The 569,589-nt window shown below is 51.3% G+C and overlaps 5 protein-coding genes and 4 long non-coding RNA genes across 21 annotated transcripts in view; 5 read left to right on the forward strand and 4 right to left on the reverse strand.

The window, feature by feature from the left end:
• Positions 1–1,518: 1,518 nt before the first annotated feature.
• On the reverse strand, positions 1,519–4,680 carry LOC139177776 (uncharacterized). Its single transcript, XR_011562261.1, has 4 exons — positions 3,827–4,680; positions 3,422–3,643; positions 2,751–2,797; positions 1,519–1,750 (listed from the first exon to the last, which is right to left on the reverse strand). It is a non-coding gene; the product is annotated as an uncharacterized lncRNA (long non-coding RNA).
• Positions 4,681–5,005: 325 nt separating this feature from the next.
• Positions 5,006–308,142, forward strand: PRKCA (protein kinase C alpha). 3 transcript variants are annotated; one of them, XM_019980528.2, is made up of 18 exons: positions 5,006–5,294; positions 7,611–7,642; positions 138,900–138,982; positions 220,727–220,838; positions 224,987–225,115; positions 246,689–246,845; positions 247,884–248,018; positions 248,265–248,361; positions 264,444–264,581; positions 265,760–265,933; positions 267,871–267,962; positions 269,855–269,917; positions 270,965–271,103; positions 285,973–286,053; positions 288,413–288,520; positions 289,120–289,260; positions 299,313–299,360; positions 301,939–308,142. In XM_019980528.2, exons 1-18 carry the CDS (start codon positions 5,122–5,124, stop codon positions 302,101–302,103), a joined length of 2,067 nt encoding a protein of 688 aa, XP_019836087.2. In that variant the 5' UTR covers positions 5,006–5,121; the 3' UTR covers positions 302,104–308,142. The 3 variants fall into 3 exon arrangements, with proteins under 3 accessions (XP_019836087.2, XP_070630341.1, XP_070630340.1); XM_070774240.1 differs by lacking the exons at positions 299,313–299,360; positions 301,939–308,142 and adding an exon at positions 289,702–290,128 and having other exon boundaries at positions 5,007–5,294; XM_070774239.1 differs by lacking the exon at positions 299,313–299,360 and having other exon boundaries at positions 5,008–5,294.
• A 12,526-nt stretch (positions 308,143–320,668) lies between these two features.
• CACNG5 (calcium voltage-gated channel auxiliary subunit gamma 5) lies at positions 320,669–349,219 on the forward strand. 3 transcript variants are annotated; one of them, XM_070774241.1, is made up of 7 exons: positions 320,997–321,112; positions 324,511–324,654; positions 341,610–341,876; positions 343,204–343,290; positions 344,727–344,867; positions 346,842–346,987; positions 347,217–349,219. In XM_070774241.1, the coding sequence occupies exons 2-7, from the start codon at positions 324,576–324,578 to the stop codon at positions 347,472–347,474; spliced, it is 978 nt and encodes a 325-aa protein (XP_070630342.1). In that variant the 5' UTR covers positions 320,997–321,112; positions 324,511–324,575; the 3' UTR covers positions 347,475–349,219. The 3 variants fall into 3 exon arrangements, with proteins under 3 accessions (XP_070630343.1, XP_070630342.1, XP_019837662.1); XM_070774242.1 differs by lacking the exons at positions 320,997–321,112; positions 324,511–324,654 and adding an exon at positions 320,669–320,738; XM_019982103.2 differs by lacking the exon at positions 324,511–324,654.
• A 47,475-nt stretch (positions 349,220–396,694) lies between these two features.
• Positions 396,695–448,142, forward strand: CACNG4 (calcium voltage-gated channel auxiliary subunit gamma 4). The gene is made up of 4 exons (XM_070774243.1): positions 396,695–396,973; positions 438,636–438,719; positions 442,720–442,860; positions 445,508–448,142. Exons 1-4 carry the CDS (start codon positions 396,754–396,756, stop codon positions 446,026–446,028), a joined length of 966 nt encoding a protein of 321 aa, XP_070630344.1. The 5' UTR covers positions 396,695–396,753; the 3' UTR covers positions 446,029–448,142.
• Positions 424,964–426,158, reverse strand: LOC139177672 (uncharacterized). Its single transcript, XR_011562216.1, has 2 exons — positions 426,024–426,158; positions 424,964–425,923 (listed from the first exon to the last, which is right to left on the reverse strand). It is a non-coding gene; the product is annotated as an uncharacterized lncRNA (long non-coding RNA).
• On the forward strand, positions 426,261–436,703 carry LOC139177673 (uncharacterized). Its single transcript, XR_011562217.1, has 2 exons — positions 426,261–426,396; positions 436,252–436,703. It is a non-coding gene; the product is annotated as an uncharacterized lncRNA (long non-coding RNA).
• LOC139177671 (uncharacterized) lies at positions 445,596–449,339 on the reverse strand. The gene is made up of 2 exons (XR_011562215.1): positions 448,682–449,339; positions 445,596–448,542 (listed from the first exon to the last, which is right to left on the reverse strand). It is a non-coding gene; the product is annotated as an uncharacterized lncRNA (long non-coding RNA).
• Positions 449,340–458,859: 9,520 nt separating this feature from the next.
• On the forward strand, positions 458,860–466,435 carry CACNG1 (calcium voltage-gated channel auxiliary subunit gamma 1). Its single transcript, XM_070774244.1, has 4 exons — positions 458,860–459,239; positions 464,550–464,624; positions 465,426–465,563; positions 465,812–466,435. The coding sequence occupies exons 1-4, from the start codon at positions 459,008–459,010 to the stop codon at positions 466,036–466,038; spliced, it is 672 nt and encodes a 223-aa protein (XP_070630345.1). The 5' UTR covers positions 458,860–459,007; the 3' UTR covers positions 466,039–466,435.
• Positions 466,436–473,672: 7,237 nt separating this feature from the next.
• The window catches only part of HELZ (helicase with zinc finger), a 152,316-nt gene continuing 56,399 nt past the window's right edge, over positions 473,673–569,589 (reverse strand). For 8 of the 9 annotated variants that reach the window (XM_070774251.1, XM_070774245.1, XM_070774248.1 and 5 more), the window contains 21 exons: positions 568,179–568,446; positions 559,896–560,229; positions 558,923–559,053; positions 553,649–553,828; positions 553,002–553,106; positions 545,328–545,506; positions 542,056–542,174; positions 540,779–540,924; positions 539,250–539,397; positions 534,991–535,174; positions 533,610–533,838; positions 525,347–525,551; positions 518,800–518,851; positions 517,649–517,839; positions 515,752–515,959; positions 506,357–506,436; positions 503,794–504,343; positions 503,163–503,403; positions 501,862–502,375; positions 486,268–486,520; positions 473,673–481,582 (listed from right to left, as the gene is read on the reverse strand). In XM_070774251.1, the coding sequence (XP_070630352.1) occupies positions 481,248–481,582; positions 486,268–486,520; positions 501,862–502,375; positions 503,163–503,403; positions 503,794–504,343; positions 506,357–506,436; positions 515,752–515,959; positions 517,649–517,839; positions 518,800–518,851; positions 525,347–525,551; positions 533,610–533,838; positions 534,991–535,174; positions 539,250–539,397; positions 540,779–540,924; positions 542,056–542,174; positions 545,328–545,506; positions 553,002–553,106; positions 553,649–553,828; positions 558,923–559,053; positions 559,896–560,229; positions 568,179–568,446 (4,652 nt within the window). In that variant the 3' untranslated portion in view covers positions 473,673–481,247. The remainder of the gene's footprint in view (positions 481,583–486,267; positions 486,521–501,861; positions 502,376–503,162; positions 503,404–503,793; positions 504,344–506,356; positions 506,437–515,751; positions 515,960–517,648; positions 517,840–518,799; positions 518,852–525,346; positions 525,552–533,609; positions 533,839–534,990; positions 535,175–539,249; positions 539,398–540,778; positions 540,925–542,055; positions 542,175–545,327; positions 545,507–553,001; positions 553,107–553,648; positions 553,829–558,922; positions 559,054–559,895; positions 560,230–568,178; positions 568,447–569,589) is intronic. The other variant, XM_070774252.1, reaches the window with a different exon arrangement.

Below are 569,589 nucleotides of genomic sequence, written 5' to 3' on the forward strand. Positions count from 1 at the left end.
GCATACAGACGTGGTGCCCTGTATACATCTGTGTGTACACATACAAGCATATTTAGAGCATACAGACGTGGTGCCCTGTATACATCGGTGTGTACACATACAAGCATATTTAGAGCATACAGACGTGGTGCCCCTGTACACACCTGTGTGTACACATACAAGCATATTTAGAGCATACAGACGTGGTGCCCTGTATACATCGGTGTGTACACATACAAGCATATTTAGAGCATACAGACGTGGTGCCCCTGTACACACCTGTGTGTACACATACAAGCATATTTAGAGCATACAGACGTGGTGCCCCTGTATACATCTGTGTGTACACATACAAGCATATTTAGAGCATACAGACGTGGTGCCCTGTATACATCGGTGTGTACACATACAAGCATATTTAGAGCATACAGATGTGGTGCCCCTGTATACATCTGTGTGTACACATACAAGCATATTTAGAGCATACAGATGTGGTGCCCTGTATACACCTGTGTGTACACGCACAAGCATATTTAGAGCATACAGATGTGGTGCCCTGTATACATCTGTGTGTACACGCACAAGCATATTTAGAGCATACAGACGTGGCTGTGCATGTGTGCTCAGTCACTTAGTCATGCCTGACTCTTTTGCAACCCCATGTACTGTGGCCCACCAGGCTCCTCTGTCCATGGAATTCCTCAGGCAAGAATACTGGAGTGGGTTCCCATTTCCTACTCCAGGGAATTTTCCTGTCTCAGGGATAGAACCCACATCTCCTGCATTGGCATGTAGATTCTTTACCACTGAGCCACCCAGGAAGCCCAGATATGGGCATACAGTACTTTGGCCACCTCATGCGAAGAGTTGACTTATTGGAAAAGACTCTGATGCTGGGAGGGATTGGGGGCAAGAGGAGAAGGAGACGACAGAGGATGAGATGGCTGGATGGCATCACTGACTTGATGGACGTGAGTTTGAGTGAACTCCGGGAGTTGGTGATGGACAGGGAGGCCTGGTGTGCTGCGATTCATGGGGTCGCAAAGAGTTGGACACAACTGAGTGACTGATCTGATCTGATCTGACATCTAAAAAATGGCATCTCCAAATACTGTTTTACATCCTGCTTCCTTCACTTACCAGGGAATTACGGACTTCTTAAGATGCAGTATATTCACTTGGGGCTTCATGATATTTTTCTTTGACGCTTTCCAAAAGTCTGGTCCAGGCAGCATCTCTGCAAAGAGTGTCAAGCTTACTCCTCAGAGTCAGGGACCACAGAGGAGAGTTCTCACAAACCTCACATTCAGTTTACCATTTCTGCTCTCCTGCGCCTTCCCCAGGAAACAGCAGACTCTAAAATCATCACTACCACCACGTCTCACTAACCCTCCCCCTGCACAGGGGTCTCTCTTTCTGGAAATCCCTCCCTTTTAGTGACCCCATGGAGACCCTGCCAGGTGGGCTGCAGGGGCTGAAGCTGAATCTGGTCCCTGTACCAGCCACGGAATTAAATCTCAGAGACAGAGTCTGGGGTGATGTACAGTAGTTTTATTGCTTTGCCAGGCAGAGGGTGCCACAGTGGCCTCATGCCCTCAGAACTGGTGTAAGACCTGGAAGGGGCGGTGGGGAGCTTTATAGTAATGGTTCACAGAAGGCGTGATCAGCCGTGCACGTCCTTCTGATGGACTGGTGCTGTGGTGACGGCGAGTCGGGACCGTTGTTGCAGTGACGGAGTAAAGAGAGGAATGAGTGTTTTACTTTCCCAATCCTGAGAACAAAGAAGATAAAGAGAAGAGGCCTGAACATTCCTAGTTTTTTTCTTTTTACTTGAACTGCTCCTAATTCTGCATGTCTGTATCTGTTTACTTTCCTGCATTCCTAGTGTTTATGCTTACAACACCCTTCCGCTTGTAGTTACACGTGAGAAAGAAGGCCACAGAGCCACCGAACAGCCAGGCTCAATTACCGGGTTACTGACGCCAGCCTGTGACTGTCTTTGAAGCAACGCAACACGAAGACAGCAAGAGCCGAACACCTTTACTCCCCCTCACCAGCTGCTGCGAGCCCTGTTCTCATGGAAGCCCCTGGGCTCCTCACGGCGGGCACAGCTCTTGAGCCATGAGCCCACCGTGTTCGCCTCTCTGTGGCTGAGGATTGAAGCCACCTTTCTATTTCCTCCAAACTTTGTCTCCATATTTTTTCATTCAGCTTTGTTGGGCAGAGAAAGCCAAGATTTGGGCCAGCAATGCCATCAACATTCTGGTTCTAACCTGTCTGGGGTCTAAGTGCTTGCAGGCAGCATACCGTTAACTTATCCCACCTGGTGGGGGTTTCTGCACCTTCAAACCAGCTCAAAGGTAGTGTTCTGGGTAACCCTTGGGGGTGGGGTGGACAGAGACCCTGCCCCACAGCTGCTCTGCTTCTGCATGGTTCCTCCCTTGTTTTCACATCCCCTCCCTTCCCTGCTGCTGCTAAGTCACTCAGTTGTGTCCGACTCTGTGCGACCCCAGAGACGGCAGCCCGCCAGGCTCCCCCGTCCCTAGGATTCTCCAGGCAAGAACACTGGAGTGGGTTGCCATTTCCTTCTCCAATGCATGAAGGTGAAAAGTGAAAGGGGAGTCGCTCAGTCGTGTCCAACTCTTAGCGACCCCATGGACTGCAGCCCACCAGACTTCTCCATCCATGGGATTTTCCAGGCAAGAGTACCGGAGTGGGGTGCCATTGCCTTCTCCGCCTCCCTTCCCTAGTCAGCATTTATTTGAACTTACCTGTTGGAACTCAGGTAAGGTCATTCGGGCTGAATGAAGCCTCTTTCCTTTAACCAAGAAATGGGGACACAGAAGGGCTTAAGCGCCCAGGAGCCCCGCAGGGCCCGGCTGGGTTTCAGGGCCTTGTGTGGCCCACGCCCCACCCCACCCCCCACACCCCGCCTTGCTGGGGCGGTGCTCCACAGCTCGAGGACCACCCCCACCCCAGGTGCATCCCCACGCTGCCCCTCAACTGAGCTCAGCTGTAGGCAACTGAGCACGTGTGCTCAGTCATCACTCAAGAAACTTCCAGTTAGTTTTCTCCCTACTCACAGGGCACAACAGTAATAATGGAGGCAAGAGAACAAAACCACAGCCCAAAAGAAATGAGAGATTGTCTCTGGTCTCTCCACCCCCTGAGAGCGGGCTCCTCTCTCTGCAAGGCCCACTCAGTTCTTAGCTCACCTCCCGGTCCCTCTGTTCAGACGTCACTCTCACCTACTACCCCTCCTCCAAGCTCCCATCTTTTTCTTCCACCTTTACCTCAGAACTTCAGGGAACCAGAAAGAAGCTTGTCTATACAAGGGGTGATGCCCTGTCTTAGATCCAGGTGGTTTTGAAGCAAGAATGTGTTTCTTTCTATCGTCAATTACAAGTATTTACAAGTACCGTGATTTTTCCATGTAACTTACAAGTATTAAGCAATACACGACTGTGCTTGAGATGGTAATAGTGTTTTGTTGAGAGCTTGTTCTATTTTCCTACATCCCCTGCTTTTCATTCCTTTCCTTGCATCTTCCTTTTTTTGCTTCCTTGAACTAGCGCTGGCGTGCACGCTACTTCACTTCAGTCGTGTTCGACTCTTTGCGACCCCATGGACAGTAGCCTGCCAGGATCCTGTCCCTGAGATTCTCCTGGCAAGAACATTGGAGTGGGTTGCCATGCCTCCCTCCAGGGGGCTCTTCCTGACCCAGGGATGGAACCCGCGTCTCTTGCATCTCCTGCATTGGCAGGTGGATTCTTTACCACTAGTCCCACCTGGGAAGCCCCGCCGCCCTTGGACTCGGGGCCCCACCAAAAGTGGAGAAGTTTCTGACCAGAATAGCCGGCAGGTGTAGTGTTCTTAAGCTCCAAGAACATTGGCCGGAAAGATTGTGAGTGAGCGCTGGAAGTACACGCCCCATTAAGGGCGGGTCAATCGCTTACCCCTGTCAAAACAAAAGACATTCCTACCAACAGGCGTTCAGTTGAGCAATCTTAAAAGAAATGGTAGCCCTACTTGGCCTACGTACTCTAAGATAGTATAGATCTTAGCAAAGATTTCCTTCCTTCCTTCTCTATTTCTTTTCCTAACTTCTTGAAGAATTAAACATACTCCTTTCAACACATGCGTTAATTTCTGATCTGAGTGAATCTGACAATGAAATAAAACAATAATGGAACGTTTCCCTCACGTATTTTAGCATCCTCGGGGCAGAGTTAACGAGTATTCAGCAAGTGACTAGTCGGTACGGCCCCACGTGCGTGCTTCGCCGGTCCGTGCCAGCCACGCTTTCACGGGGCAGTTTCACTCGGTAGTTTACAAACGAACTGGCTGTGCTCGGCACCTGCCGGTAGGGCAGTCATCAGCTTTAGGCTGCAAAACCGCGTCTAAATGAAGGCTCTGGGCTGGTAAAGAAGACCTGATCACCCACTCTGTAAGCGTGGTACCCAACGGGTAACGGGGTGAACAGCCAGGACAGGTCCTCTAGCCGTCCCGACACATCAGACGTGTGTACCCGGCGCGGGGCCGCCCGGCTCCGGGGCCGCAGGCGGCACAGCGTGCAGGCCCCGGAGGGGCTGAGGCTCAGAGCGGCGCGGGCGTCCGTCCCGGGACTGCGCTGGGTCCTGGAAGGGGGCGCGGCCAGGAGCCGGCCCGGGACGCGGGGCTGCGCCTGGGGCGGGAGGAGCGGAGCGCGGGAGGGAGGAGCCCGGCAAACCCGGGAGAACGGGAAAGGGCGCTTCCTGGGCGGCTCGGGGGCCGCGGGGCAGCCGGCTCCCTCCGCGCGCGCCCCCGCCCTCCCGTGCGTCCCCGCCCCCTGCGCGCCCCCGCCCCGGCCCTCCCGCGCGCCCCCGGCCCGCGCGCTCCCGTCACCCTCCGCGCGCCCCCGGCCCGCCCCGCGCGCGCCCGGCCCTCCCCGCGCGCCCCCGCCCCGTCTGCCGGGCCGCGCTCGGGCATGCGCGGTGGGCGGGCCGCCCCCGCCGCCCGACTAGGAAGCGCGAGCGCCGGCGCCGCCGTCAGAGCCGAGCGGCCACAGCGAGCCCGCGGCTCCGCTTCGCTCCGCGCCCGCCCGGCTCCCGGCCGCCCTCGGCCGCCGCCCGCGCCCCCCGCGGCAGGAGGCGGCGAGGGACCATGGCTGACGTCTTCCCGGCCGCCGAGCCGGCGGCGCCGCAGGACGTGGCCAACCGCTTCGCCCGCAAAGGGGCGCTGAGGCAGAAGAACGTGCACGAGGTGAAGAACCACCGCTTCATCGCGCGCTTCTTCAAGCAGCCCACCTTCTGCAGCCACTGCACCGACTTCATCTGGTGGGTGTGCGCCGCCCCTGGACCCGCCCGGCGCCTCGCTCGGCGCCGCGGAGAGTCCGCTCCCGGCGGGACCCCCGGGCGGGGCGCGGCCGTCTCCCCGGGCCGGAGGCTCGGAGCGCGGCCCCGGGAGGCTGCCCGGGCCCCGCCGCGCGCGCGGACCTCTCCCCGGGCCGGGCCCGCGAGCCGGGAGGAGCGGCGGCAAACTGTTGAGGCGGGCGCGGGGAGGGCGGCGGCCGGCCGGCCGGCGGGGCGGGGGCGCGGGCGGCCTCTGGAGCGGACCCGGGCCGCGCGGGGCCGGGAGGACACAGGCCTGCCCGGGGCTGCCAGCGGGCTGCGGCCGCCGAGCCCAGGTAACTTCCAGGCAGCGGTGTCACCCGGGCCGCGCTTTACGCGCCGCAGCTGCCGGACAGGCTGCAGGGTCTCCGATCCCGCCAAGTTTCCTGGGGAGACGATGATGACTTTGACTGACTTTCAAAAGATTGATGACCCCTCTCCTCCAGTTGTTTTAAGAAAGCTAAAACTAAAGGCAGTACAGATGCCTCACTTGGAGAAGCATTCGTTTTTTCCCTCTTACGTTGCCAGACAACCTCCATCCATTCTGTCACTTGCTGCTGTATGTAGGAAGCCCCCGGCGCCCCAAGCCAGAGCCGTCTGGGCCTCCTTAACTCCCCTACCCCGGGGGGAGCGGCGCCGGTGACTGCCCAGCCGCTGTGTGGCTCCTGGGTCTTGTGGGGCTCTTGGGAGAACGAACGCTGCTTGAATGCATCGCACAGGGAAACCGTCTCCAAGGGCGAGTCCCGCAAACGTGCTAATTAATAGGTGCTTAACTTCTCCCTTAAGGATGGCTCTATCTGAACCCGTCACACCTGGGGGAATCTTTAAGGGAAAGCCCCACAAATGTGCTAATAAGGTGCTTAATGTCTTCGTTTCTTTTTAGAAATCCACTCCAAAGCACACTTATGTATAAAGCACAGCCACCTCTCCGAATGATTTCCGAGGTGAAGTCAGCGCCTGGAGCGGTTGAGCTCCTAGGTCAATGTAGACAAGACTGCTTAACGTCAGTTCTTGGAGCCTCAAGGCAGAGAGATTGCATTTAGTTAAGGGGAGGTGTTGGGCCTCACGTGTCAGCTGTGAAATTCCATTAAAACGTTCTGTTTAGTCTGTTCTAGACTGCCGATTACTTTCGCAGGACGAGGGTAAGGTAGAAAGAGACATATACATCCAGGCTCCCTGAAGACTTTCCAGGGTCGTTGTTAGCCCCTGTGAACCGATGTGGCCTGTTGGGTCACCAGGTGTAGCATGAAGTGGAAATGAAGATCTCCTTGTCCTCTTCTTCCCCATAGTCAATACTCCTCTTCTCCACTTAGCTGCAGAGCAACCCCTCGGAAGTTCCAGGAAAATATTCCCCAGCACGGTCTAGCCGTGGTTTTAATTTTTGAATTTTCTTCTCTTCTCTGTTTCCCTGGTTTACAACTCAAATATTAAAGCACTGATATTTTAAAACTGTTTGCATTTAAATTTTTTTGGGGGGTGGGGAGTGACTAAGTTAATTATAAAGATATGTGAAGTGCTTTGTAAATTTAAAATGCTATGTAAAGCAAGAGATTATGACTCATAACCTTCTGAGAATTTTAATGTAGTTCATCCTAGTTGAAATGGTGTTTGCAATTTAATGTCCATGTCGGAGTTCTCTGCTTAGAGAGTAAATTCTCTAAAGTAATTTACAAGAGCAATATAGCTTCTGAATGTGCTTTGAATGCTGTTGGTTCACAGTAAAATCAGGTCATAATCTCACATGCAAACAGTAGTGATGACACTAATATCTGGCTCCTTTAAGCCAAAACGTAGTGTTAAGAGTGGTGCTACGCGGTCATTTCTAGGTAAGTAATACTTCATAACAAATGATGAAGCCACTTGTTTGTTTTTAGGGCGGAAAGATTTTCAGTTGGTCTTTAGGGACCAAATTCAGCCATCTTTATAGATTTGGTTTTTTAACCATAAAGTTCTTCTTGTTGCTTGAATATTGTAGCCAACAACTTTATAGTCATGTTTTTCAATTAAGTACTGATAAAATGTTAGGGGAAAAAAAAAACTGGCAAGAACCTTGAATATGTTGAAATGAGTTCAGTGAGATTTGGAGGCCAGATCTTTTCAAAGTTGACTTGACTCTGCACTCTGAGCTGTTTAGGCATGTTTTCCTGTCAAATCATTGGGTTTCATGTGCAAACCTTTACCTCTGTAGAATGCTTTGTCATATAACTGGCTTAAGATGTGGTGTCAACAGAAAATAAGAAATTTTTCTTGTTTGTTTTTCAGGGGGTTTGGGAAACAAGGCTTCCAGTGCCAAGGTAAGCTGCCATGTTGCATTTTATTTTCAAGTACAACAAGAAATAAGCATTCCAGACAAGAACAGTGTTTCCAGTCATCTTTTATCTGATACAAAAACAAAAATACATTTAGATGTTTTCAAAACGTGAAGGCTGTAAACTTGGGCCTGGGGGAAGAACACCATTTGGTATTTTCTGGTACTCTGCGTAGAGACCTGCCTTTTTCTTCAAGGGAATAAAACCTTCCTGTAACTTTTTTTTTTTTTGCCAAGAACGTTCTTGTCAGAAACTGCTGTCTTTGTGTGGGTGTTCAGAAAAAAATGGAATCGCTTAGTGTTTGTGTGACTTCTCTTCCTGTTTTGGTTCATCTTTTACCTGGGAACTGGGTTGGACTTCTCCCTGTGGGCCATACAGCACCCTAGTAGGATGCCTGGGGGTTTTGACGACGGATTGTCAGCCAGAATCAAGTCTGCATGTTCTAAAGGCTGCTGCATGAGGCACGTCTCTCCCTCACGTCAGCTTTGTGACAGCTTCTGACACTCTTGGCTGCATCCACAGAAACGCATTTCCTCTCTGAAGGTGCGTTTATTTCACACACTCCAAATGCCCAGCTTTTGAACTCTCTGTTTGTTGAAACTTTTTTTTTTTTGAATGCTTTATTGCTCGTGAAGGCATCCTAGGTCATTAGCTCTCCTCACTGTCTATATTATGTTTACTTAGTCCTGGTTACATTTCCCATCTGGGCTTCGGTTTATTAGGGCAAGTGGAAAGTACATTCTAGCCTGGAAAATATTATCCTAACACTGTTTAATATTAAGCGCATGAGAGATACGCAGGGTGTACTCTTTATGACTTTAAAATTGTGCTAGCAAGTTGGTCACCTTTCAAAACCTTCCACACACTGGTGAATGTGTTTCTTATGTATGTTTTATAGACATTTTTAGGTGCAGCTGTTTTATGGCATTACCCATCAGCATTCCACTTCTCTTCACACTGTGCTTAACACCCCTGTTGAATAAACTTATTTGGAGAGTGGCATTGAGTAATCCAGAGAGTCCTTTGAAAAAGAATGAGCGTGTGTCTCAGAGGTAGAAGGAAATGTGACTCTCTGCGGTTCTCAGAGTTGTGGACATGAGCTTCGGAGACAGCATTTGAAGTCTTTGAACGTGGAGTTTAAGGATGTAACCTTGTGATTCTGGGCTAATGTGATTTCTTTCTGCTCTCATTTTTGGTAATGTACTTGGGCGGAGACCTATGGAAACTCATGAGGAAAAGTATTTATTAAATGTCCTAAATAATGTACAAGAGGAAGTGGGTATATGTTATTTAAAAAATGATCATTTTCTACAGACAAAAAATCCTGGATAATAAAGCTGACCCCTTTCAGACCTGCAGGTTTTGTTGTTGAAACTGGAGAGCAGGTGTGTTGACCACGGCAGGACCCGAGTGGGCTCCCAGGAGCATCGGTGGGGCTTTTAGGAGATTAACAGGTCACTGGCCTCATGTCAGCATCGCCCCCTTTTACCTCAGTTATAAAAGTGATGCTCGTAAATTGTACGAATACTGTATAAAAATGAAATTGGATCCTTGTTTTCTTTTCCCTCAGGCATAACTTCAGACATCCATGCATTCACTAAATTACACATACTTTTTAAAAAGATCTGAATTTTCAATCACTTACGCATTTTTCCAGCAGCAGGCAGTGGGTGTGGGGAAACGCTTCTCTCTCACAACATCGGTTCTGCCTTATTTAGTTGCGTGTGTGGAAGCATCAGACTGACTCACCTGTCTCTACTGAGGGACGTTTTAATTGTTTCTAAGTTCTTAGCAAACGAGGCTGTCAGTATCCTTGGGCTCTAGTATAGGCCTGTCTGCAATAGATACTTAGAAGTGTGTGGATACATTTTAAACTTTAATAAGCACAGCTAAGTTGCTCTCCAGAAAGGTTCCAATTGTATTTCAGTATCAATGTGAGAGTACCACTTTCTCTTCACTCTTAACCAGTGTTGGATAATACAAATAAATCCTCTGCACTTTTGCTCTGATAGATGAAAGGGGCTTCTTTCAAGTTCCATCTCCTTTGTGAGGTTAAGCACTTTTCCCAACACATTTTAGCCATTTTTTTAATCTGTCCTGTGAATTTCCTTAACATTTGAAATTGAGGATTTACAAACCAGATTATAGTAGTGAACGTGTGGTATTCTGGTTTTTTTTGACTGTGCCACTGAGCTTGCAGGATCTTAGTTCCCTGACCAAGGATGGGACCTGTGCCCCCCGCAGTGTGGAAGCTGGGACTCCCACCCACTGGACTACCAGGGAAGTCCCTGTGCTCTTCTTTGCTTTGAAGAGTTAAACCAGATGCCTTTAGTGAATTCCCCTATTATATTTACACTTTAATTCACAAAAGCCATTTCAAATATAAGTGTATCTGCAGTGAGCTAACTGCTTGTTACAATTGTTACGTGTCATCTGTATTTGACTCCGGCAGGCCTATACTAACCTGATATCTTATTGTTGGTTGTAACTTAGATAATACTAGCTCAGGACAGTGGTGTTTTTCAGGTTTTAATTTTAATTTATTTTTAATTGGAGGGTAATTGCTTTGCCATGTTGGATTGGTTTCTGCCGTGCGTATGTACATCTCCCCCCGGAACCTCCCTCCCACCTCATCCCGCCCTAGGTTTTCACCGTTGTTTAATCGCCCAGTGGTTACCCAGCGTTTTCCTATTTTGGTGCTTGCCACACTCTCTTTTTTAAAGCATTTTTTTTGGCCACACCTCGAAGCTCACAGGATCTTAGCTCCCCGACCAGGGATCAGCCCTGTGCCCCCTGCAGTGGAAGCGTGGAACCCTGACCAGTGGACCGCCAGGGACATTTCTCTTGCCTCAGTCTTAACATTCGGTCATTTTAGAATATGTTTATGTTTTCTCTCAGTGTTCCCTAAGTTAACTTCCTGTTGTCTCAGTTTGACAGACTCCTTCTTATTCAGAAGACAGACTGTTCTCGTCCGTGCCTGGCAGCACACGCCCTGGGGATGGCAGCTGGAGTCTGGGGCTGGCTTGGTACTCCTTCCCTGTCACTGAAGGAGGGGCAGTGTCTCTAGCTGCTGGTGTGCAGCCTGTTGCTTTGCTCAGTAGATGACATATTTGCAGCCAAGTTGGCTTCAGCTTGAGAGGGGCAGGCACTCCAACTGAGTCATGTTCATGGAGTAAGATAGCCTGAAATGCACGTGCCATCTTCCTAGTGAATGTTAAGTAAGAATTGGAAAACAAAAGAAATAAGTGAGTTTTAATCCTCCAATACCTTGGCCACCTCACGCGAAGAGTTGACTCGTTGGAAAAGACCCTGATGCTGGGAGGGATTGGGGGCTGGAGGAGAAGGGGACGGCAGAGGATGAGATGGCTGGATGGCATCACTGACTCGATGGACGTGAGTCTGAGTGAACTCCGGGAGTTGGTGATGGATGGGGAGGCCTGGCGTGCTGCGATTCATGGGGTTGCAAAGAGTCAGACACGACTGAGCGACTGAACTGAGCTGAACTGAAATCCTTACAACTGGATTTGTTACCTATGCCATTTAGAAATGGAGAAGGAGACGGCAACCCACTCCAGTGTTCTTGCCCAGGAAAGCCCATGGACAGAGAATCCTGGCAGGCTACAGTCCATGGGGCCGCAAAGAGTCGGACACAACTGAGCATGGACATGCTATCTAAAAAGCATGTTTTGTAAGGATGTTCAAAAAAAGGAAGATTTCCCGCTTCTTTCCTTTCCCCAAGATATTGACGGAAGCAGGGACTTTCTGCAGGTCTGCTGGGTCATGCCCACTTTTCCTTGCTGGACTCTCCTGTCTTTCTGTCGTGGTGCCGGGGAGAACCCTGAACATGTGTCCCCACACGTGACACAGGAGGCTCCCGTGCTGAGGTTGTGCTGCCTGACGTGGTGGAGCCAGGGCCTGGAGCACGGAGGGGGACGTGGTAGATCTGGAAGCCACGGGACTTTCTGAAGGTTCTCAGAGATGAAGACAAGTGTGCTCCTTTGTAGATCCGAGATGGCAGCACTCGAATTTGCCTTTTTTGTTTGTTCGGCTTACTGCTCTGTAGGTTGGCTCAATCTGTTCGGTGCTCATTTCATGTCTGTGAGGCTAGCAGAGAGCTGGTCCTTGCCTGCTTTTTTAAGAAAAAAAAGGATGAGAAGGACGCTTGTCTGGCCCTGGCCATTCCTGAAGCTGCGCTTGAAGCCCGGAAGGCCTGTCCCCGGCTGGGAGCCGGTCCTGCTCGGCCTTCGTCCCTTAGCAGGGTCCGGGAGCGGGGCTGCAGATGCACTTCTTCTGGGGCCTCGGAGCTACAGCGGCATGTCTCCCGCCCTCTCTGCTGGAAGCGGGAAGGAGCCAGCCCTACCTTTCTTTGCCTCCGAGTTAGGGAGGCCTGTGCACTTCTCTAACTACAGTGACAGAAGCTACTTCTCACACTTGCGTAGTCAGTCTGTTACATCTGGTTAACCTGCCTCTCCTGTCTTCCCTGCACTTTGCATTCCTTCCCTCGTGGTGAATGTCACCAGGTAAACTGTCCTGTCGCCCAGGCTCTGAACACGCCATAGAGTGCGTGCTGATTCACTGCAGTCATGTTCAACTCGGCAGCCCGCCAGGCTCCTCTGTCCATGGGATTCTCCAGGCAAGAATACTGGACTGGGTTGCCGTTTCCTCCTACAGGATGTTCCGCACCCGACCCAGGGATCTAACCTGTGTCTTGCATCCCCTGCATTGGCGGGTGGGTTCTTTACCACTAGTACCACCTGAGAAGCCCACGCTCCAGAATGGCATCAGAATGAATCCCTGCATATGAGCAGAATGTGTGGGGTCATCCTCAGGGACTTCATTCACTTTCTAGGGCCTGCAATATGGCTCTGAGTCAGTGTGCAATCTCGAGCCACTTCCTGCTAAGCACACCAAATATTGAACTTGACATGTGACCCTGTGAAGCTCTGTATTTCTCCATCATTGAGGGTTAAAAGTCAGCTTTCCCTGTACCTTTCCTGATGACATTCCTTCTTAAAGGCCTGTCTCTGGATCGATATTTCAGCTCACCTGAACAGGATGGTGTCTGATCAATATTCTCTGAGAATGAAAGGTAATGTTTTGAATGAAGGAAAAAGAAAAGTGGTTCCCCTTTTAGCTGTAGGAGCTGAGGAATTCCAAAAAACCAGGTCTCTCTAAGGGAGGGTGACCTTTAACAGAGAGGGGGGTTGAGTTGGCAACTCTTTAGAAAAGGATGTCTAGTCATTCTCACACAGGCCTCAGAGTTCCGAGAGCCACGCAGCATGGTCAGCAGTGCTGGCAGGGGCTGGGGGCTGAGACCACGTAGGGGCTGTACCACAAGCCTGGCCTCCTTTGATAGTCCCTGTCCTTCCCACATGCTGGCTTGACTGCCCCTAGACTCTTGGACAGACCACTGGTTTTCAAAGTGGAAGCCAGGATTTTCCATTTCAGAACAGGTCAACATCTCAGGAGCCCCCGCCCCGCTTCTCATCGGGTTTGTTGTTGTTTAATTGCTAAGTTGTGTCCGGTTCACTGTGACCCCATAAACTGTAGCCCACCAGGCTCCTCTGTCCATGTTTTTTTCCAGGCAAGAACACTGGAGTGGGTTGCCATTTCCTCCTCCAGGAGATCTTCCTGGCCCAGGGGTGGAACCTGCATCTCCTGCATTGTCCAGCAGATTCTTTACCTCTGAGCCACCAGGGAGGCCCTCCCAATTAGCAGCTGGTGAACTATAGATGAACTCTTGGTTATCTGAGTTCCAAAAAGACCAGTCCAAGTAAGAGCGAGTCTAATTTGAAACTCTGGAGGTTTTTCACTGAGGTAGACTAAAGCCTTATTTCAGCTTCAAAGATGAAATTGCCTGTAATCCCCAAAATGCAGGAAAGTGTGATTGAGGTGGGCAGTTGGAAGGGTTAACAGTTTTTACTCGTTAGAAGCAGAGACGCAGGGAAGAAATTGGTGTTGGGGATTCCCGTTTGGTGCAAACTGATTATGAAATGATTTCTGGTTAATGGCTTTCTGAATCGCTGCTCTTCTTCTCAGTATATTAAGTGAAAGTGCTTTTCTTCACACCACACCCCCAAGCCGATGCTGAGGCGTGTGGCGTGGTTATTCCTCCTCCTCGGCAGTAGAAACCTCAAATGTTTATTTGACACGTCCATTTCCTTTAATGTGACTTACTGTCCTGAGTGTTTCACTCTCCTGGATGACTCTCAAATTTAAGTTTTCAGGCACATTAACACTTAGCGCGCTCATTTGTTTTTCCCTCCAGAGTGTTTTTTCACTCATCGCCTGCAGAGCTTCCCTGTCGGTGTGAGCCCGGCTCCTCGCCAGGACGTGGCGTCTCCTCAGTCCTTGCTTTCTCAGGCTCGCCTAAGGCTGCTCTTCTTCCTCCTGGCACCCGAGATAAGTGCTTGAGATGTACTTTCCCAGGAAGTGTTTTCTCTTGATTCCTCTCCTCTCCCGCCTGAACTGGCCCAGATGGTTCGCCTCACCTGCGAGTCTTCCCCTGAAGTGCCTCCCAGGCCTTTCCACCCTCCCTGCCGTGGGACCCTCCTCCTGGAGCTCGGCTTGTCTGTTTCCTCTGTCTGCCTCAAGGGCAAGGACTGAGTCTTCCTTCTCTGTCTCCAGTGTTTAATGCGGTGCCTGGCGCTCAGTGGACATGACGTAAATATTTGCTGAGTGTGAGATTATATAAATATTAAACGGTATGAAGGATCAGGGTGACTTCTGCCTGCCTGCTATGTTTTAAAGTCTAGTTTATAATCCAAAGTCATGTCAGCTGGGAGGAGATCTTGAGATGACTGAGAAAAGCACTTTCTCAAGCTCAGTGGTGGTGTCTGCTTGCTCAGTTGTGTCCGGCGCTGTGCGACTGCGTGAATGGCAGCGCGCCAGGCTCCCTGTCCTGCATGCTCTCCTGGAGTCTGCTGAGACTCAACGCCCATCGAGTTGGTGAGGCCATCCAGCCATCTCATCCTCTGCCGTCCCCTTCTCCTCCTGCCCTCCATCTTCCCCTGCACCAGGGTCTTTTCCAATGAGTCAGCTCTTTGCATCGGGTGGCCAAAGGACTGGAGCTTCAGCGTCAGTCCTTCCAATGAATATTCAGGGTTGATTTCCTTTAGGATTGACTGGATTGATCTTTCAGTCCAGGGGATTCTCAAGATTCTCCTCCACCACCACAGTTCAACAGCACGCATTCTCTGGTGGCCACCCTTCTTTGTGGTCCAACTCTCACATCCATACGTGACTGCTGGAAAAACCGTAGCTTTGACTAGATAGACCTTTGTTGGCAAATTGATGTCTCTGCTTTTTAATATGCTGTGTAGGCTTGTCATAGCTAAGGGTGCTTAATCAAGATATAGAATGGAGAATTCCAGTCTGTCCCTGTAAGTTCTGTGTAATGTTAAACCTACTGAGTTTAGAATGATAGGAATAAACCACGCAGCGCGTCTGCCTTCTGACTGAGAAGTGTCCAGGCGTCCGTGAATCCCCCGCACAAGTTAAACAAGAGCCTCTGGTGGGCCGCAGCAGCGTCCAGCCTCGGGTGCAGGGCGAGAAGCTCGACCGGCACCCGTGTGTGTCTGGCAGTCACTGGGATGGTCCTTTGCTTGGGGATTGCTAGTAGCTGCAGCCAGATTGTCATGTTCCAAAGGGTGCAGACACTCGGCTCGACGCTGGTCGTTTTAAACTTCTTGTGCCTGGAAGGATTCTGTGCCCTGGCACGAGGCAGGGCGGGTGGAGCTGCGGGTGCCAGGGGAGCCGCTGCCACTGAGTCCCGAGCCCTCGGCAGGCGTCAGTCAGTTGAGAGATACACTCGCGTTAAATGCAGCCACTTGCTGGACACGCACAAGTTCTCGTCTTAGATCCGTTTGTTCAAAAGCCCCCCGTAAGCACAGGCTGTGATCATTTTGAAATGAGTCCTGATGAATCTGCCAGGCCGGTGGTGGGGTGGAGCTCGGGTGTAGACTCTAACAGTTCTGCAGAGAACACTTTTCAGAGCCAAACGGAAACTTTTTGGTGCCTACAGAGCCTGAATTTATGTGAGGGGAGGAAAGAATGACGCCATGAAGGGAAACACTGAAACACGCCTGGGTGACATAGAATTAAGACCTGACTGTCCTCCTCTGTCTGTCAGAATTTCCATGACAAACCCTTCATTTCGAGTCTCTTCCCACCCAGCAAACCTCTTGTTAGACTTTAACCTGAGACATGAACATTTCAGGGTTGGCATGGCCCTAGCAGTCAGATCTGGTTGAAATTACTACAGCTACATTAAAAGAAACCCTCTATTAAATTATACAAAGAGGGAAATGGTTTCTGGAAATAGTTTTTACCAGGAATGGAATAGAGGGGAATGATGTGATAAATTGTCAGCACGAGTTAGGAATCATTTAAGACTAAGTTCAGCGAGTAAGATTACATGAGGGCAGTTCATCTTGGATGGCTTCAGTTGCTGTGTTTCTCCCCTTATGCCTACACATCTCTAGTTTTGGCATTTTGGGAAATACAAGATTATTTATTATCTGGGATAAGTAGGTAGGTAAGAGATAAGGGTGAAAGCCCAGGACCTGAAGATGTACTATAAATAAGTTTAGATCCAACTTGTGTAAGAAATGGGATAAGAGAAAGATCTGATCAACAGCTGAATTCTGAGCAAAATTTTATTCTAGAGATCTGATACCTAAGTGCCAACTATCCTGTTAGTGAAACTGCTTCTTGGAGTGATGCGTCTCGTCTCTCACCCAGCACTTCTGAAACGGCCAAGGGTTAGTCCCACTTCACAGAAGAGGCACGGGGGTTTGCTGACTTGCCCGAGGTCACCTAGCTGGGAAGCGGCGGAGCTGGACTCACGCCGGGCAGTGCGGGTTTGCAGCCCGAGCTGTTAGCCCAGTGCCCTGCTGCCCTCAGGTCCCCCTGCTCTGTCAGACTGCAGTTACAGCCCTCAGTGGACAGTGGAGGTGCGGAAGGATGTGTCTTGATCTGTCGCTGTTGAGTTACTAAGTCCTGTCTGAGTCTTGGCAACCCCGTGCACTGCAGCACGCCAGCCTTCCCTGTCCTTCAGTATCTCCTGGAGTTTGCTCAGATTCCTGTCCAGCCAGTCAGTGATGCTGTTGAGCCATCTCATCGTCTGTCGCCCCCTTCTTTTGCCTGCAGTCCTTCCTAGCATCAGGGTCTTTTCCAGTGAGTCAGCATCTCTATTCCCGCCTGGCACATAGCTTCAGCAGTACCATTTTTCTAGATTCCATATTTATGCATTAATACACTATACTTGTTTTTCTCTTCTGAGGCTGGTACTGTCGGTAACAGTTGGAAGCACAGGGTTTTGCAGCCTTGAGATTAGGACTGGAGGCGATACACTGAGTTATAATAGACGTATACACATTAGTAAGGGAAATAATACAGAGAAGGCAACGGCAACCCACTCCAGTACTCTTGCCTGGAAATCCCATGGACGGAGGAGTCTGGTGGGCTGCAGTCCATGGGGTCGCTAGAGTCGGGCCCGACTGAGCGACTTCACTTTCACTTTTCACTTTCATGAAGGAAATGGCAACCCACTCCAGTGTTCTCGCCTGGAGAATCCCAGGGACGGGGGAGCCTGGTGGGCTGCCCTGTGGGATCGCAGAGTCGGACACGACTGAGCGACTCAGCAGCAGCAGCAGCCGGTTTAGAGTGTTGTGATAGTTGACGGTTTCTGGTCGGCAGCGAGGGATCTTAGCCGTAGGTATACGTGTGTCCATTCTCCCCCAAGCGCCCCTCCCCTCCAGGCCGCAGCATAACAGAGAGCAGAGTCCCCTGTGCGGGACAGAAGGTCCTTGTTGGTCATCCATGTAAAATACAGCAGGTCATACACCTAATTCTGAAATCTTCTGAGGAAATCTAATTTTTTCCCATGCTGATCACTAAATGACTAAAATGTCTAAAGTCACTTTTGATCACTAAAGTGATTTTTGTTGCTTTAGTTTGACATTAGTTTCTGCAGATTAGCTTCTGAGTGACTTATTAACATGGGAACCTCTGTCACTCTTCTGCTTAATTTCCGGATGGCAGTTCAGAAGCAGGCAGGACTGATATTTATTCTCTAGGTCCAAGGTCAGGTTTGGCTTAAGGGCTGATATTTTCCCTTTGTTCATCTGTGCCACCAGGCATCACAGCACCTGATGGCTGAGTGGAGTCTGTGCTCATGTGATGCCAATTAACTTGCAAGACTAGTTGTTGGGTAGGAGCTGGAGCACTTCATGTTTGAGACTTCCATGGTTGTCTAAAATGAGTAATGCTGTGGAGTAATTGAGATAAACGGCAGAGGCACTGGAGATCAGAGGCCGACTTGCTGGGCAAGGTTCTGGGCTTACCGGATTCAGTTAACAGGATGGCGAGAGGTGTAACACACTCTTCATGATCAATGAAAGCATAAACTCAGGATTCATGACATTAACTTTGATAGGCTCATTCTGAGCAGGGTGCTTGGGTAACTCGCTTAATGGTGGAGGATTAATTGAAGTCCCAAGTTTTATCCCCAATTCTGAAGATGTGTCCACTTCTAGCTTTGGTTTTCCTGTGTGTCCCTGTCACGTCAGGCTTTATTTGACGTTCTGTGTACTTTGTCTGAAACTATGTGGAGAATTAGAATTTAAAAAAAAATGGCAGTAGATTCGTATCAGATGGGCGAGATTTTAGTCACTAAGAAGGTGGATAGCACTCCTAACCATTAGATTTAATATTATGTATCTGCAATTAAAAACAGGCTTCTATTTAAATGTAGGTTAATCATTTGATTATGCCAAAGCCTTTGACTGTGTGGATCACAATAAACTGTGGAAAATTCTGAAAGAGATGGGAATACCAGACCACCTGACCTGCCTCTTAAGAAACCTATATGCAGGTCAGGAAGCAACAGTTAGAACTGGTCATGGAACAACAGACTGGTTCCAAATAGGAAAAGGAATACGTCAAGGCTGTATATTGTCACCCTGCTTATTTAACTTATATGCAGAGCACATCATGAGAAATGCTGGGCTGGAAGAAGCACAAGCTGGAATCAAGATTTCCGGGAGAAATATCAAGAACCTCAGATATGCAGATGATACCACCCTTATGGCAGAAAGTGAAGAGGAACCAAAAAGCCTCTTGATGAAAGTGAAGGAGGAGAGTGAAAAAGTTGGCTTAAAGCTCAACATTCAGAAAACGAAGATCATGGCATCTGGTCCCATCACTTCGTGGGAAATAGATGGGGAAACAGTGGAAACAGTGTCAGACTTTATTTTTCTGGGCTCCAAAATCACTGCAGATGGTGATTGCAGCCATGAAATTAAAAGATGCTTACTCCCTGGAAGGAAAGTTATGACCAACCTAGATAGCATATTGAAAAGCAGAGACATTACTTTGCCAACAAAGGTTCGTCTAGTCAAGGCTATGGTTTTTCCTGTGGTCATGTATGGATGTGAGAGTTGGACTGTGAAGAAGGCTGAGCGCCGAAGAATTGATGCTTTTGAACTGTGGTGTTGGAGAAGACTCTTGAGAGTCCCTTGGACTGCAAGGAGGTCCAACCAGTCCATTTTAAAGGAGATCAGTCCTGGGTGTTCTTTGGAAAGAATGATGCTAAAGCTGAAACTCCAGTACTTTGGCCACCTCATGTGAAGAGTTGACTCATTGGAGAAGACTCTGATGCTGGGAGGGATTGGGGGCAGGAGGAGAAGGGGACGACAGAGGATGAGATGGCTGGGTGGCATCACTGACTCAATGGATGTGAGTCTGAGTGAACTCCAGGAGATGGTGATGGATAGGGAGGCCTGGCGTGCTTCAATTCATGGGGTCGCAAAGAGTCGGACACAACTGAGTAACTGAACTGAACTGAACTAATCATCTGAATCCACGTGCATTTATATACTGACCTTGACCTCCTTGGTGAATTCTGTAGTTATAAGACCAAGAAGAGCCTTGGTCTTGGAATTCAAAGTGGGGAGGGATTGTGGAGGCTGTGTGACTAAGGTCCCTCAACTTAACGGTGGTGGAACTGGCTGCGAGCGTGCCACGCTGCGTGTAAACCCAGCCACAGAACTGGTCTCCATTCCCAGCTTGTGCAGGGATGGTGTGCCCACGGCCGCTTCCTGCTTCCTGGTGGCTCATAAACCTTTGTACTCTGTGTCCTCTGCAGTCTGAAACCTTAAGTTCTACGACCAGCGAGTCTCGGTGCTTGTCCAGGAATTTCTGTATTAAAGCATCAGGAAATCTGCAAACAAAGCTGGCAATGGATTGCTTTGGGCATTGTGCTCTGAAGCCTGGGAGTTTTATTGAGTAAAGATTGTACATTTATCTTTCATAATTTAGATTGCTAGTCTGGTAATAACGTAAGGACCTGGAGTAGGAAATGGTATTCCGCTCCAGTACTCCTGCCTGGAGAATCCCATGGACAGAGGAACGTGGCGGGCTGCAGTCCATGGGGCAGCAGAGAGTCCGACCCAGCTGAGCATACACACGATAACAAAGACCTGTTTAAAGCATCGAGAATGCATAAGGCTCTGTATCGAAGGAGAATTCACAGGCAGGGAAAACTGCTCTACTTGAAATCACACATTTTTTGACTTTTGTCTTTTTGATTTTAGTTGCCCTTGGTGCTTTGGAAGCAGGCTGCACCCTGAGCTGCTTAGTCTGCTCTTGGTCATTGTTGTTGTTCGCTCGTTAAGTCGTGTCCAACTCCTGGCACCACCGTGGACCGCAGCTCGCCAGGCTTCCCTGTCCTTCACTGTCCTGAGATTTGCTCAAACTCATGTCCATCTCGTCAGGGATGCCATCCAACTGTCACCCCCTCTGCCTCCCCTTCTCCTGCCCCCAGCTTTTAGTCTTACACTGAGATGTTACAGCAGAGCTGACTTTACACTTGAAGTATGCATGTGCAAACGCAATAGTATTAATCTATAACTGTACAGATCTTAGTAGCCTCCCCAAGCAAGAAGGTGACTGAATCTAACCTTAGAGTTTGTTATTTAGTGGTTTTGTTTTCTGTAGTACAAGTAACTCCGTTGTTAGAATTGAAATTATTTCTCAACAGTGGTACACATACGGAAGTCAGATCTTAGTTTCAGTGTTGACTTGAGGTTCTTATTTTTTTTTCTTTTTAAAAAATTGCTTATTTGGCTATGAGGGTCTTTTAGTTGCAGATGTAGGATCTATTTCCCTGACCAGGGATGGGCCCCGGGCCCCCTGCCCTGGGAGCATGGAGTCTCAGCCCCTGGGCCATCGGGGGAGTCCTGACTTGAGGTTCTGATCTTAGAAATACATAAATTCGGAAAATACACAGAATGATGAAACGGAAATGAAGCATGGGCCTTATGCATACCTTTTTCAGCATTTTCTAAATCCAGATACAACATAAGTCTTGTAAATGCTCCATGGAAAATTTTCTTTATGTCCTAGATTTCTAAGTTGCTTTAAAAATGAGCCCAAAATGTTGGTTTCTCCGCCCAACACCCCATCTTGGTCAGTTTCCCTATCATAGTCTTAGACATCTTTCTTGCTCCAAGAGTCTTTGAGCTGGATTTAAAGTTAGGAAATGCTAAGTACATTATCACTGCTGATTTGATATATATATATGAATAATTTTGAAGATCTGCTAGGACTTGCGAGTGGGGAATTTCTGGGCCATCTTTTTTATCCTTTGTGCCTGCTGTTAGATGGGAGTTGTTGCCTGATTTGAGTAATAGCCTTCCTTTTCAAATTCAGCTCACTTTTCTGAGAAAGTCTTGGACTCTGCAGTGGGGCAGTGAGTCGGACAGTCAGTTCTGCAAGAGTCTCGTCCTCCAAAGTGACTGCTTGTGTGACCTTCAGATCCGTCACGTCTGGGCACCTTTTCTGGTTCTGCCACGGGGCTGTCCACAGCCCCTCTAGTTTGACCTTGCACATGTCAAGTAACTGGAAATGTCCTTACGTCTCTCTTAATCTCCAGCTTCCTCTTTCATCGCTGTTTCCTTATCTGGGAGCGTCCTTGGGCTTTGAGACCTGTAGACCTTACTTCACCCTCAAGTGACTGAACTACACTTGGCTCTGATGGGAGCTTTTTATCATCCAGATCCTTAAATCTTTGGAAGAAACGGTTTTCTTTCAAACTTTTGAACTAATTCTAGACACTGGAAAGTTGATAATGGTACAGGGAGTATCTCTATGTTATCTTGCTTCCCCCAACATTCAGTTCAGTTCAGTTGCTCAGTCGTGTCCGACTCTTTGCGACCTCACGGACTGCAGCACGCCAGGCTTCCCTGTCCATCACCAACTCCTGGAGCTTGCTCAAACTCCTCCAATATTAACACCTCACATAACCGTAGTATGATTATGAAGAACAGGAAATTCACATTGGCACAATATTAACTGTAGATCTCATCTGAATTTTCACCAGTTCTTCCACTAATGCCCTCTTTCTGTTGTAAGGCCCTATATAGCAGTGGTCCCCATCCTTGGCACCAGGGCCTGGTTTCACGGAAGCCAGTTTCCCGTGGATGGGAGTTGGGGTGGTTTCAGGATGATTCAGGTGCATCACAGTTATTGTGTGCTCTATCTCTGTTGTTGTTACATCAGCTCCACTCAGATCAGCAGGCATTAGATCCTGCTGTGTACGATCCCACAGTGCATCTAGTTTTAGCCTCGGAGGTCAGTCGCTCTTTGTTCAGGTTGTGGGGTGTGTTGTGTCTGGTCACACGTCGGTGCAGTCAGGTGTCTTCCTTGATAACAAGTCGACCACTCCTCTTTCGTTACTCTTGGTTGCACTGGGGCAGTAACAAGCAGGATGGGGTCTGCTCGTGGTCACTGTGGTTGCTAAGTGGTTGTCATTGAGTTCATATGGTTCTTTTTCGCCAGGAATCTTACCTACAAGCAGAAGCGTAAGAATGGAAGCCCCTGGAGGCCAAGGGGAGATGAACTGGGAATCAGCTTGACCTGAAAGCCGACTTGCTCTCTGGGCCATCGTCAGTACTTTGTGTGACGCTGGGAACGCTCTGTAATCAGCATTGTCTCCTTGTGTCGTTATCAGCAACATCTGTCTGTCGGGCCCTTGAAATGTGGAACCGAATTTTTTGTTGCAACTTGTTTTTAAAGTTGAATATTGTTGTTCAGTTGCTAAGTCTTGTCTGACTCTTTTTCACCCCATGGACTGTAGCACGTCAGGCTTCCCTCTCCTTCACCATCTCCCAGAGTTTTCTCAAACTCATGTCCATTGAGTCAGTGATGCCATCCAGTCATCTCATCTTCTGTTCACCCCCTTCTTCTCCTGCTCTCAATCTCTCCCAGCATCAGGGTCTTTTCCAATGAGTTGGCTCTTTGCATCAGGTGGCCAAAGTATTGGAGCTTCAGCATCTGTCCTTGCAATGAATATTCAGAGTTGATTTCCTTTAGGGCTGACTGGTTTGATCTCCTTGCTGTTGTTAGTGGCTATGGTAGCAGCGTTCAGCTTTAGAGAATCCAGAGGGAGTAAATCAGATCATACCCTTTTAAGCCTTTCATTGTAGAATAAGATGCAGATGCATTAAACCCCACAGAAAATGCGTGCTCTAGGGGATCGCCATACAGCCCGCATTGCTGCAGCCACCCCCAGGTCAAGCAGATGAGCTCGCTAGTCCTCCCCTTGCCTTGTTTCTTCCCCCAAAGGAACTACTGCTGTGGCTTTTAGATCATCACTTCTGTGCATTTCTTTTAGTTTTGCTACATGGCTATCCACAGACAGACACTGCAGTTTCATCTTGCACACTTAAAATAACTGGAAATGTCCTTACGTCTCTTTTAATCTACGACTTCCTCTTTCATACCCCTTTCACTGTCTGGGGGCGTCCCTGGACTTCGGGACCTGTAGACTTTCCCACAGTCAGAATCCTTCACTGCATGCTCGTAGTACATCATATGCCTCTGTGCCTTCTGCAAACTGGCACCTGCATCCAGAGGCTCTGTTGGATTTAAGTTCAGTTTGGGTCTATAGTTTCAGATGCCTTTTTAAGGTCACATGCATGTTACTCACACATATATTAACGTGGAAAGACCTTAAATGAGGTTTTTCTATCAAAGTATCCAAAGCTGAGAAATGAACATAATAAGCCAGTTGAACTAGTGAAGTTTTACGGGGTGTGGTACACAACCTGGAAACAGGGACTGTGTGATGCTTGTGGAAAACTAGGTTGTCAGGGGCTTTTTCTTAAGTGTACAGTGTTCATTACACCTCTATGCAAATTTTAGTTTTCCTCAGTACTTCTATGGGCAAGAGGTGTGTGTGTGGGTGTGTCTGTCTGTGGGCGGTGGAAATAATTACTAATTGAATTGTCATATAGTCATTTTCTTGTCTAAACCTCCCCCACACAACTATATACGTGGCCTGTTTGTTCCTGATCTCAGTATCCAACACAGGATCAAAATTGGGTTTTATAGTTATTTTTGTGCACGGGAGCATGTGGGGGCACAGAGAATAAGCGTCAGAAGCGAATTCGGTGTCTTCCTCTTTGGAGAAGACTGTCAGCTCCCAGGTCCGCTGTGAACAGACCCACGTACGAGCTGCTGGTACAGACAAGGGTTTTCCTAAGAGTGAACAGACCTTCTGAGTCTTATCAGGGAGTTTATAGTATAACTGGATAATATGACTTACACACAGAGCACTAAAGAGTATATAAAAAGTCAGCATGTATGAGTTAAAGTGTAAAAATTAAGAGCCCTTCCTGTGATAAATGAGCACTAGACTGGAGGTTAGGTAACCTAGGTTTAGATCCCTCTTTGCAGTTGACGGTGGGGGCTTCCCTAGTGGCTCAGAATCTGCCTGCAATGCAGGAGACCCGGGTTCGATCCCTAGGTCAGGAAGATCCCCTGGGGAGGGCATGGCAACCCCCTCCAGTGTTCTGGCCTGGAGAATCGCATGGACAGAGGAGCCTGGTGGCCTACAGTCCGTGCGGTCCCAAAGAGTCAGACACGCCTGAGCGACTGACCCTTTTCTTTCACTGCACCGGGGGCGTTGGATTCTGTTGAGGGGTAGCAAGCATGCGGCATCCCTGCCAGCTGCTGTCAGATAATACTGGTCTCTTTTGAGGTCCTCTTTCAGCGTCAGAATCCTCAGCCCAGGCTCCGAGTGGCGGCTGTGCAGTGGTGACTGGAGTGGATGGGGAGCCGAGCCCCGTGCCAGGCTGCCTGCCTCCTAGCGTCCCGCCAGCTGTTGACCTGCTGTGGCACCGCCTCCAGCCCAGTGTTTGTATGTCCCCTCCTTTAATTATTCCCTGGAAGCACAATATCTCGGGAAAATAATCTACAGTGCTGAATTTTTTTTCTAAAAATATTATCATTGAAATGCTGAAAGTTTCATGCAAAACAAACCACTGGTTGCTGGGGACTGGCCTTCAGCCAGGAATTGAATTGATTTAGGATTAAAAACAAAAATCTCCTGATACTTCCTTGATGTTTTTCTTGATTGGCATCATGTAAACTGTTAATTTTCTGGCTTCTGTTGGGTCCAAGTAATTTTTTCTTTTTTTGGCCTGTCTAACTTATGTGAATGCCTTACAGTTGAAATCTGGCATTTGAGTTGTGTTTTGGCTCTGTGGCATTTTACAGAGTTCTGTGACCCAAATAATGACTCTGGAGTCCCTTTCTAATCTGGAGAAAAAATAAAAATACTGGGAGAAGAACTTTGCACTTTATCTTGTAGGAGCCATAGGCTGAAATAATGGTACCCTGACCCCATTGATCTGCGTGAAGATCCAACCAGTCCATCCTAAAGGAGATCAGTCCTGGGTGTTCAGTGGAAGGACTGATGCTGAAGCTCCAATACTTTGGCCACCTGATGTGAAAAGCTGACTCACTGGAAAAGACCATGATGCTGGGAAAGATTGAAGGTGGGAGGAGAAGGGGACGACAGACGATGAGATGGCTCATGGTATCACTGACTCAATGGACATGAGTTCGAGCAAGCTCTGGGAGTTGGTGATGGACAGGGAGGCCTGGCATGCTGCAGTCCATGGGGTCACAAAGAGTCAGACGTGACTGAGCGACTGAACTGACCCCAGTGATGCTTGATGCCAGTGGGATTCAGACTCGTGTAGGAGAGGAGATCTTGATGGACAAAAGTCAGGGTGCTGTATTCCTAAAACTGTTCAGAGCAGCTGAGGGAGAGGAGAGAAGAGCCCTAAAGGGCGGGTAGTTGTGATTTATTATTCTTTTTTGGAAAGCTTGCTTACAATCCTTTGAGCTAGATAGAGCCCTAGGATTACTTTGAGTTTATAGGACTGCATGCCTTTGCATGCACAAATCCTGTCTGTGCAAATTTGACCTTTAAAATTTCCATTACTTTCCCCATTCTGTCTCTCTGCCCCCGCCCCTAAAGAAGCTGACCTTTGTGAAGTTTTACATCTTATGGTTGATGTTAAGGCCCTGAGACTTACATCTGTGCTGGCTACCGTCCATCTACTTGTCTAATTATGTATTCCGTACATATTCTCCCCAGGTACTGAGCTAGTTTGCTGGGTGATAGTAACTATGATGACACTTACTGAGCACGGCCTGCATATGGCCCAGCGCTGAGCAGTTGGCAGAGAACACTTTTCTTTGGTAACTTTCACAGCCACTGAGGACAGGTGGTTTTCTCAGGTTAGATCAGATGAAATCAGTCACTCAGTCGTGTCTGACTCTTTGCGACTCCATGAATCACGGCACGCCAGGCCTCTCTGTCCATCACCAACTCCCAGAGCTTGCTCAAACTCACATCCATCGAGTCCGTGATGCCATCCAGCCATCTCATCCTCTGTCGTCCCCTTCTCCTCCTGCCCTCAATCCCTCCCAGCATCAGAGTCTTTTCCAATGAGTCAACTCTTCGCATGAGGTGGCCAAAGTACTGGAGTTTCAGCTTTAGCATCATTCCTTCCAAAGAAATCCCAGGGCTGATCTCCTTCAGAATGGACTGGTTGGATCTCCTTGCAGTCCAAGGGACTCCCAAGAGTCTTCTCCAACACCACAGTTCAAAAGCATCAATTCTTCGGTGCTCAGCCTTCTTCACAGTCCAACTCTCACATCCATACATGACCACTGGAAAAATCATAGCCTTGACTAGACGAACCTTTGTTGGCAAAGTAATGTCTCTGCTTTTCAATATGCTATCTAGGTTGGTCATAACTTTCCTTCCAAGGAGTAAGCGTCTTTTAATTTCATGGCTGCAGTCACCATCTGTAGTGATTTTGGAGCCCAGAAAAATAAAGTCTGACACTGTTTCCACTGTTTCCCCATCTATTTCCCATGAAGTGGTGGGACCGGATGCCATGATCTTCATTTTCTGAATGTTGAGCTTTAAGCCAACTTTTTCACTCTCCACTTTCACTTTCATCAAGAGACTTTTGAGTTCCTCTTCACTTTCTGCCATAGGGGTGGTGTCATCTGCGTATCTGAGGTTCTTGATATTTCTCCTGGCAATCTTGATTCCAGCTTGTGTTTCTTCCAGTCCAGCGTTTCTCATGATGTACTCTGCATATAAGTTAAATAAACAGGATGACAATATACAGCCTTGACGCATTCCTTTTCCTATTTGGAACCAGTCTGTTGTTCCATGTCCAGTTCTAACTGTTGCTTCCTGACCTGGATACACATTTCTCAAGAGTCATATCAGGTGGTCTGGTATTCCCTTCTCTTGAAGAATTTCCCACAGTTTATTGTGATCCACACAGTCAAAGGCTTTGGCATAGTCAATAAAGCAGAAATAGATGTTTTTCTGGAACTCTCTTGCTTTTTCCATGATCCAGCGGATGTTGGCAATTTGATCTCTGGTTCCTCTGCCTTTTCTAAAACCAGCTTGAACATGAGGAAGTTCACGGTTCACATATTGCTAAAGCCTGGCTTGGAGAATTTTGAGTATTACTTTACTAGCGTGTGAGATGAGTGCAATTGTGCAGTAGTTTGAGCATTCTTTGGAATTGCCTTTCTTTGAGATTGGAATGAAAACTGACCTTTTCCAGTCCTGTGGCCACTGCTGGTTTTCCAAATTTGCTGGCATATTGAGTGCAGCACTTTCACAGCATCATCTTTTAGGATTTGGAAGAGCTCAACTGGAATTCTATCACCTCCACTAGCTTTGTTCGTAGTGATGCTTTCTAAGGCCCACTTGACTTCACATTCCAGGATGTCTGGCTGTAGGTCAGTGATCACACCATCATGATTATCTGGGTCGTGAAGATCTTTTTTGTACAGTTCTCAGGTTAAGTATTGCCTGAATCTTACAACTAAGTGACTGGGATTAGGTTTATATTTGTTTCTTTCTTTTGAAATATTATTTAACAAAAATTTTAATTGAATTATTGTTGACTTATAGTCTTAATACTGCTGTACAGCAAAGTGACTCAGTTATACATATGTACACACATATATGTACACACAAAATGATTCAGTTATATATACGTACACATATATACACAAAATGACGCAGTTATACATGTGTACATATATATACACACACAAATGACTCAGTTATGCATACGTACACTATATATATTCACAAATGACTCAGTTATGCATACATACACTATACACAAAATGACTCAGTTATACATACATACATATATATATACACAAAATGATTCAGTTATACATAATACGTGTGTGTGTGTGTGTGTGTGTGTATATATTACATACACATTCTTTTTTGGGGGTGTTATTCACTTTATTCTTTCTATCACATGGATTTTTGTGATATTTCATCCAAAATGTTTTTGAAAGGTAAATTCTTCATGGGTTTGTTTTTTTTTTTTTAAAGCCATTTTTACAGCTTGGATCCAGATGTTCTTCCCTCCACAGGGCCCCCCTCCTGAATCCATCATAATAAAACATAGACAGATATCTGTAAGAACGTGCTCTTTTAATTTCCTGTCTTACATCCTGGGGGTTGTATAAAGATGCTGTAAAGCAAGTGCAGTCAAGCCTCGCACACATTCAGAGGAGGTTTCAAAGGTACATGGAGTAGATTTGTATTTAAAACAGCAGTCCAGGCATTTTACTTTCTTGGAGTGTCCTTTCTCCTGCCCTGACCTGGGCTGGCAGGCAGGTGTGTGATTCTCTGTGTGCTGTAGTGCCTGAGCTGCTGGATCGGTTCTGCGGGACTTGCCCAGAGCTCGGCGGTCTCTGCGCAGCACAGATTCGGCTTCTCTTGGCCTTGGTGTGTGCCCTTGTATCTGTTCACCAGACTTAGATTTGGGATGTTACTTAAGCGGGCCTCTAATTTCAGTATTTGTAGATTTTTTGATAACATTTGAAGGGGAGGTTTGGGTGAAAGTGATATCAGATGGTTTGTTTTCTCTACTTCTGATCATCAGCTTATTGAAAACTGTCCCTATATTCTTGTGTCCAGATTCTTGACACCTGCTCTAAAGCTGCGTGTCCTCCATGCAGATATCTTAATTCTTTATTTTAGTTCCTTTCTGCTCTGTCCTTAGGCTACCTCTTACCTCATGTTTTCGAAATGTGAACTCATCAGATAGCTATTTGAATATTAGTACGACAAGTTTTGGAGAAGGCAATGGCACCCCACTCCAGTACTCTTGCCTGGAAAATCCCATGGACGGAGGAGCCTGGTAGGCTGCAGTCCATGGGGTCGCTAGAGTCGGGCCCGACTGAGCGACTTCACTTTCACTTTTCACTTTCATGCATTGGAGAAGGAAATGGCAACCCACTCCAGTGTTCTTGCCTAGAGAATCCCAGGGACGGGGGAGCCTGGTGGGCCGCCGTCTATGGGGTCGCACAGAGTCAGACCCAACTGAAGCGACTTAGCAGCAGCAGCAGCAGCAGCATGACAAGTTTGGGGGGTTTCTCTTAGGATAGGGTCTAAAATTTTAGATGACCGTCTACTCCGTGGATACTTACTGTCACCCCATCCACCAGACACATCTCTGAGACTCTGTTCTCATCCCTCTGGTGATGGGCCCATCATCATGTGGGTGCACAGAGAGGCCATGGGGCTCTGACCGCGGGTGACGAGGGGCTAACTGAGTCTGGGGTCATGAAAATCTCACCCAGGGAAACGTTTGAGCTCTAGAGGGTGTGGGCTATCTAGGTGAAAAAAGAAGGAAGAGCCTTCTGGGTAAGAAGCCAGCGTGGACACAGCCCTGGGGAGGGACCCCTGCGTGTCGTGGGCCCAGAAGGGCCTTCGGGCTCTGCAGGGTCTGCACGGGGCAGAGGAGGCAGGCGGGGTCAGCATGGCTGCTGGGCAGGTCTTGGACCAGGTTGAAGATCTCCATTCCTGAGCCTGAAAGCTGTGGCCCAGGAACCAACACAGATTCTCAGGAGGGAGCTGGCCTCATCAGAGTTTCCATGGAAAGGACCACACAGCTGCTGCTGTGTGGAGAACTAAACTGAAGTGGGCAGGAGTGGGCTGGGCAGCCTGCCGGGAGGCCCCTCCTCACCTGGACAGAGTTTGGGGTCCTGCAGCTGGATGGGTGGTGGAGAGATGTTTCCAGACCTGGGGTGTGTCCGGGAGGTGGCCGCCACTGGACGTGGGGTGAGGTGGCGGTAGGGGGAGGAGCAGGCTGTAATAGGGGCAGTGGTGACGGTCACTGTTGGTGATGAGTTGGAAGGCTCAGCTTTGGGGAAGGTCTCATGGCCTTGAACCTGCTGAGTGAGCAGGGCTGTTGAGGTTTCCAGAGCGGGGAGAGGGCAGTCAGGGTGGTAGCTGGATCCCAGGCCCGGCATGGAGGGGCAGCCAGAGTGGGAGCAGGGGTGTGAACTGGACAAGTTGGGGGCAGGGTAGCGTGCCTGGGGCGGGGGCACTGGGCTTGGAGCAGGACAAGGGCCCACGCTGCAGCGGACTGAGCTCAGCCGTGGGGGGTGAGGGGGTGAGGGGCAGGAGCTCACAGGGCTGGGGCAGGAGCTGCCGCACTGGGGTCTTCCTGTCGCGGCCCGGGGGTGAAGGAAGGGGGGCGGATGCTGGGCAGCAGCCCTGGACAGTTCCCGAGGGTCGTTCAGTTTAAACCCCTCCCCTTGGCCTTTCCATGCATTGTCTTTGAGGTTATGGTTCCCGAGGAGTGTCTCAACCACTAAGCGTTAAAAAATAGTAATAAAAGTTACCCTGCTTTCAGTCCTTAGAAAGATGGGTTAGATGAATTTAAGTTTTAAACTGTTACTCATCCAGCACCCGATCTTTGCTGATCACTGAGCTGGTTCTCATTGGACCCTTTCTCTCTCTGTCTCTCTTGGGTATTCCTACGGGAGGGGGCATCTGGGGAGCTGAGCTGTTCTCAGAGATGAAAACCAACCTGTGCGTGACTCGGAGAGGGCACCCTGGCCATCACCCCTCTGTCTGTATTACTCAGCCAGGACATTTGTATTTATCAGTGAAAGCACTTAATTTTTTTTTTTTTTTTAGTCATAGGGCTGTAATATCTACTCATCCTATCAAAGAGATAAAACGGATCAGTAGGCAAGCAAGCATTTGTCAGTGTTTGAGGGAGATTTCATTAAGCTAGAATATTCTATTAGAGACCGAACTCCATTTCCGTGTCTTTTGTTAAGAGGATATCAGTGTGATGGCAGGAACAGGGGTATTTGGAGGGGCACGTGCTCCAGCGTTAACTAGATTACAGAGTTTCATAAATACGTTAAGACGGAATTTAAAACAGCAACAGGAAAAATGACTTGGGGCTCATCTGTGCGTGGGATTGGAGGCCTCTGGCTCTGGGGGGCGCGGTCCTGCCTCGGCTTCACTCCTGGTCCTCTGAGATGGCTGCTGTCTGTCAGTAATGGCTTCATATTTTTCACCCATGGGACAGCCGTTCTGTGAATCAACAAGGGGGCATGCCTGCGATGCTGCTGATAGAGGCAGCCCTGGAGGCAGGTTGTGGTTGAGTGCCTTGCCGGTGACAGTCGGAACCTTAGCTCGCTGCTAATGTGGACTCATCCGGGAAGAGGGTTTGGGTGTGTGGCTCTTAGTTGTGTTTTAGCCTCGGTCGTTTTGGCTGAGACATCCTGTTCTGTGCTTTCCGCTTTCCTTTGACTCATTCTCCTAAGTTCAAGCATCGGTTGGACCCGTTTGTGTCTCCCCTCTCCCACCTCTGAAGACGCCCACGTTTATTCTCCCGCGCGTGGCCGGGGCCACGTTCTGAACTCAGACACTGATTGCTTGGGGTCCGTGAGGTCTCATGCCTCAGCAGCACACTGTTCCCCAAACCTGTGGCTTTACAGATTTGCGGCTCCCTCGCTGCACCCGGCAACGAAGGGGCTCCGCCTCACAGTCTTGCAGGATCTGGGCATCTAGACCCCGAGGCTGCCTCCTTCAGAAGGCAAGACAGCATCACCCAGGGTCCTCTGCTTCTGGGCCCGCGATCATTGGCCAGAGCGAGTCACGTGACCCTCCCCAGTGTGGAGGGACCTGGGTGATTCTGACACGTGTGTGTTGTCTGAGTTCCTTCATGGGAGTAGAAACTGTTAGAACCTCCCACCTGGTAGATGCGCCGCTTACAGCCTTTCCTTAATGGAAACTGTCTTAAAGACAATGTGAAGGCCGCACAATCTGTCTTGTTAAGCAGCTTATTTTTAGAGTTTTTTTCCTTTTATTTGATTAGTACTTTCCTTTTGAATCCAATGTAGCAAACCAGTTAGATTTTATTCAGAACATACTAGATGGAACAAGACAACTTTGGCTCCATTTACGAGAGGATGACTGCATGCAACACATCTTGCAGTAGATCATCGGGGTTCTGGTGACTCCCAGGGTGGTCAGTCCAAGTGTTGGTAGTTTTAGAACCTTTGCTGTGAGGTTGAGGAGGGGTGAGTCTGGGGGGCGGACAACATTAGCATCCAACAGTCATCCGGGCTGAAGCTCTTCCAGTTTCTTGAGGTCTGAAATGGGTCCGTTTTTAAAGTTTATTTTTGTTTTTATTATTTTAAATTTTTAATTTTTTTTTTACTTTAAAACGGTTTATTTTTGAATTTTTACCTTTTTATTTAAAATTTTCAATTTTTTAAAATTAAAAACTGTTTTTTTTTTACCCTGGCATTTTAAAAAAGATCTTTCTGATTTGGGAGTCTGGTCCTTTCAAGGAGACTCAGTTTAGATAAAATAAAAACTCTCCCTTTCCCTCCTCCAGACCTTCTTACCCAGCACCTCTGTCCCCGGTGTGGAGTTAGCTCTGCCAGAGACGCTGGCGTGGAGGAACCAGGCATGAGTCACAAGTAGCTAACAGCCGAGTGGAGAATCTCACAGGCTGTGACAAGCGAGGGGCGTTAGACGGGATGGGCTCCCCGAGTGCTGGGAGTCCTGTATTCCCAGGAGCCCCACCTGTCCTCCAGGTGGATGGCCAGCCTGTTTTCTGTGAATGCCAGGGATGTGACAGTGCTGGCTGGTGGCACTGGCAGGGCGCCTGGCGTGACGTGGCCTGGTCGTCTTTCCTGTGATGACTGTCTGTCATCTGGGCCCCCTCGTCTGAGCCAGTTTCTTTCACATGATGATGTTCTTCGTCATTCGGGCACCTTTCTCAGGTGGTGGGGAGCGGGGGCATTTGTTCCTGTTCCCAGCACCCTGTGGGAGCTTGTGGGTGGACAGGAAGGAGCATGGACTCTGGAAGCGGAGGGAGTGACGGGGATCGAGGTCCGGCCAGTGCAGGCGTCTCTGGGGTCAGCATCGCCTGGAGGCTGCATGGCCCCCAGTGGGCATCCCCTCCACACCCCCACAGGGCAGATAGAAGCAGGTGGTCTTTCTTCCTCCTGGAGGCCGACTCCAGAAACTCCGAGGACGATGCTCTTAATTAAAACCTCGACTTGGTGGCTGGGTGCAGGTTTTCAACAACGCTGGTGCCCGCTTTGCCCACAGGGTGGGATGGAGCCAGTGTGAGGGCAGCCACGGCCCAGCCTGTGCTGTGCCTGGTCACCCAGCGTCACCCTGTCCTCCGGCTTCCTGCCCCTCTCGTCTGCTCTGCCCTGGGTGTGTCTGCGTTGTGGGAAAGCGCAAGGCCCCTTGGACCACGGCTGGAGCCTGTGTGGAGCCAGAGGTCTGGGCGTTTGTGTTCAGTGTCCTTCTGTCTGAGTTTGACTCTGGGTAGGTCTCCTTTTTTGTTTGTAAGAATCTAACCAGATCTTCATTTTCACTTCCCCTCCAGAGTCAAACTCAGGATTCCTGGAGGGAGGGAGAGAGACTGGGGGCAGGGGGCTAGAGGAGTTGAGGGGGGCGGACAGGATGTCTGAGGGCCCGGGAGGCGTGCAGGACAAGGGCACCGGGAGAGGAGTATGAGCCATCAGTGCCCCCAGAGACCACGTGCCCTCTCATGTAATGGCAAGCCTCAGTCTTGATTTTTGCACACTTTACAAACTGGGAAGCCACCCCTGTATGTGGAGGGGCCAAGAAGCTTGTCCAAACTCAAAGTGCAACCGTGTGAACCGAAGCTTTACACCTGTGTGAACAGGTGGTGACGCCCGATCTCTTCCTAAGATGCCGTGATGTTCTTTGTTAAGGGGAAGTACCAGAAAAGTTGGCATTGGCCTTTTGACTTGGAGTGTTAGGAGCTTGATTCAGTGGAATTCTGGACGAAATCCTGACTGTGAAGCTGTAGCCCATGATTAATGAGTCTTTTGCTTTTACTTGAACCCAGAAGCCAAATTTTTAACTTCTGTTGCTACACTGTGCCAATACCGTGAAGTGAAGTGAGGTCGCTCAATCGTGTCCGACTCTTTGCGATCCCATGGACTGTAGCCTACCAGGCTCCTCTGTCCATGGGATTTTCCAGGCAATAGTACTGGAGTGGATTGCCATTTCCTTCTCCAGCAGATCTTCCCAACCCAGGGATCGAACCCGGGTCTCCCACATTGTAGACAGACGCTTTAGCATCTGAGCCACCAGCCAATACCGTAGATACTTGTTATTATTATAATTTTTGTTTACCTCGAAGTCTTTTTCCTTAGTCCCAATTGTGACAGGTGGTATGTTCCTGGAGAGGCAGTTCTGACCGTGTGAGTCCCTCTGGCAGGCTGGTTCTTCTTGAGTGAGTCCCCAGGGCACTTGTACGACGCTCTGGGTACTGCGTTTACCTGCTCAGGGTGCGTTCTGGACGTGACACCCCCCGGGCCGCCAGGTCTCGGTTGCCGTCACCAGAAAACACCGGTTTTCCTTGGTCACTGACCAAGCTTGTCGCTCTTCATTTCCGCCTGGCTCCACACTGAAGACTTCGGTCCAGTTTTCAGAACTGGCTGTTTTGGCTTACAGTGCAAAAACCCCTTTGGCAGCAAACGCCACTCTGGCTGCAAACCACGGTCGGTGCTTTGGCGTAACCACCTGACATGGCTGCACTGAATCGCTTTCCTCCAGAGGACGGCAGAGGCCGGCCCGGGAGCGCCGGCCGGGCTGTGCTCTTCCTTGTATTGGCTTCCTCACTTCTAGGGTTAGTCTCGTGATGTGGTAGTTTAGTCACTAAGCCATGTCTGGCTCTTCTGACCCCATGGACTATAGCTGGCCACCTCCTCGGTTCATGGGATTTTCCAGGCAGGAATACTGGAGTGGGTTGCCATTTCCTTTCCCAGGGGATCTTCCCCAATGCAGGGATTGAACCCAGGTCTCCTGCATTGCCGGCAGATTCTGTACCAGCTGAGCCCCCGGGGAAGCCCATTCTGGTGATGCATCTGCTCAGTAAGTAAACTCAGTTTGCTGAGGATGTACCTACCCCACTCATCTTAAACTGCTGGGTGTGGAGTTGTCCAGAGCTGTCCTCTAGATTTTTAAAATAGACATGAACCAAGATTCTACAGTTGCATCTGGACTTGGACAGCCTTCTGAGGAGGTTATAGTGGGAAGAAGGGAGAAACATTTTGGGAGACTGGACCCTAACCAATAAGGAAGATGTTTTTGTAAATTTAACCGGCTCTTCCTGGCAGAGGTTTCATACAGCTGTTTCTCAGATCCAGCTATTTATGGGGAGCAGCTGTAGATAGAATTCACCAGGCCATTGTTCTGCTGTGTCTGGAAACGTGCTTCCTGACCACAAGGTGGTTTGTTTCGTCGCTAAGTCCTGTCCAACCCTTTGTGACCCCATGGACTGCAGCGCGCCAGGCTCCTCTGTCCTCCACTCTCTCCTGGAGTTTGCTCCAACTCATGTCCATGGAGTCAGTGATGCCATCCAGCCATCTCATCTGTCACCCCTTTCTCTTCCTGCCTTCAGTCTTTCCCAGCATCAGGTTCTTTTCCAAGGAGTCAGTTCTTCACATCAGGTGGCCACAGTATTGGAGTTTCAGTTTCAGCATCAGTCCTTCCAATGAATATTCAGGGCTGATTTCCTTTAGGATGGACTGATTTGATCTCCTTGCAGTCCAAGGGGCTCTCAAGAGTCTTCTCCAGCACCACAGTTCGAGAGCAACAGCTCTTCACAGCGTAGCAGAAGGAAATGAAGAGGGTGTGCTTGCGGCCACCATCCGAGGCCTCTGGTCCAGCCGCGTTTCAGTCTTAGCTTTCTGACGTGTTGACTCCTGCAGTGCTGGATCAGGCTCGTCTCTGTCTCACTGGCCTTCCTTAGACACGTACTGAAGAGTGTGTGCCCGTGTGTTGGAAAGAAAGTAGATGGACTGGGGGTAGGTGATCATTTTGATCCTGATAACTCCTGTGCTAACGGGGATGGAATAGGTACAGGATTTCAGACGGCTGCTGTTATAGTGTCAGCTGAGAGGGAATGCGATTCTGACTGGAGTGTTTGAAGCTGACTTTGCAACACTTGCTTCTGGAGTCCTAACCTTCCAGAGAGTTCCAGTCTCCTGGTGGACTTTCCCTCATGTCTGCCTCAGCGAGCCTGCCCTGGGGCCCTGCTGTCTGTTTGCCCCTGTTGTTGTTCAGTTACTCAGTCGTGTCCGACTCTTTTTGACCCCATGGACTGTAGCCCGCCAGGCTCCTCTGTCCGTGGAACTTCCCAGGCAAGAATACTGCAGTGGGTTGCCATTTCCTTTTCCAGAGGATCTTCCCGACCCAGGGATCAAACCCATGTCTCTGGTGTCTCCTGCTTGACAGGCAGATTCATTACCACTGAGCCGTTACTCTGGTATTTAATTCATCTTTTAAAATCGGGCCTTCTGAGGACAGAGTGGCTGAAAAGGAAAATGGATTCTTTTGTAAAACCCAAGTTGCTTAAGCTTCCACTTGGACTAAAATCCCTTTCATTAACTCAAGGATTTTTTTTTTTCTCTTTGCAAACCAAGTTGAAGCTAACTTAAATTTAACTTTAGGTTATGCTAAAAATATTTTCTTATGTGTTTTCTTAGAGGTATTGGAAAACTGTTTCTGTAAACGAACTTTGGTTCTATTCTAAAACCCAATATTGTTTAGTCATTTACTACTTAAGGGGAGCTTAGAAAGAAATGTAACAGCTGCTTGGAGTCCATTTAAAGAATTGTCAGCTCCAGGATCTTTTTTCCCTTGACACCTTCCTCTTTCCCCTGAAAACCTTTAAATAGAGACTGTTTCCTTTTACTGCATTTAAAACCCTAAACTCTATTCAGTTTCTTCTGGTTGTTGAGGGTGGTGGCCTGTCTCTGAAGGCCCGCAGAAGGGACAGAAATGCACTGTGGGAGTATGCTGGTGTTAGTGTAGGTCCTCAAACACGGAAAGCCCCCCAGAGCAGTAGAATCCCCCCAAAATTAAGACTCCATCTTGAAATCCGCCCATAGCTCTATGAATGCAAGCTCAGTCAGATTTTCAAATGCCTTTATAAAATTATATAACAGAGGTGAAAGAGAGAGATCTGAATTATAACTTCATTGCATGAGCTAAACATGTAAGCCTTAACATTTGATGTCATTTTAATTCTAGGCTTAACAGGAAGGACTGTTTTGGGGTAAAAGTGTGGATTAGTTGGTGTGGATTAGTTCTGTGCCAAACATGCATACTTTCCTCTTTTTGTGAATTGCGTTAAACTCTTCAGGAGGAACAGAAAAAGGATACTTAAGCCTTACAAACAAGCCGTGCACCATAATATGTTTGTATCAGACAAAAAGCTGTGGACTTTTGCTTAAGATAATCTCAGTGACGGAAAATAATGACCAGGTCCTCAGGGGAGTGGGTGCAGGTGGGTGATTTGGCCTTCAGCAGGAGTTTGGCGTTAGTGGTAAAGAAACCCACCTGCTAATGCAGGAGATGTAAGAGGCTTGGGTTTGATCCCTGGGTTGGGAAGATCCCCTGGAGCGGGGCATGGCAGCCCCTCCAGTATTCTTGCCTGCAAAATCCCATGAACAGAGGAACCCGGCAGGCCACAGTCCACGGGGTCGCAAAGAGCTGGACACGCCTGAGCACCGAGCACAGCAAAGGGGCTGGGGGCGTCCTGGCCTCAGCAGCGGCAGATACAGCTCATCAGCACGAGGCCCCTGGTCGGTTTAGGTTGTCAGGTTGGGAACGTTCCAGAAGCTCTTGAGGCAGGCAGGTCAGCAGAGACTTGCTGTGTCGGCTACACAAACACCGCTCGTCCAGAAGATGAATTTGGACTAAGTATAACCACGGCTTCTTAGCTTCTTTAGGATGGGAGAACAATTAGAACATAAACAGGAGGATGTTTAGAACGTTCCATGGAGGGTGAAGAAAAAGCATCCCCATCGGGTGCTTGTGTCTGTCTGGAACAGGTGGAGCCCGTCTGAACCTGGGCCCCTCAGAAGCCCTTCATTTAAGGCTCATTTGTCTCCATCACTGAGGAAGCCACTGTGTGCGGTTAGGCCAGAGGCCAGAATTCGGCTCCAGTAACTTGGCAGTTAAGGTACGGGCTCCGGTCATGGTCCCGAGGCTCAGGGGGAGCGTGACAGCTCCGTCACAGGGAAGCACCTGAGGCAGGCAGTCCACGGCCGGCTCTGCGGGCGTTGGGAGGGCGGGGCGCCCGCCTGCAAGAAGGGGGGTGAGTGGTTATTGATTTGAACAAGCCCTCGCATGGGTCTCTGCAATTCTTGACTTTTTTTTTTTTTGGGAAGACAAAAACCGCAAACCTCACAACACCTACTGCATCTCTCCTGTTTGTCGGGGGTCCCAGATCCTCAGGAGGCTTGCCAGCTTCCTGTTCCTGGAGGCAGAAGTTCGGGGCTGGCTTCTTCGTGTTACGGGCTTGCTGGCAGTGGGCAGTAAACGTTCAGTAGGCTCTGCAGACTGTTTCAGTCCGTCGGATCCATCACATTTTCTCCTGCGTTTAGTGTCAGAGGTGCAGGTTCTGATGGCAGTTGGCAGTTTCTGAGAACTTGACGTCTGTTTCGTGTGAATCACCCTTTCAGAGGCACAGAGAGAAGCGAGGCCTGTTTTGAAATGTGTGCCTGTGGTTCTTGCAACGTGGCGAGGAGACGTGGCTTACATCGTGAGTGCTTAATTCTGTCTCCTGGAAAGTTTTGCAGAAGGATATAAATTTAAACGAGTTAAAGTTTTGGATTTTTGAAAAGTGCTTACCAGGAAGGAGCTGTTCTGGTGACATGAGTTAATGGTAATCAAACACAAATGATTAACCAGATGCTTGATTGTGCCAGTGTGATCCTAGCACGACATAATAACGGCTTGGAATTTGAAACTGAACTTGACCTGGTTATCTTCTGAGTATTTATGTGAATGAACGTCTTTTTGAATGTTGCCCTAAACATTCATATAGCTTTAAAAAGCCACCTTACATGTGACTACGATTAAGAAAGTGTCTCAGACAGGAAGGCAGCTTGTAAACCTGTGACAGATAGTCTAGTGAATGACTACAGTTCCTGAACAAGGAATTCATGATTTCAGGTTGTCTTATGTGGGCCACAGATACAATAGAAGTGGCTTAATAGGCTGTAAGCTGTTGTCAGGGTTTTGCAGTTACAGATTTCAGCATTAGACAGATATTTTCTGGACCACCTGTTGTACGTGGTGTCCTGTGGGTGTAGCATTGACTAAATCAGATGTGGCCCTACTTGTAAAGAAGTTCTGAAATCCATCCAGTTAAAAGCTGAATCAAACCAAGTTAAAAAAAAAAAAAACAAAAACAAATTCAGAGCTGGAGGTACTGGGGAGGCGGGTGAGCATCTGAACCCATTTATGTGTTGGTAGAACTAGTGACAGGCGATTAAGAGAGTTATGAGAACAGGATGGGATGTAAAAGCTATAAACCAAGATACTATCTTCCTGATGGCTCAGTGGGTAAGGAATCCGCCTGCAGTGCACAAGACCCAGGAGATGCAGGTTCGATCTCTGGGTCAGGAAGATCCCCTGGAGGAGGAAGTGGGAGCTCCAGTGTTCTTGCCTGGAGAATCCCATGGACAGAGGAGCCTGGTGGGCTACAGTCCAAAGGGTCGCAGAGAGTCGGACACGACTGAGCAGGCAGGCAGGGCACACATACAAATAATGTAAAGGAAGATCTGAACGCACAGATGACAACGAGAGGAAGTATCAGCGTGCTGGCATCTGCGTCTTTCAAAGTCGAGTCCACCAGTCCTGCCCCAAACGGAAGCGGTTCCTTTAGAAGGCTTCGGTTTCTCAACAGACTTCACCATCTCACACAGTCACAAGCTTTTGTTTTGCTGTAGGCAAGCAAGTTTAACGTCAATAAGAATGAATTCTCATGTGGAATATCATTTTCCTAAAATTATTTCTGTTTGTCTATGTCTGCATCTGTCCATCCATGTACAGAGATACCAAGAATGGTTTTTGTCTAGTGTTAATGACAAATCAACTCAAACAGCAACACGTATATTTTTGCATTTGTCCTTCTCTGCACTGCATACCTTCTTAAATACTTTTTTACTGCCAAAATTTTAAAAGTAGATAGTCCGGATGTTAGGAATATGAATTTTTTTCAAATTTTAATTTCTAAATTAAATACTTTTAATTTAATTTAAATTAAATTAATGTAATTTTATTTATTATTATTATTATTATTTTTAGAAATTTATCACCACTCTGTGGCCAAATCACTTTTATTTTCAAGTCACGCAAACTTCATAGTTAGTAGTTAATACTACCTTGAAACTTTGGTATGAATGATGACTTCCATTTTCTTAATAATTTCTTTTTTTTTTCTTTTTTTAAAATTTAAATTTATTTATTTTAATAGGAGGCTAATTACTTTACAATATTGTATTGGTTTTGTCATACATCAACATGAATCCAGCATGGGTATACATGTGTTTCCCATCCTGAACCCTCCTCCCACCTCCCTCCCTGTACCATCCCTCTGGGTCATCCCAGTGCACCAGCCCCAAGCATCCTGTATCCTGCATCAAACCTGGACTGGTGATTCGTTTCTTATATGATATTATACATGTTTCAATGCTATTCTCCCAAATCATCCCACCCTCTCCCTCTCCCACAGAGTCCAAAAGACTGTTCTATACATCTGTGTCTCTTTTGCTGTCTTGCATACAGGGTTATCATTACCATCTTTCTAAATTCCATATATATGCGTTAGTATACTGTATTGGTGTTTTTCTTTCTGGCTTACTTCACTCTGTATAATAGGCTCCAGTTTCATCCACCTCATTAGAACTGATTCAAATGTATTCTTTTTAATGGCTGAGTAATACTCCATTGTGTATATGTACCACAGCTTTCTTATCCATTTGTCTGCTGATGGACATCTAGGTTGCTTCCATGTCCTGGCTATTATAAACTGTGCTGCAATGAACATTGGGGTACACGTGCCTCTTTCGATTCTGGTTTCCTCAGCATGTATGCCCAGCAGTGGGATTGCTGGGTCATGAGGCAGTTCTATTTCCAGTTTTTTAAGGAATCTCCACACTGTTCTCCATAGTGGCTGTACTAGTTTGCATTCCCACCAACATTGTAAGAGAGTTCCCTTTTCTTCACACCCTCTGCAGCATTTATTGCTTGTAGACTTTTGGAGAGCAGCCATTCTGACTGGCGTGAAATGGTACCTCATTGTGGTTTTGATTTGCATTTCTCTGATAATGAGTGATGTTGAGCATCTTTTCATGTGTTTGTTAGCCATCTGTATGTCTTCTTTGGAGAAATGTCTATTTAGTTCTTTGGCCCATTTTTTGATTGGGTCATTTATTTTTCTGGAATTGAGCTGCAGGAGTTGCTTGTATATTTTTGAGATTAGTTGTTTGTCAGTTGCTTCATTTGCTATCATTTTCTCCCATTCTGAAGGCTGTCTTTTCACCTTGCTTATAGTTTCCTTTGTTGTGCAGAAGCTTTTAATTTTAATTAGGTCCCATTTGTTTATTTTTGCTTTTATTTCCAATATTCTGGGAGGTGGGTCATAGAGGATCCTGCTGTGATTTATGTTGGAGAGTGTTTTGCCTATGTTCTCCTCTAGGAGTTTTATAGTTTCTGGTCTTAACGTTTAGATCTTTAATCCATTTTGAGTTTATTTTTGTGTATGGTGTTAGAAAGTGTTCTAGTTTCATTCTTTTACATGTGGTTGACCAGTTTTCCCAGCACCACTTGTTAAAGAGATTGTTTTTTCTCCATTGTATATTCTTGCCTCCTTTGTCAAAGATAGGTGCATGGGTTTATCTCTGGGCTTTTTATTTTGTTCCATTGATCTATATTTCTGTCTTTGTGCCAGTACCATACTGTCTTGATGACTGTGGCTTTGTAGTAGAGCCTGAAGTCAGGCAGGTTGATTTCTCCAGTTCCATTCTTCTTTCTCAAGATTGCTTTGGCTGTTCGAGGTTTTTTGTATTTCCATACAAATTGTGAAATTATTTGTTCTAGCTCTGTGAAAAATACCGTTGGTAGCTTGATAGGGATTACATTGAATCTATAGATTGCTTATTGGAGAAGGAAATGGCAACCCACTCCAGTGTTCTTGCCTGGAGAATCCCAGGGACGGGGGAGCCTGGTGGGCTGCCGTCTGTGCGGTCTCACAGAGTCAGACATGACTGAAGCGACTTAGCAGCCCCAGCATAGATTGCTTTGAGTAGTATACTCATTTTCACTATATTGATTCTTCTGATCCATGAACATCGTATATTTCTCCATCTACCAGTGTCCTCTTTGATTTCTTTCACCAGTGTTTTATAGTTTTCTATATATAGGTCTTTAGTTTCTTTAGGTAGATACATTCCTAAATTTTCATATTTTCAGTTTACTCTCCCGCTGTGTGGAGGTCAGACTGTGGGGGGCCTGGTCACCACACTGCTGAGGCTGTCCTGCTGAAGGGTGGTGGCTGGGATGGAGGGGGGGGCGGCGGGGGTGAGAGTGAGAGCCGGGCTTCAGAGACCATGGGACTCAGGGAGGGTCAGAAGGATGGGACTCAGGGAGGGTTAGATGGACAGAGGAGGGGAGTGAGAGCTCCGCTTCAGAGACTACAAGGCTCAGTGAGGGTTAGAGGACGGGACTCAGTGAGGGTGAGACGGGCAGGGCTCAGTGAGGGTCAGATGGGCTGGAGTTGGGGAGTGAGAGCCTGGCTTCAGAGACGATGGGCCGCAGTGAGGAGGGAGCGTCCATGGCCCGCTGGGCGCCCAGCTGGCTTGCAGGAGGCTGGCTTGCCCTTCCTGGAGACAAGGCGTGTTGGGAAATGAGCCAGGCTCATGTCTGGTTTCTGACGCTGGACCAGGTGGCATTGGCCTTCAGTTTAGATCAATAACCTCAGAACGTCTGAGACATTATCTTCAGCTTGGCCTTTGAATGCGTCCTGGGGAGCCTGTCCCTCCCTAAGTTAAAAATTGTCAGCGTCTTCTGAGAAGAGGCTCCTTCTGTAACTTAGACTCAGGGAGGGCTGTGACTCACACAGGTTAGGGACCTCCAGGTGTGTTTCATCTGAGAAGAGGCTCCCTCTGTACCTTAGACTCAGCGGGGGCTGTGACTCATACAGGGTGGGAACCACTAAGTATGTTTCATCACTGAGGCCGCTCAGTAGTTGCTTGTTGCAGCCTTACGAAGCACAAGAATATGAAGGGATGGAAATTTCCTGCTCAGCTTTATAGTAGGGAGTTTAAGCTTCTCCGAAAAGCACTTTCTCAGGATGTCTTCATTGACTTGTGTCTGAAAGCTGCTTTGGCACACTGCTTTGCCTTTTCAGTGGTCACACCTGGTAATCACTAGCATATCCCTGTGCTAGTAACTTATGTAACTATGCTGTGAGATTGGAATTCGCTTTCCCATTTTACAGATGGGAAGCTGAAGCTTAGAAAAGGCAGGTTAGTCGTAGGTAGTGATCGAGCGTCAGGGAGCGTCTGCAGTCTGAGCCAACCTCTTCTGTGGAATGCCCCTGCACAGGCTCGTCGTAAGGCTCCCCCTCTTATTCTTCCGATTTGTGTCCTGTCTTCTCTGTAGACAAGATGCCTTTTATCCTCCACAGCAGGACTCCATCAGGAAAGCTCATACCTCATCTTGTTTTGGAGACGGTGGAATGCTCAGATGCACAGAGCGTCGTTGCTCCGTGTGGCGCCCTGGCCTCCCACTCCAGCTTTCCTAGTCAGCTCTGAGTTTGTGGTGGCGCTGCTGGTTTTTTGTTTTGTTTTGTTTTTAGGTTGTGATTGCATTACACCTTGTTAGCATGTTGACTTTTTGAAGTGGTCACTTAGGCTCAGCCGGTATGACGAATGGGCAGTTATCTGCAGCTTGCTCTGGACTCTTGCTTTAATGACTGAGAGCACCGTCTGTTTATGTACCATCACTTGCCTGATCAGCTTTACGAGGAAACGCATACGGCCTCGGATCATCTGCCAGTGGGGGCACCTCTGCCTCCCTCAGCGCAGACTGTGGTCTCCCGGTCCCCTTCCTGATGCTGTCTTCCTACAGCTCCTGGTCAGGGACTGCTCCTTCATCACCAGAAAGAGGAGGCGGTGTCAGAGGGGGTCCCAGAGTCCTTCTGGTAGCCAATACAGCTCCTCCTCTTATGAAATTTTATTTTTATCATGAAATTATAGACAGAAAAATGAATGTAACAATAGCCTTCAGATGTAGGATGAAATATCTCAACTCCAAAAAAAAAAAATAAATAAAAAGGGAAATAAACAAAAATCAAATGTTTGAAAAGAATTCATAGCACTCCTAAAAATGCAGTTAAGTACATCAGTGTTGTGGTGTTGCGACGGCCAAGAATGGGGCTTGGCATCGAACAGATGGTGAATTTTATTGAATGAATGTTCAGGGAGGCAGGCAGATGAATGCTGTTGAGTGTAAGCTGTATTTCTAGCATCATCTAGCAGGGACTTGATCACTGCATTGTGAGTAGACACCTAACGACAAGTCGTAGGATTCGTTTCAGTACCAAAATGACAGACCCTGAGAGAAGAGTGAAGTGTATATTGAAAAGTCAAGCTTTCAAGATCATGTTATGTCTTATTTTTTTTGGAAATATTAAATAGGAGCTGACATTTTGAATTAATATAAGTTGTATCATGGTCATAGTTCTTAAACTCTTAGGTCTCGGGACTCCTTTACACTAAATTATTGGAAATTCCAAACGGCTTTTGTTTATCTGGATTTTATCTACCAATATTCACCTTATTACAGATTAAAAATGGGAAGTTTTTAATTGATAAGAAAATAGCAATGATAAACCCTTCACATGCGAACACGAGTTACATAATTTTGTGATAAAGAAGTGTATTTTTCAAAACAAAATTGAGTGTTACCTACTAGAAATTTAACATCTGGTTAATGAAACATGCTTGGACTCTCGGCTCCTTTTGCTTTCAACCTGTTGATGCCTTTGAAGTATATGTTGAACATATAATAGTACAAAGGGGGAGTATCCACCTTCTCAGGTGATTGGAGCTGTCCTTCATTGACAGTAGGCAGGTCAGGTGATTGGAGCTGTCCTTCATTGACAGTAGGCAGGTCAGGTGATTGGAGCTGTCCTTCATTGACAGTAGGCAGGTCAGGTGATTGGAGCTGTCCTTCATTGACAGTAGGCAGGTCAGGTGATTGGAGCTGTCCTTCATTGACAGTAGGCAGGTCAGGTGATTGGAGCTGTCCTTCATTGACAGTAGGCAGGTCAGGTGATTGGAGCTGTCCTTCATTGACACTAGGCAGGTCAGGTGATTGGAGCTATCCTTCATTGACACTAGGCAGGTCAGGTGATTGGAGCTATCCTTCATTGACAGTAGGCAGGTCAGGTGATTGGAGCTGTCCTTCATTGACAGTAGGCAGGTCAGGTGATTGGAGCTATCCTTCATTGACACTAGGCAGGTCAGGTGATTGGAGCTGTCCTTCATTGACAGTAGGCAGGTCAGGTGATTGGAGCTATCCTTCATTGACAGTAGGCAGGTCAGGTGATTGGAGCTGTCCTTCATTGACAGTAGGCAGGTCAGGTGATTGGAGCTGTCCTTCATTGACAGTAGGCAGGTCAGGTGATTGGAGCTGTCCTTCATTGACAGTAGGCAGGTCAGGTGATTGGAGCTGTCCTTCATTGACAGTAGGCAGGTCAGGTGATTGGAGCTGTCCTTCATTGACAGTAGGCAGGTCAGGTGATTGGAGCTGTCCTTCATTGACAGTAGGCAGGTCAGGTGATTGGAGCTGTCCTTCATTGACAGTAGGCAGGTCAGGTGATTGGAGCTGTCCTTCATTGACAGTAGGCAGGTCAGGTGATTGGAGCTGTCCTTCATTGACACTAGGCAGGTCAGGTGATTGGAGCTATCCTTCATTGACACTAGGCAGGTCAGGTGATTGGAGCTATCCTTCATTGACAGTAGGCAGGTCAGGTGATTGGAGCTGTCCTTCATTGACAGTAGGCAGGTCAGGTGATTGGAGCTATCCTTCATTGACACTAGGCAGGTCAGGTGATTGGAGCTGTCCTTCATTGACAGTAGGCAGGTCAGGTGATTGGAGCTATCCTTCATTGACAGTAGGCAGGTCAGGTGATTGGAGCTGTCCTTCATTGACAGTAGGCAGGTCAGGTGATTGGAGCTGTCCTTCATTGACAGTAGGCAGGTCAGGTGATTGGAGCTGTCCTTCATTGACAGTAGGCAGGTCAGGTGATTGGAGCTGTCCTTCATTGACAGTAGGCAGGTCAGGTGATTGGAGCTGTCCTTCATTGACAGTAGGCAGGTCAGGTGATTGGAGCTGTCCTTCATTGACACTAGGCAGGTCAGGTGATTGGAGCTATCCTTCATTGACACTAGGCAGGTCAGGTGATTGGAGCTATCCTTCATTGACAGTAGGCAGGTCAGGTGATTGGAGCTGTCCTTCATTGACAGTAGGCAGGTCAGGTGATTGGAGCTGTCCTTCATTGACAGTAGGCAGGTCAGGTGATTGGAGCTGTCCTTCATTGACAGTAGGCAGGTCAGGTGATTGGAGCTGTCCTTCATTGACAGTAGGCAGGTCAGGTGATTGGAGCTGTCCTTCATTGACAGTAGGCAGGTCAGGTGATTGGAGCTGTCCTTCATTGACAGTAGGCAGGTCAGGTGATTGGAGCTATCCTTCATTGACAGTAGGCAGGTCAGGTGATTGGAGCTGTCCTTCATTGACAGTAGGCAGGTCAGGTGATTGGAGCTGTCCTTCATTGACAGTAGGCAGGTCAGGTGATTGGAGCTGTCCTTCATTGACACTAGGCAGGTCAGGTGATTGGAGCTATCCTTCATTGACACTAGGCAGGTCAGGTGATTGGAGCTATCCTTCATTGACAGTAGGCAGGTCAGGTGATTGGAGCTGTCCTTCATTGACAGTAGGCAGGTCAGGTGATTGGAGCTGTCCTTCATTGACAGTAGGCAGGTCAGGTGATTGGAGCTGTCCTTCATTGACAGTAGGCAGGTCAGGTGATTGGAGCTGTCCTTCATTGACAGTAGGCAGGTCAGGTGATTGGAGCTGTCCTTCATTGACAGTAGGCAGGTCAGGTGATTGGAGCTGTCCTTCATTGACAGTAGGCAGGTCAGGTGATTGGAGCTGTCCTTCATTGACAGTAGGCAGGTCAGGTGATTGGAGCTGTCCTTCATTGACAGTAGGCAGGTCAGGTGATTGGAGCTGTCCTTCATTGACAGTAGGCAGGTCAGGTGATTGGAGCTGTCCTTCATTGACAGTAGGCAGGTCAGGTGATTGGAGCTGTCCTTCATTGACAGTAGGCAGGTCAGGTGATTGGAGCTGTCCTTCATTGACAGTAGGCAGGTCAGGTGATTGGAGCTGTCCTTCATTGACAGTAGGCAGGTGAATCTCGCAGGTGGCTTGCAGCATAGACCGTGAGGCTGTATCTGTGTCCGTGGTCTTGGGTATTGAGCAGTTCTTCTAAGTGCTTGTGATCTTCTTTAGTTTGGCCGATACTAACTTCATTTAGTCCTGTGGGTCTTTTAAGTGTTGACACATCATTATAAAACATCAAAAAGTTACAGTTAATACCACTGTCCATCTCATCACAAACCTTTTGGGTCTTAGGAAGCTGTCAAGCTCATGGCAGATGGAAGCCTTCGAAAGTCCTATTTTTCACTTGCAAGCTTGATTTTATCACTGGCGATAAACACTGTCAGTTATTTTCCACGAAGTGACAGCTCACTTCATTTTCATGCAAGTATCTGCCAGATCTCCAAGTCTGAATACCCATAGTTTGGTAGCTCTTTCAAGTGAGAACAGCACTCCATAGAAAGAGTGGAATGTGACAACCGTCACCCGTGGAGAGCAGCCAAAGCGCTTTAATGCAAGTAGAATGTGAACATGGGCTTCAAGTGCATCATCAAGGCTTTCTTAAATATGGAACTGGCTTTACAGAGGCTCAGCTTCCCTGGTGGCTCAGATGGTAAAAAATCTGCCTGCCAATGCAGGAGACATGAGTTTGATCCCTGGGTCAGGAAGATGCCCTGGAGAAGGAAATGGCAACCTGCTCCAGTGCGCTTGCCTGGAGAATCCCACGGACAGAGGAGCCTGGCGGGCTACAGTCCGTGGTGTAGAAAAGACCTGGGAGCTGGTGGTGGGATGAGTGTCTTGCCTGTCCATCCGCCTGGTGATTCCTGCTAAGGCACGGGCTGTCTTGTTACCACAAATGCTTTTTCACCATCAGGGCTGATGTCAACACAGGGAAGTAGGAAAATATGACTTTACTCTCATCAGGAAAAGTTTTGTTCACTTGGACCCTTGGAGGTCAGTGGCCCACACTTTAAGGCTTTGGAGAAGCCACAGTAAGATCCCCACGTCATAGACACTGTAGCGGTGGTCTAGGACATCCACCACTGAGGCTTCCTGTTTCCTTTAGAAATGCACGCAGGTCCAGAACATCACCACCATTCTGCTTCTGGTGTCCTAACGGCGGTCTGCATCCACGGCCTGTAGCAGCAGACGGCTGACAGCTCCCTGGGGCAGGTTGGATGGCAGAGGGCTGGGAAGCCTCACAGTGGGATAATCCCACGAGTGAGTCGCCCACGGGCGCATAACCAGATTGTAAAGTGGATCTCCCTTTAGTCAGCGGCTTAGTTGAAAAACAGAACGACACAGTTAAAAATTACAGTTCTCCAAAATAGACACTTTGTGCAAACTTCTAACTAGCATTTAGTTGAGGGTGTATCTGGGGCTGCCTTGAGGATTTTCATAAAGCCTTTGTCTTTGGAATGTAACATTGTTATTAAGGGTGTCAGTAATTTCTCTTCGGAAGTGTTCACAGTGCACCAGACCCTGAAAAAGGCGAAGAGCCAAGGTTGCCTCTCTCAGGAGCATCCGTCCAGCGAACAGTTCCCCTCTTCCTGTGTGCCATTCCAGAGCCCCTTTAACTCCTCGTGGGCGGTCACCTAATCAGCTGTGAAGATACCTGTGGCAGGATGTGTGGAGCAGCTGCTCAATGCTGCCTCCCATTTAAAGTTTGATGACGGTTTTCCTCACAAGTCCTTTATTTTTGTTTTTATTGGAGTATACTTGCTTTGCTGCTGCTGCTGCTGCTGCTGCTCCGTGCGACCCCACGGACAGCAGCCCCCCAGGCTCCCCCGTCCCTGGGACTCTCCAGGCAAGAGCACTGGAGTGGGTCGCCATTTCCTTCTCCAGTGCATGAAAGTGAAAAGGGAAAGTGAAGTCGCTCAGCCATGTCCGACTCTTAGCGACCCCATGGACTGTAGCCCACCAGGCTCCCCCATCCATGGGATTCTCCAGGCAAGAGCACTGGAGTGGGGTGCCACTGCCTTCTCCGGTACTTGCTTTACAATGGTGTTAGTTTCTGCTGAACAGCACAGTTATCTATCGTTGTTTAGTCACCCAGTCGTATTCGACTCTTTGTGACCCCATGGACTGCAGTATGCCAGGCCTCCCTGTCCTTCACCATTTCCCGGAGTCTGCCACCAAGTTCATGTCCATTGAGTCAGTGGTGCCATCCAACCATCTCATCCTCTGTTACCCCTCTTCCTCCTGCCCTCAATCTTTCCCAGCATCAGGGACTTTTATAATGAGTCAGCTGTTCTCATCAGGTGACCAAAATACTGGGACTTCAGTTTCAGCATCAGTCCTTCCAATGATATTAAGGGTTGATTTCCTTTAGGATTGACTGGTTTGATCTTGCCGTCCAAGGGACTCTCAGGAGTCTTCTCCAGCACCACAGTTTGAAGGCTTCGGGTCTTCGTTGCCCTGCCGTCTTTACAGTCCAGCCCTCATAACTGCCTGACCGTTGGGAAGACCTTAGTCTTGACTATTAGAATCCGCTGTATGTGCACACACCCCCCTTTGGGGACTTCCTTCCCGCAGGTCACCACAGAGCCCTGAGTGGAGCCCCAGGTTCTCATTAGTTACCTGTTTTATGTATGGTGTCAGTAGTGTACATGCAGCAATCCCAGTGCTTTAAAAAGGAAGTGAGTTAACGTGCTTCAGGGCGCTGGGTCTCTGCTGCTCTCCCTGGGTGGTGAGAGCTCTGCGCCCAGGCGGGCGGCCCGGCGGCCCAGGGCTTGCGCATCCCCCGGGGCGGGGGGTTCCGGCTGCATGCCCTCGCCCCCTCTCCTGCTCTGTTGGCCTTTCTGGCCTGCTGGGCGGGGGAGGAGTCACCCTCTGCTCCCAGCGGAGCGGTGGAGCGTCTGCGCACGTGGCGGCCACCGGCCGCGGGGAGGGTTTCCGGGCCCCCCTGCCCGCCAACTCTTGTGTTCTCGCACCTTCCGCCGGCTGCTGCTGTGCATGGGCCCTGGACGTGCTCTCCACAAAGAAGACTGCCTGGCCCCACTCCCGAAGCCTGCCAGCCCTCCTCGCCCACGGCTCTGATTGGTGTTGGGTGTCCCTCCTGCCGCCCGCAGCCCTTATTTTTAGGGCCGTGGTTAATGTCTCCCGTGTGTGAAATGGGAAAGGTGAGCCGCGGCCACTGGAACTGGAGACGCGGGGTTTTTAGGCCACTCTTCTCCCGTCACGTGGCCCCGTCGGTCTCTTGGGTTACAGAGGTTACAGAAAAAGTGCCCCCCGGGGGCCGGGAGGGGCGGAGCAGCCCCCGGCGCCGGAGCGGATCGGTAACTGGAGCCGGGGCGCACCCCTGGGGCCAGGACTCCGCTTACAGCCCCTCCGGGGCCTCCTCTCTGCTCGGGAACCGGCTCCCTGTCGAGGTGGTCCTGGGGGAGCGTGCACGCCCAGCAAGCGACGTGCCTGTCTGGTCCCAGGGTGGGCTCAGGGGAGGCTGGTGTGCCTTGGGTGATCTGGCCCAGGCACTGCAACAGGCAGCGGGGCTCCTTCTCAGGTGGGTGTCAGTGGACCTTTAAGATAAAGTCAAGGGAGAGTGGTTTCCTGAAATAAATAAAATGAACCGTGGTGATAGTGGTTAGAACTGTTTTCCCCCTTAGGGAGGCCGAGCAGCTGTGTGGGGACCCGAGGTCCCTCTGGTTGGTGAGCACCACGGTTTGTGTCCTGGGGCTGGGGTCCCTGCAGTTGGTGAGCACCAAGGTTTGTGTCCTGGGGCTGGGGTCCCTGCGTTTTTGAGCACCAGGGTTCTGTGTCCTGGGCCCTCCTCCCCAGCCTGTGGAGCTGACAGCTCATCCTCTGCAGTCCTTCAGGAGACCCCCTTCTCCTCCTGCCTCAGCATACACTGCAGCCCCTGTAGCTCTGGTAGCAGTTCTTTTACTCAAGTGTGAATGTTTGATGGCAGGAGCCCTGTGGGAGGAGTCTGTGCTGATGGCCCCTGTGCCCCCAGCACGTGCACGGAGCCCAGGGCTTGGCGGGACCAGGCGCCGGTCATCTGCCCAGCGGGCGGCTCAGCACTGTCCCGCCCCGATGTGCCGGGGGTGCGGCCAGCTCACGGGGGGCCCGGGGGCCAGGTGGTGCCAGACTCCTGCCTGAGCCGGGATGAGCTTTCTCCCCGCCGTATCCGACCCGTGCTCTATGCTTCAGACCCCTGAAACTCTTCCTGAACTTGAAGATTTGAAAGTAAAAACATTCACTGAAGGTTTTTAGTGTTTTTTTTTTAAATATATTTTTAATCGCTTTATAATGCTGTGTTGGTTTCTGCCATTCACTGAAGGTTTTTATTTTTTTATTTTTTTTTAATATATTTTTAATCGCTTTGTAACGCTGTGTTGGTTTCTGCCGTACATCAGCATGAGTCAGTCTTAGGTCTGCCCCTGCCCCTCCTCCTGGAACCTCCTTCCCACCCCGAGGTCGTCACAGAGGTGGTCACAGAGCACCGAGCTCAGCTCCCTGTGTCAGTCGGCAGCTGCCCACCGGCTCCTGTTTTGCACGTGGGAGTGTGTGCACGTCAGGGCTACTCTCTCAAGTTGCCCCGCCCTCTCCTTTCCCCGCTCTGTCCACACGGCTGCTCTCTGTGTCTGCATCTCTATTCCTGCTCTGGAAATAGGTTCATCAGCACCATTTTCCTGGATTCCGTATATATGTGTGAGAGCTTTTAGTGTCTTAACAGGTCATCACTTAGGGCCTGGACAGTGAGTCAGTACTAATCTAAGCTTTCTCCTGTGCATGGGACCACATTTTAGAAAAGGCTTTGCTGCTGCTGCTAAGTCACTTCAGTCGTGTCTGACTCTGTGCAACCCCATAGACGGCAGCCCACCAGGCTCCCCTGTCCCTGGGATTCTCCAGGCAAGAACGCTGGAGTAGGTTGCCATTTCCTTCTCCAATGCATGAAAGTGAAAAGTGAAAGTGAAGTCACTCAGTCGTGTCCGACTCATAGCGACCCCATGGACTGCAGCCTACCAGGCTCCTCCATCCATGGGATTGTCCAGGCAAGAGTACTGGAGTGGGGTGCCATTGCCTTCTCCCAGAAAGGGCTTTGGGGAACTACAAAATTGTTTTGAAACTGAAAACGAATATATTCTAGTACACATTGCTGAAAAGTTTCCTCAGCTCTTCTCCTGGGGTTATAAATCATCAGATGCTGGCTTTTAAATGATTAAGCATATGACTGTCATATTAGTTACAAAAAGCGAATGCCTACTCAAACCAGTTGAAGTCATCACGGTGGACTGTGTGTATAAGAACACGCAGGGCACTTTGGGGCAGGGGCTGCAAGAGGGTGAACTGGATCTGGCTGTTCAGGACCAAGCATGAGGCCCCCGGGGCTCACTCCCTCCCTGAACTGGCTCATTCTCTGCGTAGCAGTGAGGCTTTCTGCACGTCCCTGCTCACAGGTTCTAAAGCAGCCCTGTCAGGTCCTGAGAGTGCCAACACCCAAGTTTAAGCGGTGGCAGGCAGGTGTGGGCTTACATTCCCAGCAGAGAGAGTTTGGTTGGTTGGTCCAGCCTGGTCACTGCCCACCGTGATCCAGTGAGGAAGGAGTCCGGGAACCCACAGCTGGGGGGCTGTCCTGAGACCCCAGGGTCTGGGAGCCGCCTCGATCCTGGGACAGCCTGGAGGCAAGGCTGCACGGCTCAGAGCGCCCGGGGCTGGTCCCGCCTCAGCTCCGCATCTCCCCCTTGCTCTCCTCTCCGTGTGCTGGGGCCGGGGGCTCCTCGTGTTCTCCCAGGGCCTGGAGGACCATGCTTGAGTGTGAGATGGGATTTCCTGGAGCGAGGGTGTGGGTCATGCAGACAGCCCAGATGGTCTCTGTCACAGGCTGCTGAAACTGTAATTTGGTCCAAGTCGCAGAGTGTCCGTGGACAGCTCTAGAGCAAACGACAGGAAAGGAGTGTCAGGAGCAGGAAACACATCTGGGGCTTGGTGTGTTTTTGAGTTTGCGGGAGTTTGGGGAGGAGGTGGGTGGTGGAGGGATGAGGTATGAGGGATGCTCTTCTCCCAGAGGGCATAGTTTTTTCCAGCCATTTTGTATTTCAAAAATATTCCTTCGATAGGGCCCTTTGGTAATGTGGTCTTAATGCCAGGTTTAAGTCTGGCAGATTGTGGCTGGCCGTTGGCTGGCTTTACCCAGTTGCACCAAGGATAGTTCCAATTTCATGCTGTGCCGTCCAGAGACCTGTTTAACAGGTGGGTACCTGTGATTGCATTAAACTGATCGGGTAAAGGGTCATGTCCTAGATCTAACATTTGAAATCCTCTCCATTAGGCTAGCACACGCAGATCTTCATGTTTTGCTGAAGCTTAACCATTTTTGATGACTCACTCTGACCCTAATCTCTATTTTAATTTTTATAATTGCTCTCAGTAACCACCTCTCCGGGCTGTCTGCTGAATGTTAGGACCGGTGTCCCTTTCTTTCATGACAGACAGAATCGGGTCATTTGATTCAGAAAGGGAGTTTGTTTTCCCTCTGACTTCTATTATGAAAGCACTGAGGAATTCCCCAGTAGGAACATTGTGGAAAATATTTGGAAATGAAGGAATTAAAGTGGTGTCAGGTCCCTGTGGCTCTGGGATTCTGTTACCCTGGTTGACTGTTTCCAGAATCTCAAAATGAATACTGGGCTCTCACTTCAGGCCTTTGCTCCACAATTGCCGGGAACTGTTCTGTCCACGAGACGGGGCCTGTCACTGTCCTGAGTTAGAAAGTCCAGCACAGACAGGCTCCTTCTTTGTCAGTATCACCATCAAACTCGACATTAGTCGATCTTGAAAATTTCTGTTTTGGGCAAATTTCTTTAAAATTTGTTGTGCAGAACGAGCTCATGGCTGGCACGGCAGACATGATCATGGCCTCTTTCATGTCGTATCACTTGATACACACCTCTGGACTCCAGGGGTCTTTTGCAGAATGAAAGTCCACAGTTACCTATAAGGTAACTTCCCACTCAGCACATCAGAGTCCAGGTCTGAGAGACTCAGTTTTGTCCTTTCAGGGTCTTAACAGGTAGAATGTAAGTTACATTATCTCTGTCCCCAGCATGCACGCGCTAATGCCTAAGATGGTAGTTGCTTAATAAGTACTATTGAATAAAAGAAAAGGAAAAAATGAATAGATGCATGGTGACTATTCTGAAAATCTTGTAAGATGAAATTGTGTTTGGAGCCAGCCAGAGTCTGACCTGTGTCACCTGGGGTCTGTTTTGAAGATGGAGGATTAGAGCTTCTCGTGTTAATTGTAATCTGAAGTCCAGGTTTCTTCTCTGCAGGACACTTAGCCACAGAAGGCTGGCCTCTTTCTTTTCCCTGCTCATTTGGCCCAGGACCGCCTACTTGCCTAATCAGTTTAAGCGCTTCCCTCTTAGGCCACTAATCCTATTTCTCCAGCTGAGAAGCGGCAGAGTGATAGCAATGTGTCCCATAGCTATTAAGAGATGATACTGCCTTGCACATAAAGTACTTTTTTTTTTTTCCTTTGCAAAAGGATGATTAAGCAGAAATTTAATTTTCATCTGTGCCTTGGCTTTTTTGTGATGTTTCCTTATCTTCTGGTGAGGTCGGGGGAGGAGCATCGTTCTTACCGTGGTGATGATATGATTTTCAGCATCTTAACAGGATGCTTTTTCTCCTCCGTGCTTGCACTTCATCAACCCGTCATGAATTCTGGTTGCCACAGAGAGAGGAGACAGCATGAACCGAAGCTGTCTTTGGCTTGTAGTCTTTTCTGAAAGATTAATTGGAAATAAGCGCATTTTATGGTATTTGCTAACAATAGGCTCCAAATTCCTACATGTCAGATTTTCTCATTGAATGCCCCCCTCCCCCCGCTCCTGTTTATATATGCAGAGAAAGCTTCATTAAAGCTGAGACCATTCTAATTCAGTTACAAGCAGGCAGTCAACCCCTGCTGAACGTGCTGGTGAAAATCCAGATAAGTGCCGATGAGACGGAGGTGGTGAGACGCCCCTTGCTGCTTGTAGTTTAACCAGTAAATACTTAGGATTTTTCAAATTAGTTATTGCAACTGCTTACCCAGTGGTGATGGGGTTCCTTGAGGTATGAGTACTTTTGCTTCTGGATCTTGAATTCCTACCATTACATTTCCGTCTGTGGGACGCACGGGTGTTGTTATCATTCTCTGAGCTTTTGTGTGTCTACAGTATTTGCCATCACCATAATCGTGGCTGTCTTCATCATGTTGAGTCATTCTGTCCTCTGATCCAGCTTCTGAGATTCATTCCTTAAGTTATCTTAAATATGGAAGACTTTTGCACAATAAGTTTGTCCATTGCTGATTTACTTAAAACAGCAAGGAATTGGACGCATCCTTTATATTCAGCTTTAAGGGAAATGATTTAGTGATAATCAGTACTGAATAGTCAATCCTAAAGAAAGTAACCCTGAATATTCATTGGAAGGACTGATGCTGAAGCTCCAATACTTTGGCCACCTGATGCAAAGAACCGACTCATTAGAGAAGACCCTGATGCTGGAAAGATTGAGGGCAGGAGGAGAAGGGGGTGACAGAGGATGAGATGGCTGGATGTCCACTGACTCGATGGACGTGAATCTGGCAAACTCCAGGAGCAGTGAAGGATGGAAGCCTGGTGTGCTGCAGTCCGTGGGGTCGCACAGAGCTGGGCACGACTGAGGGACTGAACAACAGCAGTGCCAAGCACTGCAGGAGACTGAATTTCCTTTCAGATCCCTGTTAGGATGAACAGGAAAAAGTGCTCACGGAGGTAGACCCTGCTGCTTGTGACAAACTATATTCACAGTATGGTTAGTGATTAAACACAAATCTCCAGGTAAAACCTGAACGGTGACGGTGGTAACTGATGAGATGATAGTTAACTGATTTTCTGCATTTTTCGTTTTTTTTTTTTTAAAGGAATCACATTGTATAAAGAAACAGCATGTATATACTTTAAAGTGAACAAGACTTAGCTAGAAATGAATGCTTTGGTAATAAAAGTAACTCTTCAAAGGCATCCTCTTGGGTGTGGAAGTCTCTTCTCCACATTTGGGGGCAGGGCTGCCAGGAGGTGAAAGAGGTCCCGGGTGACAGCCCACTGGTGCCCCAGTTCCTGAGTGAGGGGGTTGGTGGCCACAGAGGGAGGCTTCCCGAGTGGGTGGGAGCCCCCCACCCCGCCGAGGCGCCTGCGCTCCTGCTCCTGGGCCAGCTCACTGGTATTTAGCTTGATTCTGTTACCCTTATACTTAATGCTGTGAGCTGTGGATGCAGTCAGGCTTGGCTAGAATAGCAAGGTCTGTCCTGATGGTAGAGACAGCAGAGGCAAAAACAAATACCAATAAGCAATAACAAAGCCTTAGATTTAGAATGCAGTGTGGTCTTTCTAAAACATGTATATCCCTGATTCTTTCTGATAAAGGAAGGCGGGATGGCTGTAGGCCTGTGGGACCAGAGCCAGGCTGAGTACTCGTCCCGCTCGTGCGTCCTCTCACCATAAGGTGGGGACAGTGTGACGTGCCTGGTGGGCCCTGTGCGTGTTAAGCGAGACGGGGCTCTCGAGCTGTCGGTGCAGTGCGCTCGTAGAGCGTGCTCGGTGGTTGATGGTCGTGACCTAACGAGGGAATCGTGCTCAAGACCCGGAGCATGCCGTGTCACGGGGCGCGTCTGTTACACTGGCTTGGAGTAGAAGTCCTTGTCCATGGTTCCGTGGAAGCACAGGTGAACAGCAGCATGATGGCAAATAAGCTCCATGGAGGGAGACTTTTTTTCCTCATGAACTTGGTAGCAGAGAAAATGGTAACACAAGCTTGCAGTGTAATGATATTACTTTAAATTAATATGACAACGAGAACCTAATTATCTTGTTTTGCTCTCTACTTCATATAATATAATTTTGTAATCCAATCTCTTGAGTGTTTTGAAGGGAAGAAATTTGTAAAATGCACTTGTTTGTATCAGTGGAGTTCTGTTATTTAAGGACTGAACTTAAATATGCGGGCTTCCCAGGTGGTGCTAGTGGTAAACAATCTGCCTGCCAGTGAGGAAACGAAGAGACTTGGGTTCCGTCCCTGGGTCGGGAAGATCTCCTGGAGGAGGGCAGAGCGACCCACCCCAGTATTCTTGCCCGGAGAACCCCATGGCCAGGGGACCCTGGTGGGCTACAGTCCATGGGGTCGCAGAGTCGGGCACGACTGAAGCGACTGAGCGCATGCACTGCAGCGCTGTTCTAGGAAGGCAGAGGCGCGCTCAGCAGGGACTGCAGGAGCCGTGTCAGTGCAGGCTTTGGGACGCTGTGTGTCAGTGGCTGCAGAGCATGTCGGCTCCTTGGGCTAGGCACCACTGCCTTTGCAGAGCCTGGAATGTTCTTTGCACGTCGTGGTGAGTAACTGGTAAACTACTTGTCTGTCCAGTTCCTTAAAGAGTCGAGCCTAAAACTACCCTGATGAGAAAAGAAAAGAAAAGAACACAACCACTTCATTCTTTACAGTGGGATGGGTTTAAGAATTTGTGGGAACGAGTGGTCTTCACTCCTCAACGTTCGTAACGCGCACCAGCACCTTCTTGTCCCTCTTCCCTTTTTGTTTCTGCTCCTCTCCAGGGGTTGCACCTTTGCTCTGCTCACACAAATCCAACGTCTCCTGGCTGGCTTACTGACTGAGTGCGGTCTCTGGTCCCACTCACACAAAGAGCTGTATGTTTTCATGCAACAGTCATGTTCTTTTTCTTGGTTTTCATGGTTGCATATATTACGTCAGTCTGGGGAGCTGGAAGGAAATCGAACAGGGTGTTGGAATGAGAGTCCCTTTGTGAAAAGTGAAAGTGTTACTTGCTCAGTTGTGTCCGACTCATTGAGACCCCATGGCCTGTACCCCCCCAGGCTCCTCTGTCCATGGCATTCTCCCTCCAGGCAAGAATACTGGAGTGGGTCATCCTGCCCTTCTCCAGGGGATCTTCCCAACCAGTCTGAGCCACCAGGGAAGCCTGAGAGTACTTTTAGCTCTGTTTAAGGAAAGGTTTCACCTTGAGTAGTGAAATGAACCTAAAAATTTGCCATGAAATGACTGGCCAAACAGTCTTGGTCCTCACTGTGCCTAGGTTGATGGCCTTTTTTCTCAGCTGAGCTCACCTGAAAATGGAAAGCTGTTCGGAAATTTAGTCTGAAAAATTCTTCAATACTTTCCATTCCCAGAACGTGTCCTCTGAGAGCCAGGTAAGTTTTACAGCAGGAATTTAGAAGTTATGGAACTTGAGGTGGCCCCCGATAAAGAGAGCTTCCCAGACTCTTAATCACAAGCAGTCCACGGACACACCTCACTTTAATTCTTTGAAAATCTGCACTCATCAGAAATGATAAACGTTGGCGATTTTTTTAATCTGCCTCACAGATCTTTCTTTAAAAAAACCCCGTGGTTTCTCAGTATATTTAGAGCTGGCTTTGATCCCCACAAGCCTGGCTCCCCACACCACATAGAGATACCAGCCTCCCGGCAGCGGCAGCACTGACAGGACTGAGGCCTTGGCTCACCCCTGGAAGAAGCTCTGCCTGGCCTACAGGTCCTGGCTCTCGTTCTCGGCTCAGAGTCATCCAACGGGAAGGCCTGGGTTTATTCCACAGGACACCTCGGAGCACTTGAGCACAGGAGGTGCAAGGGCCGGCTTGAAGGCTGCTAAGGAACAGCTCAGTTTTGTCCCAAATACTAATAACAATTCATTCTACGCCAACAGCAAACATACTTCAGATTTTTAAGCTTCTCTCATGGAGTTGGGAGCAGAGAAGCTTTATAGAAGTATTTATAGTCGGCACAAACTTGCACATAAACTCAAAGGGTTTTAAGCAAGCATGTTGAAATATTTTCAGAGAAGCTGGAGTAAGTACTTATTTCTGATCGGAGACCGTGCACACTGTCTAAATGTCTCTTATTCAGCCCTATTTTTTCACCCTTAAATTTAATGTTCCCTAGACCCATATCCGAGCAGTGATGGTCAGGGTGTCTCTGAAGACATTCAGTTTTGAGGGGACAATTCATGTTTTTACTGTTTTTTAGTTATGAAAGTACAGGAAACTTGGAAAATACAGAACAAAGTTTCATATTAGTTCCACTATATATTACAACTTTTTTTAAAGTGGATGAATCAAGAGTTTTCGTTGGAGTTTCCGGTTAACGTTCCTGTGTGGCCCTGGGACTGCTCCGTCATCCCTGTGGCAGCAGCTGGAACAGCCCTGAAGCCCCTCTTTCAGTGTAACTATTCCACCCAGGTGTTGCTGGGCTTGGTTTCCAAGACCCTAAATGGATTTGGCCTCTTTGGTAATATTTGAGGTTGGAGGGACAGCATCCATAGCTTTCCAGTTCAGCAAACCTTGAGAGCCTGTCACCTGCTGTGTGGGCGGGTATTGGGTTTGGGGTGGGGCCGGGGCTCGCCCAGTGAGCCCCCCAGTGGTGTGGGAGCCTCGCCAACAGTTGGGCTGCAGAGACTGACAGCCTCACCCCCATACGAGTTGTTACTGCTCATAAGAGAAATGCCTGCTGTCTGCTTGCAGGTCTCGCCAGAATCTTCTGTGTCTACAGTGGGCGTGGCTGGTCTGGGCCTTTCTCTCAGCTCTGCTCAGAAGTTGGGGGTGGGACACAGTCGGAAGAAACCCCAAGGTGGTTGGCGGCAGGCGGGCAGGAGTGAGCGTCTGCTTCTGCAGGAGCCCCCAGCAGGGTGGCGGAGGTCCACGCACCCGTCTGCAGCCTCTCTTCTGTGCATTGCGTGCTGAGTCACTTACTTGTGTCCACTCTCCGTGACCCCATGGACTGGCCAGGCTCCTCTGTCCACTCTCTCCTGGAGCTTGCTCAAATTCATGTCCATCGAGTCGGTGATGCCATCCAACCATCTCATCCTCTGTCACCCCCTTCTCCTCCCACCCTCAATCTTTCCCAGCATCAGGGTCTTCTCCAATGAGTCAGCTCTTTGCATCAGGTGGCCAAAGTATTGGAGGTTCAGGATCAGTCCTTCCAGTGAATATTCAAGGTTGATTTTCTTTAGTATTGACTGGTTTGATCTCCTTGCGTCCAAGGACGTTAGCTTGCCCTTAAGAAGTGGGGTCAGGCAGCCGTCCTGTGTAAACACAGCAATCCGGAGGGAGGGTGGGTGGCCGGGCCTCTGAGTCGTCACCCAGGCCCGTGGGGCCCGGCTCTCGGGACAGTAAGTGAGGTCCCCCCTCCTGCAGTGCCCAGCTGCTCTAGGAGGAGAGGGGCGGTCTCCCCTCTCTGCCGCTCCAGCTGCTGCTTCTGAGTGGAATCACCACCCCCAGCCCAGCCTGGCTGACGCCTCTTGGTCTTTGGGTCGGGGTTTCCTTCCCTCCTCTGCCCAGTGGCCCGTGACCTTCAGGGCTTCAGCTGCTCCTCCGTGTTGGGATTGTCTGGCGTGTGCCTTCGCTGGATGCTGAGGGCAGAGAGCGAGCCGGCCCCCGAGCCTGGGGGTCTGTTGCCTGATGGGGGCGTGTCTCTCTGACCCCTGCAGCCAGTGGCGCCTTTCAGGTGTGTAGGGTCCTCACGCAGGTTGTCTTGTTCCTCACAATCGCGTCCTAGACCCTGGATCTCTTGGAGACGGTCGGGATGCGCCCAGCAGTCGTGTGTTCTTCCAGTCACACCTTGCTCGTCGTGTTTTGCTTCTGCAGATGCGTACATTTCAGCTGAAAAGACACGGCAGGGCTGGCACCAGCCGGTCCCGGGCGCGAGGTCAGCACTGCCTGATGCTCTCGTGTGTTTTTCTCCATCCTGGTATTTCACCAGTTTTCACTACGTAGGGCAGTCTTTTCCCATGGCGATGGCATGGAACCAATCTTTGAGGAAACGGTCAATAATGATGGTGTGAAATCAAAAAAAGGAAGCAACTGCTTGCCCTTCATTGGTTAAAAAAAAAAAAAACAAACTAGCTGTCTGAATGTAAAAACATCTCCTTACATTCCACAAGTAATAAGTCATGACTTAATGAGGCAAACTGTCTACAATTTAGTAATTTGTAGCATTTGCTACAAGTAAATTCGTTAAGAAGGAGCACTGCTTGAATAAAGCCAATTCAATTCCACAGAAAATTAAGGAGCAGCTTCCATGTGCTTTGAGCTGTGCCAGGCACATGGAGACATGGCCATGGACAGGCCAGGGACAGGCTCTAAAAATGATGCTGGGCCCTTGGGAGGAGCAGTTAAGGGTCCGAACAGGGCCAGGTTCACAAACACCACCAGAGAGGTGACCCCAGGGGCTCTGGAGCCAGAGGGTTGGACGTGAGGGGGTGCTGTTGGAGCGTGGTCTTGAAGACCTTGAGTGTGGTCTCAAGAAGCACTTGAGAAGGAGGAGCGCTGGGCAGGGGGTTGCAGCAGAGGGGCCAGTGTGAGGAGATCTCAGAGGCAGGTCTGCGGGGTAGGATGGGGGGCAGGGGGAGGGCCGTGCCTGCTGGGAGACCTGGCTGCGTGGCGGGCAGAGGTTTCTCCTGGATCCGGGGTCGCTGCCTCTCCCGACTGCTGGTGCTCTCCCTGCACACCCAGTGCCTCTCGTGTTCTCTCCTGCCTGCCTTTCCATCCATCGTGGCCTTCTGCAGACCTTGTCTTATTTTAGACCAACCAACGTGACGTTTTTTTTCTTCCTGCTTGCGTGGCTCAGCAGACCCTTTAAAGTAATAATTTCTTACTTGCAGTTTATTTCAGAACTGAGGGATAGAAAAACTGAAGCACAGCGGGTGTTGTGATTATGGTGGTTTCCATCATGCATGTGTTGCTGACTCTCTGAAGTTCGGTCTGTGAGGCTTGTGCAAGAGGGGAGGAGGGGCTCGGCATTTTAAAAGTGGTGTTTATCTTTGCATCTGGATCTTCCCAGAATAGACTTGCCTTCACAGATCAGTTTTCTCGAGGCTTCATGGAGTTAGGGCAGACTTTCTGGAAAGACCTCATGTCTAGCATCCTGTTGGGCGTGAGGTGTCTGTTGAATGAGACAGCTGGGTTAACAGGTCGTGGCGTTAAATAGCCCCATGGGAAGGGGAGAGGAGAAGGAGGGCTTGGAGCCTTGCTGGCTCCTTATAGCCTACAGAACCCGGTGGGAGCAGGTGGCCCAGGCCGGGACTGAGCGCCTTACGTGCGTGATCCCATTTAATCCCATTTCATCAGAGACACTGTGTGGGTGTGTTTGCTTGGGGGTTCACGCTCTTAACCATGATTCTGCTCTGCCCTCACGTCACTGTTACCCTCTGTGCCCAGCGGATTAGCTCCTGATATCCTTCACGGTACCTCGAGTAAGTCTCGTATAATCCTCGATGCCCAATAAATTCTAGAAGGAAGACGATTCTTCTTGACAGAAAATCGATTTTACTCAGTGTATGTCCACCGAGCAGAGTTATGAATGGTTAATATGCCTTGATCATCTTACACTTATTTAAGCAGAAGTCTAAAACTCATGCCAAAGTTTCGCATCAATGATAGATGACATGCTGTTTAATAGGATCTGAGCCGTGGCTTTTCTTTTGTGAACTGAGCATTGACCGTCACGCAGCCTCCATGCCCCTTCTGTTTCTACGTGGATGCATTTGAAGTGGCTAACTCCCCTCTCCTGAGTGCCCAGAGGACTGTGAAGGGGACGTTTGTTACACGTGTCTGTATCATGGCTGGAGTATTGTGCACTTTTAAGTCGGCTTTATAATTAAGACCGTGGTGGCTATACATTTGCCTCTGAAACCCCCTTCACCGATTGTCATTGTCTTCCTACCTATGAAGAGCTCTTCATTTCTTGATTTCGAGTATTAAGGGCAACTCTCTTAAAGACGGCCTTTTAGATGTTAACCCAGAGGGTCATTTTCGTTCATAATGCAGCTGGACCGTCCTTCTGAAGCCAAAAGTTTTACAAGGTCTTCAAAGCCTGAAACCTGGATGGCTGTTGGTAGAAAATGTACAGTTGTTTCTGGGTAACCTTCCCTGCTATGCTTTTCACAGTGACATGCACCTGCCTAGCTTATTAAAAATAAATCGCCTCTGTGTTCTCATCTTCAGGGCCTGGGCTGAGGGTAGACGCTGATGCTGCGGTTTCTTTCCTCCAGGGCTAACACCGGCGGGGACTCTGGAAAAGACTCACTGACCCACTGACTGCAATGAGAGTGTGCGTTAGTTGTAGGGAGTTTGTCACAGTAAGCAGTAGCCGTGGGTTTGAGGGGTGAAGGAGCAGGACCGGAAGAGAAGGGGAAGTGTGGTGAGCGTCTGGTGGGCCGGCTGCTCTGAGGAGCAAGTGCAAACCACCAGCCGGCCGGCCCGTGAGCCAGCTTCCTTGAGGGGAGGGGAGGCAGCAGACTCCGTAGCTCTCGTGGGCATCTCTGGGAGAGTCTAGAAATTACTGTTTGGGGTTAAGATCAAGTGCCCTGTGGGGGCTTCCCTGGTGGCTCAGTGGTAGAGAACCCGCCTGCCAATGCAGGAGACACAGGTTCAATCCCTGGGTTGGGAAGATGCCCTGGAGAAGGGATAGGCCACCCACTCCAGTATTACTGCTTGGGGGGCTACATGAACCCCATGGACAGGGGGGCCTGGGGTCTACAGTCCATGGACAGGGGGCCCTGGAGGGTTCACATGAGCCACATGGATGGAGGCCTGGGGTCTACAGTCCGTGGACCAGGGGCCTGGGGTCTACAGTCCGTGGACAGGGGGCCCTGGAGGGTTCACATGAGCCCCATGGATGGGGGGGGCCTGGGGGCCTACGTGAACCCCATGGACAGGGGGGCCTGGGGTCTACAGTCCATGGACAGGGGGCCCTGGAGGGTTCACATGAGCCCCATGGATGGGGGGGCCTGGGGGCCTACGTGAACCCCATGGACAGGGGGGCCTGGGGTCTGCAGTCCGTGGACAGGGGGCCTGGGGCGCTTCGTGGAGTTGCAGAGAGTCAGACATGACTGAGCACAGTGATTGAAGAGACTCCTGCACAGCATCCAATGTCAGTGCTGAAGAAACGGTTCACATCAGAAATTTTAATTAAACCTTTACCTAAATTATTCAATGATTGGAGAAGTACATTTGGGATTTTCATTCCATGTCGGCCTTTACAGAGCAGTGAATGTCATGTCAGAGTGATCTGTTCAGGGTGCCCTCCGCCCCTACCCTCCAAAACTAAACTTCTGAAACATTGCTTTCAGGGTGCCAAAAATTAAAGCGTGTACAACAAACCTCAATTTGCAGACAATTAGGAAGCCTTATGTTTTTACAGGACCATACTGAGTTCACAGCATCTGATTTCTTTAAAGGAAGCAGAGGGTCCCAGTGTTCTTTGTGGAAGTCGATGTCAGGGGAGCAGGAAGAAAGAAACCCACTGTTCACAAGCGCCAGGCCCTCGGCCAGGAACTCCTCGGCCTGGAACGTGAGCTGGAAAGAGAGTGGCCTGTCACACTGGTAGAGACGGGACTTCACGGAGACTTGGAGCGCAGGTGAAAAATGACCGTCTGGATGCCAGAGCCGCTCAGGAGAAACAAGGATGTCGAAGGCATCCATACCCACACAGCAGTGAAGGCTTAGAACTTGGGGTTTTGCTGTGTCAATGCCTTTCTGAACTCTGCTCTCAGTCCTATAGAATCTGTCAGTGAAAGTGTTAGGTGCTTAGTCGTGTCTAACTCTTTGTGAACCCATGGAACCCCACGAACCTCCTCTATCTGTGGAATTCTCCAGGGAGGAATGCTGCAGTGGGTCGCCAGTCCATCTCCAGTAGATTCTGTTAAGCTTCGTCATTCTAAGGGAGTCTGGACAGGGGAGGGGGAATGGTGTCCAGCTCTGTGTTTCTCCCCTGGGTAAGGGACTTACTTGGATGACGTAAAAAACGAGTTCTCGGTTTCTCCAGACCAGGTCGGGGCCTGAGCCACATCTTCCGTGGCCGCCCGTCGCAGCATGAGGCGAGGCTGGAACAGCCTCCCGGGTCAGCGCTGTGAGCTTAGCACTCCAGCCGCGGCACCCACTGTCCGTCCCAGGCCTTTCTGCCAGAGCCTGTGTGGACGGTGGTGAAGCCCGTTTGGGTGATTCTTACCTTGTACTGAATCCCAGGACTTTGATTTTTGTAGCTGATGCAGCGTTTTGAAAATTCAGATTCAGTTCTTAACTATTCCAGGGACTTCTGGCATATTTCGTGGTTCTCATTCGTAATAAAGGGATAGAAAGCCTTCTTTATCTCAGGGGAGACACACGTAAACACAGCTTTTTAAAAATAGTAGGTTCTGGGTAAATGCAAAATACGGTCGTCATCTTGAGCCTCCCGGGCAGTTCGTTGGTTTTAGAGTAAAGGGGATAAGCGGAGGGCTGGGCCCTGCTCCCTGGGAAAGACCCTGACCTGTCTAACTTGGGAAAGACCCACAGTCTGCAGGTTCCAGTTGCCTCATCTGTCGATTGGGAGAGTTTGTGCAGCTTGGCTTCGAGCCCTCCCTTCTCAGACATCCTTTCTGGTCTATCCTGGGACCACTGACTGGCACCTTTTCTGCGAGAGGCTGTGGGAGCGTGGCTGGCAGGCGTTGGGTCAGGGCTGTATTTTTTTTTATAATTTAGATTTATTTATTTGTGGATGTGCTGGGTCTTTGTAGCTGTGTGGGCTTTTCTCCAGCTGTGGTGAGCAGGGGTTGCTCTCCAGGTTTGTGGGCTTCTCATTGCGGTGGCTTCTCTGGTTGTGGGGCACGGACTCTAAGGTGTGGGGGCCTCAGTGGTCTCGGCTCCCGAGCTCCGGGGGGCAGGCTCAATAGTGGGTCCCACGGGCTTAGTTGTTTCGTGGTCTGTGGGATCTTCCAGGACTAGGGATTGAACTTGTGTCTCCTGCATTGACTGGCAGATTCTTTACCACCAAGCCACCAGGAAAGCCCTATAAATCAGCAAATAGTTGATAATCTAGCTTTCACAATTGATCAGAAACTCTGCCCAGGGAAGGTTGAGGTGAATATGAACTGCTGGGGCTTCATCCCAGACTTGCTCCTTGAGGTTCTGCCTCTTCAAGAGTCGCTGTGACGAGACCCCTGTGACAAGGCGTGGGTGGTCTTGTACGTAGGTAGGAAACCTGTGGGGAGGTGGTCCTCTGGTCCCCAGATTCCTGTGCTGTCTGGGGAGGTGGGACGACCCGTGGGGGACTGACACCCATGCAGGTGGCCCCTCCCCTCCTCTCCCCTTCCTCTTCAAGTCCTGAAGGCTGGCTGCAGCTGGGTGTCAATCGGATGAAAAGCCACGGATGCCGAGATGAGTGATTAATAAACTTGGACGTCTTGAACTCGGGGACCTTGCAGTGCCCACTTAGTCTCTGAGTATTTCCCACCTCCACCCTGTCAGCCCAGGGTAACTTAACCATGCCTCGGGTACCTCCCCTCCCTCCTGGGGCCCCACCCAGCCTCCTGGGCCCATCTGCTCCCATCCCCCCAGGACCAGGCAGCTTGTAGGCATCCGTGCCTGGCTTTGTTCTTCTCTGCTTTGTTATTGTCTTATCACCAGTGCGCACATGTAATTCATCACCCAGACCAGGGCCCTGGGGACAGTGAAGGGCAGCGCCGTTAGTGACTGAGCTGGCACAGCAGGCGTGAACGGGACTGTCCAGGACACGCGGTCGCCCCGCTTGTCACCTGCCCCGGTCAGAGCGCCGGGATGGTGGGGACAGTCTTATCCTCCTCCTCCGTCGGCGCGACAGTTTCTGAAACACTGAGACTGTTGGGTGCACGTGGGGCAGGCGTGGTGAATCCTGAGGGGCTGAGCTTCCGGGCTTCCCAGGTGTGCCTGTGAGGTTGGCGCTTTGGAGACTCACTGAATCCTCCTCATGATTCCAGGGACCCTTCCTTGTTCACAGGGGAGGATGTGCTGTGTAGAGAAGCTGAGCGTTTGCCTGGAAGTGAATCATAAGCAGCTGGAGGTGGGGTTCAAACCCAGAGTGAACTCGTCAGGGCGGGGTGAGGGACAGAGAGCACGGCTGTCTGTCACCCTGAGCGCTTTCCTAAATCTCAGGATCTCGGGCTTCCCTGGTGGCTCAACTGGTAAAGAATCCGCCTGCAATGCAGGAGACGCCAGTTCGATTCCTGGGTCTGGAAGAAAGGATAGGCTACCCACTCCAGTACTTTTGCCTGGAGGATTCCATGGACAGAGGAGCCTGGTACAGTTCATGGGGTCACAAAGAGTCGGACATGACAGAGCGACTTTCACTTCACACTTGCACTTTCAGTTAGAATCTCAGCTAGAAACAAGTTATTTTCTGTTTATTGCCAACAAAGGAAGATGAATTTGATTATAAGGTTATAGAAGATTATATTATTATATAAGGTTATTATAAAAGGTACAATTATGCATTTATTCTCTCCAAGTCCCACCATCTTTGAAAATAATCACATTTTAATCCCATTAAGAGGTGATCCTTTAGCATCAACGATGAAGTCAGAATACTCATCTCCTGATCACACTGCCTGCCCTGCCCTGTAGTCACCAACAAGGTTAGGACTGGAGGGTGAAGATGATCAACTCCACGTGAGACCATTTTTGAAAGATCTTCCTCTGTGGGAGCTGGTGCTGGGCTTTGAGCCTGGGAGACACAGACTCGCCTGGTGGTGAGGGTGCAGCTCTGGACTCAGACTGGGCAGGTTCACATCCTAGCTCTTCCACCCCTGACCTGGGTCTCAGGCAGATCAAGCTGCCCTCTCTTCCTCTGCTGCTGCTTCTGTGAGGTATAGATAATACCACAAAGCATGCTGATTGGAAGCAAGTAAATCAGTATATGGAGCTCTTAGAATAGGCTCTGGCCATAGAGCAGCACACTAACCCCTTTATCTGTGGTTCGTATGTTGCCTTTTAAGAGGCCGCTAGATGGTTCAGTAGAACAAAGTTACCGGCTAGTGGTCCTGGCCTTTGGGACCCAGGGCAGTGCTGCCTAAAATCCAGAGGGTGGGTTTTCTCCTTACAGGTGCTTCTGGGGGCCCGAGGCAGTCTCTTGAAACTGCCTGCCTGAGGCCGGGCACATAGCAGGCAGCTAATACTTTTTGTCAAATTCAGCTGACCTTTAAAATGTGTAGTCAGTTGTGTCTGACTCTTGCAACCCCATGGACTGTATTAGCCCACCAGGCTCCTCTGACCATGGGATTCTCCAGGCAAAAATACTGGAGTGGGTTGCCATTTCCTTCTCCAGGAGATCTTCCCGACTCAGGGCTCGGACTCACACCCCCTGCGTTGGCAGATGGGTTCTTTTCCACTGAGCCACCGGGAAGCCCTTCAGAATGCCCAGTGTGTCAACGCAGGAGAGAAAGAAGTCGCACCCGGAGGCTGAAGCTGAAGAGATGAGAATGTGGACGGAGGCTGGGCGTTGGGACTCGCTTGTGCATCATTTGAAGGTCCCACCCACGGGGCCCTGCTGTGTCTGAGGATCTCCCGAGTCTCACTTAGAAGCGCAGCCCCAGCCTGAGGTTCTGACCCGGTGGGGCTTGGGGGTGCGCTTTGAGGCAGGTGCTCTGTGGACCTGCCTCGGAGAAGAGCTTTATTTAAATCGTCCTGGAGTGTGGTTCACAGTGTTGTTTCTGCTGCAGCGAAGTGAGGCAGCCGTGAGTAGACACAGAGCCCCTTCCGTGGACCTTCTTCTGTGAGGTCACCAGAGCGCCGAGTGGAGTTCCCGGGCTCTGCAGTGGGTTCTCATCAGTCGCTCTATCCAGAGTCGTGTGTGTGTGTTGATCCCATCTCCCAGATCATCCTCCCCTCTCTCCGCCTCGGTGTCCACAACGTTCGTTCTCTACATTTGTGTCTTTTTTACAGATAAACTCATCTGTACTGTTTTTCTAGACCCCACATTTGTGTGTTAACATACGATATTTGTTTTCCTCTTTCTGGCTTACTTCAGTCTGTGCGACAGTCTCTAGGCCCTTCCACATCTCTACAAGTGACCCAGCTTTGGTCCTTTTTATGGCTGAGCACTGGTGAATTCTTTAAAACAGAAGCAGTGGTACATTTACAAACAGTTTGAAAGGTGGTAATTTTGGTTATGAAGAATTTAAGAAATTTTTAGCTGGATCTTTATGTTAGGTATATTTATTAAGACATTCTGAAATCACTAAATTTTGCTCTAAAAAACCCTCACAGCCCACGTAACTTTAGCAGTTGTCTGGACAGGTTCCCTAGGAAGTGAGTTGGGTGGGTGAGCAGCCGTGGCGAAGGGCAGGAAGGGGGATGGATCAGTTCATGGCTCACGCAGAGAAGACACAGAGCTACTGATGTAGACCCTGAAAAGGGAGAAGTCTGTCTGCAGTCATGGGAAGATAATCGACACGTGGGCGAAGGAGGAGGCAGGTGAAGGAACGTCACGATGATCACGATAGCGCTGATGCTCCCTGAAAACCCACCGCCGGGCAGACACTCAGCACGGACCATCTCCTTCGTCCTCACGCTGAACCTGTAGTTTGCCGTCATCCCTGTTTGCTGATGAATGCGTGGCCCAGCGGGGACCCAGCTCAGCGAGGTCACACGCCTGACAGTGGCCCCCATGGCTCGTGTGTCTGAACTGGCGTTGTGATTCTGACTCTACGCTGACTCTACGCTAGGTGCTTTTAAAGGATCTGTGAGGATATACCCCAAAATGTCCAGGATACCAAGTGGTGAGAATATGATTTTATTTTCCGGCTTCTCTATGCTTTATATTGTTTCTGGCTGTGCTGTGAGGCTTGTGGGATCTTAGTTCCCCAACCAGGGCCCCCTGCAGTGGAAACTCGGAGTCCTGACCACTGGACGGCCCAGGAATTCCTTCTCTGCTTCTCTTCATCTCTTGTCCTTTTTTTCCCCCAGCCACTAGTTTAATAACAACACTGACGTAAACCAGCAGCCTCCTAATGATTTTCTAAATGTGTAGAGTTGGTTATTGGTTATTGCGTTTCCCCTTCGGGAGTTTACATGGCAGCCATCACAGAAGGGAAACTCAGTTCCTGCTGAAGCTGCAGAGAAGGCGCCTTGGAAGTATTTTCCTCCTGTCCCCCTGGTTTGTAGCATCAAGTGTTTGAGGCCTGAACGTAGGTGAGAAGCTAGATGAAATGGTCCTCAGGTTTGTAGCATCTAATCGGTCAACCAGCCCTTGGTTCAAGGAGAGCAGGGTCACCGGTTGGTCGGTGCTTCACCTGCAGAGACGGGTGTGGGCGGGGCTCCGCCTCCCCTCCCGCTGGCACGTCCGTCGGCTTCGTGCCTTCGACCTTCCTGGGCGGGCTGCTCTGGCCATCTCGGGGTGGGTGGGGGCTTTGCCCCTCGCGTGCTGCCTGGGGAGCCTTCTGGGCTTTCCCACGCAACCCACCTCCACCAGGCCCTGCAGCGCTCAGCGCTGGACCAGCTTCCTTGCCCCGCGGTCTGTGCCACGTGGTGCCGAGGGTGGCTTCAGTGTCCTGTCATGGGGGCCCATGGGCTGCTTCTCTGTCCTGGCCTGTTGCTCTGAGGGTCGTGCAGATGTGGCCTCGGCTCCCCCATGGTTTCTGTGGGATAAGCCCAGCCTCGGGGACCCCTGCTGTCTGATTTCCTCCTTCCTCCTCCAGCCCCCTCTGCCCTGCAGCCGCCGCACTAATCAGTTAACAGACGAGTCTCGGTTTAGCCCCTGGGAACCAGATCTCAGGGTCTGTGGGTGGTGGGGTGGACCCCCGCGAGGACATCACAGCCCTGCGTCTTCCTGAGCATCCCACCCCCGTGACTCTCACCCTTTCTGGGTTGAACCTCCGTTCCTTGGCACAGCCTCCAGGTGGGCCCCGGCCTTGTGGAGGCGACTGCCCTCGGGTTGAGGTGTCTGTGGGGTTCTGTTTCTCCTCTTGCTCTCTGTGCCTCTCAGGAGGCTGAGGCTGAGGAGCAGGAATTGTCCCAGGCCCACCAGCGTGCGGGCTGGTGTGTGTCGAACCCAGGGACACAGGTTCCATTATTACCACTGTCACTGATCACTGTGAATGGATAAGAGGGAAAGTTGAGAATTGTTGATGGACACACAGGAGTTTTACCCAACATGTTTTAACGTGTAAGTTCTCTTTTTCCTTTTTTCTCTGCCACACATGCTGTTTTTAGATAACAGATATTCAGTTCAGTTCAGTTCAGACACTCAGTCGTGTCCGACTCTTTGCAACCCCATGAATCGCAGCACGCCAGGCCTCCCTGTCCATCACCAACTCCTGGAGTTTACCCAAACTCATGTCCATTGAGTCAGTAATGCCATCCAGCCATCTCATCCTCTGTCGTCCCCTTCTCCTCCTGCCCCCAATCCCTCCCAGCATCAGAGTCTTTACCAATAAGTCAACTCTTTATGTGAGGTGGCCAAAGTATTGGAGTTTCAGCTTCAGCATCAATCCTTCCAATGAACACCCAGGACTGATCTCCTTTAGGATGGACTGGTTGGATCTCCTTGCAGTCCAAGGAACTCTCAAGAGTCTTCTCCAACACCACAGTTCAAAAGCATCAATTTTTCGGCATTATTGGGATATAATTTGTATGCTGCGGTGCTTCCCTGGTGGCTCAGTGGTAAAGAACCTGCCTGCCAATGTATGTTTGATCCCTGGGTCGGGAAGATCCCTTGGAGGAGGAACTGGCTACCCACTCCAGTCTTCTTGCCTGGGAAATCCCATGAACAGAGGAGCCTGGCGGGGGTCGGGGGGGAGGGGTGCTACAATCCATGGGGTCGAAAAGAGTCCGACATGACTTAGGGACTAAACAATTTGTATGCCATAGAATTTACTCCTTTGAAGCGTCCAGTCTGCTGGTTCTTGGCATACTCACAGAGTTGTGCCGCTCTCCACTGCAAATCTTAGAGTGTTTTCGTCGTGCTCATGCCTGGCCAGGTCCCTCCAGTCCCTGGTGACCAGGAGTCTGCTTTCTCTTTGGATCTGCCTGCTCTGGACACTTGATATAAATGAAGTTATGCAATAGGTGACCTTTTGGGTCTGGCATCTTTCACTCAGCGTGATGTTGTCAAGGGTCATCCCCATATCGGTGACAAGTGTCAGTTCTTCATTCCTTTTAATTTCTTCAGTTGCTCAGTCGTGTCTGACTCTTTATCACCCCATGACCACAGCACACCAGCTTCCCTGTCCTTCACCATCTCCATGAGCTCGCTCAAACTCATGTCCATGGAGTCAGTGATGCCATCCCACCATCTCATCCTCTGTCGTCCCCTTCTCCTCCTGCCTTCAGTCTTTCCCAGCATCAGGCTCTTTTCCAGTGAGTTGGCTCTTTACATCAGGTGGCCAAAGTATTGGCACTTCAGCATCAGTCCCTCCAGTGAATATTCAGGGTTGATTTCCTTTAGGACTGACTGGTTTGATCTCCTTGCAGTCCAAGGGACTCTTCAGAGTCTTCTCCAGCACCACAGTTCAAAATTTCTTTACTGCTAGTGCCACGTGGAAAGCCCCATTCCTTTTTATGGCTCAGAAGTATTCCACTGTATGAATGACACCGCATTTCGTTCACCGTCCATCAGTTGGCAGACTCTTGATGGTTTCTGCTGTTTCACTCTTAGGAGCAACGCTGCTCTGGACGCTCACGCCCCAGCCTCTGTGCAGATGTCTTTTTCACTCTCCTGGGTATATGCCTGTGAGACTGGGTAAATTCACTGGGTCATGTTAATTCTACGGGTAACACTTCCCGAAACTGCCAAAAAAGCTTCCCAAGGAGATGCCCATTTTACAGCCCCACCAGCAACCCGGGAAGAGTCATAGCTCCTCCCGAATGCTTGCTGCTTGTTGCTCGGCTCCCTGGAGGGTGGAGCAGCTTCTCATCAGGCGCTGATCTTCGTTTTCCTAATGACTAACGACGTTGAGCATCTTTTCACGTGTTTACTGGCTGTGTCTTTGGAGAAATGTCTCTTCCAACTCTTAGGTTATTTGTTCTTCCACTTTTGAGAGTTCTGAAGTGAAAGGTGGAGGTCTTCTATTCGACATGTGACTTGCAAACGTGTACGGCTTGTCTTCCCACTTCCTTAGTGGTGACCTTTGCAGCGCAGACCTTCACAGTCTTGGTGTCCAGCCCACGCGTGATTTCCTTGGTGCTTAGCCCTCGGTGTCATATCTAGGCTGCTGCTGCTGCTGCTGCTGAGTCGCTTCAGTAGTGTCCGACTCTGTGCGACCCCATAGACGGCAGCCCACCAGGCAACTATTGCCAAGTCTAAAGTTGGGAAGATTTATTCCTTTAGCTATACTTAGGCCTTATGCTCCATTTAAGTTCTGATTTTGTTATTAAAGGTAATTTTGGGTTAGCATTTTTGAGATCTTGTGGATTAAAAAATCGCTTTTACTTTTTTTTTCTAAAAAGGATAAGGATGCTCAGCTGTCCTGTTGTTGAGATTACAAGTCACAGGAAAAGAAAATTGTAGGTCCAGTGTTTTGAAGGAAGAAGTAAATGCCCCAGTTAGTCTCAAATCATTTTTTTCTAAAGTCAAGCTGACTACTAAGACAGGATCCGTTTTAGGAAGTGTTCTGACACTGACCCCAGTGAGCAGTTCAGGAAGCACACACAACAGAAATGAGGGTGTAACCAGTCCTGTGGTGGGTGGCTTTCTGGGGACTTATGAGAATGGTTCTCTGTGCGGGAAAACCCGAAAGCATGTGGCTTGGTGGTTTGCCCATCTGTCTTTGCTGGGCTCAGTCGCTCAGTCGTGTCCAGCGCTTTGCGACCTCATGGACTGTAGCCTACCAGGCTCCTCTGTTCATGGGGTTCTCCAGGCAAGAACACTGGAGTGGGTTGCCATTCCCTTCTCCAGAGGATCTTCCCAACCCAGGGATTGAACCTAGGTCTCCCGCATTGCAGGCGGATTCTTTACCATCTAAGCCACCAGGGAAGCCCAAGAATACTGGAGTGGGTAGCCTATCCCTTCTCCAGCAGATCTTTCTGGCTCAGGGTCAAACCGGGGTCTCCCGTGTTGCAGACGATTCTTTACCACCTGCGCCACCTAGGTACATGCAGTCAGGTGTGTGAGTGGACCATTGTTTTAATCAGAGAGCAGATTAAAACTCCCGTTCAGATCTGCTCCGGTTCCTCGTAATTGCCTTTTTTTTAAAATGAGGAAATTAATAGTATGCACCTCATGGGCTTGTTGTGAGGATCAGATGAGTTGATAAATTAAAAGGCTTAGAACAGAGCCTGATGGTTAGTGAAGGCTCATTAAATGCTTCTTAAATATCCCATTTGTTTTTACTATTTTCAGCATAGTTGGCCGTCAGTATAACCTATAGTTCTCGCTTGAATGTTAAATGCTCTAACATCTTTGAATTACTGTGTAAATGTATGTTAATTCCTCTTGCCCACAGTAAGGAGTAATGAATGTGCTTATGGAGCTTAATGAGGAGCCTAGTGTTCCCACTGTTTCACATCTAGCTTTTTCTCTTGGTTATAATAACTTGGGCTTCCCTTGTAGCTCAGTTAGTAAAGAATCTGCCTGCAGTACAGGAGACCCGGGTTCGATCCCTGGGTTGGGAAGATCCCCTGGAGAAGGAAATGGCAACCCGCTCCAGTATCCTTGGCTGGAAAATCTCATGGACACAGGAGCCTGGTGGGCGTCGATGGGGTCGCAGAGAGTCGGGCACGACTGAGCGACTAACGCTTACTTACTTACTTACAATAAGCCACACTCAGAGCAGCAGCTGCGGACCCAGGCGGCAGGGCGGGTGGGTGCCCGGCCACCTGTCCCCGAGTCAGCCTGAGCGATGCTGCGCTCCTCAGCACCAGCAACGGTCAAAAGCAGAACAGGCAAGGAGCCCTCTGGTGTGGAATTGATGATTGTTCCTTAATTAAAAAGCAAAAATCTCAATTCTCTACCTAGGTGTTCTTTCTCTTCCAGCCCAGACAAGAAAAGTTGTAACTCTTTTAGGGGGACTGTGGGGCTTTTGGAGATGACTTTAGGCGATTAACAGCCATCACACACAGCGTGGTGTGGGGGGAGCGTCTACCCTCCAGGATCTCCTGCTGTACAGGAGCGGGCGGGGGGGGTTCTGGTGGGTGCCCGTGGAGGGAGGCAGGTGCCAGTGGCACTGAGGCGAGGAACCCCTGTGACCCCACTCGAGCACAGTGGCCATCCCTCCTCCATGTGCCATGCCGGTTTATTTCCTTTCATTGTTACATGCACATTATTCATAATTATGTGCAGTTGATTTGAACTTCATGGTCCACTCATACATGACTTTTTAAAATAGTAAATATTGCAGTCTACGTGATATGCCGTTGGTTAAATCCTTGGATATGGAGGAGCCTGGTAAATGGAAGGCCGTCTAAGTTATTCTCGGATTTTCAACTGCAGAGAGGGTTGGCAGCTCCCCCACTCGGCGCTGTTGCAGGTCAGCTGTACGTAGTCCACAGGGTACCTTATGCAGCGTCTGCCCTCAAGGCCAGCTCCGGGTAGTGTGCGTCATGCATAGCGTCCGCCTTCAGGGTTAGCTGCACACAACGCGTGGTGTGTGTTCTACGTAATATCTGCCTTCAGGTCAGCCCTGGGTAGTGTGCATTACACGGGGCCTGCCTTCAAGGCCAGCGGTACACAGTGCATGGTTGTACGTGGTGTGCAGATCTTCACACATTACATCCCGATTAGAATGGTCACCACAGGCCTCCAGATTTTACACCCCATGTCTGTAGCCATGGCTTTTGTGGTCGCTGTGTCGCGTCCCGCTCCGGGGTTGTGCTGCTTTTGTGCTCGCTCTGTCGCGTCCCGCTCCGGGGTTGTGCTGTGATTTACTTGCACCCCATGTCTGTAGACGTGGCTTCTGTAGTGGCTCTGTAGTGTCTGCTCATGGTTGTCTGTGATTGACTCGGTTTCTGTGAGTGAGCATTTCAGTTCCATGTGTGTTGCCTTTTGAAATAATCTTTATTTAAGAGATTAAAAAAATGGGGGGGCTGTGCCACATAGCGTGTGGGGTCTTAGCCCCCCACCAGGGATGGAGCCCACACCCCTGAAACGTGACGTCTGAACCTCTGGACCGCCAGGGGAGTCCCTGTGTTGCGTTTCTCAGCAGAGCTGCGGGGACCTCCTTGCAACAGCAGGCCTGAGTCCTGCTCCTGCAGCTGCTGGCTCTGTGACTTTGAGCAGGTTGCTCTGCCTTTCTGGTTCTCGGGTGGCCCCTTTGATAAGGTAGGAGTGGTAACAGGGCCACCTCGTAAGATAGCTGTTGGCCACGAGGCCCTCAGCTCAGCCCTGGGACCTGCAGGGTCCCCGCCAAGTCGCCCCTCCGCCTGGGGCTGTGAGCGCGTCCGTGGAGTAGATTCTTCAAGGCAGGCTTGCTGGATTGCTGGTTACGCACATGTGCAGCTCAGGTTTCGAGGTCGTGTCCCAGGTGTCTGCACAAATGTTGCACTGAGTTACTCTCCCACCTTCTGCTGTTTAAAAGCCAGAGTTTTTGTTTTTTAAACAGAAGACTTGAGAGCAAGTTAGTTGCTTCGTTGATCCTACTCACGGGTCTCTAGTTTTGACTCAGGAGTGACACGTCTTGTAGATGTTGGGGTGGTGACCACTGCGTCGTGAGGCTCTTCTGTGGAAGCGTTGGTGGTGACGAACCCTGGTGGTCTTGGGGGTGAAATTTTCTCCCTCGTCGTTTCAGTACAACGTGCTTGCCTGGGAGCGAAGACTCCTCCATTCCCCGCTCCCTGACGTTCGCAGACGAGCGGGTCCACCTGCTGGATCACCTTCGTGGGCGGCTGAGGTCTGCTCGTGGTGAGAGAGGAAAGCAGTCCTGGTGGATGTTCCTCCTCCTGGGCAGGTCAGATGCTGGCCGATGCAGCGGGGAGAGGCGCCGCCTCGCTGGTGAAGCAGCGTGGGAAGAGAAATGGAAGTTTCCACGGGCTGCAGCCCCGTGGCAGGCCTCATTAGCTGTCCGGGGCAGCTTGGGTCTGGCAGCTGACCAGCCCTGCTCTGGGGAGAGGGCGGGACCACGAGCCTGGGAAGCTCCGGCCTCCTTGAGAGGATGGTACCCTTCTTTTTAAAGAGACTCCTGACCATCCAAGCAAAGGGCCCTTCACTTTGACCTTCCTGCCGGGCTCAGGGGTGGGGTGGGGGCAGTCACTGGGAGTGGCTTCCAGCCGGGAGAGCAGAGGCTGCCGTCTGGACCCTCCCTGGCGTTTCAGCTTCTTACTTTGTAACCGCGTGGTTGGGGCAGTGTCTCAGCTCTGCTCTCTGGCCTCTACCTCCATCCCCGGCTGCAGGAGGGCACTTTTGTGGGGTTACTGTAAGGACTGGAGAGCGTATATGTTAAAAACAAAACAGGGCGGTGTCTGGGTCCTCGTGAGCCCTCAGGAAACCCACATCGTCTCTTACTGTCCCACCGAGGTCGCTGCCATCCTGAGTGAGGACGGCCTGGCGCTGCCCACGGGCGCTGGTCCTGCTCTGGCCCCGCTTGACATGTGCGACCCTCCTCCGTAGATCCCGACCAAGGAGCAAGGCGATTCCGCACCCCACCTTCCGGGCCAGGTGGACACATAGGAAGGTGGTCGTCTGAATATTTGACACTAGACCCCAAATTTTCATTTTTAGGCACAGTCTTCACATTGTTTTGTAAAAGTCAGATGTAAGGAATGACTCGTGGGCTTGTATAATCCAAGTGAAAGTGAGTTGCTTGGCACGGTGCCAGGGCACGAGGGCAGGCCATTTTGCAAGAGGTATTTCCTGTCTTCTGGGAGTTTGTAACCATGATAAATGGTCCTGTTAATAGTTTTGCATTCCTAGCCTCCTTGGCTACAACGGCCAAGATCGGGTTATGAAATTCTTTTCAAAAGAAAGAGCCTGACCCGACAGAGAGCCAGATGGGAGGAGAAGGGAGCACAGTGACACCCACTCAGCTTTTTGTTTTTCAAGAACGCTGCTTTTTATCTTGAGAGAGAAAAGGGCTGCACTGTTTCCACAGATGTTTCTGTGAGTTGTCAACTGAGCCTGCAGAAACTCTGTGGAGGGAGGAAGGCAGATGCTGTGAGGTTCGTTTCCCGCATCTCCGTGTGGTCATGTCGACACGCTCGGTGGCTGATCTCACGGAGGCATAATCCCACAGAGGTTATGCCTGAGCTGCCGCTTGTTCACGTGACCCGAGTAGAAGCTTCCACGGGCTTCTCCGCTGTTGGAAACTGCCAGCACGACTTGCAAAGCCTTCGGGAGCTTGTTCCCTTGGGGATGAGCAGTCCCAAGTCCCCAAGCAGAGGGAGGGTGTGGGGCGTCAGGAAGGCAGGCCGGGCGCACCTCCATCCTGAGTCGAGGACCCAGGTCCGCTTGGCACAGAGGCCTCTGTGGAGTCTGGGAGCTTCTGAGATGAGAGCAGCCCCGGGACTCTGTGCCGGGGAGGGAGGGATTTCCTCCTTGCCAGATCAGATGGGCAGTCTCCTGCCAGCCCCTGTCAGCAGGGCTTAGAAGCACCGACGACAGCCTGCAGGTGTCCCTGGCTCCCCGGCCCGCGGCCCACGTCCTGGGCTGCTCGTGGCTCCGTGTCCATCTCCTGCAGGTGGTTCTGGGGTGGGGTTTGGGGGTAGCAGGTGGGGGAATGTCAGTGTCCGTCTGGTCTTGCTGAGCCCTCACCATCCTCGCGTGGACGAATTCTGGATGCTTAGGACACGCTCCACTTCCACAAGCTTCCAGGTTCATCCCGGCTTGCTGCACAGGTGTGCCTGGTGGTGACGCACCCGGGATGCTCCCCCTTCCTCCTCCCAGTGCTCCCTGGGGTCGGGGACCGGCTGGTTCACGGTTCCGTCCCCTGCGTCTGCCATGGTGCCTGCTGGAGGGGCTTCTGTGCTCATGGGATGAACGACTTCCAGAGCTCTGACTCAGTCACTAAATGGCATCGGTTAGTCAAATACAACAGTCCTTCATTTGGCAGTCAGTGACTAAACTCCCATTGTCATTGGTTAGTTGCTATGTTGTGTCCGACTCTTAGCGACCCCATGCTACGAGTGGCCCCATGCTAAGCATGTAGCCCGCCCTGCTCCTCTGTGCATGGGATTTCCAGGCAAGAATACTGGAGTGGGTAGCCATTCCCTTCGCCAGGGGATCTTCCCCACCCAGGGAGCAAAACCGAGTCTCCTGCCTTGGCAGGCAGATTCTTTAGCACTGAGCCACCAGGGAAGCCCCATTCCTATTGTTATTTCACCATAAATTTTAAATTTTATTCTTAAATGCCAAGTGTTCAGTTGACATGTGGGCTTGCAACATGGACGGGACGGGCCTGCAGGGGCGGTAGCCTGGGTCCACCTGGCATCAGGTGGCATCTTTTGAACAGCATCCCATGCCCTGAGGATGAGTAACGCTTCCTGCAACAGACCTGGTTTGTCTGCTGCTGCTGTAGCCCACGCTTCGTGCTCAATCGCTTCCCTCACTTCAGCTGACTCAGACAGCTGACTTCACTCCGATGGTCCTGTCTGGGGTCCTGTCCCGGCCCTGGGATGCTCTGGGGACATGCAGCAAGAGTCCCTCCATGTTCCAGGAGGTGACAGTGGAGAAGAGAGCTCAGCGACCTTCCTGAGAAAGTGCGCAGATCCTGTGTTTTCCCCTGCTTTCCTTAAGGATGAGGAATTTCTCCAGCCTTCAGTTTAACCTGGAAAGTCTCACACTGGGGAAAGTCAGTGGCACTGGCAGCCTATTTTTAGTATCTTTTTGGTACAGGTTTAAACAGTTACTTTATTGAATATTGTAGCTATTAATTTCAAACTTAAGCAAGAACGTGATTACTCAGTATAGTTTTCGTGCCACCTACTCAGAGCCTTTGGACTGGGTGAAATCCTGCTTGTTGAATGGGATTAAAATAATTTCCATCTCACTTTTTTCTGGTTCAGCTGCAAATCAAGGCCTTGGTTCAGAGTTGGTTTATAAAGGCAGTGCTGGAAAGCAGTGGGGAGAGCTGTGAGCGCACTGGGAGAGGAAGGAGGCAGACAGGCAAGACCTGCTTGCAGACACGAGCAGAGAGTCGACAAGTCGCCCCCCCCCCGCCCCCTGCCTGCTGGGTTGTATATAAAGACAATATGATCTTTAGAGCTAATCTGAAAAAAGAAACAAGAGCGTAAACAGTTCATAATCCCCTATCTTTTTTCCCTTCCTCCCTAAATCTATTTTACCATGCTGTTTCATGCAATTCTTTCTTATATTTAGCATGTATTTTCTCGTTCTTAAATGACTTTCAGGAATATGTGACTGCATAGTCTACCTTATGGGCGTTCTGTCACTGATTTAACTTTGATTGACCTGCTTGTTATTTTTCATTATAAGTAATGCTGGGATGAACATCTTTCTACATATTTATATGGAAATTAAATATTGTAGTATAAGTTGCTAAAAGTGAAACTCCTAGGTGAAATAGGCATTTTTAGGAGTTTTCTGGGGGCTGCTGGATCACCTTCTGGAAACACCACCTGAGGTCGCAGTGTTACCTACTGCGTGGCTGTCTCCCCCTCCCTGTGCAGCCCAGCCTGTGCTGGGGATTACAGTTTTCAAGGGGTTTATTAACTCGATGATAGGTATGCCATTTTGAAGCACATTTTTAAAATAAGAAAGAAAGTACACGTAAAGACACTTTTTCTGTTTTTAGCCTTTCTTTCCGAGCCCTCATCCTTGACTGGTAAGGAACAGATGTTTTGCTGAGGCGTGCTGGGTGCATGGCTCACAGGTGGTCATCCTTGCTTTTTTTCTTAAATAAGGTCTGCTCAGCATGAGAGGGCTTGCACGTGTCCAGATGCTCTGGAGCTTTGTGGTAACCTCAGCAGCTGTCACGGGGGTCCGGCTGTGACCCCTCGGGGGATTATTCCTAGAGGTTATCGTCCCGCTGCAGGGTCACTGGTCTGGTCAGACTCCTCAGTTCTGCAACCTTCTCCATGCTCTCTGCACAACACAGGAGCTCAGGAAAACACAGTGATGTTGTCTAGACCCCAGAGGCACGTACCTTCCCTCCCCTGGAGCACCTGGTCCCTAGAGCACCTTTTCCAGTGACTGTACCAGGCCGTGAAGCCCAGGACCTTCTTTCTGTGATTAATCCTTATGACAGCACACGAGTACTGTTTGCTTCAGCTTACCGATGGTACAACTGAAGCTCAGTGTTCGGATGGTTTTGCTGGACTCACCCAGCTGTGAGTGGGCATCTAGGAATGGGATTGCATTGACTCCAAAGTGCAGGCCCGGCATCCTTAAGCTGGGAGGTGAGCGAAGCAGAGATGACGCCAGGGTGACTCTCAGAGCCGTGGAGACGGCGGCTCGGACAACTGACTGCCGCCTGTGGTGGTCTCACCCACGGCGGGCGGGCTCACGGCAGTCTGGTGACCCCGTCAGGTCTCTTCCCTGAACAGGGACTCAGGTTGTCTTTGAGATGTCTTAGGGGAAACAGAGTTGATGTGGGCTGTTTGGGCAGATAAAATGAGAAGTGGATGACAGGGTTTGCACAAGGAAGGCACTGCAGTGTGGAGAGACGCCAGGCGGGGCGGGGCAACGCCCGAGGAACGCAGGAGCTCGGACGAGACTGCGTTGCTTCAAGCAACACGGGGAGCCTTCCACCGTTCGGGGAGATGCATGTCAGTGTCTGGGGGCAACCGGAGAGGAAGAACCACGGGCGTCTGTAGTTACAGAACAGGAAAGGCGGGTGGGTGATGTGAACCACGGGCGTCTAGTTACAGAACAGGAAAGGCGGGTGGGTGATGTGGACCACGGGCGTCTAGTTACAGAACAGGAAAGGCGGGTGGGTGATGTGGAGGGGGCTGGCGTTATGCTGCTCGAATGTTCCTTTAACCTGTAAAATCACAGCATAATCTCATGCACTCGTTTAAAACAAGCTTGTGTCTTGCTGCTGTTAAAAGCATCCAGAGATTTCAGTGCAGGAAGCAGGCAGCCATTATGTCTGCTTTACAAATCAAACTTGTGCTTTTTCCAAAGACTTAATTTTGTCTGCTCAATTTTTGTGTGTTCTGGTTCTGCATTTTCTCATGTAGATTCAGATCCAATTTAGAGGTGAAACACCCAGGCCGTTTGGCTGTGGAAAGCATCAAGGAGCAATGCCATGAGCATGACCTGCTGGTTGGACACTGTGTTCATACGATCAAGTGGAATTTTCTTATGGCTTTTTAAAGAAAACGATAGTTTTATCACAAATCCTAAAAAACCCTCATCATTTCTTTAAAGCAGTAAATGAGATTTGGGGTGTTTGCTTTAAAGTTTATCAAATTTTCAACGAGTTCAGTTCAGTTCAGTCGCTCAGTTGTGTCTGACTCTTTGTGACCCCATGAACCGCAGCACACCAGGCCTCCCTGTCCATCACCAACTCCCGGAGTTTACCCAGACCCATGTCCATCGAGTCATTGATGCCATCCAACCATCTCGTCCTCTGTCATCCCCTTCTCGTCCTGCCCTCAATCTTTCCCAGCATCAGGGTCTTTTCCAATGAGTCAGTTCTTTGTATCAGGTGGCCATAGAATTGGAGTTTCAGCTTTAGCATCAGGCCTTCCAATGAATACCCAGGACTGATCTCCTTTAGGATGGACTGGTTGGATATCCTTGCAGTCCAAGGAACTCTCAAGAGTTTTCTCCAACACCACAGTTCAAAAGCATTAATTCTTCAGTGCTCAGCTTTCTTTATAGTCAAACTCTCACATCCATACATGACCACTGGAAAAACCATAGCCAGCCTTGACTAGACGAACCTTTGTTGACAAAGTAATGTCTCTGCTTTTTAATATGCTGTCTAGGTTGGTCATAACTTTCCTTCCAAGGAGTGAGTGTCCAGTAGTTCCTTTTTTAATGATAACATAAAGGTGGTTAAGATGGTAAATTTTATATTATATATTTAATATTAAGTGTAGAGTTTAGTGGGGCTTCCCTGGTGGTGCAGTGGTAAAGAACTTGGCTGCCAGTGCAGGAGACATAAGAGACATGGGTTCAATCCCTGGGTCGGGAAGATCCCCTGGAGAAGGAAATGGCAACCCACTCCAGTAGTCTTGCTTGGGAAACGCCGTGGACAGAGGAGCCTGGTGGGTACAGTCCATGGCATTGCAGAGTCAGACACGACTGAAGCAACTGAGCGCTCAGCTCTACAGTTCATTAATACTGAGTCCAGCAGATCTTCACAACTTTTCTGTCTTGGGAAAAGGAAACTCTATACCCATTGAGTAATGCCCCCAGCCCCATGTAGCTCTGATTCCACATGGTTTCTGTGGGTCTGTTTGCTGTAGATACTCAAAAGTGGAGTCAATATTTCTTTCTGACTCGTGTGTTTCATTTAGGATAATGTCCTCGAGGTGTATCCATGTTAGATACATCAAACTTTAAGTCAAAATCAGTCACTTATTCGTGTTCGACTTTGCGACCCTGTGGACTGTAGTTAAATACTGTTCCTGTGTGTGTATGTACCACATTTTGTTAATCCGTCGTCCGTGGATGGAACAGCTGGGTGACTTTCGCATCCTGGCTGTCGTGAATGGTGTTACTCTGAACATAAATGTGCAAATGTGCAGATGCTTCTCTGAGACTCTGTTTTCAGTTCTTTTGCACATATATCCAGAAGAGGAGCTGCTGGATGAGGGGCAGTTCTGTCTTCTGCCGGAGGAGACTCGTACCGCTTCCCACAGCAGTTGCGCATCCTGCAGCCCCACCAGCGGGGCACACGGGTTGCAGATTCTCTGTCCTAACACTGTGGGCCGTGGTTTCCTTGATAACCATCCTGATGGCCGTGAGGTCAATCTGATCTATTACATCAGACTTTGCCTCACAGGTGTAAACAAATCAAGTACCGTTTGAGAGTTATCCACATTTGCCCCATTTCACTACTCAGAAGGAGAATGTTTAAAACATCTTTGTCTCTTGAGTACTGACTGCAGAAGAATATTCCAGGCTTTGATACCCTGTCAATGTTTAAATGGAGTTATTCAGTCCCATAAACGTTGAATCCTGCTGAGTACCAGCTGAGAAGACAAAGATGACCAGGACCCAGACCCTCAAGAGGGCGATGAGAGGCAGGCAGGTTGTAGGGGGGTGGTGATTGGGGCGGGTACAGGCTGTAGCAGGAGCCCAGGTGAGGAGGGGAAGGGGGGAGTAGGAGGGCTCCTTGCAGATGAGATGGGAGTTGACGTTTGGAGAGTCAGTGGTTCCCTTGCTGGTTGGGGATGTGCGTGGAGTCCATGTGGTCGGGCCCACGTGAGTGGAGGGCAGCTCCCCCGGGCACTGGGCGTCGGTGGAAGGCGGGGGAGACTGCAGAGCTGGCCTGGTGTGTGTCCACAGCTGGGGTTTGACCTGGTCAGAGATGGGAGCCAGGGAAGCTTCCTGGTGTGTGAGCCCCGCTCTGCCAGCAATGAGATCTGTGACAGTTCAGATGAGAGGAGGGCTAACTAGGGCCGTGGTTGTAGGACGATGAGAGACGAGGGGGCTTACGTAGCACTGTGCACAGCAGCAGCCGTTCGCCGTCTGCGTGTAGCTGGTGAGGAGGAAGGGCCCCTGCAGGCCACGCCCAGGCCTTGTTCTCCGAACACATCTAGAGGCTGACGTGCTCCAGGGACCCTTTCAGATGCCGACGGTGGTAAAAACTATCAAAGTGGACGAGGGGCCTCAAGTCAGGTTACAAGGTGGAGCAGTAGGCCACACCCTCTGAGGGAGCTAGAGAAGGAACCCTTGGTTAGGGGTGGGCCAAGAGGGATGGTGGGGTCACGGGGCAAAGAAAGTAGGGCTGCCCTCCCAGAAGGAGTGGTCAGCTCCTGCAGATGCAGGCGCGTCAGTGGGATTCCGTCTCTGTGGCCGGTGGCTGTGAGACGCTCACTTCAGTTGATGTTTAGGGAGGTGGTGGAGACCTTGAATGTGAAGTATTCTTTAAAGAAGCTCAAGAGGAAAGAGAAGCGGAAAAGTGGGAAAAGAGGTCGGGAGGCACTTTTCTGAAAAGAGGAAAGGACTCTAGTGTGTTTTAGTGGAAGGGACGAGGTCAGCGACCCTTAGGTTGGCTCACGTGGTGGGGGCTGCATGTCCGCCGCATTGCACGGCTGTCCGCAAGTGAGCCCACTGGTCCCCACCGCAGCCCAGTTTACAGATGAGGAGACCAAAGCACTGGATTAAGTGGCTCCAGGTGGCAAAGGCAACGGGGGAGCCCCATCTTATAGCTGCATACATCTCGGTCTTGACCACAGCCCCGAGGGTCTCCTGGTTTTGAGGGAGAAGTCAAAGACGAGACAAAGAAGGAATGATTAATAGAGCTGGGGTATAGGAGACCCCAGACAGGGTGGGCTTCGATCTTTGTGGAGTCAGTTTTTTTTTTTTTTTTTGAAGAGAGAAATTAAAGATGAAACATTTAATACATGAGAAAGTCATTCAGGGAAAATGTTGAAAATCAGTTAGAGGAGATTTCCTACATTTGACGGGCTTGGTGCTGAAGGAAGACACTTGAAGGATCATTTTTGTGATGACTTTTGCGTACAACTTTCTTTTCATCATCAGTAATGTCACTGGCCCCTGTATCGACCTGAAACCCACCGCCCGCCCGCCCTGTCACGTCCTCTGCAGGAGCGGTGGTCTTGATTTCTCCCAGCACGCACAGTGGTATTTATGGATCGACGGACTTCACAGGATTCGATCTGTGGTCAAGTCCATGGTGCTGTTGTGCTTTTAAACGCTTGTTCATGTTGGAGTGTGGCTGATGGACAGTGTCGCCAGCTTCGGGTGCCCAGTAGAGTGCGGCAGTGACTTCAGCAGCTTCGTGTCAGGACCCACCGGGGCTTTCTGACGTCTTGTCATGGTGGTTGAGTGCTTCCCAACTAGTGGTAAAGAGCCTGCCCGCCAGTGTAGGGGATGCAAGAGAGGTCCCCTGGAGGAGGAAACAGCAGCCCACTCCAGCATTCCTGCCTGGAGAATCCCACGGACAGGGGAGCCTGGCGGGCTACAGTCCATGGGGTTGCAGAGAGGCGGACACACATGATGCTTGTGAATGACACTTGCTGAGAAATCTTATTCTGGGAATACCTGAGCCGCTGTGACCTGGTTTAACACGCCACATTCTAAACACTGAGACTAACCACTCTGAAGCACTTCTGCACTCTAGGTGAGCCTGCAGAGGCGTTATTCCCGACCCTGACCTGGGGAGGAGGAGAAGGAGGTGCTTTATTAGTTATTATTTATTTATAATAATAAAGGATTTATTATCCTACACACCTGCAAACCTGCCTGTGGGATGCTCACCGTAGTAGCGAGTCCGTGACGGACGAGCAGAAATCGCAGATTCCGTGCTGCATTATCGCTCCCAACCAAGATACTAGCACCGTTTATTTATGCGTTTATCCTGTGAGTTGTAATTCATGTCCTTGGCCAATCCAATGGAAAAATGAATCACTGAGCTGTGTTTTACTCAGAAACCATTAAAGCAATGTAAGTGAACAGTTTTCCAGGTATAAACACCCGGCGCTCTGTAGGAAGGCGAGTGCAGGTGTAGGGGTGCCTTTATGAGCGCTCTCAGCGAGACAGTGCATACAATAGTCTTTCAGAGAGCTCAGCGGCAGCCGTAAATCCATTTGTGAACCGTGCAAAGGATAGAACTTTGCAGCATAATGCTAGTTCTCCACAATGATGTTATTAAAAGAAATCGCAGGTTGAAATGGAATGCAGGGAGCAACGGAGCTGTGTGAGTCTGAATGAGCACTGATCTGCAGTGGACCCAGGAGACTCCCTCGTGGTGTTCTTTGTGCAGGCTGTTGGATTTTGGTTCCTTGGCAGGGAAGGGGGTGTGTTCCAGAGAAGAGCCCTTCACTTGTGCTGTGTGATTGAGGGCTTCTGTGGTCTTCCCGGGGTGGCTGCGTGCGCTGTGCTGGAGGAATCGTGTAAAGTCAGCTGGCTGTGCGTGCTGCATTTTAAGAAGCAGGGCTGTAGGCACGCCCCCCACTTGCTGTTCCCCATGAACTCAGACCCTTAGCCTCTGTCCTTCCATTCCTTCCATGTGCTCGCCTGCTGGAAGGAGAGGGACGGGTGTTAACTGACTTGGCTACAGTGTCCGGCGTCGGACTTTGCAGTGAGATGCCCAGGAACTGTGTATCGGGAGCTTCCGCTTGGTCCTGCTAGGAAAGCCTCTGCAGAAACTCTCTGGCCTGTACAACACCAGCTTCAAACAACCCTTCCAAGGCAGCTGCTTCCTCTCCTCGACTCCTCCAGCCAAGACTGAAATCCCGAAGAGCTGCCTCTGATGATGTGTTGCGGCCCTCCACTCCTGGCCGTGCCAAGGGCGATTGTGTATTCGTCTTGCTGTGTTTGTGTCTTCAAGTCCTTGTTCATCTTTTACTTACTTTGGGAAAGTCACCGTCCCCAGGCTGCTGGAGGTCAGCTGCAGCTCGGCCCTTGCAGCGCTGACGCTGGAGAACTGAGCCCTGCCCTCTGTCACTGCCCCTGTGTCAGCAAGCCGGCAGGCCTGCGTCAGGCAGTGGAGACCCCTCCTCCTGGAATTTCAGTCTGTCCGCTTCTCTCCCATCAGGCCGCAGGGGAGGCGGAGAAGCGCGATCGTCCCTGTGATGGTCTTTGGCTACTTTGCCAAAAGGTATCGACGCACAGTCTTCAGGGATTTGTGGGAGGCAGCTGTGAGGTGAGGAGTGCCGTGCTCCGCGCGGCAGCCCCCAGCCCCCGAGCCGCCCTCACTGAAGGGCCCGGTCTGGCTGCTCACTCCCGGCTCTCCCGAGTGGACAGCGCCGAGTATGGGCGCTGTCGTCCGTAGGTGTCAGCCCCGGGCCACCCGTCTCTGCGCGCTTCTCTCTGGATCAGGTCCGGTTGTCCTTTCACAGGGAAACATCTGCCTGTATTTCAGTGTCTTCACGAGATCCTCCAGCATTCACATTCTGCCTCCACATATTTAGTAATAACGGGAGAAAAACAACCTCTGTAATTGCTATTTGCATTCCACAGTTCGAGCAGACATTTAACGATGTAGTTGACTTTAAGATGTAAATTTAGAAGTTCCTAGTAGGCGGAGCCTATTTCTCTCAGTATTTGTAATCCAGTAATTGAACCTCTGCTCCTTTGCAGGTAAAATTAGTACCCCCGTAGGTCCTACAGCCCGAATGGGAGGAAGTTGACAGCTCCTGGCAGACGGCTGTTCGTTGGCAACTTTTGTTGTAGCAAAGTCTAGCATCCTGCTGAGAGTCTCTGCATTGCTGGGCCCTGCCAGGGCTTCTGAGGCCGTGTGCCTCCTACAGGGTTTAGGGCTTCCTGCAGACAATTGTGGTTTGTACGCAGGAAGACTGGCATGCATTATTCTCACCTCTTAACCGGGGCGGGGGGGGGGGGGGGGGCGGGGGGGGGGCGGGGAAATAGTGGCTTCCTTCCCTTCTCTCCAGCCAGCTGTCAGATTTGAAAGCCTGCCCCAGTTTACGCTGTCATACACTGAGTTAGTGGGTTGGGTGATGAGAGCTGGCAGAAACCCATTAGTGATTGCCAATTGCCAAACAACCCCCCAGAACCTCGCCACAGATACCTGAGAAAGCCAGGATAACAAAGGCTTGCCTCTACGTTTCAGTACATTGGTTTTTTTTTTTTTGCTCATTCTGACTACAGATCTCCCATTAAAAAAGAAAAGCAACATTGAATTAAAAATGATTTTTTTATGGGGTATAATCTCTTAACTAGAATGACTTGCTCAGAAAACCTTGCGTCAGTTACTTTCAGATACTTTATAAAAATGTCAGCATCTGTACAATGGGGATAGCACTCCTGAACAAAAGACTTGTCTGGGTCCCCTCAGGCTGTGGCTGGAATCCCAAATGAAACTGGCTTCCAGGTGGCTAATTACCACTCTCTCCATCCTGCCAGGAGTCTCTGGCGGGGCTGAGGACAATGTCCAGGCAGCCTTGTGGAGCTTTGTAGAGCTTTTCTGGGGTTTTCAGTGTCCTAGAAAAGATGTTGGTGGATCTGAATCTGTTGTACTGAAGTTGGATGTGAATCTGGCAGTTAAAACGTCAAGTGTGAAAAACAGGTTCGACCCTTTGGATTTTGGTCATTGGTGAAAGTGTTAGTCACTCAGTCGTGTCCGACTCTTTGTGACCCCATGGGCTGTAGCCCACCAGGCTCGTCTGTCCATGGAATTCTCCAGGCAAGAATACGAGAGTGGGTTGCCATTCCCTTCTCCATGGGATTTTCCCAACCCAGGGATTGAACCTGAGTCTCCTGCATTGCAGGCAGATTCTTTACTGCCTGAGCCACCAGGGAAGCCCCGAGCCTGATGCCAAAGGGATCCAAATAAAGACCCTCTGCCTTCACTCTCACGAGATTCTCAGCCTGCTGGGTGAGGGGGGCTGAGCTCCGCGAGTGTTTGTCTCGCGTGTGCTTCTGACTGAATTCTTGGCAGCTTCATCTGTAGAAGACACTTCATTTCCAGGAAATCTAATTTCAAGACTAAAAGCCTTTCCCAGGTGACCTCTGGACCGTCTTCCTGGCTTTGAAAATGAAAGCCTGGTTGTTAATATTTACACTGCTGTGTGGATCCAGTGACACTCATCTTGTGCTTGTCCAGCAGGCGTCCTGTTGAGGTTTCAGTTAAATGTATTGATATGACTCTCGATCTTAGGTCATCTCTCTTCATTTGTACCCCGCCCCTCACCTATTCATTTGAACCCAGACGTGTCCCAGGCATGGTCAGACTGGAAATCAGTACAGTTTCCATGCATGCATTTAAGGTGCTGTGATTCCGATACTGAGAATATTTTGCATTTCTTGTTAAAAAAAGAAAAAAGTCCTTCGTTGCAGTTAAGTGAGCACATTATCGGAACTGTTGCAGTTTACCATGCATTAACAGAATTTCACTATCAACAGGCCAGTGATTGCGGTGTTCCTTCTTGAACATCACAAGCAGCCTTTGAAGACTGTCTTGAACACGGATGTACATTTGAGTGTGTTTCTTGGGAATTGGTAATGTGTAAGCAGCTCAAAATCATTAAAAACTGAAATTCATTTTGAAATGGGCTGGACGAGGGTTTAAGCATTTATCTAATTTGCTGTTAGAACCACCCATAACACGAAGAAGGTTACTCTCAATTATGCATTATGAAAATTGGCATTGACATTAATTCACTTTCTGTACCTCTTTTGGGTAGATGGATGATATACAGAATAAGGAAGATTTACTGGAAAACATGGTCTAATCAAAATAGACTGTCAAAGTCAACTATAGGTTGATAATACATTATTTGCAGATAAAATTGAAATTATGCAAAAAGAAAAATATTGAGAAGGAAAAAATTTAACCTTTATTGTTCAGTGTTTCAAAGACCTTCTAGCTATGAGGTTGTGTTGACTGCCTTCCAGTGATTGTTAATTAGTACCTTTGTAATGGTATAATTTATTGAAAGCACTGCATTTTAGGGCAGCATTTTAGACTGAAGGTTGTCAAACATTTTAACATTATAAGTTACACATTGAAAAGTAGCTTGTGAAAATGAGAAAATACTTATTCTCTGCCAGCTAATTGTTTGAATCAATGATTTAAAGTGCAGCTTGGGTGTTACAGCACCAGGTGTGTGTTGGAATGGACCCAACCAAACGAGAATGTTTTCACCTGTAACTTGTTATCTGATTATGCGTGTCTTGGTTTATCTGGTTTCTTAAAAAAAAAGAAAAAGGTTTTAGACTCTTGCATCCACGTTTAGCATGAATACTCATTTTACCCTCACTGTGATCAGGGTTGAGAAAACGTCAGATACAAAGCAGTTTGTTTGCTTCTTGTTAGTTGGTTTGACGTGGGGGAAGTCTAGCACTTTTGAGATAGTATTCGGCAGAAAACCTTAATTTTTGGCAAGTTTTTGACTTACTACTAAAGTGATGGCTGGAGGAAATTTGGTAGCATTTTTGAGGTCTGTTTGTGAAACATGGAACACTCATGAAATATGGGGGAGAGGGAGTTACAGCGGCTCCCCTTCAGTGGTCAGAAATCCTACTCTGGGTCTCAGGGTACCATGTGGGAATGCTACATTCAGGCAGGTAACACCTTCATGTTGACATCCTGTGTACAGAGTTCTGTTGATGAACGAGCATTTTTAATAAGGATTAGTCCTCTTTCTGGGGAAGGAAAAACTTTGGAAATGTTTCATGCCTGCTTAAGTGTATCCAGTAGCCCTAGATGGTATATCCTCTCTCTCTCTCAGAAATTATTTACATCTCACAAAGTTAAATATTTGAGAATAGGTTCATATTTAGATGTTTGTTCTAGTGTTCTTTCTATTTTTTAAGTTTTGTATTGGAGTATAATTGAATAGGGCTTCCCTTGTGGCTCAGCTGGTAAAGAATCCGCCTGCAATGCGGGAGACCTGGATTGGGAAGATCCCCTGGAGAAGGGAAAGGCTGCCCACTCCAGTATTCTGGCCTGGAGAATCCCATGGATTGTATAGTCCATGGGGTCGCAGAGAGTCGGACACAGCTGAGTCACTTTCACTTTCATAGTTGAATAATAATGCTAGTTTCAGGTTTATAGCCAAGTGATTCAGTTAAACATGTATCTATAATTTTTCAAATTCTTTTCCCGCTTAGGTTATTACAGAACACTGAGCAGAATAACCCTAGCCCTAAATAGAGGAAATGAGAGTTCCAGATGGAAATCAGAGCCAGTCAGCACGTCCTACCGGTCGGTCAGTCCACCGTCTCCTGTGTTGGCTCATTTGTGTCCTGCATCCCTTCATGTGAGCCCTGGCACCAGCTGGGTGTCCTCCCTGATGCCGTGCCAGCCTGCCAGGACGTGAGGGCTGCTCTGCGTCTCCTTGGGCCCCTCCACAAAGGCCCACGGTGGACGTGTGAATGCACTTCTGCCTTGGGAGTCTCTTAATTTTGTAGGAGATATCAAGAGAAATTCTTTTTTAAAAAGAATCACCGAATCGTGTACATTGCTACTGCTGGAGGGTGACTTTTCTTGGTTTGAGGACTCATCGTTTAGTCGCTCAGTCGTGTCCGACTCTCGCGACCCTGTGCGCTGTGGTCCTCCAGGCCCCTCTGTCCATGGGATTCTCCAGGCAAGAACACTGGCTTGTCTTTCTGTGTATGTTGTGAGTCTTGCCAAAAGACCTCCCAGCATCATTTAACAACCTGTAAGTGAATCCACAGTGGGGACTTGGAAGTGACTGCTCTGTGACTTTGTCACTGAAACCTCTCGTAAGTTTTCCACTGGCCTGGTTTGCAGGATGGTTTGCAGTGACTGAAACCGCGAAGTGTCCCAGTGCCTGGGCGCAGCGTCTCCCCCTTCTCAGAAAGCTGGTGCATTGATATTCTTGGTTTCTGAGAGCAGTTGTATAAACTTCGTTCCAATTCATTGACGTTCTTGAGTAGCTGAACTCTTGAACTTGAGCAGCAAATGACTTCCTCAGATGTGCGTTTGCCTCTGGACTGAGAGTTTTCTGTCTTTTTGGCTTAGAGATGCTGGTCTGTGTGTAGAGTTAGCATTTTCTGTGTTTGACTGTTGTTGGTCATTTGAGAATCCTGAAATCCTTAAAAACAAGCAAGATTGTTCTTTCAGATACACTTCGACATTTAAGGGTGATTATGTCCTTACTGCGGAGAAGGAAATGGCAACCCACTCCAGTGTTCTTGCCTGGAGAATCCCAGGGACGGGGGGCAGCCTGGTGGGCTGCCGTCTATGGGGTCGCGCAGAGTCAGACACGACTGAAGTGACTTAGCAGCAGCAGCAGCAGCAGCAGCATGTCCTCACTGTAAAAATAGAAAGTGAGAAACCGTCTTGAAGTCCCTTTCGTTTCCTCGCCCACTGGGGCCAGTCATCCTCAAAGCATGGTCTGTGGCTCCCTGGGGGTCTTAGCTTTTCAGAGGCTCTTCAGGGTCAGGCTTGTCTTCTTGGTAATGCTAAGCGTTTCTTGCTGTTCAGCAGAGTCAGTATTTACCTTGGGGGTGAGCCCGCAGTGGGTGGTGGGAGAGGCTGCCCTGGAACACCACCATAGGTTTGTGATGGTAACAGGGCACTTTACCTGAAGGATGTCCTCCATGAGGGACTTCCTGGTGGTCCGGTGGTTAAGATGCCACATTGCCAATATAGGGGGTTCGAGTTTGATCCCTGGTCCAGGAACTAAGATTCCACATGCCACATGGTGTGGCAAAAAAGAATATCTCAGTGAAGCAGTGCCCGCACGCTCAGTCGCGCATGACCCTTTGTGACCCCATGGACTGTAGCCCACCAGGCTCTTCAGTCCGTGGGATTTTCCAGGCAAGAACACTGGAGTGAGTGGCCATTCCCTCCTCCAGAGGATCTTCCCCACCCAGGGATCGGAGCTGAGTCTCCTGCATCCCCTTGCACTGACAGGTGGATTCTTTACCATTCAGCCAGGTGTGAAGCCCCTGTATCTTGTAGTGAAGTCCATATAGTCTCTGCTGACTTTAGATTCGGCAATATTTGTGTTTAACCATGACTGAGAAAAGATGCTGTCACTTAAATTTTGGTGCCGTTTTCCTTTACAAAACAGCACGGTGGAGCTGCACCTCCTGCGGGTTTTCTTTCTCCAGGAGCTGGGCGTCAGATCAGCGCCAGGTGGACTCTGTTGGCTCACACTTGAAGAGCGCGCCCTTTGTAATTCTCTGTGATCCACCAGAGGTTAGAAGCTTGCTGTAAAGTGGCGGGTTACCTATACTTTCTCAGCTGTAAATTATTAACTTCTGGCCCAAAGGTATTCCTGAGACTCCTAAGCAGTTCATTCAGGAATACCTTTGTCAGAGCTTTTTAAACCAAACCACCTAATTTTCTAAGAGTGCATACTCTTAAAGCATACTCTTTGGTTTCCATAAAGACCAAATGTTTTCGTAAACTTCCTGCAACATGAGCTTATCTTCAAAGGAGCAAGACGGCTTTGTGGCCCCACTTCCACCCGCCCCAAGTGGCAGATGGTCTCAATGTAGGCCAGGCTGCTATACGTGACGGGCCACCAGCACCATCAGACTGTGTGTGATTCTCTGGGACCAGGGACACAGCGGGCATCCCCTCGATGTTGAAGACGTGAATGGGCGGGTGGTGAGACGCCTCCGTGGTTGTGGCCTTTTCTTAATCACCTGTGAGTATTTGCAAGAACTCGTCCTGACGGAGTCTGCACCCCGGTTAACTGCTCTTATGAGGGCAGGTGACTGAGGATGCAGGCTGCAGGGTCACCGCCTCTTGGGCGGCGGCATCCTCCAGCTTGCAGGATGGGCAGCCACTGTGCGGCCCGGCTGCGAGTGGGCCCAGAAGAGAGGGGCGAGGGTCAGGGCTGAGCAGAGCGTGGGACAGAACAGCATCACGTAGCCCCAGGTGTTCTTGGTGGGTTGGCAGGGGGCAAGGGCAGGAGAGATGGGGCAAGTGAGTGGTGGGGAGTTCAGACTGCAGGGGTGGGCTGCGGGACGCTGGAGGAGGGGGCTGGAGGGTGTGGCTGCCCGCTGTGGGTGGGCGTGCAGAGCCAGGTACAACAGTCTATCACCCTGTCCAAAGTGGCCGCGGAGGCTTTTCAGGACTGACCCTAATAGTATCAATGGCTGCTGAGTGCCCATCACGTGCGAGGCATCATACAGAGATCAGTCTGTTCGGTCCACCAGACAGTTCTGAGCAGGTGCTGTGATTACACTCCTCTTACAGGTGCGGAGAAGTGTAGTCGTTCAGTCGTGTCCGACTCTTTGCAACCCCATGGACTGTAGCCTCCAGGCTCCTCTGTCCATGGGATTCTCCAGGCAAGAATACTGGAGTGGGTAGCCATGCCCTCCTCCAGGAGGTCTTCCCAACCTAGGGATTGAACCTGAGTCTCCCGCATTGCAGGCAAATTCTTTACTATCTGAGCCACCAGTGAAGCCCATACAGGTGAGGGAGAGTGTGACAGAACTGTTAAACAAGCCGTGTCCTTCCTGGGGATGGAGGGCGGGGCCCTGGCCCCGGCTGTGGACCCGGAGCCTGCCTGTCCTCTTCCTTCTGCTGGGCAGGGTCCCCAGCCCCCACACAGGGCAGCTGCTTTGGGTGCCAGAATCTTTGCTGTGCTTTGTTCGCTTGGGGTCACCTTTGTCACAGAACCTGAAGAGATCCTGGAACTCTGGCCTTTTGTTCCTTTTAAAACAAAGAAAATTAAAAAACTATTTAAAAAACTGCTAAATCCACAGTGGAATTTACAGTATTATTACCTGTCAAGGTAATTATAGAGGCCCAGATGCCCCTGTGCCGCACAGCAGCCTGGCTCATGTGCTGACTTGGGCCCCGTCCTGGAGTCCCCCGCCTGGTGGCACCCCTGCCTGGTGGCCAGGTGCGAGGTTTTCATGGTGGCTCCAGTCCTGCTTTGCCCAGTGGCTGCCTCTGTGGCTCATCCTTTTCTGACCTGAGAGGATTGCTTCTGGCCATCCTCGCTCGTGGAGTCTTGGCGGTCTCTAACTGCTCAGAGCTCGGGTCTTAAGTCTAACAAGCGGGCTCGCAGAGAGCACCCGGCCCTGGTGAGGAGGGCCCCCTGCCTCCAGCATGGCCATGGGATGACAGCTACCTGTTTCCTTGCTGCCCAGGCACGAGTGCTGTCTCTCCTGGCTGCCTCTTGGGCAGAGGGTGAACAACTTGACTTGCTAGAAAAATAGTGACCTGAGCACGCTACTGAATTCCCATTTTAAGTTTTTATTTTTTTGCTGTGCTGAGCCTTGGTTGCTGTGTGGGCTCTCCTCTAGTTGCAGCGAGTGGGGCTGCTCTCCGTCGCCGCACACCTGCTTCTCAGCGCAGCGGCTTCTCTTGTGGAGCACGCAGTCTAGGGCACTCGGGCTCGGGACTTGTGGCCCACGGCCTTCGCTGCTCCATGGCACCTGGGATCCTCCTGGACCAGGGATGGAAACTTTGTCTTCTGTATTGCAGGTGGATTCTTAACGACGGAAGCACCAGGGAAGCCCCATGAATTCCCACATTAAAACAGTTGCTCTCTCCATGGCAGAAAGAGATGTGGGTTAGTTTTTCATCTCAGTTCCCTGGATGCACGCTGAGCTGTTGTCTCCATTGCTAATTCTCACACTGGAATATGGACGGTGCGGGTTAGTTCTTCATCTCGGCTCCCCGGATGCGTGCTGAGCTGTTGTTTCCATTGCTAATTCTCACACTAGAATATGGACGGTGCGGGTTAGTTTTTCATCTCAGCTGCCCGGATGCATGCTGAGCTGTTGTTTCCATTGCTAATTCTCACACTGGAATATGGATGGTGCTGACCTGCAGAGGTACTGCTCACCTTTCTCTTCCCAAATCATCCACAGCGGAGTGTGGCCCCCTTCCTGGGGGTGCAGACAGCTCAGTACAGCCCCTGTGGGCTTCAGCAAGCTTGCATTTTACCGTCTTCTATGGAAGCAGCGCCCTCTCCTTTGGAAGGAAGAACTGGAGTGAAGGAAGGGTGAGGCTTGTTGGAGAAGATGGGGGTGGCTTGCAGGTTTCTGTGGGATAAGTTCTAAAAGCCTCCCTACTTGCAAATGAGCCTAGTTTAATCATCCTGGGAGGTGATGGGAGAGTCTTCAAGGCACGTGTCCGCCTGCCCGCTCCTGGTTCCCAGTACTTCCTGAGCCAGAGGCTCCCAGTAGCCATGTCTCCGGTGCTGGCTAATGAGTGAACTGCCCCAATGTCAGGGACTCTCCCCAAAACCTGTAAAGACCTGCTTTGTCTAAACTTCACCGGGAGTGAGAATTGGCTACACGGAAAGGGAAGAGAACGTGTTTGGAGGGTTCCTGACGGGTTGTTGTGACAGTCTTTGAAATTTGAGACCAGGTTTTGATCAAGTAGACGTGGTCTCTCTTGGCCTGAAGCCCTGGAATTCAGAGATGTCGCTGTGCCCTCCCTTCTTGCCTTTCCTGGTACTTCAGAATTCTACACAGAATTTCTGAATTCTTCTCTCAAGGAAAATTAACCCTGAAAGAAGGAAGGGCTGGAATGTCTACTGGCTCTTTGATAACATGTTTATTTTGTACCAAAATGGAACTATTCTTAGGTCCTGAACTAGTAGGTGAATGTCTGATGGTCTCCATCAAAACTTGACATGATGAATTTCTCCACAGGATCCAAAAGAACTTGTTACATGGCTTTTCTGCTCTCAGCCCACCTACAGACCATCTTCTGCTTTTACTCAGAAGGGAAGTGAAACCCAAAGGATATGGTTAACCAAAGCAGATGGGGAGAGAAAGTCAAGTGTAACTCCGTCTGGGGCGGGGTTGGGGGTTGTCACAAGTTCACAGGCTTTTCTAAGGAAGCACTTCGTTAGAAAGTGTCAAGCTTTCTCCCTCATGAAGGAGCTGCCTTTCTCTCTCTCAGCTCTGCTGCTGGTTTGCACACAGGTGTCAGAACGTGGCTGGAGCAAACACTGGTAGATGTGCTGAGTGTCTTTCAGCCTCACAAGGGCGGGCTACGGAACTCCTTTTCCTTCTCTCTCCCACTTTTTACTCTCGCGCTTTCTGCATTGTTACGCTGTAGTTCTGGGTTCCTGAAGTTGGCTTCTGTTTCTGAGCTCAGGGCATTCTACTTGTGGTCGTGAGACAGAATGTACACAGTGCGAGTTTTCTGTTTTCTTCATACCAGGGCATTCCACCACTGAGCATGGAGCGAGCCCTCAGATACTGCAGGTTGCTGCAAACACGCATGTCGGACGTGTGAGAAAGCCACAGGCGTACCTCGAAGGCATGCTTATCTCAGGTTAGGGTTAGGGAAAAAGACTAAAAGCCAGCGATTCTTGTCAACTTCAGGGCTTGATGCAAAAGCCCCAAGGCAGCGAGCAGACAGGCTCAGCCCAGCCTGTCTCAGCTTGACCGCATGGTCTTGAGATCCAGGAGCTGTAGGAGCCTCTTGTCAGGTCACTGTTACATACCATGATTCTGTAGTCTTAAACCGGTGGCTGGATTATTTATAACCATTTTAAAATTCACCAGACACAGGTGACATAGTGCTCTGACCTCGTTGGTTTGAAGTGATGCTGCAGAGAAAGAGGTGCTGTTGGAACCCTGGGGTCTGTGAGCAACGGCTGGGCATTTATCATGACGTTTCCCTTCACTCATCTTGCCGAGACAGTGGTGCCTGCCTGAGAGCAGCGAGGGTGTGTCACTGTAGTTACCCAGCTGTTTTGTGTTTTTTTGCCCAGATTCCTGCCTGATGCAGATTTCACGCACCATAATCAATAGCTGTGCCTGACACGATTGGGATTTCACACTTAGAGATCTTTGATTTATTTGAAATTTACACGTTTGAAATTTTGATTACTTTTAGTCTTATTTTCTGAATAATCTAGAAACAATAGATTTACTGATCAAATGAAGAATGAGGAATGAGGATTAAGAAAGGCTCCGATTTCTTCCAGGCATCTTTAGAAGCATCATTTACATTCCGTAATTGCTAACCCAACCCAAGATGGTCCCCCGAGGGCTGCCGCCTGCGAGTCCCGGTCACCCCCCGACCCAGGCCCCTCCAGCAGACTGTTAGGGAGGCTTTTAACGTCTCCTGGTTTTCTTCCCAGGTAATCTGCAATAATAATTACGGTTTGCTTGAATAGCCTACCCCCAGCTGAGAAACACAATCATATTATGCAGTAAGAAATATTTAAAGCACATTTAGACTTGCAGAGCCTTACACAGATAGCTCTAATTAGGCCGGGAGCACTTCTCTGGGGTGGAATGTGTTTAAGAATTCAATCTTAAGGGCAGGTGATGTCCCGTTTTTGAAACACAGCGCGCTGTTCCCTTCCTCTGTGAGCACTTCTCCAGCTGCAGTGCACTTTAGCTAATAGAATCAAGTGCTCTGGTTCAAGTTTAAGAGCATAAAACCCTGTTTATGAACAGTTTTCTTTGACACCTTGTAGCATTATGATACGGAGAAGGCAATGGCACCCCACTCCAGTACTCTTGCCTGGAAAATCCATGGGCAGAGGAGCCTGGTAGGCTGCAGTCCATGGGGTCGCTAAGAGTTGGGCACGACTGAGCGAGTTCACTTTCACTTTTTACTTTCATGCATTGGAGAAGGCAATGGCACCCCACTCCAGTACTCTTGCCTGGAGAATCCCAGGATCCCAGGGACAGAGGAGCCTAATGGGCTGCCGTCTATGGGGTCGCACAGAGTCGGACACAACTGAAGCGATTTAGCAGCAGCAGCAGCATTATGATAACGCAGGAGTGGAGGAGGGCTGGGACCTCCTGTGGGGAGACCAGTGTATCCTCCTCCTTGGCCCCCCTCCAGTGTCCTTGAGAGGAGCATCCTTGTTTGGTCCAGGCCTGTCTCTCTGTTTGCCCTGTGCACCTTCAGCATCTTTTCGATAGGAAGAAACTGCAGGTATTCTCAACATTAGGTGTGATTTTTTGCTTATATAATACGGACTCTCTATATTATATAGTCTTCTAGAAATTCACTGGTTTATAAAATAATATTTGGAGTAAGAGCTTGTGATAGAAAAGTCTTCTGAATCTCAGAAAGTCCATCTGTGGAAGATCCGTAATGTCTGAATTTGTCTATTCTTCCTGCGTGTTTCTGTGCTATTTCTACGTGAGAGTCAAGTGAAATGCCTTTCGCGTATGAACATCCAAATAACGAGTGTGGCTCCCCCAGCTCGTGAAAACCACGCGAACCGTGTGGTTTTGAGTTAAAGCTGGCTGCGGCTCGATGATCAGCGAGGGCCACTGGGTTCCTCTTCCCTTTCTTGACTAATTTGGGGAAGTGGCTCCTCTGAGCTGCCTCCCCCTCTGCCAGCATCCAGACACGTTGCTTCTTGAGTCAGAGCCGTGGCCATCGAGCCTGCTCTCCGCTGTCACCCCGTGGCCCGGGCTGGCTGTGTCCACTTTTTCCCGAGTGTGGTGGTGGTTTTGCCGTCCTGCCCGCCCAGGCCAGCACTTCCATCGGGCTGTGTCAGGAGAATTGCTCTTTGCTTTTCATTACATGAATGAAATTTGTCAGCTCCCTGTCAGACCATTATTTGAGGACTTTTGTTTTCATTGTCAAAGGTGCCAGGGATGCTACTGGTGTCTCACTGCAGAATCACTTGAAGGCTTATTCACAGTACCGTCCAGGATGAGAAAAAGAGTGGGGTTTCCGTGACTTGATGGCTTGATCCTGAAACTGAACAGTGTTGATGGGGGCTGGGGTGCGGGGCACGAGAGGATGAGGTGGTCGGATGGCATCACTGAGTTTGAGCAAACTCCAGGAGATAGTGAAAGACGGAAGCCTGGCGGGCTGCAGTCCAGGGCCCACAGAGAGCTGGACACAGCTAAGCAAATGGACAGACAACAGCAGTGTTGATGGAGAGGGACTGCCTGGAGCTCAGGAAGAAGGTCTCGTAGTTTCAAACCCCGTGCTTCCCAGCAGCGTCTTGCGGGTGTGTTTGCTTGTCACGTGTGCTTTGGAAAGCCCTGAGGTTGCGCCCATGTGAACAGGGCTAACTTGCAGGGGCAGGATGGTCTTCTGAGAAGGACTCTGCGAGGTGCTGTGACTCAGGAGGGAGGGACGCGTGCAGGCCAGGCCTGGTGTCGCTGAGGCGGGTTTTGTCCTTTGGTGCCTCTGAAGCACCTGCCGTGGCCAAGGCGTCACGGGTGCCGTTTCTGCTGCTGCTGGTTGTTGCCTTGTGTGTATATCTGGAGTCGTGTCAGCCGTTTTGTGACCACGAGGACAGCTGCAGATGGCAGAGGGTAGGTGGTTTGAGTGGCTAAATCAGTCAGCCCTGGGATTTTCCTGCCACAGGCTTTCGTTGTTTTATAAGATCAATACCCTTTACTGTTTAAGGCAGGCAGGCGCTGGCAAGCTATGGCCCGTGGGCCGCCCACAGCCTGTTCTTCCTCAGGCTTCACAGGAGCACAGCAGTACGCATGCTGGTCCCTCCTGTCTCTGGCTGCTTTTGCCTTGTAACTGCAGAGTTGACTAGATGTGAAAAAGGCTTGAGCCGTATGTTTTAAATGTTTACTGTCCAGCCCTTCAGAGAAAACGTTTGCTGACTCCTGGTTCAAGCCCGTTTAAGTTATATTTTCTATTTATCTGAGCCTTTCCTATAAAGATGTCACCTCGTTTTGTGCCTGTGGGCTGGAGATCGTTGTGCAGACCAGGGCTTGGTAGGTCAGAAGTGGAGTCCAGACTGCAGATGCGCATTTAGGAGTTAGGAGAGCCTCCGAGAACCAAGGAGAAAGGAGTTTCCAAGAATGGGGTCATAGGTCATGTCCTGTTCAGATGGGCTGCAGTGTCAGTACAGTGGTGGCAGCTGCTTAGAAAGAGGAAGTGAGCGAGAAGGAAAAGCTGGCTGGGAGACCACTTTCTTAGAAGTGAACGAGAAGGAAAAGCCGGCTGGGAGACCACTGTCTTAGAAATGAACGAGAAGGAAAAGCCAGCTGGGAGACCACTGTCTTAGAAATGAACGAGAAGGAAAAACCGGCTGGGAGACCACTGTCTTAGAAATGAACGAGAAGGAAAAGCCGGCTGGGAGACCACTGTCTTAGAAATGAACGAGAAGGAAAAGCTGGCTGGGAGACCACTGTCTTAGAAATGAACGAGAAGGAAAAGCTGGCTGGGAGACCACTGTCTTAGAAGTGAACGAGAAGGAAAAGCCGGCTGGGGAGACCACTGTCTTAGCTTCAGAGAGCTGGTCTTTGAAGTGAGGTGTATCTTGAGGGTCTCAGATATTGGGTTGGCTGGACAGTTCACTTGGGTTTTTCCATAACATCTTACGGAGGAACCCAGATGAACTTTCTCCCCAACCCAGTACAAGCAATCGTGTTTAATCTGATGGTCCCAGACAAGGAAGGAGCTGAGTGCAGCTCTTACAGCTTCTGCGATGCCTGCTCTGTGGTGCTGTGCCCAGAGTGAAGGAGAGAGACCCTCGGCTTGTGACTGGCCAATGCCCCTTTGCTTTGGTGAATAAGCCCACCTCTCCTTCCCGTGGTCAAGGCCGAACTGCTGTTATGGCTTCAGCCCCACGTGCTGGCAGCCGCTGCTCTGAGCTTGATGGTTCTGGTGCCTGAGTGAACACGGCTCAGGGAAGCTGATGGATGGATTTGATGGCGACCATGTGTGGTCAGCAGTGAACCCACAAGCCTTTGCATGAAGCAGAGACTGAAGCAGAGGCGTTGAGCTGTCCTCAGAGTGAACAGGTGAGAAGAGGTATCAGGGAGCCAGCCGGAGCCGGGCGTGATTGATTGGAGCAGTTTTGGGGAGAAAGTGGTCGGCACCACACCAGCCGCATTCATGGGGGAAACTGCACAAGGCATTTTTTTTGTTTTTAAGTCTATTCCAGAAAAGTTAAGTTGAAAGCTTCAGAGAGGATGGCTCCTCCTCACAACAGGTATTTAATTTTGATGAAACGGAGTGAGGGATTCTTAAAGACGTGATGGTAAAATTAGACATCTGCTGAAGCTTGGACCACCTGAAGATGGGGTGCATGAGGTGGGTTCCTGCAGGAGCTGGGTCGGAGCCTGGTTTCCTGGATGCCAGACTGCAGCCCCCCAAGCATGTCTGCAGGTGATGGAGCTGGTCTTATTTGTGCTGGAGTCTTGAGGCTCTGAGGCAGGGCGGGAGGCTGATCCTTCATCTGCACCACGGCTTTGCTTTCCCCATGGGTGGTAGCTGTGTTGTCCCGTCTCATCCTCAAGGGGCCTCTGGAGGGGTGAGCTGCAGGTGGGAGTGGGGACCAGGCTTGGGGGGCGGTGCTTCCTATCGCAGTCCGTACGGGCCTCACAGTGTGAGGGGACCCAAATAAAAGGAACCTGGGGGCTTGAAGCGACGAGTGAAGGGCAGGGGCAGCAGGGATCTGGTCTTGAGGGCCCGCCCTTCAGCCACTGCTGGGGACGCCGTCGTGGTCTGCAGGGTGTCCGGGCCCCTTTGCTCTGGTGAAAGGCAGGACCAGGTGTGTGGCTGCACGTTGTTCACAGGCGGTGTCCCTGCCCCGCCGCCCCCCACGCCCAGCCTGTGACTTTGGAGTCAGACTCGGGCTCCGTGAGGCCCGGCACGGGCGGCCTTGGTGGAAATCACGGCACCTGCTCGTCACAGAACAATCCCTTAGTTACGGGAATGCTCCTACCTCATGGGGTTGTTGCAGAGATTGAAATGCAGTCACTGGAGCCTCCTGGGCCTTCAGGCCTCCCAAGAACACGGCACTTGTTCAGTTGACATTGGCCAAGCGGTAAGGTCATCAGGTAGGAGTCGGTGAGAAGTGACTGTGGTGATGCCCGAGGAGATTGCTGGCCAGACTGTGACGCTGGCAGGGAAACATGGGCTCGTCGTCAGGCAGTAGCGGGGAAAGCATCAGGGTATGTGTAAACATTGAATCGTAAAAGAAGAGAGGGGAGAGAGGTAGCTGCAGGGCTGCAGGGCTGGAGGGCTGAAACGGCCGTGGCGCCTGTGTTGGGTGGCGCTCAGGTGGAAGCCGGAGACTGACCCTTAGGGGCTCCCTGGCTGCTCTCAGGAGAGGAGAGGATGCGCTGGTTCAAAGCCCGGCTCCACCTGCGGTCAGTGGGCAGTGTGGGCTGACTGCACTTCTTCCTTTCCTCATTTGCAACTCGGAGCTGACGCGGCGTTTGCCTCATCAGGATCCTGACGACTGACGGAGACGACACAGGAAAGGCGTGGAGCTGCCAGGCGTGTGGCGAGTGGTCAGTGACTGTGGCGCTGTCCGTGTTCAGCGCTCGCCACACCGGAAGTCAGGCCCGTGTGCAGGGCGGCAGATCCAAGGACGCCGTCTAGACTCGGGAGGTGCAGACAGAAGGGTCTCGTGGGTGGATGGACTCGGGGGTTGCTAAGTGGCCGCAGGGGGATGGCCATGGCGCTGTGGGGACCCCCTGGATCAGCGGGCGGACCGTGGGACACCAGAGGCACCAGCGAGCCAGTGGGGAGTAGAAGGCAGAGCAAGAGACTGTTGTCATGGAAACCGAGGAAGGCAGTAGGGTTTTGTGTGTTTTTTTTAATGTAAAGTCATGCAAGTCAGAGTCCATTGAGAGCTGACTGAGAGTTGAGGGGAGAATACACCACTGATAGGGCCTGGCTGTTAAAGATGCTGGAGTCGTTCGCTCGTGGGATAGTTTAGAAGCCGGGTTCAGGGACACAGGAAGCTGAATGAAAGCCCCGCCTCCCCAGGGGAGCAGCAAGTGGCTTAAAGCACAACCAGGAGAGGCAAGAAATGAGAAATGGGAGTGAAGGAGGGCTCGCTGCGGGATGCGGGGCGGGAAGGCGCATAGGCGAGGAGGAAGGAGGTGGCGGGGAAGGGGCTTCCGCCCACGTGGAGCCGGGGCCGTGGAGCCAGCACTGGGCTGGAGTGCAGGCCTTGCACACAGGTGTCCCAGCAGGAGGAGAAACCTGCTTTACAGTCCACAGTTTTCTCATTCATCAGGCTTCTGAGCCCTGAGAAAGCAGCAGCCCCGAGTCTGAAACCTTGTATTCTGAGGTGGTGATCTCCCCTAGGAAACCTGAGTTTGGAGACATTGCACAGACGGGTTTGCTTGTCCCCCTGGGGATGCCGTGTCCTGGCTGGTGCAGCGCTGAGCAGGAGGAGAAATTCAGGAGAGGAAACCCCAGGGCCGCGGGTCAGGATGCCATGGATCCTAGAAGCAGACAAGCAGTTCCCTTTATGTTTTCCTCTGTCAACTGCTAACGCTTAGGCAAGAGCAGGGCATCTCCTTGGCTGACCCGAACCCACACAGATGAACGGGTCTCCCTCCCTGACCCTGTTTAGTTTTCTGAAATCCTTTATCTGTTGGCTCTTTCTGAGAACTGACCCACCGTCCATAAATGTCTTTTAACAGGTGCTATTCCTGTTTGGACACCATGAATAAATAAATCAGGCGACTTTACCATACAGCCGGCTTCTCATGGGCTGCTATGGTGTCGTTCTGATGGGCTGTCGGGGGTGAGAGGAGTGGAAACAAATTCCTAAACCCCCGGAGGTGACTGGGAGCAGTGTCCTAAGCAAATGGCTTCCATGGCCACGAGCCGTGGCTCCTCTCCTCTCCGGGTTTGGAGGATCTGGGGGCCTGTGGGTCCCGGCCCCCGCAGCCAGGAGCCCGATGGCCTGCATTCCTCCAGTCTCTCCATCAGCAAAGCAGCTCTGTGGGCAGAGGGTAAATCTGAGCATTTCAGAGCCCCCGACCACCGGTGGCTCCAGCATCTCCAGTGGACACTGCCTGGACACAGGTCCAAGTGCGATCAGGAGCCCACGCCTGTCACTGTCCAAGTGGTCTCTCTCTTTGGCCACAAAAACCTCAAAAAAGGGAGCATTTTAGAAAGGAAACAGGCTGTCTGGAAAACTTGATCATTCATGGGGAGTCTTTCTGAGAACCATGTTACTTCATTTAAACCAAGCCAAGAAGGTGGGGTTTCTAGGGGAACAAAGCCAAGCATTCCATCTCAGTAGTGATGAGAACAGTTACTGGCGGCGGTGAGGGGCATTAGGGAGGACCTCAGTGCAGGAAGGCGCCCCAGGTGGCTCAGTGAGAGAATCTGCCTGCCAGTGCAGGAGGCACATTGGCAGGTGGGTTAATTTTTAAAAGGTTTTGTCAATGTATTTGCTTTTGACTAACTTAGACAACACGTGCTTGTCAGACACCCTTCTCTCGAGCTCCTGGTGGATGTGGAGGATGGAGAAGGGGCTTCCGCCCCCACAGAATGTAGGGTCTAGCAGGGAGATGGGCCTTCGGTCATAAACCTCAGTATTAGGCGATCCTTACAGTGGTGAGTGATGCGAAGATGCCCGGGCTCAAGGTGTTTCCAGTCCATGGGGGGCTGGTGATGGGAGGTGGCAGTCAGGGATGGGGGTGGTGAGAGCTGTTGAGGGGCCACTGGGGGAGGAGGGACGTGGCGGCCCCTCCCTGAGGACACCCCCAGGCGCCAGACTCCCTGACCCGTGTGCTCTGAAGTCCAGAGTGGCAGCCGCTGCTCCGGACTGGGGCCCGACTTCCTCTTTCTCTTCCAAAGTCTGTTTCTGTGTCTATAAAGGATCTGAAACCCCATCTGTCTGGTGATTTTTTCCTTAAACCCTTGAAAATGTTTATTTTTATACAGCTTCATGTGGTGTGTTTCTCATCTAGCCAGGATGCTTCTGTTCCGGTGGGTGGCTGGGTCACCCACCTGCACCCCCTGGGGAAGTGGAGGTGAGAGTCCGGGAAGGGCCTCCAGAGGCCGAGGCCTCGCTCCTGGGTTGTGCTTTCGCTCAGAGCCTGTTGTCTTTGTTCTCAATGAGTGTTGTTCAGGTGAAGACAGAACACCGAGCTCACAAGGAAGCAATCTGGCCCCTGTTACTAAGGGGTGTGCATATTTACACCAAAACAGATGCTAACAGTGTGACCACTGGGCGACAGTTTTCTTAGAAGGACCCTGGGCTAACCGTGAACTTCTTGTGGCTTTATTTTATGGCACACACTGCACCTCACACTTGCAAGTGTAGTTCAGTTCAGTTCAGTTGCTCAGTCGTGTCCAACTCTTTGCGACCCAATGAATCACAGCGCGCCAGGCCTCCCTGTCCATCACCAACTCCCGGAGTTCACTCAGACTCACGTCCATCCAGTCAGTGATGCCATCCAGCCATCTCATCCTCTGTCATCCCCTTCTCCTCCTGCCCCCAATCCCTCCCAGCATCAGAGTCTTTTCCAATGAGTCAACTCTTCGCATGAGGTGGCCAAAGTACTGGAGTTTTCAGCTTTAGCATCAGTCCTTCCAAAGAAATCCCAGGGCTGATCTCCTTCAGAATGGACTGGTTGGATCTCCTTGCAGTCCAAGGGACTCTCAAGAGTCTTCTCCAACACCACAGTTCAAAAGCATCAATTCTTCAGCGCTCAGCCTTCTTCACAGTCCAACTCTCACATCCATACATGACCACAGGAAAAACCATAGCCTTGACTAGATGCAAGTGTAGTAGCCTTTGGTAAATGCTGAGTGGCTAGATGGACAGACAGACCAATGGACAGGAACATCGTGGAGTATTGTACCGCCCGGTTCCAACGAGTTTACCTGTGTGGCCTCAGCTCTGCCAAGGGATGTCTTTCATGGGACAGCACTAGGTCGGTCTCTCTTGCTTCTGGGTCTCATCCTTCAGCCTGCATCCCTGGCCCTGGTCCCCCCTCTCAGTCTCTTTCCTCTCCGAGTGATGTTTAAGACTCCCAGTTCCATTCCACGCTTAGTTGTTGAGAGGTTTCCCATTGCTTCTGGGACAAACCCCCAGTTCTCTGCATGGGCTACGGGGCCCTGCGTCTTCTGCCCCCGCACCCTCTCTGAGCCTTTTCTCACCTTCCGGGGCCCCGGCTGTGCCCTGCGCCGCCTCCTGCTCTTCCCCACTGCTCTCCTGCTCGTGGCCTCGTGTCTCCTGGCTTCCAGCCAAGACATTAGTGTTCTCTGAATACTCTCCTTGGAGCCCAGACCATCTCAGACCCCCGATTTGCTCTCATATCGCACATGTTCTTTCTTCCTAGAGTTCATCGCAGGTGTGATGTTTTCAGAATTACAGTTGTTCGTATCTGTCCTGTTAATCTGTAAGCTTGGCCGTCTTTTAACGGCTGGACCCCAACATCTAGCATATAACTACCCAGTAATGTTCACTTTTCACATGTGTTTTTACTTTTCTTATGCACACACACATGTTCACACACACTCTTTCCTTGGGGATGACTCTTCTGAAACAAGGTAGTTACGGGCAGCCCCTGGATCCCTGCTCGTCTGAGACCAGTGACTGCTCGCGTGTGGGGAAATGTGGCATCGCAGGTGCTGACGTGGTCTGGCTCAGCTGTGCCCCTGTCTCTGGGGTCATCACTCATCCGCGTGCCACCTTCCCAGGGCCGGTCCACGGGGCCTCTCCATGGCTCACGTGGTGACCGTGGACCAGCAGCCCGGTCTCAGGTCGTGACTCACCCCGTCGTCGCAGGTGGAGGGTGGGGGCGTAGAACCCTGGATTCATGCCCCCAGCGGGGCGCCTGGGCCGCGCCTTCTGAGCCATGTCCGTGTGGGTCTGCCCGACGCTATCGTGATGCTGGGGTGGGCCACTTGCCAAGTGCCCTTTGACCCGAGTCCCAAAAGTAGTGCATGAGAAGTAACCTGGGGGATGGCTGTGATGAAGTGAGGGGCCCCTGTGAGCCCTGCAGAGAGCCCAGCCTTGGTTTTGGAGACTGACAGAGTCAGACTGCTGGGAAGTAGAGATGGAGGAAGCACACCTGTTTGCTCTGCGGCAGAGAATTCCCACGTGGGTGGGAAGGAGACTGCAGCTCGCCAGACAGCTTCTGCCTTTACCCTCAGCTGCTCTGAAGTGGCAGGCTGGGGCGTGTGGGGATCCGGGAAACACAGTGAGGGCCGAGGTGCCGGGTCGTAGAGGCGCTGCGGGGCTTCCTGTTTCCGGGGCCCGGGGCTGCTGACGGGAGCTGGGGCTGCCCTCGCATCTTTCACCTTCCAGTCCTGCCTCGCTTTTCACCTGCCTCACGGTGGGCGGCCTCTAGCGGTGTGACCGGGGGTGTTCTGTCCTTCTGACGGTGGGTGGCGGCGGTGGTCTCATTCGCTGGAGGGTTTCTGAGAGGCTGACTGCCCGGTGAGCAAGGCCGGGGCTCAGCCCTCCTCCTGTGACCTGCAGGGAACACCTTTCGGAAGATTCAGGACCCCATGCTGGTCAACTGGCCGGTTCAGTGGGTCCCTGGCCGGGGGCGGGTCTCTGGGAGGAGAGGCTCGCCTTGGGGGCGGGGCTCCACGTGGAGGGCTGGACTCGCCTTGGGGGCGGGCTCCGCGGCTTCTCTGCAGAGCTGGGCTCAGGCTGCACTTCAGGAGGGTTCCCCTGCCGCCTGAGTAGGAGTTCGGCTTTGGCGCTCGAGCTGTGAGTTATTTGTTGAAGGTGTTCCCGCCTCTGAAGCCCTTATATGCACCTGGTGGAGAGAATAAAGCTTTTGACAGCAAAACATAATTTCCTTCCCTCCGTGTTTCTTTTCTTAGCGGTTTGGAAAAATCCCACTCAGTTTCTGACGTCTTTGAGCACCTTCCCCTCCACCCGGAACGCACAGAACGCACAGAACACATCGTGCGTGCCACGTCCCGGGCACACGTGCAGTGCACATGGCGTACGCCACGTCCTGGGCACACGGGGCACGTGAAGTACACACAGCCCGCTCCATGGGGCCCTGAGGTTGTGACACGAGCTGCCCCTGAATTCGCCACCTGGACTGTGACGTTCCCAGGGTGGGGGGCAGGGCTCCGAATAAAGCCCTTGCCCCCGTGATTCCCTGCAAAGTGAGCTCCCTGGGGTCCAGTCCCCACCTGTCCAGGTGCCTCCAGGCCTGAACCCTGACCAGGAAGAGACAGGAGATGCAGAGCCCTGTGCAAGCGCGTCCGACACCTACGTCTCCAGGCTGTCCCAGGGGCAGCGGGTCTATGCTGATGACCCTGGAGCCCGAGCGTCTGGGGTGTTGGCCATGTAGAACAGTGACCCCAAGTGGAAGCTGTCTGGTGGTCTGGGGGAGAGGACGCCCCTCACCCAGGCGCAGGCCTGGCTGAAGCCGTCCTGGGGGAGGGTCTCTAACTGCGATGCCTCAGAGGACTTCAGCTTCCACCTGTAGACAGACTCATTCTGTTGTCACTAACTCGTGTCCGACTCTCTGCGACCCCATAGACTGCAGCATGCCAGGCTTCCCTGCCCTCCAGCCTTCACTGTGTCCCAGAGCTTGTGGCCTTGCAGAGTCCTGCGGTAGCAATGTTTAACTTGAAGCTCTGCCAAACATAACGTCGAAGCCCACAGCCATGAGCGTTCCAGTCTCTCCACAGTTACGCCAGCACTTGCTGTCGTCTTGGCTGAGTGTGGTGTCTCATTGTGGCTTGAGTTTCCCTAATGACTTGCATTTATCATCTTTTTATACATTTATTGGCCATTTGTATATTTTCTTTGGAGAAAATGTCTATTTAAATCCTTTACCCATTTTAAAATTGGTTTCTTGCTGCAGGATAAGAGGTTTTCTATATATTCTGAATATAAGTCCCTTATTTGATGTGTTACTTGCAATGATTTCCATTCTGTGAGCCGTGTTTTCACTTTACTGATGTCCTTTGAAGGATAAAACTTTTGATGTGATTCTTGTTTTTCCTTCTGTCACTTGGTGTTATATCTGAGAAACCCCTGCCTAATCCAAGATGATGAAAGTTTAATGTTTTCTTAGAGTTTTGCAGTTTTGGCTTTTGACACCTAGCTAAACGGGTGATCCATTTGGACTTGGGTTTTGTATAAACTGTGGGTGGGGTTGCAGTGACATTCCTTTTGCAGGTGGATAGCCAGACGTCCAGCACTGTTTGTTGAAAAGACTGTTCTTTTATTTATTGAACTTATTTAAACAAACAACATTCACCCATTTCTCCCACCCCCCACCTTCTGCTCTGGCAGCCACCAATCTGTTGTTCAAATCTGTGAGGTTGGTGTTTTCATGTCGATTCCACAGATAAGAGAGCATACGGTGCTTATTTCTCTGTGGACTTGTTTCACTTAACAAAGGTTGTTCAGTCACTCAGTCATGTCCAAATCTTTACAACCCCACAGACTGCAGCTCGCCAGGCTTCCTTGTCCTCCACTGTCTCCTGGAGTTTGCTCAAATGTGTCCATTGAGTTGGTAATGCCATCCAACCATCTCATCCTCTGCCTCTCTCTTCTCCTCTTGCTTACAAACTTTCCCAGCATCAGGGTCTTTTCCAGTGAGTTGGCTCTTTGCATCAGGTGGCCAAAGTATTGGAGCTTCAGCTCCAATAACAACAAATGACTCCCTTTTAATTTAAGAGAGTTTGTCATAGAAGTAAGTTCCAGAATTGCTTCAATATCAAGCCATCAAAAGACAGGCTAATAAGTCATTAAGAGTATATTTGGAGGACTAGCTCCCTGAGGAAGTCCTGGTGGGACCCTGAAGATGGTACTGTTTTCCTGTGATTCCTCAGCCACTTTTGAAAAGCAAACGTATGTCAAGCAGCAAACAGACCCAGCCCCGACCTCCTTCAAGGTCTCTGAATCCAGTTTGCCCCGCCCTTCTTCTTCCCCCAGAGCTCCCGTCTTCGTCCCTGACACCAGGCTGAAGGCAGCAGTGTGTCCATCATTCACATTCAGTTCAGCTCAGAGAAGAGGCACGTGGACACGAAGCTGTGGCCTCTGTAAGCAGGACAGCAGGTGTTGAGAGAGGGCGCGGGGTAAAAATAGGCCGGGATGGGGGCGTCCAGGCTTAGGGTGGTGGCTCTTAACTGCCGAGGATGCGTTCCTGTAGCCCGCTGTGGGTCTAGAGGGCCCGCCGCCCTGCCTGTCCGCCTCACTCCAGCATGAGGCCCTGACTCCATTGTCCCTTGTCTTAGGGAGTGTCCTGCATGCCCCCGACTGGTCAGCTCCTGTGAGTGTGGAGCTCTGCAAACAGGATGGATTTACATAAACATGTCACTCTGATGGGGATGTATTGATTAGCTGCACATGAAATGGGAGTTAAATTCAAAAACTCGAATGAATTGTAAAGACCTAATGATTTGTATTGTGTGATGAGCTAAAACCTCTGTAATTTTGTGCTACACTTGTCTTTCCATCATATGACCAGCAGCCTCTAAATAAAACCAGATGATTTCCTGCCTAAAAAAAATAGGCTCAGATGCCCACTGCCCACTGCCCAGTCTGCCGTGTGAGTGCTGGGTGCTGCCCATGGTCCTGGGGGCTGGAAGCGAGGGGGCTGTGTCTGCGAGAAGGCCTGGGACGGGGCAGGGGGGGCAGGCTGACCCTGGGAGGGGGAGGCCACAAAGGGGATGGGGAGCTTGGCATTGGGGAGAGGCCCCGCCGGGGCGTTTCCTCTGGTGCCCTCATTGTCACTGAGATGGCCCTCAGCCACACACTTCCTGGGAGCTCTGGCGGGGCGGTGGGGCAGGGCGCCTGCTGTCCCCAGCGATGGGGACCTCGGGCCTGGGGGCCGTGAGCTGTGCGCCCAGCCCTGTGCTCCTGCCCCGGACTGTGTGTGTCTCAGTGAACTGTGCTGCGGTGTTTGTGACGACCCCCGGCTCACGCCACTAGCAAGACATTTTGACTTTTTTACTTGAGCTTTTGAAGAAGACGGTACTGTTTGGAACTGTGACGTGGAGGTTGCCTGCCGAGGGAGACCTCAGAGCTTTGCTGAAGGCAAAGCAGAATGTGACCCACTCGCTGGCTCTCTTCTCACCTTAGAAAGAGAACGGGTCTGGTGGTGAGAGGGGAGCTGGGGGAGGTGCCCAGCTGACTCAGAAGGAGCCACACGGTGACTCTGTGTCTCTGTCTGGTCTTCTGTCTTGGATTCCTCACTCCATTAACCAAGTGGTGTATTGATTCAAAATGATGAGATTTAGAAAATTAGCCGCAGGTATTCATCTTTAGAAGGAAATAGAAGGGGTACATGCCTGGCTGGCAAAGCCACATATTAAATTGTAGAACTTGAGCTCTGCATGTTGGTGTCTTGCAGATTTGGTCTCTCGGTGGAGAGTCTAATGACAGAACATGATAGGAGTTAATATCAGGGAGCAAGGTTTAATTTACAAAGATTTTAAAGTACAGAATTAGAAATACTTCCCCCCCCCCAACCTTGGAACAATATCTGTAAAAGGTGCTTTTGTTCATTTGGGCTTGTGTGTTAACATGCATATCGTATATATTTAAAATTCTGTTGTTTCCTAGAATAACACAATACACTTTTTTTCCTAATTAGAATATGTCCACAGAAGAAAGATGCTTTTGCTTGTCATGTTCTGGCAGCGATAGAGGTTGGAGCAGGTATTCTGCAGGAGTGGTACTTCTGCTCCCTGTGGGGCCTGGGTGGTGGTGCCTGATGGGGAGGGGAGCGGCGGGTGAGGGGGTGAGTGGGGCCTGGAGGGATGGCAGCCCCCGCCCCCAGGACACAGTCCCCTGTGAACACACACCCCCGTCCCTGGGCACGACCCACTCCGACCTGGACACGTTCCCCCACCCCACCCGGATTCCTGAGCCTCGGACCCCTCAGCCCCGCCAAGGGCGGGCTCTCACGGGGGCCAGGACACAGGAAGGCCATGCTGTGGCTCCTGGCAAATACGACTCTGATTCTGCCTCAGCCTCACCATCCAGGAAGCGGGATGAGAGGATGTCGCTGGGAAGCAGAGCTGACAAGGGCCTCCCGCCTCATCCCCCATTTATATGAAGTCACGGCCCCTCTGTGGGGCCAGCACCCCGCTTCACCACCCCTCCATTAACATAAAGTCACTTACGGCCCCTCCGCGGGGCCAGCAGCCCGCTTCATCGCCCCCTCCCATAATATAAAGTCACTTACGGCCCCTCCGCGGGGCCAGCAGCCCGTTTCATCGCCCCCTCCCGTAACATAAAGTCACTTACGTCCCCTCCGCGGGGCCAGCAGCCCGCCTAGCGTAAAGCCGCTTGCAGCCCCTCCGTGGGCCCGGCGCGTCTCACACTGGGGGATGGGGCACCAGGCGGCCTCTGTGCCCTCGGGCCTGGCTGCTCTGACTTGCTGGACACAGCAGAGCTCAGCCTGTCTGAAGAGCCTCCGCCTTCCTGCTCTGGCACCTCCAGCACCTAGTGGGGCTTCACCCGCCTCCCAGCCCGGGCACAGCCGGTCTCCAGGCACTGCCCTTTGGTTTGGGTGCCTCTGGGCAGGCTGCTGTGTCTTTGCAAGGGTCGTGGGGGGTGGGGGGGTGGGGAGTTGGGGGGTGGAGGAGGCCAGGCAAGGAGGGAGCACAGCAGAGGTCATGGGGTGAGGAGGGCTCGCCTGCTGTCTGAGCGCCCCCTGGCTCCTCCAGGAACCTCAGTGTCCCCCGTCAGCTGTGGACACCCCTGCCCATTCCTATGCCTTTGAGGCCTGCAGGAGGGCTGGGGCAGGCCTGGGGCAGGCCTGGCTGAAGCAGTGTGCCTGAAACTCCCAAGGGGGCCCCAGACTTGGTCTCTGCTGTGACTGAACCACACACGTGGCTGGGCTCCCTGAGCAGGGGGCCCCTGACACCCCACTGAACCTGGACGGTGGAGTCCTGTCCCCACCACGTCCAGCCACCTTTGTGTGCAGGGAGGCGCGGGGGGCGGGGGCCGAGGATGCCTTCCCCATCACTGCCCCGGAGACGGAGCCAAAATTTCTTCGACCCCTCACTCCCCATTGGCTGGGGGTCATGGAGGTGGAAACACCCGAAGTTAGAAACCCCCATGCATCCTGTGGCTCAGGGCAGGGGCTCTGGGGTTGGGGGGGTGGGGCGCTTCAGGGCCCCAGGAGGAGACTGGGGATCCCCCACCCTCCACCCAGTTCTGCGTCCCTCCCCTCTTCTGTGTGCGATGTCGAGACACCCCCAAGGCCCCCCTCTACGGCCGTCGTCTGTTCTGGGTTGAACGGGGTTGAAAGCGGGCCCTTACTGGGAAGGAGACCCAGTTACACTTCTTCCCACATGTCTGGGCTTTTCTCTACTCAGACCTAATGTTGGTCTCAGTTTTGCCCTAACACACTCAGGTGTAAACACACATGATTCTGAGGTTTCCAGTAGGACCCCTTTAGCCTCAATGGGAGTCAGAATACTTGAGTGTTTTTTTCCCCCTAAGTCCACAGCAGTGGCATTGGGTTTTGTTTCTTTAAAAAAAAAAAATGGTGGGATGTGATCTCTGAGTTATTTATCAGCCCCAGTTATGGTGCGTATTCCTGTGTTGGGCATGAACCCAGTACTTAGGGGCTTCGGTTTCTTTCTGAAAACAGTCTGCCCCACGCTGTAGTTTCATGATGTGGTTTTAGCAGAATTAATCTGAAACTGGTTTATACAATTTTATTCAGCTGCAAATTGGTCTGTGCCAGACAAGCCAGGCCGACCATCCGCAGACCCCTCACCCACCTGGACTGTCTCTTGCACACAGCAGCCACGGCATGTGCTAAGGCCCGGGGACGACTCCGTCAGTGTTCCAGCTCCCTAGGGAAGGCCTCTCAGGGAGGGGGGGGGGTCAGTGTTCGAGCTCCCTAGGGAAGGCCTCTCGGGGGGTCAGTGTTCGAGCTCCCTAGGGAAGGCCTCTTGGGGGGTCAGTGTTCCAGCTCCCTAGGGAAGGCCTCTCGGGGTGGGGTGGGCAGTGTTCCAGCTCCCTAGGGAAGGCCTCTCGGGGTTCAGTGTTCCAGTTCCCTAGGGAAGGCCTCTCGGGGGGGTCAGTGTTCCAGCTCCCTAGGGAAGGCCTCTTGGGGGGTCAGTGTTCCAGCTCTCTAGGGAAGGCCTCTCGGGCGGGGGTGGGGGGTCAGTGTTCCAGCTCCCTAGGGAAGGCCTCTCGGGGGGTCAGTGTTCCACCTCCCTAGGGAAGGCCTCTTGAGGGGTCAGTGTTCCAGCTCCTTAGGGAAGGCATCTTGGGGGGTCAGCCTCAGGGGTGAGGCCCCGGTGCCAGGTGGTGAGTGCATGGACTCTGGGGTGAAAGAAGCCAGGCGGCGCTAGTGGTGAAGAGCCCGCCTGCTGTGCAGGAGACCTGAGAGAGGCGGGCCAATCCCTGGGAGATCCCCTGCAGGAGGGCATGGCAACCCACTCCAGTATTCTTGCCTGGAGAATCCCAAGGACAGAGGAGCCTGGCGGGCTGCAGTCCTTGGGGTTGCAAAGAGTCAGACAGGACTGAAGCGACTTATACGCATGCACGGATTTTGGTAGTTGGGTTTGGAGATCATAGGGTCTGGTCAGGCTTAAGGTTTGGGAGATGGTCAAGCCCTGAGGCACAGAGGAGCTGGGTGGGGAAGCCCCCCTGCATCCCTGTCAGTGGTGCCCGTGACCCCGGGCTGACCCTGCCAGGAACAGAGGAGTGGGAGTGGGGAGGGCTCCCAGCAGCAGTGGGGTTTGCAAAGGGAGGCAGGGTTGGAGGTGGGCAGCAGAGGCCACGGAGCAGCCCCTGGGGGCGGCTCTGGACTGGCTGCGGGTGGGACCGCCTGTTCTCAGAGGAGGAATGTTCTCAGCACAGACGATTCAGGGACCGCCTGTTTTCAGCTGCTCCTCTGGAATGTTCTTATTTTTTACCTTCGCAAACTGACTTCATTCACACTATTTGGCAACAGAAGACCGATTTTGGAGCCTTGTTCTCTTTGGCAGGAAAAGTTCATTAATTTTAGTCGGCTCCCCACACATTTCACAAATGAGCTTGAAGAAATGAAGTGCCTGTCATTGCCACACAGACACCAGCCTTGCCAGGAGTGCGGCGTTTTCGGGGAGGGAGTTTGTTGGTACTGGGAGGGGAGTGAGTTCCCAGGGCACTCAGAGCTGCCAGGGCGATGCTGAACACAGGCGCCTGCGGGCCGTGGGTCTGATCACCCCTGGAGATGCCCTCCTCTCCTCGGTTCTGGAAACGTACAGGCTTGGCATGGTGATGGCCGTCAGGCTTACTGGATGGCATCCGTGCCCGTGCGGGAAGAGCCTCCGGGGCCTGTGGTTCACTGTGGTCTGACCTGCACGGGGTTTTCCTCCACTCGACCCACAGAGTCCCAGGTGGGCAGAGCGAGTGCCTCCCGCTCCCCGCTCCTCTGTCCTCTGAGTTGGGGGTGGGGAGGGCACACACCTCTTACTCCCGGGCCCCCTGCACGTCAGTCCCCTCCGGCTCTCTCTCTCTTTGCCCCTCTGCTGGGTTTGGGTACTGTCCCCTCAAAATTCACGTCCACTTGGGATCTCACCGGGCGACCTTGTTTGGAAATAGGGGCTTGGCGGATGTGGTAGCAGAGGAGGTCACGCTGGCCCGAGGCGGGTCCGGGGCTGCTGTCCTCGTGAGAAGGCTGGGTGGCCCTGGGCAGGAGCTGCTGTGAGCGCACCCTCTGCCTCCGGAAGGCACCGCCCTGCCGGCCCCGGGTGCAGGATTCCGGGCCCCTGGGGGCCTGAGGATGCGTGCCTGCGTGTGGAGCCCCCCAGCGCCTGCTGCCCTGTCGGGGCATCCGGGAGGCCCACGCCCCCACCCCCGGTCTGCGGCTGCCGTTCACGCCGGACTTCCTCCTGTCCCGCCTGGCATGGACACCAGCGGCTTCTCCTGTCCAAGGCTCTGAAGAGGCTGGGGTGCCAGACCCTGAAGTGCTGCCCACGGGCATCGGAGGAGGGGGCCCTCGGCCTAAGACCCCAGGTTGTCAACCCGCAGGCAGCCCCCTCCTCTGCCGTCTTGGGTGACGGGGGTGGCTGTCGGGGTCACCGTCATTGTCAGAGGAGAAGGTGAAGGCCAGGAAACCCCTCTCCCTCCCCCCCACCCCCAGCCCTGGCTTCCGAGAGAAGAGACAGGCGGCGACTTGGCCTGAGTGGAACGCACCCCCTCCACCCCAGGCTCTGCTGCCAGGACGGATGCCCGCCCGCCTGCTGAGGAGGAGGCATCACACGGGGTGACAGCAACGGGGCGTGGTCCCAGGGGTGCCATGGACACCCGCAGCTTTCAGAGTGGGGCTGGGGGAGCAGCTGGGTGACCTGATGGAAGGCGTTTCCTGTCTGGGGTGATGCTGGCGGAGCAGCTTCCGGTTTCACCGAGAACTTAAGCAGGAAGGTCACCTTGGGGTCCTCTCCACGGCTTACAATCTCACCACTGCTTCAGGCACTTGTCCAGGAGAAGAGCTCTTAGCCGTGTGTTCCGGGGCTGTGTGGACCCAGCAGTCCTGTGTGCCCTCTGCTGGGGTTAGGACCTTTGTGCTTAGGGTGCAGAATCGGGTTTCTTAGTGGGGGCTTTGTGACCGTGCCCACATGGGAGTCTCAGGCTTTGCTTCTGACGCGTTGGGTCTTGGAGAAACTACCTCAAGCTGGTGGAGAGTACGATGCCATCCCCGGGGGCTGGTGATGCTACAAGGTGGGTCCCCAGCACAGCACCGGGCTGGCCTCGAGCGCTCAGCGGGAGTGAGCCGTCGTCACTGACCGGCTGAGTCACCTCCTGGGCCCTTCTGGACCTCAGTCTCCTCAAAGTCAAAGACTGGGGCCTGGTGATTTCACGGATTCCTACTGAACATGAGAACCTCTGTCGCCTCGTATCCACCAGGCTGGTTTGGAGAAGCCGCCCAGCATAAACAAGACAACCTTTAGAAACTCACGAAGGTAGTGATTTCCACACCCAGGAGGCCCGAGAGCAGTGCCCCCAGCTGCTCCGTCGGTGGGGGTGTGCCGATTTCAATATTTTTAATTTGAGATATTTTTGAGCCATAAAAGAACCTGTCTCACAGAGTCACATAGTGAGGTGTGTGTTCTTCTCTTAGGATCTTTGTCTGAATGAATCTGCCTTCTGTTTAGGCCACTGGAGTCAAGTTACATCTAAGACATTAAGGCTCAAAGAAATCTACAACTTTCTGGAACAGAGCCTGGACTCTGGAATTAAGCAGAGTACTAGAAACAGCCTTGGACAGCAAGGAGATCGAAACAGTCCATCCGAAAGGAAATCAACCCTGAATAGTCATTGGAAGGTCTGATGCTGAAGCTCCGTCACTTTGGCTACCTGATGTGAAGAGCTGACTCACTGGAAAAGACCCTCATGCAGGGAAAGATTGACAGGAGGAGAAGTGGGCAACAGAGGATGAGATGGTTGGATGGCATCACTGGCTCAATGGGCGTGAGTTTGAGCAGCTCTGGGAGATAGTGAAGGACGGGGAAGCCTGGTGCGCTGCAGTCTGGGGGGTCACAAAGAGACGGGATTCAGCAATTGAACAGTGAGTAACTGGAAACAGCCACTGTGAAAACCCCTAGGGGGACATTCTGATGCTGCTACTGGGCTTCTTTTTCAGGACCCTTTCAGAATCTTCTGAAAATTTACTGTAAGTTTTCTTAGGTTACTGACTTCCCCAGTTTCTATCAGATTAGAGAAAGCAAGGGGAGAAGGAGGGAAGGAATCTTTGTGAAAAGCCTGTTGTGTGCCTGCTGGGCACGCCGCGCGGGTTCCCATGTCCCGGTTTCACAGATGGGGAAGCAGAGGCTCTGAGGGGCAAGATTGAAGTGTGCCCAGCCCCGAGGTAGTGGAATTGGGATCTGAGCCCGTTTCCTTGTCTGCAAGGCGTTCTGCTCTTGGGGTAGACACCTGCATGGTGACAAAGGCAGGGCGGCTTCAGGGGATGCCGCAGTGCCCACTGGGGCCTGGAACCTAAGTGGCATGTGGGCCCTCACTGGACGACCAGCCTTGTCCTGTGCCTCCTGTTTGAGGAGCAATGGCCCTGCAGCATCTGCGGGATTGCTTCCAGGGCCCCGTCAGGCGCCAGTGCACATGGCTTCCCCGGGCGCTGAGCCCTGTGTCAGCGGGTCCACGCTTGCGGACGCATGGCAGCCGCGTGCACGGAACAGGGGATATGCGGCCCTGGCGGTGTGGGCTGCAACACTCGTTAGAAATGGTGGTGGTTCCAAGTGATAACTTTTGGAAGTTGCAGAAAGTTTCTGTTTTCTGGAAAATTCCTCTGGTGGAACACCTTGTCTTCTGGTGGTGCTGGGTGAATGGGGTTTGACCGTGTTTCATTTTGGTCCTGAGACCATCTCTGCATCCAGTTCTTTCTCAGGGACATTAAGAGGCCAGGAGGGAAGTGTGGGCATAGGCTGGGGGTGTTTCTGCTCAATTTTATGGTACATACTGATCTGATTCTCTTGGGGGTGATTTTAAGCAGACCAGTATTTGGGCCATTGCTGTTTTTTCCTTTGGGTATGTGAGGACCGCTCCCTGCCTGATCTCTGGCTTGCTTTCTTGCGCTGCAGCTGAGCATGTGCGCACAGCCTGCCGGGCACTGGTGGTCAGTGTGCCAGGGCCCCGTGCCAGAGGGGCAGCTTTGCGGCTTTGAGTAATCCATCCGCAGTCTCTACAGATGAATCATTCATGAAAGCAGGTTTCCATCCTGCTCACTGGACGCGAGCTTTTCTGGCAACAGTGAGGTTGGGGAGACTAAAGGCTTCAAGTGTCTTAGCCCCTCCCTGGGTTTATCCCAGTAACAGGTTTATGAAATAGAAACACGGATGTACAGTCTTCTCCAAGATTGCCTCAATATGTCTGTCCTTTAGAAAAGCACATCCAAATACTTCTGGAGGACATGAAGTAAAAAACTCAACATCTCATCTGTATATAAAAAATATTTCCCCAACCAGATTTCCTCCTGAGTGGTTTTGATCAACCTCTGCAGGCGTGTATTATCTTGCACATGTAAGTGTAAGCTGACAACCACCAAGTAACAGTGAAACATTCCAGCAGGGAGATACCAGTGTGTCCTGAGCTGTGACGGACATGTTCAGAAAGCCTTCATTCTCTGGTGTTCACAATGGAGACTGGCCTCATATTCCAGTGCAGCAATCGCCCTAACTGTTTTTTATGCTCATTTCATGCTGCAGTAATTGAGGTTCTGAGAGCTCACGTGTCAGGCAGCCAGTGAGCGGCAGCAGTGATGTGAAACTATCCGGAGAAATGTATGGCAGATCGACCAGGTGCCCCGAGTGCCTAGGCTTACGTTATGACGCGTGTGCTTCTACTCAGTTGTGTCCAACTCCCTTCTACCCCGTGGACTGAAGCCCTCCAGGCTCCTCTGTCCATGGGGTTTCTCCGGTAAGAATACTGGAGTGGGTTGCCATTTCCTTCTCCAGGGGGTCTTCTTGACCCAGGGATCGAGCCTGCATCTCTTGCATTAGCAGGCGGGTTCTTTACCACTGAGCCACCAGGGAGGCCCTTATACTGGGAGTGTAGATGCTAAAGCATATTGACCTGAGAACCTGTCTGCTCAATGTAGAAGCATTTTGTGGGCATTGTGGGAGCTTGTGAATTAATTGGCAGCCAGAGAGTTAAGAATTGACACCTGCTTAATCTCCAATATGTATCAATACAAACAGCTCCTACAATTCAGCAACCAAAGAACAAACAACCCAATTGAAAAATGGGCAAAAGACCATAATAGACATTTCTCTAAAGAAGACACACAGATGACTAGTAGGCACATGAAAAGATGCTCCACGTTGCTAATTGTTAGAGAAATTCAAAACTACAGTGAGCTGTCACCTCATATCGGTCAGACTGGCCACCATCAAAAAAAATCTATGAACAGTAAATCCTGGAGAGAGTGTGGGGAAAAGGGAAAACTAAAAATAGAACGACCTATGACCCAGCAGTTCCGCTCCTGGGCACGTATTCAGACACGCATTCTGGAAGATGCCTGCACTCCGTGTTCACAGCAGCGGTGTTCACAGCCTCAGTGTCCATCGACAGACAGGGGATAGAGATGTGGTACACGCATGTGATAGAATCCTACTCAGCCATAGAGAAGAACAGAGTTTGCCATTTGTAGCAACGTAGATGCAACTAGAGATTGTCATAGTGAGTCAGAGAGAGACAAATATATCGCTTATAAGTGGAGTCTAAAAGAGGCACGGATGAACTTATCTACAAGAACAGACTCAGGTGTAGAGAACAGACCTGTGTTGCCAAGGGGGAGAGGTGGGGTGGGAAGAGCTGGGAGTTCGGGGTTAGCAGATACAAACTCTTAAATACAGAACAGGTAATACAACGGATAAGCAACAGGTCCTACCATACAGCACAGGGAGCTGTATCTAATGTGGGATAAACCATAATGGAGAAGAGTATCTATTAAAATGCACATGTGTGTGAGACTGAGTCCCTTTGCTGTACAGCAGAGACTGGCACAACATTGTAAATCAACTTCAATTTAAAAAAAAAAAGCCGTCTCCTGGCGAGAGCGGGCATGGGGTAAGGGCTCCCAGACGACGGAGGCTGCTTTGTGGGCCATCACCGAGGCGTTGTTCATGAACAGTTCTCAGTATTTTTTAACTCTCATTCCTTCACTTTTGAAGTGAACCCCTGGCTGTGGAGCACGGGTGGCTCCCGTCGAGGTCGCCCGCTCTGGACTTGGGAGGCTGGCTGGTGGTGCTGGTGGAGGCTGAGCGGTCCTTGCAGTTTCTGGGACAGGCCCCTGCGAGCAAGGCTGGCTGGCTTTCTCGTGAAGCAGCTTCTCCCTGAAAGGACGCAGGGGAGGACATGGGAGGCTGGAGAGCAGCAGCCAGTGTCCCCTGAAGCCGCGTGCTGCCGCCTGCTGAGGCCACAGGAAGGCCCAGGCCGCCGGCGTCCACCTCCAGGGATGGGTCGTCTCAGCGGAGCAGCTCCATCTGCCTGATACTGGAATATCATTACACTGCGACACGGAGTGTCTTATTTCTTACAGCCTCACCTGTAGCATCTACAAATGTCTTCATGATTGCGAGTTTGTCCCTTTCTCCAAATAAGACACTCATCAACTGTTTACTAAAGCATTTAAACAGTTTTTATGTCCTTTTAAGGAAGCTTCTAAGCCACGATGTAGGTCTTCATTACCAATGATGGCAGCTTTCTTAGAATCAGTTTACGAAAACATGAACATCTATGCCTACCACCTCCAGTTTTTGCTTTCTGTGTTTCATAGCTTAATTAGGGGAATAAAATGTCATCTTTAAGAAGAAAAATCTCTTACTGAAAGCAGCTCATAGACTGTTGGTACAGCCTAGATAAGCATAGCGTGTAAAGGAAGAACTGCACGTATGTTCATACACATGTACATACACCTGTGTATATACACATGTACACAGGTGTTCACCTTTTTAATGAGTCACTGGCAATTGGGAGCAATCATTTTCACAATGTCAGTTTTGACCTGCAGACCCGAGCACGGCATCCACCTGGAGTGCTGAGGGTGTGCTGGCCGAGTGGTCACCATCCCCCTGGCTCCCCCGGAGACCTTGGTCCCCTAGTCCCTGTGGCTCCTATCGCATCCGCGTCTCAGGCTGAGGAGCAGCTTGGGTGGGTCTCCCAGCCCACGAGCACGGGTCCTCATGGTTCTTTAGGAAAGAGACGTTGGAAGGGGCGGAATGTGCCAAGGCCTTAGGGCTGGGGTCTGGGAAAAGGCGGCCCCAGGATCTGTTAGTTTCCGTGAACTTGGGGGCCTGAGAAGAAGGTGTGGGTGCAGCTTTCCATCAGGAGGTTAAAGACGGTTTGGAAGGCCCTGCCCCTGCTGGCGGTGGCTCGTTGGTCACAGGTTTGGGAGTGGGCTCTCTTCTTGGTGCTGGGGGGCGGGGTTCAGGAGGCCTGGGGAGAGCATAACAAGGTCTGGCTGCCCGCCCCAGGATGAAGAGAGAAACGAAACCTTGGGGTCACGTGCCAAGGAGGAAGTTCCCTTGACACGCATGAAGGTGCTGGTGCTGGGGGTGAGGACTTGCTTTCAAGGGTTAGTTACTAGGGTGACCAGGAAAGACAGCGAGACGTGGAAACCCACCTGCAGCTGCTTGGGTGAGAGAGGAAGCGGGTGATTCCACGTGGACGGCGGCCCTCTGCTCAGTCCCCTCCGAGCCCAGGAAGTCCCTCAAACCTCTGCGTGTCCACCTAGTGAGTCCCGTCGGCTCTGTTTCCAGTGAGACAGAAACACAACCTTTTCTAAGCCCTTCATTACGTTTGACTTATATTTGGTTATCTTTATTTTCGGGGGTGGTGTTTTATCATGTTTGCATAAAGTGTTGCCTGAGTTCTAGAGCCTGAGGACATACTGAATGAGTGAACTTGAGCCTTATCTTGGACGTGGCCCCTGATTCCTGCCCCGTCGGTCTCCCTTTACCACTGCGGGTCTAATGTTTCATTTCCCTGGTGCTTCTGTGCCACGAGCCGCGCTCCCCAGAGCAGAGTTCGTCTTACGCGGGCGGCACCTGTATGCCTCACAGGGAGCGGCCGACGCCCTCCCTACCAGACAGGCTCTGCGCCCCATCCTGGGGCCACATGCGCGTGTGCACAGCCGTCATCGTGGCTGCCCGTGTGCTGCCCGCACGACGCACTCGTGTCCCGGGCTCGTCACGTCACGCGGGCCCGTGTCTGCACATGACAGGTGCGCAGCAACGAGGTGCTGAGTGGAGCTGGGTTGCAATGGTGTGTCACCGACAGGACAGTCACGGGAAAATATGGTCATCACAGAGCAAAACCGGGCTTCTCAGCTCCCCGTGGCTTTAGGGGAGAACAAATGTGAAACCCATTTTCGGTCTAGTGAATCCAAATGAGTCTCAAATACTGAGTAGACTGTTTTCTAAGCTTTATGGAACTGGTACACAAAACAGTGAAAACCATTTTTTTAAAAATTATTTTGGGGGCTGCTGTGCAAGATTCTAGTTTCCCGACCAGAGATCGAATCCTTGCCCCCTGCAGTGGAAGCGTGGACTGCCAGGGAAGTCCCAAAAGTCACTTTCTAAAATGGGGTGAAGAGCTGGAAATTGTGTCAGATTTCTTTCCATACGTCCTTTCATGAAAAGCTCTGGCAAAGTTGGCTTGACCTTCGGGGAGAGGAGGGCTTACCTTCAAGGTCATCTAACAGCTCAGGGGCGAGGGTGTGGAGCAAACTCAGATTGTTTCTTTGGAGGATTTGGACAGGGGAGATGAAGAAGCAGAAGACTCAGAACTGGCCCCATCAGTTTGGTCAATAAAGCTTCGCGTGTTTACAGCCGCTGAGCAACCTCTCGGGAGCCCAGGCTGGAGGCGGAAGCTCCTCGAGGACCCAGGCTTCTCCTCGGTGCGCCGTGCTGTGGTCACAGCCCCCAGGCTTGCACAGATGTCCCACTGCAGGCACCAGGGTGGAGATATCTGAGTCATTATTTATAGCCCAGGAACCTTATCAGCATTTCTCCAATTTTCTCTTTGTCAAGGGAGCAGAAATCCATGACAGGTGTTTCCACAGAATTGACCTCATCTTTCCTTCCTGGGTTTAGCACTCAGTTGCCAAAAAGAAGTGCAGAGTGAGCAGACTTCAGGGCCGAGGTGGGGAGGGACGGTCCAGTCTGTCTGCAGACACCCTCCCACCAGGCTCCTTCCTGCGAAGGAGCTTCTGGGCAGAGCGGCCCAGCTCCTTGGGGTTCCTCTGTGGACCCCAGACCGTAGAGTCAGTGAGAGCCACAGGCTCACAGGCTCCACATGCAATGACTGAGTCAGTTTTCAGAGACACTAGTGCCTTATGGAGAGGCAGCACCTCCTCTGCCACCATCCCCAGACCCCGACCGCAGACTGGCCTGGTGGGTGGGAGTGGGTGGTGCCCTCGCAGAGGCCTGACCCGGGAGCACTCTCGGTCTCCTCTTTCTCCCCGCGGAGGCAGAGGGTCAGAGCTGGGGGAGTGCCTGCATCTCCTCCCGGACCCCTGTCCTCTCTCCTGGCATCAGACGTCCCCGATTGCACGGGGGGCCCCTCCCCTCCACTGCATCCTGAGACCTGGACGAGGATCAGTGCAGCTCCGGGGCCCGCTCCCGCTCTGTCTGCCTGCGGCTGGGGCTCTGACAGGCCTCCAACCTGGTCTCCTTGCGGACTTGCTCCATCACCCCCACGCACGTCCTGGCCTCACTCAGGTTTACTTGCCTGGAGCGCGGACAACCCCCTGCCCTTCCGCTGGGCTGCTCGGCTGGCTCAGGCCCGACTTCTCACCTGGGCCCCGCACATCCCTGCCACCCCCGACCTTTCAGCAAGGAGACACCTTGGGCTCAGACCCGCGGTAAGCACGGGCCCCTCTGTGCAGCTGATCTTCACTGGTCTTGCCAATAAAATCCAAGTGCGATAGTCAGAAAATCAGAGCCTTAGCGTGGCCATAGCCGCACCCACACTGAGCACCCAGGAGCTCCGGTTGTGGGAAGATGATCAGCTTCCAAGGGTGCTGTCCTGGTGGACGCTCTGACCCTTGGACCAGCCCCCGGGTTGGAACTCTGCCTCCCCGAGGATTGGCTGGTGACTCAGCCCTTCCCTTCTTCCTGTGCTGTTTCCTCATCTGTGATAAAGGCACTGAGCTGGAGCTTCCTGAAGACTGTTCCTGCTCCTTATCTCCCTCGGGCAACCCCGTTCAAGTGTAAACCCCGTGGTCGAGCCGGGAGACCCTTCTGCAGCCTCGGATGACTTGTCTCTTGTTTTCAGGTGTGCCTGTGTGCGCACACGGATGGAGACCCTGGACCGCTGGCCGTGTGGCTCTTGGGCCCTCTGCCCGGGGAGCCTGCCTCCTGCGGGCGTGGTTGGTGGAGGAGGTGGTCTAGCTGAGGGTCTGATGATGCTGAGGGAAGCGGGGCTCCAGGGGACCGTGTGCTTATGCAGCGAATCCGACTGGAAAGGACCAAGTTCACGCTCCACCTTTAGCTTTAAAATGTGCCCTTGAAATTGTCACATGCCAAAAGTAAGATCCCCCACCCCCACCAAAGAACCCCCCATTGATATGTTGATTGTGCCAGTCCATTTCCTTCAGCCTAGGTGGTTAATAGTGACATAGGGTTATAGCAGGAGACGGCTTTGGTGGAACTTGGCGGGTTTCGGATTTCAGGCGGATTCGCAGACTGTAAAATTGCTGTGGAATCTGGGCGGAGGACGCTGCCCAATGGTGCTGGGGTTGGAGAAGCCCGTGTGCTGGACGACAACGCACCAGAAACCGCCGGAGAACATATTTCAGGCATCCCCAGACAGACCATCTCAAGATAACTCAGAACAAAATCTCAATCCAGAAAATCTAGGGGGAAAGCATCTCAAAAGAGCAAAAACATGAGAAAACTATTTTAAATTTGGAAATAAGACATAATGGGACGCGTGGCCTTTCAGTGTTGTTTGGGGTGCTGCTGAACCAGGCCAGCCAAGGATTCAGGGCTTTCCTGGTGGGTCAGTGGTAAAGAACCTGCCTGCAATGCAGGAGACATGGGTTTGATCCCTGGGTCAGGAAGGTCCCCTAGGGAAGGAAATGGCCACCAGTGTTCTTGTCTGGAAAATCCCATGAACAGAGGACCGTGGTGGGCTGCAGTCCATGAGGTTGCAAAGAGTCAGCTATGACTGAGCGACTAAACATTAGCTTTTTAAAATAACAGTTCTCATCACATGGTAAAGTTCTTTTGTATTTATGTGAGATGAAGAACGTTAATTAATTGTGTCAATCCTTATGTTGTATGCCTTAAACATATATGATATTCTATATCAATTGTCTTGCAATAAAACTGAAAGAAAAATAGTTTTAAACAGCAAACAAACAAAAAAAAGATAATTCACGATACACAGTCATTTGAATTCACGTGACACGCAGTCACTTGGATAGCCTGCGAGGCCTGCAGCACAGTGGCTCCTACTGTCTCAGACTTGTGCAAACGCCGACACAGTCTAGTGTACATTTTCACTCCTCCCCAAAGCCTGTGAACATGACTCCCTCCCATTCTCTAAGACAGCGGTGCCTTTCTTGTTTTGTTCAGTCATTCAGGTGTGTCCAATTCTTTACAACCTTGTGGATTGCAGCACGCCAGGCTATCTCCCCAAGTGGTCAGACTCATGTCCATTGAGTTGGTGATGCCATCCAACCATCCTCTGTTACCCCCTTCTCTTGCATTCAGTGTTTGCCAGCATCAGGGGCTTTTCCAATGAGTCGGCTCTTTGCATCAGATAGCCAAAGTATTGGAGCTTCAGTTTCAGCATCAGTCCTTCCAGTGAATATTCAGGGTGGATTTCCTTTAGGATGGACCGGTTGATCACCTTGGTGCCTTTCTTGGTGGGCTGTGATCCTTGTTGGAGCGGCTCCACGGCCCCTCAGTGGGGAGCTGAGTGGTGCACAGATGCTGAGATGTATTCCGCTCTCGTTTGCAGCCAGCTTTCCTTCTGCCTCTCACTGTGTTTGGATGTCTACCCGTTTATAAGGCTCTGGAGCGCGGTAGCAAGTGGGCACCTGGTAACCACTGTTGCACTCTTAGCTTGGTCCCAATTTTAAACTCTTACAGACAATGCTGTTATAAACCCCTCTGTGCCACGCATTTTTGTGTGTATCTTATGTGTGCATTTTTAAAAAGGGAATTGCTGAGTGTGGAATTGCTGGTGTATAAAACCGAAGGGCTCTAAGCCGATGACATTGATCTGGTTGTTCCTGCTTTCTTGGTCTTTGGATTCTTGTTTCTGCTTCTGTCCTTGAGCATTTCAGAGTTGGGTTTTCTCATTTCCATATAGACCCATGAGGTTGAGCACCCAGCACCATAACTCAGAGAACTGTGTTAAATACCTGCTAGGCTCACATTGTAACAAAGCAAGTTTGATTCTAAATACACGCTTCCTAGTTTTCTCTTAACAATGATTCAAAAAGCACTTCAGAATCTTGTACCTTGTTACTCTGAATATCATCTTTAAAGTCATATTTTTATAAATTTAGTTAATGGTTGAAGAATTAGGAAAAATGTACATGAACAGAAGGGGGGAAAGTGGTGTAAAGTCTCCCCGAGCACCGCCGTCCACTGGTTTCCCTGTGTCCTTGTAGACTCTCCTGCCTGCAGACGCGTGTACAGCGTTTAAAATCCACAAGTAGCTCTACGTCACAAGTAATTCTGGATAACAACTTATTGTGTTTTAAAACTTATTTTGCCTTATATTTTCTGGCATCCAATTTAGAAATGTAATACTCATTTTGTAAGGTTGACTTTTTTTTTTTAATTTTCTTGTTCTTTCTCTGCCCAACATCCTTATTTACATGAAAACTTTCCTGGTTCCTTTGTGGCAAGTCCTTCCCTTGAGCTCTGTCACCGCTACCCATGGGCTTAGGAGCCCCTCAGACGCCTTCACGTCTCCTTTTTGGACTCTTCTGGCCTCATTGCTTAGTAATTAATGTCATGTTCCGTATCTCTGATGCTTTATTTATTCCCAACATACTTGATAAAAGAGAGGTAATTAATGTATTACGGCTCCTTGTGAATTGTTGTCCAAGATAAACCAAGGGAAACACTTGGGTAGAAATTTACATATTAATGTGGACTGACTTTGTCACATAAGCTCCATGTAATCTCGAGAAAATGAAAGCGTTTTATTTAGGGAAACTTTCCACATGTGTTTACCTCTAAGAATTGAACACTGCCGCTGCCTGTGGGCACCTTCTAGTTTCAGAAGTGGCAACACTGTGCTTGCCTCTGTTACGGCCTCTGCCTTTCTAACTAAACTGTAATATCCTCCTTTCGTTCGGAGGCAGTTCTTACCCCATTTCCAACATTGATTGAAATCAAAGCCAAACCAGACATTAAATATGAAACACTTTTTCCCTAACTTTACCCACAGGAGCTTTGTAATTACATGTCATGCCTAAATCAAATTTTTAAAAAAAGCACTGAATTCCAAAATTAGAGTATTTACTAAGGGATTTGGAACAACTTCATAATTTCTTTCTGTGAACCATGACCAAAAGTAGTTATTTTCTTGGTTGATATGAATCACGTTCCTTTCCATCAGGACTTGAGTTTTCCTCTGACCACCGACCTGCCTCCAAGGTTTACGCGAAGCAGCCCAGGCCTGTTTTTATCATTTCATGTGGATTTAACTGTCGGCTCCGCCGCTCACTCAGTTGGGGGAAGTCCCCTGGCCTTTTGTCTTCCCTGAACGTGACCTTGCATCAGAGCCTTTCTGCAGGTGCTCACAGACCACGCTGGGAAGACTTGACTTCACCTACTTCCTGATCTTAAAGTTACCTGTTTATGACTCTCTTTTCCAAACCAGGCTAGAAGCTCTTGAAGCGACCTGAGTCTCATTGATCTTTCCCATCACCAGGGCCCACACCCGCCCTGGGATGTAGCTGCTGCTCAGCAAATCGTTGACCAGAATTTAACTAAACTGAAAGCGTCTGTCCACTGCCTCTGTTTCTTTATACCCTGCTCTCCTGCTAATTCCTCTATTTTATTTTTTAAGTTTAATTTTTTAAAAAAAATTTATTGAAGTATAGTTGATTTACAATATGCTGTGCTGTGCTCTGTCGTGTCCGACTCTGCAACCCCCATGGACTGCAGCACGCCAGGCTTCCCTGTCCTTCACCATCTCCTGGAGTTTTCAAAAACTCATGTCCATTGAGTTGGTGGTGCCATCCAACCATCTCATCCTCTGTCGTCCCCTTCTCCTGCCTTCAGTCTTTCCCAGCATCAGGGTCTTTTCTAATGAGTCAGCTCTTCGCATTAGGTGGTCAAAATATTAGCACATCAGCATCAGTCCTTCCAGTGAATATTCAGGGTTGGTTTCCTTTAGGAGTGACTGGTTGGATCTCCTTGCGTCCAAGGGACTCTCATCTTCTCCTGCACCACGGTTTGAAAGCATCAGTTCTTTGGCGCTCAGCCTTCTTTACGATCCAGCTCTCACACTGTTGAAAGCTCCCTTTGTGAGGCGCTCCCACCTCACAGATTTTAGGCTCCAGTCTCTGCTGGCTTCTCTCCGGAGCTCATCTCGTCTTCCGCTGAGTCCTCTTCCCAGCACTCCAGCACATCATCTTCTTGAAACTGCATTCAGGACTTTCACCGTCTCTTCTCAGGTGGCTTTTGGCATCCCATGCAGACAGAGGTCTGTGAAGAACTGTGCTTTATTAAACCCCACGTCCTTCCGTGCCTGCCAGCCGTCCTGGCTTTTTCCTCGGAACTTCACGGGTATTTGTGGAAGGTGTGGCCACATGAACAAACATGCAACTTTATTTTGAAAGTCAGTGGATATAGATTATGAAATGTACGAACTCCAGAAAGATAGACACAGCTCTTGGCTTTACCCTGACCTTCAGCTTGTAACCAAGTGGCTTGTTTACTGAACAAATATGTGCTGAAGATGTTGACTCTTCGTGAGGCTGCTAGGATAGCAGGACTTGGACTTGAGGCTTAGTCTGTAGCCTTGGATTAAAGGAGAGACAAGTTGAGGCTGGGGGGAGTATAACTTCATCACTCACCTCCCCGACTCTGCCCAGAAAAAGCTCCCAGGGGGCACAGTTTGGAAACTACAGCAGTGGAGTCTTTCTGAGCTCTCCCCAGGGCTGTTATTCTCAGATACCCAGTGATGTTTACAGCCTTTTAAATTGGTAATAATCTTCATGGAGGTGAATGTAAAGGTGACTTCCCTGAACTCTGGGTCCCTTGAGGAAGACAACTGTTTGTTTTCTGAGTGGCTTAATATTTGTGTAGGAACATGTGTTATATCATCAATAAAGATTGAGAAAGTGCTTTACAGAATCAGCAAGCATCAAGCAAATAGAGTCATTGTTATGCTTTTGATTGCAAACACTAGCTAATACATAAAGCAGGACATATAAAAAAAGTCCATGATTTTTACGTTGGGACTCCTGATAACCCTTCTCTACTGAACCCTTTAAGAATTCTGACTTTATTAAACCCATTGATAGCTGTGAGAAGATGAGTCTGTACCAATGCCCCTGATATTTTTAAATCGCACCCTTTCCATTTCACATCAGCAATTTAGGTTTGAAATAACTTTTTTTGCCTACAGTCACCTGTGATCTTTGTGGGCCTTTAGTTTTCCCCATGGAAGTGTGTGCAGAACCTAATTCACATGTTTGTTTATTGCTCACTGCTGCTTTGGACTTAAAGCTGAGCTCACTGTTCACTGGTGATGCAGGGAGTTTTCAGACACGAACATGCTGTCCCATGGAGCTCCCGGCGATGATCGCCCCCAAAGCCCTTCCAGCCTGTTCCTGTTCATCCCCGTGGGTGAAATCTGAAGTTGACTTTCGTACGAAGCTTTGCCTGGATGCTGCAGACTTATCTGCTCTTAGCAACTGGGATCCATTTGAGAACCAGGGTGTTGCTCTGCTCTTAAGCACACATATGCCGTTTGAGTATCATTTTTATTTATTGAATTATTAACTTTCTAGATACTGCCTTGGTTTTTGTGTATATATGTATGTGTGTGGGTGTATATATATATTATGTATATGAGTGTATGTATGTATATTGTTGTAGTTTAGTTGCTAAGTTGTGTCTGACTTTTTGTGACCCCATGGACTATAGCCTGCCAGGCTCCTCTGTCCTTGGGATTCTCCAGGCAAGAATACTGGAGTGGGCTGCCATTTCCTCCTCCAGAGGATCTTCCCAACCCAGGGATTGAACCTGAGTCTCTGGCATCTGCATTGGCTTTGAAAATGGTCTACATCAAAAATAAATAAATAAAGACAAAGGTAAAAGCTGTTCAATAACATAAAATATACCTTGGTCTTTGCATTATAATTGAAGGAGAGAGAAAAGTGGGAGATAAAGGCAGGAAGAGGTGGGGACAGAGAAATGACAGATGCCTCTTCCTTTACATGTCCTTCTTCTTAACTGGCCTCCGCGCTCCTGAAAGGCAAACGCTCTGTGTCTTGTCCATCTGGGGGAGCAGGGGTGGGCGGTAGGTGCTTTATAAATGTTTGCTGAGGAATGGAATGAATGAGTGAAGTTATTATACGTTTGTAAGTTATTATAAGGCTGACTAAGCCTTGCACAGACACACTGAGAAAAACACATTATTTGGCCAAACGGAGAAAAGGCGAGATCCGTGGGTTACACTTCCTGACGCTCAGTCCCCCTGGAGCGAGAGTCAGGCTCGTCCCTGCTGGTGCTCCAGGCAGGTGGAATGCACTTGTGAGCTGGAGGTTTCGTCGTCACTGAGAATTGAAGCCTGATTCCTGCGTGTTTTTACTGCCTTCCATCCTTCCAGAATCCTGGACCTGCAGCTTCTTTTCCTGCCTTTCTTGGGAAGATTTGGGGCGGCCTTACGCAAGTGGCATGAGCTTTGCCTCTTAGAGCCTCGCGTCGTCATTACAGCAGGCAGGCCCCCGGCCTGCGCCACTCATTTCCACCACCTTCTGGTCTTTTTTGTCATTTAGGACTCTTTCAGCTGCTCGGTTCCAGTGGGCATTAGCAGTAAAAAGCATGTACTTAGGAGCTGCTGTGTTCAGGTGCATTAAATTAGATCATATGTATGAAGGGCAGCTGTATATGAAGAAAATGAAAAATTTAGAGTATATGTCATTATTTTTTAAAATCTTTATTTGGCTGCACCAGGTCTTCACCGCAGGTGGCCTCTCAGTTGTGGTGCCTGGGTTCTAGTTCTCTGACTGGGGTGGAACCCGGGGCCCCTGACTGGCAGCACAGTCTTAGCCACCCAACCACCAGGGAAATCTCAAGAGAATGAAAAATTTAAAGGGTATTTGATGGATCATTTGTTGTTGTTGTTGAGATGCTAAGTCTTATCTGACTCTTTGCAACCCCGTGGACTGCAGCACGACAGTCTCCTCTGTCCTTCACTGTCTCCTGGAGCTTGCTCAAACTCATGTCCATTGAGTCGATGATACCATCCAGCCATCTCATCCTCTGTCGTCCCCTTCTCCTGCCCTCAGTTTTTCCCAGCATCATAGTCTTTTCCAGTGAGTTGGCTCTTCACATCAGGTGACCAAGGTATTGTGGGCAAGAATCTCTTAGAAGAAATGGAGTAGCCCTCCTAGTCAGCAGAAGAGTCCGAAATGCAGGGCTTGGGTGCAGTCTGAAAAGCAGCAGAGTGATCTCCGTTGATGGATCATAGACATGCATAATATGGAAGCTGAATGCCAACCTGACACAGACCTGCTTCTCTGTCTGCCTGTCTGTCTCTCCCTCCTGGTCTTCTCTGCTCTGTTTCACCCCAGGGCTCTCCTCTTGGCTTCACCGTGGCCACACTGTTGGCCTAGATTCTCTGGCCAGGAACACGAGGGCCACCTCTGGTCTCTCCACTTCACACCTCACGTTCAGTCCCTCAGCTCTTTCTTCAAAATACATCTCAGCTCCAAGCAGGGAGTGACACAAAGGAGGCAGCATGTGTGGGACTTGGTGATAGAAAGCTGAGGAGGGGGTCATAGGCGATTCCTCTGGGGAAGGGGGAAATGTTGAATATTGGGGGTTTTGACACGGTTTACTCGGGAGAATGTGCACAGAGGCTTGGGCAGAGTCAGCGTGCTGGCTGCAGAATGGCAGATCGCACGGTGTGACAGAGTGCATTGATTCGGCTTGTTTTCACACAACTTTAACATGCATCACACAAGAAGACCGTTTTTATTGTTACAAACCTAAACCAGTAATTTTCTTTTAATATGAGAATGGAATATAGGCTCAGGTTTTCGTTACTTTCCCCGCAAAGCTGAAAGCAGTTCGCTCGCCTTAGAGGTTTTCCTTTCACTGTTCTGATGTGACGTTACCTTTCATTAATCCCTTCCAGCTAAGCAAGATTTAATTAAAACCATCTCACGTGATGGCAGCCATTTATGTATTTAAAAAAGGAGCTCTCAGAAGCTTGGCTGCCTGTCTTCCGCTCTAAATGAAGTCAAACTATTAAATTTAGTAGGCTCCTTTTTTGAATTGCAGGTTTGTTACGTAATGGCTTTTACCCCATTAATTTTGGACAACAGGACTTGTATGCACATGTTCCATTTTACATGACTATGAGCTGAATTTGAAATGATATGGACTTAAGACTTGAGGGTGAAAGGAAATTATTGTTTAAGCAAAATGGAAGGTGATACCTAAGTATGTACTTTCTCCCCTCAGCAAGCCTGTGATCTGTGTGGTGTGTGAACAGGGATGACCCTGTTTTACACGTAGAGGTGACAGCCGGTCCCGAGGATGGGGTGGAGAGCCGGGCTCTGGGGGTGAGGCCCTGGTTTCCATCCCTGGTGCTGATGCTGACCCTTTGCACAGAGACGTGAAGGTCGGAGGAGCCCATTTCTAATCCTCTGAGATCATGTGAGTCCTTGGCTCTGAAAACTCATTTTTTCCCGCGTCTCCCCTCTAATCTGGCATGGACTTTATGTAGAACCTAATGAAATGGAAGTAAATACTTCCTTGGTTTTGCAGCCAGGTCCACTGGGAACAAAAAAAGCCGTAAATCTACGTAAGCAAGACTCCATGTCTGTGCATCTATTTATAACTTCATAAATCTCACTCCAGGTTGATGCATAATTTAAATTATATCATGGTGAGCCTGGGATGCTACAGTCCATGGGGTCGCAAAGAGTCAGACATGACTTAGCGACTCAACAACAACAAAGTGTGTGTAACTTAGAACTTGAGATTTTAACCGTGTTTACACGCACAGCTCGGGGGACTTAGTGCACACAGATGGTACAACTGTCACCACCAAGCACTTCCAAAACCTTTTATCTTTCCAAGCAAACTCTGTGGGCTTGAATGGAGAGGGTCTCCCTGCTCCCTCTTCGTAATCAGCAACCCCCCGCCCCCGGGGCGGGGGTGGGGGGAGCAGGTTCCTTTTCTTTATCTCATCTCTGAGTCCTTGAACCCACCTGGATCACTCAGGGGGGAGCAGCTCTCTGGGGGCTTTTGCTGCCCCTTCAGATTATATTGTTCAGTGCGGGCCTGATTGCAGGATATGACTGGACTGGGGATTCCAGGTGTACAGTCTATGCAGTTCCTGCTGGAGAGCTGAGCGCACTGGCAGGCACAGACACCAGCCTGATCTGTAGGGGTTTATCAGCTGTAGCCTGGACTAGAGAAAGCGCTCGAAGGCTGGCGCGCTGAGCAGGGACTCAGCATGCACCGTGTCCGCTCCACATAGAGTCTCTGTAATGAACCGTGGAGAGGAAACGGGCCCTGTGGCCCTTGTCTTCCTCATTCCGCGAGTGGAGCCGAGTCCGTGTCGGGGAGAGTGGCTGATGGGCCTGGTCTGAACGTCCGCGCTGCTGTCCGTCAGTCCTCAGGAGCCTGCGATGGGGCCGGACACGGCCGGGAGGCCGCGGCGCTGGGGCGGTGAGGGCCGGGGGCGCCTCTGTGGGGTCTCGCCCCGGGAGGCCCGCAGCCAGCACCTCACCCAGGCTTCCCTGTCCTGAAGGGAGGCCTTCGCTAACCGTCCACCTGCCAGGGGGCGGCTCCCTAAGTGCCCCGTTCTGCCTGCTCGTGCCCAGCCTGAGGGTTTTGTTTTTAAAGATACGCTTTTGCATTGATGTTGTATTATGACTATCTTAAAGCTGTTTAAAAAGAAAGCAGTCATCCTTTATCCTGCTTCCCTGACACGTACACCCAGAGCTTCACGCTCTGGGTTTCTCACACACACACACGCAGTGGGCTGGACAAAAGGTAGCATCATAACATCACAGAAAAACCTGGAGGAACCTTCTGCCCAGCCCGCGCTGTGTATTCACTTTTATATGCTTACTAACTAGACTTGGAGCCATTTTTCCAGGCAGGCATGTCCCTGGCACCATGTGCAGACCCTGCGGCTCCTTCATCACCTTTTCCTCTCCCGTCCACCAGCGTGAGGTGGGCGGGGGCGTGGGGCCCAGCAAACCTTAGTTTGGCTCCTGGCTCCTCTGCACGGAGAGGTGACTGTCCAGAAGACCCGTGTCCATCTGCCCTGTTCATCGCTCCGTCTGTCCGTCTCTCCCACCCCCTCTCCTGTCTGCAAACATCACGAGCTTATACAGACTAGACACCAGAGATGGGTGCAATGCTTTCCCATCCATAAGACACAGATGTCGGAGTGTATTAAGTAGCGCTGTGAGGATTCAGTGAGATGCGTGACCCGCGGAGTAGCCCTTGGCAGGAGGCTGACAGGCAGTGTCTGTGGTCAGCCGGCAGGTCCTCCTCGGGGTCCCTGGCATCTCACGCCTCCGTCTCTCACGGGTCGAACAGTGATGGCCATCACTTTCAATCCTAGACTACGGAGGACGCCCCCCTCCCCGGTCCTTAGGGCCCTGACCTGTCCCAGCGAACCCTTCCCGTCACCACCATCGGCCCGTCAGAAGCCGAGGAAGGGCTTTCGTCACTCAGGTTCAGACCCTTCGGTGGCTGCTCGTGCTGCACACAAACGCCCTGAATGGCCCCACCAGGCCTCTAAGTGCCCCCTCCATCTTGGGGTCTCGGCTCGCAGAAGAACTACCACCCTCTCCTGCCCTCTTCAGTGGGCCCTGCCTCCTGACGTGTGTGCAGGAAGGTGAAGCATCCTCAGCAGCAGCAGAAGAGAGCCAGGGCCTGGGGAGGTCTCACTTGCCTTCTATGTAGGACTCACCCAGAATTTCTGAACGAATGTTGTTTTTTTAGCTGAAAGTGAAAGTGTTAGTCGCTCAGTCATGTCCAACGCTTTGCGACCCTATGGACTATAGCCCTCCAGCCTCCTCTGTCTACGGAATTCTCCAGGCAGAAATACTGGAGTGGCAGCCACTATGGAGAACAGTGTGGAGATTCCTTAAAAAACTGGAAATAGAAAAGCTGTACAACCCCACTGCTAGGTATACACACCGAGGAAACCAGAATTGAAAGAGACACGTGTACCCCAGTGTTCATCACAGCATTGTTTACAATAGTCAGGACATGGAAGCAACCTAGATGTCCATCAGCAGATGAATGGATAAGAAAGCTGTGGTACATATACACAATGGAATATTACTCAGCCATTAAAAAATGTATTTGAATCAGTTCTAATGAGGTGGATGAAACTGGAGCCTATTATACAGAGTGAAGTAAGTCAGAAAGAAAAACACCAATACAGTATATTAATGCATATATATGGAATTTAGAAAGATGGTAAAGATGACCCTATATGCGAGACAGCAAAAGAGACACAGATGTAAAGAACAGACTTTTGGACTCTGTGGGAGAAGGCGAGAGTGGGATGATTTGAGAGAATAGCATTGAAACATGTATATTACCAAATGTGAAACAGATCGCCAGTCTAGGTTTGATGCACGAAACAGGACACTCAAAGCCGGTGCTCTGGAACAACCCAAAGGGTTGGGATGGGGAGGGAGGTGGGAGGGGGTTCAGGATGGGGAACACATGTACACTCATAGATGATTCATATCAATGTATGGCAAAACCAGTACAATATTGTAAAGTAATTAGCCTCAAAGGAAAAAAAAAAGAATAAAGGGTTACCATTCCCTTCTCCAGGAGATCTTCCCGAGCCAGGGTTGGAACCCAGGTCTCCTGCACTGCAGTGGGGGGTGGGGGGGGCTTTACTGTCTGAGCCACCAGGGAAGCCCAACTTACTGTTCAGCAGAAAACAAGGGAGCCATAGGCTGTGCGCCTCGGAGCTGGTGCTGCACGTTTAGCGGGAGGGTGGCCTAGGACATTTATTTATATTTTCTGTGTCCTCCATGTTATACTTTTCATAAAAACCTGACTTACTAGTTTCTGTAACTCGTGATTTTTTTATTGATTCATCTTCAGGAAGACTTATGAAAGCCCTATATTGTTTGGAAAATGCTTGCTGCGTAGTGGTTTGGTATATCTGTGGGTGACGCCCCCCAGCTGGTAGATTCAAGAGAGACGGTGCTTTCCAGCTTTTCACCACTTCAAAGGGCTATTTTCCGTAGATCTGGTTTGTGTCTTAAGGAGTTCTTGAAGCTCAGAATTCTGTTAAGGAAGTTCTTGGTGATACTCACGTATTATTTGTAATAAGTTATTCTCCTTATATCTTACAGGGTCTAACGTTTATCCACGTTTACACACCTGTGTGTGTCAGTGGAGGGGAGGGGGGAGCGCAGGGTGCTTTACATGTAGCTTCCTGGTTTATGCCTCGGGAGGAGGGTCTTAGCAGCCCTGGTCCTCTTCCCGCAGCGTTAGAGGACACAGGGAAGCTTTCGGTCTCCTGTGCCGTGTCCGTGCTGGCATTTTGTGGTTCTGTTATCTGGGAATCCAAGCAATGCCAAGCGAGGCCCAGTCTCCAGTGAAATGCTGTCTGATCGCCGTTTATGAGATTCTGTCTGTGGTGAGATTACTTTGGCTTCTGACAGCAGGTGGGCCTTTCTGGAGGACACAGCTTTGTGTGTTCAGTGCACTCTTCTAACTTTAGTTTCTTTTCTCTCCACCAGTTTGCTGTTTTGTGGTTCACAAGAGGTGCCATGAATTTGTTACTTTTTCTTGTCCGGGGGCGGATAAAGGACCCGACACAGATGTAAGTAGCCTGGAGACTTATTTTATTTTGATGAATGTTTCTGAATGGAGTGTTTTTAACTGTTACTTTGTGTGGACGAGTGTCTCTGAGCTGAGTATTTTTAATGCTTGCACTTCTGTTGTTTGGGCACACACGATTAATGGGAAAACTAACCAGTTCATTTTGTGTGACTTAGGGCTTAGTCCTGTGAGCCCTGGCAGGATTACCCGGGGCTCGGAGAATTTCCCGTTATGTTGTTTGTTCTCTTTGGCTCTGGGTGGCCACGTGGGCTAAATCCAGCAAATTTATCGCTGTGGCTTTCACACACACAGGGCAGGTCTTTTTGGAAAGTGAACTTTGCTGAACATGAACTTCATTTGCTCCTGATGGTCGGTAAACCGGCTGGGCTATCACTGCTCTTGGCCAGCATCATAGGCGGCTCCCACCGGCTGGGCTGTCGCTGCTCTCGGCCAGCGTCACAGGCGGTTCCTTCTTGGCCTCATGGGCTTCGTGCTGCCTTTTCATCAGGAGTTGCAGATGCTCTTGTTGGCTTGAATAATCCAACATCCATTTCACTGGACAGATGACCCCTGAAGCTGCCCAGCTGTGAACATCTGTGAACTCGTGGGCCTGGGCCCTAGCTCTGGCCATGGCCTCCCTGAAAAGCTGGATCAGTGGAGGGGAGGGGGAGTTTGGAGGCAGGGGAATTACCCAGTGCTGAAAATACATCGTGTGGAGCAGAATCTGAGCTGTGACAGGCAAAGTCATAACTGTAACCGAGAAAGGAATTATGGGGAGGTGGGGGACAGTGGGCATATCTGGATGGCATGTGCCAGACGGCGGGGGACAGTGGGCACATCTGGATGGCATGTGCCAGACGGCGGGGGACACTGGGCACATCTGGATGGCATGTGCCAGGCCTCTGTGGCCACCATCGCTTAAATCGTGTGCTCCAGGCACTTGCTCCAGTTGTTCTGGGTTTTTTGTTTGTTTGTTTCTTGTGTTAGAAGTGGGTTATTTTGCTGGAGAGAGACTATAGAGGGGAAGAAGAGAAGTTAGAGGCCAGGAGAGAACTCTGAGGATGTCCATCCCACAGACGGGACGAGAGAGGAAGGTTGGGTGGGAACCAAGAGGGTGAGAGGCCGGGTGCAGGGTTCCCTAAAGGAGCCTCCCTGGTGACTCAGACAGTAAAGAATCTGCCTGCAATGCAGGAGACCCGGGTTCAGTCCCTGGGTCGGGAAGATCCCCTGGAGAAGGGCATGGCAACCCACTCCGGTGTTCTTGCTTGGAAAATCCCATGGACAGAGGAGCCAGGCAGGCTACAGTCTATAGAGTCACAAAGAATCAGACATGGCTGAGCTACTAACAGAGAGGCTGTCAGCCGACTCTGGTCCCGTCTGTGATTCTGTTTTGAGTCCTCTGTTGGCCTTAGATGGTAACACGCACAGGCTTGCCCAGGACAGACTCTAATACCTGAGAAAGCCTCGGCTGTTGCTGGGGTTGCCTGTGAATTGTCTTCAGCAGCTCATTTCATGCTTAGAATTTTGTTCTGTTTTGGCTGATCTCAGGCCACCCCCTCCAAGCTTGGAGCCAGGTGCCGAGCGTGAGCGGAAGGCTTTCCGCCATGGGGATGTAACGGCAGGCGCGCCGGCCATCTGACCCGCCAAGCTCCGCTGCTCCTCATCTTTGTGTGTGTTGAGTTGACTCATGTTTTAATAGCCTCAAAATTTAAGCTATGAGTTGTTTTTTTTTTTTTAATCCGAGAGAAAAAGAAGTGTGAGAGCTATTAAAAAGGTGCAAAAGGAATTGGCCCATCCTGCCTGTCCAGTCAAGAAGGTTTGCAAGTTCTTTTCTGATGGGCAGTGTTGCCTTCGGTCCTTGACATTCAGAGACCTGTGACTGGGGCTTCCTGTCTGCATGCAGGATGGTTTATTTATCATGCCGATCTCCAAACTGCCCAGACTGAACTCACTAGAGAAGTACCTGGAAGCACATGAAGGTGTCAGGACACACAGCTGAGCTAAGGATGGAGGATATGTTTTAAGATCATGGGATTATAGAGCTGGAAGGGGTGAGGAATCTACACCTGCAGTGCAGGAGACACGGGTTCAATCCCTGGGTCAGGAAGATCCCCTGGAGGAGGGCATGGCAACCCGCTCCAGTATTCTTGCCTGGAGAAGCAGAGGAGCCTGGTGGACCACAGTCCCCAGAGTTGGACACGACTGAATGCAAGCCACGCAAGGGGTGTTAGAGATTTTTCTAGATTAACCTTATTTTATCCATGTGGAGACTGAGGAATATTGAGGAAAGAAAATGAAATGACCTGGAGCGGCATCCTGTTGTCCCTGGAACACAGGTGGGTTAGTGGCGATTCTTTTCAGGGTCATGGAGGGAAGGAGAGGGGACCCTGGCCTGTCGTCCTGTGGTCAGTGAGCACACAGAGCCTGCTGCCTGGTGTGGTCACTGAAAGTTTGCTCCAGTGTTTAGAAAGGCACAGAAGGGCGTAAAAAAGACCAGATCAGAGGATGGAAGCACTGGCAACAGTGAAATTTAATTTGAGAGCTGCTGCTGCCGCTGCTGGGTCGCTTCAGTCGTGTCTGACTCTGTGGGACCCCATAGATAGCCTTCCACCAGGCGCCCCCGTCCCTGGGATTCTCCAGGCAAGAATACTGGAGTGGGTTGCCATTTCCTTCTCCAATGCATGAAGGTGAAAAGTGAAAGTGAAGTCGCTCAGTCATGTCTGACTCATAGCGACCCCATGAACTGTAGCCTACCAGGCTCCTCCAAACATTTTTCCCCCCAGAAATTTTTTAAAAATTAGTTTTTTTTTCATACCACAGTGAATGCTTAAGACACCCAGTGTCTATGGGTTTGTGGTTTGAGCTCAGCAGACCCCAGAGCATTTGGAGAGGAGGAAAAAGAAGTCACAGATCCTGTGGAACCCCCAGATGCTGTACCTCCTCTGCTGCCTTCCAGATGAAAGGAGCAGAAAAGTGCTGAAAAATAACCTAACGCTACCCGGATCACCAGAACCAGATGGGAAGGGAGACTGACGTTCGTTTTTTAAAATTTTTTATGTATTTGTGTGTTTATTTGTTTTTGGCTGTGCCGGGCCTTCAGTGCTGCACAGGCTTTCCCCTTGGTGCTGGGTAGGGGGGGGCGGTCCTCTCTAGCTGCGGCTCTCGGGCTTCTCACTGCGGCGGCTTCTCTTGCTGCAGAGTGCGGGCTCCTGGGTGTGCAGACTTTAGGAGTTGCTGCATGTGGGCTCAGTACTGGTGGCTCCTGGGCTCTTCAGCACAGGCTCAGTAGTCATGGAACATGGGCTTAGTTGCTCTGAGGTATGTTGAATCTTCCTGGATCAGGGATCAAACCTGTGTCTCCTACACTGGCAGGCAGATTCTTTACTACTGAGCCACCAGGGCAGCCCCAATATTCTTTTGAGCACAAATAATCCTCAAGTCCGAAGGAGCAGCCTGGTTGAAAGGCTGCAGAGCTGCCAGGAACCCTGAGGAGAAAAGGTTTCTGGGTTCAGTGGAGGGACCCCCTGGAAACCCTCAGGCCAGTCTCCCAGCTTCCCCAACCCCTGTGGATAGGCAGCATTCTCTGGTCAGAAATTCCCTCCCATCTTATTTATAAAGAAAAGTCATGATTTCTGAGACTTTAAGCACAAGCCTCTGCAGCCCGAGGAGAGATGAAAAGGAAAGACTTTCAAAGACCCTGATGCTGGAGGGTAACCTGGTCACTGATGCTGCTGGGGGTCCGGCCTCGCGGCTGGACGTGGGGACGCGGGCTCTCATCCGGGCCTCCGAGCGAGCAGAGTGCCCCTATCTGGTGCCGCAGGGGCGTGTGGAGCTGCTGCAGAGTTTGGGTTTGCAGGTGTGCGCTCACAGTGCCCAGCACCCCTGCCCCGTGTCCAGGGTTTTATAAGAGGATGAAGAAATAAGGCAAAACGGGTCCATGTTCAGAAATAGCTCTTTACCCACTCTGGACCCAAGTTAAGACTGGAGCCCAGCCTTGGGCAGGTGGCGGGGGGACTGTCACCTCCTTCGGCTTTGGGGAGCGAGCACTGTGGTACTGTTCTGAAGGGACCCGGGTACCCTAGTTTCTTCAGCTGCCCCGGCCGCCCGCCCTGCTGGGTCTCCCGTCTTCCCTCTGCCCGGGAAGGGGTGAGGCCCACCAGGCCGGCCGGCACCTCCTCAGACCCCTCCCCTCCACCCGCGGCCCTCTGTGCTTCCGTCTGGAGCCCCTCTGCTCCTCCTGACTGTCTGCTTCTGAAGCCCCTCGTTGTGCGAGGTTCTGGGGCTTCAGGGGTGTGTGCACGCGCGTGAATGTTAGCACACCGAATCCTGCTTTTCCTCACGTTGCTTTCTCTGTGCCTCCAGTGAGGAAAGCTGCAAAGCGTCCCTGTCAGAGGCTCACACCGATCTCAGCCCTTCAGGAAAGGTCACGTCCAGACTCACCCCTTCAGTCTGGAAAGAGCAGGGAGAGGAAAATCTTATGTGATGAGATTAAAACAATACAGATGCTCAGAGCTCTTAGACAAGCCTTGGAAGGCTTCCTGTGGGTTAGGTATGTGGACACTGGAGAAGCGTGTGTGGGGGTGGGGAGTGGCCTGCTGAAGGTTTCCAGCCCTGGAGGTCACTGGCTTCCCGGGCTGCTGCTGGCGCTTCTGCTTAGCGTCCGTTTTTACTCACCTGGTGCATTCTCACCAGCGCCCGAGCCTGTCCAGGGAGAAAGGATTCCTGTGGGGCTTCACACTTCTTATATCTGAGCCCAACAACTGAGTCGGATTCAGGGGATTTAAAAATAGTATCCTGGGTTTTTCCTGAAGTTCCCCTGGGGGAGCCCCCAGCAGGCAGGCGGCCTCGGGGGTCAACCAGGCCCTAGGATGTTTGCCAAGGTACCTGAGAGGAAATGAACGACCTTGTTAAAAGGCGGCAAACTTCTGATCTGGGTGGCCCTGCAAGTCTGAAGACGGTCAACCAAGCCATTTGAAGAAGCCAAGAGCATCGACTGTAAATGACTGACTCAGAACCAAACGTGGGACCCAGTTCAGTTCAGTTCAGTTGCTCAGTCATGTCGGACTCTTTGCAACCCCGTGGACTGCAGCATGCCAGGTCTCCCTGTGCATCACCAATCCCAGAGTTTACCCAAACTCATGTCCGTGATGCCATCCAATCATCTCATCCTCTGTTGTCCCCTTCTCCTCCTGCCCTCAATCTTTGCCAGCATCACGGTCTTTTCAAATGAGTCAGTTCTTCGCATCAGGAGGCCAAAGTATTGGAGTTTCAGCTTCAGCATCAATCCTTCCAGTGAACATTCAGGACTGATTTCCTTTAGGATGGACTGGTTGGATCTCCTTGCAGTCCAAGGGACTCTCAAGAGTCTTCTCCAACACCACAGTTCAAAAGCATCAATTCTTTGGCACTCAGCTTTCTTCACAGTCCAACTCTCACCATCCATACATGACTACTGGAAAATCCATAGCTTTGACTAGACGGATCTTTGTTGGCAAAGTAATGTCTCTACTTTTTAATATGCTATCTAGGTTGGTCATAACTTTTCTTCCAAGGAGCAAGCGTCTTTTAATTTCATGGCTGCAGTCACCATCTGCAGTGATTTTGAAGCCCCAAAAAATAAAGTCTGTCACTGTTTCCATTGTTTCCCCATCTATTTGCCATGAAGTGATGGGACCAGATGCCATGATCTTCGTTTTCTGAATGTTGAGCTTTAAGCCAACTTTTTCACTCTCCTCTTTGACGTTCATCAAGAGGCTTTTTAGTTCCTCTTCACTTTCTGCCATAAGGCTGGTGTCATCTGCATATCTGAGGTTATTGGTATTTCTCCCCGAAACCATGATTCCAGCTTGTGCTTCTTCCAGCCCAGCGTTTCTCATGATGTACTCTGCATATAAGTTAAATAAGCAGGGTGACAATATACAGCCTTGACGTACCCCTTTTCCTGCTTGGAACCGGTCTGGTGTTCCCTGTCCAGTTCTCACTGTTGCTGGAGCCACAGGTGTCCATGCATCCAGAGCAGGAAACCACCTGCTGTACCTTCTGACAGCCACGTGCGTTCTCTTGCTCTCAGGCTCTCCTCTGTGTCTGAGAAACCGAGCAAAGGAAAAAAGGCCACTAAATTGTTTAAACTTCAACCTTTCAAAGCTGCATTTATAACAAACTCAAAACATGTAAAATAAATCTAGAAATAAATTCAATTAGCAGATGTATTTTCTCAGAGTGTGCTTTTACATTTAATAGGGAAAAAAGACAATTGTATGGGCAAAACCCTGTTACAACCCAAACATTTTTTGTATTCCTGAACTGACAAAGTGTAATGTGTAAAAGGCGGGAGTGCTGAAAAGTGGCATTTAAAATTCAGCAGAGTGAGGTAAGAGAGTCTAGGAGTGGAAATGGGGACCCTGGCCCTGCCAAGTCAACCTTTGTGAAGAAGACTATGGTTTTCTTAGTCATCTATATGGAGTTTGAACTTGGTTATCTTTAAAATTGTTTTCAGTCCTAAGTAATATTCGGTCACTAAATGTTTATTGATGGTTCAATGGTAAAGAATTTACCTGCCAATGCAGGATGTGGGTTTGATCCCTGATCCTGGAAGATCCTCTTGAGAAGGAAATGGGAACCCACTCTAGTTTTTTTTTTGCCTGGGAAATCCCATGGACAGAAGAGCCTGGCATGCTGCAGTCCATGGGATCACAAAGAATTGGACATGACTTATCAGCTAGAGAACAGCAAATGTCTACGGAGGGCTTCAAGCTTTGCAGATAGAAAGGTGACGGACAGGTCCCACCATCCTGCTCATCCTCTCTGGTGGAAAGGATGTGGATCCTTGGGCTCTAAGGTTGCCTGTGACGCCGCTGGCAGTGGGAGACATAAGATACTGTTGAGGGTGAGTGGAGGGGAATGCGCGTCTAATGAGGGGAGGCTTTCTGAAGTGGGTGACATTTCTAAGATTTATTTCAATTGTTTTCAAAATGTTCTTTTAAAAACAAATATACCAGTATTTTCCAGTGTCTCCTGCTGGCTTCAGGGAGTTGCGTGCATGCTCAATTGCGTCTGACTCTTTGTGACCCCACGGGCTGCACTCCACCAGGCTCCTCTGTCCGAGGGATTCTCTAAGCAGAAATATTGGAGCGGATCGCCAGGCCCTTCTCCAGGGGATCCTCCTGACTCAGGGATCAAATGCACGTCTCCTGTGTCTCCTGCATTGGCAGGCAGATTCTTTATCCACTGCGTCATCTGGGAAGCCAAGGGAGCTGCATGTCTCGCCCATTGCGACTGCGTGTAAATTGAGGTGACATGTCCTTGCAAGAAAACTGGAAAGAAGAGCACACGTCAGGGAGCCCCGTGTGTTTTGCGGGTCCTGGTGGGTCCCTCAGGGGACCTGTGGGCAAGGCCTCAATAGTCCTGCGACCACACTCCGTGCTCGCCCGCGGGTCCCGCGGGTCCTGCCCCTCACGCTCCGCCCCTCACACCGGGTCCCGCCCCTCATGCTCTGCCCCTCACGCTCCGCCCCTCACACCGGGCCCCGCCCCTCACGCTCCGCCCCTCATTCCCAGGTCCCCCCTTCACGGTCCACGCCCCTCATACCGGGCTCCGCCCCTCACGCTCCGCCCCTCACACCGGGTCCCGCCCATCACACTGGGTCCTGCCCCTCACGCTCCGCCCCTCACACCCAGGTCCCGCCCCTCACACCGGGCCCCGCCCCTCACGCTCCGCCCCTCACACCCGGGTCCCGCCCTTCACAGTCCACGCCCCTCATACCGGGCCCCGCCCCTCACGGTCCGCGCCCCTCACACCTGGTCCTACCCCTCACGCTCCACGCTCACACCTGGATCCAGCACCTCAGGTGCCGCGCTGCAACCGGAAACCTGGAAGAGGACTATTCAGAGTTGCAAGCTCTGCCCGAGCTCCTGTGCTAATTTTGCTGCTCAGTGGGTGGATTTTATGAACCAGACGCCCAGCAGCAGAAGCATTTCCTGCAAGGGAAGGGACTCCTGCTACTTTTGCGCCAAATTAATTGAGTTAAGGAGTAAAAATAGCCTCCGAGACTTGCTTCTCCAGCTGCAGTTCCGATGCGCTGAAGGGGCAGCGGGTGGGGGGACGTCCGTTCTCTGGACTCACCCGTGAAAAGAGTGTGTGCGTGGTGACAACGAAGTGCCTCATGGGGAAGTCAGGGGACCAGGAGGCCTGTTCTTGAGGGGGTCACCAGGAGGGCTTGTCGACTCAGTCTAGTGGCTGAAGCTGCCTCTGCTCAAACACCTCTGGGAACCTCTGGGACTCCACTCTCAGAATGACACACATGGCCAGTAGCTCATCACTCCCTGCCTGACCCCTGTCAGCCTTTGAGAGTGTGGTGTGATTGTTTAGGGGCTGCAGCAAAAAGACACAGATGTAGAGAATAGAAAATGGGCTTCCCTGGCGGCTAAGACAGTAAAGAATCCGCCTGCAATGTGGGAGAGCCTGGTTTGATTTCTGGGTTGGGAAGATCCCCAGGAGAAGGGAATGGCAACCACTCCAGTATTCTTGCCTGGAGAATGCCATGGACAGAGGAGACTGGCGGGCTACAGTCCATGGGGTCGCAAGAGTCAGACAAGAGTGACCGACTAACACACGCCCCTCAGATGCTGACAGTAAAAGCCGTCACCAGGGAGGCCCGCAGTGCCCACGAGTGACCGACTAACACACGCCCCTCAGATGCTGACAGTAAAAGCAGTCACCAGGGAGGCCCGCAGTGCCCACGAGTGAGCAGCAGAGTCTGTGGTGGGAACGCGTGAGCCTGCAGCCGTTTGGAGCTTGGTTCGGGTTCTCCTCAAAAAGCTGAAGGTGGGGCTTCCAGGACACTGGGTTTCTGGCAGCTTCATCACAGTTGGCTCTCCCTGAGCTGAACGCCTGCCCCGAGAGCTCTCTGGCTCACACCAGAGCTGGTTCCTGGGTTTTAATGAGTCACTCTCAGAAGCTGAAGTAGGAGTCCCATTCAGTTAGCTAATCCCTTCCTCACCTTGGCTCTGCTTTCTGTTTTTGCTGTTTAATGAATTTCCAGCGGGAGATTCAGTTCAGTTCAATTCAGTCGCTCAGCCGTGTCCGACTCTTGGCGACCCCAAGGACTGCCGCACGCCAGGCTTCCCCCTGTCCATCACCGAGTCCCAGAGCTTGCTCAAACTCATGTCCATCGAGTCAGTGATGCCATGCAACCATCTCATCCTCTGTCGTCCCCTTCTCCTGGCGAGAGATTCGGGAAGCGTCTGTGGACAGAAAGAAGTGCATTTTCTCAGGACAGGAGAGGAGGGAAGATTACTGAGGATTCTCTAGGCATTGTCACTGTGACATTTCTTTATTGACAGTGAGAGCAAGGGTCCAAAGCAATATCAGTCATTGGACTGACTTTTAGTAGGAATTCTGTCCAGACCTTCGATGGTGGTGCACAGGGGCATGAGTGTGTATGTATGTGTGCACGCATGCACAGGTGTATGTGTGTGTTTCACACAGAGATTTCTTCTGTAGAACTAGGTCATGCAGCTGTGGAGGCTGGCAGCCATTTAAATGTTAATCTCATCCCAGACACCCTCCCAGGACACCAGGGTAAGGTCTGACCACATATCTGGGCAGCCCACGGTCCTGTGAAGTTGGCACCCAGAATGAACCATCGCAGGGGCAGGGAGAAGAGCACGGGTCCTGGGAGGGGTGAGTCACGTCGGCCAGCGCTTCAGCAGTTTACCACAGGAAGACTTCTTGTGCTCACACTGGAGTATTTTCTTCCCCTAATCCTTATCCATTTCTGTATCCTTATGTCTCATATGATTTCTGACTCACAGGTGATCATGAACATGTGTTGAGTGAATGGAAGAACAAATGAAGTCTCTGATCCCAAAATAGAAAAGAATTTTTTCAGCTCAAGTAAGATATCTGTAAAATGTTTCATGAGATTCTCTCAGAATCAGTACCAGCCATTTCTTGACTTTAGTCTTTAGGAAGTGAATTTCCTTCAAAACACATTGTTTTTTTAATGTATGAAGGGACTCTTCCATTTTTGAGGGAATTATGCCCACTGCACTATGCTTGCTAACTGTGTGAGCAGAATTTTGTTTTATCTATCTATTTTTAATTTTTTGGCCATGCCAAGTAGCATGCGGGATCTTAGTTCCCCAGCCAGGGATTGAAACCGGGCTCACCGCAGTGGAAGCACAGAGTCTTAACCACTGGACCACCAGGAAGTCCCTGTGACTAGAATTTTTTAACTTAATGAACTTTTTTTTTTTTTTGGCTAAACATTGGTGGGGCAAACACCCTGTTAAAAGGAAATGCTTGTTTTGTCAGCTGCATGTTTCAGATTTATGTTCCTTGAAGTATTTTCTAATTCTGCAGTTAATCTGGAGAGGTTTATAAGCTCACAGTTCAAGAGGAAGAGAAATGAGGAGCTAAGGACACCAGCTGAGGAGTCAGGAACCTTTGATTTCTTTCCAGTTTGAAATCAGTTATGTGTCTATGACATGCTTTGCCACGCCAGGATAAATATCCATGCAGAAGTCAGAGAGGCTGCTCTTCATACTTAGAAGAAAGCTATATTGTTGTGATGTGGCTGCTGAAAGAATGTTTTGAATTGCACAGGCTATAAATTGTTTTATAGCAGTTGAGGGTTTTTTCCCCCCATGTCATAAACCTGCCTAAGACAGATACCATTCCAAAGGCAGTGCACACCTTGCTTGCTGCCTGCGACCTCAAGTTCCTACCCTGGTCCTCCCCACCTCTTTTTCAGGGCAGGAAGCTTTGTGGAGTTAACATGGGGTAGAAATTTTATACTTAAAAATGATATTTTCCGGGCAGGAGGGTGATTTTCGGTTTTTAGGTGTGAACCTGCATCATGACTCATTTGTTCTAAAGCAGGTCGTTCTCCCGTTACTAAAATTAATCACAAAAGACCAGGGAGGCTTGAACACGCAGAGTTCACACAGTGGGTCTTAAAATTAGAAAGGAAGGCTCTTTTCATCTGCATTTGCCGAGTGTGGATGATGTACCAGGGGTTAGGTAATTCACAGGAATCAGGTTTTTTTCATTACAAATCTGTAATTTAGAGTAACCTAAGGCACGGAGCCGGAAGTGAGGAGGAAAGGTAGCAAGTAGAAAACGTAAAGAGGGGTCACGCCCACGTCTGCGGCCGACCTTCCTGCAGGCCCCCGCGCCCGCCGGCTGCTTGTAGCTCTGTGCTTTGGTTTTAGTATATTCCTAGATACCAAACGCCCGGTCATCCAGGAGCCCAGCGACAGGAGAGTCCAGGGACACAGCCTCTGAAAGGCGTGCACTTGGCCTAGGGGCATCTTGTTTGGCCCCTCGTTTCTGCCCATCTCCTGTGCTTTGTCACCTACACAGCAGCCCCGCTGGGGTTTTGCGTGTATCAGGCGGATCCCATCCTTCCGTTGCCCTGTCCACTCCCTGCAATGGACTTCCGTGACCATTACCGAGAAATAGAAATGAGATACAGACTTCTGACTTTGGACACCGAGGCCCATGGTGGGTGTGGCCTGCTTCCTGGCCCGCTGTCGGACAGGACAGGCTGACACGCTCGTTTGCACCTGAGGGCTTTGCTGCTGATGGATTCTTGTGGGAGCAGCTCACGCCTGGGTCGTCACCAGGCTCGTTGGTATCGTTCAGGCCTCTGCTCCGGTGGCACGTGGAGGGGCATCTTCAGATCCCACCCTGCCCTCGTCATTTCCGCTCATCTGTCCTCCTTAGTCCTTCTGATAGTCCTTGTCACCCCTGATGGTTTTGCTCAGTCGAGAAGTCGTGTCCAGCTCTTTGCGGCCCTGTGGACTACAGCACCCCAGGCTTCCTTGTCCTTCACTGTCTCCCAGAGTTTGCTCAGATCCATGTCCATTGAGTTGGCGATGCCATCCAAGCATCTCGTCCTCTGCCGCCTCCTTCTCTTCTTGCTTTGATTCTTTTCCAATGAGTCACCTCTTCGCATCAGGTGGCCAGAGTATTGGAGCTTCAACTTTAGCATCCGTCCTTCCAATGAACACCCAGGACTGATCTCCTTTAGGATGGACTGGTTGGATCTCCCTACTGTCCAAGGGACTCTCAAGAGTCTTCTCCAGCACCACAGTCCAAAAGCATCAGTTCCTCGGCGCTCAGCCTTCTTTGTGTCACCCTGGACACCATGTTATTTTACTTGTCGTTCGATCGTTGTGTCTCTTGCACCAGCGTGGATGTTGTATCGCTCACTCTTGTACTTGACCTAGAACAGCACCTGGCAGGCAGCAAGTCCTCAGTTAATGTTTCTTGCTCAGGACACGACCAAATCTTACAGGTTTGTTTTTTTTTTTTTTTGCTTCCTCCACTGAACGGAAATGTCCTAGGGTCAATGGAGGTTTTTCCTTGTCTATGGGTATGAAAGTCAAAGTGTTCGTCACTCGGTGGTGTTCGAATCTTTGCGTCCTCGTGAACCGTAGTCTGTCAGGCTCCTCTGTTCATGGAATTCTCCAGGCAAGAATAATGGAGTGGGTAACCATTCCCTTCTCTAGAGGATCTTCCCAACTCAGGGATCGAACCCAGGGTATTGCAGGCAGATTCTTTACCATCTGAGCCACCAGGGGAACTCTTTCTAAGACTATAATGCCATCCATATGGTGATCAACTGGCTATGCTAGGTGAACCTAAAGATTGCTGTGTGGATGGATGTCTGCATGCCCGCCCCCCAGCCAAAAAAGCATGTTCTCCATAATGCTCACATTAAGACTAGTCTGAAAATTCATTAGAAAATAAAATGTAAAGTCAGTCTTATTGAAGCAGAATACCTGTTTAACCACCAGACTCTGAATGTCAGCCATTCTAGGTAAGTGCAGTAGGTATGGGATTTAAAGCCTTGAGAATGATTTATATCTAAGGGGATCATTTTTTTGTTTTTTGGGTTTTTTGATGTGGACCATTTATTAAAGCTTTTATTGAATTTGTTACAGTATTGCTTCTGTTTTATAGTTTGTTTTTTTTTTTTTGGTTCTGAGACACGTGGGACCTTCGTTCCCTGACCTCACCTGGGCGCCTCCTGCCCACACCTCCTGCCACCTGGACATCTCCTGGGACCTGAGGGCATCTCTTAGGGTCTGAGCACCACACTGGGCATCTCTTCGCTCAGAAGATTTCCCCGACCACGCCTTCTCGCTCCGTGGCCTGCCCCCTTGCCCCAGGCAGCGGCTCCTCTGGTTCCCCGCCCCTGCACAGTCCCCGCTGGGGACGTTCATGACCCTGCGCGGTCAGCCAGTGTCTCCACCGCTGCTGTCCCTTGAAGCCAAAGCCCACCATCTGGCTCCCTGTTCTCGGCGCTTACCCAGAACGCCGCGGTTTAGCTGGCTCTCAGATGTGTTAATTAGCAAGTCAGTGAGCAGAGGTTCCTGAGATTCTGCTCGAGTCGGCCTTGACTTCACGGACAATTGCTGTTTGACTCTGTTGACACCGATACTGTCCTCACAGGCGTGGGCCAGCCGGGTAGCATCATGGATGGTCACTGAGGATGGCGGGGGACGCACGGTTCTTTGTGCGGGTGCCGCCTGGTTTAGCGGTCTGACTTGCGTGCCTGTGGCGAGGCTGAGTTGTCTGCGAGCTGTGTTCGCAGAGCACGTGGTGTGTTCAGGCTCGGGGGTGTGGGTTCCGCTGTCCATCTCTGCTGACGATCACAGGGTGGACCGCACAGCAGCTGGGGTGCTTAGAGTTAGCTCAGAGGCTGCCAGGTCCCCTCTTGTGTATTGAAATAGAATAACCAGAGGAGAAGGAGGTAGGTTTTAAAAATAACTTAGTACACATGTGGGTGAAATAACCTTATCTCCCAGTAGGTGAGGAAAAAAATAGGTCCCAATTCTGGCTGTTCTGGGATATTTTTAGTATGAGAGGACTCTTTCTTTGATCAATGAAGGAAAAATCATGGTAGGAAAAGAAATTAGGTGGGGAGAAAGCTGCTGAAGCTGTGTTATTTTATTTCTACGTCATCCATGAAAGAAAAGCAGACACGAGCAGAGGCTGATCTTAAGAACAATAGAAAAATGCACTTTTCTTCTCACATATCTGCTTATAATATGGTTTAGTAGAATACACATCACTGTGAGTTATTTTCTGTGTGCGGCTTGATCAGTTATCTGAAGGTCCTACTAAAACTCATATCTTGTAAAACACTTCCCATTTTAATTTTGGGAGAAATTATAGGGTTGGGGAGTTTATTAATTTTTAGCTTTTAAATGAATGCAATTTGTTTTTCCTAGCATTTGGATTATCAGCATCTCCCTGTTATTGCCACCAGAAAGGTTTGATCTCTCCCTACTAGAATCTTCTAAGGGAAATTGATGAACCTAGTAACCTAATTTTAGACCTCCTGAAATTTGGCAGATGGATGGTATTTATAGTGTTCTGAATCTTCCTATTGGACATTTAAAAATAGTCACATCAGTAGAGAATATGTTCAAGAAGGAAAAGACTTTAACCCCAAATCTCATGCCCAGATTATTGTCTTCAGTCTCAAGCTGGATATGCATTTGGTAGCAATTTCTAAAGAGCCTCTGTATCCTCTTCCTTCTCTTTCCTGTGTGATGCTGCTGTTGTCATGGAAACAGACCTTGGAGTCGCTTTGTTATACAGTGTAAGGGACTCCCTGATACAGCGAGTTACTGCAGGTCATATTGTCAACACAGAGCCTTTATTAAATGGTGTGCTACGATGCGTATTGTAGAAACCATGGAGCTCTGTGTTTTTGGAGCTTACCCTAAAGAAGACATAACTGTGCCACTGACCAGACACAAACCCCAGCGTCCGGAGCCTCAGGAGCCTTGGAGAAGCGGCAGGCACCCGTGATTTCTGTTACGGGCGTGCATTGTGTCTGGTTCAGGCCAGTCATGACTGAACCTTCAGTTAGGTGTCTCTTGTTGAGAAAAGAGGATTTGGGAGGTTTGAGTGGTCCAGGAAATGAGCAAGCCAAATGTTAAAAGGATTGTTGGAAAGTCCTAAATTCCCAACAGAAATTCCCCAAACCGATTAGAGGTAGAAATTGGCCCCTGAGATGAGAATCGACTGTGCCTGATTGAATGCTTGGCGGCTCCCAGGCTGCGAGGGAGCCCAGCTGGGTGTCAGGAGGTGGTGTGTTCACACTGCACGTGGCTGTGTGGATGGCGGGGGTGGGGGTGAAGCGCTTGACGGACCGCGGACCACCACGCGCGGGGAGTTTGTGTCTTGCCTTCTCACTCACCAGCGAATACCACCGCCTCCCTGGGCCTGAGGGTCCCCCTCACCTTCCATCCATGATGCCGCCATCAGAGGCCCCGCGGTTGCGCTGGGGTCTGATGACAGAGGCCCCTGTGCGTGGTACCCGCTCGTCCGCCACGCCGTTCACCGTTTCCCAGGGCGGAGCTTCTGCAAGTGGACTCCCACCTGTCTCTCAGCATCACCTGGGAACTTGTTAGAAATACAAGTCAGACGCAGTCGTCCGTCCCTGCCCCCACCACCCGCAGATGCTCCCGTGTGTAAAATGGCACAGTGTCTGCATGTAAGCTATGCACGTGTTCCCCCTCACTTTAAATCATCTCTGGATCACTCGTCATACCTGATTCAATGTAGATGCTATGTAAATAGTTGTAAATACAATGTAAATGTTGTGTAAATAGTTGCCCTTGCATGGCGAATTCAAGTTTTACCCTATGGAAGTCACTGGAAATTTTGTTTCCCTATTATTTTCGATCCATGGTTGCTTAACTCCGTGGACACAGAGCCTGCAGGTGAGGCAGGCTGACACGGCTCAGGTGCCGAAGGTGCGCTGAATCGGCAGGTCGGGGAAAGGAGCCCAGAGATCTGTGTGTATATAGCAGGCTGTCCAGTGACGTGCTCTGCCTGAGAGGCACCCAGCCTAGGACATGTTTCTGGGGATGAGTTTACTGTGGACGTGATTCAGGACAGTTCATGTTGCCATGAAGGCTTCTTGGTCACAGAGCTCGCCCACACCACTATTTAAAGAAGGGCAGTGAATAAGGTGGCTCTGCATTTCTGAGCTCTTGGAAGGACAGGATAACAGAATGAAAAAAAAAGTCGTTATGTGTTTATCTCACTGTCAAAGAGTAGGTCGGATTCAACTTGTCAAAGTTCATGCCACTAGCAAGCATGCTCCTTGTAAGCTTCAGGTGTCCGGATTTACGTTTATAAACGTACTTTTTGCCTGGGCTTTGGAAACAATGGGCCACACCTGAGTGCTAGCACCCTGCTTTCTTATTCCCGACTGACTGTTGGTTTCCCGTGCGTCTCCCTGCAGCGTAGCAGGACAAGTCAAACAATCCCAGTCCCCCTTGCGGTTCTGTTTTGGACGCAGCGCAGCGCTCCTGGTCTGTCATTCCCAATTTTGCTGCTTTTAAAAGACCTGCTACAGAGTTTGTCTTCTTTTTAACAGCAATGATTTAAAAGTCTCAACCCAGGGCATCACTGGTGTGGTGGGAAGCCAGGGCTGGGGGTGGGGAGCTTAACTTATAAGATGCTTCAGGCACCATGTGACATGAAGCAGTGTCCTTTGGGGACCTGCCCACCCCATACAAACCAAATTGTAGCTTCAGCTTATTTTGATTGAAAAATTGCCCCTTTCCAAAGAAAAGTCCTAAAAATGTTTGACATTTGCAGGGTTTCTGCAGCAGTCGGCAGTTTCTCTAGCAAGTGTATTCACAGACATTGAAAGAATTTGTCAACTGCTAACTCATGTTTTTATATAGTGTGGGAATAATGGCATATTGTAGTGATGGGTACAGAGAGTGGAATGATGATCAAGTTAGAATTCTCATTTTTTAGTCTTTAAACATATTTCCAGCTTTCAGATATAAAGTCATCTATAAGGATAATAGGTGTGTGCGACCACAGAATTTTTTTTCTCTAATTTCTCGATTGCTTTACACTTACTTTTCTTGATAAGTACTGTCTCTAGGATCTCAAAATATAGTATCAATGGCAAGATGAGGTTCAACTTCTTTTCCCCCCTCAGGAAAACTGAAATGTGATTTTCCCCTCTTTTTCGGTTAATTGGGACAGCTAAAAGTAAACTTCCAATTATGCAGTGATGAGTCTAATCTGGCTCAATCTGCATCCTTTAGGAAGTCCTAAATTAGAAAAGTGCTGAAAAGAAGGACAGTCTGAGACCGATTTAGATTTCTTGCAGAGAATGAAGCCCTCTCAGCTTTACAGACTGATACTATGTGCGCAAGAAAAGAAACAGGGTCAAGAATTGTTTCAGTCCTTTACTCTGTGAAAGACGAGAATGTGGCTCCCTTAGGAGACAGGGAGACCTGGTTTCTGCTTTTAGATCAGTCGTGAAAATACTGGATGTTCTTTGAAATAAGATATTCAAGTGAAAAAGAATTGAGGAACTCAAATTTAGCTCAGAAAGAACCCTTCTTTCCACCCATGGCCCCTTTAGCTCCTGTTCAGTCTCTTGTTCCTCCCTGGCCCACGTTTCAGTCCCATCCTGCATGCCTGGGACACGGGGTCTTTCGCTTGGTCTGGACCAGGAAGTCCTCACGGTGTCCACGGGGTCCCCAGGAGGGCATCCTCCAGGCGGAGGCAGACCGGAGCCCCAGGGGGGAGCCTGGGCCCCGAGCCTGGGGGTGCTGGCGCCGGGACAGCGTGGCGCGGGCCGAGCCCGTGAGCCAGGTGTGCAGGACGGGAGCCGGCACTCAGTCCCCGCCCTCCCGGCTTTGTTTTTTTTTTGACTGCTTGCAATTTCTGTGCTTATTTCCTTTCAGTACTCTTTAGTAGTGTCTCTGAGTTTGTCTCAACTCTGCTGGGCAGAAAGGAGTTCCTGCTGTTAGCGGAGCCAGAGCAAGAGAGTAGCGAAGGGGGAACAGGGCCAGCTGAGCAGGAGAGAGGGGAGCCCTGAGCACGGTGGAGCACGAGGCTGATTGAGAGCTGATGCCTGTGACCGACCTCCTGGAGAGTCTCAGTCCTGTTGTTGGTCGCTCAGTTGTGTCTCACTCTTTGTGACCCCATGGACGGCAGCATGCCAGGCTTCCCTGTCCTTCACTGTCTCCCAGAGTTTGCTCAGACTCCTGTCCATTGACTTGATGATGTCATCCAACCATCTCACTCTCTGCCGCCCCCTTCTCCTCCTGTCCTCAACCTTTCCCAACATCAGGGTCTTTTCCAGTGAGTTGGCTCTTTGCATCAGGTGGCCAAACTATTGCAGCTCAGCTTCAGAATCAGTCTACCCCAGGTGTTATGTTTTTCTCTTACAGAGAGGCTGAATTAGTCCCCTGCAGGTGGTTTGTGCTGAACCCCGTCTTTGTAGAGAGAGGAGGGGCCAGCTGCTCATGGTGAACTGGCAGGGTGCTGAGGGTGTTTTCCCATGCCCGGTTTACTGGTTGCAGCAGTGAAAGGCATGACGTCTCTCCTGAGCTTGGGCAAAGTGGAGTGAGACCGTGTTGGTTGGTCTGTCGTTGGCTGACATGTGCCGTGTGTGGGTGACTCCCTGAGGAAAACAGGCCTGAGAGCTAGAACGATGTTCATCCTGAGACCTGCCAGGAACGTGGTAGAGCCTCGAGCCCTGCTCCCTCCCAGGCCATGCCGCCAGCGTATGTGGGCGACTCCCTGAAGAAGACAGTCAGGCCTCCAGAGCAGGGCTAGAACGACAACGTTCACCCCGAGACCCGCCGGGAACGTGCTCCCTCCTCCCAGGGCGTGCCGCCAGCACTGCCTCCGCTCCCCTGGGAGAGCGGTCGGGTGTGCTCTGGTTTCCACCAGCACCCAGAGACGGGTGAGGAGTCCAGTGGGAGGGGCCGAGTCCAGGCGAGAGGCAGCCCCGCCGCGCGCACCGCCCGAGTCCCCGCTGTCGCTCTGGTTTCTCTCTGTCTCTGTCGGTCTGCGGAGTGTCGGGCAGAGGCCCCGAGTCTGGATGCACGCCTGGACCGCAGGGCTGCTCCTGGCCCCACTCCAGACCCAGGCAGGTCTTCGCTGGGAAGGACCAGCTCTAAGGAAGCATAAACTTGAGAGTCTAACACTCCTGGTGTTGAACCTCAGCTCCACACACCATTCCTAGTTGTGTGACCTTGAGCAGGTCAATGAACGTCTCCAAACCACTGTTACTTTATCTGTGTGCAGAGGGTAAGGAATCGTCCTTACGTGTGGAGTTCCAGGATGAACTCACTGAAATAACGCATGTAAGAGGCTTACTAGCTCATCTCCCGTCACGTAGTAATGATTCAGTAAATATTAGCTGTTATGGTGTTAACCAAAACGTGTGTCAATGCTCAGGCCTGTGGAGTGTGCAAAGGAATTAGGGAGAACACACTCCCTCCTCTGACAAATATTTGATGCACACGGATGAGAAAAGCAAATGTGCTTGTGTTCGGGTGAGCTTTGGATGAAGGGGGGGACGCGGGATGAAGTTCAGGCTGCTGGAAGATGCTGGAAGGAGAGAGTCTGGACCAGGGTGGGGTCTGGGGGGGTGGCAGGGACTTGGGTGACATTTCATAGTGAGTGTGGCAGGGGCTCGTAACCAACAGAACTGCCTTCTGATGACGTCAACGTATCTAATACAAGACTCTGACTAATTGCTATTTTTAGTTGCGTATATTCAAAAGCTTGTTTACACCGCTGAAAACTGTCAGCTGGGTGTAGTGAAGGAGCTTAAAGCTCAGTGAACTCTGAGTTCTCGTCCTCTGTCTGCCCCCAGCTAGCTTCTGAAGCCCCAGCTTCCTGGGTTGTAGGGAAGGGGGCAGGGGTGGCCGGAGGACCAGGCAGCCCTCAGGGGTCTTGCAGCTCCAACTTGAGCCATCTTTCAACAAAGGTGTTTGCCGCACTTCCTCTCTAAGGCGATTATTGTGCGTCGTTGCTTTCTTTCCTGGCACTACGGACCATCCATTGCGCGGCGGATGCAGCTCCCGAGTTCCACCAGCTCCCTCCAAACGCTCACTGTCAGCATCCATGCAAATTGCTTTTGCTGTCAAAACGGAGAGTTGTAAACGTGTGTGTTTTATTAATATAGACACTAGTATATCTGCCGTTTGTGTGAATGACACAGTCTGTGGAAGGTTGGCTTTGGGAAATGACTGTGTGTTTGAAATCATCCACTTGGAGAGGAGCTTTTGAGCAGAACCACCTGAGCTGTGGCGGCCAGGTGAGCAGGTGTGTGTGTGGTGAGGAGAGACGAGCACGGTGAGTGTGATGCTCGGGTTTGGGCGGGAGGAGGCGCCTGGGCCTGGGGCCCTGCTTCGTGTGGGTGCAGACGCCGAGGTGGGGTCTGAGGCAACCTGCTCGGAGTTTGGACAAACGTGATCTCAGTGACTGGAGACTTGTCTCTGCCTGGGGCGCTGACGACAGGGGTGACCCGGAAACGTCCATGCGCACTGGGAACCAGGCGCTCGTCTCCATCGGTTAAGAGGAAAACGGCAGTGCCGTGCCACACACTTCCCGCTTTTCCACAAAACAAAGTGTGTTCTGTTTTGTCTTCTCGTTTAATGCAGAAGAACGTCTGGGCATATTTTGTTCAGAATTGCTTTATAGGTACCATTTTATTTAATGCCCTTGTTAATCATACTTCCTGTATATAAACAGTTGAAGTCAGGTGGTTCCATATTGCTTCAGCAATGATGACAAGCTCTGTGTTTTATGAAGTGGCCTGAAAATGATATACCACTCGGACTGAAAAATTTTGGAAATTGCCTGTGTTAACTATATTGCTGTGTAGATATCTATTCTGATTTATAGATGAAAGCAGCTATGCACTACTCTAAGGAAATACCTAGAACATTTACTAATAATGAAATTAGTTGAGCAAGTTTTAAAGTAAACATATATCTGAGATATATAAGTATATACCTGAACTGTATGTATATATATATGCTGCTGCTGCTAAGTCACTTCAGTCGTGTCCGACTCCGTGCGACCCCATAGACGGCAGCCCACCAGGCTCCCCCATTCCTGGGATTCTCCAGGCAAGAACACTGGAGTGGGTTGCCATTTCCTTCTCCAATGCATGAAAGTGAAAAGTGAAAGTGAAGTTACTCAGTCGAGTCCAACCCTCAGCGACCCCATGGACTGCAGCCCACCAGGCTCCTCCATACATGGGATTGTCCAGGCAAGAGTACTGGAGTGGGGTGCCATTACCTTCTCCGTATATAGATATAGATAGATATACACACACACACATACATACCCTAATGCTGGAAAAAGATTGAAGGCCAAAGGAGAAGGGGTGGCAGAGGATGAGATGGTTAGATAGCATTACGGACTCAATGGACATGAGTTTGAGCAAACTCTGGAAGAGAGTGAAGGACAGAGGAGCCTGGCTTGCTGCAGTCCATGGGGTCACAGAGAGTCGGACATGACTTAATGATTGAACAATAGCATACAGACACACACACACACATATAAATATACACATAGTATGTGTGTGTTTCAAGCAGCAAATTGTTCCAAGACTTTATATGGAGGTGATTTCTGTGGCAGTGATTAGTGGGTTTGAAGTAAAGTGGTCGTTTGCTTTCTGATTGGTATACTATCCATATCAATTTGCTGGGTCACCTAACAAACCTCAGATGTCAGTGGCTCTCACACCACCCTGGTGTTACCGTTTAGGTAACCTGCAGGTCACAAGAGATCTGGTGAGGTCCCCAGGCTCAGCTGGCACCCTGCCTTCTCGTGCTGTGGCCACGGTCCAGGCGGTGCACACGCCTCTCATCCTCCTCCCACCGGGGTGTCACCCCAGGGCTGGCAGAAGCCCGAGAAGAACACCTCCATTTGCTTTCTGTGACGTGAAGCAGGGTGCACACGCCTCGCATCCTGCTCCCACCGGGGTGTCGCCCCAGGGCTGGCAGAAGCCCGAGAAGAACACCCCGTTTGCTCTCTGTGGCGTGCAGCAGGGTGCACACGCTGGCATCTGTGCCTCACTCGGTTGGACCAGACCTCCCTGTGCTCAGCTGCTGAAGACTCCGCCTGCCACGCGGGAGACCAGGGTTCAGTCCCTCGGTTGAGAAGATCCCCTGGAGAAGGGAAAGGCTGCCCACTGCAGTGTTCTGGCCTGGAGAATTCCATGGAGGCTATAGTCCGTGGGGTAGCGAAGAGTCGGACACGACTGAGCGACTTTCACTTTCTGTTGGACCAAGCAAGTCACTCGCCCGAGCCCAAAGTCAGGAGGCCAGGAAACACACTCGGCCTTTATGGGAGGGATTCCAGAGTTGCGTGAGAAAGGGCAGAGACACAGGAGGATGGAGAGCGGGTCGGTAACAAAGTCCACCGCCTCGTGCGCTTAGTCGAGAGCGGGTCGGTAACAAAGTCCACCGCCTCGTGCGCTTAGTCGCTCAGTCGTGTCTCACTCTTCGCCACCCCGTGGACTGTAGCCACCAGGCTCCTCTGTCCACGGGGATTCTCCAGGCAAGAACACTGGAGTGGGTTGCCATGCCCTTCTCAGAGGATCTTCCCAACCCAGGGATCGAACCAGGGTCTCCTGCATTGTAGGTAATTCTTTACCACCGAGCCACCAGGGAAGCCCATACTACTTCATCTGATGGTTAAAAACAGCCAGGACTTGGGACTTCCCTGATTGGTGGTCCAGTGGCTAAGACTGGACCCAGTGCAGGGGACTTCGGTTTGATACCTGGTCTGGGGACTAGATCTCACGTTCTGCAGTGAAGACTCGGCACAACCAAGTAAATAAATGCCTTTAAAAAACCACAGCCTCAGCTTGCTAAAGACGAGGACGAAGGTGGATGAGGTCAGTGAGGGTGAGGAAGCAACTTGGGGAGAGTCATCTTTGCGTGAAGACTCCTGTCCTCCTCCTGCACCGCGGCTTGCAGACCACAGCTGGACGGGCCGGATCCCAGCCTGTGCTCAGAACGTCTCACGGGCACACAGCTGTGCCATGCGTGGCTTGTGTGTGGCTGCCCTGGCCCTCTAGCAAGAGTCGACTGAGTGATCGTGACACGTGAAGGGCCCGCAGAGCTGAAAGTCCTCGCTGTCTGTCCCTTTACAAAGAGCAAGCCTGCTGACCGCATCCTGTGCATGACTGGACAGTTGGTGTGAGCAGATTCACTTGTAGCCTCCGTCTCCCCAGCGTCCCCCCACGCCCCCTCCCTGGCCCCCAGCATCTTTTAGGATTTTTTAGTGTGTGTTGCACTCTGATTCCTGTGTGTTTCTGTAAAGCAGGGACATCAGGTAATCCTGGCTGTGGAGTCCAATACAATTTGCATCCGCAAGCTCTAATCCTTTCCCTGGAGCTCACGAGCGGCCACATTGAGACCAGAGGGCTCTAATGAGGGAGTGTGGCTGCTCCTGCCTTTCCTGTCCCTGCTTTGTGGCTCTGGAGGTCATTCATGGGGCTGGACAATAGGGTGATTGTGCCTGTTCTGCTGAAAGACAGTCCGATTGTCTTTTGTGTGGAATGCGGTGCAGACTGGAGCACCCTCTTCCTGGGGGATACTGCAGACCTCTGTCCACCAGGCCCCCCGCCATCACCTGGGCGCTGGTCCCACCCCCGCCCCCCGGGTCAGCGTCTCTGCATGCTGCTTTCTATTTTCCTCACTCCTTTTTCTGAAAATTAATAAAATTATTTTTTGTAAAATATTACAAAGAACATTTAAAAGGAAAAACTATTCATGATGTTAAACCCATCACCCCTCACCATGGGCTTCCCTCATAGCTCTGTCAGTAAAGAATCTGCCAGCAATGCAGGAGACCTGGGTTCGATCCCTGGGTCAGGAAGACCCCCTGGAGAAGGAAATGGCAGCCCACTCCAGTACTCTTGCCTGGAGAATCCCATGGACTAGGAGCCTGGCGGGCTGCAGACCATGGGGTCACCAGAGCTGGACACAACTTAGCGACTAAACCGCCACTGCCACCCTTACCGTGTATTTATAGTGGGTTTTCTCGGCTAGGTGAGACTTCACATGGTTTAAAAACAATCTTGATGACCACATGGCTACGTGGGAATGTTTGTAATACAGCGTGTCGTACAAGAAGATACACTGGGACGTCCCTGGTGGTCCACTGGAAGGAGACCGTCCAAGCAGGGGACACAGATGCAGTCCGTGCTTGGGGACTAAGACCCCAAACGCCCCAGGGCAGCCAGGTCTGTGCACTGCACAAACACCCAGCCCCACAGATGCAGTCCGTGCCTGGGACTAAGACCCCAAACGCCCCGGGGCAGCCAGGCCTGTGCACTGCACAAACACCCAGCCCCCGAAGGATGATGTAACGTCGCTGCAGATGCCTCGCTGGACCTGTGTGATAAACGTGTGTCTCTGTGCAGTAGACAGTGATGACCCCCGAAAGGTATCCGCATCCTCATACCCAGGACCTGCGAATGATGCCTTACCTGTGCAGGGAAGTCTGCAGAATGTGCTCTGCAGATGTGGTTGAGACGTGGTTACGATCTTGAGATGGAGAGATGGTCCTGCAGGCCAGTTATCCAGGAGGCTGATTATCTAGGCAGATAATTATAAGAGTGAAACAAGAGAGCCAAAGTCAGAAAAGGATAATGAAGCAGAGGGAGGATTTTCTGCTTTGAGAGCGAGGAGGGGCCGTGAGCCATGGAGGATGTGTGGCCTCTCAAGGCTGGAAAGAGCAAGGACACAGCGGCCCCCAGAAGGCGCACGGCCCTGCCCCCACCTAAGTTACAGCCCTGGAGGACTCACTCTGGACCACTGACCTCCCGGCTGCAGCATAACAAAGCTGTGTTTCCTGGGGCCCCTAACCTCTGGGATCTGCTGCCTGATTGTCGAGGTGGCACTGGTGTAATAATAATAGAGACAAAGTGCCCGATACTGTGATGCACTTCCACTCCCACAAGCCCTGTTCGTGGAAGAGCTGTCTTCCACCACACTGGCCCCGGTGCCAGCGAGGTTGGGGCCCGCTGGCTGTTCTACTGGCCCTGGTGCCAGCGAGGTGGGGCCCGCTGGCTGTTCTACTGGCCCTGGTGCCAGCGAGGTGGGGCCCGCTGGCTGTTCTACTGGCCCTGGTGCCAGCGAGGTGGGGCCCGCTGGCTGTTCTACTGGCCCTGGTGCCAGCGAGGTGGGGCCCGCTGGCTGTTCTACTGGCCCCGGTGCCAGCGAGGTTGGGGCCCGCTGGCTGTTCTACTGGCCCCGGTGCCAGCGAGGTGGGGCCCGCTGGCTGTTCTGAGGCAAGTCTTTGGTGCTTGTGTTACAGCAGGGGTGGAAAACCGACGCAGCAAACCCAACTGCAGAGGAGCTGCTCCCACAGTGACAAAGGTGCGCTGTTTTCACGGCTAGTGCATTTTGATTCAGCTTTTGGCGGGTTTGTTTTGGTTGTGTGGCTAAGACTAAGAGGCGGCAAGTGATTTCTAAATGTTAGAGGAGGGTAAGTGGTAGAATTTGAAGTTCAAAATCAGATTATATCCAAACCTAGGAAGATTGGTACCTCATTTGGGTTTTGCTGTCTCAGGGTGGGAGAGACTCCAGCCTTCACGGGGAAGCCCCTCTCTTTCATTTTTGTGAGCCTCCATCTGGTTTTCAGCAGACGTTTTTGAGCTGGAATGTTACCTTTGATAACCATGGGCATCCTTGTAATTGGACTTAACCGATGGTGTGGTGGTACAGAACCTGCCTCCCAATGCAGGAGATGAGGGTTTCATCCCTGGATCAGGAAGATCCCCTGGAGAAGGAAATGACAACCCACTCCAGCATTCTTGCCTGGAGAATCCCATGGACAGAGGAGCCTGGTGGGCTACAGTCCATGGGGCACAAAAAGTCAGAAATGACTGACCACACACACAGGCACACCACACTTCACCACCCGTCTCTCCGGCCGCTTACGCGGGACTCGCACTTTGCCTGATGGACAGAGCTCACCAGGGATCAGGTTTGCTGACACTGTCTTTGAGCATAAAGAGGCATCTGTTGACTCTGGGGCCGTCAGGCCAGGGACTCTACCTCCTGCCAGCCCCTGGCAGAGCCAGCAGCGTATGGCGGCTGGAGGGCCAGGTGATAGCACCTGCAGGCCGGCGGGCGGGCGGCTGCTGCAGCCTGCCTCCTCGGGGCCCGGAGCCGCCACTGCCCCAGCCTGGGCCCCTGACAGGCGGGAGGCGCCCGGCCCGGCCTCCGGGGTGGCTGCCCCGCCAGCCACTCCGTCCCTGCTGGCTCATTCCTGGGGCCCTTGCTGCTCCCGCTTCTGCTTGTTCTCTCAACAAGAAAGACAGAGTCCCGGGATCTCGGGCGTTGTGAGACCACAGGGCCCTCTGGTCCGTCCCCTTGGTGGAAGAGGGCCCGCATGGCGGGGCGGCAGTCACCCAGGCCAGGTCCCCGGGTCCTGACCCGCCCTCTGCTCTGTAACCCGCCAACGCTGAGATCAAAGGGAAGACTTGTGTCTGGAATAATGTCCTTCCCAGAAGGTGCTGGGGGTCCGGCACCCGGGTCTTCTGCCCCTCCCCGCCACTGCTGCTCATCATCTGTCCAGTCCTCCTGGATGGCCGTTGTCGCTGTCTCTGCATTCATATAGGCTCCTAATTCCCATTTCCTACCTGGGTTTGGCTCCTTGCCTTTAGAGACATCTCTTTTAAAATTCTTGTTTTTAAAGTTTGCCTGTGTCCCACTTCCCAAATCCTGGCATTTCTTTCCTGCAGTCCCCTCGGCCAGTCACGTGTCACAGCCCTGGATGCGGTGCCGTGTCGTGGTCTCGAGAGAGTGATGTCTGAGAGACACGAGCTCTTCCTCCAGCGGCTGGAACCTTCTTGGCCATCTCCGACTAATTCGTCCATTGTGTGTGTGGCTGGGCCCTCCCCATCAAGGAAGGCGCATTCACAGAAGACCCACAGGGAGATGCATGGATTGGAAAATGAAACCCCTAAGGAGGTGCTTTATGAGGTTGCAGTGTGTATTAGATTATACCGTCTGGGCAGAGGAGGATGATGCAAATTGAGATATCTGGATGCTGTCAGGACGGCCTTTGACGTGGTTAACTTCAGCGTCGGGAGACCTGGGCTGCAGTGGCTCCTCCACTTCCTGGTTCTGTGACCTCGAGCTGGCTGCTTGGCCCCGTGAGCTGTAGGCTGGGGGTGCAGCCACTATCACCCCCACCCCCCAGCACAGAGCTCAGGGGCTGCTGCGCTCACGTCCAGGTACAGGACCTTCAGAGGGCTGTCATGGAGTTCAAAGGGCAGACACGCGTGTACCGGCATGGGCTTGCCCGCAGCAACGCTTCAGAGTCCGGTAAAGAGGGCGTTCAGTGCGATCAAGTGCTTTCTCTACCAGGCTCCCTGCTGGTCTCGAGGAGCTGGTGTCACTATGAAGGGAGTTGGTGCTTTTCTAGACATGAGGCCACGCAAGGATGGGGATCATGGAACCAGGTCCTGAAAAGATCTTAACTGTCGGAAACCTGTTACCCCAGTTTCCCTGGGGCTCAGAGAGCCTTACGCTCCACCCCGAATGCCCCAGGGCACGTCAGAGGGCAGCAGCTACAGCGGCACAGGCGATGGCAAATGCCCCTGGTGAGTGCCAGACTTGCAGCTGACCGTATACCTGTGTCCATTCTTCCCAAACTCCCCTCCCATCCATGACACTGGGCAGTTTCCTGCACACAGGAGGTCCTTGTTAGTTACCCATTTTAAATGTAGCAGTGTGTACGATCCCTTCTAGAAAAACTGCTGCCAGATGCGAGCCAGTGCAGCTTTGCAGTGTGGAAGCTATGCCCCTTAACTTCCTGGAAAAATTACTGAAAAGGCGCACACCTCCTTGTCTGGGAGTTAGGCAGGCTTCACCTTCCCATCAGCTAGTCCATGACTATGCACATGAGCCACATTTCCAGGTGGAGAAGGAATCTGGTGCTGCATCGTTTTTGTGTTGTTTTGTCGGGCGTGGGAGTGGGGTCGTCTTGCCAGGGTTTCCTTGTCACTCGCGCTTGGTCAGTGTGGGTGCTGCCTGCTAACTTCAAATACTATAGGCACTATTGGTGTGTGTTGTTCAGTCGCTAAGTCATGTTTGACTCTCTGCAAACCCATGGACTGCAGCACACCGGGCTTCCCTGTCTTCCACTGTCTTCCGGAGGTTGCTCAAATTCATGTCCTTTGAGTCGGTGATGCCATCCAGCCATCTCATCCTCTGTTGCCCCCTTTTCGTCCCGCCTTCAATCTTTCCCAGCATCAGGGTCTTTTCTAATGAGTTGGCTCTTCTCATCAGGTGGCCAGAGTATTGGAGCTTCACCATCAGTCCTTCCAGTGAATATTCAGGGTTGACTTCCTTTAGGATTGACCAGTTTGATCCCCTTGCTGTCCAGGGGACTCTCAAGAGTCTTGTCCAGCACCGCAGTGTGAAAGCATCAGGTCAGTGCTCACCCTTCTCCGTTGGGATGTACACTCCTAGTTTTTGTCTCCCCATTTCCCTGTGACTCAGGCAAGACTGCCTGTTTTCACCCTGGTCTTATGGATGGGAAATGAGTTAAGAAATGCTCATTACCTTGGAGGAGTTGAGAGAGAACTGGGAGGGTTCGATCCCTGGATTGGAAGATCCCTTGGAGGAGGAAATGGCAACCTACTCTAGAATTCCTGCTTGGGAAATCCCATGGACAGAGGAGGCTGGTGGGCTACAGCCCTAGGGTCACAAAGAGTCGGGCATGGCTGAAGTTAAGTAACAAATAGGCCCAAAGCATCTGGTAGAATGTCCAGCAAGATAGTAAGTAGTTGTGATTATTTTTATTTTTCACTCTCATCCTCGTTGACAATACTTTCTGGTTCAATAATGGTAATCGACATTTGGGGCTTGAGCATGACCTTTCATAGGTTGGGATGGAAACCCCAGCAAAGCAGAATTCTCCGTTTTGCCAGAAAGCATTCAAGTTAGCAAATTACTGGATGGGGTGGTGCGCCTGAGGGACCCCAGGAGGCCAGGTCTAGGGGGGAGCAGGGCAGCCATTTCTGCCCCCGGTGTTCTTGTTCCGGGTCCTGAGTCCGAGGCCTCGTTGCAGGCCCAGCCGCATCAGAGGTCAGACTTTATCCTTATCATCCAAGGACCACGACGAGCCCACCCCCTCCTGGTCTTCTCAATACCCAGCTGATTCACGCACAGGTAAATGTGCTAAAATAATTTTTATTGGAGGCGGTTTTGTGTTTTGACATCATGTGTTTCTGCCCAGCAGCCTCAGAGTTTCACTGTTGGCTTTTGGTTTTTTCCCTTAACGCTCTCTGCCTTCTTTTAAAAATCTCCTTTGCTCTCTTCAGAGCATCAGGCTGGGTGTGGGGTGTGGGGCGTGGGCTGTGTGTGTATAAATAATTGCTGTAAGTGGAGAATATCTTTCTGTCCTGTGAGTAAGAGTCAAATGGCGCAGCAAGAAAGACTGAATATTTAATTTGCGAATTAATCCTACATTTCCCCTTCTCAAGCCTGATAACTGTGTAATTGAGTTTAGGTTTTAATCTCAGTAAGAATGGCTCACCTTCCATGAGGGCTTTCCATCAGCCTCATGCCCTCTGATGGGTCTTTAATTCAGAGAGTATGTGTCCCCCTGTCCTGGGGCCACCAAGTCACTCAGATGCACCAAATAGATGCAACGTGTGGTCTTCAGTCACGCCATTAGAGGAGAGTGAAAAGCATGACACAGTTTTAGAAAAGGCCACCCCCTTAGAAATAGGAGTCCTCACAACCTGAGGGAAGTGAAAATAATTTTTCAAAATCAAGTTAAACGTATCTGCCCCTGGCCGGGTCTCAGAGAGCCTCAGCCAATGCTGCTCCTGTGTTGCTGAGAAGGCTAAGTTCTCCCCACTGGCTGCCCCGGGCCAGCAAACTTCTGCAAGTGTCTGTAGCAGCTTGAATGCTGCTATTTAAGAGCTGATGAAGAGGCAGCTTGGAGGAAACCTCAAAAATAAATACTCTGATTCATCACTGTTGTTCAGGCTTTCCAGCCGTCAGAGCCAGCCCAGGGCTTCTGAGACAAAGGGTGACATTCAGCCCAAGTTAGGAGCCCCGACGTGGCAAGGGGGCGGGAGGGGGCAGCTGGGAGGACGGGGCGTGCTGGCTCTGCTTCCTGGGGGGATGAGTAAGCTACAGACTGGAGATGCTGTCTGCCCGGAGCAGGGCTTGGCTCAGGACCAGCCCAGAGCAATGGGTTGGGAGCTGCTGGGTGGAGGCTTCGGAGAGAGGCAGAGTCCGGCAGGTCCTTTATTGGGGGGAGGGTCTTGCAGACCTGGGGGCTCCAGCACTTTGCTAGGACAGCCAGGGTGGCAGGGACGCCAGCTGACCCAGAGAGAACTCAGGCTGTAGGGTCACCTCGGTCCTGCCTCCATCACCTGGCTCCTGCATCTCTGCCTGCATCTCCTCTCTGTCTGGAAGGGAGGAGTGGCGAGCCTCCCTGTGGAGATGAAGATGAGGCCCTGGACCAGTGCAGGGACCACATGGCGGTCACGAGTGCAGTGTCTGATGCTGAGGCGTGTGCACCCTTGTATGTCTCTGAGCCTCCGTCCCCCAGCCCCCACCCCGAGGTGAATAACCAGATAAGACCAGTGTAGGAAAACTCCACAGAGGTAGGAAGTGGCTGTGTCTTGTTGAGCCTCGTGTGTCTGTACGTGTGCGTGTGTGTGTGCGTGTGTGTGTGTGTGTGCGCGCTTCCTCTGACCATCGCAGGGCTGGGCAGGGACTCTGGTCACAGGGAAGGCAAAGTTCTCAACCGACTCTCATAGAGGCCCGGCTTGCTCCTTGCAACAGCTCTGATAAGGTTCAATGAACCAAGATGGGGAAGTAAGGTTTATTTTTTTAAGCAGATTTTAATCTGCCGTTGCTGTCGTTGCAGAGATAAGCCAGAGTCTAGCGCGTATGACAGTTCAGTGAGATGGCTCAGCACACAGTGCTTCTGCCAACCCTCCCCCACCGATCCGATGGGGCTCCTATCTCCCCGGCTCTGAAAAAGCACTGGTGACCCTCCACACAGGCAAGGAAAACAAAGGATTCTGCAGGCTCAGCTCCCTCATAAGTACTCCCCCAACACCCGCTCTGTGGCTTAAATTTATTTCTACAACAAAGAGCAGTTAACTGGGAATCCAAGGCAGTTTTCCCTCCTGGACTTGGATGTAGGAGGAAAGGTCGTCCCCACCCTCCCAACAGAGGCAGGCACAGAGGCCGCTGCGCTCCTGAGGCTGGAGCTCCTTGTGCAAAGCGGGGCACTTCCCCCACCACTTGGCGCCTCAGCCGCATGGGTCCCCACCAGCCTGTGGCAGACAAGAGCCACACAAGGAGGGAAGCAGTTATGCTGAAAGTCAGGTAAAAACATCACCCCTTTGTACCACGGCTGCTGTTTTGGGGGTCACGGAACAAACACATACAAAGATGTGTAATCACCTGGTTTATGATCAGTCCTGGGTGTTCATTGGGTGTTCATGTTGAAGCTGAAACTCCAATACTTTGGCCCCCTGATGTGAAGAACCCACTCATTTGAAAAGACCCTGATGCTGGGAAAGATTGAGGGCAGGAGGAGAAGGGGAGTACAGAGGGTGAGATGGTCGGATGGCATCAGTGACTCAGTGGACATGAGTTTGGGTCAACTCTGGGAGTTGGTGATGGTCAGAGAGGCCTGGCGTGCTGCAGTTCATGGGGTCACAAAGACTCAGACACAACTGAGCGACTGAACTGAACGGATGATTCTTTTTGAGCCTTAAGATTCCCATCTGTGTGTGCTCCTCAGTTATCAATTAAAAGTCAGCATCCTAAGTCTGCATGAGCCTCAGACACACTGTTGGGTCACACAGCAGATTTTTACAGATAGTTTGACCACATTTGTTCTGCGTGAGGCTGATAACCTGCCAATGGGAGCCCCATGGGGGGAGTTCAGTGTCAGGCATTGACAGAGGCCTTCAGCTCTTGCTGCAGTTACTTTGGGGACTATATGAAGACATGGAGGGGAAAGTTATTTCATGCTTTTGAAACTTACAAGTTCATGTTTAAAGATGTTACATGGAGTGGACCAAACCAAAGAACTTCCTAGGTGGCCTTTTGGTAAAGAGCCCGCCTGCCAACACAGGCGACGTGAGAAACCTGGGTCTGATCCCTGGATCAGGAAGATCCCCTGGAAGAAGACATGGCAATCCACTCCAGTACTCTTGGGAAATCCCACGGACAGAGGAGCCTGGCGGGCTACAGCCCATGGGGTTGCAAAGAGTCAGACACAACGGAGCACAGCAGAGGACCGAGCCAAACATTTTTTTTTTTTTTCCTAACCTTAAAATCATAGAGAGATTATGAGATTGTTCTGGGTCAGCATGAAAAACGGGCTCTTTTGTTTCTCTCTTCGTCTGCGGGGGATTTCCACACTGTGTTTTGCAGTCAGTTCACTGAGGTCGTGGATGTCAGCTTCAGACTGGCAGGAGTTCTGCGCCAGTTTCTATTGACACCCATGGATGGTCCTTGGCCTGAAGAGTTTTCTGTGTGTGGATGAGAGATGGACAACTGGTAAACCTCAGGCAGGCCAGTAATAAAGCCAGAGCATGGAAATCCCCAATGAACATTACTGAGCACATGAAGGGGAGAGCAGGGGGGTTATTTATGCCCAAAGGAAACTTCTTGGGAAAATGCTCCAGTTAAACTCCCAGGGGCAGGGCGGAGCACTCACAGCACAGCATGCTTGCGTGCTCAGTGGTGTCCAGCATTGACCCCATGGACTGTAGCCCGCCAGACTCCTCTGTCCATGGGGTTCTCCAGGCAAAAACACTGAAGCGGGTTGTCATTCCCTTCTCCAGGGGATCTTCCCAACCCAGGGATCGGACCGAACTCAGGTTTCCTACTGCTCCTGCATTGCAGGCAAATTCTTTACCCACTGAGCCACCTGGCAGAGCCTTAGAAATTTTGGAGACTATTCAGAAACCGCAAGCTGGGGGGGGGGGGGGGGGTGCTGTTCTCCTGAAGAGGCCTATGGTCAGAGATGAAAGCTGGAAAAATAAGTGGGAGCAGACTGCAGAGAGCTGATCCTCACCTGCTGTTGTGTTAAGTGTTGTGTTTGTTTGCCTTGAAAAAAATACCAGCATGCTATTAAATGATAAAGTACTGATTAACATACATTTTTGTTTTCTCAAATTAAAATTGCATCTTATCTGGCAGGCCATTTCATTCTAGAGCGTGCATCTAATTTTCTCAGGATGGGGGTAGCATTTTAAAGACAGAATTTGATGAGTCAATGAGGCCTTTTCAAATAAATTACTGTACTTGGAAAATGTGATCTTTATGAGATATAATATCTTGGAGTTACAGCTAAAGAGTCGATTATTGTTTCGTGTCCAGGCATCCAATTAAAGTTGAATTGGACTGTCATTTCCATGCGCTTTCTGAAGCTGTGCACTTGCGTACTTCCTACTCTTGTTTATAGTCAGTAAAGTATTTAACACAGTATGGCTGAGTTAGCAGCTTCCCGGCGTAGCTGAGTTCTCCTGACGTATCATAAACTTTGCCTCCTAAACGGTCATCTGCTTCTTTCCTGTGACGGCAGATGTCTTTGGTGAATGAAGCCGAAGATATTTATGTAAAATATAACTGGGGGAGGGAGCTTCCTTACAGCAGTTCACAGGTACCAGTTGAAAGCTCACTGGAAAGACCCTGATGCTGGGAAAGAGTGCGGGCAGGAGGAGAAGCGGGTGACAGAGGCTGAGACAGAGACCCTGATGCTGGGGAAGAGTGCGGGCAGGAGGAGAGGCGGGTGACAGAGGCTGAGACGGCTGGGTGGCATCACTGACACACTGCGTGTGAGTCTGAGCAAGCTCCGGGAGATGGTGAAGGACAGGGAGGCCTGGCGAGCTGCAGTCCACGGGGTCGCATAACTTAGTGGCTGAACAACAACAGTCCGATTTTAACCAGGCAGGGAGCAGAAACCACAGATCTCATACAAATCATATGTAGCGTTCATGTGGGCTCTTCTGGTGGTGGTTCTGACCCGAATTATCTCAAGTGGCAGGAATGCAGACCACTTGCCAATGAGAGAGAGATGCGGATTTTCCACTCCAAAGTTTTGTTCCTTAACTACAAGAAAGAAATACTCAATTGTCTCCTGTGTTGCCGTTTCCCGCACCGCCTCTCAGTGGCAGTGAGCAGGGTCTGTTCCTTCTTGGTGGCGATACAGATAGAATTCATTCTGAGCACAAACAAAAAGCCAAAGGGGGTTGTGAAATCCAGAACGAAGGATGTTCACGGCAGCGAACGCCCGCTCTCCTGACCCACCACCATCCTCTCCCCAAATTAAACTCCTCTGAAACCCCCTCCACGTTTCTCTTTAGAGAGACTCTTTGGACCTCGGGTCTCCACTGGAACAGCCTGGAAGGTTACCCCAGCTTCCCTTTGGGGTATTTTCAGCGTCTCGGATGCGCTTCTGACCTGCACTGGGTTTCTGCCCTTTCTTCCTGGGGAGAGTAGCAGCCAAGAGGGGAGAAGAGGTCACGGGGGGTCATGGGGTTGAAACTGCAGCCTGAGACCACCATCTGGTCCTGACCTGAGAGTCTCCTGGGAGGCTGATATTCTTGGATGTAGACTGTTGATTCTCCTGACAAGTGAAAATTCCGTCTCGGCCTAAGGAAGCCTCTAGGAACAGGAGCGGGAGGAGGGAGAGGTTCGTGCGGGGGCTGGGGAGGGGCGGCCCTCAGCTCTCGTCAGCCTGCAGGGTGCAGGCGCAGGGACCCGGGACGCCAGCCGCTCGCACAAGGGCAGACAGTCCTGGCGGTGGTGGTGTTTTGTTTCGTCTTTGTTGTTCGGTTTTTTTTTCTTTGCATCAGTTTTTATTTATTTTTTGCTCACACGCTGTAGCAAGTAGGATCTTAGTTCCCTGACCAGGGATCAAAACTGCACCCTCAGAACTTTTTCCTTTTTTCCTTTATTGAAATGTATCTTCCACGTTATAAAATGCACAGACCTTAAGTGTAAAGTGTGATGAGTTCTGAAAAGTATATAAGAGTTAAAAAATTGTAATAACGTGGGCCATGGGGTTCTTTAAATGCCAAATGCTGTAGATTTGTGTCAACACTGATGTATTCGTCATCTTTGCTGCCTAACAAATCACCCCAAGGCTTAGTGGCTTCCAGTAACAGTGTTTGTGACCTCAGGGGTTCACAGGGCAGGAGGGCAGGTGCCTCTCAGGGTCTCTCAAGGACCATGGTTCCAGAGTTGGCTAGGGTCTCCTCATCCCAGGGCTTGACTGGGTGAGGGTCTGAGTCCACGCTGGCTCCCGTGACTGCTGGCAGGGTCGCTTCTCACGGCTGTTGGACAGAGAAGCTCAGTCCCTCACCTCATGGGCTTTGCGCTTGTTTCCCCAAATCGTGCCGTGTCAGGAGAGAAATGCCAACGAAAGCAGGAAACGCCAGCAAGATTTCGGTCCGTCTCCTGTAAGCCAGTCACAGGCGACAGCCCAATACTTGGCCTCGTTCCACTAATGAGTAACCGTCACCGAGTCCAGCCCCGCTCACCCTCGAGGAGGGGAGTCCAAGGACAGCGTGGCCGCCAGGAGCGGACAGCTCCCCAGGGCTGGGTCGGAAGCCGCCCGTCACCGGGCAGAAGAAAACGTGTCCCTCAGGTCTCTGATCCCAGGTGCGTCTTTTTAGTGGGACATCTGAACATAGAGAGATATAGAAAAAGCCCAAATTCCATAAAAATCTGATGAGTGATTTTAAATCATGAACTACCCTACCCTCAGATGTGGTTCCATCAAAGAATTGTTGTCTGAGAACAATACATGAAATACTCATGGAGCATTGATGGCAGTTGGCAGAGTCATCTGTCGCCTCCTGGCTCCTCCCCTTCCTCAATGTGTCTCCTGGGCTCCCCACTTGATTTACAAGTTTTTTCTAAATCCTCTGGAGGGAGCTGGGAAGAGCGTGCTTGACTGGGTCTCCCTGTGACATCTTACGGAAAAGCCTGAGCCCCATGATTTTAGACTGTCCTTAGGGGAAGGGTGTCCCCCTCCAGATGCTATTTAAATTAAAAAATATGTGAAATCCAAGAAGAATTCATCAAGTATTTCGTTTGTCAGACCTTGGCAGTGAACGCTACTAATTATTTTTTTGTTCCCATCGTTAAATACAGAGCCTTCCCGTTCATTTTGCCAAATGAATTTTCAGTTCTCCACCACCTTCTCCTAAAAGAAAGCGTTCAGTGAGAAGGCAGGCTCAGCTCAGCTCCTCCCAGGCCAGCCGTCCAAGGCGAGGCCCGCTTTGGGGCTGGGCTGTTGCTCCAAGGCCACCTCCAGGCGTTGAGTTTCTGTTTACTGCCTGGAAGCATTCCGTTTTGAACACATTTCAGTCTTTCGCTGAAGGCCCTTTAAAAATTCAAGATTTAGTTTTTATCACCAGAAAACATTGATTAAATATGCATCTGCACCGGGAGCCATGTACAGTGAGTTTAACATCTGTGCTCCGAGGTCTGGGGAGGATCCCTTAAATTTTTTTTTTGTCACAGCGACAGTGTCTGTGGGCGTCGGGTGGCAGGAGCTATCCAGTTGCGTTTAGCCCATAATACATTATTTAAAGAGACGGTTGAAGAGTCAACTCCTGGAGCCACAGAAATGGAAATATTTAACCCAAGGAAGAGGGTGTGACGGTTTCAAAGCTGTCTTTGTGTGAGTGTCCTCAGTCATGTCCGACTCTTTGTGACCCCGTGGACTGGGGCCCACCAGGCTCCTCTGTCCAGGGAATTTTCCCGGCAACAATACTGGAGCAGGCTGCCGTCGCCTACTCCAGGTTTATTCCTGACGCAGGGGTCAGACCTGTGTGTCTCTTGAGCCTCCTGCAATGGCAGGCAGATTCTTTACCACTAGCGCTACCTGCTAAGTCACTTCAGTCGTGTCCGACTCTGTGCGACCCCATAGACGGCGCCCACCAGGCTCCCCCGTCCCTGGGATTCTCCAGGCAAGAACACTGGAGTGGGTTGCCATTTCCTTCTCCAGTGCATGAAAGTGAAAAGTGAAAGTGAAGTCGCTCAGTCGTGCCCAACTCTTCACGACCCCATGGACTGCAGCCCACCAGGCTCCTCCGTCATAGGGTTTTCCAGGCGAGAGGACTGGAGTGGGTGCCATCGCCTCCTCCAAGCACCACCTGGGATGCCCCAAAGCTCTCTTTAGACCTTTGAGCTGCGATGGGTGAGGACAGGGTTCTGAGCCGCGATGGGTGAGGACAGGGCTCTGAGCCACGATGGGTAAGGACAGGGCTCTGAGCCGCGATGGGTGAGGACAGGGTTCTGAGCCGCGATGGTCGAGGACAGGGTCTGAGCCGCGATGGGTAAGGACAGGGCTCTGAGCCGCGATGGGTGAGGACAGGGTTCTGAGCCGCGATGGGTGAGGACAGGGTTCTGAGCCACGATGGGTGAGGACAGGGTCTGAGCCGCGATGGGTAAGGACAGGGCTCTGAGCCGCGATGGGTGAGGACAGGGCTCTGAGCCGCGATGGGTGAGGACAGGGTCTGCCTGGCTGCTCCCTGGGGAAGCACCACATGTGACCAGGGTGGGGACACGGAGACCAGTCTGAGTGACCACAGGACCATCCCTGCCAGCAGCCTGGAAGGTGGACTTGGCCATCTCTCAAGGTTGTCAGCCTCTGGTCTCCAGGAACACTCAGCTGAGTGGTTTCCTTCCCACTCTGCTGCAGGGGCTTGGCTCGCTGGCTGGAAATGGATCAGGGAGAACCCTTAGTGCCAGTCCCTCGGTCGTGTCCGACTCTGTGCGACCCCATGGACTGTAGCCCACCAGGCTCCCCCATCCCTGGGATTCCCAGGCAAGAAACTGGAGTGGCTTGCCATGACCCCTCCAGGGGATCTTCCCAACCCAGGATCCAACCTGGGTTTCCACATTGTGGGCAGATTCTTTAATGTCTGAGCCACCAGGGAACGGGTAGAATATTAGCTACAGGATTTCCAATATTTTTCAAGAGACTTGGGTGAGGATGTAATGAATTATTCAGAGATTCCTCTCTGTGAAGCAAGTTGCATAAAGACAGACAACTTGGTACAAATTGTAATTCTAAACTTATTAGTAATATATTTTATTCATGCACTCTACTTACAAGTGCCGATCACTGCTTGACACTTCTGAGCTCACTGATGGTCCCGCAGTTACTCTTTGAAATGGGTGCAAACTCCGACACAAAAAAACCCCAAAAAACAGAGTGATGTACCTGGTCTAATGGATTATTTAAGCCTTAAAAGTGAGAGGGGTGCATAAGGATTTTCAAATGCACAATTTCAATATAATTGTTGAGCTGACTGCTCTCTCAGATACTGAAGTGTAGCTCCTGTTTTACACGGGGCTGGGGTTTTCTGACCCGTTTTAACAAAGGGCCAGGGTCTCTTTTGGGGTCTTTTGGAGCAGAGCCTGCAGAGTTCTTCAGCAGACACAGTGGTGCTTCTCCCCAGACTGTCAGAATGTGGAGAACTGTTTTCCCAGTGTTTTTCCACTGCTTTCCCTAATGGATGGAGGGAGACCCACCCACCTCGGTAGATTTTCTGCAGGCCTATGAGGTGGGAGTTAGCCAAGGAACGGCATTTGAGTTCATGTTCAAACAGATGCCGTAAGAGGCCAGTCTGGGGACTTCCCGGCAGTCCCGTGGGCATGACGACTCATTCCTGGGGAAGGGGTGGTGGGGAGGATTGGGAGGCTGGGACTGACACTCAGACACTATTGATCCTGCGCATAAGACAGAGTGCTAGTGAGAAACTCGGAGAGCACGGGAAACTCCGCTCAGTACTCTGGTGACCCAAATGGGAAGGAAATTCAAAAGTAGAGGGGATACATGTATACGTGTGGCTGGTTCATGCTGCTGTACACTAGAAACTAACACAGCAAAAGTAGAGGCTATATATGTATCAGTTCAGTTCAGTTCAGTCGCTCAGTCGTGTCCGACTCTTTGTAACCCCATGCATTGCAGCACGCCAGGCCTCCCTGTCCATCACCAACTCCCAGAGCTTACCCAAACTCATGTCTATTGAGTTGGTGATGCCATCCAACCATCTCATCCTCTGTCGTCCCCTTCTCCTCCTGTCTTCAATTTTGCCCAGCATCAGGGTCTTTCCAAATGAGTCAGCTCTTTGCATCAGGTGGCCAAATTATTGGAGTTTCAGCTTTAACATCAGTCCTTCCAATGAACATTCAGGACTGATTTCCTTTAGGATGGACTGGTTGGATCTCCTTGCAGTCCAAGGGACTCTCAAGAGTCTTCTCCAACACCATAGTTCTAAAGCATCAATTCTTCAGTGCTCAGCTTTCTTTATAGTCCAACTCTCACATCCATACATGACCACTGGAAAAACCGTAGCTTTGACTAGACGGACCTGTGTTGGCAAAGTAACATCTCTGCTTTTTAATAATGCTATCTAGGTTGGTCATAACTTTTCTTCCAAGGAGCAAGCGTCTTTTAATTTCATGGCTGCAGTCACCATCTGCAGTGATTTTGGAGCCCCCCAAAATAAAGTCTGTCACTGTTTCCACTGTTTCCCCATCTATTTCCCATGAAGTGATGGGGCCAGATGCCATGATCTTAGTTTTCTGAATGTTGAGTTTTAAGCTAACTTTTTCACTCTCCTCTTTCACTTTCATCAAGAGGCTCTTTAGTTCATCTTCGCTTTCTGTCATAAGGGTGGTGTCATCTGCATATCTGAGGTTATTAATATTTCTCCCGGCAATTTTGATGCCAGCTTGTGCTTCATCCAGCCCGGCATTTCTTATGGTGTACTCTGAATGTAAGTTAAATAATCAGGGTGACAATATACAGCCTTGACATACTCCTTTTCCTATTTGGAACCAGTCTGTTGTTCCATGTCCAGTTCTAACTGTTGCTTCCTGACCTGCGTACAGATTTCTCAAGAGGCAGGTCAGGTGGTCCAGTATTCCTATCTCTTCACGAATTTTCCAGGGTTTGTTGTGATCCACACAGTCAAAGGCTTTGGCATAGTCAATAAAGCAGTAGTTTTTCTGGAACTCTCTAGCTTTTTTGATTGTCCAACGGATGTTGGCAATTTGATCTCTGGTTCCTCCGCCTTTTCTAAATCCAGCCTGAACATCTAGAAGTTCACGGTTCATGTACTATTGAAGCCTGGCTTGGAGAATTTTGAGCATTACTTTAGTAGCATGTGAGATGAGTATAATTTGTGTGGTAGTTTGAGCATTCTTTGGCATTGCCTTTCTTTAGGAATATATGTATACGTATGGCTGATTCATTCTGCTGTACAGTAGAAACTAACACATTGTCAGACTCCAAGCTCCCAGTGCAGGGGGCACAGGTTTGATCCCTGGTCAGGGAACTAAGATCCTGAGTACTCGAGATGTGGCCAGAAAAAACAGAACACAGTCTGGATGCTCGTTTGTGCACCTATGATAGGCCAGACCATTTCACTCCATTGTTCCTACGGTCCCACCACCTGCGTTTTGTGGGTGTTTTATCTTTCTCACTTGCAGTCAGAAGGATGGGATCCCGTGGCCCATCTGAGCAGGCGAGGCCACCGCCCCATGTGGTCGGAGTGTCTCGGCGGGCACGCACATCCTCCAGTGTCTGGGGCCTCAGGGTGCAGCTACCGACTCTGCATAAAGCCGCTGGCTGCCAGACCCTGAGATGTTCAGGGACTTCGCAGCCCTCGCCCAGGACAGCTGTGCACCCAGTGTCCCCGGAACGTGGCGGGGCCCTCCCCGCTGGCTTCAGAGCCCAGGCGCACGGTTGTGGGTTTGGTTGGTGCTGCGTTCAGGCCCCGGGTGTTTTATCTGACAGCAGCTGTGCGTCGGGCACCATGAAGATGGTGAAGGGCATGAGCAGACATTCCCTTCCTGAGGCCATGGTCCAGGTCAGGGGTCCCCAGTCTCCGGGATCTGAGGTCTGACGGTCTGAGGTGGCACAGATGTAGCAATCACAGAGATAGAGTGCACAGTAAAGCCAGTACGCTTGATCCGTCCCAAACCACCCTCCACGCCCACTGTCTGTGGACGAGTCGTCGTCCACACCACCGGGCCTGGTGCCACAGGGCTGGGTACGGTTGGACCGTGGCGAGACGCTGCAGGGAGTCGTGCCGCCGGCGCTGGTGGGAGGCAAGAGGGCCTTTGTCCTGGGGCGGGGGCACAGCTCTGCTGGGGTCGGGCCTCACTCCCACTTGGGTGCGGGTGGGGGTGGGACGTGAGAGGAGCAGTGGGGTGATGGCAGCAGAGTTCCAGGTGGTCCCTTGGAGGTCATGACAGGGGTGGCTCCGGCTGGACCCACTCTCTGTCGATGTCCAAAGCTTCTTACTAGAGGCAGATGGACGGGTCCCTGCAGACGGGCAAGGCGGGGCAGTGCCGGGAAGCCGGGCACCGGGACGGACTCGGTCCTGGAGCGGCTCCCTGCTCCCTTAATCTCACCCTTGAACTGCGCCATCCCTCTGGGTTCTGGGGGACCAGCTCGCTGACCCTCACCTCTGGACCCATTATAACTCTTGTACTGGGAGCCTTGGGCAAAGGAGCCCTGGAGTCAGACTGTCTGTGGGGGCGGATCCTTAACAGCCCTGCCTTAGAGCCAAGGAAGCTGAGTTCAGAGAGGTGGGGGTGATTCAGCCCAGATCCGTGGGCAGATTCAGGCACAGCTGCAGAGAAGCCCTGGGCAGAAGCGCCCTTACCTTCTTTTCCTGAGAATTTTGTGTTGATGCTTTTGGAAATCTTCGTGAACTCCTTCTCGCATCTAATATTTTAAAAATCCTTTTGGAATTAATTTGGTTAAGGATTAAGCCAGTTAGAACCCCAGGACTGTTTCAAGTAAACAGCTCAAAAGTGAAATGTTGGTGGAACCCGGCTCATTCCCCTGTGTGCCGGCGCGGTAATTGGGCTCCGGTCTCTCCATGAGAAGCCAAGCAGCTTCAGGTCTAATGAGTCCTGGCCGCCGGGCCAGAGATATTTGGGGATTCACGGTGGACAGCGATTCTGTGTCGTTCCCCTGCTTTTCCTTTAATAATCCCTAGACTGTAGGACGGCCCGAGGAGCCCGGGGGCGCGGAGCTGGGGGCTCTGACAGAGGGCGGTGGGGGTGTCACAGTGAATGACCCCCGTTCAGATCGGGACGGAAGGTTTAATTTAGGGCGTTGTTCTTCTTCGAGGAGGATGTGACCCCAAACACAGCAAATCAGTCGTTTGCGCTTGAAGAGCCAGAAGGCAGGCGCGGGCAGGGCTGCTTCCGCCTCCGGAGATGCAAAGCGCACAGGCGCATTTTGAATGCCCAGGAGAGGTGTGTGGTGGTAAATCCAGGATGTAGAGAAAGGGTCAGGAGACCTTGGCTGGGCCCGGAGGCAATCAAGAAAACGAGCAAATGAGAATGCAATTTAAAATATAAAATCCAAACGGAAATTGATGCCATTTCTGTGAAACATTGGGAACATTCCATAGTCATTGCTCGTCAGGCTCAGGGAAATATAAACGGTTGTCTGTGTTTCAGGCCCGTCGGAGTATTCTTTTTTTTTTTTTTTTGAGGCGTATTTGGTGTCTGCAGAAGCTTCCCCAAGTTGTGAAGCAGCTCAGTGTAGTGGGGAGCCCTGGGCTGGGGGTCTGCAACCCCGAGTGCCCTGTGTGACCCTCGGCATGTCACCCGACCTCCCAGAATCCTTGTTTACGCATCTGTGAAATAGGAGCAACAGCGTGAGTCCATCTGCTGCTTGGAAATGCTGAAAGTCCGAGGAGATGCTGTACAGAACAGTGGTTTGCAGGCTGTGTACCCCCATTCAGAGGAAGTCCGAACCTCCTCCCAGCTCTGGTTTTTAAGTTCAGGCTGCACATTCAAATCACTTTGTAGGATTTAAAAATATGCTGGGCCCACCTCTGGTGTTTTTCTTTCATGTGGTCTGGGTTGGTGCCAGGCCTTGGAGCTTTCAAAGCACGTAGGTAATTCTTCTGTGCAGCTTGGCTGAGAAGCTGGGGCCTGACAGGAGGCGGGTTTGGGGGCCGGGTGGCCTGGGCCTTTGAGGGGGTCCGTCATAGGTCCAGAGAGATTGTCGGCTGTCACCCCACAGGATTCTGCCTTCTCCTCTGCTCAGCTCCACCCCTTTCAGATCTTCCCTGCAGGTTATCTCATTGAAATATGGATTCAGGACTTTCCTGGTAGTCAAGCAGTTAAAAATCTGTCTACCAGTGTAGGGAACCCGGGTTCAGTCCCTGGTCTGGGAGGATCCCACGTGCTGTGGAGCAGCTGAGCCCGGGAGCCACACCTGCTGAACCCAAGCCCTCGAGTCTGTGCTCTTCAGCCAGAGAAGAGCCCCCGGGAGAAGCCCGCCCACAGCTGGGGAGCAGCCCCTGTTCACCACAGAGCAGAAAGCCTGTGTGCACCAGCGAAGACCCAACACAGCGGAGATTTTTTTTGAAAAAAGAAACTATGGATTCAGCCAAAGCCTTAGGGCTTCAAAGTCCTAACAAGGCAACTGCCTGAGAAGTGGGCCTGTGGAGAACAAGAGCTACTGTTTCCCTCAAAATGTATCATTTTAAACTATTCTGAAGCCTGTTAAATTAGTCTGGTGAGATTAGTCTGATGGAGCAGGAGCAGGGTAGCTGTTCACAGAGGATCATTTTCACATGCTTTTTAATTCAGTCAAAAGATCTCATGTTTACCAACTGAGTCGGAGTTTAAATTCTTGAGTACAGAATTCATTCGCCCGTTTTAATGAAGAAATCCAGCTTCCTTGTCGGTGTGTTGGCTGGACTCAAAGAGCTCAATGCTGCTTTGACTTGTAAACATCACTTCAACAGGCAGAGGAGAGCCACATGTCACCCTTGAGGCAGGGTAACAGCTTTAATTGTGTGACCGAGAATGTACGTTCTCTAATCAGAAGAGAGGGAATCCTCGAATTTGTAGTATCACTCAGGGTGTGTCATTTCCATACCCAGGGATGATGCCTCTCTCAAAAATAAGGTGTGTGAGCCAGCAACTCCATATCTGAGTGTATAGCCAAAAGAAGAGAATCGTACTGAGTGAAGTAAGACAGAGAAGGAGAAATATCACATGACATCCTTTATATGTGGAATCTAAAAAGAAATAATGCAAATGTGTTGATAAACTGATATTTATATTGCAAAACGAAAAAGAACCAGGGTCTTGAAAAGATCTTTGCACACCCGTGTCCTTGGCAGCATCAGTGACAGCAGACACGAGGTGGGAGCAGCCCCAGTGTCCACCAGCAGACGGACAGACAGATGAGATGTGGTCCGTCCACGTGGTACAGTAGTGTTTAGCCTTAAAAAGGAAGCGAATTCTGGGACCTCCCTGGTGGCTCAGTGGTGAGCAGCCCAAGTGTCCACCAGCAGACGGACGGAGAGATGAGATGTGGTCCATGCACACGGTGCAGTAGTAGTCAGCCTTAAAAAGGAAGTGAATTCTGGGACCTCCCTGGTGGCTCAGTGGTTAAGGCTCTGAGCGCCCATTGCAGGGGCCTGGGTTTGATCCCTCGCTGAGGAACTAAGAGCCCATATGTCGCAGGTGCAGCCAAAAAACGGGCAAATTTGACACATGCTGTAACACAGAGGAACCTTGAAGATGTCGTGCTAAGTGAAAAGCCAGTCACAAAAGGACAAATAGTGTATGATTTCATTTCCCTGAGGTCCCCGGAGCAGTCAGATGCATAGACACAAAGTGGAGCAGTGAGGCCTGGGGGCCTGGGGGAGAGGGTCGTGAAGACTTCACGTGAACTTGTTGTTAGTTCCAGTTGGGGGTGATGACAACGTTCTGGGAGTGGATGGAAGCGATGGTTGCACAGCATACTTAATGCTGTGCAAGCTGAAGGTCCTTAACACCACTGTGCTGATCACTTTAAAATGGTTTCAATGGTTATATGTTTTACCACAGTAAAAAAAAAAAAAAAAATCACCAGGAAAACAACGGTGAAAGAGCAGGTGTATCTTCAGGTCTTCTCTGCCTGGTTCGGGAAGGCTCCACCCTGGAGCTGTTGGCAAACCCTGCAGTGTTTTTGGCAGCCTGGCAGCCTGGTGCTGCCTCTTGCTTAAAGGTGTACGAGAGAAGTAGCCATTTCTCAGATGCATCAGGGCAACCTGGGAGGCACCCAGCACGTGATGGAGACAAACAGAAGGAAAGCCGCCACTGGCCCAGGTCACGCCTCCCCAGCGAGGCACCCAGGACTCTTCTGGGCCCGCGAGTCTTTTGTGTCCACCAGCTGGTGTTCTCAGTACTCCAGTGTATGCGAAATATATTTTTAAAACTTAGTGTATGTTCCGTCCTGTGAGAAATGCTCTAAATGGAACAACTTAAGAGGTTTATTGCACGCTAAGTCACTTCAGTTGTGTCTGATTCTTTGTGACCCCATGGACTGTAGCCCTCCGGGCTCCTCTGTCCATGGGATTCTCCAGGCAAGAACACTGGAGTGGGTTGCCATGCCCTCCTCCAGGGGATCTTCCCAACCCTGGGGTTCAACCCGCATCTCTTTTGTCTCCTGCATGAGCAGGACTGAACCACCTGGGAAGCCCCAGCATTAGCCCTGTTTTGGGGGTGACCAAAATGAGGGCAGAGAACAGTTAGTTGTCCACAGCACATGGCTGGGAACAAACCAGGGAGGCAGGACTCACCTGGGATTCAGCTGTCTGCAAGCCAGGTGGGCAGTGCTTTGTCTGTCCTGGACGCATGGTCTCTGGGGCAGAGCGAGTGTCCACGAGTCAGCTCAGGGAGGCTTTGACAGAGGGACTTTTTTTTTCTTTGATTCAGGATGGAATGATGATTTCCCCATGGTTTCTGGGGAGTCCACCAGCTGTTGTAGCTTCTTCATACTGTACGCGTGTTGAAAGCTGATTGGCTATTGTAGGGGCAGCGTTCTCGGATTTACAGAGAATTGGGAGGCGGTTTCCATGTCACCACCCCTCGCACTGTTTGCTCCATTCCTCACACCCTGCGTTGCCTGGTGTCTCTGTTATAATTGAGCCAGTGTTGATACGTTGTTATTACGTTGACTGAAGTTCGAGAGTACATTAGGCTCCCCTCCTTGTGTTGTATCTATCAGTCTTATCTATCAGTCTGTGGGTTGTGACCAAGGCGGCTCAAGTGTGTCCATCATCACTGTCCTACAGAGTGCTTTCGCTGCCCTGGAGGTCCTCCGTGCGCCTGCTCCTCTCTCTTCCCTTAACTCCTGGAAGTCACTGCTCTTTTTATTGTCTCCATAGTTTTGCCTCTTCTGGAAAGTCTCATAGTTGCAATCAGACAGTCGTTAGCCTTTTCACATTGGCTTCTTTCACCGTTTTGGTGTTCAGTCACTAAGTCATGTCCAACTCTTTGAGGCCCCATGGACTGCAGCACACCAGGGTTCCCTGTCCTTCACCATCTCCCGGAGTTTGCTTAAACTCACATCCATTGAGTTGATGATGTCATCCAACCATCTCATCCTCTGTTGCCACTTCTTCTGTACTCAGTCTTTCCCAGCATCAGGGTCTTTTCCAATGAATTTGCTCTACACATCGGGTGGGCAGAGTATTGGAGCTTCAGCATCAGTCCTTCCAGTGAATATTCAGGGTTGATTTCCTTTAGGATTGACTGGTTTGACCTCCTTGCAGTCCAAGGGGCTTGACTTGACATTCTTGAATTCAATTATATTCAAACTTAAATGTGCTAAAACCCACGAAGTCGTGGGTCTTTGTTTCTTTAAGTCACTAACTTATCTCAAGTATTTGAACAGTGCGTGGCTTGAAGGAGTGTGGTAGACAAGCATTATTTTTCTAGCAGACCTGCTCAGTGCAATGTAACATGAGCCACGTAGGTAAGTTAAATTATTCTAGTAGGCACATTTCAAAAATAAGAAACTGGTACAATGTTAATATGGAGAAGGCAGTGGCACCCCACTCCAGTACTCTTGCCTGGAGAATCCCATGGACGGAGGAGCCTGGTGGGCTGCCGTCTGTGGGGTCACACAGAGTTGGACACGACTGAAGCGACTTCACTTTCATTTTTCACTCTCATGCATTGGAGAAGGAAATGGCAACCCACTCCAGTGTTCTTGCCTGGAGAATCCCAGGGACGGAGGAGCCTGGTGGGCTGCCGTCTCTGGGGTCACACAGAGTCGGACACGACTGAAGTGACTCAGTAGGAGCAGCACAATGTCAATATACTTCATTTAATCCAGTGTATTTAAAAACCTGTCATTTCCTCAATAATCACTGTTAAGCTATTAATGATACTTCACGTTCTTGTTTACAGGATGTCTTTGAAATCTGATGTGTATTTTTCACAGACATCACACGCAACTCCTTTCAGACCACCCACACTGCAAGTGCCCCAGCATCACAGGACCCGCAGCTCCCAAACTGGCTGGCACAGCCCCAGAGTCTGGATTCTTCAGACCCAAGTCAACAGGGCAAATAGAATGGTATTTTTCATGGCCCTTCTTAGCTCAGGACATCAAGAGTGAAATCTGTAGGAAACCAAAAAAAAATTTTTTTTTTTAACTTGAAAGCAACCAAAATGTCCTTCAGTGGGTGGCTGGATAAACTGTGACCCATCCAGACGTGGATTATTATTGAGTGATAAAAAGAAAGAGCTCTCAAGTGATGCTAGAAAGAGCTGTCAGCCATGAAAAGACAGGGAGGAACCTACAGATGCGAGAGTCAGACCACAGAGAAGGCTGAGCACCGAGGAACTGCTGCTTTCCAATTGTGGTGCTGGAGAGGGCTCTTGAGCCCCTCGGCCGACAACCGTCTTCTCTTGTGAGTGGGAGTCCACACTGTACCTGGCGTGTAACACGTGCAAAAGGCAAGCCTTTCTTCTGTTGTAGGTCAGTGTCAAAGAGTAAGGAGGCTGCGTGGGTGACATTGAACTCCTGTCCTCATCCCCTCTGTGCAGTGTGAAAAATTCAGGATGCATGTAGGCAGCTCCTTTCTCAGAATATGAAATGTCAGTTTTGAGCACACAGGAGAGGGCGCTGTGGTGACTGAATGAAAAGACCAGGAGAGGGCGCTGTGGCGACTAAAAGACCAGGTGGGCAGGACCTGGTGCGGCCTCAGGACAACTTCCAGAAAGGTCCCGAGTGGCTGTGGCTGGGATGGCGCAGGAGACTGACCCCTGCTGGTGAGTTACCAGATTGACGACGTGAAGAAAGGCTGTTGCTGGTCCCGAAGAGGGCAAAGGTCCTCCCAGGCCACCTGCAGCTCTGCCCCCAGGCTACGCCTCGCACCCACTCCCTCCACACAGCTGCCACCTCCGTGCAGCGGCCAGGATGCTCTGGGGGATTGTGTGCTTAGTCACTCGGTCGTGGCCGACTGCAACCCCATGGACTGTAGCCCGCCAGGCTCCTCTGTCTGTGGGATTTTCCAGGCAAGAATACCAGAGTGGGTTCCCATGCCCTCCTCCAGGGGATCTTCCTGACCCAGGGATTGAACCCAGGTCTCCCACATTACTGGCGGATTCTTTACCAGCTGAGCCACCAGTTGGACCTGGCAGTTGGTAGATTTTTGGTTCCTCCCCTTCCCCAACCCAGGACCTGACTGCCCCCTCTCCCTGCCCTGCCCTCTGTTCCTCACGGTTTCAGGGAAATGGAAAGTGGCTCCTCCATAACAGCACATAAAGGGTGGGGTCAAAGGTTACCCCAGAACTAGACACGTGATAACTTGATGCCAAGGTACTCCGTGATTTGGAAGGTTTCAGTGTGATGTTCATCTCAGAAATATTTGAAACTCTTCATATCTAAGAAATGAGCATCAGATGGGAGGAAGTCCAAAAATCTGAGTTCACGCCTTAACGGTGAGATAGCAGAGTCTTAGTGAGCCAGTGGATGAGGAAGGTAAAAAGCGATGAGTCACCGAGGACTGTTGTCTGTGTGTTCACTGGAAAAAGTCACCAATAGAACATACAAAAGCACTAAACGTAAAGGAAAAGGTTAACATCCTGGGTGGTATGTGAAAATAGAAGGGCTTTCCTGGTGGCTCAGAGGGTAAAGAACCCGCCTGCAACACAGGAGACCCGGGTTCGATCCCTGGGTCAGGAAGATCCCCTGAAGAAGGAAATGGCAATCAGCTCCAGTATTCTTACCTGGGAAATCCATAGAGACAGGAGTCCATGGGGTCGCTAAGAGTCAGTCACGACGGGGTGACTAACGCTTTCACTCACTTTCAAAAACTAGAAATGCAGTCTCCTTTTCCACAGAGGTCAGCGTTTTCCCCTCTGGGTCCTGAGCTTGTTCTGGGCGGTGCTGTTGGGTGTCGCAGGTGAGAAAGGAGCCTGTGGATTAAGGAAGGGAGTCTGGCTCTCACTCAGAAATGCACGTTTTATGTGAGGGCCTCAGAGACCAGGAAGGCTTGCCTTGCAGAAGTCTGATCATCTTTAACTTAGACAGCCAGTCACTGCTCCCCGAGACGCAAGGCTTTTTGGAATAGCTTTTGGGAAGTTAATGAAGTAGGGATGTTTTTTAAATGAAATTTAAGAAATGGACTTTGAGATACACAAGGAGTTCCTTGTGGTACAAAATGACATTATAATCTCTTCATTTTGAGATTATTTAAAAGTCATTTCCTCATGTTCTATTGTCTAAACTTACCAGCCAGGGAAATGAACACCTTTGTATGAAGCGGCAGAATTGAGAACAAAGCTTTTCTTCCATCTTTGGGCTTCTGCTTTCATGTTGCAACAGGACTTGTGCAAGGATATTTAGGTGAAAACTTGGGGTCTTTGAGAGTTTTTTCTGTGTATGCTTAAGGTCAGCATGTTCATGGCTGTGTCTTCAACTGCTGAGCAGGGTGAGAGGGGAGGTGGATAGTCTTTTTATTAATTGAGGCTGGGACAATGTAAAATCCATGTATAAAAAGTATCCTGGCCCACTGAGTCCCACTGAACACAAAACCCAATTCCAGATAGATGGTAAGTCTAATTTTAAAACTGAAGGTTCTAGAAAATCAAATGGCAGAGAAGAATACGTGTTTAAACAGGAGGAAAAGCACCAACCACAAAAAGGAGAAGATGAACACATTGGAGCACGATAAGATTGAGAGCTTCTCTTCATTAAGACATTGAGAGAGGGAACGGCAAGGGAGGGGTGAGGGAAGATGTTGCACGTGCTGAAGTGCTTGCGTCCAGAATAAAAGAACTCCTACAGAACAGTCACGGAAAAACAGTCTCTGGAAGACAGGAAGTGAACCTGCATACTTTGTACAGGAAGGTGCAAAATTGCACAATAAATGGGGAAATGTGGGACCTCAGTAATCATCTGCTGCTGCTGCTGCTAAGTCGCTTCAGTCGTGTCCGACTCTGTGCAACCCCATAGACGGCAGCCCACCAGGCCGCCCGTCTCTGGGATTCTCCAGGCAAGAACACTGGAGTGGGTTGCCATTTCCGTCTCCAATGCATGAACGGGAAAAGTGAAAGTGAAGTCACTCAGTCATGTCCGACTCTTCACGACCCCATGGACTGCAGCCTACCAGGCTCCTCCGTCCATGGGATTTTCCAGGCAAGAGTACTGGAGTGGGCTGCCATTGCCTTCTCCATCAGTAACCACCAGGGGATTGCAAATCTGAAGCTGTAACAAGATAGCTGTACCTCTCATAAGAAAGAAAATAAAAAACACCCAGTCCTGGACTAGGGCAGCCGCTATGGAAACCCGTCAGTAACAACCCTGGGACCCAGCAGTTCTGCTCCGAGAGGCCTGCCCAGAAGAAACAGGCGCCCACCTGTCCCAAAAGCCAGGTGTTGGACACAGTGTCCTGAGCCGGAAACAGCCCAGCTGCTCCCCCCGGGCAGTGCCCCGTGTCTGCGTTGCCCTGTGGTGCAGCCGTGTGTCACGTTGCGTGAAAGTCCTGCTACGTGGGACAGAAACATGGTCTTGTGACTCCATATATGTAGAGCTTCCCTGGTCACTCAATGGAAAAGAACCTGCCTGGAATGCTGGAGACCTGGGTTCCATCCCTGGGTTGGGAAGATCCCCTGGAGGAGAGCATGGCAACCCCCTCCAGTATTCTTACCTGGAAAATCTCGTGGAGAGAGGAACCTGACGAGCTATAGTCCATGGGGTCCCAAAGAGCGACTAACACTTTCACTTTCACACGTTGGGTTGGCTTGAAAGTTTGTTCGGGATTTTCAATAATAGCTTACGAAAAACCAGAACAAATTTTTTGGCCAGCTCAATGTATAAAGTTGAATAAAAGTCAAAACTCGTCAATACTGCTTTCAGGGGACGGTGGCTGCCTGGAAGAGGCCCTGGGGTTCTGACTGTTGGTCGAGCTGTGGACACACCAGGAGGGGCTCACGGGACAGGGCGGGGTGTGCACACACCAGGAGGGGCTCACAGGACAGGGCGGGGTGTGGGCACACCAGGAGGGGCTCACGGGACAGGGTGTCGGGCTGTGCGTACACCAGGAGGGGCTCACGGGACAGGGTGTCAGGGTGTGCGCACACCAGGAGGGGCTCATGGGATGGGGCGGGGTGTGCGCACACCAGGAGAGGCTCACACGACAGGGTGTTGGGGTGTGCGCACACCAGGAGAGGCTCACACGACAGGGTGTTGGGGTGTGCACACACCAGGAGGGGCTCACGTGACAGGGTGGGTTGTGCACACACCAGGAGGGGCTCACGGGACAGGGCAGGGTGTGCACACACCAGGAGGGGCTCACGGGACAGGGCGGGGTGTGCACACACCAGGAGGGGCTCACAGGACAGGGCGGGGTGTGGGCACACCAGGAGGGGCTCACGGGACAGGGTGTTGGGGTGTGCGCACACCAGGAGAGGCTCACACGACAGGGTGTTGGGGTGTGCACACACCAGGAGGGGCTCACGGGACAGGGCAGGGTGTGCACACACCAGGAGGGGCTCACGGGACAGGGCGGGGTGTGCACACACCAGGAGGGGCTCACGCGACAGGGCGGGGTGTGCACACACCAGGAGGGGCTCACGGGACAGGGCGGGGTGTGCACACACCAGGAGGGGCTCACAGGACAGGGCGGGGTGTGGGCACACCAGGAGGGGCTCACGGGACAGGGTGTTGGGGTGTGCGCACACCAGGAGAGGCTCACACAACAGGGTGTTGGGGTGTGCACACACCAGGAGGGGCTCACGTGACAGGGTGGGTTGTGCACACACCAGGAGGGGCTCACGGGACAGGGCAGGGTGTGCACACACCAGGAGGGGCTCACGGGACAGGGCGGGGTGTGCACACACCAGGAGGGGCTCACGGGACAGGGCGGGGTGTGCACACACCAGGAGGGGCTCACGGGACAGGGCGGGGTGTGCACACACCAGGAGGGGCTCACGCGACAGGGTGGGGTGTGGACACACCAGGAGGGGCTCACGGGACAGGGCAGGGTGTGCACACACCAGGAGGGGCTCACGGGACAGGGTGTCGGGGTGTGCACACACCAGGAGGAGCTCATGGGACAGGGTGTCGGGGTGTGCACACACCAGGAGGGGCTCACGGGACAGGGCGGGGTGTGCACACACCAGGAGGGGCTCACGCGACAGGGTGGGGTGTGGACACACCAGGAGGGGCTCACGGGACAGGGCAGGGTGTGCACACACCAGGAGGGGCTCACGGGACAGGGTGTCGGGGTGTGCACACACCAGGAGGAGCTCATGGGACAGGGTGTCGGGGTGTGCACACACCAGGAGGGGCTCACGGGACAGGGCGGGGTGTGCACACACCAGGAGGGGCTCACGCGACAGGGCGGGGTGTGGGCACACCAGGAGGGGCTCACGGGACAGGGCGGGGTGTGCACACACCAGGAGGGGCTCACAGGACAGGGCGGGGTGTGGGCACACCAGGAGGGGCTCACGGGACAGGGTGTTGGGGTGTGCGCACACCAGGAGAGGCTCACACGACAGGGTGTTGGGGTGTGCACACACCAGGAGGGGCTCACGTGACAGGGTGGGTTGTGCACACACCAGGAGGGGCTCACGGGACAGGGCAGGGTGTGCACACACCAGGAGGGGCTCACGGGACAGGGCGGGGTGTGCACACACCAGGAGGGGCTCACGCGACAGGGCGGGGTGTGCACACACCAGGAGGGGCTCACGGGACAGGGCGGGGTGTGCACACACCAGGAGGGGCTCACGCGACAGGGTGGGGTGTGGACACACCAGGAGGGGCTCACGGGACAGGGCAGGGTGTGCACACACCAGGAGGGGCTCACGGGACAGGGTGTCGGGGTGTGCACACACCAGGAGGAGCTCATGGGACAGGGTGTCGGGGTGTGCACACACCAGGAGGAGCTCATGGGATGGGGTGGGGTGTGCACACACCAGGAGGGGCTCATGGGACAGGGTGTCGGGGTGTGCACACACCAGGAGGAGCTCATGGGATGGGGTGGGGTGTGGACACACCAGGAGGAGCTCACGGGACGGGGCGGGGTGTGGGTTGTGACCTGTGCGTGTGGTGAATGTGTTGTTGGTGTTAACGGAGGTTTGTTTTAGCAACGCCCTCACACTGGGGGCCTTGGGTTTGCTTCTGTTGTTGTTGGGTTGCTCGGTCATGTCTGACTCTGACTGGAGGCCCCTCTGTCCATGGACGTCTCCAGGCAGGAACACTGGAGTCGGTTGCCATTTTCCACGCCGGGGATCTTCCCGACCCAGACTCCGTTAGTGTCTCAGGAAAGAGAGCTCGATTATGGCATTGCTGAAACGCTTGGTCGAGAAAGACTTTCAGTTCTTTCAGGCTTCCCCGCCATCCTTTTCAGTTTTGGCGCATTTCTTCTTGTTAATAAAATTATACGCATGTCTTAATAGAGCCACTTGGTTGGAGCTGAGGACTTAGTTATAAACTTTCCCACCCGAATGGTGGGAACCGAATTTTCGCCACGATTGACATCGCGCTGAATCCAGCGGGACGGGCTCTGGGCTGGAAGCCGGGAGCCCTGGTCCTGTTTCAGCCTCCAGTCCTGATGGGGCTGGGGGGAGGCGCTCTCCCAGGTGCCCGCCCCCCATCTCAGACAGTGGTCAAGCTGCCCGTGGACGTCGCTCCCCGTGTCTGAGGCTGCGGGGCGTGAAGCGAGGTGAACCGCGCGCGGTTTGTAAACTGTGACAGTGGAGTCGTACGTCTGCAGCATGGTTCACACGTCCCAGTGAGCTGCTAATCACACACACGTGTCCTAAATTTCCTTATTAAAGGCTCAGACACATGAGGTGTGAAAACCAAAGCACAGTCAAAAGCAGTCCGTGCAGTGGAGGAATTTTGGAGAAATTTTAATGTGTAGAATTCTCTTGTCCCGGTCACATTGCAGATCACGTGCACTTATTTCTGCGTTTTCATGTTATTGGCCGGCCACGCGGGATGGCTGGGTATACAGGAGAGGAGCTACTTCAGGGAATTTTGGGGCTCTGTTATATTTCTTTTCCTTCTTTTGGCCACACCTCACAGCTTACGGGATCTCACTTCCTTTCCTGTGTGCCCGCTCAGTCACTTCAGTCGTGTCTGACTCTGCGACCCCATGGACTGCAGCCCACCAGGCTCCTCTGTCCATGGGATTCTCCAGGCAAGAACACTGGTGTGGATTACCATACTCTCGCCAGTGGAAGACCCAGGGATTGAACCTGTGTCTCTTGCATCTCCTGCATTGCAGATGGATTCTTTACTGCTGCACCTCCCGGGGAGCCCCGCACTTCCTTGACCAGAGGTCAAACTTGGCCCTTGGCAGTGACTGTACAGAGTCCTGGGCCACCAGGGAATTCCCTTTCTCTAAAGTAATTTTTGTCAGTATATACAGATATGTTTAGGACTTCCCAAGTTTGGGTAAACTCCAGGAGTTGTTGATGGACAGGGAGGCCTGGTGTGCTGCGGTTCATGGAGTCGCAAAGAGTCAGACACGACCGAGCGACTGAACTGAACTGAAGGACTTCCCGGGTGGCTCAGTAGTGAAGAATCCCCCTGCAGTGCAGGAGACGCAGAAGACTCTGGTTCAGTCCTGGGTCAGGAAGATCCCCTGGAGGAGAGCATGGCAACCCACTCCAGTATTCTTGCCTGGAGACTCCCATGGACAGAGGAGCCTGGCGGGCTACAGTCCATGGAGTCACAAAGAGTCAGACACGACTGAAGCAGCTAAGTAACTGAAGTGACGGGACACACACACACACACTCACGTTTAAATTTAATTATTTGCCTGTTAACAAATCATTATGCCCCATTAGGAGTGAAGTTTCACACTGCGTAATCAGTTTAACTCTTATCACCGATGCTTGGAATGTTCTTTTTGATGGAAGAAAAAGCTAATTTGGAACCTTTAGTCAAATGAATTGATCAGAAGAAATATATCTAACTGAGGAGAAGAAAACCCACAGCTTAATTGTTCATTTTAATTGAACAACCTTCCTGAGTGAATTCTTTGAAGATGGTTGCTCTCAGAAAATAGACTATTGATCCAGGCCAGGGGGGTTAGAATTGTTGTTCAGCAGCAGACATATATTCCTGCAAATACACCCTTCCGCTGAACCTTTATATATATGATAGATAAAGGGAGGTCGCTGTGTTTGACGCAGGGAGTCGGCGGGTAGGTCTGTTTGACTGAGTGGAAAGCTGGGGTAGCCGTTTCTCCGTGTTACAGCGTGGGGCCCGTTCATTCCGTGTGCTGGGGCTTGGCGTCCGTGTCCGTGGGGAGTGGGCTCTTTAGCACTGATGGGGATGCAAGCTGAAGGAAGTCAGGGCCTGTGGTCCAGCCTTCTGGGATCTTGGACTCAGCCAAACCTCTAATACCTCTCGGTGTGATAGATTAACCTCCAGTTGAATTTATAGTTTTCAGAACAAACATTGTGCTTTGAGTACCTTTGAAAAATACAAATAACGACTTTAGGAAAACCCCCAGCATGAAGCAAGTTTCTCGAAATTCTGACCTGAAGTGTAGCATTTCCTCCTTGCCACGCTGGAAGAGCTTTCGAGGACTGCTGGCTTTAAAAAGGACACAGTTGTTTTTATGAGTTTGGGGGAAAACCTGTTCTGTCTGCAGAGGAACTTTTCCATGAATCTCTCAAGACGTTTTTTGAGAAACACTTGGCTTAAGAGTTGAACCAGTGGTGTAACTGGGAAATGAGAAGGTCATTACAGCGCGCGCCAGCCTTCTTCCAAGGCGAGCTCACCAGTCAGGAGGTGGTGTCACGGCCCTGCCCTCGGCAGACGAGCCCGTGCTTCTGAAATGCCCTGGCGTTATACGAGTGGAAGATGAGGCATTTTGAACCAGTAAAGAGAGAACAACCTTGGAATCTCAGACTGTATCTCTAATACCCCCAAGAACTCCTGATCTGTTGCCCTCCTGCTGAAATTGGAGACACTTAGGTTATCAATCTGTTAGAACAGAAAGAAAAAAAGGAGTATCTAAATTCAACCTTCTTTTCTCCCCCTCAGTCTGAAAGTGTCTTTTCTTTTTTTTTTAAATGGTGCTCAGTACAGAAAATTCTGACAATGTCAAATGTGAAGAATAAATAAAAAGTAACTCAAACTTCAGGGGATGGGTTATTAGAAAAATGTTTATGAGCATTTATAACAAAACATAACTCTCCTCTTTGACTTTGTGCTTTGCTAATATTAGCCTCCTAGGTAGTATTTTTCATTTAAAAGGACCATGGCCGCCCACCAGCACATACACCCTGCTCACAGAAGTATTCCACCTTCTCAGAAGATGAAATACTGCTTGTAAATAAACATCTAGAGAAACAGACTTGAGGGTAGGAAAGCATGTAAAATAAGACCCTCCTTATTAAACTAATGAAATCACAGTGCCCTGGGTCGATAAGGGAGATGAAATACACCTTGCCTCTTGTCTGTGGCCTGTGAGTTCACAATGCCTTTTTGGAGATGAATCTGGCAAAATGTAGGGGCTTCCCCGGTGGCTGTGATGGTAAAGAGTGTGCCTGCAATGCAGAAGATAGGAGTTTGATCCCTGGTTTGGGAAGATCCCCTGGAGAAGGGAATGGCTACCCTACTGCCATATTCTCGCCTACGGAATCCTATGGACCGAGGAGCCTGGCGGGCCACAGTGCATAGGGTTGCAAAGAGTCAGCCACAACTTTGTGCCCACAACATCATCCAGTAGCTGAAAGTGAAAGTTGCTCAGTCGTGTCCAACTCTTTGTAACCCCATGGACTGCAGCATGCCAGGCTTCCCTGTCCATCACCAACTCCTGGAGCTTGCTCAAACTCATGTCCATCGAGTCGGTGATGCCATCCAACCATCTCATCCTCTGTTGTTCCCTTCTCCTCCTGCCTTCAATCTTTTCCAGCATCAGGGTCTTTTCCAATGAGTCGGCTCTTTGCATCAGGTGGCCAAAGTATTGGAGTTTCAGCTTCAGCATCAGTCCTTCCAATGAATATTCAGGACTGGATTCCTTTAGGATGGACTGGTCTGATCTCCTTGCAGTCCAAGGAATCTCAAGAGTCTTCTCCAACACCACAGTTCAAAAGCATCAATTCTTCAGCACTCAGCTTTCTTTATGGTCCAACTCTCACATCCGTGCATGACCACTGGAACAACCATAGCTTTGTCTAGACGGACCTTTATGCAAAGGTGGCTAGGAAGACTGTGTCACAGCACGGAAAACCACTCACAGCCCAGTGTTAACACTAGGATGCCGGTCTCACGTGTGTCATTGCTGTACCTTGATGAAGGATGTTTGCATCGAGGAATGAACCAATATTCCTTTTCAGTCACAGCACCAGCTTCTGTGGTGACTGACAAGGCGCAAAGCAGCTTGGATTCCAGCCTCATGAAGTTAATTTCAAGCATGAGAAAGACTTAAGCCCCTACTTACAGATATCATTACGATGAAGGGAGAGCTGGAGTGGTTCGGGGCCACTGTCTAATTTGAAGTAAAGGCCTTTTGAAGCGCCAAAGTCTGTGGCCCTTCACTCCTCCTGTAATTTTCTCCCTACTGATTTTTGCAGGGTGCTTGAGGACCTTTTTCACGCTGAAATTTCATTTCTGCTGTTCACAGGACAAGGGAAATTTGATATCCATGTACAACTTGACCAGACTCGAAATCTCATTTGATTGCCGAGCTTGTCGTGTACAAATGAGCAGATTGGGGCCTCAGGAGGGTAGGCAGGGGGGCTGGGCTGGGTTCCGGGGCCTGGAGGTGGTCACGAAGTGGGGGTGCTTCCTGCTCTCATTTCTGTCCCCGCACAGCTGGGGACTGTTCCTCCGCAGAGAGCAGTGGCTCGTGGTCTCAGCAGTCTGCAGTCAGAGGGTTTAAAGGACGGTGAAAGACCCTTGGGCCCAGAGCACCCGGGCGTCAACGTCCCAGAGACCAGGGTGACCAGGGTGGGGGCAGTCGCTTTTGCATTCTTGGCGCCATCATCAGGGCCTTTGTTGAATCCGGCTGAGTCAGCTTCACCAGAGTCTGAGCGCCCTCGAGGGCTGATGGAGACCCCATCCCCACCACCCCCGTGATGTCCTGGCCTGCCTTCCGCGAGCATCCTATTAGGTGGGTTCAGCCAAGCCCCACTCCCTCCTGCGTGATGGTCCTTTTTGGAAGTTTTCCGTCCGTGACCCCCGCCTGCTCTTCGGCTGAGTCCCCACTCCCCCTTGTTGTTCAGAGTTGACCCCTCCCCACCCTCCCCCACAGCAGTGGCCCCCCGCCCACTGCCACGGCCCCGGGCGCCCGCGGTGCCAGTTCAAGCATCATGAATGACTCTGAGCTTAGACCCTGAATGAAATCAATTCCTTGTGGGGAACCCCAGTCTGTGATTAAAGCTAAAATTTCCATTTCCTTAATAGACGATGGAGCAGCCTCACATCCTTGAGGAGCCAGGAGGTTTCCTGACGGTCGGCCGGTCCACCCCAGCCGTGTTCCCACTCTGATCGCTGGGACCCCAGGGCTCTGCTGTGCTCGGGGAGCCAGCAGGGTGGGGTGGACAGGGGCTGGCCCTCCTGTCTCTCCCCTGTGGGCCTTCGTACCCCGGTTGTGCGCGGAGACCACGGGGCAGTGTGTGGGCTGGGACCCCCAGGGCTCCCTGCCTTCTTGACCCCTCAGAGGCCTGAGAACAAACACATCAGCTTCTGCAGAGCCAAGTGTGCGATGCCAGCCACTTACATATATTTATATGAGCGTCTCCTGATCTTCGGGACTTCCCTGGTAGCTCAGCTGGTGAAGAATCCTCCCACAGCGCAGGAGACCTGGTTCCATTCCTGGTTCGGGAAGACCCGATGGAGAAGGGATAGGCTACCCACTGCAGTATTCTTGGGCTTCCCTGGTGGCTCAGCTGGTAAAGAATCCACCTGCAATGCAGGAGACCTGGGTTCGATCCCTGGGTTGGGAAGATCCCCTGGAGAAGATAAAGGCTTCCCACTCCAGTATTCTGGCCTGGAGATTTCCATGGACTCTATAGTCCACGGGGTCGCAAAGAGTCGGACACGCCTGAGCGACTTTCACTCCCACTGACCTTCAGAACCAAGCGTTTCACATGCGTGCAGCTCAGTGGGTTTTCAGCAGCGGAACCGCCCGTGCCACCTGCGCCAGCCCTCCTCTCTGTGCCCCCGCAGGAAGGTGATGGCGCTCCTCACCCACGGGCTGGATTAGCTCTGCCTGTGTTTGAACTTCATACGGATGGACTCACACGGTCTGCAGGACAACGTACATCTTGGGTGAAATTTGGGGTGTTGATTTTTTCTGTAATTCTCAGCTTATCACGTGTTCCTAGAAGTAAGTGGAACGTTTGTCTCTGCCGCATCCTCTAAACTCTATGGCCCAGGGCGGATGCGGCCGTAGGCGAGGCCCAGAGCCCAGGGGCTCCAATCAGAGAGGCTTATGGGCCCTGAACTGTAACACTCACATGATGTTCTCTTTTCACAACATGTTATTCCGCCTTTTTTTCCCTGTTAACCATACGTGAGAGGGAATCGCTCTATAACTTTTTTTTCAATTTATTTATTTCTAACTGGAGGATATTGCTTTACAGTATTGTGTTGGTTTCTGCCGTACATCAACTTGACTCAGCCGAGGTTTTAAGTGCTTACGTGTGTTCTGGGCGTGAGCTGATCGCGTCCATTTGGATGGCTCAGGCGGCGTGTCGGAGCCCTGGCCCCGACCTCTGTGTCTCTGGGTGAGCTGTGTTCCTGGGTCTGCTTCATCTTCTGTGAGATGGAGATGGCGATAGTCAGGAAGGGTGCCCAAAGACAGCTGACGCGCTCAGATGTCGGACACTGGGTGAGCTACGTGTTAGATGAGAGATCTGGGGGGAAATACCTCATGAGTATTGCTACATGATTTGACAATTTCCTGTCCTATCTCATTGTTCTACTTATTTTTTTTACCTTGATAAATAAAAACAGGAATTTAATGTGTAAATGTACTGTTTAAGCCTTTGCTCTCAGTTGTAATACATGAATTTGTATTAGTTAGAGTCAGTTGCTCAGTTGTATCCAACTCTTTGTGACCCCATGGACTGTAGCCCACCAGGCTTTGTTCATGGAATTCACCAGGCAAGAATACTCAAAAAACCTACAGCTAACATCATACATGATGGTGAGAAACTTGAAACTTTCCTATTAAGATCAGGAACAAGACAAGATCATGATGTTCCTTTTCACCACTGTTTCTCAACATCATCTTGAACGTCCTAACTAGTGCAATAACACAAGAAGAGGAAATAAATCTGGAAGGCAAGGCAACCCCCTCTACTTATTTTTATTATTTTTAAAATTGTATTGGAGTCTATTTGACCTAAAATGTTGTGTTAGTTTCAGGTATACAGCAAAGGGATTCAGTCACATGTAAAACTGGAGGTGAGGATTCAGACCGATCTCTGAAAGACGCATGAGAGCTGGTTTTCCCATTTCATGTGTGTGGGCTCTTCTGCCCATGGGAGTCTCCAGGCAAGAATCCTGGAGTGGTTGCCGTTTCCTTCTCCGCATCCGCAGGCGCGTTCCTCACCACGGAAGCCCGTGCACAGTCTCCATCCTTTTCCGGGCTGTTTTCCCATAGAGGTCATCACAGAGGACTGCATACAGCTCCCTTGCGCAGCAGGTCCTCGCTGGTTATCTGTTTCCATGTAGTGGTGAGTCTGTGTTCACCCCAAGCTCGTAATTTATCCCCCCACCACCCTTACTGTTTGCTAACCATAAGTTTGTTTTTGATATCTGTAAGTCTACTTCTGTTTTGTAAGTAAGTTCATTTATATCATTTTTAAAAAGTAGATTCCACATGTGAGTGACACTTTTATGTTTAATGGCTCCAGACTCTGAATCCTGATCTTTTTCTGTCTTGGGGACTCATAAACACAGCAAGTTGCTTGGGATGAGGGTGGATGAGAAGGTGTTGAGTCTCTGCAGAATGAACGCATTCCCCTGAGCCTCAAGGTGACACCCAGAAGGAAGTCACAGTCAATGGTTAGTTTCCTTCAGGAAAACATTCTTACAGAATTATAGTGCTGGTCTTGCATATCCTTGATGGAAATCAAACAATTCCTGGGTTAATGTTTAGTTAAATGAGCCCCCATCCCCCCCACCAAAAAAAAAAAAAAATCACTTTGCCTGGTTAGGAGCAGAGGAAATTATTTTAATTGAGAGGTAGTTTTTTTCAATGAGAAATAATTCTATTAAGGCGGTAGGGTTCTAGGTGATGAGTATTTTTCATTCTTTTTTTAAAAAATGGATTTGCCTTTTTAAAAGGGAAAGGAAAAAAAAAAAGCCCAGTGCTATTATAGTCTCTCCTCCAAAATAAGTTATTGTAACTCTGAGATTGCAGAGGTATGCGTCATCAAATTAAGACCAACAGCCTAAAGCCTCGAGTTAGGTAAGCATATTCTAAGAAGCTGGTGATACATATTCTAAGCGTGCTGGCATTTCATGCTGCTAACCTCTATGGCTGGTTTTGGGTTGAGTTCAAAGCAGAAGTCTGTGGGTGGGCAGAAGGGAAAAAACAGTACGTTTGGGCCCCAGTCTCCCGCCACGTCTTCCTGCCTGCTTCGTTCTGGCCTGGCGTCAAGCAGATCTGCCAGGTGAATTGGTCATTGGTTTCCTAGGACGGCTGTAAAACATCACTGCCAACCACGCGGCTTAGAAAGGAACAGAACCGCATTCTCTTTCAGCTCTGGAGGCCGGGGGTCCGGAATCAAGGCGTCAGCTGGGCCGGGCCCCCTGCAGAGGCTGTGTGGGGTTGGGGGGGATGGAGGCATGGGGGGACGGTGGGGGGATGGGGGCGTGGGGGGGATGGGGGCGTGGGGGGGTGGGCAGCAGGGGGACGGGGTGCGGGGGGCTTCCTTCCTCCCCTGGCTTAACTCCTGGTGTTTCTGTGCTGTGGAGCATCACCCCGGTCTCTGCCTCTGTCCTCACACCTCCTTCTCCCCTGGGGCCCTGTCAGAGCCTCCTCTTCTTTCCGAGAACACCCTGCATTGGGTTTAGGGCCCCTGTGAGGTCCTTAAGCTCGCCTGCAGAGACCTTATTCCACAGCAGGTCACGGTTCCCAGTGCTGGAGGTGAGGGTTCAGACTGGTCTCTGAAAAAGTGTGAGAGCCTTGAGGGGGGGGATGCACCCTACCCTTGGCCCTCTTCTGTGAAATGGAGGATGTGCTTACCTCCTGGGTTTCGAGCAGCTCATGGGGGCTCAGTGTGGAACTTACAGCAGAGCTCGCGCTGGAGTCTGGACTCAGTATCTCCTGAACCTCAGCGTGAGCTCTCTCGTCCTTGGACAGATTACGTTTGACTCCTGATCTGTTGGGTGAATCCAGACAAATGGGCTGGCCAACCTTTCTAGGGGACACAGGTTGTTTGTTGGTAGGATCCAGTAAATTAATGCAGGGTTTCAGCCGGCACCTGCCACATACTTCTGGTTGCCGTGGTGTGCTTGCTGTGGCTCTAACCCTGAGATAGAGTCGGCAGAGGAGACTCCAGGAGCCACCAGATATCAACCGCAGGCCCACCGTAGGGTCCGTAGTAGACGTGGCCTCTGCTGGCCCGTCCCCGCTGCCTTTGTGCCTGAAGTGTGGGAGTGCCAACCAACAGGCACGCGGAGCTGTCTCCATCAACGGCTTTCTCACCAGAGACGGTTCTCAGTGGACCGACGAGTCCCCAGAGGCCATTGGAGTAAATGTGGGTTTTCACAGATGGGAACGGCAGTGCCGTTCGAGTGCATTTTAAGAGGAGACTCCCTGGGCATCTTTTCAGGACTGACTTCCTTCATGTAACAGACGCCAGGTGCCCTCTGGGTCCTGGGTGGAGGTTGAGGTCGTGGTGCCTGTGCGTGGACCCTGGCAGCAGAGGGTAAAACAGCTGCACAGATGCCCCAGGAGCTGTGGTGTGCCTGGCAGGGCCACAGAGCGGGGGCGGCGTCCCTGTGCGGGGAGGTGGCTGGCGAAGCTTCCCTCTCTGGGCCCACCTCCCCTCCCCGCTGAGGTCCAGGGACACTCAGCTGCTGCTTGCGGTCTCCAGGTCCACCTCGATGCTCCCCGTCACCCTCTGTGACACCGTCTTGTTTCAGGGCGTTGGGGAGGGGGTGGGGCAGGTCCACCTCGATGCTCCACGTCACCCTCTGTGACACCGTCTTGTTTCAGGGCGTTGGGGAGGGGGTGGGGGGTCACCATCCACATGAGAGTGTGATGAGACCGTGGTTATTGGTGGGCTTGTTGCTGCAGCATTTGTCACTGTTCCTGGCACATTGTAAGCAGTCAACCAGCACTGAGTCAGCCAGCGAGCGAGTGTCACAGCTGTAGCAGCCCCTGTAGTGAAGAGGAGACAAGAGGGCACAAGAGCAGCAGGGAAGCTTGACATCTAGGGCGTCAAGCCGGCTATCCACGGCAGATGGCTGACAGATATGAACGAGCGCGGTGGAGGTGCTGGAGCAGAGGGCTGTGTCTCCATCTCAGCACCGGTTTGCTTTAACTGTGTTGATCAGACCCAGACCGAGCCTGGTGTTCCAGCGCCAGCACCGCTGTCCAGCTTACTTGTTCTCAAAATACCCCCTTCTCCTTAGCAGCTGTATATGCGTCCGTGTATAGAGACATACGTGTGCACATGTGTGCACGTCAGCGTGTGAGCACAGTCGTCAGTTTGTGAGATCAGTTAACAGTAATGAGGTTCTGGTCTCTTCTTTCTATGCCACCCAGATTTTTCCAAGCATGTACTGGCCTTAGTTGAAAAAAAGAAAAAAACAAAGATGCTGAATTTAACTGTTGTTGTTTAATCTGCTACTTATCAATGATAAGTGAAAGATTGCTCAATAAATCATTTGGAATAAACTCATTAGTAATTTGGGAGAAAAGTGAATTTAGACACTCATTGTATACCATGCATGAAAATAAACTTAAGAGAGATGGAAGGTTAAATATAATAAAGCCGAACCAAGGAAAAACCAGGAAACAGTAGAATGAAGAAGGCTAGTGAAGACCTCATGCAAATTTAAGGACTCCAGGAGACAAATTGGCAAAAGAATTCAAAAACAAAGCCCACAATAGAGGGAATATAATTAAAAACAAACAGAAAATGTTCTGACAAAGATAGTAAAGTTAAAAACAGGAAATGTCATTACTCGCATATTTAATTAGCAAAAAGCTCTTTTAAAAAGGCAACTTATCAGTTGCTGGTGGTGCATCAGCAGTATTTCTCCATGTTTAAGACTGCATCGTAAACTCTTAGCTAGCACAGGGCAATATATATCAAGAACTCTGGAAATCTTGTGGCTTTACTACTTCTAGAAATCTAAGACCAGAAATACAGGGTTTCATATGCATGAATATGTCCATGCATGAATTCATGTATGCATTCACTTGAAATTTATTCTAAAGTCATGGTAACATGTCTAAATTCATCTAATATTAAATGAAAAGTAAGATTTTAACATATGTATAACTTAAAGAGAGACACATTTTAAACTGTCAAATAAGAAATACACTGGAGTGATGCATGATCGAGTGGTGGTGGTTGGGATTCTTGGAAATTTTTTTCTTCATTTTCTTACTCTGTAACGCAGTTTTTAAGAAGCATTTAAAACCAGTTTTATAAACAGACTCTGAGTCCCTAAGAGTGTGTTCCTGAGAACAGCAGTCCCCACTGTTCTTGGCACCAGGGATACTTGTGTGGACGGCAGTTTCTCCCGTGGACAGGGTTGCCGGGGTGGTTTTTGATGATTCAAGTGCATTACTCTTACTGTGCACTTTATTTCTCTGATCACCACATCAGCTCCGCCTCAGATCACCAGGCGTTAGATCCCGGTTGGCTGAGGGTTTTGACCATTTTCATGTGTTCATCGGTCACTATATGGCTCCTGGAGGAACGTCTGTTCAGAGCCGCAGCTCATGCTATACTTGGGGTGTTTATCTTTTCATTGTGGAGTTGAAAGAGTACAGTACTTATTTTGTTTTAAGCACCTGTCTCCATGTGAATAGAAAATGGATGAATAAATAGCAAATGTTTTAAACACCAAAGAGACACAAGAACAGAGCGATTGCCCTGTGGTTCTGTGTACTGGAGTTTTAGGAGCGTTTGGTGGTTGGAGAAATCTGATATTGATTGTGTCAATATAGTAAATATAACATATAGGATTCTGAATCCTTTTATAGCCTATTAGGGTAGGTACTGAGTTACTGAAGGGAATGCTGAGTTAGTGGGGTAACCGATTTACTTTGAGAACATTTTAAGATTTGTGAATTTTTCATAAAAGTGTTATATAAATTTGAAACTCACACGTGCAGTTGAGACTATTTCACTGATTCTGTTAAGGGTTTTGGGAAACTAAGTTATATGGAAGCTCAAGAGATAAGTGTCTCATTTGTGGTATTGTGAATTTTTCCAGGGGAAGAAAACACTTTTTTTTCTTACAAACAGTTGCAGGAAATTGTTGTTTCTGTCTTTAAATTATCATAATTGCGTTTCTTCATCACAGGCTTGTAAAACTATAGAGGATGTATGAAGTCATGTTTATTCATTTGGTATTTTGAACATAAGTATCCTAAACTTGATTATGTTAATTTCAGAAGACTAGAACATAAAGTTTAGAATTAGGCAAATATACATAAGTTTCAATTGTGTACGAGGATTGTTTATAGTCCAGGATAAAATCGAATCTTGTCCCCAAATCTAATTAGTGGCTGTTTGTTGGTATATTTGATGTACGCATTTTCTCACCTCAGTAACAGATGAAATTCAGCCTTGGTTCCTGGAGTTCTCAGCCAGTGTCCTGGAATCTGGTACAGTCTCAAGAGTTGAGTCCAGTGGTCAGGGGCAGAACTAGAGGTCAGCTGCATAGCAGTCTACAGGAGAGAGAGAGATGGAGCAGGGAGAGGGAAGGAGGGGGAAAAGAGAGGGGAGAGAGAGAGAGGGAATGGAAGAGGGAGGGAGGGGGGAGGGAGGGGGGAGGGGGAGAGAGAGGGAGGGGCGAGGGGGGAAGGGGAGAGAGGGAGGGAGGGGGAGAGGGAAGGGGAGAGAGGGAGGGAGGGGGAAAGACGGGAAGGAGAGAGGGGGGAGATGGGGAGGGGGAGAGGGAGGGGGAAAGAGAGGGGAGAGGTGGGGGAGAGAGGGAAGGAGTGGGAAAGACAGGAGAGAGAGGTGCCGGGGTCCAGCCCCGGCTGATCGAAGGAGAGACGGCATAGGCGAGGATCAGGAAACAACTGCTTAATTAAACGTTAATTAAGGATATAAAGAGTAATAGAATAAGGATAGCTCAGTGAAGAAATTCAGTGGAGAAAAGAGGCTGAAATAAGGATAGCTCAGTAGGAAAATTCAGTGAAGAGGCTGAATAATTCAGCCAGAAGGTAAGATAAAGAACAACATGGGGAGACCAAGTTTCGGTGAACAAGGCCCACACTTTATTTTCCAAAGTAGTTTTTATACCTTAAGTTATGCATAGAGGATAATGGGGGAAGGGGTAGAGTCATGCAGCAAGCCAGGCTTTCTTCTTGCAAACTTATCATATGCAAAAGCTTAGGTGATTTGCATCATCTTCTGGCCCGGAGGCCTGTTAACATTTTAAGACCCTTTCTTCAGAAAATGTATTTTTCTCTAAAGGTGATAAGTCAAGCGCCACCCTCCAAAAGCATTAGATAAAGTTGCATTCCTACAGAGCAAAGGTGTGGTGGGCTATAACAAGAAAAAGAATTAACTCAAGGGTCCCAGGTTACAAACATTAAAGCTACTACTTACACCAATTATATTAATCAATACACTGCCAGGGACACAGCAGGTAAGGGATATGGAGACTTAGCAGCAAACACTGGCCCGACAAGTGAAAATCCCTTCACCAATACAATTTCTAATCAATCTTTTAACTGCTCAAAGGAATCTGTATTTAGACAGTTTAGAACATCTCCTGCCTCTCACAGTTGGGAGGCTCTGAGCAATCACATGTGGCCGGAAAAACCTATTCAGGCAGGCTAGAGGACTTCCAAAGGAGTTTGTAGGTTGAAACACTGTCACACCCAGGAATTATTAACTGGAGCTGTAAGTTAACTCTTTTTTCAGAGAGAGGTAGTGGGGGACAGCCCCCCGTAAAGTCAGAGGTGTAGGTGAAAGCACAAAGCAGAAAGTAGGCAGACTCTGGTTTTGGGGGTAGATGCTTGAGAATTTCCAGGGAGACTCCTGAGGCTTGATCCCGCCTTTGCGTATGCCGAGCCTCCTTCCTCTTGACCTTTGCCAGAGGGGGAGCTCGCTCCCCGAAGAGAGGGAGGGGGAAGAGAGGGAAGGGAGAGGGGGGACAGAGAGGGGAAGGAGGAGGGAGAGAGGGGGAGAGAGGGAGGGAGAGAGGTGGGAGAGAGGGAGGGAGAGTGGGGAGGGGAGAGAGAGGGAAGGGGAGAGACAGGAGGGAGAGAGGGGGGGAGGGGGAGAGAGGGGAAGGAGATGGGGGGAGGAGAGGGGAGGGGGAGAGGGGAAGGAGAGAGGCAGGGAGGAGAGGCGAGAGGGGACGGGGAGAGGGTGGGCGGGCTGTCTTCCACACACACAGGCGTGGACCTCAGCGTCCTCCTCCCGTCAGTCAGTCAGTGCACCCTGGCGCCCTGAGTCTGTCTGCAGGCCCCTTGTCTCCGGGGGCGCTGCAGCGCATCACCACAGACTGCTATCTTAAAACAATCTGGGTGTGCTTCCACGGCCCTGAGGTTGGCAGTCCACGTCGAAGGCGCTCCCTGCGAAGGCTCTCCCTCGTCTGTCCGGTTTCAAGGACCCCGGCCGTCCTTGGCGTGTGGCTGCGCCGCTGTCTCTTGTCTCCGTCCTCCTGTGGCTGCCTCCTGACTGTGGTGCCCGCCTGTCTCTCCTCTTCTTGTAAGGACAGCAGTCATTGGCTGTAGGTCCTGCCCTAGCCCAGGCTGACCTCACCTTAACTAATGACATTTGCAAACACCCTGTTTCCCATCAGGCCTCATTCTGAGGATCTGGGTAGAATGTCATTGGGTTGCTGTATTCAACCTAGAACACAAACCTAGCCACTTTGTTACGTAGGTACGACTCTAAATTAACTGATTGCAGGTTTCCATGTATGTTACCTCCCAAACAAAATAATCTGGTAAGATATATTTTAGATATTTCTAAGATTATCTTAGAAACTGGGGTGGCAGTGGTGGTAGGTGTTTGTGCATTTCAGGAAGAGCTTTTAAGAAATTCAGATGGGGACTTAGGAGTATTTACTGCTTCGTAGGCATCTTCACCTGTGTTATCTCATTTAATTAGGTCAGCGTGAAGTGAAACTCGCTCAGTTGTGTCCGACTCTTTGCGACCCCATGGACTATACAGTCCATGGAATTCTCCAGGCCAGAGTACTGGAATGGGTAGCCTTTTCCTTCTCCAGAGGATCTTCCCAACCCAGGGACTGAATCCAGGTCTCCCACATTGCAAGCAGATTCCTTACCAGCACCTTCTTTTTATTCCAGCTTCTCATATAATTTCAATTTACTAAATTTGTTGGCAGGATCTTAAAAACGTTACCATGTCTTACTTGTTGCCGTATCTATGTCTATCTCATGCCACATACTAGCTCTTACTTGGTTATTTAAGAGCTGGTTTGGCACAGTTTTAAGCTACTTGAACCTAAGTTTCCTCGTCTGTAAAAAGGAAGCAGTAATTCATAGTTACTTTGTGCGACATTGTGAAAGTGAAAGGTGCTCAGTCGTGTCTGACTCTTTGCAACCAGAATACTGGGGTGGGTTGTCATGCCGTCCTCCAGGGGATCTTCCCAACCCAGGGATTCTTTACCAGCTGAGCCACCAGGGAACCCCAAGAACACTGGACTGGGTAGCCTGTCCCTTCTCCAGCGGATCTTCCCAACCCAGGAGTCGAACTGGGGTCTCCTGCGTTGCAGGCAGATTCTTTACCAACTAAGCTAGCATTGAGTGGCTAAGAAACACCATGTTTGTCAAATATGAAGTGCCCTACAATGTCGATTCCTTTTATTGTGCTTTTTCTTTTCTGGCTGTTTTGGAGGTATGTGCATGTTCTTTTTCTCATTATTGCCAGAGAGGCTTTAGGGGTCGATGTATAGCAGATGTCCCGTCTTCGCATAAAGATATTGTTATTCATGGGTGTACCATTAAGAATTGCATGCAGCTGTATACAATAGAAAATCTCAAATAACAGCAGATTAAATAAGAGCATTTGTTTCCTTTCCATGTGACCAGAATACAGAGGGAGTAGGCAGGGTTTATGGAGCATTTCTATAGAACAAGGATTTCAGGAGCAAGGTCTCTCTGCTATACTGTCCGAGTCCATGGCTTCCATGCATAGTCCCCTCTGCCCCAGAATGGCTGCTGAAGCTCCAGCCCTCGGGTTGGTGTTTCATGCCACCCAAAGGGCAAAAAGGGCACCTCTCTTTAAGCAGCTTTTCAGGAAGTCCATGTCACCCTTCCCTTGTATCTCATTTATCTCATGACCACACTTAAATGCTGGAGAAATGTTTTCCTTCAGTATGGATTTCAGTGTGCCCAGCTAAAATGGGGAATCTGTGACCAAGGTGAGAAGCAGCTGGTGTTCAGGTGGTAACCGGCATTGTCTGGTTTATGTAATCATGGGGTTATAGTCTGCAGGGCTCTCAAGGTAGCACTGGGGTCAGAGGGTCTGATCTGGGAAGTGAGCCATGTGAGGAGCCCTGCTTCCAGGGTATGAACATCCTGCTTTAGAACAACAGCCTTGCTGATTTTCCAAACAGCCCGTTCTTAAGTAGAGAGCCGCCTGTGAATAAGGCGCAGTGGCCGCTTCCGTCCACCTCTGTGACTCACACCCAGGCTGGGCCGGGAGCCGCTGCGCGCACAGCACCTCTGTCCCCAGCCACCAGAGCCCGTCCGCACGTTGATGGAAACCACTGGCTGGAGGGTGCACGTTAATGAGGCACATTTGCTCTTAGCCATCGTCACACAGTTAATTAACTAGTTAGTTGCAACTGTGGTAAAACCCTGATGCTGGGAAGATTGAAGGCAAGAGAAGGGGACAGCAGAGGATGAGATGGTTGGATGGCATCATTGACTCAATGGACATGAATTTGAGCAAGCTCCGGGAGACAGTGAGGGACAGGGAAGCCTGGTGTGCTGCAGTCCACGGGGTCACAAAGAGTCGGACGTGACTTAGCGAGTGAGCAACAATGACGACGAATGATATAAGCTTGTATTCCAGAGAGATCGATCTGGAGAAGAGCCAAGTGCCTGGTAGTTCAGGCAGGAGCGGGGCGGGGGTTCCAGAGAGATCGATCTGGAGAAGAGCCAAGTGCCTGGTAGTTCAGGCAGGAGCAGGGCGGGGGTTAGGGGTTGTGAAGGGTCTCTTGGGGCCCAAGAAAGTGACCAGGGGCTTTGAAGGGAGGACGACGGTCAGCCTCAGTCCAGAAGCAGGAATTCCAGCCTCCCTGCAGCTGGCTGGGAGCTCGAGTGAGACGGGGACACAGGCCTGGACAGCTTATGATACAAAACATTTTTTGAATTATGTTCCCTCATTTATCATTCTGATTAACACAGAACATTTATAAACCACAGCCTCTGGAAAAGTGGCACAAAATGCATTACACAGTATTCTCCTCGGCCTCTTCCTGATGAAATATACGAGGAGCCCGAGATCAAAGGCACAGATGTCGGGCGCCGTCTCATCTCAGGGCCTGATGCGGCAGGGGGTGGCCTGGGGCAGCCCGCGCCCTCCCATGCCTCTCGTGCCTGGTGTGGGCTTGCTTCTTCCTGTGCGCATCTGGTCCTCGGGTCTGTTCCTCTCCTGGCTCCTTGGCTGGCTCCGAGGCCCGTCTTTGTTCTTCAGAAGGGCTCGGTCCATCTGTCACCAGAAGCCTCACGTCATTATCTGACTTACACCAGCGTCGCCGATGTCCTGGGTCGGGAGTTACAGGACCATCTTGATTAGACAGCAGATTTGATGGTGAACCGGGGGACAGGCCAAGGTGTGTCCCTAAGGCGCCTGTTGCCTCCGTTTGGGTGACTTACGTGTGGACTGGCCTGGAGCTGCCAGCACAGGCCGTCTGCCTCTAGCTTCCAAAACGTGAAGTGGGGGTGTTAGTCACTCAGTCTTGCAACCCTTTGGACTGTAGCCAGGTTCTTCTGTCCATGGACTTCTCTAGGCAAGAATACTGGAGTGGGTAGCCATTTCCTTCTCTGGGGGATCTTCGTGATTCAAGGATCGAACCTGCATCTCCTGCATTGGCAGGTAGATAGATTCTTTACCATCCAAGCCACAGGGAAGCTCACTTTCTGGACACTGCGTGTCCGCTTTCCTTGAGGACATGGGCTGAGCTAGTGACAGAATCCCTACCGAAGAGCTCGAGAGAGGTCACGGCTGGAGAGACCAGACCCCCACACTGCAGGTGCGAACACTTCCTGCCTCTCCCCTGCGCCCCTTCTGTCCATCTGTCCGTCATCTTGATTCTCTCTTATTTCTAGAACCTTATTTCTAGACTCTCCCTCAGAAATGGGCAAGGAAGGGAAGCCATATGAGTGAAGCTGATCCCGTTGAGCACAATTAGCCCCCAATATCACACACCCTTCCCTCGGGAGCTGAGAAAGGAAGGCTTTATGGGTTTAAAAGGCCCTCCAGACTCGGCAGTTTTCCAGGACATGTATTCTGAGTCGGTCGGAGGACGGAGGGTGGGGAGAGTGACTTTGCAGAATGGCTGACGTTGTGCTTCTCAGCAAGGTGGCTGCAGCCGGGCGCCTCTGATGAAGGCTGCGCTGTGGACGCCAGACAGGGTGATGCAAAGAAACAGACAGCGCTCCCTCCGTCCCGGCCGCGCCCCAGCCCGCCGGCCCTCGACTCCTCGGGCAGCACCCCTCCCCGGGACCGCAGGCCTGAGGGTGCCAGCTGTGGGAGAAGCGTTGGTGCTTCTAACCTGAGCGGCAGCTGGCGCCGGGGGCAGGCCTGTGGGTTCTCCCTTTCCCGGGAGGAAGTGACAGGTGAATGCTGGCACTTTCACAGGGCCTATTTTCCCCGTGGGAAATTTTTTAAATACCCATTAAGGCTGGTTTGTATATGCAACACAGGGCATAAGGCAGCCCTCAAATGAGTATCATTATCTTCATCTGTGAACTGAGAGTCCTCTGGGGATGGCCGGCCGGCCAGGTCCTCCAGCCTCGGGCGTGGGCAGAGCCCAGCCCTCCTCTCCCTGCTCGGCCTCTCCCGGCAAAACCTCACCGAGCAGAGGTTCTAAGATGTGTTCAGAGTCCCTGTGAAACCTTGAGAAGGGAAGGAAGGAACTCGGGGGTGAAGCCGCCCGTAGGATGCCTAGGATTCTGAGGTTATAACGTGAGGGAGGCGGCCACATGCAGATGTGGGTAGTTGTTCCTTAGAGACAGCCCAAAATATTGACGAAAACAGCCTTGTTTTTTGGTAATTAAAAAAATTTTCAAGTCAGCCAGACCGTCACACGCTCCCTTCAGTGGCCACAGAGGTTGTTGAGAACAGGCTCATGAACTGATATCTCCCAGAGCAGAGTGTGTAGCCTCCCGGGAGCGCCAAGTCACCCCGTCCCGGGACGGCAGCAGGAGAGACAAGACATCACCCGTCCTGCTTGCCCCTGACTCTCGAAAACTTGGTGAAACAGGGAGAAGCTGGAGAGCCGCTTGTCCAGTCTCCGGACGGCCCCTCTTCACTGCGGCCTGGCTTCGTGAGACAATGAAAAACCCCGCTCCCTTGTAAGAGAGTTTCCAGTGTGCTCTGCCTTCGGAGGGAACCGCATCGTCTGGTTGTGAGGTCGCTGTCCCACCTCCAGGCAGGAAGTAACAGTCCGTCCAGGAACTGGAAGTTCCATAGAGAAAACTCAGGCCGATCTTGCTGTTCAAGAAAGGTGGCTTCTTCTTCCCTGAAATTTTAGATGAATTGAACTGTCCAGTCAATGAAATCTTGGGGCTGCAGTCTTCAGACCTAACAGAGCCGACTCAAGAAATACCTGAGTGCTTGAGGCCCATGAGCTGGCTTTTTCTTGGTAATGACTTTGCGGTTCAGGTGTGTCTTTAAACTGCTGATCCTCAGCTGTGTTCCCTGAATTAAAATTTGGCAAAGATTTGAAACTAAGTTCAGAGTCCACATCAAGAAAAAGTTCTCTAAAAATACGCTCAATGACAGTCATGACAATACATCCGCTTGTTGCTGTTGCTCAGTCGGTCAGTATATCGGCAGCGTGAGTACTGAGTGGATGTGGACGGAAGCCCCTGAGACCTGATGTGGGACAGAAAGCCTGGCGTCGGGCAGTGGCGTGAGGCAAGTGTCCAAGGGCCAGCTCAAGGGCGGTGTCCAGCCCCTGAGTCACGGGCCAGCTTGTCAGGCTGCCCTCGGAAGGTCTGAAAGCCCCCCCTGGTGACTCTGCCCTCGTGATGCTTTGGAGGAGGAGCAGGAGAAAGGATGTTAATTGGAAGGACTGAAGCTGATGCTCCAATATCGTGACCACCTGATGCAAAGAGCTGACTCATTGGAAAAGGCCCTGATGCTGGGAAAGACTGAGGCAGAAGGAAAAGGTGGTGACAGAGGGCGAAATGGTCAGATGGCATCACCGACTCAATGGACATGAGTATGGGCAGACTCTGGGAGACGGTGGGGGTCAGGGAAGCCTGGCGTGCCGCAGCCCATGGGCTCACAAAGAGTCAGACATGACTGAGCGACTGGACAACGAGGAGAAAGGAGCGTGTGCTTGAACTCAGCGTCTCTAGGAAGGTGTTCTCTGAGTCCTGGCCCCCTGTGGCTGTTTAAATCTAAATGGATTAAAATAAACAAAAACTCAGGTCCTCAGTAGAAGTCACCGCATTTCAAGCGCTCCGCACATAGCTGGCAGTTAGTTCAGTGGGCGCTGCGCTGGGTGCCCTGGGCTGATGGACAAACCCGTCTTCTTGTCCATCATGAGAAAATCTCCTGGGGTGAGGGGTGTGCTTCCTGTAGAAATGTCTCTGTGTACAGAACATGCTGTCTTCTGAGCACCAATTAGATTCTTTGTGAAATGGCATCAGTTTGGCTGTCGAATGCCGTGGGCTTGATCAAGAATAACAGAAAAATCGCCTTCCGGAACGAACGGAATGTTCGAATTGCATGTGTCGCTGAGGCTGAATAAAATCCAAGCCTGATTTAACTTCTCCGGAGTAGCTGATGGTGAGGATGAGGGCCCCACCAGCTCTGAAACGCGGCTTTGTGGGAACCGCATCGGCAGGCTTTCCGTCTGCTCCCACAGTGACGACGGGGACAGCCGTCAGATCTCCTCCGACCTCCCTTCCCTGATGTCACGCTGTTCCCTCTCGTGGAGTTTAGGGGTATCTGCCTACTACTCCAGGAATGGAAAAGGGACTCGGGAGCGGTTAAAGATGGGCGGGGTCACTGCCGTGCCTTGTGCTGCGTGTTCACAGGCACCGGTGGCAGTGCGGTTTATGGCAGTGAAACTGGAAATACTCTACCTGAGCAGGAGCTGGGGATTGGCTAGATCAGAAGTGGTTCAGCCTCATGATGAAATACCACGCAGTGTAATGTGATATTGCTTTGTAGTTAACAACATCGAAAAATGTTTGATAGGAACTGATTAAAAAAACTAAAAAAAAAAAAAGACCAATCTGTTTATATGATTCTTAAGAAAACACGCAAATCCACACACTGTCTTTTTTGAGTGAAGCATACCCCAAGTATATAATTTTCCTTTCTATTTTCTAATTTTATTTTAACTAATGATTTTATTTACATAAGTGAACATATAAATAAACAATTGAAAATTAATAACAGTGACTAATAATATTTTACAATAAGCTGCACATTAAGAAAAAAATAAGGTTGTAAGCAGAGAGATTGCCAGACGTCAGGAAGTGAACATGGAACATCGCTTGGAGAGGACGGCCTCTCGGGAGGTGACCGTTGGGAGCACCGAGCAGCGTGGGCGAGGAGGTCGAGGCTGTGGGGCAAGGACACGTCCTGCCTGCCCCCTGTGGACTCCGCAGGCAGGAAAGAGGCAGGAATGCAGTTTCTGCCTCCTCTGCTGTGTTTAATCAGTCGAACAAACACCAGCTGCTTGCGAATCTTCCAGTCTGAAAGGGAGGTCCGAAACCCAGCCTTCTTGCAAGTAACGCTGTGCCTTTTGGAGTCCCTGACAAAAATCCTTGCAGTGTCCCTCCCCGCCCACTGTCCATCTCCGCCACATCCTGCGTGTAGGAGCGTCCCACCCCATCTCGAGCGTCGGCCGGGGCTCCTCGTGTGAACATCAACCCGCTTCTGTCTTTGCTAAATGAAACAAGACTCTGAAATCAAATGTGTCTCTGTGTGTCTCTGATTTGGTCTCAGATAGTCCTCTAAACTTGGCCATGAATTTTTTTTTTAGGAGACAGCCGTTGAGAACTGGCAAGGGTTCACATAATTAAGATGCTTCTTGGGTTCCTAGTCTGTTTTCCTCTCAGACTGAGGCACTGGAGCTAACCAAATCCTTCATCAGAACAAATATTATTTGGTGCTTTCAAAAATGCTGTAAAAGTTGATCTCATAGAGAATAGACGGGTGCTTGCCAGTGGTTAAGGTCGGGGAGGGTTGGCTCTCGGGGCAGACGGTGCCGGGGCTTCTTTGTGGGGCTAGAGTCCTTTGATGTCGTGAGCGTGAATGTGATCACAGAACTACACACACACGAGTGAGTCCGTGTAAATACTGGTGAAATCCATACAGTAGCATTGTACCAGCACCGGCTCCTAGATTTTGATCCTGTTCCTGCAGTTTTGTAAGGACCCCATCATTGGAGGCAGGCTTCCCAGGTGGCGAGTGGCAAAGAACCCACCACCCAGTGGCGGAGACACAGGAGACGTGGGTTGTGAGACAGACAAATAGTCGATTTTTTTCCTTAGGGAGTCAGGTTGACTTTAGGAAAGGAAAACGAATGCTATATCCTTGGAGAAACACCCATGAGCTCCCGTGCACAGAGTATCAATCCAGAGGTTCAGGAATATGTGGGGGGGTTGTGTTCTTGCCCCCACCGCTTGCTCTGTCCTGTAGGAGGATGAGGGACCCACCAGCCTTGCTGACTGTGTCCTGCTCTAAAATAGAACTAAGGATCTTCTATCTCTGGTGATGGTTAATTTTTTATCTTAATGAAACCCCGGGCTTCTCAGGTGGCCCTAGTGGTAAAGAACCCACCTGCCAGTGCAGGAGACGTAAGAGATGCAGGTTCGATCCCTGGGATGGGAAGATCCCCTGGAGGAGGGCATGGCAACCCACTCTAGTATTCTTGCCTGGAGAATCCCACGGACAGAGGAGCCTGGAGGGTATAGTCCGTGGCGTCACAGAGAGTCAGACACGACGGAAGTGACTGAGCACACACGCTCGAAGCCCCATTTTATTCTGATGAATAACATTTACATCTGCAGTTGGACCACTTTGTCAAACTCAGCTTGTCTGGCAGAAAGATTCTTGTGGGTTCTTTGCCCAGCTATGCAAGATGCTGTCATCATTAAATGTGAAGAGGCAGACTCTTTAAAAAAATTCTATAAAAATCTCTAGCAGCAAGGCTAAATAAGCCATAATTTACTTATATTAGGGAATACTTAAATCAAATGAGTTAGGTCTCTCTGTAACGACGCGGACAGGTCTCCAAGATGTATTGTCTGAGGAAAAGAGCAAGCCACCGAGGGAAACATAAAACATAATGACGTCCACGTAAAAACCGGGTAACAAATGAGCCTCAGAGAGAAAACAGTCAAACCGATCTCCTCTCGATAGATACACAAGTAGCTTGCCTCTGGGGAAGTGAGGAGACAGACTAGCTTCGGTGGTAACAGTGAGAGGAGCCTTTAAACACTGTCTACAAGATTTGAGTTATAAAAGTGAACTCATACATTATCTGCGTCATCCAAATTGCCACGGATCCCAGCTGAATTTATTTCGCGATAGTTCAGCCGGTTCACGAGCCCATTTGAGGAAGAGCTGTTGTGTCTGGTGATGAAGGGGCTTGTCTGCAGCATCTCCAGTCCAGCAGCCTGCTGGGAAGGCATCCACACGGGATCGCTGTGCGGCACGGGGTCCTCCAGCCGCCAGCAAAACAGAAGTCTTAATTAAAAGCTATAATATAACCAGCATCTCCTTACTTTGTAATAGCCTCTATGCATCGCCATCATCTCAGGAAAACCTGACATATAGAAACATTTATTAATTACAGTTTTCAAATTCCAAAAGAATCCTTGATGGTTTAGTTTGAAATTCTGACATTAAAATAAGATGCTTAAAATATGCAAGTATTCAAACCACAAAAGTGAAAGTGTTAGTCGCTCAGTCACGTCCGACTCTACAATCCACGTCCATGGATTGTAGCCCCCAAGGTTCCTCTGTCCATGGGATTCTCCAGGCAAGAATACTGGAGTGGGTTGCCATGCCCTTCTCCAAGGGCTCTTTCCTGACCCAGGGATCAAACCTGGGTCTCCTGCATTACAGGCAGATTCTTTACCGTCTGAGCCACCAGGGAAGCCCTCAAACCACAAAGTCTAAATATTATTCATCAAAAAGATAAGGAATATCCTAATTAGCTTGGAGAAGGAAATGGCAGCCCACAGCAGCATTCTTGTCTGGAAGATTTCATGGACAGTGGAGTCTGGCAGGCTGTAGTCCGTGGGGTTGCAAAGAATCAGACACAACTGAGACACACACACACACACCCACACACACACACACCCACACACCCTAATTAGTTATCAGTTTCTTCATTTCACCTCAAAGACTGCTTATTGTACACCTACTGTGTGCAAGGGTGTGTGAGCAGGCTGGTCCTGGAGCCTGAGAAGGGCCATCAGAGGCTTGCTTGCCCAACACGCAATGTCCAACGTAATGGTTAGAATCATACCCTGGTTACGTAAAATCCCCTTCATCTGATGATCTGGTTTTGATAATACTCTCAGATTAACAAAAAGTTTTAAATAGGAATTTTTTGAGTCATAGAGTTTTTGTTTTTTTAAAAAACAAAAAACCTGCTTCCCAAGAAATGTAAGATCACAAAACAATGCTAGGCCTTGGAGCAGAGTTTTTGGCGCTGCTTGCGTGGGTGACATTTAGACCCAAGCCTAGCTCACAAGTGTGACTCATGAGAACACATCAGATGGTGAGAGCAGGGACCTTCCTGGTGCTTAGAGGGAGCGGCTTGAAGGAGCCTCGCTGCTCTGGGCGGCTGAGCAAGGCCCACCCCAGGGCTTCACTGAACGACAGTCTTTTCCAGAAGCTCCTACGCCCTGAACTGCAGCCCTCAGTGAGGGCCGCTTCCGTCCTCTGAGAAAGCTGTGGGGCATTCACGCCAGGGTGACCTCCTGCCAAAAGCCTGCCATCATTTCACTCACCAAATTAAAAGGGCTTTTGAAGGGATGTCCATTCGAATATAAACATCTTCATCAGAAAGCATCATTGATTGCCTTCCTCCTGGGGAAGGAAGGCTTCTAACTCCTCTAGAGGTTTCACATTGCATGTTGCCAGATGAGTCCCCATCCCAGAAGCCTGCAATTTAGAACTCATCTAGAATACGCCTTCTGGATGCTTACAGATAATTCAAGAAGATGTCCTGGAAATGCAAGGCACATCAGCCTCAAAATACTGTGCACTGGAGACCCACGGGTTTACTTTGGGTGTATTACAGTGTGATGGTGATGACTTTGATGGTCCTGGTAGAAATGCTGAGAAATTTTCCAACGATGTTGCTACATTATAAAACTAAGATGGAAAAGCAGGCTAGTAGATGCTTCCAGCAGAACTTGAAATTCTCCTGTGTTATTTTTTCCTAAGAGGTCTAGATTTAGACTTCTAGGTTAGGCTTCGTCAGTGCCTATGAAAATCGGTTTAGTCAAAAACGTTTCTTCTCCCCCAAAGGTGTAGACGACAGAGCATCTGAGCGGAGCGTTTCCCACATTCATTATAATATAATGTCAGGCTTGTGACATATGACAGCGGGTTTCACACTCCACTTAATGAGAGGTTGCCAGTGCCTGGAGAAATAAAAAGCAAGATTTGCACGTATTGCACGAAATGAAGAAAGTGGTGCCAGCCTGGGGGTAGTGCAGCTTTGGTGTGTAGACCAGCCGCGTGTCTGTGGCACCGAGCGTGGCCGGACTTCCCATCACTTCTGTGCGGGTAACTGTGGGGTGTCCCCAGTGAGCAGGGCGGGAAGTGCTCTGTTCAAGACCTGCAGGCTCCTCTCACACGCGTGTGTTGGCGGCTCACTGCATGCGAGATGAGAGATGACTTTAGAGGATGCTGAGACAGGTTTCTGCACACAGACGGCCTTGCCATCCCAGGAGAACCTACTGTGCTTGTCTGTTTTCTCCTCTTGCTTTGGTTTCCAGGAAGCCTGGAGACAAAGTTAATACTTAATTGCCAGCCTTGTTCTGGTCCAGCGGCAAATTCAGCCCTGTGCTTCAGGAAACCCCTTTTATGACTGATGAGCACGTTACGGTTGGAAGTCGTCTTCCCTTGTATCCGTCCCGACATTTCTCAGGCTGCAAAGCCCTTCTCGTTTGTTCCCTAAGTCCCACTCCCCGTCTAGGACGGTGGCTTTATTTCTGCCTCGTGAATAAATGCCATGACTTTCCAAGGCTGCTGAGCTTGTGTCAAGGCTGGATTCAGACCGAAGGTCTCCAGAACCCTGTAAAGGCTCTTACAGGAGAGATGTCGGTTGTGAGGAAGCTCCCGCATACAGGGGTGGTCGCCAGGCAGGACGCGGTGTTGGTGTCACTGTCACTGCCATCGTAGGCACGGTCCTCGGCTGCGCGTGGATTTTAGGGTGTGAGGACTCCTGGTCTCCTCCCGCTGTGTTCAGGAAGGCAGCCCGCCTCCTGCACCTTCCCAGGTGAGAGCCTGGAGGAGGAAGCCCAGGTCTTCCTGAAAAGTGAAGTGAGTCCCCGTGCGCCACGCCGACAGAGATCGATGTGATGGCTGGCTGGCAGGACAGCTGCCTGAGGCCGCCGTGCGCCTGGGCTTGGGGCCCGCGTGGGAGCTGCCAGGCTGGATTTATCTCTTGCCGACGGTTGACGCCGTCCTTCTGCGGGGACGACGGGCTGTCCTTCCCCCTGGCCTCCACGCTGCCCTCCACGTGGTCGGACACAGGCTGTACTGTCCGTCCTGGGAACTTTGGATTAGCGCTGATGCCAGCCTGTGCCCGTGATATTCTGTCCAGCGTCCTGGGATGTTGGGAGAACTGGTAAGAGGTGAAGCCCCCGCTTCAGACCACGTTCACAGCTGCCACTGGCCACGAAAGTAACCGCCCAAGGAAGGTGTTGATTTCTCTGACCCCGAGAGACATTTCCGAATAAACTAGTGCCCTGCCGCAGGCACAGACGCACACATGTGCCTGGAGCGTCTTAGGCACTCGCTCAGTATTTGTGGGGAAACCGTGTAAAACAGGAGCTCCCCGCCTTCATGTCCCTGCCAGCCTCAGGCTCACCCGCAGGGCGTGGTGAAGCCTGTCCCTGGAGTTTAATTCAGCTGGTCTCGGGAGGGGCTCCATGATTTAATTTCTAACAAGTTTCGGGTCATGATGATGCCACATAGAGACCATTCTTTAGACAGCACCATCCTAAAGCAGAGATTGGCAGACTTGTTCTGTAAGGGCCAATTAGTGTTTAGCCTTTGTGAGTCATTAGGGTTCTGTCACTCAACTTGGCCATTGTAACTACAGAGAAGATGTCAAGGAATGAGCACAGCTGTGTTCCAGTAAAACTTTATTTATAAAATCAGTGGTGCTCTTGCTTCGAAAAATATGTGTTGCGAATATTTAAAAAAAAATTTTTTTTTTAATGTTAGGAGCCAGAGCCTCATTCTGAGTGAATTTCTGAAAGCTCTCAGATGAGAACCAGTGTTAAAGTCTTGGCGGCTGGTAAAATCTCGAGACTTTGAAGATCACTAGCGTCTCTGTGTGTGTGTGTGTGTATGTGTGAGTCCTTCAGTCGTGTCCAGCTCTTTGCGACGCTATGGACTGTAGCCCGCCAGGCTCCTCTGTCCATGGGATTTTCCAGGCAAGAAGACTGGAGTGACTTGCCATTCCCTTCTCCAGGGGATCTTCCCTGACCCAGGGGTCGAACCCAGGTCTCCTGCATTGCAGGCAGATTCTTTACCGTCTGGGATGCATATGGTGCTTGGGAAATGGTGCTGGTTTGGGTGCCTGTCTGGTCTTACATGGATTTCTGGAAACCTTGTCCAAAAGGAAGTGGCGCAAACTCTGCTGACTGAGTGCAGGGTCACTCGGTTCAGCCTCATGAACACACCCTGACTCTGGGCCCGCTCTGCTTCCACCCACGCTGGGCCCCGGGGACACGCACGACCATGTGGTCTGAACTGCTCTGCTCGCCTGGGGCACCTTGATCCCCTTGGAGGCTCTGGCTCCAGATGCGGTGGTTCTGGTGGAAAGCCCGACATGTGCAGGTCACACCTGGAAAGAGAGGAGGTGCAGGTGTCTGGTGCCCAGCCCAGAGCAGGAGCCCCGCCGTCATAGGATGCCAGAGGACGGGGCCCAGGCGGGCGGCCTGGACCGTTGCCGTGGGGACGGGAGGGGCAGGCCTGAGCTTGGCTGGTCTTCTCGTGATTGACCGTCTGTGTACCGCTTCTCCCTGCAGGACCCGAGGAGCAAGCACAAGTTCAAGATCCACACGTATGGCAGCCCCACCTTCTGTGATCACTGCGGCTCCCTGCTCTACGGACTCATCCACCAGGGGATGAAATGTGACAGTGAGTATGTTTTCTGTTATTGCAGCATGCCCGGGGCCAGCAGGGCCCTGTGATGCTCAGGAACCTTTCAGAAAATCAGTAGATTTCATTCAGATATGGGCTCAATTACAAAAGTATAGAATCCCCCCACTGGCGAGGTTCTAATTTATTATATGACTTCCTTGCCTAATTATGAACCCAAAAAAGCCCCCGATTTCATGCAGTTGGTGCTGTCCCCAGTTTTCATGGTAGGAATCTCCAATCCCTGTTAAATGCAGGCTGGTCGAACCCCCAAGCAAATGCCACGTGTTGAAAGAAGACATCCCACCCCCAGATTCCACATTTGGTTCAGCTTCAAGATAAGCTGAGCATCCACAGTCATTATCCGCCCGTGTCTCCAATTAGTGGGTGGACTGTGGAAAAATCCAGTGGGCTCTCCTTGGAGCCAAAACCACAGTGAAAATAAGAACAGGAGCTTGCTTTAAGTTCCCTCGTCTTGCATAATTATGGGCAGATCAGATCCTGCCAGGCCAGTGAGAGATGAAATCCCGGAAGACACCCACCCTCTCCCCTTCTCCCTTCTTGTTCGGTGTGTATTAGCACCAACTGCAGGAGGAGAGAAAGACATCTATTTTTTTCATGGAAATTCTTTGCTTCGATTAATCTCATGTAATGAGATCCCCCCAGGCTATTTATTTGTTTCAATAAAATTGTATGTTTAGGGCAGGAGAAGGTAATTAGAGAAGGTAATGACGAGCCTGTTTTTCTAGCAGACGAGGAAGAGTTTGGGTACAATCAGCATGTTGTCACTCGATAATGCTGCTGTTGTGGGCCACAGCCTCATCTGTCCCCACATGGAGCAAAGACACGCGCCTGCATCGTCTTCCCTCGGTATCCGTGGTAACCTCCGCGGATATGGGGGGCCAACCGTGTAATTCTCGGGAAGGGATCCATGTCTAAGAGGACCTGTGCAGTTGAAACCCATGTCGCTCAGGGTCAGCTGTACATAGAAGGCAGACTGTGTGAACTTTACAAAGGAGGCAGGTAGCTTCTCAGAATGCAGGCTTCACCTTCCTGAGCCCTGGACCCTAATAGCCTCGAGAAACCTCTGTGGTCATCAGGGCTGGTGGTTTCCTGTGCATCCAGAGATTGTCAGATTCCCAAGAGACTGCTTTCCGGGTTAGTGTGGATTCTAAGTGCGTTTGTAAATACACTTTTGACTGTTGTAAAACTTGGAGCAAAAGTGAATACTCGGCTCTGTTAGGCACTCGACCGTAACAAGTTGAAGGTAACCTGAGACTGATGCCCACTGACTCAGGGGGCAGAACAAGCCACATGTTTCCTGCTGCATCCTCGTCCATGTTGGCCAGGACTGTGACCCGTGCCCTTAAACAGGGGTGCCAGCTGTACCCTTCTGCTCTTCTGGGTGGACCAGGATTGGGGGCGCTGCCAACTGTAACACAGGCCAGGAATGCATGCACCCTCGAGGCTGAGCTGAGTCTCCACCGAGCGTCCCCAGCAGCTCGGTTCACAGTTGTGTTAGGATCAGAGGACGTTACTGGTCACCCAGGAATGTCCTGATAGTAAATAAATGGTATAGATTTGAATTTATTAGCCAAATGTATTCTAATAAAAGGGCTTCCCCGGTGGCTCAGTGATAAAGAATCCACCCGCCTGCCCGTGCAGGAGATGTAAGGTGTGGGTTCAGTCCCTGGGTCGGGAAGACCCCCTGGAGGAGGAAGTAACAGTCCCCTCCAGCATTCTTGCCTGGAGGATCCCATGGATGGAGGAGCCTGGCGGGCTGCATCCTTGGGGTCACAGAGTCAGACACCACTAAAGTGACTTAGCATGCACGCACGCTAATAAAATAACACGCCCCTGGTTTATATGCCAGGATTCTGCTTCAGATTCTGTTTATGGACTGTGCTCCCACTCGAGCAGCATGTTACCTTGTGTCTTTATTCTTTTCCTCAGAGTCCGAGGGGCTCTGGGCTGCTGTCTGTGTCTCTGGGCTGCTGCGAGGGGCTCTGGGCTGCTGTGAGGGGCTCTGAGCTACTGTCTGTGTCTCTGGGCTGCTGTTTGTGTCTCTGGGCTGCTATCTGTGTCTCTGGGCTGCTTTGAGGGCCTCTGGGCTGCTGTCTGTGTCTCTGGGCTGCTGTGAGGGCCTCTGGGCTGCTGTCTGCGTCTCTGGGCTGCTGTGAGGGGCTCTGGGCTACTGTCTGTGTCTCTGGGCTGCTGTGAGGGGTTCTGGGCTGCTGTCTGTGTCTCTGGGCTGCTTTGAGGGCCTCTGGGCTGCTCTCTGTGTCTCTGGGCTGCTGTGAGGGGTTCTGGGCTGCTGTGAGGGGCTCTGGGCTGCTGTGAGGGGCTCTGGGCTGCTGTGAGGGACTCTGGGCTGCTGTCTGTGTCTCTGGGCTGCTGTTTGTGTCTCTGGGCTGCTGTCTCTGTCTCTGGGCTGCTGTGAGGGGCTCTGGGCTGCTGTGAGGGGCTCTGGGCTGCTGTGAGGGACTCTGGGCTGCTGTCTGTGTCTCTGGGCTGCTGTCTGTGTCTCTGGGCTGCTGTGAGGGGCTCTGGGCTGCTGTCTGTGCTCCGTGCTGGAGCAGGAGGAGCATGAGCTGGTGGTCGGGGGCCAGACCCCTCCCCTGACTTGCGCGGCGGAGACTCCCTCTCCCCACGCTCCTACACCCTGTAACGTGATGGTGCTGTGAGCATCCCTGCTTGGTGGGGAGTCAGCTGCCCCCTGCAGGCTCACCTCGCAGTGGGCAGAGCAGGAGCAGACGTTTCCCAGGACGCACCAGCTCCAAGTGTTGCAGCTGACACAGGACGCAGCCTGGGTCCTTTCTCCACTGCCTTTCTGGGCCCATGGCTGTCCCAGAGGTGCTGGCCTTTACTCCTTCAAGTTCTGCCCAAGTGTGGTCGCCAGTGCAGGTCACAGCACAGCTCTTGAGAGCCCTGTGTAACTGAGACCTCTGCTTCACAATGCTTCTTGCTATTTAGCTCATCGTGTTAAAGTTAAATGGGCTTCCCTGGAGGCCCAGCTGGTAAAGAACCCACCTGCCAGTGCAGAAGATGCAAGAGCTGAGGGTTCAGTTCTGGGGTCGGGAAGATCCCCTGGAGGAAGAAATGGCAACCCACTCTAGTATTCTTGCCTGGAGAGTCCCACGGACCGAGGAGTTAAACACTCAAAACTAGAGTACCAAGAAGGCTCCACCTTGAAGTATCAGAAGAGCCTTGTGGTGCCCCCGGGGGATTCTTGAGGGTTCCAGGGGCCACCTGCTCCTTCTGGAAGCCTGAGGTACAGGATCAGTGGAGCAGGAATGCCTACATAGCGTCTTATGTTTGAGCTCCGTGCACAGGACTCTTTTCAGGGTGTCTTTGCTGCTGCTGCTGCTAAGTCGCTTCAGTCATGTCTGACTCTGTGTGGCCCCATAGACGGCAGCCCACCAGGCTCCTCCGTCCCTGGGACTCTCCAGACAAGAACACTGGAGTGGGTCGCCAGCGCCTTCTCCCGCGGTGTCTTTAGTTCTCCGCAATAAGACTGACCTTTAGTCCTCTCCCTGTCTTGCCCATGTAATGTCAGCTGGTGAGGAATGCCTTACCAAGCCAGGCGTATATTTGTTTTACGCAGAATAATATTTAAATATTTGAGGATAGGTTTAAAATATCAATCACAGGTTCTTTTAAAAACAACAACAAACAAAAGCAATGCACGTAAGCCTCCTTGGAGATAAAGAGTTCGCTGAGGAAAAGAACATTTTCTGAATATCATAAACTCAGCCCCACAAATTCTCAGGAAGGCATAAGAAATTCTTTGGCAGAAAGAATCCCAATTAAAATGTGTATATTGCTTGCCTCCGTGTACATAAAGTATTAATTAGTCCCTGGATTTTGTTTGCTGTTAACATTGTAGGCACGTTCGGGAGACCAGGCGGGGGTGGTCTGCCTCAGTTGCGGCTGGACAGACATGGATGGAGTATTTTAGGGATGTGTCACTCACGGGAGCCTGTGCTGTGAGGGACATCTGCTAGCAGTTCTTTATGTCACCGACGCTCGATAGCAGAGCATCGAGTTAGAGGGTGGCTCAGTTCCGCTTCTGTTCACGCAACCAAAACACAGAGCGGGGGTGGCTCCGGGCCACGCGCAGCCTCACCCTTTGCCTTCTCGACTTGCAGCCTGTGATATGAACGTGCACAAGCAGTGCGTGATCAACGTGCCCAGCCTCTGCGGGATGGACCACACGGAGAAGAGGGGCCGCATCTACCTGAAGGCCGAGGTCACGGATGAAAAGCTGCACGTCACAGGTGAGGCGCTCCCCGCGGTGTGGCTGGGCCGCCCGCAGCCTTCAGACCAGGAGAGGCCGGCCCCGAGGCCGGGATGGACGCGGAGCCGCTGGCTCTCGTGCAGCCGTCTCCCGGGTTCACAGACACTCGGCGTCCAGCGAGTCATGAGCGCCGTGTGGAGAAGGGCTCTGAGAGCATGGCTGTCCCCCTGGGGATGGGCCACCAGAAGCCGTGGCACACGGTGCCCTGGGGAAGGTGCAGCCTGGGTGGGGACAGGTGAGGGGTGGTCAGGTGTTTCGGGGCGTCGGGCTGTGATGACCTGATGAGGCGGCCGTGATGGTAACAGCAGCGCTTTGGGGCATCTACACTTCTCTGCAGTGCGTGGGGTGCTGAGAAATGCACACAGATTAATTTATTACATTTCACAACTGCCCGATCACTAGCGTCATTTTCCAGAAGAGGAAACCGAGGCCCCGGGAGATGGGGTCCTGCAGAGTCACAGCGTGAGTGGGGAGCCCAGGCCCTGTGCCATCACCCCGCAGCGCTTACCCACGAGGACCCGGCCGCGGTGGCTCCACATCCGTGTCCCCGGCCGGGCGCCCCCCTCGGGCCGTGTCTGGGTGGGCACTGTCGCAGCACGGCTTCTCCTCTGGGCTCCCACGAAATCCACGCTCAGCCGCGGGGCCTCAGGGTGACCAGACGTGTCTGCTGCGGTGCCCACTGAGCTGAGTCAGGGTGGAAGCCGCTGTCCTCCTTGTTCTGGGCCCACCGTGTCCCACCCGACGGACACGCCCTCCTCCTGGACAAGGACATCCACTCTCATGAGATGAGCACACAGACTGTGTTCCCATTTGTATTTAGGAATTCTAGGCTATCACAGAAACGGAAAAGCCGACTGACTCTTACTGTAAATAACAGAAGATCTTATAGAAAAATAAAAGACTCGGAGGGTCTGTTGAAGGAAAGAGTTGGGGTGGGGGAGGCTGTCCCAGAGAGAGCTTACTTTGGGGAACTTGCTCACATTTTTTCTTTGAAAACTAATCAAGTTTTCTACCCCGTGCTGTCCTGTCAGATAAGAATTCAGGGAGAATCAGAGGGTCTCAAGGCATTGCAAGGGAAGGGTCCCTCACTTTGCCACTGGGTGACCTCATGACATGAACCACATGCAGCTGAGGACCAGCATGGGGTCGTGTGTAAAGTCCCCACGGCAGACATGGGCTCCCTGTGACTGTGTCTCGGAGAAGTTGCTTTATTTTCTCAGAACCTCCTGACCTGCATCCTTGCGCATGGGGGTGCGATTCTCACCTGCGTTCCCTCTGGTTGGACTGATGCTGCGGGGTTTGGGGGGCCCACTCTGACTGATGGCCGGGCCCCTGGGCGCAGAGCAGGCGGACCCTGGGGGTTGGTGCACGAGCCCGTCCACACCGTTGCAGCCCCTCACTGACCTCTCTCTCTCTTCTACTAAGGTTCCTCCATTGTCAGAGTCACATAGGGAGGCAGGGAGCATACCGCTTCAGAGAAAATCACCATAAAACGGAGACGCACTGAGCGGTAAGGGATGGAGTGGAGTAAGGCAGAGCGCCTGTCCTTTGTCCTGAAAGCCCTGTGGTGGCCCCTGCCCCGCAGGTGGGCAGGCAGACCTCAGCCGGGAGGGTCTCGGCCCCGCCTCAGTCAGGACCACCTGGCCATGGGTTGCTCCCAGTCCTGGTGCTTCTGAACACAGACCCCAGGCCGTGTGCGCTAGACTGGCCACATCATTCCCAGGCTGCTGCCCGAGGGGCCTGGCTCCGCCGAGCCTCAGGAGTGGCACCGGGGCCCCACTGGGGCGGCTCACAATACCCGGTGCAGGAGAAAGACCCAGCTCACGGGGACAGCAAGGCGAGCCTCCTGGGGCTCGGGGGCTGATCACACCGTCGTCGCCAGGAGTTGAACTTGACTGTGGAATCGTCTCGGGGGAGACACCCGCGCTGAATCAGAGACTTTTCACGCACGAAAGCCAACCAGTGGCGTCTCTGGCTGTAGTCCGGCCATGTCACTCGAGAATTGGTCTGCTGGTTCGTGCAGAGAAGTGCTCAGCTCCAGGACCACGAGCTCAGCGGCCCTTAGTACTAACAGCAGCAGCAGCTCAGTGACCGGTGCTTCCCACCACGGGGCGCCTATGAGCACTTTACCTGATTGACCTGTTTAAACCTGCGCAGAAATTTATTATCTTTGTAGAGGATGAAACTGAGACACAAAGAATTTAACTTGCCCAAGTCACACAGATCGTCAGTTTAATGGAAACCTGTTTAATGGATAGAAGTAGAGATATTTTAATGACGGTACCAGGAAGAATTGGAATCTCATCTTAGCTAAGACTGCTGTAATAATACCATGGACTGAATTTCTTTTGGTTCTGGAGGACAGGTAAGACAAGATCAAGGTGTCTGTTGACCGTTTCTGGACAGAACCGTCTTCCTGGCGTGGAGCAGCTGCCTCCTGGCTGTGTCTTCACTTAGGGAACAGGGGAGAGAGAAGAGGTTGAGAGTGGGCAGCGGGCGGCAGAGGAGGGCGCCGTGCTGTGCAGCCTTCAGGGCACCGTTCCCACCCTGAGGGCTCCTCACGACCTCGTCACCCCAAGGCCCCGTCCCTACACCATCCCCAGGGGGTCAGGGCCTCGGCGTACAAACGTGGGGGCACAAACATTCCGTCCACAGCAAATCTGATTGAAAAACACAGTAGTTATTTGTGTGCAGGAAATTCAGGCCTAAATATAGAATGCCAAACTAAGGGAAATAACTAATTAGTAATCATTTCTTTAAAATTTGTAAAGTAATTTTAGATGTTCAGAATCAGAATTAGCCTGGCTTCAAGGAGAACGGAAGTATAAATAATAAATGGTGACTAGCAGCGCTTGCGGTACCAAAAAAAAGTCACAAAAGCAAATAGCACAGAGTTCCCCACATCCTTCACCCAGCAGCTCCCAACCCAGAGTCCAAGTATCACAGCCGTCACATTTTTAATAGTTCCTGATAAATGTGTGAACCACAGGTTAGTCAATGGAAATGTTTTAAAGAGTCAAGGAGTGAAATCAGATATTGTGTATAACACATACGTGTATGAAACCTGGAAAAATGGTGTTGAGGGACCTATTTGTAAGGTAGGACTAGGCACACAGACATAGCGGCGAGAGTTGTGGGCGCAGCGGGGGGAGGAGAGGGTGGGGCGAAGGGCGAGAGTAGCCCTGAAGCACACACATCGCCACGTGCAAGATAGCCCGCCAGCGGGGAGCTGCTGTACGCACGGGGAGCTCGGCGCGGTGCTCTGCATAGGGTTAGGTAGGGGCAGGACGCGGGTGGAGGGACGCCCAGGAGGGCGGGGGTAGATGTGCTCCGACAACGGGCTCACGTTGTTGTACGGCGGAGACCAGCACAACGCCGTAAGCAGCTACACGCCAGTAAGAAAACGAGAGCCAAGAGAAGCGGTCCGGCTTCCCGTCCAGGACAGAAGCCGCCCAGACGGGCCGCTTCCGGGGTGCCCGCCTCTCGCCTCACCTGCCCGGACCCCCCCCACCCAGCAGATCAGGCCCCACGGTCGTGACAGGCGGTCTCACTCAGCTGCGTCCTGCGTCCTGCCTGGGTGCCCACTGTCCACAGGACTGGGTCTTTCTCCATGCTGAGCCTTACAGCCCCCGCTTCACGGACACCCACAGCACGGAGCCACCGAGCTCTGTTCTCTGAGCTCAGAGGGGCAGGAAGCCGCAGGACGAGGCGGGAAGTGGCGGTGCTGGAGCCTGAGCCCAGGTCTGACTCCCGAACCCAAAGGCCGAGGCCCTCCCACGTCTCTCGTCAATTAAAGAGTCTCTTTGGGATAAACAGCAAGCCATGAATGTTTGCTCAACCCACATCAGCACCCCGCAGGTTCTCTGAGGCAATGGAAGCTCTAAACGTGGGACTGACGTCCCTGGAGGAGGCCGAAGGACGGGGGTGTTTGAGAGGCCAGAGGGAAGAGCGCAGGAGCGGGCGAGGGGAGGTGACGGGATTAGCCAGCCTTGGCTTTTCCAGGGGTCATGTATGGATGTGAGAGCTGGACCATCAAGAAGACTGAGCACTGAAAAATTGATGTTTTTAAACTGTGGTGTTGGAGAAGACTCTTGAGAGTCCCTTGGACTGCAAGGAGATCCAACCAGTCCATCCTAAAGGAAGTCAACCTTAAATATTCATTGGAAGGACTGATGCTGAAGCTGAAGCTCCAGTTCTTTGGTCACCTGATATGAAGAGCTGACTCATTGGAAAAGACCCTGATGCTGGGAAAGATTGAAGGCAGGAGGGGAAGGGGACAACAGAGGATGAGATGGTTGGATGGCATCATCGACTCAATGGACATGAGTTTGAGCAAACTTCGGGAGATGGTGAAGGACAGGGAAGCCTGGTGTGCTGCAGTCCGTGGGGTCGCAAAGGGTCAGACACGACTGAGCACGCACACACAGCACACACACAGTGAGAACACAGATATCAGCGATGACCCACGACGAGCCGAGCTCATGGTGCACACACGGGTGGCTTCTGGGGCCATGTTCTTAGACCGTAAGCACTCGTGTTAATGATTAGATTAGCTCCATTTGACCTGTGCAGACTCACCCAGTTTGAAAATCATTCCCAAAGTAAAATAGAAACTCCCAAGGGACTAGTGGGATGGAAATTGCCCTTTGGAAATCAGAGATCAGGGTCCTTTAGAGATTGGTGCAGTATTTATGGGAAAGGCGTCCACTTCCTGGTGTATTTTTACTTCTTGCCTTTGGGCAGTGGTGCGATGTTATCTGAACAGTGTCATTTTTTTCTTTTAATATGTGATTTTAATAGGTTTCCTACATTCCTTTGTGCTTTTTATTTGGTTTGGAGGAGTGGTAAAGAAAAAACAAATCCCTCATGGGGACGAATTTTCAATTTAATGTTGTAAATAAATGGAAAAAACATCGCAGGCTTTACAGCTGTTTCAGGAACACATCTCCCCGAATAGACTGTCCTGCAGAAGAGTCTGATTTTCTCAGATACTTCGTTTGTTAGTTCCGCGTGGAGATGGAGGTTCTAATCGGGCTCCAGGGGAGGGGGAGAGCTTCCTGCAAGCGTGAGAATGTGAGGCTGCTGGCGGCTGCAAGGTTGCATCCTCCAAGAACCTTCTAGAACTGTGTGGGGACCTGCCATCAGGTTGTTGATTTAAATAACAACATTCTACATACGCTCTGTGTCCTTCCACCTTTTAATGGGGCGGTCGGGGCAGTCGGAGCAGCGAGACTCAGCTTTGCGTAATAATCACTCTGATCCACCGTCTGTCACCCGTTTATGAGCCGGCGTCAGGCTCTCTTCCAGGCCCCCGGGGATGCTGAGATGAGGAGGATGTAGAGCTTATCGTGGGGTGTGTGGTCTTGGGGGGGTGCATTAAGGCAAGGAAGAGAATGAAAGGGACGTGCCTGTAAGCACAGAGGCCCTTAGGGCGGCCCCTCCCCCGCTCCCAGGAAGCTACAGGTGGCTTCCTAGAGGCCCCGGGAGGACAGGTGGGAGAGGCTGCCACGTGAGGATGCGGGCTGTGATTGGCTCAGGGTGTGCAGGGCTCGACCCCGGCCCAGGTGTCAGGGAGTCCAACGTGCTCGGCCTTGAGGGGAATTATTTTCTGTATTCATGGACTTAGGGCTACAGTCACTACCATTTCGCGTGCCCGGGTCTTAGGCGTCACAGATCAAGAGCTCCGAGTTAAATGCTTCTTTCTCAAACAGGAACGTTTACGGTCCGAGTGGCTCGTTTTTTCACAAGGACAGAGCATCAGTCTCCTCCCCTGAACTCCAGGGGTGACCCCGAGGTTCACGGTGACCCTTGAATTTTTGTGGATGCCGGGGGCGGGGACGGGTGGGCAGCCCCTCTGTCGCCTGGAGGCTCTGTGCGGGAGCTTTCCACAGCGCCCGGAAGGCCTGTGCGGTGGGACTGCCGTCTGGGGCTGCCAGCGGGGAGGAGCTGCACCCAGCCGCTTGCTGAAAGGAAAAGGCATTAGCTGGAGGTCATTTCTCTTAAATAAAAGCTTGGCTGTGGGATTAAATGCAGCTCAGGGGCGCAGGAGGGGACAGAGCCCGTGTGCTGGTCCTGGTTTGGGCTGCGGAGGGCAGGCTCAGGCAGCTGCTTATTCGGGTGCGTCCAGATTGACCGTCATCAGTGAGCTATAACACCTTTGATCACCCAGTTTCCGTGTTCCCATCAGATCCCTCCACTTCTCAGTAACTCTCAACATTTGCGATAAACAAGGCATCTGGGTGTTGTGTTTGGAGACCAGCAGCCTTTCACCGATGGTTTTAGCATCGAGGGCGAACTTGATCAGTTTTCGTGTTGGTTGAGAGGATGCTGACGTGTTCTCGAGTGAGTCTCAATCTTGGAAGAACCCACCTCAGGCTGGGCCAGTGCTTGACGTCTAGCGCCCCTCTGCGAAGGCAGACGGGAACGGCCTTGAAGCTGAAAACACCTCGGCCTGCGTGTCCGGAAGATGCTCGCATGTTGGCCGGTTCAGACGCGTTGCTTCCGGGAGACGGCCGGCATCTTTTCAGTGACTCCTTTATCCTCTGTTCTTCCCCGACTGGACATTCCCACGTCCCGGTGCCCACGCCTGTGTGACCCCGTCGGCAGCTGGTAGCTCCCCTCCCCAGGCATGTCCCTTCCGCCCCCGCCACCCCTGACACTCAGAGTTCTCACTGAGGAGAAGAGCTCTGTGCCCTTCCCAGGGGCAGGCTGGTTCCACCCGCTCACCTCTGTTGTGCTGTTCATGGGCTGCTCCAAGTGGCTCAGTCGTAAAGAACCCGCCCGCCAGTGCAGGGCACTCTAGAGACGTGGGTTCCATCCCTGGACCGGGAAGATCCGCTGGAGGAGGAGATGGCAACCACTCCAGTTTTCTGGGAAACCCCGTGGACAGAGGGGCCTGGCAGGCTACAGTCCACAGGGTCACAGAGAGTTCCAGGACTGAGCCCACACAGGTGGGGCAGTGCACCCCGCTCCGTCAGGAGCATCACCCACACTCCGCGCGGTTGTCTCTGTGAGGCCCCTCCGAACGCTTCATGCTCTGCCTAAGATGGGCTGCTTTCTCCTCACGCCCTTGACACCATCTGCCACGTGGCTGTGCGTTTATTACTACTTATGTGCTCATCTCCCCCGGCCAGACCATTAGCCCTTTGAGGTCAGAGATGGCATCTTATCTCCCGTTCCCAATGCCTTGAATCTGTGCCTGAGATGTGTTGAGTAAATGCTGATGGTGATGGAAGGTCCCAGTGGGCACAGCATTGAGAAGAACGACTCTGCTCTTCTCTGGTTGTGCTGGGTCTCCGCTGTGGTGCACAGGCTTCTCTGTTGTGGCCTTAGCTGCCCTGCGGCCCAAGAGAGCTGAGTTCCCCAACCACAGCCCCTGCATTGGAAGATGGCTTCTTTATCCCTGAACCAGCAGGCAAGTCCCAGAGAGGACTCAGCGTTACACTGTGCTCCTGCATCCCAAATCTGAGCGAGTCTTGCCATCTTAGCCTTCCGTCTGAATCACACAGAAGGGATCCCATTTTAGCCTATTTCATAAAGCCACGTGACTTCTGGGATCCTTCAGAGAAACATACATCCACCAAGAAGTGGTCGCATCTTCTCCAAGAGACGCGTCATTGCTTACAGCCTGACCGTGGTCCTCGTCCTGACCTCCCACAGTGGCAGAGCTAACCATCCAGTGTCCACCGGCTGCTGGGTGCTTCCTGTGGACGGTCACTCCTGCAGGGCTCTGTGGGCAGTGACGCAGACCCAGCTTTCCACGCTGAGCACTCTGGGTGCTTGTGGGCAGCACCACGGCCAGGCTGGGGCAAGGGTCGCCAGTGTCATTTCCTTAAGGCACCGTTTGCCTCTGTTGTAAACACCCCAGTCTCCAAGCTCAGAGTGACACGGCTTCTTTCTCCTGCTCGACACGACCTCCAGTCCCTTTATAGAATTCTTTGTAGGAGCCTCAGCCCTCCTTCCGCTTTGACTTCAGTGACTCCTGCCACAAAGAAGCATTTTTAAAGATGGGCTTTGAACGCCTGCGTCCCCAGGAAGAGGAGAAACAAATTATTTGTGGGGCCTCTTTCAAGGCCAGCCCTGTAGCATACAGGGGACGTTGACCCTGACTGAGCCGATCATTCTTGTGCCGGATTTTAATTGCTTTTAATTATAGGATTATCATTTAAGCACAAGATTAATTGCCATGAAATTATTGCGAGCAACTTGATCATCTTCTAGAAAATAAATGCCTTAGCCAAGTGAGGAGTCTCTTAGAGGCTTGAAAGTGATGTCGTTTTAATCACTTCCACTGAAACGTTCTTTTAACTCTTTAATGGGCAGAGATGTTATGAGGATCAGGATGGGAGAGGAATGTCCCTTCTGGTTCTGCACCGGAAGGTTGGGAAAATTCAGTACCCCGTACTGAGGAGTCATTTGGCTCCCCTCTGGAAATGTCCCCAAATGTGGAGACTTCTCCTCTCTTGATTCAGTGAATCTTCATGAGTGGGTGGTGGGAATGCTCCACCAAGAAGCTCGAGAAGCAGATCCTGTCTTTGGTCCAATCTTAGCCTATTCTGATGAGCCCACGTTTCCCCACGTGTGATGGACTCTGCAGCCAGTGGTGTGCGCGTGCTCCAGGCATCGGCATCAAAATGGGGCTGAGAAACCTGAGTGTGTTCAGCTCAACTTCCAGGCACCTCCCTCCGCTGTGAAAGAACACAGATTTCCTGAGAAGGCCGAGATTTGGCTCCTGGGGCTGTCCTAAAACATCCTAGTAGAATAGCGAGGGGCAGGGCCACCTGCGGGAAGCTCGCTCCCAGGCACCCGGGGACCCGCCTTCCCGAGGAGAACAGCCCCTGTAGCTGCCACCCACCCTCCTGGGTAATTAGCGCAGGGTTTGTGGTTAATTAAAGACAGTCAGGGTCCCTTTTAAAATCAAAGCAGGCATTCTTTCCCCATAATAATGAAGTGAGAACAGATGCAAGGCAAAGTTCCTATAAAAGTTTTCGAGGTGGGCTGCTGTGGGGAAAGTCATGGAGAGGAAGTGTGGGTTTGCCAGCTTAGACCTGCTGGGCCGGGGATGTCATGGAAGGAAATGCAGGCTTTGCTCAACAGCCGGGGTGGGGTGGGGGTGGGGGGGTCGGGGGTCTCTTGTTCTGGAAAACTCGCCCACTGGCAGCTCTTCCCCTTGGGGAAGTCTCTCTGCAGCTGGGCGTCCACGGCTGGGACTAGGGCTGCAGGACACGGGGATTGTTTTGGCTGTCCCTCACATCTCATGGGTGGTCTGGGCGATCACACGCAGAGGAGCCCAGAAGCCCAGAGGGAGCATGTGCTGGTGGGTTCCTGTCAGCCCTGTGCAGCCTCACGACCTCCCACTCACACGCCACCATCCCGCCCGACCCCAGACGCCCTCTCAGCCCCCGCCCCGAGAGACAGGGACCCTTGATGACGCTCAGAACCTCAAGCTCCTGAAGGATGCCAGTTTATTTTTGAAAAAAGAAAAATTCCTTGGCATACATCAAATGAGTAACACTCCATTAAGGAAGGATACAGGAACTTATGTTTATAGGATCATAAAAGTGATCTGATACAAAGAGCTGACTCACTGGTAAAGACCCTGATGCTGGGAAAGATTGAGGGCGGGAGGCGAAGGGGAAGACAGAGAATGGGATGGTTGGATGGCATCACTGACTCAACAGACGTGAGTGTGAGCAAGCTCAAGGAGATAGTGAAGGCCTGGGAAGCCTGGTGTGCTGCAGTCCCCGGGGTTGCAAAGTATTGGATCCGACCTAGTGGCTGAACAACAGCAGGAACAGTTTCAGCCAAGTCTGAACAGCAGATGCCTTCAAGGGACGTCTTGTTTGCCGTGGTGGACGTTCCCACTAACAGAAGTGCTTGGGTCAAAGGAGAGGAGGGCCCCCATCCACCCCCATGGCCCAGGCAGAGGCTCCGAGGAGCAGAGTTTGAAAGGCACGGCTGTGGTCCAGCCTTTTATGTTATGTCTATAAAAACCAAGGCTTAGAGAGGGAGTGGGACTATTCGGTCGGGTTTTGGGTTGTGAAGGACAAAACTCAATTCCAACCCACTCTTAGAAAGGAGAGATTCCCCCCGAGAAATTGGGTCTCTTGCGTAGCTCGTGGGCGGGGGCGCCCTGGGGCCCCGGGGACGCCGGAGGTAGGGGCGGGCCCTGCTCACCTGTCCTTCTCCAGCTGCTGCTTTTGTCTTTTTCACGGCAAGCTAGGCTGCCTCCGCTCTGCGGGAAGCACGGCCCACGTCTGCCTCTGACAGCTCCGTCTCTCCTGCAGCGTCAGGTGTGAATCCGTGGCCCCAGGGAAGGCTGTGTTGGCTCGTGTTGGGTTAAGCGCCCCCTCTGCGCCCTGGACCCTGGCTGCCGGGCGGGGCTTATCGGAGGGCAGTCGATGTGTGCGGGAACAGGGCTGATGCTGAGCAAACAGAACGCCACACTTCATCAGCCAGGGTCGTGCAGAAAGGTGGTCAGGGGTGGGATGGGGGTGAGAACAGGGTCTTCGGCTTTGAGGCCTTTTCCTTTGACTTTGTTGCCTGTGTGTGAAATCACTGAAGAGCAGAGACGATGTCTAGGCTTCGGTTTGAAACTTGTTCATGACTCACAAGTCCCTTTGGAACAGATGAACGTATTCCCAGCCTGGCTGGTCTCCAGGGACAGGCAAGGATAAAGAAAATGTCTGGACTCAGCCGTGTTTGTCCAACCCCGCCAGCCCAGACGTTATTCACCCCTTTTATTCGGAAGCCGTAGAGCAGCGCTCCGGGCGGTGTGTCCGCAGTCCTGATGGACAGGAGATCCTGTGACGCTGGTACCCTCTGAATGGGCCCCCTCAGGATGTAGGACGAGTGGCCCAGGAAGCATAGAGACCTGTGCTTGGGGCTGGAGACCCAGATGGAGCTCCCTCGCCCGCACTGTGGGCTGCTTGGCAGCACGGTCTGGAGGCCGAGCGGCTCTCTGGGTCCTGGCAGCTCTGCCCCTCTCACCCCCACGGCTTTGCTTTCAGGAAGAGTTCCAGCTGCGAGAGCGAACAGCTGGGGACGCGCTAATAATGCCTCCGAGTCTTAGCTTCTCTCTGAGAAATACCAAGCTACCTGGCTTCCCTCCAGCCGAGGAAAGAAAAACAAGGTACATTTTCCCTGCGAGTCAGCCCATCAGGCTCCCCCCACGGTCAGGAAAATAACATGTCTCCTGCTTGGTATGTAAACCGTGGCAACTTCCCTCGGGCAGCAGGTGCCCTCACCTGGCCCTCTCCGAGCCCTTAGACCCCAGATGCCCGCCTCCTAGAGCCCCATGGGGCGCAGACCCTTCCCGCCTGCATCTCTGGACTGAGGGCGCTGCCTCTCTGGCCTCCCTCCCATTTAACCTCCGCCTACCTCACTGCTGTGCCAAGATGGTGGTGGTAGAGGCGCCATGGCTCAGGGGTGTATGAAGAGCTTGATTATTTTGCCGGATTAAAAGTTTTTCATCCAAGATCCTTGGCCCCTAGTCTTGCCTTTTTTTCGGAATTAATTTAGCCTCAAGTAGGCTCGATGCATGTGGTCGCCTTGGGAAGTTCCAAAGTGTTGACAGATGGGCTCAGTTGGAGAATGATCCCAAAGGTAGTGAGAGCATCGAGGTTTGTTTTTTCAACTGTGGCGGAGACGACCGGAGGGTCTGACAGCTGAAAAGCTCATACCCCTGACCTGGGCAGTCTAGCTAATGTTTATCTTCAGCTTCATATTCTCAGATTAAAGACCGTGGTGGTAGCACAGATGGAAGGGCCTCGGGGAGATGGCTTGTTACTAAGGCCTTTGTCTCCTAAGGCTCTTGTGTTCCAGAAACAAATACTGACCTGAGCCCCCCAGTAGCCCCTGAGGGACACGTCCCTGAGAGCATCATTTTGAGACCACTTCTAGGGACCAGGACTGTGTGGGTGCATCGCTGATCCCTCCGGTGACGGGACCACCCTGTGGACGGCAGGGCCCTCTCCTGCTGGCACGTGCAGGACCGATGCTGGCCAAGCAGGCGTCATGGGTGATGCTCAGCATTGAATTCCTGATCGGGGAGCCCTGCAAAGGCCTCCTGAACACAGGGCTTCCCCGGACGAGCCAGCAAGAGCAAATCCTGCTCAAAGCCTTGGGTAAAGGTGACGGCGAGGAGGCTGGTTTCACTGGGCCTGGTCTCTCGAGGGTTCAGCTGCTTCCGGGTGAAGAGAGAGAGGAGCAGTAAACACCTCCATCTCTGCCGCGCTGATGTGGCTGCTTATGGTTTTATTAGCAGCTGCCTGGGAGCCAGGCCCGACTTAATTTAATTTAATCTCCTTGGTTATTTTCAGCTCAGCTCAGTCTATTTTCAGCCCAGATGGAGGGGAAGTCATCAGATGGAGGGGGTGGCTGGGGAAGGGGCGGGGGGCTGCCTTCCGTGCCCCCCAACCCAGTGACTCAGGCTTGACCCCTCCTTTCGAGGAGCCGGGTCCCCAGACCAAGTTCTGGCTCTCATCGAGTTCCTCTCTGGGCCATCACCTTGTTGCTCTGAGTAACCGTGAACACTGAGAACAAGAAGGGACGGAAGTTTACCCGGTGAACAGGAAAAGGGCAGCTGAAGAGGACTCGCCCTCAGTCAGGACACCGTGCCCCTAGATGCCCAAGGCTGTGTCACAACAGGTTAAGTGCAGGCATGGGCTCCTCTGGCAGCCCAGTGGTTACGACTCTGGGCTCCCAGTGCAGGGGGCTCTGGTTCAATCCCTGGTCAGGGAACTAGACGCCACATGGCAAAAAAAAAAAAAAAAAAGTACAGGCTTTTTGCAAGAATTAGCAGAGTCGAATATGACAAGAGAAACGGCCTCTGATCAACAGAGCAGAAGCCACGTGACTGAATGGAGAAAAGATGGCTCATTTCAGAATGTTGTTCAGAGAGTTGTCTAAACATTTGGAAGAAAAAAATAAGGAAAACTCACACTGTATACCAAAATAAATTTCCAATGGATTTAAAAGTTAAATATATTAAAAAAAAAAAAGACAGAATAATTGAAGAAAACTTAAGTGAATATTTGGCTAATCTCGGGAAAGGCAAGGATTTTCTGAATGTAAAAGAAATAGAAGAAGTAAAAAAGGAAATGCTTGACAGACTTAGCTGTATAAAGACTTGAGCTGCTGTGTTGCTGGAAGCATGGGGAGTGAAATCTAAATGAAGTTTGCAGCATACGAGACAAAGGGCCTTTGTCGTTCCTTTACATCTAAAGAGGGAGAAGGCAGTGGCACCCCACTCCAGCACTCTTGCCTGGCAAATCCCATGGTTGGAGGAGCCTCGTAGGATGCAGTCCATGGGGTCGCTAAGAGTCAGACACGACTGAGCGACTTCACTTTCACTTGTCACTTTCATGCATTGGAAGAGGAAATGACAACCCACTCCAGTGTTCTTGCCTGGAGAATCCCAGGGACGGGGGAGCCTGGTGGGCTGCCCTCTGTGAGGTCGCACAGAGTCGGACACGACTGAAGCGACTTAGCAGTAGCAGCAGTACATCTAAAGAGCTCTTGTGACCTGGTAGGAAAATGCTTTACCACCCTATAGGGAACTTGGACAAGGACGAAATCAAAGAAAAAGAAACACTAACATAGCAGGGGGGAAATAGTTAAGCCTCAAAAATAATCAAGGAAGCCACAAATACAAGGTTATTTTTAAGTTTTATCCCCACACCCTTCATAAAACTTTGATATGACTTCTGGGGGAGTTATTTGGCAATGCACATCAGAGTCGTGAATGATTTTACCCGCTCCGGTCCACTTCTAATAATAATGTGTATCCTGAGGCAAAACAGAATTTCAGATGGATGTTGACACGGGAAGATGACCCGTTGCCATGTGATTACACAAAGGGGAAGAATTTTAATCTACATAGATGGCTGAGACAGGGAATGGATAAACTAGATCATGAGATAGCTAAAAAATGGGACGAGAGCCTTTCAAAATGCTTTCAAAACATACCTTGTTGTGTCATAAAGGCGGGTTCCTACGCTGTGTTCTTAGGGAGTTCCCTGGCCGTCCCGCGGGTAGGACTCCGTGCTTTCTCTGCCGAGGGCCCAGGTTCAATCCCCAGTCAGGGAACTAAGATCCTATAAGCCATGTGGTGTGGCCAAAAGAAATTTAAAAACCGGAACAAAACCAACAAAAAGCTCCTCTGTTCCTAGACATAGACTCTATAAGAATAAATGTTTCGGTGCAGATAAGCGCAGAGCAAAGAGCCCGGTGGTAAGAGCAGTTCTCTTACAGCAGGAGCTTAGGTGGTTTTCCTTTTCTTCTTAATGCTTTTATGTGTTTTAGTTTTTGAATGACGAGTATATCCATTCCTCTCATAATAAGAAAAAGAAGTCTTTCTTAAGAGTTTCTTGTTGTTTATACAGAATCATCTGGGCTCCCATAACCTGGAAAATATCATTTCTCCAACAACCAGATTCCATTTCCTCTTGCAACTTTAAGGTCATAGAAGTTTAATAAAAATTGTTATTTTCCACTAACTGGAAGAGAAAAAGTAGTGAAACATTTATGATTCTTGTTCAAGGACCAAAAGTTGCCTTTTCTCATCTCAGACCAAATTCTCGTAAGTTCTCTTTCATTCGTTCATGGGATTTTGGTGGTAGAGTTGCTGACTCGGGTTTTTTCTGGTCTGTGGATGGCACTGGATTTCCTGGGACAGAAATTACATTCTTATCATCAAAGCATGGGCCTCGCCAGCGAGACAGAGCGTTAAGTGAATCGGCCCCAGCTCTGGGGTGGGGCGGGGGGGTGCTGAGCAGGTGGACGTTCCTCTTGCTTACATTCCTCACCTGTGTCTTTGGCCATAAAGGAAGCAAAGATGATGAAATGTATGGGCCACATATTCTTAACATGTGCATGTGACTAAGTGGCTTCAGTTGTGTCCGACTCTTTGCAAGTCCATGGATGGTAGCCCACCAGGATCCTCTGTCCATAGGATTCTGAGGCAAGAATACTGGAGTGGGTTGCCATTTCTTCCTCCAAGAGATCTTTCCAACCCAGAGATCAAACCCAGGTATCCTGTGGCTCCTGCCTTGCAGGCGGGTTCTTTTACCACTGAGCCACAGGACATGGAGCAGATCAAATCCAGAATTCTGGAGGTTTCAATACAGACAGTGCAAGCAGACAACACGTGCAATCAGATCAGATGGAGCAGAGAGACAGCGCCAGGGGCCCAGGCTGTTCTCCGAGTCCTGGTCCATCGTTACTCAGTCAAAATCGCTCCTGTGGCCAATGCCGCCTTGCATTTTATTCCCGAAATCCAGAGGAGTTCCGTATGGGACTTCCCTTCCCCAAGTGAGAGGGGTCCTTTCCGGCTTGTTTCCCCTGAAAGCTGGGGCCGCGTCGTGTCCTTTAAACCTCTGTGGGCCCAGTGACCCTTCCTTCTGAGCAGTTAACATTTTCCAAAACATACCGCCTGCTCTGGACCCGACTTTATTCTCCACTGAGAATGCCTGTGAGGCTTTTCCTTGTCCGAGAGTCCCTCCGAATGGACGCTTTATGAACTGCAGCTGGAGACACGGTGTTCACCACCTCTCCAGTCAGCTGTAGCGTCTCAGCCCAGAGAATCTCTGGATCTCTCATAGGTCTGGACCAGGTGCGGGGAGACGCCCCACCAGGTGGGGCCTGGAGCTGCCCCTGCTCTCAAGTTGCTCTGAGTCTCTAGACTTGAAGCTCCAGTGGGCCAGGCAAGCGCGGAGGGGAGGTTGGAGACGATGGGTCTGGCACCAAGGTCCAGGCTGAAGCCCCGGGAGGGCTGGGGAAGGGGCAGGTCCCCGCTGGCCAAGGACGGGACAGGGTGCCAGATAGGTGGAGGGGCGTGGAGGTTCAGGGGTCAGGATGCAGCTCCCAAGCTTGTGTCATGAGCTGCATTCGGCAGCAGGGATTCAGTCATCAGCATCAGAGCGGGGGCTCCCCGGTGGGGGCTGAGTGTTGGGACCAGGCAAGTACCGAGCACGCTGTGTAGGGTGTGGTTAACTGTTTGACACGTTCAGTAATCAGCCCATCGGGGCCAGGCCGCATCCCTGGGTGCGTGTGGAACCGGGCGTGGAGCATCCCCAGAACCAAGACAGAACGTTTCAGTAGCAGAGCACACAGGCTGTTGCCCTCGTTTCTAGGTTGGGTGCCTCCAAGACATAATGTCACTCAAGCCTCAGAAATTCTCTCTGTTCTAAAGCGTCTCCTCGGTCACCTACTGGTGACCAGGCCTGTGAGCCCCCATCCTCGGCTCCCCACCACCTCTGGCTCCATCGCTCCTTCCGCCAGATCGAGCTTGGCCCCTTGGGGTGCCCACATGCTCATGGAGAACTGGGGGCCCAGTGGGCAGCCCTCCCCTCAAAGGCCTCCCATCTAGGAGCTGCCCTGGCCAGTCCTCACTGCCTATCGCGGGGGCCGCCCTAGACCCCTGCCCACCTGCAGGGGGATGCTCCCTCCTGTGTAGACACTGGTCCTGAAGGGCGTGGAGAAAGGAGGGTCCCTCCGTCCTTGAGAGCCAGGCGCTGAAGGCACACAGCCCGGGGCCTGCAGGCGCCCAAAGGTTGTCATAGAAACCGTAGGCCAGTGCTCCAGGAGTTCATGGCTTAAAAGAGGAGGAGGACTCTGCCCAGAGCGCCCTCAGGGGCCCTGTCGCCCGGCAGTGTGGACACCTGTGGGCGCTGGGAGGGGACCCGGGCGCTTTGCCCTCTGTGCCCGGCCCTGGTGCCAGTCAAGGCAGCCCGGGCCCTGCCTACCAGGTGACCTGAGCCGCCCGCCGGCCTGGGACCTGGCTGGTTCTGACCTTTCCCGGGCCCGAGCTTGCCCGTCGACCCCTCCCGCGACCCCCATGCTGGCCAGGGCTCGTCTCTCTGATGGCTGGAGAGGCTTGACTCAGAACCGCCCCACCCCGGGCGCCGCGCCCACTGCTAGACAGCTTGGCCGCCCCCTCAGCGTCTCGTGCCAGGGATGCTGGGTGAACCCTCCTGTTCCAGAAGCAGCCCGCGTCCCCCACCGGCTGCGTTTGTGGGAGTCCTGGCTCCTGGAGCCAAACCCCCTCCCCTAAGACACGGCTCCTCCTCTCGCAGCATCGTCAGAGGAGCTAAAGGCGCGGCAGGGACAGGCCTTGGGGACATGGCGTCCTCCTGGCCCGCGCGGGGAGGCCCATTTGGGGCAGTGAGGGCCGAGCCCCGGGGGCTCTGAGAGTCATCTTGTTTGACCCAAGGGTCTTGGCCGACGTGCTGAAGGGACGAATCCAGAGGAGGGCGGACGTTCCCGGTTAACACCAGGTGGACCCTCAGTCCCGTCACCAGCGTCCTGATGAGAGAGGTGTGGTGGGGGCTCTGACACACAGGAGGGGCGGCCTGGGGGCTGAGCAGAGGCCGGAGCGACGTGGCCGCCAGCCTGGTGAGGCTGCGAGACGCAGGGGCAGCTTCTTCCCTGGAGCCTCCGGCCAGAACGTGGTCCTGCCAGCACCTTGAGTTTGTTTTTTTTTTTTTTCCAATTTTAGTTTTATTTCTTTAACACCAAAACCGTTCTGTATTGAGATTTGGCTGATTAACAATGTGATGCTTCAGATGCACAGTGCAGGGACTCAGCCATCCATATATATGTGTCCATTCTCCCCCAAACTCCCTCCCATCCAGGCTGGCACACAGCGTGGAGCAGAGTTCCCTCTGCTGTACAGCAGGTTTCCAACACCTTGGTTTTATCCCGGTGATTCTGACATTGGCCTCCAGACCTGTGGGAATAAATCTCTGTTATTTTAAGCCACCGAGTTTGTAGTCACGTGTCCCAGCAGCCACGGGAAGCTGATCCTGCTGGACCCACAGGACAAGGATGCCTGCGTCCTGATGGTGGGAGCAGGGAAAGCTGGAGGTCATCCCTGCCCTCCTCCAAGGCAGGACGTTCTTCCCCGCACCCCACTCACTGTGGGGGGGGGCGGGGTTGGAGGAGCCTGCCTCGCCACCAGACCTCAACATCTTATGGACCAAAGCTCCCCTCTCACTCCATTCACTGTGCTTCTCCAGCATGAGACTAGTGGGTGCTTATTGGGCAAATAAAATAAAATGAAAATACAGCCCACCCACCAGGCTCTCGTGGTGCACACAAGGGATCTTTCAGGGGTTATCGGCGGGGCGGGGCAGGGGGGACCGAACCGGTTTGGACGCACATCATGCTATTTTGTCGAATGTCATTTACCCCCGTTCCAGGATTTGTTTTTGTGATCTTAAAAAAATCCCTGCCTTCGAGCACAATTACCCCGCTCACGGTGCACCCACGGCAGCTGTCTCTTCTCCCTGTGTTTTCCCGGCGCCGTTTGTCTTAGAATTAGCGTCGCACACAAAGCATCGCTCCTACGCGTGCGTGGGCACAGTGCCCGTGGCCTCCTGGGCCAGGAGCACCGGATGCTCTCGGGCCCGAGTCTCGGTGACATGTCGTCTCACGGGGTCCAGGCACCAGCCTGTCGCTTCTTAGGCTGATGTCAGCTGGTCCCTGAGGCCCTGCTGTAGAGATTACTTGGCAACCAGAACACCCCAACCACTGAATGATTTTAGAATCGCACCCCCGAGAATGAAGGCTGAGTGCTGAATAACTGATGCTTTTGAACTGTGGTGTTGGAGAAGACTCTTGAGAGTCCCTTGGACTGCAAGGAGATCCAACCAGTCCATCCTAAAGGAGACCAGTCCTGGGTGTTCATTGGAGGGACTGATGTTGAAGCTGAAACTCCAATACTTTGGCCACCTGATGCAAAGAGCTGACTCGTTTGAAAGACCCTGATGCTGGGAAAGATTGAGGGTAGGAGGAGAAGGGGAAGACAGGATGAGATGGTTGGATGGCATCACCTACTCAATGGATATGGGTTTGGGTGGACTCTGGGGGAGTTGGTGATGGACAGGGAGGCCTGGCATGCTGCGGTCCATGGGGTCATAAAGAGTCGGACACGACTGAGCGACTAAGCGGAACTGGACTGAACTGACCACCACACTCACACCTCTCAGTCGGGTGGAGTGAGCCCTTCGGCCCCTCCCGTTCTCCAAGGGAGAGCTTCATTTTTCAGCCCAAATTTGTCATCTCTTGTGATACTCAGGTTGCTTTTTTAGGGGAGTAGACCTTCTGTGTTGTGCTTAAAAACCTGGGTCACACTTCTCCAGTGGTCAGGGCCCCTGGAACCTCCTGTCTCAGTGAAGACCGTGGAGCTTGGGCGGTGGGATGAGGCTGGGACTCTGCAACCAGGGTGTCATGCGTGCTTATGTCCTGCTGTCTTTTCTTCTCTGCTGCTTCCAAGCCGCCAACAGCAGAAGGCACTGTGTCTACCTGACAACATTTCCTTCTCCAGCCCTTCTGTGCCGCAGGAAATGTGCCTCTGCTGGCTGATCTAGAGGAAGCAGCAGCGGCTCATGAACTGCTGTTCCCAGCACGTGGGGTAACAGGACGGAGGTCTGTCTGGGAAGCGGGTCATGGGGCAGCCGAGCCGGGCACCTGCTTCTGTCCTGTCCGCTCTCGGCTGCATGAGGTTAGGTACTGTTTTACGGGAAAGTCGCTGGAGGGAGTCAGCGGTGTATGAGGAACACACGGCGGGCTGCTCTGTGGCAGGTCACCCTGGGCCGGCCTTCCGCCCCTCAGACGCTAGAGCAGGTCACCCTGGGCCGGCCTTCCGCCCCTCGGACACTAGAGCAGGTCACCCTGGGCCGGCCTTCCGCCCCTCAGACGCTAGAGCAGGTCACCCTGGGCCGGCCTTCCGCCCCTCGGACGCTAGAGCAGGTCACCCTGGGCCGGCCTTCCGCCCCTCGGACACTAGAGCAGGTCTCCCTGGGCCGGCCTTCCGCCCCTCGGACGCTGGAGCAGGTCTCCCTGGGCCGGCCTTCCGCCCCTCTGACGCTGGAGCAGGTCTCCCTGGGCCGGCCTTCCGCCCCTCTGACGCTGGAGCAGGTCACCCTGGGCCGGCCTTCCGCCCCTCGGACGCTGGAGCAGGTCTCCCTGGGCCGGCCTTCCGCCCCTCTGACGCTGGAGCAGGTCACCCTGGGCCGGCCTTCCGCCCCTCGGACGCTGGAGCAGGTCAGCCTGGGCCGGCCTTCCGCCCCTCGGACGCTGGAACAGGTCAGCCTGGGCCGGCCTTCCGCCCCTCGGACGCTGGAGCAGGTCACCCTGGGCCGGCCTTCCGCCCCTCGGACGCTGGAACAGGTCAGCCTGGGTCATCCCACCGCCCCTCGGACGCTGGAGCAGGTCACCCTGGGTCATCCCGCCACCCCTCGGACACTGGAGCAGGTCACCCTGGGTCATCCCGCCGCCCCTCGGACACTAGAGCAGGTCACCCTGGGCCGGCCCACTGCCCCTCGGACACTGGAGCAGGTCACCCTGGGTCATCTCGCCACCCCTCAGACACTGGAGCAGGTTACTAGAACATGGCTACACTGTCACCTTCCCGTGCTAAGGCTTCCGGGCAAGGATGGTGCCAGCCCTTGGTGGGTCTCCAGGCGCCCAAGCAGCGCTCGTCTCTGACCTCTGCCCTTAGGGCTCCACCTGAACACCCAGTGTGTTTAGCCCCTTTCACCTGTCCCCCGCCCCCACCGCCCACCACCAACACTGGCACCGTCTTCTGAAATTCTTCTAAATTCCTCCTTTGACAATCACACTAAGCTGACAGTCTGTTGATGGGCTGGAGCAGTGGATCTTGCCAGCTTCCCCACAGAACCACCTGGAAGCCCCCTGCCTCCACCCAGTTCTGACTCGGTTGGTGAAGCTGAGGCTGCCGTCCAGGGGCCACGCTGTGAGAGCCGCTGGGCTGAGAGTCTGGGCCCAGGGAGATGTGTTCCCGTGGTGTCCAGCTGACTGGGGGCCCCAGAGCTTTTAGCTGCGCTGGGGGGTAGAGTGAGGAAGGCCCCTGGCTGCGGTCCCTTCTCGTCAGACCGACGGGTGATTGACAGGTGTTGGCATCAGCCCTCCCGCACAGGAGCCTCCATCAGCTGCTCCGCGGAGCTGCCCCTCTGCAGGCGACATGGCCTTGTCTCCATTTAGTTTCCATTTGCTTCTCCATCTCGAATGGGCACTGGGGCCACCCAGGGTCTTGGGAAAGGCTCCTGAGTCTTCCCCCTGGGTCAGCCCCCCTCCCGTGCAGTCCTCATGCACAGCGGGCTAGAAGCCACCAGCTCTACAAAGGAAAGAGACGACTCTTGTGGGGGTTCCAGTGGCGCCGTGTGCGGGCTAGCCTGCTGGCTGCTTAGGCGGGAGGCGGACCAGCTCTCCTGGCTGGGGTGGTGGTGGGGAGGGTGTTAGGATGCAGGTTCTGCTTCCCCAGGTTTGGGCAGCAACCCCGGTGCCACCGATGCTGCCAGACCGGGCCAGTGCTGAGTCTCCAGGCTTGGCCGCTGGGTCCCCCAGGCCCACTGCCTGTGGTGGGCAGTGGCAGCGGGCAGCTTCTCTCGTGGTGAGGGTCAGAGCCACAGCCCCCGCTTCAACACCGTCATGATGCCTCTCGATCGGCCGGGTCCTGATGCAGGACGCTCAGCAGTGTAGGTCTGTCCTCCTTTTGTAACCTGGGATCTTTCTTCTTCTCTCTTCACAGTACGAGATGCGAAAAACCTAATCCCTATGGATCCAAATGGGCTTTCAGATCCTTACGTGAAGCTGAAGCTTATTCCTGACCCCAAGAACGAGAGCAAACAGAAAACCAAGACCATCCGCTCGACGCTGAACCCCCGGTGGGACGAGTCCTTCACGTTGTGAGCTGAACCCCCTCCTCCTCCATGTTCTGAGCAGCGATGAGCTGGGCTTGTCATAAACGTCTTTAGACATCTATTCATCCCTAGGCTCTCCTCCCACAGCTGCTAGAGACGGATAGAAACTGGTCGCTGGATAGAAACTCAGTTTACCAAGACTTATACACGATACCCCAAGTGACCATCAGTAACTCCTGTATAAAAAATTCTCTCACATTTCAGATGTAGAATCAAGTCCTCCCTCTTGGCGGACTTCGGTTTTTTGAGGGGGGGCGGTTAGAGGAGGCTGTAGGTAAGAGGTAGGTAAGGCTGTAGGTAAGAGTTTAAACAATAGTTTTTAAAACATGGAATAAGTGAGTAACCATCGAAGCCGATGTTGCCACTGAAATGGGAAGGTTATCTTTCCATCTAAGCAGGGAAGACTTTCTGGGGAAGGCGACATTTAATGTGGGCCTGAAAGGAGTGAAAAGATTTTGGAGACAGAGATGGGAGAGGGGAAAGAAGGGAGGAAAGGTTGGGGAGTGGAGGCCTGAGTAAGTCAAGAGCAAGAAAGCTCTGAGCACAGCTGAGCATAAGCAAGGGGCCCTCTCTGCGAATGAGAATGCAGGAAGCAGCTTGTCTGTCACACCCAGACGTAGCTGTCTAGGGTATAGACCAGAGGCTGTCCAGCCTTGCTCTGGGAAGGGCTGGACAGTAAATGGTTTAGGCCTTATGGGTCATCCAGTCTCTGTTGCAGGTACTGTTCTAGATTCAGAGCTGCCATAGCCAAATGTGTCCAGACAAACAGCCGTGACTGTTTCAATAAAACTTTATTTACACACACAAGCAGTGGGCCTGACTTGCCCATGGCTCATGGTTTGCTAACCTCTTGTCTAGAGCTTTGGTTACCGAAGGGCTGGCACTTTGTTGATGATGGAGAACCACAGGAAGAGAATTGAATATACTATTTTTTTAATCTCAAGTTCAGATCTCGAGCATGTGGTATCATCCCTTAAACCACAGTAAAGATAACCCTGTATCTGTGTATGTGTTCTTTGGTAGCAAATTAAAACCTTCTGATAAAGACCGGCGACTGTCCGTGGAAATCTGGGACTGGGATCGAACCACACGGAACGACTTCATGGGGTCCCTTTCCTTTGGGGTCTCGGAGCTGATGAAGATGCCGGCCAGCGGATGGTGAGGAAGGCTGAGTGTGTCTGTGTGAGCCAAAAGTGAATTGTCTGAAAACATTAGCACTTTCAGAGATTCAGGAGACGAGCTGGCTTAAGTCCAGAGTGACCACTGCGTGTGAAGTTTCCTGGGTCCTGGCTCCCCAGTGAACGCATTTCAGAACCAGCTGGACTGGAGCCTGGGGGTGGGGGGACTTGTTGAACCCAGTGGTGCCAGCATGGTCTCACCCTCCTCTGCCCCGTGTCTCTGAAGGTACAAGCTGCTGAACCAAGAGGAGGGCGAGTACTACAACGTGCCGATCCCCGAAGGCGACGAGGAAGGCAACGTGGAGCTCAGGCAGAAATTCGAGGTGAGACCAGAGCATGAGTGAACCATCTTTCTATTCAGAAAGTTTCACTCCAGGAAGGGCCAGATTTTTGTGGTCATTGGGCTGGAAGGCAAAAGTCACGTAAATGTTAATCTTTGTCCTTATCTAAAGGCGTGGATGTTGCGTCATCGCCTTGCTTTGCAGGCTGTTATCCGTAGAGCATGGAGATTGGGAACAGCCCTGCAGAGAGGGGGCTGGTTCCTGCGTGGGGAGTCAGTCTGGCATCAGGGGGAGATGGGCAGGTCCTAGGCTTCTCCAGGCGGCAGCGTCCTTGGGTGTGACTGTTGGGCCAGCATCTCCCTTTTCTCTGCATATCTCTAGGAATGGGAGCTCCCTGTCCACACCCGGGTGCGCACAGCCTTCTGCCCCAGTGGTGTCACCTCTTCCTCCCCCCTTCACCCCTGCTTCTCTCTCCTCACCTGACGTCTCAGCTCTTAATGCAGTTTCTGCTCCAAGCACCTGCCTTACGCTCCAAGTCACAGCTTTCCATTTCTTGCCATTTCTCCAATCACCTGTGTGTTGGTTGTTCAAAGAACCCATGTAGTAGCTGATTGTGTCTCTGCACCAGTCTCATGGGGGCTTCCCTGGGGGCTCAGATGGTAAAGAATCTGCCTGCAGTGCAGGAGACAGGGGTTCAATCCCTGGGTCAGGAAGATTCCTGGAGGAGGGCATGGCAGCCCACTTCAGTATTCTTGGGCTTCCCTGGTGGCTCAGACAGAAAGATACGCCTGCAGTACAGGAGACTCAGGTGTGATCCCTGGGTCAGGAAGACCCCCTGGAGGAGGGCATGGCAGCCCACTCCAGTATTCTTGCCTGGAGAATCCCGTGGACAGAGGAGTCTGGCAGGCTACAGTCCGCGGGGTTGCAAAGAGTCAGACACAGTTGAGTGACCGAGCACTCACACACGTACCTGATTCATGACCTTGTGAAGCTTCCCCTTCCTCGGGCAATTCCCAAGCCCTAAAGAAATTCCGAGGTGCACACACATGCGGCACAGAGACCCTGCACGGCTGGCGCCCTTGGGTCCCTCCTCCCGCTGTTGTTTCTTCTCCCAAATGTATTCCGTCCCGAAGAAGCGCACAGGTCGTACCTGCCAGTTAGAAGGTTCTGAAGGGTATGAAACACAAACATTCACAGTGCTCCGTCACTAATGTTGTTTTCAGTTGCTCAGTCGTGTCCGGCTCTTTGCGACCCCATGGACCGTAGCACGCCAGGCTCCTCTGTCCTTCACCATCTCCAGGAGCTTGCTCAAATTCAGGTCCATTGAGTCGGTGATGCCATCCAACCGTCTCATCCTCTGTCGTCCCCTTCTCCTCCCGCCCTCAATCTTCCCCAGCATCAGGGCCTTTTCCAGTGAGTCAGCTCTTCGCATCAGGTGGCCAACATATTGCAGCTTTAGCTGTAGCCTCAGTCCTTCCAATGAATATTCAGGGTTGATTTACTTTAAGATGGACTGGTTGGATCTCCTTGCTGTCCAGGTGACTCTCAAGAGTCTTCTCCAGCACCACAGTTTTAAAGCATCAATTCTGCTGGGTTCAGCCTTCTTTATGTCACTGGTCACTGATCACTGACATTTGGTTAAGAGGCTGCTGATGGCAGACACTTGCAGGTAGGGCCTGGGTGCCCTCAGGAGCATGGAGGACTGGGCCGGGAGGGCGCCCTGCAGGTCTGTAGTAGAGGCCGACACACCACTTGCAGGATCACCCCAGAGACTGCAGACGCCTGAGGATCACAGGTGTGTCGGCTTTTATTTATCCTGGGGAAACATTTTGAGATTATCTTTGTTACTGATTAACAGAATGTGATCCAGTTATGATGAGAGTTAAGACGTTTAAATCACTGCACTTGAGACTCAGTTGCTAGATTGTCTGTGGAAAGAAAGCAGGCATTCTTCTGTTTACTGCTGTTGAAACTGGATTTTCCAAAAGCCTCCATCGTCTTTGAGGACTTTAGCTAATTCAGGATATTCTTCAGATGGGGGGAAAAATGGTTCATTGGAGACCCCCAACAAAGTGTAGCTGTGTGTTGATTTGATCAGGCCTGCCAGTGTTACCATGGAAACCTGAGTACTTCAGATGACCTTTTGGACACAAAACAGAAAATCTATGGGCCTCATTATGGACTCTGCTTTTTTCCCCCAAATGGCTTCCTTAATTACTTTCTGAACTGTGTGATGTTAACAGTGGGGTAAATCTATAAAATGCACATCAGTAAAAAGAGATTTTGTTTTCCTCTTTGCACGTCAGCTCTTAGAGGCAGAGCCTGAAATTGAAATGGGATGAGGTTCGGTGTTGGAAATCATTTTCTCACCTCTGTTTGAGCATCATCAACAGAGATTAACACTGCTCCTCAGCAGAGCAGACTCTGAAGGACGCTGCACAGGATTTCTAGTACTCTGGGTGGGGGGAGGGCATGCAGTTATGTGACTGTACCGCAGCCTGTTTTCAGGAGTGCGCCATGGGCTACACCCGCCTCAGAACTTGCCTGTGCTCTGTGGTAAAGGCCCTCCCCTGTGTCTCGGGCTCGTCAACCCCCGCCCCTACCTTACATCGCCCTCCAGCCCTTTAAACTGCCCCGGCGTTCCCCCGGCTCCCTTGCTCCCTTGCTGGGCACAGCTGTCTGTGTGTCATCTCCACGTAGATCCAGAGAGGAGCCTCGGGTCCTGCCGTGAAGGCTTTGGAATCTAAACTTCAGGCCCCACAAGGAATCCATGTCTCCTGGTCACTTGCCCACATCCAGGGAGGGTGCCTGAGCTCGTGTCTGATGAGGGAAGCTGTCAGAGCCAAGTCTGCTCTGTAGCCCAGGGTCTGCCTCCGTTTACACAGCCAGGCGCCTCGAGCACTTGGGTGAACAAACTGACTCGTGCGATGAGCGTGGTCATGCCTGGGGATGGACCAGCTCCTTTCTTAGAAAGGGGGAATTCTGGAAATTTCTATCCAGTGAATGCTGCATCTCCTTAGTGCCAAGTACCACCTGGGGGGATCGAGGCTTCAGACGGGGGCTCCCCTGGTGGCCCAGTGGCTAAGAATCCGCCTGCCAGTGCGGGGAGGATTCCTGCTCTGGGAGGATCCCATGAGCTGTGGAGCAGCTAAGCCCGGGAGCCACACCTGCTGAGCCTGAGCCCCCGCCCACAGCTGGGGAGCAGCCCCCGCTCGCTGGAACCAGAGAAAGTTCTCAAGCAAAGACCCAGCACAGAGAAAAATAAATGAAATTTCTTTTTTAAAAAAGACAGACTTCAGATGGGACCCTGGCTCCCGAGGACACCGCGAGCATGAACAGGGGTGGGAACCTGCCCCTGACTCCCCAGCATGCGGGTAACGTCCTGACCTCACGGAAGGCAAGCAGCCTGCTCCCAGCCCCCACCCCGCAGCTGACCCAGCTGGGCAGGGCTGACTGTGGCCATGGCAGGGTTCTTCCTCCAGCCCTGGGGAGGCCGACCCGGCCTCACTGCTGAGGCGGCGTGGCTCGCTCGGCAGGGGCGGGGCCTCAGGGCTGCAGGCCCAAGACGGGCCCAGGAGCCTGCGGCCAGGAGCTTGGGGCTTGGCTTCACTTGCAGCGATGGCTTTTGTTTCCACGGATGAGACCTCCTTTCCACTGAAGACCTGGGCCTCGGTGGTGCCCCTTCCCCGGGCATCAGACCAACAGATGCGGCCGCAAAGCCTCAGACCAGGAGCTCAGCAAGTTCAGCAGCTGGCGTGCCTTCAGCGGTCATTGAAAACCAGCTCACTGGCGTTTGGGCTCCTACACTGACCTTCTCCACCTTGAGCAGGGGATGTGCGTCCTCCCAATCCCCACCCCAATCTGGGCTGCGGCCCAGGCAGGTTCCCTCCAACTCTGGAACTGGCTGAGTCACTGCATAAGCCTTTCCTTTGATTTTTTTTTAAAGCAATTTGGGCTGTTTTGTTATATCCAAGCTTGAAACAGCTTAGAGTTCTTTCCGGGTCCATTTAAGTCTAAGAATAACTGCCCAGTGACTGCATGGCAACTGTATAGAAGCGTCTCTGCTGGAGGATTTTCGCCTCCTATTCCAGGTGGAGGCAGGAGGTTCAGTTCAGTTCAGGTTAGTTGCTCAGTCCTGTCCGACTATTTGCAACCCCATGGACCACAGCATGCCAGGCCTCCCTGTCCATCACCAACTCCCAGAGTTCACCCAGATTCATGCCCATAGAGTCGGTGATGCCATCCAGCCATCTCATCCTCTGTCATCCCCTTCTCCTTCTGCCTTCAATCTTTCCCAGCATCAGGGTCTTTTCAAATGAGTCAGCTCTTTGCATCAGGTGGCCAAAGCACTGGAGCTTCAGCCTCAACATCAGGCCTTCCAATGAACACCCAGGACTGATCCCCTTTAGGATGGACTGACTGGATCTCCTTGCAGTCCAAGGGACTCTCAAGAGTCTTCTCCAACACCACAGTTTAAAAGCATCAATTCTTCGGCACTCAGCTTTCTTTGTAGTCCAACTCTCACATCCATACATGACCACTGGAAAAACCATAGCCTTGACTAGACAGACCTTTGTTGGCAAAGTAATGTCTCTGCTTTTGAATATGCTGTCTGAGTTGGTCATAACTTTCCTTCCAAGGGGTAAGGGTCTTTTAATTTCATAGCTGCAATCACCATCTGCAGTGATTTTGAAGCCCCCCAAAATAAAGTCAGCCACTATTTCCACCGTTTCCCCATCTATTTCCCATGAAGTGATGGGACCAGATGCCATGATCTTAGTTTTCTGAATGTTGAGTTTTAAGCCAACTTTTTCACTCTCTACTTTCACTTTCATCAAGAGGCTTTTGAGTTCCTCTTCACTTTCTGCCATAAGGGTGGTGTCATCTGCATATCTGAGGTTCTTGATATTTCTCCCAGCAATCTTGATTCCAGCTTGTGCTTCTTCCAGCCCAGCGTTTCTCATGATGTACTCTGCATAGAAGTTAAATAAGCAGGGTGACAATATACAGCCTTGATGTACTCCTTTTCCTATTTGGAACCAGTCTGTTGTTCCATGTCCAGTTCTAACTGTTGCTTCCTGACGTGCATACAGATTTCTCAAGAGGCAAGTCAGATGGTCTGGTATTCCCATCTCTTTCAGAATTTTCCACAGTTTATCGTGATCCACACAGTCAAAGGCTTTGGCATAGTCAATAAAGCAGAAATAGATGTTTTTCTGGAACTCTCTTGCTTTTTCAATGATCCAGCAGATGTTGGCAATTTGATCTCTGGTTCCTCTGCCTTTTCTAAAACCAGCTTGAACATCAGGAAGTTCACGGTTCACGTATTGCTAAAGCCTGGTTTGGAGAATTTTGAGCATTACTTTACTAGTGTGTGAGATGAGTGCAGTTGTGTGGTAGTTTGAGCATTCTTTGGCATTGCTTTTCTTTGGGATTGGAATGAAAACTGACCTTTTCCAGTCCTGTGGCCACTGCTGAGTTTTCCAAATTTGCTGGCATATTGAGTGCAGCACTTTCACAGCATCATCTTTCAGGATTTGAAATAGCTCCACTGGAATTGCATCACCTCCACTGGCTTTGTTTGTAGTGATGCTTTCTAAGGCCCACTTCACTTCACATTCCGGGATGTCTATCTCTAGGTGAGTGATCAAAGTATCGTGATTATCTGGGTCATGCAGATCTTTTTTGTACCGTTCTTTGTACAGTTCTTCTGTGTATTCTTGCCACTTCTTCTTAATATCTTCTGCTTCTGTTAGGGCCATACCATTTCTGTCCTTTATTGTGCCCATCTTGGCATGAAACATTCCCTTGGTATCTGTAATCATCTTGAAGACACCTCTAGTCTTTCCCATTGTATTATTTTGCTCTATTTCTTTGCACTGATCGCTAAGGAAGGCTTTCTTATCTCTCCTTGCTATTCTTTGGAACTCTGCATTCAGATGCTTATATCTTTCCTTTTCTCCTTTGCTTTTTGCTTCTCTTCTTTTCACAGCTAAATAGGCCTCCCCAGACAGCCATTTTTCTTTTTTGCATTTCTTTTCCATGGGGATGGTCTTGATCCCTGTCTCCTGTACAATGTCACAAACCTCAGTCCATAGTTCATCAGGCACTCTATCAGATCTAGTCCCTTAAATCTATTTCTCACTTCCACTGTATAATCATAAGGGATTTGATTTAGGTCATACCTGAATGATCTAGTGGTCTTCCCCACTTTCTTCAATTTAAGTCTGAATTTGTCAATAAGGAGTTCATGATCTGAGCCACAGTCAGGCCTGGTCAGTTTTTTTTTTTTTTGCTGACTATATAGAGCTTCTCCATCTTTGGCTGCAAAGAATATAATCAGTCTGATTTCAGTGTTGGCCATCTGGTGATTCCATGTGTAGAGTCTTCTCTTGTGTTGTTGGAAGAGGGTGTTTGCTATGACCAGTGCATTCTCTTGGAAAAACTCTATTAGCCTTTGCCCTGCTTCATTCTGTACTCCAAGGCCAAATTTGCCTGTTACTCCAGGTGTTTCTTGACTTCCTACTTTTGCATTCCAGTCCCCTATAATGAGAAGAACATCTTTTCTGGGTGTTAGTTCTAAAAGGTCTTGTTGGTCTTCATAGAACCATTCAACTTCAGCTTCTTCAGCGTTCCTGGTTGGGGCATAGACTTGGATTACTGTGATATTGAATGGTTTGCCTTGGAAATGAACAGAGAGGTCAGTCAGTCAGTTCAGTCACTCAGTCATGTACGACTCTTTGCGACCCCATGAATCGCAGCATGCCAGGCCTCCCTGTCCATCACCAACTCCCGGAGTTCACCCAAACTCACGTCCATCGAGTTGGTGATGCCATCCAGCCACTCATCCTCTGTCGTCCCCTTCTCCTCCTGCTCCCAATCCCTCCCAGCATCAGAGTCTTTTCCAATAAGTCAGCTCTTCGTATGAGGTGGCCAAAGTATTGGAGTTTCAGCCTCAGTATCCGTCCTTCCAAAGAACACCCAGGGCTGATCTCCTTTAGGATGGACTGGTTGGATCTCCTTGCAGTCCAAGGAACTCTCAAGCATCTTCTCCAACACCACAGTTTAAAAGCATCAATTCTTCAGCGCTCAGCTTTCTTTGCAGTCCAACTTTCACATCCATACATGACTACTGGAAAAACCATAGCCTTGACTAGACAGACCTTTGTTGGCAAAGTAATGCCTCTGCTTTTGAATATGCTGTCTGAGTTGGTCATAACTTTCCTTCCAAGGAGTAAGCATCTTTTAATTTCATGGCTGCAATCACCATCGGCAGTGATTTTGGAGCCCAGAAAAATAAAGTCTGATACTGTTTCCACTGTTTCTCCATCTTTTTCCCATGAAGTGATGGGACTAGATGCCATGATCTTAGTTTTCTGAATGCTGACCTTTAAGCCAACTTTTTCACTCTCCTCTTTCACTTTCATCAAGAGGCCTTTGAGTTCTTCTTCACTTTCTGCCATAAGGGTGGTGTCATCTGCATATCTGAGGTTATTGATATTTCTCCCAGCAGTCTTGATTCCAGCTTGTGCTTCATCCAGCCCAGCGTTTGTCATGATGTACTCTGCATATAAGTTAAATAAGCAGGGTGACAATATACAGCCTTGACGTACTCCTTTTCCTATTTGGAACCAGTCTGTTGTTCCATGTCCAGTTCTCACTGTTGCTTCCTGACCTGCATATAGGTTTCTCAAGAGGCAGGTCAGTGGTCTGGTATTCCCATCTCTTTCAGAATTTTCCACAGTTTATTGTGATCCACACAGTCAAAGGCTTTGGCATAGTCAATAAAGCAGAAATAGATGTTTTTCTGGAACTCTCTTGCTTTTTCGATGATTCAGCGGATGTTAGGACCCTTCTAAAGCCATGCCATGTTCGTTTCAAGGCATCTCAGCCAATCTGGAGACCTTGGTGCCTCAAGGACTCAAGCAGAGACATGCTGCTCCATCAGGAAAGTGCAGGAGACACTCAGGCTTACATTTCCTCCACGGTTATTCCAACACCAGGATCTCAGTAAGGACAGTTTTGTTTCTCTTGTTCCCTTCAACCTGGATGTGGATTAAGATCTCTAGTCTAAAATAGAGCTTTTGGGGATTGGAGTAAAATGGCCTGTTTTGAGAATGACTATAAGGAGATCTTTAATTACAGATGTACAGGGCCATGATTATAAGATGTATAGACGACAGTCAGTCCAGACCTGTGAAAGTGATGTGACATTCACACGCTGCCCAGTATCCTGTCTAGTAGGCAAAGCCTTCTGAACACACAGCCTCATCCTTTTGTCTCTGCTGTCCTCTCTGCCCAGGGGCAGGGCTGTTGTGACCCTTGCAGGCTGTGGACTTCCGGCTCAGAGAAGCACCCCCTCACATTTTCTCCCAGCAGCTGACCACCCCCCACCACCACCCCGTGTGAACTTGAAGAATTAATCCCATGGCTGCCTGCATAGAATTCTCTGACAAGATGGTCTCACTTGTTTTGCTCACACTAGTACTTGAAAAAGTCAAGTTATCCAATCATGATGGGTTATTTTAGGGAGAAGTTCAAGGTGAACAGAAGTACTGGTTAGCTGGCATTCGGTCAGCAGGAACTCGGCTAATCAGCTGCTTGACAGGTTTGTTTCTTGCCAGTAACCTTGGGCTCTTCAAGATACTGAGGAGCCTTCTGGATCATCAAGAAGTACATTTTGTTACACATAGTTTTGGTGGTAAGTGGGTTTGGTTTTATTTTCTTTTACAAATAGCAGGTATCTGTGTATAAAGCGACTGGTAACTGGCTATTAGGGCTTCTGTTAGGGCTTTCCAGGTGGTTCAGTGGTAAAGAATCTGCCTGCCCATGCAACACAGGAGACCCAAGTTCGATCCCTGGGTCGTGAAGATCCCCTGGTGGAGGAAATGGCAGCCCACTCCAGTGTTCTCACCTAGAGAATCCCATGGGCAGAGGAGCCTGGTGGGCTACAGTCCATGAGGTCACACAGAGTCAGACGCGAGTTAGCAACTAAACAGCAACTGGCTGTTGGTTCAAAGTCACTCAGTTAACCAGGGCTCCTCCCTGCCAGCACCCGCCCTGTGGGTCGGGGAAGGCAGAAGGAACCATGAATGTCTGAGTGTCACGGAGCTGTTGCCTTGAGCCATGTCCGGCCACACAGACGCCAGAGGAGGAAGAGAGAGGGTCTTGGCCCCTGGTGTGACACAGTTCTTCAGGGGAAGGGCTGGTCCCCAGGCCTGCAGCCGGGAGCCCTGAGCGCTGCCCCAGTCCCCCACACACACCCCACCCCCGTCTGGCCCCATCTGTGAGTCCCGTGCCCTGTTCCCTGCCTCGCCTCATCTGTGACCCCCCGCCCCCCCATCCCCCCCACCCCTGCCACCTCGTCTGTGCCCATGACCCCCCGCCCCCCCCGTCCCCCCCACCCCTGCCACCTCGTCTGTGCCCATGACCCCTTCCCCCATCCCACGCCCCCCCCGCCTCGTCTGTGCCCATGACCCCTTCCCCATCCCACCACCCCCCCATCCCCCCCACCCCTGCCACCTCGTCTGTGCCCATGACCCCTTCCCCCATCCCACGCCCCCCCTGCCTCGTCTGTGCCCATGACCCCCTCCCCCATCGCCCCCCCCCGCCCCCTCTGTGACCCCCGTCCCCCCGTTCCCCCCGCCCCCCGTCTGTGCCCCTGACCCCTCCCCCATCTCCCCCACCCCCCGCCCCGTCTGTGGCCGTGACCCCCCTCCCGGTGCTGCCCCCTGGGCGCCTGGCCCTGCTCTTCCTCACCTCGCAGCTCTCCCTCCCCGTCCCCCAGGGGTGTCGTGACACTCCGTAGAGGCAGTGGGTCCTCCGCCCTGTCCTTCCGCCGTGCCCTCTACAAGAGCCGTCACCCGGGCTCCTGTGCCCTCCACACCGAGGCCCTGCCGCACCCCTGCTCTGAGGGATGCGCGGTGTGTCCTGTCCAAGCGGCCATGGTGTCCCAGCGAGGACACGCTCATGTGTGACCCAGCGCACGCCCGCCATCCCCATTGCCGATCAGGTGCCTTTAGGATTCCACCCGGGAGACCGCGGCCTCGCCTGTGAGTGATTCCAGACGAGTTCCGGCCAGGCTGGAAGGCCGCGCGGCGGAAGGAGTGCGTCTTTAAGCCGACGGCGCGTTTTCCTTCGTTTCTGTTCATGTGTGTCTCTGATCACACCTCCAGACCCAGTTCACCCTGGTTGAGGCACACACCTCTGTCAGCAGGCAGTCGGCGTGGTGTGCGCCGATCAGGAAGACTGCTGGAAATGTGTCACAGGCCGGAGTCGTCCCGTTGCGATCTTAAGTGAAGTCGTTCAGTCATGTCCGACCCCGTGGACTGTAGCTTACCAGGCTCCTCCGTCCGTGGGATTCTCCAAGCAAGAATACTGGAGTGGGTTGCCATATCCTTCTCCAGGGGATCTTCCCGACCCAGGGATTGAACCCGGGTCTCCCACATCGCAAGCAGATGCTTTAACCTCTGAGCCTCCAGGGAAGCCACACCCGGCTTTATTAATACCACTGCTCTGTTTCATTTTTTGCCGCATTTCTTCCCAAGTCACTTCATTGTTGTAGCCTCATCAGCCATTCTGTTACCGAAGGATCCAAGGGAACTTTGCAACTTGAATGTAAATTATTTTAAAAATCTGGTCTATTGTCATTTCTGAGAACACCGCTGTCTTTGGGAGGAGCTGTTTAGGGGCCAGCTGTGTTCCCAGTGGATTGCTCTCGTTAATAATTAAACTCAGCCCGAGATGGTTACAGCATATTCATATCTGAAGCGAGTGGAAAATGTAAACGCTCAGACACCCAGGAACAAAATTTGCAAGGAAAGCCCTCACTCCCTGCACTAAGCTAGAATCCGCAGATAGTCTTTCAGACACGCCACTCGAAGAAAACATCCCACAGATGGCCCTGCTCATTTTCTCATCCAGAACGCGTCCCTGGCACTACAGGTGCGCCCCTGAAAGCGCTTCAAGAGATTAGTGACCCGGGTGACTGGAAATGGGGAAGGGAAAGTACTCTTTGAGGTTTCAGAAGCCTGAAGGGTGTGGCGATGGGCAGGTCCTCGGTGTCAGCACACCCCCTGCGGGCGGGGCGGCTGGGGACCTGCTGTCCCCGGGGTCCCCGCGTCCCCCTACTCCCCTCTGCAGCCCCTGAGGAGGGCCCTTCGGGTGCTGCAGCCGTGCAGCAGCTACTGAGCAAACAAGGCGGGGGGAGTTCCCCGAGTACGAGGCGGTGGGCATTTGAGTCCATTTGACAGATGAAGAAACTGAGGCCTGGGAGGGGTCTGCAGTGCTGGAGCTGGTCCTCCCGGCCACATTTCCCCCAAGTCCCGTCAGCCTGTTAGTACGGGGCAAGGCGGGGAGCGGGGGGCGCACAGAAAACTGCCCAGAACAGCGCAGCTGAGCCGGGCTTGAAAGCAGGTGTCCCAGCTGAGCTATAATTAGATCCCTCCTTTTTGAAAACTGGTGCAATTTAAAAAACGCTCAGTGAAGATAGGGTGAAATCAACGATTATGGAAATTTTGTGCTAAATTTAATTGCAGTCAGCCCCGCTTTCAGAATGCTTGCTGCTGTCAATTAGAGGCATTTTAGAAAAAATTTAAATTGAGTAATTGAGCAAACATATTCAGCCTTTTGGGGGAAGGATCATATTTTTCTTGTCTTTCCCTCCATGCCTGTCAGGTTTCAAACCTCTGCCCAGGTTCCTCAGGGCGCGGGAGGCGCAGGGATGACCCTCACCCACCCACCTGTCCTGCAGCCGCTGACGAGGGCGAGAAGTGCCTGGAACTTTCCCAGGGGTCTGAGCTTTATTGCCAGCCACGGTTTGGGTTTTCATTGTTTGTTTTTCAGGAGCTCCCACCCTGTGATCACTTAGCACACGTTGAATTTCCCTGGGGGTGGCCGTTTCGCTGAATTCTGCCCTCACGTGACTCATCGTTCCATTATTTCCCGGACACAGTGCGTCTCAGGGGCTGCACCTGGCCCCCTCGGCCCTCCCTGGCATCCGTGGTTTGCAGAGTCTGGGCCCAGTCAGAGGTCTGGGGAGTCAGGACACAGAGACAGCTAGCAGTGGTTGGGGCTTGTCTCCTGAAATCACGCCCTTGGCGATTCTAGGACACGTTCCCGTGTCTGCCCACCTCCTGCAGGCGCTGTGCCAGGCTGTGCCAGGTGTGAGGCCAGGCTCTCACACGAGAGACGAGTCACCTTCTGTGAAGGCAGAGCTGGGAAGGCAGCGTTTCCGTCTTGTTTGTGCCATTTTGCAGTATTTACGGGAACTTCCCTTCTGTGGGCCATTCTAGTAAACTTGGGCGTATTTCTAAACTCGGCTAAGAGTCCAGTCAGAATGCGGTCAGTCATTGTCACACTGAGTAAAGTAAGTCAGACAAAGGAGGGATAGCATATGACATCCCTTATATGCAGAATCTAAGAAGAAATTCTATAAATGAACTTATTTACAAAACAGATACAGACACACAGACCTAGAGACCGAACTTCTGGTTGCTGGTGGGAAGGATGGGGAAGGACGGCTGGGGAGTTTGGGGTGGGGGTATGTGTGTGTGTTAGTTGCTCAGTTGTGTCCACCTCTTTTTTGACTCCATGGACCATAGCCCACCAGGCTCCTCTGTCCATGGGATTCTCCAGGCAAGAATACTGGAGTGGGTTGCCATTTCCTCCTCCAGGGGATCTTCCCAACTCAGGGATCAAACCCACTTCTCCTGTGTCTCCTCTGTTAGTAGGCGGGTTCTTTACCCACTTCTCCTGTGTCTCCTCTGTTAGTAGGCGGGTTCTTTACCCACTTCTCCTGTGTCTCCTCTGTTAGTAGGCGGGTTCTTTACCACTAGCACCACCTGGGAAACGCCTTTGTCATTGTTCAGTCGCTCAGTCGTGTCTGACTCTTGGCGACCCCGTGAATGGCAGCACGCCAGGCTTCCCTGTCCTTCAGTGTCTCCTGGAGCTTGCTCAAACTCATGTCCATTGAGTCGGTGATGCCATCTGACCGTCCCATCCTCTGTGGCCCCTGCCCTAAGCTGTGTTTTTAAAGGATAGCTAACAAGGACCTGCTGTACAGCACGCAGAACAGTTTTACAGAGAGCCTGGCTGCGAGGGGCAGAACGGGTGTGTGTGTGGCTGAGTCCCTTTGCCGTCCCCCCGAAACCATCACAACACTGTTCAGCACCTACACTCCAATACAAAACAAAAGGTTATTTTAAATAACATAAAAAAGAGAGAAAAATTGCAATCGGTCCAGAAAATAAGTACCACAAGAGGGCAGTGAAGACTTGCAAGTAAAAGATTTCCCCAAACACTGCCCCAGAAGAGAGCCAGGGCTCCACTGCGCCTCTGCCCTTCCTGCTGGGCGTGAGGACGGGCTTCCCGCTTGATGCTCCCGAGTGTCCTTTGTCTGGCGGGACTTGTCTTGGTCCTGGGAAAGATGCCCGTGGTCCAGTGGTTCCCACACTCGCCTCTGGCAGGAGCCCAGCTCACTTCATACCTATTCTGCTTTCTTAGGACAGAGAACTCCCCGCTTCTGGGCAATATTGCCAGCAGTCTGGAAGTTCATTTCCTTTGTTGACATTGAGTTCATTTGGCTCTGACCCTGCCAGCACCGACTCACAAAGCCAGCACCATGGCCAGCCCAACGGGGAGCGTTTTAGCAGGAAAAGGGTTTGCTGTTTAGTTGCTGAGTCATGTCAGACTCTTGTGACCCCATGGACTGCAGCCCGCAGGCTCCTCTGTCCTTGGGATTCTCCAGGCAAGAACACTGGAGTGGGTTGCCATGCCCTCCTCTAGGGGATCTTCCCGACCCAGGGATCGAACTGCATCTCTTGCATTGGCAGGTGGATTCTTTACCACTGAGCCTCTAGAAGAGGATACAGGTTTCAAAAAATTACCAAGTGCCCCAAATCCTCTTCCAATGACGTTCGGTGGCCTTGAGCTCCCATTAGGTGGGCATCAGGCAGATGTGTGCCCTCAGCTCCCTGGTGAGAGAAAGACGGGCTCTCTCCAGACGGAAAAACTTGACAGGGTGAAGTTTCTGGTCCCGGAAGCTCGCACACGGAAGTCTGGACTCTCGGCCACTGGGTGGGACAGACCCAGCGGCCGTTCCGGGACCTCTGGAGCGGTGGGACCAGCGGGCTCTTAGCACCGGACTGAGCCAGCCTTCGGCGGGTGTCGGCTGTCAGCGTGTGGATCTGGGAGACGGGCAAGCAGGTTGCCTGCAGGAAAGCATCACAGCTAGTACTAAGGTAGGGACACTTGGGTCCAGAAGAACCAGGGACTTCATATTTTCCACAGTGGTCCGACTGCTAATGCGTCACGGGTCCGCGTGTCTCCCGAGAGAGTGGCTGAGTTGCCATGACAACAGAGGCCTGCCAGCGGCCGGCGAATCCGGCAGCAGCGACAGCCGGTGTGGACGTGTCCGTAAAAACATTTCTCATCAAGATGACCTCACGTGCTTTCCCGTAAATTTTTGCTCTCCCGAATAAGTTCTTCACTCACCACACCGTTTGGCTGCCGAACAGCTTTCTCCTGTGCTGGTCATGAAAGAGACTCGGTAGGGACTTAATTCAGGGGCATCTGAGGCTCTTAACTGTCGCCATTCTGCCAGCGTGGCGAGGACAGAGGCAGGCTGTCTTTAAATCCAGCTGCAAATGAGGAATGATTTCAGAACCTGCGTGATGTGGGGCGAAAGGAGGCAGACAAGAACCCCCAGGCCAGATTCTGGCTGCTGTCTGTTTTTGTAAATAAAGTTTTACTGGAGCACAGCCACGCAAGTTCACCTGTTCATTCACAAAGTTCTTATGCTACCTATGCGTGCTAAGTCACTTCAGCCGTCTCTGACTCTTTGCGACCCCAGGGTCTGTAGCCAGCCAGGCTCCTCTGTCCATGGGATCCTCCAGGCAAGAATACTAGAGTGGGTTGCCATTTCCTCTTCCAGGGCATCTTTCTGACCCAGGGATCACACCCACATCTCTTGTGTCTCCTCTGTTGGTAGGCGGATTCTTTACCATTAGCACCACCTGGGATCTCCTGCATCAGCAGGCAGGTTCTTTTACTGATCACACCACCTGAGAAGCCCACGATCCCTGTGAAAGGTTGTTTTGATCAGAGAAAAGCGTCACCTCATAGCCCAGCATGTGATGAGCATGGTCAGGCTTCGCTTCATTCTTCCTTTAACCAAAATGCTAGTGCAGACCTCACGCCGAGTGCAGCACTGGGGCTGGGTCTGCAGGGACAGGGGTGGAGGCTCGTCCTGTGAAGGCACAGCCGCCCCGCAGAGCCAGGCACGAGCAGCCCACCGAGTGGGCATGGACGAAGGAGGCTTCTGCTCAGAGAGGGGGCATGGACGATTCCTTGAGAGCCTTCTCAGCCACTAAAGCAAACACGTCAGATCCCACATTCCCCTGAAGAGCAGAGCACCGACGTCCTGGTGGTCTGGTCATGCCCAAAATCTCCCGAAAGCTTCTTCACCTCCTGCCATCTCCCTGGGAGCCGTTAACTTGAGGGGTGTTAACCGAGTGACCAGTGGGTAAAACCCCTCTGGGGAACTCACAGGTCACGACCCAGGATCTGTCGGGCGCGGAGAGCACCGCGGGATCCATGGGAAACCAGATGCTCTTACAGGTCACCATTTTTCAGGAGTCCAACTCTTTACCTGAAAAAGAAACCTCTGTTCTCCTTCCTGTGCCTTTTAACACAGCAGTGAGTCACCCCACAGTCTGCCATGAAAGCGTTTTCCTCCAGGGAACACACTCTCCCTCTTCTTGCGGCTACAAGTTTCCTTTCTGCAAATCTTAGATTGGAAAATCTACAAATAAGGGAAGAATCGGTACACAGTTAATTACGTTTATTTCTTTTATTACATTAGATACAAAGTTATCTAACGCAGTTAAAGATACAAAGAGTTTCTTGTATGGGTGAGGGCAGCTTCTCATTCCTTTGTAAATGTCGGCCTTGGGGTGAGTGCGGCGATGACGGTAGGAATAGACATCTCGAGGCCCCGCTTCCTTTCCTCACCCATCTCCCCTCCCACCGCCCCCCCAGCACCGGCATCCAGCTTAGTCAGAGTTTCCTGTCACTTTGTCCCTGAGGAAATGGCTGACTGTTTTCACGTGTGTGTTATTGTTTAGAAAGCCAAGCTTGGCCCTGCCGGCAACAAAGTCATCAGTCCCTCCGAGGACAGGAGACAGCCTTCCAACAACCTGGACAGAGTGAAGCTCACGGACTTCAACTTCCTCATGGTGCTGGGCAAAGGCAGCTTTGGGAAGGTGAGCGGGCCACGTCCGAGCCGGGGGGGGCTTCCGTGGAGGACGTGGGGCCGGTCGGTCCAAGTCTCCCCGAGGACTCCGGGGCAGCCCTCTAGATGCCCCCTGGTTCCGCCACATTTTCAGGGGCTTCCCACTTCAGCGCATTAAAAACGACTTATCCAAAAGCCAGACAGGGCCCCCTGTGCCACCATTTCAGGGTTCAGGATGGAGTCGGCGCCCCACAATGGTGGCTGAATAATTTTCAAAACTGAAAATTAAATGTTGGCTTGTAGTAAATGAACATAATAGTTAAGAGATACCAGACCGGGTTTCCTCCGTGTCCAGTCTGCATATCTGCGTCTGCCTCTCTGGGTCCAAATCTCACGGTGGAGCCAGGGGCTGGCTTCAATCCTCCTGCTTTCTTTTGGATTTGGGTCCCGACTTCCTGGCTTGTGAGGAGCGTGTAAAGGTCAGTCAGGTGTCTGCTCTGAGGGTGCTCCAGAGATGACGGTACTCCTGAGATGACGGTGCTGCTGAGGTGAAGATGCTCCTGAAGTACCTGCTGATGCAGAGGAGGATGTCAAGCATCATTTTCAGCGGCCGCAATGGCGCCCTCGTGTGGTTATGGCCCACACAGCATGTACATCTTGGTGGCCTAGAAGCTATCAGTCCAGTCCGGTCACTCAGTTGTGTCCAACTCCTTGCGACCCCGTGGACTGCAGCACGCCAGGCTTCCCTGTCCATCACCATCTCCCAGAGCTTTCTCAAACTGTATGCTGGAGGAGTTTAATGTGCAGCAGTCTATGGCGCTGCAAAGATCTGGACACAACCGACAACTAACACACACACAAAACGCAGTGTTTGAGAACGGCACCTCCTGAAGTGGAGCTTTCTTGATGTCGGTGAATCTGCTGGGACTTGCCTGGTGCTCAGTGGCTAAGACTTCAGCTTCCGGTGCAGGGGCTGCAGGCTCAGTCCTTGGTCGGGGAACTAAGATCCCACATGCCTCTTGGCCAAAAACCCAAAAGCAGAAAATAGAAGCAATATTGTAACAGATTCAATAAAGACTTTAAAAATGAGCCACATCAAAAAAAATCTTAAAAAAAAATTGACAGGTCTGTACACACATTTCCCGCACCCGCCCCCCCACCCCCGTGCCGTGTGCCCCGATGTTCAGGTTGCCCTCCGTCTGCCTGCAGGTGATGCTGGCCGACCGGAAGGGGACAGAGGAGCTGTACGCCATCAAGATCCTGAAGAAGGACGTGGTCATCCAGGACGACGACGTGGAGTGCACCATGGTGGAGAAGCGGGTCCTGGCGCTGCTCGACAAGCCGCCGTTCCTGACGCAGCTGCACTCCTGCTTCCAGACGGTGGTGAGGGTCCCGGGACTGCCCCCGCCCCCCACAGGGTCATCGCGCCGCACCCCCAGCCTTCCTCCCGGGAGAAGACAGCAGCCCACATCCTCCTCTCCCAGGCAGACTGGGTACCACTGGGGAATTCAGGGCATCCCCTGCTTACAGACTTGGCATTCATCCCATTTGATTCTGTGAATGCTTCTGTCAAAGGTTTTCTTAACACACACCGGGCAATGTGTTAAGGCTTAGAGATACAAAACGGTAGCTCACAGTCCCGGCTCGTTAAATCCTGGTACAGCTGCCAAATTGGCATCAGAGCATCAGGAGACCCATGTCCTAGAAGAGGATGTTCTTGGGTAATGCACACGCAGGGGTGGTAGTCTGGCCTGTTTTGTGTGGATGGTCCCTGAGCTCTAAGAGAGGCTTTATAAAAAGAATATTATTTTGTAACACAAGAAAATTAGATGATTTCAAGGTCCATAAATGGTTTTCTCGGGACATAGCCTGGCGCCTTCACTAACCTGGCATCAAGGGCTTTCTGACTACAAAGGCACAGCTGAGTAGTTGCAAGACACACACAAAGCCTAAAATATTTCCTGTCTGGCCCTTTACAGAAAAGGTTTGCAGAGCCCTGTCACACAGGTTAACTTAAGAGAGGACAAAATAATTTCCACTAATCAGCCAAGTCTGGGGCATGGTGCTTGCAGGTAACCTACAAGAAATACAAACACTTAGATGTTTATATGTATATGTGTGTGTACTATACGCCGCACCGTAGTGAGGCGTTCCCAAAGGCAAGCTCTCCACGCCTCAACGGCTGTCCTGAACATGTGGCTCGGTGATCGGCAGCCGTGACTGTAGTGACGGGGCCGCAGCCTGCAGTCCGGAGTGGATGGGGGGCCGCAGAGCCAGTCTCGGCCACCAGGGGGCAGCCAGGCGCGGGCAGCCGAGTAATGGTCCGTCTCCCAGCCCCTCCCGGTAGCGTCCAAATGAGAATCTAGCAATAGGCAAAGGAGAGGGAAAAGCCCCAGCCGGGATCCTGTTACCCAGGTTACACTGATTAAGCTCTGGAAAGCTACAAAGCAGAGAAATAAAATTGAAATTAAAGTTCATAACAGGAAAGCGAGGGATTGAGGCTCCCAGCGCCCTTTCCTGGCTGTTGGCTCCAGTTCTGTCCTTTTTTCCTCCCTGCGCACCACTTTAATGTTTAATAACCTCTGTGAAATGGAGGTGTTTTCTGGAAGAGAGCAGAGGCCAGCGTTTACCTTGTGCTGCGCTGTTATCTCCCTCCTAAGCCCCCTCCACCTCCCATCTGTCCCAGTGTAATGTCCTTATAAATGCGCAGACTCACGGAGTTCTATGACATGTGCTTCGCGGGCCGACACGTAGCGTGTCAGCCAGAGAGAAAGTCAGAAACAGCATTTGGGCGAACGTGGATGCAGAGCACCGATCGGCCTCCCCACACGCAGCCCCACCCACGGCAGACGACCCTGAGGTCTACGGGGTACAAGCCCCCTGACCCATGAGGTCTGCTCTCAGACACGTCTGGGCAAACACATCAGCGTCCATCACTGCACTGCCAACCACTGGTTAAAGGATTGGCCCGTGTGGACTCTTCACGCCAGCCCCAACTTAGAAATGAATTCTGTGTGTAGGAGAAAAGGGAGGAAGGTTCGAGGCCGTTTCCATCATTGGGAGCATCTGTAACCAGAGGAGTGGACAGGGCAACCGAGAGCTGAAGTTTCAGGGCTATGTCGTGACTTTATGTTTCCTGAGGTCCTCACACAGCGGGGCTTTTTACTAATTCTTTCTTGGGGGGAGAAAACTGTGACGGGCTCCGCCGGGCAGACGTGCCAGCGCGGCCCACGTTTCCCCAACGAGAAAGCAGACCGCGGGCTGGAGCGGGGCCCCCAGTCGCGGAGGAGCCCGCTCACCGGTCGAACCTCGGCCCTCAGGACCGGCTGTACTTTGTCATGGAGTACGTCAACGGCGGGGACCTCATGTACCACATCCAGCAGGTCGGGAAGTTCAAGGAGCCGCAAGCAGTGTGAGTAGCTTGTTAGGTGCTCTCAGCGCGGCCGGGGGTCTGGAAGTGGGGCTCCACCCAGCTTGGGGTGAAGCGCTGTTACCTCCCCGGGGCAGGACGGTCGGCAGGGTCCACCTGCGCGCATCCCACGGAGACCTTCATTCTTCCTGTAGCTGGGAGCTGCGGGGAGCGGGGGCGGGGGTGGAGGCGGGCCCGGGGGGCCTGACAGCATCGGGGGGCTCCCGGCCAGAGGAGATGGGAGGGTGGGGGGCTGGTGTAGGGGGTGCGGACAGTCTGCAGAAAAGGAGCGGAGCGACCTTGGAGCCCCGGGGGCATCAGGAGAGGCGTCGCGCGGGAAGGGAACCGGGCCTGGGTGCCGGGCTGACGCCCCCGTAGGCTTGGGAGGGGCCCCCGTCCAGGAGGAGGTCGGGGGAGGTTTCAGTGGGGTGCCTGCACCTCCAGGCCCGCAGGCAGGAATCCACGCGGTCAGAGAGACGCGGGCTCCAGGGAAGACCGAGAATCTAGAGGCGGGAGCGTGACGACCTGGAGAATCAGCCCGTATTCCAGGGCCAGGAGGTCATGGGTAACTCAGAGAGGCAAAGCTCTTTCACCCCCAGTGGAGATGTGTAGTGCCAGGAACCCCAGTTAATCACCTGATCAAACGTCCATCGGGCTCCAGCGGACGTTCAGTCTAAACAATAAACCCTAGCCGCCCTGGCCCACGTGGGGTGAGCCGGCCTGGGGAGACCCACCAGAGGCAGAGCAGGGCGTTCTTGGGGGCTCGCTCAAAACAAGGGCAGGGCTGCTGGTTTCTGCTTTTATTTTTCCTTTCCGTTTTCAGAAAGCCCTCCCCTGACCCGGTCTCTTATGTTGTCAGTTACAAAGCATTAAAGCAAGTGAGTGGCAGAGCTGAGCCTGAGCGCTCAGAGCTGTCGCAGCCGAGGGCAGAACAGCCTCCCTCCATCGAGAGGAAACCCGCGGGCGTCCCACTTAGGACCTTCAACTGCATCTGTGTTGCTGGAAGGTTTTATATTTTAAAAATACAGAAAAACGAGAAAGCCACAGGAAAGTCACCTGTGACCCCTTCTCTCCTCCCCACCTCCCGCCGGCACTCAGAGACGGCCCCCTGCTGAGAGTGTGGTCCTTGTCTTCAGGGGTTCTTCCTCCGCTCCTGTAAACACACTCATGTAAACACGTGTGCTTACTGAAGCCTCGCGAGAGTGCTGTTTGCACAGGCAGAATCTTGTGGCTTCTCGGGCTTCAGGAACTAAACACAAAGCAGATTTTAAAACCTCCTTCAGTGTTTATTTGGAGTTTCAGAGATTGATCCATTAACAACTCTGAAGCCATGGCTGTAACTCCTTCCTATCATGAATTATTTAAAGGGTGCGCCAGGTATGAACTGTGGCCTGGGTCCCACTCCCCCAGCGCCCGGGGTGAGGGTGTGGGGCTGAGTAAACCAGCCCCAGAGTTCCGCTCACACTGACCTTTCTCTTCCAGGGCAGACGTGTGTTTTCACACACTACCGTATTCTGTCCTTAAGGGGGAAAATGGAGATTTGCTCAGTCTACTGTAGCCCTGACACAGGACAGCCTGGCAGACAGCCACTCTTTAAAAGATTGTGCTCGAAATTTCTTTTAAGCAGTAAATTACCTGTCCACCTGCCCCAGACAAGAAGGGCTTGTTTTCAGGCAGGTAATAAACCTGCTTCACTGATTTTATCAGCTGTGTCATCCCTTGGGGAACTGGGGTCATAAAACCGCAGAAGGTTGGAGCTGCCTGTAGGGCAGTGCTGGTCTCTGGCGGTCAGGGTCTCCCTTCCTGTGCCATTTTGATGCCTGATCTTGAGGCAGAAAGTATCCAGGAGGCCAGAGGGAACAAGCCGGACTCCTGACAGACATTTTCTGTTGCAGGTTCTATGCAGCAGAGATTTCCATCGGGCTGTTCTTTCTTCATAAAAGAGGAATCATTTATCGGTGTGTATCGAGGCCCTGCTGCCCGCAGCACAGAGGCTTTGCTGGCCCTCTGGACTCCATGGGTGTGTGCTTCTGTTGTGGGGAGAGGGGCTGTCAACATGGAGAGGACAATCCCCCCTACCCCGTCGTGGAGACCTGCTGGGACCCACAGTTCTCTGCAGCCTCTGGGCAAATGTGGACCAGCTTCTGGTTTCTGGATCTCAGAGACAGCATATCTCATTTCTGCTTCTGCAAGAAAATGAGCTTTTCTTTCCCCTGCCAGCTCCCTCCTCTGCCTTTCATGTAGCGTGAGGGTCGGGGACCTGTGAGGGCTGAGTTTCTGCTAGTGATGCTCAGCAGAGGAGCGCAGGTGCTGGGGCGGGCGGGGAGAGGGGGGCCGCCGGATCCGGTTCCTGCCGTTGCTGGTTACAGTGAAGGCAGGACGTCGGCCGGCACTAACCGGAGAGTGACCAGGACACGGTGCAAAATGGGGGGCCGAGTGCACTCTGCGGTGGGTCTCAGCCTGCAGTTTGCACCCCGGTGGGGGAGCCTGAGCCCTCTGGGTGGGACACTAACAAACCAGGGAGTGCGGGGCCCTCGGAGCTGCTCAGCTGCGTCTCCGGAGATTCACCTGCAGTCAAGGTGGGAATCACTGTCTCCATCACTCGGTCTGATTTATTAAGTATCTGCTGTACCCTAGGTGGGCTTCACAGGTGGCACTAGTGGTAAAGAACCCGCCTGCCAACGCAGGAGACTTAAGAGACACCGGTTTGATCCCTGGGTTGGGAAGATCCCCTGGAGGACAGCATGGAACCCACTCCAGTATTCCTGCCTGGAGAAGCCCATGGACAGAGGAGCCTGGTGGGCTGCAGTCAGTGGGGTCACACAGAGTTGGACAGGACAGAGGCGCCTTGGCATGCACACCGGTACCCTAGGCACAGCGCTGCCTCCAGAGATGGAAAATCGCTAAGTGGCAGGCCCCGCCCCAGCTCCCCCAGGCCTGTAGGCACGAGGCAGAGCGAAGCGGTTTCGTGCAGAGGGACGCTGATGGCGCCTGCTTCCTTGCAGGGACCTGAAGTTAGACAACGTCATGCTGGACTCGGAAGGACACATTAAGATCGCGGACTTCGGGATGTGCAAGGAGCACATGATGGACGGCGTCACGACCAGGACCTTCTGCGGGACCCCTGACTACATCGCCCCAGAGGTAGGCCCCTCGCTGCCGTGAAGCACGACCGCTTGTGGGGTGTGGATGGGATCCAGCATCACCCGTCAGTGTGTGCGGAGCAAATACAGAAGCACAAAGCACGAGAGCCCCGTGCACACGGCAAGGACACGTCCTGCTTCACGGAACTTTTGTTTCTGTTACGCGTATGTGTGAGGTGGGTGTGTGGTAAATGCATTTCTTACAGTCACAGGCAAAGGAGTGTAAGAACCACCATGGGGTGGAGAAGGAGGGACCTTGCTTGGAGGGGCTCCGTGTGGAAACACAGGCTCAGGGGTGGTTCCAATGATGGGATTTTAGCAAAATCAGGGTGATTTAATGTTTTGCTTTGTTTTTTATTGAAGTATAGTTGATTTATAATTTCATGTTAGTTTCAGGGGTACAACAAAGTGATTCGGTTATTTTAAGAATATATTCATGTTCTTTCCCATTGTGGGTTATTGTAAGACACTGAATGTGGCTCCCTTGCTGATTATCTGTTGTGTATAGAATGGTGTGTATCCGTTAATCCTGAGCTTCTAATTCGTCCCTGCCCCTCTTTCCCTTTTGGTGACCACCAGTTTGTTGTCTGTGTCAGAAAACCAGAGTGATTAGCCCACCAGACACCATGCTGTTTTATAGGTAGTACTTGGTTCTCCAAAGGTGACCCCGTGTTAAAGAACCCGCCTGCCTATGCAGGAGATGCAGGTTCCATCCCTGGGTCAGAAGATCTCCTGGAGAAGGGAATGGCAACCCACTCCAGTATTCTTGCCTGCAGAATCCCATGGACAGAGGAGCCTGGCGAGCTGCAGCCCATGGGGTCGCACAGAGTCAGACACGACTGAGCGACTAAACAGCAGCAAGTGCCCTCAGCAGCACCCGGGTGTGGGTGCTGGAGTCTCGGCCGGGACGAGCACACCCACGAGGCCCGGCGGAGCGGCTGCAGGACTGTGTGTTGCTGGCAGGGGCCGTGCTGCTCTGGCTTTGTTATTACACACGTGGAACGGTTTTCTTCCTATATTATGAAGCTTCCTGCATGCCAGTGACTGGGTGGGTTACCACCCTGGGTCGCTGTGTAGCCCACTTTCTGCCCTGTGGACGGCACAGTCCCTTCCCCACTGAGCTCCGGCACGGGGCAGGTGATAAATTCCAAGTTAGGCCAACCTTCAGCTCTTTGTAGAGCTCTCATGTTAGCTGTTGGTGACGTTGTGGTATTTATTCAACATGCTGCCTTACGTATTTATCTTTCAGGCAGTAGCGAGGGCAAGACATGAGCTTGGAGATCTGACCAATGTGAGCGCCAGTCCAGACTTTATTATTTATAGGCTATGGGAGCTCAAGCAAGTGACCTAACCGCTCCGAGCCTCTGTTTCTGCAGTGGCAAGTCAGGGACAATACTGTGTTCCCTGCAGAGCTGCTCTGAGAACTACAGGCGCCTGGTACAGTGTTTGTACCCGGAACCCTCTGTCACAGCCATTATTCCCAAACGGAAGCCAACTTTTATTCCTTTGTCAAGGCTTTTTTTTTTTTTGGCTTGTTATATTCCTAGTTAGAAACATAGGCTTAGAATATTTACCTAAAAACTTAAATTCTGAATTACATGTCCAATTATTCTCTTGATCCTTAATCTGCCTAACCTCTTTACCTGCAAAGAACCACACTTTAGTTTCTCCAGGTATATCGTGAGTTTAAATATTTTTCAAATATGAAGGATAAAGAAATGGTACAGAAAAAATACGCCCGCTGGATGCAGTATTTATTCTGGAGGCTTCTCCTAGCTGACATGGATTAAACAGGCTGTTATTGTGAGCTGTGCCAGCTCCAAGTACCACCCACCAGATGCTGCCAAAGCTTGATGGCAGGGAACGGCAGCAGTTTGAAGAATCAAGGTGGCTTTGAGCTTCCTCTCCATCAAGACCAGGTCTCTGCTGATGAAACAGCCAGCTTCTCATGTTCAGTAATGCCTCGGCCATCTGATATCACCAGGGATGAGAGCATTCCACTTAAATGAAATTTCCCAAATAATTGAAGTTTGTTGCCTTTTTCCCCAAGGTTCCTCGTTGTATTAATTTCATATAGCTGCTATATCACTACCAGCTTAGAGGATTACAGCAGTACAAATCTATTCTCTTATAGCTCTGGAGGTCAGGAGTCAAAATTCAGTCTCATTGGGTTACTGTGGAATTGCTGACAGGGTGACCGTCCCTGCAGCAGCTCCAGGGTGACTGTCTCCTTTTCTAGCCTCTGGAGCTGGTCCTCAGCTTGTGGTTCCCTCCTCCACCGTCTATGCTGACAGCATCACATCTCGGAATCTCTGTCTCTTCCAGCCCCAGCCCTCCAGCCTCCCTCTCATCGGGACCGTTGGGGTTGCATGGGCTTCACCCAGATACTCCAGAGTCATCTTCCCATCTCAGAATCTATAACTTATCCACAGCTGCAAAATTTCGTTTACTAAGTGGAAGTAGCATGTTTACAGATTCTGGGGGTAAGGATCTCTGAGGGAAGGGAGTGTGGTTCAGCCCACCGCCTCTCACTAAGTGATACCTCCTTCCCCCACCCGAGTGTACCGCTAATGTATCGCGGTGACGCTGAGCTTCTGTAAGCCTGTGCTCTTCGGTGTGTATGTTTTTTTAGTGCTGTGCAGCGTGACCACGTGTCAGCTGACGTCTCCAGCACCCTGTCCAGGTACAGATCGGCTGGCCGCCACAGCAGCTCCCCTGTCGTCCTTTCATAACCACACCCACCCGCTTCCTGCACCCCACCCATCCCTGACCCCTGGCAACCACTCTTCTCTCTTCTGTTGCATAATATTGTCATTTCAAGAATGTTATAGGATGCAGTCATATAGTATCACCTTTTCAGATTGGCTTTTTCCTCTAAGCACCTTCTAGAACCACAGTCATTATTTTGGAACACTGCTTGTACCACTTGGTCAAGTTACTTAAACACCCGAGGCTTTAGTCTTCACCTGTGAAGGGGTGTGATAATGTCCACCTCATGAGGTTGTCTGTAACTGGAAAGTTGTTGCTCCTGGCATTGATTTTCTTCACTTAACTCACATTGGATTGTAAGCCTCCTGCTGTCTTCCTGCTCACTTACTTGGGACAGTATAGACTAGGTTGACTTGGAAAAGACACTTTTGAACTGAGCTTGATTGCCATTTAAGAGATCGTACCTGTATGGTGCTGGCCATGTCATGCTCAGAACTTGAGGATGTGCTGTCAGAAGGAGGGATGCTAGGAACATCCCTCAGAGAGAGGGATGCTGGGAATATCCTTCTGATATACTCCCAGGAATTCTGGGAGTATCCATCAAAGAGAGAGAAGCTGGGAACATCCATCTGAGAGAGGAATTCTGGGAATGTGACATCAGAGAGAGGGATGCTGGGAACATCCTTGAGAGAAGGGAATTCTGGGAATACTTTCAGTGGGAGGGATGCTTGTAACAAGGTGTCAGAGAGGGACTCTGGGAACATGATTTAAGAGATACAGGCTGGGAACACCCATTGAAGAAAAGGATGCTGGCAACAAGCTGTCAGAGAGGGATTTGTGGAAAACTAACTCGGGGCCCTTACTACACCCAGGATCACATGTCTGGCCCCAGATTCCCTCAGGTCCTGTCACCCTTCATGCCTCTCCTTGTTCCCACTGTGGAAGCGACGATAAAGGGGCGCCCACCATTTCTCCAGTGTCCCCTGTGTGCTGGGCCCTTCTTTCTTCTCCTCGTGACAAACCCCAAAGAGAAACAGAACCACAGGCCCGTATTTCAGACAAGGTGACTGAGGTGGTAAATGATGGTCTGAGGTGACATTACTACAAACTCCAGAGTCCAGCTGCTGCCCCTGGCTCCAGCCATCTCCACCATGGGAAACCGCTCGAACCCGGGCCGTTTGCACATCCAGAGAGCATCCTGCAGGCCTGCTGTGGGCCTTCCCCAGGAAGTGCTCCCCACTTGCGGTGGAAGAGGTGACACAGATGGAACTGGATCTACACCCAGTTTCCACCTGACTCTCTTTGAGGAGTAAGCCGCACTCCTTGGGCAGCTCTGTCAGGAATGACTGCCTGTTGTTATGCCTTTTACCAGCATTTTCTTTCTGTGTGTCCAGGAATTGGAATATTTCGCTCAAGGAATCAGTGCAGGGTATAGAAAAGACCATCTAGGTTCACAGTCTGTGAATTGCTCAGAGGTGAAAATAATCCTGTCCTCTGTGTAAACCTTCCTGTCAGGCAAAGACCACGTGATTATCTTAGGTGGCATTTTCCTTAACAGGCAAAGCGGAGGCTTAAATGTTTGTGACTGTTTGTTCAGAAGCCTTGAAATGGTTTTTGTAACATCTCCTGAACCAGTGAAGATGAGGAGAGGCAGAAAATGTCACTAACACACGTTTGCAGCCGAGATGGACACCCACGAAAGGGGCCCACATCAGCAACTAGCTCCTGAAGCTGATGTTACTGCGACTCTCTGCTCTGCCATAGAAAGAACCCTTCGAGGTCAGCTAGAGAGTCCCCCGAGGCTTCATCTGGACCTCATCCCCCACCTGAAATTCAGCTATCCTGGCCGGCGAGATCCAGTCAGAGTCAGGGGCCTGCCGGCGCCGACTGGACCCGAGCCCCGTCGGCTCTGGCCTAGGCAAGAGCCAGGCAGTGTCTGCGGGCCCCGGCTGCAGTGGGGGCGAAGCCTCTGGAAGGTGCACAGCGCAGAACCCTTCCTCACAGCCTGGTGGGGCAGGGACATGTAGCCCCACCTCAGAGGGCATCACCCACGACGCAGGGACCCTCTTCTCCGGACCAAGCCCTGGGAACACAGCTTCTGCCTGTCACACTTGAAACACGACTTGGGGGAGGCAGTGGTGGGGTTTGGAGCCGAGATACTGAGCACAAAGCCTGTGTGTCCTCTGCACGAACTGCATCTCCAGAGAGAGGAGGAAACGCCCCGAGGGAAAGAGCCGCGAGGTGATACGGACCACGTCTTCTGGAATGTCTGAGGGGCTCAGTCACGACCAGACCCTTTCGTTTCTAAGGCAGTGAGTCAGGATGGTGCCCAGCTGCAGACCCGGGCAGACCCCCGTCCCCCGCCAGAAGCCAGGCTGAGCCTGCAGCTCGGAGCCCCTCCCCTCGGGCATTCTCCCCGCTACGGCCCCGTGGGGGCGGGGCTGCCCGAGGGTCTGACGCGGAAGCCGTTCCAAGTGGGCCGCTGCCGCCTGGAGAGCTCAGAGCCGCGGAGGAGCCCGTGTTCCCCTGGGCACGACAGAGGGGTGTTCCCCTGGGCACGACAGAGGGGCCTGCAGCCCGGGTCACTCCTGGGAGGAGAAGCTTGCAAGCCCACCCCACCCCCCTCCCCCGGCCCGCCAGCTGCCCAGAAGCGCATGTGCACGCCCATCCGCTGGCGACAGGGGCCGGATGGATTCCCTCCTGGGGCCTGGACTCTCCTTTCAGCCCTGCACTGCCCGAGAGCTGCCGGAAGTCTCCGTTTTTATGTAAAGTACGTCTGATTCTCCTTTCCCTTCCTCCACCTGGGCCGGCCTTCCCCTCCTGAAGCCTTAGCTGAGATGTCACCTGTGGGAGGTCGCCTTTCCTGGCCACCCTGGTCCAGGTGGCAAACCTCCTGCCTTGCCACCACCCCCGCATCCCTGGTCCCTTTGGTGGCACAGGTCACCCTCTGATGGACCATATCACGTGCTCCCATATTTGCTTATTTCTTTGTCTCCGACTGAGCTCCATGCGGCAGGACCCTTGGCTGCTGTTCAATGAGGAGTCCCTACCCGTACCTGGGAGTCTGGAGCTGCCGTGGCCAGCAGGAGGGTGTGGGGTGATCACGGGAACAGAGTAGGGACGGTGGCCTCGCGGCTCCCCTCATCCATGACTGGGGACCCCCGAGGGTCTGAAGGTGGACGGGAAGTCAGCCCAGGAACCCAGATGGCCCAAGAGGCCAGAATACCCTCCTCCCTGGAGATGCCTCCTGGTCTCTGGGAAAAAGTCGTAGAGTGAGGGAGTGAAAACAAGAGCATCTGAAAGGCAAATGAACAAGGACCTCGTTTGGTGCGCCCAGGCGGGCAGCCAGGCAGTAAATTAGCGCCTGCCAGACGGAAGAAACGGGAGACGAGATAGAAGCCAGTGAGGGGTGCAAGGCTCCTCTGAGGTCGGGCTTGTGAGCGCAGACCCCACACCAACCAGGGAGCACGGCCTCGGAGAAAGCCCTTGATTAAGAAAGAGAAGGATAAACCGGAAGGCGCTTCTTCCCATCAAAGGCCGATTTCCCTCCGTGTCAGATCACGGTCCAGCGACTCCAGCCTCACCGGAGACGATGAACCACCTGCCTGCCTCCTGAGGAGAGGCTGAAGAGCCCCGGCCAGGCGCTTTGGAAGGGACGGGGTCTTCCTTAAACTGCACGGCTTGTCTCAGATCTTTAGAGGAGTGATGTTGCTTGTATTACCTCATACTTTGTCTCATAGTTTTCCTGGCATCAGAGCTGAATGGGTTTACCAGTTCTCTGGAGCCTTGGGCCCCTCCTGTGATGTTGTCCCTGAGAGAGTTCAGCCCGTTCGTCCCTCCCGTCTCCCTCCCCTCCCCCACGCTCCCCCCTCCCCTCCCACACTCCCCCTCCTCTCTTCCGGCCCTCCTCTCCCCCTCCCTCTCCTCTCTCCCTCACTCCCCTCTCCCTCGGCCTCCCCTACCCCGCCCATGCTCCCTCCCCCTCTCTTTCCCCTCGTCTCCCCCAGAGAAGACCAGCTCCTTGTGCATCAGCCATCCCTGGATGGATGACCTGCTGAGTGGAGACGCATTGACCTCCTTGCTGCTACTGCTGCTGCTGCTAAGTCACTTCAGTCGTGTCCGACTCTGTGCGACCCCAGAGACGGCAGCCCACCAGGCTCCCCCGTCCCTGGGATTCTCCACGCAAGAGCACTGGAGTGGGTGCCGTTTCTCCGTTGACCTTGATGTCGGTCTAATCTGCAGACTCGGTGCTGTTGGCCCTGTTTTCCAGATGATGAACCAGAGGGGCAGAGGTCTGTTTATTTCCCCGTGGCCTCAAGTCCTCCGCTGGCCGAACTGGGCTCTGCACTAGGGCTCCTCAGTCCCCCCACAGCGGCTGCGGTCCCAGCCGGAGGCCACCCGGGGATGGACACCTTCCCCCGTCCAGACCTGGCTGTGTCCTCCGAGCCGGATGCACCGACGCATCGTGACTCTGGAATTCTGTGGCTGCGCTCGTTGGCCCTTCCATTGAAGATGTGTTTAAATCTTTTAAAAATGGGGCCAAGATCACTGAATTCCTTTTCACCTTTTACGTGGCAAAACTGCCCTGGGCTGTGGGGAGGAGCAGGCAGGCATCTGGGCAGAGACGGCGCGCAGTGTTCCCGCTGTGGGGCCTGGACTGCGCTCCTGAACCCGTCCCCTCGTTCGTTCTGACGACAGTCCTGGGGGTGAGAGGCACAGTGCCTGTTCTGCAGACAAGGAAAAGGAGAGCTGCACTGTGGGGGCTCGCAGACCACAGGCGGCCGGGCAGGCTCCAGGGTGCCCGCCCCGAAGGGCTGGCCTGTGGCACTCACACCTCAGTGTACCCTTGCTCTGAGGGCACCACACACGTCTGTGAAGACTCACTGGACTGTGAGACTCTGAAAAAGCCTCTATCTGGCTGATAAAGGTCTTACAGGCACATAATGTGTTCCTCATGCCTACTGTGTTCTGTCGCTGCACGAGTGATCGTCTTGTTCAGACGTGCCAGGAGCATTGTGAACCGCTCCGTGCTCGGCAGAGGAGGCCTGAGATAATGGGGGTTGGGGGCCAACGGGAGCACCGAGCAGGGAGTTGGGCCCCCCACCTGCTGCCCCGGGGAGACCAGTGACCAGGCCACGGTGGCCGAGCTCTAGAGCCCCTCGTGAGGCCAGAGGCTGACGGCCACGCGTTGATTCTGGATTGATTCAGCTTGGCTGTCTCGTAGCCCCACGCAGACAGGATGTCTCCGAGAAGGGAAGAGTTCTGTTTGATTTTGTGACTTTTTCTTTATCGTCGTTGAGTCAACTCTGGCTATAGCTCTGCTCTTTTAAAAACTCAGGGTGACGTCTGTAAAGTGGGAATCGTCACAGTGCCATTTCAAAGCTCCACTTGGAGGACTAGGTTTTGCCCATAATAAGCTTGGGCTTCATATAGTTGTATCTCTTATTTGACAGTTGTTTCAATGATCTGCTGCTGTGTAACCACCCCAAGACTTAAGGGCTTAAAACTACAACTGAGTTAGCACTGGGATTCTTCGAGTCAGGACTCAGCAGGGACGTGCCAGCCGGCGCAGCCCGCTGGGCTCTGGAGGGTCCAGGGGGCCCTGGGCTCTGGCTCTTGGCTACGGCCCCCCGGGTCCACCTCTGTGTGGTCTGCCCTGCGTGAGATTTCTCCTCCTTCAGTGGCTTATTCAGAGCTTCAGAGGACCTCACTGAGGCTCCTTAAGCTGCACCTAGAACTTAGTTGCTGTGCCATGCCCACCACATTCTCGAGGTCAGAGCATGTTCACAGGCAGCTCTGTATCCAGGGGAGGCACGTAAGTGCTAGATCCTGGTAGAGGTGAGGCCTGTCCCCGCACAGAGGCCGTCCAGGGTCATGGAGGGAGTCCCCTGTACTTCTGGCCTTGAGCTCCGTGTTGGAGAACCCTCAGCACACTCCCTGAAGGGGCAGGTCTCAAAGGCGCCCAGGACCCAGGCAGGAGGGCCCCACTCTGGTTACCCACCTGGGATCAGCAAGTGTTTTCTGCTAAGCGCTAGAGAGAAAATGTTTTGGGTTTTGCCTTCATCTAAATTTTAGATTTCGCCAATTTGAGCAACTGTTCCTGCCAAAAGGCTCAAAGACTGATCATCTTTTTAACATTTTTCCATTTGCATTTAAACAATTTAAAACCATGCTCGGCTCCCAGGCTGCACACGGAGGGCTCGCTGGATGTGGGCTGCGTGCAGGCCAAGGTAGACGTCCCCTCCCTTACAGCGCCCTCTTCGGCCTCCTCAGTTGGAGTCCCTCCCTACAGCTCTGGGGTCCACAGGGCCAGAGGGACCCGCCACCCGCTCTGAGAATCCCTTCCAGGGTGGAGCCCTGGGTCTCCCCCACCCCCTGCATGTCCCTACTTAGGAGCTCGCCAGGCCCTGGCCGCCCCCGTGGATACAGGAGATGCGTCCGGTGCAAGGTGGCTTGATTAAAACTCAGCCTCTGTTACTGTATCATATTCTTAGTGCATCTCGCTGTGAGAAGTTTCTTGAAAATTTCGTGTTGGGAGAAGAGAAAGAATCTGAAGCTGTCCCGTTCTTTTGATGCAACAGGAAACGTGAAAGTTAGTTTGGCATGGGGCTAAAGAGGCTGTGGGGCCCAGGGCAACTGGGATGGTGTTTCTCCAGCCCTGGTTGTTCCACAGTCAGCTTCCCGCCTTATCCCTTGACGAGTAAATGTTACAGAGAAGCTGGAGAGAGATTGGCCAAAGTACGAGCTTAGAGCTTTACCAGAGAGCCTTGAAATGGGGGTGCTTTCTCCCTGGGTAACTGTGTGCTTGGCGCCTCATCCGAGGACCGCTGACGGCCCGCTAGAGCACACTCCAGAGCCAGACGCACCAGGTGTGTGGGCGCGGGGTCTTCCCACCAGATCAGAAGTCTGGCGGTTTATTCAGAGTTTTACGTGTGCCTCCTTCAGAATCAGCACAGCCCCTGTGGAAGACAGTTTGCAGTTTCTTACAAAGCTAAACAGTCTTCACCGTACGGTCCTGCCTTCTTGCGCCTAAGTGTTTACCCAGACGAACTGAGAACGTGCGTCTGCCAGAAGCCTGCACACGCGTGTTTACAGCAGCTTTAGTCGTGGTGACCAAAGCCTGGGTGCTGGCGAGACGCCCTCCCGCAGGTGAGCGAGTAAATAAACTGCGACACGTCTGGACGGTGGAACATTATTCAACACTAAAGAGAGGAGCTCTCGAGGCCTGAAAAACCTGGGAGAGCCTCATACGACCAAGTGAAAGAAGCCAGCCCGAAAACGCTGCTCGCTGTGTGCGCTCAGCTCTCGGCGTCTGGAAGAGGCAAAACTAGGAAGACCGTGAAAAAGATGAGTCATTGCCGTGGTCCGGGGAGGGGGGACAGGGCACAGAGGGGTCTGAGGACGCGGAGACTCTCGAGTACGGTAATGGCACACGTCATGGTACATTTTCAAAAACCCGTAGGACACACAGGCCAAGAGCGAGCCCTGATGTAAACCTGGGTTCAGGGGACAACGAGGTGCGGCTGCAGGTCCGTCGGCTCTAACAAAGGAGCACCGTGGTCCAGACGTCCCGGGTTCAAGTCCCAGCTTTGCGCCTGACTGGCTGTTCAGCCTGAGGCTGAACTAAGCTACTTAACCTATCTGTACCTCCTTCTTCATCTTTGAAATGGGCTGCTCCTACTGCCGGCGTCTCATGAGGGCTCCATGTGCCGACAGAGAGGAGACCCCAGCCCTTGGTCAAATTCCTGATGGTTGCTGCTCTCAACTGCATCTGAAGCTGCACACGCTGCCCCCGATTCCATGAAGGCCCGTCTGCTTCGGGCAGGTTGTGTGGCCCCAGCCCAGGACGCTGGGGGCGGGGGTGGTCCCGGAGCGACATCCTTCCAGCTGCCACCAGCCTGTGGCCTCCTAAGAGGCCAGGGCTGCCCCCTGCCCCTGCCCCTTCCTCCCACGTCCTGAGCCCAGGCTGGCAGAAAGCCGTTCATACTCTGCTTACAAGACAGGCAACATCCCGACACCCCCGAACACGTGGCTTGAGGGGCTGTAGTAACCGTCACAATGACAGACAGCCGTGGGGCTGGTGTCCGGGCCCCAGGGCCGCCTCTGCCTCCTGTGTGCCGCTGGGAGGCTGCCGGCTCCAGCCTTCCTGCGAGCCTGCCTTTCCTGTCGTGAGTTTCCTGCGACGGGAACCATATCGCCAGGGCAGTCCCTCACTGGGGTCTGCAGGGCACCAGGCATCTCCCGGGCTGGGCTGTGCTCCCAGTGCCAGAGACCCTGCACCCGTCCCCTTGGGGACAGACCCAAGACAGCCTCCCGTCCACGCTGTGGTCCCTGAGCAACGGCCTCAGCCCAGAGCTGGCTTCCTGGGTGGGTGGGAGCAGGGGCACCGGACTGGACGGTGGGAGCTGGTAGGACTCAGAGTCTGGGCCAGCCCCGCCAGGAGGAATAAAATGCAAGCCAGAACTGCCTTCAAGTAGCCATGTGTCTGAAAAAAGAGGGGAAGTTAGTTCTAATATATCTTATTGAACCCAGCATGTCCAAAGTGAACGATTCTCCACGGGCTAGTCTGCATTTGGGGGTTTTGCACCCAGAGCGCATCTCCGTTTGCACAGCTGCTTCTCAGAGGCTCAGAGCCGCACATGGCTGAGCGGCTGCTCAGGGGGGCAGTGCGGGTCTCCTGGCTCACAGGGCTGGGAACCTGTGCCCTAGGCCTGTGCTTCTGGGTGCTCGGCTGTTTCGTGGGCTCCTTCTCTAGCCGGTTCCCCTTTGCAGAGAGGTAGAGATGTTTTTAATAGCAGCTCACTGGGGGCAAAGTCTGCTTCTTGCTAAACGAGGGTGTGTGGCGCTGAGGTCACCACCTCCCTGGCAGCTCAGATCTTAGAGCCGTCTCATCCCATCCAGGGCGAAGCCGGGGTGATCAACTCTCAGGGTCCCCAGGAGGAAATGCTCCCGCTAACCCCTAAGGCCATCCTGTTACTAACACCCGCAGGTGCTGTGGGGTTCAGAGCAGCCTCGGGCGCTCCGAGCAGGGCTGGCTGGCCGGCACCAGGGGCTGACCAAGGCCGTCGCCTCGGAGGACGCAGCAGGGTTCTCAGCACCAGTCAGGAGACCTTAACTCTGTGGACGTGGACTGCAAGGAGCAAGTCAGTACAAGAGTCAGAACAAACAGCACTGAAAGCTTCAGGTGGCCTTAGGGTGTGTGGATCATTCTGGCCAGAGTCAGAGTTCCACACCCTGGACTTCTGACAATTCCCCGAACTTGGGGGCACCTTCCAGGCCCCGGAGCAGGCAGGCCTGGTGGTGAGAGGCTCGGATGTGTGTGGAAGTGGAGTCCGAGGTAAAGCTGGTTCCCTGCCCAGGCCACACTTCGGCCTTGTGGGTCACACAGCAGCACAGCCTGTGTTCAAAATAAACAAAAACCGAAAGAGATAAACAGCAGTTTTCCGATACAGCTCGGAGAGCTATATTCAACATTCTATAATAACCTAAATGGAAAGGAATTTAAAAAAACGTAGATATACACGTGTGTGTGTGTGTGTGTGTGTGTGCGCGCGCGCGCGCACGCACGTGTGGTCTCCCCTGGTGGCTCAGATGGTTAAAAACCCGCCATTTGATATCTGGGCCAGGAAGATCCCCGGAGCAGGGCATGGCAACCCACTCCAGTATTCTTGCCTGGAGAATCCCATGGACCGAGGAACCTGGTGCGCTACAGTCCGTGGGGTCACAAAAGAGTCAGACGTGACTGAAGTGACTTAGCACAAATGCACACATATATATGTAACAGAATCACTTTGCTGTATACCTGGAGCTAACACAATATTGTAAATCAACTACCCTTCTATTACAAATTCTTTAAAAAAAAAAAAACAAACACTAAAACACTGATTAATGAGAACAGATTGCAGGGCCTCACTTTAATATAGTTACAAGAGCAAATTTTACTCAAGGGCTTTTGAAATATAGTTACGACAACTGGAATGATGATTTTGAATCTCGTTAAACTAATCCTCAGAGCCCTTTGATTCATATTTTATTAATCCCAGTGCGAGTGGTTCCATGTATTTGAAAGCCATAAATAGTAGTTTTAAAACAAATATGTCAATATTCAGAGCACCACTCATTATCTGTTTGGTTTCAGGCATCTCGCTTCTATCCCCTAAAATCTGAGCCAGCAATCGTTGCTGGCTCCCTGGGCACACAGTGGGCAGTGTGTCTCACACACTGGGAGCCGGGCAAGTGAGCCCTCCTCTCCCAGCCAGGATCTGTGGTTCCTCTACTCGCCCAGGTCAGGCCATCGGGGACTGGTAGGACTCCAGCATTTCATGTCATTAGGGAATAAACTAGGGACACATTTTGGTAGGGTTTTTTGTGCTTTTCATGTTTGTACTTTCTGAGTTTTCAGAGAAGAACAGTCTTCAAGAGAAACTAAGGCTTCTCTGCAGGTCCCTCTGGCTCTCCTTGTCTTACTGAGGAAACGAGCTCTGAAGCTACCGCATCCGAACATGCGCCCCCTATTCCCACCCACACGGAGCCAGGAACATGTCCTCCTCACGCCCCAGCGAGAAATAGTAACTATTTAAAGGAATAGGGTGGGCCGATACGCAGGAAGTTAGCTGATGTCCCAGGACTTTTGCTTAGACATAGGGGAAACATAGCCTAGGGCACCCCAGAGTCCACTGGAACACCGCAGAGTCCACTGGGACACCCCAGAGTCCTCTAGGGCACCCTGGAGTCCTCTAGGGCACCCCGGAGTCCTCTAGGGCAACCCCAGAGTGCTCTAGGGCATCCCAGGGTCCTCTAGGGCATTCCAGGGTCCTCTAGGACACCCCGTGGTCCTCTAGGGCACCCCGGAGTCCTCTAGAGCACCCTGGAGTCCTCTAGGGCATCACAGGGTCCTCTAGGGCATCCCAGAATCCTCTAGAGCACCCTGGAGTCCTCTAGGGCATCCCAGGGTCCTCTAGGGCACCCCAGAGTCCTCTAGAGCACCCTGGAGTCCTCTAGGGCATCCCAGGGTCCTCTAGGGCATCCCAGAATCCTCTAGGGCACCCCAGGGTCCTCTAGGGCACCCCAGAATCCTCTAGGGCATCCCAGGGTCCCCTAGGGCACCCCAGAATCCTCTAGGGCATCCCAGAATCCTGTAGGGCACCCCCAGAATCCTCTAGGGGATCCCAGGGTCCCCTAGGGCACCCCAGAATCCTCTAGGGCATCCCAGAATCCTGTAGGGCACCCCGGAATCCTCTAGGGCACCCCAGGGTCCTCTAGGGCACCCCAGAGTCCAGTTTGTCTGCAGAGCTGCAGGTGTTCGTGCTGAGCACCTGTTGGAACCCTCCACCCGAGTCCTGGGGCGTGACCACGGTCAGCAACATGTGTGCTTAGGCCTGCAGCCTACCTGCGAGGCAGCGTCTTAGAAATCCGAGTCAGTACTACCCCCTTTCCCAGGGTGGGGCAGGGGGCCTAGAGCCGCCTGCACGTCCAAGAGTCTCCAGCGGGTAGAGGGGTGGGCAGGGGACAAGGTCTCCGGGCCCATCACCAGCTGCGACCAGTCGTTTCATTTTACTCAAGTATCTAACCCAAATCTAAGAGGTCACGTGTCATGTTGCACCCACAGACACATCTCTGAGGCACATGGCCGTGCACACACTCACTTCTAACTGAAGGACACTTTGTAACTAACCCTCAGACCTTGTAGGCCAGGGAACAATGTTAGCAACAGTCCTCTAACATCATCCAACCTCAAGACTGTATTTTAGTTTTACTAACTTTTTTTTACAGTTGGTTTGAATCAAGATTCAGACAAGGTCCAGCTCATACATTTGATTATATTTTGCGTCTCTCTTCAAGACACTTCGAAATGTCAGTCCTTCTGCAGGTGCCCTCAGGCCTGTTGTGCAGCACAAGGAAACTGGAATTCCTCTTTATCCTTCTCCTCCTCCTCGTCACCATCTTTATTATTTTCAGCAAAGTTCTGTGACACAGTTAGTCTCCAGGTGGGTTCGGAAGAAGAGTCCAACGGGTCCAGAGCTCTCGTGGGGCAAAAGGGTCCCTTCAAACCCAGCGGCAAGCATCGTCGCCACCTCGTGTGGAGAACAGAGTGTGAACGCCTGCACGCTTGCCTTCCCTGTCGCTCACCAAATGCGGTCGATGTGTTTGCCTTCTCACAGATAATCGCCTATCAGCCGTACGGGAAGTCCGTGGACTGGTGGGCCTACGGCGTCCTGTTGTACGAGATGTTGGCCGGGCAGGTGAGTTTCGCGTGTCTCACGCTCATGTGAGGCCGCGTGGCGTGACGGCTGCAGGTCTGTTGGGCCAAGGTCATGGGACGCGGCCGATTCCAGTCGGACTTCCCTGATCCTGGCCAGAGCGGGAGAAATGGTGCCAAGCTCATCTTCTGATCATAAAAACCCAATTCGCGGGGTGCAGACAGGGCAGCTTTCTCGTCACCCACTGAAGCCCCTGCACGGTGAGAACAGCAGCCGCCTGCTGCGCTTCCGCGTCTCAGCCAGGGCCGGGTGAGGTGCACAGCTTGGTTCTCCAGAAACCACGAGCTGCTGCATGTGCGGAGACAGAGTCGCTGTCAAAGGAAGATGTTAGTTAGGCCTGAAGAGGTGTTTCAATAGCTTCTCCGTCTGCCCTTATCTCTCCCTGGGCAATTCATTGTAATTTTCATAGAAGTCAGCGAGGCTGAACCTCCAGTTGAGAAAAGGAAGACTAGGCTCCTCTTGGCCGCGTGACCCAGGTCAGATCACCAAGGGCACCGCTGCCCAAGTCCCTCTTTCTAAGGTGTGGCTTCCTGTCCGTGTCACTAGGCTCAGGACACAAGCCGCCATTGGCAGACGACCCCCGCAAGCCGCAAGTGGGTTAGCAGCAACAGGGGCACGTCCGTCTCAGGGTCTTGGGGCAGGCCTGTGGGCAGGGAGCTCAGCCCGCGGTCGTCCACGGACCACGCTACTCCCGGCTGTGGCTCCACCGTCTAGGGCCTCGGGTTCCACCGCTGCATCCTCCTTACTCAACTGGCTGGTGGAGAGAGGGGGACAGAGTGTTGAGGGGCCAGCCTGGAGCCCACATGCATCTCTCCTGCCTGCACTGTGCCAGCCACAGGCCCCCAAGAGCCAGAGGGCTGGCAGAGGGCTGGCCACGAGCTCGGCGTGGGGCTGCGGGGCTGGGGAGCCCCAGGCACGTCTCAGCCGTTTCTACCCATGATTCTGTCCCGGGCAGCTTCCGATGACTTCTCAGCCCTCCAGGGGCTTCCCTGGTGGCTCAGCTGGTAAAGAATCCACCTGCAATGTGGGAGACCTGGGTTTGATCCCTGGGTTGGGAAGATCCCCTGGAGAAGGGAAAGGCTTCCCACCCAGTAGTCTGGCCTGGAGAATTCCATGGACTCTATAGTCCACGGGGTCACAAAGAGTCAGACACGACTGAGCGACTTTCTCTTTCCTGTCAGCCTCCGAGTGTGCTGAGGAGCTTGCCCTCCGTAGCTAAGAGCCTTCGTAGGAGAAAATGTAAATAAATACCCCCAAAGAAGTCTCTGAATCTTTGTTCTTGGGAAAGAGTCACCCTTTCTGACAAGTCACTTCCATCAATTCACTTAGTATCCATTCAATGCGGATGTATTAAATGTGCCTGGTGAAGGTTCTGAGAAGCACACAGACCTGACCTTCAGGAAGCCTGCAATCTAGAGAGACCATAGATGAGGAGCGTTTGCCGCTTGGCATCGGCAGGGACTGGTTCCCGGACCCCGACCGCCGGGTCCCTGGTGGGGACTGGCTCCCGGACCCCACAGACCACTGGGTTCCTGGGGGGGACTAGTTCACGGACCCCACAGACAGCCAGGTTCCTGGGGGGGACTGGCTCCCGCTGGGTCCCTGGGAGGCGCAAGTCCCGGTGTAGACCGTGCGGTGTCTGCGCAGGCCGCGCGTGTCCTTCCGTGTTACTCAGTACACCCGACACGGTGCAAGTGCTACATGCGTGGTTGTGAATACCGTATCAACGGTCTGTGTTTGCTGAAAGCCTAAAGCGCTGTAAGTGCTATGTATGTAGCTGTAAATACAGGATCGATGCTCTGTGTTTGCCAGTGTGGCAGTTGCAGGTTTTCCTTTTCCTGTATTCGTTTATTTTTGGCCATCCTGCCTGGCTTGTGGGATATTAGTGTCCCAGCAGGGATCAAACCCGGGTGCTGGTGGTGAAAGCACCACGTCCTAACCACTGGATGGCCAGAGAATCCTGAGTTTTGCTTTTTAAAATGTTTTGGACTTTTGTTTCACTTTCGATCTGCGGTTGGTTGACTGTAATAGCAATAAACTCAGAAGAGATTAAGAACAGGTTAATGGATTAATTATAATTTATTTGCAAATTGTTACAAGCATTACTCAAAAGCATTTTCCCTAAAGATTTTTGGGGTTGCCCAGGGCAAGATAATTAAAGGGACAGAGGAAAAAATGGAAAACACACTCAACCACCAACCTAATTAAAAGTAATCAGCCCACGAGTGTGCAGCCCGTGTGTGCAAGGAGCCGGCTGTTCCCTGGCACTGAGCGGCATCTGTGGGCCCGAGGGGTGAGCCTCTCAGCCTAAGTCGTCCCCTCCCCCTCTTTTCCGCACCAGCCTCCGTTCGACGGCGAGGACGAGGACGAGCTGTTCCAGTCCATCATGGAGCACAACGTCTCGTACCCCAAGTCCTTGTCCAAGGAGGCCGTGTCCATCTGCAAAGGGGTGAGTCACAGGCCGGAGATGCCTCCTAGCACGTCTCAGAGGCATCCTGGGGGGCCACGTGCCCACGCCCCCAGGTTTCAGGTGGCGCCTTTCTTGTGACAGCGTGTGCTTTTGTGAACCATGAGTCTTGGGTTCAGAGCATTTTGGTCCAGGCAGCAAGCAGGCATGTGATGCTGGCCTGCAACGCCTCGAGCACACACCAGGTGCAGCGACTGTGCCTTTAACAAGCTTGTTATTTGGCTGTGCCGGGTCTTAGTTGCGGCCCAGGGGCTCTCGATCTGGGGATCTGGGCGCAGAGCAGCCAGAGGGCGCCCACCCACCCCAGCGTTGTTCCAGTGGACCTGTTTGCTCCTGTCTTTTTTCCGTTGTACTGATCGTAGCGCGTGTTTCAGGCCTCAGTGTGCTGGTCTGACCATTGCACAGTGTGAAAGGGCTCCCGCAGCCGACGTCGCTCAGCCGTCACCTCGCATCACCTTTTTTACTTTGGTGAGAGCGCTCCGGCTCGGCTGTCAGCGGGGATCGGTACACAGTCCGGGACTGCACGGCAGCCCCCGTGTTGCCCTGTCCCACGCGGGAGCCTCTTTCTCCCCCGCCTCTAGCTGATGACCAAGCACCCCGGGAAGCGGCTGGGCTGCGGGCCCGAGGGCGAGCGCGACGTGCGGGAGCATGCCTTCTTCCGGAGGATCGACTGGGAGAAGCTGGAGAACCGTGAGATCCAGCCACCCTTCAAGCCCAAAGTGGTGAGTTGGTGCCCGGCCCTTCTTCCTGGGGTCCCGGGGCTTTCTTCTGGAGGGAGGGGGCTGGTGACCCCCCGGCCTCTGCAGTTCCCAGTGGGCCTCAGTCGTGTGGCCCCCATGCCCTCCGTAGGCAGCAGAGCTGCCCCCATGAGATGTGAGAACCAGGGCAGGACCTCCTGTCTTGGCCTCACAGGACCCCTTGGGTGCATGCAGCTCTCCTGGCCTGGCCTCGGCCAACAGGGGCCCGAAAGCATAAGGAGGCCTCAGCCGGCCCACCGGCGGGCCTGGGGACGGTCCGCACCCTGGCCAGGCCCCTGCCCCAAGGACTGTGTCCGCCCCTCTCCAGCATGGTGCCTTGGCTTCCATTCTTACTGTATGACCTCCCCTCGGCCCTGTTCCTTGTTCGTTTACAAATTCGTCCGTTTAACCCTCACAACAACCCAGCGAGGTGGCGATCATGGTCCCCAGTTTACAGTCCAGAACACTGAGGCACAGAGAGGCTGACTCACTTGCTCGAGGACACACAGCTGCTAGGTGGTGGAACCAGGACGCAGCTCCGGTGTTCTGGCCCCAGGATCTTTCCCCATTGCACATGGCTGCATCTTCACACCCCATCTCAGCCGGGAGAGGGGCTCCCAGAGCGCCGGGGAGCAGCGCTGCTCACAGGCGGCATCAGGAGCGTCCACGGGGCTGGTTCAGCCCGAATCTGTCTCCTCCGACAGGGGCCGCCTGAGCCTGCACAGGGACCCTCCTGGGGCGCTAAGGTAGCCCCTGGGGGGCTTGTGGCTTTCTCAGAGCAGCAGCTTTCTCATCCAATCTGCTTATGTGTCCTCTCCTCCAAGAATAAAACTGCTGCTGGTGAGCCCACGGATTTTATTTTTCCAAGATATTTTTAGCACAAACTAAAGAAAAGCTGAAATTAATCGGGTCAGTTGACTTCCTCCTGAGTCATCATTTCAAGTAGGGCCCTCGTGTCTCTGCCACCCAGCTTCTCTGTAGCCGGTCCCGGCTCTGAGTCAGGAAGCTCCCGTGGGAGCAGATCCGCCTCCAGGTTGCAGAACCTGGTGTAGGAGGACGTTGGATAAAGACAGTGATGAGGGGTGCTGCAGGCGGGCTCAGTGGAGTATTCTGTCAGGGATTTTCTCTCTCCCCTTTCACATCTATGTAGGCTTCTTAAGTTAAATACGAGAGGAATTCAACAGTACACAACCTAGACGGCATATTCAAAAGCAGAGACGTTACCTTGCCAACAAAGGTCCGTCTAGTCAAAGCTATGGTTTTTCCAGTTATCATGTATGGATGTGAGAGTGGGAACACAGAGAAAGCTGAGCACCGAAGAATTGATGCTTTTGGACTGTGGTGTTGTAGAAGACTCTTGAGAGTCCATTGGACTGCAAGGATATCCAACAAGTCCATCCTAAAGGAAATCAGTCCTGAATATTCATTGGAAGGACTGAGGCTGAAGCTGAAACTCCAATAATTTGGCCACCTGATGCGAAGAACTGACTCACTGGAAAAGACGCTGATGCTGGGAAAGATTGAAGGCGGGAGGAGAAGGAGGTGACAGAGGATAAGATGGTTGGATGGCATCACTGACTCAATGGACATGAGTTTGAGTGAACTCCGGGAGTTGCTGATTGACAGGGAGGCCTGGCGTGCTGCAGTCCATGGGGTCGAAAAGAGTCGGACACAACTGAGCGACTGAACTGACTGATACAACAGTATCCTGTGCATGCGTCCTAAGTTGCTTCAGTCGTGTCCGACTCTTTGCAACCCCATGGACTGCAGCCCGCCAGGCTCCTCTGTCCATGGGATTCTCCAGGCAAGAACACTGGAGTGGGTTGCCATGCCCTCCTCCAGGGGATCCTCCCGACCCAGGGACTGAGCCGCCTCACTTGCGTCCCCCGCACTGGCGGGCAGGTTCTTCACCACGGGTGCCGCCTGGGAAACCAAGGGTAGCGTCCCACTCACAGCATGGTTTCTGAGCAGCAGCAGCGTAGAGACACGGGCTGACCCTGCTCGTGTGTTGAGCAAAGTGCAATTACTTGTCAGTCACACTCCAGAAAGAGAGGACATGCAGCCAAGTCAACCAGAATATCCATCTTCTTCTTCTCTCTGTTCTCACTTCATCTTCAGAAGAAATCATTTCTTGGCACAGCCTCCCACGCGTGGCTCTGGTGGCCCTGAACTCAGACGTGGGGGGAAACATGAAGTCCTTGCTCTGGCAGCCTAGAAGGCAGGTCGCTCCCCAGGCCCACAGAACTCCCCAGAAGGGAGTTAGGCAGTTGAGCCATGATCAGTTCAGTTCAGTCGCTCAGTCGTGTCCGACTCTTTGCAACCCCATGAATCGCAGCACACCAGGCCTCCCTGTCCATCACCAACTCCCGGAGTTCACCCAGACTCAGGTCCATCGAGTCAGCGATGCCATCCAGCCATCTCATCCTTTGTCGTCCCCTTCTCCTCCTGCCCCCAATCCCTCCCAGCATCAGGGTCTTTTCCAATGAGTCAACTCTTCCATGAGGTGGCCAAAGTACTGGAATTTCAGCTTTAGCATCATTCCTTCCAAAGAAATCCCAGGGCTGATCTCCTTCAGAATGGACTGGTTGGATCTCCTTGCAGTCCACGGGACTCTCAAGAGTCTTCTCCAACACCACAGTTCAAAAGCATCAATTCTTCAGCACTCAGCCTTCTTCACAGTCCAACTCTCACATCCATACATGACCACAGGAAAAACCATGGCCTTGACTAGATGGACTTTGTTGGCAAAGTAATGTCTCTGCTTTTGAATATGCTATCTAGGTTGGTCATAACTTTCCTTCCAAGGAGTAAGCGTCTTTTAATTTCATGGCTGCAGTCACCATCTGCAGTGATTTTGGAGCCCAGAAAAATAAAGTCTGACACTTTTTCCACTGTTTCCCCATCTATTTCCCATGAAGTGATGGGACCGGATGCCATGATCTTCGTTTTCCGAATGTTGAGCTTTAAGCCAACTTTTTCACTCTCCACTTTCACTTTCATCAAGAGGCTTTTGAGTTCCTCTTCACTTTCTGCCATAAGGGTGGTGTCATCTGCATATCTGAGGTTATTGATATTTCTCCCGGCAATCTTGATTCCAGCTTGTGTTTCTTCCAGTCCAGCGTTCCTCATGATATATTCTGCAAAGAAGTTAAATAAGCAGGGTGACAATATACAGCCTTGACGTACTCCTTTTCCTATTTGGAACCAGTCTGTTGTTCCATGTCCAGTTCTATCTGTTGCTTCCTGACCTGCATACAGATTTCTCAAGAGGCAGATCAGGTGGTCTGGTATTCCCATCTCTTTCAGAATTTTCCACAGTTTATCGTGATCCACACAGTCAAAGGCTTTGGTATAGTCAATACAGCAGAAATAGATGTTTTTCTGGAACTCTCTTGCTTTTTCCATGATCCAGCGGATGTTGGCAATTTGATCTCTGGTTCCTCTGCCTTTTCTAAAACCAGCTTGAACATCAGGAAGTTCACGGTTCACATATTGCTGAAGCCTGGCTTGGAGAATTTTGAGCATTACTTTACTAGCGTGTGAGATGAGTGTAATTGTGCGGTAGTTTGAGCATTCTTTGGCATTGCCTTTCTTTGGGATTGGAATGAAAACTCACCTTTTCCTGTCCTGTGGCCACTGCTAAGTTTTCCAAATTTGCTGGCATATTGAGTGCAGCACTTTCACAGCATCATCTTTCAGGATTTGGAAGAGCTCAACTGGAATTCCATCACCTCCACTAGCTTTGTTCGTAGTGATGCTTTCTACGGCCCACTTGACTTCACATTCCAGGATGTCTGGCTCTAGGTGAGTGATCACACCATCGTGATTATCTGGGTCATGAAGATCTTTTTTGTACAGTTCTTCTGTGTATTCTTGCCATCTCTTCTTAATATCTTCTGCTTCTGTTAGGTCCATAACATTTCTGTCCTTTATCGAGCCCATCTTTGCATGATATGTTCCCTTGGTATCTCTAATTTTCTTCAAGAGATCTCTAGTCTTTCCCATTCTGTTGTTTTCCTCTATTTCTTTGCATTGATTGCTAAAGAAGGCTTTCTTGTCTCTTCTTGCTATTCTTTGGAACTCTGCATTCAGATGCTTATATCTTTCCTTTTCTCCTTTGCTTTTCGCTTCTCTTCTTTTCACAGCTATTTGTAAGACCTCCCCAGACAGCCATTTTGCTTTTTTGCATTTCTTTTCCATGGGGATGGTCTTGATCCCTGTCTCCTGTACAGTGTCACGAACCTCAGTCCATAGTTCATCAGGCACTCTATCTATCAGATCTAGGCCCTTAAATCTATTTCTCAGTTCCACTGTATAATCATAAGGGATTTGATTTAGGTCATACCTGAATGGTCTAGTGGTTTTCCCTACTTTCTTCAGTTTAAGTCTGCATTTGGCAATAAGGAGTTCATGATCTGAGCCACAGTCAGCTCCTGGTCTTGTTTTTGCTAACTGTATAGAGCTTCTCCATCTTTGGCTGCAAAGAATATAATCAATCTGATTTCGGTGTTGACCATCTGGTGATGTCCATGTATAGAGTCTTCTCTTGTGTTGTTGGAAGAGGGTGTTTGCTATGACCAGTGCATTTTCTTGGCAAAACTCTATTAGTCTTTGCCCTGCTTCATTCCGTATTCCAAGGCCAAATTTGCCTGTTACTCCAGGTGTTTCTTGACTTCCTACTTTTGCATTCCAGTCCCCTATAATGAAAAGGACATCTTTTTGGGGTGTTAGTTCTAAAAGGTCTTGTAGGTCTTCATAGAACCGTTCAACTTCAGCTTCTTCAGCGTTCCTGGTTGGGGCATAGACTTGGATTACTGTGATATTGAATGGTTTGCCTTGGAAACAAACAGAGATCATTCTGTCATTTTTGAGATTGCATCCAAGTACTGCATTTCGGACTCTTTTGTTGACCATGATGGGTACTCCATTTCTTCTGAGGGATTCCTACCCGCAGTCTTAGATATAAATGTCATCTGAGTTAAATTCACCCATTCCAGTCCATTTGAGTTCGCTGATTCCTAGAATGTCGACATTCACTCTTGCCATCTCTTGTTTGACCACTTCCAATTTGCCTTGATTCATGGACCTGACATTCCAGGTTCCTAGGCAATATTGCTCTTTACAGCATCGGACCTTGCTTCTATCACCAGTCACATCCACAGCTGGGTATTCTTTTTGCTTTGACTCCATGCCTTCATTCTTTCTGGAGTTATTTCTCCACTGATCTCCAGTAGCATGTTGGGCACCTACTGACCTGGGGAGTTCCTCTTTCAGTATCCTATCATTTTGCCTTTTCATACTGTTCATGGGGTTCTCAAGGCAAGAATACTGAAGTGGTTTGCCATTCCCTTCTCCAGTGGGCATGATCAGGGTGTGTTTATTTCTTTATTCCTGGAGCCTTGCTGCTGCCCGGCTGGCGTTTAACCAAGCCTGGGTTACAGTACTAATAAGGGGGGTGGATCAGCTGCCCACGATTGTGAAGAAACAGCCCCGAGCTCACGACAGAAGCAGGAATCATGGAGCAGAGCCCCAAACCTGCAGGGGCCGGGGGAGGGGCGGAGCCTGGGTGGGGGAGGAGCCGGCCGAGGGAGGGGCCTGCTGGTGGGAGCGCCAGGTGCGGGGAGCCGGCATGTGTGGACGCAGAAGAGGACCAGGCTGGAGAAGATGCAGAAGGGCGGAAGGCAGAATCACGTGCGGGCTGGATCAGGAGGAGCAGGACAGTGGACTTTCTGTCCCAAAGCCGAAGAGCGTCAGCGGCGAGGGGCCCGGTCGGGAAGTCCGGTCCGGACAGTCATCCCTACAGCAGGCGCCTGTGGGCAGCAGGGCAAGGCCTTGCCTCAGGAGATGGGCCCTCCCGCACCGGGAACAGCCCCAGGAGCGCCGATCCCACCCGCAGAAAGCCCGGTAGGCCCCGGTGCTGTCGAGGCTGCCGGATGTGTGGCCTCAGAGGGGACACGGCGGCCCTGACGTTACCCTGCAGTGTGGTTCCCCAGCCTTCTCGGTGGAAAACGTGGTTCCCTCGTCCAGAGCCAACGACAGGGTCAGAGGCATTTATAGTTAAAACGCAGAGCTGAGACTTCTGTGGGCGGTGTTGTGATTTCAGAGAGAGCTGCAGGAGCACCACCCTGGCTTTTGCTGCTGACAAAATACCAGGCAAATTTATTTTTGCCAGCAGCTCTTCCTTTCCCTGTGCAGTGAGCCCAACTCTGAGAACAGCTGTGCTCCAAGCAGCGTTTAAAGCCCTGGCTGCCTCGCCTGTCAGTCTTGGTGAAGTCTGCTCATCGCTTTCATAGCAAGCGCTGCAGAGCTGACTTCCCTGAGATTTATTGGATTAAGGGCTAATAGCACTTGCCCCTCTGTGAAATCATGGTCTTGGTTACTGTAAATACCAGCAGAAAGACTTCAGGTGCCTGCAGTTATCTGCAGGGCGCAGCTGGAGATCAAGTTTGTGCACGTAAGCTTGGGAGGCTCATCTTTGTTTTATTTTTAACCTTTTTCTGGACCCTCCAGTGAAAAGCTTATTCCAGGACCACTGGCGTCCTTCGGAGTTGAGGTGCTCTATCCCTGGGCTGCCACGGAGCCCATCTGGAGGGAGCGGGGTCTCCAGGTGTCCTCCCGGTGCGTGTCTTCCACCTCCACCTCCAGGTGCGCGTCTTCCTTCCTCCCAAAGCTACATCCCTGAAGCTGCACCCACGTGCCTGGAAGATGTGGAATCCCACGGCCCGGCGCACCTCGCGATGGCCCTGGGCCCCCAGGAGGCTGCAACAGAACTCGCCCTCTCAGCAGCATAAAGGGCAGCCTCTGCAGTACAGCATGGCCTGGGCTCTGTCCCGGGTCTCACGTGAACGAGGGCAGGGAGGAGAGTGGCCACGGCCATTTCCCCCAGGGTGGGGCAAGTCTGGAGGCTCAGGGGTGCACCTGCTCCCGCAGCCCCCAAGGTGGGAGACCCCATGTGATGGCGGAGAGGCTGTTCCTGGAGACAGGCTGTCCCTCGTGTACTGGTTTATCTGGAAAAACCAAAGCAGAAGCAAAACCAGACACTGTGCTGCCATGCTGTCTCCTGGAGACAAGGCAGCCACGTAGCTTCCTTTATGGAAAAAAAGTACAAAACAAGCTGGTTTCAGTTTTCTCTTAAAGGAAATACAACAAAGCAAGAACCTCAGCTTTGCCTGATGATCTGAAAGACAAAGCGGAGTCATCAAAAGAGGCTGCGTCCCAAAGATCTCATGTAAGAAGGTCCCTTTTTTGAGTTTAAAGAAGACGCTGCCCCTGAAAGGACTCGTGCCCGATTAGTAATGAGAAATGAGAGGGTCTGGGCTGCATCCCAGTGACATCCATAAACAACGAGGTATCAGGAGAGGACGGTGCAGCCGCCTGCCTGGCCAGCACCCGGAGAACTCCCTGGAGGAGGAAAGCACTTTCTGTTTGTTTTTCCTGAAAAGATGAAAGGCCCGAGTCCTCATCCCTGCAGCCGCCCTCAGGAGCACATGTGAGCCTGAGACTCTCCAGTGTCATTTGCATCTTGTAGGCTTTTATCTTGATTTATTGTTCATGGTTGGATGGCTTTACCAACTCAACGGACCTGAGTTTGAGCAAGCTCCAGGAGATGGTGACGGACAGGGAAGCCTGGTTTGCCGCGGTCCATGGGGTCACAAAGAACCAAGACTAGACTGAATGATTGAACAACAATTATTCATGCGACTAAAAGGCCCGAGAACAGCGTTCATGTTTCTGTTCAGCCTACCTACAAGAAATAACAGTTGATGTGAATATCCCAATCAGAGAGTTAACTGGTGCTTCTCTTCTTGAATCCTACCCGCCAGCACCAAGGAGCAGAACAGTTAATTCACGGGTCAGCCAGGAGCACCCACTGCACTGGAACGGTGACTAGAAATGAGTCCACGAAGTGAACGCTGAGAGATGCACCCAGGATTGACGGGGGAGCACAGAACTTTAGGAACAGGGCTGCCTGTGTCAGGTGGCCTTTCTTGAGAAATTACTGTTATTATTTTATCTAAAGGAGACGGAAAACAGAAAAGAACTTTCATCTGGACGGTGATAAGACATACAGTCAGATTCGCCTCAAAGTCCTTTATCTCACAGGGTCCTCAGTTTGTTTAGGTAGTCTGATGATGGTTTTACTATCCAAGTTAGTGCAGTGTTCTAGTGTTTTTTATTTATTTTGAAATAATCATAACTTGAGACTTACAGAAGAGCTGCAGAGATTGCTGAATCCCCTTTCCCTGGACCCCCTAAGTGTTAACCTCCCACCACTGCCCCGTGTCTTCCTTCCTCTGCATCTCCGTGATGGCAGGGAGCTGAGGATACACACACATGTATTTTCTGAGTCACCTGAGAGAAAGCCACAGGCTCACACCAACATTATTCCATGTGTATTTCCTAGAACTAAGGGCTTCTCAGACTTCACTGGTGGCACAGACGATAAGAATCTGCCTGCAATGGAGAAGACCCAAGTTCAATTCCTGGGTGGGGAAGATCCCCTGGAGGAGGGCATGGAAACCCACTCCACTGTTCTTGCCTGGAGAATCCCATGGACAGAGGAGCTTGGTGTCCATGGGGGTTGCAAAGAGTCGGACATGGCTGAGTGACTACACTTTCACTTTCAAGGGCATCTCACAGTGCTGTAGTCTTCTGCCCTAAGAAGGTGTTTACACGGAGCAGCAGCTGCCCTCCAGGGAGGAGGAGGACTGGAGAGGCTGAATCAGTCTCAGTGCCAAGCGGGCCTGCACCGCGTCTCATCTGCCCTCCCCGGTGGCAGGCGGTTCCTTCTCACAGCCTTGCCGTGGAACCAGCTGCAATGATGCTAATTAAAATCAAGATGCTCAAGGCTCTGAGAGCCGCGCCGACAGCGCGGGGACGCAGCCAGCCTTGGGGGACTGGAATCTGCCATAGGTGATGTGCTGATGTTGATTTAAGCCTGGAACGTGGCCACGACGGCATCTTCTTGGTTAATTGGAGGCAAGAAGTCTTCCTATTCTTTGGTAATTGTGCTCCCAAATGCTGTTCTGCTCAAAAGAGAAATGTGAAGAAGTGAGACTTTTAAAATAATTATCGATATGAATAAGCAGCTCTTTTGCAAGGCCCAGGGAGCTGTGGGGCAGGGTGGGGAGGTAGAGGCAATGGGGAAAGTGCAGACCTGTGGTCACTGGCCGTGGTCTGGAGGAAGGTCCCCCACCACGCTACTTAGGACAACAGCCCTCCTTGGAGAAGCAGCCTCGAGTGCCGTGAAGTTGGCTGTTAGTGTGAAGAAAGACCAGGAGGCATGTGCGTTTTTATGCCAGAGAATACAGGCCGCGATAATTTGCAACCTCTGCCCTCAGATACGCAGGCCCTCGTGCTGCAGGAACCCGCCCCTTCAGTGTGCCTGTTTATGGGCAGAGTGTTCAAGTGTTAGTCGCTCAGTCGTGTCCAGTTCTTTGCAACCTCATGGACCGTAGCCTGCCAGGCTCCTCTGTCCATGGGATGCTCCAGGCAAGAATACTGGCGTGGGTTGCCATTTCCTTCTCCAGGGGATCTTCCTGACCCAGGGACTGAACCCACGTCTCCTGCATTGCAGGCAGATTCTTCACCGTCTGAGCCACCAGGGAAGCCCCATTTATGGGCAAAGTCACCCATAAATCAGCCACCTCCTGACCAGGAGTGGCCTTCCCTAAGAGGCTCTGCAGGCAGGGAGAGGAGTTATGTTTAATTTTGTCAGAGACTCAGGGCCCATCTCCAGGGAACGTTGGCAGGAGGTGAAAGAGGCCCCAGTCCACTTTTTTGAATTATCATTAAAATACAACCTCTGTGTGTGGAAAGAGGCAGTCAAGCCACAGGGAAGGATGTAAGACCACCCTCCGCACGGACCACGCCTGCTGCTCACTCGCTTCTGTAAGCTTCCGGAAGGCTGCGTGCGTGCGTGAACCTTCGCACGGAGGTCCCCCTCAGGGGTGCCCCACGTGGCTCGAGTGACCCTGTGGCTCCTCTGCACGGGCACTGACTCTTCCAAACCCTCCTCTGTCCATTCTCCCCTCCAGACTTTCTGCACCAAAACGCACTGGCTTCAGTGGGCGTCCAGGCCTTCGGTGAGCACCTCTTGGAACCTTGGGTGATGGCGATGAACAAACTAACCGCACTGCCTAATCCTGGCGTGTGCTCCCGCTTGCCTGGGCCGTGCACGAGCCTCCGCCCTCCACGTGCTGGTCTGAGGAAGCGCAGATGCCCCGGCATCCCAGCCCCTCGCCAGACGGTTCTCTGGTGTGGACGGGACCTCCCGGGAGGCGCCCGCTCGTTTCTTCCACCGGTTCCTTAACTAAACGGAGAGTCAGGGAGCTGAGCCCCACTGCGGGCGACGTGCCCCCCGCCGCCTCTGCTGGGACCACCGTGCAGGTTGGCTCCCCAGACCAGGGCATGGGATGCAGGCACAGCCGCCCCTGAGACGACACTGCCATGTCTGGTCCTCGGCAGACGGTCCCCGCCCGCAGGGAGTGTCCTCCCCTCGCTGCGCTGTCCACCTTTCCTCCAGCTTCGTTCCACACCCTTCCCGCTGTGCTGAGTTTGGTTTGGTGTTCTGCTCTGTAACTCAGCGTTTTGGAGCTACTCACACTCACCCTAACCCCATGCTGGCGCCCGTGGGTCTGATCTCTCTGTCACCAGGACACTCAGGTGTGAAGGGCAGGCTTGAGGCCAGCGTGTGTGCTGTGTGCTGTCGCTGGCCCCTCGCAGGCCGGGGTCCCAGCTGAGTGTCCGAGGAGCAGGCGCCGGCTCTTCCCCGCAGCCCTGTACACAGATGCAGAGGCTCTGAGCTCTGTGGGGCTCCAGGAGGGGAGTGCACGTCCCAGGCCCCCGCGACCCCCTCCCGACGTTGTCGCACTCCTGCCAGCCTGACCTCCCCAATTCATTTCACTCTTCAATGATTTTACCAAATGGACAGGAGCGTCCAGAGAACCAGGAGGGCAGTTCGATCCAGAGCGGGGATTGGGGTGGGAGACACAGGAATGTCCAGTGAACTAGGCGGGCAGTGCTCCATCCAGAGTGGGGCAGGAGGTAGATTATTAATAGTTCATTCACCCCTCACGAGTTAGCCGCGTGCCTGGTCCCCGCCGGATGCCCGCGTCCGTGGGGCCCGTCTTGGCTCTGCGTCAGACCTGATCGTTGGCTCAGGGTCCCCCAGCTGCTCCTCTGACCTCATGGCAGCCATGGGAGGCGGGTGTTTGCTCCCCATCTTCTCCGGGGTGTGTGTGTGCTGCCCGAAGCCACTGCCGGGCGCTTCAGCCCCGAACCCCCACCTTCCTGGGGTGTCAGACGCACTGCTGTGGACGCAGAGGCAGTCTGGGCTCGGGCCTGCCCAGGGGGCTGTCCAGCACACACGCTAGTCTGGGGCCACCTCCTGACCACTGCACCCGCACCACATCTCTGTCCCGACCAGTCGTGGGGGCCCCAGCGTGTCCGGAGGTTGGTTGCTGTTCGTTGGTTTTCCTGATGAATCAAGTGTGGCCCCTGATTGAGTCTCAGGAAGAAAATTCCTGTCCTTTCTTCCTTGAAGAGCCTGGACTCTGAATGGTCTGGTGTGGGCCCTGCATGTGGGAGTGGGTGTCTGCTGGCCTTCACTCTGAAGGCGCTCTGTGCTCCCTGGGAACGTGGAGCGTGGGGTGGCCCCACGTCTCAGCTGTGCCCTGTGAGGGGTGCGGGAGCTCCGCGGACTCAGGACCACTTCGTGCCACCCTGGGGTCCCTGCTGGGGTAGGAGGAGATAGTCACTCACGTCACCAGGGCATCCCCAGCACTCTGCCTCAGAGTTGCCCTGAGATCCGGGACCCAAGTGTGAGCAGGACACCCCGGCCTCTGACTTGGGGGTCAGGCTCCCAAGCAGCGCTGCCTACGCTGCTGTGTTTCCCAGACCCCAACCCCAGGAGGGCAGCTCTACCCGCAGCCCCGGCGCACGAAGTGCCTGCTGGGCCCCAGGGCGGGGGGGGCGGTGTCCAGGGCAGATAGATACTCTGCCTCCAGGGACACTGGCATGCACGCCCTCGGGCCAGAACCACAGACAGTGAGCTCCATGGCTGCCTGTCTGCTGGTTGGCAGAAGTACCCCCATCCCCTGAGCCCGGGAAGGAAGAGGCCAGTCTTGCCTCCATGCTGATCCCGTCCTGGCTGAAGATGAATTTAGGGGCTGAGGTTTTCAGAAGCTCCTCGCTGGAAGACAAGAATAACACAACTTACAAATACACCTGCAAAGACCCAAACGTGGGACAGGCCCCCAGCCTCTCAGGTCAGGGGCGGCTGTGCGCATTCCCCCACGTCCCGGCCTGCCAGCTGGCAGAGTCACCCGTGGCCCTGAGCTGCGGTGTCTGTCCTCGTGGCTCTGAAGGGCGGGGCGGAGTGTGGGCGGAACACAGGAGACCGGGGCCGTTAGCGCGGCCGGGCCGGCTCCCCGGCACGCGTTCCCCCGCCTGGCTTCCGGTTGCGGGCTGTTGGCCGATTCACCCGCGAGTGACCTCGTGAGCGATCGCTGTGCTGGCTCCGGCTCTCCAGCCGCTCGGCCGCAAACCCTCCAGGGCTCGTCACGCCTGAGCGGCCTGAGACCCCGGCCCGCCCCGCGGAGAGCTGCCCCCGGGGTCGGTGGCCGAACCCCTACCGACCTCTCCTTCCTCTTCTCTCCACAGTGCGGCAAAGGAGCAGAGAACTTTGACAAGTTCTTCACGCGAGGGCAGCCTGTCTTGACGCCGCCCGACCAGCTGGTCATCGCTAACATCGACCAGTCTGATTTTGAAGGCTTCTCCTACGTCAACCCCCAGTTCGTGCACCCCATCCTGCAGAGCGCGGTATGAGACGCCTCGCGGAAGCCTCGTCGCGCCCCCGCCCCCGCCCCCGCCCCCGCCGTGGGAAGCGACCCCCACCCTAGGGTTTGCCGGCCTCGGCCCTCCCTGTTCCAGGTGGAGGCCTGAAAACTGTAGGGTGGTTGTCCCCGCGTGCTCGGCTGCGTCATCTCAGCGGAAGATGACGTCACGTCGGCATCTGCTTGATGTAGAGGTGACATCTGGCGGGGGATTGACCCTTTCTGGAAAGCAAACAGACTCTGGCCCCATTTTTTTTTTGGGGGGGGGGTACTGTTTGATGTGTTTCCCAAAACCTCTGTTGATTTTCACCATCCAGATTTCCCGATCAGAGATGTTCAAATGAACCCACACAGTCTAGGGGGCCGGAAACACGTCCATCCACCACGTCTTCGGAATAAAAGAATGGGGGTCCCAGAGTGCGAGCGAGGCAGGACTCGGGGGTTGGGGGGTCTTCAGAAAACCTGCCGCTTGTGTCCTCTGCCTCCATGGACACTGTCCCCAGAACCCGAGAGGCTGGGAGAAGTCTAGTCCAGTTTGCAAGCTCACTGCTCCCAGGCGCTGACGGTTGTACCCGCTCATGGTTCTCCTACTGCGGTCACTGGTTTAGAAAAAGAGGAAGAGAACCCTAGATGGGCGTTGGGGGTGTTTGTCGTCTTGTACCTGACTTGGTTGATAACTCTTTTGCTACTTGCGTTTCTTTTTAAGAGGCCAAATCTTCTAAGGAATCCGCTAAATGAGCACAAGAAATCAGATCAAGGACAGACCAGTGTGTGTGTGTGTGTGTGTGTGTGTGTGTGTGTGAGACGTTCATAATCTCCGGGAGATGACTCTGGTCCAGGGTGCCATCAGCCATCATGCCACTACTCACAGTGTTGTTAGCCAACCCCGCCCACACACTGCCGTTTCACTGCCTGCTGCCTGGGGCGTGGAAGCGTGCACCCCAGCCCTTTTGTACTTATTTATTGAACCGGTTGCGGTGTCCACGAGAGTACGATGTACAGTCAGCTCACCCAGTGTGGCTCCAGCCGCAGCCCCAGGACCCAGTCCCCCCGTCCCCGTCCGCTGAGATGAACAGCAGTACAGTTTCGGTCCCCTGGTGTGTCATGTCGAGTGACACGCCTGGCGCTGCAGAGTCAGGAAACCTGGATGCATATCAGCTCAGAGAGGCTTTATTGCTGGAAGGATTTTAATATGTTTTGCAAATGCATCATGCAATGAACTTTGCATGTTTATAATAAACCTTAATAACAAGTGAATCTATATTATTGATATAATCGTATCAAGTATAAAGAGAGTATTATGATAATTTTATAAGACACAACTGTGCTATATTTGTGAAGGCTCTTGTTTCTAACTTGCTTCTATGATTAAGTTCTAGCTTCCTTTCCCTTGCAGAGCTTCCTCTTCCGCACCCCCGCTCTGTGTGTGTCCTGCCTTGGCACTAGAGCGGCTTTATTAATTTTTTATTGCAGTAGATCTAATTTTGAAAGTGAATGGCTACTTTACATGATCAATAAGGCATATATATGTATAAATACTTAATTCTACCTGCAAACAGAAGTTTTAGTTTTGTCTGGGAGATAATGTTGAGGTGAGACCCCCCCCGCCCTTGGCCTCCGAGCAGCATCTGTGCCCTGGTCCTGCGTCACTCTCCCTCCTGGGGCTGCGGGGACCTGCCGGCTCCAGGGGGCCCAGGCCACGGGTGCCGCTGTGGCGTCGTCACGGTCCCAGGCCAGGCTTGTTTCGTCTGATCCATTCTCTCCTGCAGCCTTGCTGCTGCTAGTGACGCGGGAAGCCCTTCCCAACGTGGGTGCGTGGACGCCCTGGGAGCGTGCCAGCCCTGGCACAACCTGCCATCCACTCCGTACCTGCAGACAGTGAGGCCAGGCCTGAGCGGTCCGCGGATGCTCTCGAGAGGCCGGGCACTCTCTCCGGGCCTCGGGGGGAGCATATCTGTGAGACAGCGTCACAGCAAGGGCCTGGCGGGAGCCGGCCGCCAACAGCAGGAAGAGCGTTTCGAAGGACGTGGTCGTCAGTCCTCACGGGGGTGCTCTGTTCTCCGTTGTTCCCCAAAGTGTCTCCCAGTGACGTGTCTTCTCATTTTTACGTTCTGGCTCTTTCCTGATTCTCAGCTGGCACACCACCCCTGAGGGGCCTTAAGAGACGAGAGGCCTCGCCCATCCTGGGAACTTGTGATTGGAGGAGGCGGTGGGTAGGAAAGAGGTTAGACCAGATTAGACCAGCAAAGAGGAGCTTCTTCAGCCACCGTTGCTGGACTGTGGGCCCCCGTGGGGCGTCTGTGCAGGTCTGGCCCATCCTCCCCCACACCTCATTTGGTCTGATGGAAAGGGACCCAGGTATAGAGAGAACCCAAGAAACAGAGCCAGTCACCCTGCCCTGGAGTGGAGCGACCCCAGGACGGGTCCCTAGGCAGGTGCCCGGCGAGGGGAGGGCAGTCCAGGACGGCGGCTCTGACCGACTGAGAGCTCCCCAGCAAGTGCTGAGCCGGGGAAGCCGCTCTGTTCTCCCGCGGCCGACATGCTTCCAAGTTGTCCCTCTTTCTCCGGAACCTTGCTCCGCATCCCAGCTGGCTTCCATCCTTTCTGAACGTGCGGAAACCCCCGTGTGGGGCCAGCCCTGCGGGAGCGGCTATGGCCTTGAGGACAGACTTGGGGGAAACCGGGGAAGATCGGGGTCAGCGGAGGGTCACCGTGGTGGGGCGTGTCAGTGCGTGGCTGTGCCCTGAATTTAGATCAAAGCTGATGCTTTTTAAGAAACTGAGTATCCCACGATAGTTCTGTTGAAAGTACACGACATGTAGGTGACGGTTAGCAGAGTGGATTGAACCAACGTTCTGTGGATTCACCCCCTTCATGGGGGTCTGGTAAAATAAAGCCCAGGGAGGAGCTGCCAAGGGTTGGAATAAGGAGGAGGCCTCAAGGAGTCAGGCCCCTCAGCAACCCTGGAAGGACCGGGCAGTATCCCTGGGGCCTGTGGGCCCAGCAGCAGCAGGACCTGGGGGAGTCCAGACCCTGTGGCTCCAGAGGCCGTTCAGAATGTTGTGTCCCTTTCCTGCCGGAGGCGGCCGCTGGGGTGGGATGGTCCTTCGAGGCTGCGGGCCCACGGGGAGGGGGTGGCCCCTCCTCTTGGCGTCTTGTTTAAACCCACAGGGGCCTGGTTTGAGGAAGCACCTGGAGTGCGCTGCCCGCAGAGGTTCCCAGGAGGTCCGCACGGACCAGGAGGTCGCAGGGAGCCCCGGGTCCGGGTGATGGCTCTTGCGACGTCTGCTTGTCCGCCCCCATGACTGAGCTCACCGTGCCGCAGGGTCATTGCCAGCTGTGTCCTCAGAGGGAGGTGTGTTAGGCTTTCTTATCAGGAATTTGGGAGAAAATCAGAGGGTGAAGAGGTCTTTGGAAACCCGGGCTGAAAAAAAAAAAAAAAGAAACCCGGGCTGAGAAGATCGGATGGAAGACCGCGAGGACCCAGGTTGATGTGCACTGCAGATAAGCACGGTCTGCGGCGGGGCACGGGGACACAGGGGACGGGCCCCGAGGGCCCCTGCTGCGCTCTGGGCCAGGAGAGGTCGTGGGAGGGGGCCGAGGGGTCCAGGCAAGGGTGGGCTTGGGCGCAGAAGGACTGACGGACGCCCGCAGCGGGAGGAAGCCAGGAAGGGGGAAGAGCCCCTGGGAGGGCATAGCTGTTCCTGGAGGCTTGAGAGCGCGTTTGCTGCTCCTGCCCCGAGAGTGTCCAAGCCCCTCGCCCCGTGAAGGGGCTCCCAGCTCTGGGTGGGGCCCGAGTGTCCTGCAGGTGGGCCGACACCCGCTTTCCCCGGTGGCTTCCTGCAGCCCAGGGTGGGGGTGGGCAGACAGGCCAAAATCGCTGGACTCCGCAGGCGCCCTCCACGCCCAGGGCACCGAGCGGAAGTCTGAGTGTGTTGCTGGGGGTGTTTTCTCAGAGCTGCAGGAAGGCAGAGTGGGGGCCGTCCGGTTTTAAAGCCCCAGAAAGGAAGCATCCCGTGTCGGGCACCTTCTCACTGCCGTCTGGTGCAGTCACCTCTTCTCGTCCACCGCCTCCTGCTTCTCGAAGCCCCACAGGGGCAGCCACGTCTGTTCCCCCCCGAACAGACGCCCGAAACATCCTCATGGCCCTGGCACCGGGCAGGGAACCGGAGATGACGCTTGGGATCCGGGGAGCAGGGGAGAACGGGTCCCCTGGCTGGTAGTCACCACGCTGGAATCTAACAGGGAGTGTTGGGAGCTGTCTTTTAAAACCTTTTCCTTGAGTTACTTGGGTTTACTTTATGAAATAGAGTGACTGTCGGCATTCCTACCGTTTCCCGTTTGGGCAGAGGCAGCCATCCAACAGCGCTGTGTCTGCTGTTAGAAAAGTCACCTGCGTCACACGTGGGGGAAGGCAGCCATAGAGAAACGGCGCAGCCACGATTCTGTTAATCCTGTAATGTCGGGGCCCTCAGGAGGGTTCAAAGCTGAGATTAGGACCCCAGTGCCTCTGATCTGTGTGATCAGCTGATAGTTAATAATTGTGTGTGTCCAACTCAGTCATCAAACAGCCTTATGATAACCCACACTATGGCCCACAGGCTCCGAAGACTTTGAAACCTTATGGAAAAGACTAATTTGTTCATTCCAGCAGAACATCTGAATATACTGAGCTATTTGTACTTTTTTATAGAGAACTTTAATAAATCAATTCTTCCTTTAAAATGAGTTTTTAAAATAAAACTCATTTTATTTTAAAAAGAGTTCATAAGATTTCACAAGATCCCAATGATTCCAATGATTTCATGAGATCCCAATCACTAGGAGCCTGTAGGACTCAGCTGGGGTGGGCCATCTGGAGCGCCCCGACCTGCACTCCGCTGCAGGGTTGTCTCCCGCCAGTGGGGTGTGGTGGCCCCCTCACAGTGACTGGAAGTCCAGATGGGACGTGTTGGAAGAATGACGTCCTTGATGTTTTAATAGACAGTGGGGACCACTGTCTAAAGTCTGGAAACTCTGGACCACCAGAAAGAAGCTTTCTGTTCTCTGTACAGATGTAGCTCCAGGATTGGGTGGGGGGAGGGTCCCTGGGGCCCCTTTTCTTGCTCCTCAAGGCTCTGCAGCCACCTTTTGGCCTGGGAGGGGGTGTTTCCTCCGCTCTGTCTCCCGTCCCTAGGGTCCCCAGGTCTCAGTTATTTGGGAAAAGTTCAGTGATGCAGGGTAAGAACGTGTGCAGTTCTTGGGGTCTCCCCGAGAAGGCAGCTCAGAACTTCTCCAACGTCCAGAGAAAAGCGGCAAACGTGCCCATCAGTGTCACCTCTCGTGTGAGCAGACAGGACCCCTGTTTGTCAGAAAAATCCCTGTTTGTCAGAAAAACCCATTTGTCAGAAAACAGTATCAAGTCTACTTTCTAAGAGCATTTTTCTAAAATAAGACAAAAGGCAGCATCGCGTTTTCTGATTAAACAACCGTGTCCTTGTCTCCTCAGCTTCACTCCAGGAGGTTTTACTCCTGTGACTGTTGGTAGACTTTTGTTGATACTCTCCCTGGAAAAATGTGATTCTTTTCTTGAGGGGACTATTCAAAATCATCCATGAAGGCTGTGATTCTTCTGAGTCTAAAAATTCACCTCGTATCTCCTCTATTAGAGTCTTTCAGAATATCTTTTATAGATGATCAGAAACGTTTCAAATCATTGCTTTTGCTCTCTTGTGGGGGGAGGGTTGAAGGACACACCAGGTTTAAATCGTTAATTGAAAACCATCCTGTGTCAATCAGACCCCACATCTGTGTGGAGGAGGCAGGGTTGGCGGGTGCGGTTTCCCTTCTGTGTGAGCACCTACCTACTGATGACGGGTGAAGGCTGTTCAGCTGTCCGGTCACGTTTGGTTTATCGTGGCCGAGACGGGTGTGCAAACTGCTGCGTTGCTCTAACACTGTCCCCTCTGATCTCCGTTTGCATGATATGCTCTGTTAGATACATTAACTGTAGTTTGGAAGCCCATGTGTTCGAATAAAGACAATGACCATCCCTTCGTGTCCTCGGTCTCGTGTGCATCCTCGGCGGTGGAGCAGACACTTTTCCTCGTGGTCACAGGGCGACCCCAAGGCCAGACTGCAGGCGCCCCCAAGGCCAGATCGCAGGCACCCCTGAGGCCAGACCACAGGTGCCCAAAGGCCAGACCTTGGGGCGACCCCAAGGCCAGAGCACGTGGGCAGGTCGTCTGGCCCCGCGGAGGCCGTGGGGAAGCCTGAGCCCCGGGAGGGCCGCACTCGGTTCACCATCATTAACCTCAAGACGGAGGCTCCGCTGCCCTGGAAGCCGTCCCCCCGCCCCCCCCCACCCGGTGCCCAAGACCTACAACCTCCCTGACGCAGGTCGGCCTCTGGCGGGCCGGCACTCACCACCTGTCAGCTCGGCAGGTCATCCAGCTTGAGGGGCGCCTGTGGTCCCCGCCCCCCACTCCTGCCCCTCCTGGTCGTGGGCAGCTTTCCGTGCCACCTGCAGCCTGCGTCCAGCCCTGTCTGCCTGCGTCCAGCTGGTCAGCGAGTCCCGCTGGGCTTGCCGCGACTCCCCACGGGGGTGACTGTCCCCAGTGTGCCTTGGCAATGTCTTGAGACAGTTCCGGTCGTCGTGTCTGGAGACAAGTGCACGGGCGTCCAGTAGGCAGGGGCCAAAGACGAGAGACTGTCAACATCCTGCAACCGCAGGGCGCCCACAGCGAGGCTGCCAATGCTGAGATCCTTGCTCTGGGAGAGCCCTCAGGCTGGCCGCTGGGACCCACGTCCACGGGTCTCCCTGCCTGGGCCCCTGAGGCCGCCCTCGACACCCCCACGGCCCTCTGCCGGAACCCGGCGTGACCTTGTCTGAGCAGGTCCCTTCCCTGTGTAAAGCCCTCCAGTGGCTCCCCATGACCCTTAAACAAACCAAACATCCCCACTGCCCACCAGCCTCACCCCGCCTGGCTTGTGACACCAGGTTCCACAGGTAGGCGGCGGGCTCCGATGGTGCCGACTCGATTATTCACTCGTGTGTGTGTCTGTCTGTGTGCACGTGTGTGCCCTTTCCCATCAGAATGCAAGCTCTACCAGAAAACCAAGCATGTCCACCATTCCCTGCTGGGCCCCAGCACCTAGAAGAGTGCTGGGCACACGGCAGCAGCTCCTGTCTGTGGGATGAATGAATGAGGGAATGGGTCCCAAGACTGCCCGGAGCCCGGCTGGTCGTGACCCGAAGCGTCACAGCGTCACGGCCACGCTCCCGAGGTGTCTGCAGGCGGATGGTGGCGACACCAGGAATGCACACAGGAATGAGTTCAGCGTCGGCTCCGAGCCGTTCACGAGCCTCTGCTGCGGGAACCCCAGCTGTCCATCTCGCCGTCAGCCCAGCACCGGGGGCGATGGCTGCCGCGGTGACACCTGAGTAACGGCTGACACCCTGGGGTTCGCTCCTCTGGCCTGTCGTGTGCTCTGGGGTAAAATCGTGCTGCAGCTGAACCGCTGACGCCGAGGAGCCCCTGGCGCGGGAGGGTGGGGCTGGGCTTGAGAGGCGTGTGCAAGCCGCGCTGCGGCTCTGAGAAGGCAGGAAGGACCCCTGTCTCCTCCAGACGCTTTTTATAAAAAGCTAATTCAATAAGTAACATTGCAGGAAGACCCATTCTAGGCAGGAGAGGGCAGTGTATGATATGGTTCTAAAGAACAGAAGAGTTAGTGTGGGCTCAGTAGACACGGGGGAGAAGGCAAAAGATAAGGAAGGGTACGGCGCAGATGATACACCCGCACACAGGCACACGCACGCACACGGCACCGAGAGCATGCCAGGCACCATCCTGGTTTCTTCAAGTGCATTTTTAAAGCCCACGGTGACTCCCTGAGGTGGGTCCTATTTGCTGGGCCCATTTTACAGAAGAGGAAAGTAAAGTCCAAGAGGGTAACTAACAATCCCCAGGGGAGCAACACCAGACAAGCTGAGCCAACTGGAAGAGCACAGATGTGAGCCAGGCTAGGGGGACTTCTTGGAGGAAGGGGCGGGAGGCTGTGGTCTGATGGAGAAAAGGATGGATGGGAGGGGTCAAAACCACATGGAAATCATTAAACAGGGAGGAGGGGAAGGGCTGACTCTGATCCAGCTCTTGCTCTGGAGGAATTGCCATGTGACCACCCCCTTCAGTCCTCAGGACACCTCCCAGAATATAGCTGGGGTTCCCGTCTCACAGACCAGAAGCTGAGGCCCAGCTTAATTAACTGCTTCCAGTCACACACTTCCTGAGCAGCACAGTGAGGTGTCTCTGACCTTCCTGACCTTGCAAGCTCAGGAGGCCAAAGAGACAGCCTGGCTGGGGTTGTGGGACCTTCCTGGGGGCCTCTCCCGTCTCGGCTTCCAGCCGAAGCCCAGCCCATCACCAAGGGGAAGCTTCCTTTTCTCAGCTGACCGATGGCTCTGAGACCAGAGGCCCTTCTGTAACTATTTCTGGAAGGCTCTCTCCCACCTTCACCTGTCTTTTTTTTCTTTTTTGAGCTGTCTGGGTGTGGGTGGAGAGAGAAAAACAGCACCCTGTCTCTCAGAACCCTCCGTAGCAGCCCCGCACGCCGCTGGCTCTCACGGGGGCACCGGCCGGTCCAGTAGGTCGTTCAGGGGAGCGTCTGCTTTGGAGAAGACTCGCCCTCCTGCCTCCTGACACAAGGCTCAGCTGCTCACCATCAGGTCTCCATGTGCTCAGTCGCTCAGTCGTGTCGGACTCTTTGCGACCCCATGGACTGGAGCCCACCAGGCTCCTCTGTCCATGGAGTTTTCCAGCAAGAATACCAGAATGGGTTGTCACTTCCTCCTCCAGGGGATCTTCCCAACCCAAGGATCAAACCTGTGTCTCCTGCACGGGCAGGTGGACTCTTTACCACCGAGCCATCTGGGGAGCCCAGCTCGGGTCTCCACTGAGGTGCTCCAATGTCCGACAGGGTGGCAGTGTTGACCCAAAAGCACGTGACTCAAGACAGAACAAGGAAGGAGCGGCGCCTTGACCATTTATCCTGGGCGACACACAGTATCACTTCCACCATTTGCTATTTCTTAGCAGCGAGTAACTAAGTCTAGCCCATACTCAAGGGGAGAGGAACTAAGGGCCACCTGGAGTCTGTGGACACGTTTTATAGACAGCATGGCGTAGGTGGGTGAGCCTTCCAGGGCCCTGACCACTGTTAGCAAAAGAAGCAAGAGACCACTTGAGTAGCATCTTCGACGGCAGCATGCTCAAGTCCCAGGGCATTCCAGAGAGTCAGCCTTGCCTCGTGACTCTTTCTTTTCTGTTTTTATCATAAAATACACGCTTGTTGTTGAAAACCTGGGAAATACAGAAAAGTCAAGGTAAGATAATAAAACTCGGCCATCATCACACAACCTGGAGGCGATCGCTGACCACGCTGCAGGTTATCCCCTTCCTTCTCCGCGTGTGTCGTCTTATGCTGTGGGAAACGTGATGCGTGTGCGCTTCTGTATCCTGCTTCTCCGTGTAATATTACTGTGTACATTTTCCTTCGAGTCATTAAGAATTCTTTCTCTTATTTTGACTGTGCCACGGGGCTTGTGGGATCTTAGTTCCCCGACCAGGGACCCTACCTGGGTTCACAGCAATGGGAGTGTGGAGTCCTAACCGCTGGACTGCCGAGCAGTTCCCAAGAACTCTTTGTATTGAATACATTAAATGGCTACCACCTTCGTTCTCTTACTGACTCCCCTATTACTGGACTTTAGGTTATTTCTAGTTTTTTAATTATTTTTAACAACTCAGTGGTGAACGTCTTTGTTCCTAAAATTCTGAAGGCACTTCGGATCATTTCCTCAGTTGGGTTCCCAGAAATAGAAACACCGAACATTTTTGAGACTCTGGGTATTTTTTCCTTCTCGTTTGGCTTCTTGAAGCTCTGCTTTTCTTGGTAACACTTTCTTGCTCTTGGATCAACTAGTAACTTGCATTTCTTTTCAACCAATGTCAATTCTGTTGTTAGTTTGCTGTCAAGTTCTGTCCTCTATTCAACAAATGTCTCCGTGAGGACTGTGTCAGGCGCCAGGTCAGGGCTCTCTGTGAATGGCAGAGCTCACAATCAAGAGAAGTCTCGGCCTCTGCCCTGGTCCATAGGATTTGAAGCAGCTTACGTGTAAAACACACCAAGTAAATAAGAAAAACAGAAGGTCAGGACCAAAGACAGGAGAAACTGAACTGTATTTCCCACCAGAGTTAACACAATTGCTGTAACTGATCCTCATAATGGCTTTGCATTTCCAGCAGCCAAAACAATTGGGATCGATGCTCCGTTACAGGGCTTTCCCAACCTGGAAAAGAGGAAGCATATGTGTTCCTCCAGGAATGAGGACACATCCTCCACTGAATCCTGAAAGAAATCCTTGGGTGTGGTTTTATTACACAGAAGAGAGAGCGAGCAGTGGAAGAAGCAATGTCCTTCGTGTGCTTGAGGTTTTATGAAACAGTAAATGCAGGAGCAGACTTCACGTAACCTTTCTTTGGTGACCCTTCAGGGGCTTAACATTGAAATGCAACTTCATGAAGGGGACTGATAACTAAATAAAAAGATAAATAAACTCAAGTCTGCAGGTGAGTAGCCAATTGTGTGGTCCAAGTCAGTTCACGAATTTAGAATTCCTGGAGGAAAAAAAATAACAACAAGACTTCAAGTTCTGTGTATTACCTTGGCAAAAATTAAGCCTTCTTTAAAGATTAAAACCCAATTTTGGCAAGCACTGGGAAAGCCAGCCCTCCCCTGCGCAGTGGGTGGGAGTATAAATTGGTACAATCCTCCTGGGGGGAAATTTGGCACAAGTAACAAGAGTCTTAAAAATGCGCTTACACACAGCAGTTCTGCAGTGGGGGACTTTTTTCCTAAGGAAATAATAAAAAATGTTCACCAAGCCTTATGCACCGGGAGTTTGCCCAGCTCCGCTTCATGGCCTGCAGTCAACATGGATGGGCCCACCCAGGCCTAGAAATCTCTGGATCTGCGGCGCTCTGGGGAGGCGGACCTTTCCTGTCACTCCTGTCAGCATCTCAGCTCTTTCTTTCTAAAATCTTTTATTTTGAAATCATTTAAGACTCAAAAGAATTTGCAAAAATGATACAGAGTTCCCACCTACCCACCACCCCGATTTCCCCACGGCGATGGCTTACATAACCACAGCACATGATCCAAATCAGGACATCAACCGAGGAAAGGAACCACTAACCAAGCACAGACGGATCCCGCTCCCAGCCTGTCTTCCGTGCTGCGTGTGTTTCTATGAATTCGGTCGTGGGTACAGATCCCCGGGACCACCACCGTATTCAAGACCAGGGCCGCTCCGTCCGGGAACGCGGCGCCCCGGCTCCAGCCCCCGGCAACGGCTGCCGCCTCCCCACCGGGACGCCGTGGTTCCCAGAGAGTTACGGAACCAGAAGCACACAGCCTGCGGCCCTCTGAATGTTTCTGGCTCGCCTGCTTTGCCTCTTTTCTCGACATCTCAGCCGACCCCGCCTCCTCCTGGCTCCTCCCAGCGGGTCAGGCCGGGAGGCCCCTGACCTGGGACCCCCTGGGTCAGCCCCGTCGTTGGTCGAGCCCATGGGCGGGCTGCTGGGGGTCAGGCTCCAGGCAGTCCAGGCCCCTGTGGCCGAGGAGAGGAGCCGCCTGACCACGCACGCAGCTCGGCTGCCTGCCGGCGGGGCAGCGCAGGGCGTCCCGGGCGGCGGGGCAGCGGCTTTGACTGCGGTGGCTACTTCGCAGTTTGTCGGGAAAACCCCCAACGTCCATGGCCCACCTGGTCACCGTCCTGTGCCCCTCTGTGCTAGCAGAACGCAATCTGGGGCTGGCCTGGGGAGACCATGGGTCCTCTAGAGCGCTGGGGGATGGGTCCTCATGGTGTGAACCAAGCTCAGGAACCCCAGCGGCCTCGAGCCCCAGACACTGTGGGTTCTGGGCGAGGACACCTGCTGAGAGCCACCTCCGATGACCTTCCGAGGCCTGTGGAGGCCCTGAAGGGCTGTTGGGAGAGACCAGCTCGACATCAAAGAGGTCCGGGGGGCTTTTCAGTCTGAAAGAACATCTTGGTTTTTCCAGAAGTCCGTATCCAGGGCTCACTGGCAAAACACACTGCTGCAGCAAGAACGATTTATAGCAAAACAGCGCAAATAACAATAAGCTGACTTTGGAGGAAAGATGAAGGGCCAGAGAGGAGATGCTGGGAGATTTCAGTCGGCTGAACACAGAGAAATCGTTTGGAAGGTGGGACGATCCTTTGGTCCCCAGAGCCCTGAGTGACTCTGTGTCTCTGTGAAGCTTCCACCCCTCCCCAGGACCCTGACCCCTGACCATGACCCCTGACCATGACCATGACCTCTCCCCAGGACCTTGACCCCAACCCCTCGCCAGGCTTGGCCAGGACTCAGAAGGAGCAGAACCCAGTCGCCTGTGCAGGGCTCTTGCTCCACAGAGAGCGACACGGCTCAGATGGCAGAGACTGGATGACTGACTGGTATGGCAGTAAGACAGACCTGTTCCTTCTCCCGGGCCGTGGACAGAAACCAGGACCGCCCTCAGCGGACCGGCCGCTTCCCAAGCGCTGCCTCCTGCCCCGCATCCCTCAGGACGTGCACGTGGATCTGCTTTATTTATTTCAAGATTTCTCCTCCTGACATTTCTCAACCCGACAGGCATCTCACTGTGACATTTGGGGATTCGCTATTTTTTGCTGTGGGGACTGTCCTGGGCATCCCAGTGTCCGGCGGCGTCTCTCACCTCTGTCCACTGGACACTGGAGCCCTTCACCCCAGCTGGCAGCCAAAGGTGTCTCCAGACATCGGCCAGTGGCCTGGGGGTGGTGAAAAGAGTAGCCTCGAGTAGCGCTGGATGCAGGGGGCAAGTGGTCACCCCAGAGAGGAGGGAGAGTGGGGTGCTTCCTCCCCGGTGTGGCTCAGGACACTCTGCTATGACCCCCGGAGCCACCCTGTCCCCGCCTCTGTAGGGCCTCCGGGGGTGTCGTCTCCCATGAGGGATCCCCCAAGCAGGACCCCCCTCTACAGAGCCATCTGGGTGTGTTCCGGTCCTGGCCCGGCCCGCTGCCCCTCCCCGCCCCTCCTGCTTGCCGGAACGTGCCCGGCAGGCTGGTAGATGAGCAGTCAAGGAGCACTACCCTCCCCAAAGAGACTTATAAGTGGACATGTGACAAATAACCATAAAAAGCTGCTACTTTTCACCAGGCCCTGTGCTGCTAAATACTTTGAAGATACCGTTTCCTTCATTCTCTCCACAAACCCTCAACTTGGGTGTTGCGGGCTTTACGTGCCTGTTTCAAATGGTGAAAGTGAAAGTTGCTCAGTCATGTCCAACTGTTTGCGACCCCGTGGATTACACAGTTCATGGAATTCTCCAGGCCAGAATACTAGAGTGGGTAACCTATCCCTTCTCCAGGGGATCTTCCCAACCCAGGAATTGAACCAGGGTCTCCTGCATTGCAGGCAGATTCTTTACCAGCTGAGCCACCAGGGAAGATGAAACCAGAACTTAAGGGATCAAGAAATTTACCCGGGTCACCTCGTGGTTGACAGATGACATGGACTCTCAGACCCCTCTCACCCCGGCACGCACGTGCTGGGATCAGTGAGTTCCAGGTGGGCGGAGGTACCTCTTGTGGAGTGGCGGGGTCCCAGAGCTGGTCACGCCCCGGCTTCGAGCAGCCTTGACCTTCCACCCCAGTGGGCCATCCATCATCATCTTTGTCTTGAAGAGGGGCAGGAAACAGCATGAGCTAAGCTTTCTCCCACGAATGGACATCAGACCTGCCAGGAAATGTCAGATGTGTTCTAGTAGATGGTAAGAACCGAGGGAAGGAGATTTTTCCCTCTCCCCAGTACGAGCAGTGACTGTGATCTTTACAAGTGATGGCTGAGGCAAGTGTCACTCTGAATCAAGGTCTCAGGAGCTGGAGGCTTCCAGGTAACCTGAAGCAGGCCCATGCTTTGAGAGGCCAGTTTGTCCTGCCCAGAGGGAGCCCTAGAACCAAGCCCCAGTGACTCCTACAGACGTTTGCTCGCTCTGGAAGGCCGGCCAGAGCCGCTGGACAAGCTCCATGGCTCACAGGCCGCTGGGCCCAGCACCGCCTGCTCCCAGCTGCCCCCACCTTCGCTACCTGTGTCCTCAGACGCCTTGTCCTGGAGATCAGCGTCACGGTTCTCACCCGCGAGGAGGGCTATGGCACACTCACCATCATCATTTTAAAAAGGAAAATAACAACTATTAGGAAGAATGTGGAGAAATTGGAAACTTCATCCATTATGATGGGAATACAGTTTGCCTCTGTAGAAACTTCTGTCGGTTCCTCAACAGTTAAACATAGAATTATCCTGTGATCTAGCGATTCTGCTCTGATGTATGTACCAACCGAATTGAAAACAGGTGGCCAAATACATGTACACATGTGTTCACAATCACACTCTTCTCAACAGCCAAGCGGTAATACCCATCAGCCAGTGAGAAGATAAACAAATCGTGACACAATCGAAGGTTAGAAGCGAAAGCAACGAGTATTGACACAGCTACCACGTGAATGGGGCTCCAGACGTCACGCCAAGTATAAAAAGCCAGACACGAGGGCTGTGTATTGTGAGACTCCACTTGTATGAAGTATCCAGATGGTGGCTCCACAGACACAGAGGGCCGGTGGTGGTAGCCGGGGTTAGGGGCAGGGAGGAGGTGTGAGGACTGACCGCTGGGTGGTCCAGGGCTTCCTTGCACATTAGTGTCCCAGCTACAGCGGCCCGAGTAGGGCCCCGAGCCAGCGCCCAGTGAGAGGGTGGCCCACGCAGCCAGCGTCTGTGGATTTGGTGAGAAACACGTGTCCCTTCCTCGGGGGTCCGCTCCCAGGTTTCTCTCTTCGGACCTGTTCCCTTCATCCTCTCTGCATCCTGAGCCCCAGGAGTCACCAGGCGGGAGGTTTCCTGGACCAGCAGAGAGCAGGAGAGAGTCTCGGGTCGGGCTGCAATCATCACCTCTGCCACGCCGCTCCGCCTCCAGCACGCTTCCCGAGCCCACAGGGAGCTGTGCCCGCGTGGGCCCTCCTCCCGGGCACCTGCAGACCGTTCCTGCCGAGGTCCCTGCCACTGCCCCCCCTGCTCTGCAGCTCTCAGCCCAACCAGGCCCTCCTTTCGACGCTGTTTTCTCGAGCACTTGGCCGCTGTCTCTGCTTTTGTGAGGGAGAAGCCTTCGTTTGGTGCACGGTGTCCCCCCGCCCATGGAACCGTTTTATAAGCCAGAATCTAGTTGCCAAGGGGACAGATGCGGGAGCAGAGGCTGGACAGCTGGGCTTGGGGGACAGGGAGGGCAGCTTGGAGAGCGGCCAGTGGGGGATACAAGCGGCTGCTCGGTCACCCGGCAAGGACATGCGCGGCTGTGTGACCGCTCCCGGCCCAGGCCCCACTCCCGGGGCGTGAGACCAGTCCTGAGGGAGCATGGGCCTCAGGGCTTTTTAGGTCCCTGTGGGAGACCTGCCCGTCTCTCAGTGGGCTTCAGGAGGGCAGGGCTGTGAAACAGCTTGGACGGGACTGCGGGGGTGATCGACAAGGAGGGGCGTGCAGTCTGGGTGCCTGAGGTGGGGGGCGCCCAGGGCCCCTCGAGCAGCCGCGTCCACCCGGGGAAGCGATGCCTGCGAGCCGGAACGTGCCAGCCTCCTCGAGCGCCCTCATGTCCTTACTTCTGGGGCAAATGCTTCTTGAGGCCTCCGCTTCCTCGTGTGGAACAGAAGGGACTCAGCTCCTTGCCTGGAGGGCTGCTTGGGAGCCAAGGGTGGCGACACGTAAGCACGAGCGCGGCGGGGACGGGCGCCATGCTGCTGCTGCCCGCCAGCCCCGCAGAGCCACTCCGCCCGAGCTCAGGCCCCCGGCCCCGCCTGCTGCCACCCACCCCCGCCCCAGCCCTCCCAGGCCCTCTTCCCTCCCTCTGACACACGCACACACACGTATGTACATGCACACACACACCGAGAAACCCCCGGGCCCTGAGGTCACGCTCATCTCAAACTTGACCAGCATCTGCTGGGAGACTCCGACCCCGTCCACCCTGACATCCTGACACCTTCCTCTGTCTGTTCCCCTCACGCCTCATCCCCACTGGTGACTATGTGGACCAGGAGCTCGGGGTCCGCGGCCCATCTCCTTCCCGCACAGGCTGTGTAGCCCACGTGCTCCTAAGGGCGTGATCAGCAGGTACTAGAAAGTATGAGAAAGGGCGGGTGGGCGAGCAGGTGGGCAGGGAGACTAACTGGGTTCGACCACAGTGTGCAGCCGATGCAATGACCCTCCCAGCCCAGCGGCTTCACAGGAAAGCTTTTCTCTCCTTTCCAGGCCGTGCGTCCATCAGAGGTCAGCAGGGAGTTCTGCTCTGAGACATCACTTGGAGCGTCAGGGCAACAGCAGCGCTCCCCAGTCCCAAAGGCCACGACCTTGGACGGCGGAGCACTCACGGCCGCTACAGTCCCCACCTGGGAGAGACACATGTCACCGCTGCTCAGATGTCGCCCCCGAATTGGTCCCCTGAACAGGCCTGGCTCGAGGGGTGCCGAGCACACGGTGTGCAGTCTCTTCGCTACTGGCGGCGCCTTCGTGTGGGCCTTCCCACCCCCACCGCCCAGGGCAGCCGGCCCCACCTCCACTCTGGGGCCCCAGGCGCCCCTTCCTTCTCCAGGACGTGATGGGAGGTTTTCCTTGTCAGGAACAAGGCACGTGTGGCTGAGGGCACTGCCCCCCACGTCTGCCTCTAATTAAGACCTGACGCGTGAAGCCATCAGATGGGCCAAGGATTCAGAAAAGCCTGAGGCTTTATGAAACGCCTGAATCCTGGGAATGCATGAATTATTGAAAGGCAAGAAAGAAACCCCGGGAAGAGGGACTGCTCCATTATTCATCAGGCCTGGAGTCCCCAGGTCCCCAGGCACACTTCTGGGCTTCACACCTGCAGAATTTCCCCATCATGTCGACAGCAAGCTTGTCAGCAGGCTGCTGCGGCGGCTTGGAGCGGGGCTCCCGCCCACGGCATCCAGCGCCCGCCTCATTAGCTCAGCCAGTTCCCGGCCGACTGCCAGCGAGGCCGCTGGAGCAGAGAGCCACCCACCTTCCTTGCCTGGGGCGTCTGCTCACAGCCTCCAGGCCCCAGGTCCCAGCTCCTCGAGGAGCCAGAAGGCTTGTCGCCCTGGCCTGGGCGGGGTCCTCCGTTTTGTGCCCCTCTGCTCGCCACCCCTGCCTGCACCTCCCCACCGCCCAGACCGCTGCCTTTCCCCGAACATAACTGGTGTTCTCGTACCCTTGCCAGCCTGGCCCCTCCCCACGAAACTGCCTGCCCAGCCCTCTGTCCACCCAGGGACCTTCTCTTCAAGACCAGATCAGAGAAAGGGAGCTAACTTCTGTCACGGGCTGGGTGTTAGATGTTTGTGCAAACATCACCCCAGTGAAGTGTTGCAGTAATCCAATAAGGGGTGTGGTTGTCACCAGCACCAGCTACATAGTTTGTGGGCTCAGGGGCAAAATTAAAATGGGGTCCCTTGTTCAAAACGATTAAACAATTTAAGATGGCCAAAACAGACAAAAACAGATCTTGAAATCAGCTGAGCCAAGAGCAGGTTCTGGATGAGCGCACATACCCAGGAGATCAGCCCTGGTTACAGGGGAGGAAAGGGAGATTCAGAGACGTCAAGTAACTTGTCCAAGTCACACAGCTAGGTAGAGGCAGAATCAGGCTGAAGCCCAACTTCCATCTAACCCTTCCAGCTAAGAGTTTGGGGCTGGTGGGGGCTGGGAGGTCGAGAGAAGCTGGACTCCATCCAGATGGGAGATGTGGGCACCTTCAGTGGGCTGGCCTCTGCAGGAGACCCTGGGCGTGGAGAGGAACGCTCTCCTGGGGAAGGTGGGAGAAGACAAAAAGCTGGGTAGTTTCCAGGCCTCTCCACACGCCTTCGGTTGCTCCAGCGCCTCATGGTCCCATTTATACATGACAGCGTCCAGTGAAGCTCAGGGACCCAGAAAATAAAGGAGATATATAAACTGAAGGAAGAAAAAATGAAAAATATCGGTTGTTACCGTGGCACTAGCGGTAAAGAACCCGCCTGCTAATGCAGGAGACATAAGACAGGCGAGTTCCATCCCTGGGTCAGGAAGATCCCCTGGAAGAGGGCATGGCAACCCACTCCAGTATTCCTGCTTGGAGAAGCCCATGGACAGTAGAGCCTGGCGGGCTACAGTCCATGCGGTGGCAAAGAGTTGGACACGACTGAAGTGACTGAGCACAGCTCATCATTTAATGTACATATATTCCATCCTGTGCTTCCGAGGGGCAAGCAATGTGCTTAAGGGCACACACTGGGGAGCCAGGCGGTCCGAGCTGCGCTGTGCGGCCCCAGGCACGTCACTTCGGGGCTCTGGCCTCAGTTTTCTCATCCTCACAATGGGGTTGTTGGGCGGGAGGATTTCACAGAGCAGAGCGCTCTCAGCAGCGCCCAGTGCTCGGGAAGTAGTCGCCACACCAGCTGGTGGCAGAGCTGTCTTTGGATGGTGACGGCTATGGGGCTGCTCACACAGCTGTAGCGGCAGCTGGAAGCTGAGGGTAAGCCTGACTCAAGTAGGGGAGGGCGCCGGGGCGGGGCGGGTCCTGGCCAAGCTCTGGCGGCCCCCGGATCCCTCTGCTCCCCACCCCAGCCCCCGACTCCCCACCTGCAAGCCCCACGGAGCTGTGCCCCTGCACGCGCGCACCTCCCGGGTGGAACCCGCGAGCGCAGGGCCCCCCCACATCGCCGCGGCCGAGGACAGAGGCCCCGCCCCGCCGGCCCCGCCGGCCCCGCCCTCCCGAGCCGGAGCTGCGGCCGCTGGCGCGGGCGCCGTTCCTGAGGACGGACTGACGGACGGGGCGGGCTCCCAGAGCCCCGCGCGCAGCCGGCCAGGGCCCCGCGACCAGGGCCGGGCCGCTGCCGCTCCAGCGAGGTAGGAGCCGGGGACCGGGGACCGGCTGTCCCCTCGCGGGCCCCCAGAGGCCGAGCCCCCCGAGCCTGGGCCGCCGCGGGGCACCCCCCATTACCGCGGGGCCGGGCGGGGGCCGGACTGTCGCCGAGTGCGCGCCTCAGCCCCGCGCGCTGAAGGAAGGGGCGCGGTGCGGGGAGCGTGTGTGCGTGCGTGTGTGTGTCTCGCGGGTGGCGGGGGAGGTGACGACGCCCCCCCTGTGCGGGCGCGGCGGGACTGCCCGCTCCGAAGCCGAGCGCGCACGCCCACGACAAACTTGAATAGCGCCGCGAGCAGCGATTATCGGGTGGTGCGGGGGGAAGCCCCCCACCACCTGTCGAGCTGGGCTGTAGGTCCGCGCCGGCCGGGTGGTCCCACCGCGAGTCCGCCTGCTCCGGACGCCCCGGCGGGGCCTCGGGGACGGTGGGGGTGGCGAGGATGCTCCGTCCAGCGGGACAGGAGGACGTGTCGGGCCAGAGGCCGCGGAGCAGAGATGGACGCGCGGCGAGACGCGGGTGCGGGGCCGGGGGCCGTGCGGGCAGTGCAGTGAGAGATGGCAGCCCCCAGAAACACAGCGACAAGTCTCCCCGACCGTCCAAGCCCCTCCCCGTTCCAAAGACTTAGCCTGTCTTTCTGCCCTCACCCTAATTTGGCAGCTGGTGAAGATTCAGTGTGCTAAAAAATTTTTAATGAAGTCAGATAGCTTCTTCCTAGGATTGAAGAGAGAATCCCCTGGGACCTGGCTGGGCCAGGGGAGAGAGCAGGGAGTGGGAAGGGGGCCGGGGGTTCACATTCTGAGCCCCGCAGTGCTGACCCGGGTGCCTGCTTGCAGTGCTGGGGCCACTGGCTCTCACCTGCTCCCCTCCCCGGGGCTGGTCACATCAGTGTCCCTTTTTATGGTTGAGACTCGATCGGGAAGGGGCAGGGATCCACCACTTACTGGACAAGGGCAGGACCCAGCAGAGGGGCCCCACATGGGGGCCTGGCTTAGTTTGACAGAAGCCACACCGCAGCTGTCCCCATGCCAGCCCTTGCCCCATGCTGTCCCGGGGAGAGCAGGGCTCCCACTGCCGCCGGTGCCCACTCAGGCCCACTCCCGCAGCCCCATGTGCCCAGGGTTTGATGCATTAACAGCCCAGATTGCACCGGGGTGGGCACAGGGGTCTTTGGCTCAGACCTGGTGTCCTGGCCCCAGGACATCCCAGGACCACAGGCGTCACGGTTGGCTGCGCGCTTTGCTGACCCACAGCCAGCACTCCCTCCCGGAGCCCCCCGCCTGCCTGAGACACGCGAGCTCAGCCTCACTTCTCCACGGATCTGGCAGCTGGAGGCAGCTGGGGACGTGTCCCAGGGCCAGGTCCCCAGGGTGCTTAGAAACAGGGCAAAAATTATAGCAGCCACCAAGACAGCCCCACCCCAGACTTCAGGCTCCCTCTCACGTGGGGGTGGGGTGGAGCCGGGCGCCCTGTGCACTGTGTCGCTTTGTGGCCTTGGGCATCTGGTGGGCTGCACTCCTCACCGCCCCAGCTGGGAGCCGGCTTTGAGACCTTGGCCATTCTCGGCCAGCGAGGTGGGGTTCCGTGGCTTGCAGTTGGGGAGGGGAGTGCAGGGGGAGGTTGCCTCAACAGTTCACACTTGACCTGAGGAGGCAGGCCATAGGTCATGGTGGGAAACACGGGCTCCAGCCTCAGCTCCCTCATCTGGAATGGGGCCGGGGTGTGACGTGAAGCAAGGACACAGGTGTCGTGTTGGCTCATTGGGGATGACCAAGGCCGGTCGACTCTGCTTCCTCCAGGCCCCACCTGACTCTTGGATCCTGGACTCGAGAGGTGGGGACCCCTCGTGCCGTCCTCAGAGCTGGGGGCAAGGGTGTGAGTTACTGTATCAGAGACGCTCACAGATTGGGCTCAGGTTCCCAGGAAGCAGGTGGGACATAGGAACCCAGTTTTTACCCAGCCCCACCTCGGGGGAGCTGACCCTTCTGCTCAGGCTTCCAGCCAGCTGCCCTGGCCTGCCCCGCACAGCCTCCTGGCTCATTTCTGGGTGGTCAGTGAGCACACACCGGCTCCTCGGTCTATCCTGGCTTTGGGGTCAGCCTTCCTCCCTGGCAGAATCAGGACCAGCTACTTGTGACCTCAGGGACACCAGGAAAACCCACCAGACAGCATCCTGCTCCCCTCAGCCTAGCTGTCTGCTGCCTAATATTGCACCATTAGAGACTCATTCCTTTGCCTATGTGTGGCTTTGTACCCAGTTAAGTCAGCTACTAAACTTAGGCATAGGTGACTTGTTTAAAGGCTTTCAGGACCTGAGGGGAGATGGAGAGGGGAGGAAAGAGACGTGCTGTGCTGGCCAGCCTCTGAGTTCCGCGGAGAAAGGCCCGGCTGTGAGCTCCCAGGAGAAGGAAGGGTTTGGGGAGTCGGTGCGGGGGATGTCAGGCAGGGAAATTTGTGACCCTCAGTGAGAATTCTCAGCGGGAATGTGGGGCAGGCGGTCTGCTGAACGAGGAACGAGCAGATAGAAGCTTCCAGTCCCGTGGTGGGGGGGGGGGGCGGAGGCGGGGCCAGTACCCTGCCCCTCCCCACCCCACGACTGCGCAGCCGCGTGGGGTGTGACGGGCTCCGGGTGTAGGAGGTGATCTTAGCTCTGACGGAGCCGGCTCGTCGCGCTGGCCGTTTAAACTGCCGCGTTATTTGTCAGGTCAGCAGATGCTGGGCTGTGCTGGCGAGGGTGAGCGGGACGCTCCATGTGTCCCCACAGCCCCCGGCGGCCTTCCCTGGGAAACAGCAGGAGCATCGTGATTCATGCAGACCCCTGAGTCTGGGGGCTGCAGGGTTGGCTGGGGTCACCTTACAGCTCGTGGAGGTGGCCCCTGGCCCAGCCAGGCACGCGGTCCTGGGTCTTCCAACACGAGGGCCAGTGTTGGGGGGACGTGGGGGTGAGAACTGACCGTCCCTGTTGAGGGGGGCCCCCAGCAGGCCCGCTGCAGGAGGGGCAGGCCAATATCACTTGGGCTCCTGGGGCCTGAGCCGTGGACCGGGCTTGCCTGCCGATGGCGCAACGGTGACCATCTGCCGCTCGTCCGGGTGCTGCTGAGGGCAGGGCTCAGTCCGGGGCTCAGAGGTCGTGTGTCCTCGGGATGACCTGTTGCCATGAAGCCCCAAAGCACAGCCATCCTTAAAGATTGTTCTCAACCATGTGTGCGTGCTGAATTTATCCAGTCGTGTCAGACTCTGCGGTCCCATGGACAGTAGCCCACCAGGCTCCTCCGTCCATGGGGTTTCCCAGGCAAGATACTGGAGTGGGTTGCCGCTTCCTCCTCCTCCAGGGGATCTTCCTGACCCAGGGATGGAACCCTCCTCTCTCGTCTCCTACCTTGACAGGCCGGTTCTTTTCCACTGGCGCCCCCTGGAAGCCGGTTCTCAAGCATGGCTGTTCTTAAGGAATAATGGTGGCGGTGATAGTGACCACAGGAGCTCTTCGTTCTCTGTCTGTCATTGAGCACCTACTGTGTACAGGCTGCTCCTGTGAGTAGTGGGCACACAGGGGAGGCACTGCTGGCCTCTGGGGCAGATTATCCTTTGGGGGAGGGGTCCCGTGCTCAGCGGGTGTTCAGAAGCAGCCCTGGCCTCTCCCAGTGGGGATACACCCCTCCTGCTTTGTGACACCCAAACGTGTCCCCCCGGAGGCAGGCCCGAGGTCCCCTGGAGGCCAGCGTTGCCCACTGGCAACCCCACTGGGCCCTGACTATGAAGAAAAGACTTTTATCCCGTTCCCTTAGAAGCAAGCTTTCTTTAGAGGGAGACACGCCATATGTGCTAAAGAAAGAACAAGCCAGCAGGCCGCGTGCTGGAGAGGCGGGCGGGCAGGGTGGGGGGTGCTGGTGGGGCGGGAGGGGGGCTGGAGAGGAGGGCAGGCGGGGTGGGGGGTGCTGTCGAGGTTGGGGGCTGGAGAGGAGGGTGGGCGGGGTGGGGGTGCTGGTTGGGGTAGGGGGGTGCCATTTCTCAGAGGGGCTCAGAGGAGGCCCCTGGTGACAGGCCCTGGGCGAGGCGGGAAGGAGGAGTCCAGGAGCAGGAGGAGGGGGCGTGGGACGGGAGCAGTGAGGCAGGCTCCCCCGAGGGCCCCAGGCTCGGTCTCTGAGAGTTCGGCCCCCCCCGCCCCCCGCCTGAGTGGACGCCAGCCCGGCCTCTGCCCTCAGGTGAGCGATGTCTCCTCGCCTCCTTCCAAAGCCCAGAAGGTGAAGCGGGTGCGGAGAACCCCTAGGACGTGCACTCAAGCGTCCACACTCTGCTGTCTCAGACTGAAACGTGGCCTTGGCAGCCGCACAGAAATGGGTCCAAGCCCCAGCTCAGCCTCGGGCCGGCCCGGAGCCCCCGGGGCCTGGGCTCTGCGGGTGGGGGTGTCGTCCTTCGTCCCCTGCGCCCCTAGGAAGACGGGGTTGGGGGGGCAGGAGGGGCAGGCTGCACCCTCCGGTCTTGCCCCGCCACAGGCTCCTGGTCCAGATTCGAGCATCTGTTTGCTGGGCGGCAGCCCTGCCATCTGGAGAAGTCAGAGCAAGGTCTCCAGAGGTCGAGGGAAATCAAGCCTCCCTCTCTCCCCCTTCCCGAGAGCTGGAGAGGGGGCCCCCTTTCTGCATCACAGACCCCCAGGCCAGGCTCTGGGCTCCTCCTTGCAGCAAACGGGCTGGAAGCTCCACGGTCCCCAAGACTCTGTGTTAGAGAATCTCAGTTAACCACTTTGCAAGTGACTCACGGCAGAAATACGTTCCTATTAATGCCTGGAAAAGTGGGTTTAAAACTTACCCGAGAGTTAAGACTCACCGGTCCGCACAGGACGCAGAGGACCTCCCTGGGAGCACCGCGCTCACCCCTCACCCCCGCCCCCACCGCGTGCGGGGGTGTCTCCCCCGGGGCTGGAATGCCGGATGGGAGACCCTGCGGGGGACGTCTCTGGACCATCGTGCTCAGGGCTGTCGAGGGTGTGAGGCCCTCTCAGGAGGAGTGTGCCCCATGCGGAGGGCTGCGTCCTGGGGCTCCAGGGTCCCCACTGCCTGTGGTTTCCAGGGATGACCTTGCCGGGAAGGCAGGCCCCAGATCTCCTTGCTGGATTCTTTAATCTGCCTGTCATCTATCGTCTGTCTGTCTAAACCTATCATCTGGCATCTATCGATCTATATCTATCAATCGATCTATCATCTATCTATACATCTATCTGTCATCTATGTCTCATCTATCTGTCATCTATCCGTCGTCTATCTGCTGTCTATGTATCACCTATCACCGCTCAGTCATCTGTCATCTGTCACCTACCATCTATTAATCTATCATTTATGTCTCATCTATCTACATCTATCATCCATCTCTCTACCTGCACCTGGTCTAAGCTCTGGCACGAGGGACCATCACCGTGTCAGGCTGGCGGACAGACTCTCTAGTCGGGGCGTGAAGGCTTGGTGGCTCTGTGACGTGGGCTCTTGGCTCCCTGACCAGGAACCATACCCCCATCCCCGGCATTGCCAGGCAGACTCTTGGCCGCTGGACCACCAGGGAAGCCCTATCACTACTGCAATCTTTATTCACTGGAAGAAGATGCCCAGTGGGTGGATGGCACTTTCTGTGCCTGCCCGGCTGCCTGAGGCAGGAGGGCCGTAGGGAGCAGCCCTCGAGTCCTCGGGGTGGGGCGGGGGCCACAGCAGGAGCGCCCTGGCCTGGGGGTGGCACTGGAGCCCAGAGCTGAGCCCTGGCCTCTCACTGTGGGCCCAGGCAGGTTCCCATTCCTCTCCAGGCCCCCCTCCTCCCTAAAGCTGGGGCAGGAGGGAGGGTTCCGTTTCCCCACATGTTCCAGGACCCCTGCGGTGCTTCAGGGGAGATCCCAGCCCCCGCCTCGTGGAGCCCTGAGGGCCCCTGGGTCTGGAGCTCAGGTCTGAGCAGAAGGAGTTGTGGAGGGAGGAGAGAGCGGAGGCCAGGAGAGGGTGCGCCTCCCCCTGAGCCTGGGGGCACCCAGGTTCTCTCCACCCCCCACCCCACTCCAGACGGGCTTAGCCAGCAGTCTGCAGCGGGCATCCTTAAAATGTGAAAATGATGGGGGGGGTAGGTAGTGGGCCTCCCAGGAAGCTCAGTGGTAAAGAATCCACCTGCAATCCAGGAGACATGAGTTCCCTGGGTCGGGAAGATCCCCTGGAGAAGGAAATGGCAATCCACTCCAGTATTCCTGCCTGGAGCGTCCCATGGACAGAGGAGCCTGGCGGGCTGCAGTCCATGAGGTCACAAAGAGTCAGACATGACTGAAGTGACTGAGCATGCACAGGGGAGGCAGGTGTGCGTGTGGCCTTTAGGAGTTTACACTTGGCCTCCAGCGCTCACTGCTCAGAAACCTTGACCAAATGACCTGTTCTCTCAGATTTCCTCGTTGGTAAAATGATGTGATAATAACAGCGTTGCTGGCAGGGTTTGGCGGGGTGAGTGGGTTTTTTTTTTTTTTTAATTTTTTTGTTTGCAAACACATTTGACAGCTGAGAGGCCTGGGGGTTGGAGAGGCTGTGCCTTCGCTCATGGTCACCCAGTTAATGAGCAGCAGATGGAGATCTGAACCCAGATTTCTCGGGGCAAAGCCTGGGAACTCCTCCTGCTCGGAGCAGCTCAGGCAGAAGCAGCAGTGGAGTAGGGGAACCACGGCCTGTCCTGGGGTTCAGGATGTCTGGTTTCACCAGGACCCAGATGGGGGACTGCGGAGGAGGTAGGCTGTGGCTGTCACAGCCTCCACCCTCAGGGCCTGCGAGCGTGTCACTGCAGACCATGGGCCCCGGGCGCCCCAAGCAGCTGGCTTGACCTTAAAAAGAGCGTGTCAGCTGCACGAGACTGTGGGGCCCACCCCAGGGCCGTGGGCAGGGGCCCACGTGTCAGTCGCCTGGGGGCGGCTGAGGCTGGATATTTCTAAAGGACAGTGGCACCACCTCTGTGGGTCTGGTTCAGACCTGCTGCTGGTTAAACTATTAGTTAAGTACCCCCGGCAGTCTTGGAGGCTTCCCTGGTGGCTCAGACGGTAAAGAATCCGCCTGCAATGCAGGAGACTTGGGTTTGATCCCTGCGTCGGGAAGATGCCCTGGAGAAGGGAGTGGCAACCCACTCAGTATTCTTGCCTGGAGAGACAGAGGACAGAGGAGCCTGGCGGGCTACAGTCCACAGGGTCACAAAGAGTTGAACACGACTGAGAGACTGGCACGCTTCCAGCAGCTGTGGGCAGTGGGCTTTATCATCCCCATTTCACAGATGAGGACACGGAGGCCCAGAGGTGTGAAGTAGCTCCCCTGAAACCACAAGGCTGACAGGTGGCCCAGCAAGGGCGGAACCCTGGTCCCCGCGGCGCTCAAGGGGGTGCCAGGCCCCTGGTGTCAGCACCTGGGCAGGACCGGCAGTGAGCAGCGGGGGAGGAGGCTTGGGGGGGACACGTGGTTCAAGAGCTACGTTTTGGAAGGCGGGCCACTGCGGTCTTCACACCCCCCGTTGTTTGTTGTTTTAATTTCTCGCTGTCGAAGTAGCTCCTGTTTCCGGAGGGACATCTGGGAAGTGAGAGCCAGGGTTCGTTATCCAGAAGCAGCCTCTGAGCTGCGGGAGCAGCCCTCGTGTGGCTCAGGGAAGCCGCCACCGCTGGGCATCGTCACCCAGATGGGGAGGGGTCCCCGCGTCCCCAGAGCCCACGCCTGGGTTCCCAGCCCTCAGGGAGGGGCGGCAGGCCCTCCCGCCCTGGAGCCTGGCTTCCGTGAGCCCTTCTTGGAAGGGACGCCCTGCAGGCCCGAGGCCACCAGCTCAGGGCAGAGGGCGTGGGGCAGCTCTCACCCAGACAGGACCTGGCAGCTGGCCTAGCCTGAGCAAGGCCAGAGGTGGAGCCGCTCCTGGCAGGGCTTCCAGCAAAGCCGCAGCAGCCGTCCCTGCGTGCTCGTGTCTGCAGCTCACCGGGGCCAGCTGGGCAGGGGGGCAGATCTGGGCCTGGGGAGAGAGCTGGGCTCTGGAGGGGCACCCCCACTTGGGTCCTGAGAGGATGGGCCAGGCCCCTCGGGAGCGCAGGTCCCTGGGTACTTCTCCTGTTAAGAGCAGGCAGCCCCCGTGATGGTAACACACATAATCAGAACTGACGCTGACGGGGCTGCACCTCGTGGTGAGCCCATTTTGCAGAGCAGACGGCGGGCTCGGCTGCTCAGGGCTGCTCAGGGCTGAATCCCCAGGCTCCTCACCACCTCGTCCCCAGAGTGGGCCGTGGGGGTGGGAGCCTGACCGCGGTGCGACCTCGTCATCTTCCTTCTTTGAGCCTCAGGTTCCTTAATTCTAACACGAAGGGGCAAGTTGTTTCCCCATCGGGTGGTGCACTGATAAAATTAAGAGGCAGATGACGGTGGTGTAGACGCCGACTCGCAGCACACAGAGCTCCAGACACGGTGTGAGTGCTGCTGTGAACGTTCTCTGAGGCGTGTCCCTCGAGGTGGAATTGCTGGGTCTTCTGGGGATTCCAAGCTTCCCAAGTGGCTCCGTGGTAAAGAACCCGCCTGCCCATGCAGGAGACGTAAGAGACTCAGGATTGACCCCTGGGTCGGGAAGATCCCCTGAGAAGGCCCTGGCAATCGGCTCTAGTATTTCTACCCAGAGAATCCTGTGGATGGAGGAGCCTGGCGGGCTACTATCCTGGGGTCGCACAGCACAGGACACGATGTTTAACTTACTGAGGCATCACCACACAGCTTTCCACAGCAGCTGCACCGTGCCCCACTCCCACCAACAACGTGCGAGGGGTCCAATTTCCCTGCGTTTCCGTCAAAGTTTATTTTCCCCAAAACCCTTTGAATGATGGTACCTGTATTTCATGGCCACACAGGGGCTCAGACCGTGAGGCGATTTGTCCAGGGCCTCCAGCTACATGGTCACAGAGCCAGACCCTGCACTCCTGACTGCCCACCTCCCCCCCTGCTCACGGGAAGCCAGGCTCCCTGGAGCCTGCCTGCATTCCTGGGTCCTGACTTAGCACCCACACCCACTGCTCAGCACGGCTTGTCCTCCAAACGAGAGCCCGCTGAGTGGTGCCGGCAGGCGTGGGCAGAGTGCTGGCTGCCGAAGGTGCACCTCCCCAGGGGTGATGGAGGCAGGCAGACACCCCTGCTCACCGCTGGGAAGCAGGTGACATCTGGTGTGAGTCTCGCTTGGTCTCAAAATAGGTGGCTGCTCCCTGAGGCGCGAACCTCGCTCACCTCTTTGTCCCAGAGGCCCTAGGCGCCCGGGCCAGCCTCACTCACTCTGCAGAAGGAGCCTGGCCGGTCTGCGGGGCTGGTGGATGCCACGTCCAGCACCAGTGCCAGCACCAGCTGCCTCCTTCCGGGGCCCAGGGCATGTCTGTGACGGACCTCGAGATGGCTGGGTGGGAAGTGGTCACGCAGCCCCCACCTCTTTACTGGAGGAGATGTCTCCTGGAGAAGGCAGGCAGAATTGCTTTGTGTGTGGAAACGTCTTTTTTTTTTTACGCTTCTGCATCAGGACAACCTAACCCTGCTCCCCACCCACACTGAACTCCCCCTCCACCCTGGACCAGGCCTTGCAGTGCCTGTGTGTGTGTGCGTGCTCAGTCGTGCCCGACTCTGGGACCCCGCGGACTGTAACCTGCCAGCCTCCTCTGTCAGGGGATTTCCCAGCACGAGCGCTGGAGCGGGCTGCCATTTCCTCTCCAGGGGGTCTTCCTGACCCAGGGGTCGCATTCTAGTCCCCCTCCTCGCAGGCGGGCTCTTTGCCGCAGTGCCGCGGGGAGGCCAGTGCCTGTGGCTGTGATCTTGGCCTTCTCCTAGACCCACCCCGGCAGCCTGGCCCCCAGGACACGACTGCGGTCTGGGTGGTCGCGTGGTCTCAGAGCCGGGCGCAGAGGCCACCCCCACCTCGGTCTGCGCCACCTCAGCTCTGTCACGCGTCCCCTCCGAGCCGAACATCAGGGCCGCCAGGAGTCCTTGTGGGACCGAGTCAGACCATCGTGTCGAGAAGCGCCTGGAACGTGCAGCTTCAGCCGAAATGCACAGGGAAGCTAAGGTCCAGAGAGGTGAAGCGGCGAGCCCGGGGTCACGCAGCTGCGATGGAGCTGGGGTCTGAACCCCGAACAGATGTGAGTGAAGAACGCTCGGCTTTTGGGACCAAGCCAGGCTGTGAACCTGCAGGGGAAAGATCCTTCCACACCTGCTTCCTTTGCTCTGGGGCATTCACTGCCCCCAAGGACATAAAGAAGAGGGCCCCCAGCTAGTGGCCCTGGACTCGGTCCACTGAGGCTGGGGGCTGGCCCGGCACCCACCTCTGAGCCCCAGCGGGGGCACCATCTCAGGCACAGGGAACCCTGCTCTGCCTCCTACACCCTCAGTCACCGCCCTGAAGGCTTCCCATGGACGTTGCTCCAGACCTCGAGGCACCCCCGTGCCCCCCCAACCCCCCTCGGAAACTTCCAGAAGCTTGGGTGGAGAGCGGCTGCCATGTGCCAGGAGCTGTTGTGGCCCCACCCACCCTGCTATATTTCATTATTGTAGCATCTGTACCGAGAGGGTCAACTCAGACCCAGCTGAGAAGGTGGAAGGCCTGGGGGGTCAGCGGAGAGTCTAGGTGGCACAGCATTGGCAAAACAGCTGCTGCCAAGCCCGGTGGGCACTGGAGAGCCAAGCCCAGAGCTTGTCTTCACAGGCAGCTCAAGGCCGGGCCAGGTGTGGCTGGGCCCTCTGCATGGACCCCCTGTGCTCCACAGGCACTGTGACTGTCCCCTCGGACCAGCTCCACAAATTCAGACTAAAGTGTTACTGGCTGATGATGCCGTTTGCACCACTTGGATTTCAGCTCATTTGAGCCCAAGGTTGGCACCTTTGTGTCTGCAGGAGCAATGGGTCTGGGGGGTCCCTGTTTGTGTTTTTCCGATCCTCTTCCCTCATCTGCGCAGCCAGCTGGTGACCTGCGTTCAGACCCCATTGAGCAGGCCCCGTGCTCGGTGGAGAGGAGCCAGGACATGCGTGTCAGATGCAGGGGCACGTGGGCCTTTGCTGAGGACCCGTTTCAACCCAAGGGCAGCAGGCGACGGCTGGCCATTAAGGGAGCCCCCTGGGTTCACCCAGCATCATGATCAGTTAGTATCGAACCGCAGCCGCGTCTCCTGCCGACTCTGTGGACGCAGACAAAGCTCGGGAGGTGCATACAGCACAGAGACGTCACTCCCGGTATTGATCTCGGCCCCGCTCCCCGGACTGAGCCGCGCACCTCCCCGCTGACAAACGTGCCGCTGTGGGAAGGCTGAGGACCGCTCGGCGTCTGAGGGCCCCCGGGGCCGATGCACTGGGCGGGCAGGGCTCAGGGGGATGAAGTCAGCCCGGGGAGGGGACAGCGGGAAGCAGCCGTAGGCCCCCTGCCTCGGCCATGCCTGCCCCTGGGCGGGGCCCACCCAACCTGGATCCATCACGGTGCCCCCGACGGAGTTCTGGGAATCACACTGGGGGGCTCTGTGCTGGCGTCTGCCTGGAAAAGAGTCCTGCCTCATGGGGAGAAGGGTGGACACGGAGGACTGCACCCCAGAGGACGCACGGTCAGGTCCTGCCCGCCTCCCTGGGCAGGGCCGTCTGGCAGCAGCCTGTTTGCTCACCACAGAGTGGATCACACCTTCCGGAACAGCGTCTTCCTGGGCTCAACGGAGAGAGCCTGTGAGGTCCCAAACCTACACGACAGTGAGACCCCTTCAGTGCGGGGGACGGGAGGGCGTCGCTGCTGCCGATCAGGCAGTCAGCACACAGGCCTGCACCCTGCGCCTTTCCCTGCCTGCCTGATGACTCCCCCGCGGTTCCCAGGCTCCCGCGCGTGTAACCGTCGTGGGACTTGATTCAGATCACTGGAAGGTCTAGCAATTACATGATTAAGAAAGGCGATGAGGGAGAGGAACTGCAGCCCCTTCGTCCTCCAAAGGGCAGTTCTCAGGACAGCTCCCCGCCAGCTGGGCCGGGAGCTGAGTTCCAAGTCCCGCGTCAGCTAGGAGAGGCAGAGAGCAAGGTGATGGGTGGCCGGCCCCCAGCCCCACAAGCCACTCAGCCCCGAGAGCAAGGTGCTGGCGGTCTGCACGCTGCCCCAGCCCTGACCCCCCCTGGCATGTGCCGCCAGCTTCACCCTGCCCTGGGTCTACCCCGGCAGCCACGACCCCCTCCCTGGTCTTCAGCCTTGGACTAAAGTTGACCTCAGGAAGGTGCCCCTGGCATCTGTCCCCACCCCCCACCCGCAGCTGATGGCCTGCAGAGCTCCATATGACTTGAGCGTCTGCACACAGAGGTCAGCTGTCCATTAAGCTATGGAACCGAACACTCCACTTAGCCGTGTATATGGGGCACAGTTAAATAATGAAAACAAAAATAGAACATTGCAGAAGCCTGGGGCAGGCTGATCATGCCCCAGGAAGGAGCAGGGACCGCCACCTGGGGGCGGGACAAGAGGGTTGTGGGGGGGTCACTGCCAGCCACTCTTTGTCAGAAAGCAGCTCCGGTTTAAAATGTTTTTTCTCTATATATAGGTCATCTTTTGTTAATTTTTAAGTGAAAGTTTATACACACACATACACATACACACATCCCAACTGGAAAAATAATTTGTGCTTGTTACAGCACACTGGGAAATTCAGAAAAGTTGAAAGAGTCTTCCTTCCTCCCCCTGACTCCATAATGCTGAGCAGCAGTTAGAGCTCTTTGGAAGCCCCCAACGCCCCTCCCAGGAGAGAAGGGGGTGAAAAGCAGGCACAAAATTAGAGACTCCCCTTTTTGTCAACAGTGAGCTCAGCTAACACATCCAGTGACCAGCACTTAGGAAGACTTTTAAATATACAGTTGATTCAGAAAAAGAAGTCTTCAAGGAACTCACACTCAGAGTCTTGAACATGTAAACCTACTCCCGGGGGACTGCGGACATTGGACCCAGATACGGTCTTCCCCGGTGGCTCAGACCGTAAAGAATCTCCCTGCAGCACAGGGGACATGAGTCCAATCCCTGGGTCAGGAAGACCCCCTGGACGCATGGCAGCCCACTCCAGTGTTCTTGTCTGGAGAATCCCATGGACAGAGGAGCCTGGCAGGCTACAGTCCATGGGGTCGCAAAGAGTCGGACACGACTGAGCAATTAACACTTTCACAGGCAGTATATTATGATCACCATTTATATTATATTATGGTCACTGTTTCGTGTCTTTACTGGATGAAGCTGAGAAAGCTTTCACAGAAGCCATGAAGTTTCAGATTCTTCTTTCTACCCTCTTAATGGGCAGTGTGGCTCTGGGCAGGAATGGGGGCCTAAATCTGCCCATAACTGGTCATCTGTCCAGGTGTGTCCACTTCTTAGGGCGCAGCGGGCATCACCATGGTCAGCCGGCAGGGGGCAGGTCAGCCACCGCCCCCCCACCTGGTGGGGATTGTCCCTCAGCACCCGGAAGACCACTAATACAAAAACGAAAAACACGATGCCTTTTATTCCACAGAACCAGCGAACAGGAACAGTGAAGTAGAAAGAAAGACCCGTCCATCATCCTGCAGTCAAAGCACCCGTGACGACTATTTTTGTATTCACGAAGTCACGTAACAGATTTTTTCTTTTTTACAAAGCAGCAAACTACTGGCGTTCTGTATCCCCCTTTTCTGTTTTTCATTTGACATTTCCCGTAACGACTATGTGACGGTAGATTGAGTTGATAAACCATAGCTCATATAACCCTTCCCTTTCGGAAAAGCGTCTAGGCGGTTTTAGCACTTTGCTATCACAGACACCTCTGTGTGTTTTTGTCCTTACATTTTTATCCGTTTCCCTAGTGGCAATTCCCAGAAGTAGCCTTGCTGGGATGGAGAGAAATGAAATGCTTAACACTCAGTGGTGTTTGCTAAGTTGCTTTCCAAAAGGGTAAACCGCGCACCCCCTCACCAGCAGAGCATGAGAAACACCAGTTCAGATGTGAGATTGTGCTTTTCTAATTAAAGTTTCCTCTTTGGGTAAGTTGAAATTCATTTGCAGTTGTGAGAAATCATGGGATTTCTTACAGAGACAGCCCACATGCCCTGTGCCCAGTTCCCCCAATGGTGTGAACCGAGTTCAGTCATTCGGTCACGTCCAACTCTTTGTGACCCCGTAGACTGTAGCCTGTCAGGCTTCGCTGTCCATGGGGTTTCCCAGGCAAGAATACTGGGGTGGGGTGCCATTTCCTCCTGCAGGGGATCTTCCAGCCCAGGGATCGAACCCTCGTCTCCTGCATCACCTACTGCATTGCAGGTGGCTTCTTGACTGCTGAGCCCAACTCCAGAGGCGCCACGCCACGCGGGGACAGGGGCACCACGCCACGCAGGGATCGAACAGCCAGGGCACCGACAGGAAGGCAGTCAGTCCAGGACATTCTGCACCACAAGGTTGCTGCCTGTTGCTCTCTTATGACCAAACTGACCTCTCCACTCCAGGCCCAACACCCACTAATCTATTCTCCATTTCTTTATTTTTGTCATTTCAAGAATGTTATATACTTGGAATCATGAAGAGAAGTTTAAGGAAAATTATTATCAAAAAACAGATGTAACAAAGTTAGAAGAATTATAGTGAATACATTTTGAATTAAGTAGTCTGTAGATTAGCACTGTCCAATAGAAATATTATGTGCACCACAGAATGTAATTTAAAATTCTCTAAAGCCACGCTAAAAAGTATAAAGACATAGGTAAAATTCATATATTTTTAGGCCAGTATACCATTTCGCCATATAACCCATGTTTTTATAAGTCATTAGTGGGGTGCTTTACCTTCTTTCTCACGCAAAGTCTTAGGACTTTGCAGTGTGTATTTGTACGAACAGCTCATCTCCGCTTGGATCAGGCATACACATTTCACGGGCTCGGGAGCCACGTGCGGCTGCCGTACTGGATGGCTCGGTGTGGGTCCAAAGTGAAGGAGGTCCAACCGTGAGTGTGGATTCTGTGCATCTCCAGGGCCAGAGGGTCCCTGAGTCAGCGAGTGGCTGTCAACCTTGGTTACACATTAGAATCACCCAGGATTCTTGGAAAATACGGATGCCTCACCCCCTCCCACTTCCTCACCCCTACAGAGGGTTGGCACTCGTTGGTCTTGGAAGTGAACTGGCATTACTGGGATTTGTTTTGAATTCCCAGGTGGCGCTGATGAGCAGCAGGGAGAGGCCCGCTGGCATGAAGTGTCCTCTGGCACCCCCGTGTCCTCTGGGGTCCTGAGGGGCCCTGGGGACACACGCAGGTTCCTGCCTGCCCTGACCTCTTGGAGGGCAGGCACCTGCCTCTCCGGAGGGCTCTGTGCTTCTGGCCCTGCAAAGCCCACCCTCATCTCTGCCTTGTCCAGTTTTCCAGTGCGATGCCCATGACCTCCCGCCCCCAGGGCTCCGGGCTTGGGTCAGTGCCTATGTGGCCAGTCCTGTGTCCTTCCTGGTCAAGAAAAGATGATGCGCGTTTGCCGAGAGCCCGTGACCTCCTGCGTCCTGGAGCCCTCGCAGCCCCGCTGGGGAGAAGCCTCCTTCTGGCATCACGGAGGGGGCTCTGGACCAGGTGGGGGCAGTACCAACACCCAGGGTGATGGGACGAGGCTGCCGGGCTGAGGGTCAGCTCCTTTCCCAGGCTCTTCTGCGCCCCGTGGCCCTGGGCCTGTGAGGTGGGGTCCTGGCGGGGAACACACAGAACATCATCCCCACCTTGTCACCAGCCTCTCTTGGGGGGCCCAGGGGATGGTGAGACCCCTCCTTCTTGGCACTGATCCTCTCCACAGGCCCTCGGTTCCATCGTCCAGTCTGGAAATCTTGTCTCTTTAAAAACGCAGTCAGCACCCTGACCCCCTGTCTTGAGAGTCGTGAGGCGTCTGCTGGAGCCCAGACGTGTGGGGGTCCATGCCGGAACCTCTGCGGACCATGGGCCGCCTCAGGGCCCCCCTCCTGGGACGGGTGCTAGGGCCCAGGCCGCGGGGGCCTCCCCAGCAGTCTCACCTCAAGTTACCGGGTGGAGGGGAGGCAGGAAGCCTCGCGCTGAGACAGGCCCCTCAGAGAAGCACATGCTTCTCTCTCCTTGCCCGGCTCTCACGACGCTGCCCTCGAGGGGCCGGCTCTTCCATCCGCACTAACGCGGGGGGCGGGGCTGGAGGGCTGGGCCCCGGGGTTCCTCCTGGACCCGCAGCGACCCGCGCCTGGGACTGAAGGGGGCCCGGACAGGCGCGTGGGAGGAGGGCAGGGGCGCAGGGGGAGGAGGGAGGGGACGCTTGGACCGTCAGCACCCGAGTCAGTCGTGGCAGAAGGTGTGGGAGGCAGGGAGGCCGCGCTGGGGGGAGGTGTTACGGGAGCGCGTCCCGGCGCCCCAACCCGGCCGGGCCACGTGGCTGTCCCGCGAGGTCCCCTCTGCAGGGCTGCTCTGTGAGCGGCGAGCCTGCTCAGGGTCCCGAGCTGGCCGCGAGGTGCCGTCCAGGCAGTTTCTCCAAAGCCAGGCTGCTTTCCTTCCCACGCTCCATACCCCTCTCCTTCCATCCTCCTTCCAGAAGGGAGACTCGGCAGAAAAAGCAGTATCTCTGTGAACGCCGGTTCTAAGCAGGGAGGGGCTGAGTGTGACCAGGACTGACTGGCATGTCCAGTGGGACTCTCAGCTGACTCCTCCCCTCTCCCTCCTCCTCCCCTCCCTCCTCCTTCTCCCCCTCCTCCTCCAAGACCACCATCGCACAGGAAAATACCGGGTTCGTCCGTCCACCTGAGTGAGGCAAAGGCCAGGGAGAGAAGGCCTGAAATCCTCAGCCCTCTTATCTTAGGCAAGAGGCTGATGACGTTGAGGGAAAACGGGCCACACTTCCACTGACAGTCAGGAGTCTGCTTCTGTCGGGACCGAGTGTCCGGTGGTGAGCTCGGTGCTCCGGGAACCTCCACCTCCCTCTGCAGCTCTGAGAACCAGCCGAGACAGCACGGAGGACGGGCCAGACTGCAGGCTCGCACCCCGGCTTCCCCACTTGCTGGCTGGGTGAACACGAGCAGAGGGCCAACCCACACCCCCTCAGCTCTCACGTGGGGACGGTGGCCGTGGCTGGGATGAGCGCCCACCAGGCTGAGTCCCTGTTTGCACCTGCTGACCTGTGTGGCTCCCAGAATCCTCATGAGCTTGTGAAGAAGTGAGCAGCGTTAAACATCCTCATATTAATAATAACAGTGCCTGCTGCGAGGGTTGCTGTGAATGGCGTGTGAACCACTGTGAACAGTGCCTGGCACAGAGTCCTGGTCCGGTAGACCTCGGCCTGTGGGAGCCCAGGCGGCAGAGCGTCCGTCAGCGCGGGGGCCGAGAGCGGAGACCCCGGGTCAGCGCTCTCTGCAGCCTTCCTCAGCCTGGGTCAGATGGACGGCCAGTGTCACCAAAACCAGATCAAGGAGGCACGTTTCCCCTGTCCACACGTGTTAAGACACAGGGAGCAAAACTGTCTTTCATTTCTCGCTGGCTTTTACCGCACCTGCTAGCTGAGTGAGGGGGTGGAGGCCCCCGGGGCGGGCTTCTAACTGCTGACAATTAAGAACTAGTGCGCTGAGTCCCGCAGGCTGCAGCCCCCTGCCCACTCTGTAAGGAGGATCCCAAAGGAGGACGTAGGCGCCCCCCCCGCCTTTTCTAAGGGGCTTCGGTTTGCACAAGTGCTGCGAGATAAGCGCCTGCTTCTCTTTGGGTGGGAGGCATTGCTGGGGCCTGTCGTGCGGGACTGATAAGCGCCTGCTTCTCTTTGGGTGGGAGGCGTTGCTGGGGCCTGTCGTGGGGGCTGTCCCAAGGGCGGGCTGCTGCGTGCCGCCTGCTCCCGAGGCCCCTGGCGTGCCAGGCGGCCGGGGGTGACTTGGGACGGAGGGGAGGGTGTGCCTCTGGTTTGTGGCTGCTGCCAGCGCTGGGAACGTGGAGCCCTGGCTTGATCCCTGTTCCGGGAAGATTCCCGGCCACGGGGCACCTGCACCGCCTTGGACCCAGGAGGCACACAGCATGCCTGCCGGTGCAGCATCCCGGGCCTGCCAGGCTCTGGAGAGGAGCTGCGAGGAGCCCCAGCTCCCAGTGGAGGCTCAGAGAATTTGTGGTCCTTCTTTAACCCCCGTAGAATGAGGGGGTCAGCACCGTGGAAACCAGGTCACAGGAGCCCTCTGGCCACCGGTGTGTCCTGTGGGAGCTGGCCAGGCTGGTGCCGAGTCCTGGACCAGCGAACAGGAGCAGCTGCTGCCGGTGGCTTAAAGCCCCGCTGAGAACCGAGGTCCCCAGACCTTCATCAGGCAAAAGTCCTGGGCTTTCTCTCTGGGCTGTTGGCTGCGGAGATCAGGCGTCTACACTGGCCTGGTCTTCCAAGTTCCTCCTCCTTCTCTCAATTAAACCCGTCCATCCTCCCCAGCTGTCCTCTAACCAAGGCTCACCTGTCTCCCAGCGCCTAAGCACTTCATCCCACGTCGTTTTATTATCGGCCTGGGCAGGAAAATGTGCCATTAGTGATTTCATCTCCACAAGACATTTCTCCCTAATCGCTAGTCATGAATGATAATTAGCAACTATTAATTCCTGATAATTAAGCTAATACTTCCAGGTAATGGCAGCTGGGTAATCATCTTAAAAAACTCAAAGCTGCTGTGCTTTCTAGGCTCCACGCTCCAAAGGATGACACTGCATCTCAGCTTCTCTCGCCCGGGAGTTCAAGGGCCCTTGCCTTTTCTTTACGTGGGCAGTGACTGGAGAATTGATGAGTCTGGCCTTTATTTAGCTTTCTTCTCTGGATGTAGAAATAATACATGTTCTTTTAGAAAAGTAGAGAGGAAATCAAATATACACAACCTATTACCTGGAAACATCCACTATCAACATTTTGGTTTTTTTCTTCCCAGTCTATGACTTTTACAGTTGAGTTCACATTAAACACATGCTTTCACATCCAGCTTTTTCCTGCAGTTTTACAACATGAGCATCTTTCCTGGTGAGGCACGTGTGTGTGCTCAGTCGTGGCCGACTCTTTGCGACCCCGTGGACTGTAGCCCGCCAGGCTCCTCTGTCCGTGGGATTCTCCAGACAAGAGTACTGGGGTGGGTTGCCATTTCCTCCTCCAGGGAATCTTCCTGACCAGGGACCCTGCCTTGCAGACAGATTCTTTACCACTGAACCACCGGCAGAGGTCGCTCACCTATAGAATGGGGGTGGTCATCTGGTTGTGAAGATTAAAATTAAGTGCTTGGCAGACCACCGAGCAGTGATGAACATTCAGCATACTTCAGCTTGTGTTGCTGTCCTTTCCTCCCTGTCCTGGGAGGGGGCCAGGCCTCAGGAAGCCTAATCTCCCCGCAGCCCACGGCTGCTCAGGACCCGGCTGAGCATGGCGCCAGGGCTCCCACGGCTCCTTCAAGGTTCTCTGCAGCTCATGGTATTCCCACCTGTTGCTCTCTCCTTCGCTTACTGCACTCACCATCCTCGGGGTTCTAATTCCGGTCCCTGTGGCAGATAATGGGATTTTGTGAGCCTCAAATGTAAGTGAAAATAGTTCGTAAACGGCTGTCAGAGTTCTCAGGACCATAACCCACGTGGGGACATCCAGCTGGTCCAGGTAGCCGTTCCCCAAGGGGCCCTATCTGCACCCCACACCTCCGCCTCGGACCCGAGGCTCCGCTGGGCGGAACACGGCCCACCCTCCTGTCCTGGCTGTTCCGCTGTCTTCTTGTGTTTCTCCAGCTTGCAGTCGACAGAGACTGATTGCTTTGCTTCTGGGCAGTCAGCACGGGGCCCACGCACAGGGGGCGCCTCACGGGCCGGCCGGCCCCTCCACCTCCCACCCGCTGCGTGGAGAGTGGCCTGGAGTGTGTTTCGGCAGCCGGTGCAGGCGGCTCTGGCTGGGATTAAGGCCTGTGCTGACCTGCCCGGGGCTACGCCCCTTTGCCTCCAGGTGTCCGCACGGGCCCATTGTACCGGTCAGCCCCCCCTTGCCCCAACCCCAGGTCAGCTGATGGAGTGGGGCTCCTGCCCCTCTTTCTGGTGAAGGGCGCCCGTTTCCTCCTCTTCCCTTCCCCTCCTACAGCAAGCCCAGACCCCGCAGAGGAAGGGAGCCCCCACACCTGATGTTGCTTCCGACTGCGACCCTCCCAGCAGAGTTCAGGCCTCCTCCCCACCCCGCCCCACCCCTGGGGCAGAACTCGCCAAGCTGCAGGCTCCTTGCTTTGGGGTTGGAAGCACTGTCTTCTAGGTGGACACCTGTCAAGGGCGTGGGCGGGTCCTGCTCATCCCCGCCTCTCGTTTCGGGCACACTGGGCTGCTTGAACGGACGGATGGGTGAGCGGCAGCATCAGCCAGGGGCTCGAGAGGACATGGGCCCCTCACAGAGGTCAGGCAGGCAGGCCCTGCATTCCCCCTGGGAGAGAAGGCGGCCCCTCTGTCCGGGTGGCCTGCCGGCCCTGGTTCACCCTCTGCCCCGCGGGGGCTCTGCTTCCCTCCCAGGCCGTGCCTGCTCTCGCCGCTGTCTCGCTCTCCTGCCCCCAGAGCCCACGCCCACTGGGCTGACCGGGAGGATGGGCGCCTGTGGGAGGAAGGCCCTGACCCTGCTGAGCAGCGTCTTCGCCGTGTGCAGCCTGGGCCTGCTGGGCATCGCCGTCAGCACGGACTACTGGCTGTACCTGGAGGAGGGCGTGGTCCTGGCCCAGAACCAGAGCACCGAGACCAGGATGTCGCTGCACTCGGGCCTGTGGCGGGTCTGCTTCCTGGCAGGTAAGTGTGCCCTGACCGCAGCCAGCACTGCCCCAGAGAGGAGCAGCTCCCCGACCCCAAACCCCCCGGGAAGCAGCGTCCCTGCAGGAAGGAGGCATTCCCGCGGACGTGCTCCCCTTGGCGGCCAGCCCTGCCCATCAGTGTCCATCAGGCAGGTCCTCTCCCCTCCGAGACCCGGGTCTTCCCACCTGAGAATGCACATGGCCCCGGGGAACTCCTAGCACATTCTCTGTCTGTCCACGGAATGGCGGGGACAAAACCCAGGTGCAGTCTCTCCAACTCGGCGAGAGGGAGCAGGTTTCCATCCGGCCTGTGTGGGCCGCCTGCCCGCTTGCTGGGTTCTCTGCCCCCACCCAGAGCTGCTCCTCCAAGCACTCTGCTCTTATCCCTTCATCATGACCAGGAGCCAGGCTTCACAAGAGCATCTTTTGTTCAAGGCTGCCTGGAAACACCACAGCGGGTCCACGCAGCCTTTCCTAGAGGCTCTGTAACCCAGGCGCCCGTGGGCACAGGGCACACTCGGTCCTCCCAGCCTCATGGCAGGGCTCTGCTGGGGGGCACCCACTCGTGCTCAGCAGGGATGACACCTGGAGGCCTGGCCGAGTCTGCCTCGTGAATGACATCCAGCGCCGGCCCCACCTCCCACCTCCTGCACTGTGCGGCCTCCATCTCTGCTTAAATCTGAAGCAGCGTTAGGTCACCCGGATCCGGCCACCAAGGTGGCGACACGGGTTCTGCTCCTCGGCTCCCACACTGGGGCGCCTGAGCCAGCCATGTGCCACCCTCGGTGGCTCCTGCCCCCAAGCCACCAGACATCTGATGCAGCCTCAAGCTGCAGTGCTGATCGCTTTTCATGCAGCTTTGGTGCTTCTCTGGGGAAAATGTGACATCAGGATGAGTGTCCACCTCTGTCCACCGTGGGCCACCAGCCAGGGACAGGCCCCCAAGGGCTTAGATCCAGCTCAGGTGTAAATACACAGGGGGTCAAAGATTCTAGAAGTGCTTGCCCATGCCACTTGAACGTGCCAGCTGCAAATCCAAGCTCAGGAGGACCCAAAGGACGTGAGGAGCATCTGGCAGGGACACCATCGCCCCACTGATCCCCAGGGCTGGTTCAGGTGACCGGGCTGGTCAAGCGGGCGTCCCCTTCCCCTCGCACCCCGCGCTCCCTGCGCACCCCTCTGGGAGCTGTGCGCTCAGCCGAGGAGGACAACCAATGGGGAGGACTGGTCTTTGGTCAAGGGTGCACGAGTAGCTATGCTTGCCTGCTAGAGCCTCCAGACAAGCTCGCCGAAGGCCCCGAGCAAAAGCGGCTCTTGTCCTGCAGGTGAGGAGCAGGGGCGTTGCTTCACCATCGAGTACGTGATGCCCGCGAGCGCCCAGCTGACCTCGGAGTCCACGGTCAGCGTACTAAGTAGGTGTCTCTGACCTTCCACCCCGGGCCATGGGCTGCATGGGGCAGAGTGGGGCAAGGGGAAGAGGCAGCTTGTTTCTTGAGAGCCAGCGCCCCGGGACTCAGCTGGCTGTGCCAACCAGAGTCGCCGAGCTTGCGCTGCAGAGTGTTTGTCGGGGGGTCAGGTTGCTGGCACTGCCAGCTGCTGTGACCCGACCAAGGAGAGGGCGTCCACACCCAGTGTCCTCCTCCACGTGGGCGGCCCCAGCAAACCGCGGACCAGGCAGCTTAGAAACAGCAGAAAGGCGATCCTCTCAGCTCTGGAGATTAGAAGGCCAAGACCAAGGCGCCAGGGCCTCTCCTGGAGGTCCAGTGGTTAAGACTCCACGCTTCCAATGCAGAGGGCACAGGCGTGATTGTGGAACTAAGACCCCACATGTTGCATGGTGCAGCCAAAAAGTTAAAGTTAAAAGATAATTTTTAAAAGGATCGAGGTGCCGGCCTGGTCAGCTCCTGGTGAGGACCCTCTCCCCAGCGCGTAGCCCAGGCCGTCCTGCTGTGTCTTCTCGTGGTGGCTCAGCTGAGGGGCTCGCCTGTCTCTCTTACGGGCACTGACCCCCTTCATGAGGGCCCCACCCCAATGACGTGAGTCCTCCCGAGGCCAGCCCCAGATACCATCCCTTGGGTGTTAGGTGTAACATGCGAGTTTTGTGGGGCTTCCCTAGTGGTTCAGACAGTGAAGAATCTGCCTGCAGTGCGGGAGACCCAGCTTTGACCCCTGGGTCAGGAAAGATCCCCTGGAGAAGGAAATGGCAACCCACTCCAATATTCTTGCTGGGAAATCCCATGGATGGAGGAACCTGGCAGGCTACAGTCCAGAAAGTCACAGTCGGACACGACTGAGTGACTTCACTTTCTTTCCCTCGTAGCTCAGTTGGTAAAGAATCCGCCTGCAATGCAGGAGACCTGGGTTTGATGCTGGGGTTGGAAAGATCTTCTGGAGAAAGCAAAGGCTACCCATTCCAGTATTCTGGCCTGGAGAATTCCATGGACTGTGTAATCCATGGGGTCGCAAAGAGTCGGACACAACTGAGCGACTTTCACTTTGTGGGGCACAGACATTCACGCCATTAGCCCCAGGGGACTGAACCAAGCTCTCCCCACCCCCATCCCCCAGCAAGACTGATGCCATGGCCTTGGCCTCACCAGAGCTGGCTTGGACCCCAGATGAAGCTGCAGTGCAGTTCTGACGCTAATCCCTGGGTTAGCACAGACCCCGCAGGTGAAGGGCCGAGGGACGAAAGCCCACCGAGGAGGAGGTGGAGGCCGGCCACTCACGCAGGGCAGGGGCTGGGGGACCAGCTGGGGGACGCTGGCAGGCTGCTCAGATTGGGGGGCGGGGTGATCGCAGAATGAGCCCCTGGAGGCTGACAGCACCCTTCCGTCCCCTCGGTCAGAAATGATTCGCTCGGCCACCCCGTTCCCCCTGGTCAGCCTCTTCTTCATGTTCATCGGCTTCATCCTGAGCAACATCGGACACGTCCGTCCCCACAGGACCATCCTGGCCTTTGTCTCAGGCATCTTCTTTATCCTCTCGGGTGAGTGGTGCTGTTTCCGCTCGGGCACACTGGACTCCTGACACTTGGTTCCTGACCGCTGTGCCCCGGGAAGCCCTGGTCCCACAGGTGGGTCAGCTGCGAGGGACCCGCGCGTCACTGGCCCAGGCAGAATTGAGTCTGAGCTGGAAGAGAGTCTGAGGACCCCAGACCGGACCCTCCCCGCTGGAGGAGGGTGACCTGGTAGCTGCCGGGACACAGCTGGGATGAGAACCCAGGGTCCTCATTCCACACCATCACTGCAGCTTCTTCTGGAGGAGGAAATGGCAACCCACTCCAGTACTCTTGCCTGGAGAATCCCATGGGCAGAGGAGCCTGGCAGGCTACAGTTCATGGAGTTGCAAGAGTCCGAGACGACTTAGCACTATATTTCTTGGGCTTCCCTGATAGCTCAGTTGGTAAAGAATCCACCTGCAGTGCAGAAGACCCCAGTTCAGTTCCTGAGTTGGGAATGCACAGAAGAGAAAGAACACCCCTTCCTGGAGAAGGGACAGGCTCCCCACTCCAGTATTCTTGGGCTTCCCTTGTGGCTCAGCCGGTAAAGAGTCCACCTTCAATGTGGGAGACCTGGGTTTGATCCCTGGGTGGGGAAGACCCCTTTGAGAAGCGAAAGGCTACCCACTCCAGTCTTCTGGCCTGGAGAATTCCACGGACTGTGCAGTCCACGGGGCTGCAAAGAGTGGGGACACAGCTGAGCGACTTTCACTTACCCCACCGCTTCTTAGCTGCGGTGGTCGCGAGTGTTCCTATTCTTGGAGGGCTGTGTCCTGTGCTCCTACGTGAAAGAAACACAGTCTGCCTTTGGGATAATGGCCTCTTCACCTCCCAGCCTTCAGCTGTCCTCCAGAGACCCCGCCCCTCCCCTGGGCTACCCGGGCCCCCTCAGCGTGGACCTGTCCGCTTGCCATCATTCAGTCGTTCATGTGCTCGCTCATCCATTCCCGGCATCATCAGGCCACGTCCTGGGGCTGGATCCCACCGCCCGCCCCCCCCCGCCCCCAAACAGACAGGCAGCGTAACGGGGGATGTGGACAAGCGGGCAGGAAAACAGGGACCCTGCCTGAGAAGGGCTGGGCCTCACAGACCCAGGCGTACCTTCTGCTTTTCTATGAACTCCACAAGACTCAAGGCCCTACAGCAGCCTCAGGGCACCTGAGGTTTCATGGGCAGCAGCAGGCCAGAGATCTCAGGCTGACCCGGGCCACATGAAGTGTTTAAGGACAGCAGTAGACGCTGCTTACTCACCCCACCTTACGCCTTAGGGTTGACTTGGGCCTGATCCAGCGTGAGTGAAGTGGTGAGAAAGACCTGAATCACACTTGTATTCCTTTAACCTTCGAGGTGCCCAGCTTAACCATGTGAATGGAATTAAACCCAAACAGCTGAAAACAGAGTAATCAATTGTGTCCTCATCTAATTACAGCCATGGACTGACCAGGCTGATGCTGAGTCTGTCCTCTGCTCCATGAGGGGAGGGGTTGGGCCTCTGACGTTCCGCTGGCCAGTCTTCACCACCCCTGCCTCTCCAGGGCTTCAGGACACACCCACGGGCCACACCCAGGGGCGGGTGGGCTGCAGAGACCACCTATCCGGGGACTGGAGGCCCTGCCACCTCTGGCGGGGAACACACATTACCCCTGAGTAAAGCAGAAACCACCTGAGGTCACCGTAGGGTGACCTGGGGGGATTCAGGACACTAGTCATTGTCCCGGCCAATGACTCAGAGGAGGGGCGGGGTGGGCTCCTGGGAGGTCCTGGCAGATCAGGAGCCCCACCTGCACGCCGGCCTCCGTCTGGAGGGTGACGGTCCAGGCAGTCTTGGGGGGTGGACTCCAGCTCCCCTTGAACCCCAGAGTGAGCTCATGGTCACCCAGGCGCCGCCTTTTCCCGGAGCCCGGAGGTGAGGCGGGTGCCCCGGGCAGCTCCGGGCCTCCTGCCTGAGCCCCCGCCCCGCAGGCCTCTCCCTCGTGGTGGGCCTGGTGCTCTACATCTCCAGCATCAACGACGAGATGCTCAACAGGACCAGGGACACGGAGACCTACTTCAGCTACAAGTATGGCTGGTCCTTCGCCTTCGCAGCCATCTCCTTCCTGTTAACCGAGGTAAAGCCTTCCCGGGGGCTGGATGGGGGTGGGGCTGCCGGTAGGGGGAGGAGGAGACCCGCCGGGCTCCGCCCTTCATCCCGCCCCCCCCTTCCCCTCCTCCTCCCCTCCCCCATGCCCTCCGCACCCTGCGCCCCTCCCCCCCGCCCCTCCCCCCTCCCCTCCCCTCCCCTCCCCTCTGGCCGCTACCCAGGCCCCCAGCACCAGCGCCCTCCGCCTCCTCCCACAGAGCGCCGGGGTGATGTCCGTGTACCTGTTCATGAAGAGGTATACCGCCGAGGACCTGTACCGGCCTCACCCCGGCTTCTACCGCCCGCGTCTGAGCAACTGCTCAGATTACTCGGGCCAGTTCCTGCACCCGGACGCCTGGGCCCGGGGCCGCAGTCCCTCCGACCTCTCCAGCGACGCCTCCCTGCAGATGAACAGCAGCTACCCGGCGCTGCTCAAGTGCCCAGACTACGACCAGATGTCCACCTCCCCGTGCTGAGCCGCGGCCTCCCCTGGACCGCGGCCCGGACAGCCTGCCCTGCCCTCGCTGGCCCGTGAGCCCCGGCACCCCCACACCCAGCTGCTGTCGCCCGACCCGTCTCCTCCCCACTCCCCCTACTAGAGGGCTGACTGCTCCGGAGGGGGCGGAGTAGCCAATCACTCGGGCCTCTGCTCCCAGAGAGGGGGGCACCGCTGGATCTTCACCCACCCCACCTCACGTCTCGGCCAAGACCAAGGCCAGTACTGGGATGCCAGGTTCTTTCCAGAGGTCCAGCTGGTCTCGTGAGCCTGCCGCCTGGCCTGGCCCTCCCTCGTGATCCGGGCTGTGGGTCAAGAGGTGACCAATCCGGAGGTCTGGCTGGTTCAGAGCTGTCCAGCCGAGTCCTTGCAAAGTCCTTTATCCCTGGTGGTCACCTGCATTCCACTAGGACACACCTGTCTGCTCACTCCAGCTCCTGGCACCCCACAGCCTGGGGGCTCTTTCCTCTTCTCCCACCAGAACTCAGCTGCCCCAAATGCTCCCAGAGGGGTTAAGGTGGTCTGGACCACTCGGATGAGGTCACAAAGAGACACTAGCGGCTGGTGATGTCTTGGTGTGTATGGCCCCTCAGCAACGTGTTTAACGGGGGCCTTCGATGCCTTAACCCAGAGAAGCGACTCTGACGATGGGAATTTCGGGATGGGGCTGGTCCAAGTTAATATTGCCAAGCACTATATCAGGCCCAGGGATACTGTCCTCGCTCACAGGGGCGACATTTCTGGTCTAATCGTGTAGACAGACGTCTGTCCCAGCAAAGCAGAACGCGGGTTTCGAGAGGCCGCCTGGGGTTTGGAGCTGGATTGCCGACACTGGAGTCTAAAGGAGCTGGACTCACGATAGTCCTCCCAAGGACCCTGTTAATGCCGGAGGGCCGATTTAACGCTCATACACGGCAGTGTCTGCCTGCTGGGAACGGGCTGGGAATGGGCGTGGGTCGGCAGATAGAAGCTGGAGAGGATGCGGCGGCGCCATGCCCCTTTCCCAGGTGGAATCCGGAGCAGGGAGGCGCCGGCCCCTTCCATGTGGTCCACAGATGGACACGGGAAAGGTGCCTGCGGGACGGAACCTCAGATCGCCACGTGTCTTCTCGGTGTGGCCACCTCTGGATTTGAGGTTTAGAGCAGCCAGACAAAATGGGCTCTCTACCGTATGTTTCAGTCACTCCCGATGTTCTCTCGTGCTCTCTTTAAGACAGCATTCGGTTCTTGGTGCAAAAAGCCACCATGGGTAGCATGTGGGCTCCAGGAAGAAATCCAGAAAGCTGCGCGTGCAGCCTGGGTGGCCTTGGGCAGGGCCACGCGTCTGTTTGCTGGGTGGCCATGGGCTGGGTGGCTTCAGCGGCAGACACTGGTTTTCTCATGGTTCTGGAGGCCAGAAGCCTGAGGTCTAGGTGCCAGCAGACTTGATTTCTTTCGCGGCCGTTTCCCACGGCTTGTCGATGGCCATCTTCTTGACATAGCCTCACGCGGTGTTTTTCCTGCACGCCTGTGTGTGCCCTGGTGTCCAAGCCCCTCTTAGGAGGACACCCATCAGACTGGATGAGAGCCCATCCTAATGGCTCATTTTCACTTAAATCAGCTGGTTAAAGGCATTGTCTCCAAATGCAGCCATCTTCTGAGTCCAGGAGGCAAAGGCCTGAATACAAGAGTATGGGGCCAGGAGCAGGAAGAGGGGCGAGGACCGGGCAGGGGGGCGGTCAGGGGAGCGGGCAGGGATGGGGGGCGAGGAGCCAGATGCGGGGCCGGGGGCGGGGCAGCAAGGAGCCCGATTGGGGCTGGGGCACCGCCCAGCCCGTCGCAGGGAGGCTGGACCGCCTATTGTGTCAGGGGTGCCTATTGTGTCAGGGGTACGAGAGGGGAGCCAGAGAAGCGGGCCGCGGTTCCACTCCTGGCACCCTCCTGGGGAGTCCTGGGAAACCCCTTTTTGCTCCGAGGGACCTAGCCTAAGCTGTTTCCCACCCCCACCCCAGCTCTTAAGGGTCCAGCCTTGCCCGGCGGCCCCGCGTGTGGACTGCTCACCCTTGCGGGCGCACCGACACAGCTGTAAAGCCCCTTCCACCCCGTCGGCCGGCCACGACTTGTAACCTCCGTTACTGTTCACGGTTTACCCGGAAACCGGGTGCTGCCCGCCGCAGAGGGCTGGGTCAGCGCGCTTGCAGACGGTCGGTCGTTACTTCCAAGCTGACAGACGCGTGGACTCCAGCCTTCGCTGGCGTGCTGAGCTCCTTGGACATGCCTTCTTGCCCTAAAGTACCCCTCTGTCGCCGTGCCGGGCTTGCCTTTGTGCACATGGGAAAAGCAGAAGCCCGCTGCTGAGCGTGCGCCGCTGGCTGCTCGTTCGGACGGGCCTCTCGGCCTGGCCGCTGCGCCGCTCCGGCAGGCGCTCTCCCCGGACGTGCAACTTCCGCGGCTCTTCAGCACGGTTCTGGGCCCTCGTCTCCCCTCCTGCAGGCTGGGTGAAACTTTCTTTTCTGTTTATAAATTAATCTCAGAACTGGGACCCTTGCAGCCCCTCCAGAATCAAAGGATTTTCGTGAAACATTAAAGTGTATATAAACTCAGCTCAGAAACCATAAATGACGGGCCCTTCCCCAACACACTTTCTGACTTTTTGTTTCCTCAAGCACTTATTTTAAAAAGGTATATGAGTTTTACTTTTTCATACTCAAAATCTGGGAGGGGGCGACTAACACAACAAAGTCTGAGTCAGTATGGAGTAAAATCACTCGGGCTTACCAGTCAGGGGTGGGGGCAGTTCTGACTTCTGCTCCTTCTCACCTGGAACTCACCAGCGCCCCGCAAGTGGTGCCCCTCACAGGCCCCAGAGGTGACCTTCAGAGAAATGGCCTGTTATCAGTACCACGAGGAGTTGAGGGGCGACAATGGGGCAAGTCCACACCAGCTTCTCAGTCGTGTCCTGAGGACCACGTGTCAGGGAGCCCCCTCCTTCATGTTTGAGTAACTGTTTCCTTCCTAAATGAAAGCGGTGTGCTAGGGTTCTCCACAGATACAGCCAACAGGCGCATACACGCGGGCTCAGTCGTGTCTGACTCTGTGCGACCCCGGGGACTGCAGCCCGCCAGACTCCTCAGCCCGTGGGGTTGTCCAGGCAAGAAGACTGGAGTGGGTTGCCATTTCATGCTCCAGGGGATCTTCCTGGCCCAGGGATTGAACCTGCATCTCCTGTCTCCTTCATTGCAGGTGGTTTCCTGCCCTGTGGGCGGACTCTCCACTGACTGAGCCACCAGGGAAGTGACACGTGACACCTGGAACCCAAGCACCAGGTGGAGCGCGGGCACAGACGTGGGTGAACAAGCGGGTGCTTCTGAGTGCACCTGTGTTCAGTACAGACAGGCCAGGACCTGGGGCATGCGCTCAGCCTGGGGGCTGCCTCTGGCCGCCCCCCACTCCCCCGGGGTCACGGGTGGTGAGCTGTGGCCTGGCTGTAGCCGCTCCCTCCTGGCAGACACAGTCCCTGGAGCCCTGCACACCGTCCCCCGCCCTGCCCTGGGTCCTTGACTTCTGCCCTGCGACCTTGGGCGGGCCTCTCTACCCAGGGCCCACCTGGGCTTCTCCTGCCTGGCTCTGCCTGATCCCCCATCCCTTCTGCCTGGGCAGCATCTGTGCTGCTACTTCCGGGGCAGCCGCAGGCCCACCGTCCAGACACTGCTCCACCCTCTGTGTCAGCCTGGGGACCTCAGTTGTTTCATTCGTACAATGACAGCATCGTATAAAATTGTCCTCATGCTCTGCCCCCAAGCTCCATCCTTGACTCTAAAGGCTGAGGGAGTTAGAGGCAAAACCCAACCAAGCCCACATGATTCCAGTATTCTTCCCCAGCCCCCACCTCCTGCCTGGGGAACGCAAGACAGTGCCCCCAAAGAGTATGGAATTTCAGCCTCTGCCTTGGATCAGCAGACAAGGCACAGCTGGTTCCCCTGGCAGGCTGAGGACTCTGGGGCCCCACCCAGGCTTCCTGCAGGCTGGGGCTGGGCTCCAAGCCTCTGTGGCCCCAGCCGGTCCCTCTGGAGCAGCAGGTAGGCTGTGCTTTGGGCAAGAAGCTGAGTCCATGGCCTCAGGCCCAGCCTCTGCTCCCTGGCCCTTTCCTGATGAGCTGGTGTTCACCGAGCTGCAGCAAGAGCCTGCCCTTGAGAAAAAGGACAGCAGAGCCCAGCATTATGGGGGCGAGGCTCTGTGCTCACCACACCGCTATCCACCCCAGGGTGGGCTCCTGGCCCCAAGAAGTTCGATGGATGCTCAGAAATGACCTTGCCATCTCAGGGCTCCTAGTGCAGAGTTTAAACTGATCTTCACCACTGGTCTTTGAATAATTAATCCCATGCTCAGCACTTATAAGAACAAGGCTCGAGGGCTTGGAGGTTTCTGATGAGGCAACAAGGAGACTTCATAGCTCAGTCTTCTCAGCAGACTGGACTTGGGTCAGTTTTTATCTTAAATCCACCCACATTCACACACCAACCTCCCCCTGCGTTTCTGACATAAGAGAACGCGCACGCAAGTGCTATGGAGTCTACCTTGTCCGTGTAAACCATTTAAACATGCATTTCTTTGTTCAGCACATCTCTGGGAGCACCGTGTGTGTGAGCCACCGTCTGCCTGGCAGCCACACAAGGTGCAGAGCAGAAAAGCAGAGTGCGGGCGATCTCCCTTCACCACCCCCTCCCCGCCAGTGCGACAAGTGTCACCTGGGTTTGTCTAAATCAAATTAAATCGAACTTTGAGCCCCAACTCAGCTGGGGTGCCCCCAGGCGGCTCAGAAATCCAGTGGGCGGGGGTGCAGAGGCTGCCAGGTGGCTGCAAGTCCCGGCCCGATGCAGGGGAGGTTCCAGGTCCACTCGCTCCAGGCGGCCAGGGTGCTGTCTTCCCGGTATTCCCTGGCTCATTTCCCCCCCAGGCGGGGGGCGCCCCAGAGCTCACGATCCTTCCACCGTCCCCTACCCCGTCCCCTGTCCCTGAGCTCCCTGCCCCTGGGAAGACACTCCACGTTCTGCCCCAGTGGGTCCTGAAGACGCCGTGGAGACTGCTTCTGTCCCTTCTATCAGTACTTCCTGTAAATTGGCAGGTGGAGCCTGAGGTCCGACGGGATGCAGATCCAATAGCTCTCCTCCAGGAGGCGTGAAGGGGCTTCCCAGGTGGCACTGGTGGTAAACCTGCCTGCAGTGCAGGAGACCTGGGTTTGATCCCTGGATCAGGAAGATCCCCTGGAGGAGGGCATAGCAACCCATTCTGGTATTCTTGCCTGGAGAATCCCATGGACAGAGGAGCCTGGCAGGCTACAGTCCATAGGGTGGCAGAGAGGCGGACACAACTGAAGTGACTTAGCACACACAGGAGGTGTGAAAACCCAGCTGTCCTTCTTGTGAAGTCAGCGGTTGATGGCTGTCATGGTTACCATGTCATAGTTATCACTATGATGGTAGCAAAATGCTGATGTTCTAACGTCACCCCTTCCCCAGTGATGAGCTGGAAGACAGCCATCCAGAGAAACAGCCATCCCCCATGTGCTGGTTTCCCCACGTCAGTCACCACCCTGCAGCCGCGTGTGCCCCGTTGTATGACACGCCGGGTCCCCAGTGGATGGACAAGACACTTCCGGCAGTAAGATCCACCAGCAGTACTTGCCAAGCTGCCCCCAGCAACCAGCCTTCGCTCGTGTCAGGACTCCCAGCCGTGATCGTCAGCCCTGTGCTGCTTCCTGGCCCTGAGCGCTCCCTCTGTGCTGCTGCTGTCATTGTTTCGTCGCTCAGTCGTGTCCGACCCTTTGTGACCTCATAGATGGTAGCCCGCCAGGCTCCTCCCTCCATCGGATTCTTCAGACTAGAACCCTGGAGTGGTTGCCATTTCCTCCGCCAGGGGATCTTCCTGAGCCAGGGATCCAACCCGTGTCTGCTGCATCAGCAGGTGTGTTCTGACCACCTAGCCAGCTCCAAGGGCTTTCAACAACCACATCCCCAGTTCCCTCTAAGAAGCCTGCCCTGGTTAAAGGGCTCAGGAATGGCCACCTGTTTGTCAGTTTTAGGAGACACCCAGAGCAAGGAGGTAGGTGGGCGCCAAGTTCTCATGTCACAGGATGTTGTCAGGCCCCCCGCTCCCACCCCCGTGTGGAGAAGGGCCTTTCCTGGAGGCCCCTCCAGCTGTGAGTCACCAGCTCCCCAACCCCGAACCCCACAGGAAAAATGCAAATGGATTCTGGTGAATAGGGAGCTAACGCCACCTCTGTGTGGGAGAGGATGTTATAATACCAGGCTGTCGCCAAATTAACGTTATCAAACAAATGTGCAAAAATAGCAGCCATAATTACTCCATACAGTAGCTCAGTCTGGAGCTCTCAGTGCGGTTTTGTGCCCCTAAACACAGGGCTGTCTCTACGCCTGCTCCTCTGGCCTTTCCTCCTTCCTCCTCGCCAAGATGCTGCAGAAGAAAGAGACCCCAAGCAGGCCCCCAGAACCTCTTTGTTTCCTTGGGAAATGAGAAAAGGGTGGGAACTAAGATTTGTTCAGCAGTTACTGTGTGTCAGGTCCTTTTCCCATGGAACCCCACTGAATCATCACAACAGTTTAATGAAGGAAGCCCTGTTATTCCCATTGGACAGATCAGTAAACTGAGTCTGAGAGGTCCCCGAACTTGTCTTCCGGTCACTGGGCTTGTAGATATGAAAGCCTGGCTTTGATCAGCCCCCAAACCCATGCCCTTTGCTCTTTTTTTAATTATGAAAGTATGACAACACATTTATAGGAGACTTGGAAAATACAGAACAAGGTTACATATAGTTCCACAGTGTATCAATGCCCTTTGCTCTTTGTCCTGATGCTACAAACGTTCCTCTGAGCAGTATCTCCCCAACCTCTCCCGCCCCGACAGACGCCTCACAGCATAGCACCTGCCGGCGGCGATGGCTCTCGGACTTGGCTGTGTCCCAGGCAGGCTGCACTCCGCTCGTGGCCTGTCCACTGCTTCAGTTCAGCTCCAGAGCCAGGACCCATCCCAGGAGAGCAAGGAGGGGGAGGAACCTTAGGATCACCTGCCCCAGCGCCAACCCCCACAACTTAACCCTTCATGTGTGAGGGAGGGAGCCCCCCAAAAGGATCTGCCTGCCAGGCAGGAGATGAAAGAGACTTCGGTTCCATCCCTGGGTGGGGAAGACCCCCTGGAGCAGGAAATGGAGACTGACTCCAGTGTTCTTGGCTGGAGAATCCCAAGGACAGAGGAGCCTGGTGGGCCACAGTCCATGGGGTCACACAGAGTCGGACACGCCTGAGCGCACAGCGCCCCTGCCCCTCCCCCCGCCCCCTCTCCAGCCCCCAGCCCCCAGCCCCCAGCCCCCGCCCCTGGCCCCGCCCCTCTCCAGCCCCTGGCCCCGCCTCCTCACCCTGGGTCTCTGGGTGTTCTGGCTTCTGAGGAGCCCTCCCTCCACGCCCTGCCCCGCAGAGCTGGCTCAGGGTGGACACCCAGGAGCCGATGCTCTGGGCCGCCCACGGTTGTGTCCCACCTCGGGTTACTGCAATCAGCTGGCTCCCTCCAGCCTTCGGGGACACGCCACACGGAGCCTGCTTTGCTGAATTGCAGCAGAGTATAGTCGCTGGTCCTCAGTGACTGGTCGCCTCTTCTTCAGCAGGTGAACTAAGTCCCATCCCAGGCTGCAGGTGTCGTGGTTCTGGGTATTTCCTCATCCTGGTCACTGCCCTCGTAGACTCTCTAGGTTGCAACGTCTCTTTTAAATGTGATTTCTGCAACTGATCCAGACTCTGGCCATCGTTGCCCTCAGGATGGGCCTTCTGGTTTGTTTGGTTTGTTGGAAGATGACACAAACCTGCAACCTAAGGTGACTGCCAGGGCGTTAGCCGCTCTTTAGCAGCCTATACCTGGGGCGCCAGTTTGGGGGTTAAAAGTCCAAAACATTAATTACTAAACACTAACTTCTTACAGAGAAACTAACGAGGTTTTGGACGATTAATAAATATGCTTGGTGCAACCCTGAGATGTTCTCTGTAAGAAAGCAAATGTTTTTAGAGATTATCATTGGTATTTATGTTCACCAATCTACAGAATGCTAATATAAAGAACAGTTCATGTTTGCTTAAGGAAAGTAGGATGTATGGTTTTAGTTTAAAAAAAACCAAATGAAATTACATTTTATTAAGAACAAGAAAGTAGGTCTGCCTTATAGGTGGCCGTTTCTAAATGAACAGTGATTAAAAGAGAAAAAATAAAAGGCCTATGGAAACTGGACCCCAAGAGAAGAGTTTTATGCATAATACAAGTTTTCTTGAGATGTTGAACTGCCCTTGATAATGGGTTTCAAGTTTCTTTCTCTAAAGTGATTTGCTGTGGCTCAGACAGTAAAGAATCCGCCTGCAGTGCAGGACATGCGGGTTCGATCCCTGGATCGGAAAGAGGAGGGCATGGCTACGCGCTCCAGTATTCTTAACTGGAGAATGCTGTGTGCAGAGGAGCCTGGAGGTCTACAGTCCATGGGGTCGCAAAGAGTCTGACACGACTGGGTGACTGACACTGGCACTTACCTCCTTCCGTATCAAATTATTCACTTGTCCATGCAGCCTGGGACTTGTACCCACAAAGAAGCGGTTGTTTTGTTTTTGCAAATTTCAAGTGCTTCTTCCATAAGGAAAAGAGCCAGCAGCTCTGCCCTCTTATGGCCAATTCACTGATTTCCTTCTCTTTAATACATCGCCCTGGGAGAGAAAGGAGCAAGCTGAGTCCCTTCATGGCTTTGACCCTGCTTCACGGGCACGTTCTTCTGAGTAACATTCGTGCACTTGTGGAAACACAGAGGGACCTGTGGACACTTGGGCTGATTCCAACAGAATCATCTACTAGCAACATTTTGCCCACCCTCCTCCATTTTCATTTTCTTATCTTTGAACCTACCCTCATTCTCAAGACCTGTGAATATCAATGTTGTGATTCTTTCTGGCCCTGTGCTTTTCCTCTGCTCCAAGGGCAGTAAACAACCACGTCGCAAGCTTCCTCTGAGAAGCCTGCCCTGCTTAAATGGCTCAGGAATGGCCACCTCTTTATCAGCCTCGGAGACCCCCAGAGCAAAGGCAGAAGGCCATTTCCAGGGAGGCATCATAGCAGTAAGATAGATGCTGCTGTGTTTCCCTTAGAATGTCCTGCGGCACTCTGAGGGTGCCCAGCTGGGGAGCCGTGGTCCCAGGCCTGCAAGTTGGTGACAATGGCCATCACCCTTGAATTCTTGTTGTGCCTTCCCTCAGAGGGGACCCATCCCTGCATGGCCCCCATACCCTCACCACCACACATCATTCCCAGTGACAATCACTACCTCCCACCGTGGAGGCCAGTGTAAGGGACCTCGATGCACTAAGGGTGGAGTGGCCAGGAGCGCTGCTGCACGGAGGTTGGGACCAGAGAGTAAAGAAGGGTGACCTCCAGACTAAGGGTTTCAGACGTCCTTTTAGAGGCAATGGGGAACCAGAGATTTCAGGGAGGGATGAGCTGGGCTGGACTCATTTTCATCGAGGTGTGACTGATGCAATGTTACATTAGTTTCAGGCGTGCAGTGTTACGATTCGATGTTGGCACGCATTGCATATGCCCTCCACAGTAAGTCCAGTGTTCACCCATCACCACACACAGTTACAAACATGTTCTCTTCTTGAAACAAGAACACTGAAGATCCACTCTCCTAGCTACTTCCAAATATGCAGGCAGCAGGGTGGGCTCCCAGCTGCGCGGGGGTGGGGAGCTGAGGGCAGAAGATTCCAGAAGGGAGGCTGGGGTCCAGGACCTGGCACAGTGGTCAACAGATGCTTTGACTTGAGGGGCTGGGCTGAGAGGTAGAGCTGAGGAGGGGCCGTGGCTGGACCAGGGAGTCCCAGACAGGACAGGGGTGGGGGCAGGGTCTGAGAGGCTGGTGGGCACTTCCAGGGGAGGAAGGGGCAGGGTGAGGCCGTCACAGCCTCCATCCACTCCACGCACAGAAGACCTTCTGGCTGAGTCCTCGCGTCCTCAGACGGGAAGGACTCACCGCCTGGGTTCAGGCTCGGGGGGACCCACCCCTTGGGAGCCTGAGGGAGGGGGAAACAACAGTCCCAGTGAGATCTCAGCTTCCAGGGAGTCTGCTGCTGTGCTCTGACGCAGAGGGGAAGCGAGACAGAAAGGAAGCCAAGCCTACAGCCTCTCCTGCTACAATCTTTGGCACACATGCCTTACAAGAAAAAAAAAGACTTTCCTTTGGGACAGCAGTCCAGAGATCATTCAAAATCGTTTCTTTAAAGGAAGCACCTGAAGTCCACCAGAGTTCAAATGCATTTACCTGAAGAGACAGAAAAATTTTAGCAGGGAAAAAAAAGATAGCTGCCTGCCCCCTGCTCCCCCCTCCCCCGCCCCGACCCAACACACACACCAAATCCCAAGCTTCCCAAGGCAGAGCAGGTGTGTCCCCCTGGGAGAACTCTACAATCAGGAGGCTGCTAATTAAGCTGCAAATATGTGCAGAGACGTCTTTAGCCAGAGAACACTGCAGATTGCTCTGAAATCCCATCATGTCTAGAAAGCATAAAAATATGGAGAATCTAGCAATTACCTCCAAACGCTTACCTGGCGACAGGCTCTGAGAATTAGGAAGCGGGCAGGGCGGGGCAGGGCGGAGGCAGGGGCCAGAGAGGGCAGCCACGGGCGGGGGTGTGGTGGCGGGCGGGGATGAGCGCGAGGGCTGCGGGCCTCCCCCGGGCTCATGACGGCGGATCCGGGGCGCCCCGCCCCTCCCGCAGTCCTGAGTCTGAAAGGGAGTTTCTCGACAGCAGAGGTTCAGCCCTATGAATTCATAAACCACGACTTCACAGCAAGTCCCCTGCCTTCATAGAGGCACATCTGCGATTAACTGGGGGCCCAATTAGAGAAACAAATGCTCCGCACCAGGGCCCAGCTGGTTGCCATGGAAACGCCGGGTGCACAGATGTAGGTTCTGGCAGGTTCTAGCAGCATGACCAGCCTGCTGTTCTGATGCAGCCATGGCGGTGCTGCAGACACTCTGACCGTGCTGAGAACCAACCAGGTCAACTTTCAGACGCTGTCCACTAGCAAGCGATGGGCAACAGACAGCGGGAAAGCTGGACGTTGAGGAAGTAAATACAGACTTCCACAGCTGAGCCTACAGGGGCAGCTGAGACAGTGGGGTCAGCTCTCAGGGAAGGCTTCCCTGAAGAAAGCATTTTTAAGCCCAGCCCTGATAAACCCCCCAGGCTTTGCTGATGGCTCAGTGGATAAAGAATCTGCCGGCAGTGCAGGAGACACAGGAGACGTGGGTCGGGAAGATCCCCGGGAGGAGGAAATTGGTAACTCACTCCAGTATTCCTGCCTGAAAAATCCCGTGGACAGAGGAGCCCGGTGGGCTACAGTCCATGGGGTCACAAAGAGTCAGACACAACTAAGCGACTGAGCCCAACCCTGGTGAATAAGAGTCCTTGGGGAACGGCCAGGACAGATGCTTCCAGGCTGGACTGGCAGGTGCAAAGCTCTGAGGTGGGTTTGAGAAGCTGGAGGAAGCCCAGGACAGTGAGCAGGAGGGTGGAGGGTCTGAGATGGAGGTTAGGGACGGAGAGAGGATCCAGGTGGTAGAAATTGGACACATAGCTTGGTATTTTTGGAGAGGAATTAAAAGCATTTTACAGAACCATTTTTCATAAAAATGGTCAAGTGAAATCTGCCCAAACCAGACAGACAAGTTCGCAAGGGCCTGTGTCTGTCCTTCTCTGCCAGGTGTTCTAACTGTCTATCTCTGAGCATCCTGCAAGGGAACTCAGCAGAGAACAGTGTTGTCACACTTTTAGTGTGAATTTTGGGCTTATTCTGAATTGTTCCCCCAGAAGAGGGTGGAGAATCACTCACATGTAAGTGGTCAACCATCTGCCAGAGGCTGGAGGGGCTGCCTGAGGTATGTGGTCTCCAACCTTCCCCATCCATGGGATTCTCCAGGTGGGAATACTGGTGTGGGTTGCCACACCCTCCTCTAGGGGATCTTCCCAACCCAGGGATGGTGCCCTCACCTCCTCCTGTGTGTTGTGCATCGGCAGGCGGGTTCTTTATCACTGGCACCACTGGGAAGCCCAATTAAGTTTTGACGGAATCGAAAGACACTTATTGAGTTCCAGCTGTGGATGTGACTGGTGACAGAAGTAACGTCCAATGCAGTAAAGAGCAATATTGCATAGAAACCTGGAATGTTAGGTCCATGAATCAAGGCAAATTGGAGGTGGTCAAACAGGAGATGGCAAGAGTGAACATCGACATTTTAGGAATCTGCGAACTCAAATGGACTGGGATGGGTGAATTTAACTCAGATGACCATCATATCTACTACTGTGGGCAAGAATCCCTTAGAAGAAATGGAGTAGCCATCATAGTCAACAGAAGAGTCCGAAATGCAGTACTTGGATGCCGTCTCAAAAATGACATAATAACCTGTTTGTTTCCAGGGCAAACCATTCAGTATCATGGTTATCCAAGTTTATGCCCCCACCAGTAATGCTGTTGAAGCTGAAGTTGAACAGTTCTATGAAGACGTACAAGACCTTATAGAACTAACACCCAAAAAAGATGTCCTTTTCATTATAGGGGACTGGAATGCAAAAGTAGGAAGTCAAGAGATACCTGGAGTAATAGGCAAATTTGGCCTTGGAGTACAGAATGAAGCAGGGCAAAGGCTAATAGAGTTTTGCCAAGAGAACGCACTGGTCATGCAAGCACCCTCTTCCAACAACACAAGAGAAGACTCTACGCATGAACATGACCAGATGGTCAACACCGAAATCAGATTGATTATATTCTTCACAGCCAAAGATGGAGAAGCTCTATACAGTCAGCAAAAACAAGACCAGGAGCTGACTGTGGCTCAGATCATGAACTCCTTATTGCCAAATTCAGATTTAAATTGAAGAAAGTAGGGAAAACCACTAGATCATTCAGGTATGACCTAAATCAAATCCCTTACAATGGAAGTGACAAATAGATTCAAGGAATTAGATCTAATGGACAGAGTGTCTGAAGAACTATGGACAGAGGTTCGTAACAGTGTACAGGAGGCAGTGATCAAGACCATTCCCAAGAAAAAGAAATGCAAAAAGGCAAAATGGTTGTCTGAGGAGGCCTTACAAATAGCTGAGAAAAGAAGAGAAGTGAAAAGCAAAGGAGAAAAGGAAAGATATACCCATTTGAATGCAGAGTTCCAAAAAATAGCAAGCAAAGACAAGAAAGCCTTCCTCAGTGATCAAGGCAAAGAAACAGAGGAAAACAATAGAATGGGAAAGACTAGAGATCTCTTCAAGAAAATTAGAGATACCAAGGGAATATTTCATGCAAAGATGGGCACAATAAAGGACAGAAGTGGTATGGACCTAACAGAAGCAGAAGATATTAAGAAGAGGTGGCAAGAATACACAGAAGAACTATACGAAAAAAGTCTTCATGACTCAGATAACCATGATGGTGTGATCACCCACCTAGAGCCAGACATCCTGGAATGTGAAGTCAAGTGGGCCTTAGAAAGCATCACTACAAACAAAGCTAGTGGAGGTGATGAAATTCCAGTTGAGCTATTTCAAATCCTAAAAGATGATGCTGTGAAAGTGCTGCACTCAATATGCCAACAAATCTGGAAAACGCAGCAGTGGCCACGGGACTGGAAAAGGTGAGTTTTCATTCCAATCCCAAAAAAAGGCAATGCCAAAGAATGCTCAAACCGCCGCACAATTGCATTCATCTCACACGCTAATAAAGTAATTCTCAAAATTCTCCAAGCCAGGCTTCAGCAACACGTGAACCATGCACTTCCAGATAGTCAAGCTGAATTTAGAAAAGGCAGAGGAACCAGAGATCAAATTGCCGACATCCCTTGGATCATCGAAAAAGCTAGAGAGTTCCAGGAAAACATCTACTTCTGCTTTGTTGACCACGTTCCCGGAGGGCGGGGCTGGAGCCCGGAAACACACCTGAGGCAGGCTCAGGTCCGGGGAGGCCGCTGAAACAGGGTCCGGGAGAGGAGAGCGGGGGGCGGCCTCCTTGCGCTGAGTCTGTGCGTCGGGGACGTCTGTGGGATGTGTGAGCGGCAGCGGCGTGGATGGAGCGCAGGAAGCGGAGCCCGGCTGCCCGCTCGGCACGGCAGCGGCGCCATCTGGTGTCCGGAGCCCGCAGCTGCAGGCTCGGTTCACTCCGCGTCCGCAGGGGCGAGACAGCCAGTGCTTCCCACGCCCCTGCCATTCCCAGGGTATGCGCAACCCCTAAGTAAGTAAGGAAATAACCCCCAAATAAGGAAATAAATAAATATCTCCAAGCCTCACGTGTATCTGTATGTGTGTGCACATGTTTTTTGCCACATCCAGGTACTTCTTGTAATATTAATATTTAACATTTTTTCCCATAAATCAACTTCCTTATCTACTGAAACGCATTTCATTTAAAACAAGAATCTTAGTCAACTTCACACAGTACATGGAAATCCAGTATCACACACAAAAGAAGTAGAAAGGTATGATCAAGTTGAATTCGTGGAACATGGAACCTTGTGGTTGACATCTGGTCATGTCTGGCCGCCTCCTGAGGACTCTGGATGCCCAGCCTTGCTCTGCTAAAGGGGCAGATTAGCAAGTGTGGCTGGGACGTCAGAGCCAGACGAGCAGGAAGGAACCAAAGACATGAAGAGGAGAAACATTTTTTCACTGCTGCTGCTGCTAAGTCGCTTTAGTCATGTCCGACTCTGTGCGACCCCATAGATGGCAGCCCACCAGGCTCCCCCGTCCCTGGGATTCTCCAGGCAAGAACACTGGAGTGGGTTGCCATTTCCTTCCCCAGTGCATGAAAGTGAAAAGTGAAAGTGAAGTCACTCAGTCGTTTTTCACTGGGAGATGGGATATTATTCAAGGTCATGACCCTGCTCCTCGTAATCTCCCTGGGGGCACTGCCCCAGGGGCTCCAGAAACACATGACCGTGTCTGTGCTTCTCCAGGCGTGGAGTCTTCATAACAAACGCTGGAAACAGCTTTGGTGACTGTAAACAGCCCCCCTGGCCTGAGGTCCTAGGAGGTCAATTGAGCGCCGTGAAGCGGAACCAGAAACTAGATGTCCTTTTCTGCACCTGGGGATGCCAGGGGACAGAATCCTCCTTTAATACAACTGTTTCATTCATTGAAAGCAGCGTTAAAACATATCCAAATGATATGTATGACTTTTTGGGTGCTTTTTACTAAATTTGTGCTGTATGATTTGGTAGTCAAGGGGAAAATAAAGGAGACTTTATGATCCCAGTATAATATTTTGCATTTATAAATTTTCATTTCTTCTTAATAAGCTATACTTTTAAAGCAGTTTTAGGTTGACATATATAAATAAATTTCAACGTAAAATTTTCAGGAATATTGTCAAGAGCAGTTCTTTCAGATTCTTCTCTTGTCCTCATTTCTGGTCAGTCTGTAGTAGTAAGGTCTTTCTGATCCTCTTGGGGACTGTGGATAAGGTAGCTGGGTGAGGCTGCCAGGGTCAGATGTCATCCTAACCAGTCACCAGCCAGCTCCTATTCCTGGCCCAGTTGCTCCATTTCCGAAAGCAAAGGATCTGCTCACTAAAGTCTGATTGGGAGTAAGAACAGGAAACGCTGACCCAGCCTACATGGTCAGGAAGCTGAAGCTGAGATTCGGAAGGCTGAAGGAGGCTGGTGGTAACTTATCTGGGCTTGCATGGTGGGGGGTGCGCATCCAGACCAAGACTGGCTCATCCCACTTCCTCTGGGGTTCTCCACAGAAGACCACAGACGCTGTGATCTGGCAGCCTGGAATCAAGATTTCTGTCCACTCCTCTGTCTGCCCAATTCTGTTCTGAAAACACAGAATCTAAAAGGACCGTGGCCTTGACTTCTCGTTGGGGGAAGCGAGCAGGAGAGGCCCACGAAGGCCTTGGCTTTCTACAGCTTTAGGACAAGGAGCTTCCTGGATTTGGACTTGATTTTTCAGAGCATGCGTCACAGCAGTTGCATGGTCCGTTCACACCAACGGAGAACGAAGCGCCCACCAAGTTACTACAAATTCTGCAGTGTTTTGGAACGTACGTGTGGTTGATTCATCACAGCAGCATCTACACAATTTCACAGAACAAGTGTCTACACAGGCAGACCTCGTTTCGTTGCACTTCACTTTCTTGTGCTTCACAGACATTCCGGGTTTTTGTTTTGTTTTGTTTTATATAAACTGGAGGTTTGTAGAAACCCTGCTTCGAGCAAGGCTATAGACACTTTCCCACCAGCATTTGTTCACTTTGTGTTTCTGTATCACGTTTTGGTGATTCTCCCCGTATTTCAAACGTTTTCATTATTATTTTACTTGTTATCTGTGAACAGTGATCATTGATGTTACCATTGCAAAAAGATTAGTCTTTGCAGAAGGCTCAGATGATGGTTGAAGGCAATGGCCCCCCACTCCAGTACTCTTGCCTGGAAAATCCCGTGGGCGGAGGAGCCTGGTGGGCTGCAGTCCATGGGGTCGCTGAGGGTCGGACACGACTGAGCGACTTCACTTTCACTTTTCACTTTCATGAAGGAAATGGCAACCCACTCCAGTGTTCTTGCCTGGAGAATCCCAGGGACGGGGGAGCCTGGTGGGCTGCCCTCTATGGGGTCACACGGAGTCGGACACGACTGAAGCGACTTAGCAGCAACAGCAGCAGCAGATGATGGTTAGAATTTTTTGGCAACAAAGTGTTTTTAAATGAAAGTATGCAAGTCTGTTTTAGACATAAAGCTATTGCACACTTAACAGACTACAGGATAATGAAGACATGACTTTTATGTATTGGGAAACCAAAGCTCCGTGTGACTTGCTTTATTGCGATGTTTATCCCGCTGGTCTGGAACTGACCCATGGTCTGTCTCTGGGCTCTGCCTGTTTGTGTGGACACGGTGTTTCCTCCACAAGGCTCGGTTCCCCAGGCTGCGCCCAGGCACGCAAGTCCAGCTCTGGGACACGGCAGAGAGAGGAGCAGGCCTGAGGCGCCCCTGCCTGTCTGGGGCCCTGCGCTCCTGCCCTTCCCTCACCCGCTTAGTCCTCCAGCCCTTGCTGCCCCAGGGCCTTCGGTCTGGATGCTTCCTCTCCTCACAGTCTTCCCACCAGTATCCACCAGGCTTACCCTGCTCTCACGTCCTTCCATTTCTTCTCACCCGCTGCGCCAGCTGCTCTTCTGGCCCCTTCCTGCTCAAACACCCTCCTCCCTGGTGGAATCTCCTCCATCCAACACCCCCACACTCTGCTTCCTAACTTTCCACGTTGAGTGTCTCCCCACAAGGCTGGTGTTTTCCTCTACTCTGCTCACTGAAGACTCCCCAGTGCCTGGGGGACATCTGTGTGTGTGCTCAGTTGTTCAGTCATGTCCAACTCTTTGCAACCCCATGGACTACAGCCTGCCAGGCTCCTCTGTACATGACGGGAATACTCCAATGGGTTGCTATTTCCTCCTCCAGGGAATCTTCCCAACCCAGGGATCAAACCCACGTCTCCTGTACTGCAGTTTGATTCTTTACCCACTGAGCCACCTGGGTGGACATCTAGCTCTCCATAAACCCTCAGGGAATGAATGAGTGAGCGGAACCATGGGCAGGTGACCCCACCCCTCTATGCTTCCTGAGGCCAGCTGGGACAGCACTTCACAACCCAGCAGGAGTCAGAATACCTCTGGAGAGCTGGTAAGCAGACTGCTGGACCCCACTGACTCTGATTCAGGAGGCAGGGAGGAGGCTTAGCAAACCCTCGGAAGCCCCCAGGTGTGGCTGGGCCAATATTTCACTACCTCCTATAGGAAGGCTGAGCACCAAAGAATTGATGCTTTCAAACTGTAGTGCTGGAGAAGACGCTTGAGAGTCCCTTGGACTGCAAGGCGATCCAACCAGTCCATCCCAAAGGAAATCAACCCTGAATATTCATTGGAAGGACTGATGCTAAAGCTGAAGCTCCAATACTTGGGCCAACTGATGCCAAGAGCTGACTCAATGGAAAAGACAGGATACTGGGAAAGATTGAGGGCAAAAGGAATGGGGGTGGCAGAGGATGAGATGGTTAGATAGCATCAAAGACTTAACAGAGTCAATATATGTGAATTGGAGCAAACTCTGGGAGACAGTGGAGGACAGAGGAGCCTGGCATGCTGCAGTCCATGGAGTCGCAAAGAGTTAGCAGTGCTGCTGGGGTGAGAGGTCAAAGGCAGCCTGAGGTGGAAGCAGCGCTGGGAAGAGCGTTCTCAGAGCATCCTAACTTCCGGTGCCCAGGGCTCAATGAGCCCCGGGGGCCGGGGCAGGGGAGGGAGGCTGGGGGAGAGCCCCCTTCTCTCCGCAGAGGCCATCTGCGCGGCCTTGACTCCACTGTCTCCTGGGCCGGGAGAGGAAGCCTCTCCCCGCGCTGAGCTCCAGGAGGTGGAGGACCGGAGGGGCGGGAGGAGTGGGAGGGGCGGAAGCGGTGGGAGGCCTCCAGGAGAGGCTAGAGCGATGCACAGCCCGCCTCGCAGCTCCGGGTCGCCCGCTCCGGAAACTGCCTGGCGGCCAGACAGACTCTGCTCCGGAGAAGTGTCCTGTGTGCACAAATGGCTGATCAAGGTAACTGATGAATTCACCTCCGGAAACAAGGTGCTCACCCGCCATCCGCACGTGACCCCCGAAACCTAATGGGTCTCACGTTAGAAAGGTCACAGAGGTTCCCTACAGACGCAGAGACACTGTGCAGGCCCTGCCCTCCGTAAGTCCCGGCTCCAGGGCAGGTGATGGGGCGCCCCTCTGGGTGGTAGAAGCTCTAACCCCGTCAGTGCACGTGGGCGCATCAGAGATGCCGGGGCGCTTGGGCCGCAGAGGAGAGGATGCCTGGGCTGGACTGAAGAGAACGGGCAGCCACTTGGCCAGGCAGGCAGAGCGGCTGAGACATGCAGGCAGCAGAGAGAGGATGGAGAGCTAGATGGCAGCCCAGGTCGGGGCGTGTACAAAACACGGTTCCCTAGCCCTCCCGCAAACGCCCTATGCGCCTCCCGTCCTTCCAGCAGGTCTTCTTCAGTTCAGTTTGCCAAAGTCATTTTTGTTGTCTTCTCTCCTCAAAGTACCTTCCTTTCAACTGTAAGCCTAAAACTCTTAAAAAATGTCTTTAAAAACAAAACATCTCAAGAAAAACCAACTCTTGCCCACCTACTCTCTGTCAATAGGACTTGCAGTTGTGAGCAAGATGAGAGCTCCTGTCTGTCTCTGACCCCTGCGGTGCCCGGCTCAGGATGGGAGGAGGAAGACCGATTCCAGGGCCCAACTTTTGGGGAGAGGACGTCAGCTGTGGGAGGAAGGGGAGTGCATTCACGTGGTCGAGGTGATGAATGCCACTCCCAGCTACAGTCTGCTCATCCATAGTCACAGGGCCCCTGATGTTTGGCTGGACATGTGGCTGCCGTGAATAAGACATGTCCCAGCCTCTCTGAAATGTTGGCTTAAAACTCAACATTCAAAAAACTAAGATCATGGCATCCGGCCCCATCACTTAATGGCAAATAGATGGGTAAACAATGGAAACAGCGACAGACTTTATTTTCTTGGGCTCCAAAATCACTGCGGATGGTGACTGCAGCCCTGAAATTAAAAGACACTTGCTCCTTGGAAGAAAAGCTATGACAAGCCTGGACAGTATATTAGAAAGCAAAGACTTTGCCAACAAATACCCATGTAGTCAAAGCTATGGCTTTCCCAGTAGTCATGTATGGATGTAAGAGCTGGACTATAAAAAAGGCTGAGAACTGAAGAATTGATGCTTTCAAACTATGGTGTTAGAGAAGACTCTAGAGAGTCCCTTGAACAGCAAGGAGATCAAACCAGTCAATTTTAAAGGAAAACAACCCTGAATATTCATTGGAAGGACTGATGCTGAAGCTGAAGCTCCAATACTTTGGCCACCTGATGTGAAGAACTGACTCATTGGAAAAGATCCTGATGCTGGGAGGGATTGAAGGCAGGAGGAGAAGGGGAGGACAGAGGATGAGATGGTTGGATGCCATCACCAACTTGATGGACATGAGTTTGAGCAAACTCTGGGTGATGGTGAAGGACAGGGAAGACTGGCATGCTGCAGTCCGTGGGGTCGCAAAGAGTTGGACACGACTGAGTGACTGAACAACAACAGCAACCCAGCCTCTCTTGACAGCAAGGAAACACATGCAACTAAGCTTCACCTAAAACAGAACTGGCATATGCAACTTTCACTTTCAGGAACTGTCCTTAAATGATCATGTGTTTCCTTTTCCCTTTCCCTTCTTCCTTCTAACTGGAATGTAGATGTGATGCCTGGAGCTCCAGCAGCCATCTTGGGTCACAAGATGACTATGTGACTGGAAGCCATTATGGAAAAACAACGAACTAGGAGCTGGGTCCCTGACACTAAGCAAACTGCACTAGCCATACCTCCATATTTCTTGACTATGAAAAAGAAATATAATTTTACTTTGTTAAACTATTATCCCCTTTGACATTATAACAAAGATCCCTTTGATCTTACAGTCAAATCTGATCCCGTGATGTTTCCATGAGTGCCTCTGAGCCTTTCTGTTTCTAGTTGTGGCCCATTCAGTCCCTTCACACAGATGTGGGCCCCTCATGACACACATCTAATGATGTCCAATGGCTCTCCATCACCCTTAGGACAAGAAATCAACAGGTTGGCCATTCAGGGTCTTAGCTTGGAGAAAGCCAGTTTAATTCTTCCTCCCTGCCTGATGCCCGGGCTATGACATTTAAAGGAGATGTTGGTGAAGATGGCAGGGCTGTGAACAGAGCCTGGGGGTGAAGGCCCCTAGCCAGTCATTGGAGGAAGATGGAAGATTAAGCCATGTGTAAACAGGGAGAAAGGGAAGCCCCATGGGTGACTCCTAGAACTTTGGCCCTGACAGATAAGATGGTGGAGAGGGAGCCCAGCCCATCACTGGGGAGTCGGCAGGGACCTACCTCCTTGGGCTCCAAGAAAGAGTGGTTCCTTAACTGAGATGAAAATAATTGCTTGTTAGATTCCTGAGAAAGGAAATCACATGACCCGTTCAGTCCCCATCTCCTTTACTCTGGCACCTTAATTGGCTATTTGTGTGTCTAGAATGAATATTTAGGAGATTGCAGCCATGACCCCGAGGGAGTGGACTTTCTGTGCTCATCCCTCATTCAGGGTGCTGGTTCTCCACCTGCCTGATGAAAGGGGCCTGGAGGACCACAGATCGTGCTCTGTTTCTCCGTGGTCACTGCCACAAAATGCCATCTGTTTCCAAAGGCCGTTTGACCAGTCTCTCTGGGGCAGAGATCCATTCTATTGCTGTCCCAGAAGCCACAGTGGAACCAATAAACGTCTGATTAACAAGTCCAGCTTTTCACAAGTGGAGATGCGAGTTTGGAGGGAGGAGAAACCTTCTCCACTAGCTTGCACCAGAGCTGCTCTTCGGGAAGGAGGCTTGACCAAACGTTCAGTTCTCATGACTGGGGTTCCGAGAGCAGGGGCCGCACGGTGGGTTCTAGGGGTGCTCTCTTTCCGGGTTCCTCTAGGGGCGCTCTCTTCCCGGGTTCCTCTAAGGGGCACTGTCTTCCCGGGTTCCGCTGGGGGCGCTCTCTTCCCGGGTTCCACTGGGGGCGCTCTCTTCCCGGGTTCCTCTAGGGGTGCTGTCTTCCCGGGTTCCGCTGGGGGCGCTGTCTTCCCGGGTTCCTCTAGGGGCGCTCTCTTCCCGGGTTCCGCTGGGGGCGCTGTCTTCCCGGGTTCCGCTGGGGGCACTGTCTTCCCGGGTTCCTCTAAGGGGCGCTGTCTTCCCGGGTTCCACTGGGGGCGCTCTCTTTCTGGGTTCCTCTAGGGGCGCTCTCTTCCCGGGTTCCGCTGGGGGCGCTGTCTTCCCAGGTTCCTCTAGGGGCGCTGTCTTTCCGGATTCCGCTGGGGGTGCCCTCTTCCTGGGTTCCACGCCTCGAGGTGGCAGAGCACTCGCTCCTCGGCATCAATCCCGTAATGGTGGCCCCACTCCGACTCCTGCACCCAAATTTAATTACTTCCCAAAGGCCTCACCTTCACATTCCGTCACATCAGAGGTTAAGACGTCAACACATCAATTTTGAGGGAACACAAACATGCAGACAACAGCACGTAGCTTTATTGAGCACTTGGTATCCGCTAACAGTTTAATAATTATTACATGCTAAATACACAATTAACAAGCCCCTGGTGGCTCAGACAGTAAAGAATCTGCCTTCAATGCAGGAGATCCAGGTTCGATCCCTGGGTCAGGAAGATCCCCTGGAGAAGGGCGTGGCAAGCCACTCTTGTATTCTTGTCCAGGGAATCCCATGGACAGAGGAGCCTCGTGGACTACAGTCCATGGGAGAGCAAAGAGTCAGACACGACTCAGCCACAGAACAACAACAAAATTTACAATTATTATATGCTAAATAGACACAATCACCCTTTCCATTTGACCAGTGAGGAATGGAGGCTGGCACAATGTGTAACTTGCCTGAAGTTTACCCTGTGAGGAAGGGGGAGAGCTATTAGGGTCTCAGGACCACACACTGGACCATGAGCTGCCTGGTAGCTCTCTGGCCTGCAACCCCTCAACTCTTCCCCACCAGCCTCCTCCTCCCCGTCTTTCAAGACACGCAGAGTGTCTGCACTGCTGGGCCACAGGAGGACCAGGACTGGGTGGGGTCATCACCGGGCATCTCCCCGTGCATCCCGGAAGGTGCTGTGAGCTGTTCAGACAGGGGCAGGGTCCGGTTTCTCGGTGGAACAGACTGTGGTCTCACCTCCAGGAGCAGCCGCCTCGAAGGCACAGGGCAGGGAGGCAGACACAGACAGCGGGTCAGGGAGCAGCTGCCCTGGACACCTCTTCCCTGGAAAAGAGGAAGTCTTCAGTTTTTTAAAAAATAAACACCCAAAGCAAACCAACATCTTCAGAGGCATTCTGTGTGCTCTTCTGAAAAGATTTGAAGCTTTCCACTTCTTTCCTCTCTCCCTCCCTCTCATACACACACACACACACACACACACACACATTCCCCAGCCTCCTCCACTCTCTGAATCCTGTTTGTGAATCTCAACCTAGCAAGCTGCCTTCTGGGGCATCTAGAGTTGGTATTAGTGGCAATACCAAATAAATGGATTCTTTCCCTATGCTTGACTGCCTGTGTCTAAACTCAGAATGATTCCTCCGAAATGAACAGGAGGTTGCTTTTTTCTCTCCTGTATAAAGTGCAGCTGGTGGCAGCCTCCTTGTCCTGGATCGGGCTGCACCTGCGACAACTCAGCATTCTGTTTGTTCCTCTTAGAGGAGCCCCTTCTTTGCTCTCATGCGTGCCCGCGTTGGAATGGTTTGCTTGCCTCTCACCTGGGGAGTAACAGCGAGGCTTCTTAGAGGCTCCTCAGTGGCGCTGGCAGGAGGCGCCGAGGCTGAGCCCGTGCCCTCCCTACTTCCACAAGGGTTCCCTGGGCAGCTACTGTGTGCTCGGTGCTCAGGTGGGTGACACTCTCCAGTGACTGGGTTCTCTCCCCACGGAAAGGGCGTGCGCCAGCACAGAGCACGGCAGACGGTAAACATGTGTCAAGTGAGTGACCGTTTGGCACTGCTACCCGGCAGATGGCACGAAGCACCATGGCTGTCTGCAGCTCACCCGTCACCAAGACGCAAGGTCATCAGTCTCACTGCCCCTGGACCTGGGCCTAACTCATCTTTCTTTGCCAATGGAATACAGTGAAGATGACATGTGATTTCCAGGCTTAAACCTCCAGAGCCCTGGCTCCAGTGAATCCTTCCATTCTTGCAGCCGTGGAGCCCTGAGCCGTCATGTGAAGGAGTCCAGACGAGCCCGCTGTGTGATGGGAGACACGTGCTACCTGTCATCCCAACCAGATGTCAGCTGGCTTCCCAAGGCAGCACCCCCCTCGCTGCTTGGCAGTTCAGTGTGTGTGCCTGCTCGGTCACTCAGTCATGTCCAACTCTACGTGACCCCATGGACTGTAGCCCACCAGGCTCCTCTGTCCATGGGATTCTCCAGGCAAGAATACTGGAGTGGGTGGCCATGACCTTCTGCAGGGTGTCTTCCCGATCCAGGGCTCGAACCTGTGTCTTTTACATTTCCTACACTGGCAGGTAGGTCCTTCCCCCTGAGCCACCTGGGAAGCCCTGGCAGCTCAGTAAAAACACCTGAATCAGCTCAGCCAACCTGACCAAACCAAGGCCAGCTGCATCTGACCCAGCTGATATGAGAACTGCTGAGATAAGCTGACTCTGTGGCCTAAAGAAATGATGACTGTTTTATAATCCTTAATAATGTTTTTCTCCCAGCTTTTCAATTAAAAAAGCAGTATATGCTTTTATAGAATGCTTTGGAAATACATAACACTACTGTTGTCAGGCTGTATTCTTGAGACTTCCCTGGTGGTCAAGTGGTTAAGACTTTCCTTCCAATGTAACGGTTGCAGGTTCGATCCCTGGCCAGGGAAATGATTCTTTGCAATTAACTGTGTATGCTCTATTATATTGATGTATACAGTGGAAGTCAGAAATATATTCAAGGGCCTAGATCTGATAGATAGAGTGCCTGATGAACTATGGACTGGGGTTTGTGACATTGTACAGGAGACAGGGATCAAGACCATCCCCATGGAAAAGAAATGCAAAAAAGCAAAATGGCTGTCTGGGGAGGCCTTACAAATAGCTGTGAAAAGAAGAGAAGTGAAAAGCAAAGGAGAAAAGGAAAGATATAAGCATCTGAATGCAGAGTTCCAAAGAATAGTGAGATAAGAAAGCCTTCTTCAGCGATCAATGTAAAAAAATAGAGGAAAACAACAGAATGGGAAAGACTAGGGATCTCCAAGAAAATCAGAGATACCAAAGGAACATTTCATGCAAAGATGAGCTCGATAAAGGACAGAAATGGTATGGACCTAACAGAAGCAGAAGATATTAAGAAGAGGTGACAAGAATACACAGAAGAACTGTACAAAAAAGATCTTCACGACCCAGGTAATCACGATGGTGTGATCACTGACCTAGAGCCAGACATCCTGGAATGTGAAGTCAAGTGGGCCTTAGAAAGCATCACTACGAACAAACCTAGTGGAGGTGATGGAATTCCAGTTGAGCTCTTCCAAATCCTGAAAGATGATGCTGTGAAAGTGCTGCACTCAATATGCTGGCAAATTTGGAAAACTCAGCAGTGGCCACAGGACTGGAAAAGGTCAGTTTTCATTCCAATCCCAAAGAAAGGCAATGCCAAAGAATGCTCAAACTACCATACAGTTGCACTCATCTCACACGCTAGTAAAGTAATGCTCAAACTTCTCCAAGCCAGGCTTCAGCAATACGTGAACTGTGAACTTCCTGATGTTTAAGCTGGTTTTAGAAAAGGCAGAGGAACCAGAGATCAAATTGCCAACATCCGCTGGATCATGGAAAAAGCAAGAGAGTTCCAGAAAAACATCCATTTCTGCTTTATTGACTATGCCAAAGCCTTTGACTGTGTGGATCACAATAAACTGTGGAAAATTCTGAAAGAGATGGGAATACCAGACCACCTGACCTGCCTCTTGAGAAATTTGTATGCAGGTCAGGAAGAAACAGTTAGAACTGGACATGGAACAACAGACTGGTTCCAAATAGGAAAAGGAATACGTCAAGGCTGTATATTGTCACCCTGTTTATTTAACTTATATGCAGAGTACATCATGAGAAACGCTGGACTGGAAGAAACACAAGCTGGAATCAAGATTGCCGGGAGAAATACCAAGAACCTCAGATATGCAGATGACACCACCCTTATGGCAGAAAGTGAAGAGGAATTCAAAAGCCTCTTGATGAAGGTGAAAGAGGAGAGTGAAAAAGTTGGCTTAAAGCTCAACATTCAGAAAACGAAGATCATGGCATCCAGTCCCACCACTTCATGGGAAATAGATGGGGAAACAGTGCCAGACTTTATTTTTCTGGGCTCCAAAATCACTACACATGGTGACTGCAGCCATGAAATTAAAAGACGCTTACTCCTTGGAAGGAAGGTTATGACCAACCTAGATAGCATATTCAAAAGCAGAGACATTACTTTGCCAACAAAGGTTTGTCTAGTCAAGGCTATGGTTTTTCCTGTGGTCATGTATGGATGTGAGAGTTGGACTGTGAAGAAGGCTGAGCACCGAAGAATTGATGCTTTTGAACTGTGGTGTTGGAGAAGACTCTTGAGAGTCCCTTGGACTGGCAGGAGATCCAACCAGTCCATTCTGAAGGAGATCAGCCGTGGTATTTCTTTGGAAGAAATGATGCTAAAGCTGAAACTCCAGTACTTTGGCCACCTCATGTGAAGAGTTGACTCATTGGAAAATACTCTGATGCTGGGAGGGATTGGGGGCAGGAGGAGAAGGGGATGACAGAGGATGAGATGGCTGGATGGCATCATTGACTCGATGGACGTGAGTCTGAGTGAACTCCGGGAGATGGTGATGGACAGGGAGGCCTGGCGTGCTGCGATTCATGGGGTCGCAAAGAGTCGGACATGACTGAGCGACTGATCTGATCTTATCTGAAGGGCTTCCTCAGTGACACAGACAGTAAAGACTTTGCTGGCAATGCAGGAGACTCAGGTTCAATCCCTGGGTTGGGATGATCCCAACCCAGAAGGAATGGCTATTCCTTATTGAAGAAGGGAATGGCTATTCACTCCAGTATTTTCATCGATGTAATTTCCTGAAACAGTCCCTGTGAATGAACATTTGTCTTATGTTTTATGTTCTATCTGAACTAGCATCATGATGAATATACTTGCAGAAATAGTTTGTGAAATACTTCCTTAGGACAGATTATTTTAAAATGGAAATGCTGAATTAAAGGAAAGCTCCATTTTCAAGGCACTGAACCACATTGTCTTCTGGTTACATCAGTGTCTCCGTTCATTTTCTCAGCAAGTGAGCAAACACTCACAGTGGTGAGGTCCCTCAGACACACAGCTATCTGAGTCAGGCCAGTGCTGAGACGGGCCCCAGTGTCAGACACAACCTCACTGCCTTCAGGAAGCAGTCATGTCTCAGGGAGGCCCTCTGGGTATGTGATCCAGCCCATACTGTGTGTGGAGCCACCCGGCCTCATCCCACAATCACTGAACACACAGTCCCAGCCTCCCCCTCCAGGAAGCCCTCCTTCACCTGCTCAGCCTGCAGCCATCGCCTCCTACCAGTTGCCCCTTTAACCAGCATTTCCCGACTCCACGTGTGCTCAGTCATGGTTGACCTCGGAAACCACTGAGACACTTGACAGATTCACAGGTGCCAGGATGACTGTGAGGGGGACCCAGGCAAGGGCATGAAGGCAGGACGGTGCTGTGCTCCCAAATGTCTGCAATCTCTCCCCAGGGGAGATGCTGTTGAGTTGGGATGTAAGGAATGGAGGGAGGTTTCCTCAGCAGACAGAGCAGCCACACGGGCCGGGGTGGGGACAGCCTTCCACTTCACGCCGCCCTCTGACTTTCAGGCAGACACCGTCCAGGGCAGGCGTGTTTCTCCAGACTCCGGGGGTGTGGGTGCCCCCTCTACTCACGCCTGGGGTTTGTTCTGTCCCCCCAGCCTCTCCCCCGTGCCCGTGGGCTCCCCGACCCCCGCTCGTGTCCACGTGGAGACGATCCCGCTCTGGCGAGGGGCGTGCTCCTTTCCTCCCCTCTCACATAACGCCTGTCACCACGTTCCGGCAGCCCCAGTTGCTCTCTGGTGAAAATAATAGATAAATAATTCTTCACAAAACTAATTAGCAGAGAAGAAGATGCTAATGTGTTTTGCCAACTGTGTCTCCCCAGCTCACTGCCGGCCGGCCCAGGGGATGGGGGGGAGGGGCTCGGGCTGTCGAGGGGCGGCAGCTGCAGCCTCAGGGCGGCTGTCCCCCTGCTGGTCAGCCATCCCCACCCCACCTGTCACCCGCCCCCCAGCCGGTCAGCCGTTCCCCTGCCGGTCAGCCGTTCCCCTGCCAGCCACGTGGACTCTGCCTTCACGACACACAACACCTTCAGGGGGTGGGCAAGCCTGTGCTGGGACGAAGCCCAGGTTCTGGAGCCACAGACCTGAGTGGGTTTCAGCCTCTGCCGTTTCCTGGTCAGGGGACTTCCGTGGCCTCAGTCTTCTCCTCTTCGAGATGGGTTGCTGAGGATGCTGGTCTCCCAGGGCTGTGGCAAGGCCCCAGGGTGCCAGGCGGTGCGATCTCCATCTTACAGTTGAGAACCCCAAAGCTCACGGGGGTGAAGTGACCTGCTCATGGTCAGCATGCAGGGAACCAGGACGCCTGGTCCAGTCCTCGCAATCTCACGTCGAGCAGTCCTCCAGCCTAACGGGGACCCACAGCCGCCCCCGCAATAGCCCAGGGTCTCAGATCCCACCTCTGACATGGGACAGCCGAGCCAACTCCCCCCTCCACCCAACCACCAGGGCGGACCGCGCATCCTGACAGAGAGAGTTCTGTGTTCGGGAAGCCTGTTTCGATCAGCACTGGGATCTGACAGTGGGGCCCACCGCCGGCATCAGGAGGTTCCGGGGGACCCCTGGGTGGGCAACCTCAGCAGGAGGGCGAGGTGGGCTGGTCCCCGGCCAGCAGCTTTCTTTGCTGCCCGCCAGGGTTTTATTATCTGGCTGGATGAGCGGGTTCCAGATGGTGCAGCAGGTTCCTAGAGATTTCCTTTGACCGTTGTTGTGCACACTTGACACTTCCCTTCCACTTTGCTGTGGAATCAGCAAGGGTCTGGTCGGTCTCTCATGCAGTAACAGGAGGAAACCAAGGCCCAGAGACACGGGCCCTCACTCTTTCCCAGCACCAGTGTCTTCTCCAATGCATCAGCTCTTCTCATCAAGTGACCAAAGTACTGGAACTTCAGCTTCAGTCCTTCCAATGAATGTTCAGAGTTCCTTTGGGATTGACTGGTTTGATCTCCTTGCTGTCCAAGGGACTCTCAAGAATCTTCTCTTGAGTTGAGGTTGCTTTTTCCCACAAACCACTCCTCCCCAGGCGTGGAGCTAAGCTGCCTTTTCTGCCAAGGCTTTTCACCTTGCTTGGTGACACTAACCCGAGGCCTGTTCCCAGCCCGCCTTTCTTTCTTACGTGCCTCCGCTACTGGTGCCGGAAATTTAAAAACTCACTTTTCCAGTTTTCTTCAAGCTAAGGATGGACATCGACTTATAGGTGGAATCTTCTGGAAGCTTTGTTTTTCTTGATTTAAGGGAACAGACATGGCTATGACCACCTCTTTCCTCTTTTTCCTGCCGTGAAAATGTCGGGAGCTACAGCAACCATCTTGCAACCGTGAAGATAACGAGCAAATACGTTGAGGATGGGGGCGCAAAAAGAAAGAAAGATCCTAGATCTTTAATGACACTCTTGAGATGTTAAACCAGCCCCAGATGGCTCACCTCCAGACTTATCAGGATGTGGGATAATTAAAAACATTTTTATTGTTTAAGTCACTGTTAGGTCTCTACATCTCACTGCTGGAAGTGTTCCAGAAACAGATAAGGGCAGCCTTTACTGCTCCAGTTCCCCAGGCCAGGGTCCTAGGAATAAAATCCACCCACTGCCTCACCCTCCACATCTCACAAGCCACCTGCGGATCTCACCTCCTCGATGTCTCTCCTTTCCTCTCCAGGCCATGCTCAACTGTTCACTTCACAGGTCAGAATCTCCTGCTGCCTGTCTCCTCTCCAAAGACTCACCCCACGGCAGCCAGAGGGATTGTCCTAAAATGCAGACACTGCATATAGACTAGTGTCCCTTTTTTGCTTCAGAACTTGTCCTGGCTCCCCCCTGCCTCCAGAATAAAACCTAAACTGCTTAGCAAGGCGAACACAGCCCTCACAACTTGGCTCACAAAGTCAGCCATCCCTCACCTTGCACTTCTTTTAACATTTCCCAAAAGTCACCATCTGGCCATGCACCCCAGACTTGGCCTCCTCTTTTGCCCTGGCCCCAGCCCAGAGGCCAGCCCAGACACAGGTGGGTCCCTCACACCCTCCGCTGGGCCTGCTTCTTTGGCGTTCACACCACTCTCTCTATTGCTCGTTTACTGACTTGCTTTTTTCTCCCTCCCTTACCAGAAAGTCAGTTCCTCGGCACCAGGGCTGCATGCATTGTTCACCCTGTGCCCCGGTGCCCGACACACCGCAGGGCCATGATAAATGTGTGTGGAGTAAGGCAGTGAATGAGTGAGTGAATGAATGGGGCCAGGCATTCGGGAACCTGGGGAGCCGGCTGCTGGGAGGAGCTGACGTCTGGGGTTTTTGCAGGGAGGAGAGAACAGCAATGACCTCAGACTTTGAAAACCTGCTAAATAACCCGGCTTCCTGGAACCCTGCCCGGCAGCTCTGGGGAGCAGAACACCCTTCTACGTGCAGACAGAGCTGAGTCCTTCCTCCCAAAATAAACTGTCTGAAGACACCTGCCACTGGGGAGCCATCTTGTCTGGGAATGTTGGAGGGAGCGGCCGCCAGTTCGGAGTCCCGTCTGAGGTCCCTCTGAGGCATCCCGTCCGCTTTCTTTCCTTGGGAGGGGAGGATGTCTCAGGGGCTCCCAGGCTGACACACCTGCCTCCCGTGGGGAAGAGTGATGGGACGAGGGCCGGGGGTGCTCTTGGTGACACAAGGCGCCGTCTGTCCCGCTGGTGAATACAGAGCGGTTGTGCGGGTTACGCAGCCCTCCTGTGACATAGCCGCACAGCCCCGCAGGCTCCCGCGGCGTAAAGAAGGTGAGACAGAGAATTATGAGACCTGGAAAAATGCAAATTGGAATCAATTAGCTCTCTTCTATGAGAGCTGCTCATAGAACATTAACTGTCCTAGCCCTGGCATGTGTGTGTGTGTGTATGTGAGAGAGAGAGAGAGAGAATGTGTGTGAGAATGTGCATGAGTGTGCGTGTGAGTGTGTGAGAGTGTGTGTGTGCATAAGCATGTGTATGTGAGTTGGGTGTGAATGTGTGTGCATGTGCATGTAAGTGTGTGTGAGAACGAGCTTGTGTGCATGTTCATGCGTGTATGCACATGCATCTGTGAGTGCATGCCAGTGTGTGTGCACGTGTGTGTGAGTTTGGTATGTGTGTGTGTGCATGTGTATGAGTATGTGAGTGTGTGTGTATGTGTGTGTGAGTGTGTGTGCGTTAGCATGTGTGTGTGCATGGCATGTGTGAGTATGTGTATGTGTGTGTGAGTGTGTGTGCACATTCGTGTGTGTGTGCACATGCATGTGTGTCAGCGTGTGTGCACGAGTTTGTGTATATGAGTGTGTGTATGCATGTGTATGTACAAGTGTGTGTGCGAGTTGTGAGAATGTGTGTGTGCACGAGCATGTATATGCATGAGTGTGTGTGCGTGTGTGTGTGTGTGAGAGAGAGAGAGAATGTGTGTGAGAATGTGCATGAGTGTGTGTGCGAGTTGTGAGAGTATGTGTGTGCACGAGCATGTGTATGCATGAGTGTGTGTGTGTGCATGAGCATGTGTATGTGTGTATGAGTATGTGTGTGTTTGTGTGAGTGTGTGTGTGTGGTTTGTGTTGAGGGGATCTGCTTTCTTACAAGTGGCCATCTCGCCATCTAAACAGCCCCCAGGCAGCTCACTGCTTCCTCCTGGGTCCGCACCTCCCTGGGGAGGGGCCGGCCACACAGCATGGAGGGTGTGGGAGGAACTCCAGCCACGGCCCCGCAAGCCCAGCATGGCCTCTGTGGGAGCATCAGGGGGGCTGGAGTCCTTCCAGCTGCAGCCGCAGAGTCAATGCGATTTTAGGTTTCATTCAGGAAGCCGCAGTTCCTGAGCTGATGTCTTCAATCAAGTAGACGCCAGCGGCTGCAGAGGCCACACCGGCTTCCCGGGCGCCAGGCACAGGGACTGCGAGTCACACAAGTGTCAGGATGGCGCTGCCCACTCAGCTCCCAGCAGCGGGTCCTGAGAGCTGGGGCTGGGCACGGCAGCAGACACGCTGCGTGTCCTGGCACCAGGCAGGACTGGGACGGGTCGGGGAGGTGAGTGGCTGCCGTCCGCTGCTGTTTCCTTCTCAGCTCTGTTTACAGAAACCTCTGTCAAGGTCGCCCTGACGCCGTCCAACTCAGGTCTCTCCCCGCCCCCCTCGGGGCCTCTGCCTGGCCCGAGCCAGCTCCCTCTCCTGCCCAGACACCAAGTCTCCCTCTCGGCATCTCCTGACACCCTCTGCTCCCTGCTCCACGCTGATGCTAGTCTCTGGAAGGTCTGTGCATGTCACTCGGTTTCTAGCTTCTGAATTCACTCAATGACATCCCACCCTTTCAAGAAAATATGCCAAATCCTTTGCGACCCAGCTCTTGAGTCTGCTCCAGCCTTGGCCCCTGCCCTCCTGCCAGCCTGACCCCCAGACGCCCAGACACTCCCACTCCCACAGGCGGGCCTGTGCGCCTGGCCTGGAGGGCTCTCCTACGCTCTTCTCATCATCTGGGGACTTTGTGCAAGTGTCTGCAGCCTCCGAGACCTCCACCCAGCCTGGGCGTCCTCAGCCTGTCTTGTCTGTCGCAGCTCCTGGGTGTGAATTCCCCTCGCCCATCTGTTGCCTGGCTCCCCTCATGGCCGGGAGCTTCCTAAAGGCAAACTCGAGCCTTTGGTGTCTGTTGATCAGCTTAACTGCTGGAGCCTGCCTTTAGGAGTGTGTGTGTGTGTGTGTGTGTGTGTGTGTGAGCGGCGAAGGATAGCCTGTGTCTCCTGGGCCCGGTGCTGAAGGCACGGGTGGGGGACGGAGTGGGCCGGGTGGACAGGAGAGGAGGCCCCAGCGTCGGAGGACACCAGCATTCTCACCCACGTTTGCCGTTTGGTTCGGCAACTACATGACTTGGAAGTGGGTCTGGTTGAGAGACGACCCAGCTCTGAAGGCATCAGGAAACACCACTCCTGCAAGTGCTGGCTTCCCAAAGTGGCCACCCCAAACTGCAGAAGTCCCCCCTCTCTTGCCAGAGCAAGCCCGCCCTGGGGCCTGTCTAAGGGGGGGCCCTTGGGAGCCGAGGTGGTAGGGGGTTGGGACGGTGGCCAGAGGCACCGAGGGGAGAGGCTGGCTCCCCTGACAGAGACCTGGGTGTGAATCTGGACTCTACCACTAGCAAGGCGTATGTAGGTGGAAAACCACGTAACCCTTTGAGCCTCAAGCTTCTGTGTAAAATTGGGGCAACGCGGCCTGGGGGCGGGGATTGAGCGATTTAAGGAGGTCGAGGGCACAGAGCACCTGCTGTGACAGTCCCTAGGCTGCTGGGGGGTTCGATCACATGGTGTGGTCACCATGGCGACCCAGGGACTGGACAAGCTGGAAAAGGAACAGTAAGACAAGACCCCACTAGCGGCGCCACAGGGAGGGCGGGCACTGAGGGTCTCCAGGCTCAGTCTCTGCTGCTGCTAAGTCGTTCCAGTCGTGTCCGACTCTGTGCAACCCCATAGACGGCAGCCCACCAGGCTCCGCCATCCCTGGGATTCTCCAGGCATGAACACTGGAGTGGGTTGCCATTTCCTTCTCCACTGCATGAAAGTGAAAAGTGAAAGTGAAGTCGCTCAGTCGTGTCCGACTCTTAGCGACCCCATGGACTGTAGCCCACCAGGCTCCTCTGTCCATGGGATTTCCCAGGCAAGACCACTGGAGTGGGGTGCCATTGCCTTCTCCAAGGCTCGGTCACAGGAGGAGGGAATTCCGGCTCCTCCTTGAAGCCCCGCCATGGGCCCCAGGGCTTTGGCCACGGACAAGAAACCGAGAGTCTGCACTTGACCCCAGCCTCCCAGGTCCTCCGCTGACCTCCCCCTTGCCCTTCTGGCTGCCACGTGGGACCAGAGCCCAGTCCACCCCCCCAAGTAGCCGGGGCTGCCACCCGCCCAGCCCGCAGAGGACAAAGTCCGGCCCCCAGCAGCCCCCAGCCCAGGGGCGTGCCCCCCCAGAGCCAGTGCAGCCTGGCATGGCCAGAGGCAGCCCTCCACAGGGACCGCTTTGTCAGCAGCAGATGAACGGAACTCCTTTCTTCATTCTGGCTGGCATCCATTCCAGCTTTCATCCCCGCTTTTTCATATTAGAAAATAACGGTAACTCTGCCCTAAATAATCACTTGTTACGCTTCACGGTTAATTTATGGAGGGCTGGCAGGCCCGCTCAGCCTGTGACCACGGCTCCATCTCCACTGCCTTCCCTCCTTGGGGCCGTCGAGCTGAGGACGGTGTGGGGAGGAGAGGGGAGCGGGCCACCTGAGGGGCTCCGGGACTCACCCAAGATGGGTCAGGGATCCAGGCCAGCTGGGAAGAGTGAGGGGGGCAGGGCGTCGCCTCGCTCAGCCTACCCGCCTCCGAGCTGGGATGCCCGCTGGGCCCAGCACACTGACAAGCTTCGTTTTTGATCCACTGTCTCTGATTTTGACTCGCTTTGCTTCTGCCTGATTTCTCTGATCGGGTCTGTTTCCCACTCAAAACCTTCTCAGACTCCCTTGCAGCTCCCAGGAGGAGACTCAAGCCTGTGTGCCGAGGTCTCCAGGCCGTGGCTACTGGGCCAACCACGTGTGTCCGGGGCCTCCCCAGCCCCCACCCTGCTGGCTCGTCTCCTCCCAGGTCCGGGCTGCCAACCTCTCTCCCACCAGCCAGTCCTTCCATCCACCCGCCAGGGGCCCGGCTGCCCACTCTGGACTGTGACTGGTGGGGAACATGCCTCCTTAGCCCCCAGAGCCTGGTGCCGCCCTGGGCCTTCTCACACCTTAGGGCTGCTGCAAACAGACCACCATCTAAGGCTTGAAAGAGTGTGGATTTCCTGTCCTACAGTTGTGGGGGCGCCCTGGGCTAGAGTCGAGGTGTGGGCAGAGCTGTGGTCCTCTCCAGACACCCTGGGCGGGCACCGCTCCCCACCCTAGCCAGCTTCCAGAGTTGCCCCTCCGTGCTCACATCCTTTCCTTCATCTTCAGAGTCAGCGACGGGTCCAGCCTCCACAGCACGTCGCTCTGACCTCCTCTCTGCCTCCCTCTTGCACTTTCAAGAATGCTTGTGATTCCATTGGGGTCCCCCAGTAATCCAGGATCACCCCCTGTGTGAGGGTGTCTGAGGAGCAGCCTTAATGCCACCTGCAGCCTTAACCCCCTCATGTGGTGAGGTGCGCACTTACTCACAGTTCCAGAGATGAGGACGTGGGCTTTCCCTTCATGTGGTAACGTGTGCGCTTACTCACAGGTCGCAGAGACGAGATGTGGGCTCCTCTGCGGAGCCTCCCACAGAGGGACTTGGACAAACGCACATCGAGCGAAGATGAAGAGTGAAATGAACCTGCAGGCTTCGTGAACCGCGGGCCGCGGCAGGCGGAGCGCACGCAGCTCGGGCCTGTGTGTCGCTGAAAAGGGCTTCTCTGGACTCACGTGCTCAACAGATGATCTGCTCAGAGGAGACCGCCTAGGCCGGCTGCCCACTCACAGGGGCTGCAGTGCCCCAGCGTCCGTGCCCCGCTGTCCACGTGGCCGTGGAGAGCACCTGCCCGCCCGCCTCAGCCCCGCCGCCCATCGCTGCCCCAGCACACGCGCCCCAAACGCACGCAGAGAATCACCTCTGTACTCCCTTCTCTGACACTTTCGATGAACTCTCCCAGCGCAAGTGGGTGGATTCCACCCTGGGAAACCTTATATAGATGAAAATCTGAATTCACCAGCAGAGTCTTCTGGCAGTTGGTTACTCATCACCGAAGGGCCTGGCACAGGGCCTCTTCAGAGCGCAAGTTTCAGGGAGCATTTTAAGGCAGGAGGTGTGCTAAGCTGCACCCCTCTGAGAGGGCCAGAAGCCTTGCTGGGCGGGCACTGAACATTCTGCTGCCTACAGGAGCCAACCAAGGAAGCAACGGGACTGACAGCCAGGCCGGGGAAGGTGTGTAAACATCATTTTATGCCAGTGACGTGAGACACTTCAAAACACAGCCCCTAATTTTGCTTGGGCGGCTTCTTCTCTCAAGCCTAGACCAAAGTTAAGTTAGCTGACTCCCCGCCACCTCTACAGACCCGGGACCTGTTGCTATAGCAACCAATTGATTTCTGCAAGTGCATTTTAACTTTCATCCAATGTTCCATTGGACAGGAAGTTTCTCCTTCTGGGAGTCTGACTTCTGCAAGCTCGCTCTAAGCCCACAAACCCTTCTTCTCTTCTGCTGCCATAAGGGTTAATGCACATACTTACTCCACAGGGAAAACAGTTTAAAAACAAGGCTTTTGGAGAAGAGAGAAAAACAAAGCAATTACATTTCCAAGCCTGCCGTCATGAGATAACAAACGTGTAGGGTTCCGGGAGAAGCTCGGCCCGTAACTGCGGGCTCCTTTCTGCTTCTCCCGTCCCTGCATGGCTCAGGGAGGCTAGCCTTTACCTTTTCTTTCAGTCAATACCCAGAGCTCTGCCGGGTCCTGTGTGCGGTGGAGAGTCAGATCCGAACAAGAGAAAGACGGCCACATGCCTCCTGGGGTTTGCTGTGTGTGTGTGCACGTGTGCGTGTGTGGAAACAACTGAGACGAAGCGTCTGTCCCTCTGTCACTGAGTGAGCTGGCGACAGGAGCCGAGAAGAAGGTGCGCGAGGAAGGAGACAGCGCTCAACTGCAGGCGGAGGGTCCGGACAGGCGTCGCAGAGAAGCTGACCCTGAAGTTGAGACCAAGAGTCGAGACCCACCAGGAGAAGAAAGAACTTTCTAGACAGAGGTCAAGCCAGGTGTATGTCGGCATTGAGCTGGACAAGAGCTTGCTGAGGCCGAGGCAGGAAGGGGGACCGGGTGGCCATTGGCAGGAGGACAGACCTGGGCGAGACACAGGGCAGCGGGCGGGCTGCGGCGTGAGGGGCCTGGTCGGCATTAGCACTCGACCTCCAGGCTTGGAAACCTGGACCTGGGTGTCCAGCAGAGGCGCGAAGGCATTTCCAGACCCCTCTGGCTGCCCCCACTGTCTCCCCCTGTCCTCCGGTAAGAACACTTGACTCGAACCAAGGCCTGCCCCTCTCTGGGACCGTCTCATCTCAGATCCTTGGTTGCATCTGCAAAGACCCTTTTCTCCTCATAAGGTCGCCTGTTGCCTTCATGGGTTCTAGGGGTGAGAACACAGACATATCTCTTTTGAGGGGGCGGTCACCATTCAACCCACTGTATCTGTCACCTGAGTCAAGGAGTTAGTACATCACGCTTACTCTGCCTAATCAGTCATCTAATACCACCAGTCCCGGGGCAGACACCGGGGAGACCCTGGGGAATGCAGTTGGCTGATAGAAGAACCAACAACCAAAGCCTTTGCTTCTCAACCAGCCTCATTTTCAGTTGGTTTTTAATTCACCGTCAATTTCTCTAAAGCGATGTTTTAGAAACCAGCATTTCTGTCTGGTAGGACTGACTCGCAGTCAATACACTGGAGAGAATTTGACTCATCGGGGAGACTTCATGTTCAGCAGTGGCTGCAGCCACTCTTCCGCTGCTCTGGACCCAGCCTCCAGGCCTCCTTCCAGAAGTGGCTAATTGTTCCAACACCTGCCCTCCAAGGAAGAGACAGGCTATGGTGGTGAGTTCTCTGCATCACCTTGGCTGGGCTGAGGGATGCCCAGCCAGCTAGTTAGACGCTCTCAGGCTGTCTGGGAGGGTGTTTTCCCAGAGAGGAATGCACTTGTCAGGAAGCAAGTGAAGGACATTCACACTTGTCAGAGTGGGGGGCACCGTCCAATCCGCCGAGGGTCTGAGTAGAACAGGAGGTGGAAAAGGATGAGTCCTCTTTCTCTCTTGCTGAGCTGGACACCATCTCCCGCCCTCAGACATCAGAGCTCCTGCTTCTTGGACCTTTGGGCTCAGACAGGTTTTCATCACCAGCTTTCCTGGTTCTCAGCTTACACAAGGCACATGGTGGGACTGCCTGGCCTCTGTGTTTGTGAGCCAGTTTCCACAGGGTCTCTCCTCTGGGGTGTATACACGTCTACATTCTCCATACCCGCTGCTTATATACATCTACATCCTCTGTATTTGCTGAGTATATATATCTATATGCGTCTATATCCTCCGTATCTGCTGCGTATACACGTCTGCATCCTCCGTATCTGCTGCGTATACACGTCTGCATCCTCCGTACCTGCTGCGTATACGCGTCTACATCCTCTGTATCTGCTGCGTATACACGTCTGCATCCTCCATATCTGGTGAGTATACACATCTGCATCCTCCGTATCTGCTGAGTATACACGTCTGCATCCTCCATATCTGCTGAGTATACACGTCTGCATGCTGGGGACAGACCTCTCATCACACCTGCCCTGTCCTCTGCAGCCTCCTCACTCCTCTTCCGATGTGTGCAAGGTCCTCACCTGTCGTGACGGCACCAACTGTGGAACCTAAAGAACATCGTCCACTATGGGGGGATAGCATCTGCCCAGCCTCCAGGCAGAGGACCCCACGCGCGTCCAAGTTAATTACAGGCACCAACACTTAGAGGATGAGATGGCCAGATGGCATCACCAAGTCAATGGAAATGAGTTTGAGCAAACTCCAGGAGATGGCGAAGGACAGGGAAGCCTGGCATGCTGCAACCCATGGAGTCACAAAGAGTTGGACACGACTGAGCAACTGAACAACACACTTAGGTTTAGGAACCCACCTGCTCCTAAGAACGCTCTCCCAGCATTTTGTCTTCCAGGGACCCTGCCCAGCCCGGTGGCTGCCCCCTCGGACCGTCCTTCCCTCCAGTGTGAAGAATCCGTCCCCTGTGATCCGAGACGAAGGGAGCCAGGCCCCTGCATCGGGTAAGTGATGCTGCCAGAGGGCAGCAAGAGGGCATGTGAAGAGCCCAAGGACAGGAGGACCTGAGCAGCAGCTTCTGTTTCCAGGGATGCGTGGGCCAGTGTGGCTGGAACTGGGCTGCCCAGGGGTGAGGCCAAGGGGGTCTCCAGACCTGGGAAGGGCCCCTGTCACTGGGGAGGCCTGGCCTGAGGAGGACGCTGCCCACTCTGTCCCCTCGGCTGAGCCTTCCAGGCGGTGGAGTCCGTCTCCGGGTCGGCTCGGCCATGCTGCACCCCCTCTGCTCCAGCGCCAGCTCCACCTTCAGTGTCTTGGCCCCCGGGGCCTCTCCACTCTCCTCCCAGGGGCGCCCCTGAAGCCACTTCAGGCTGTGCTCCACTTGTAGTGAAGTCCCAAGGCAGCTGAGTTCAGAGACACGATTATACATCATGGAGAAGTGGCAGCTTGGCACCACATGAGCTCCACGGCTTCTGCTGGTGACCCAGGCAGGCCTGGCCTCTCCCCAGAGCCAAGGCCCCTCAGTGCCCACAGCCCAAACCGGGCCTGGCCCTGGCGGCTCCCACTGGGGCCTCCTACAAGGTGACAAATGTTGGTGACCTGCCTTCCTCATCTGTCCATGGCCATCACCAAGATGCCCCCAAAGGCATCCCAGACAGTTAGTTCTTCTTTCCTTTTCCCTTTTGCTTTTTTCCAAATATTTATGAAGAGATTTTCCATGTATCCTGACACATCTTCTCCACCGTGGGTGTCGGCTGGGAGGGCCCAGACAACAAACTCCAGAAGGTATTTTCCCCAAAGCAGCATCTGGCTCCATTGGCAAGTGCAGCGGGCAGCTCGCTGGGAACCGGCCGAGGCAGACGGAGGAGGAGCCCAGGGCGGGGGCCCCCAGCCAGGCGTGGAGGGTCCAAGCTCCCCGAGAGCAGGGCCTGTCCACCTCTTGATTCCCACAACACGGAGCCCCCGTGGGAGCCCCGAGGCATCGTGGGGTCCCCAGCCCCCATGTGAGCCCTGAGTCCCCGTGGGAGCCCCGAGGCATCGTGGGGTCCCCAGCCCCCATGTGAGCCCTGAGCCCCCATTGGAGCCCCGAGGCATCGTGGGGTCCCCCAAACCCCATGTGAGCCCTGAGCCCCCGTGGGGGCCCTAAGGCATCGCAGGGCCCCCCCAACCCCCATGTGAGCCCTGAGCCCCCGTGGGAGCCCCGAGGCATCTTGGGGTCCCCAGCCCCCATGTGAGCCCTGAGCCCCCATGGGAGCCCTGAGGCATCGCGGGGCCCCCCCAACCCCCATGTGAGCCCTGAGTCCCCGTGGGAGCCCCGAGGCATCGTGGGGTCCCCAGCCCCCATGTGAGCCCTGAGCCCCCATTGGAGCCCCGAGGCATCGTGGGGTCCCCCAAACCCCATGTGAGCCCTGAGTCCCCGTGGGAGCCCCGAGGCATCGTGGGGTCCCCAGCCCCCATGTGAGCCCTGAGCCCCCGTGGGGGCCCTAAGGCATCGCAGGGCCCCCCCAACCCCCATGTGAGCCCTGAGCCCCCATGGGAGCCCTGAGGCATCACGGGGCCCCCCCAACCCCCATGTGAGCCCTGAGTCCCCGTGGGAGCCCCGAGGCATCGTGGGGTCCCCAGCCCCCATGTGAGCCCTGAGCCCCCATTGGAGCCCCGAGGCATCGTGGGGTCCCCCAAACCCCATGTGAGCCCTGAGCCCCCGTGGGGGCCCCGAGGCATCGTGGGGTCCCCAGCCCCTGTGGGAGCCCCCCTTCGTTTCTCACCCTTCAAGCCCTCTGACTGCTGGCAGAGCCCCTCCTCTCTCCCAGGTAAACCGGGCAGGTGGGGTGGGGACTGGCAGGATGCTGGAGGGGAAGGAGCTGGCTCAGTCCCCATGTCCCCAGGCCCTCCCATCGCAGGGCCTTCTGGAGTCAGAGCCACAGCTCCTCTGTTCTCCCACCTGCCAGGTGGAAAGGCAGGCAAAGGCAGGACAGTGTGACCCACCCTGGGCAGAGGGGCGCCTCCTAGAATCTCTCAGATCACACCCGATGGACAGCTGCCTGCCCTGCTGACCCCAGGGCACAGCCGGCTCAGCTGATGCCAGGACTGCCCCCGTCATTCCCTGTGAGTTACCAGAGACCGAGCCAGGCTGCAGGTGCCAGTGGCGAATTCAGCTGGGAATCAAGTGCTTTCCAGGAGGACTTGGGTCCAAAGCTATCCTGGCCCTGTGCCCTGATCCTTTGCCCGCCTGTGTATTAGGAATCCCTTGGTAGCTTGAAAAACATGATGCCCAGAGCGCACCCAGAGGGGTCAGGGCCTAAAGTCCCTAGGCCCTAGGACGTTTCTCAAGTCCCCCTAGGCCACTGTCAAGGGTGTTCAGAGTTGAAAATTACCGCGCTGCAGGAAGAACAAGTTCCTTGGAGTCCCAATCCTAGACCAGGACTCAACTCTCCTATCTGCTAGCTTTGACCTTAAATAAGTTACCTGAAGCCTCGGTTTCATCATCCATAGAGTGGGGATGACAACGTCTTTCCTGTTGCAAAGTGCCCCGCAGATTAATTGCTCAGTAAGTTAGAGCTTGTGTTCACCCTCGTCCATCATGAACCCGCCTCGTGGGATAGAGACTGTTGAACACACAGAGGAGCCCAGCAAGGCAGCAGGTCAGGGGTGAGAGGCACGGGGCATCTTCCTGCAGACCTGCCCTGGGCTCGAGGCCGCGAGTGGGCAACTCTGCCACCCAGCGGCACTGCCCCCAAGGTGACCCAAGTGACAGCACTCCCTGCAGGCTCAGCACAAGCCCAAAGAAGACACGTCCCTGAATTGTAAAAGCTCAGAGCATTGGAAACAGCCCCTCTAGGAAGTCCACTCATTTTCCATCCTCTGTTTGTGTGGAAATGGTCTGGTATCAGATCCAGTGAGTGAGGAGGCAGAAGAGAGTGCCTGCGAATTCGCTCTACTGCCAGGGCGGGACAGAGGGGTCCCTGAGGGCACGGCCCTTGAGCCAAGGAGCAGCTACTACTGGGCGGACACACCCAAGACCCCAGAGAGTCTTCAGACCACTTCCAGAGGACCCCAGAGGCCCGGCTGCCTCGTGCACCCACACGACAAATGTTACTTCATAGCTCATGTCATCTGCATCTAGCAGTGACTCTGCTGAGGTCACCCCCCGCCCGGCCCGGGTCAGCGGGGCCCCTGACTCGTCTCCGGCGGCAGCTGAACGAGGAGGAGCTGCTCGGTGCCGCACAGCAGCGGAGGAGCGCTAACCTCAGGGCTGTTCCGGCACCAGCCCGGTGCTCTGGCCACGAGATCTCCAAGGGTTCTGGCAAAGGACAGCAAGGACTGTTTTTGGCTGCACAGCACAGCATGCCGGGCCTCCCAGGACCAGGGATCAAACCCATGGGCCCTGCAGGAGGTGCGCAGAGTCTTAACCACTGGACACCGGGAAGTCCAGGACAGCAGCGATTTTAACACTGTCTTTGTCACCCGGGAGACCCACGCGCAGAGGTTCCTATGGGGACAGAATCCACATTCAGAGGTTCCTGCAGAGTCCCACTGAGGAACCTCCAGCGTTTCTGGGTTGGACACATTCGTGGGTGATGGTCTGCATCACAAAGAGCATGTAAGTCTGGTGAGGTCCGCGATTGTTGATGGTGCTATGGAGGGACTTAAACCAGACTTTTCGGGAGTATTGACAAACAAGGTAAAGCCACCATTTAACAGGACATATTTGGGTCGAAATTATAAGCGCAGGCTTCAGAGCCTGACCGCGCGGTACAGCAAAGGGCTCCATCCTGTGCAGCCCAAACGGGATGCTCTCCCTCCTACGAGCCTCTGCCACCGCTGTGGTGAGATGAGACCCACCACAACCTATTTCAAAGTGTTCTGGAGAAGCTCAGATGCATTAATACAAGCTAAGGACCAAGCCTGGTGCTTAGGAAGCTGAGGAAAGCCTAGCCTCTGGCCGCATTGTGTCAATGCCGTGATCTGGCTTCTTTAATCAGAGCAACAAGCCCGCGAGGCAGAGGCCTGGCTCCCCATTTTACCAAGCCCCAGAGAGGGGCGGCCACCAGCCCCAGGCCATATCGCTGCATATAGAGCAGGACTGGAAACCTTCAGTGACCCGACTCCACCAACCTCCCCTTCCCTCTTCAGAGGAAGAGGCCTTGGAGAAAAAGACAGCAGAGACCCCTACCAAAGACAGTGGGAATCGCCATCAGGAGGCAGAGCACTACATTCGATTGATTTCCATGATTCACAAAGAGGTCCACAGGGCAAAACAAGCTCACCCACACAGGGGCAAGCGCAGCTCCAAGGGCCCGAGAGTGGCCACAGCTCCGACCCCGGCAGGCAGCCCGGAGCTGCAGGAAGCAGATGAAAGGCAAGGTGGCGTCAGGAGTGGAAAGTAGCCCGACCGACTTTGCACCACAGTTTCCATTCCGCTGCAGGTGCTCGGCAGCAAAGTTCTGCAGGAAAAGCTGCCTTTTCTTCGAGCTCCCGCACAAGGCTGTTATATTTTAGGAATTAAAAGCTGTGCTTTGATAAAAGCACAAATGATCCATGTTCGCAGCAAAATTCGCTGTCACTGACCATCTTCCCCACCCACATTCACAAAGGTTTCCGCCTCCTGCTCCTCCTCTCATACCCTCCTTGGGGTTCTTCTCAACCCTTTGAGCTTCAGCTCAGTTTCAGAGGCTGGCTGCGGACAAAGGAATCTCTCAGCCTGTTTGTCGAGTGTTTTGAAAAGAATGTTCTCAGAATAACTGGCTAACTGTCAGCGTGCTGGGCTGGAAGCTTTGGCCAAGTCAGCTTGTTAGTGTTGAAGTGCTGATCCATGGGGCTGGGTCCCAACAGGTTCTGGTTGTTTGTATCAACATGCTGATCCATGGGACTTGGTCCCAACAGGTTCTGCTTGTTAGTGTCGACATGCTGATCCATGGGGCTGGTTCCTGAATAGATTCTGGTGAGAAGAGACTGCCTTATGGTATCTAGTTTGAAGACACACAGGTTTGAATAAGCCCGCATGCCCAGGAGGGTGGCAGCCCAGCGCCGGAGCTGGCTCAGAGAAGCCACGGGCCCCACCCCAGGGGTGGCCCCTGCCCTCTGCTCTGGCCAGCACCAGTGAGCATCTGGAGTCGGGGGCAGCAGCGGGAAGGAAGAGGCAGACGGGGGCCCCTGGGGCTGGTGGCTTCCATCACCTGCTGTCAGTCCAGCTCAGCGCCCACCTTCCCGGGAAATGCAGAGTCGTCTTCACCCCACCTGGGCTGCAAGGGGCAGGCCTTTCTTCACCGCTCCACACTGCTGTGACTTTGAACCTGATTTCATCTGGATAACTACAGGAAGGAGGTGGGAGGAAGCAGACGTGCCCAGAGGGCTTTGGAAACCCCTCCGGCTGGGGTGCAGTAAGTAGCTGACAGAGCCTGGCCACACCCCAGGCGGAGCCAGTTCAAAGCCCAGCTGAGTTGCTGACTCTCTGTTTAGCTGGAGGCTTATCTTCTGCATAACGGGGTAAAGATCTGCCTTCCACAGTTGCCGTGATTAAGTGAACTGACGCCCACATCAGAACCAGCATATGGAGGGCAGCTTCCTGCCCTCTGCACTCTTAGGGCAGCTAGTGTGGAGACAGCGACGTGCCCACTGCTCCGCTGTGGAGGGAGGTGCCCGGCTCCAGTCACCGCGCCTGGGATAGACGCGATCAGCAAATGAAGTGGGGGTGAACCTGAATACATAAAGCCAAGTACCATTTTCTCCTCTGCCCTCTCTGTCAAAGGATCTTGCTGACATACTGAAGAAAATGAAAACGTCACCCTTGCCGAGCGCCTGATCTGACGGCGGGGAGGCTGTGGGACGCGGATCTGGAGGCATTCTTCTAGGATCCAAGCAGATCAGATGGGCTGCCAATAAGCCTCCACACTGAGCCGTGCCACGGAACCTTCTAAGACTCATCCCCAACCCTTTGCTATGAAAATGCAATACCACTCTTTATGTCTATTCATTCACGGTATCTCCCAGGCTCCCCAAATCCCCCCATTAAGCCTTGGGAAATCAGCTGAACCATCGCTTGGGGCATGGAAATGAAACATTACAAAAAGCTGCCACACAAGGTCATTATTTCTGGAGGACAAAGGGGGAGAACAAAGCCTTTGAGAAAGGCTTTCGGAGCCACTTCTGCAGACCAGCCGCTGAGGGCACCTCCTTTCCTGCTGCCTGTCCTCTGCCTACGACTGCCCGTGCAGCCTCCTCCAGCTCAGACGGGCACCTTACAGGCAGGGAGCTGCCCACTGCTGTATTCCTCTCCTAGGGCGCTGCCTGGCTACATCACCCTGGAGGTGGCTTTATCAGCCGGTCCTGAGGTCATTAAAACTTTGTCTTCACGAACAAAGTACAGTGAAGAATTGTGTAGTTGTTGTTCAGTCACTCAGTCATGTCTGACTCTTTGCGACCCCATGGACTGCAGCACGCCAGGCTTCCCTGTCATTCACAGTCTCCCAGAGTTTATTCAAACTCAAGTCCATTGAGTCAGTGATACCATCCAACCATCTCATCCTCTGTCATCCCCTTCTCCTCCTGCCCTTCAATCTTTCCCAGCATCAGGGTCTTTTCCAATGAGTCAGTTCTTCTAGCCACGTGGCCAGAGTACTGGAGCTTCAGTTTCAGCAATCAGTCCCTCCAGTGAATATTAAGGGTTGATTTCCTGAAGACTTGAAGAATTGTGGGACTACCCAAATGATCTGCTAAGGGGAAAGGCACCACTCTGTGTTGGAAAAGACAGCTTTGGCGGGGGGTCTGCACGCCCCTCCACCTGCTTGGCTGTCCAGAGAAGTCACAACAGGTATGATGACTTGTTCCCCCTCCCCCACAGGAAAACGCATCCCGCGCAGCTCCCCAGGGAAGACGCCAAGCACCCAGCCTCTCTAGAACAAGGTCGGTCCAGAGCCTCCTCCCCAGCAACTGGAGGACATGTCCCCCTCAGATCTGGAAATGTCACTTGGGAGAAGCTCCGGGGACCGCAGGCAGGAGTTAAATACTGCCATTTAGAGCTCTCTAATCCGGCTGAGCAGAAATTTCCAGATTTAAATTGTGCTCACCCAGGCATGATGAACGGTCTCAGACAGTCTTGAGTTTGCTCCTGCTCCCTTTGCCAGCGGTCAAGTCCTTATTTGACTCCACAGTCTACACCCTTGCAATCTCCGGGCAAAGCAGGTTTGACAGCTGGGTGTCCATGCATAGAAAGGCAAACCGCCAAGCCCCCGCTGGAGTCCACACGCCTCGAGTGAATCAACAGGCGAAAATAACAGTCAAGCAACCCTCAACAAGAACAAAGAGGCCGCTTCATGTTCTTGTGAAACTCTGGCCTTGAGGTCATCAGGGTCTGAGCCGGATCCTCCAAGGCATGAGGCCTCAGCGAGGTCACCGTCTAGGGCTGCAGTTTACATTTTCTGTCAGTCTCACTATTATCCACCATCTGAGACCGTGGGAATTTGAGACACAGAGTTAAGTGATGTCCTTGGTGGTCACCAAGAAAGGCAGGGAGGGGAACACCACAGCTGATGCTGTGAAGGGTCGCTAAGTGGACGCGGGGGGCGAGGCTCTTTATTTGATCCTAAAACAGCTCTGAAAGGAGGACGGAGCCATGCCTTCCTCCCCGCGGCCCCGGCCACCAAGGTCGCCCTGCTGGCGGCGGTCTTGGCTCCTAGACCGGTACTTTCTCACCTCTTCATACATTCCTCTGAGGGTGGCGGGGTAGGAGCTGGTGTGTCCGGGCTCCGAGGGACAAGGAGTTCTGTCTCCATGGGACTAACCCAGAGGTCACTGGGTTGGAGAAGGCCCCCCCACCCATCCCCCCACCTTTGACCTAGGGGGACACTAGGGAAAGCGAATCACCCCACTCACCGCCCCCCACAGGTCAGATCCGTTTCTCTCTCTTTCATTCATTCCTCACGAAGTCCCCAGAGGAAGGCTGCAGGAAGAATGGAACACAGGAGGTGAAGCTGAGTGACCCAGCACATGACCGAGGGTGTCAGTTTCCAGTCACACCGCGTCCCTGGACGCCTGCACCCACAGGGCTGCTTTGGGGGCTGCAGGGGGTGTGGGTGGGTCCCCCATTCAGCAACAGCAATGCCAGCTCTTACCCACAGGGCTAACTGATGGGAGAACTGGCTTGTTTACACTGGGATGGGCTTCCCTGACAGCTCAGCTGGTAAAGGATCCGCCTGCAATGCAGGAGACCCCAGTTCAATTCCTGGGTTGGGAAGATCCACTGGAAAAGGGATAGGCTACCCATTCCAGTATTCTTGGGCTTCCCTTGTGGCTCAAACAGTGAAGAATCCACCTGCAATGTGGGAGACCTGGGTTCGATCCCTGGGTTGGGAAGATCCCCTGGAGAAGGTTCTGAACGGCTCCCCATTCCAGTCTTCTGGCCTGGAGAATTCCATGGACTGTATAGTCTGTGGGGTTGCAAAGAGTTGGACACAACTGAGTGACTTTCACTTTCCTTTACTTTTCTGTTTGAAGATTTAATTTGAAGCAAAGATTTGCTGCTTTAAAAAAAAAAAGAGAGAGAGAGAGAGAAGAGAAAGAAGAAGAAAAGAGAGTCTTGAGACCCACATGTCTGGGAGCTTCTGAGACAAGAACCAGCAATTATCCTTGTGGGTGTTAGGGACAGGTCGGTAACCCTCTTCTGGCCCAGAGCAAGCCGTCCCACACCTAGCGCACACCTTCACAGACACCCTGGGCACAGGTGGCAGGTGGGTGAAAGTGAAATACACATAGATGATTCTTGTCCTCTGAGACTTGGAAGAAGTCAAACACCCAAAGGCAGAGAAGGGACCGACAAATGGTAATTAATGCAACCAGTCTCATCTTGGAATTTCCTCCTATTATTTATATGCTCTATTTTCCCCAATTAGAATGTCATTTTCCAGGGGGCAGGAAATATTTCTTGATTAACCACGTCTCATGTATCTCAGACTTGGGAAAGGCTCATAGTCTCATGGAAGAGAGACCAGTAATTCCAGCATGGGGTAATTAACTTTCTTTGGGTCGTAGGGGCCACGGAAAGTGGAAAAAGAGGGTGAAATCTGCATCTTCCAGGAAGAGAGCCGCTCTCCATAGACCTTCCTGGGGTCCAGGGCTGCTTCCCACAGGATGCTGCTTCCCACAGGATGCGGGGCAGCGAAGAGAACCACATGGGCTCTGGGAGGGAAGGCAGCAGAGGCAGGTTGGACATTCAGATGCTGGCCCCCAAGGGCTTCCTGGAGGGAAGAGTTCCGACCTGGGTCTTAATGGAGGAGGAGCTTTGCGGGTTCTGGAGAAGGGAGCTTGTCCAGGTTGGAATCCTGCCAGCAGCTAAGGCAATTAAGTGAAGTCAGCAGGGCCTGAGGCAGAGGCTGGCAATAAAGGGAGGAGGTGAGGAAAGCCAGTTAAGCTCGAGTAGAGTGAAAGGGAAAAAAGAGATAAAGGTATTGAAGGGGGAGCTGGGGAGAGAGGGAGCCAGCGGTGGGTGGAGATGTTTGAATCCAGCACAAACGGGGCCCTCTGGACTGGCAGTAAAGGACCGTCAGAAACCAACGGCGGGGGTCACGCAGCTTTCACCACGGCCGCCCCATCCGGCCTCAAACAGGGACCTGGTGTCCCTCCGGAAGGACCTCCGGCTGCCACTTCCCTTCTGCCTCAGCCCTGGAGTCGGGTCCTCCAGACCCTGCCCACTGGGTGCAGGAGCCACCTGGCGGGGGAGGGGGGCGGGGGCCTGGCTTGGCCTGGAACACGTCTCCCGGCCGCGACCCACATCTGGTGCTTCTGGAAATCTGACCTGAACTCTCCCACTCCCGCGCTCACGCCTGTACATTCATCGCCAGGTAAAGGCGCCGATATGTGCATGCGAAGCGGCGGATACAGGAGCGCGCGCACACACACCCCACTATTAAAGAGTCCCCAGGGCCATTTAAGGAAGATGGGGTGTCCTGGGCTGGGAAAGCCGGGAGGCTGGCAACGCCGGTTCCCCGCGCTCCTCCTGGGGACCGGACAGTGGCTCCCTTAGCTCTCGGGATGTGAATGAGCTGGGGAGAGAGGCCGCAGCGAGCGCGGAGAGGCGGGGAGGGGGGCGCGCAGAGCCGGGAGCGCACGCCCGGCGGGGCCGAGGCTCGAGGGGCGGCGCCGAGCGGCGGGGCGCGGGCCGGGAGCGCGGCGGCGGCGGCGGCGGCGCGGAGGGCGCGGGGCGGAGGCGCTGGCCGCGCGGGGAGGGCGGGCCGAGAGGGAGGAGCCCCGGTCGCCGCCGCCAGCCCGCCCGGCGGCCCGCGCAGCCCGCACTCGCCGCCGCGCCTCTGAGTTTGAGCCCCGGCGCGGCCGGAGCGCGCGGCGCGGCGCCGCCCCCCGGGCCTCGGCCCCCAGCCCCGGCGCCCCCGGCGCGGCGCGCAGAGGGAGCAGGGCGGGCGGGCGCGGCGGGCCGGGCCGGCGGGCGGCGGACTATGAGGCGCCCACCATGGTGCGATGCGACCGCGGGCTGCAGACGCTGCTGACCACGGCCGGAGCCTTCGCCGCCTTCTCGCTCATGGCCATCGCCATCGGCACGGACTACTGGCTCTACTCCAGCGCGCACATCTGCAACGGCACCAACCTGACCATGGACGACGGGCCCCCGCCCCGCCGCACCCGCGGCGACCTCACCCACTCGGGGCTGTGGCGCGTGTGCTGCATCGAAGGTACGGCCGGCCCGGCCCCCCCACCCCGCGCGCGCGCCCAGACACACGCGCGCACACACACACACCCGGCTCCGGGCGCCGGCCAGGAACGGGTGGGCGCGGCACTGGCTCCGCGCGAGACACAAAGGAGCCAGAGCGAGCGGGCGGGTCCCGTCGCGGCCACGGGGGACCCCCCAAACACACGGATCCCACAAACTCTCCACTGGCACACGCACACCCCCTCGCACATTGACACAATGAAACACACAGAAACTCACGCGCGCGCGCGCAGCCCGAGACCAGAGCGATCCCGAGGAGCGGCGCCGGGGCCCCCAGGGGAGGTGGAGGCTGGCGAGGGGGCGGGAGGAGGCTGAGGCTGGGGGGAGCGGACGCGAGAGGAGGGGAGGGAGGAGGGGGAGAGGTTGCTTGGCAACCGGTGTCTGTGCGATTGCTATGGGAACTGGCCATCCTGGGGCGGGGCCGGCCGGGGGCGGGGAGCGCGAGGGCCGCTCCGAGATCGCTCCGGGCCCTGCCGAGGGGTGGGAGTGGGGGCTGGGCACCGAGGGGGTCTGGGAGACCCGGGTCGCCCAAGCCTGATGTCTGCCGAGACTTTGCTCCGCCACGTACTCTTCCCGGGGCCGCTGGCCGCTCCTGCCCGCTTGGTGGGGAGGCGAGTGGATGGGGAGCGTCACCAAGTCCCCCCGAGCAGGTCCCGAGGCCGGGGTCTGCAATTACCCGCGGACCAGGGGCGGCCTGGAGGGGCGTGGCCGCCGGGCGGGGCAGGAGGGACGCGACGCTGCGCCCCCAGGTGCGCGGCGGGCAAGCTAGTAGGTGTTGTGAGGATGGATGCCTCCGGGGGCCGGGACTGGGTGCCCCCGGGCAGTGGGGACCGCTCGCTCCGGGGGACCCCGCCAATGGCGCCGTGCGCCGGAGCTGAGCGCCTCCCGCCGGCCCTGCTGCGGAGCTTGCACTAACAGGTGGCCGTCGGGCGGCGGGGTCCCAGCCGGGTTGTGGACGGTCCCCGCTCGTTCTGGGCTTTCAGGTCGGAAAAGGGGTGAGGAGCTGGGGGAGGGTTCCTCCCCACGATCCTCGAACAGTCTCCTCTTTCTTCCTGGTAACCTTCCCGTGTGTTCGCTCCGCCCTCGGGGGGTCGGGAAGTTCGCCTTCAGCCCGACCTCTGGCTGCGGCCCCAGCCCCTCAGCCCCGGCGCAGAGTCCGGCGTGGCTGGGTCTTCGTGGAGGAGCGCGGAGCTCGGGAAGAGGTGGCCCTTCTTCTGGCTTTGGGGTCGTGGTCAGGAGGCCGTGTAGAGAAGGGTGGCCAGGTGAGGCGGCCTTGCACCTCCGCATCCTGCCTGTTCTCGCCTGGAATCCCGCCCCCCTCTCCCTCTTCCTCTGCCCCGCACAGCCTCCCCACCACACACACCCCCTCCCAGCCCAGGCTGCTTTGCCCTTTGAGCCTGAAGCTTATTGCCAGGGCCGAGTGGAGTCTTCTGAGAGCAGGAATGTGCAATCAATAGTTTGGGAAACAGCCCCGGAAAAGCCCCAGAAGGCTCTGTGGGCTCACGATGACACCCCCTCTTTTCTTTTGAAAAACATCATTCCTGGGGTGTAGTTGCTCAGATGGCGAACACCTACTCCTCTCATCTGGAGGACGCACCCACGTCACTCCCCGCCGCAGCACCTGAGTTAGACACAGAAGGAGGCTGCCGGCCCCGATCTCTAACTCACAGGCTCTGCTGGGCGCTGGGTATGTATATGATCCTGTTAAGCCATCCCCCTGTCGTCACCCACACCCACGCATTGACCCCAGGCCTTCCAGTTTTCCTGTCAAAAACTGGAACTCGCTTCTCCACACCGGCAAGCCTGGCCTCTGCAGACTGGCTCGCATGCCTCCTTTATTAATTTCTCATCCTAATTAGGATTGATGCTGCACTTAGCATCTTGCCAGCTGCCTCGAGCCGTTTGCACTCGATGTTCATCAAGAGAGCCCCAAGCTGATCTGGGCAGCTGGCTCCACTGGCAGAGGGAGGGTGGGGTGTTGCCATCTGGGGGACTTTACTGAAAGAGTGGGGCTGCCTCTGTTACCACCAGGAGCTCAGGGGTTCTGGGGGCCAAACCAGCCCACCCCCAAGGGCCAGGACATCCTTGGACCCACCCAGGGCTGGGAGGGCTGGTTCAGGATTCCTCGGTGTGCTCAAATCATCCTGACAGTCCATCAGCCCGGGCGAAAACTGACAGCTTATCTTCTAAAAGCACTTCGTAGAGTCCAACAGCCTCCACCTCCTATGACCCCCAACACCCTGCCAGCAAGCATTCAGGCTGAGACCCCGCTGGCACTCCCTGGAGATGTGGTCTCCTCAATATTGGCTTGTTTGGGTACAGGGCATTATTTCCACCTGCTTTCTAGCAAAGTTCTCCAAAGCGTTACATGGGGGAAATGAAAAGCTCAAAGCTCTAAGCTGAAATTGAAGAATGGCTGCAGCAGGTAGCTAATAAAGCGCCAGTTGTGACTGTGGGGCTCTGAAGGGTTTGCTGACATCTCCCAAGCAGCAGGTCAGCGTCCTGGTTGTTTCCCAGGGCTGGTGTTGTGGGCAGGAGAGCCCGGCCCTCAGTTCCTCAGGCGTCCTTGCCGTCTGGCAGGACCGTGTGCAGAACACCTACTCCCACCTCACCACGCGGACATCCCCTCTTCCGCCCCCAAAGCCCGGGCTCCCCACGGCCCCGTGTTAGGCAAGCGTCGCAGTCCTCTCGTGCACGTTGTGTGTGTTACCGCACAGCACACTCGGCACAGCCGTGAGGGTGCTGTCTGCAGGGAGGAGCAGGTGCACCGAGAGGCGCCAGGTAGGAGCCTTTGTCTCACTGCAGAGCTCTTCCTACCATGTCATCCTGCCCTTCTCCAAACTTCTTCTGGTTTCCCATTAAAAATAGAACCAAGCACCTTCCAGGTGGCACAGTGGTAAAGAATCTGCCTGCCATTGCAGGAGTCATAGGAGACGAGGGTTCAATCCCTGGGTCGGGAAGATCCCCCTGGAGAAGGAAATGGCAACCTACTCCAGTATTCTCGCCTGGGAGATGCCATGGACAGAGGTGTCTGGTGGCTACAGTCCATGGGGTTGCAGAGAGTCAGACATGACTGAGCACACACGTACACGTGACTACCTAGTGGAGGAGCCCAGCTCTGAGACTGGCTTGTGGCAGCATGAAAGCATTTGGAAGTGAAAATGTTCAACTGACACACACACTGCGTAACACACACACTGTCCCTTCTCTCTCTTCCCACCACGTTGGGGACCAGCCTGCTCCCCCCCAGCCAGCCACCCACTCCCTCTGTCCCCTAGACCTCCGCCCCCTTCCTTCTTTGTGTCTTAGCTCTCAGCCCAGCGCTGGGGACGTGGGAAAGGAGTAACAAGTCTTTGTGGGCTTTTCCATAAAGCTACCACCACCCCACATTTGTTCAGTCTCTAGTGCATCCTGGAATCAGATGAGGTGTAGAAGAGAAACAAGCATTCCGGAGTGTGTGCGATGAGCTTGGGACGGGGTGGGAGGCCTCCTGTAGATTCAGGAAGAGAAGAGGAGACTCTGGTCTCCGAGTGCAGCAGCTCATATTGGCAAAGCACCTGCGACCACGCTGAGCTGCTGGATGCTGGAGGGACCCAGTCACTGTGGTGCCGTCAAGGGAGCTCCGGGCCCAGAATAAAGGTCCTGGCAGAGTTCAGCACCCCCGTGTCTGCCAGGTTCCTGTAGAAGGACTGCCCCCAGCACGCCCACAGCACATCTCCAGAGCGCAGCCTGTGTGCCGAGGTTGTCCATGCCTGCTTCATGTCAGCTTGTCCCAGGCGCCTGCTGGGGAGGTGGGGAGACCCTGGACCCTGCAACCTTCCCACCCCACCTCAGGCAGCACCTCTCACACCAGGGACCCAGACCTCACTCACCATGCACACTGAGGAAGAGAAGGTGTCAGTACTGCCCCAGGGCAGGGGAGGGGGAGGCCAGCCAGGGAGGACCACCCAGTGACAACCACCCAGGCCCCGCCACCCAGGCCCACTTCCCCAGGGACGCGCTTCTTGCGTCTGGAACCCTCTCTCGGCGGGTCAGCAGGAAGCCCTGCCTTACACCACGCTCCTGACACGGATCCGCTCAGGGAGGTTTGGATCTGAATACCGTCCTTCGCCCACCCTGCTCCAGGCTTGTCCTGTCTGTTTTGCGTCTGTCTTCTCTTGCACTGACTCATGGGCAGCCTGTCCAGTCAGTAGCAGGGGTGTGGGCAGAGAACAGGCCTCCGCACAGCGCCCAGCTCACCAGCTGGACCCCTGGCCCCTCCTGGCCCCCCCAGGTTTGCTCGTAGCAGTCATCACACCAGCCTCCAGGACCTGACATTAGTCTGTGTAACTGCCAGCAACTCTGCAGTGTAAGTCTTCAGGATCTGCCTTTGACAGTGGGGGCGGAAGTGAGGGTTAAGATGGCCCCAGCCCCTGGGTGTCGGGGTGCCTGCCCACGTCTGGATGCGATTGGAGCTGAACAGGTGGGCCCAACTTTCTACCTGCCGGGGGAACCCTGTGCTTGAACCACACAGACGGGGCTGGGGTGGGGGCTGTCTGAGTCAGCTCGGCTGCCGTCACAGAATGTGGTCAGCAGAATGGCTCAAACTGCAGACAGTGTTTCTTGCAGCTCTGGAGGCTGAAGCCCAAGACCAAGGTGCTGGGCAGCTCGGTGCCCGGTGAGAGCCGCTTCCTGCCTCGCGAGCGGCCACCCCCTCCCGTGTCCTCAGGACGGGGAGAGCTCTCTGCTCTGCTCCCTTATCCCGAGGACACTGACGCCCTCGTGGGGACCCCACCCTCATGACCTCACGCGTCAGCTCACCGCCCAGAGCCCCACCACCGAGTACCCTAGGGGCAGAGCACCAGCGTGGGTCTGGGGAGGACACAGCCTGCAACGGTGTTCTTCCTTCTCTCCCTGCTCTGTAGCTGGTTGTTCTTGTTCAGTCCTGTCTGACTCTTTGCGCCCCCGTGGACTGCAACACACCAGGCTTCCCTGTCTTTCACCATCTCCCGGAGCTTGCTCAAGCCCGTGTCCATTGAGTCGGTGACGCCATCCAACCATGTCATCCTCCGTCACCCCCTCCACCCCTGCCCTCAGTCTTTGCCAGCACTGGGGGCTTTTCCAGCGAGTCGTTTCCTCCCGCCAGGTGCCTGCTGTCTAGTCACCCGGGTGGGCCCTGGCAGCCCTTCTCATGTCTGCCTCCCCTTCACGCCCTGCTCCATCTCTCATCCTCCTCTGTCCTTCACTCCTTTCTCTTTTCTTATAAGAAAAGCCCAGCTGGAGCCGGCTGACTTAGAGAAGAGGAGCTGGGGTTCCTGGTGAACCCCGGCCTGACTTAACGGTCTCACTGCAGACCTGGCTTTGGAGGTGCTCCCTGGCAGGGGCTTCAGAAAGGTTCAACAGGAAATTAAGCACCCTTTAAAATGAATCTCCAGTGTCCATCCGGATGGCCAGGACTCTGGGGACTTCGAGGACATAGTAACAGAAGCCCAGAGTAGGAAGCAACCTCAGGTCATCAGATCCAGGGCGTCAGAGAGCCTGGCAGCCTCTGTCTCCTCATCTGGAAGTGGCTGATCTGGAACATTCCTCCCACCTTTGACCTTCTGCCACTCAAGTCCCAGAGAGCCCCACCCACAGCCTGCAGGCTCTGCGTGGCCTCGATGTGAGCCCGCAGGAAGCTGGTTCTCCAGGTGGAAAGCCTCTGAGACAACTTAGTTCAGTGGCTCTCGGCATACATAGGCTTCCCTGGCAGCTCAGATGGTAAAGAAGCTGCCGGTGGTGCGGGAGACCCAGGTTCGATCCCTGGATCGGGAGGATGCCCTGGAGAAGGGCATGGCAGCCCACTCCAGTACTCGTGCCTGGAGAACCCCATGGACAGGGGAGCCTGGCGGGCTATAGTCCGTGGGGTCACAAAGAGTCGGACACGACTGAGCGACTGACACTTGCACTTTCAGCACACCTAGAAGGGTGTGTCCCCGGCCTGCCGGGCACACCTGTGTCCATGCCTTCGTCCACTCAAGCCGCCCCTGCTCACGGAGCAGCTGCTCTGTCAGCGTGTGGGAGCCGCCGTTCTAAAGAGGCAGCTGACACTTCCAGGGACCGACGACTGCTCGATGTAAACAGAGTGTGTCCGGGGCCGAGTGCTGGAGGAGGCCGGGGAGGGTGGCCTCTGGTTGGGGGGATGGGAAGGAGCTGTCCGAGAAGGGCTGGAGGAAGCGCTTCCAGGAGGAGACGGGCGAGGCCGAGGCAGGAAGGAGCCTGGGGGATGGAGGGGCCTGAGGACCCCCTGAGCCGCTTGTTCTTCACTGTGAGGCCTTGTGAGTGTGGATGGTTCAGCAGCATCTCTGGCTTGACTGACTGGAAGCCACTTACCAAGCCACCCACCAAGCTGTGACAACCAAACTGTGTGCAGACTTTGCCAGACGTCTCCTGGGCGACGGGGAGAGGAGCAAGCAGAACTGCCCCCGTGGAGACCTCTACTCGAAGGGAGGAGTCATTTAGGTTCAGGCAGGAGCATACCTGATGCCCGGTATCTGATGGGAACTCCACTATTTCTCTCTTCTTCAAGAAAACATGAGGAGCGTCAGTGGGGGGCAGAGAGCATCTCTGCTGGGGTCAGCCTGGAGTCCGCTTTAGGTGATGGGAGGCGTGAATGGTAGCTGGCCCCATTCCCTTTGATGAGTGATGAATTGCAGGTGGGCCAGTCACCTGCCTGGGGGTGCGGCTGGTGTGGCCAGCTCCCTCCACTCTGCAAGCAAAGGAGAGCGAGGCTGGAGAGGGCAGGGGCCTTGCTCAAGGTCACACAGCTCATTAGTGACGGGGCCGGAGCAGAAGCAGGTGGGAGCTGCCTGGTCAGGGCTCCGTCTGCCCAGCTTCACCCAGGGGCCAGCGCCTGCCTGGGTACCCGGCAGGGTGAAGGAACCTCACTCCCTCTGGGCCTTTCTCTGCCGACCTGCTCCTTGGCATCTTGAAGGCCCTTGAGGGGTCAGAATGGGGCTGGGGTCCACATGGAGCCCCTCATGGAGCTCCAGGGTCTTTGCAGAGCAGACAGCGTGTGTGTGCTCAGCCGTGTCCGACTCTTTGCGACCCCATGACTGTAGCCCCCCAGTCTCCTCTGTCCATGGGATTCTCCAGGAAAGAAGACTGGAGTGGGTTGCTATTTCCTCCTCCAGGGGATCTTCCCGCCCCAGGGATCGAACCCACATCTCCTGCGTCTCGCAGGCAGATTCTTTACCACTGCACCACCTTGCCTTCCCCTTATTTCCTCAAACTTGGGAGTTTTCCCCAGAAAAAATAAGTCACCCAGCCTTTTCAGCTGAGATGAGTGGGGCCCCAGGTTGGCTCACTGCCCTCCAGGGTCTAGGAATGAAAGAAGCTGAGCATCCCTGGGATGTTCAGGCCCGTGTTTCATGCCCTCAGAGGCAGAACCACACTGAATGGCTTCTGTGAACCGTGAAATCAGAACCCAAAGGCCCTCAATTAAGAGCCGAAATAGGGTCTAGCACCAAGGCCGCACCCAGGGGTGATGGCAGGCACCCAGGCCACGTGTCCCCCTCCTGTTTCCTGGCGGGCACCAAGGCTGCAGCCGGGAACTCCAGTATCATGGGGAAGGGGCTGGACAGAGGAGGACAGGGGGCCGGCTATGGAAACATCAGGGCGGGCGTCCGCAGACCTGTGCCCAGGCCTAGTGCTGCCGCCAACGTCTGGACAGGCTTGTGTGTCCTAACCCTGACCTCCTGGAGCCGCTGAGGGCTTGGCTGTCAGGTTGGCAAGCAATACCTTCTTTCCCTCCATCCCCCCTCCCCCTCCCTCCTCCCGTCCTCTTCCTCCTCCCCTCCCTCCTCCTCCTCCCCTCCCTCCTCCTCCCCTCCCTCCTCCTCCCCTCCCTCCTCTTCCCCTCCCTCCTCCTCCCCTCCCTCTATCCCCCCTTCATCCCTCCTCCCCCCTCCCCCCCTCCCCTCCCCTCTCCCCTCCCTCCTCTCTACCTCTGTCTCCCTCTTTCCTCCCCCCTCCCTCCATCTTTTCTTCCTCTTCTTCCTTCCATCCTCCCGTGTCCTCCCCTCCACTCCCCTGGGTTGTGTGACTCTCCAATGAGAGGTCACTTGGGGACTGCTCTGCTCCACGGAGGCCCTGCAGAGGGTCCAGGATTTCAGGCTCATTTTCTTGGAAACACTTGGCTTGGCCTTTTTCACCCTGACACTCAGCGAGGACCGGCATGCTGGTGGCAGCCTCGCCCTCGGACACGCTCCTGCGTGTTCCCACCTCCAGAGTCAGCTGGCCTCTCTCCCACCCACTCAGTCACTGGTTCTCAGGAAGCACTGGTGACCTGCTGTGTGCTCAGCCCAGGGCCGCCACCGTAGGGATGAGGTCAGACCCCTTCCCCGCCACATCCCCACCGGGTTCCTTACAGCCCCCAGCTGGCTCCCAGCCTCTGTCATTTCTTGTCTGGGTTCCCCAAGGAGAGTCCTGACCAGCCTGCCTGCCCCTGCGTGAGCCCTTCTCCACACGCAGCCAGGAAGACCTTGTAAGAATATAAACCAGATCACATCACCCCCAGCTCGATGGCCATCGATGGGACGATGTCAGGCTCGTTTCCCAATCTGTAAAGCCCCAGACACCTAACAGCTCCCACCAGGGGCTTCACCGTCAGGAAGACTCAGGGCAGGTGATCTCTGAACCAAGTCCGTGTGATGCTTAATAGGAAGGCTGGGGCGTGGGGAGGGAGTCAGAGAGAGCTGCGTTTGAACCCTGCTCTGCTTCAGCTCTGTGACCTAGGGCAAGTTGCTTGGCTTCCCTGAGCCTCCATTTTCTCATCTGTAAAATGGAGTTACAGCAGTCAACACCCCCAGGCAGTGGAGCCATTCCCTAAGACACAGAAGCAAGGAGGACTGCCCTGGGGTGGGGGACAGGAGGCTTCTGGTGGGCCGGTCAGAGGGCTTCCGATCCCGACACCGGGCAGGGGGGGGGCGGGACCAGGGGGCGGGGCATCCGCCATCCATCACCGAGGGATGCTGGCAGGGGCTTCCCTGTGACAGGATGTCAGGCCATGACTGCTGACCCACCGCCTCCGGTTCTGCAGCGGGACAGAGAGCAGTGGGATCTTTGTATTTTCTGAGCCAAAGTTCTAGATAAAATAGCAGAGCACAGACTTTCTCATGTGGTTTTATATACGTGAGGCAGTATACGAAGTGTTCTTGGATCCTGAAATGCTGGCACTCTTAGATTCGGGCAGGCAGAGATGGTGGAGTAGGAGGGGGCACAACCCAGAACATTTTACATCAAGACTGGCCTGGAAAGACCCCAGGCTCCAATAACAGGTCATCACCAGTGGAACATTCTTGATCATTTTTGAAGAGGAGAACCCACATTTTCACTTTGCACTGGATGCCCCCTCCACCCCCCAGATTACTGGTGGGAGAAGGCGGGGCAGGGGAGATGGGCTCTGAGGCTTCAGGGAGGCGGTGGCTGGCCTGCAGGGCAGGGGAGGCTGGAGCCGCTGCTCCTGTTCTCCCCTGGCCCCACGAATGCAGGGCCGGGTGCTTCCTCAGAGAGTGAAGCGTGCATCCTGGGCCGTCACGGGGCCCCTGCTGAGGCCTGGCCTTGTGCTGGGCTCAGTGGGTACCGCACGGCCCGGGAGCTTGCTGTCTGGTTCTGGGGACCTGCAGGAGGAGAGGACGCGGCGAGGACAGAGCCTCAGAACACACCCAGCGGCAGGGCCTCCTCCTGTGCTTCTGCAAAGGCCTGTCTCAGGGTTGTCAGGAGGATAGATGGGAAACACACAGGGCTCTGCACACAGCTGCCTCACAGTAGATTTGGGATTTCTAGTGGCTGAGTGGCTCCTTGGAGGACGTGCTGGTGGACGTGAGGTGCGGGGCCCAGAGTGAGTCAGAGTTTGAGCTCAGCTCTGCCTCCCACTGGCGGCGAGCCCTGCGACCAGTCATTGCCTTCTCTCTGAGCCTCAGTTGCTTTCTCTGTAAAATGGGTACATTAACAACACCTACTGGGCAGATCTGCTGGCAGGAGCTGAGTGGAGACATTGGTGCTTGGGTGTGGCACAATGCCCGGAGACCGCCCTGCACAAGGAGCTACGGGGGGGCCCGTGAGGGTGGGTCTGGAGGCGGGAGCCCGGCTCACCTCCAGCCCCCAGACCACACCGCAAGCTGGGAGGAGACCATGGCTCCCCAAAGACTCCCTGGGGACATCTCAGGACACCCAGGCTTCCTTCCAAGGGCCGGGCAGTCCAGCCAAGGCCGTGTCACCAGCTCGTCTGGCTGTGCAGTGGGAGGGGGACACCTCACACTTGCTTCCGGACGATAACAAGCTCACATTGAGGGCTGGCTCCCCGGGGCGAGCGTGCCGTCCCCGCTCTCATCCGAGCCCTCACCCGAGACATTCTCTCGCTTCAGCAGTTTGGCATGTCATACAAAGGGGCTCTGATTTTTCCTGATGTCCAACTCCTCTTGCATGAAAAATAGCTTTTGTTATCTTTCTGCCCACGGATTCCTGCATGTGAGTCGAGGCCAGATGCCTGGGGCTGGAGCGTCCCCACAGGCTTAACCATTTGGAGGGCCTTCCCTCTCCCACCTTGGCGGCCCCTTGTCACCCGCGGCCATGGCCCTGGCGGTCTACTTCTCGGGGCGTTGCCTGCTGGCCCCTGGCCTGCCCCCCCACTGGCAGCGCCCCCTCCCACTCGGTGTCGCTCTGCTGTGTGGCCCCAGGCCCTTGTTTGGGTTCTTCACCCCCCCATCACCCCGTCCTCCAAACCCGCTCCGGTTCCTGCCCGTCTCCCAGCCCATCCTCCCCCACCCCCACCCGGCTCCCTTTCTTTCTTTCTAACTTGTATTTCTAATTATTTCTCCCTTTCCCTCTCTTGTCTGCCATATTTAAAGCTTACAAGCCCTCTCCCTCTTCCTGTTCGAGGCAGTCTTTTGAAAGTTCTTGAGACATTTACTAGATAAAAATGTATTCTTTTAACTCTGTGATTATTAGGAGGGTTATTAAACATGAGGAGAACTCTATTAAATAGCGAATTGAGTGAGTCAAAAACCCACAGATAGGAAGCCTCTAAAGGTCATCTGTACAAATAGATGTGAATGAGGCTCTTGCTGTTCTATGAGGTCTGAAAAGAATCTTGGGGAAAAATTCACCAGAATTTTTTTTTAACGATGGTCACCGAAACTCTGAGTGGTTTGTCTTATCTCCTGTCTTTTTCCGATTTTCTACCATGTTGGGGGTGCGGATACATAAACATGACACAATTTTGCGAAGCCCCAGGCCAGCCTGCAGCCCCGGGCAGGTGGACGCCCCGTGTGCCCCTCGGCACCCGGGGTGTCTGCTTTCTTTCTTTGGAAGCGCATCCAGGAACAGCCCCAGGCACCCTGCCCAGTCACCTCGCGTCAGTGTTTTATTTCAGGTGACCCCTGACTTATAACCAAATCAATTCCTGGATGAAAGCCTTTCAAAGCCATCTACCATCAAATCTTTATTTCCTATAAGCACAATTTGCACACTGGGTTTCCATTCCTAGAAATCCACCTCACATAATAAAAGTGCCCAAAGTGACCGCAACAGTAAGTGAAAGGCAAGTAAACCCAGATAGATGCTCGTACAAACTTTTATTGCATATATAAATCCAAGTGCTTAATATAAAAGCTCCACCATGATACCTTCCTTTGGAGGCACTTTCCTGCCTGAGCCAGACTGGCCAAGGTTTCTTTAAATATGAATCCAGTGAAGTTTGAACAGAAGATGCTTTTTGTTTTTTCCTGAAAAATCACCCCATGGCAAGTTTAGGCATGCTTCGTTGCACAAAAAAAAAAAAAAAACTCAAATGCTTTAAAATAAAGAATTCTGTCTCAACATTTTTCCATTGCCGATTCCATTAGTGTAAATTCTTTAGAAAAGGTCTTTCCCTGGGAGATCTTGTGAGGAAGGCAGAGTCCACTGTGACCTGCGCCACCTCCATCCCCCCCCGACCCCGGTCTTTATGCCAGCGCAGCCGCCAACCCACCAAATGCCAGTCAATGCTGGGGTATCAGCTTCCAGGGGTCCCTGTTGCCAAGTTAATGATCCTCACTGCTCATTAATGGGAGGAGATGGTGACACACTCCAATATTCTTACCTGCAGGACCCCATGGACAGAAGACCCCCAGCTACAGTCCACGGGATCTCAAAGAGTCGGGCACGGAACACACACACTGCTCATTAATGCGGCTTTTAGCCATTAGCAGCCATCGTGGTTAGGATAAAAGTGCCAGTGGACCTTAGGCAGAGAGTGAGGTGCATGTCCAGCCATCTGTGGCCGAGATGGCCAGTACTTGAGCTAGTTATTTTTCAAATCTCATCAGCATCTCTGGGCCTTTCACGGTGATGCCTGTTCCTCCTTGTTCAGTCTTTCCTGGAGCTGAAAACAAAGCCCTCACCTTCAACCTTAAAAGCCCTCATCCTCTCCAAAGGCACGCGTAGGCCCGCCTTCTATCTCCCCATCCCTGGAGGATGGGGAAGGAAATCGACCTGGTTTTCTTGTGTCTTTAAATGGGGTGCTCTCTCTAGCTCATTTCTGGCTGTCAATCAACAAGTCTTTGGAATGTGACCAGTGCAGAGTGCTCTGGGAGGTGCTGGGGCCCAAAGACACGGAGGAGACCCTCCTCTTCTAAGAAGTAGAATGCTGAGACACCCACGAGCAGGAAGGTGGCCAGGCCAGCCCTGCTCAGTCCTAACAGCGCACTTGTGCCCCCCACCCTCCCTGCGTATCCACCCCACACCCTCCAGCTCACTTCTCTGTGTAAGAGCCAAAGCACGAATACTTTTAAAGCAAGAGCAGATGCCTCCTGAGCACTCACGGTGCCCCAAGGGTGCTGTGCATCATCGCAAGAGCTCTCCATGTGTTAGCTCAGCCTTGTAACTGCCACGGTTTCATTCAATTAATTGTCAAACAGTCATAGCTTGAGCTGTTACTTACACGGCCTTTATTGCATGCCGGAAACTGTCCCACGCACTGGACGGGCAGACGGTAGATGGACAGACTGGTGTGGTCAGTCCTCGGCACCCAGGGGTGCCTTGCTGTCCCTGCTTCCACTGTGCACTGAGGAGACTGAGGAGCAGAGAGGTTAGGCAGCTGCCCCGAGGCCACCGAGCTGGCAGGTGTGGGCATCAGGATTCAGGCCCCGCATCTGGCCCCAGGTTCCTCTCCTCATCACTGAGCTGTGACCTCCGAACCTCTCTTATGCGCGGGTGCCTCGCATAGTCCATTTCGTCCATGCAGCTGCACTCAGGTAATGCCCCCGTGGGCAGCAGCGAGGCCGAGGCGGGCTTCCCCACCAGGACGCGGCCAGCGCTTGGTGTCCGGCTCTGCCCCCGCTCATCCCCAGCTTCTTCTCCAGCCTGGAGCTCACAGCCCTATGACTGCTGCACGTGGGGAGAGCTGTGGGGAGCTCGGGGTCTTGTAAAGACCTCAGACCTGCTACAGGGACTCTGGGACACAGGGCCTATGCTGACGCTGCTGGGGCCGGGGAGTGAGAGATGGGGTGTGAAGGCAAAGTAAGACCGTCCCCTCAGTGCAGCCCGTGGGTGCCGGCTGCTGGCTGTGGGCCAGGCTGGCACGGCGGGCTTCTCGGAAGAGGTGGGGATGGCATCGTGACAGAATGGAGCACGATGCCGGGCCCTGGGTCTGACTCACACAGCCCGGAAAGGAACGATTCAGCTGTCAGACTGAGGGCGGCTCTTAAGATGGGGTGCTCTCCTCAAAGAAGGTGGAAATTGTTCTGCTCAAGACAGCTCCCCGGCGGAGGCAGTAACGTGCACTTCAAACCCCGGAACCCACGTCCGCGGTGGGGGCCAGCCCGCGTTCACACCCAGATTGCGATGGTTGGCGTTCACATGGTGACTCCTGGCTCACAGAAGGCAGATGGAGAAGCAGAGTCTGACCCCGTCTGCCTCCATTCACGTCAAGTTCACGTGCAGGCAGAACTCACCCCGGGCGGGGCAGGTCGGCGTGTGGTCCCTTTGTGGAGCCTCGGCGGGTGGACGTGGTCTGCACCTCGGTCTGGAGGTGGTCACACGGGTGTGGACATATGCCCGTCAGGCTGTGCTCTTCGGGCTCCTCTCTGTGTGTATCCTCAGTAAACACTGAAAGCAGATGGCACGGGTCTGGGGTGGCAGGGACCCTCAGGCCCTTGCCTGCTGCACCTGCCCCCATCGCGGCCCCCTTCTTGTTCAGCCAGCAAACACTTGCTGGGAATGTGTGTGCTGACGATGCTAAGTTCCGAGGATACGAGCATTCATTCATTCATTCGGCTGTTATTTTGGTGCCTGCCCTTGTGGGAATCTGCTCAACCTGCTAAGTGAAAACACCTTCCTGTTTCCGCGAGTTCCAAGCTCAGAGACGCACAGGGTGCCAGGTCCTCCCACTGTTCTGCCTGAGGCAGAGCCTCTCCCGGGACACTCACAAGGCCCAGGGACCTCCTCGCTCTCGGCCAGGCCACTGTGCCTCTGAGAGGCTGTTTCATCTCTGCCTGGGGGCTCTGCCCTGGGGGCTCTGTGGAGGGGGCTCATGCCACCAGCCCTTGTTCTGCCCATCTGCCCCCCGACGCTCCACCGGTATGTTTTCAAGTTTCTATTCAAATCCAGCAAATGTTCATTGAGAATTTTAAAACCAGCCCCCCAGACTGAATCATAGGCACACAGAGATTCATTTATTTATTCATGCAACAAACATTTATCGAGGGCCTGCCATTAACCAGGCAGCCTTCAAGGTAATGGGGAAACTTTCACAGCAGTGAATAAATAAAACAGACAACTCATGCAGTGTTTATATGGTCACAGGGGGGACACATAGTCATCAAGAAAAACCCGGAGCGTCAGGGTGAAGGCTGTGATGACACTGGCTTCGGGAGGCCTGGAAGAGGCCAGGAGGCCAGTCTTGTGGAGGCCTCGGAGAGACCATGTCAGGCAGAGGAAATAGCAGGTGTCACAGCCCCTCGAGAGTCTGTCCAGGTCCTGACCAGCTGAGCAGGGAGCGGAAGATGAGGGTCAGAGAGGGGACTGTGGCCACCAGTGAGGACTTGGCCCTCTGCTCTGTGGGAGGAGCCCTGGGCGGCTTGGAGCTTTCACCAGAGTCCCAAAGGGTCCCTCTGGCTACCGCATTGAAGATGGTGGAGCCTGCCCTCTGGCGGCTCCTAAGTGGACGGGGCTCTTCTGGGATCCTTCAGTTCAGTTCAGTTCAGTCAGTCAGTCGTGTCCGATTCTTTGCGACACCATAGACTGCAACACGCCAGGCCTCGCTGTCCATCACCAACTCCCGGAGCTTACTCAAACTCATGTCCGTTGAGTTGGTGATGCCATCGAACCATCTCATCCTCTGTCGCCCCCTTCTCCTCCCACCTTCAGTCCTTCCCAGCATCAGGGTCTTTTCCAATGAGTCCAATGAGTCAGTTCTTCACATCAGGTAACCAAGGTATTGGAGTTTCAGCTTCAGCATCAGTCTTTCCAATGAATATTCAGGACTGATTTCCCTTAGGATTGACTGGCTGGATCTCCTTGCAGTCCAAGGGACTCTCAAAAGTCTTCTCCAACACCACAGTTCAAAAGTATCAATTCTTCGGTGTTCAGCTTTCTTTATAGTCCGACTCTCACATCCATACCTGACCACTGGAAAAACCATAGCTTTGACTAGACGGATCTTTGTTGGCAAAATAATGTCTCTGCTTTTTAACATGCTGTCTAGGTTGGTCATACCTTTCCTTCCAAGGAGTAAGCGTCTTTTAATTTCATGGCTGCAGTCACCATCCATAGTAGTTTTAGAGCCCAAAAAAATAAAGTCTGACACTGTTTCCACTGTTTCTCCATCTATTTCCCATGAAGTGATGGGACCAGATGCCATGATCTTAGTTTTCTGAATATGGAGCTTTAAGCCAACTTTTTCACTCTCCACTTTCACTTTCATCAAGAGGCTCTTTAGTTCTTCTTCGCTTTCTGCCATAAGAGTGGTGTCATCTACATATCTGAGGTTATTGCTATTTCTCCCAGCAATCTTGATTCTAGCTTGTGCTTCATCCAGCCCAGTGTTTCTCATTATGTACTCTGCATATAAGTTAAATAAGCAGGGTGACAATATACAGCCTTGATGTACTCCTTTCTCGATTTGGAACCAGTCTGTTGTTCCATTTCAGTTCTAACTGTTGCTTCCTGACCTGCATACAAATTTCTCAGGAGGCAGGTCAGGTGGTCTCGTATTCCCATCTCTTTATGAATATTCCACAGTTTGTTGTGATCCACACAGTCAAAGGCTTTGGCATAGTCAATAAAGCAGAAGTCGATGTTTTTCTGGAACTCTCTTGGTTTTTTGATGATCCAGCGGATGTTGGCAATTTGATCTCTGGTTGCTCTGTCTTTTCTAAATCCAGCTTGAACATCTGGAAATTCATGGTTCAAGTACTGTTGAAGCCTGGCTTGGAGAATTTTGAGCATTACTTTACTAGCATGTGAGATGAATGCAATTCTGCGGTAGTTTGAACATTCTTTGGCATTACCTTTCTTTGGGATTGGAATGAAAACTGACCTTTTCCAGTCCTGTGGCCACTGCTGAGTTTTCCAAATTTGCTGGCATACTGAATGTAGCACTTTCACAGCATCATCTTTTAGGATTTGAAATAGCTCAACTGGAATTCCATCACCTCCACTAGCTTTGTTTGTAGTGATGCTTCCTACGGTCCACTTGACTTCGCATTCCAGGATGTCTGGCTCTAGGTGAGTGATCACACCATCGTGATTATATGGGTCATGAAGATCTTTTTTGTACAGTTCTTCTGGGTATTCTTGCCACATCATCTTAATTAATCTTCTGCTTCTGCTAGGTGCATACCATTTCTGTCTTTTATCGAGCCTATCTTTGGATGAAATGTTCCCTTGGTATCCCTAATTTTCTTGAAGAGATCTCTAGTCTTCCCCATTCTATTGTTTTCCTCTATTTCTTTGCATTGATCGCTGAGGAAGGCTTTCTTATCTCTCCTTGTTATTCTTTGGAACTCTGCATTCAAATGGGTATATCTTTCCTTTTCTCCTTTGCCTTTCACTTCTCTTCTTTTCACAGCTATTTGTAAGGCCTCCTCAGACAGCCATTTTGCCTTTTTGCAATTCTTTTTCTTGAGGATAATCTTGATCACTGCCTCCTGTACAATGTCATGAACCTCTGTCTGTAGTTCTTTAGGCACTCTGTCTATCAGATCTAATCCCTTGACTCTATTTGTCACTTCCTGTGTATAATCGTAAGGGATTTGATTTAGGCCATACCTGAATGGTCTAGTGGTTTTCCCTACTTTCTTCGATTTCAATCTGAATTTGGCAATAAGGAGTTCATGATCTGAGCTACCGTCAGCTCCTGGTCTTGTTTTTGCTGACTGTATAGAGCTTCTCCGTCTTTGGCTGCAAAGAATATAATCAATCTGATTTCGGTATTGACCATCTGGTGATGTCCATGTGTAGAGTCTTCTCTTGTGTTGTTGGAAGAGGGTGTTTGTTATGACCAGTGTGTTCTCTTGGCAAAACTCTATTAGCCTTTGCCCTGCTTCATTCTGTAGTCCAAGGCCAAATTTGCCTATTACTCCAGGTATCTCTTGACTTCCTACTTTTGCATTCCAGTCCCCTATAATGAAAAGGACATCTTTTTGGGGTGTTAGTTCTATAAGGTCTTATAGGTCTTCATAGAACCGTTCAACTTCAGCTTCTACAGCATTACTGCTCAGGGCACAGACTTGGATTACCATGACATTGAATGGTTTGCCTTGGGAATGAACAGAGATCATTCTGTCGTTTTTGAGATTGCATCCAAGTACTGCATTTCAGACTCTTTTGTTGAGTATTATGGCTACTCCATTTCTTCTAAAGGATTCTTGCCCACAGTAGTAGGTATACTGGGATCCTTAGTTAAGAGAAACTTGTCATGGTGCTCTTGATTCCAGAGAGAAGTCAGGGAAGGCTTCCCAGAGGTGGTGACATTTGCTCTGCATCTTGCAGAACATGCAGATGTCTCCAGGCAGGGGGGTTGAACACGCAGAGTCACACGTCTTCATTCATTCACACATTCATTCACTCATCTATTCATTTTTTATTCATTCAGAGGACATTGTATTAAGCACCGGGGTTAAAAAATAGAATCCAGCCCTGATTCTTGAAGAAGTCAGTGCCCAGTAAGGAGAGGGGAGACAGAAGGAAGCCAGATCCATGACACTTCACTGAGGCAATGCGACAGTATATGCAGGGCCAAGGAGCTGCAGCCACCAGGAGCCGGGAGCGGGGTGGGGCCCTTCCAGGCACAAGAGTCTTTCTAGACGACAGGTCAGCTGAACCACCATTGAAAGGTGAGCATGAGTCTTTTAAGAAACTCATGCTTCTTAAGGAGGGAGAAGAGTTCGGGGCAAACAGGGGCCGGGGCACAGGTCTGAGGCCATGTGCCTCCCACGCCCCTGGTCCTGAGTGGGCACTGCGGAGGCGCGGGACATAGAGAGTTCTGGAATGCCGAGACATTCGGGTCTGCTGATGCAGGAGGAGGCCCAGGAGCCAGGCAGGCCAGCAGCTAGGGTCTTTCAAACACGCAGATCAGGGGCTGCACTCAGTCCTCAGCCAGATTTCCTAGTGGAGGGTTTCACTGGGGGAAGTCCAGATTCTGTGACTCTACAGCTGAGGACAGGGTGGAGGGGGCTGGGCTGGGGGCAGCAGACCCATTAATACACATGGGAAGAGTCCAGACCAGGAGAGCTGAGCCCTGAAGAGGATGGGGTGGAGGAGAGGATGCAGGTGAGGCCCATCCTGCAGATGGATGGATGGGGGGAGCCCATCACAGGGTGACAGGTGGATGGTGTGTCCCCAAGTGAGAGGAACACTGGGAGCCTGTGAGCTGGACCTTAAGGAGCCTGCAGCCTCTTGTACAAAGCATCCATGTGTTCACAGAGACAGGAAGCGGATCAGTGGTTTCCAGGGGCTGGGAGCAGAGGGGAGTGGATACAAGGTGTCTGTTTGGGGTGATGGACATGTTCTGGAATTAGGAGCCAGGGGCTTGGAAAGAGTAGGTAACATGCCTGCAGACACAGCTGAAGTGGGTAAGATGAGATTTGCCCCAAAGCTTGTGTTGTTTCCACGTGGAGTTCACATGGAGGTTTCTTTTGGACAAGTTATTTAAGATCTCTGAGCCTCATTTTCCTCATCTACAAAATGGATTCAATCATCAACCCCATCTCTACCCACGTGAGAATTCATGTGACGTGTACAAGGGCCGCCCGGTACACGTACTGTACATTCTAAGTGCTTAGTCGTCATCGTTCCTCTGCTGCTCACGGTCCAGGACGACAGAAACCACTGTGTGTCTTTAGAGGAAATATAGCAGAGGGCGTCGATGTCAGGTGACAGAAGAGCCAAGGCGCCAACGAGGACCCCCCAGGGTGAGAAACTGCAGAGAGCCCAGCCGTCCACGGGGTGGATAGAAAGCCGGAGGGCGTGGCGTCACCAGAGGCCAGGGAGAAGCAGACTGGCAACTGACCCTGAGTGCATATGCCTCGTGGGCGTACCTCCCTACTGTGTGCATGGGGGTACTTGCAGCTGCACACAGTGGGGCTGCAGAGCCACAGGCCCAGCTGGACACAGCCTGACCATGTGAATCCCCGTGTCCCAGCATCTGGAGCCCTGGGTCAGCGTGTGGACAGCGTCTGCCTGCAGCCCGTGGGCCCTCACAGCAACGGAAATGCCACCCTGGGCGCAGGCCCAGAGCTCAGAGCCGCCTTCACGGGCCTGTGACTTGGCCAGTCTGGTCATCTGAGCCACTGGACGGGTGCAACCTGCTGCTGTGAACTGCCCTCTGAGCAAGAGGACGTGCAGCCACGGAAAGGGGAGGAGGCGGCCGGAGCCTGCAGCCTGGCCTCTCTTTGAAGTGAGGAGGCAGTCTTTCTGTTTCCCTCAGAAGCCCAGCTCCCCCAGCAGAGATTCTGCCACAGCCGCCTGTTGACTTCAAAGGTCGGCCGGGCCTCCTGCGGGCCCGCTGCTGGCCCCTGGCCTCCCATCGCCGCTGCGACAGGCTCTTCGTCCTGCCGCGGGCAGCACAGGACCACTCACGGCCTCCAATGCTCTCCAAGTCCCCAAGGATGAGGACCTCAAGGGGGTCTTCAGCTCTCAGGATAGAACGTTCTAGAAAGTCCTGGGTGGGGGTTTCCAGTTTCTGGTTCTGTCTCCTGGAAGGTACTCGCAAGGCAGGAGATGAGAAGAGAAGAGGACGATGTTGGGGGATTCTTTTCCTCCCAACACCTTTCAGCCCTGGGTGTGAGGTGAGCTAAATTTGTGTCCCCAAAAAATAGATGGAAGTGTCCTAACCCTGGTACCTGTAAGTGAGTCCTTATTTAGAAATAGGGTCCTTTCAGATGTCACCAAGTTAAGATGAGGTCATAACTTGGATGGGCTTTAAGGTAACAGACTGGATTCTTAGAGGACGAGAAGAGGCACACAGGGTGAAGACCGTGTGGACGGAGGCCACGGTTGGGGTGACACAGCTGAGAGCCCAGGTGCACAGCAGGTTGCTGGCAAACACCAGACGCTACAGAAAGTCACGAACAGCTTCTTCTCTGATCCTTCAGAGGGCAGGGCCCTCCCGACACTGTGATTTTGGACTTCTAGCCTGTTGTTCAGTCATTCAGTCGTGTCCAACTCTTTTTGACCCCATGGACTGCAGCACGCCAGGCTTCCCTGTCCTTCACCATCTCCCGGAGTTTGCTCAAACTCATATCCATTGAGTCAGTGATGCCATCCAACCATCTCATCCTCTGTTGCCCCCTTCAATCCTGGGAGGGCAGGAGAACACATGTCTGTTGTTTTAATCCCAGCCTGTGGTGCTTCGTTACGCAGCCCTAGGAAACCAACACAGGGAAGTTAATGCAGCCCTGCAGATGGCAGATGGCTGTGATAAGCTCTCTATGTACAAATGAGCTCCATTCCAAGAGTACGTTTGTAAGTCCAATTTGTTCATTAGTCCAACAAAGTTAGCCTAGGTACCCAACTCACACAGTGGCTATATAGTACTCTACTGTAATAGGCTTATAATACTTCTCTACTACTTAAATAATACACACGTAAAGATAAACACACAAAATAAAAGCATCTTTAATCTTATACAGCACCTTGAGAAGTACAGTAGTGTGGTACAACAGCGGGCATACAGCGGCTGGCATGCCTATCTGCCTCTTTCAAAGTTCACGACTTGAACTTGAAGGTTAGTTTGTAGGGGATGTACACGACCAAATTAACCAGCTTCCTGAAATGTTGCCCAAGTTACCAAAAATGGTAGCCTTGAGTAAAAGACGCGATTTGTTAGCAACTGTGAGTTGAGAGCTCACCACATGGGCTGTGGGGTCTCACTGACCCTTCTACCAGCCCTGCGAAGACGGTACCAGCATGAACCCCATTTGCAGCTGAGGAAACTGAGTCTCAGGAAATGAAATAATTTCCCCAAGGCGACTGGACTACTGAAAGATGAGACATATGTTTGTTTTCTATGCACGGGCATGCGTGTGTGCCAAGTCACTCCAGATCACATCAGATCAGATCAGTCACTCAGTCGTGTCCGACTCTTTGCGACCCCATGAATCGCAGTACTCCAGGCCTCCCTGTCCATCACCAATTCCCGGAGTTCACTCAGACTCACGTCCATCGAGTTAGTGATGCCATCCAGCCATCTCATCCTCTGTCGTCCCCTTCTCCTCCTGCCCCCAATCCCTCCCAGCATCAGGGTCTTTTCCAATGAGTCAACTCTTCGCATGAGGTGGCCAAATGACTGGAGTTTCAGCTTTAGCATCATTCCTTCCAAAGAAATCCCAGGGCTGATCTCCTTCAGAATGGACTGGTTGGATCTCCTTGCAGTCCACGGGACTCTCAAGAGTCTTCTCCAACACCAGAGTTCAAAAGCATCAATTCTTCGGCACTCAGCCTTCTTCACAGTCCAACTCTCACATCCATACATGACCACAGGAAAAACCATAGCCTTGACTAGACGGACTTTTGTTGGCAAAGTAATGTCTCTGCTTTTGAATATGCTATCTAGGTTGGTCATAACTTTCCTTCCAAGGAGTAAGCGTCTTTTAATTTCATGGCTGCAGTCACCATCTGCAGTGATTTTGGAGCCCAGAAAAATAAAGTCTGACACTGTTTCCACTGTTTCTCCATCTATTTCCCATGAAGTGGTGGGACTGGATGCCATGATCTTCGTTTTCTGAATGTTGAGCTTTAAGCCAACTTTTTCACTCTCCACTTTCACTTTCATCAAGAGGCTTTTGAGTTCCTCTTCACTTTCTGCCATAAGGGTGGTGTCATCTGCATATCTGAGGTTATTGATATTTCTCCCACAATCTTGATTCCAGCTTGTGTTTCTTCCAGTCCAGCGTTTCTCATGATGTACTTTGCATATAAGTTAAATAAGCAGGGTGACAATATACAGCCTTGACGAACTCCTTTTCCTATTTGGAACCAGTCTGTTGTTCCATGTCTGGTTCTATCTGTTGCTTCCTGACCTGCATACAGATTTCTCAAGAGGCAGATCAGGTGGTCTGGTATTCCCATCTCTTTCAGAATTTTCCACAGTTTATTGTGATCCACACAGTCAAAGGCTTTGGCATAGTCAATAAAGCAGAAATAGATGTTTTTCTGGAACTCTCTTGCTTTTTCCATGATCCAGCGGATGTTGGCAATATGATCTCTGGTTCCTCTGCCTTTTATAAAACCAGCTTGAACATCAGGAAGTTCATGGTTCACATACTGCTGAAGCCTGGCTTGGAGAATTTTGAGCATTACTTTACTAGCGTGTGAGATGAGTGCAATTGTGTGGTAGTTTGAGCATTCTTTGGCATTGCCTTTCTTTGGGATTGGAATGAAAACTGACCTTTTCCAGTCCTGTGGCCACTGCTGAGTTTTCCAAATTTGCTGGCATATTGAGTGCAGCACTTTCACAGCATCATCTTTCATGATTTGAAATAGCTCAACTGGAATTCTATCACCTCCACTAGCTTTGTTCATAGTGATGCTTTCTAAGGCCCACTTGACTTCACGTTCCAGGATGTCTGGCTCTAGGTCAGTGATCACACCATCATGATTACCTGGGTCGTGAAGATCTTTTTTGTACAGTTCTTCTGTGTATTCTTGCCATCTCTTCTGAATATCTTCTGCTTCTCTTAGGTCCATACCATTTCTGTCCTTTATCGAGCCCATCTTTGCATGAAATGTTCCTTTGGTATCTCTGATTTTCTTGAAGAGATCCCTAGTCTTTCCCATTCTGTTGTTTTCCTCTATTTCTTTGCATTGATCGCCGAAGAAGGCTTTCTTATCTCTTCTTGCTATTCTTTGGAACTCTGCATTCAGATGTTTATATCTTTCCTTTTGTCCTTTGCTTTTCGCTTCTCTTCTTTTCACAGCTATTTGTAAGGCCTCCCCAGACAGCCATTTTGCTTTTTTGCATTTATTTTCTATGGGGATTGTCTTGATCCCTGTCTCCTGTACAATGTCACAAACCTCATTCCATAGTTCATCAGGCACTCTATCAGATCTAGGCCCTTAAATCTATTTCTCAGTTCCACTGTATAATCATAAGGGATTTGATTTAGGTCATACCTGAATGGTCTAGTGGTTTTCCCTACTTTCTTCAATTTAAGTCTGAATCTGGCAATAAGGAGTTCATGGTCTGAGCCACAGTCAGCTCCTGGTCTTGTTTTTGCTGACTGTATAGAGCTTCTCCGTCTTTGGCTGCAAAGAATATAATCAATCTGATTTCAGTGTTGACCATCTGGTGATGTCCATGTATAGAGTCTTCTCTTGTGTTGTTGGAACGGGGTGTTTGTTATGACCAGTGCATTCTCTTGGCAAAACTCTATTAGTCTTTGCCCTGCTTCATTCCGTATTCCAAGGCCAAATTTGCCTGTTACTCCAGGTGTTTCTTGACTTCCTACTTTTGCATTCCAGTCCCCTATAATGAAAAGGACATCTTTTTTGGGTGTTAGTTCTAAAAGGTCTTGTAGGTCTTCATAGAACCGTTCAACTTCAGCTTCTTCAGCGTTACTCGTTGGGGCATAGACTTGGGTTACTGTGATATTGAATGGTTTGCCTTGGAAACGAACAGAGATCATTCTGTTGTTTTTGAGATTGCATCCAAGTACTAAGTCACTCCAGTCATGTCCAACTCTTTGTGACCCCATGGACTATAGCCCACCAGGCTCCTCTGTCCATGGGATTCTCCAGGCAAGAATACTGGAGTAGGTTGCTATGTCCTCCTCCAGGAGATCTTCCCGACCCAGGGATTGAACCTGCATCTCTTATGTCTCCTGCATATGCAGGCAGGTTCTGCCATTAGCGTCACCGGGGAAGCCACCTGGGAAGCCCTTGTTTGCTCTGCTTCTTAACAAATTAGCACGAGTTCAGCGACTTAAAACAGACAGACCATCTTATAGTGTCCCTGGACTGGGAGTCTGGCCTGTTGAGCGGGATCCTCCACTCCAGTGTCCCAAGGTTGTGAGCGAGGTGTCTGCAGGCCGCATGCCTCCCTGGGGTGGGGTCCTCTCCCAGCTCACAGAATTCGTGTCTGGCGGCTGGCAGAATTTGTGTCTGGCAGCTGTGTGACCAAGGCTGTTCTCTTGCAAGCCATCATCCAGAGACAGCTGCCGTTCTTCACCACACGGCCCTGTGTTGGCTCACAGGAGGCGGTCTGCTTTCTTCAAGGCCAGCAGGGGTGTCTCCCTGACTTCTCCCCCTCCAGCCTGCCCTGGTGCAGCCTTATATAACACAACCCAGCGAGCCTGTTCTCAGGGGCCGCCCACACTCAAGGGGAGCACACCGAGGGTGGGACTCTGCTACCAAGTTAGGTGAACTTGACTTGGAGACCAAAGTGAACTTGGGCCCGGGCTCTGTCCCTGACGTGGGGGCAATCTTGGGAAATTTCCTCCAGCACCCTTTAAATCTGACCCTCCTCATTTATGACAGCAGGATGGTAATGCTAGACTCCGGGGGTGCTCTGAGGTTTAGATCCGTGGAATCCTCAAGCACACGCGGTTGCTAGGAGCTCGGTGAATGGCAGCTCCCTCCCCCCTCTTCGCCAGGGTGTCTCCTTCACACAGGAACACGGGGTGGGGGTGGGCAGAGCACGTGGGAGGCTCCTGGCCCTGGAGCAGGAAGGCCCGGGTGTCCTTGGGTCCGCTGCCCCTTCCCCGCTTCCAGGCCCTAAGACTCCCTCGAGTTTCCTGTGGAAAGAGAAGCTGAAGTGAAACCCTCAAACGAAGCCGCCACCTTGGGAAGGCCTTGCTCCCCGCACAGTGTGAGGCCAGATCCCACGGGGAGGGGCGTCAGTGGGGTTGGGGTAGGGGGAAGAGGAGGGGAGTGTGGACGAGGAGCGGGAAGTGGACGGGGCCAAGGCGAGCAGAGGGGGAACAGGGGCGTTGGCAGGTGGGGCGGGCAGTGGGCGGGGCCGGCAGGGAGTGGGCGGAGCCGGAGAAAGGCAGCAGGCGGGGACTGGGAAGTAGGCGTGGCCTGACAGTCAGTGGGTGGGGCGGGCTGTAGCAGGCGCCTTTCCTCCTGTGTGGTTACTCGTTGTGCCTTCTCTGTGCTGACCCTCAGGAGAGTCCCTTATGGACCAGGGATATCCGGCCCGGACGGGGCATGGACCCCCCCACCCCATGCAACCCCCTGGGCGTAGCCCCACAGAGGAACTGACAGCTCCTGCCCTCATGTTCGGTGATGATTCCCGGCAAGGCATCCTGCCATCCGAGGGCCAGAACCGCATCCGTTCAGGGCCCTGTCTGGCCTGAGGTGGACGCGAGGGGGTCGGGGGGTCAGAGGCGCCGAGGGGGTGCGGTACCGTCTGCCCTGCGTCTCCAGCCTCACCTCCCTGGGTGAAGGTCCTCCAGGGGGCAGGGGGCTGGGGAGGACCTGCCGCCTGCCCACCCAGTTCCGTCCCTCCTCCAGACTCTCCTGGAGGGGGCCTCCCCTCCACGCCTCAGCCCCTGTTCATCCATTCGTCCAGGCGTTAGACCCAGACTGACCCCCAGGCACAGGGTCTGTCTCTAAAAAGAATGTCCTCCAGCTGCACGAGGGGACCCAGCCCTGCCCACCCCGCGTCCACCTTCTCAGGAGCCACCCTGCCGTGGGTGGGCGGGGAGGGTCAGACAGGAACAGCCTGTCTGCACTCTTTGGGGGCATCCCAAGGCTCCGGGAGCCTGACTTGGAGACCACCGGTCTGGTGGGGGCTTCCTGAAAGGCTGACAGCTGGGAGTGGCCACAGTGTTTGCACTGCTCTCTCCGGACGAGACCAGCACGAGGTGGGCTCTTCCTGACGCTGAAGAAGCCCGAGGTTCGGGTGCTCCCTTGCACGGGCCCTTCCCAGGCCTGGATTCTAGCTGTGTGTTTGTGCTCTTTTTCTTTAAGAGGGCCCGTCCAGTTGCCCGACAAAACCTGGATCTGTCCTGGGTGGGCCACAGATAGAAACATGACCCAAGCAAGTGTCTCTGGAAGGTGGGATCCCTGTCGGTGGTAGTGCCAGGGGGCCCCCGTGGGAGTGCCTTCTCTCCCCCAGAAGGTCTGCCCAAATCAAGCTACGTGGAGGGAGGGAAGGGGGCCTCTGGCCCTGTGACCTCACTCCCCCTTGACCCCAGACCACAAGCAGGTGTCTCCTAATGTGGATTATGTGTCCTCCTTCTCTGTTGTCTGGCTGACCTTTCCAGCGGCAGCTCTGTTCCCATCAGCAGACAGACAGCCCTCTGAATTTGTCTGCCCCCGCCATCCCCAGGGAAGCCCCGAGGGGATGCCCACCACCAGGAGCATCAGCCCCACGTGTCTGCAGCTGGCCGGGGGTCGCCAGCCCGGGCTCGCCCTGGTCGGAGAGCTCTCCGCCAGCCTCACAGCCCGAGGCTGCCTGGCCTGGCTTGTGGGGGCCGCACAGCACGTTTCGGGCTCGACATTTGCTGAGCGGTTTCCATCATTTATTAATGAGCGTTGGCAGCAGCCCTGTGAATTAGGGCTCAGCGGGAGAGCTCTGCGCGGTTGGGCAGGCCTGGCCCCTGGCTCCGGGGCTCCGCATCTGCTCTGTGCTGCTCCTGCCAGCGGGTCACCCCGAGCGCCTCTGCACCCAGAGCGTAGTGCATGCATTTGGGGGCAGAGGGCAGCTTTCCACACCCACCCCCGGGGCTGGGCTGGGCAGGGCAGGGACACACCTGTCCATCCCCCTCCCTATCACCACCCACACACAGGCAGCTGGGCACGTCCTGTCATTCAAGTACAAAAGCCTTTCGAGGTCGGGGCCTGCGTGACGCAGTGCCTCTCCTCTCGGAACAGGTGCTCGTGGAGAAGGCGTGCCAGGCCCTTGCCAAGGTCCTCGCCGCTTCCCCTCACCCTCACCCTCGGAGGGGCTGGGGTTATCCTGGCTGTTGGGAGCAGAAAACAAGGCACAGAGGGGAAAGCACCTTGCTGAGTACGAATAGTAACAGACTCAGCCATCTGCCAAGCAGGCGACCTGGGTGGCCGGGTCGTGGTGACCGCCAGCTGGGTGTCGTGTCAGTAAAAAGCGTGCACTTTGGGGCCACATGTTTGAGTTGAGGTCCTGGCTCCCTCCTCTTGCTCTCCACAGCGCTTCCAGGAGCCTCAGTTTCCTTCTCTGTGAAATGGGGACAAGTAACAAAAAGAACAGATAGAACGCAGGGCGGCTGGGCCTCACACCCCACTCTTGGCTCCCCTCCCTGCCTTCCTTCTCAGAGCCCCAGGGACAGAGGGTGAGGGAAAAGGTGCTATTTCAGGAAGGGGCTGCTGACGGACCGGGAGGCGGGGCGTTGATATGCGGAGGGCTGGGACATTCTCCCCGGATTATCCAGAGATTCATAGCCTCGTGAGCGCCGGTGGTAAGGGCCGCTCAGGCAAGCATCTGAAACTGCATCTAACATCTTTATTTCTCTTTAACAAATGTCTCCTGGGGCCAATTTCAAATCAAGTTTATTCTGGTATCTAAAGGTATAAAGCCCATAACTCAGAGGCATTAGATGTAAAGTATTCAGGCCTCCCTGGACGAGGCACTGGCTGCCAGCCATAGCTGCACTGCTGCCCTGGGTCCCGGCACCTGAACAAGCTTTGTTCTCTGGCTATTACTTGAGGCTGGAGGTGGGCGGCCAGGCTCTGTCCCCAGATGGAGGCACCAAGGGATCCTGTGTCGGGATCTGGGTCTCATGGGGATGGGCGGCTGAGTGCATGACCGCGGTCCTGCCACCTGCGGTGTCAGCTGAGAAGTGGGGGCTCAGAGCCCCAGCCCCGGCAGGCCGGGACCCTGGAGTCTACACCTCTCCGTGGGGGCTGGTGTTGCTTCTGAAACATCGAGACACTAGCATTTAGGACAGCTGTTTTGTATTGAACGTGGGATCCAGACAGACCTGGGGGTTCTCCTTTTTCCTGCGGCTCTCACTTCAGCCTTTGGTTTTGCTCCTGCTGCTGCTGCTAAGTTGCTTCAGTTGTGTCCGACTCTCTGCGTTTTGGAGAGGATTAAAATGGAGCTGGTCTGGCAGCCGGTCACGCTGGATCCCAACCATGGTTCTCAGAGGGCGAATCTCCAGGGGATTCTCCGAGAGCACAGTCGTATTCATCACGTTACCGTCGGCTCGCGCTTCCTGGGGTGACGTGTTGACCAGGGGGGTCAGTGACAGCGGCTCTATCGCTGACGTCTCGTGAGCAGAGGCCACGCGTATCCTCTCGGCCTTATTGCGGGGGTTCTGGGGTCGTCGCTGGAGGGGAGGGCGGAGGGCGGTGCAGCCTGGATGCTCTGCCCACCTGCCCTGTGGGCCTGGAATCAGGGGCCAGGAGAGAGCAGTGCCCCTGACCCCCCAGCCCTCAGAAACCCCTCTGGAGACAGAAGTTTATGCAATCTCACCAACCGGGATCATGGGAGCTGCAGATTCAAAGACAGACAAGCCTCAGACCCTCCCTGACTCAGGGACACACAATTAAATGCAAAACAGGAAGCTGCATAGAGCATCATGGGTACTCACGAGGGAATGGGAAGCTGGTCTGGGCGGGCTTCTTGGAAAGGGCGGCGCTGGCCCTGCTGACCGGGAGCTCCCCAGGTGGAAGGGGCAGGAAAGCTCTAGGCCAGGAAAGCGCAGGAAGCAGAACATGGTTCGGAAGAGCAGGAGCCCAGCTCAGCTCAGTGCCACTGAGGGGCAGCCAGGGCACAGGGTTTGCGGGAACAGCCCACGAGGGCTGCCAGGCCCAGACCTGGTCCCGGGGGAGGTCGGAAGCCCCACGGCGCCCTGGTCAGAGTCCGGAGTCACCAGGTCACCTTCCGAGGAGGCAGCGACAAGGGTGCCAGTTAAGAGAAAGTTCAGATGGGCCCGGAGGAGAGGCTCTGAGGCTCCCTACGAGGTAAAACTGCTGCGGATCGGCTGACAGAGGAATTACCAGCAGGATGGGGTGGGCGCCCGGAGGGCAGGAGCACAGGAGGGGCTGGAGGGGGGGGCCCGGCGGAGGAGCGGGGTGGAGCGGGCCCCCGCTAGAGGAGAGCGGGTCCCTGTGGACGTGGGTGTCCACGGCAGCCACAGGCTCAGTCTGCAGTGGGGACGCTGTGGACGGCGCTGGAGGCCGCGGAGTGCTGAGAACCTGTGGAGAGGAGGGAGGGTCACCGGGGCGTTCAGACAGGAAGTGGGGCGGCAGCAGTCCCTCCAAGGAGGAGGGGCCCAAGGGAGAGCCCTCGAGGGGCCGTCTGGGGGTTAGGAGCAGGCGGGGCGGAGGGAGGCGGGGAAACCAGGAGGGCCCCATGCAGTGGGGTGGGGCCGCCTCCCTCCAGTCAGGGCCCAGGGTGCTCACAGCCGCTCTGCACAGAGGCCCACTGGTGGGGACGTCCGTTGGGGGCCCCAGAGCGGGGAGTCCTCCCAGCAGGTCTCAGGCGCACCCTCGGTGCGTTCCTGAGCCCCATGGGTTCTGGGTGCGCGCCCCCACCCCCGCCCCCCAGGCAGCAGCGTGGGGTTGAGCTCACCCGGGGCCAGGCCTGGGGACCCGTCCAGTCCCCTCCCTGCCTTCCGCTCCGTTTCCAGTTCCTTCTCCCTCTCGAAGCTCTGCCTCCCCCACCCCTCCAGAGCCCTCTGCACACGCTTCCAAGAGACACCCCGTCTCATCCACTTGGGCGCCTGGTCTGGAACAGGCCGGGGAGAGGCAGGTGCTCCTGAGACGGCCCAGGGAGCTGGCGGGGCATCATTGCTGGGGCTGGGCCCCGTAGCCCTTGCCTGGGCAGCTGGTGCCTGAGCATTTGTATCGTGTAAAGTGTGATGGACGGGGAAGCCTGAGTGGGTTCCGGCTTCGAGAGACAACTGCCTGTGTCCTAATACCAGCTCTGGGCAGCCCTGGGCAAGTCACTAACCCCTCAGGGCTGCAGTTTTTCCATCTGTAAAATGGAGCTGACAATAATAGAGCCCCCGCAGGATACGGTTTGTAGTGAGGACCAAATGATAAATGTTAAGCGATAAGTATTAGCTACTGGTGACAGCGGTAGTTATCCTAGTAACAGGGCTAGTGTGGGAGCAGCTGCTCATCGACCCCCGAGGGTCACCTCTGCAGACTTTCATCCTTTTGCATCTCCAAAGTCTGGCAAGAAAGGGGAGCATCCGCAGACTGTCAGGAAGGAGGAGGCAGTGCTTCGGGCTGTCCAGGGGCGCCCTGCGGGGAGCAGGCTTCAAACAGCTCATTTAGGAAGGGGCTGTCTCCTCTCCCCACTCTCAATGGGCCTGGGACGCAGTGTGGGTGAGAGATGAAGCGTCAGAGATGAGAGAAGGCTGGGCAATGTCCAGACACTGGCCACTTCCTCATCAGGTGATGACCAGGGCCCCTCACTGGCCTCACCGGGCCCCTTGGAACAGAGTCGCGCTGCGTCCTGGCCTCCAGCCTCTTCTTTGTGTCTCTCGGCAGCTTTTCTCCTGCTTCCTGGGGAGGAGCTGCAGTGTGGCTTCCCATTAACTGTTATCCTCCCCATGAACGTCCTGCTTGGCTCAGAAGGACCATTGCTCCACGCCGTTCCTGGGCTGAGGCTGCAGCGTCCCAGCCCACCAAGCCCCTACTCGCCCGGCTCCAGCCAGCCCTGCTGTGCCCTGGAGGGAGGGAAGCTGGCTTTTACATTTTGTTTCCTTTTTCCTGAAAGCAAAAGCCCCAGGCCTCACTCCAGCGTCCTGGAGGATGGGGAGGGAAGTTGAGCTTTCTGGAATTAAAGGGCCTGCAGCCGGGGAAGGGCACCTGTCCCGGAACCCAGCTGAGAACAGATATGGTGTGTGGGCCTGGCTTGTGGAACTGACTGAGCGGGCACGGGAGGGCTGGTGGGCAGGTCCTCGGGGAGTCTGGGCACAGGCGGCCCGGGGAGGCCGCCTGGGGGTCACGTGGGTCCCTAAACCAAGGCTGCTTTCTTGGCAGGGAGGAAGGGGCTGCGGTCAGCCTGGAGACGGATGAGGAATCCGCCCTCCCTGCCCCACACCAGCCTGTACCCCCGAGTGAGGCTTTCATCCCTGAGCCTGGATTCTAACTGCTTCCTGCCCCACCCCGGGGAGGGTCAGACCATCCAAAAGCCCGTCTGGTGGCTGGTCTAACCCCTCAAGGTTCCCTGCCTCTGTGGCCCCACCTCCCGTCTCCTCCTCACCCTCCACCTCCAGCCGCTGCCTGGCATCCCTGCCCACTGGCCTCTTGCCCCGGGCCTCTGCTGTGCCATCCGCTCCACCCATTCCAGGCTGTGCTCATGGCCGACTCCTGCTCATCCTTTGGGGCTCAGCTCAAGTGCCAGCTCCTTGGGCAGCTTGCCTGACCCGGTTACAGGCTCCCCTGCACTTGGGTGCCTCGGCAGAGATGCTGGCCGGCTCCCCACCGCAGCCCAGTGCCCACTGGCACTCACAGGCCCTCAGAGTGGGGCTGCCGCTTGAATCGAAGGGGCTGGACGGCTGTGGGTCCGTAGATGCTCTGCCAGCACCGGGGCAGGGGTGGGAGGCTCCTGGGAGTGGGGACTGATGGTCTCTGATTCCGAACAGAATGGAAGTTAACAAAAATCGTGAAGCTTTTCCTGGAAAGTTGCTGACAGTGGCCTGGGCACAGGCCGGCCCCGGGGCTCTGGGGGTTGGGCACAGAGGGACAGGGTGCTGGTTAGCTGGGGGCTCTGCGTCCTGTCTGTGAGCAGCAAATCTACAACTTGGTGTCTCCTGAGTGAGCGCCCTGCCAGCCCCAGTTCCAGCAGGTGTGGGAGAATTGGAACCTGGTGCTCCAGACTGCAGGGGCGGGTCTTGAAAACTGGGTTTGAACTCAGTCTCCGGCTGCTGGGGAGTTGTTCCCAGCCTGAGGAGACTCCAGGGCGGACATGCACCACCCCAGCCCCTTGCCCCCAGGGCATCAGGAAGCATGGGGGCCTCTTGGACACCGGCTCCTCTGCCTTTCTGTCTCCAGTCTCAGAACCGGGAGTGGGGTGGCCCCGAGGGCAGAGCTCTGCTTCTGGAGTTGATCAGACAGGAGCAGGGGAGTGTTTCGGCCTTGGGAAGTTACCTGCCTTCTCGAGCCTCAGCTGCTCTGCATGTAAAATAGGGGCTCCTATTTCATAGGATAGTTTGAGGTGTAAATGAGAAAATGGGGAGAGCTTAGCACCGGGCTTTTCAGGGAGCGGTGCCCAGTGGGAGCCAGCCCTTGCCTGTCGGTCTGTCACTCACGGGACTGAGGGGCAGTGGTCATCTGGCTGGGCCTTCTGAGAGTCGGGGCCTTGCCCATTCCGAGCTGAAACATCGCAGGCACAGGAGTCCGAGGCCGTCCTGGGAGGGTATGACACTGGCCTCCTCCCTCTGACGCGCAGCTGCCTCAGGCACCAGAGCTAATGTCATATCAGCTCACGGGCTGTCCCGGGCTCTGGGATGTTTACAGCCAGCAGTGCCTCCTGGGAGCCTCCGAACAGCCCTCTGAAGGTTTCCCAGTCACGATCCCCATCCCACAGACGGTGCAAAGGAAGCACAGCAATTAACCAGGACCCGAGACGACGCAGTGAGCAGTGACGTCAGAGCCAGGCTCGACCCGGCAGGGTGACTTCAGAGCCTCCCGTCTCTGTGGTGTCTGGCCTTGGGATGATCGAAAGCTCTGGTCTCGACTCATAGCCTCTGCGTGGAGGGCTGCACTGAGAGGGCTTTAGGCTGTGACGGGGAGAAAGGCACGGCGAGAGATTCGCAACGTCTGCCGCGGGCGTGGGGAGGGAGGGTTCGGGCCGCTTGCACGGCAGCTGGGGATGCGCCCCTCTGTTGAGGGGGATGCTGTCCTGTGCGCTGTTTAGCAGCACACCTGGCCTCCCCCGCCAGCAGCACAAGGCCCCCTCTCGCCACCGAGTTCTGACAGTCGAAGCTGTCTCCAGAAAGCAAACCCTTTACCGGTTGTGAACAAGCCCCGGAGCGGGCCGCGGGGATGGCCAAACAGCCCTGGACTCGGAGCCCAGAGGCCAGCCGGCCTGTCACCGCGGGGACGGGCATCAGGTTCTTCGTGCGGGAAGTGAGCACGAGGCGTGGATGGTCTCAAGGGCTCCTTCCGGAGGTCGTGACCCTACCCCTCACCCCAGCCTTCATTCCCAAGGTCTGCGGAGCCAGACCAACAGGAAAGCCTGGGCTCTGCAGAGAGCCGTTTCGCCCCTGGAGCTCCGTGTTGGCTCATTAAGGGAAAGAAAGAAAGAAAGAAGCAGCAGAAAACCCTGAAGCCTGGTACGGAGATTTCGTCCGAGCAGCAGTCATCAAGCAGATTCAAGTGGAGAACTCGCAGAGACAGTAACTGCACTCCCGCTTCCCTGTGCGGAGACAAGCGAGCTCTGGGAAATCTCCCTGCCCCGTTCAATTATGAATCTCGGCAGGAAGCCTGGATAACCCGTGCTCTGGAGACAGGGGCTGGAGGAGGCTGAGGCTGGGGCTGGGTCCCCAGGGCACTTGCCTAAAGAGACAGGGGCAGCGGGTGGCGAGAGTGTGACACAGGAGTCCTGCCCGCACCTGTGCCAGGAAGCTGGGCATGAGGCAGCCGGGCCTTGGCGAGGGGGTGAGCAGAGGCAGCCCTGGGGTCCTGGCTGCTCAGCAGGCCTTCCTTCCAGGGTAGGGGGAGCACAAGGTGGGTGGGGACTGGCGCCTTGGGTTTGGGTCCTTGGCCCCCGGAAGTCAGAGGGCTCTGTGTGGTGGAGATGGAGGAGCCCCCAACAACAGGAACCTTCTCCCTGCGGGGTCCCCAGCTTACAGACGGGAACCAGCCCAGGGAGGGCTTCCCCAGCTGACCGAGATCTCAAGAGGTTGAAATTCACGGGCCACACAGCTTCCACACTGGAGCCTTGGGGCTGATGCTCCGTATTCCCATCCCCCAAGATCATGCCTCCTATCCCCCAGGTCCCGTGGTCTCCTGGGAACCTGCACTCACCTCTATGTCTCAGAAAAGCGTTGCACACCTGCCCTGAGGAATGACATGTAACCCAGGCCCCCGAGAGCTGGGCTGGAATCTCTGATGAAGGTGTGGCCAGCTGGGGCAAGAAACCAAATTCTGACTTGATCCCAAAGGAAGATATTATTGGAAGGACGTGGAGGGTTCTGTGGAATTAAGAGTTTAGCAGCCAAGACTAGGAAGGGGAGAGCCCACATCTTCTGAGGCTGGCCTCACGAACCCCTGAGAACACCCCATTCTCGAGCTCCCCAGAGTCAGTCGCTTTGCCCTTGGGTGCCCTCTGCTTCTGATCCACAATCCGGACTCTGGAGGGAGCATCCGGGCACCTGCAGGAAGTGGTCCAGCTCGGACCAGATGTGCACCCAGCATCCCTGGCCAGGGCTGTTGTTCAGTCGCTCAGTCATGTCCGACTCTTTGCGACCCCATGAACTGCAGCACGACAGGCTTCCCTGTCCTTCACCATCTCCCCACGTTTGCTCAAACTCATGCCCATTGTGTCAATGATGCCATCCAACCATCCCATCCTCTGTCGCCCCTTCCTTGTTCTTGCTCTTGCCCTGCGTCAGAGTTTTGTCTAATGAGTCGGCTCTTCACATCAGGTGGCCAAAATATTGGAGCTTCAGCTTCAGCATCAATCCTTCCAATGAATATTCATGATTGATTTCCTTTAGGATTGAGTGGTTTGATCTCCTTACAGTCCAAGGGACTCTCAAGAGTCTTCTCCAGGATCACAGTTCAAAAACATCAATTCTTTGGCACTCAGCCTTCCTTATGGTCCAACTCTCACATCAGTACATGACTACTGGGAAAACCATAGATTATTTGACTATATGGACCTTTGTTGGCAAAGTGATGTCTCTGCTCTTTAATACACTCCCCTAGCCTGCTGGTGCAGACCAGAAGCATCTCTCAGAGGCCTGTCCGCCACCTGCTTACAGGCCAGAGCCAAAGGAGGTCCGGGTGTCAGTAGAACCCATTCTACTCTTTTGGATCTGAAATGGTTCAAGTTGAGGACCATCACTGCTCAAGACATTCTCTGCTCATGACTGCCTGTGAGCAACGGCTGAGGCCGGCCGATCTGTGGTCCCCCACCCTCCCCCCACGCTGCTAACCACCACGAAGACTGAGGCTGCGATGGTTGGTTGGTCTGGCAGCTGCAGGAAGCTGCTGACTCTAAGCACCTCCCTCCTCCCAGGGTGCTGCAGCTCAAGGGGGTCAATGAAGGGAGAGCTTGTTAATCCCAGGGGAGCCATCTCCCGGGCAGCTGGCCTCCTCAGGGACGAAAATAAGATGCCCAAGAGGCCCTGGGGTGAGGCCTGCATATGTAACAGGTCGAATCTCCCCTGAGCCAGGCTGGGAATAGAATCAGCAACACGCCAGGCCGTTAGGAGCGAAAGGTCCCTGCATTCATGGGGACCCTTCTCCAGCATCGGAGTCAGGGAGGCAACTCGGAGCGGACAGCCTTGAATCCAGGCCGCCCTGTGGTGGCTGCACCACCCACTTCTCTCAGCCTAGGTCCACCACCCCGCCGCCCGCCCCCCTCACACAGCTCTCCTCCAGAGGCGCACCCCGGCCGTTCCTCTGGGGCCCCCATCATCACTGGTCAGCTCTGCTGGGCCGCAGCCCTCCCCGAGCTGCCCAGTACCATCCAGCACTCAGCCCTCATGCCTGATGCACCACTCGCCTCCCCACCTAGTGGTGGGCTCTTGCCAGCTGGACTGAGGCTCTGGGCTCCACAGGGCCCAGGATCAACAGGTAGACTCTGACCTAAAGGAAAGAGTGGGCAAAGGGCTGAGTGGGTAAACCACTGAACACCAAGGAACATCCCAAGCAGGTCAGGCGCCTCAGTGACCTAAAGGCCATGTCAGGAAGGAGACAAGATCACGAGGGAATCTTCTCCCGGGCTCGGGCGCCCAGGCTCTGCATCCCAAGCACTTGGCCATGGGAAGGACGTGGAGGGCTCCTCCCCAGACTCCAGTCGGAGCTCAGTCTGGTCCGAAGGCATCTCTAGGAAGTGAGTTTAAAACTACAGATTCACCTTCCACGTCACCAGGGTTGATCCTCTTCAAAATTCTCTGACCACAAGGGCCTCCTCAGGCTCCACTTCAGCTCTGAAAGGCTGTAAAGACACTTCCCGTCTTCCAGTCGAGGAGAAGCTGTCTGACCTCTGGATCACACGCTCTCGGAAACTCTGGGCTCCCCGCTCAGACCCCTGTCTTTGTCGTCGCTGGATGACCGTGCACCTGGACAGCTCCAGGTCAGCAGAGACTGTGCCTGTCTTATTGATTATTGCTGCAACCGAAACACACCAATGCGGGCTTACTGCCCACAAGGCAAACGGGGCAGTCCTCTGCAAGGTGGCCCTCCTCCACAAGGCATCAGGGATCCAGGCTGGCCCGGCCTGTGGCTCTACCATCCCCTGGCTGACCGGTGTGGGGAGGAGGCTGTCTGGGGGAGGGTTGCAGCACCTGCCCAGAGCCCTCTCCAGGAAGGACTCCCGTCACTCCTGCTCATGTCCTGCTGGAGTGGTCACACGGCCCATCTGACTGCAGAGGGAGCCATGAGGCCCAGAGCAGCCATGAGCCGGGAAGCAGGCAGTGAGCTTCCAGGGTGGGTCCTGGGTGGGTCCGCTGCCCCTGCTGAGCCCCCAGCACCCAGCACGTGGCCGGGGCTCAGACATGGACGTTGGATGCAGGCGCTGCAGGTCAGAATGGTTCAATGGGGCCTCACGGAGTCACTCATGAGCCAGTGAGCTGAGGCTCCCCAGGAAGGTCCAGCCCAGCCATGCCGCCTCCAAGCCCAGAGCTGCTCTGTAGGAGCGGGGTCTGCTCCATAGGACCCAGGCCGCAGTTTTCAACAGCCTGCCTCCTCAAGGCTGGAGAGGGGAGAGCCCGTCTGTGCCAACAGGGAGGTCCCAGTTACAGGAGGGTGGCCACTCTGCAGGGACACCCGGGCTGCTTCTCCAGGATGCCAAAGGCTTTCCTTCACACCCAGGGCAGTGCTCCCGTGCTCAGCTCGGAGCCGGGCCCCTGCCCCAAGGCTTGGGAGAGCAGGGCTTCCACATCTCTAAGCCTCCTCCTTGCATCCTCAAAGGTGTGTTTTTACAAAGATGAGAAGGGCTGAAGAGCCGGCTTCCATCTAAGCCTGAGCCAGGGCCTGCGTGCAGGTGCAGTGTCCTAGGTGGGAGGGGGGCAGTGGCGTGAAACCCAGGTTGGGGCCCAAAGCGGTGTGAGGGGCGGCCCTAAACTGCCCGTCGCTGATTTGGTCCTGCAGGGGCCCACCCCCAGAAGCAGGCAGAAGGGGCCCCAAAGGTAAAGGATGGGGACGTCTCCCCAGCGGCTCCCACCCTCCTGCTCAGAGGTCCCCGCAGAGGTGGGGGTCCTGATCCCCAAGCCTCCAGCTCCACAAGCATGGAGCCTGTGTGCAGTCCCCCTGGGTGACCTTCCCAGTGCCACGGGTCAAAGGCAAGAGTAACAGGAGCGGGTGATGCTGCGCGGGCCTGGGGGCCGCTCTGAGGAGCGAAGGTGGGCAGAGAGGTGAGTGTGGGCACGTGGGCGTCAGCGAGGAGCACGGGGGTAGCGACGGTGAAAACGCTCTGCAGGCCCAGAGGAAGCGCGTTGAAGGTCGTCATCACACCACCTGACACAGGGATCGAACCTGTGTTTCTGATGTCTCCTGCCTTGGCAGGCAGATTCTTTACCACTGGTGCCACCTGGGAAGCCCACATCTTAATAGATAACACAGCAACCGCCTGATTACCGAAAGAGGACACACGTGAGGGGAGCGGGCTGGGGTTTGCTCTTCTCACGTCAGCCATTAATTTTCTCCCTGTTCAGTGCCTTGGGGCCGATGCTAACAAAGTTGGATTCGACAGGGATAAATGTGAAGTCCTTCAGACTAAACACTCCACAGAAACAGGTTGGTGGCGGTGAGGCTGGGAGGCTGAGTCTCAGGGACAGCAGGTCCGGGAGCAGAAGCTCACGATCCAGAGACGGGCGGGGCAGGGCCCTGAGCTCTGGGGGTCAGACCCAGCCCCGGCAGGGGGCTGCTGTGGGGGCTGTGCTTCCGGGTGACCCGGAGCCGGGAACGAGGCTGGAGACAGGCCGGAACCATTGATAGACAAATGGCCGAAGGAAATGGGGAGATATGACCTTGGGCATATCCACTAAGGGCAAGTACCCAGGTTCTCGCCTTTGGGGGCAGGGGGCAATCTTATCAGGCTCCCCATGTGCTCTCTGCGGCACCCACTTTTTTAGGCTGGGGTCAGGGGAGCGGGCTGGTGGGAGTGCGGTCGGGCTTCCAGCCCGTGATAAGGTCAGGCAGGGGGACGAGTCTGGTCCCAACTGTGGCAGCTTGCCAGCCACCTCCCATGCATCCTCAAGCCTCGGTCCTTATTTTTGTGCAAATCCCGGATGGCTGGAAAAACAGCTGGTCCTTCGTCCCGTCGGACACAGTTCCTCTCTTTGATAACTTGAAGGGTTGACACATGATAGATGATGGATTCTTTCATTCCCAGAGGTTACATGTAATTCCCACAAATGGAGTTTCATGGAGGCAGGTTGACTTCTCAGGAATTTGAAGTTAAAGCTGTTTGCTTGGGAGGGGAGAGGTGCCCGCCACTGGCTGGGGGATCGGGGTGGGGGGAGCTCCACACCAGGGGTTCTGGCAGCCTGAGGGTTTGGGTGTCTCACCGCACGCCCAGCTGGAAGACCCTTCTGCAGGTGCAGTAATTCGGATCCCTGGATGTCGCCCAGGGGCCCCGCAGCTGATGGAGGAGCAGGAAGGCCCACATGTCCGTTCGCCTTCTTGCAGGGCTGGCCTCCAACAGGCGAACCAGGAGTGTCACGCTTCCTCTCGCACGGCAGCTCACCTGTGCTGGTCCCAGGGCTGCCTTGATGAACAAAAGGACACAGTCATCTCACAGTCTGGAGCCCCAGGGCCCTGCACCTCTGGGGGCCGTGTAGGCCCCCTCCCAGCCCAGCCCTGGCTGGCGGCGCTGCCCCTCCGTCCCACCCCTCGGCTGGATGGTGAACCGTAACCACGCGTGGTGACACAGACACCTAAGGCAATGTGTGAAAAGTGTGTTAATATGTTGGACAGTGTGATTCTTATTTAAAATCTCTATCAAATAGAAAATAGTGCCCTAAATGCAGAGTGGAGGTTGGCGAAATGCATTGGAAAAGCCTCCGGAGCTAGCGTGTCTGGGTGCAACGATGCTTCAAGTCTGTTTTCTTCATATGCATTATATTAAATATATAAATATACGGTTTTCTCATTTCTGCCAAAACACAGCGTTAGCATGATCCGTGTGGGAGCAGGTGCTAGTTCTCTAGTCCCTGTGCTGTTTCCTAAGATTTTCAGCAACTTTTGGATTAGTATCAGCTTATTACTTTTTATTAAAAAAAGGCTTTTTAAAAGTTAAATCCATAGGTATTGACCCTGAGAGGTGTGTGCATATGTTATTACATGAAAAGAGCAGGTGACAGAGTGAGGTGTGTTGTATTATCCCTTTTTCAAAATAGGGGACACAGCCATTCTGGAAACCAGCATGGGGTCTCTAAGAACAAACGCAGCATCACGACCCCAGCAGCTGCACTCCCAGGCATCTAGCCCACAGAAGTGTGACTTTGATTCACCTCCAAACCTGTTCGTAGCAGCATTAGTAGAAACAGCTGGAAACCACAGGTGTGCCAGCTGGAAATGACCCAGGTGTCATAGGCTGTGGCACAGCTGTGCCATGGGCTACTGCTCTGCGGTCAGAAGGAGCAAGCTGGTGATACCACACAACGGGTGAATCTCGAATTATGCTGAGAGAAAGGGCCAGTCCCCACAGGCTACGGACTGTCTGATTCCGGTCATCTCGGTGGTTGCCCTGGGTCAGGGGTGTGGATGTGGCTGTGGGTGGCATGAGGGGTCCGCAGGGTGGTGTGTGTCCCTGATGAGCATTGTCAGGACCCTGGTTGTGATGTCATCACTGGAGGAAACTCAGTAACAGGGACACGGAGTCTCCCTGCACTGTTTCTTACAACTGCATGTAAATCTAAATTACCTCCAAGTAAAAAGATCAGTGTTTCAAAAGCAGGGGAGCCTCACAGACATGTGCACAGCCCGGTGTGCAACACAGAGAAAGAGGTGGGAAGAGGCACGACTGAGCGCTGGCCCCTGGAGAACAGCTCTGAAGGGAGGTTATTGTCAAACTCTTAATGATTGTGCTGACGAGCATGGGGGACTTGTGATTTTGTTTAGACCCATAAAGCAGACGATGAGATGGTTGGATGGCATCACTGACTCAAAGGACATGAGTTTGAGCAAACTCTGGGAGACAGTGAAGGCCAGGAAAGCCTGGCATGCTCTAGTCCATGGGGTCACAAAGAGTTGGACACGACTTAGCAACTGAACAACGACAAAACTAAAGTAGCCCAAAACTGTGCAGGGGGTGGGGGGGAAGGGCAGAGAGCGCCACCTCGCCCACCATCCTGGAAACACTGGCATGGCATCCCCCCAACGCCTGGAATTGCGCGCGGCCCCGTCTGGCCCCCGCGGCCCCCACTCTGGCCACCCTGACACCAGCCTGCCCGGTGCTGCTCCCTCTTGTCACAAATGCTCACGGCTCACCCCCAGCTCAGCCCCTCGCCACCGAGGGAGACCCGCAGAGTGAAGGGGGTGATGTCTGGGTCCACAGCAGCACTCTCCCCTGAGCCATCACCGCAGGCCAGGAGGCATCTGCAGGCCTTTCGGTGTCAGCTCAGGTCCCAGGAGAAGAGGCAAGTGTTTGTCCCCATTCTACAGAGGAGATGAGGTGGGTAATTAAGTTGTTCGTGCCTGAGTCACACAGAGCATGCCATCGAAGCGTGTCCCACTTAGGGTGCCATCCGTGACACCCTTAGCTGTCCCCCACTGTCCTGACCAAGGCCAGCCTGCCCCACCGGGGCCCTGGAGACCAGCACCCCAGCTCTGAAGGCAGCAGTTCAGGACCCAACGGAGGGATACGGCCAGCTGTGGGCACATTGCCTGCTGAGTGGTCTGCCTCTGTGCGCCGACCCCCTTGCCGAGCTCCCCGTCATGCCTGGGTTGCCCTTCTGCTCCCCCGAGCCCAGAGCCTGCCCAGAGCCAGACACACACAGCACGCAAGTCTGGGTGAACAGAGGTGGGGGCCCTCGGGACACTCACACAGTTCTTTTCCTCTGCTCCCCCAGGGATCTATAAAGGACACTGCTTTCGGATCAACCACTTCCCAGAGGACAACGATTACGACCATGACAGCTCGGAGTACCTCCTCCGTGAGTGTCAGGACCCTGCCTCCCCCTGTTTGTGGGACGGGGGACGAGAGGCAGGCAGGCGCTGGAGGAAGGATAGGCCCCGTGAGGGCAGAGGGGCCGGTCTCTGGGTGCTCCCGACACTCCCCTCTGACTCAGGATACTGAGTTCAGAGGATGGGGTATGGTTAGCCTGCTGTGACACGCCGGTCACCCCCATGCAGTTACTGGCTGGGAGGACACACCAGCTCAGGGCTGGCAAGAGGGGAGGAGGGTGGGGCGTCCCGCTGCCCGGGGCTGCTACAAGTTGCTGCCTTCAGAGGAGTTGATCGCAACAGCTGGTTCTGAGGCAAGGACGTTAGAGACATTGGCTTGCCCAGGCCCAGCATCCCTGAGGGGCTGAGACACCCCAAGGATACTGCCCGGCCAGCACTGGACCTGCCCACTTCTCCCCACCCCCACCCAGCAATCTATTCTTGACAAGTCAGATTAAATCACACACTGAGACAGCCGGTGAGTGCCAGGCAGCCTGTGGGACCAGCCTCGGGTCCATGGGCCTCAAGTCTCTCCAGCACCAACTGGTGGAGCCCCCAGCTCTGCCCCTGAGCCCCCTGCCCAGGTCCTGAGATGGGGCTGGCCCCCAAACTGGAACCAGAGGTCAGAGGACAAACCCAGCCCCACGCCCCAAATCCAGATCTCATCCCTGGGCTGTGGCTACCTCCCTGGGAGGAAGGATGGAGCCTCCTTCCTCCAGGGGAGGAACCTGGAAATGGAAAACCAGCATGGTTTTGAAGTCGTCTCCCCTTCCACATCAGCCCAGACACACGCAGAGCTGCTCCCATCCCCTCCCCCGGGAGCTGGGCCGGCTTCATTTATGGAGAATCGATACCAGCGTCCACAGAGGGAACACAATTCACTCTGCACCTGCTTATGGACTGTTTTTTCTAAGAGAAAGGACTCTGGTTCTGAGTCATCTCGTGAAACAGAACAGCATGTGGTTCCCATGGAGTCCAGAGCCAGGACCGGAAACAGTGTTACCGGATCTGCCTCCTATCCCTGCCCTCCGCTTCTCCTCTTCTTCCTGCCTGTCTGCTCTCTCTGCTTTCTGGGGGTCAGTACTGAACCGAGCACACGCCTTCCACGGGGCACACTAGGGGATGGCATTGGCATAGAGCGGGGCATGAATAACACCATGAGTTGCGCGGTGTGCGGGCTGCACAGCCATCTAGGGTGGCCGCTGGTGCTCAGGCCTGACTCAGAACCCGCCGGGCAGGCAGACGACTCCCAAGGCTCTGGGGCAGGTCTGCTCCACTGCTGATCCTTGGGACTGTGGGGAAGGGGACACCAGAGAAGCATCCGTTCCCTCCCACTTCCCACTTGAACCTGAGGTTAACTGGCGCCAGCTCTTCCTCTTTACCTCCTGCCGTGCCCCCACCCTGGTCCCCAGAGGGCTGGCATCTCTGGATGGGCCCCAAGACACGTGAGCCCAGAGGTCAGACGTGTGGCTTCCTGGGGTCCCTGCCAGAAGCAGAGGAGATGCTCAGACAGGAAGAAGGAAGGGCGTTTAGTGAAGGACTGATTACAGAGATGTGCAGGGATGGGGAAGGGGCAGTGAGCACACAGGCGGGAGCAGCAGAAGGACCTCTGGCCCTTGGCCTGAGCGGGTGACAGAGGCAGGTACGGGCTCCTGGACCAGAGGAGCTGTGAGGCCCGGGCCGCCAGGCAGGATCTGTGGCTTGACAAAGGAACACAGCCACCTCAGCCCCGTCCTCGTCCTCAGGAGGAAGCCAGGGCAGTAATGTCTCCAAAGCCAGAGTGAAGGGACCCCAGTGATCCGGTCCCTGCTATCAGCCACCCAAGGCCCAGAGCAGAAGGGAGAAAGGTGGCTGAGGACCAGGAGCAGTAAACCGAGCCTGTGCCACCCACTTACTGCCCACTTACTCCCTGGCCTCAGGCTCACACTGCCCGCAAGCCCCCGGGGTGCCCAGTGCCAGGCTCACTGCCTGCAAGCCTCCCGGGGTGCCTGGGGCCAGGCTCACTGCCCACAAGCCCCCCGGGGTGCCCGGTGCCAGGATCACTGCCCACAGGCCCCCCGGGGTGCCCGGTGCCAGGATCACTGCCCACAAGCCCCCCAGGGTGCCCGGTGCCAGGATCACTGCCCACAGGCCCCCCGGGGTGCCCGGTGCCAGGATCACTGCCCACAGGCCCCCCAGGGTGCCCGGTGCCAGGATCACTGCCCACAAGCCCCCCGGGGTGCCCGGTGCCAGGCTCACTGCCCACAGGCCCCCCAGGGTGCCCGGTGCCAGGCTCACTGCCCACAAGCCCCCCAGGGTGCCCAGGGCCAGATGTGAGGCTGGGAGGGCCCAGCAGTGGGTTCCCACATGAAATGAGGGCACGTCAGCGATGGAAGCTAACAACCCGAGAAGGAAGTGCTTCCTCCATCGTGTGCTGTGGGGTTGACCGGTGGGTTCATTAAGGAGCCCAAGGAAGAGAAGGGTGCTGGCTCCAGGACTGTGACCTCGAGTTTTGGTGGAGTGGGGAGGGCAGAACTGATCTCCATCAAGGGGCTGGTGTTCCCCTCAAAGGCTGCAGAAACAACGAGAACTGGCCCTGAAGTTGAGCTCCAGAGAGCAGATACCCATAAGCTTAGGAAGTAGGCTGAGGAAGAGCTGGGCAGAGGGAGTAGGTAATACTCCAGGACAGGCCAAGGTCCCGGGCACTGCGGCCAGCCGGCCTGTGTGCCCTGATCCCCCTGCCATTTCTTTCCCGCCAGCCCAACTGGCCTCTGGAATCCCTGTCCCCCTGCCTTGGGCCTGGCCCCTCCCCTTTCCCAGGCTCCACATTTTAGGCTCGGTGGGGGGTTTCTGTGCTAACCTCAAAGTGCTGGTGTCGGGGCTGCCGGAGCCCACGCTGTGCCTCTGGGCAGACTCAGATCCTTGCCAGGGCTGGATGTGGCCAGGAGTGGGCTGGACATCAGCCCGGCTCTGTGTAAGACCCGGCCTGCCCCTCGGTTGGCGCCTGCATGTCCAGTGCTCCAGACAAGCCCATGTGGTGAGGGATGGCCCTCACATGACAGGCAGGCAGGGTGCACGAGGGCTCTGGGCCCGGCCGACCTCGGCGACGTTAGAGGCTCCAGGCTTCCCCGCCTCCAGCCCCTCAGACCCACCGCAGGACCAAGGCCTTGAGAGGGCCCCGGCCGCTGTGCTGGCCAGCGCACATCAGAGGAGCGTTTCAGAAGCCCACAGGAAACCTCCCCCAGGGCGGGGGCTGCAAGAAGGCGGGGGCGGGGGGCGGTGCGGTGCGGAGAGAAGAGCCCCATTTGATGCCCCACACAAACCCCTCTCTGTGCAGCAGGGCACACACTGGTGGGCTGACAAACAGGGAGACAAGCGCTGCCTTCAGAGGCTGAAAGCAGCAAGCCCACTCAGCTGGCTCGCAAAGGGGTCCTCCCAGCGCTCCAGTCCCATGGGCCGGCCTTTCCCCCAGGCTGGGAGGCGAGCTCAGGGCTCCTTTTCCACCCCGCCGCCCCTGCCCTTCCTCCCAGCCGGGCCCTCCGGGAGCCGACGTATCCCCTGGGGCCCTACTAAGTGCTCTGTGTATCTTAGTCCACAGATTCTCACACAACCTTGACAAGGTAGTGTATTCTTTTCCTAAGGCCGTAGTAATAAACCACCACAAAGGAGGGGGCTGTGAGGGGTCGTCCCACAGCTTCTCAGTGGGCTCTCTGGGGGCACTGAGGGGCTCTCCTCCTGTCTGGCTGACAGAAGTGTGACCCACACCCAGGGAGAGTCTAAGAGAGACCCGGGCAGAGGTGACTCCAGGCCACTTGGCATACAGGGGAATGACCGCAGGCCAGGGCCATCACTTGCTGGTCCAGACTGCCCCCCACCAGCCACTCCCTCCCTACCTCGGGTCTACAGGGCCAGAGGGGAACCTTCAAGGTCAGGGGGCTCCCCTGTGCCCCACAGGTGGGCCCGTAAGGAGGGCCAGTCTCACGGCCTCTCCACTCTGTCTCTGCCCGCCAGGCATCGTGCGCGCCTCCAGCGTCTTCCCCATCCTGAGCACCATCCTGCTCCTACTCGGCGGGCTCTGCATCGGCGCCGGCAGGTTCTACAGCCGCAAGAACAACATCGTGCTCAGCGCCGGCATCCTCTTCGTGGCCGCGGGTGAGCTGTCTGCTCGGGTCCCACTGCACACAGTGCTCCCCCAGGGGTGGGGGGAGCAGGCAGGCAGACGGTAAAATCCTTGTGGGTAACTCACCTCAGCAGTCCGGGGGGCGGGCAGGGAGTGAGGAGCAGAAGCCCAGTGGGTATCAGGCCTCCTTCTGGGGTGATAAAATGATCAGGAACTAGATACAGGTGGTGGCTGTACTAAATGACATTGAAGTGTGCACTTTTAAGGGTTAGTTTTATGTTCTATGAACTCCACCTCAATTAAAAATAATAATAGCTAGTCCAGGTGTGCAAAATACCACAGAGGAGCGCCTTACAAGCCTGTCTCAGGGGAGCCTGGCTCAGGCGGGGGTCAGGGAGGGACACAGAGGCACTCTCAGAAGCCAAGCCCTGAAGGAGCTGCCCACGTAAAGACAGGTGAGGGGCACACAGCCAGAGAGGGTGCAGCAGCGGGGAAGCCAGCATGCCTAGGGCAGGGTGAGCGAGGAGGCGAGGGGTTAGGGTTAGGGATGAAGCCTCCCCTGCCCATCCTTACTGCCCGTGTCTCCTGGCCAAGAGACACCACTCCCTTCCCGGCGGCTCCAAAACAGCTTCACACTCGCTTGTCTGAGCCCGGCTGCAGACAGCATACTATATGCCCCGCTGCTGCGGACGCGGAGAAGACCCGTCCGGTGGAGAACCCGGTGGGCCTGAGGTGCTGGTGTGGGCAGGGACTGGGGCGTCTGAGGGGCTCAGCTCGGCCACGACCTCCTCCGGCCCCCAGGGGGCCCCCAGGAGTGGGGAGAACGGTCCAGCCAAGGTCCCAGGGCTGCTTATTGGAACAGGACACCTGATTTCTTGGCCTCGTTCCAGCAGATCGATGCCAGAAATGTAAGGAAGTGCAGCAACTCTTCCCTAAATTGTCATCACAGCTCCTGGCACTGTCCTAGCAGTGGCGTTTTCCTTGCAAAGAGCCTTTTCTCTTCCACCAGCCTGTGGGGAGGAGCGGTACAGGGGAGAGGTGAGCGCGAGGCCCGACTCGGCCCAGGCCCGTCCGCTCCCTGCACCTGGCCGCTGAGCCCTGGGTCGGCCGGGGTGCCCTGAGGGAGGCAATGAGAACGCCAGGTGCCTGCGGCCATGCCTCCTTCCCTGCGCCCACGGGGCCTCGCCAGGTGCCTGGCCCACACAGCCCAGCGGTCATCCTCACCCCCATCGCCTCTCATGGCTTCTCTTGGAGATGGAAGGTGCCTTTCGCTTCTTTCACAGAGCTAGGGCCAGCGCAGTTCAGGATTGGGCTCAGAGCCTCTTGGCCAGGAAAGAAGACTTCCACTAACACCAGCACCAGGTGTTCTGTAGGCCAGCCCATCATCCCGGCTCCTGGGGAGGCAGGTGGTGGCCAGGTGGCTTTCCTGAAGTCACACACTGCCAAAGTCATGGCTGAGCCCAGGGCTGTCAGCCTCAAAAGCGAGGTGCCCTAGGCAGCTGCCTGTGCCCCCAGGAGGAACCACTTCAAAGGCATCTCCAGATGCTGCGACTCACCAGAGGGGCCGCAGAGACAGAGTCCCGAGACATTCAGCTAAAAACACAGGTCCTGCCAGAGTGGAGAGGACAGGCAGCCACAAAGAACAAGGGCCATGGCAGGCAAGAAGGGGATTCTCGTCCATTCCCGTTTATTCCCAGGATCATGGGCTCTGACTGTGGGCACAGAGTCACGTGCAGGGGCCAGCAGTGAGGTGAGACAGGCCCATGAATAATTCCAGGTGGACTCTGATCCTCAGGACAAGTATGGTCCAAAGGCTGGGAGAGTGAGAAGAGGACTGTCTTGTCAGGGCCCCGCCTCCTGGGGGGACTGTTAAGTGAAAAAGCAAGGGGCCAAAGAGTATTCTGCAAAGAAAAAAATGGAAGAGAGAGAGAGAGAAGGACTGACTGTGGATATAGAAAGGACAGAAGAAACAAGACAATAGCTCCCTTCAGGGGAGGAACTGGGTAGCTCAGAGCCTGTGTTTTATTTTATTATTCACCAAAACTCTGTACTTTATTACTCATTCAAAATTAACTACTTTTACTTAAAAATTAGCAACCAGAACAAAGACATACCACACAGGGGAGCGGCCACCTGAGCCCTGCTCCGCCCATCAGCCCCTGCTCCGCCCACCTATCCCTGCCCCACCCACCAGACCCTGCTCTGCCCACCTCCCTGCTCCCCCCACCAGCCCTGCCCCGCCCACCAGCCTCTGCTCTGCCCACCTATCCCTACCCTACCCACCAGCCCCTGCTCCGCCCACCTATCCTGCCCCACCCACCAGCCCTTGCTCCGCCCACCTATCCCTGCCCCGCCCACCAGACCCTGCTCTGCCCACCTCCCTGCTCCCCCCACCAGCCCTGTTCCGCCCACCAGCCTCTGCTCTGCCCACCTATCCCTACCCTACCCACCAGCCCCTGCTCCGCCCACCTATCCTGCCCCACCCACCAGCCCTTGCTCCGCCCACCTACCCCTGCCCCACCCACCTCTCTGCCCCGCCCACCAGCCCATGCCCGGTCCACCAATCCCTGCCACGCCCACCTCCCTGCTCCGCCCACTTGCCCCGCCCTCCTCCCCCCACCCCGCCCCCGCTGAGGGTCTAACCTCTCCCTCCCGCCCCCTCTCCGGATCCACTTTCAGGCCTCAGTAATATCATCGGCATCATCGTCTACATTTCCAGCAACACGGGCGACCCCAGTGACAAGCGCGACGAAGACAAGAAAAACCATTACAACTATGGCTGGTCTTTTTACTTCGGAGCCCTGTCGTTCATTGTGGCCGAGACCGTGGGCGTCCTGGCGGTAAACATTTACATTGAGAAGAACAAGGAGCTGCGGTTTAAGACCAGACGTGAGTTCCTCAAGGCCCCCTCCTCGTCGCCCTATGCCAGGATGCCGAGCTACCGGTACCGGCGCCGGCGCTCGCGGTCCAGCTCTAGGTCCACCGAGGCCTCGCCTTCCAGGGACGCGTCGCCGGTGGGGCTGAAGATCACCGGGGCCATCCCCATGGGCGAGCTGTCCATGTACACGCTGTCCAGGGAGCCCCTCAAGGTGACCACGGCCGCCAGCTACAGCCCGGACCAGGACGCTGGCTTCCTGCAGGTGCACGGCTTCTTCCAGCAGGACCTCAGCATGCTGAGCCGGAGGACCACGCCCGTGTGAGCCCTGCCTGGCCTGTCCGCGCCAGCCTCTCCCCAGATCGGCTGCCTAGGCCCCATGGGGCCTCTGACCGCTAGGACGGACGGAGGACAGACTAAAGCCAAACCCCACCCTCCTGGGTCCCCAAATGCTTGGAGGGCTGGCTTGGAGCGAAGCCTGGGGGAGACAGGAACTGGAAGCGAAATGGCTGACTTTATCCCCAAATGTGGCTTTTGATGCCGGGGCGTCCTGAAAGCTCCCAGGAGGCCCCAGAGCACTCCGGAGGCAGCATGGCCGAACCCACCTGGGAAGCAACACGGAGCCATTATCTCCTCTTGGGAACACATCCTGCCTGAAGAGCAGCGTTCCGGGGCCCCCTCCCTGCCCGGCTTCCTGGCCCTCTGGAGCCTTTGGTCGCTGGTCAGCGGCTTTTGGACGTGCGATTCCCGTGTCTGTGAGCCACAGGCGAGGAAGCTGAAGCTCGTCCCTGCCTCTCTGTCGTCTGTCTGTCTCTGGCAGCCGCCAGTCGTTGAGATGGCCACGATCCTAAGGACAGAGCCTGTGACCACCTGGTGCTTTCGCCTTGTGCTGTCCTTGGCTGCTGCCCTCGGCCTGGGGTCTCTGAGGCCTGTGGAGGTATCTGAAGGTGGGGGGCTGAGCGTAAGTTAAAGGCTTTCCTCTTCACTTCTGGAAGTTTCTGCTCACAGAAAGGGTGGAATACGCTGACTGTACTTCAGAGTCTGGAAGATTCTACGGTCAGAGGAAAGGTGGCCGAGCGGCCTCTTACTGTGTCCCTTCCCACCCCTGCCCACTGGCCTGAGGAGCAGCACTGTCTCTCCTAGGGGGTCAAGCTGGGAGGGATAGACCCTCCTCCCAGGGGTTGGCAACAGGAGCCTGGACTTTGTGCAAGAAAGGGAGACTTGAGGGTGAACAGCGAGGAAAAGCCCCATTTCCCGGGTGGTCACTCATCAGAAAAGCCAGGACACTCGTTCCCTCTTGAAAAGTAGGAGCAGCCCCTGCCCCACCCCTGTGACTGTTGTTTATTCTGCCACCACCCAAAAGCATCGGTGAGGAAGTGCGGAAGCAGCAGCTAAGTGGACGTCCCGGCCCCGGGAAGGGAGGCTGGCAGGTTCCACGGCTGGTGTTTTTCTAGCTGTTTCTCCCCTAGAAGCGAGCAGAGAACCCGGAAGTCTGTCGGTCTCAGAGGATCGCTTTCTGGAGCCGACCCTCTTTTATACAAATGCGGGCTTTCTAATGACAAACCCTTTCTTACTTTTTGAAACTTGGCGATGGCTCTAGAGCAGTTGTCCGTGATCCCAGTAGCTGTCGTACTTAGAAGTGACGAGCAAACTCTTACCTCAGCCGCCTGCTCACGGACCCCTGGGGCGGACTCGGCCCCAGGAGTTCAGTCTGGGTCACGTTCACTGCTCTCCTCTGCCGCCCCCAGAGGGTGCCCCAACCTGTCCCGCCCCGGTGACCGTGTGCCAGGGCCCCTCCGCTTGCTCGAAACCCTTCCCCTGTGTCGAGGTTGGCTTTGTGTGCTCCGTCCAAGCATGTGCGGCCGCAAGTGCTGGAGTGTCCGGGCTTGGCCCGCCCCCACCCTCCTTCTCCAGGCCCTGACACCGTCTCACCAGGCTGGAAGGACAGGGCGAGATCTGGGGGCCCGTCCCCCAGCAAGGTCACCTCGAAAAGCAGGCAGCCTTGTCCTTCCTTCCATGTCAGCCACTTCCTCCTGCCTTCCCGGGAGCATCCATCATCTCATGGAGAAAGCTGTGTTCCAATGAATCCTACCTCTCACCCAGTCCCAGCAGAGAACATGGGGCCCACTCTTGGGACCAGGAAAGGGATCGGAGGGACGGAGAGCAGGGAGCAGAACACCTCAGCGCCTCTGGTCGTCACAGCCTTTCTCCACCCCCCACTCCTGCCCGGGCGCAGTCGCCCCCCGTCGAAGCCAGCCCGTCCCTGCGCCCAGGGGCTCTGGGCGGCCCGTGCCTGACCCCCCCATGCCCCATGCCCTCCACCCTTCCATCCTGCCCTTGTGTCTCTCCAGTTACATACCTGTGAATCCTGTACTTACTACTGGTTTGGGGTTGTTAGTTCCGTCTTTTTTTTAATTAAATAAAAACATTTTTAAAACATTCTCCTCTTGATGTTGGGCGGGGAAGGGGAGAGCTCCCTTCAAGTCCTTGTGGGCAGTCAGTGTCCTTGGGTCTGGGAGACCCCCAAGAAGAAGGGGAGAGGAGGGTGGATCCTGTGCTGGCCAAGGCCAGTTTCTCTGCTTCTTGTCCGGGCCGCTGGCCGCCTCCCTGTCCCCACCATCTGGGTTTAGGCTCCTGGGTGGGTCCATGGAGCTGCCTGTTCACAGAAGAGGGACAGGCCACCCCTGTGTGGTGTGGACATCTGAGAGCTGAGCAAGCCAGGCCCATCTTCAGAACCTGCAGGACGCGTCCGGCCGGATGGAGCCACCCTCAGGGGTGCCAAGCTGCCCGGTGGGCTTCTGACAAGTCCAGTAACCAGCCTCCTTTCCCCTCCAGATTCCTGGATGAATGAGAAATAGAGGATCACTGTCCCCAGGTGTGAGCTTTATACCTAGAGGAGGTGGACAGGAGGATGTGGCTCCAACCACAGGCCAAATGGGAAGAGGGACCCGAGGGGCCCTCTGACGAGGACGCCGCACCTGCCAGCCTGTTGGGGTAACGCCAGGCCCGTGCCTGCAAGCGGGCGCTGGGAGAAGAAGCCACAGCAGCACCGGAGCCCTGGCGCCCCTGCTTCGTCACAGCCTCCTTTCTGGACGGATTCCGTGAGTCTCCTTCCCAGGAGCCATGGCCTTCTCTGGGCTCTCGGAGTGGAGATGCAAAAGCCTCTCAACCCTCTTCACGAGAAGGCCACTGTTGTGAGTCCCGCAGGGAGGCTGGGGGCCTGGTGCCCCTGCATCCTGGCCCATGCGGCCGCAGGAACCGCCCCCCTGGCCTGAGCGTTCAGCCCTGGCCTTTTAACCGTCTTTCCTCCTGCCCAAGATGGGTCTCCGGAGAAACCGATGTTCCCAGATGCGCTGAGCTGCCGGGTCCTGGGGTGGGGGACCCGCCCCTCCACTGACCCGGCTGAGCTCTGAGCTCGCAGCTCCAAGTTGGAGCCAAGCCACCCCGCATCAGCGCCAGGCACCAACAGTTCTGTTTATTCTTAGCCCCGAGGAAACTCTGGCTCAGCACAAGCTCGTCCGCTGTCCTGGGCAGACGCCCGTGCGGTCTGCATTTAGTGACACGCTATGGCCTCTGTCCAACGTGGGGCTCTCGCCGTCATGCATTTCAGTTCAGCTACAAATTCTGCCTCCATAACCTGCAGGGTAAAATCTGAGGGAACTGATGTAGAAGCGAAAGTTCTAGGGCCCCAATCAAGAACCCCAGGCCCCTCCTCCAGCCCCACCTCACCCTGTACCCATATCACTCAGACTAATGACATAGCCAGCCACCCTGAGTGCAAAACGGCTTAATCAGTGCAAGTGTATCTCTCACCCATGGGGTGGGTGGGAGATGCTCTGCTCCCCACAGTCAATCACGGGTTCAGAGCCCCACGCTGTGCAGGCTCTGCCATCTTCCCAACACGAGCGTCTAAGGTCGCCCTTGGCATTGACCTCCAGTGGGCAGATGGAGAAGGGAAAGAACAGGTGAGCTTGAGTAGAGGGTGCTGTAAGAAGTTTTAATGGACCAGGAAGCTGTGGCTCCCCCTTCTGCCCACGTGCCACTGCCCAGAGCTCAGGGACACCGTCACACCTGAGAGCCAGAGGAGAGGGGACGTGCAGTCTAGTCCCCGCAGGAAGGAATGTCGTTTGGGGCACAGCCGGTCACTCTCAGCTCTGGGTCTGTGTCTGGGTACCTCCCTCTTTTGCCTCCCCTTCCCCGATCTTCCTGGGAGTGCCTGCTTGGAGCTGACCCCTTTACTAGGACTGCATTCACCGCTATGCGTCCTGAGTCCCTCCCTCAGCTCCAGAGTTGAAGTCTGGCCTCTTCTCTGCTCTGGATGCCACATCTGTAAAATGGGTCCAGCAACCCTCTTCCTGGGTTAAAGGAGCAGGCTCAAGCTCAAGCCTTGACCCAAACAAGAACCACAGAATTACTGGATGCCAGGACCAGCATGTGAAAGTGAAAGTCACTCAGTCGTGTCCAACACTTTGCAACCCCATAAACTATAGCCCACTAGGCTCCTCTGTTCATGGGATTCTCCAGGCAAGAATACTAGAGTGGGTTGCCATTCCCTTCTCCAGGGGATCTTCCCAACTCAGAGGTCCAATCCAGGTCTCCCACTTTACAGGCAGATTCTTCACCATATGAGCCATCAGGGAAGCCCAAGAATACTGGAGTGGGTAGCCTATCCCTTCTCCAGGGGGTCCTCTCAACCCAGGGATGGAACTGGGGTCTCCTGCATTGCAGGTGGATTCTTTACCAGTTGAGCCACCAGGGAAGCCCAGAACCAGCATGGGCAGCAGGTATTCAAGAGTTCCCTCATTCAATGTGCTCATTATAGGAGAGAAAGCAAGTCCAAAGAAGGAGGTGAGGGTGGTGCAAGGGGTAATAGAAGGAAGGAAGGAATGTGTTTGAGGATTTCAAGCCCAAAGGGAGACAGCACTCGCCTGGCAGTTCTCAAGTGGGGCATCTTTACTTCCCGGACGAGTGTCTAGGGACATTCCTGGTTGTCGGGACTGGGAAGATGTGCTGCTGGCATCTGCTGCTGGGAAGATGGGTGGAGGCCAAGGATGGCTCAGTCGCTCAGTCGTGTCTGACTCTTGCGACTCCATGGACTAGAGCCTGCCAGGCTTCTCTGTGTGTGGGATTTCCCAGGCAAGAATCCTGGAGTGGGTTGCCATTTCCCTTCTCCAGGCTAAGGATGCTGCTGCTGAATATCCTACAGGGCACAGCGCCGCCCCCCCCCAAGAATATCTGGTCCAAAGTGGCAGTGATTCCCAGCTGGGTTTTTCGGGGATGGAAGCTGAGACCCAGAAAGCGTGAAGATCACACAGAGCGTTTCCGGTCCTTGCATATAGGCTGTGGACGTACCAGGAACCTCAGTCATTTATACTTGGTGTTTCCTCCCCTGCAGTGAGCCAACAGTTTTGAAAACAAGTCAGGGGAGGAAGGAAAGGCTTCCCTCTGGGGCTGTTGGGAGAAGGGACAGACTTCACCTTCAGCAAACATCCATAAACTCCCCCTTGAAGGGAGCTTTCAGGAGTGTTGACTAAGGAAACACCACTCAAGGGAAAGGAAGTGGCCCATGAGAGCCCTGGGAGGTAGTGCTCTGAGAGCCCGGCCACAGCAGGTCTGTGTCCAGCACACTCTGGTTTGGGAGAACCTGTCATCTGGCCCATCCAGGCACTGGGTGGTGCCCCCAGAAGAGGGCTGCCCTCCCACCAGCTTCTCCAGCTGGCGCCGTCACCCCTGCCTCAGTGGTCCCTGGGAAGATGCTTTCTCTGCAGACCCTGTGACCCCCACAGCCCCACGGGGACTTCCCAGTTCCACACAGGTGATAACTGCAAGGGGAGGGTCCTGGGCTGGGTCCCCAGCATGGAGTTGGAAAGAAGGCAGGCCTGCGGAAAGGAGACTCTGGGGGTGGGGGTGGGGCCTCCCTGCAGGGAACTCAGAACCAGCACGTGACCCCCTGCACTGGTTCCCGATATAGCACAGGCCGCCTGCCTGGCCATCTGCCCCGCCCTGGAGCTGGAGGGGAGCAGGAACCGAGGAGGCCTCTGAAGCCAGAGCGGAGAGGGGCAGATACACCTGATGCAGATATTTTTAAACTTTCAGCTTCCAATAAAACTGCCTCAGGAGAGAGGTCTGCGATCAAAGAGAGTGATGGACCCACCTGCTCACGCTCACAACTGCAGGAGAATGGGGCTGGAGGGACCTGGGGTCCTGACCTTTGTCCCCTGATAGGAGTCCTCAGAGATACATTAACCCCCATGAGATCTCCCCTGATGCCGGGAAAAATTGAAGGCTGGAGGAGAAGGGAACGACGGCAGATGAGATGGTTGGATGGCGTCACTGACTCAGTGGGCATGAATTTGAGTAAACTCCAGGAGATACTGAAGGACAGGGGAGCCCTGGTGTGCTGCAGTCTGTGGGGCCACAAAGAATCAGACATGACTGAGTGATGGAATGACAACAAGGAGATCTCCAGAATCCACTGATTACATTGCAAATAATCAGGTGCTTTTTAAAACAAATAATACTTATATTTTTCTCATTCTAAGAGTATTATACTTTACCTTTAAAAAACCTGCAAAACACAGGAAAGTTAAAGAAGGAAACAGTACCAACCAAAAGCCCAGCACCTGAGAGGTCAGCTGAGGTCAGCACCACTGAAAGGTCGCTGCCCCCAACTCTGTGCGGGTTAGTCCCCTGTTCACTGTCCGCATGAGCGTCTTCCCACATCTTTAATTTAGATTATTCCTCGAAAGCATAACCTTTCATGGCCAAATCACCCAAACATCCCCCTCTTCCCTAACTGATGCTGGATTCGGTCCCTGAATCCTGAACGGCATCTGGATGGAACCGAAGTGCTGGGATGTTCAGGCTAGCTTTGGTTAGGATCTGGTGACTTCTCTGGAATTCTCCGAGCAGGAAGAAAAGTGGGGGTCCCAGAGGTGGCAGAGCATCACCCCCACAGCACTTCCGGCACCCAGCTGGAAGCCTGCCTGAGGTCGAGGGGAGAGGAAGCAGACTCCACTTGCTGATGGGGGACGACTTGTCCTGGAGGCCGCAGGGGCAGGATCAGGCTGTGGCATGTGGGGAAGACACTCCAGCCCCGGCCTCTCCAGGACCCTCCCTGCCTCCAGCCTTCGTCTCCACCCGCCAGCCACCTCCCATCCTCCGTCTCCGTTGAGCCCTCTGGAACTACCTACATCTTGAAAGCTCCTTACTGAGATCTGTCCACCTTCTCAGACAGACGGAACCTTTTCTCCCCCGAGGACTCCCATTTCCCCAGCCCTCCTGGTAGGGGCCATTCATCCTCCTGCCGGGGTCCCTGCCAGACTGCCCGGCCCCTCTCAGTCCCAGGAAGTGTGGGGCTGGAAAGGGAGAAAGGTGGCCTCAGGGGCCTCAGGGTCCAGAGGAAGCCAGGGCAGAGAAACCTGATTCAGCTGTTTTAAAGTTTGCAGCTCCTGACAAAACCCAGGAGCAGAGGCGACCAGAGGCATTTCTGCACTTGTGGCCCTGGACGCGTGACCGCAGGAGGGGGGCAGTGATTCCCCACTCCCTGCCCTCCTGGGGAAGAGCCTTCTCCAAGGCCTGGGGAGGCCCTCCTGAACCCTTCCTCAGCACTGACACCTCCTGAACGCCCTCCTGCGCACCCCAAGTCCTGCCACGTCAGTGTCCAATGTCCGACCTCGACTCCTGGCCTCACGGCTCCCCTGCAGTGACCTTCTCACATCCAAGCGCCTCCCATCCGTCACGTTGACTGTCCCCCCGCCATGGTCTTCAGGGTCCTCTGCCTCTCTGGGCATGGCTTCCAGTGCCCCCAGTGCCTACCCCCCCCCCCAAGTACGCCTGCCCCGCAACCTCATCAAGCCCTCCAGGGCCTTGACCTCGTCATCATGACCTTGCTGTGTCCCAGGGCGACCCCAACCATGAGCTAACCGCCCCAGGCAGCCCAGACCCGCACACCATCCGCTGTTGCCTTCAGCCCCCTCGGCCTCGACCTCCCAGGTTCCCTCCTTCCGTCTCACCTGCATCCCCACACCCGAACTTCTAGGTGAAGCCAGAGAAAATCAAATTCCATGTCAGGCCCTGCAGTGGGCAGAACAGTGGCCCCATAGACATCCGAGCCTGAGACTGTCACCGTTCGTGGCAAAAGGGACCATGCGGTGTGATTAAATCGCAGATCCTGAGATGGGGAGATGGTCCTGGATTATCTGGGTGGACCCCCCGTAACCACAAGGGTCTACTTAAGGGCAAGAGGGTAGCAGGAGAGTCAGAGAAGGGGGCTGGGATGATGGAAACAGGTCGGGCGATGGGCTCTCTGACTCAGGTGGAGGAGACCGGGGCCCTTGGACGGAGGGAGGCCATCTGTGACTCCCAGGCTGGAGCAGGGGCAGCACGCCCGCGGCTGCAGAAAGTCCCGGCCGCACGATGCAGGGAGGCAGAGGACGCGGCAAAAAGAGGTTGAGACCAGCTGGACAACACACACCCAAGGCCATCTCTCAGCCTGATGGAGACTTAGCTCAAAATCAGATCGACACGTTTCCGAGGAAGGTTCACTGGGCCCCACACAGGTGTGCCTCAGCCCCGGCTCCACTCGAGGCCCACCTCTCAGAGGTATCTTCCTTGCTGTAACTATGTCTGGTTCTTCTTGGGACAAGTGGACGCTGGTTCATCTGGACGACTCAAACATGGACAACTCCTGGTGAGCTGAGCAGGGCATCTCCACCCTGAAGACTGTGGTAGAAAGTGTGTCTTCCTTGTGGGCTAGGTCACAGAGGTGGTGACGGTGCCCCCCCTCCCTCCTGGGGTGCCCCTCAGCACCTGGAAGCAAATTAGCCACCCAAGCCCTGCTGGGCCTGCCCAGCTGTCCTCTTATGCCCGTGGCCTCTGGATCGTCCAGTGGAGTCAGTTATCTGAGCTCTGTCCCCTTCTTTCAGTCCATCTGTCCATCCGCTCAGCCATCCCTCCTTCAGCAAACATGTATGAAGGCCCAACCCTGGGCTCCATTCAGGGAGCTCTCTGAGGGAGCCCAGAACCCATTCATTCAGGGAGCTCTCTGAGGGAACCCAGAACCCATTCATTCAGGGAGCTCTCTGAGGGAGCCCAGTACCCATTCATTCAGGGAGCTCTCTGAGGGAACCCAGAACCCATTCATTCAGGGAGCTCTCTGAGGGAGCCCAGAACCCATTCATTCAGGGAGCTCTCTGAGGGAGCCCAGAACCCATTCATTCAGGGAGCTCTCTGAGGGAACCCAGAACCCATTCAGGGAGCTCTCTGAGGGAGCCCAGAACCCATTCAGGGAGCTCTCTGAGGGAGCCCAGAACCCATTCAGGGAGCTCTCTGAGGGAGCCCAGAACCAGCGCAGAAGATAGTTCTGTGTCTCTACCCTCTAGAAGCTTACAGCCCATCAGGGAAAGCTGACCCACCGGCAGTCTACAGATGATGAGAATAACAAAACCCTCCTGAACCTGGTGCCTAATGTCGATATACTCGCTCGGGCTGCCATGACAGAAAGGGCTTCCCTGGTGGCTCAGACAATAAGGAATCTGCCTGCAATGCAGGAGACCTGGGTTCAATCCCTGGGTCGGGAAGAAAGACCACAGACAGGGTAACTTGAATGACAGCATGTCTTCTCTCACAGTTCTGGGGGCTGGAAGCCTGGATCACTGTGCCAGCATGGCGTGTTCTGAGATGCGCTCTCCTCCTTGTCTTCTCGTGACGTCCTCCCGTGGCTGAGAGGAAGACAGAGGAAGCTCTCCAGTCTCTCCTGATAACTAAACCTACTCAGCTCCCAAGGCCCTGCTCTGAACGCCGTCACAGCAGGGGTAGGCCTCATCACCGGCATTTAAGGGGACCTAGTTCGGTCCAAAGCACCTCCTCGGGCTGAGCTGGTGAAGTGCATTATCTCAAACCCTAGAGGAGGGGCAGTCAGAGAGGTCAGCCTGCTGGACACCACACAGCTGCAGGCAGGGCTCTGACCTGGGCGCGGGCGGGGGCAGGGCTGGGTGGAGGACAGCAGCCCCGGCTCCATGAGCAGAGCAGACCGCCGGGCACGGCCCTCAGAGCAGAGACGGTCTGTCTGCAGGAGCATTTAGTAAACGGAGGAGAGAAAGTAGATCTGCCTGCTCCCCCCGGCAGCCAACCTCAAACCAGAGGATGCAAAGACCTCTCTCTCCAGGCTGCAGTTCCCTTAACCAGTCACGAGGGGCTCAGGACACGCTGGCCCAAGGTATGGGAGCTTGGCAGGCTGCATATTTTAAGTGGAAGGAATCTGAGGCACAGCCCGCCCAGAAAGGCCTCTCTGCCCCTCCCCTGAAGCAGGTCCCAAGACGCTCACGCTCGCGTGTGACGTGCGCACGCCCCACGATGCAGACCTCGCTTCCCCCACTTTCCTGCCCTTCACTTGGACCCTTCCGTCCCTCACACACAGCGACTCTAGAACGCTCAGGTGTAAACTGTGAAGAGCATTTCTCTCTGGATAAGGAAAGGGATATTACAGACACAAAGCAGAAAGTCACTTTCTTTCTCCATGTACATGTATGTGGTTGCATTTGTTATAACGAACATACTTTCATTTAGAGAAAAAAATTAAATTATTACAATAAACTATTAAAAAAAACTCAAATTTGTTTCTTTGGGTCTTCATTTTTTATGAAGGCTCCGGTGCCATATAAAACTTATATTAATCTCTATGCTTTTCTCTTGTCAACTTGCTGCTGTTAGAGGAGCCTCAGCTGAGAAATTAAAAGTCAAAGTGCGTCGCTCAGGCGTGTCCAACTCTGCGACCCCATGTTCTATACAGTCCATGGAATTCTCCAGGCCAGAATATTGCAGTGGGAAGCCTTTCCCTTCTCCAGGGGATCTTCCCAACCCAGGAATTGAGCCCAGGTCTCCTGCATTGCAGGTGGATTCTTTACCAGCTGAGCCACCAGGGAAGCCCAAGAATATCCCTTCTCCAGCTGATTTTCCCAACCCAGGAATCGAACTGGGTCTCCTGCATTGCAAGCGGATTCTTTACCAACTGAGCTATCAGGGAAGCCAGAGAACTTAAAAGGTAGAGGACAAATATAGGTTTCCTCCTCTAAAGCCACAGTGACCTTGAGAGCTCCTCCCAGCTCCAACTGTTGGTTAGGAGTTTGGGCCCTGAAACCTGGCTTCCCCATGTGCTGTATGACCGTAGATGAGTTACTTCATACCTCTGAGCCTGTGGTCCTTTATCTGCAATGGTACACAGAGGCTTAGCACAGTGCCTGGTAGACAGCAAGCGCTCACTGAGGCTCAGCTATTACTATGATCAGCATCATAATTAACTGTCTGAACTCCACGGTTAGACCCCCAAATGGTTCTCCTCACGCAGAGAGTCTTTTTGTAAGCCATATCAGCCTGAGGCCAGGATTTCAGAAGTCAAACCCCTACCCGGCTCAGGGGTCTTCTCCTGACCATGCATCGGCCCCTTGACTACACCCCAAAAGAGGCTACTGGTGACTTGAGAAAGGAGATGCAGACCCGGGAGGGTGTCGGGGTGCCAGCCTGGAGTACCAGCCTGCGGCCGGGGGGTGGAGTGGGTGGACAGGATGGGGGGAGTCGGGACCCTCGCTTGGTGGTCCCAAACCCCAAGTGTCCTCTGCTGAATCCATACACCCAGTAGCCACTTAATCAGATCAAATCAGATCAGATCAGTCGCTCAGTCATGTCCGACTCTTTGCGACCCCATGAATCGCAGCACGCCAGGTCTCCCTGTCCATCACCAACTCCCAGAGTTCACTGAGACTCACGTCCATCAAGTTGGTGATGCCATCCAGCCATCTCATTCTCTGTCGTCCCCTTCTCCTCCTGCCCCCAATCCCTCCCAGCATCAGAGTCTTTTCCAATGAGTCAACTCTTCGCATGAGGTGGCCAAAGTACTGGAGTTTCAGCTTTAGCATCATTCCTTCCAAAGAAATCCCAGGGCTGATCTCCTTCAGAATGGACTGGTTGGATCTCCTTGCAGTCCAAGGGACTCTCAAGAGTCTTCTCCAACACCACAGTTCAAAAGCACCAATTCTTCAGTGCTCAGTTTTCTTCACAGTCCAACTCTCACATCCATACATGACCACAGGAAAAACCATAGCCTTGACTAGATGAATCTTTGTTGGCAAAGTAATGTCTTTGCTTAATAGTCACCTGTAAATCAATCTACTTTTGTTCTTCTTCACTGAAGTATAGTTACTTTGTAAAGGACGATATAACCTGAAAATCCTTAATACCTGCCATTGAAGTGAAGTCGCTCAATCGTGTCTGACTCTTTGCGACCCCATGGACTGTAGCCTACCAGGCTCCTCCGTCCATAGGATTTTCCAGGCAATAGTACTGGAGTGGATTGCCATTTCCTTCTCCAGGGGATCTTCCAGGGCTCAAACCCGGGTCTCCCGCATTGTAGACAGATGCTTTACCGTCTGAGCCATCAGGGAAGTCGTTGATAGAAGGTAAACCTAAAACTAAAAGCCTGGCGTGCTACAGTCCATGAGGTTGCAAAGAGCTGGACGCGACCTGGCGACGAGCAACAAAGCTGACAGGACAGTGAGAACAGCGCTGCAACGAGGCTTTGATTTGCAAGTGTCAGAAATACGTGAAAGACTTACTAGCCCCCAAAGAGCTTTTCTTCTGGACCCAGTTGGCGGGAAGGAAAGAGAACTGACAAGGAGACAGTGCAGGAGCGACCTGGGGTGGCTTGTGGGGGTTCAGGTCTAGAGCATGCCCCCCTGGGCCGTGGGCGCCAGAGGCCCCGGGTGGGGCCCCCCAGGCCCCAGAACAGAGCCCCATTCACCTGGTCCCAGGCGAGGACAGAGGCCTGTGTCCCTGGGTCTGCGCCCTCCCCCAGCAGCTCACTCCTCTTTCAGCCCCAGCAGGAAGAGGCTGGCACGCGTAGTGCCAGGCCTGTGCCCCTCGCCCTCCCCGCTCAGGGCCCGGTCTGAGGGTAACCCGGACTTTGAGGGTGGCGAGTCTGCAGCCCGTCTGGGCCTTCTCTCCTGCCCCACCCTGGTGTGCTCCTGGCCCCCGGGAGGGGAGCCAGCCCTGAAACCCAAGGAGCAGCCGTCCTCAGTGAGGCTCCGGGGTGCGCATTAATAGAAGCTTCCTCAGGCCTCTGACACGCCTGGGCAGCTGCTGAGCCCGTCCAGTGGCCTCGCCCACGGCCAGCCCACCCTGGCTCAGCCCGCACACTAAACTTAGCTTCCACGCCCCGCTGGAGCCACTGCCGCCGCCCCAGCCCGGCTGCCCCCGGCCCGGAAGGACACGGCCGACGGACCCCAGGCGCCCACGGCCCCGGGATCACCATGTCCCAGACCAAAACCCTGAAGGTCCGAGTGGCCCTCCTCTGCATCCTGGTGGGCATCGTGCTGGCCCTGGTGGCCGTGGTGACGGACCACTGGGCTGTGCTGAGCCCGCACGTGGAGCACCACAACTCCACCTGCGAGGCGGCCCACTTCGGCCTCTGGCGGATCTGCACGAAGCGGATCTTCGTGGGCGACAAGGAGAGGAGCTGCGGCCCCATCACCCTGCCCGGGGGTAACGTACCGCCGCGCCCGCCCCTGTGGGACGACGGGGCTCCAGAGACCGGAGCGAGCCTGGGCGGGGGCGGTGGGCCGGCCGAGGCGGTGCTGGCGGGGCGGGGCCGGGCTGCGGAGTGCGGGTGCTCGGCTCCCGCTATTCCGTGCGCTGGGGCTCGCGGCTGGTCAGGGGGCAGGGGTCTGGATGGGCGGACAGACCGCGGCTCAGCAAAGAGCGCGCGGGTCTGCAGACAGCCTGGACGCCCGGCCCCCACCAAACGCAGGCCTCAGGTGGAAGGGCCGCCTCGGGGGAGTTCATTCCAGGCTGGCGTGCGGACACACTCCGCTAAAGGGTAACCCGAGCCCGTGCAAAAGGGGAATGCAGGACTCCTCCTCCTGAAGGCGGCAGGAGGAACCGGCGCGCGGCCCTCCTGGGTGCCGGCCCTGAGTGCCCACAGGTGGCTCGTCTGTGAGGCGGGACCGGCTTTGTGCAAGGACTGTGTCCCGCGCCTCCTCCTGAACGGGTCCCCTTCAGACTCAGAAAACGCTTCCTCTCGCTGTGATTTAAATGCCTGCCTCACTCTCCTAGTGGTGCGCGAACCACACTTGAAGGCCTCTTTGTGGAGAACACCTGGTGTGAGGGTGGCCGCCTCTCCGCAGGTGTGGAGCCTCCACGTTCTCAGTGGGCAGAGGCCTGCTGCGGAAGGGGCCTGGGGCCGCGTCAGAGTCTGGGCTCCGTGCGGGCCCTGCCCACCACCCCCAGAGGACTGGGCGCTGACAAGCCCATCGCAGACTCCACGCCTTCCTTTAACACACGGGCTCAGGCCCAGCAACCCAGAGTCCCCTCCAGCGCTCCTTCCAATGTCACCCCAAGGCGGCCAGCAACCAGGCTGAGTGCAGGGTCCCACCTGGTTTTCAGAATTAGTCTGTTATCAGACTGGGTATTCCTTGAACCCTGCTCTTCAAGGAAGGCACTGCTAAGTCCCCGAAGACCCTGCGGTCTCTGTTGGGGGTGAAGGAGCCCAAACCCCACCCCTCCGCCTCTCACCTTCCTCGCCCACCCCCACCCCCCTACCCCAGGAAAGCCCTGCCCTGCTCACTCCTACCGATCACCTGGAAGACACAGCGAGTCCCAAGCCTGAGGGCTCTCACAGGCACGGACATGTGCTCAAAGGGTATCATGTAGCCCACATGCCCACGCCTCGCGGCCACTGCCGAGCACACCCATAAACAGGTGCACCATCCCTCCAGCCCTCCTGGGCAGGGCAGATCCTCCAGGGACCGTGCGTGGGAACGCACTGTTACGGTCCACCTGTCCTTGGCCTTTTAAAGCCTGGTGAATTTACAGAGCAGATGAGCAGGGTGGTGAGGGGAGTCTATACAAGGAGAGACGACGTGGGACGTGACCAGACCGGCCAAAGGGGATGCACTGGCTCAGCCTGGCCGTGAGCCTGAGTCGAGTCAACCTCTAGGCCGCCTTCTCCTGGCCCAGAGTGAATGGCACCTTCCGAGCCTGTGAGCACTGGACGAGCTGTCCAGGTGCACTCCTGCCTTCTCCCCTATCCTTTCTCTGCGAGGGGACGTCGTTTCCCTTCTCTACCCATCCTGCCTGTGCTCTACTGGATCAGTGTTTCTTGGAGGAAGAGAGTTCATACGCCTTCTCTCATTAGTTAACAACAACATCTACAAATACAAGTGTAGCGCTGTCTGCCAAACGCATACATTACATGTTAGCTTCGGATGACATCAGAAAAACAACAGAGTAAGAACCTCCAAAAATTCTTTTCTCCATAAAAACAATGAGAACATTGGCTAACACGGTCAGGATACACTTTTTCAGAACTCTAGAAGTTAACCAGTCTTGCAGCAATAAGCAAGTGCTTATTCAAGAAAGAGGAGTGAATCCCAGTAGGAACAATGAGGTCTGTGGTGTCTTAAGCTGCTATTCCAGTTCTTTCCTCCCTGACTCTGTCACAGCCTCAAAAACCAACAGCCTGCCATCAGAGTGAAGCCAGCTGCCTGGAAGTCACCAGAAGGGACAGACTAGGGCTGGATCCCTTTCAAGGCCTCATTCCCAGAGTGCTGTCATTATCTGATCTGTCTGGTGGCTCCCTAGAAGTTCGTATTTGCAAGGCTGTCTTTATTTGACCTGACTCTGAGCTCATCCAGTGGAAACAGTCTTTTACCCAGGAGGCATTTGTCAAAAACAATTAGAGACAGTTGTTTAATATCGTAACTGCCTAAGGGAGCACATAACAGAGCAAACAATAGGTTAACCAGAAAACTGGAGAATAAGATAGGTGGCTTTGAAAAGCCCCAAAATATTCCTGGGAGTTTAGGAGGCCACGTGGGTCCACAGTGCAACAAGCGTGCACGGGAAAGATCTGAGAAGGCCATAAGCTCTCACCTCTGGCTTATGCAGAGCTGTGTGAAGAGAGAGAGAGAGAAGGAGGGAGACAGCACGAGGGAGGGAGAAAGAGACAAAGAAGGGAAGGGAGAGAACGAGCCCGGGGCAGGGGAGTGGGGGAAGAGAAAGGGAGAAAAAGGCTAAGGCAGCACGCAGGCCACTTGGCTGAGTGCTTGGCTGTCTACTGGCACAGAGCTCCTCAGCAAAGACTGGGAGAGGCATGGCTTTCAAGCATTCTAGGAAATGTCTGCGAGCTGACCACCAAACTACCTGAGCAGAGATTTCAGTGGCCATACATGAACACAGACTTCACATATTTCATTCAGAAATGAAATTTAACAAGCAGCCACAGAAACAAACCCTGAGGAAGAGTGGACATCTAATTTCCACAGTTACATTGTTTAAAAACGTCAAGTTTTAAATTTTAAATTTTAAAAGATTACAAGACACGAAGGGGCTGCCGTCTCTGATGGGCATTCACAGGGCCCTGTAGCGGCGCTTCTCCTGGTTCAGCACAGGGGACACCAATCCTCCTCAAGCACTGAGTCAGGAGAGGGGACGGGCGGGAGGGCCCATCCGCGCGCCCGAAGACCTGCCACGGAGGGAGGGGACTGGGAGCCCCCAGCCACCCTGTGAGAGCACTTAGTAAGGGGGGTGCCTGTACTTGTCCCCGCACAATCTGCAGAGGGGCTTCCCCAGAGGCTGGTGCTGGTCTGGGGGTGCCGACACCCCAACCACCACCTGAGCAAGAGGACCTTTGGCAACATGGACGTGCCTGCCTTGGCCGGGTCCTCGATGGGCCTTATGTCCAGGCCACTCGTGCTGAAGGCTTCTAACTCAGGGTCTGCAAATTGTCAGGGAGGCAGCCAATCGTGAAACACACTTGAATTCAGTCAATTCCCTTCAGAGGGTTTTCAAAAGCAACCAAAGTTGGCCCTTAAAGAATGAGACAGAAATTATTCCTCTGTCCAGAGGGAGACTCTGGGGGACCCATCACCTCACAGGAGCCATTAGAGCAGGTCTGCTGCAGCTGATAACCTAACACATACATGAGAGCTCCGTTATGCTGGAAAATAGCACCAGAAGTGCCTGACATCACCAGCGGCAGCCACACACCCCAGGTAACTCAGCTCAAAAGGAGAGTGATTTAAATATAGAAGCTCAAAGAAAAGGCTGTTTACTTCATGGAACATTTGCTGCTTCTAAACCAGGCTCCATCTCCCGGGGCCATTCTCTTCCTCCACTGCGGAGCAGCAGTAACCTTGACATTAGGGGGTCGGGGGCCAGAGATTTCAGTGGGAGATGATCATCTCAGGCAGACGGAAGCCTGGACTCCAGTGAAAGTTACGACTGGCAGCAGGCTTTTTTCCAAAAGAAACGAGGCACCAAACACCTGGTGAACATTAAGCTGTGGCCTGAAGATAAAAACCAAATGCAGGCGCAAAGCAGACGCGTCTGAACCCGGAGCACAGAGCTTCCCACTGGGGCTCCAGGAGACACAGGAGAAACGATCCCGTGCAGTGCCTCACACAAATAAAAAGCAACATGGTTTAGTTTTTTAAGAAACAAAATAGTATAAAATAACCCATTCATCTACTTCCTAAATCAGCAGTAAAGAACATTAAACTATGCAATAAGCAATAGTCCTTTAATTTTACAGTATATCTAGTTGTAAGAGAGATTTAAAGAGAAAAATGGAGGACAAATTATATTGAAAATCAGTGTGAATTTCTTTGTTCTGTGTTCTTCCTCCACTGCTGCTGCTGCTCAGTCAAGTCAGTCGTGTCCGACTCTGTGCGACCCCATAGACAGCAGCCCACTAGGCTCTGCCATCTCTGGGATGCTCCAGGCAAGAATACTGGAGTGGGTTGCCATTTCCTTCTCCAATGCATGAAAGTGAAAAGTGAAAGTGAAGTTGCTCAGTTGTGCCTGACTCTTAGCAACCCCATGGACTGCAGCCCACCAGGCTCCTCCGTCCATGGGATTTTCCAGGCAAGAGTACTGGAGTGGGTTGCCATTGCCTTCTCCGGAGTTCCTCCTCTGCCCCCTACCAAATCCAGATTTGGGGCCCTGTGGCCAACACACGTTTTCCATGGCTTTCCCGGAGCTAATCAAGTGGGCCGAGCAGCTCACCTAGGAGGTCTCAGCTGCGCTGCCTCTATGCTCACAGGCGTGGAGGGCCTAATTCGTGAGATGACGGTCACACGTGGCCCTTCATCTCACGTGGCCCTTCATCCAAGTCCACACAATGGCCCATTCAGCAAAGCCCTTTGGGCGACATTTTAAGGGGGTTGGAGCCAGGTTTCTAAACCTGGCTGAACATCAGAATCTCCTGGAAAGTTCTTCAAAAAGACTTTGCCTGGATGCTGATTGGAAACCAGCCCTGGGTTATATGTGATCCTGGGTCTGGCAACCCCAGCGGCTCTGGCATCTGAGGGCTGGTAGTTTTGTGCACTGCAGGGTGTTCGGCATATCCCAGGCCACCACCCACCAGGTGCCAGTAGCCGTCTGCCCAGCTGGGACACAGAAATGTCTCCAGACACTGCCAAGGGTCCCCTGGGGACAGAATCAGCCCCAGCTGAGGACCACTGTCTGGCCCTGATTGACCATGTGTCTCACAGTCCCGAACAGACTTGAACTCTAGGCTTCAGTTACCCCATCTGCCAAAAGGGCTCAGTACCCAGTGCTCTGCACCTGGACTGAGTCAGCCTCAGCTCCCTGAAGATCCTCAGGCTCTTATGCAGCCTCTTTCCCACCAAACTTTTGGTCTAAGGGTGGAAGAAAGAGGCTTGTTTCAGCCCAGAGTCAGGGTTTAGAGAGCAGACAGCAAGCCAGAAGCCCCAGTGGGACTGGCCCACCCCCTCCTTGCCAGCTCCCGCCCCAGCTGCAGCCCTTTCTCTCAACTGTCTCCCTCCTTTGCAGAGAAAAACTGTTCCTACTTCAGGCATTTTAACCCAGGCGAGAGCTCGGAGATCTTCGAAGTCACTACTCAGAAAGGTGAGCCTGGGTGGAGGGTAGGGAAGGGGAGGAAAAGTAGATTCTACCACTCCCTGCTGAGCTGGAAAATCCCTGGCATGAAAGCCCCAGCCTCCTGCTTGATGACAAGCAGCCCCTCCTGAAGTTTGTCAGAGGCAGCCGGGCCAACCTCTGTGCCCAGAAACGACAGCTCCCACCTCCAGGTGTCTCAGGTCTCTGCATCAGGGCTCCCAGGCACACACACGCGTGCCCAGGTACACACATGCACGCCCAGACACACATGCACACATGCACACACACGCACACACACTGACACACACATGCACACACAGACACACATGCACACACACGCACACCCAGGCTCACCCTGGCATACGCATACAGATCCTCTCCGGCACCGAGCTCTGTAATAAGCCGCACTCTGTCATCCTTCCAGAGGCTGCTTGTCAGTCCCAGGACAGGCCACCCTGAGCCTGGGTGTCACCTTCAGCCCTGACTCTGGGAGGGAGGTTTCTGCTACAGGCAGGTCTTAAGCCACAAATCTCCCACCACCTTCTGAGGCCTGTGCCCCTGGAAGGAGGACCTTCATTTTGGTGCCTGGACGACCTGGAGAAGGAATTAGGTCGTGTGGACATCCTGGCCCCATCCCTGACTCATGTGCCACTCGGAAGGAATGGTTTCATCTCTGGCCCTCAGTGTTCTCACCTGGGAAACGGGGACGACAGAAGGCGGAGCATCGCTAATCTGGGGGGCAGGCACAGCAGGTGAGGGGACGCCGAGCCCCTCCTGAGGCCCCGGCGTCCCCACACTCTTGTGCCACAGAGTACAGCATCTCAGCCGCCGCCATCGCCATCTTCAGCCTGGGCTTCATCATCGTGGGCACCCTCTGCGCACTCCTGTCCTTCCGGAAGAAGCGGGACTACCTGCTGAGGCCGGCCTCCATGTTCTACATCTTCGCGGGTAGGATGGGCCTCCTGTGGGTGCGGGGCCGAGGGATGCTCCTGCCCCTCTCCCTAGCCCGCCGGGGTGGGGGCTGGGTTTGGACAAGGCCCGGCTCCAGGCCCCTGCTCCCCATGCCCCCGTGACCCCGCCCCACCCCCCAATACCCCACCTGACTCCCGCACTCACCTTCCCCCCTGGTCCCCCCGCACCCCCCGCCCTGGGTCTGCCCCTCAAGGCCCGCAGCCTGAGCCCGGCTGTGCCCTCAGGCCTCTGCCTCTCGGTGTCGGCGGAGGTCATGCGGCAGTCGGTGCAGCGCATGGTCGACAGCGAGCACACGGCCTGGATCGCGCACTCGCTCGCCTGGTCCTTCATCTGCGCCTGCGTCGCGGCAGCTCTACTCCTGGTCGGCGGCCTCGCGCTGCTGCTCCTCGCGCTGCCGCGGATGCCCCGCGACCCCTGGGAGTCCTGCATGGACGCCGAGCCCGAGCACTAGTCCTGGGCCCGGGCGCGGGGCCTGCCTCGGGAGGCTGAGCCTTGGACGGGCCGGAGGTGGCGGCGTGACTTCTCCGCGTCCCCACTGCGCGCACACGGCGCGGCGCTTCTCCGGGGCCGGCCAGTGGACACGCGGCGCGGCCCGCTCGGCCAGTGGACTCGGCCCGGCCGGCCGGGAGGGGCGGGGCAGCCGGTGCTGGGGTCCCCGGGGGTCCTCGACCGGCCTCCCGGATGTTCCTCCGCGGCTTGCCCGCCACCGCAGGTGCTCAGCTGTGCGAGCCGCCAGCGCCTCTCTGCTTCCTGGTCATCCGACATCCCCTCCTTGGCTTCAGGCAGACCCGACAAGCACTTTTTAACTGGTCTGACGGCGATTTGAAATAAAAACTCTTTGAAACATGCCTTTCCTTGGCCTTGAATAGAGATCGCTTGGGTTTCTGACCACACAGCCCAAGGGCCCCCTTGACCCAGAGGAGAGATGAAGGCATAGGCCCTGGGGATGGTGAGGACTTCTGTGGGGACACAGGGACAGAGGGTCTGTTTACTGGCGAGACTTAGAGGCTCTGAAATCCAGTTTCTAACTCTGGGCCCTGGGTTGTCTTCAGGAGAAACCAGAGGCCATCTGAATTGGCAAGAGCGTGAAAAACAAGGAGCATTATTTCCAGAGCTGCCAGTGCCAGAGGCATCCCAGTTCTGACACAGGGCTCCAGCTGCCCGGCCACGAGGGTCTGGTTTCAGACGCTGGATTTTTGTGGCAGAGAACATTAGGTAGCCGGGCTTAGCAGCTAGACACGAAGGGCCACCTGGAGTGTCACAATTTACACTCTTCTGCCTTTGAATCCCCTGCATTCAGCCAGCCCTTGGGGATGGAAAGCCAGACTAGTGAGCAGAAAAGATCCCGTGCCCCTTACCTTGATCTGTTCCAGAGGCCGTGGCCAGCCCCTTTTGCAGGGACGGGTCAGCAAACTACCAGCTGAGGGTCAATCTGGGGCCTGTCTCTTGCTAAGAATGGTTTTATAGTTTTAAATGGTTAAGAAACATCAAAGAGGAAAAAGATTTCATGATGTGAAAATTTCACGAAATTCAGATTTCAGTGTCCATAAATAAAGTTTTATCAGAACTGCCAGAGATAAACAAAGCCACAGGTATAGTGGTCAGAACAGATTTTAATCAGTAACACACTATTGCAGCAGGAACAGAACTCAACTGTATGCCCAGAGGTGATCAGGAGTTTTCTAGGGTGGGCAATGGCCCCCCACTCCAGTACTCTTGCCTAGAAAACCCCGTGGATGGAGGAGCCTGGTGGGCTGCAGGCCATGGGGTCCGCACGAGTCAGTCGCGACTGAGCAACTTCACTTTCACTTTTCACTTTCACGCAATGGAGAAGGAAATGGCAACCCACTCCAGTGTTCTTGCCTGGAGAATCCCAGGGACCGCAGAGCCTGGTGGGCTGCTGTCTATGGGGTCGCACAGAGTCGGACACGACTGAAGCGACTTGGCAGCAGCAGCAGCAGGCTCTGTAGAGTTAGAGAAGCAAAGGGCTGTCCAGGGGTGGAAGGGGGTGGGCCTGGGAACCCATCTGGGGGTTGTCTAACAGGAGGTGATCCAGTTAGGTGCCTGGGAACCCATCTGGGGATTGTCTAACAGGAGGTGATCCAGTTAGATGCCGACCCTCACACAGAGGCTGGGAGACCAGGGCCTGTGGCAGGTTTTGGCTGGACAAACAGCAGAGTCTTCAGGCAGCCTCGGATTTCCTCAGGCAGACAGTTTGGGGGGGTGGGGGGCTGGGGTCATCCTAAGGATGTGGCCTTGAGCAGTTAGAAACTGTGTTTGCATCTTTCCAGGCCAACAGTGAGTGCAGAGAGGGCTGGGGGCGCCGGGCTGGAGTCTGGTCCCTTCGACTCTAGTTCCCACGGGACCGGTGTGACCCGAACGGTCGTCAAACCCTGAGGTTCCATAACGTGTTCACTTTCTTAACTTTTAAAATTCATCAGATCCCACGAGGTAAGGGGGGTGGCAGAGCCAGGACTGGCAACTCAGTCAGATAAATAACATTTAAGTGTGAGATCTTTTTTAAAATGTGGTAAAATATACACAGCATGAAATTTACCACCTTAATTATTTCTACGTGTCCAGCTCCACCATGTTACCCACTGTCCATGGCTCTTTACATCTTGCCAAACAGAAGCTCTGCCCCCTTAAAACGACTCCCCGCCCACGACTCCTCCAACCATACACTTTCTGTCTCTGTGAACTTGACTGTTCAGGTGCCTCATACGAGTGAGAGGAAACAGTATTTGCTCCTCTATGTCTGCCTCACGTCACTAATTAGTGCTAGTTCGTCTTCTTGGGGCTTTGCTCCTGACGAGTTTCTGGCCTGAATGTGAAGGACTAGCCACCTGGAGGTGCTTGCTGATTTGGCTTTAAGCCTGCCTCTGTCTTCGCCCACAGAGCAGTCCTGGTAGAACCAGAGAGAAACAGAGGTGGGGGGAAGGAGGTGTTTGCAGCCACAGTCTGAGGTCCTCAGCTCTGAGCTTCAGAAGCTCAGAACAACACCCAAGTCACTGATGTAAACAGCTCGCCCCGCCCCATCCCACCCCCGTCCCGCCCCCACCACGCCCAGCCACGCCCTACCATGCCCCCCACGCCCCGCCACGCCCCCCCGCCCGCGCCCCTGCCACGCCACGCCCGCCCCCACACCACGCCACGCCACGTCACGCCCCCGCCACGCCCTACCACGCCCCCCACGGCGCCCGCCCCCACATGCCCGCCCCCACGCCACGCCCCCTCTGGCCACGCCCTCGCCCCGCCCCACCTCGAGACAGTCGGAAGCCCATCCAGGCTGCATGTTCAGTAAAGGGGAGACCCGGCATGTGCCTCACGGCCCTAACGACGTCCGGATAAACAGGGATACAGTCCGGATACGTCCCAGAGGCAGGGAGGTGGCAACGTACGACCCGCTCCACCTAATGGGAAGGAAAATGAGAAAAGGAGCCGACACCAAGGCTGCCCCCACCTCAGCGAGAGGCGGCCCCAGTCACTGAGACCAGGAGGTCCTACCTGCCGGCTCCAGAAATCCAGGTGTGAGCCCTTAGCAGAGACACCGATTCCCGGAACACAGAGCCACGCCCTGTGGGTGTCGTAGAAGTGAAGTGACCTCTGCAGAGGACCGGGCCGCCTGGCTGGAAGAAGCGTCGTTTTCCTCCCACCTTCTCCAAGGAGTTGGACGGTGTCTCAAGCCCGAAGCAGCGGTCTGCGGGGTGCTGACAGGCTCACTCCGGCCCGTGGCCCCAGGACGGCACGAGCTCGGGGGGACACACTTCGGTCTGGTCCTTTTTTCGTCCTGGGCCCACTTCCAGCCCCAGGTGGAAAGCCTTAAAATGACATTTCCATTGCTTTTCTTACAGATGGCCAGGGAAGGTTTGAGAGAGGAAGCGGTGTGTGATGAAGGTAAACGAACTAGCTGCAGAGGAGAGGAGGTGCTGTGCTCCCTCACCCGTCTCTGCTTCCCGCCTCACAGCTCCCTCTTGAAAGGACCTCTGCTCACACTGCGTCCATCTGGACCATCCACGCTAAGCCCTCCCCACCCCCAACCCACCAAGGCCCTTGGCTCAGTCATGTGTGCAGCGTCCCTTTTCCATACAAAGTATGGTTCCCCCGGTCAGGGTGTGGACATCTTGGGGACCATTGTCCTGTCTCATCCCCTGACTGCAGCATGTGTGCTGAGCCAGGACAGGACCTGCTTGTGGACAAAACCAGGGATGGGTTATGGACCTGCCCCTCAGGGCCTAGAGTCCAATATAGTCAGTGACTTTAAAGTAAAGCCAAGTGCTATGTGATTGAGGTTCCTTGGCCGCAGGTCGCCTGCCCCCTTTCAGAAGCTGCTGGAGTCCTCCTTCCTCCCTAGGGCCCAGCGTGGACATGCCTCTAACCCCTCTGTGCAAAATCCATGCTTTCTCCTTGTGTGGCCTTGACACTGGGCTCATTCCCAGTTCCTACCCCATTCTGCGTGGTTCCCCGCACCTGCCTTGGTTGGTGATATTTTCCTGAGTCACCCTGGCAGCTAGAACCTTCCCCACCCAGTCAAACGCTCCTCACAGTGCCCCTGGGGTGCACCGGCACATCAGACAGGTGTGTGAGCTCGAAGAGAGCAGGGAGGAGAGCGTAGGGGTGCTCCAGAGAAGCAGCAGGACGCGCAGGGAGAGGACCACTGGAGCTCACTGGGGACCTGGGCCATGCCCACAGGGCCCACAGCCCTGTGGCTCGCCCTGGGCTGGGCCTGGGCCCCTGCATCCGCCACAGCGGAGCTCGCGGCTGCGGGCCTGGATGAGATGGGTTTTCTCAGCTGGAACACGTCAGCCGGCAGCCTTTAAGAACAGACAGGTTTCTGCTGAACACCTGAAACTGACACAGCTTCAATTAAAAGAAAAAAAGGAATAGATAGATTTCTACAAGGCCTTTGCTGGATGATTCAAAACTACCTTTAATGACACTAGAGCACAATTTTTTTTCAAAATGCTGTCTCTTCCACTCTTGAGCACAACCAGCAGGAACGATGCAGGTTTTAGAAGGTCTGTAGCAGGGTCCCCAACCTCCGGGACCTAGTGCCTGATGATCTGAGACGGAGTTGATATAATAATAATAAAGTGCACAATAAATGTGATGCACTTGAATCATTCAGAAGCCACCCCCCTCCATCCAGTCCTTGGAGGCCAAAAAGGTCCGTGGTGCCCCAAAGGTTGGGAGCTGCTGCCTGCAGGGTTGCAGGGAGGAGAGCTGATCTGTCGGGTAAAGCCTGATCGCTTACACACCTGCCAGCAGTTCCCTGTTACTTTGGTTCCAGGTCACACCGCTCGCTCTATGCCCAATTGCCAAGTTAAAAGAGGACTAACGCCTTAAAACTTTGAAGGGGAGACTCAGCCAAGAGTGCCCACTCCTGCTCAGTTTGTAGAAACACGTGCCTGTCTGGATTCCACGCCGACAGAGGACCTAACAGCAGGTGCGTTTGAAGAGCAGGCCCAGGGACAAGCCACCTACCCCCGGACTTCAGGCCCTTCCCCTGTGGCCCTGCTCATGTCTAGAGGGCTTGTCAGAGATGCCTCAGATTACATTTCTGTCCAACTAGTGGGCAAAACAGCAAACCCATTCTCCTCTGGTTTGTTTGCAGAGGAGCCCATAGGGCAAGCCACGTGACCAGCCAGCCAAGCCCACCTTCCAGAGCCTTGGCTGGTTCACCCCATCATCACACTAGTGTCCTCTCTTCCCAGGAATTAGCCCCACGGTCTCCCAAAACAATGGTTTAAATCAATTTGCAGAGCATCTGCTTTAATGAGCTAAGAGTGGGCTAACACCACAGACTCAGCAAGCTGTAGCTCCCATTCTATTTAGTCACCTCCCTCTGTGGATTTAAAATCCACCAGAGCTTCAGACCAAGGGGAATGTCATCACTTTCCCAAAAGTCTGTGTGGTAGGTTTAAGCCTACATACCGGGAGATGCTAAGGTAGGCAGCATCCATCAAAGTTGACGTAACCATGGTGAAGCTGTCACATCAGGGGTTCCAACAGTGACACCTGGGAAGACACAGAACACTGGTGACTGTTAAAGCCGTGTCATTGCTGGGGGGCGGAGCGGAGCGGACGGGGATGTGGCTGCGCCCGGGCCATGGCTGCCAACAGCAGCCGGCGTCTGGCCGCACCGCACTGGCAAAGGGCATCCGTGGGGAGGGGAGAGGGTCCTTACGCTCGTCTCTGAACCCACCCCTCTGAGCTGCTTCCGCCGGCATTTCAGGATGTGCTCTGTAGAAGGTGCAGAGCCTACGCTGTAGGTCTGGGGCCTCGGGACCCATCTGTCACCAGAAGCTCACCAGCTCCCAACTCGAACACAAAGATTGTGGTAACGCAAGTATAAGGCCCTTAGAGGAGAAGGGAGCTAATTCCAAGTGCGGAGCGTGGGAGGTGAATTTACAGAATCCTGAGTACCAAGTAGCATTCCCCAGAGCAAGCCTGGGTGTCTTTGTGCTGAAGGGTGTGCTCCTTGCTGAGAAGCAAGGAAGGACGAGGGTTCATCTAGGGAAGGAAGGGGAAGCAGACTTAGGGGTCTGTGTGCAGTACTCTAGAGTCCAACTAAGAAGTTGAAGGTGCGACAGGAAACCATGGAGGGCTTCCCGGTAAGAGTGGCACCATCAGATCCACTTCAGAAAGGTAGGTCAACTGCAGTCTGCAGGTAGGGTGAACTGGAACTGAGGCCATGTGATCAAGAGGTCTCCATCCTCGTGGGAAGTGGTTTGTTAGCACAACACCGCTGTGTGCATCAGGCACACAGCCCATAACAGACCCTGCCTCAGCTCCAAGGCACAGGAGCGTCGGCGCGTTCCAGTTTAACCAAGCTCCATTTCAGCGCTGCCCCCAAAGCCGACTCTCCATTCTTCAGCTCAACCCACGCTCCATACAGAATGATCCCGCCTTGCAGTTTTGATGAAATCACATTCTACTTTCATTCTCAGAAAAGTGCTTCAAAGAGCACCAGTAATGCACAGGAATTAACACCTGGGAGAGTCTTATTTGCATGTTTCCCAATGAAAATTGGTCTTGGTTAGTTCCTCTAGAGCAGATAGCAGCCCAAGAGCTTCTCCACAGCCGTTTGATTTATATGTAAAGAAGTGTGTTTCTTTGCAAAACCCAGAAATGATTTATGTCGGATCAGATCAACTCAAAGAAAGCAGGATACCCATCTTGATTATGATTCACTGCGCTAAGAATTGTAACTTGTCTTTAAGAAAGGCCGACTGTCCCATCTCCCCACACTTGCAAACCTGAAGCACAGTATACTCAAGTTTGATTCATGGTGCCACATTAATGGGAAGTTAAAATAAGACCGCCAGGGCACACAGCGCCTCTGTGACTGGCTAATGCTTCTCGAAGTCATATCATGGCACATGCGAAGAATTATTCCCCCAACGAAAACGAGACCCTGACTCAGGACAATTTTGTGCCCAGCCAGCATTTGGAGGGTAGGGGAGGGAGTGTGATTAATGCTTGGCACACCCCCTAATATGTTGATGTTGATGTCAACTAGGTTTACAATGTCTGAAATAAATTCTGGGTTGCACAAGCCCAGCATTAATAAGGGACTTGTTAAGAGCAATTCATGATTGTCTCTTCTCTCTCAGCTCAGTCGTAAGTCCTTTAGACTCTTTGGATTGCATCCTACCGGGCTCCTCTGTCCATGGGATTCTCCAGGCAAGAACACTGGAGTGGGTTGCCATTTCCTCCTCCAGAGGATCTTCCTGAGCCAGGGATCAAACTTACATCTCCTGCATTGGCAGGAGGATTCTTTACCACTGAGCCATCTGGGTTACTTTTTTAACTTGAAAAGGGCTGATGATCTTTAAACTTTCAGGTAACTAACAACTGAAGGCTTAGGCCTTCACTACCGCTGAAGTTTAGAGATTTACGTTGTAAATTGCTGAAAACCAGAGTCACAGCTTTACAAATTAATATTTAGTTCTGTTACTTTAGCTGGTTTTACTGATTAATATCATGAATAAAATGAAAGTACTGTGCTTCACTTCTGTCAGACCTTTGATCTTGAAAGGAAGCAGAGGACAGTGTTTCACAGATAATAAACAGATCTCCAAATTATTAAAAAGGCATTTTATTATAAATACATTTTAGTTGTAGCAGTAAAATACATTTTGTGTTACCATGAATCTTTTAAAACAAAAGAATTTCACTGAGACAATGATCACAATGTAGGAATTGTATAACTCTGAACTGAAACCTTGTTCTAAGGAACCAATGTGGCCAAAGTAATTCCAAAACTAAGTTTTAAAAGAAAATGACAAAAAGAGAAGGAAATAAAAACCCTAGGGAGTGGCTTTGGGTTATTTTATGGTACAAAGTCATTTCTACTTTTAAGGATAAACTCTTTAGGCATTAGAATTCTCAGATGAGGTATCATTAACCACAAAGAAAAAAATAATAATTTTGCCATAAATTATGATTATTAGATAGATGGCTGTACAGCTGGTACTTTTTGAAGAGATGGAAACGGATCAAATCAGTTTTATGTAACCTTCCTTTGGAAGGCTTGCCAAACTAAGGCCCTGTATGACTTTGCTAAATGACTGTATGAAGTTAGCTGAACAAGTTTAGGTAAGAACTGTATTCTTGAAGCATTAAAAAAGAAACCACTGTGTCACTAATGAAGCCTTCAGTAAAATGAAAACCCATTACCTTTACAATTTAGAAGAGAGGTATTCTATTCACCCTATTCACCTAGGATACAACCACCATATTTAACCAGTACCTTCATGGGCTTCAAAGAATCAGACTGGATGACTGGCACAGAAAGCGGGTACAGTACTTGTCATACACACGGGTTATGAGAAGCTGGCCTGGTCTGGATACATGGAAACCTGACTCGTCCTCTGGGGGGGTGGGGGCTGAGAAACATCCTCAGGTGCAGCGGACCTGTCAGGACTTCAACCTGGACAGAGCCCCCGGACCAAATGAACGACAGAGAGAGGTCTCCGCACCCAAGGCATCGTGCAAAGCAAAGGATAAATAAACTGAAGCTCCCTATGAGCTGCAACTGAATACAGTAACCTGTGCTGAACATATAAACAACCCCACCAAAGATTATCAAGCCTTGCAAGGAGGAAGTACTGTGTTTTAAGACTTCCAAAGCTGTATGTTCTAGGTTGCTTGTCATATGGTCTACATCCAAGTCATCCTATAATCTATTACCTTAAAAATAATTTTTTCTCTCTTTCTAGTCTCAGTAAATTCAAAGCCAAACAAAAAACCAGAGGCAGAGACCAAAACCTCTCAAGCTGCACTCCAGGGGGAATATTAACGACAATAACACACACGTTTTAAAATATCCATAGACCTGTAGGTTTATTATATCAAAGGCAGTTTCTCTCAAAAATAACTTGCTCATACGTGTGGACCTATAGTTTATGAATAACTCATGCTGTGTAGGTGGTAGATTCCTCTAGACTGTTTCTTGCAAACATATATAAATTTTTTTTAAAGGTAGCAAAGAAATCAGAGACAAGTGTCAATTTTCTTCCCTAAACAATACTGCAGGCTCCCCTAACACTATTGGCAAAGAATCCAAAATAAGTTTAACCTGAGAAACACATAATTTGAAAAGCAAATCCTTTGCCCTCACCTTTCTCATCCCCCAAAACATGAAAACCACAAAGACATCATTTGGGGATTATCTATCATCTTCCACGCTCAATGTCACTGCCGTCTTAGTCTGGGGCCTCTGATGCTTAGGGCCTCCATAAATGCAAAGGGCATTCCCGTGCCAGGCCGATGGCTTCCTACCACAATGCTCATTTCTATGTGCGGAGCATCAAGACTGACTCTAAGCTCTCCAAACAAATGCTCAGCTTCTAGACAAAAGCCCAGGCTGCAGTGCCCAGGAAACCAAACTTGCCCTGGAAACGACAGCACTCCTACCCTGACTTGGACGCGCAGCACAGACCTCGAGGGTGAGTGCTGCTGGGGAGAGGTGGCGGCCCTACCCAGAGGGCTCTTGGCTCCAGAGGTCTTTCTCCATGAACGTCCCGAATTATAAAAATGTCTCAAGAGATCAGTTTTGCACACTGAATAAATACATGCATGATTAAAAAGACCCTCGGACTTTCTCTAGACCAGTGGTTCTCAAGGTGTGTTGCCTGGACAGCAGCCTGAGCCTTGTCTGAATCTTTTTGGAAATGCAGACGACCGGGCTCCAGCCTGGAGTCAGAGATGGCGGGAGTGGGTCCAGCAACCTGTACTTGACAAGGCTCCTGGACGGTTCTGACGCAGGCGCTCAACTCTGAGGTCCATGCTCTGTCCTGCTCAGTCAGACAGGACAGACGTGTAAACAGATACTCTTTCTATTCTGTGTGGAAACCTATGGAATTCACCCCTTCCCCTCCACTGCTCAGACATCAAAAAAAAAAAAAAAAAAAAAAAATAGAAGCTAATGACAAAATTTATTTCAAAAAATCAAAAAAAATTTAATATTGGTTTCCCCTCCTATACATAGTTCTAAGGCAGGCAGTCACATGCTAGTATGCAAAATAAAATACAAAAGACACCTCAGATGAGGTGTAGAAACAGCTAAAAGACTCCCAAAGAATATAATGAAAAGTCCATAATGTTGTTTAATAAACTTACAGAATTATATAAAACTTACTATGCATTATGCTTAATATTCGTATCAAAATAAAATCTCTCTGTTGAACAAATTGCAAATGAAGTCTGGTCTAATACATTACTGGAACTATAAGTATATGAATGTCTCTGGGTTTTCTCAACACTCCAGTTTTAGAAGCTTTAGACTAACACTGTAAAACTGAGTTTAGGATTTAACCACAGTTCACGTTACTAAGTCTAGATTCTTCTGTTAGGTATCTCCTTTCAAAGAAATTTAGAAACTCCTGTGACTATTTCCTTAACATTTATTCCAAAGTAGATTATTTTCAAACATTTCAAAAAATTTAAATACATTAAAATTTTTGTAATTGTTTAATCTGATATTCTAATTTAAAGGAATAACAATGCCATTTCCTGAATGTGTTTTATAAAAATGTTAGTAAGATCCATTCCTTGTAACAATGGTCTTGAAATTGCTTATTAAACAGGTACGGAAGTAGTTAAGTGTGAATTTAGCAGCTTGACAGTGAAACCTCAGCACATAAACATCCAATCTCAAGTAGAAGGAGAGTTTGAGAAACCTAATACAAGGAGTACTTTGAAGGCTGAAATGCCGCTTACTATTTCCTGATGTCTTTATAGTATGTGACGGACAGCACTAAGTGATATTCTGAACAAGAAATCATAGTTAGAACGTTATCCGTTATTTCTAAGTGCCTAATAGTTGTGGATCAGGTGGCAAAGAGTGGAGCAAACCATCAGATCCACTCAAACATTTATTTTGAGATTTAGGAACACATAGCGTCATGCTAGAAATTGAGGGTTCTCCTACTTTAAAGGGATGGTTAGCAAGAAACACGTCCAGTAAATCTTACAAAAGACAAATTACTACCTTCGTGGAGCTAGAAGAAAAACCAGATAGCCTAAGTAACATTTATGGTAGCAATTTGTATCTTTCAATATATTTAAAGTTTTAATCTTGTATTTTTATAGGCTTTTTCTGGGTTCTCTTTTTAAAAACAACTCCAGTTTGAAAAAATGCTGTCTAAGGATAACAGGTGTCTCTTCTTAAAATGGTGATTTCAGTAAGTCTAATCTTCATAACAGTAGTTGAAATCTAAAATTTATCTTGACGCTGGTTTTCACACCCTGGCTCTTAGGCAAAGTGGCTCTCTCCAGTCAAGGTGGCTAGAGATGAATTCTTACACGTTTATAGCTTTGCTCTCAGATGTGTACATGTGGAAAATATGAAAACATGTAAAATCGACTACACGAGAGCAAGGTAACACTATATATTCATTATTTCAAGTTAGGAAATTCAGTTAACTTTCTCAGCAATTTCAATGCCTCCGTAAACATGGAAACTGTTTTCACAAATAGGTCTTGGAGACTGCTATGTTTAATTAGGTGATGCTTATTCAGTGGGAATTCTGCTTATTTTACTTATTCTGAAATTCTTTGAACTGAAAAGACCAATTGATGTTTACATCAAACCCAAACTTATTCTAGAATCTTTGATGAATAAAGCCACAAGGCAGTTTGTTATTTCACACATACAGCATGACCCGGATAGAGAGAAAGCCGACCTGTCTGAGGAAAGGAAAATGAAGGTTATGTTGTTTAAACGGTCAATAATTAACTGCTGGTTAATCAAAAACAAAGCTCTGCTACAACAATTTGGCAAAGCGCAAGCCAAAATGCCAAAATAGCAACCAAAACCCCCTTTAAAACACACCAGAAATATCCATGTTACAGTGAATGAAGCTCTTCAAATCTTAATAGAAATTCATTTTTAGATCAGGAAAAAAAATTAGCATGAAAACTCTACAAATTCTATCATCCAAAAGAAGTTTAATGTAAAAAAAAAAAATCTCAGTAGCACTGAAATTAAAAAGTAAAATGAATAAAAAATAGTTCTGGCAAAAGAAAAGGAAACTTCAGAGTGATACAGAGAACAAAGCAGCAGAAAGACATCATGTGAACAATTAACTTCACTTGGAAGAAATCTGTATTGCAAGAAAAGGAAGTTGGTAACACTTGGTATTATCCCAGAGGCAACATCAAGCTTTAAAAATAAGGAAGTTCTATCTGAACTTAGGTTGAACCTTTATATGAAATAAGGTCATCCCTTGGGATCTGCAGGCGCTGGAGTTCAAGTCTCTTCTATAAAATGACACGGTATTTGCATGTAACTCACACACCCTCCCATGTACTTTAAATCATTCTCTAGATTACTTATAATACCTGATACAATATAAATGCTATGTAAATGGTTGCCAGTGCATGGCAAATTCAAGTTCTCCTTTCTGGAATATTCTGGAATCTTTTTTAGTATCTCTGATCTGCACTTGGTTGACTCTGTGACCACGGCCCCTGCAGACAAGGGGGCCGACCATCAACTGCTGTATCAGTCTGATCCGTGGGCGCCTGCTCATGCTGCCCAAGTCAGATCCAGGAGACGGACTGGTACTCAGAAGCCACGCCTCACTGCAATGGAAACTTGCAATGATTCCTGCAGTTAAGACTTCCTCAAAACTCTCACAAGGATTACACATACATAATACTCAAAGCACAGCTGGAAATATGGCATTAAGGAAAGCTGAGGACCAAGCATATTAGAGGTTGGCGTACGCATTTGAAGGTGAATCTAAGAGCGTACTGGATGGGAAGAACGTTGATTCCTTGACTGGCTACAGGAACGACAAAGAAATAAGGATCACTCAGACATGCTCAGCACAGCAGAGGACTAGGAAGTAGCTATTATTTTTAGTTTTTCAGAAATAACTGCTTAGCACATTCAAGTCACAACGACCCAAGCTTCCTTAGGCAAAGCTTCCATCATCAACATACTTATATAAGGTGGTGGGGTGGGCACATTTAAATAATTTTAAAACTAGTATTTTTTAAAGGTTCAGGTATGGAAAACAGGTAATTAGGCAATTACTTTATGACACAGGCTTAACTGACAGCCCTGAGGTGACAGTTCAGTCTTCACCAACATACTTTCGACCATTCACCTAGCTGTGTCGTAGTCCTGGATATTTGTGGGGGAGGAGGGTCCTCACTAACAAGAACGCTGCTTTTCACAGACACCCTCACGTCAGGAGATCTCATTTTCATCTGGGCTCTATCTTGAGTTTTGTCACCAAGTTGGAAATACGCAGCTATGTAGCAAGATTTTTCTTCTTTTTTCACGACTAAAGTTGTGTTGAGTAAAATCCAACACCGCTGAATGTGGTGATCTGACATGGTACACAGAAACCGAGGTGCTGTTCAATTGCTGGCTTCATTCCCAACTGTGACTTGCACTAACCGTGACCACGCGTGCAGCCTGCAACACCTGCCCCTCACACAGCACCAAGGCCTCTGTGGAGCGGCCACACGCAAGCCAGCCGCACTCTGGACAGAAGAGGCTTCCCCGTTGGTCGTGCGGCTCGGCCACCTCCAACCAGAGGCCCACTCCTCTCCTCTCCCGAGCTCCTATGGCTACAGGGGACTGCTGCTGCGGCCAAACTCCTGCTCTACAAGTTTTCCTTTATCCCTCTGCTTTTCAGCTGTTTTACAAATGGACTGCGAATATATGATGGCCTACTCAAAAGGAGTCTTCCAAAAAACTATTGCTGAACGGATCATCAGGATCCATTCAGGATTTGCAATGTTTCCCAACCTTATCCTATTATTTTATTTTTTAAAAAAGGTTATATTGTAGTTTCAAGACACCTCTGAAATAGAAAAGTAGTACGACTAGGTCAGGAAAACAATGCGGACATGCTTTGCTTCAAAAGTGTCACAAGACCACACGTTTGAAGAGGGTCAACGCTTTTCTTTGGATTTTACCAAAGTTCACTCAAAACAATGTCTAGACTGTAGAATATTTAGGAGAGCTGTTTAAATTTTATATTTTTGTACAAGTTCAGTGGGGTTCTTTCAGAAGAATCGAAAGACGAAAAACAAGGGTAGTTTTTGCCCCAGATTTTGATGAATTTTGATACATCTTTGATAAACATTATATTTCTTCTTTAATTATATTCCTCAAACAAAACAGTTAGCAAAATATTTGAATTTGCCATGTATAATGTCACATTTTAATGTAAACATCAAATAAGGTACCAAAATTTTTACTGGAGGGAAAAGAAACCGTAAAGCGGCACAGTTCTTTAACCACTGGAGGGGGAAGCCAGATTACAAACATTTACACATGCAGAGTGGGGAAAAAAAGATTTTACTAAATTCACGCATTTTTAAAATAGTTATCAAGTCTACTAAGCACCAACAATCCTAAAAATTTTTCAGCTTCATGATTGTTTAAAAAAAACCACACTATCAAATGAACATTAAAAACAAGCTTGAAGGGTAGCTTGTCCCAAAAATAACTAAGTATGCCCATGTTTTTTTCAGGTTACAAAAAACAGTGGCATAGGAAATACACCTGCGAAGAATGCCTTTAACTCTGTCCTACGGTGGATGGAGAGGACAATAGCGCATCATACAGACTAAAACTATAAAAGTTTTAGAGGGCAGCATCTTGCCACCAAAAAAAGCTGATGAAACTTAAAAGTATTCAGAAGATGCTGCCCCTTTATTTTAAAAAATTTTCAATGAATTTAAGCAAAAATAACATACATTTGTACATCAACTGGCCATTTCTGGTACAGAAACCCAGCATATGGTAATATTATTGAATAAATGTAAATGCTACTTACAATTTTTTTTCTCTTTAAATACATTTTAGACAAACTTTTTTTTCTTTTTTTTTTAATAGTTGCACAATTAACTTCTTAGCTGCTAGCTTGATGCAAACATATATAACAATACACAAATTTAAAAATATTTTTTTATTCCACATAAAAGCTGTCAAAATTCTGACTCACGTCAAAAATGCAAATAATGGAATATACTTAAAAAAAATTAGTTGCAAGTCTAGCAGCAAAGCAATTAAGTGAGAACATATTTAACATGAAAACAAAGGAAACTGTGCAGCTATAGGTGAAGGCTGGCTACCTTAGTTCTACTGATACAGAAATTAGAACATTCTCCCTGGAGGAAAAAAAGTGATTATTTAAAATAGGAGTAAAAGCCATTGCTGCCGGCTGAGCTCCCCAGGCTGAGTTCTTGAAACAGAGACAGAGGGTCGCTGCTCTTCTTGGCCTGCTCGGGCGGGGGCCTGGGCTTTGGAGGGGCCCGCAGGGCGCTGGCGTAGGACATGGCAGGCTTGCCGCCCCCGGAGCTCTGCGGGCTGCTGCTGCTGGCCGACTCGGCGATCTGCTTGTTGGGCATGAGCGGGGGGAACTGGCCGAGATGCTGCAGCACGCTGTAATTGAAGGAACTGGACCCCTCAAGGCTCTCAGGCTTCAGATGTTCCTCGGGGGCTTTGACGGTCTTGGGTGGAGCTAGAAGCAGAAAACAGTAACACCGATTTAGGGGCAAGCCCAGCAACGCCCAGGCACCTCATTAACTCCGTGTCTCTACTGGTTCTCACCTCCAGGAACTCAGGGACAGACGGCTTCTGCCACAGAACCCTGAAACCACAACACATCTAAGCAAACTTCTTCATCTCAGAAACGCTTGAAAAAAGTTAACTATGTAAGCTGCAGTAACTAGACATATTAAAACCTGAAGGTCAAGTCTGAAGGTCTGCTTCAAAAACTAATTTGTTTAATTGTACACTTTGATATTTATTAACTACTCATAGGCTGAAAATGGGAGCAAATACGTTCTTTCTTAAAAATGAGCTCTTCAACCAGTCGTCTGGTTAAGATAGCTTCTATTATTAACCGAAGAACAGTAGCATCAGATTCTGTTTCTTAAAAATGCTACCTTTTCTTGTAAGTAAAAATGGAATAAAGTGAGAGACGAACGGTAAACTTCACTTCACACTTCCTGTAATCTGCCTGATTTTAATATTGACTCCACTCTTCCTAACTCATTTCATGGCCCCACTACATCATAACTTGCTTTAAACACTGATTTTATTTCCAATGCTTTAAAAATTTAACCATTATATTGAGTGATAATCATAACACATATTCATTGAGGATAACGTGAAACTACACAAAAGCCAAAGAAGAAAATAACCATTCAGATTTCCAGATACCAGAGCTAAGGCTTAACCTGTTGGTGCATTTTCCCTAAGGATGTCAAACAATGCAGACATTTCGTAACTTTTTAAAGGAACCTCTCATTTAAAGAATCTGGATAGCAGTCAATTTTTCACTTTTCAAATGTTATAAAAGATAGAGTTTCCTAAATATTCATGCCTGTTTCCTTGAGATAAATCCCTAAAAGTACCATACAGCACATGTGTGTGTGAACGTTGCTCAGTTGTGTCGGACTCTTCATGACAGCCCACGGGATTCTCCAGGCCAGAATACTGGAGTGGGTTGCCATTCCCTTCTCCAGGGGATCTTCCCAACCCTTGGATCGAACTCGGATCTCCTGCATTATAGGCAGACGCTTTACCAGCTGAGCCACCAGAAAAGCCCCATCTAATGAGACCCCACTGAGCAGTTATCAGAACGGCCCATATCGGGACACTGACATTGCCAAATGCTGGTGAAACGTGGAGCAACAGGAACTCTTGGTGCAGGAGTTTGCTGGTTTCTTACAAAGCTAAACATACCCTAACCATCAGAGTGAAAGTCAAAGTCACTCAGTCGTGTCCGACTCTTTGTGACCCCAGGGACTGTATATTCCATGGAATTCTCCAGGCCAGAATACTGGAGTGGGTAGCTGTTCCCATCCCCAGGGGATCTTTCCAAACCAGGGATCAAACTCAGGCCTCCCGCACTGCAGGTGGATTCTCCACCCACCAGCTGAGCCACCAGGGATACACAGTGCTAACTGTGCTAGCTGTGGCCAGTCACCCCGTGGGAAAGCACTGCCCGGTTACACTCAGTCAACAAATCTGCCCGCGTCCCTGCTACATCACAACACAGTGTTACTATTTATCTTAGCCTAGTTTATAAGTGAATAATTATCTTACAGTTCTACTCTGCATGTCTTTGATTATTGATATTTATGGACATTTTCCCCTATGTTTATTACCTATTTGTGGACTGGAAAGTTTAGTTTTAGTATTTCATTGACTCAGTATGCTAATTTCATATTACTATTTTAAAACTTTAAAAAATTCACAAATTGTTTAAAATTATTTTAAGCCATTTAACAGCTTTCTGGAACATTTATCACCTTTCCCGTCTAAATGTCATTTTGTGAATGAAAACAATTGCTTTTAAGCGTATTAGTTTAACAAACATTTCAATATAAAAGGATCTTGCACTGCCTAATACACAAAATAAGTATTTTATTGGTTGTTCAAAACTATTTTTATTTACCAAGTCTTCTTACTTAACCATGCTCTCATTTTCAGAACAATTAGAGTTTAGAATATTTTTAATCAAATAATACATACAAAATAATATTTTAGAGGCAGTTTAACCTAATGCCTACATGCTTATTAACCATGAAAGTAAAGATGTCTGTCAATCTGATTTACCACATATACTCCAGATAAGACAAACTATTCTTTAAAACTATGAATTTTACTAATTTGGCAACCAATACTTTTTTTCAAATACATTTTTCTACCTAATCTTTAATTTTCATCTGTTTATGAAAAGAAAATGCTTGATAAAGTATGCTTTGTCACCAGGACAAAAGAACAGAACTGGAACACCCAGTGTCGGGGGCTGAGCCCCACCCTCACTGTGGGCGCCGTCAGGGACCAGGCCCCACACTGAGACTGGTCACCCCCTCGATCGCACAGGATCTGTTTTCATGCTCTCCTTACTCAGCAGTCAGGCGTTCACCAAGAGCCAGAAGTGTGATCAGTGCCAAAATGGGAATCCAAAAGTTCAAAAAGGTCAGAAACATGACCTTTGCTCTCATGCTTGCAAATGTGGAGAAATACAGCCATGTCATGACCTCCTTTAAATTCCAAACCAATACAGTTTCCTTCAACTCAAGAAATAAGTCTCAAACTTTAGAAAGAACTTTCCCAAGTGGTGATAATTCTCCTTCTGATTTGCTACTGGCAATTGCTACCTTCCTCTACAAGTAAAATAAGACAAAATAAAATAAATGCATATACACATATATACATACACATATATACGTGCTGTGAGACTAGAAGGTGTGCTTCAGGATATTAGTGATTTTTGAATTAGTTTTTAAACATTTAGCTAAGTGGTGTGTGTGTGCTTTGTCATGTCTGACTCTGTGTGGCCCATGGACCATAGCCCACCAGGCTCCTCTGTCCATGGGATTCTCCAGGCGGGAACACTGGAGTGGGTAGCCACGTCCTTCTCCAGGGGTCCTCCTGACCCAGGTTCTCCCGTCTCCTGCGTGGGCAGGCGTGTTCTTTATCGCTAGTGTCACCCAGGAATCCCTTAGGTAAGTGTTACTTTCAGCTAAAGGACACTGCTATTTGTTTTCTAGCAATGAAGAAAGCGGGCTTCCCCAGGGGCTCAGTGGTAAAGAATCCTCCTGTCAATGCAGGAGACCCAGGTTTGATTCCTGCGTCAGAAGATCCCCTGGAGAAGGACATGGCAACTCACTCCAGTATTCCTGCCTAGGAAATCTCATGGACACAGGAGCCTGGCGGGCTATAGTCCCTAGGGTCACAGAGTAAGACACGACTTACCGACTAGACACACCACATGACTTAGTGACTAAACAACACAAGGAAAAAAATAATAATATTTGTGGAAAAGACACCATAAATGACATATGCTCTGGGCACTTGTTCAGGAAATTTCTACCTTATCAACTTTTTATTGATTTTGGCCAAAGTGAAAGTGAAAGTCTCTCAGTCGTGTCTGACTCTTTGCGATCCCATAGACTACACAGTCCATGGAATTCTCGGGGCCAGAATACTGGGGTGGTAGCCTTTCCCTTCTCCAGGGGATGTTCCCAACCCAGGGATCGAACACAGGTCTCCTGCATTGCAGGGGGATTCTTTACCTGCTGAGCCACAAGGAAAACCAAAAGCTATCTTAAAGTTTAGGTTGGAAAAAAAAGGAGAAATGATGTTGTTTTTAAAATAAATTATAATAAACAAAACAACTAAAAAGGAACAAATTTTCAACACTTATTTGTAATTTAGATGTTTCTCAGGAAATCCAAATATGATGAGTGTGTTTTTGCTAGACCTCGAAAATGACAAAGCAATCCCAGGTGAAATACAGCAGCTTACACACAGAAGGTACTAATGAGTGTTTAAAGATTAAAGTGACAATGTCTCTTGCTGGGAATGAAACTAAATACCTATTTAATGCTTCTGACCTACCATACCTCTTGTTCTAAAAATATGCTTGTATGCACATTCTCCAAAATGGGTCAGTTACAGAAACAATGGATTCACATTCTAACGAGGAATAAAATTAACAAAACACAAAGGCTGATGCTACCAAGGCAGAAATTTACCAACGACTACAGACTTGTTCACAAAGATCAACACTTACAGCCTACAAAGACAAGGCCACAGATCAGACATCAAATAACACCATTCTTCACATTTAACATTTCTTTACAGTCAACATAAAAAAAGGAGACAAGGGAAAGACAATGGTGTTCAGACTTCCCACCATACTAGTTCACAGCCATGTCTGTTCCAACGCCTTCCTATGTCTTCTTTTTCTTCTTTGGATTTGGATTTCTTACTTCATCAGAATATAAGAAATAAACTCTGGATTTCTAAATCTCAAAATATTAGAGCCTACTGGAAAAAAAAAAAAAGAGACAAAAATCCCCAAAGCAAGCTCTTCCCAAGCAAAGGTGATTCTATTTGGAAATGTATTTTTGTTGCCCTTACTTCTTTCACCCATTCACAGGTTACAATCATCAAAATAATCAGTTCCCAAATATTGATACATTACTTACCTTCCAGATCATATATGTGGAACCTATATGGTCCTAAATTAATATGAATCCTGAGGCACAGCTGTAAGCAATGACCATTAACTACTGTTCAAAGACAATCATGCAAATGCAAGAAATGGGAGGAGAAAAAACCCCATCTACAGTGGGAGCTGACCAGTTAGCACTGCAGCTGTGGCCACCACCAACCCTGTCTTACCTGCCAACTCTCTGGGCTGGGCTGGCCTGCTGGATCCATTGCACGGAATGTTCTGATAGGGGGTGGATGAGGTGGCGTTTACCCAGGACTCCGGGGAGGAAAAGGTGAAAGAAGACTGGTTATTATGGTCCTGAAGCTCTTTACGCTGAGCAAGACTGTCTTGAGGAGTGCTTGCTTCTTCAGAACAAGGCTGCACTGAGCTAGATGAGATTCTTCTTTGGTACAAGGGCCGACCCGGTCCTCTGGGTTCATACTACACAAAGAAGAAGGACATTTCATAAATCTGTGAAACTGACACCCTACTCTCTTATGTACACAGCAATCTCACTGTATTAAGTGGAAATTCTCAAAACCACTCTCTTCTGTGACTATGAAACACCCCCACAAAGCAGCCTGAGCTGTGGACATGGTGTATGGAGACCTGGATTCAAACGCAGTTCTGGCCCTTGGCAGGCAGTCCTATCACACGACACATCTCATTTCTAACTCTGCTTTCTTGTTTGTAAGATATGGGGCTGAAGCACCTGTCTTCAGTTCCAAAGTTCCATCAACGTTTTAGGTAACATTAAATTAAGCATGAAGAAACATATCTGCTCAAAATTAAAAGGGGATATTATAGTCACAACCAATTGAACCACAACATCTTGAACATACTCATCCATTTGAGACTCATCTTGTGGGCCCTTCACAACCTCCTGGTTTATTATTCCTTAGATCTGATAGCAAGGCAGGGTTCCCCACCCCCAACGAGGTGCACCTGCTTGGCCCCACTGCAGCCTTCCTTTAAACTGTCTTCAACTAAAACGGAACATTCATTATTCTTCAACCAATCCTTTGTATGTCTGAAACTTAAAATGAACGTTTTTCTCTTTCCTACATTGCATGAAAATTTCTTTAGCCCTCTGTCAGGATGCATTTGCCAGAAACTCCTTAAGTGCCCTCCAAGTTTCCTGGCCTGACTTTTGTGACCATGGCTCAATCTCAGTCCTAACAGCAAGGCAGGATGTAGCAGAGTGAGTTGCCCAGCCTCAGTCTATGGCCAGACTCTCTGGGTAGACTTCAGGCTGCTTTTACTGGGAACATCACCCTGGACAACTGACTTCACCTCTTGGGAACTTCAACCGTACGTGTATCTTCATAACCCAGAGTACGCAGCTCTTAGGACTGTGAGAATCGAATGAGTTCGGCACACACAGCCGTTAGAACACTGGAAGGGTCTGTTGTTAACCTAACATAAAAGAAACTTCCATGCTAGATCTTAAATGACAGGATGGGACTGGCTTTTTATTTCCCCCTCTCCCTCTCCCTATAGTAACAGATTTGCTATTCAGTTTCTAGTCATTATTGTTAGGGGGAAGCACACTGATTGAAACCGCCCACCGTGGCCTGCCGGGGTCCAGCCCCGGCTGATTCAGGGTGTTCGAAGGAGAGACGGCGTAGGCGAGGAAAAGGAAACAATTGCTTAATTAAACGTTAATTAAGGATATATAGAGTAATAGAATGAGGATAGCTCAGTGAGGAAATTCAGTGGAGAAAAGAGGCTGAATAATTCAGCCAGAAGGTAAGAGAAAGAACGACATGGGGAGACCAAGTTTTGGTGAACAAGGCCCACACTTTATTTTCCAAAGTAGTTTTTATACCTTAAGTTATGCATAGAGGATAATGGGGGAAGGGGTAGAGTCATGCAGCAAGCCAGGCTTTCTTCCTGCAAACTTATCATATGCAAAAGCTTAGGTGATTTGCATCATCTTCTGGCCCAGAGGCCTGTTGACATTTTAAGACCCTTTCTTCAGAAAACTTATTTTTCTCTAAAGGTGATCGGTCAGGAGCCACCCTCCAAAAGCATTAGATAAAGTTGCATTCCTACAGGGCAAAGGTGTGGTGGGCTATAACAAGAAAAAGAATTAACTCAAGGGTCCCAGGTTACAAACATTAAAGCTACTATTTACACCAATTATATTAATCAATACACTGCCAGGGACACAGCAGGTAAGGGATATAGAAACTTAGCAGCAAACATTGGCCCAACAAGTGAAAATCCCTTCACCAATACAATTTCTAATCAATCTTTTAACTGCTCAAAGGAATCTGTATTTAGACAGTTTAGAACATCTCATGCCTCTCACAGTTGGGAGGCTCTGAGCAATCACATGTGGCCGGAAAAACCTATTCAGGCAGGCTAGAGGATTTCCAAAGGAGTTTGTAGGTTGAACACTGTCACACCCAGAAACTGTTAACTGGAGCTGTAAGCTAACTCTTTTTTCAGAGAGAGGTAGTGGGGGACAGCCCCCCGTAAAGTCAGAGGTGTAGGTGAGAGCACAAAGCAGAAAGTAGGCAGACTCTGGATTTGGGGGTAGATGGGGGACTCCTGAGGCTCGATCCCGCCTTTGCGTATGCCGAGCCTCCTTCCTCATGACCTTTGTCATGGGCGGAGTTCCTCACGCTGGCTCCCGGCAGTGATAGAATTCCAGTTGAGCCATTCCAGATCCTGAAAGATGATGCTGTGGAAAGTGCTGCACTCAATACGCAATATGCACTCAATATGCAATATGCCGGCTCCCGGCAGTGGCCAGGCACCATAGCAACTATTTGCATGAGTTGTTTTATGACAGGAGGGCCTGGTAAGGAACATGGAACTAATAAGCTACCATCAACCGGAAGAGTTCGGGAAAGGTCAGAAAGAGACACCCCATGTCCGACCACCTCCCAGAATCCTTCTCTCTGGCATCCGTCTTGGCTGAACAAGGCACCACCAGGAAGGACTGAGTCAGAATGATTGGCTGAAGACAACTGGAAACTAATGCCATCACCATAAACGCCGAGACTGCGAGCCTCGTGGCAGAGCTGTTCTCCTGCGTTCCCTTACCCTGCTGCTCTCCTTGGGGGCGCCCTTCTCAATAAAATCTCTTGCTTTGTCAGCACATGCGTCCCCTCAGACAATTCGTTTCCGAGTGTCAGACAAGAGCCCAGTTTCAGGCCCTGGAAGGGACTCCCCTTCTGCAACAATTATGACTGGGAGGGAACTTCCTTTTACCTTTGTTGTTACAAAAAATCAGAAATCAGGAACTGGATGTTAGATTACAAAGAAGAGAGAGAGATAAATAGGCACAGAAATAGCAGGATTTGGGGGGGATAAAATGTAAGACAGCACAAGCAGATATTGTCAGGTCAATTAAATGGGGAAAACTGTAGAGTAAGCACGTGAGAGTGATCACCACAGATGGAACCACAAGGATATGAGCTGGGGGAGGGAGTGGGCCTGGACTGGCTGCCCTGAAGCAGAAGGAAGGAGGGAGGGAGGAGAGACTCTCACTGTCAAATAAGGGATGTCCGGGTCACTTCTGCATTTCCAAAGTTTTAGCTACTGGGTGAAAAAGGCAAGTGACAACTCCAGTACTTCCGCCTCATCAATCCTTTCTCATATATTTTTACTGTTTTTCTGCCTTTATGTATAGTATCTAAATTCAACTTTAGTTTTACTCTACTTTAAAGGTATTTTTTTCTCCCAATGGTTAAGATCATTCTGAATTTCCTACTTTCTAGAATATTAACCATTCTAACTACTGTCAACTGTGAATTTAATCAGTACATTTGAAATGTCTTTGCTGCAGCTATTACTTTACGGCATTGGGTGCAGCGACCCAGCTTCTCGACTGCTTTGCTCTCCTTGGACGGGCAGGGCGTGAACGAGTGGCCACAGCAGCCTGCACAGTGCGCCCCTCTTACCGAGGTCTGCCGCGAAGAAGCTTAGCTCTCAGAGTCAAAACAAAGCACTTCTTTTCATTACCACGCCCTGAGTGTTCAGCACAATCAAAAACTGTAGGGGATCACATTCTAAAGGCTTTACGTGTGAAGGGTGGTGGTGGTTCTACTCAAGTACAAAACTAATGTCTGTTACAGCCTTAAAAGGAAGAGGCAGAATAAATGATCTTCAAGGCCTCAGCTAATTCCAGTGTTCTAAGTTTTACTTTAAAGTCTTCAGTAAATCAAAGTTCTAATCAATGACAATATATTTAAACTTTTTATTATTAAAATATCCAAACATAATCCATCAACTTTAACAGTCATCAACAATTTGATGTATCTGCTAAAATAAAGTTATGCCATATAAAGCCTATTTAAGTTACTTAAATTAAAAAAAAAAAAACTACTGAAAGCATGCTAATTGATTACAATTGTTAGGTAGTTAGAATAGGAACAAGGAGTCCACAATGGCAGTGGCTAAAAGACAAAGGGAAAAGTCCACGAGAAGGGAACAAAGGAAAAACCCACTGACGTGAGTGAGAACCTCAAGTGAGACAAACACTCCCCCTTCCAGGCTAGCCCTAATTTGCATAAGGCTGGTTCTGGGGAAGAGACAAAACCTATAAACAGAGAAAGCAAGGCCCTCACGCTTCGAGGGTGCACCATCCTCTGCCAAATAAAACTCTGAGGGAGAACCACACTGGTCTCCCTGGTCCCCTGTCGTGAGACAGAAATGAGGAAATTACACTCTTCCAACACAATGAAATCCATTACGCACAATGAGTTCAAAATTTCAGATTTTTTTTCCCCAGATGGAAATTCCTATGAAGTACGTTGAGAAAGAAGGGCTCACTAACAAAAATTTGAGAAAAAGATCCCTTGCCTATAAAAAATTTATGTATTTTTGACAGAGAATGTCCTTTTATTTCCACCTAGGCTATGGTTTTTCCAGTGGTCATGTATGGATGTGAGAGTTGGACTGTGAAGAAAACTGAGCGCCGAAGAACTGATGCTTTTGAACTGTGGTGTTGGAGAAGACTCTTGAGAGCCCCTTGGACTGCAAGGAGATCCAACCAGTCCATTCTGAAGGAGATCAGCCCTGGGATTTCTTTGGAAGGAATGATGCTAAAGCTGAAACTCCAGTACTTTGGCCACGTCATGCGAAGAGGTGACTCATTGGAAAAGACTCTGATGCTGGGAGGGATTGGGGGCAGGAGGAGAAGGGGATGACAGAGGATGAGATGGCTGGATGGCATCACTGACTTGATGGACGTGAGTCTGGGTGAACTCCGGGAGATGGTGATGGACAGGGAGGCCTGGGGTGCTGCGATTCATGGGGCTGCAAAGAGTCGCACGACTGAGCGACTGAACTGAACTGACTGACACTTAGGACCCTTAGGCTGTTTAAATATATAAGTTATACTTTTCATCGTTTATTTTGTTTCTTCTTTTCTTATTTCCTGACCATTTTTTGTTTCCTGTTGTTTTTGCCCAGCTCTCATTTTTTTCCTAAAGAGACTACTCTTTCTACCTACATCTCCTGCCAATCCGAATATTCTGTTACTTTTAGATGGCAACTCTACCAATGACTGGCATGCAGATTTAATTTTAGAGTCCTCAGGTCTAATAATTGAAATAATAATAAATAAAATAATAAAAATAATAATAAATAAAAATAATAATTGAAATAATTTCACTGCTTACTCCTTAAAGTCTTATTTTCCTCTGTCAGAGATCCTTACACCTGGGTTCAGTATCAGCTTCACACATACTGTGTGTTCACAAACATTCTTCGTGTTTAAACTGTGAATTCATTATGTTGCTAAACATATGATCATTATTTTCTAAGTCTACTGCTAATGTTTCCTTCTAAAAATCAAAGTATAATGCTAAAGTTCCAAATACATTTAAGAAGAAAAAGCTAAATGACTAATTTCATGTATGAATTTCTATTTTTAAAGACTGCTGTCAGTTTAAGCAAAAATTCAGAGTCTGCTTACCGCTGTCTTAAAAGGTCCATCTCTAATATATAGGGTTAGCTGGCCATTCATTTCACGTGTATATGTATAAATAAAAACCGGGGGAGAGGTTAGCAACTTAATGAATCAGGGCTCTACTTACAATTATACTATCAAAGCTGATCACTAAGGAAGAGCTAAATGCTCTGGTGGAAATTCCAAGTCTCATTAACTACGGTGCCAGAAACCTTAATTAAAAGAGAACATCTCATTTAAATGATTAGCTTTGATAATTTGAGCATGAATAGAGGTCTGATTTATTAATCTGTCGATCACTGTCTCTGTTATACGCATTAGATGTTTGTGAGGCCACGCAGTGACGCGCTCTCTGAGAAGAGAGCACTACCTGGTTATGCAACATCAATCATGAGCTATCGTCATCCACCTTTAAAGTCAGGACAGGCAGAACACGTCAATCAGCCAAAAATATAGCCTTCTAGCTCCATTTGTACAGTAATACCGTGTTCCACAGAAGGAGACCTGGCTGGAGAGCTGGGGTGGGGGGATGGGAGGATGATCAGACAACAGTATTGAAATCGAGTACCGAAGGACAAGTACTTCCTGAAAATGTACTGAAAACTAAGCTCAAAACAGAGTTGATTCAAAGAAAAAATGAAAATAAATAGATAGGTCAAAAGTGTCTTTGTTCAAAAGCCTACATATAAGACAGAATTATTTCAAAGCAGATAACATCACACAGACTTACATGTCATCTCTAAGATGGTATAAGTAAATGCTGATTTATAGGAAGCCGATCAAAATTGGCGACTTATGAGAATTCTGTTTTCTTTAGCAGGCCACCTACAATACCACCACTGCAGCACAAACATGTACAGCTTCATAACCATTTGGAGACTTTTACAATGGCATTTTAAAAAGAATTTTCCATTTATTACTAATTGAGCACTTTTAAACAAACTATCTCATGGTAAGTGCATCTTAAATGATAAGAACTTGGCTCTGCACCAGTATCAGCAGTGCTGGCTCTATGTTAAACAAAAGTTTTTTTACATGATAAAACTATCTCCACCTAAGAAGAATGAGGATTTGTCTCTCAAGACAAAATGACTAGAAAGTATAATGGGGAAAAGAAGGTCCTATTCATAACAAACAGCAAGGAAAAACCAATCTAAGGATACATTCAACCAGAAATGAAAATATTACAGAATTTTACAGAGGAACATTCAGAACACAAAGAAAAAAGGAAGGGAGGGAGGGAAGAAGGAAAAAAGAATTAAAATATTGGAGACTGTACCAGTTCCTAAGTCAGAGGTTTAAAATATTTTTAAAGACAAAATTCCTCCAGTGTAAGCTACCCACTCAATGTCACTAAAATTAAAACCTCAGAAAGGTTTTAGCTTCTGTCTCAGGGGGAGGTGTTCATACAGGTATTCTAAGTTTCTAGTACAAAAACCAGAGAATAACCTCCTCTGTCCTGCACTTTTGGACAGTGACTGGAAGAAAAAAAGAAGTAATAAGGGAGACACTTCACACCATCCAATCAGAAGACCAGAAAGCCTCAAAAATTACAACAGTGTAATTCTGGTACAGAGACACATAGACAGATGAGGCAGAAAGCCGAAGTCCAGAGACACTGCAGAGTATACTGAAGAAGCGCGTCTCAGAGGTTAGACTCTAAAGTTATCGTGCAAAGCGGAAACCCACTCAGATCAAAATCACCCCCGAAAAAATCCGAGTCACGCCAAAGTACTAGAAACTGAATCCTTGGAAGCTCAGAAGTCAGAGTTAACTTCTATTGTTTCTCTTTGCATTTCAGTGCTGTTAGAAAGAATTTAGTATTTGACAAGAAAGCTACTATTCTATTCCGTGAAAATGCAATAATTTAATAAAGAGCATGAAAACAACTGGCTAAATATTTGGAGAAAACTGAATCATAACCTCAAGCTTACACTGAAATTTGAAATCAAACTGGAGCCAATCAGGAGTGGTCTGTAACCTGGGCCAGGTAAGGAAGACCCTTTGCCCTTTGTTCTCCTTACTCCATCACAGTGGCAAAGAATTAGACGTGGGTGAGAGCGCAGACACCTCTGCCAGACTCAGAGCCCCAGCCTCATCCAGGCAGCTGAGGGCCCAGTGAAGCAGGTAAGGGAAACTGATGGAGTAAAGCTTTAAGCACCTAAAAATACTAAAAATTCTATGAGTTTTAAGTTGCAAAGAGTGTCACAGAATAGTATGAAGGTCACCTTTAGGGATCTTGACCTGGTGGGGAGAAAGGTCTGATGGGGTGACATAACTGAGCACAGCAACTAGGGAAAAAGTTGTTTCGTACCTTCAACAAGCAATCCCCCTCCACTAATCAGTCGTGTGCTCTCACCTGTGAGTGCTACGAAGCGCTACCTGTCACTGCAGGAGAACAAAAGTGGCCACCCCAAAACCGTCTCTCTGGCATGAGGATTCATTTAGGCTGACTGTCTGTAAGGCCTGAAAGACTCAGGAAGAACCTCCCTTCCCCTTCACCGTCTAAAAGAATGCAGCTAGAGGGCCTGAGAGAAATACAGTGCGAACCAGGGGTCCAGCCAGGGAGGAAGCCAGCAAAGTCTGTCTGTCAAGATTCCTCTCCAGTCCCCTTGCTTCTGCGCTGTGGGCAAGCACCACACCACACCTGTGCTTTTCCCTCTCCCTGTCAGCTGGCTGCCTCCCTCCACTCGGAACACCCAGCTACCCCACATCCTTTAGTCTTCAGTTGAAGACGGTACCTGAGGTAAGGGCTTCAAGCATTTTGGTGAGTTACTCAGTTTTCTTGGATCTCACCCATGTACAGACAGTTATTAAACCTGGTTTGATGTTTCTCCTATTCATCTGTTTCATCATGTCAATTTAATTCTTATGCCAGCCGGAAGAACCTAGAAGGGCAGAGGAAATTTCCTCCTTCCTGGCATTACAGTAGCTATCTTGGTATGACAAAATTAGGAATAATTGCTCTAGCTTCCACACTTTCCATGCTGAACAGGTACATCTTTTGTTAATACAAAATCAAAATTATTATAAAAAAGAAAAAACAAGCAAAACACAGTATGAAAACCCGTCTGCTCAAGCTAGCTGCTCACATCTGGGTATTTTCATCCTGCTTAAGCCTCATCTATCAAGGCTCCTAGCAATGAAGGAATTCACAATAAACATCAAAACCTGCAAATGTGGTAAACATATTTTTCTTTGTCAAGGTATTTTCTTCAGTGTTGCAAGTTAGTCATCATTCGTGAATTGCATGCATCAAAATAAAGATGACCAAATGTTTTTGCAAAAGTAATTTTACTCTGAGAACCCAATGACAATTGAAAGCACTTATTCATACCCTCACAGCTAAACAGTAATAACAAATGTTAAGAGCGTGAAGGTATAAAGAACTAAATTCCAAAAATAAGAAATGTTTAAATAGATCAATGATTTTAAGTATAGTATTCAGTATTCAGCATTATTTACCAAAGTATGAAACTTTATAAAACCGTATAAAAACTTTGGCATGCTACTTCCCCCACACATTATGAATTCATTTGACTAGTTAAAGTATCACAAGTGTTAGCAGTAAAAATGGTGGAATAAGGAACACCATAAAAGCAATGAAAAAAACTGACAAAAACTGTCACAATCAACTTTCTTGGAATTCAGAAAATTAAAGCCGGGGAACACTTACTCAAGAAAAACCAGGAAAACTTAGTAAGAACAGCAAGATTTGTGGTACTTTAACTTACCCTAGTCCCATTCCCCTAGTAGTCTTAAAAATAAGACCCTCCATTTTCCAGCACCAGTATCAGAGCAGAAGGGCCTCACTGCCACAGAGCTGTAATTATTTATTTTGGCCTTTCTGGTACAAAACAACACCTGACTTCTCTTATCGACCCCAGAACTCAGCCAGCGCCGAAGGGGCCGTGTTGCAAGTACTGACAAGGCCAATGAGTTCGTTGCTGCTGCCTGAAGCGATGGGCAGCGACTGGACTGGCAACAGACTAGCCAGAAAGCTCTGGAGGAAAGGCCAAGGTGTAAGACATTTCAGGGAAGAAAGACCTTGATTAGCTCTGACCTATTCCTTCCTGGGAATCCAGAAGACCACAGACATGCTGTGCACCCACTCAGGACAGGCCTGAAGAGTTCTCCCCTCTGGCTGAGCTAGAGCCTGGAGAGGCAGGAAGTGAAAGTTAAAGCAGACATGTGAACTGCCCAGCTCAGTGTGCAAAGTGCACGCACGCGCACACACACACACACATACACACCTCTGCAAAACTGGACAATGTCTTTGGTCCTGAGCCTTTAAGGAGATCTCTTGGCAATGACTAGTCAATTACTCAGCCCTTCGAAGAAAAACATCAAGAGGCCACACATAACAATTACAGACTTTAAAAAATTACTTCAAAATTTAAAATTAAAAAATTAGTTCAGAAATGTCAATAGACAAATGACAACAAAATAAAAAAGCAAAAAGATGAGAAAAAGACAGTCCATGCAAACAATAACCAAAAGTGAGCTGGAGTGGCTTTACAAATGTCAGAAAAAAACACACTTGAAGACAGAAATTGTTAGGAGAGACAAAGGACATCATATAATGATGAAAGGTTAATCTATCAAGATGATATAACAACTATAAATATATAAAACCTAAAGACAGAACTCCAAAATAACATGATGAAGTATAACCTGACAGAATTAAAAGGAGAAACAGACAATTCAACAACAACAGCTAGAGACTGCAACATTCTCCTTTCAATAACAGATATAAGACCTAAACAGCAGATCCACGGGAAAGACAAACTGTGAACAACAATATAAACCGAAGAGACCCAACAAGTCCACAGAACCCTCCATCCGACAAGAGCAAGGCACACATTCTTCTCCAGTGCACCAGTGTTTCAGGCACATCAAACAAGTCTCAAAAATTTTTTAAATAATAGAATTATACAAAGTATGTTCTCCAACCACATGGTATGAAATCAGAAGAAATCAACAACAGCAGGAAATCTGGAAACAGAACCCAGCAATATCTGTTTTCTCTAATTTTGCCAAATATATACCTTAGACATTAAACTAGAAGTTCTGGCTAGGGCAATTAAGCAAGAAAAAGAAATAAAAGACATCTACGTTAGAAAGAAAGAACAAAATTATATATGTAGACGACATTATCTTCTATATAAAAAAATCCAAATTACCCACAAAAAAAATCTGTTAGAGCTAATGAAGAGCTCTGCAAGTCTGAAGATATACAATCAATACACAGTCAACTGTATTTCTAAACACTAGTAGTGAACAATCAAAAAAAACGGAAATTAAGAAAACATTTACAATAGCACAAAAATATACTTGGAATAAATTTAACAAAGGAAGTGTAAGAAATAATTGGAAAATTAAAAAACACCACTGAAAGAAATTTTCAAAGACATCTCATGTTCAGGTACCAGAAGACTTTATATTGTTAAGATGTCTATACTTCCCAAGTTAATCTACAAATTGAAAGCAATCCCTTTTAAAATCCCAGCTTGCTCTTTTTTGCAGAAACTGACAAACTACCCTAAGTTCAATATGGTAATTCAAAGAACCCAAAATAGCCAAAACTATCTTGAAACAGAAGAACAAAGTACAAAGGCTCACACTTCCGAACAGGAAACTCAGGACAAAGCCAGAGATGGTATACAAGCCAGTGTGGTCAGCATAAGGACAGAGATCAATGAACAAAACTTAGGAGTCGAGCTGTAAACCCAAAGGTCTAGGATCAGTTGATGTTTGACAAGGTTGCTAAGATCATAAACTGGAAAAAGAACAGTCTTTTCAACAAATGGTGCAAAGAAAACTAAACAACCACACGTAAAATAATGAATTAAGACACCTACCTCACAAAATGCACAAAAATTATTTCAGAATGAATCAGAGAATTAAACGTAAGAACTAAAACTATAAAACTAGGAAAGGTAGATGTAAATCTCTGTGACCTTGGAGTAGACAAACATTTCTTAGACATGACACCAGAAGCATGATGACCAAAGGAAAAACAGATGAATTGGACCTTATCTAAATTAAAGCCTTTGCTGCATCAAAGGATACTCTCAAGAGGGTGAAAAGACAGTCCACAAAATGGGAGGAAATACTGCAAATTATGTGATACTGCTACTGCTGCTGCTAAGTCGCTTCAGTCGTGTCCAACTCTGTGCGACCCCATAAACAGCAGCCCACCAGGCTCCCCCGTCCCTGAGATTCTCCAGGCAAGAACACTGGAGTGGGTTGCCATTTCCTTCTCCAATGCATGAAAGTGAAAAGTTAAAGTGAAATTGCTCAGTCGTGTCCAACTTTTAGTGACCCCATGGACTGCAGCCTACCAGGGTCCTCTGTCCGTGGGATTTTCCAGGCAAGAGTACTGGAGTGGGGTGCCATTGCCTTCTCCGAATTATGTGATAAGAACCTAGTAATTAAGATATACATAAAAATTCGTATGGCTCCACAACACAAAGACAATTGTCTTTCAAAGCAAAGGATCTGAATAGACATTTCTACAAAGAAGATGTACAAAAATGGCCAATACATGTATTAGAAGATGTTCACCATCATTAGTTGTTAGGGAAATGCAAACCAAAATGAAATACTATTTCACACCCACTAGAAGGCTATAATTTTTTTTAAAAAAGGACAAATTAGAATATAAAATGATGCAAGACACTGTGGAAAACAGTTTGGCTGCCCCTCAAAAACAGAGTTACCATATGACCCAAGAATTACAGGTACAAGAGAACTGAAAATATACTTTCGAACAAAATTTGTTCATGAATGCACACAGATACATTATTCATAATAGCAAAAGAAAAAAAAGAAACAACCCACATGTTCATCAAATGATGAACAGATAAACAAATAGCAGTATATCCATGCAACAGAATATCACTCAGCCATGAAGAATTAGGAGGTACCAGTACATGCTACAAAGTGGATGAGCTTCAGAAGCATGACGCTAAATGAAAGACAACACAGAAGACCATATGTATGACTCCATTTATACCAAAAGTCTCTACAGAGTCAGAAAACAGATTATGAGTTGTTGGGGACTGGAGGCAGAGAGGGTTGAGGAGTGATTGCTCCATGGCTACGGCGATTCTCTTAGGGTGACAAAAATGTTCTAAAATTAGATGGTGGTGGTTGCTGCATGATATTGTGCATATACGAAAATCCATTAAATTTTACTCTAAAATGGATACTTTCAAATGAATAAAATAGTGAATTGGAACAAATTACCTCCAAAACAGACAAATAAGATATATATAAATGTCCCTATGACACCTAACTTTTTAATCAGCATCTACAGCAGAAAACTTGCAAAATATGAATAAATTATTTCTAAAGCCTTTAGAAATCACTAAGGAACCACCAAAACGAAGTAAAAAAAATTTTTATATAAAAAGAATTTTCATATCTCAAAATTCTAAATGTTTACCCTGTGTTAAGACATCTGTGATTGACAATGATCACATGAACTTTACACATTCTTATTTCTAATAACTGAGCTTAAAAGGAATAGCTAGACAACATTTTTATAGTCCAAATAGTACCATTTTTGAAGTTTTATAATCTAGAATTACTATGATTTTTATATCAGTGAAGATCCATAAAGATGCTCTTTGGTAACATCAATATATTTTTTTAAAAATTCTGTTTACCTTAAAATGCTTAGTTTAGCATTGCCAATTCTATGCTAAACACTGCACATTCCGACGTCTGGGAATCAGATGTTAACTGCCCCAGGCTAAGAAAGCACCGCGATGGGCGACAGGAGAAAGCACTGCTGGCTAAGAAAGCCAGCACTGGTCATGGACTCTAATAAACAAACTTGTAATTAAGAAAAATAAAGTAAGTAAAAAGATGAGACACTAAATTCCATTTCCCCAGATTAAATAGGACAAAACTTCTTGAATGAATAGACTCAAGTGAGTCAGATGTTAAATATTCTAAAACAGTTACAACAAAATGCTCCGACAGGCTTCATGTTTTAACAATGACCCTTCTACAAGGTCTGAAATAGCACAGTAACAGGGGAAAAATGAAAACGAATTCCAAGAACATGCAGGTAAATCAATGAAATTAGAACACTCCCTCATCTCACATACAAAAATATACTTAAGATAGTTTAAAGACCTAAATATAAGACATGACAACAAAAAACTTCCAGAAGAGAACACAGTCAACATTTTTGGACATAACGCATAGCAGTATTTTCTTACATCAGTCTCTCAAGGCAAAAGAAATAAAAGCAAAAATAAACAAATGGGACCTAATCAAACTTAAAAGCTTTTGCACAGCAAAGGAAATCATCAACAAAATGAAAAGATAACCTAAGGAATGGAAAAAATATTTGTAAATGATCTCACCATCAAAGGGTTAATTTCCAAAGCACACAAATAACTCATACAACTCAGTGGCAAGAAAGCAAACAACCCAATCAAAAAATGGGCAGGAGACCTAAACAGACATTTCTCCAAAGAGATACAGATGGCCAAAAAGCACATGAAAAGATGCTCAACATCGCTAATTATTAGAGAAATACAAATTAAAACCACAATAAGGTACCACCTCACACTAGTCAGACTGGCTATCATTAAAAAGTCTACAAATAATAAATGCTAAAGAGGGTGTGGAGAAAGGGCACCCTCCTGCACTGTTTGTGGAGTGCAAGGTGGAGCAGCAGCCACCGTGGAGAACAGTGTGGAGGCTCCTCAACAACTGGAACTGGAGCTACCACATGGTTTGGCCACTTCACGCCTGGGCACACATCTGGAAAAGACAAAAATTCTCATTTGAAAAGATACATGTGCCCCAGTGTTCATAGCAGCTCTGTTTAAAATAGCCAAACTCAGTGTCCAGTAACAGGTAAATGGATAAAGAAAATGTGTGTATGTATATATATGGGCCTTCCTTATGGCTCAGAAAAGAATCTGCCCACAATGAGGAAGACCCAGGTTCGATTCCTGGCTTGGGAAGATCCCCTAGAGAAGGAAATGGCAAAACACTCCAGCACTCTTACCTGGGAAATCCCATGGACAGAGGAGCCTGGTGGGCTACAGTCTGCGGGGTCATAAAGAGTCAGATACAACTGAGCAACTAACACTAACACACACACACACAGTGGGAGATATGTATGTCTGTGTGTGTGTGTGTGTATGTATGTGTGTGTGTGTGTGTATATAAAATAGAATACCATTCAGCTACAAAAAAAAATGAATTTTGCCATTTGCAGCAACATGGACGGACCTGGAGATTATCATTCTAAGTGAAGTCAGACAAAGTATTATATGATACCATTTATATGTAGAATCTGTAAAATAACAGAAATGAACCTACATACAAAACAGAAACAGGCACACAGTCGTAGAAAACATATGGCTATTAACTTACGGCTATCAAAAGGCGGGGAAGGGGGATAAACTGGGAGTACGGGATTAACTAATACAAACTGCTGTAAATTAAACAGATAAGCAACATAGATTTGCTGTGTAACACAGGGAATAGTATTCAGTATCTCATAATAACCCACAATGGAAAACAGATTAATAAATATACACACATGTATATATATAACTAAATCGCTTTGCTATACCCCTGAAACTAACACAATATTCTAAAGCGGCTATGCTTCAATAAAAAACAAATAAATCTTTAAAATGTAGCTGAAAAATAAGTTGCAAGAAAAGATTGTATTTACGTAAGATAATCTTTTAAGTTGCAAGAATTTAAGACTATTAAATTCAGTAAGATCTGTCCACTATCATTATCAAACCAATAAATAGTGATTTTTTCTCACAATCAACTCCTGCTGAAAGGAGAAATGGAGAAGAAAGAAACGCACCTCTTCTAAGCTGGGGAGCGAAGAGGACGACACTGTCCGAGAGGACAGCGGCTGGAGCGGCTCCTGGCCAACAGCGGGCTGGTGGGTCTGCATTTGCACGAAAGGGTTCTGCGGGGGCCTGTGAGGCAATGGAGGTAGGCCGTAGGGGAAACTCGGCCCCATCAGGTGATTCTGCTGTAAGTTAGCAAAAGTCCAAGCTCCATCAGGCGCCAGGTATTTCAGAGGAGGGGTGAGGTGCTCAGATGGCAACGAGAAAGGAGAGCTAAACATCGGGGGCGGCAGGCGCTGTGGGAACGCCGGGCTGTTGGCCACTTCAAGGTCTCTGCTGCTGTCAGTGAAGTTTGGAAAGTGGGTGCTGTGGTCTGCGCCGGACGGGGGCGAGGGGGCTGCTGGTGGGCTCCTAGTCTGAATTTGTCTATATTGCAAAAGCCTTGATTGAGGTGGTGGCATTTCAGCTAGTTCCCGTGTTTCACTTTGCTCACGATTAGACAGTTCTCTGAGTAAGTCTTGAAACCTATGTAAGGATGATGAAATATGAGGAGAGCTTAGTCAACTACATGTGTAATTTTTACAAACAAAAGCACAGTAACTAGAACTAGCATTAATTCATCTCAAAAGTAAGCATCAATGCTCACAGATGTTGAGCTGAAGACACTAAATATACCCAAGTATCTGATTTCTTTCTTCCCCTTGGCTTTAAAAGCAACTGTCCTTGTCTTTCCATGCGTTTGGTAGCTGGCAGTTACAGAAGGTCACCGTAACAGTGGATCTTACTCAGAAGGGATTAGGAAACGCTTCACTGCAGTCAAATGACACACCATAAAAACAAATTTAGAATGAGCACTGAATACTCAAACATCTGACTTAAAAGAGGGTAGAATTTTGTGCAAAAAATATATTGATAGTAAATTTATAATTTTTAACTTTTAACCTCTAATTTAATTCTGTTCTCTTTACATTCTTTGCATTATGACTGAATACGGAAAAAACACCCACAGTGATGGTACATGTCTCTTTCACAAGAGACTGCAAAGCCAGAGGCCACATAAATGCACGGTCCACAGCAGACCTTCCACGCCTAGGTTTTCACAAAAGTTACTTCTAAAAAGGTGTTCTGTATTTTAGAGTCAATCAACAGAACTGTGTAGCAGCTGCCTAGAAGGCTGGCATCCAATTTCTTTGGGACAGTATTCCAGTATGAGGCTAAACGGACAACATACAAGAGAGAAAACAGTAAGCAGGCCACATTTCAGGGGCCCTTTTCAGTCTGCTGAAATGAGTGTGAGTCAGTTGTTTCTGACCGTGAGTCAGTTGTTTCTGCTTCATCTTCGGCACTGCTGGGGAGTTTCCAGTCTGCTCTCACTGGGGGCTGATGCAATCCAACGGGCGGCTGGGGAAGGTGCTGGAGGTGCGGGTGAGGGTGGTGATGGTGCGGGTACGGGAGGCTGCCCTGACTGAGATAGGCGTGGTGCTCGCTCCACTGCTGTAGCCGCACATGCTGCTGCCTCAGGGTTTCCAGAGCCACACTCCCGTGCATACGATCTGTAAACATATTTGTAACAAGTTTAAGTTTTCAGCATTTAGGGTTTCCAGTTAATTTCTTCAAGAATTTTTACAATCAGATATTCTCCACAGAGACATGGCTACCATGTGAGTTTGGAGAAAACAGGACTTCTAATTTTGCAGTAACTAAATCACGGTAATGATGGGGATTCCTCCTCACCCACAGCATGACGTAACCTGACACCAACTGTACGCTTAGTTCTGTGTAGCATTTGGAACTAGATTCTGATTATTACACTAAGTGATTTTTTGGCCAGCGTTATGTGAAGAAGTTACTCAATCCTGAGTCAAATGAATACTGTACAGCACATGTCTCTGAAGTAAACACTCTCAGACGCTGTCCCGTCCTGCAGTGACACGAGAACTCACCCAAAGCCTCCCCCATCGGCAGGCCCGGGGGGCTCTCGTCCGGGAAGCTGTTCAGAGGTGAAGGCAGGATGGGGCCGGGCTGTGCGAGGGCCCGCAGGGGACTGTGGCCCTCCTGCAGCACGGGTGGGGGCTGCTGCTCGGGAACCACAGCCTCTGCAGGCGGGGACTGTGGTCGGTGGGGAACCGCGTTATTGAAAAACGCGCTGCCGGGGCCAGCCGGGTAGGCAGGGGAGAGCTGAGGCGGCGGCGGGCCCAGCTGAGGGGCCACCTGACTGGGCTGGGCTGGCACGGGGCTCGGCTGTTCAGGCAAGTTACTCTGCTGCTGATTCAGCAAGGCGTGCTGCTGCGGAATTGGGAAGGGTGGTCTCGGGAGCTGGGGGAGGGGATGAAAATGACGACCGGGGATGGCATACTGGGCATGGGGGGCAGGGAGAGGAAGGTTTATGTGTCTTGGGGTGAGATTATCTTTGCGATGAAATTTGGGATGGGGATAAACAATGCCAGAACGTGATTCAGGACTTCTGTTCTGTGGGTTTGATTCCAAATCAATCTAAAAAAAATAGAGAAATATTTTTTAGCTGCAGAAGATCTAAGTCCTGTGGCTGCCCACCCCTCCTCCCCTCAGCACTTCTAAAGGACATGATCCATTCTTATCAGCAGGAGCAGGAGCACTGCGTGCCTAGTAAATCACTTTCTGACAATCAAATAAGAGAATATGCTTTACATCAGGGAAGATGAAACTGAAAAAACGCATATTAAATCTGAGTCATAAAGAGAGATACTATTATTTTATTAGCATATTGACTTTAAAAACATCATTTTTTTTTTACACTTCCTTCCTTGGAAAGACAACCAATTATTTACTACTGATATAAATAATTGAAATGTGTTCTTTCTTTCTGATTTTATTGCTTTTATACATCTCTTCCCTCAAACATATCTACATTAAAATAAAAAACCTGTCTCAACTTAACTTTGAAGTGAACAAAAAAATAAGTACTATATCATCTTTGAATAATCACTTCAGCTGTCAATTTTTGCCATCATTCCTTCAACAAACACTTATTGAGGGCGTACCAAGGACGCTGTGCCTGGTGTGGGAGATTAAAGGCACAATAAGTCTGTATCTGTACCATCGAGAGTGCAGAGCGAGGGCTGGCAGACCATGGCCCCCAGGCCATTTCCAGTCCACTATATTTTTGTACAAAAAGTTTTACTGGAACACAGCCACACTCATTCGTTTACATGTTGTCTGTGTCTGTTTTCTCACAACGATGGCAGAGGTGAGTAGCTGCAACAGAAGCCATATGGCCCACAAAGTCTGAAAATTTACTATTTGGCCTCTTACAGAAAGTTTGCTAAAATCTGGCTCAGAGTCCAGTAAAGGACATCAACATGTAAACTTAAAATCAGAGGTGTTGTAAGATGATGTGACATGAGATCCCACAGCCTGAGAAAATCAAAGGTGACTTCACAGAGATGATGACACTTGAGCTGAATCTTTACAAGAGGTTGGAGTTTTGCAGTGAGGGAAAGACATACTAGATAAAGGTAACAGCTTACACACTGAGAGAGGAGAGAAGAGAAAAAGTACGGTGGATCTGAGGGGATGAGAAGTTTTGTGTACACAGAGCTACAACTAGGCTTGCATGCTAATTTCCTCCTCGACATCAAATGAAACTACAACAGCCCAATTACACAAGACCCTGAATGATTCAATACTGAATATAAACATTTTTCTTTTAATCTCAAAAACTGTGGTAAGCTACTGAAAGTTTTTAAGCTACTGAGTGCTGTCTTCCTTCTGAAACACAAGAAGGGAAGTGACTGGAAGAGGAGACATTAGTTTTCATGGAAACTCCCTCTGAGGCTGGTGATGAAGAAGTAAGGGTGTCTGAGGACAAAAAGTGTCAAGTCCAAAGTTCTCAGCTAGCAGGGTGAAATCCTGAGGGTTTAATCTCTAAGGCGAGGTCATCTTCTGATCATGAGAATAATGGCAGAAGGTACCCAGTCACCAAAAGAGCTGCTGAGTAAACTGGGCAAAGGGAGCCTGGCACACGTAAGAGACACATGGAGGTGCCCCACGGGCGCCCCGATTAGGAGACGCGAATCTCCAGTAGCACTGATTCAACCATGATTTGACTTTTCCCTAACTGGTTCATGAGTACAGACGCAGATGAACAAACAGGTTAAGAGTTAAGGATGGACACAGCAGGCGTGATGAGAGGGGACTTGAGAATGTTAAGTCTTCCTTCACTGTAACAGCTCTTCCCAATCTGAGATAATTTTTAATGACACAACTATAGCTATGTCTTCACTTACTACTTTATCATAAGAAGTCTCTAAATTTGAGTCTATCACTGAATAACATAATTTGAGAAAAGTACTCTGATAAAGAAAATAATGTAGCGAAGAAACAGCAGAGGGAGAGAGTGCAATGTGCCCTCATCAAACAACAAAACCTAAAAGGGGAGATAATTTTCTATAAAACACCAGGATTCTAAGATGATCAATTAAATTAAATCCATGAGAACAATGCATTCACCAAAGGTAAATCACATACCTGTTTTGCTTCTGTAGGTTTTTTCTCTGGTGTTCGAATCTTATTAATTTCAGGTCCAGGATTATTTGTATCACTTTTACCTAAGGAAATATTTTAAAGCTGTTATACACTGTCTCCAGTAGATGTCACAAATTCCAATGACTATTCAATATTAGACAGAAAGTAGGATATTTTAAACATTTTTTCACCCATTATTGAGTATTACTACTTTGGTTTTGTTCTTAAAATTTTGGAGTTGCAATTTCTCAGCAAGAAAGAAAGTTTATAAATAAAGCAAATTTCTTTGACAAGGCAAAAACTCAGTAAGGGATAACCTTAAAACAAATAATCCAAAAGATAATTGCCCATTCTCTAGGAGTTTACAGCCTCATTTTTGTAGACTAGACTTAGAAAAGGCCTTGGTGTTCCTGCCTATGTATGGCTTAATACTTTGGCCACTTACAAATGCAATTAAGCAAAAATCCAAATAATCTGTCTATTTTATTTAGTAAAGGAATCTAAGATCCCCTGGAGGAAGGCATGCCAACCCACTCCAGTATTCCTGCCTGGAGAATCCCATGCACAGAGAAGCCTGGTGGGGTACAGTCCATGGGGTCGCAAAGAGCTGGAAATGACTGAAGCAACTTAGCACACATGCACGCAAAGGAATCTAAACTAAATAAAGATATTCTGAAAAGAATGCAGTTCTATTTTCAAAAGTAATAGATATCAAACTAAATATAAGTGGATGATAAATAATAAAGGAAGCATATTAAGGTTAAAAAAATCACAATTATAATAGACAAATAACGCTAGTTCACGCATGTGAAAGGCTTTTAATCTATAAGAACTAACTACTGGATATTCTAAACCTCTTGAAAGAATCCTTAATTTGAGTTCTTCCTTGAAAACATTCTTTTAAGAATGGCACTGGAACTCTGTGCCAAAAATAGCCTTACTACTAAACCTCAGAAATGAAAACTACAACGCCCAAGATGAAAATACACCAGATGGAGTGAGCAGATTAGACATTGCAGAAGAAAAACAGTGAACCTGAAAGCATTAGCAGTAGAAACAATGCTTGATGAAACACAAAAAGAAAAAAGAATTTTTTTAAAAATGAAAAGGGCATTATCACAGTGGAAGTGATAAACAGATTCAAGGGATTAGACCTGACAGAGTGTTTGAAGAACTATGGACGGAGGTTCATGACATTGTACAGGGGGCAGGGATCAAGACCTCCCACATGAACTGTGGGAAAATTTTAGCTCAGTTCAGTCGCTCAATTGTGTCTGCTCTTTGCGACCCCATGAACCGCACACAGCACGCCAGGCCTCCTTGTCCATCACCAACTCCCAGAGTTTACCCAAACTCATGTCCATTGAGTCAGTGATGCCATCCAACCATCTCATCCTCTGTCATCCCCTTTTCCTCCCACCTTCAATCTTTCCCAGTATCAGAGTCTTTTCAAATGAGTCAGCTCTTCGCATCAGGTGGCCAAAGTATTGGAGTTTCAGCTTCAACATCAGTCCTTCGAGAAGCCTAATAAATCTATGCCCCAACCAGTAATGCTGAAGAAGCTGAACAGTTCTATGAAGACCTATGAGACCTTCTAGAACTAAAACCCAAAAAAGATGTCCTTCTCATTATAGGTGATTGGAATGCAAAATTAGGAAGTCAAGAAATACCTGGAGTAACATGCAAATTTGGCCTTGGAGTACAGAATGAAGCAGGGCAAAGGTTAATAGAGTTTTGCCAAGAGAATGCACCAGTCATAGCAAATACCCTCTTCCAACAAACACAGAAGAAGACGTCATACATGGACATCACCAGATGGTCAACACCAAAATCAGATTGATTATATTCTTTGCAGCCAAAGATGGAGAGGCTCTATACAGTCAGCAAAAGCAAGACTGGGAACTGACTGTGGCTCAGATCATGCACTCCTTACTGCCAAATTCAGGCTTAAATTGAAGAAAGTAGGGAAAACCACTAGACCATTCCAAATCAAATCCCTTATGATTATACAGTGGAAGTGATAAACAAATTCAAGGGATTAGATCTGACAGAGTGCTTGAAGAACTATGGATGGATGACATTGTACAGGACGCAGTGATCAAGACCATCCCCAATAAAAAGAAATGCAAAAAGGCAAAATGGTTGTTTAAGGAGGCCTTACAAATAGCTGAGAAAAGAAGAGACGAGAAAAGCAAAGAAGAAAAGGAAAGATATACCCATTTGAATGCAGTTTCTTTTTTTTTTATTTTATTTTTAAACTTTACAATATTGTATTAGTTTTGCCAAATATCGAAATGAATCCGCCACAGGTATACATGTGTTCCCCATCCTGAACCCTCCTCCCTCCTCCCTCCCCATACCATCCCTCTGGGTTGTCCCAGTTCACGAGCCCCAAGCATCCAGTATCGTGCATCGAACCTGGACTGGCGACTCGTTTCATACATGATATTATACATGTTTCAATGCCATTCTCCCAAATCTTATGCAAAGAAATAGAGGAAAACAATAGAATGGGGAAGACTAGAGATCTCTTCAAGAAAATCAGGGACACCAAGGGAACATTTCATGCAAAGATGGGCTCAATAAAGGACAAAAATGCTATGGACCTAACAGAAGCAGAAGATATTAAGATGAGGTGGCAAGAATACACAGAAGAACTATACAAAAAAACCCAGATCATCACAATGGTGTGGTCACTCACCTAGAGCCAGACATCCTGGAATGTGAAGTCAAGTGGGCCTTAGGAAGCATCACTAAGAACAAAGCTAGTGGAGGTGATGGAATTCCAGTTGAGCGATTTCAAATCCTAAAAGATGATGCTGCGAAAGTGCTGTACTCAATATGCCAGCAAATTTGGAAAACTCAGCAGTGGCCACAGGACTGGAAAAGGTCAGTTTTCATTCCAATCCCAAAGAAAGGAATTGTCAAAGAATGCTCAAACTACCTCACAATTGCACTCATCTCACACACTAGCAAAGTAATGCTCAAAATTCTCCAAGCCAGGCTTCAACAGTATGTGAACCGTGAACTTCCAGATGTTCAAGCTGGATTTAGAAAAGGCAGAGAAACCAGAGATCAAATTGCCAACATCCGCTGGATCATCAAAAAACCAAGAGAGTTCCAGAAAAACATCGACTTCTGCTTTATTGACTATGCCAAAGCCTTTAACTGTGTGGATCACAACAAACTGTAGAAAATTCTTTAAGAGATGCGATTACCAGAGGACCTGACTTGCCTCCTTTGAAGTGTGTATGCAAGTCAAGAAGCAACAGAACTGGGCATGAAACAACGGACTGGTTCCAAATCAGGAAAGGAGTACATCAAGGCTGTATATTGTCATCCTGCTTATTTAACTTATATGCAGAATACATCATGAGAAATGCTGGACTGGATGAAGCACAAGCAGGAATCAAGATTGCTGGGAGAAATATCAATAATCTCAGATATGCAGATGACACTACCCTTATGGCAGAAGGCAAAGAAGAACTAAACAGCCTCTTGATGAAAGTGAAAGAGGAGAGTCAAAAAGTTGGCTTAAAACTCAACATTCAGAAAAGTAAGATCATGGCATCTGGTCCCATCACTTCATCACAAATAGATGGGGAAACAATGGAAACAGTGACAGACTTTATTTGTTTTTTTGGGGGGGGGGCTCCAAAATCACTGCAGATGGTGATTGCAGCCATGAAATTAAGAGATGCTTGCTCCTTGGAAGAAAAGTTATGACCAACCTAGACAGCATAATAAAAAGCAGAGATATTATTTGCTAACAAAGGTCTGTCTAGTCAAAGTTATGGTTTTTCGTGTAGTCATGTATGGATGTGAAAGTTGGACTATAAAGAAAGCTGAGCACCAAAGAATTGATTCTTTGGAACTGTGGTGTTGGAGAAGACTCTTGAGAGCCCCCTGGACTGCAAGGAGCTCCAACCAGTCAATCCTAAAGGCGATCAGTCCTGGGTGTTCATTGGAAGGACTGATGCTGAAGCTGAAACTCCAATACTTTGGCCACCTCACGCGAAGAGCTGACTCATTTGAAAAGACCCTGATACTGGGATTGACTGAAGGAGGGAGAAGAAGGGGATGACAGAGGATGAGATGGTTGGATGGCATCACCGACTCAATGGACATGAGTTGGAGTAAACTCCGGGAGTTGGTGATGGACAGGGAGGCCTGGTGTGCTGCAGTCTATGGGGTCGCAAAGAGTCAGACACGGCTGATTGACTGAACTGAACTGAACTGAACTGAACTGAATAAATGGGTAGCTGAAATTCCAGAAGAGAAAAAGAGGTGAGACAGAAACAAATTCTAACGAAACAGAAATCAAAGCTTTCCAAATTTGATGAAAACTGTAAACCCACATATCCAAGAAGCTCAACAAACCCCAAACCCAAGAAGCATGGATAAAACTACTCCAAGGAATATTATCCTAATCAAATTACTTAAACTAGTATAAAAAGAAACTCTTAAAAGTAGTTAGAGAAAAAAAGACATGTTATATACAGAAAAACAAAGATAAAGATGACATCAGATTTCTCACTGGAAACAATATAAGCAAGAAAAGGAAAAGATAAAAACTATCAACCAAGATTCTCTACCCTGGAAAAATCTTTCAAAAATGATAGTGAAATAAAAACATTTTCAGACATATAAATGCTGAAAGAATTTATCACCAACAGGCTTGAAGTACAAGGAGTGTTAAAAGAAGTACTTCAGGCAGAAGAAAACTTATTCAAATAGAAACATGAATATCAAGATTATCAGAAATACAACATGGAGATACAAAAGATTATTTCTCTTATTATTTAAAACACTTTAAAAAGATTCTTGGCTATTTCAATGAAAATAATAACAATGTTTGGGGCTTATAACATATGTAAAAGTAAAATGTATGAAAACAATACTTAAAGGCCAGAAGGGGAAAAACTGAAATATTGTAATGTTCTTTTGCTATACCTAAAGTGATAAAACATAAAACGGAAAGTAAACTGTGGTGAATTAAAGATGAATGCTATTAAGCTTAAAGCAAATACTAAAATAATAAAAAGAGCTAAAGCTAATGATCCAACAAAGGAGATAAAATGGAAACATAAAACATATGCAACTAATTCAAAAGAAGGCAGAATCAAAGGAAAAAGGGAACAAAACCAGACTGGACAAATTTAAGACAGATAGGAAGATGATAAAATAACTCTATCAATAATCACATCAAGTATAAATGTTCTAGATCTGCCAACTAAACAACAGAGATTGTCATATTAGATTTTTTGTAAACTAAAAGAAATACACTTTAAGTATAAAGACACAAACAGATTAAAAACAGAAGTTAAAACAAATACTGTGCTGCTGCTGCTGCTGCTAAGTCACTTCAGTCGTGTCCGACTCTGTGTGACCCCATAGACGGCAGCCCACCAGGCTCCCCCATCCCTGGGATATTCCAGGCAAGAACACTGGAGTGGGTTGCCATTTCCTTCTCCAATGCGTGAAAGTGAAAAGTGAAAGTGAAGTCGCTCAGTCGTGTCCGACTGTTGAGACCCCATGGACGGCAGCCTACCAGGCTCCTCCGTCCATGGGATTTTCCAGGCAAGAGTACTGGAGTGGGGTGCCATTGCCTTCTCCGAAATACTGTGCTATCACTTGCCAAAAGAAAGCTGAAGTGTCTGCACTGATCTTCAGCAAAGTAGAGCACAGAGCAAAGAATATTATCAGAGATAAAGAACTCCATTCCATAATGAAAAATGAGTTAATTAATCAAGAGTTGTTGTTGTTCAGTCGCTAAGTCGTGTCTGACTCTTTGTGACCCCATGAACTGTGGCATGCCAGGCTTTCCTGTCCTTCACTATCTCCCTGAGTTTGCTCAAACTCATGTCCAAGAGTATACAATTCTAAATGTTTATGTACCTAACATCAGAAACTTCAAAAATCATCAAGAAAAAGTCAAAGGAAAAATAGATAAACACCAAAGGAAAAATATTTGGAGAATTCAACATTCCTCTCTCAATATTCATTTTTAACAGGTAGACAGAAAACCAGCAAAGACAAAGCGGCCTTAAGCAGCCTATGAAGCGCCCTGGCCTGCAGCACTGGAGCGCTCCACTCTTATCCAATGTGCACGGAGCACTGGAAAGACAGACCGCATCCTGAGCTGTGAAACACATCTCAATAAGCTCAAAAGGATTCAGGTCATGCAAAGTGTGTTACCTTATCACAACTGAATTAAAACTAGAAAGCAGTAAGAGAAAAATACTTACAAAATCTCTAATAACTCACCTAAATTCACCTTTGTAAATAATCCATGGATCTAATTTTAAGAGAAATCAGAAAGTGTACTGGACTGAATGAAATAAAAATGTAACACTGGGATTCTGCAGGATGCACTACTGGGGAGATACCTGTATCAATCCAGGCCGTCACCTGAACAAAATACGTGCAAGATTTGTAGTTTGAACAAAAACCTTTTTTAAGGCACAAAGTAAGGATCTTAAAGAAGAGAGAGACACTCTGTTCATATATCAGAAAATTAAATATTAAGATGTCAGTTCTCCCCCAAAACTGACCCACAGATTCAACCAATTCTAATCAAAATCCCAGCAGGCTTTCCAGGAGAAACTGATAAGCTGATTCTAAAATGTAGGTGAAAATGCAAAGGACCTGGAATAGAGTCTTCTGAAAAAGAAGAATAAAGTTGGAGGACTCACACTACCTGATTTCAAGACTTTCATAAAGCTATAGCACTCAACAGGAGCATATTTGGCAAAAATAAGCACATGCCCAGCAGAAGACAACACAGCCTTCACACATGTGGTAAACTGACTTTAACAAAGGCACCAGGCGATTTTAACGGAGGAAAGGAGACTGCTCTCAAAAAATGGTGTTAGCTGTTTACAATAGCCAGGACATGGAAGCAACCTAGATGTCCATCAGCAGATGGATGGATAAGAAAGCTGTGGTACATATACACAATGGAGTATTACTCACTTATTAAAAAGAATGCATTTGAATCAGTTCTAATGAGGTGGATGAAACTGGAGCCTATTATACAGAGTGAAGTAAGCCAGAAAGAAAAACACCAGTACAGTATATTAAGGCATATATATGGCATTTAGAAAGGTGATAGCAATGACCCTATACGCAAGACAGCAAAAGAGACAGATGTAGAGAACAGACTGTTGGACTCTGTGGGAGAGGGCGAGGGTGGGATGATTTGAGAGAATAGCACTGAAGCACGTATATTACCATGTGTGAAACAGATCGCCAGTCCAGGTTTGATGCATGAGACAGGGTGCTCAGGGCTGGTGCACTGGGATGACCCTGAGGGATGGGATGGAGAGGGAGGTGGGAGGCGGGGTTCAGGATGGGGAACACATGTACACCCATGGCTGATTCATGTTAATGTATGGCAAAAACCACTACAATACTGTAAAGTAATTAGCCCCCAATTAAAATAAATTAATTTTTTAAAAATAAAGAAAAACAAAAAAATGGTGTTAGAACGACTGAGCATACATATATGCAAAACAAAATGATCATAAAGAAAATTTTCAATTCTTACCTCATACCATATATAAAAATTAACTCAAAGTAGACCCTAATAGCAGCTGAAACTATTAAACTTCTAGAAAAAAACACAGAAGGCAAAAAAATTTCAGAAATAATGCCAAAAACATGGCACATAGAAGAAAAAAAAATGAATAAACTGGACTTCATCAAAAATGGAAACTTCTATTCTTTGAAAGATACTGTTAAGAAAATTAAAAGGCAAGAGACAACCTAGGAGAGAATATTTTCAAAACACACATCTAATTAAAGGTTTTTATCCAGAATGTATAAAGAACTCTTATAACTTAGTAAGACAAGCCAATAAAGAAGTAGACAAAAGATATGAATAGACACTGCATCAAAGACGTACACATAACAAATACGCCCAACGAAGGGATACTCAACATCACTGCTCACCAGGAACGTGCAAAACAATACAGCAATTGGATACTATCAGATATCCATGAGCAAGGGTAAAATTTAAAAAGCTGATGGCACTAAGAACTAAGGAGAACTAAGGAGCAACCAGAAATCTCACACATCGTAGAAATTAAAAATGGTTTTGGTCACTTTAGAAAACAGTATGGCAGTTTGTTACAAAGTTAACAGAAGTGCCAACATAACAGTTCATCCTGGGTATTTACCCAAGAGAAATGAAAATATGTTTGACACATGTTCATGGCAGCTTTACTCATGACAGCCAAAACTCAGAAATAATTAAGGACAGATAAAAACAATTAATGGATAAAGACAGTACAGTTCATCCATACAAGGGACTACTAATCAACAGCAGAAAGGAACAAACAACTGATACAGACAACACAAATCAACCTCAAAAGTTTAAATTAAGCTAAGTGAGCGAGCCCAGACACTATGATTTAATGTACATGACAGACTAAAGACAAAACTACAGGGACATAAGTCAGAGGAGCAGTCGCCCAGGGCTGGGGCTGGAGGAGGAGACTGACTGCAAAGGAATAAGAGGGTGTCTCTAGGGTAATGTAAAAACTCTGAATGTCGATACTGGTGGTGGTGAACACCTCTATATATGTGTCAAAACACGTCAAACTACATTTTAAAAGGCTGAATTTTACCATGTATAAATTATACCTCAATGAACTAGAGGTTAAAAAATATAGAGGGTAATATTTCCTTATTTATAAATTCTAGTAGACAAGAGACTAGGATTTACAGAAGAAAAAACTACTGTAAATCAATTATTGCCAGAGTAGTCATTCATGTTTGCTACTAAGTCGCTTCAGTTGTGTCTCTGTGTGACCCCACAGACGGAAGCCCACCAAGCTCTCCCGTCCCTGGGATTCTCCAGGCAAGAATACTGGAGTGGATTGCCATTTCCTTCTCCATGCATGAAAGTGAAAAGTGCAAGTGAAGTCACTCAGTCATGTCCGACCCTCAGTGACCCCATGGACTTCAGCCTTCCAGGCTCCTCCATCCATGGGATTTTCCAGGCAATAGTACTGGAGTGGGGTGCCATTGCCTTCTCCAAGTCATTTATGTTTAGTATGCTATAAAAATATTTTGCATCAACAAAAATGTTTAACAGGAGAGGGCTTACTGTCTCAGTTTTAAATGATTATCATTTAAAATTATCTAAATACGAACTTTTTTTTTTCAGAAAATGGATAATATTAATCGTAAGTGACAGGCTTCATGCAAATTATGTATATCTGTGCACATATCTGTGTCTTCTGGAGAGAGGACCCAGGGTTTTTATATTGGATTCCTTCTCAAAGAGGTCTTCTATGAACAAGCTAACAACCATCCTGCTAGAGGAACTTTACATGGTGATACCACTTGGCATGTCATCAACTCATGAGCATGAGAACAATGAAGCAGCTCACCGTTGCGACTTTGCTCATGTTGATCCTTCTCCTGATGCTGATTCTGTGGCTGCCCTATGCTGACAGGTGGGTGGTGCCCAAGGCCATAAGGAATAGGAGACCCACGTCCATGTGTCTGTAAGAGGTTCATGTTGTAGGCCATTGCTGCCTGGTGTGTAATGATTCGAGGATCAACCGCAAACCTGCCCTGGTATCCTGTCCATGGCACCTAGGTTATTACAAGAAACAAAATAATTGCTTTAAGGGCATTTTGGCAGTCAAACTGCTATAGTGCTATTAATTAGGAAAGAGCAAACACACAGAGATGTAAATTCTACCAAACTGAATAACTACAAAACGAATGCTGGTGGTAACAACTGGTAGAATGATGGTTGTATCTTAACTAGCTCTTTGAATCTTTAGTGTGGAAGGGAAAATTGATCATTTCCTGTATACACTAGGTTAGGAAGAAATCAAGGACTTAAAATAGGTATTAACAATTATTTTTTGAGGCATCAAATCATTTTATAGACTTGAATCATTTTCCTTCAATATGAATGTACATATGTAACAGATTACCATGAAAATTGCCTTTTAAAGTCATAACTGTATAGATATATGGTTTAATAAACTTGAATAAAAGAACAGGGAAAAAATTTAAGAAAGAATTCAGTCTAAAGAGTCTCAACCCAAAAAAATATGTATTACTACTCTTTTATATGACTAACCAAATCATTTAAGGTTCATTTACTGTCAGCAAAATTCAAACAGGTCACTAATTTAACTAATGCTTCTGATTAATTAAACTACAGAAACAGAAAATTTCTTTAGGTGTGTCTAAATATATAATTGCTGCATATTAACACAAAAGGAATAAATATGATGACATCTGAGCTACCATCTCTATTATTTGAATCTAACTGTTAAATGCAGACTCTTAGAAATCTTATATAATAAAAGCCTCTGTGACCTAGCGAAATGAAATCTAGATCCTAAGCGACTTACTATTTAAAGCAGATGATGTATAATGTTGCCAGGCTGTCTGGGAAGAAATAACTCAGCTAAAATTCAAAGTCTATGGGGAGTCGACATAAATGAGATACTTCTTATTGACAGTTATCCTCCCTGGCTGCCGTGATTGTGAACTATCATGACCAATACGGCTGAAAAATGCCAGCAGCTATGCATTTTTGCATTTTGGGAGTGTGGACAGGGGTGTCCAAGATCCTTGACAGTGATCACCTCCATTTGAAATTATAGCACTTGTCTTAAATGAAAGAAATATTTTCTAGGCTAAAAATTCCTGAATTTGGAAATATTTGTTTAACAGTAAATTTTTCACTTACCAAAATATTCAAAAATCTTAAAGAAAATAAAAATGAGTTTTACATAAGTTGGAAACCCTCTAAAAATCTAGGCAGTCTTAGAAATGATTTAATAATGTTTTTAAGTACAGGCAGGATTTTGCAAGGAAGGCGTGGAATTCCTCAGATATGTTTAGATCCAAGGGAGCTAGACTGCTCTGTGCCTTTCTGTCTCCTTCTTAGGGAGCGCTAGTAAATTATAGAAGAATGAAAAGGCAAAAGATAAAATAAAAACATCACTTTACAAAACAAGAGTCCAATTTACTAGCTCTGTTAACTTTTAGCCCAACTTTTCCCAGTAAAAATATTTAAAACAATACAAAGGCTTCTCAATCAAAACATCCAATCTACAGATTTCTTGACAGCCACTGACAATCCAGTAACAAACTGTAAGCAACAATTCACATTTTTGGGGCCATAAGAGCTGCTTTTAAAGAAGCTTACAGGCACTGAAAAGCTGAAAAGAGAGACTGGTAGAACACTATTTGGGTAGGAATTTAGTGAATCCTATTTTATCTCATTCGATAGAGAGTATCTTAAAAACAGCTACTTACAGGTACAGGCACCGACATAACGACATTCCCTCCATAGACAGCAGGTACATAAAGAATACTCGTCCCAGTGTGAGGATCGATTCTTTGAACAGGACTTGGAGATTTCCCCAAATTTGGGTGAGGTCCAAGAGGAGGTGGGGGAGTATATGCTCTGATAGGATTGCCAATAAGCACAGAGGGATTGGGCTGAACTGAAAAACAAATAGAAAAAGGACATAATAGCTCTACATATTGACATAGACAAAAATAATTAAAGTCATCCCACAGCAAAATACATTTCCTAGGTTTGCCATAAGGTATCTTATAATCAAAGAGTTATCAGTGTGGAAGAGTAAAGCATATTAAAAAAACATAATCATTTTACCACATTCACTGAAATTATTTGACTTGAGAGGTACAATGTATTTCTTTTATAAACTTTCTCACAAGGGAAGCCCAAGAATACTGGAGTGGATAGCCTATCCCTTCTCCAGCGGATCTTCCAGACCCAGGAATCCAACCGGGGTCTTCTGCATTGCAGGTGGATTCTTTACCAACTGATCTATCAGGGAAGCCCTTTTATAAACTAGTGTAATTTTAAATGTCTTGCAAGGAGCTGGAGACATGTCTTTCAAGAGAGACAACCATACATATAACACATAAACATGCACATACAGTAAACATTCTTCTAGAGTAGAAAACAAACACAATTCTTCAGAATAAAGTTCTGACCTGCAACTGTTACACAGTCATGTACAAAATGGTTAAGCAATTATTGTTTTAAAAGCATAATTCTGAAATTTTTAAAAAAATTTTTGTGCTTTTTCTTTGATAATTCTGCAACATTTTGAATCAAATAAACTTTATCTTAAAATGTATAAACAAACATTTGTAAGATATCAATGATATATCAATATTGTATCAAAACCTTATACTGCACAGGAGGCTTAAATGTTCATCCTCACAACTTCTACAGCATGTACCTTGGTGCCCATAAAACCACCCCTTGACAGATATGACATACCAAAGCATTCACAAGAACAGTTGTGTTAAATAAAAGTTGGCTGAGTTCCAACTTTTAGAGGGTCTGCGTGTCCCTCTCCCCATGAAATCTGGGATAAATGTCTTACATCACAAAAACAAGTTTTCATAGGACTAATTCTTCCACTTACCAATTCCATCATTCTGGAAATGATCATTCTGGGTATGATGGAGGCTTTTTCCCTTTACAGAAAAACACAAATGTATAATAATTTAAACATACCTAATATGAAAGAACAATAACCATTTTCCTAGTCCCATGCAAAAGAAATGTACAGAACAACAATTAAAATTTAAAGATTGTGAGTCTGTAATTAACAACCCATAGATGCCTCTGAGCTGAGTTTCTATTTTAAACACTAAGTCATGGTGCTAGGCCTCAAGTTTCCTCAACTTCAAATTAAGGGTACTTAAAATTCTTTTTTCTTTTTAAACGAATTTTTATGTTAAAAGAAATATGCACAAATATGACTGACACCTAAATTCTATTCCTTTGCAGCTTCTCTATCAATTCTCTATGAATTAGATGAGGATGTACAAGCTCTTTTCGAGGGAAACATATCCGTCTTCAACTCTTGAGGATGAGAGCCTTTAAAATGGTGACGTGGACGTAAATACGCTCTGGGTGTGAGATGCTGTGAGTGTGACTCACAGTGGTCTTACATTGTGAGCGTGACTCACGGTGGCCTTACATTGTGAGCGTGACTCACGGTGGTCTTACATTGTGAGCGTGACTCACGGTGGTCTTATATGGTCTTATATTGTGAGCGTGACTCGCGGTGGCCTTACATTGTGAGCGTGACTCGCGGTGGCCTTACATTGTGAGCGTGACTCGCGGTGGCCTTACATTGTGAGCGTGACTCGCGGTGGCCTTACATTGTGAGCGTGACTCGCGGTGGCCTTACATTGTGAGCGTGACTCGCGGTGGCCTTACATTGTGAGCTTGACTCGCGGTGGTCTTACATTGTGAGCGTGACTCGCGGTGGTCTTATATTGTGAGCGTGACTCATGGTGGTCTTATACTGTGAGCGTGACTCATGGTGGTCTTACATTGTGAGCGTGACTCATGGTGGCCTTACACTGTACAATTTACTGAGTGAACAGGAAAGTACACAGTGTCATAATCTGCTTAAGATAATGTACAAGTTTTCTAGAATGTAATGTGGCAGTGCATGTCAAAAGCATCAGAAATGTGCATACACTTTAACACAGTGATCGCACTGGTAGGGATCTAAATGGCCATCAATAGAAAATTTAATAAAATAAGCAATGGCAGATTCATACAGTGGCATTAAAAATGATGACTCTGGGGCAGAAATAACATTTGAAGAAACAATGGCTGTGCGTGTCTAGACTTTAAAACTTGTTTTTTCTCTTTCCATGGGCTGAACTGAACACACTAAGCCACTGTATAGCACAAGTAAGCACACTATACAACTCACCCTTCAGCCACATGAATTTTTTATTTTGTATATTACACCTGAAAACTCAAGTAGGGGTAATGTCTACAGCAAGAAGAAAAGTTCATTCTTGACTACAGCAAAAGTCAGTGATGCCTCATTTATCTCCCTATCAGTTAGCACTTTAAATACCCAGATCATCCAGCTGGTTAGAGATGGCTACGCAAGGGCAGCTAAGCTCTAACTCTTAAAAAGTTAAAACAAAAACAAAAACAGTCCAGGAAGAATCACAGTTGGTTCATTAACCAGAGAAGGTTCACAGTAACTGTCATTAGCTATAAAAACAAACAAACAAAAACAAAAAACGAGCTTCTGAGGAAGAGAGAAGTGAAAAGAAAAGCAGGCAGAAGAAAGGAGAGCAAGTGAGCACAAGGAGCGCACAGCAAGGACGGCAGCACAGCGGGAAGATGAGAAGCACAGGCAGTTAGAAGTGAGAACAGGAGCAGCCGCAGGCAGACGCTCGGCAGAAGAAAGGAGAGCCAGTGGCACAGAGTTAAGATTGGTCCAAGAGGTTAACAAACTGTTCAGATTTCTTAGCCGGTAAACCCGTCAACCAGGGGCAACTGTGTAGCACGTGGAGAAACCACAGCAGTGTAGTCAGTGTGGGAAGCAGAGCAGTCCCCCACAGATATGTCCACCTCAATCCCTGGCCCCATGTTATGGGGCAAAGGGGACTCTGCAGATGTAACTAAAGACAATACAGGAAGATTATCCTGGATTATCTGGGGAGACCCAATCTAATCACATGAGCCTTAAAACAAGGGAAATCTCTCCAGCTGGAGTCAGAGATGCGGTAGAAAAGGCAGTAAGGGATGTGGCAGAAGGGGAAGTCAGAGATTCCCAGAGACAGAAGGCTGCATGCACTGCTGACAGCTCTGAGATGCGGGGCCACAGTGGGGAACTGGAGAGAAGTCAGCAGAGGCTAAAAATGGCTCCCAGGTGACAGCCAGCAGAGAGACAGGAACCCCAGTCCTTACAGCCACAAAGACTGGATTCTGCCAACAGCCTGCATGACCTTAGATAAGAGCCCAGCTGACCAACACCTTGATCCTGGCCTCCTGAGGTGCAGAGCCAAGAAACCAACCAAAAGAGCCTGGACATCTGACTCAAAGAAATGTGAGATAGGAAATGCGTGTTGTTTCAAGTCACTTAGTGTGTGCTAACTTGTTACAGCAGCAATAGGAAACCAACACAGAGAGTAATAATAGTCTAGAGTAGACAATACACACCAGCACCGTGGTGCTATGTTGATCACCTGAGTGGAAAAGAAACTTGGAAAGATAACATCCACATCTCAGTGCTGTTGTGATGACTCTGTTGAGGCAGACGATGCATGTAAAGTCTGAAAGGACCTGAATATCTGGGAGTTTATCTGTTTACCTCCTTAATGATTCCCTGAACCTACAACATCTCCTGGCCCAATGAATAGTGCTGAATAAATGGGGGAAAAAAGCAACCTGAGGACTCTCACATTAAAAGACAGCACACTATCTTCAAGCGCACCCGGCACCGGTACTGCTCGCTGCACTTCAGTGTGGTTCAGTGCTGGGAAGCTCGTCCAGCGTATTTAGACCAAGTGTGCAACGGCAGGGCAGTAAGTGTGCGTGGTCTACGCAAAACACACACTGTTTGGTAGCATATGAACAAAATAATAATGCAGCAGTCAGCTGGGACTAACTGTAAAAGTCATTCTATGATGATAATTCCAAACTTTTGTGAATACATCTCAGAAAGTACACATACCTCTGGTAGAAAGATCATAAGTAAATGCAGTTCGTATCATCTATTTTTTGAGGACTGTTTTTTTTTTAACTCTACCGTTTATTCATTCAATTAATTACTTTTCATTCACTCATTCTTTCATCACTTTCCATTTATTCATTCAACAAATGTCTGTGGGGGCCCACGACATGTCCACCCTGCCTGCTGCTGCTGCTGCTGAGTCACTTCAGTCGTGTCCGACTCCGTGTGACCCCATAGACGGCAGCCCACCAGGCTCCGCCGTCTCTGGGATTTTCCAGGCAAGAACACTGGAGTGGGTTGCCATTTCCTTCTCCAATGCGTGAGAGTGAAAAGGGAAAGGTAGAGGCTAACGGAAGACTAAGACACACACAAGTAGCTGGAGACAGTGAGGAATGCCCCACAAACTACAGTCCAGAAAACAACGCTACAGTCTGCTCAGAAGGTCCATTTCTGAACACTATCCACCCTCTGAATACCTCTCGGAGAGGTACAGATGAACCCTTTCCATTTTAGCAGCTTCTCAACACTGCTCCAGCATGGAGCCTAGGACTAAGCAGACCGAAGACAGGCAAATCAAGTCCTCCATACACACTCTGTAGGCACCTGTGAAACAGACGCTTTCCAACAAATACATGATGCCTGGAGACAGTGAGGCAATGCAAGCTTAGCTGGGACGACCTGCTGCTCCTCACATCTGAAACATTTTGCACCTTCACTAAACCACAGGACCGACATCTCAGTGAGGAGAAAAAAGCGACCTGACTGATCAGCAGCTGGAGGCATGCTTTCCTGCCAAAGACGGTCCTGAGGAAGCAGGTCCCAGAGCATGTTCAAGCATCACCCACCCCTGGATGACTTTATCCACATTCAATCTTGCTGTGATTTTAAGTCTTAGCCCAACATTAACAACACTAAGCTTTAACATTTCTTACGCCAAGAACTGTATTAAAAGTTAAACATTAAGGAAACTTGGCGGGGAGGGGAATGACATGGCTTAATGTCATGTTTTCAGAAATAGCATTTTTATTGCAGTGAAGTAAATTCCTCTTCATCAAAAGAGTCTAGCATATGAAATAAATTATCCAAAATTTGTTTCAAAATTCTCCATTGTGTATATGCGGTGGTGGTAGAGTGAGAGAAGTGGGCTGTAGGTGAAACAAAATTAAAGATAAATTGATAGTTAAATGAAGCCAAATGATACGGACTTCCTTATACTATTCTATTTATGTATACGTTTGAAATTTTCTACAATAGAAAGCTAGATTTAAAATAATGATTCCAGTACAAATTCAATCCTCAAAACAATTTAATAGAAATAAAATAAAGTACTGGGGAGTGAAGGGAGAGAGGATGACAAAAGTAACCTTTGGCTCACTGTACCTTAGTTATCTAAAGTCACTATTATTACATATGAACAAGTAATAACTTTAAATAGCCAGGTATATAAACAATTTAGTGAACCACTGTGTTAGTGACAGTAAAATACCAGATGATAACCATTGGATCAATGAAGAAAATTTCCTAAAACGTTAAAAAGAAAAAACTCGGAAAACAGCTACTGTGGCCTTTAATTACACAGTCTTCCTGTTGAAAGAAGAAAGCCACATGGCGCTCTCCTGGACGCATGACGACCTTTATTTACTTATCAGATCCTTACTGAGCGCCCGCTCCGTGCGGAGAGGGGCTAGGCTCTAGGTGCCATAAAGAGTACAGAGACTTGGAGTTTTGGCTTCAGGGAGCTTAGAGTTTTAGAAAAGCAAGTGGATTCAATACATATTTTCTTTACCTTTAAGATAAAAACAAAAGCAAACTTCAGGATCTTGCTTAGGGTCAGTACACATCTAGTATCATGGCTTAAATATAGCCACATCTATCATACATTGATTAATGTTAACACTGGTCAATTAAAAATTTATTGTAGTTATGGTATTTTAAGAATGTGCAAAAGGTATAATGTCTTTGCAACATTTTAAATATAAAACAATAAAGTTTAAGGGTTTCTAACTGGGTTTCCACTCTTCACACACTTTAAGCTACTTGGGGCTCCCTGAGAGCTCGCTCTCTCTCATGCCTCTTGCTTTTTGTCTGAGCTCCTTATTGGGCATCACTCACTCATCTTCTAAGCACCTATGATAAACCAGATGCTGTTCTGGGCACAGAGGCTGGAGCAGGAACTAATATAGGCAAAAACGTTTGCCCCCAAGGGAGCTTCTACCCTAAGTTTCTGACACATCTCCCCTCTCGTGCCCTCACTCCTCACTCGGCGCTCTCCTAAGCAGTATCTCCACAGTGGGAACTGCCCTAAACCTCCATACTTGTGGGACGTACTTCCTCTGACCATCATCCCTCCAACATCTACCACAAGAAGACTGGAGCTAATTTGCTTCTCTAGCACACGCTGTAATGGCTGTCACATAGAAGAAACTTAGCTATTTGATAAATAAGTTGATTATTAGTTTGTTCATAGTTTAAACTTTAGAAATCTAGAGGATTCAGTTATGCAAAATGCTTAATCTCCTGGCAACCCCAAATCACTGAAGCATTACTGCACATCAGGTCCATTTCTATTAAACTCAGACAACAGCATATTAACACGGGAAAATCAGTTCTCATCTCAGTTGAATACCTACTCAGCTAAAAGGTTCAAGATATTAAACCAATAATTACTTCTTACACTTTATGTTTTACGTTTTTAAAATGAAGTCCCAAACTGGCATACTCTCTCAATTCGTGTCAGTAAGTTTAATATCATGCTGATGACTATAAATATACCCCCCAAAACCAGAATAAATACTAAACAGACCACTCTCATAGCTTTCTTTTCTAGATGGTAAGTGCAAGCATTTCTCTTTTTTTAGGCAATCTAGCAAATAAACAGCTGTTTCTGCCCAAAATAACTATAGTTCAAAAGTAGAAATGGCCCTGATTCCCCCACATCCAATCCCAATGCCTGGACTGTTTCTTACAACAAATTCTTAACAACAAACAATTCAAGTTATCTTCAGGAAGTTGGCCAATTTTCTCACACTGTCAAATTCCACTTGAAACTAGCCGATCATCAGTAAGAGATGAGAACTATTTTCTTTATACAAACATTGTTATATTATTCCTTGTAAAAAAATGCTGTAAGAGCATGGTTTTACTACGTGTGACAGTCTTTTAAGCTGCTTTGCTTTATTCATGTCTTGCTAAAGTATGTCTATCAGTAGAGAGGACTGGGAGATTATACTAAACAAAGGACCCAGTCAGGTCCTGGAAAATGTTTTGAGGATGATAATGCCATCACGTAGCATGGCTGACCAACACACCGGATTTTCACTTACATGCCCACACTGGACAAGCTCCTTGCAGAAACTGCTGGTTGTCAACCCCAATACTTGAAGTAACCTGAGGCCCAAAACAGCTCTGACACCTCAGTGTGTTCTCTCGCTTTAACCTCTTCGACTTTACTAACGACTTTACTAACGGGCTTTACCTTGGGGGGTGATTGCTGCGGTTTGTTGGTGTTTCCCGCGTGCTGTGCTCTTAGAGCCCGGGGTATAAATTCAGGTGCCAGTGGATTCAACACGTATGTCTTCTTTAGTTCTAAAGCCTCTAGCTGAGCTTTGATCTGTTCAAAAGTGATTCCATGCAGGCTATTGTTTTCATGACACAGGGCAATAAACCGCTCCCAAAATTTCCTACAGAAAAGATTTAGATCAGTTTGCAATTAAAGTGGACAAGATCACAGAAATGACTGTAAGCAACTAAAGATAATTTAGGATCCCCTCTCCCACTCCAACCCCAAACCCTTAGGTCCAATATTCATCTATGATTCAGGTATAATCTTCCCGCCAGATCACAGGACTTTGGAAGTGTGGTTCTGAAGCTCAGTTACATCTAGTACCGTGGGATATACAAATTCTCAATTCATTCTGGTGGACCACACAGTCAGTGCTCGACTATGCATACAAAAAGGTTTGTTATCCACACAATAGGCAAGGATTTCAGAACTGATAAGAAGTAACTAATTACTACCATACTTATCTTTTAATTAACTGATGCCTGTCACAGCACAGCTTATAACATTAATTGACTAAGTTAAAAGAGTTAAATTATGAAAAATACAGGAAGTTGGAATGCTAATTTTAATGATTATCTCCTAATCAAATTAAAAAATACTAATGGAGAAAAATACATTCAAAATTGTTCCAGTCGTACACTGTTGTCCTAAAGTTTTGAAAACTGATCTCCAAATAGTAAAAATATTACATATATATTACAAAAGACAACATATAAAAAGTTTAAAGATTTAAATGATTATTATAAATATGCATCAGTTCACTCCAGTTCAGTCAGTCGTGTCTGACTCTTTGCGACCCCATGGACTGCAGCACGCCAGGCCTCCCTGTCCATCAATAACTCCTGGAGTTTACCCAAACTCATGCCCACTGAGTTGGTGATGCTATCCAACCATCTCATTCTCCGTCGTCCCCTTCTCCTCCTGCCTTCAATCCTTCCCAGCATTAGGATCTTTTCAAATGAGTCAGTTCTTCGCATCAGGTGGCCAAAGTACTGGAGTTTTCAGCTTCAACATCAGTCCTTCCAATGAACATTCAGGACGGATTTCCTTTAGGATGGATTGGTTGGATCTTGCAGTCCAAGAGACTCTCAAGAGTCTTCTCCAACACCACAGTTCAAAAGCATCAATTCTTTGGTGCTCAGCTTTCTTTAAATATACATACCTATTTTTAATATGAGCTTCACATAATGTTTTATTATGTTATGAAAGCTGTGTGATATGATTTCTTCCCAAGTTGGTATCCTTGTGTCCAGGTGGACAGCAGGTAATCAAAATGGCTTCAAGAAGCATAAATACAAAGCTGTATATCACAAAAGTCAGTATATGAATGGGAGTGGAGTTAAAGTATTTATAAAACTGCAGATATTAATTTCAAACTATGTTTCTCTTACATACGCTTTTTCTAATTTTTTAAAGATGAGTTTAAGAAATAAGTAGAGAAAAAATTTCAGGCCTCCACGTCAACAGGAAAAGTAAAAATGCTGCAAGATAATACATACGTTGAAGAAAACTCTTGAGAACCCTTGGACTGCAAGGAGATCAAACCAGTCAATCCTAAAGGAAATCAGTCCTGAATTGTCATTGGAAGGACTGATGATGAAGCTCCAATACTTTGGCCACCTGATGCGAAGAGCTGACTCATTAGAAAAGACCCTGATGCTGGGAAAGATTGAGGGTGGGAGGAGAAGGGGACGACAGAGGATGAGATGGTTGGATGGCATCACCATCCAACCATCGATGGACATGAGTGAGCGAACTCCGGGATTTGGTGATGGACAGGGAAGCCTGGGGTGCTGCTGTCCACCGGGTCACAAAGAGTCAGACACGACTGAGCAACTGAATTGAACTGAGCTGAGTAAGTATGTATTTCTGACAATAAGACATAAAGGCTAACAAGATGGTCACTGAGCCACTGAAAGTGTGTGTCTCTAAGAAATGCTCTTTTATTCTTAAGAACCTTTCCACAGGAATCAAGTTTTTATTTTCATAGTCTGATAGCAAAGGGAAGACGGTTGTCAACATAGCACTCAGGATCTAAAAATCCATGAAGTCTCTACTCTTTTGATAAAATCCCACAATGTTCAACTGCATTAACATTTATCAACACATTCCACTACATGCTGTATTAAAAAGGAAGGTTTTTTTGGTCTAATTGATAAAGTAACAATTTCATAGAGTGACATTTCATATTCATGTGAACTTAAAGACACAGCAAAACAAGGAGAGAGTGGACTGACTTTACTATAGCCCAGTTTTTAATATTAAATTCTTGTATTTCATTCCCAGCTTACATAGCCAAAATGCTAGAACTTTTTCTATTTCAAGCTCCTTTTTAAACTCCATACCCTGTCCCTATACTCCTCTCACCGACCTCAATGCACTGAGTGAAGTCCAGTGAAGCGGAACCGTGAACCAGCCTCGCGCCACGAGAAGCCGGTAGCTTCCTGACAAGGCTCTGTCTGTAACAGAGGTTCCCAACCTTTGGGGCACCAGGGGCCAGTTTCATGGAAGACAAATTTTCCACGGACAGAGACGGGGGAAGGGGATGGTTTAGGGATGATTCAAGCACAGGGCTGAGCTCCTTTGAGAATCCAAAGCTGCTGCTGATCTGACAGGATGCGGAGCTAGGGGGTAACGTGAGCACAGGGAAAGGCTGTCCACAGGCACGGAGCTTGCCTGCCTTGCTCTCCTCCTGGGGTACAGCCCGCTCTGTGGCCCAGGGGCTGAGAAACCCTGGTCTGTACGATCCCAGGGATCTCAAGGTACAGATTTCAAGTTAAAGGACACCATTTCAGAAGTAACACTGACCACTGGCTATAAGCTCATCAAGCTAAAACAACTCCAAACGCAGCCTGGAATCTCCCTCTTAAACTTCACTGTCTCCTGATTGCCCTGGGGAGGTCAAGTACAAGGGTTCCAGATCTAGCCTGCCTGGGCCTCAGTCAAGGCTCAGTCAGCTGGGCAAGTTATTTAACCTCTCCTCCTACCTCAGTCCCCTCATGTGTAAAACAGGGCACCAACAGTATCATTATTATATTTTATTACTTAATAAAAATGCTTTATTTCTCCCCTTTTAAACCTTGAGAGAAACGTATTTTTCCCTTCAAAAATTCTTACAGCCAGAAAGATTCCTTTCTCTCTGTGAAGGCTCTTTCACAGACTATTTCACTGTTCTTGAACTCAGAACTTTAATGAAATACTGGTGGCTCAGACGGTAAAGCGTCTGTCTACAACGAGGGAGACCCGGGTTTGATCCCTGGGTTGGGAAGATCCCCTAGAGAAGGAAATGGCAATCCACTCCAGGATTATTGCCTGGAAAATCCCATGGACAGAGGAGCCTGGTAGGCTACAGTCCATGGGGACGCAAAGAGTCGGACACAACTGAGCGACTTCACTTTCACACATGGTATTATGAGGCATTTCAGAACACCTAACTCAAAGATTACTTGAGAAATTCAACACTCAGACTGAAAAATTTACCACTAGGTTATTTAAATGCTTCATCAATTCTCAGCCACTCCATAAAATGTTAACATGTTACGTAATGTTGCTTAGAGAACACAAGTGTGTCTCTACGAGAAAACAAAACCTTACTGTCACTCAGTACATGAATACAAAGTCTGCTTTTAGTTTCATGCCAACCTTGCTTCTAGGATCATGGATAAAACACTGAAAATTCATTTGGTATCCTCATTTCACACAGAGAGAGGGTGTGTGTGCACACACACATATACACACGTCTCCACGTCTGTGAAATACGTTTATATCTTATAGAGTACATGAAGTGAAGTGAAGTGAAGTCGCTCAGTCGTGTCCGACTCTTTTCGACCCTGTGGACTGTAGCCCACCAGGCTGCTCTGTCCATGGGATTCTCCAGGCAAGAAAACTGGAGTGGGTTGCCATTTCCTTCTCCAGGGGATCTTCCCAACCCAGGGATCGAACCCAGGTCTCCCACATTGCAGGCAGATGCTTTAACCTCTGAGCCACCAGGGAAGCCCTATAGAGTAGATGGAATTCACTAATAAATTCACTTCAAAAGAAGATCTTTTCCAAACATGCTTGTTTGGAGAAAATGTACAATCCCCCCCAGCCCACCCCCACCCACTCCCTCCCCACCGGCCCCCTCTGCCTCTCCCTCTTCAGGACGCTTTTATCCACACATGCACCACTTCCTGGGAGAGGCAAGGTAACTCAGCAAAAAGAGTGTGGGTTTTGAAGTCAATGTGACATCTGTTTGAATGAGCTATGTGGCCCTGGGCAGAAACTGAAGCTCTACTTCAGGCTGCCCATTTAGAATGCAAATAAAATACCCACAATTGCAGGGTTATTGCGATGACTGAAGAGGCTGAGTGTGCAAAGCACTTGACCCAGCACCTGGCACTGAGAAAGCTGTCAATAAACAGCAGTTACTATACTAAATACTTGCTGGTTTGGCGAGGAGGAGAAGGGAAAGTTCCCACATTCATTTAGAGTTAACAGGAAAATTTTGTTTAAAAATACTTTACAACAAATAAAGATTATATAACTGGCTGCCTTCTAAACCGATATACTATACACAGTAATTATTCCTAAAAACTTGATCAGTATTTGGAAGTATCACATTAGTTTTGTATAAATATCATATGAGGGATGAGTGAGACAGCCTGACTGCCTCAAACCACAAAGAACCTACACCTTCCTCACTACAGCACCCAAGAACCATGATATGTTCTCCAGGGTCACTTGTATTTTGAGATTAATTTAATTCCTAATGAAACTGGAAAGAGTGAAGCATAAATATCCATATGCCTCAACTATCAGCACTTGGGTTATACAGTTCACTAAACTGTTCACATGACACAGACAATCAGCATTCCCATTCAGCTACAGGGCGTGTCATTTTCTCTCCCTGCACAGTGTACTGACTTCTTTGAAAATATTTTACCCAGCTTATATATTAATGTGAGGTCCTCGACACACTCCAACTGAGTAGTAAGAAATAACAACCAAAAAGACCTGGCTTCAAGTTAAAAATTAGCCTGACAGCATGGCCTCGAAGAATTCTGAGGAATAAAAAATAATTTTTTTAAATGCAAAATTTAAGATATTTTACAACAGAATTGTTTAGCTATATAAAACAAACCATGGACCATTCAAATTTTATTTCCTTAAAAATAAAAGGTTATTGTTCATAATGTAGCCATAAATTAAACTCTACCTGACTCCATTGTTAATGGCTTTCCCCTATAAAGTATACTAACTTCGTTTGGAGTCTAATATACACAGCTTACTCGTAAATTAAAGGTCCCAAACTGTCTCCCTTCCCCAAAAGTACTTTTTTCCTGCTGAGACAGGAAAACAGATAATAAACTGCTGCTCTATCTGTCCTCCAACAAAAGACTTGGTCTAAAAGGGCCACTTTCTAACAGCTTGTCTACTTCAACATATCAAGAAGTAACTACCCAAGGTATATTTGAGGTCATTCTACTTTTCTGAACTCACTTTGACAGGTACTACAATACTTTTAAAATTTTAAGTAATCTCTAGTACATTTTGTCCTTTTTCATTAAGAATCATCTAAATTTCTGTTCATTTTTTTTTTGCTAACACAGTCTTTCAACACTGCATAGGCCAAGTCTCACATTACAGGTTTCATACAGTTAAAATTCCTATTAACTAGTATAAAACATAAGTGTACAAGGAGAAACTTTTTATCAGTTCAGTTCAGTTGCTCAGTCGTGTCCAACTCTTTGCAACCCCATGACTGCAGCATGCCAGGCCTCCCTGTCCATCACCAACTCCCTGAGTTTACTCAAACTCATGTCCATTGAGTCGGTGATGCCATCCAACCATCTCATCCTCTGTCGTCCCCTTCTCCTCCTGCCTTCAATCTTTCCCAGCATCAGGGTCTTTTCAGATGAGTCAGCTCTTTGCATCAGGTGGCCAAAGTATTGGAGTTTCAGCTTCAACATCAGTCCTTCCAATGAACATTCAGTACTGATTTCCTTTAGGATGGACTGGTTGGATCTCCTTGCAATCCAAGGGATTCTCAAGAGTCTTCTCCAACACCACAGTTCAAAGGCATCAATTCTTCAGCACTTACCTTTCTTTATAGTCCAGCTCTCACATCCATACATGACTACTGGAAAAACCACAGCCTTGACTTAGACAGACCTTTGTTGACAAAGTAATGTGCTGTCTAGGTTGGTCATAACTTTTCTTCCAAGGAGTAAACATCTTTTATTTTCATGACTGCAATCACCATCTGCAGTGATTTTGGAGCCCCCCAAAATTAAGTCTGTTACTGTTTCCACTGTTTCCCCATCTATTTCCCATGAAGTGATGGGACCCGATGCCATGATCTTAGTTTTCTGAATGTTGAGCTTTAAGTCAACTTTTTCACTCTCCTCTTTCACTTTCATCAAGAGGCTCTTTAGTTCTTCACTTTCTGCCATAAAGGTGGTGTCATCTGCATATCTGAGGTTATTGATATTTCTCCCCCCTAATCTTGATTCCAGCTTGTGCTTCATCCAGCCCAGTGTTTCTCATGATGTATTCTGCATATAAGTTAAATAAGCACGGTGACAATATACAGCCTTGACGTACTCCTTTCCCAATTTGGAACCAGTCTGTTGTTCCATGTCCAGTTTCTAACTGTTGCTTCCTGACCTTCAAACAGATTTCTCAAGAGGTAGGTCAGGTGGTCTGGTATTCCCATCTCTTGAAGAATTTTCCACAGTTTATTGTGGTCCACACAGTCAAAGGCTTTGGCATAGTCAATAAAGCAGAAATAAATGTTTTCCTGGAACTCTCTTGCTTTTTCAATGATCCAGTGGATGTTGGCAATTTGATCTCTGGTTCCTCTGCCTTTTCTAAAACCAGCTTGAACATCAGGAAGTTCACGGTTCACATATTGCTGAAGTCTGGCTTGGAGAATTTGGAGCATTATTTTGCTAGCGTGTGAGATGAATGCAATTGTGTGGTAGTTTGAGCATTCTTTGGCATTGCCTTTCTTAGGAATTAGAATGAAAACTCACCTTTTCCAGTCCTGTGGCCACTGCTGAGTTTTCCAAATTTGCTGGCATACTGAATGTAGTACTTTCACAGCATCATCTTTTAGGATTTGAAATAGCTCAACTGGGATTCCATCACCTCCACTAGCTTTGTTCGTAGTGATGCTTCCTAAGGCCCACTCGACTTTGCATTCCAGGATATCTGGCTCTAGGTGAGTGATCACACCATCATGATTATCTTGGTCATGAAGATCTTTTTTGTACAGTTCTTCTGTGTATTCTTGCCACCTCTTCTTAATATCTTCTGCTTCTGTTAGGTCCATACCATTTCTGTCCTTTATTGAGCCCATCTTTGTATACATGCTGATATTTTAACACTCCTTATGACTACAATCTACGGAATATTATCCATTTTTTTTCTAAAGCCAAGTAACAACCCTTCTTAACCCCCTAATTTTAAGGTTCTCTGAATTAACCAGACACAAAGAATTATTTGCACTGTGAAGCCTTGAGAAAAAATGAGAAGGAAATTCATCAAAAACAAGCTAAAGCAATACTGAAGGAGAACAAAGGGAAGTAAGTGTATAAAATTCAGTCTCTATCAAAGATAACGCACGTCCACAAAGCCACCTTCAGGACCCCACTGGGTGCCCGCTTGTTCTGCAGCACTTTCACGCCAGACGCCTGCAGAGCACACAGCCCACCTCCAAGGTCAGCTTCTCCAAGAGGCCAACTCTAACCACACAGAACAATCACAAGCTGGTCCATCTACCCCCATCACTTTTAGTCCCCCTTTCATGTTCTATTTCTCTTCCACTGAAGTTACCACAAAATATTACAAAGTGTTTTTATTGTCGGTCTTCCTCTCCTCCCCAATAAAATGTTAAACCCCCAAAAGGCAGAGATTTTTGTCTGTTTTGTTCACTGATGCATCCTCAGTGGCTAGAAGAGTGCTTAGAACATAGTAGGCACTCAGGAAATGTTGAATGAATGACGATGAACAATGAATACACAAGTGTATATATACAATGAACACACTCAAAGCAATATATTTTTGGTTCCCACTGGACATCAGGTAAGACTAAACTTTAATTAGCAAAGAGGTCATGTAAATAAACAGGCACACAGGGATACAGATCCCTACATTTCTCCATCCACCGTCTCCCACACTAACACGTAATTACCTGCATCTCCCAATGGAGCACAGAGCGATGGGGTCCCCCACCACGGCAACCAGGGACTGTGCTCTTGTGATGGCGGTGTTGAGGAGCTTGTAGTTAGACAAAAAGCCATAATCCAAGTCCTCTGTGGAGTCTTCTAGCAGCTGCTCCTTCTTTTTAATTGGTGTCTGTTTATGTTTACAAGTATGCCTTGTACGTACTGTGCTAAGAAACAAAACTCTGAATTGCTTTCCTACAACAAAAGAAAAGAGGACTGTTATTCTGAACCAGTGATCTAGTAAGAGAATTTCATTGTTAAAATGTTACTGCTGAATAACCGGTGCTGTTAAGGACGTGGAGAAGCTGGAACTCTCGTCCCTGTAGGTAGAAACGTAAAGTGGTATGTGAAGACATACAGTACGGCAGTTTCTGAAAAACCAAACACAGAATTAACACATGACGCAGAAATTCCACTTCTGGAAATAGTTTCCGAAATAACTGAAAGAACTGACACCAGGAGGAAGCCTGGAGAGCCCAGTCTATGCCCTTTACCCCAGGTTCCTTATTACGTTAACACATCTATCCCTCATTCTGTGACAAGCCTCCACATATGTGAGTACAGTTTTAGCGTCAATTCTTAGTACTTTCTTCTCCAGGCCAAACAATAGTAGTTCTTTCAAGCATTTCTGACTCCACATGCAGGTTCTAGACCACTAAGCAGGCTAGGTCTTCTCTGGATGCTTCCTGGTTTACTAGCAGTGTTCTTCCTAAAACGCACACCCAAATTCCACGTGATCTGAACGCATGGTACACTGGAGCTATTCCCCCCATCCCCACCATAATTTAGAAATTATTATTGGATATTCCCATGGAACCTAATATTGTACTTGGCTTCTCCGGCACTCACATTATAGTGCTGCTTTACTTACTTAAATGCACAAATTTCATAGCAACTAATCACATGAAAATTTTTAAGAGTTGCTTTATTCACTTAGGAAAATTTGGATAAAGAACAAACTATGCCTTTAATAAGCTATGCCTATGCCTTGCTTGACAGGTGCAAGTTTTAAAAAATCTTTATGAACAGATAAAATCTTTAGTTCTTGGATACATTATAATGACAATAAGTGCTGGACGCCACTGTGACTGTAACTATAGCACACATATTCACACAGTTATAGTCACAGAAGAAGTCAATTTGTTCATACTTCTTTTATTCAGATACAAAAAATTAATAAGCATGTAAATGAGCTCAACATTTAATTGCCAATGTTGGCATTAAAGAACTTGATGTGAAATGAATACACAAATGCTTGTCCAGAAATCTTGAAATCTAAATATCAGAAGTGCACATACTTTGAAATTTAAGCATGTGAATAACCAATTCATTTCAATTAATAGTTACCTTGAACATTGAGCACCCTTTCTACGTTAACGTCAGATAACCTCTTTTTTCGAAGTTCGGCGCGTATCCTGAACACCTGGTCTGCATATGGAGTCACCACACCAATACTTCCATCATCCAACTTGCCCCACGCTACTGGCCACTTCCTTCTCAGCTCTTCCACTCGCTCCACCACTTCAAATACCTTTAAATAAGCACATAGACATATTACAGGCATCAAAAAAACGCGGTAGCTGAAATAGATGTACAAATGATCCCATATCAGCAAATGTCAGTTTAAAACAACCTCTAAATAGGAGTACTGCTTTGCTGATATGAACACAGGGAGAATAAAAAATTTTCATTTACATTTCGAGCAGTCAATTTCTACAATAGTGCACCCAGTGAGAACATGGAAAGCAGAGAAAATGTGACTGGCAGTTGGCCCCCACCCTTTGCCTCACCTCCATTCCTATATGAGGACAGGTTTGAGTTCCTACCTGGAGAGAAGGGCATGAAGCTGGCAACCCCACTGGGGAAACAGGGAAGCATGTTCCCACATCACTAGCATTTCTCAGTCCATCTCTGCAGGTCAAGCCAATGAAACCACCAGACTCCCAGAGTCAGGGCCTCCCATCAGGTCTCGGCAGTACAAGGGCTAACACCACCTCCATCCCCACTGACAACTCAACAGAGCAGCCGATTTGGCAAAACTAATACAATTATGTACAGTTTAAAAATTAAATAAAAATAAAAAAAAAAATAATAATAAAATACTAAAAAAACAAAACAAAACAGAGCAGCCGAGAGCTGGGGGCGCCAAACTGCAGCTGGGATGAGCACACACCTGGACGGAGGGACTGATGTTCAGCAGTCACTGCCTTCCAGCAGCTCAACTTCACCCAGGCCACTTCAGGACCAGTGCAACCAAGCCATACCACATTTCACCCATTTGAATTTTTCAGACCCCACTTACTGAATCATAACATGGCTTTTAGTGTAGTTCAATCTACTTTAACTCAATGAATTGATCAGTTTCAATGCTTGGCACAATAGGTGATAAAATGATTAATAAAACAGGTTCCTTGTCTGCTAAAAGATCACTGTATATTTACAAAATAGTGTCCTAGTTTAAAATGGATATATAAGGCAAGCTCAATAGAGGGTCAGGCAAGAGTCTAAGGGGAGAGGAAGGACATAATTTTTAATATATTTTAAATACATTATTTATTCACTATTTGTCAGTAACATCTATCCAAATTTATAAGAGTGACTATACAAAAATCTGATAGTTTTATTCCTTTTAAGAACTTGAGGATTATTGGCCAGGATGCAGCTCCCACTTGCAGATATAAATTCAAATGAATGACAGAGGAATAGCCTCCAGTCGTCCTATTGCTATAATGAAATAGCAGCAAGTGAAACAAAGACTGTCTAAGGACTCTGGTGAGCCCGCTGGATTGAAAACAGCATGCTCTCACCACAAGCGTGAGGAAGGCGGGTCCGAGTCTCCACAACAAGGAGCAAGGGCAAGCTACCTCGCCCAATGCGTTAGGTGTGGTGGTGTGTGAGCGGCGGGGCCACAGCTCTGCTGACCACCTCTACACACTGTCCCCCGACTAAGCAACACAACCGTTTCGTCTCTCCCCTGCCCTTTACATTGTAAGCAGCAGAAAACTGCAGTCAAAATACACAGACTTGGAATGCTTTGAGGATTCGGGGAGCCTCTCTCCTAGACAGACTCTACCAAGCTCATCAAGGTTAACAGATAATCATCTAAAGTCTCTGGAGATTAATCAAAGAGTTCACAAGAAACTGAGAAGCACTGTTTCAACAAAACCTACAGGAAGTCAGAGTGCAGAGTGGAAGGCTGGGCACTCAGGCCCGGGACTGCACCCACTCTCCACGTCAGCGGCCGAGGGGCAGCCCCATCTGCTCGTGCTCCCTGGGCTGAAAGAGCTACTCCAGGCGGCTTGGGCAGCAGTGGAACATCAGAGATCTCCTTTTCCCAGCAACATGCAGCAGAAGGCCTGTGAACAATTAGCAGCACTTGGGCAGCACCTCCTTCTCCTCCCCTTCCCGAGCCCTGGTCTGCAGCGAGGACCTGAGTGGATGGTGGGCGAGGCTGGTGGCCTTCTCTGCTCAGACAGGACATGTCACAGGAGAGCTGATCGGGTGAGCCCGGCAGCGAGGTGGCAGCTGCCACCTCCTGCAGCTTCCGAGGACAGAAGACCCACTCTGTAGACTCAGCAGCCAACAGACAACAGCAGACCTTGCCTCCCAGCTCTGGGCTGCAGAGGGCCCACTCTCCGGGACAGCAGCTCCTGGACGGCAGCACAGATTCTATACATGTGACACTCAGAGCTCCTTCTGCAGGACAATGCAGTGAGATGGCCGGTGAAGAGCAAGTCCACACCTTCCTGCAGCAACTGTGCGAGTTCTGCCCTGGAGATCAGAGCGAACCTCACAAGGCAGTGCCCTCTGTCCTACCGAGGGCCCAGCTTCAGCTGGACCGCACTGCAGAGCGCCTGACGCCTTGGGGAGATGAGAAGTGAAATAATGGAGGCGAAGAGTGCGCCAGAGGGTCCCAACAACAGATCTGAGCTGGTAGAAAAACAGACTAGCAAACAAAAATATTCAGATAGAGATCGTGTGATTTGAAGACAGAGCGGGGATGGAAAAAAAGACAAAGCCTCAGAGAAACATGGAACACCATTAAGTTCACCAACACACTGGGAGACCCAGAAGAGATAGAAAAGAGCAGAAAAAAAATTCAAAGAAATAATGGCTAAAATTTTTCCAAATTTGATGAAAAACTATAATCAACACATCAAGTTCGATGAACTTCAAGTAAGATAAATGCAAAGGGATCCACAACCAGACATACCATGGTCAACATGGTGGGAGTCACAGACAAAAGCAAGTCCTTGAAAGCAGCAGCAACAAAGAAACTCACCATCTACAAAGAGCACCAACAAGATTGACAGATGGCTTCTCATCAGAAACAATGATGGCAGTAAAGCAGTCGGAAAGCATATTTCAGTGTGCTGAAAGAACTCAAACTACAATCTAATATCCAGCAAAACTACTTTCCAAAAATGAAGGCAAAATAAAGACATTCCCAGAAAAACAAAAACTGAAATATTTCCTTACTAGCAGACGTGCCCTAAAAGAAACACTAAAATTCTTCAGGCTGAAAGCAAGTGACTCTAGACAGTTCCAATCAACACAAACAAAGCATACTGCTGAACTCAATTACATGGTTAATTATAAAAGATGGTAAAACAGTGTATTTATTCTCCTTTCTCATTTTAACTGACTTTCCAGCCAGCATTTTCCAACCTGAGTGCAAAAGTAATAAAGGAAATCTTTAGAGCTATCTGTCAATATTTCAAACGTAAAGAAAAGTTTACCTTTTCCTAAAATTAACTGGCACAGACTAATTAAAATGCCAAGTTGCTTTGCTTCTGGCTAGGATTTTACCAAATGGGTGCTGTCAATTTTCTTGTACTGACTTCTAACTCCAGGCCTCTGATCAATTTTAAAAGGGAAAGATGAATTATTATTACATAATAAAAGCCATTTCTCTGTAAATAAAATGAGTAAAGCATGGGACTCAAGGGAGGAGATAGAGATAGACATCACAGATCAAGAATCATTCCCCTAGTGACCAACCACGCACACTGCCTCCCCTAGGCTTCCTGAAGTCCAGAACTCCACTCCCATGTGACAGCCAGAAACAAACCTCAGGGTCTCTGGTCTGAGACCCTGAAGACACCAGGGTTTTTGTCTGCTGCCTGATCTGACCCCTCATACTATCCACATTTTCTCTAAACTTAAAAAGTCAGAACTGTAAGAGAACCATATAAGTTGTAGCACATAATGGGTTGGCGACGTCGTCATCCGTGTGACCTCTTGGAGCACAGGACTCTTGTCAAGTCTTACACGTTTAAAGTTGATACCTGATTCAAGCGTGCACTATAAAATGTGATCATAGTCCTTTTTAGATGGCTAACAATAACAACCTATATGAAAACACCGACTTTTAAATTAAGCTCTGTACTTCGGTATAAGACAGAATGTAAACCACAATTTTTGTTTCCCACGGGAGATTTATCTTAACAAATCAATGTTACACAAAAAAGAATAAACCTTCATACCATTTTTATGTAAATCAAGTCAACACATGATAAAATATCAACCCAAATTTTAAATAAATGCTTAATAAGACCAGACTTGCTGACTGCAAAAATGTTGGCAATTTGCAAGAACGAAGGTACCTCTGCATTATTATAAAAAGCTGTGCTATTTTTCTCCTGTACATCTTCCCCTCGTGCTGTAAAGAAGGTTAGTGGATAGAACTCCTTGTGTGCTGGTTGCTTTCCACTGGCCATCAGCTTGCCCTCATAGAAGAGCTCAGAGGTGTAACTGCAGAAAAAGACCAAAATAAATAAGTAAGTAAAAAGCAACTGAGCTCCAAAATTAATTTTACCCATAAGAAACAAAATTTATCAGTCAAATCTAATGTTGCTGTATGCCCATGGTTAATTTTAATCCAAACATCTAATATCCATGATGCTAAGATTTCCTCCAAAATTAACCACAGCAATACAAACACTGTAGGCTCCTGGTATACCACCGCTATATGAACTGACCTGGGGAAGGCATGAAGCCAGATACAGAAAGAAAAGAAGAAATAATGACAGTTCAATTCTAAATGAGAATGTTGCTCCATAAGGAAATTTGCTAGCTGTTATGGTTCTCTACACTAAAATTATTTTAAACGCGTATTTTGATTTATGTGGCTCATATACTTTTGCAAACAAAGATCTATAGACGCTGAAACAACACACACAGCTGAGGGTCATTCCACCTTCAACAGTAAAATGAATGCTCTTCACTGAGGGAGGCGCTGCCTAGTACTCGATCCATCACTGACTGCAGCCAACGACCGGCAACAATAAACGAGTCACGTGTTGAGATAAAGATAAAAGCCATAGTTAAATCTAAATTTATTTTTCTCCCTCCTGTTGCTTTCACAGAAACCTAAAAATGATTTTCCCACGACCGCCATAATCAATATTATTAAATTACACTAAATTTGAAAAAGTCTTAAGTTTTGGTGGTGATAGGGGTTCGTCTGGATGAGGCTGGAGGGTACTCTGGCCTGTGGCTATTCAGTGAGCTACTGCTCAAGATACTTTCACTTTCAACGATGCACGCTCTACTTAACAGAAACCTTTTAAAACTTTTGTTACTAATTTCATGGCTTTCCTTCCTTCCTTCCTCCCTCCCATCCTTCCTTTCTTCAAAACAGATTCCTCGCGTAACACAACCAGACACATATTCATAAACCACTGTGCAGTCTGTCAATGCGTTTGCTTATTATATCATGTAGTTTTACATACACATTATGTATTCACTCACAGAAAAAGGTGTTATAGCTAGCAGAAACTGAAGATTTGCCTCCAGAACAGCCCTGCTATAGAAAATTACAGCAAACTCTTACTGCTGCTGCTGCTAAGTTGCTTTAGTCATGTCTGACTCTGTGCGACCCCATGGACTACAGTCCACCAGGCTCCCCTGTCCATGGGATTTTCCAAGCAAGAGTACTGGGGTGGGTTGCCATTGCCTTCTCCAAGCGAACTCTTATGGTGTAACTTTTACGGACATAAAATTAAAAATAATTTGCAACACTAGGGATGCCATGTAGCTCTGCTGGGAATAACCTGTCCCTGGGACAGTGCTGTGCTCAGTCACCTCCCACCAGGCCACAGACAGCGCGCCAGAGCCAGCAGCTCACACCTACTTGATGATAGCTTCGTGGGAACGGTAGTTCTCGCACAGGAGGATCCTACAGGGAAACTCGGCAGGGTAGTGCTCATAGAGCCGATCAAGTAACGACACGTGAAGGTTCCTCTCCCTGGCAAACTCGCTGTAAACAAAAGGACTGAGCTGTAACAGATAAACACATGGGAGAAAATTTAACTAAATATACAAATAGTATTCTTATTAACATACTTATAAAAAAATCCACCATGCTGGAACTTCTGATATACTAAATCTCAGCATGCTGAATGTTGCAATAAGCAGAGTCAAACATATATTCTAGGAAAAACTTTACTACTATAAATAATGAGGCTAAGTTTTCCAACTTTTCCTTCCAGTATGTCAACACTAACCTTGAGTTTCTGTATCCAGGTTAATAAAGGACTTCTCAGACTTAATAATAAATAGCTACTACCTTAGTAATTTTAGGAATGTGACCCATTGTATCACTGGTGGAGTCAAACAACTGTTTCACTAAAATTAATCAACTATTTCAAATGGTAAGCAGGCAACATACACAGCCTATGACTAAAAAACTTCTTTTTAATAATTAGCAGAAAGCCATACTTCTCTCGTAAAGTGTAACGAACCATTCTCGACTATAACTTAGACGCTAAGAACAAAAACTAAACTACTTCTGGCAAAGCAATAAACAGACTTTGTTCCTCTACATTCAATTCTTTCCTAAAGGTCTGGACAACTACAATACTCTATGCGTTCGATCAATTAACTGTGACAAAAGAGAAAGAACCTTAATTTGCATCTTTGTAAAACTGATATTTTATTAGAAAAACTGTAATTCTCTTTCATATATAGGTATTAATAAGATCAGAAAAGTTCCTTGAGATTTTGACTCATTTTTTAATTTCCCATGTAATGAAAAATTTAACGCTTCAGGAAAACAAACATTGGGGACAGGAACCGGGGAATCATAGGGAGCATGATTTAAATTTATTCAGTAAAGAAAAGAATCAAATATTCCTACTGTAGAGACCTGAAATTCAAATTAACAAACATGAAAATGGTAACACTGATAACTTTATTCATTCTACTCTCTATCCAAAGGAAATAAAGTGGTAGGGTAGCAATTTTCCTTCAGAAATACCAACATTTTTCACTATTAGTACAGAAACATTTAAAGTACTTGAACTGAAACGCATGGCACAATTTCATAGGATGCTTTAGAAAACAAACAAGATATGAAACATCAAAACCTAACACAAACTCCTTCTGATGCACTGCCTTGGAGGGACCTACCTGCATGTGGTCGCCAGCCAGGACAACCCGCGTGTGTCTAGTCGCTAGTGCCAGAGGCATGATGGTTTCACACTCCATGGCCTGGGCAGCCTCGTCTAACAAGATGTGAGTAAAAAACCCTACAAGGCACAGGGCAAACACAGGACAGCCATTACAGCAGCGATAAAGGGAGGAAGTCCTGTTTTCTCTGCTAAGGAAAGAATTCAGAGGCCTAATTTAAGAGTTCTGAGTGCTTTAATGCCAATCCTAGATTTAGAAGCCTGTACGTACATTTCAGTCATTATTTAGAAAACAGAAGTTGAAAAGAATAACTATTTTACTCAATAATAGACAATAAATGGCACCTGGACCTCCTGGCCTCCAGACTAACAAGTTCCATCACTGCATGTGAGAGAGTCTTTAGAGTTCAAGATAGCAGCTGCTGCTGATGCTAAGTCGCTTCAGTCGTGTCCGACTCTGTGCAACCCCATAGACGGCAGCCCACTAGGCTCCCCTGTCCCTGGGATTCTCCAGGCAAGAATACTGAAGTGGGTTGCCATTTCCTTCTCCGATGCATGAAAGTGAAAAGTGAAAGTGAAGTCGCTCAGTCCTGTCTGATTCTTCGCGACCCCATGGACTGCAGCCTACCAGGCTCCTCTGTCCATGGGATTTTCCAGGCAAGAGTACTGGAGTGGGGTGCCACTGCCTTCTCCGCAAGATAGCAGCTCTCACCACAAAGAAAAGCTAGCAATGAGACAGTGACAGGCCCAAGTCCTTTCACTGTTTATTTGCTAAAACACCAAAAATAAAACAATGGTAGTTCATGAGTAACTTTAGCTTAAACATACGTATTAGACATACGATAAAGAATATCATACCCAAAATCTAATATAAAAGAGAAAGTTATAATCCATCTTTGACCAAAAACAAAGGTTATCTATTAGCAAATTCACTATTTTGATTATTTAGGTTTATTTTGTGTGTGTGTGTGTGTGTGTGTGTGTGTGTGTGTGTGTGTATGTGCGTGTGTGTGTGTACAGACAGATTATATATAATTTTTTAGTCTAAGAACCTATCCTGGTTGGAAAAAAAATAAATCACCAGTCTGAAAAAAAATGATACAACAAGCATCAAAAACGTACATTATCAAATATTCCCCAGATGCAAACATCCCAGGCCTGGCTCACTGCTGTCGCTCACACTGCACACAGGAATCTGTGGACAGGGTGAGGAACCTGTGCCCTTTCCTGAGCGGGAGCAGAGTGGGAATCTCCCTGCTGTCTCGACGTGCAGGAGTAAACGCTGCTCCCGCCGCCAGCTCCGAGCTGGGGGCCCTGCTTTCACTCCACAGCAGAGAACACAAACGCTTTCTCAACAGAACGGCTTGCTATAAACTCTCTAGGTTATTTAGCCTCCTGTGAGTTGGCCCAAGAACCTAACCTCTATTTCTCTGAATAGCAATGAGTTCCAAACAGTCTGTTTATACAGCTTTCTATGCAACTTGTTTCTAGGTTGGAAACTTTCTAAATCTTACTGACGGACAGGAATCACCACCACCACTACCTTCATCGTGGTCTATTCAAATAAATGGCTGTGCTGACAATACAAGTATCAGTGACTGTTGTCTGTTTAATGACAGTGGCCCAAGCATGATGTGGACACATGCGATTTTCTCCCTGTTTAGGAGAACTTGTGCTTTTTGTTCTGTAAGAATAATTAAAAGATGTCTATGTAACTACAGGATCGAATTGGAAAAACTGAAACTAGTGAAAAAAATCTACTGTTTCTGTTAGATAACTTTTTAATTAAATATAGTTAGGCTTAAATCAGGAATTGAATAAATCCTGAAATTGTTATACTACAGCTTAAGCTAGTAAAAGAAACCTAAATTAGTCAAACTGATTTAGCCTGGGCCTTGGTTGTCTAGCGTCTAAAATAACCCTCCATGAGTTGACATGAGAATTAAAGTATAAACAATGCCCAAAACAAATCAGGTAGCTGACTTCCAATAAATGTACTACACTCTTGCTCTTCAAAGCCATTCTTTACTCTTCACAAAACTATACTGTTTAGGAGGTTTGGGTATTTAATTTACGTGGCAAATATGCAGAGTATAATCATAAAGTAATGAGACTGATTGTTAAATAAACATACCAAAATTTACATTGCAAATAAGTGTTGTTCCATCAAAGAAGTCAGTTGAGAGGAAATGTAACTCATTCCAATGGATGCAGCCACTGTTCAAAACATTTTTGAAACTCTGCTTTTGTAACTGCCCTCACCAGCCAGCTATGAGCTGCGTGCACAAGAAAAATAAGTCTCATTACATGAGAGGCACGTCTCTCTCTCTCTCTTTTTTTTTATACCCCTAATGGTATTGCTCAGTTTGATAACCTACCTTATTTACCAGACATGTCTCCAAAAGATTTTGAAGCTTTTCTAAAATTAAATCTACCTTCAAAAGAGAAAGTTTGGCCATTGTTCATTTTTTAAGATAAACAGAGGTTTATCAAGGGCCTCCAGGTGCCTATGCCCTGGGCCAGGTGCCAGGAATACAAGGGGAAGGGAACTGTCTCTACCTTTCAGAAATGGAAAAGAACTTGGTACTGGCTCTGAAAGCAATTCCAAAAGGAGAGAGCAAAAACGGGTTGAGCAATGTCGACAACTGTAATATTAGAACAAGAAATGAATGTCCTTCCAAAGCAACTATCTTAAAGTGACACACATTCTGATGGTTAAGCTTTGCCATATTTATCAGAACTTTTTGTTACCTTATATCTGTACTTTCTATATTTGATTTTACATAGTTCCTATAATTAAATATAATAATCTTAATAGTATGTCAAAAAAACTATCCTAATTGTTGTCTCTACACTGTATTAATGCACAAGTATTTTAAAATTATATACTTGAGAAAACTGTAAAAAAAAAGCTGTCCAACTTTGAATTTCTCACGTGATCAATATTAAATACCATCTGATCAATCAGAGAACAAGACAAAGTAACAGCCACTGAAATGTCTGAAGCAGGGATGGGTAATGCTTTCTGTGTGAAGGCCAACAGTGACGTCTCAGGCCCCAGCCGTGCATCTGTCGCGACTATTCAGCTCCGCTGCTGAAGCACAGAGGCGTCCGAAGAAAATATAGGGAGTGAGTGGGCACGACTGTGTTCCATCCGATAAAACTTTATTCACTAAGACAGTAGGCCAGATATGGCCCACACGCCAACGCCTGGTCTAAACTGAACGCAGAAGCCCTGTGCAGTCACTCTTTCTGGGTCTGGAGTCAGCATACCAGGTTCGAGGTCCAGCTGACAGAGGTACTGGGAAGTGTTCAATGTAACCACCACCACTCGGTGTTTCAGAATATCTTCTTTCTGTGGCATCTGAAAGGTGGAATGTGCGCTTGAGATCAAACAGTACTGATGCACAACTGGGTGGACAGTCTTCACCCAGCGGTTTCTGAAATATACCCTATAAAAGAAGATAACATGTCCTGTTTATACTTATCGACATCTTACTGTATCTGATTATCAAAATACTGAGAGTATCATTTTAAGACAACACCTGGAATTTAACAAATAAATCTGATAACTGTTATCAGTCTACTGGATTAGAATTTAACATACAATGGTGACTTCCCCCAGAATGAAGCAGAAAGTACATACACTATGATAGGAAAAATATCAAATGATTTTAAGCGTTCAGATTAATTTTACAACAGAATGACACAAAGGGTTTCATAAGCATTGGTTTTCTTTTTAATTGAAAACATTTCCAATTACTTTTTTCCCTGGAATATCTTACAAAAATAACATTTTAATTATCTATGCTAATAAAAAACAATGAATTGCATACTTACAAGAGATTTCAAAAGTTACTTGCATTTTCACTTTAGAATACAGTCTTACACCTATATTTAAGCAGATCTTTATCTAACGTTCTGGAGATTTAAAAATAAATTTAAATTCTGGACAACCAGAAAATCTTAAAAGCATCTCTTCTATTAATTGCAAAACAAAAATATAAATAGGACTCATGCAACAGATTACTAAGATGGTATAGAAACATCTCATCCACCTTCCTCCCGTCTCTTAACTCACACCATCACAAAGATCCACTGGGTACCTATCCACTACAGCCCAGTACAGAGGCAAATCACATGGCTTGCAAGCTTTCATAAAGACTTTGGGTTTACTGTGATTTTAACTGAAAGCCATAGGAGAGTTGTAACAAGGCACATGTCATGTGACATGACTTATGTTGTTAAAGGACTGCTCTGTTTCTGTAGACAGAATACACCGTTCCGGAGGCAGGGAAGACGGCTGGACAGCGGGGTGCCGGTAAACGCTGCACAGTCAGCTCTCAGGCGCAGGGGGCACGGCCTGATCTGTGCTATAAACCTCGCTATCAGGGCCCATTTCAAGCTACCAACATGATGTTACTGAACATGAACCTGGGCAGACATGCACATGACTGGCTCTCACAAACCAGCACGAGCGGCTCCACCACACCACAGACTACGAGAGGCAGGGGCAGGGACCACAGCAGGGAGGCCCGTTAGGAGGCTACGCTAAGGACCTGGATAAGAGAAACCAAGTGTGTGAAGCAGGGTGGTAACAACAGAGACGTGAAAGTGGTCGGATGCACTGTATACTCTGAGAGGAGCACTAACAGGATTACTGATATACCAGATGTGGCATTTAAGAGAAAGGTGATTCCATGGCTTTGAAACTAGACGCATGGCAGTGGTGATGAAACGGAAGAACAAGTCTGGGGTGGGAACTGAGAATTCAGTCTTGAATATATTTAGTAGCAGACACCCAAGTAGAGATATCCAGTAAGCAAAGGCATTTGTAAGGGTGGAGAATGCCCTAGATGAGAAAATACAATAGAGTTAAACCTGAAGACTAGAAGAGCTCACATGGAGAACAGAGTAGTTAGAAAGGAAACTAGCTGGAAGAATGGTCAAGGGACCATCTCGACAAGCAGAGACTGGGCAAGGAGAGGCGCAGGGGGGAGACCAGGCAACGGAGAGGCACGGAGGGGAGACTGGGCAAGGAGAGGCGCAGGGGGGAGACCGGGCAATCGAGAGGCGCAGAGGGGAGACTGGGCAACGGAGAGGCGCGGGGGGAGACCAGGCAACGGAGAGGCGCAGCGGGGAGACCGGGCAATGGAGAGGCGCAGGGGGGAGACCGGGCAATGGAGAGGCGCAGGGGGGAGACCGGGCAACAGAGAGGCGCAGGGGGGAGACTGGGAAACAGCAGTCAATGAAGCAGGAGAGAACTCAAGAGATGGTGGGGTCCGGTCAGGGAACGTACACTGCCATGGCAGTAAATTGTGCGGGCATTTTCCGGGCCCATCAAGTCACTTGCAGTGGCACCTCACTCTCTGGCTGCGTCCTTCCTGAAATGCCCTCTTCTCCCGGCTGCCAGGACTCAGCCTCCCCTGCTCTCCTTCCTCCTGCTCCCCCTGCTGGGGTTTCTCAAGGCTGAGTCTTTAGCGCTCTCCCCTATCATCCCAGGCCCAAGCCTTCCATTACTACCAATGACCACCCTGATGACTTCTCTCTTCAGCTATGACCTCACCTCAGCTCCAGGATGCATATCTATTTGACAGCTGTCTCTTCTAGAATGTTTCAAAGGCAGTTCAAATGTAATACGTACGAACGCTAATCTCATGATCTTCTAAAATGTGTTCTAACCCTCCTTGAAACAATTAAAACTGGTTGTCCTTTTTTTTAAGCAAAGCAAAAAAGAAAAAAGGATTTAATAAATGTCCCTAATTTATAATTATAATAGAGGAAAGTAAAGTAATGTATTTTAAAAACATTACTATGATAGGAAGGACTGTGAAAGTAACCAATATCATTCCTAAAAGATGTAAAAATCTTAAACATGTTTTAGGCTTTAATAAAAAATATTTAAGATCAGCGAGTCAGAATTTATTTTTAAATATATGAAAAACCTAATTTTACAAATTATCTGAATAAAAACACTTACAAATTATAACTCCATTAATATTAACTTCAGTGTGTGTATTTAAGCATATAAATTACCAGAAATTAAACTCGAAAATGTTAGTATTTATCTCTGACTGGTAAGATTACAGATAATCTTTATTTTCTTATGTTTTTCTATATCTTCTTAAACGAACACTTCATTATAAAATTGAAAAAGTAGTTTTCAAATTATTTATCCGCTCTAACTCCAGGCACTGCTTCTTCCTCAAAGACAGAACAAAAATAGAAGCTCTGAGCCTCAACACTGACTTTCTGTAGTTACCCCGGAAAGTGTCCTCAAAGCTGAAGCTAGTGAGAATACAAAGTTTGATCATCAGCCCTCTTTCCTGAAAAATACAAGTTAGTCTAGGGCTAACTTTAAAGACTTAAATCTTTTCTCAGTACTTTCATTTTGTGAAACATCTAAGGCAGACACCATCTAGAAGATCATTTAAAACACACCCAACAACATTTTTCACCCACTCCAGTGTTCTTGCCTGGAGAATCCCAGGGACGGAGGAGACTGCTGGGCTACCGTCTATGGGGTTGCACAGAGTCGGACACGACTGACATGACTTAGCAGCAGCAGCAACATTTTTCAAAACTGGAGAACTGACACTTCCAAGTTCATAGTATAAAATGTAAAAGTGATACCAACTAAGTAATTTACATATTTTTAGAAACAAACTGTCTGCACATCCCACAAGAATTATAATGAAATTTAAAACAAAAGACTGTCTGGTAATATATTATTTCAATTCACTGAAATTTTATTTATGTATTCAATACATATGTAATGAATACCCCCAAAATATTATTACTTAAGATACTACAGAATCAGAAAGATCTGATCTATTTATTTAAAAATCTTTATAAAATAATATTTTATATCTGTCCAGGAAACACTACACTTTCTCCACAGATAGCCTTTATGTAATAGGTAAGAACTCGGCCAGAATCAGATACTGATCTTCAGAACCATATATAGAAACAAGCTATGTTTTCCTTTCTATTCCATTTTAAAATCTTCTAACAAAGTAGCAAGTAAACACTGAAACTAAATGTCATTAAAGTAGATTCTAAAACCTCCATTCCTAAATAATTTAAGGTCCTGCTGCTGCTGCTGCTAAGTCCCTTAAGTCGTGTCTGACTCTATGTGACCCCATGGACTGCAGCCCACCAGGCTCCCCCGTCCCTGGGATTCTCCAGGCAAGAACATTGGAGTGGGTTGCCATTTCCTTCTCCAATGCATGAAAGTGAAAAGTCACTATGGAGAACAGTGTGGAGATTCCTTAAAAAACTGGAAATAGAACTGCCTTATGATCCAGCAATCCCACTGCTGGGCATACACATTGAGGAAACCAGAAAGGAAAGAGACACGTGTACCCCAATGTTCATCGCAGCACTGTTTATAATAGCCAGGACATGGAAGCAACCTAGATGTCCATCAGCAGATGAATGGATAAGAAAGCTGTGGTACATATACACAATGGAGTATTACTCAGCCATTAAAAAGAATTCATTTGAATCAGTTCTAATGAGGTGGATGAAACTGGAGCCTATTATACAGAGTGAAGTAAGCCAGAAGGAAAAACACCAATACAGTATACTAACGCATATATATGGAATTTAGAAAGATGATAACAATAACCCTGTGTACGAGACAGCAGAAGAGACACTGATGTATGGAACAGTCTTATGGACTCTGTGGGAGAGGGAGAGGGTGGGAAGATTTGGGAGAATGGCATTGAAACATGTAAAATATCATGTATGAAACGAGATGCCAGTCCAGGTTCAATGCACAATATTGGATGCTTGGGGCTAGTGCACTGGGACGACCCAGAGGGATGGTATGGGGAGGGAGGAGGGAGGAGGGTTCAGGATGGGGAGCACATGTTTACCTGTGATGGATTCATTTTGGTATTTGGCAAAACTAATACAATTATGTAAAGTTTAAAAATAAAATAAAATAAAAAGAAGTTACTCTCTAAGAAAAAAAAAAAAAGAAAGTGAAAAGTGAAAGTGAAGTCGCTCAGTCGTGTCCAACTCTGTGCGACCCTGCCAGGCTCCCCCGTCCATGGGATTCTCCAGGCGAGAGGACTGGAGTGGGGTGCCACTGCCTTCTCCGATTTAAGGTCGTGAGTGCGTGCTAAGTCGTTTCAGTTGTGTCTGACACTGTGACATCATAAACTGTAGCCCGCCAGGCTTCTCTGTCCAGTGGAACTCTCCAGGCAAGAATACTGCAATAGGTCACCTTGCCCTCCTCTAGGGCATCTTCCTGACCCAGGGAGTGAAACTGTATGGCTCCTGCATTGGCAGGTGGGTTTTTTTTTTTTACCACTAGTGCCACCTGGGTGGAGAAGGCGATGGCACCCCACTCCGGTCCTCTTCCCTGGAAAATCCCATGGACGGAGGAGCCTGGTAGGCTGCAGTCCATGGGGTCTCGAAGAGTTGGACACGACTGAGCGACTTCGCTTTCACTTTTCCCTTTCACGCACTGGAGAAGGAAATGGCAACCCACTCCAGTGTTCTTGCCTGGAGAATCCCAGGGACAGGAGCCTGGTGGGCTGCCGTCTCTGGGGTCGCACAGAGTCGGACACGACTGAAGCGACTTAGCAGCAGCAGCAGCGCCACCTGGGAAGCCCAATTTAAGCTCAACTCCTGATAACTATAGAATTTTATATGTTTTAACCCTAAGTGTGCATATTTAAACACATTCACTGCTTTCACTGCTTCCTCGTTATGGCCGTTCTCTGCCTTTATCGCGTGTGCTAGGCCCCTCTAAACTACAGGGTGAGAGGGCAAGGTTGCCACTGTCACTTTTACTCCACAGACAACACATCTTCAAGGTCATATGTGGACAATGAGTGTCCCCTGGTGTCCTCTCCCCTGAATCCTGGGACAACTCAGACAAAGCTGATCTCCCCAGAGTGCTCAGCCATTCTAATTTTCTCTATTCTAGCTCCCACACCTCTCATATTTGTTGTCCATTAGGAATATCATTAATTAATCTCATGTAATATGATTATTGGGCTTCCCAGGTGGCTCAGACAGTAAAGAATCTGCCTGCAATACAGGAGACCAGGTTCGATCCCTGGATCGGGAAGATCCCCTGGAGGAGGAAATGGCAACCAACTCCAATATTCTTGCCTGGAGAATTCCATGGCGGGAATTGAGAATTTCCGGTGGGCTAAAGTCCACGGGGTCGCAAAGAGTTGGAAATGACTGAGCAACTAACACTCGCTATAACAGATGGTCCTAAGAAACTCTAACATTTCAATGTACTAACTTTTCTAGGAAACACATTCACAAGTCAACATCTTTCCTCAACATAAAACTATGGTGAAAATATAAGACCACATAAACAAAACAAATGGGGAGGCCAAGCCTTTTCTTATTTTATTCCACTTACTAAATGAAATAACATGAAATTTTTATTTAAATACATTTACGTATCTTTTGCCAGAGGGCAAGTTTCTGTACTTGGGCCACCCTACTGGAATATGTTGGATTATAACTCATCAAACATAATTTTACACAGGAAAAGCCAAACACAATGCTAGTCAATTAATGGATTTCAGTGTTTATCACCAACAGCTGTCATGCCCCCAAGGCCAAATGACCTATGGTGGGTCAGCCGAGAGTGGAGGGGCCTTCACCCCACTGTTTCCAAGCCGAGTACAATGATAAGTGAGACTGTCACAGTTCCTACATAACACACATATACAAACATACAGACATAAGCACACACACAAGCTCTACCAACAATAAAATTTCTTCTCTCCACTGAAGTAAGAACACGCATAGCAAAAATGCTATTGCTAACTCAATTTCACTTATGAGCTAAAAAAGATTAGAATATGAAGCAAACTAGTTACTGATTAATTTATCCACTGGTAGATACCACATTTTCATTTATAGTGATTGTATGCATGTGATATTTTCTTATCAAATAAAACTGAATTTTACTTAAAATAATGATCTCTTCTCTCATCCGTCTTGCGAGTAGGAACAGTACAGCATAAACGCCTGTGCTAACAGGCCAGGCCACTTTCTTCTCTTTTGTTCTTCTTCATGGAATTGTTACCTCATTCAAATGGCTTTGCTTATGGTTATTAAAGAATTAAATAGTGTAACCTCATTTTTCCATGCCTACGCTCAGCTAGAAATAAAAAGTTAGTGCATTATGATTCAAAAGTGTGGTTAGAAATTAATTTTTAAACAATAATTGTATTTGAACAACACAGGGCATGACATATTAGTTTGTAAAATGGCAAAACTAAATATTAATTCATATAACAATGAAAGCAAATGGTATAATAAATAACCATTTAATGACTCTTTATTGTTTTCTGAAGAAAAGGATTTTATTCCCCCACAATCCTGTATTTAAGAACATTTCATATCCATACACACTTAGAGGACCCACATTAACCTAGAATTTTCTTTGACAGTTTATCTCTTAAATGATAGCAAAGAGTTGTAAATACCAGTCAGTTACATTTTGTTGCAGCAATCACTTCAATTTCAAGCTTCTCTAATGTATAGTGACTATTAAATTACCTGCATGATCACAGTCAAAATTTTATTTCCATACTGAACTATCACTGCATGACTACTCTGCCATGCAAAATATACTACAAATTTAATTAAAATTGGTATAATCATAAATGTATTATTTTGTCATAGTAGTTTTTAGAGGAACACATCAAAACTGGCTTAGATTGTAACAACATTTCTTTACATACAAAACTTAAAAAAGGATGTCTTTCTCTTAATGTTTAAGAAATGAATGGTCAAAGATTTTAAAACTTTTCCTTAAATAGTTTCTTCAAAAGGCATAACCTCCAAATGCCAATGCATAGTTAAAGATTTTGGTTTTCTCAATGTTACTGAAATCTTGATAGACACCTTTTCTTAAGAATAATAAAGTATGATACAGATACATAATAAGCCTTAAAAAAATACCTGAGAGGTCTTGCCTGGGGATTGCCTGCTTCTACATATGGATGTAAATAATCCTTTATGTAGAGATCAGCAGCACTATTAGAATGGGTGCAAATGAGAATCCTGCTGAAATAAATGGTGCAAATAAAAAGAATGATACAACACAAAACTATTCAAGCAGTATAACACCAAAAAAAAAGCAGTGGCCATTTTAATATAATACATTTCCCTCAACCTACTCAGTAACCTCTAACATATTCAATTACTCTTTTAGGCAATTATTCTTAAAGCTTAATTACTCTCTAAGCTGTAAAGGAGACAACTTCCCCCAAATTATTTTTAAATCATATAAAATTATTTTTTAAAAACCCAACCCTTTTAACTCTAATATTTATCACAACTCTTAGCAGACTCAGCATTTTGATGACTATTTAAAAGCTACCATTCTCTATGTTACCAATTTTTTAAAACAAGATGTTTTCAGAAAATTCAAATTTTAGTGCTTTGGGGTCCGAGTGTGGGCTCTTTTGGGGTCTTTTTATAATTTTATTTTTAAAATCTTTACAAGCAAGATGAAAACTGTCTTGCTAGCCCTTGCTCTGTTTTCACAACAAGGACACGAGCTGTGCCCTGCTGATGAGGTCAGAGCACGCGCACGGCCATCTTACCTGGTCTCCTGTTGCTGGAGAATGTGCTTGACGGCCTGAGCTAGAGTGAATGTTTTGCCCGTCCCGTATGGGCCGATGATGAGGACAGGAGGCAACTGTATTGAAAGTGGGGTGGTAATGGCCAGAACAGCCTCTTTCTGTTTTGCATTTAGCCGAGGATCCAACTGTTCGTCCCATTGCCTAAAGAAAATTAAAATCTAAGTTATTTTAAACATAACACGACATATAGGTATCCTGAATTTCAATGAACCATTAAAAATACGGAAATAACATAGCACCTCTAACACCAAATGCTTGTTCTAAAACTACATGTCAAACTCCCCAGGGACTTCCCTGGTGGTCCATGGCTAAGACTCTGAGCTCCCAGTGCAGGGGGCCCAGGTTCGATCCCTGGTCAGGGAGCTAGATCCCACATGCTACAACTAAGACCCAGAGCAGCCAAATAAATAAATAAAATTAAAAAAAAAAAAAAATTCCCCAAACAGAGTCAGTACAGGGTATTTTACTATGATGATCAGAATTCACCTGTAGTCATCTTGTCCTTTCCAGGCACACAAGACTCTGATCACTAACCTGAAGACATCACAACACACTTCTAGTCGAGCTGCTGCCATGTCTACAAACAGTAACAGTAATGTCTCAAAAATGTACTTTCCCTCTTCCATAAAAGCACCAGAAAACTTTTTTTCTGGTAATAACGTATTAGCAGTTTCTTTGCATAGCAAATTAAATGCCAAAGGAAAACTAATTTTTAAATTCTAAACCACTGCAAGATTTCTCAGTAAAATCTAAAACAAAAGAAAAATAAAAACCTCTGTGTGTCACTGATTAAGAGATATCAAACTTTTATAAAGATCTTAATTTAGAAAATAAGAGGTTTTGTTCATGGTGCTTTTTAGGTCTATCATATCCTTTAACTTTTCTATTCATTCTATTAATTTTTGAGAGTTTGATACTGAAACTTCAACTAAAAATCTTAGTTCATCTACCCAAAAAATAATTTTATAGTAGAACTTTATGTAACTTTGTTCTGTATTCTCCAAGTTTCCTATAAATGTACTATCATACTTTCATAATTTAAAAAAGAAAACAGTTTAAGGCCAAACAAGATGAAATGTTTTCTAATATTCCCAACACAAAAGTAAGACAGGTGTGTCATATTCTTCAGGGCAGAGACACCTGTCATGACAGCACAAATGGCTCTCTAAGGAGGTCTATCTTATTAGTGTCACTTCTCTGACTTGGCTAATTTTGAAGATTTAAATGGACAGCAGATGCTGAAAGGGATCAAACTAAGTGGAGAATCAACAGCATTCTTTCTCACAACTACAGTCAAAGGACTAAAGACTGCAGCAACTATGGTAAAAATGAGAAAGATGAGAACCAAAATAGGAAGGGTGTGCAAAGAGACTCTTGGAAATTTTGCAAAATGCCTACAAAACAATCCTGAAATAGGAGAACACGGTTTAGACAGAACAATTCCCACTCTATGAGGCTACACTGTACTTAAAACAGAAGCTAGCTATTTATGGAAAATCTTAACTCTTTCAGTTTTAAAAAAGTATAACAAATGCTATGTATTATGATAGAAAATGTGAAACAAATTCTACTAATGTAAAACCTCAGAAAACAAATTTTAACCATATAAGCATGTCATTACTTATTTTTCTGATATTTACAATTTTTTTTTTTTTAAGTAAAAACCAAAAGGACTCTGACCAGTGACACTAGATTTCCTAGAAGAAATTCACTAAAAATTCAAGGACTCTCTCATCCAATTTATTTACTCACAATTCTGCCAGTACCCAGCAATGCTCCATCTTCTGTAAGTAAGGAAATTGCTTTAGCTGAGTACTGAGTCCAAATCTGATCTATGTGGCAGACACTGTGGAACGGGTCCCACTCAAACCATCCACAGCACCCTTCTCTACCTCCTCGATTAGTGAACTTAGCCAGCAAGAATACTCCTTTCTCCAGTCTCTGGAGACCCAACTCTGGTCTAAGTGGAGAGGAAACGGAGACCTCATCCTCAACGGCACTGCTGAGCCCCTGCACCGGCCCTGGACCACCAAGCTCTGGGTCTCAGTTACTACTTGCTTAAGGCACAGTTAGTTCAGCAAACTGCTACCTGCATCCATACTAACCACTGTGATTCTATGATGCCTCACCTCAAGAGCTCCCTTATCTGTACATGGAGATAATCACATTCCATCAGATAGATATTTTAAAGATGAAATGAGATAATGCATGCAAGCTGTTAAGAAAAACAGTTGAGCAACAAGTGCAAAATTAATGCTGACTTCTATTACTATAATATTTTCTAAAGATTTCAGAAAAATCAGATATTATTATATTATTTGACCAGAGCACACTTTTGAAAATACAAGAATGTTCTTAAAATATCCTCTCATCTCTCAAATTTGGGAACTTTAATGAGACAGATATTAGATTATCGATATATACCTAAGTAAAATCTAAGAGATTAACGATAGATTTATAGGTATAATTCTAAAATATGTTGGTATCTTTTGTTTTATTTATATTGGCCATTCTATTTGTCAATTGTTTCAGTGTAAATAAATGCTTCAGAGTAGATGAGAAATTTTATTATGTGTTGTCTCTCTAGTTTCTGGTTATGAATAATGAACATGTATAGAAAGCCAATAAGTAAAATACACTGTCTTTATTTATTGTACCACCTGCTTAATAAAGAAGAAGATTTACAATAAACATGCTGGTAAAACTTCTGATTTTCACAATTAAAAAAATGTAAAGTCTCTCCATTTACTCTTCATTTAAACGTCATTTTATTTCCTGAACCAATTTAATATTAAGTTCTTTTTTTTCCTGGTCTAATGCATTGTTATTATTAATTTATAGGCTACAGCTTCAAGAATAATTTCTAAATTTCATTTATCTTTGCATATTTCATCTTATTCCAGAAAAGATTTTAAATAGCTAACAGTTTCTTAAAACTCCTAGACTCAGATACATTTTAATTGCTTTTTAAATTATAGTGATATGAACTCTCTTCCTGCTTGAAAGTTTTCTGCTACTTGACCTTTCCTTACTGTTGCAGTTAACACCATCAGTGGTACCTGAATATACTGCTATATACAAAACATTTTTCAGAAGTGAGTATATCAAGGAAACACCTGAAAGTTTACTGGTATGGCTTCACATTTAAAATCCTAATTTTCTTCTTTAAACATGATATTCTTATTAACTTAAATGTATCATATATTAATAATGTGCAAGGCCATGCTGGAGACTCAAAGAGAAATAAGATATAGTCTCTTCTAAAAAGATCAGAGTCTAATGAGAACAGAAATGTATACAACTGAAAAAATTAACGTTGGAGAAATTATGCTTGAAAGCACAAAACTGACTGAAACAAGCACGTAGTAGGCATCAGTAAGTATCTGCTGAAATACTGAAATGGAAAGGTCAGGTTCATTTTCTTTAGGAGAGAGCACTTAAGCTGAACTAAATCTTAAAGGACAGACAGATTCTCTAATAGAGCAATACTGGGCAAAGATGGTTTCAGGGAGGAAAAAAAGCAGAGCTAGAACACAGGGCTGGGGAGGGGGAAACATAGAGTTTAATGAGCATGAAGTCTCAGTTTTACAAGGTGAGAAAGTTCTGGAGATTATAAACACTGTGAATATAGTTAGCACTCTTGAACTATACACTTAAAAATGGTTAAGATAAGTCTTACGTAGATTTTACCAGTTTTTTTTTTTTAAGGTCTTTTTTTTAAAGATAAGGAAGCAAGTAAGTGCAGGGCAAACTGAACAAACATCAAGGTAATTCAATATGGCTAGTACATGAGGATTTAGAGGAAGAAAGGGAGAGTAAAGTAGGAAAAACTGTAAGAAATCTGAAAAGATACTGTTGGAAAGCACTGTCGATGAGACACATAATCAAAGTTTTGTATTAGGATGTTCAGATTTTATCTACATATGAAGGAGATGCCTTCAGGGGTGTGTATGTAATGAAATGAAATGATTATTTTAGCAAAACAACTTTGGAAGAAAGAAATATGTGGGTTAGCCCACAGAACTAGCGGGACTGACGATCAGCTTGAAGACTACCAAAATAGTGCAGCTCTAAATATGCACTGGTCTACGGACAGAGAGGAGAAAGGATGCAGAGAAGCCAATCACATGAGAGCTAGAAAGGTAAGATGTCAGGGGTTTTTACAACTGGCAGATCTCTGACTGCTCTCAGGAGAGTGAGAAAGTAGAGAACAGAGATTACAGGATGGGTAAATAAGAATGCCAGAACCAGGCTGATTGTTTCCACTCAAGAATGTTGGCGATAAAAAGAAACACAGGGAAGGGGTAGCAGGAGTCAGTGAGAGCAGGGAGAAGTGACGTGGATTTTGTGCCGTAAGGTGTATTTTGCTTTTTTCTGTTTTTAGGACCAGAAGAGACGAATGTGAGGGGAAATGATGTAAGTCACGTCTAGGCCTGGCCCATACAAACCTCCCCCGTGATCCTCTTTGCTCATGCTTCCCTGTCTGCCAGCTCCTGTCAACACTGAGGGTGACCTTGGAAATCACTTATTAAAGATAACCAGAGCCTCTGTCAGAGACGGAGCAGGGCCCCCTCCCATGGCTGGATTGACACAAGTGATGAAAAAAATAACCCATTTTGTATAGCCACTGAGATTTTAAAGAAACGTGGAGTGAGCTGAGCCTGGGTGGGGGCTAAGAGGATAAACCAGGGAGAGAGTGAAAAGAAGATGCAGGCATAGGGCATCCACTGCAGTCCATCTGGAGACAAACAGAAGGGTCATATTTAATTACATGTAACAATGTGTAAAGAGAGTTAAGCAGAAAAATATTTACACAATGATTAATTTTATAGCATCTTCTATAATACATCCTCCATTTTTTCTTAAATTACAAAAATGTATTTCATATTCAAAAATCATTTTATATTAATTCTTTGAACTACTTTTAAAAAGGCCCTGGATTTCCTATTCAACCTCTACTCAGAAATATTCCTAAATTGCGTGGCATCAATCAATCAAATTACATCTGTTGAGAAAAGCAAAAGAACTCATTAAGACTCTGAGGGAAAGTGAAGAGAACAGATGAGGAACTTCAAATGCTTTATTCTAAGCGTTTCTGCACTCTCTTTTCTCAACTAAGAACATGTCTCTTGAAGAATATATGGAAATTTTCTTACAAACATGCTTGAGTTACTTGATACAGATATTCAGTTTAATATTAACATAACCTCCTGAACGAGGTATCGCTTACTGTACCTGTTGGGACTCCAAGGTATGGTTGGAGCCATAGTGATGTCTGGAAACAAAACCCCATTGTCCTTGACCCTGTCTAGCGCATAATGCATTTCACAGAGGGGTAATCGATTTAACTGAAACTGGAGTTCAACCTGAAATACAAAAAAAAAAGGTTCTTTAAAAAGCATTAAGGTAAACACCGATATTTTTCAGTTTGCTAGAATGCTCTGTGGAGATAACCTTTGACAGGAGCCAAGTTTAGAGATGCCTTTAAAGTGTCATCATTGTCTAATCATAATTATTTATGTGTAATATTTGCTTTATTTAGTACCAGGCACTGTTATATTCACTTCACATAGCACCAATGATGTGTATACTATGATTAACCTCATTTGTCAACTAAAGAAACTGAGGCACTTAATTACTTAATCATTAAATAAAGGCTATCTGATTCCACCATTTCTATGAAGAATATACTTGGCAAAATTAGTAGAACATCTCTGAAATACCATCTCTCAAGGATTAAAACCAACCCTATGACACTGTATTGATTTACTATGAACGAATAATATTCACCAAATGCTATATTTAGATATAAAAAAAAAGCAGCTTTCCACTTAAATATGGCAGACAGACTGAGCAGAGTTCACCTAAAAATCCATAAAGACACAAAGCACGAGAGCAGATACAACTTCAGATAAGAACGGCCCCAGGACCTAGCTCAGTTTCTCTTTAAACTGCTTTTCCATTGCTAATTTAAAACAGAAATCAGAAAGCTTGACCATGTATAAAAATGAAACATTTCAGATTGTACTTAAAGAAAATCGATTTTTCTCTGAAAGTCACCAAAGGTCTGATTCTCCACCCACCAGAATTAATACTCCAAGACAGCTGTACTTCTCGCTGCAGCAGAGAAAGGGAAATCAAACCAGAAGAAGAGTATCAGCTAACAAGGAGACCAACCACAGAGAAGTCGCCACTCCTCGAAACATACCTGTGTGTCGTAATCAGGCCGAAGATTAAGTTCTTCACAGCATTCCCTGGATATCCTTAAAAATATATATTCTTTTGTTTTTTCTTCAATAGTAGCTTCATAAACCTTCTCTTTGGTTCCCTGGGTCTGTACTAACTTTTCTTTAGGGACTGGTAATAAATAAACAGCATTGACTTTGGTCATCACCAGCCGTCCAGCCAAAGTATCTTCAGAAAGAGTTTCAGTAAGCTTAAAGCGACCAAAAAGTTGTCCATTCTGAGCGTACTTTGCACCTCCAGAAACTCCAGTGAGCATGAAGCTTGCTAGAATCTGCAACTGCACTTTAAGATTGAACCTAAATCAGAAGTAGAAAAATGAGTTTAAATTTTTTACATTTAAACATTTTTATATTCAAAACATTAAAACTAAATAAAAGAATAAAACAAAATAAAAATAAACAGAAAAATTAAAACTTAATTATCCATTACACTTTGCTGAGCTACAAATTATATATACTTTCTTTCTGTCTTTAACCCAAGCTGGAAACAGCAAAACTTTAAGTGAATGAATAAACTCTGCATGTTTACAAAAATGCATGGTTAGTTGTATTGAATACACATGTTTTTAAATCTGAGCATTTAATATGAAGCTAAGATAGATTTTTTTTTAATAAAATGAAACGTCACATACTATTTAATGTGAAAGCCTGTTTGAATACACCAGTAAGACAATCAAGACTTTAAAATCACCTAAGCCAGAATGAAATGTATGTGTTGAAACTACAACAGACTTTGATTAAACTGATGCTAAGTAGTTCTTACTGAAAGAGTCTAACCATAAAATTTCACTTCCAGTACTGTTAATGAATAACATCCAGAATACATTTCTGCTCACACCTACACCGAGGCAGATCTCATGCCCAAATCTATCTTATCCCCCATTCCCACTCCATGCGCACATATGAGCATGAAAGAGAACATGTGTGTGCAAGACGCACACAGAGGCAAAATTAACCCACAGGCAAGAAAGACGAAGGGAAAGAAAGATTCAAATTAATTAACAGCTCTTCTTTGCCATTCTGAAATGATGCTGTGAGAGAGAAGACAAAGTGTTAACAATAGGAACATTTTCTTTTTCTTAGTAAGGTTTAAAAATTTACTTGTTTTATAATCTATACACCCATTTGTGGAAAGGCTACTTTTTAGTGGTGGTATGGAACTGTTTGCTGTTCAGGTCTTCTTTTGGATACATGATGTCCAGAATGTCTTATAAATTCTTGAAGAAAAAGAAAGAAATATCCTTTTCCAAAACATTATACATTTCACTATACAAAAACATCTGTATTGTTTACAATATTAGGAAATCAATTCTAATTAAAATATATTAAAATTCTGAATTTCCATTTATACACTTTAAAGTTAGAAAACTGTAGTTAGAGAAGTATTTAAACAGCAATAATAAAATATTTAAGAAAAATAAAACAGCTATTTATGTACGTAGTAAGTCACAGTATTTATAAGCTCCATTATAAGTTATTTTAAAATACACTTACAATATACTCAAAGCTACAAAAAATACATAAAAATGTTTTATTATAAATATAAATTTAATATTTAGTAACATGGCTTTCTTCAGGATCAGATGAATTCTAGCAGTACTTGCTGAGTGTGTGATCATACACATGTACACGTAATGCATGGGATTCCTGAAAGCCATATTCTATTTCTCTCACTCTCTACGCACCATTCCACTAGATCCAAACTAGAAAAGTAGGGTATAATTTAAAGAAATAGACTGCATGTTATCCAGATACATTTGACTCTTTGAAGACCGGAATGTGCACTGAAGATTCATATAAAAATACGTCACAAAGTGAAAGTGAGACAAAAGTGTGCCACCCTGCCCAGCTTACACACAATCCCCGTTCACCTCCCTTAAAAACAAGGCAGAACAGAGCACAAGCTTTATAAAAGAACAGGAACCCTTAGGTTATTCATGTTTTTTCATATAAAGTTAAATTTTTACTTTGCTTTTATCATCCGTATAACTGAGATGTGTGAACATTAGAACTTCCTCAGAGAAGAGATTCCTTACAGCCCATTCTTCACTCACAAATGACCTCTATGTTGCCAAAGGTGATGAACACATTTCTGACTTTGTTTCTCATTATCACTACTTTGCAACCACTTTCCGTTTCTTTTAAACTGCTTCTCCCACTGGCTTCTGTCCAGTCATACTCTCCAGAGTTCCCTTCCTGCCCTTCTGCCTGATCCTCGATCTCCCAACTAGGCACCACCCACCCTGCCCTCTTCTTGTGTTGTCTGAGGTCATCCTCTCACCAACCAAGGTCATCCTCTCCAAGATGTCTCAGCCCAGGGCTGTAAACCCAACTGCCAAATACGCACCCTGGATTACGTGCTCTGCAAACTCAGTGCAAACAGAAGAGACTCTGCACCCAACCTCCCTGCATGCTTCCATACACCAACCCTCCCATGTGTCACACAGCCCAGATAAGGTTACTGTTTACCTAGCTGCTGCTGCTAAGTTGCTTCAGTCGTGTCCAACTCTGTGCAACCCCACAGATGGCAGCCCACCAGGCTCCCCCGTGCCTGGGATTCTCCAGGCAAGAACACTGGAGTGGGTTGCCATTTCCTTCTCCAGTGCATGAAAGTGAAAAGTGAAAATGAAGGTGCTCAGTCGTGTCTGACTCCTAGTGACCCCATGGACTGCAGCCTACCAGGCTCCTCACTCCACGGGATTCTCCAGGCAAGAGTACTGGAGTGGGGTGCCATTGCCCTCTCCATTTACCTAGGGTCCCAGTCAAAAGTTGTCCTTGACTTTGTCTCTATCACTAACCTTCATTCCCCACCACATAATCACCAGGCCCTGTTATTTCCTCTTCTTCCTAATCATCTGCATGTCAGCATTTCTAACCTGGATGACTGTAACAAACTCCTTCCATAACTTCTGGCTTCAAATCTATTCTCTAAACCACCACTGGAGAATCTCTGTAAAATGCAAGTCTGATGATACACAGCTCTGTGGGTAAAGTTTAAACAGCTTTCTATCTCACCAACCCCACTCCACCACACAGCACCCTCCATGAAAATTACGATGACCTACTTGCAGTTTCCCCCAAAACTCTATGCTCTAATTCTCATATCCTGCTTCTTCAAACTAAGTACCTTTGTCCTACTTTGCCACCTGACAATTCTGCTTTTCAAAATTCAGCTTAAATGCCAGCTAGTCCAGAAAGCAGACTTGAAAGGCCATTTAAGCTTTGGGGGGACAAGGAAACATAACTTGTTTGCATTAGAATCAGCAAAGACCAGCCTAGAACCTGACACTTTGAATACTCAGTAATTTTGTTCACTGAATTAATTGTACATGTTTGTAATAATCTGACTTTTTCCAAGGCACCATATTCCCATTTCAACTACTTTATATTATTCTCTAACAAATTCTTACAACCGTATGATATTTTCTCAACTAACTTGGGTAATATTTAAAGTCTTACTGTTACACCTGTTTTAGAATCTGCCATCCCAAAACACTTGGTCACAACTTAGGCATGAAAAATTAATCTCACAGTTTTAAAGCAGTGAGAGGGTTCTTTTATGACACTCAATTGTGCCCTGCAACAAAACTCTTAAGGCAGAGGCACTGGAAAATAAAAGTACTAAGAAAATAAAAGTACTAAGCTCCTCCCACAAAAGACTCACTGTTATGTTCAAGAAGAAAACATCAGAGACCTTCTCAAAGTAACAGTTACCAATACTTAATTTTTCTAAAAGGTTAATAGGCTGAAACTAAAAAGACATTAGTAAGTTTTAAGTATTTTAAATAACATGCATTTTTGAGATTTAATAACTCAAATACCTAGAGTATAAAATACATCCTATAATTAGCAAAGATATTTCCACTGTTACACGCCACACTTTGAAATCAACTTTAAAGCTTACAGAATTTCTAACATTTTTGGAAGTGGCAGAAGAGTAGCCCATGGAAGTAAATTAACCCAGAATATTCACTGGAAGGACTGATGGTGAAGCTGAAGCTCCAATACTTTGGCCACCTTATAAGAAGAGCCGACTCATGAGAAAAGACCCTAAGGCTGGCAAAGACTGAAGGCAAAAGGAGAAGGGGGTGACAGAGGATGAGATCGATAGATGGGATCACTGACTCAATGGACATGAGTCTGAGCAAACTCCAGGAGACAGTGAAGGACAGGGAAGCCTGGTGTGCTGGGGTAGCAAAGAGTCAGACACAACTTAGCGACTAAACAAGAAGATAAAAGATATATGGTTCCATCAGTGTTAAAAATAGTTAAACCTCTTGAAAAAGTCACTCAGTCGTGTCTGACTCTTTGCGACCCCATGGACTATACAGTCCATGGAATTCTCCAGGCCAGAATACTGGAATGTATAGCTGTTCCCTTCTCCAAGGGATCTTCCCAACTCAGGAATTGAATCCAGGTCTCCCGCATTTCAGGCGGATTCTTTACTGTCTGAACCACTAGAGAAGCCCTCTTGAGTGTAACTTAAAAAAAACTTCAAAGCTATAGTGAATTTCCTTTTGTGCAGTTGCTGACTAAATAAATGACAACGAAAGTCAACCAAGGTCATATGTCAAAAAACACCTGGGGCTCCTGAGGCCAAGCCAGGCTGAACCAGTAGAGGCCTGAACCACTGCAACACAATGCCCCAGCGAGCAACATGCAGCAGGCCTGTTCTGCCGGCTGTCAGCGTTCCCAACACCTCGATCCAGCAGGCCATGACACACTCTGATGCACATGCACACAGCAGCTTCAGCCAAAGCCAATTTCTTTTGAAAATGTTTATCTTAGAATGAAACTGATTTCACTTCAAGGTGGAATCATTATGGAATGCAGAGCAATATGTAGCTGAGGACAAGAGAAGTTAAAAAGAAAATCTTGAAAGAACTCAGAAGCATATTTTAAAACTTAAATGAAATGCAGCATTATTCTTATCAACTCCAAACATCTCACACTAAAAATTAACATAAAAAGAAATCTTAATATCTGGACTGCTTTGAAAAAAATTATCTCTTAAAAAAATTAAAAAAAATATATATACACCTATCAAATTCAGCCTCAAGTCAAAATACATTTTGTCTAATCTTGAGAGGCTTCATTCAACCTATTTTCAAAAAGGGAATTCTAAGGTGATCATGTAAAAAGCACAGGCATAGGTCGTTTTACTGCACTTTATGGTCCTTTGCAGATATTGCTTTTGTTTCATTTTTTTTTTTCTAAACAAACTGAACGTCTACGGTACCCCTAAGTCAAGCAAGGTTATGGGCACCATTTTTCCAGCAACTGTTTATTACATATCTCTGTGTAACATTTTGGTAGCTGTCACAGTATTTCAAGCTTTTCCACTATAACTACATGTGTGGTGGTGATCTTTGATGTTACTACTTTAACTGTTTTGGGATGCCACGAAATGTACCCATTCAAGACAACAAACAGTTGACAAATGCGTGTGTTCTGACCACCCCACACCTGGCCATTCCCCCCTCTCTCTTGCTCTCCTCAGGCCCCCTACTCCCTGACACACAACAATAATGAAATTAGGCCAATTAATAACCCTATAATCAGCCTCAAGTGAAAGGAAGAGTCACGTCTCTCACTTTAAATCAAAAGCTAGAAATGATTCATAAGCTTAATGAAGAAAGCCTGTTGAAGCTAAGACAGGCCAAAAGTTAGGCCTTTTGCACCAGTCAGCCAAAGTTGTGAAAGTGGAGGAAAAGTTCTTGAAGGAAATTAGAAATTATGTTTCAGTGAACACACAAATGGTAAGAATGAAAAACAGCTTTATTGCTGATACGTAGAAAATTTTAGTTGTTTGGATACGTGATACCAGCCACAACACTCCCTTCAACCAAAGCCTCATCCAGAATAAGCCCTGACAATTATATACAGGCTGAGAGAGGAACTCCCATGGACAGCAAGGAGATCCAACCAGTCCATCTTAAAGGAAATGAGTCCTGAATATTCATTGGAAGGACTGATGCTGAAGCTGAAACTCCAATACTTTGGCCACCTGATGCGAAGAACTGACTCATTTGAAAAGACCCTGATGCTGGGAAAGATTGAAGGCAGGAGAAGGGGACGACAGAGGATGAGATGGTTGGATGGCATCACCGACTCAATGGACATGAGTTTGAGTAAACTCCGGGAGTTGGTGATGGACAGGGAGGCCTGGCGTGCTGCAGTCTGAGGAGTCGCAAAGAGCTGGGCACGACTGAGGAACTGAACTGAACTGAATTGAGAGAGGGAGGAAATCACAGAAGAAAACCTGGAAGCTAGCAGAGTTTGGTTCATGAGGTTTAAGAAAGAAACCATCTCTAACGTAAACGTACAAGGTAAAGCAGCAAACGCTGATATAAAGGCTGTAACAAGTCACCCAGAAGATGGAGCTCAGATAATTAATGCAGGTGACTGCACCAACCAGCAGACTCTCAGTGTAGATGGAACAGCCTTCTCTCAGAAGGAGACTCTGCCTGGGACTATAGAGTCAGAGAGAAGTCCATGCCTGGCTTCAAAGAGCAGGCTGAATCTCATTATGGGCTAACACATTTGATGGCTTTAAGTTGAAGCCAATGTTCACTTATCATTCCAAAAACCCTAAGGCCCTTAAGAATTATGCTAAATCTACTCCACCTATGCTCTATAAATGGGACAACAAAGCCTGAATGATGGCACATATGTTTACAATATAGTTTACTAAATACTTTAAGCCCACTGTTGAGATCTGCTCAGCAAACAGGATTCCTTTCAAAATACTACTGCTCACTGACAATGCACCTGGTCACCCGAGGTCTGATGGAGATGAACAACACGACTAATGCTGATCCATTCTGCCAACACAGATCCATTCTAAAGCTCATGGATCAAGGAGTAATTTCGACTTCCAAGTCTCACTCTTTAAGAAATACATTCTGGGAGGTTAAGGCTGCCATAGACAGTGACTCCTTGACAGATCTCAGCAAAATAAACTGGAAACCTGTCAAGGATTCACCATCCTGGATGCCATTAAGCAAATTCACGATTCATGGGAAGAGGTCAAAATGTCAGCATCAGTCACAGTCTTGTTGGGATGACTGAGAGGTTGACGACTGATGACTGAGGGGTTCAAGACTTCAGTGGAGGAAGGGGCTGCAGATGTGGTAGTAACAGCAAGGAAAGAAGAAGTGGAGCCTGAAGACATGACTGAACTGCTGCAAACTGTGATAAAACTTTAACAGCTGGGAGTTGCTTTTTATGGACGAGCAAAGAAAGTGGTTTAAGATGGAATCTACACCTGGTGAAGAGGCTGTGAAGACTGTTAAAATGACAACAGAGGATTTAGAATATGACATAAACTCAGCTGATAAAGCAGTGGCAGGGTCTGAGAGGACTAACTCCAATTTTGAAAGTTCTAACTGTGGATAAAATGCTGTCGAAAAGCACTGCATGCTCCAGAGAAATTGTTCATGAAAGGAAGAGTTAACTGATGCAGCAAACTTCACTGTTGCCTTTTAAGAAATTGCCACAGCCACCCGAACCTTCAGCAACCACCACCCTGACCCGTCAGCAGCCATCAGCACTTGACGCAAGACCCCCAGAGCAAAAAAGACGACGACCTGCCAGATGGTCAGCAATTTTTAGCAATAAAGGATTTTTACTTATGATATGTTATTTTTTTTAGACATAATGCTATTTAACTTAATAGCCTACAGAATAGTGTGGGCTAACTACACTAACTCTTATGCGCACTGGGAAACCAACAAATCCACGTGACTGGTGTTACTGCAATATTCACTTTACTGCGGAGGCCTGGAACTGAACCTGCACTCTCTCTGAGGTGTTCCTACACAGTTCAACCCTTACAAGTAAAATGTAAGAAACCAGTATGAATTCCCTCGATACGATCTCATGATTACTTTTCAAAATATGTGGTCTCTTTCAGTTTTTGTACATTTTTCAAAAAATAATCATTGAGTGTTTGCTCTACCACTGAGAGGAAGCTCCTGAAGAGCAAGGACCATGTATGCGCTCATACTCCCAGAACACGCAGAGTCATGTGGAGCGCAAAGAGGCACTGAACACGAGACGCCACGGTGAGCACAGTGCTTGCCTGGAGAGGCTCACGCACAGTGCTAAAGAACAGCTACTGAGTAACAGCCAGTTCACCACCTGACTTCATTAAGGCACCCCTCCTTAATTTAAATATGAACAATACCATCCAAAGGGGAGATTTTGAAAAAGAAAGAAAGAAAAGTGTTTCTAAAGTAACTTACTTGCTGACTTCCTTATACTGGGCTATCTCCTCAATATAAAGAAGGTCATGCAACCGTGACTGATAGTTGGTCTTGGTCAATGATTTGTCTAAAACGGACTGGGTAAACAGCTGGTCAGCAGAGAGAGGAATTTGGTATCTGATAAGAAGGCTCTTCTCCAAATCAGTAGTTTCATTAGGTTCAAAATCTACAATAGTCTTAGAAGAAGAATCCCAACGTTTAGCTGTAGTTACTAGCTGTTGTTTTGCATGCATCAGGTACTCAAGATCTAAACGGAAACAAAAAACACATTTATAAAGGAACACAACATTAAAATTCTCAAGTAATACATTATGCATTTTGGTATGAGAATTTTATATGCTAGAGCTAAAGTTCTTAAAAATGAAACAGTACAAAACCCCATTTGACAGAGTATTTTTCCCACATCAGAAATCTTTTTTTTTTTGGTCTAGATTAACAAAATAACATAAATTGGAATACATGTAAAAAATATTCTTCTCTACCTCAGGCTGGGACACACCAGAAATAGTTATTAACATTTTAAAAATACAGAGCAGAATTTAGAATTTAACTCTTCAGTGAAGAGAAATCTGATCTGCAGAAAGAAAGCATGGTAAATCTTTCATAAGACAAATTTTTATTAGGTGATAATCACTTTTCTCCTCCTACCAGCAATACCTGCCCCACTATAGAAAAAGATTAGAAAACTGTGAGAGGTTAAATCTTGTGTGGTAAAGCACAGTGAAACCCTCTGAAAATCAATCTACAACAAACAAAAACCTTTTGTGTCTTTTTCCCACATTAAACTGCACATTAAATCATGGTATAATGTACTATTCAAATGCCATTTCAGAAAAATCCAGTTTAGTCTCAGTTAAATTGCACGGTGACTAGGGCACAATGTAAAAATGAACGGCTGTTCGAGGTCGCCAGCTCTAGGGAGAATGCAGCACAGGGCAAAATGTGTCGCAACGTAACTCTGAGCCTGTCAGGCTCCCTGTGTGTGCGTCTCAGCCGTCTGCTGGGTGGGACGCAGACACCTTCACTGTGAAACCTGACCAACTCACTGGGCTAAGACCCAGTTTTTATATAATATAATTGGAAAGATGGTCTTGCAACTTATTAAAATTTCAGGAAGAAATAATAACAAGTTTAAACAGAGATTAGTCTCCAAAGTACAAAGTTAACCTGTGCTATCTATGAAATGACAGCAGACTGTATAATTGTCTTGTATTGCTTAGTGAGAGCTTTTACTATATTAAAATGCTATATATAAATTATAAACATGTAAGTATAATCCTCCTCCAAGAGAAATTTCTCAATATTAGAAAATAGTTCATCCTAATTATCTTTAAAGATTAAAATGGAAAAGTCCTAATTTCTAGTCTCTGTTCCTTGGAACCAAGTTTTC

This window comes from Bos indicus, chromosome 19 (genome assembly GCF_029378745.1).
Source record: "Bos indicus isolate NIAB-ARS_2022 breed Sahiwal x Tharparkar chromosome 19, NIAB-ARS_B.indTharparkar_mat_pri_1.0, whole genome shotgun sequence".
Classification (NCBI taxonomy): domain Eukaryota; kingdom Metazoa; phylum Chordata; class Mammalia; order Artiodactyla; family Bovidae; genus Bos; species Bos indicus.

What these genes read in the sequence shown, in the direction of transcription:
- CACNG5 (XM_070774241.1), top strand. Translation starts at nt 324,576, where the DNA reads ATGGTGGCGGTGATAGTGACCACAGGAGCTCTTCGTTCTCTGTCTGTC. An exon ending in GCGGGTCTGCTTCCTGGCAG is followed by an intron (nt 341,877 to 343,203) that starts GTAAGTGTGCCC and finishes CTTGTCCTGCAG; the next exon opens with GTGAGGAGCAGGGGCGTTGC. An exon ending in GTCCACGGTCAGCGTACTAA is followed by an intron (nt 343,291 to 344,726) that starts GTAGGTGTCTCT and finishes CCCCTCGGTCAG; the next exon opens with AAATGATTCGCTCGGCCACC.
- PRKCA (XM_019980528.2), top strand. Translation starts at nt 5,122, where the DNA reads ATGGCTGACGTCTTCCCGGCCGCCGAGCCGGCGGCGCCGCAGGACGTG. An exon ending in AAAAGAGGAATCATTTATCG is followed by an intron (nt 269,918 to 270,964) that starts GTGTGTATCGAG and finishes GCTTCCTTGCAG; the next exon opens with GGACCTGAAGTTAGACAACG. An exon ending in AGTGGGCGTCCAGGCCTTCG is followed by an intron (nt 299,361 to 301,938) that starts GTGAGCACCTCT and finishes TTCTCTCCACAG; the next exon opens with TGCGGCAAAGGAGCAGAGAA.
- CACNG1 (XM_070774244.1), top strand. Translation starts at nt 459,008, where the DNA reads ATGTCCCAGACCAAAACCCTGAAGGTCCGAGTGGCCCTCCTCTGCATC. An exon ending in CGAAGTCACTACTCAGAAAG is followed by an intron (nt 464,625 to 465,425) that starts GTGAGCCTGGGT and finishes CTTGTGCCACAG; the next exon opens with AGTACAGCATCTCAGCCGCC. An exon ending in CATGTTCTACATCTTCGCGG is followed by an intron (nt 465,564 to 465,811) that starts GTAGGATGGGCC and finishes CTGTGCCCTCAG; the next exon opens with GCCTCTGCCTCTCGGTGTCG.
- CACNG4 (XM_070774243.1), top strand. Translation starts at nt 396,754, where the DNA reads ATGGTGCGATGCGACCGCGGGCTGCAGACGCTGCTGACCACGGCCGGA. An exon ending in GCGCGTGTGCTGCATCGAAG is followed by an intron (nt 396,974 to 438,635) that starts GTACGGCCGGCC and finishes CTGCTCCCCCAG; the next exon opens with GGATCTATAAAGGACACTGC. An exon ending in CAGCTCGGAGTACCTCCTCC is followed by an intron (nt 438,720 to 442,719) that starts GTGAGTGTCAGG and finishes TCTGCCCGCCAG; the next exon opens with GCATCGTGCGCGCCTCCAGC.